Source organism: Meriones unguiculatus, chromosome 2, assembly GCF_030254825.1.
Source record: "Meriones unguiculatus strain TT.TT164.6M chromosome 2, Bangor_MerUng_6.1, whole genome shotgun sequence".
NCBI lineage: Eukaryota > Metazoa > Chordata > Mammalia > Rodentia > Muridae > Meriones > Meriones unguiculatus.
In genome coordinates, this window is record NC_083350.1 from 21,071,342 (window position 1) to 21,522,395 (window position 451,054).

Consider the following 451,054-nt stretch of genomic DNA (forward strand, 5'->3'; position numbering starts at 1 on the left):
ACGTTAGGAGTTTGGCCTTAGACAAGTTGCCTTCACTCCAGGAAAAGCTGAGAATATTTAAGGTGGATGGAGAACTGAGTTAATCCTTCTAAAGTGCAGTGTGCATTTCAAAAGTACACTCACGGCCTTCTGAGCACCTTTCAAGACATGAGAGCTTGGAGAAGCTTTCTCACCTGGGCTCTTCCAGTCTGCCAACTGGTGGGAGGACTGGGTGGAACACAGAACAACAAAATCTGTTCACTGCCACCTACTGGCGTGAAAGAGTTTGACAATTAACCTTTTAACAGTTGAAAGGATGCCTGGAGCCAGAGACCCTGGGACTATGAACTGTGGCCTCTTCTCCTCTGGCCCGGTTATGCTCTTTGCTTCCATTGGCTGCTCTCTACTCAGGATCCAGAACAAGAAAGAAGACTGAGCAAGGCGGCCCAGCAAGACAAGACTCCTCCACCTACTTGGCATCGGCACAGATGCCTATCGTAGGTGTGGCTGCCAGCTTGTAAGTAGAACCAAGGTGACAAGGGAGTCTGTCCCTGGGCGGTCTCCTGCCTTCTCTTTGCTCAAGAGGCATACCCTCCTGAATGCAAGCCACCTCTAAAAACAATACCCCCAAAAAAAATGTCTCATGGAAGGGATGGAGTGTACAAACCCAAGTACCCAGTTGCACCTCTACAGAAATCAGATTGAACTATAGAATGGGTGATCTGCAAGAGTGCAGAGACAGGAGAGACCAAAGAACTAGAACTCAGAGTGAATTTCCGAAGCTCGAAGTTCACGGGGTGCACTGACAAATGAAGAGGCTAGTTCAAGGCAGCCACCCTCCGAGGCGCACAGGCAATTGCTGGTGAGCAATGTTGGAAGACAGGGTGGAGGGCAGAGAACAAGCAACCTGTACACTCCACCAAACAAGACATGGCCATCTCCACTATGCTTCATCAAATACCCATAGTAGTGCAGAATCATGCCCCCGGGTGCCAACAAGAGGGACAGCTAAGCCCCCAAGAGGACGCAGCGAAGGACCCTAGGAATGGCCTCCTGCTGGGCCAGAACTGTAGACTATGCCTGTTCCCAGTATCAGCACCCTTTGAGTAGAGTCTGATTGATGGCTGATGTGCCCACCCACCCACAGTTGCCCAACCTGTCTGTTCCACTCTGGAGTGCCACAAGGAAACTCTCGCAATACTTTGACCAAGCACACCAGCCCTTTGTTTACAAGCATTAATGCAAAATGGAGGCTCACCTACCTTCAGTGGAAGTGAGCCATACAAAAAGAAAGGACCACAGAATCAACTGACTGGAATTCATGGGGGCTCACGGAGACCAGGGAGCCTGTAGGGGTCTGGCCTAGGTCCTCTGCACATATGTTATGGCTGAGTAGCGTGTTGTACTTGTGGGAATCCTAAAAGTGTGAGCAGGGACTGTCCGTGACTCTTTTGCCTACTTGTGGGACCCTTTTCCTCCTACTGGGGTGCCTTGTCCAGCCTTGATGTGATGATAAATGTCTGGTCTTATTGTAGCTTGTTATGCTGTGTTTGGTTGATGTCCCAGGGAGGCCTGCCTTTTACTAAGGGGGGGGGGAAGGGAGGCACGCAGGGCATGAGGAGGCTGGGAGAAGGGGAGGAAGGGGAAATTTTGGTTTAAATGTAATATATGAAAGAAGAATTTTTAAAAAAGGATTTTATTTTACAAATAAAATCACTGCTTTTGAAAAAAGAGTGTTTAGAGTACAAAGCCTGATTTTGTTTCAGCTGGGGGTTAGGGGTTGGACAGGGAATGAATCCATACATCCAAAACTAGCTTGCTATAAAAAAAAGAAAACGACAACTAAAAAGTCATCTAAATGCAACAGATTTCTGAGTTTAAAATTAAATGCAAAAGTGATAGTATATGGCTGTAATCCTACCACTTGAGAGGCTGAAGCTGAAAGATTGTGAGTTTCAGGCTAGCCTGGCTTACATAGTGAGAGCTAGTCTCAATTGAAAAATAAAGTCAATAAAACAGACTGAAGTCAAAGTCAGAAAACAAAACAACAACAAAGAAAAACTACAAGAGAAACAGAAGAACCACAAACAATCATTCCAGGTATGCCAACACAGAAAAAAACAAAAACAAGAACATAAAAGTAATCAGAGAAGACTCCTGGCCTGTTCCCTGTTTTCTCCTACTTCCAATGTGCATCCCATTTGTCTTTCTAAGTGAGGATCCTACCCCGGATCCTCCTTCTGGTTTAGCTTCTTTAGGTGTACAGATTTTAGTATGTTTATCCTATCTCATAGGTCTAGTATTCACATATAAGTGAGTATATACCATGTGTGTCTTTCTGTTTCTGGGATACCTCACTCAGGATGATCTTTTCTAGATCCTACCATTTGCCTGCAAATTTCATGATTTTCTTGTTTTTAATTGCTGAGTAGTATTCCATTGTGTAAATGTACCATAATTTCTGTGTCCATTCCTCCGTTGAGGGACAACTGGGTTGTTTCCAGGTTTTGGCTATTATGAATAAAGCTGGAGCCTACCACAGAGGGCCTCTGAAAGACTCTACCTACTAGTGTATCAAAGCAGATGCTGAGACTCATAACCAAGCCTTGGGCAGAGTGCAGGGAATCATACGAAAGAAGGGGGAGTTAGTAAGATCTGGAAAGGACGGAGTTCCACAAGGACCAAATATATCTGGGCACAGGGGTCTTTTCTGAGACTGATTCTCCAACCAAGGACCATGCATGGATATAACCTAGAACCCCTGCTCAGATGGAGTCCATGGCAGCTCAGTATCCAAGTGAGTTCTCTAGTAAGGGGAACAGGGACTGTCTCTGACATGAACTCAGTGACTGGCTCTTTGACCTCCCCACCTCTGAGGGAGGAGCAGCCTTGCTAGGCCACAGAGGAGGACATTGCAGCTAGTCCTGATGAGACCTGATAAGCTAAGGTCAGATGGAAGGGGAGGAGGACCTCCCCAATCAGTGGACTTAGAGAGGGGCAGGGAGGAGATGAGAGAGGGAGGAAGGATGGGGTTGGGAGGGAATGAGAGAAGGGGCTACAGCCGGGACACAAAGTAAATAAACTGTAATTAATATAAAAATTTTAATAAAAAAGAAGAGAAGATAATTTTCTGAGTTTTTCCATCACAAAATACTTTCAATGAGAAAGCTGGCATTCTTGACCATCCCACCTTCCTTTCTAGCCTGTGATTCCATCCTAGTTCAGAGATTGAGGCATGATTCAGCCTTAAGATGATAAAAACGTGGATAGTTCAAGGCACCCTGCTGAGGTCCACTCCAGCCAGACCTCTTTTCTACAAAAGCAAGGTATACTTTCCTCTCGGATGTAATCCAGGCTGTCGACTTTCTGTGTATGTGATGAACCAAATTCTAACTCAATCCAAAGTGACAGTCTTTAACCACATGTAGCTATGTAAGTGTAAATCTAAAACCCAGGTCCTCAGTCACACTGACCTCATTGTTAATGTCTAATTGCTGTGTGTGGTTGTGGCTCCTCTAACACAGGGAGCTGAGCTGAGCCATTTATGTGTTTTAATCCGACATTGCATTGTAATGCTTATTCTAAGAATCAACTGTCTCAAATTTGTGTAAACATGTTATCACTTGTTCTCTGTATTGCCAATAAAAACAATCAGCCAATGCTGAGCAATGGAGAGAATAGGGTGGAACATCCTGGTCTGGAGGGGAGGAGGAAGAAGGAGTGGGAGGATAGATCTGAGAGGAAAGGCCCGGGAAACATCAGGAGAAATGAATCAGACCTAAGTTATGACTAAAAAGCAAGTAAATGGGGAAATATGAATAGGAGGAAGCTATGCAGGCTTGGAAGTTTGGAATGAAGTAACTATTGCTCTAGGGTAATTAATAATTAAGTAAATCATAGTCTCTGTGTGGTGATTTGGGTATACAGCTGGTTTAGGAATAACTGCTTTTAACTAAAAGATAAATCAATATTAAATATTAATAATCATCAACAGTAAATTAAAATTAAACAGGCAAGTTAGTGGTAAAGAAGAGTATAATAAAATAGGGAATTAGCTTTTAAAAAAAAATCATCAAGTTTGTGTTGCAAGATCCCTAGCTCTACTTCTCAGTGCTCATGTATTTCTAGTCACATGGCGCTAACAGATATCATCAAGGCATGCTCAAGTGTCAAGTTGGGCAGAGGGGTCACTCAGGCTAAGCTGACCTTCCCCTGGCCTCTGTGCACAGAAAGACTTATTGTAAGTTAAGAAAGCAAATAGGAAAACACATCTGGCCATGCCTTTCCTTTACAACCAAGATCGAAAGGCTTAACAAAGTTTATTTGTTCTTCGATGACAGTGATAATGACAAAAAGAGATCGAGAGAGCAGCAGGGAGACAGAGAAAGGAGGAGGAAGGAAGAAAGTGAGGCAGGAAGAAAGGAAGGAAGGGAGGAAGGAAGAAAGGGAGGGAGGAAGAAGGAAGGAAGGAAGGAAGGAAGGAAGGAAGGAAGGAAGGAAGGAAGGAAGGAAGGAAGGACAGGGAGAATGGGAAAAACACACAGCAAGTTCTAATGCGAAAGATACCAAAAAAAGATGACTTTACACTCAGAAAGAAAAATAAACAAGATGTAGGAAGACAGTCATGGGCCTGGACATCCTGGGCTTGAGCTCCTTTTATGAAGTCTGGGTAACCAGAGTATCTTACTAAGAGATCATACCTTTAACAGAACTGACTTCCCATTCTCTACATCCCTGCCACCTGACAGCCCCTGCCTTGGCTCTGACTATCCTTGAGTTTCTCAGCCTTCTCCTGATTCTCTCTGTGCAAATACAAGTTTCCTTCAAGCTAATTTTTAAGTGCTTTTCAGGTCATATCATGGACTTAGAAAGAAAAAAGAAAAGCTTCCAAGTGTCCCCTAGTTTCTGGCCACAGAAGTGTAAAATAGTGTCTTTACTTAGCATTGCTACTGCTGTGACAAAGCACCATGACCAAAGCAACTTGGGAAAGAAAGGACGTATTTTCTTACACTTCTGTAACATTGTTCATCATCAAAGAAAGTGAAGAGAGGAACTCAAACAGGGCATGAGCCTGGAGGCAGGAGCGGGGGGGGGGGGGGGGGGCTAGTGCTGCTTACTGGCTTGCCCCCATGGCTTCCTGACAGCCCAAATCTTTCGCAGGCTTTTTTCTCCACTGGGGTTCCCCCCCTCAGATGATTCTAGCCTGTGTCAGGTTGACATAAAATTAGCCAGCATAATGGCTTGTCAACTTGACCCACAACGCTTTTTAAGACATAACCTTTTCTTTTCCTTTTTCCCTTGGTTCATCCCCAAGACCTGAGATTAATAAATATCACATATATAAAACATACTACAAACTTAAAAGTCCCACATTCCTTACCAATCCAAACACTTAAAAAAATCTGTCTCAGTAAAAATTCCTTTTAAATCTCTTTTAAAAATCAAAGTCTCTTTTGAAATTCAAAGTCTTTCAGCTGTGGGCTCCTATAAAATCAAAAGTAAGCTAAATACTTTCTTACTTCAAGAGGGAAGGACCAAGGCACAGTCACAGTCTGAACAAAGAAAAATCACACTCTAACAGTGTACATGATACAATTTCCAATATCAGGGATTCATTCACTCATGATCTTTTGGACTCTTCCAAAGAGCTTGCTTGGGTCACTTCTCCAGCTCTGTTCTCTGCAGCACACACATCTGCCTTCTAAGCTCAAGTCCGCTCCACTCCACCACTGCTGCTGTTCATCCCAGGGTACTGGCCTGTTGAAAATGCTGTCATCTCCACTGCACCTGGGCTGTATCTTCACCAATGGCCTCTCTTGGCCTCTTACATTGTCAAACCTCAGCTCCTTTTCATGACCCCTTCATGCCTTCAAAGCCACCTGGGACACTCTACCAAATTAGGCTGCCAGTGTGGGGTACACCCTTGGCTGCCTCTGGAACATAGCTAATGTATGCAGTCTCTGAGGAAATACTTCCCAGAAGATTTTCCCTCAATGATGCTGGCCTCCTCTTAATCACTAATAATTCTGCAGTGGTGACTGGCTGACCAGCATCAATTATACCAGTAAAGCAAAAGTTTTACTTTTTGGTTCTGGTCTCTTGTTAGTTACAGCCAACATTCCAGCCCTAGATAACCAGAACCATAGATTATTAACTCGAAATAAGCAACATCCCTGCTAGAGTCTTCAAGTGACTCTCAAACTTCCCTCTGGAGCTTCATAAGCCAGGCCTCCACCATTCACACTTCTCTAAACACTCTTATCTTCCAAGCTCCCATAGAGCAGGTCACCGAACTCTGAGCACTCAATGGCTTTCTGAGCCCAAAGTTCTGAAGTCCTTCCACAATCCTCCCAAAAGCAACATGGTCGAGTCATCACAGAAATACCCCACAATCCTGGTACCAATTTATAGTTAGAGTTACTATTGCTGTGATGAAATGCCATGACCCAAAGCAACTTGGGGAGGAAAGGATTTAACTGGATTACACTTCCATATCACTGTGCATCGGGAAAGGAAAGCAGGACAGGAACTCAATTGGGGCAAGAACCCTGGAGGCAGGAGCTGATGCAGAGGCCATGGAAGGATGCTGCTTACTGGCTTGCTCCCCATGGCTTGCCACAGCCCAATCTTGTGGAGGCATTTTCTCAATTGGTGTTCCCTCTTCTCAGATGACTCTAGCCCATATCAAGTTGTCATAAAACAGATTACTCTCTTTGTTTTTCAAAGACCACAGAACCTGTCTCTGATTTGAGCCACAGTTTAGTAATCTTCCCATCTTGCCTTGATTAGAATCAGATGGCTTTGCTATCCGATGCTCCTCTTTCCTCTCTTTAATCTCAATTCAGTCTTCAAGGATTTACACAGGCTAATGCATTCATCTCTCTTTACTAGGTCTAATATGTCCTCTTTCTTTACACATGAAAATAATTCTTAATGAGAAAGGAGGAAAGAATCAGACATACCTTGATTGCCTAGAAGGTTTTCCGAACTCATCGCCACATCCTGAAACTGTGGTACCTGCTCTCTTCGGTGCAGGAGTGCAACAAACACTTCCTTCTAGATATGTGAGGCCATGCCAGGTGAATTTATTAACTGCACAATGTGTCCTTTTCACACACACAGCCCTGATAATTATGCTGGGCCTAATGCTCCTTGAACATACAATGACAATGCTTGTGGCACACCTGGCATCATGATGAGTGTGCCACAGGCACTGCTCACCAACAGTGAGTGTTTAGGCATAGAGGAATTCCTGGCCCACCTGGAAATTAGAAGTGAAAATGAGTTAAAAAAAAAAAAAAGAAAGAGAAAGAAAGAAAGAAAGAAAGAAAGAAAGAAAGAAAGAAAGAAAGAAAGAAACTTGCATGTATGAGCCAGACATTAGACCTTGAACAATCTGGTCTCTGAAGAGCTTTAAGGGATTCTGCTAATTCGCTTTTAGCATGTAGCAATGATAGGAAAACAAGCAATAAACTGTTGTCATTTGACCTTGTTTTTACCTGAGAACCAGAGTTTCTTAAAGTTTCTTCAAATGCCTTGGACCAATGGCATTTGGAAGCTTGCTGAAAACAAAATCCCAGCTGGGAATGCCAACACACACCTACAAGCTCAGCACTCAGGAGGCTAAGGCTTGATTTGGCCTTGCTCTTGTATGGACTTAGAGACAACCTGGGATATTTCTCAGTTACTCAAAGCTCAACTATTCACCTTCACATCTGCCAAAAAGAGCTGCCAGTAAAGCCTGGAAGTGTCATTTCATAACCCAGGACTGAACAAGTTGCATTTAACTCTATAAAGTCTCCTGAAGTGGGTCCATATATCTTGAAATATTTATGTCTTGGCACAGCTCATGTCATTGACTCGCGGGTGACAGAAGTTCTCTGAGAGCCAGGACTTCCAGCCCCACACTGAGCTCATAATAAGTGATAGCCCCAGAATAATTATATACTAAGACATATTTTCAACAATATCTAGTCAAGTACAAATTTTATTTTATTTGTAGGATTAACATAACTTCAAATATCAGTACAATAGGCAATAAATCCTGTGAAGTGAAATTCCCCAATGTATGTACATTCTCATTTGGTAATACCTACCAGAAACTTTCCAGAAAGATAAAATAAAATAAAACAAACAAACAAACAACAAAAAACCCCTCCAAATCTCACATATCTGAATGACCAATTCAAATGTACAATTTAATCCATCCATTTTATTTTATATATATATATTTAATAGTATGTTTTAATTGAATCATACTTGTACTTCACTAACGATTTCTCTGACACATATTTACAGCAAATATATTTCCCACAGAAACATAAAGTTGACACGCAATGCCACATGTCTGACATGCATGTGTGTTCTTTTCCTGTTAAAGGGACTTCATTTTGAGTGCCAGAGGTTGGCTCATTTGCATATATTTAACAAGTTACCACATACATGTATTTTCCTAAACGTAACCACATTTGAACACGAAGGCTATTTTGTTTACATAGAGATTAAAATGTAGTCTAGTGCGTTCGTAAATACATTAATCTAAAGGTAAGAATTTATAGGAGCCATTTAGCACCCAGAGCAGAGAATTAGCCTAGTGAGAGTTGAGTGTTGAGAGTTGAGCAGTGTAACCGAGATCAACGTCGCCTTCTACCCCTGTGATTGCAACTCTAATCACCGTGCTCGATCCTCAAGGATGATAGTCAGAAGATTCAACACAGGAATTACAACCCCTGCAAGTGCTTGCCTAGGACAGAGGTGAGGAAGCCTGCAGACAACCCATAGCCCTGTGACATCCACGGCAACGCTTGATTCCGCTTCCTGTAAGGGTTACAATGAGAACTTTTACTTCCTGCCTGTGAGTATTCAGCAAATATGAACAGGACACATTTTGAAAGGCTAGAGGCTCTTTTCAAATCAGTTGCCAACAACCTGCTTGTTTGCCATCTTGTAATGATTTGGACATCTCACTACTTTGCTGTTAATCCCAGAACCATTTTTTCCCCCTATACTGAGCTCTTAGAGGAGTGGCTGCTTGTGCCCACAAGCTAATTATGCACTTGTACTCAAAAGTTATTCTGCACCAGGCACAGTGGAGCATGCCTGTAATCCCAGCACTCTGGGAGACTGAGAAGGAGCTCTGTGAGTTCGAGGCCAGCCTGGTCTATAAAGTGAGTCCAGGACAGCCAAGGCTGTACAGAGAAACCCTATCTTGGAAAAACAAAAACAAAGGTTTTCTCTTCTGAAATTCTTCTGTAGAAAAGGCCCCTTTTACACCAGTAGTTCACCATGGGCTGACTTCTATGTTCATTGTTTTATTTACACTTTTTTCTTTCATTTTGAAACAGTCTAGATGACAAGTATCTAACAAAAGGGAAAACACTAATACCAAGATCCTACTGCAAAGTGGAACCTGCGAGCTGTGGGGACTCACCCCCTCATTTCAGATGAGAACGCTGGGACTTGCGAGCCCTTGGCTGTGCTGAGCAAAGCAAGTCTCTTGGCATCCACAGCACTGCTCTGGCCACTAACGCCTGCGTCCTTCCTTCAGGTTTGTTTTCATTATCCCATGTGGATCAGTGCTTTTCAATTTAAAAATCATTCTATATTTTTCAAATTTTACAAGAAGTTCTCCCCCCCCTTTTTTTTTTTTCAGTTTTCAGGTAGTTCTTTCGGCCATCCTGGGAGGTCAGCACAGATGTGGTGAAATTAAGGACATATACATGGCTGGTGATGGCATAGTTAGAGCCTGAGCCTGTATTCCTTTCCTCCATTTCAGACTGGAGAAAATGCTATTTCTTTGCTGCAGACTGGGCCTTTAAAATGGTTGCTAGAGGCAGGTTAAGACACTGGGAAGCATACAGTGACAAAGTTTCAGACACCAGGAGATGCTGAAAGACTATGTGTGAGAAAACCAATCTAGTTTGACTATGGCCATGTGCTAAATGGAGAGAAGGTGGATATGTACCTAGAGCCCCTGACGTGACCCCAAAACATTTCACAGGAATGCTGAATTGAGTCAAAACAGGACACCGAATGTCATAGGGACTTTCACAACACAAAGCAAAGTTTGTAGCATAGACTTTTTATGTCTGAGTAAGTCCAAAACTATGATGGACAGAAGTGCAGGTACAGTAGCACATATACAACATACCATATATATATATATATATGTATATGTATGTATGTATAGTATAGCATATATATAATAGTGTAGTAGTTAAGGCTGATCCTCAGACAATTCTAAAGACAAGCCATAAACCAGAAGTCTAGGTTAGTAGATCTGTAGAAACAATCATAGCAAATAAAACAGAAATTTCAAATGAAAAGGGGCTGGACGTCTTGCCATTCCTGAAAAGAATACAAAAGGTACATTCAACAAAAATGAACCACATCATGAGAAAAACAAAACACACAAACAAACAAACGAAGTCACTCATGGTGACACAGACCTCCTCAGTGTTTCTTTTGATAATTGCTCACCCAGGATGTTGAGGTCACTTACCAGGACAGGTAGAGGATGGTGAAACCTCCTACAAATGGGATGGGGAGTAGAGAAAGAGTAAGATGTAGAGAGACAATTGTCAAAGCCTGTTCTCAGAATGGAGATGATCCACATGTCAGACTTTGGAAACACAATGACCATAAATTTAAAAACAGAAGGGGAAAAAAAAAGGTTCGAGCTGCAAAAGAGATAAAGGAGAATACATTTGGGATTCTTCAAGACCCTGCTCATCCTCTGACTGAACCTAAATGACTGAGAGACGAGAGACCTAGAGAGGGGGAGGTGTTTAATACCTGCCAAGGAGCCTACAAGTTTGTCTGAAGCCATGACAACAAATGATCTCTTTTAAGGTCCTCCGCATCTCTTGGCTGCGGAGGGCATAGATCAGAGGATCAATCACAGAATTGCACATGATGAGTATAAGGTACATGTTGAAGTAAGACATAAAGCAGGAGCAATAGATGTTCTGAGGGCATGAAATCATTAAGATAAGGTGCAGGAAGAAGGGAGACCAGCACACAATGAAAATCCCCAGCAGTATGGTGAGGGTAATGGCACCCTTCATGCTGGTCCTTTGCCTCACAGAACTGTATCTGGGGGAGGCTGCTATCCTCTTGACATGGTTCCGGGCCAGGAGGAACATGTGGATATAGAGAGACACCATGAAGAACAGCATGGTGAAGAACATGGAGATGAGGCAGATGATGACGTACTTGGATTCATAGTAAATGATGAAAACGATGCCACAGCTTATGCAAAAGGTCCATATGCACGCGATCATCACCCAGGAGCGCCGTGCCGTCATGATGTGGTGGTAGCGCAAGGCATAGAAGATGGTGATATACCTGTCCACTGCGATGGCCAACAGACTGCACATGGAGGCCACCACCGAAATGCAGATCATGGAGTCAAACACGTTGTCAATGTGACGCACAAAGGTGTCGGCTATCACCAGATGTTTATTATTTATCAAGTAAATGGTGATGGTCTCCCAGGCGTTAGACATGCTCACCAGCATGTCCGCAACTGCCAGGCTGCCCACAAAGAAGTACATAGGTGAGTGCAGGTTTTTGTTCTTCACTATGGCCCCAATGACCAGGATGTTCTCTAAGAGGCTGATGATACCCAGAGTCAGGAACACCTCCACGGCAATTCCCATGTCTTCACAGGGTGAAGATTTGCTGACATTTGGTCCTGAAGTGTCCTCTGAGGCATTCAGGGTAAGATTCAAGGAAGGCAGGTGAGATGCGGAGTTCATTGCTGGAAGAAAAGGCCTCCGCTTCTTGGCATCAGATTTACTGTAAAACAGGTTTGTTTGCTATTGTTTTATTATGCTCTCAAGAGTGTAAGTGTGCACCACAGCACAGAGCACCATACTGTACCAGAAGCAAGCACACCTAGGAAAATGGGCAGACAGACACGACATGCTGGAAGCGTGAGGTTTGTCCCGTCTGACTAGTGGTCCTAGTGCCTGGAATTCTGTCCCCCTAACATACAAGCTTAATGCGTTCACAGGCCTCTTCTTCCATAGACTCACATTCTGTCACTGTTGGCTTACAGGAATAGCTTCCATTTCTATGCCAAGTACAGCTTCTCTTTCCATGTCTAATTTTTGGCTCCTAAGTCCACCCTCAGAGCATCCCCTGAACCCTATCAAAGCTTCCTAACAGTCCCAAGCAGTCTCCAGATTGTCACATTACTGGGACTACTACATCATATGTTGCTCAAGTGAGCCCAGATTTCTGAAGAACATACAAACATTTCCTTAAGAAAGGCAGATGTATCTGTGTTCTTATCGTTAACCAGGATTCTCCTCAAATCCTCAATGCATACTCCCCAATGGCATAAGAGACTGTAGCGAAACAGTCGCTTGGCTTGAGCTGAAACACAAACTTATTGCCTCCGATATATGAGCTTACTTTGCAGTATGTTGAGTAGAGAAAAACAACAGTACATTCCCCTCAATAAATATTTCCCTTGAATTCTGAATAATATGAATTTCATTGAATCTGACTGCGAATTTTATAAGCTCCACATGAGCACAGTATGAAGAAACAGTTATGAAATGTTAAAACAAAACACACCCCAAGAGCCATTGTATTAGCAGTGAGGTAAAACTATTAGATTGTAATCATTTGCGCTACATTTACACCTCAGAGGTATGGACCGATTCTATGGTTGCATTCAGCACCACATCCAGCTGCCTTAAAAATACCCCTGCTCAAGCTGGCTCACCCATTCTGCTCTCCTCCACGTAGAGGTATCCGGCGTTTTCTGGGGAAGAGTTGTGTCTGGGTACCGGCTCAGGCTCAGGCGCTCTCACTGTACGCTCCACTCTGCCAGGGCACCTGATGTTCACCTGCGTGGACCTCGGCGACAGAGCAGGGCCATCGCCAGGGCTAGGGCGCAGTCTCCTCCCAATCTAGCCCAGCACCTCACCACTCTGCCTTTAAACAGCCTCCTCCCTCCAGCCCAGATCGCCACCTCTCTTGACCTGCTGGGTTGAGGTCTCCTGCAACTTGCTGCCGGGCATGAAGTCTAAGAGTCGTGTTTGCACTGCCACCTAGTGGTCTGCCTCTAGGTTGTTGCAAAACACAACCTCTGAGGCGCATCCAAGACAAAATGTTTCTAGCCTTCTAGGTGCGCACGGATGGATTTTCCAGCTAATGATTCTCTGCCGAAATAATTCTTTTCCCCTTCGCTTCCTCAAACCGATTAAAATTCTGCCTAGTTCAGTGACCCGTTCTTTGTCTTTCCGCTACAGTGGCTTACCGGTGTGTCTTAATACTTGTACTTTGGAAAGGCCAGAGCCTGGAAACTCTGGTGGACACACAGACACACACACACACAAACGCACACGAGAGGGGTTGGGGAGGGAGACAAGGCGGGGAAGACCGAGACAGAGATGGAGACAGAGGGGCCAGGGATAAACACGAAAACGCAGGTTTGTGGGGGGTGGGGTTGTGTCATGGGGAGAGGCACAATCCCTACTCTGTGAAGGTTACCTAACTGGAGACCAGACCCCTGTACATGCAATAGACTGGCTGGCAGAAAACCCCATACAGGCAAGTATTAGCCACCGAGTCTCCATCTTTAAGGTCAGAGAGAGATCTGCAAAAGATGCTGGCTTCACAATAAAGTGCTGCAAATGGAGTCTTCACGAAAGCCAGCAAGGCGTTGGTATTGTTCTGGGAGAGCAATATGTAGATGCCCGGTGACGTCACACGGAACTGTTTTGCTTAATCTTTTTTTCAAAAACAATACGGCAAGTGACTGCCTTTTATCACTCCCATCTAACAAAAGAAAAGAGAGAGCGAGCTTCGGTAAGGGGCATTTCCTGGCCACTAGGCATAGTTCCTCAAGCCACTGCTGGGGCTACGTTTATTATCATTTAAAACCAGCCATGGTGATAACCCCAGAATTCTTTTTCCCTCAAAATAGCTTTGGCTATCCAGGATCTATGCACTTCCGTGTGATTTAAAAAAAAAAAAACAAAAAAAACATTGTGAAGAGCATTGTTGAAAAGTTGTTGGAAATTGCAATGAACGTATAGATTGATTTTGGCATTATAGCCATCTTCACGATATGCTGATCCATGAGTAAGGTCTTTCTGCCTTCTAGTGTCTTCAACTTTTTTCTACCCTGTTTTAAACGTTTCATTGCATAAGCCTTTTTACTTCCTTGCTTATGTATAGTTCGGGATATGTTTTTTTTTAGTCTGTTACAAATGAGATTATTTACCAAGTTTCTGTATGGTATTTTTGTTACTGGTATACATTAAGGCAGGAAGGTTTTGACAGGTTAGTTTTGTATCCTGCAACTTTGCTGTGTTTTTTCTTTAGGATATCTTATCTACAGAAGTGCATCATTTGAAAACATGATAATTTTTCCATTTTGTTTTAATCTGTGCCCCTTTTATGTCATCTTACAGTTCTGAGACTGCAAGGTATTGCATGAAATAACTGTTGAAAAGAACAGTTACTCTTGATCTTGATTTTAGTGGAAATTCTGAGGTTTTCCCCCATTGAATATAATGCTGACTATAAGTTTGACATATATAGCTTTGATTGTGCTAGGTTACCTTGTATTCCCAGTATCTTCAGAGATTTTGCTACAAAGATGTTCTGCTAAAGTCCTATGGCAAATCAATCTGGGCTTAAACTTGTTTGCTTGGTTTTGTTTTGGATGGGAGGTTTTAAAATGTCATTTCTTTTGATGTATCTAATTTTTAAAAATATCTTAACTTTGGTAGACCATATGCATTAAGAAATTCATCCAAGCTGGGCATGGTGGTGCATGCCTTTAATCCCAGCACTCAGGGAGGCAGATGCAGGCAAATATCTGTAAGTTCAAGGTCAACCTGGTTTACAAAGTGAGTACAGGACAGCCAAGGCTACAGAGAAACCCTGTGTCAAAAACCAGAAAAAAAGGAAAAAAAGAAATCCATCCATTTCTTTTAGCCTTTCCAATTAAGTGGAACATGGATTTTGATGTGTGTTCTTACAACACTCTGGATTTCACCGATGACTCTTGTAATAACTCTATTAATTTGGTTCTTTTCCTTAATGACACACCTCCTTCAAGGCCACATCTCTAATCCTTCCCAAACAGTTCCACTAACTAGGGACTGAGTATTCAAACATACACGGGCGCTTCCATCCTCATTCAAACTACAGCTGGTCTATCAAGAATGTAGGCTAACTGAACTCTGGAAAGCTGGGTAGCTCTCAATAAATATCAATTAGTGCACGTACTATCACCACGCAATCTTATTCCTAATAGAAAATATGGCTACATGCACAAAAACTCATTTAGTAGGTAACTGTGGTAATACAGTTTCCAAGCTAGAAATGAACCAAACCACCACTGGATAATGTTGTTTATTCACACAATGGAATACTGTACAATCATGAGAATGAACAAATGTACTACTATTGAGTTTGAACACTGCCAAGTGAAAGCCAAAGAATGTACTTTTAATTTCATTCACATAATATTCCAAGCCAGATGAAACAGTTTTTGCTTGGAACTAGGTGATGGTTACAGATCACAGTCGTCAAAGAGAACTTCCAGCTTCTGGCTTATGAATTCATGTATGTTTTGTCTGTGAGGAATCTCTGATTGCCTATAGAGATACAATACTTTAACAGGTTAAACAAGCAAATCCACATTCGGCCTGCTGGCTTAATTCACACTAAAGCAGTATTTCTATATCTTAAAGAGACTCTCTTGTGCCAATTCATCCACACAGTAAGGTTGGAGGACTAGGTCTCCACACCATGAAGAACAGTCTATCTCTGTCTCTGCCAGGGCACCTTAATTACTAGAGCACTTTACCCAGGAATTACTACACCCAAGTTAAGGTGCCTCCATCACTATCACCCCAAGCTGCAGGACCACCTGTTACACCCATGGAAAGTAGGCGACTCTAGGAGTGAAAGCCTACCGCAAAGTGGGTCTGTTAATGTGGCTTTGGTCTTCGAAAAAGTCTGTGTCCTCTCTGCCATTCAGTCATCACACAGGTCCATTAATCATTAAAGAACTCTAGTCAGTCACAGCCTTCTCTTACTGACAAGTCTCTAAACTGGTCAGGGGCACTGAAGTGGTGTGTGAGCCAGCTTGAGGCTCTCTGTGCAGGTTAGGCCACCAGAAGGATGGGGATGGGCTGACAACTCCTTAGCTTCTCCCCACCAGCACTGCATACACTGGAACGTTCCCTGAGTAAATTCTAGGCCCAAGCAATTCCATGTCAGCATTCTAGGTCATAATACAGTGAAGCTTTGCCCCCAAGCCAACTATCTCTAGTTCGAGTCATGTCATTTTCACAAATGGCCTACGTGATCTTCATTGCAAAGATTTATTTTCATTTATGTGTGGGTGTCTGAATGTACATGCTGGGAACCAAACTCCAGTCCTCAGAAGAGCTGCGAGTACTCTTAACCCCTGGGCCATGTCTCCAGCCCCTGCTCTTCATTTTGAAAGTCAGCCTTTGAGGGTACAGTGTGTGCAGGCCTGGCAGCATCGGGACAGCTCGTCTGACCCATTTTCCTCACCAAGCCCAAGATAAGGGGCTCTTGGATCCTACAGTGAAAAGCCATACCTCTCTCATCAGGTGCTACAGGCCCTGACAAAATTAAACATTTATGTTCCAAGAATGCTGGAAAAGTCTCATCTGTTGAAAGAAACAACGAAAAAGGCCACCTTCCCATTCTTGTCCTCAAGACTACAAGCTGAGTCATTTAACTTCAGCAAGAAGCAGTGGAGGAGTAGAGGCTCAACAGATAAGGACACCACAAAAGGAAAAAGGCAGCTGCTTGAACTGTTTCCTGTACTGTGGCATCATGGGAACTCTCCTATTTCTTTGACAGTAGGTGTAATGACTAGAGCCCATCTCAGACCCAGTCCAGTTCTCTCTGATTCCTCAGGAAAGGGCCTGGGAACTCCACATTTCTCTTCTTGTTGTTTGGGATAGCCATCAATTACTCCACCCTTTGAGTAATTCCTTTGAGGAATTCTTCTCTCCTAAAAATGACCCATGGAATGGAATGGGCAGAAAAAGACTAAAAATTGATGTATCACCTATTAACTAAGATCATGAATTGTGACAAAGCTTTCTCTACCTGCCAAACCATCAAAATACTTAATGGTACCTTCCTCAGGAATAAAATGATTTTAAATTTCTAAGAGCAAGAACTTTTCTCCCCCAACCCCAACCCATGCACCAGGATCTGACTTACCCTCTCATACTAAGAACAGTGATTATACATAATTTTTTTAAACAATTATTTTTATTTTACATGTGTGAGTGTTCTGCCTGCACTATGTGCATGCCTGGTGTCCAGGGAGGCTAAAAGATGATGCAGAGCCCCTGGAACTAGAGTTACAGATGACTGTAAGCTGCCATGTAGGTGATAGCAACTGAACCTAGGTCTTCTGCAAGAGCAGCCAAGGCTATTAACTGCTGAGCCATCTCTCTGGCCCTAAGCCTACTTTTAGAGAAAGTACTACAGATTTTTATAGAAAGTAGCATCTTTGTAAACTGTCCTTTAAGTAAATGAATTTTAAACAAATATATAATCATATTTGCTCATGTTTCCTGATACATCTAAAGGCTAGCAAGTTGCTTAAATGTAAGAAAGCAGTTTACACGGGCATCAGTTCTAGAAGTCAATTCTATAATTGACAATGACAATTATGATGGTTGTGAGACGGCACATAAACACTTGGAAGGCAGCCATGCTGACCACTATACCATCAGTGCCACAACAAGTGAATGTTTCAAGAGACAATTAGACAGTGGGCCCTGCTGTGTGAAGTACCAATGTTTTAAGAGTATGTGTTGCTTGTTTGAGACCAGGAAGGACACAGCATTAGTAACTGAGTTCTCTTGTTAGTGAAGAGGCATCAGAAGTCTATCTTACATGCTACTCCCGTTGCACTTGCATATAGACATTTGAAGACATTATGTGACAGAATGACATGGCAAATCTTAAGAATATCTAACCACTGAATCACCGTCCAATGAAGAAAGTTAAACATACCCTAACTACAACCGCAATAGTTGGAGTATAAATTGTTATGGTAAGAAATTCTTAAGAGAATATCAACCATTCCACAATAACTATGCTGCCACCTACAATTTTCTATAGAGTCACATAATTGCAGGGTATTAGCAAATAGTTATTTTATTGAAACACTGTCAAAATCTAGCTAGGTAGCTCTTATGACAATCTAAAATCAAATTTTAATCTTATAACTTTAGCAATATGTAATGAACACTTACATTCAAATGCATAGAACAGAAACCATTTAATCTTGAAAAACACTGTAACACAACTTGAAATGAGTGCATGGTGGCAAACCAGCGTTCTTTGCCAATTCTAGAGTTGTAAATTCAGCTCTGTAAACACACTCAGCAAATCACAGCACTGTGGAAAGGTCAGTGCTCTGACACGCCTTGTTATAATCTTTGACAATAGAGAGAAACAATTCTTAAAATATTACTTAAAAATAGATCTTAAAGATGAAGCATTCTTATATACACACACAATGCTAACCTGTCACAGACAGTAAATATCAATTTTATACAATGGACTTTTTGGCAGCATCCTACACACTTAGAACTTACTATTAAAATAAACAAACAGTTCTCAAACGTATCTGAGATGGTTTGTTCCTGTGGAAGGATGGAGTGCTGCTCTGAGGCAACTTGCTCAATGCTGTTTCTCAAAGGCAAAAACCAAGTAGATACCTAAAGAAGAGGTAAAGGAAAGCCAGAGTTCAGTTACTCTTATCATCAGGGAAATATTCTCAAGCAGCATTGAGAAAGAAAACGTCAACAATTTTCTATTATTTGAGTTTGGGGGTAGATACAGGATCATTTATGTTATTTCAAAACAAAATTCTAGTTCGCCATTTAACACCACTAATAACACAAAAATCTGATTTCATAATTTGAAATCACACAGTTTGAGAGTCCAGATACTAAGCTTTCAATAACAATGAATATTACCTACTTCTCAGGGTTTGCCAGTTTGAAGATTTACCTTTAAGCTCTCCACCTACCTTTCCCCTCGTCAGTGTTTAAATTGGTAATATTTATCTGTTTGTTTCTTCCACTAAACTCTAGAAGGCATACTTGTTTGCTTTTTAATTCCCTGAAGTCCTTCCATATAATTTTTGCAAATCAATGTTCAATATTAAATAGTATGTCTCTGACTACTACTTTTGCATTCAGTATAATCTACATACATTTAAATTATATAGAGACAATAAAAACTGTGTTCAGGTTCTCAAGACACCCATGTAAAGGATTAGAACTCCTTTATCTTAATTTTGAGGATCTGAAAGCGGAAGTCCTCTACATCACTCTGCTACAGAAGCCCAGGACTTCATATACCTGCCAGGACTGTGAAGATACCAGTCCAACGTCAGAATGTGTCTGTAGGACACTTGTTTCCAAACACAAGCTCTATATGAGCCCTGCTTACTCTGCTTTCCTTAGGATTCTATACTCCCCTTCTGCTGTCAACATCTGAATGGCCAAATTAAGTTATATGCACGGAAGGCCAAACAATTCAACAAAATCCTGAGGTGAAGATAAAGGCAGCTGCTTATTAACAAGTATTTGGTGAAAATACTTATGTATCATTGCCTACACATATATTCTCTTGTCACTATGCAAATGTAGAAATGGATATATACATATATGTGGAATAGGTGTTTTGATATATCACCATAAATACAAAATGTATAAGAAAAAAAATTTAAATTTTTCAAGTTTTAATGATTCCTTACAACAGAATCACAGAAATTGTCAGTTAGCTGAATGATATACTCACTTGTAGCTTCCCATTCTGATTTACTTAAGGTTCCCTAAAATTACAGAAAAAAGAAAGTTTCAGATTCAATACAGAAGAAATTTAAGCTTATTTTCTATTAGAGGATAGAGCTGGCAAAATCTTCACTTACTTCACTTTAAAAATACATAAAATTATAAGATACATATCTAAAAATTATCGGTAAGATTAACTTTCTGAAAAAAAATTTAAACATAGTCTCAATGTATATATTCAGTGTCCCTGGTATTAGGGACTAGCAAATGTTTTAGCAAGAAAACACAAATTTCTTTATATTCCTAGTAGTTGCTGGGGAGGAGAGTTAATAACTGAAACAAGTATCTTCCTTGAATCTATAACTTAAAAATGAAAAACTTGACATCGTATTTCACCAAAAAAACCACAAAGTATGCATCGCCAAATAAATTACACTTGCCAAAAATTGCAACATTTCAGTATGAGAAGGTATGTGCAGGTTTGCATAGGCCACTGACTTCATATGATCTAGTGTCAGTTCTAGGACCTCACGAAAGCTTGAAGAAATTATGAGTGAAGAATATTCTTTTTTTTTAACCTTTTTTTTATTTATTATTATTTTTTTTTATCAGTTACATTTTATTAACTCTGTATCCCAGCCGTGTCCCGATCCCTCATTCCCTCCCAGTCCCTCCCTCCCTCCCTCATCTCCACCGTGCCCCTTTCCAAGTCCACTGATAGGGGGGACCTCCTCCCCATTCATCTGATCCTGTTTTATCAGGTATCTTCAGGACTGGCTGCAAAGCCCTCCTCTGTGGCCTAACAGGACTGCTCCTCCCTTCGGGGGTGGGGAGGCCAAAGAGCCAGTCATTGAGTTCCTGTTAGAAATAGTCCTTGTTCCCCTCACTTTGGGAAACCAATTGGTTACTGAGCTATCACAGGCTACGTCTGAGCGGAGGTTCTAGGTTATATCCATACATGATCCTTGGTTGAGTGTCAGTCTCAGAAAAGACCCTGTGCCCAGATATATTTGGTCCTTGTGGAGCTCCTATCCTTTCCCCATCAGACTAACTCCCCTTCTTTCTTATGATTCCCTATACTCTGCCAAAGGTTTGGTCATGAGTCTTTGCTTTGAAAACACTGCTAGTTAGTCTTTCAGATGCGCTCAGTAGACTCCTGTCATACGTTCAATGCACATCCCCTCTGTCTTTCTAAATGAGGATTGATCATCTTACCCCATGTCCGCCCAATTGGTTATCTTTTTTAGGTGTATAGATTTCATTATGTTTATCATATCTTATAGGTCTATATAAGTGAGTATATCCCATGTTTGTCTTTCTCCTTCTGGGATATTTCACTCAGAATGATCTTTTCTAGCTCCCACCATTTGCCTGCAAATTTCATGATTTCCTCCTTTTTGATTGCTGAGTAGTATTCCATTGTATAAAAATACCACAATTTCTGTACCCATTCCTCCGTTGATGGACATCTGGGTTGTTTCCAGGTTCTAGCTATTACAAATAGAGCTGCTATAAACATGGTTGAGCAAGTGTCCCTTTTGTGTACTTGAACAAACTTTGGGTATATACCTAGCAGTGGTATAGCTGGGTCTGGAGGAAGCACTATTCCTATTTGTCTTAGAAAGCGCCAGATAGCTTTCCAGAGTGGTTGTACCAGTTTACATTCCCACCAGCAGTGGAGGAGGGTTCCCCTTTCTCCACAACCTCTCCAGCATGTGTTATCGCTTGAGTTTTTCATCTTGGCCATTCTAGAATATTCTAAGGCATCAAGAGAAACATGCTATGCGAATGTCTGCAGTCTTCACTTATACCATCATAGCTTGTCTTACCATCACAATCTTAACTTTTTAAAACTGAGAGCCTGACTAAAGAAGTCAATACAAAAGAAAATATTCTTCATATCCATTCAAGTTCACAGAGCTCAAAATTCCCTCTCGATACTGAGTTGGCAAGGATCTTGCAAACCAAGCCTGTGATTTTTCCCCACCCTTAGCTGCCTCAAAAGAGCTCTCTCTATGCTATTCACTGAAATAAACATCTTTTACATTCTATAGCATCCAAAGCTTCACAACTCAGGGAAAACAGATTATTACTTGCAAGTCTATAATCCAGTTAGTCTAAATATTGTGAATAAGTGATATAACCCAAGTCTCCATACAATACACGCTCCTTTCCTGACTGTGAAAGCTGGAAACTCACCAGAGGCAGCCTCACTTGACTGTTCTTCATGTACTCTGTTGCATGCGCGTAGTCACCCACCTTCTCAGAGGCAAGTTTACAGTTCTCATTTGCAGGGTATGGCTAAGGAAGCAAATGCAAATTCTAGTTAAGAGCTCTTACTGCAATTGTTAACGGTTTGACACAGTAAACGACTGAAACAGTAAGAATAATCCTTAAGTATTGTTTCATAACTACAAGTGGTTTTTTTTTTGTTGTTTTTTCTTTTTTAAGATGTGTGGGTGTATAGGTACCCACAGAGACCAGAAGGCCCTTGGTGATCCAGAGGCTAGAGTTGCACCAGACAGCTATGAGCCACCTGATACAATGTTGGGAATCAAACTCAAATCCTCTGCAAGAGCAGCAAGAGCTCTGAACTTACTAAACCATCTCTCCAGGCCTTATACACAGTTTTCACATAGAAGAAAAAGGTGGGAGAGGGAACTAGCTTTAAAAGCAGCTATGCTGGCCAACTTCTATTATCTTAGATGACTTACAATTTGGATGAACTATATAATTTAATTCTCAAGAAGGGTCATTCACAGAAACCATCTATCTACATCTTAACTTCTGCTAAAGGGCTTTTCTGTGAAAAGTTAAAAAGTTGTTGGGAAAAAGTAGTGTTCTAGAATACTTCACATGCTATGTTTAATTCATTTTAAGCAATGTATTTTTATACTACAAAGTAGTCTTTAGTATTTGAAGAAACTGAGCTGGATGTAGCCACTTTAAAACCTAGCTTGTCCCAAGAAACTTTCCTGAGAATTACTCACAAATGTCTACTTTACTCTCTTTTCCCCATTTTCTTTAGGGTATGTGTATGTGTGGGCCAGAGGTCAACTTTGTTTGCGATCATTCACCTTATTTTTTGAAATAGGGTCTCTCACAGTTCTGGAGCTCAGTGGTTAGGGCATCTCTGCCTTTACAATTAGACACCAGCAACTGTGCCCAGCTATTTTATAGGTTCGGGGGCTCTCACTCAGGTTTTCCAACTGAGCCATCTCCTCAGCCCCTTTCCCTTTTTCTTTATAAATATCCTACAGCATATCTAGGTATTGGAAATAAAGTATACTGGGTTGCTGTGCCTGGTAGCATATGCCTATATTCCCAGTACTCAGGGTATAGAGACAGGAACAATGCCTGTTCTTAGACAGCCTAGACTACACAACAGGAGCTTTTATGAAAAGTAAAACATAAAATTACGTGGCATTGTGGGATTTGCATATTCTTAGCATTCACAGCTTTATTTTATCCAATCTTAACAAAAGCAATTAAATTTTTGAGTTTCAATCTCTTGATTTTCGTGTCACCATATAACAAAGCTTCAGAACTTTATTTTGAATGGCTCTCATTCATTCTGTTGTAATCCAGTCAAGTTTAGTTACCAATTCCTTTACTGACAGATGACCCAAGTAAATGGTAAGAGCTACAAACCTGCCCTCCCTGTCAATAACAACCACCTTACCAAGTGTCTGAGTATTTGTCCTCAAAGCAGTCACCCTTCCAGAAGTGCTTCGCAACGAAGTTCCAAGTGAGAACAAAAGGTCTGACTGTTGTAGTTCTAGTCCCTGGGCCCTTAGCCTCCCAGTTGGCCTTCCTCCTCTGAGTACTATGGGAAAGTAGCAAAGGTCTAGTGATGAAAGCCTGGCCAGCCAAACGCTGCATGTTTTAGAAGACCTCTTAAAATCTCTGACTTGGACTAAAGACCATTCTTTCCACCCTTGATCTCACTATCCCTCCAAACTGTCCTCCATATCCCACACAAGCAACAATGTTCTTCACAGGCACACAGGAGCTTAGTCAAGAAGTAAACCAGCAAAACACTTTTCCAACCAGCAAGCTATTTCTGTTTATGTTCCTCCATCGCCAGGGTCATAGCCTCAAGGGCAGAATGAAGGAGAAAGCAAACTGAAAAAGCAGTGTGCTTATGACAGGAAGTTATTACTTAACACTTCAAACATCCCATTTTCTAACGCCTCTGTCTACATCCTTGCTGCCTTCCTCCTTTTTAAATACTCACTACCCTTCGAATATTTCTTCTCCTTTGTTACCCACTCTTACACTGTACTGGATTCAATGCCTGTGTTGATCTCACTTAAAACAACAACAACAACAACAAAAAATCCCTAAGATCCTTCTTCTCTTGCAATCTAGTTACCTAAACACATTTTAAAGCAGTAACAGAAATCCACTGTTTATAGACTGAAAGGAATCAATGATCGTGCATGTACTGTCCATCAGAGAAGGGCGATGTGCAAACACATGAGGAATTACAGCTTCCCCTTTTCCTTTTTACCTCAGGACAAACAGAACCAAGCTCCTACCCTAATTCAAAGCCAATAAAAACATCCATAATTCTAAAACATGGGACACATATAAAAACATTCTTAATTCTAAAAGACAGGCTGTATAACTGATGAAGTTAATTAATTCTAGGTTTCAAAAGTCGACTAGAATTTCAAGATCCTCTCATTTGAAAATGCAAGGGAATAACTATGGTTGCAACTTCAAGAGAACGATGGACACCCAAAAGTCTAATTATCTAACAGCTAGGTGACCTTGAACCTTCCTACGCATTAGGCTGCCTGATTTAAAAAAAAAAAAAAATTGATTGCTTTGCTTCTTTCATGGGTTGAATACAAGCAAGACAAGCTAGGCTTCAAGTACTTAAAATGATATTCTAAGTTGCTGGACTTCACACCTGTGGCCCAGCACTCAGAAGCAAGAGGACTGCTGCAAGTTTCAAGACTTGCATCTGCTCTACATAATGAATTCCAGGCCAACTAATACCATAGAATAAGACCTTATTACAAACAACAACAAACAAAGAGAATATTAATATTTAAAAATAAATGACCATCTTAATTTTGCATATGAATTTAACAAATAACAAGCACACTGAATACTTTCTATCTGCTTAATAAAAGGAAATGGGAAAGCAACCAATGCCTGTGCAACTCTCATTGCTACACTAGTAGAAGCACAGAAATTATGTAAGATATATGAACCATGTGACCAGGGGCCTGGAGCAAGTGTGAGATCAAGACACATCCAAACCCCAACAATCTCATCCTGAGACCGGAAGGAGTAAGGATCGCTCCCTCCCTGTTCAATGCCTGCGTGTCCCAGTGCATGCTCTTGCTTTGCCATCTCTACCAGCTATTGAGGTAGCCACAGAGCCTGGTGACCAGGTTTCGGGTTTCCTCGTAAGGACATCTCCAGCTAGCACCTGGAATCCCTCTCCATACAAATAAAGCATTCCCAGCAGCTCAGCCCCAGGCAATGATGTACATTCACTACCCACTTCCCCAAGGTTTCTATAACCCCTATTCTCCCAATAAAGAGAGCTGGATCACTGAAAGAGCTGTATCAAAGAAGGCGTTCTCCTCTCTGGACCTTCACTACCAGACCGAGATGCAGCTCACCGACCCGCCTGCCCAGCTTGGCGTCATTCCTTCGAGTCCAGCATCTGCACACATCCATGCCCAGACATCACAAAGGGAAGAAGCAGGACCTTGGCTCTTGCCTGGCTCTTGGCTCAGTATATGGCAAATTATCAAAGCATCACCAGAGTAATCAGAAGGAAATTATACCTTGGTATGTACTTGCTACCTAGGCCCTGGCCAGGAGGTCCTCAACTTCGGACCTGGTCACAGAGAACTGTTCTAGATAGGACGTCTCAATTTTACCCAAAAACATGCCTGTCGCAGAAAGGACACAGGTGCTACAGGTAAGCACTAATAGGTGGAGGCAGGAGTGCTCTCAGTATAACACCAGAGCACAGACAGGGTTCTTTCCAGTCCACACTGCCAACAGCTATGGGTTAAAGTAGGACTACCTAGGAAACAGAATCTGATTAGAGTGGCACTCATTCATTCACCAAGTGTTTACGAGCATCCATGGAAGAGTCTGCATCAGCCTGTCTCAGAAGGTAGAGCATCTGCACAACTCCAATCTGCACAATCCATCTAACTGTACAATGTCTGAAGAACTTTGAAAAAAGCCCAGAATACCGAACATATTCACCAAGTCCTAGCACCTTCATGCCTTTTCTGTGTACTTACCTCCAGGGCCTGCATTCGTTTTAAGAGCATTTTGTTTTCACCGTTCTTAATTTTTTCTTCATAGAATTCCAGAAATGTTTTTTTATAGATTAGCTTCATATTATACTTCTTTGCCATTCTGTCCAAAAAAGATTAATGGAAAGGCTTTCAGATGTTTGTAATTTCTTTTAAAAAAATCATTTTACTGCATTTACGTTTAAGTGTATTTGAATGAGTGGGTGGGTGGTCAGAGTACAACTCGAGGGCACTGGCTCTCTCCTTCTACCATGTGGGTCCCAGGGTTTGAACTCAGGCCACCATGCTGGGCAGTAAGTGCATCTCCCCCACTGAGCCATCTCTCTAGTCTTTTAACGTCATACTTTTTAAGTGACAGCAGTAACATCTGGGTTTAACTAAAAAGCTATTTACTTATGTTAAGCAGAATAATATCAATGAAGGATGAGTAAAAACTTACATGCCTATGAGGAAACAAGCATTCTAAAGACCCATAAGCTTGAAGACAGGTCTTCATTCAGCGTGACAAATAGTTCATGGAAGAAAGGGTCGTACAGAGCGCTGCTCTATAAAATCTACCTTATTAATACCTCATGGCTGCAAATGAAGCCAACATCTTAAAATATGCATTCTCCAGTAAGACAAACTATTATTTCCTATCAAAACTATATCTGGATGGCTTCTTTGAAGACTGCTTTATAGGTTTCCCTTTAATGCAATTTCTAAATGTTAAGGTTTTATAGTTTGTTCCAGAACCTATTTACTTCTCTATACCAACTACAGGGAATGTTGGAAGCTGTCTGGAAGACAAAGAACCCTATTTGAGCAATATGAATGGGTTTTTTCAGTAAATTAATTACATTATTGTTTCATTTCTTAATTAAATGACAAGAAGCCATCTTCACCTCAACATTTTTACTTAACATTTGCATCACCAAATACTTACACAAATAAATGCATTTTAAAAAATGATACGTTAGGCTGTAGCCAGGGGTTTTCTTGGTGAAACTATTATGTCTCTCATCCACCCACACTGCACTTCCCCTGACTCAGCCCCAGGAAGGAGGAACACAAGCAGGCTATGTCCTCAGCTCCCCACAATGACCTTTGGTTCTTGATCCCACATGACACACTGCTGATAAGGTCCCTTTTATACTCCCCTCAACTCCACAACCCGAGCACTGGCCTACACTTAGTATCTGGATACCTCAGCCACACCTGACCTGTCCAGAGACCTCAGTGAAGCAATCACACACACACTGAATATAAGTAATCTATTGAAAAACTTACATTGGAATCACCAATCAAAAACCAAAATAAGTTTAATTAAGAGAACTGTATATGCCTCCTACCTAAGCTAAAATCAGCCATTAGTTAACAGCAAAAAGAGGAACGGATTCCCACTCAACATAGGTGGACTAAGGAACTCCCATCAAACACATATGCAACAAACTAACTCCAGATGACCAGGCCTCATCACAGAACACAAATAGGAAAAAGCCCTGAGAACATGGGCAACTCTTCCTGCACTTAATAGATTACATCATCATTGTCACCATCATCATCATCACAACAATAGAAAAGGCCGTTAGTTTATGAGGATAATGTGGGAGGAACATAGGAAAAAGTGGATATGGAGAGGGAGGGGTTGGATTTGATCAAAACTGTAACTCCTACATAAAATTCTAAAAAAAAAAATTAATGAGATGAAAATAATTATATGTTAAAGAAAGAAGCTATAACTTTCTAAAATTATTGTGTTCAAGCAATTTAAGTAGAAAACAATGAGTTTGCTCAGCACTGAAAAACAGTATTTGTCACTTTATTTTCTGGGGTCTACTAAAACTACTAATTCTGATAAGCAAAAACATCAAGCTAACATAGAAAACAATTTTTTTAAAAAACTAATTTTTTCTTTTATGAAGTTGAAGGGTTTATTAAGTTTTAAAATAAAAAGCAAATTGTTTTAAAATTTTAAATTTTGTAAGCAGCTTGTATCTGTTACACTGTATATAGTATTTTCATGTCCTGTCATGTCTATTTTACTTGATCTTCTCTTTTCCTCCTTTCCTCAGCTCTCTACTTTCTTTCCTTGTTTTTGAGACAGTCTTACACTAGAGCCGCAAACACACAGTAGTCTTCTTTCAGTCTCTTCAGTGTAGGACTACAAGGATGAGCCATATGCAACAACATTGTACTACATTGTACTAACTCATGAAAACTCTGTACTCTGAAATTTACAAGGTGACTGGGTCTAGATTAAAATAACCACCGGCCAAATCTGGTAAGCAAAAACCTCCTGCTTCTTCGGTTAATATTCAAAATAGAAGATGTTTGTTTTCAAAGAGTATGAAATTTGATCACCTGAATATAGCCTCCATCTTTTATTATATTTTCCTGGCAGGGAAATCCTGCAGATTAAGCCACACAATAAAGTCCAGAACCTTCAATTTCTCTTGTACTTGCAGTTCACCAGAATTCTTGGGAATTAATGTTCATGAGGTGATACACCCATGAATAAGGAAATCAACCTATAAGAAACTGGGCACGATGGTACATGCCTTCAATCTTAACACTAGGGAGTCAGAGGCAAGTAGATCTGTGAGCCCAAGCCCAACTTGGTCTACATAGCAAGTTCGAAGAACAGCCATAAATATGTAGAGACTCTGTCTCAAAAAGATAAAAAGAAAAAAAAGAAAGAAAAACAAACAAACAAAAAAACCAAAGTCACGGGCTATTCCAAAGGCAATTTCAAAGCTATCCTGAAATAAAAACTTTTGATAACCTCTTTCAAAAAAAGGATCTTGGATTTATGAATACTCATTTTTATATTACCAAAGCTGTGTTTGATACCTGTAGGGTTAGTTATCTTCTGCCTTGATTCTATGTAGTCGGCTCCCTTCTCTTAGGAAAGATAGTTATTTAAAGTGGACACCAATTCTGCAGCTAAGGCCTTTTCTTGGGGTTGCATTTAAAATACAATATCAATGTCCCCTTAGAACAAGGAATAAGGGGAAAGAAAAAGCAACAGATCAAGACATTCTTACTCAGTTAGCAATGGAAAATAGACCAAGAATTCAGGAACATCCACAACACCTTCCAAGTTGAAGTCATATTTGCAGCCAAATAAAGGATAATTTCCTTTCTTCTGGAATTTCACAGTGTATATTTCATTTCCAAATGATTCTGTTTCTGAAGCTTCAAGGCGTCTTCTATTAGGTTATTCCACAACCAAAATAAAAGAATTATAATTAACATTTTTGATCCTATCAATCATATTATACATGTGAAAAACTACATTATGCAATTTTAAAAGGCACCTGACTATTTCAACTGGATTCAAGTTACTTACATCAGCTCGAAGCTATTGGGAGTAGTACCAATAAAGTAGCCCCCAGGGCTAAGCCTTCCACAAGCATTTCTAAGCATCATATCAGCTTGCTCCAAGGATTCAAAGGAATAATGACAAGCAAACTGACAGCTGCAGATATCAAAGTACATTTCTGGATCATGGAATTTTTCAACCAAAAGTTCCTGTAACAAATGTAAATGGGTTAGTATTTCAAACTAATTACAAGATAGATTAAAAGTTTTTAGTAAATTACTAGAATTTAGGGGTCTTTAAGTAAATATGCCCTGACGGTAACCAATAGTTTTCACCAATCTTTTATTTATTCTTCTTCTTGTCATGTACATATTACAAGGACCATTTAAAAAAAAAGAAGTATTCTAACCTGACCTAAAAAAATCTGCAGGTATGGGTAGATAGCACAAGTGAAAGTCGGGGGAAAGAAACAGCACCACAGAGCTCACTGGCCAGCCAGCATAGCCTAGCCAAGGGTCCCCAGCGCCCTGGGAGAAACCCTGTCTCAGAAAACACAGAGCAACACTCAAGGTTCCCGTCTGGCAACCACACACAAGTGCACTCGCCCACCTACCCCAACACATACATATAAAATAACCTTGACTCTCATGTTCATGGAGATTAAAAAATGTGGAGATTCTGAAGTGTTAAAAAATGTCAGGCCAGAGAGAAACTCAGCAGTTTGGGTTCCTGGGATACATGTAACTCAGGGCAAAGGTAGGATGTGTCAGGGGCCCCACCATTCTTACGGTGAGATAAGGTGGACACAGGAAAATCCTCTGGAAGCTCATAGGCCTGGGGTCTAAAGAAGAGCAACAAACAAGAAAGGCATGACCTCAAAGAAGGTAGAAGGTGAAGACTGAGCTGGAGTCCCCTGACCTCCTATGGCAGCTATGTCACAAGTAGACACTGCTCCCCCCACAGATAAGAATAATAACAACTCACTTGGTCTTGAAAAAAAAATATAAAAATAAAAATAAACTAACATTCAACAATAATTTGGTTAATCAAAAACAAACAAAAAAAATTTACCCTTTGGCATCTAAAGGAAATAGCACTTAATTTTTCACCTTTTAATCAGCATATTTTTCACCCTCATTTTCCAGAATGCAAACATATGACTAAACATGTGCCATTTAATAATACTTATATTTAAAAACATATCAAGTTCCCAGGTGGACAGCAATTCAATTCAGAATTTTAAGAAATCAACAGAAAGTGAAAAACAAGGATTCTGATATGACAGGAAACCATCCTCATAAACTTACAAGGTGAACAAAACACACTTTTAAGTCCAGGCCTATTGCAAAATAAAGCAGCCCTTCATATTCTTAGTTTCTGCAACAGTGAATTCAACCCATGACAGATTAAAGATGAGAGGTAATTTTTTTAAATTAGGTTATACATTTCTTTTCCTTGATACTTATATCCTAAGCAATATAGTTATACAGCATTTTCAGTGCATGAGGTACAATAGAAAAATCATCTAAACAATCTTTTAAAGTATACATGAGGATGTGTGTAGTTATCCACAAATACTATGCCATTTTTATATAAGTGACTGCACTTCTGTAGACACTGGGGATCCTAGAACCAACTCCCGAGGGATACTAAGGGATGGCTATTAGAAAACAAATTTGCCTAAATAAAAAAGCAACCAAGTGATTTCAAAATATCCAATTATTAAACGTACAACTTTCCTAAAACTATCAAAGGCTTATCATAGATTTCTAGTAGCAACTGAAAATGCATGCCTTAGGATTTTTAATGTTTCTATTCACATTTTACCAAACAAGTTAATTTTAAATACTGTAGACGCAGGGTGCCCAAGGCCCTGAATTTGATTTCAGCATTGTAAAAGGAAAACAAATTTTAAAAGATGAGGTTGGAGAAACGGCTCAGCATTTCAGAGAGCTGGCTGTTCTTTTAAAGGACACAGGTTGGATACCCAGAACCCACATGGCAGCTTGTATCTTTAATTCCAGTTCCAAGGGAGTCAGTGCCCTCTGCTGGCCTCCATAAGTAGCAGACACACATGTGATACAAGCAGCACACATGTAGGCAAACACTTATCACATAAAATAAAAATAAATCTAAAAATTAAAACAAAAAAGTACCTTTGAACAGTCAGCAGTTATAAATTCTGCACTAAAAATATTCTCACTATCACGACGACATTTCATGTCTTCGTAACGCTGTTGACATTGTTTCATAGAAACATCAGCAATATCTGGAAGGGTAGAGGATGTTAATAAATGTCAACACAGAAAAGCAACTCAACTGATAAACCGTGGCATGAAATCCAGGTGTAAGACAAGGACAAGGTTGTAGGGTTCTATCTAGTTCCTTTTAAATGAAGGCTTTGTTTTCTATTCCAGTCCAAATGTCCAATCACATTCCATACGGAATAAGCAGCTTCTGGGTCTGTAGAGCAGCTTTCTTAATAGTCAAGTATGTGTGAAAGTCAAAGGACCGCTTTCAGGAATTGGTTCTCTCCCTCCATCATGGGGTCTGGGGACTTATCAGGCTTAGACATCAAGGACTTTTATGCACTGAGCCATCAGCCCTGGGTTTTAAATATGAGGCAGAAGACTTAGATTCTAACTTGAACTATAAAACCCAATAACCATCTATAAGCTCATTTTGTGAAATACCAAGTTACTGTTTTCATTCTGAAAAAGCTTCTGTTCTTGTTCTTGCTATGAGATTTGCACTCATGACAGGAAAACAATGATGGGTAAAAACAGCCTCCGGTCATACATGCAAAGCAGTGGCACAGGATGGTGCTGTGGAGGAGCCCCGTGTTCTTCATATAAAGCCAGTTTTCATTTACAACTTCTTTCTTACAGGAGGGACTCAGGCCTGGCCTCCAACAAAGAGCGGACTTTTCTTGTTACTAGGAGAACCATCACATCTCCGGAGTTGTAAGCCGACATCATCAAGTGACTAAAACAAGTCATTTTAACTTGAAAGACTTGCCATCAAACTCTATCACATATGTATTTTTAAAGAACAGGGACACTTCAAGGGACACAATGCATAGTACTTATTGTTACAGATAAAATTTGACTCTTCCCCCGCAACTTCCCCCCAAAAAACGTGTATCAACCCCTTTTGTGTCTGGCAATAATATGAAGCAAATGTGATTTCTTGCTGTTAGTCACAAGGTAACTTCAGTTAACACTATTTTCCAGGTATTTTGAAACCTGGAAAATACAAGACAGAATATTTTCAGAATACAAGACAGACCGACGAATCTGAAACTGGGGAATACATAGCATTTGTCAGTAAAGCTTCAGGTCCCACATCATGACTAATCTTACAGAACTGCCACTGCTGACATCTCACCAAAGATGAATAACTGCAACTATCTGAAAAAGGCTAATGCCACCTTTCCTTTACAACTACTTATTCACCAAAATAACAAAATGACTTGCTAAATGTAAAGACATTTGTCAATGTCAACTTGCCAGATTCTCACTAAAATTTGTACAAATTAAAAATCGCAGCCTCTGGGCTGGAGAGATGGCTCAGAGATTAAGAGTACTGCCTGCTCTTCCAGAGGTCCTGAGTTCAATTCCCAGCAACCACATGGTGGCTCACAACCATCTATAATAAGATCCATTGCCTTCTTCTGGCATATATATGCAAGTGTATATGCAGATAGAACATTGTATACATAATAAATAAATAAAAAATATATTAAAAAAAATCGCCTCAATTTCTAACATGGTCAAGCATCAACAGCTATAGCCACACATAAAATTATTAATTCTTCAGTAATTTTTTTAGTATATATGGCTCATCAAATAAAAAAACTGAGAAGACTACTGATCTGGGCAGTACTTTCGGAGACAATGCTGCTGTACTTCCTGTGGTCCCTCAAATAGAAAGAATATGATACCTGGTGGGAGTAAGGTAACATTAGCTGTATTACAAAACCATCAGAAAAAACTTAACTAATTTTTCAAAACACCTATTATATGCATGGGTCCCAAGAGAAAAAAATGCCTCAAGATACCTTAGCATCATGTTGGCAAGGAGACCCTTTTAGTTGACGATTCACCTAATTAACCAAAATAACTGTGACCTTTAAGACATTTAGTTATTATTACTGCCACTATATCTATGCATGTAAGCAAGGGAGAGACCGTGCCTAAGCAAGTGTTTTCCTTTCCTCCTTTATGTGGGTTCCAAGAATCGAACTTGGGAAGTTACACCTGCACGGCAAGAGCTTTTAGCCATTGAGCGATTTCACTGGCCCCCAAAATAACTCTTCACCATGTCAATATCTATCTTACCAGCACATACTAGCCTGCCGATTCTCCCCTTCCTCCACTTGAGCAAATCTCCACCTTTTCCACATCCCAGGTCCAGAACAGTGATGTCGCGACTTTTTCTTTGTCTTACCTTTTCTAAAAATTCCCCTAAAAAGAGAGAAATAAATCATAATGCATTTTCTATATTTTTACTATAGCAACTTCTTTAAAACCTTCTGGCTGACACATCATAGACAATAATACATTAATGTAGTTAATTTGTAATTTGGTATTCCAAAACCTAACAAAGAATAACCAACTCGATCCATTACCATTAAAGAGTACACGTATCATTTTACAAGGTTAAAATGTTTATTTGAAGGATACTTTCAAAATCTGAATCAACATTAAGTAGATAACATTTAAGTTATTAAAAAAAAACACCTGTAACATCTACAATAAGAGAAAAACTAACTTGTATTTCTTACAGCTTTCTCTGTCTCTTCCTATATTTATCTCCTTACATACTTACTATGGAATGATAATAGTAATTTATTCCTATTCTCTATAGTCAGGCTTAAGAACTCTTAAAAAAAAACTGTAATGATCTTTGACCTCAGAAAGAGGTAGAAGTCCAAACATTAGTTTGAAAGGCTTCTCTTATACTTATTTTCCCTATTTTCTTAGTCTGTGTTTTAATATTTTATAATTTGTGTTTGCTATTTGGGTGACCAAAATATCCAGTACAAATATTTCTGCCTTTTCAATGCAGAAATGAAAATTGCTTTCAACAGAAGCATAAGTATCTTATATTTAAGTCTCTGTCATGAATATTATATACTTATTCACCAAAACAACAAAATGACCTGTTAAATGTAGAAACATTTGTCAAAACCAACTTGCCAGAATTCCCATTAAATTTTACTTGTATGAATTAAAATCAGACAAAAAGAAAAAACAAAAAACTTCAACTTAAAATCTACTCTTAAAATTTCTCTAAACTTACATACAAGTCTCATTTAACAAGACAGAGAAAGCAATACTTAGATTCTAAGTCATGTTTTCTCTACTCATTTCCATTTTAATTTTAAAGGTAAGTTTCCATAGACAAGATGTTAGCTCTAAAGGTGTATGTCTTGATCAATCCTCAAAGTAAGCAGTATTTTCCCCAAATAATCACATAAAACAAATAAGCTCCATGATACCTGATCCCAGTTCCCTCGAGGCATACAGGTAGAGGGATAACACTGGCCTTCCCTTGCCACAATAGAAACTCAATGTTCAGTCCAACATGCACTACACTAAAGCTATTAGTAAGAATTATGTAATAGCCTTGGGTAACATTAACTCTCAATATAAAGGGCACTGCCAAATTAAAGTCCATTCACCTTAATTTCAACTAAGCATCATGAATACCCCATACAATTAACCAAAAACAAACTGTAAAATAATTTATCTCAAGAGCCTACTTTTAACTCTCTAGTTTTTTAAAACCAAAGTGTGAGCACGAAGTCAAAAATAAATGACAGCCTTCATAGCTTTATATATGATTTAAAATGTGAGGGGAAAACCCAAAAGCAAAGAAATGGGCTGTGGGTAGAGGTGAGTTGCAGAGCCCTTTCAGCCAATGCACCTTGGGCTCAATGTCCAGCCCTATGCAACGCAATGTAATTCAACAAAATTTTCAATCTTTCATCTAAGGAGCAAAACCCAATCATACCAATAAGAATGCTTTTAATCCAATTATTAAAGTTTCTTAGGTAAAAAATTCGACTTTGACTACGCTTCTCCAAGCCAACTTCCTGAAGCTCATTATAGTGGGCAGCTACGGTAGAGCTGTGTCCTTCCTCCAGCTTCTGCAAACGAAAGGAACAGAATCAAGGATTAGAGCATGACCTGAAAAAGAAAAGCCTCAGAATGCCTGACCTACAGACCAAGCAAACACAGCTGAAGGGAACTTCACAGAGCAATGGCTGGACCCCTCACTATCTCACCTAAGAGGATCTCCCTGATTCTTTACAAAAAGTCTCCCCAGCTTAAGGTCTGTGCTGTGATCCTCACCTATATAATTTAAGGCTAAATGTTTTAAGAAAACTACTATTCTTCCAGAGTTTTGATTTATTCAACTTAAAAAATTATAATCAATGGATAATTTCCTAAAAGGGAACAAAAAAATAAGCTATTATACTTTTTTAGTAGGAAATTATTGTGATGAGTACATAATGCATTCATAGGGGAGTTAGAATTTAGTAGGTTACACTCATTATCAGTGACCTTTATTACACATTAATAATCTAATGCAACAAGTTTCAATCTGCACTTAGTAAACCCTATTCATTCTATAAAAATTCCATACTAGGTAAAGGCCTTCAGCTTCTGCCATCTAACTTTTCAAAGCACCTAATTCTTTTACTTTACATATCAAATTTGAAGGTAAAATTTTACTTAAAAAAAAAATCTGCCAGTGTAAGTTTAACATGTAAGCTTACCTTCTTACAAAGATACCATTGGTGAAAGCCTGGCCTGCTACTTTCTTCTTCAGGCCTGATAGCAAAATGTTACTAATTTGTAAAGTATTCTTTCTCTGCAATCCCAGATTCAGCCTCAGAATTCTTTCCTATATGGTAAATGCTTGTTATCCCTAGCTCCATATCAGCCTTCTGCATCAACTTAAACCAAAATTATACTAAATAACTATGTAAACTGAACTAGAAGCTGGAAACAATTAGTTTACCACATTAATAAAGGAGAAAAAAGCTGAGCACAGTTTTGACATTTATTACTTTAAGTGATCATCTGGCTACTTGTAACAACCCAATAAAAAAAAAAAAGACAAAATAAATCAACTGGGCCATACACACTGCCATCTTTAAAAAAAAAATTAGTAAAAAGCAAAGTATAGGAATTAGCTTTTACAGCTCTGGTCAAACAAGAGTTTCAAAATAATATGAAAATTATCCCAGCACAACTTTCACCTTAACAAAATTTTAATTTTAAGAGTTAAGAGTCTATTGTGCCTTAAGATTATACTTATTTAAAAGCAAAACATTCTTAAACTGTTTAAATACATATGCACAGCTGTTCCATCTTCCTGGTCATCACACTGAATTAAAAGTACAAAATAAAAATCGCAGCATACCCTCCGCTTTTTTCCAACATCCTCGGGTTGGGTGACCCTTCCAGAAGAAGACTCATCTTCACAAACATCACCCCTTTCCAGCTTTCTTTTCTCTGAAACATTTCCATCAGAGCGTTTTTCCTCTAAGATGATTTCAACATCAAGTTTTCTTTTCTTGGATGAAGAGTCTTCCACATGCCTTGAATTTTGCTCTGCAAGAAAATCTTCACACTCTTTGCTAAGTTTTGGTTGATCTACTTGCTGGCATGTAGGAGTCTTTTCGGAAAGCCTCTGCCCAGATGCAGTGATGCTTTCATTAACGCTTGAAAGAGATTCTGTTTCAGAATCTATAGACACTTTTGTCTTTTCAAAAGACATCTTTTCATATTTCTCTGCTTTTGTAGAACTTTCCATTTCTGGTTACTTGAACTGACAGCAAAACTTCATGCAACAACACTGGAATGGTTATAAAAAAAAGATATTATGTATAAACACTAATGCTAAGCCTGTAAGATAATCTCAATCATGCAAGAATGTCTAACCTGTTGCAGGATACTTTATCCCACTGTGAACCCCCAAACTGTCAACTGTAAAACCCTGTGTTTTATTTGGTGTGGTTGAGCCCTACCACAAAACTTTAATCCAAGAACTTTCTGTTTATTGTACAGGTGATTATAGTGTGGTTCACCCAGCCCTAGCACATCTTTAATCCAAGAGTTCTCTTTTTCTATTCACAGGATTTAATAAAGTTAACCCTAGGTCAAGAGGTGGAGAAAGAAACCAGCTGACAGAGATTACAGAATAGGAGGGACTTTGAGTAGAGGGGTATTTAAGACAGCATGGAGAAGTAGAAAAAAAAGCTTTTAGTTTAAGCTCTTGGCTTTAGATTAGGCTTCAGCTCTTCAGTTCCCTGGCTTTTTTGGGCTTTGAGCTCGCAGGACTCTGGCCTTGGGTTTTTTGGCCTTTTCCTCCTGGGCTGTCAGAAGAGCTAATGAACTTTCTGGGTCTTTTCAATCCGGACCTGAGCTGAGTAGGAAAGTCAGCAGGGTGCTTTCTCTGCCTTCTCAGTTAGAAAGTTTTCACACCAGCATCTGGTTCCTGAGTCTTTATTGGTAAAATAGAATGGCTGGGGTTTTCGTTTTTGTTTATAACAACACTAACCTATGTCCCAGTATCATTTACAACCATTCATTATAGCTATGAGTGTGGCCCAACACAAAAATCATAAACTGAACAACGCAATTCTCAAGCACGAAGTTTGTAGATGACACTGTTTCATAATGTCCAAAGGCTGTACACACTGGGACTAAAAAGAAATGCTTATATATGCATAAAGTTATAAATATATAGTGTTAACTAGAATTCCTCCAAACATCTACAATTTTATTTATAAAAATCACTATGTACGTTAAAAAAGACAAATGAAGTTAAGATACACAAACACAGGTTTGGCATCTACATTCTAAAATTCTTGGAGTAGCCATGAGGTATATACTCCATTAACAAGCAGGTTTTGTTTTGGTCAGTTAATAACTAAACAGAAACACCATTCCTCTTACCTTGTGTATATTAATTTTTACACAGACATAAATTTGTTAGTATATACTTGTTAAGTTCTTTAACCTGTTTAATTAACGGAACTGTTAAGACACTGCCTTGGTATATGAGTAAGAAAGTATTCCCCCACAGGCTTTGGTGCTTGGTTCCCTCTAGTGGGGCTATTTTGGGAGATCCTCGAAATGTGAACTTGGGGACTAGTCTGGAGCAGTCACTGGAGAGAAGTTATGCCCACCCTTGACAACTTCCTTTCTGCCTCACTAGGAAATGAAGCTCCTTAGCCCCACACTACTGTTGCCCATGGTATTCTGCCCAAAAGCAAGGAGCCAAACAATCTTAAACTGAAACATCAAAAAAACACAAACTAAAGTAATTCTTCCAAGTTAAACTGCTTTCTCTGGCATCTGGTCACAGCAATACAAAAGTAACTAAGACTAGTACCTGAGAAGACCCATCCCAAAAAGGCAAAAACAATCAAAAAGCATGCAACAGCTTGAATGTTGACATTTCCTCCACTAGATTAATTAGTCTGTTAGTTTTAAACTCAGCCTGTGACAAAGTTTCACGGCAGGGACAAATCTTTATAAATTTTTTTACCAGTGTATAATATGAATGGCCTGTAGTCCAGTTCCTCAGAGCAACCCTGTTCCCACTTCTCAAGCCTGGCCTCACTGTATGTAATCCTGTTCAAGTACCCACCAGAATGACCATGGAATTTTCTTTTACACCTTACAGGATTCTCACAGCACAGGGACTATTTTGAGTGTCAAGACTTCTGAACAGCACTGAACTGCTATCTCTGGGGACTGAAAGTAGGCTACCTGTAATTGCATTATCAAATAGTTATGGAACTTTGGGGCTCAAGCAAAGTGTTAGTCTTTGTGAACTTCCCACACGGGTTTGTGTTGAATGCTTGGTTAGCTTGTAGCTTGTAGCACTATTCTGGGAGGTTCCAGAGACTTGAGGCAGTAAAGGCTGTTTGGAGGAAGAGTGTAAATTATAGCTGGTTACCAGTAATTCCTCCTTGACTACCAATGAGGTGAACTGCCTCCTCCTTTACACACTCTCACTAGCATAATACGTGTGTAAAACAAACTTTTATTTGCCTGTTTCAATTTCAACTGTTGTTTTGGAGGATTACTGCCTGTCTGCTAACCCAGGCCTACCCTTGGAAGCTTCTAACCTCCATACAGGCTAACCAAGGCCTAGAATGTTTTCAGCCTCTGAGACTTACTGCTGAATAAGTTCACCTTTTCTCATTTTCCTGAGCTCTGGGCTGGCTGGTTCAACTCCGCTGTTCTGGCTCAAACTCCTCTCCAAGCTGACTTATTCAGTCTGGCTTCTCCCTTGGCCTCTGAATTGCTCTGCTTGGCCTCTAACTCCAGCAATCTTTTCTAATCTTCTGTCTCTTTCTCATTCTCTGGCTCGTTCTGTCTTCACCTGTGTTCTCTCTCTCTGCAACCTGGCTCTCTTATTACTGTCCTGGTAAAAATTGCCTCCTCCTCTCTCTGCATCATCCCTTTAGTAGCTTCCCTTTCCCTCTCTCTTATTGTGAGAGTTGGCGTATCCTATTCTGTCAAATCTCTGATTCATCATTTTCTCTGCCACTCAATTAGACATCACTTTCAAACACGGGTGCTTCCGTCTACAAACTAACTTTACCTTCATTGTTGGGATTAAAGGCATGTACCACCACACCTGGACCTAAGCTTTTCTTTATGTGAAATTTGCTCTACACCAGGCTGGCCTTGAACTCAATCTGCTTGCCTGTCTCCTGGATTAAAGTTGTTTGTATTTCAGTAGGATCACACAGACTTTGGATGTGATCTCTTGCCAGAGCAGCTATGTTCTGAATTAAAATTCATCTACAGCCCTGCCTTATCAAGGGCCCAGAATGTTATTCAGTCTTACTACAGGGCCCAAGTCACCAAAACCAAGTAGCAATGCCTGAAATCTCCTAAATTTTGAGTTAAAATAAATCCTTCCTTTCTATAAGTTGCTTCCTTAGGTATTCTGACTATGCAAAAAAATAGTATAGGAAAGCAAGACTCTTCAAATCCTTATTACATAATGAACCCTGAATAACACAGAAAAGAGTGGAAAGCTTTAGAACAGCTTAAAGACTCAGCCTTCCGTGTAACAAACAGTAAATCTCTTTCAAATATGTTCTGGGGTATATGTGTAAAACGGGAGGAAGAAGAAAGTAATCCATAAGAAAGAAATTGTTATGGTCTACTTATTAACTCATTCAACTAGTTTGCAGACCTACCACCACAAAGAAGTGCAATGTGAACTATTGCCACTAAATTTACAACTTAAATACTTCTACTAAAATATCAAGCTGTGTTGCTGAAATAAATGGAAAAGGGAAACCAAAAGTCAAATCAGTAAGAGCCTTGAAATTCCAGGTCCTAAAATTAATGAAGACCTGTGGTGGTTTGAATGAGAACGAGCTCCACACACTCATATATTTGAATACGTGATCTCAGTTGGTGGCAGTTTGCCTAGGATTAGAAAGTGTGGCCTTAAAAAAAAAAAAAAAGAAAGTGTGGCCTTGGTGGAGGACACGTGTCACCATGAGTGGGCTTTGTGGTTTCTAAAGGCCAGGCTATTCAAAGACAGCACTTAGCCTTGTGCTTGTGAATCTCGGCTACTGCTCCAGAACCATGCCTGCCTGCTTGCCTCCTTGTCTGCCTGGCTGCAGACATACTCCCTCACAATGATGTTCATGGACTCAAGGTCTCTGAAACTGTAAGCCCCAAATAAATTCTTTTAAAAGTTGCCTTGGTCACAGTGTCTTATCACAGCAATAGAAAAGTAATAAGACAAGAGGTAAATTAATTTTAAAGACCTTTTGCATAGAGAAAAGATGGAATTATTTATCTAAGCAGGTAAAAACAAGTCACTGGAAACTGAGAAAGATCTCAGGGGACATTAGTTTTCACTAACCAATACTCAAAGTAAAAGAATACTGAAATAAAGTCACACAGGAACAACTGAACCAGAGAACAAAACAAAATCAACTAGGAAAATAACTTACAGAGTAAGTACTATAAATGGGTATCAAGAAAAATTGGTCACCAACTTATGAAAACTCTTCTCTGACATCTACTGCCTAGAAAAAAAACTTACTTTTACAATCATAAAAACCACGGGAAATATTATCCTTAGCTATAATTATTGCCTAAAAATAGTACTGCTACTTATTTAAGGGTGAATTTTTTTATAGTCTATACTTGCACAGATTAGCTGTCCTAAAAGCAGATAAGACTGTCTAGAAGTATGTATCGACTCAACGATAGAGCACTTTTTAGCACAGAAGAAAATAGCTCTTACCTCGAAGGGGATAGGTGATAGCTTATTCTGGAGCCAAAGTTGTGTGATAATGGCTAAGGGACACAGATTTAGATTGCTAAAATTCCATGTTTCTAACATGGTAATGGTTTCAGTAAGTTTTATAGTTACAGAAGAAAGAAATCATAAATTCAAACACTTCTCAAATACACTGGTGGGAACATCAGGTAGGTGGGTCACAGAAAAGCAAGGAAATCTCAGCTGTAGGACCCATATGTTCTTTCTTCCAGAATCCTTAGCCTTTTAGCTGGTCAGAACCAGGAGTCTGTTTGAACATTCCAAAGGATTTACCTAATGGTCACAAAAAATATGGGTCACATACAGAGGAGAATAAATGGCAAGTAAGGGGACTAAAGATGGGCCAAAATAATTAGAATCTGAACTTGCAAAATTCCATCTTATCTGAATCATTAAGTTCTAAAGATCACCAAAATTCTAAAAGCCAGTCAACAGCTTTGTAGTCACAGCTTCTTTCCAGGAATTCTTGTTCACAAGAGCATACTCGAGGCTCTGGGTTTGAGCCCTAGCTTTACATCAATAATTTTAATAATAAAACTATCAACAATGATAATGAAAATACTTAAGGAGACGTCCTGATAGAACAATGGAGAAGGAAATTTATGGTAAAAGTTGACTGACTTGGAGATCCGTATTTTGATCTGGCTGCAATCATACTGTAAACTGCCTCACAGAAATCAAGATATTCAAAAGGGATACTTGAGTCGCTTGATCTATCAAATTCCTGAAACAATGAACACCGAGGGAGAGGAGAGAGAGAAAGGTCGAAGGGACAAGGTTAGAGATGGGAGCGAGAGAAGAGGAAGAGTGGAAGAGAAGATGAATATTTCCCCTAGGAATCTTATTTTGAAAAAAGAGAAAGGAGCAAGCCAAAGGGAATAGGATCACCTCAAAGGAAGCGACTGAAGCCCAGGTAAAGTTGAGTAATCACAGGCGGGACCACACTTGGCCAGGCTGCATTTTTTTTTCTTGCCTTCCATTTAAACCTCACCCTCATTTCAGCACTCAAAAAGATGGAAGGGTTATTGGATGGTTATCTCTGTGCCCCTTCCCAACGTGCCACACAGCCTATCTTTTTATGTTTTTCATTATTAATTCGGCTCTTTTAATTGGCTTATTGAGGTGGCAGAACTGTAGTTGTTGGGATGTGCCCAGGCTAAGCTCAGCAAGGACTCAAAAGTAAATTATTTTTCTTGGTCATCTCGGTTTGTGCCTGATAGCTGTTGGTCAAATATGACGTCCACGGACTACCCTGACTGTATGTAGCGGAGTGCAAGACAATGAAACAGAAAGGGGGAAAGCAGCTCTCCAACTAAGTTCGTCTCTTCCTCTGACCGGCCCAGCCTTTTACTCGACCTCTGGCTCAGGTTCCTATGGCACTGCTCCAGACAAGAACAAGCCCTCTTTGGCTCCCAACCAGTCTCCCGATCCATCCCTTATCGTAGCCCTTCGGCCCGAGCAGAAAGAAGCACAGGAAATTGTCCTCCCTGGACTAGTGCGATCTCGAGGAGCAACAGCGCTCACCCTCTCAAGACAAGCAATACCTAAACTGCTTCCGGCTACAGGCACAATAAACCCCATGAGGCAAGGACTGGAGGCAGAGAGCTAACGGGAAGCGAGCCGGCCAGACGTCCGGGCGTTCGGCCTGTCTTTGCTCTTAGCGCGCAAGACTAAAGACAAAGAAGCAAGGGAAGGCCAGAACGCCGAACGCCACACTCACCCACACAGTCATCCACGATTCTGTTTGCGGAAACGCCGGCCGGCGCCACGCGTGCCTTGTTACGTCACTTCCTGGGAGTGCGCCCGGGACTAGTAACTCGAGCGCCAGACTTGGAGCATCGAGAACTACGAGTCCCATGGTTCCTCGCGCGGCGGCGCGCCTCTGGCCCGGCGAGCGGGCACGGAGGGTCGGAGCACGTTGCTAGTGGGCGCGGCTGGCCTGGGTGGTGGCGGCCTAGCGTTTTCCTGACCCGCGGTTCGGCATCCTGCCCCACGCTCGGCCCGGTCGCCCTGCCGAGTCAGCTTCTTCCGGCCCGTGCGGCGGGAATCCGTGGAGAGCCCCCCACATCCTGAGAGGTAGCCTGGGTCCATGTTCAGTGGGGCTTCGGGAGGGGACCAGAGGGCACCTTCACCGCGGGCGTGTGTCTGACGGCAGCGGAGCGCGCCGCTGACAGTGTGTCGCGGCCTCCTGCGGGCGGGAGTCGTCAGCGCTCCGGACCCCACCGCCGCCGGGGGCGGTCGAGAGGGGTCACCCCTGCCCTAGGTCCTTTTGGAGTCTTGGCGAACCTCGATCCGTCTGCTGCCGCTTTACACCCCCTTGCGGCGTGACCCCTAACGCCCTGCTCTTCCGTCCTTGCTAGCTGGAGTGTCCTTTCAAAAATAACCAGCAGCTTCACCTTTGGGACTGGTGGGCCATTCCTGACCGCCCGTTTTCAGTCTCAAGGGCGGCGTCCCCTTACAGGCTTTCACCCCCAGATTAGGGTCAGAACGTAGAACTACCTGTGGATTAAGGTAGTTTACGCATCAACACATTAACACACCTACCACCCCCCACCCCATCAAAGTTGTGCAAAACCCGATCAGATTTGCAGCGTATCCTGAATTACTCTTCAGCATATTTGGTCCGTCCAAGGCCGCTTCGAAAAGGTGTCTTGCTGGTCCACGTATTTATTTGTAGGCAATTTTATTGATATGGTCTTGGGGAAGACAGATTTTGCAGTATATATCTCCCGGTGCGATCGCTTGCAAATTGTGAACGTTAACCCTTCAGAGGTTGTTGACCCCTTTATAAACCTTGAACTAAATGGCTTCCTTTTAACAAGTATGAGCAATCAATTTTAGATAACTGGGATTGTGTAATTTATTATATGCCATTATCCAGTTTGAGAGTTAATTTCCGTTCATGAGCGTTGACAAATGCAAAGGGAGCGGTAGTTGAGCCCCAAAGAGCTGTGTGCATATTGAAGCATTGGGGCTTGTTAGATCCAATGATCGAGGTTTTTGGTTTTTGGTTTCTCTGGTAATTGCTGTTGTCATCTTACAGAAAATAAACCTGATTTTGACTTTAAAAATCTTTAAAGATAGAATTTCATTATGTAGCGAAGGCTGGACTTAAACTCATGACCTTCCTACCTCAGACCCCCCTGATGCAGCGATTACAGGCAGACGCTAACCACACCTGCCTTAAATTTTTCTCTTAAAGGATTTAAAAACCTCAACTACATTGTTTATACAATTTCCACAATGAATAGATGTTATAAATTCAAATTTTACATCTTTGAGTGCTGTTTGGCTTTTGAGAAATTGAGTTGAAACAATAGTATCTAATACTTTGTATTTTCTAGTACAAAGTTAAGTGTTTCACACATTCGTCACTCATTTTCTTGTGTGATCCAGTAGGGTAGTTAGCATTATTTTTGTTTTACAGTTGAGGATTAAGTTTGTTTGCCAAGGTCAGTCTGGTAAGCTGTGGAGCCAAGATTTGGACCCAGGACCTCTATGCTAACAATCAAACAGGATCTCCTAGGTCACACTCAGAACCGAAAGTTGCTCAACACATAGATTTTTAAAAATATTTTCATAATTCTTAATGCTCCAGTTATGTTTAGAAAGAAAATAGCTGGTTAAGGGTGTTACGTTGCTGGAACATGAGCTCTGCCCAGACTGGAACCATCATTTTCCTGATTGATGTAGCACAGGTTTACTATACAGCACCTGCTACATAGTATGCACTTAGTGAGTGACTGAATTCCGGTGTGTGTGGGTGGGGGTGTGTGTGACATTTAATGCTTTTTTTTTTTCCTTCAGCAGAATTTATTTGAAACCATTTATATCTCTGAGAGATCAGAGGTGCACTTTTAAGGTGTGGTTTTAGTTTTTAATTTGAGTGTAATTTTTGAAACAATATTGTTTCTAAGATGTAGATAAGATGCCAGGTCTTCTTAAGAACCGTCTTGTTCTGTGGAAACAAAGTGTAAAGAGTTTTGTTTTGTTTCTCCAGTTGGAAAAGTGACTTTCTGCTTGTGTGTGCCTGTCTGACTGTGCTGAAAGTTTACATCTTTTTTTTAAGTTTACATCTTTTTAAAGCAGATTTAAAAAAAAAATTTAAATGCTTGCTCTAGAGTTGCAAGGAATATTTAATTGAAGAATCTGTGGTGACTACTAAATGTCAGCTCAGGCTGTAGTTAATCAAATGCTAATCTTGGTGTTTGACGTGAAGGTATTTTCAAGATGTAGTCACCAGTTGACGTTCAAGCAATTACTGTCAGGAACAACCTCTGTTTTAACTTATATATACTTATGAATGTTTCAGTCTTTTGTCTAACTTTCCTGTTGGTTTTATATTGCTGGAAAAAAAAAATGACTATACAGATTTTGTTCCAAGTGTTTCCTGACGTGGCTTTGAAAACTTTTTTAATTAAACTTTTATTTTTCTACATTAGTTACATTTTATTCACTTTGTATCCCAGCTGTAACCTAAAAAAAATATTTCTATTGATGTAAAATCATTGTCATTATGATAAATTTTATAAACACTTAAATTTTAAGTACGTTTGACCACATTTACTCTCTTTATATGCTTTACTTTCTTCCCCCCCACTTGTCCCCTTCCTTTTCTAAGATACTCACACCTTTACTTTCATGCCATACATACATAAATAAATGCTTTTATATATAAGATCTAGGATCCACATGTCAGAGAAAACACAGCAATATTGTCTTGTTTAGTCAGGCTTATTTCACGTAACATAGTGATCTCCAGTTGTACCCATTTCCTGGCAAATGACAGTATTTCATACTTTGGGTTTATGTGTATGTGTGGTGTATATGTGAGTGCAGGCAGGAGTATGGAAGTCCAAATACAACCTTGGCTGTCAATCCTTGCCTTCTACCTTGCTTGAGACATGCTCTCTTTGTTGTACAGTGGCCTGAGCTTTTGAAGATTGTCTTGTGTTCTCCCATCTCATTGTAGGGTCACTGGGTTTAAAGATGGGCACCAGTGAAGCCAGCTTTTACATAAGGTCTGGCAAGTGTAGCTCAGGTCCCCAAAAATTCAGGCAAATACCCACTGAGCGAGTTCTGCAGCCCCGTAGTTTCATTCTTTATGACTAAATTATTCCGGGTTATCTGCCACATTTCCTCCATCCATTCATCTGTTAATGTATACTTAGGCTGAGTCCAGAAGTTGGCTGTTGTGAGTAGTTCTGTAGTGAACACGAATGTGCAGATATCCTTGCAGTATCTTAGCTGGTATTTTGTGTGTGGGGAGGGGTGTATTACCAGGAGTGGTATCACTAAATCAATGTAGTAGTTCTGTTTTTAGTTTTTTCTGCATTGGCTGATCTGATTTACATTCTCGTCAGTAGTTTATAAAGATATCTCTGGGGGACTATATATGTTATGTGGTTATCTGTGTTTGTGTATTGAGTAGATTGTAGGCATGTGGACATCATAGGACAATCTTGGGTTTTTTGTTGTTTTTTACTTTTAGTATATTTTTAATTTTCTTAATAAAATATTGAGCATCTACAGATGAAGACAAAAATTGAACTATGATGATTTCATTAACAAAATGTAATGAATAGAATTAAATGCCACAAATAATTCTTATGCTTTTGGTTAGGAAATCTTTTTTTTATATATATATTAATTACAGATTATTCACTTTGCATGCCAGCTGTAGCCCTCTCCCTCATTCCCTCCCAATCCTACCCTCCCTTCCTCATCTCCACCCATGCCCCTCTCCAAGTCCATTGATAGGGACAACCTTGGGTTTTTAATGTTGCCCTATAGATCTCACATGTTCTGCTGTTAGTTATTTTTATATAACTGTTACTCGGTTTCTCTCTTACCCCAGCTATCATCCAAATACTTGAGACTCTGTTATATTAGTTTAACAAGCTTACAGCATAAGAACTGAGTAGTTCTTACTTTATTCTTAACCCTCTGTTGGAGGTTGATCTCATGCATGTTACTAGTCCTCAAGATCTGAGTATACCTATCCACGTTGTGTAAACTACCTGATTGGCTATACAGCCTATACCTGGGCAGGGCAGATGGGGTAGGTGTGACCAAGGTTCCTGGGCTTGGAGAGGACAGAGAGAATTACAGTGGACATACGGAAGGCAAGAGAGGAGAAAGGAGGATGCCATTGTAGGTTAGCGTGGAGAAGAAACCACGTGGGCCAAAAGAAAGGACTCCAGTAATGGCGTGGAAAAAGCCCAGGTGAAGAAAAAAAGCAAGTGCCATGGGATTATGTATAGAAGGTAGATGAGATGAGGAGGATTAAGGCGGATGGCATTTGATGGGGCCTAGGAGATGGATGGTGAGGTTATTGAGACAGCATAATAAAATATCTGCCCTGGCCAAGGTAAATAAGGCAATTATAATATCTAACAGGTATCTGTGCCTTAGATAATACCACCGAGATAATCTTAGAGCTAATAATAAACATAATATAGCCCAACATCCATTTTCTTTTATGTTTACTACAACAACCCTCTAAGCAAATCTGTTTTCCTCTTTGCCAGAGTCCCCAAGATACTTGCACTTTGTGTCTTTACCTGCTCCAGTTCTCTGCTGATGTCTCCTAGACTTCTGCCCATCAAAATCTCCTCCATTTTCTTCCTTTAGCTCCTCCTCCCCTGGCTGGCGGGAACTCCAGCCCTGTTCTTTGCACTGTTTAGCAATTGGCTATAAGCTGCTTTTTTGGAATACCAGGGGAAAATTGGGGAACCATGTTTACACAACATTGAAACAGGAGATTCTCAGAACAAGGATTGCAACCAGATATGGGAGGGGGGAATAACAGAAATCAGCATTTGAATTACACAATAACCTTATTCCTACATTTTGTCTTGCTTATTTTAGTCTGACTGTTCTAATTCATCTACCTTGTTCCCAGGACAGTGTTCTGTCTTCCATTTGATTTGTTTTATTGCTGAGGATTTCCTGTGAGTTTTTTTGGTTGGCATATTTGAGGTTTTCCAAAATTCCCATTTTTATGTCTATTTTTCCCATTTCCATGTTTGTGCGTGTGTCGTACATGCCTGTGTATATGTATATTTCATTGTGTGCAAGTGAGCATGCACGTGTATGATGCAGAATATGATGTAGAGTCCCAAGGTTGGTACTAGGAGTCATCCTCAACCACTCTTCACCATTTTTATTGAGGCAGGGTCTCACTCAAGCCCAGAGCTCACCTGTGTGTTTCTGGCTAGCCAGCTTGCTCTGAGGATCCCCTCCCTCTGCCTTCCTTCCAGGCTAGAATTACAGGTGGCCCACCAGCATTTACATAGGATCTGGGTATCTGAACTCCAGGCCAGATGTAGGTTAAGCCATCTCTCCAGCTCCAGTGTTTCTAGTTTTTTTAAATTGAATTACCTTTTCATATCCCATACTGTCTTCCTTATTTCATTCAGGTGATTACTTATATTTTCTTTGAAATCATTCATTTTACTCATGTCGTCTGATTTTGTTGAACATCCTTACAGTCATTCTTTTGAGTTGAGATTCCGTATACCTCACTCATAGTGGAACTCATTAGAATAATTTTTTGTGAATAAATCATGTTGCTTTAATTTTTCATGTTATCTGCATTGGGAATTTTCTGGGATGGGGTCCATGATTAGGTATTTTATTCACTCACCCCTGTTCTCTCAAATTGAAGTGTTTTTCATATTCAAGTAGAACTGACTTACAGCACAATTGAGGTCTACTCAGGGGTATAGCTCAGTGGTTACACCCTCCACATGTGTGCTCAGGACACTAAGCCCAATTCCCAGCACCACTCTAGCATAGACTATCTGGAAAAGCAAAAGACAAAAAAAAAAAACAAACCTATAACACTAGGAAAATGCAGAATAGGTACTTGGAAACAAAACAGTACTTTTGTAAGCTCAGTGACGTTCAGAGAATAAAGGAAGTGCCCTAGTACAGTGCACAGTAAGGTTTCTTACTGAGGGAAGGGATGGAAGAAACAAGCAGAGTAAGGCTGAGGCTTAATACCAACTAGAGAGAGGAGAGGGGGTGGGGTAATAGGGAGGGCTATGGAGATGAAGAGAGAGGCTAAAGCAGTTCCAAGTACAGGTAGACTGAGAAGAGAAAGGAATATGACTCCAGTCAGACAAGCTAAAACACTCCTGCCTTCAGAAGATTGAGGCTGGGATAGCCCAAACCCAGCCCAGCCCATGCTTTGTGGGAGAGCCAGACTTGAAAAGAAAGTAAAGAAAAGGGGGGAAAGGTCAAGAAGAACAAGAGAAAGAGCTGCATAGCCCCTCCCTTCTACTATTTTCCCCTTTTTTCCTCTCTCTCGCTTGACATTAGTCACCAGCCTTACTCTGCTTGTTTCTTTCCATTGCTTCCCTCCGTAAGGAACACGGTGCTAGGGCAGTGCCTTGAATTCCCTGAGCGTCACTGGAGCTTACAAGAGTGCTGTTTTGTTTAGAAGTACCTATTCTTTATTTTCCTGGTGGAGGACTCCATCAGTTACAGGTTTTTTCTGTAGATAATAATCTGTTAGGTAGAGTTACATACCCAATAAGGGAGCCATGATGGTTAGTGTTGTCAGCTTGACAGGAACCAGAATCACCTGGGAGGGGGGCCTTTTGATATGCAGTAGCTGATTGTCTTAATTATGTTCATTGATTTGGGAAGGCGGGCCCACTATGGACCATTCTCTTGCTGGGATCCTTGACTATGTAAGGGAGAAAGGAAACTAACCAGCAGTGTGCATTCATCCTTCTTTTCCTGCCTTTCTCAGTAGTCAAAGGAGACAGGATCCCAGGAGCTTAGCCTAATCTCCCAGGCTTTTCCTTAGCTTTCTAGCCTTCCTTGGAAAGTTAACTGAAGGTAGGACTCCATGATGGGAAAGACGTCACAATAACAGTGGTCTAGAAGTGACAGAAATGTAGGAGATTGTGGCCATGAAGGAGCTCACGGTGGAGTATAGCTATTGATAATTACCTGTGTAAATGTATGAAGTGTTTATAAAGTAGGGTGGCCAAGGTGTGTCATAGGGTGATACCATTAAAGATAAGAGGTCAAGAAACTGAGGCACTAGAGTATTTGGGGGCAAAAAGAGAATCTTCAACTCCAACTCTTTTTTTTTTCAAATGTTTGTTTGTTGTTTTTTTGTTTTCGAGACAGGGTTTCTCTGTGTGGCCTTGGTTGTCCCGTATTCACTTTGTATACCAGGCTGGCCTCCAATTCACAGCAATCCACCTGCCTCAGCCTGCCTGAGTGCTGGGATTAATGGCATGCGCCACCACACCAGGCTCAAAATAATTTAGCATGAACTTTGGTTGATTCCTAGCTTCTAAAAGTACTATTCTACAATAGGGTAGTGTTGCACGCCTGTAATCCCAGCACGCAGGGAGGCCGAGGCAAGACGATCTCTATAAATTTGAGGCCAGCCCGGCCTACAAAGCAAGTCCAGGATAGCCAAGACTACACAAAGGAAAAAAAAAAGTGCCATTCCTATTTTAGGGACCTCTTTTATTCTCAGTACTACCCACATTTTTTCTTAAATTTACCGAACAGCTTTTGAAATGCGATATTCTAGTGCATTGGCCCTTCTAATTATCATACAGATTGGTTAACCTTTGTATTATCAAAAGACACACTGGTCTATGGGGTGTTTTGCACTTTAGTCTAATTCAAAATGTATCTTTTTCTGACCTCTGTACCCTTTATTTTAAACTAACTTTGGGTAATAGATTTCTAAACATTTTGTGTTTTCCTTTTTCTTCACAGTGTATCTACAACATAGTTGAACTAGCTTTAAAACTAAAATCATTCCATAAGCACTGGTATAATTCAAAATTCAGGCAACAGGTGGCATTAATCGCATTCAAAACTGATCTTTAGTCAACTCATGGGTAAAAGACTCCATACCATAAATGTTGCTTAAAGGCTTCAGTAATGTAAAAAGGAAAAGAAACAGATGGAAATTTCATATATTTTGGAGTACTCAGATGATAGCTTTTCACATATCTGGTTTTACTAGTAAATACTTTCTGCTTCAGGTAGCAGAAATGGCTACATTGGCTCCCAGTAAGGAAAGAGGCATTTACACGGAGTTTAAAGGGCAGGGCAACTCTTCTTGTTCCAGAACTGTAGCTCTGCCTTACCCATGTTAGGTTGGTCCCAAGGCTGGACACTGAAGAGCTGTCTAGCCTTCTGTAGTCTCTGTTTTTTGTGCTTGGGTAGAAAATGAGGCCCCCACAAATTCCTTAAACTGCCCTCTCACAAGTCTACTCTGAACCAGTAACAGTCATCAAAACCCATGAAATTTTACCCCCTCCCATTTTGTGTGTATGTGTACCCTTGTGTGTGTTCATGTGAGCAGGAGGTCAAAAGGTAATTTGCAAGGTTCTCTCCTTGCACTGTGTCAGATCCAGAGGTCAAATTCAGGTCATCAGCCTTTGCTGCAAGAGCCTTTAGGAGTCATCTTGCACATCCCCCAGCCCCGTGTGGAGTTTTAATCAGGTTTCAATATTGAAGCTGGGATAAAGTGAATGAATAAAAAAAAAAAAATGGGCCTTCTAAAAGTAAAAGATAGGTGTTCTGAGTAGGAAGTAATAGTATCCATTACATTGACCAACCCAGTAGTTCAGTTAGCATAGTTAACCATTCAGCTTTTAGTTATTCTCTGAAGTTTTGCTGTTTATAGTAGCTTCAGGAATCTGTGACTGGTGTTCATTTTTCTAAAGTAAAGCTGAAATGTTTGGTACCTTAGTCACACTAGAAAGACTTGAAGTGTTGAGTAGACTGTGGATAGCCCCAGCCTTATTGTGCATTCTGAATGTAGAACATCGCCATTGCAGAAAACTACTACACAGAGCTGCGCTGAGTTGTGTGAAGCTTTTGTCTAAATATTTAGCCACAGAGGGAGACACATACACACACACACACAAAACAACCCTTGTATCAGGTCTTATTAATGATTTTATGACCTGGCCCATTTACAAAATAGAGGTTATTCATGAGATAATACACTGTTTGAGATAATAATTAGCTTTTAAAATATACTGGGCTTTTTAAAGCCCCCATTTCCATTGAAAAGATATAAAATTATTATCCAGTACTTCCAAATAATAACACTTTGGTGTTGGCCCTTATAATTTGAAATAGAAGTATAATAATGTGACTGTGTAGGGGTATAGAGCCATGGTAGTGATCCTCACCCAGCCTTGCTTTGCTTAGAGCACTCCATATGCTTGAAATCATCTTGTGACTGTGCTCTGAAGCTCTGTTCAAGTAGAATTGGAGCATAACTGAGTATAAAGTATCAGAAGATACTCACTAATACAGTGATTCTGCTTATAGATACTTCTTAAAGATTTTTTTTAAGGTGGGCAACATTTTATTAATATAATGCTGTTTATAGTACATTAAAATTGGAAACTTTATAAGAGTAAGTAAATCAGTTCTGGTTTTTCCCAATGAAGAATTATTTCTTATCTAGTTCTTCAGGCCGATAATTTGAGTAATTCTTTGTATATGAACAGACTAATGGTAAATAATGTGCTATATCATGCAATACAACAAACAGTAACCCAGAATTCTAAAGTCAAGTAATTCTGTTTTGTTATAAGCAGATTCCTGTGTACAAGATTCAAAGGGCAAAGAAGACTGAATGGTTAGATAATTGTTAATAACAATTAAAACACAGTTTCAGGAACCACCAAGTCAGAGTTCACTTTCCCCATTCTGCTTTATTTATTTAAATATTTCTTTTAACATAGTATTTATAATTTCAGTTTGTACCTTACAAATTCAAAGTATCTTGTAATTCTTGTACATTACAATTACAAACTGCAATGCTAGCTTTAAATTCTCATCACCCCTTGTTATGGTTGGAGTATGAAATGTCCCCCACAAGCTCAGGTGCTGAGTGCTTGAGGTCCAGCAGGCGGTGCTGTTTTGGGAAAGTAGTGGAACCCTCCTAGTAAAAGTAGGTCATTGTCAGAATGCTTTTGAAGGTTGTATCTGGTCTGCATGGCCCTCTTTCTTTGCTTCCTGTCAGTCATAGGTAAACTCATATGTTCAAATTGGCATGATGGTCTGCCTCTCCATGGTGCCAAAATCAGTGGGCCCAAGAACTGTAGATAAATTTCTGCAGCCATGAGTCAAAAATCACACCTTGAAAACATTAATTCTCTGTACTTTTCCATCTGCCATTTCTGCCTGAACATAGAATAACCATCCTGCTTTCTCTCCATTGAGTCTTAAATTGCCCTTTCAAATGTATCTTGGATTATTATCACCTGATCAATAGAGTTCACAGTGTTTTCTTTTCCTCCTTAATATCCAGTAGGCTTATAATTCATACTGGAGCATTTTTTTATAACTTGGAATATTTACCTTTCATAACTAAATTGTAAACTACTTGAAGGCAGTGACCATATTTATACAAATTTGTTCTTCATGCCAAAGGGTTATATAGCTCTGTGTACTGTGCAATGCTGGTCAGTAAAAACACATTCATTTAGTTTAGTTTCATGACTTTTCCTGGGGAGACATAAGCAAATACCTAAAATCAGAACAAAGAAACAAGTCTACCCAGGTTAATCTTGTGAATCCTGTAACTGCCTGAGTCTTAAGAGCTCACTCTCTCCAGGATGAATATTTTCATTTAGAGTAAACAGCAAGAGGATGCTTTTACTTTGGTGTAAGAGGCACAAGAGAAAACAGTGTGTAGGCTGGTCCATATCTCTTGAAGGGTTATAAGAGTGATGCTCACTGCAGTGATGTTAGGCAATAGGAGATCTTAGTAAATGTTTTATGATGCCTTGCTGCTACTGACCTAAAGCAGTCAAGCTCTTGGCTGTAGGAGACAGAGTTAGGACAGCGGACTTTGGCTCTCAGGACAGGAAAGAAGTAGGGCTGCTGTTTTCGCCCGAGATACTAGGTACTCCTCTGTACCTACTCTCCAGTACCAGCTAGTTTTATGTCAGCTTGACACAAGCTACAGGCATCACAGAGGAGGGAGCCTCAATTAAGAAAATGCCTCCATTATAAGATCTGCTTGTGGACAAGCCTGTGAGGCATTTTGTTAATTAAATGTGGGAAAGCTCAGCTCATGTGAGTGGTGCCATCCCTGGACTGGTGCTTCCGGGTTCTAGAAAGTAAGCTGACAAGCCAGTAAGCAGCACTCCTGCATGGCCTCTGCGCCAGCTCCTGCCTCCAGGTTCTGGCCCTGTTTAAATTCCTGTCCTGACTCCCTTCAGTGGTGAACTACGATGTAGACGTGTGCGCCAAGTAAACCTTTTCCTGCCCAGCTTGCTTTTGGTCATGGGGTTATCACAGCAATAGTAACCCTAACAAGGACATTACCCAAGTGTTTTCAGGAGCCAGCGATATGTTTGCGCTTTCATATTTTCAGATTGGAAACACGGGGTGATGTTGGTATCAATTGTAGTTTAGGAAATGCTGTTAAGCTAAAAGACCTTAAACAGTGGTCAGGAAGAGGCAGACTAAGAAATATAGTATGATAATGTAAATAAAAATGCTATACCAAGTGACAGTCTTAACCTTGGTATGGAAAGTTATTCCTTATTGCCACATAGGTTCTATACATGTGCCATAAAGAACAGCAGAAGTTAACGTTGCACATGATGGTCTTAACATTAAGAGAGTAAAACTTAGAGAGACTTTTACTATAGAATTTAAAGTTGTTCTGTAAGGAAATAGATTCTTAAAACTGCAGTTTAAACTTGCCAGTAGAGGTAAGAATATGGCCAAGTCATTATTCAAGAAAGGTATTTTGGCTATTCACATCTCTAGGCTCTGTACCAATGAACGGCAGAGCTAGAGAAAGCCAACAGCACCAAGGTGACCTGTCCCATAGGTTGATGTACACAGTCCACAAGTACTATCTGCTTTCCAGCAAAACATGCTGCTACCACCCTTTCAATGTTATTATTCATGTTTCAGAGTTATTGGTTTGTTTTCTATGGAGATAATTGGGGGGGGGGGACTGTGTGTTGTCTTTGTGAATTAAAGCTGCTATAATGAAGTACCATTAGCCAGATAGTATATAAAATAATAATGGAAATAGATTCCTCACAGTTTTGGAGGTGGGAGTTCAAGATGAACATGCATACAATTAGGTGTGAGTGGGTCCCACTTGTGGTTCTTAGATAACCATCTTTTCCATTTAAATCTACCAAGGTGAAGGGCTGATAAGCTCTATGAAGTCAACAGGCTTTCTCTGGGTGGCTCTGTATTCTTAGAATTTGCTCTGTAGACCAGGCTAGCCTTGAACTCAAAGACCTACCAGCCAGTGTCTCCCAAGTGCTGGGATTAAAGGTGTGTGCCACCACCACCCAGCCAAACCTAGGGTTTTATGCCTGCTAGTCTAGCACTCTGACAGCTCTGCTACATCTTTAATGCTGTTTGCTTGTTTTTAAAATAGTATCACTTTTTGGAGGGCTCTGTCTAGTTCTGGTTGGTTTTTGTAGAAGACTGTGTTAGATGAGAGCAAGATGCCAAGTTTGTATCATCTCTTCATTGACCCTCCCAGTACCATTAATTGAAAAGGCTGTCTTTTCTCTCCCGTGTTTATTTTTGGTACCTATGTTAAGAATCAGATGACTGTAGATATGAGGGTTTTATTTCTGGGATCTCTGTTTTGTTCCACTCAGCTTTGTATCTTGTTTCTTCTAGGCATTTTTGTTGTTTTAAGTTGTTTGTTTGTTTTATGTGTATGAGTGCTTTGCCTGCATTATATGGACATGAATGTCTAGTTCTCATGGAAGCCAGAGGATGTGAAAATCCCTGGAACTGAAGTTACAGATAGTTGAGTTGCCATGTGAGTTTTGGGAACTGGAAACCTTAAATTCTCTGGAAGACTAAGTCACTGTGCCAGCTTTTCTAGTCCAATATGTATGACTTTTAATGAAAGTATCAAGCTGTTGATTAATGCAGCTCTGTGGGTGCCTCCAACTCAGTTCTTTTTTTCAGTATCACATTTCCTATAATGGATCTTTTGGGTTTGTCTGTGAGTTTTAGGATTGTACTTGATAGTTTTTTTTTTGGGGGGGGGGATACTAGACTTGGGGGGAGGTGGCAGGTAGGGAATAGGGATTGCACCAATCTGAATTGTTTTAAGTTCTGTAGAAATCTTAACAGTAATTCTGCTAGTCCCTGGTAGGAGAGAAGAGTCTTTTCTTTTGGTGTGTGTTTTCAGTTTCATCAAAAGTTTTGTAAGTGTAGAGGGTTTGTTTTTTGTTTGTTTGTTTGTTTGTTTGTTTTTGCTTCCTTCGTTAAATATATTCCCAAGTTGTTTGTGAATGGGATTGTTTAACAAGAGTTTAATTTTTTTCATACAATATATTCTGATCACTTTCCCTTTCTCCAATTCTGCCCACATCCTTTCCACCTTTTCCCCACCCAACTCCTCAGCCTCTCTCTCTCTCTCTCTCTCTCTCTCTCTCTCTCTCCCTCCCCCTTATCCCCTCTCCCTTTCTCTCTGTCTCTTTCTCTCAGAAAGGGGTGGTGGCAGGAGACAGACAAACAAACCATGCTGGGTGGTGATGGTCCTTGCCTTTAATACCAGCACTCAGGAGACAGAGTTAGGTGGATCTCTGAGTTCGAGGCCAGCCTGATCTACAGAGTGAATTCCAGAATAGCCAAGGCTACATACCCCCAGGTACTGACTGACCCCCAGGTACTGCCCTGTTACGTGCAGGTTAGGCTGTAGCAAGGGGGAGGGGGAGTTAACACATTCCTTGGGCTTTCTTAGGGACTATGTGACCCTAGTCACACCCTAAGGTTTGTCTGGGCGAGGGACTGCTGCTGGACCCCTGCTCTGAAAGGACTGTTTTTTTGCCCCAGTCCCAGGGATTGAACCTTTCACTTTTTGGTTAGGGATAGGAGCTCATGTCCATTTCCCTCTAGCTTAAACCTGTGCAGACTGCATGCTGCAACAGTCCCTGTGAGTCACTGTGTGTCGGTCCTCGATTCTGAACTGTTTCCTTAGTATCACCCTCTGTCTGTTACAGTCTTTCAGCCTCTACTCAGAGCTCCCTAAGTCCTGAGAAAGTCTTTTCCTGTGCCAACGAATTTAAGGCTATTCCACCTTTCTCTTCTATCAGATTTGGTGTATTTGGCCTTATGTTGAGGTCTTAATCCATTTGGAGTTGAGTTTGGCTTCTTTAAAAAAAAAAGAAAGAAAGAAAAAGCAAAAAATGGTGTCCATAGGTTTGTGGACTTATGGCTGGGTCTTCAGTTCAATTCTATTGATCATGTTATCTATTATCTATATTGATTATGTTATCTATTAAGCCGATAACATTCTGTTTTTTTAAATCTGGGATGTTAATACTCTAAGCAGTTTTTATTATTTTATTGATTATTTTCATTATCCTGGGTTTTTGGGGTTTCCATATGAGATTGAAAAATGTTCTCTTGGTTTCTTTGAAAAATTGTCTTGGAATTTGAGAGGGATTGTGTCGAATCTATAAATCGATTATTGATAAGATGGCCTCTTTCATTATATTAATCCTACCAATACATGAGCATGGGACATCATTTTGATCTTATAAATGTTTCAATTTCTTTTAAAGTTTTTATTATACAGTCTTTCAGTTGCTTGGTTAGTTATCCCTCGTCGATGTTTTGTTGTTGTTATTGTTGCTTGAGGTTATTGTGAAAGGTATTTGTTTCCCGTTTCTTTCTCAGTCTGCCATTTGTATGTAGGAAGGCTGTTGATTTTTGTTGTTGTTGTTGTTAATTTTTATCCTGCTACTTTGCTGAAAGTGTTTCTTGGCTGTAGAAGTCCCCTGCTAGAGTTTTTAGGGTCGTTTATGTATAAAATCATTTCATCTGCAAATAAAGATACTTTGATTTCTTTCTTTCTTATTGGTTCGCCCTTGATCTCTTTTAGTTTTCTTGATCTCTTTTAGTCTTAACTCTAGCTAAGACTGCAAGTACTATAGTGAATAAATATGGAGAGAGTGGACAGCCTGTCTTGTTCCTGATTTTAGTGGAGCTGCTTTGAGTTTCTGTTTGTCTAGGTTGATGATGGCTGTGGGCTTGCTTGTAGCCTTACTTTTTTCAGGACTTTTATGAAGGAATGTTGGATTGTGTTGGATGCCCTTTCTGCATCTAACAAGATGATTATGTTTAGCTTTCAGTCTATTTATGTGGTATATTAAATTTTTTGATTTAGATGTGTTGAACCATTCCTGCACCGCTGGGCTGAAAACTACTTGATTGTTGTAGATAATCATTTTGATATGTTCTTGGATCCTGTTTGCAAATGTTTTATTAATAATTTTTGCATCTGTTTTCATAAGAGGTATTCTGTAGTTTTCTTTCTTTGTTGGGTCTTTCTGTGGTTTAATTATCAGGGTAATTGTGGCGTCGTAAAAAGAATTAGGCAGTATTTCTTCAGTTTCTCTTTTACAGAATAATTTGAGTAGTATGGGTGTTAATTATTCTTTGAAGGTCTGGTAGAATTTGTGCTGACTCCATCTGGCCCTGGGCTCTCATTAGCTGTGAAACTCTTAATTACAGCTACTTCACTAGAGCACATTGTCTGTTTAACTTGCTTATCTGATCTTAATTTAACTTTGATAGGTCTATGTGTCAAGAAAAGTAAGGGCTCTTGTATGTAAGTTGCAATAAGACAAAGAATAATCTAGAAAGCCAGGGATGAAAGGGCTAGGAAAATCCTGCATTTGTCCCAAGAGCCTTCAGTGGATGGAATTGAGATAGGAGGAGGGGTACCTGCTGGCTGGTTATTAAGAGCTGAGAGTGAAAATGGAGATATTATAATGGAGGACAGGAAGGATGATGTGAATTCCCTACCTGAGTCCCAATTTGGCATGGCTGTTGGTGGTTCCAGGTAGATAGTGTTTTTTGTTATCTGAGGCTCCTGACACAACAGAACAGGAATAAGCTAGGAAGGCGGGGTCCATTGGCAGGAAGAGAGCTGAGTCTATACCAAGGTTAGGTGTAATTCCCAAAAAATGCATGTTTTTAATTGATTAAAAGGATAGACTTTATATTTATATTGGTTTTTGTACTGTGCAGCTTATTAAATTTGCCAATTCTGCAAGTGTTTTGGTAGAATCTAGTTCTTTTTTAATGGATCATATAATTTGCAAACAAAGATAATTTTACCTCTCTTTGTATACACATTCCTTATAACGCTTTTACTTTCATAATTGCTTTTGGCAAAAGTGCTGTATTGAAAAAGTAGATATCCTTGTGTTCTGGTAGTCCTCCTTTTAGTGTGGCGTTGGCTTTAGGCTTGTCACATGTAGAAGTTGTGTTGAGTATTGATTATTTCATAACTGATCTGTTTGGGATTTTTATTGAATACATGCTTTTTCTACATCTAAAAAGATAATCAAAACTTTTTATAAGCTAATATGTTGTTAAGTCTTCTAATTTTTGTATATTTAACCATTATTGCACTACAGTAGTAAATGTCACTTATCATGCTGTATAAATTTTTGACTGTGTAGTCAAAATTGATTTGTCAGTATTTTGTTGGGAACTTTAGTGTTCTTTGTTCACCAATGATACTAGTTGTGTCCTTGTCTGGTTTTAGTGTCAGAGTAATGATAACCTTGTACAATGAAATCTAACTTTAATGGAGTATAGTTTTCAAGTCACCTTGAAATAGAAGATATCCAGTTACTGTCCTCCGAGGAATTGTATGGTGTTCGGTTTTTTAAAAAAGAAGAAAGAGGGGAAAGCACATATTTGGTCACAGAGTGTTCTGTGTTGATTATGAAAGTAAGGAGAAGGAGAAAGGTGTTTTCATAATGTCACCCCCTACCCTTTATACTAGGATTTTGCATGAGTTGATGAAAACAGAATGTGGGCATTGTGTGAGCAAGTCAGTTAGATGAGAAGATGAAGAAGGGCTACAATGTGCAGTAATATACTTTAATCATCATAATAGTTACTGTGACAGCAATATTATTAGTTACATTTAGGGACGAGTATAAAAGCTAACAAAGGCCTAGAGTGTGGTTATTTCTCATAGAACGATCTGGTTGTCATAGAGATGCTACCTGCCACAAGTGTGTTGACTCAAAAAAAATTTATTATCCCAGAAGAGATAAGTATTTATTATGAATCTAAATATGAGTGGTGATGTCATGAGAAAAGAGATTTAGGTTACCTCAGATTATATGTCCCAGTTTAGTAATCGTTTCATAGTAATAGAACACAGGAAATCTTAAGTCGAGACACTTTTCAAATATGTTGATAGAAACATCAAGTAAATGAGTTACAATAAAACGGGAAATTTCTGCTATCAGCCTCAAATACTGAAGACATTCTTAATCTTTTGACTTGTTTCTACCTGATAGTTTTTACCTAATAGGAATAAGTATATTAGGTCAGACACAGGTGGGCAGGGAGTGATTAAGAGAACGAAAATTCAAGATAAGTTGTAATTAAACTCTGGACCTGCAATATTCTGTTACTGGGAAATCAGGGTTCCCTTGTATGTTACTGGAATTTTGGGGAGCTGTTGAGGTTGTTAGTCTTTATAATTAAAAAAATAATAATAATAAATGAAATTTAAGAACAGACTCAGGCTGAGCATGGTGGCACACACCTGTAACCCCAGTACCCAAGGAGGCTGAGGCAGGCAGATCTGTGAGCTCTGGGCCAGCCTGATCTACAAAGTGAGCCCAGGATAGCCAAGGCTTCATAGAGAAACCCTGTCTCATGTTCCCCCTGCCTCCCTCAAAAAAGAGATTCAGAAAAGCTCAAGAACAATTTTTTATCAGTGAAAAGAAAAACACTCCCTGTGGGCCTGGAGAGATTGCTCAGCAGTTAAGAGCACTTACTGCTCATACAAAGGACCCAGGTTCAGACCTCAACACACACACTGCCTGTAAGTTTTATTGCAGGGATTCTGGTGTCCTCTTCTGCCCTCTGCAGGCACCGACCCAGGCAGCCTCAGCCTGCTTGCAAGGAAGTGTGTGTGTGTGTGTGTGTGTACACTCACACGTGTGCACACACAGGAAGGAAGGAAGGAAGGAAGAAAAAGAAAATAAGGATATTTTTAAAAGAAAAGGAAAACCCCAGCCATACACTATCTGTAAATATTGGTAGCTGCCCAGAGATGTAAGCAGCTACATGAAATAGAGGCAGCTTCAAAGAAAGACTGAAAAGGTCCAAAACAGAAAAGGCCAGCATCTGAAAGGAAGAGATAGAAGATAAGAAAAAGGAAAGTTACCCAGACTTAACAGAACTTAATGATGGTTCTGTAGCAAATGTACAGAGAGTCGGGGTTCTAGCAAGGAAACATGTTATCTCATTGAAGGGATAGTTATTCTTCCCATCTTTTTATCATGACTTAAGAAATATCCGCCTTCCTGAAGGGGTGGTTCCTTGACCAGAATATTGGGGGGTGGGAGTGAATTAACGAAGAAAACTAAGACCAGATACCACTTACATGGTCATCAAATGTGAGGCACATGGGAAAAACAAGAACAAACAAAATTAGGGAAATAGGGATGTCTACATATAAAGAGGATGCACAAAAGTTGTTAAGTTCTAATTGGTTACCAGAAGCAACACTTACACTATATAAACACCATCCTAAAATCACAAAGTCACAGAATTTTATTGGGGAGAAGAACAGCAGGCTCGAACATTAAAAGATTATTTTTATACTTTATAAAAGTTAATACACAACACCTAGGGCACAATTAAGGTTGTAAGTCATTATAACACATGGCTATTTTGGATCAAGGAACATAAATACACAGCACAATTTTATTCCAGTAAGATTCTGGTAAACTAAATATCCATCAAATAAATAATAGACTTTTTGAAAAAAAAAGTATTTAGCTAATTTATGAGTCACTGAAGAATGCAGACTGTGCAGACTGTCATACTAGCAAGAGGCCTAATACAACCAGGTCTGTGGCACTACTGTTACTCTACTGGGTAAAGTTGAGTCCAAAAGAATTGTCAGGTATTCAATTGCCCAGAAACTTTAGTGCTTACAAAGCAGGAATGTTGGCCCCTAGTCAGGGCTTCTCACAGAGGGAATACACAAGATGAGTTGGTCTTACCAGAATTAATTCCAAGGACAGAGCATACCATCCCAACATCAGAAATGGAGTCCTGCCTGGTCAGATAATACCCTTACCAGCCATCAGAGCTCCAGGGAAAGAGAGAGAGAGAGAGAGAGAGAGAGAGAGAGAGAGAGAGAGAGAGAGAGAGAGAGAGAGGAAAAAGAAATAGAGAATTATATCCCTCAGACCCTAGAATAGTATGGTCCTGGGACTTTGAACAAGACTTCACTGTCTTACAAGCATGCAGAAAGTGTCCCAGTGGTACTTCCAGCCAGTCAATTCTAGTTAAAAAACAAATCAAAATTTACTTATTCAAAGACTTGTGAGCAACAAGTGGTTTAGTCCTGTGGCTCCACAAATGAACCCAAAATTACTGTGACATAAATGACAAAAGACTTTTGGCCACACTAGTATTGAAATAGATTACAAGGAAACACAAACACACAAATTATCTCAGAAAGATCATCAGAAACAGTTGAGTATAACACCAGATAGAAGCACTTCCAAGAACATAACATAGAAGACAAATATATGAAGTTAATTAGGACACTGTTACTTCAAGCATACATTTCTACCCATAATTTTTACAAAGAACAGGACACACTGGGAATTCCTAAGGGAAGGGATAGAAAATAAGAAGAAGGGACAGAGAGTATGGACAGTAAAGATCCACATGGTAAAATATACCACTTGAGCTTCTATCTATTCAAAAAGACATGCAGGCACCCCTGGAATGTATATGTGGACAATGATCTGAAGAGATGACTCAGTCATTAAAAGCACTTGCCACTCTTCCAGAAGACACAGGTTTCTTAGGGCTCTTATTGAATGACTTAAAACTGCCTGTAATTCCTGCTCCAGGAGAGCTGACATAGTTTTCTGGCTTCCACGGGTATCTGCACATACACATTGAAATACAAATAAGTCTTTAAAAAGTTAAGTGGAAGATAGATAGGAACTAGAAAGTCGCATGGTATGAGATATGAAAGACAGTACAGAGATATGAAGAACATAACACTCCAGTGAAAAAGTTTAAATTCAGACTATTAACAAATGCAGGCCATATACTTTTAACTTCATTGTGTAGACTACAGAACCAGTGCTTGTAGACAATGCTCAAAAAAAAAAAAATGCAGTAACAGTATTGGACAGGCTCAGGCTTAGGTTTTGTAGCAGTCTTGCAATTAAGGCATCAATGCTATGGAACACTGTCTATGGATGTCCTGAGTTAGTAGGAACTGACCAGAGAAGTGACTTAAGTACACAAGCAGTACCCCTTGATGAAGGAAATATACAGTGGCATTTTCACTTACCATATAATACTTGATGTAGGCTTATCTGTGAGAACCTGTTAGAGAGTGATGTTAATTATTAGAGAGGAAATAGGGCTGATCTTATAAGCTGGATAATTCATTAATAAAAGTGTTTTATGATGATAGATTTTGCTCTCTCTGTCAGTTGTCTACTTCAGACAACAAACCTTCAGGTAAAAGTAGGAACTACTGGGTTATTGTTGAAATCTTACTGACTCTTAATAATAATGCAGTTTCACATTTAAGGTCATCTGTTTTCAAAATGTTAGAATAAGTTGCTGAGCTAGAATAGGAACTATATGTTAATAGTTCTTATAATTCTGTCTGCTGCTGAGAAACGTGGATTTAAAAAGGCTAAATAATTTCCTCAAAAATACTATTAAGACCTGGCTTTTTTAAGTCCACAGTCTTTTAAAATTATATCTTGCTTTTCAGTAGAGTGAGGGGAGGTAACTTATCTTTGAATTATTGTATGTGCGTGCCAATCACTTGGAGCAGGAATTACAGAGGGCTGTAGCAGCAGGTGTAGGTGCTTAGGTCCTCTGGCAGAACAACAAATACTCAAAACTGCTGAGCCATTTCTCCAGTCCCTAGAATTCTTTAGAGAGGATCGCCCTTTGTAATCCAGGCTGGCCCCCATCTTGGGATCCTCCTGTCTGCCAAGAACCTTGTCATGCTGAATTCAACACTAATGTCAAGTCAACTCATGAGCTATCTTTTTTTTTTTTTTCTTTCTCTTCTCTTGATATAGGGGGAAAAAGAAGATAAAACACCAGGCTGTTTCTTATCATTGTTAATAATGTATGTAATTTACAACTTTATTAATATTGTTTAAAGGCTGTTACAGAATAGATGGTGCTGATCACAACTATCCAAACCTTAATACTTGTGAAAGTAACTTATTTACAGAGTGGTGTGCTATGAGGAGTAGCATGCAATTCTGTAAGATCACTGTTGAAGTAGTCATCATTTAACTTGTTGACTTGTGCTTGAAGCCTGAGACCAAAGTAAATGGAATTATGTCCCCAAAACATCTGTGTTCCCATTGGTTCTTTGTATAACACAGAGTTTTTACAAACATCCCAGTTGTAGTTATGAAAGCTTGTTAATGTTACCCTCCATGATGTCTGCTAAGCAGACTGCTTGAGTTTAAAAAATGTGTTTTACGAAATGGTAAAATCCCAGTGCCTTAAAACTTGTATCTTGCCATTTTTCCTGCAGATTAGGTACCAGTTTGTCTGTCCTTTTGTTTCTAATAATGAACAGCGGTTACCTTTCAAGTAGTTTGACTTAAAATGGAAATCTGTGTATATATAATACAGTATCTTTTCTAAATCTAGTTTCTGTAGAAGCTGAAACCCATCACCATCCTTCAAAATGCAATGGAATGTACCACGGACTATGTCTCGGCTGGCACTCAGGACATTCTTGGAACCACAGAAAGCTGGGCTCTTTGATCACCATCGGAGCATAAAAGGATCGTTACTTTTGCACAGAGATGACTACAGAATGCTTTGGACACCACACCTTCGAAAGCAGTGGCTACATTTACCTGCTGTTCAGTGCCTTGCAAAGCAAAGTAATCTGTTAGATACTCAGCCACCTCAGCTCAGGGTCCTTCACCAGGAACGATGGGAACACGATTTTTTATCCAAGAGGGTTTTATCTTCCAGTGCCACATCCCACGAAACTCCGCCTGAAAAAAAGGAAGAGCCCGATCCATTACAAGACAAATCTATTAGTCTTTATCAACGATTTAAGAAAACATTTAGACAGTATGGAAAAGTTTTGATTCCTGTGCATCTAATAACTTCTGGTATTTGGTTTGGAGCATTTTACTATGCAAGTATAAAGTAAGTTTTTGCTTAGTTGACTGCCTCTCTCATTTTATCATAATTTAGTCTTCTTCTTTATAAGGCCTTAAATAGTTTTACTCTATTATCTGTACATGTATATGTGTGGGTGAGTGTGGGCAGGTCAGAGGACACCTTGCAGGAGTCTGTTCTCTCCTTCCACCTTGTGTGCCCAGGACTGAGCTCATGTCAAGCTTGCAGGCAAGCACCTTGAGCCACCAAACCATCTCACTGATCCTTAACTATTTTTAAAGATTTATTGTGTTTCTAATATGCATGTGTGTCTATGTTGGGGCTATGTTCATGTGAATGCAGGTACCCACGGAGGCTAGAGGCATCAGATCTCCCCTAGAGCTGGAGTTACAGGTGGTTGTGAGCTATCCTACGGAAGTGCTAGGGACTAACCTCTGGTCCTGTGCAAGAGCAGCTGTAGCTTTTAGTCTTTATTTTTTGTTTTTTCTTTAGTTTGCTACTTGATGAGTTCTTGGTGGGTTCTTCTCCTGTCTCCCAAAAGTATCTTTTCTTTGGCTTGGCTCAGCTCCTCCTGACCCAACTGTCACCCACTGTTGAGGGAGCAGAGGGCTTGGATCTTCTTCACTGTAGTTCTAGAAGGACAGGGTTTGTTTTTTTTTTGTTTTTTTTTTTTTATGTAATTGATGCTGTTCTGTTTCTTTGCATTATAGTCTTTGTTAAAATCATTTTCTATACATGTTTAATTTTTGTAGAAGTCCTCAGAACTGCCCTATTTTTGATAGAAGGTTCCTAAGGCCATTTAGTCCTGCTCTCTTCGTCCTGCTTTAGTCACACTATGTCTCCTTTGCTTGAGCCACGTGTATTCTTGTTGAAGATTATGTCGTCTTCTAGTTTCGGGTCTTGGGGGAAACCTTATGTCTTTAGTTAATTGAATGTGAAGTTCCTGTTTGGCCCATTAAAAAGAACTGCCTTCTTTTACTTCTTGCTTTCTTTGATAAACAAATTATGTTACTGAAAAAGCATCCCCAAAATAATTTGGAGATACTAGTTATATTTCAGATTTCTTTAGTTCACCTAGTGCAGTGGCAGATTCTGTTGTGCCCTGTGAAACATGTCATTCTTCATCTTGTCTTTCCTTTTTTGTTGTTTTTTTTTTTTCCCTGTAAAATCCTATGTCCAAAATATAGAGGTGAGACTGCCTGATTTAAAATCACGCACCTTGGACATTACAGCTTTTCCTGGGGCCATTGTGAGACTCTGCCAGCCAGAACTAGCACCTACTGCCTAACACCACAGCCTGTCCTAACGGGTGCAGATTATACATGATGCAAAAGTTCACCTGCTTAAGTGCAAGACTTAATATTTAGAAAATAGTCTTATCTACAGAAGAAAACAAATTGGTATATGTTCCAGTGAAAATGGTTTACTCTCAGGTTGAGTTGGTTTTATTAAACTCCAATTTTCCATCTAGCTAACAAAAACATTATAATTATTTTCATTTTGTCCTAAGCAGAAAACACTCTTTGCTTGTTGGTTGCCTACTACTATTAAAGGGAGAAAAATACTGTTTCTGGAAGGATGGACATTGGCATCCATCTTTATTACTAACCTGTTCGTCTTAGTTACTCCCATAATCTGAAAGCAGAGTACATTATAGATTGAGCTAAGTGGCAGTATTCTGGAGCTCTGCATGTATTTATTTCAGACAGAGCTAAGTTATGCTAACAGGTATATTTTATACTGAGCTTCCTGACTGCTGCCGCTGCCTGGCAAAGGGTGGCAGAGAGCCTTGTTCTTTGAAAATAAGTGTTCTGTGTTATCAAATATGGCTCAGTAACAATTATATTGTCCCTGCCTTCAGGTGCTTTGTGTCCAGAGACCCTGGGACCCATTCTCATTCATGTGTACTGTACTTCTTCTAGACAGTGAGCATTCTTCAGACTTTGTTGACCCGTCCATAAACTGACAGGTAGTGAGCCTATTCCTGCCAGGCCAGAACGTGGCAAAGAGTAGATCTTCTGGTTTGGTTCAGATTCTTGTTATTAAAATAAATGGCAATGAGTTTATTACTGTCTTTATGATAATTTTTTTTCTTATTCATTACTAACTTTTCATATTTGGTCAATTTTCTCTTATTATTGGTGTTAAATGTATAGTTTTTTATGTGTTGGGTTTACTTGAACCTAGGAAATAATAAAATTTCATAATCATCTTTATGCTAGAAGATTAAACTAGCATGACAGGATATTACTTTAAGGACTAAAGACTGTCCATTAAGAGGCCAAGTTTAATATTGGGTCTTTAATAGGACTTTATTGTTATCTAAAAAGAAAATTGAATATGCAGATAAATGGTATTATATTGGATTCCTGATTGGCTTTTGAAATACACCTTTTTTAATAGTTCTTCCTGCTGCTCTGATGTCCTCATATTTTGATGCTAGCTAGTCTTCCTGGATAATGATTAGCAGTGTCTACTATACTATATGAAGAGTAGCTTGTGTCATAGTAAGATCACCTTTTCCCTCAATTAAACCAATTATTTAATATTAAAAATAAATTAAATTAAAAGCATGCAACTATCTTAATAGCAACTATCTTAATAGCATGTCCCTTTCTTAGTGACAAGTAAAGGGGCAGATATATTTGAGCAACCTGAGGGCCCTGCCTTAGGTAAAAGGCCCACTTTTATGTTCCAGGCTTGGAACAAAGGAGACAGAAAGATGTTATGTATACCTGCTGTCGTGCTAAATCATACATAGCTCAACCTGAAGAAGAATATTTAACATGAATTTCCTCATGAGAAAATCCCAATCCCAAATTGAGTCCTTGCTATCCTGAATATCTAAAAATACACATGCCTTCTTTCCCATCCCAGGTTCTGCAGGTCATCTCTAGAGAGGAAGAGATTAGAAATAGGAAAAGGAAATGTATACTGAGGCAAGTTTTTAAATTACAGGTTATATATTAATAGACTTTTTTGCTATATGTGTATTAAATTTCCTGGATGTGATAATAATTTTGTGTGGATGATTATTGTTTTGATACAGATATATGGGGTATAACAAAATGAGGAAACTAAAGTTACAAAAGTCAGGGCTTAGCAACTTGGGGAATTTCTCTGCTTTTTTTTTTCTGAGAATCTGTTGCAATTTTGTTGTAATTATTCTTTACCTTCCTTTTGATCTTATAATCATAAAAGCATACATTTAGGATATGTCAAACCCACAGAATCATTCGTTTTTTGCATATTATAAGTGATATGAAAGGTAAAAATTTAATATCCTGAAATGTAAATTGGAGTGTTGTAAGGAAGATGTTTGGGGGAGGAAATGAAGATCTAGTAAATAAATATATATATATGATTATATCTGATTATATATATATATATAATACTGCTCTCCTGGTTTACATAAAGACATTATTTTAACTAGAATAAAAGTGCCCATGTTTTAAATAGACTAATTAGGCCATGGTGAGATAAAGGATGACAGTACTACTTGTATACTTCAAGAAAGGTGTGAAAGTGAAGTGAAAACATTTAATAATACAGAAACAACTGATAAACTTTTGTGGGGTGAGGGGAAGGAGTGGTTTGGTTTGGATTTGTTTAGTTTTGTTGCTGCTTTTTGAGGTAGAATCTCACTATGTAGCCCAGGCTGGCCTCCAGTTCTTGAACCCTCAGCCTTAGCCTGAGCAAATAAAATTTTATATTATCCAATTTGTAGTTTGTTTTCAGATAATTTCTGAAAATACTGTCTCTAAAGGTTTGATTATATGTGACTTAATTTATGTTTCTTTTGCAGAGGAGTGAATGTTGTCCCTTTCCTAGAGTTCATTGGATTACCTAACAGTGTAGTAGACATCCTGAAAAACTCCCAAAGTGGAAATGCCCTGACAGCATATGCCATGTTTAAGGTGGGTTCCTTACTTACCTGACAAATTACACATTCATTGTAAAACTCACATCTAGCTATGAGTTATATATGTGTGTGTGTATATGTATATGTATGTACGATTTTTCACCTTTTTTATTTCTAGTGAAGTGCAAGTACAAGAATAGAACTATGGCTTATGCCTTAAAAATAGCCAAGTCATAATGTGCCAGGATCAGGTATCTTTGTGCCCCCAACTTATTCTTGAAATCCAGCATTTATTTTATTGTTTACAATAGGTCATCCTTTCCTAGCAAGTGGGATTGTAAGGCTTACTTTAAACTGTTCTGTGTGACACAATTCAGCTATAGTGTATGGCAGCCTATTTGGAGCTGATGGCCTAATTGGAGTGCGTATTTGCTGTTTCTGAGCAGTGGAATTTGGCCTCCTGGCCCTGGCTCTAATGTAAAGCTCAGTGTCTCAGAGACTGACTCTGGCAGTTCTACAGCAGAGGGCTCTAACCCTGAGAACTAGACAATAAATTCCGTGCAACCTTGGTAACCAGACAGCATGTTCTGTGTAACCTTGAGTGAGCCCTCCTATGTTTTGGCCAAGTAAAGTCACTTCCATGACAGACTGCTTGTATTTTCCTGCTATTTAAGTGTTAACTTGACATTAAGTAGACGACACCTTGATCAGAGCCTAGACTTGGTGTCCTTCTTTGTGTCTCCCTGCTCCTTTTTCCCCAGCCCTCACTCAGGTGGTATTCAGGTGTCACTGCAGGCCAGTGACAGAAGTGTTTAGATTTTTAAATCTCATTTTCTTTTTGAAAATACAAGATTCTATGATATCTATAACCAAATAAAATGAACATTTTGAGAAAGTAGGTATTACTTCATTGTGTTGTATAAAAGTACATAGAATAATGGCTGATAGTATTATTCAAATGTATTTTTTTGTTGTCTTTACTAGAATCATCTGAACTCATGGGCAGTGTTTTCAGTGCTTAATTGCTGCATTTTTATCACATTAAAGTGTACTAAATTTATAGTGTTTTATACTACAGTAGGTTAAGTTGAACAATAATATATTTATGCTGGTGGCTTAAGTCATTTTTCTGATTCTCCTTCTACATGGGCTGTAACTCTTCATATTATCTGTTTTAAATATGTTTTCTCTATGTGCTTAATAACTTTCAGGAATTTAGGGTCCTGTGTTTGTGGTTGTGCTTAGTTTATTTAGAAACTTACAAATTCTATGGATTTCTTTCTCCTCATGTCCCTCTGTGGGGTGAAAAGTGGGGAGTATGATCCTGTGTTTTCTATAACCCATAGGACCTCAAGTAGAAGAGCAGAGGAGCCTTTTGTCCTGAAGGCAAAGCTCCAAGAGTACTGGGCAACTAGCTGGGTACATATCTGCGCTCCCTCAAATGCCCTTTAACATACACCTCTAGTTTACTCAGATTTATCCAGCCCTGACTCTATGTCAAGTGCCATGCCAGGAACTAGGAATTCATTCAATAAAGAAAACACTGTCAGGCCAGGTATGGTGGCACATGTCTTTAGTTCCAATACTTGGGAAAAGGAAACAATTCTCTGAGAATTGTTCAAGACCAGCCTGGTCTACATGGCAAGTTCTGAGACAAAGAACCCCTTTTCTCATAAAAAGAAAATAAATGAAGAAAATAAAAATACAAACACTGCCACGTACCTTCCACATGGAGCATATATTCTAGGGGTTAAGAGTGGAAGGGAATGGGCAGTTGAAGAGACAGAGAAGGAGGGGTTAAAAATATACAAGCATGCACCCACACACACAGTGTGTATGTATGTGTATAAACACATATATATGTTGATTTAAATTATTCTAAATGTTACTGAACTTTAAGAAAGAATATGGTTAAGAATGCTTTAGGCTCTTGGAAGAGGAATAGCAGTTCAATTCCCAACACTTTCGTGTTGGCTCATTTGTAACATCAGCTCCAGAGAGTCCAAAGCCCTCCCCTGACCTCTGTGGACACCAGGCACACATACAGTGCACATACTTATGTGCAGGTAAAACATTCATAGGCATAAAGAAGTATTTTAATATATTTTTACAAAGACTAAGCCAGATAAGGAGGTGTGTTGCTGTGTGTTAGTTTGGGGGCCTTTTGGTTGGTTGGTTTTTAGTTTTGTTTTGTTGTCTACCCCATCCCTTATCTGTCCCCAAGATTGCAAATTTAGATGGGAGGTTTTCTAAGCAGTTAGCAAATTGATCTGGCAGCTCTATGGAGGAAGAGTCCCAGCAGAGAAAGCCTTAAGGGATGCAGGGTGCCAGCTGGGAGCCATTGTAGCTGAAGTGAGCAGGAAGCGTCAGCCTGTGTGGTACAGGGCACAGAAAACTGTTGAGTAACTACAAAGGTGTGACTGTTTCAGCAAAGTCACTGCAGCTGCCGTGCTGATAACATTCCACTAAAACCCCAGGCTTCTGAGATGGGAACAGGGGTGAGGGTGGGGGAGCTATTTGTCACAGCACCCTAGTGCTCTCAGGAGAGGCAGTCAGAAGTAACTGGATAGTGGATATGTTTTATACAAATTAACGGGCTTACATAAATTTATGTTAAAGAAATGTATTAAGAGCTATTCATTTTGGGATGAGCAGCTAGAAAAACAGAGTTATTGTTTCCTGTGGTAAGTAAAATTTTGGAAGAAGCAGGACTGGCTGGGACAGTTGAGGTCAGTAAGTTTGCATGTATTGAGTTTTAAAGTGGAGTCAGACAAGCAGGTACAAATAAATTAGTTAGCCATACAGAATTAGAATTCAGGGAAGGGGTTCAATACTGAGATGTGAATTAAGAATTCTTACTATATAGATTGTTAGGAAATGTGTGCCTGTAGAGGTTACACACGGGTTCACAGATCACACCATGAGATCGTTCCACGTGGGAGGTTTATTAGGGGAAGGGGGGAAGGGGTCGCAGGGAGACAGGCAGAGAAGGGGGGGGGACTCCTGTTCTCTTTATAGGGTGATCCAGAGCATGCGAGGGTGGTTCCAGGTGGTCAGCAGGTGGTCTGGGTGTCTTCCCAAATGCCTGATACCCTGTCTGTCAGGCCCCAGGGGCTGCCCGTAGAAGTGCCTGCTTGCTGATCCCAACATAGATGACACTACAATCATGAACCTGGGCAGACCATCATGGGAGTGAGACACTGGAGAAAAGAGTCTACAGACCTTGTTGAAAAGCTAAAGTGGCCAGTGAGCCTGAGAAAAGCCAGGTGGGGGATGGTCCTGGCACCAAGTATTTGGGATTCAGGCAAAGGGAGCCATCTTAGAGTAGGGCAGGTGGTTCACAGGTTCATGGTGGGTGTGGTTTCACAGAGGCCATTAAAACTGGTAAGAGCAAGTTGGTGGGAATAAGGAGACAATTGTGAGAGAGATTGAGAAAGCATAGTTGGTGCTTTCCAAATACTGCTGTGTAGTCTACCTGCTGGAGTTCCTGGTACCATGTGGCCATTTGTTTTTGTAAAGCTCTTCCACTGCTTCACGTCTCTTGGCTTTTTGTCCTTTTCTGATCAAAACATAGAAGGGCTGTCATTCAGACCCTGTAGTGAGATGGGAGCATACATGCAGAAGATGATTTGATTGAGAGTAGAGCACAAATGAATCCAGCAAAGAACTAGTTGACTTTTTCTCAGCCTCCTCCCACTGTTTGAACTTTGGCTGCATTGCAGCTCCAGATATGTAGTACATGGCAGAGATGTGAGGGCACAAAAACAGGAGCACCTGTATTGCTGTTAGCAGAATTTTGCCCTCTTTCCGCTACGTGGTCTGACCTGGCCCCATGCTCATTAGCATTCAGTAAGGTGGTCAGTCTGTGACAACCCTGAAATTTTAAGTGAAGTAGTCTGAGGACAGATGGCTTACAATAAGTCTGCAGGAAAAGTATCCCTTGTTAGAAAGACAAACAGTATAGGGTATTATACTCACCTTCTCAAACAATAGTTTATGCTGATTATTACCAAAAATGTAATTCCAACATAATTTTGTGTGTAGTCACAATCAGATGTTAATTCACCTGTTTGCTTTTCCTTCCCCTGAAGATTGCAACGCCTGCCCGCTACACTGTGACTTTGGGAGGAACGTCCTTTACTGTGAAGTATTTGCGAAATCATGGCTACATGTCAACCCCACCACCTGTCAAGGAGTATTTGCAGGACAGAATGGAGGAGACTAAGGAGCTCATCACAGAGAAGATGGAGGAGACAAAGGACAGACTCACTGAGAAATTACAGGAAACCAAAGAGAAAGTTTCTTTTAAGAAAAAAGTGGAATAAGACTGCCTTATTATAGAAAACCCTACACTTTAACCCTCTGTAGACTCTGGGCAGAGAACATGTTTCTGATTCCCTCCCCCACCCCCTTTTTTGGTTACTTGCCTAAAAGTATTAGTTCCCTGAGGGTTAAAGAACAAACTTAATTTCTTTTTTTTTAAGTTAAATAACAGTGGGGGAGGTGGAAATCATTGTTTTCCAAAATGAACTTTTAACCCAGCATACAAACTTTATGAGCTGCAGCAGTAAGAGTACTTAATGTCCTCGAAGCAGAGTTGTTTTTCCATATCTTCAGAATGAAATTTGCTTCATGTTCTCTGGCACCTGTGTACTGGGCAGTCCACTTGTAGAGTAAGTCATGAAATTCTGTGGGAAAGAATGTACACCGTTTGAACTGTGGATAAAGAAAGGGACTAGAGAAGTTACCTGCCAGTTAACGTGTAGACCTTATTTCAAGAAGGTTATGAAAAAAAATCAGTCTTACATTTATAAACAAGATATATTGGCTATGTAATGAAATGGAACTTTTAAAATGGTTTTTAACTGCAGCTTGTCAAAATCACATTTTTAAAGCAAATTCTTTTTCAAACTTGACTATGCATGGTGATTAGTCACATGGACTGTCAATTTCTTTTAACTTGTGTCTTCTCCAATTATCTTTGGAGAAAAGTGAAAGTTTTATAAACTTTATTATTGAAATCAGATACAACAGCAAGTCAAGTTTACTGTTCTTACTACATTAAGCTTTGAAAGAGCAGTGATTTTGGCAAGAGCAAAAGTCTGTGTAAGTGAGTATGGACAAGAGTGGAGGCTCATGGGTAGTGCTTGCAGAGGTGGGCAGTATACCATGTGGGTTCATTCATGAGTTTCACAGATCTCTCCTACTACTCTAACCCCTGTAGGATTTTGGTCTTTATATCCCTGGTCAAAACAAGAGAGGCCTGTCTGGCATGCGTATCATTAGTATTATGGCTAATATTTCTTATATTGGAAGGGAAAATTATTTCTTAAATATTCTACTGGACTTTTTAAAGCAAAAAGTGTCACTGCTTGTAATGAATCAGTCAGTGGCTGTCAGACAAGTCCCAAGAGTGTAGAGTGTCTGTTTGTGTGTCTCATTTTGCACTAACAACTTTCCTTCAGGTCTGACCCTTGACTTGACACTGGATTAAGAAATGCCTTTTTAGGGGGCATTGTTTTTAACTTAATGTCAGGAGAATGTCAGAGACCTTGCCATATAGCTATCCCATTCAGTCCCTGTTATATGGCTGGGTTTATGTCCAGTGCTTAATTTGGCCAAATTTAGATAATGGAGAAATGACTTCACATTTGATACACCCAGTCATTATATTAAAACACTTTTTAAGTAGAAATGCTATGGTTGAAGTCTTTCTAGGTTGGAAGAATTACTTAACAGAGGGGAATTTGTCCTGTCTCTCTCTCTTGTTTGTTGGCAGCATGATTAATCTGAGGCAGAGTTCAGTGCACTGCCACACATTGATGGCACACTTTCAGTTATAAACAGAGCAACATTGCAGCATGCTTATTAAATAGTAAGATATTAAATGCTGACATGTTAACATTTTCCTCCCCTTTAAGCCACCAAGAATGCTATGCTGAAATGTGCTGTTATGTAGAATGTTTTTTCTCCTAAACCTTTTACCTGTTATAATGCATAATTTGGGAGCTCTTAAGACATTGCTAATAATCATGAGACTGCAACTTTCTTGTCCTGAGTAGATATCTTCTGCCCAGTCCACTGGAGGCTTATCTCCATCCAGTTTTATGTCTGGGTTATGTCTACCCAGTTACAGCAAATGTGAGTAGATGCTTGTGTGTGTTTTTAAATCCAATGAAAATATCCTTAAAGATTTGAGAAGTTATATTGTTACTATTTGGCATCGGAAATGTCATAAAAATGCTGTTGCCAGCTTATAGGGAACCCTGTAATGTATTCATAGCAGACAACAGTTAACATATCAACTTAAGTTATCAAAATGTATAATATATTCATAGACTTTTGTCTGTGTCGAACTGCATTTTATTTACAGTGAAGCTTGTGTTTCTCTGAGCTGCAAGAAAAACCAAGCAGCTCCATGCTGGTGTGCACATCTGTCCTTTCAAAAGACATAAAGACATTGATGTTGTGAATGGATCTGTGACTGAGATTTTTTTTTTTTTTAATGGACAGAAAGCATTTGTCCAGCAAATTAATAAGGTCAAACGAAGGCTTAGTTTGTTAAGGAATAAGAGTAAAACCAGCCTTTTAAAATATCACGTCGTTATTGAGAGCCTTTTGTGGAAAATGAGGTGGTGTTTGGATTTCACCAAAAGGAAAATTACAATTAGCCTCCTTGCACAGTGAAATAATAAAACAATAAAAAATATAATATTCCCCTGCATTTTCCATTGTAAATGTCCTTCCATATTCTCATTCCAGAGTAAAGAGCTAAGTTCTTTATGCTTAGGGGGAAACTGGAGCTGGTTAGGGTCTTGTTTTGGTGGTCTTAGACCATGGCTCTAGGAATTGTAATCATCTTTATAGTTTGGGCAGAAGAGGTGTTTGAAGAAAAGGAAGCTGTATTTTAGACACACTGAGCTTTATACTGGGTGCAAATCAAGATTTCATAACGGCTTCAGATAGAAACCTATTGTAGATGATAAGAGCAGTGAGATGAGCCAAAAGTGACTTTAGCAAATGAGGTGGGGGGAGGGGATGAGTTCATCTTTTTTTTAATTCTTTTCAAAATAGAGATTTTTACAGCATACACATACATTTTTACTAAAGGGCTCCTAAAAAAAAAAAAAAAAAAAAAAAAGGGTTGTTGTAGAATTAAAGGAATAATTTTCCTGGTAGCTGTACCAGGAAAATTTGTTTTCTGATATATTGTTTCAGATTTTCAAAACTGAGTCTCTGTAAGACCAAAAATATGGAAAATTGAAATGTTGCAAAGTTCTTCCTGACCTATTTAAGTGCCCTTCTTACATGCCATTTACTTGTTGGCATTAAGAACTCACTGTTGAGTTGCCTTAGGCAGGGACACAGTGTCAGAATCATCCAGGCATTGGCCCCATGCCTGATTAGCATCTGAGCATGTGGCGAGGGATATGTGGGTCTCTGAATTGGAAATTTGCAGAACAGGGGAGAAGGGCAGCAAACAGTGAGGAGAGTGTCGCCTTCAAGTAGTAACTGTACTTGGTCTCCATTGGCCTGTGTGCAAGTTATTGCCAATTTTGTATTAATTGGGGTTTCCATGAAAAAGAAGAGGGGGCAGAGAAAAGGAAGGAAAGAAGGAAAAAAAGAAATGAAATGTAGGTAGGTAGATCATATACCTGAAGGACAGCAAAGTCTGGACTTCATCATTTTCCTGATGATTAGAATGGTGTCAGGACCACTCCTTTCCCAGAATTCCTTTCTCCATGAACTTTGGCCTTCTTACACTCTCAGCTTCTCATAGTTAAAGGGTCACTGAAATGATTTTTCCCTCTGAGACTTTTTTTTTCCTTCCCCTTTGTGACTTCTGTGTTCATTCTAACTAGTCAAAACAAGTTTGTGACTTATCCTGTGTCTCCAGGATTGAGCTTCAGAAATTGGGCTGTATTCTTCCCTATACATCACTGATAGGGAAGACACTGTTAGTGACTCAGTGTCCTGTGGAGATTATTTGGTTATTTTGATAAGAATGCATCCTGATTGTAGAACCGTTGAGGGCAGAGGGCACCATGCTTTATCCTGAGGATTTGCATGAATGGCCTTGACAGGAAGTATGTATGGAGCTCAGAGTATGGCTTCTTCTAGAGTATGCTGTGGGGCGTCACACTGTTTTCTTTAGGAAATCAGAACAAACCTTGGATCGTGAGAGTACGACTCTTCGCCACAGCATTGATTCTCTTTCCTCCTTTTGTCCACTTCTCTTTGTCCAGCCTTTTCTGTCTTGATTTTGGCTGATTTCAATGTCAGCAGTCTCTGAAGTGAGAGGGGCATGTGTGCACGGAGTATGCCCGTTTAAGTCCATCCAGCAGGTCTGTGAAGCTCAGCTCTTGGTCAGTGTGAGGAGCAGCACAGAGCCGCCTTCCAGGGACCTGAGGCCTCCAGCTGCAGTTGACTGGAAGCACTGGTTTCTAGAGGAACAACACTGAAACCTAACTTCCTTTTTATTTCAATATGATGAAATTTCCCCTTTTTAATCTGGGCACATAGTAAAAGGCACTTTTTACCATATTTTGACAATTCCAGAAAGGTGCTACACAAAATAGCATCTCTGTGTCATGCCTTTCCAATTAAATGTTAACTCTTAATGCCTGGATTTGATTTGTGAAAGGACAGTGGCATGTTTATATGAACATAGTTTCAGCTGTTGCCTTGTTTGCACCAGTGAGTTCTAGATTGGAAATTCTATGATGTGTGTTTTTCCTCGCTTGAATTCATACTTCCTTAGGATTCTTACTGCGGTGACCAAGTTGTCACAGCTGCTTTATCTCTCTCACATGAAGGGTGTTGGGTGTCCTGACCTGCTTGGCTTGGTGACGCAGTGTACAGACATAGGGCTGTGTTGCCTGGGACCTCTGTCGACATGAACATTCTATGTCCTTGGTGAAGCAAAGGCAGGTTATGGGAGACACACAGCTTGTATTCTGTACTACTTTTGATCGGTAACAGGTCTGCATTGCTCCAAAGTAAAAAATGCTGTCACACAAAACCTGATGCAGTGTTTGTTGAGCAAGCCAGACCCTTCATTAGTTGCACTTTGTGGGGGGAGGGGGAGAGCCAGGCCCATATTTTAGATTGTGGGCTTTTACTTTTGTTTTTACCCCTGATAATAACTCCAACCCCAGGCTAAGAGACCTGTAGAATTTGACACTGTGTGGGTCATGTTAGGATGTTGAAGTCCTGTTTTAATTGAAGAAAAGACAAAAAGACCTGGGTCTGAGGTTCAGCCAGTCATTACTTGTGAGGTCCATTTCCCTTGTGCCAGGTACTTAAGCCAGTGTATGCTCTTGGAGTTAAGGGAAAATGGACGTCAGGCCAGTTCATTACATTGTCAGTAATGCATACCCCGGTGCTTCTGCTGATACCTTTCATCTTTTGGAGTTTACCTTTTAACTTACTTTCAGCTCTACTTGGTTTATCTTATTTTTTTTTTTAATGGCCTGAAAGGGAAACAGTTACACTATTCTGTAACTTTATTTTAGGTTTATTTTCCCTTTAGTTTGGGATGACTAGGGTCAGGGTGGGAGACTAAAGGGTCTAGTCTTACTCTGTTCTCTGGCACCATCTAGTGAAGCTGGCCTTAACAAAGCAGGCTGCAGTTTTCATGCAAACTAAAACCATGCTTGAAACTACTTTCTCTTCCAGTCTTAAAACACTTTTTGCCTTTTCCTAAATCCACACTTGAGAGCAATGAAGGAGAAAACCTCAATCAAGTCTAGATTATATAAGAATGTTAAGTACTTCACATATCCAGGAACACGTGGCCACAAGAAATTCCCAGAAATTGTCTCCTTGATTCAAAATGAGTTTACCTTTTCCTTCTTGCCCATGTATAGTACCAGTGGTCATTGTGTCTGAACCTGTGTCCGTGTCATACCTGAGGCCAGCTGAGACTGATTTTTCCACTTAATTGCTGCCAATTACTAGAGCATCTGAAGCCATCAGAAACTGATTTATGGAAATGTTTTGACTCAGTGAAGTTCAAGATACCTCGGGATATCTTGCTAGGTTTCACAGAGAGCGCTTTTCCCTCACCAAGTCCCATGAAAATGACGTTTTAAAGCAGGTGATGCAGCTGTGTCAAGAGGGCAGCTATCCAAGAAGTATTCTCAGGACCACAAAATGGAAGCAAAACACCTGGCACTGCCACAAAACTGTGTGCAGCACAGCACGTGTGATCTTCACTGCCTTGGCAGATGTATGCCTTGTGTGTAGGGGACAGCAGCCACAGGACCTGCACCTAGAGTTAGCATAAGGACTCATGTGCCCAGACCTTTAGGTTAAACAGCGAGAATGATGGAACCTCACTGGCTAGCAGCTGTCACCTCATGTGGACACAGGGTATGGAGGGCCGCCACCTCTGCCGTAGGTGGTCCCTTGGATAAAACAGTTGCGTGTACTTTATAGGTGGAAGTTTGGAACTAACTCCAGCTAGGGACATTAATTATCTGAGGTCTGCTGGGCCCAGGGTCTGAGCTGCTCTTTGCTGTGCATAGAAGGTTTACAAAACCAAGTCAGCATTGGAACCCCCACTAAAGATGCTATGGTAAGTAGTGTCCCAGCTTACCTCAGGGTAGCAGGAGAGTCTCGGCACGTGGGGACTAGGGCTGGGGTGCCTGGGAGGAGTGAGGAGGCACAGGTGTGTGTGGCCTTCCAACTGTACTTGCTGTTTTTTCATGTGATTGTTCTTATGCTCACAAATGGTTGGAAACCGAAGAAATGCTAAGCGAGGGCACAATCTGACAGGTTAAATTGCATGAGCATAAACCACTGAACATAACTCTGGTGTTTAAGGTCTTCAGTGGAGTGAGTTACTTTAAAGGCCTTGTAGGGCCATGGTTTTAGCATCACTGTCACACCCACATTATTAGAACCAGCTTTGGCTCTTAATTTCTTTTTGGGGGAGTGAGAGTAAAACAGCAAATGAAATGCAATCTTGACGCACAAGTTAAAGTCTTGACAGAAGTACAGCATTTAAAACTAATTTTCAAATGCAGGGGTTTTACTTTGGGGCTGCTGTTTCAAAATGTGTGTTTTAATTAGAGTCTCTGTAGCCAAACAGATCAGGACAGTATAGTGAGGGAAATCTTGTTTTAAGTAATGTGCTTCTTCTAAAGTGTCAATGCAAGATTGCCACAGAGACACAGAATTTGTGTTTTGGCTCAAAGGCCCAGTGTGAGCTGCTGTCTGCATCAGGTCTTACCAGAGGCCTTCAGAACTTGGTGGGTCCTCAGCCAGGAGTCCTGAGCAGAAGGTAGTCTCCACAAGGCAGCCTTCACTGTGGGCTGGAGTCCTCCCCCTCCTGGTCTTCAAGGGCTCTGCTGCCTTGCTGTTGCAAACCTGGTGCTCAGCAGTGCCCCCTGGTGTTTTGTTTCCCTGAAGCAACTCAACCTGGGTTTTGTTTCCTTTGAGAGGAACTCAATTCTGCCAATACTGAGGGCAGAGGGAAGGGAGAGCCTGAACCCTGCCATCTTTTGCTTACACTAGTGGTTGGTTTGAGAGACCTGGAAGTGGTGTCTCTAGCGAGCAGAGCTGAAATTTCTGAGGGCGTAGTGTGGTTTGCTAGTAACTAAGGATGAGAGGGCCTATGTTTGCTTGCTACAATTTGTAAACCCCTCACCAGGATAGCCTCACTCTTGATCTAAAATGATTTGAGGCCCACACAGTTATTCCAGTAAGACCTTAAAATTTTGTTTCCATTTGTTCATTACAAATGTACAGAAATGGAAAAATAAATGATTCTACTATCATGCTAAACTCATTTCTTGTGTGGTAGGTTGTGTGGGGTTTGTGCACAAACGTTTTATCTGGAACACACACTGTTACTCAGAGCACAGATCACATACTCTGTTGGCGTGGGTGGCAGAACCTCTGAAGGCCTCCACTGTCAGGGAATGGTAAGCGTTTGTTGACACTTGGCTTGCTCATGACAGCACTCCGAAGCCCCTGTGGGGTCAGATACCCTCAGGGATGTTCCCAGTTCTGAATGTCCTGTATTAGAACTGAGGATCCCGTGGAATGATCTGTCCAGGTTTATAACACTAGGAAATCCTTTTAAAAAGTCGGCAACGGACTACCGCGATGGGGCCTGCAGGCATCCACTGACAAGCCTGACACTTAAAAATGCATTCTTGGAACTTACGTGGTGAGAACTGACTCTAGTGGGTTGTCAACCACACGAGTTGTGGCACATGCACACGTGTCCCCAGCACACTTGTACAAATGTTTAAGTGGGTAACTAAGGGATGATCACCAGTATCGTTTGGTTGGTGTGTAGCTCAAGGAAGAACCCTTCACTGAGTTCCATCTCCCATACCACAACAAATAAAGTATTTTTCTGAGACTGGTCACACACATGTCAGGTTTCTGTTTGTATGCCGTAGCTGAAAAGTGAACAAACAACCTCAGGGAACAGATATTTATCACTGATGCTTTTTAATGATTTTGTGCTATGATTTGACCATGGCATTAAGAACACGCAGGACACCTGATTTCATAACTAACAAACAGCACTTGTGCAACATCTTTCATCAAAAGTATTGCAATTACAGACCTGAGGTCTAAACCGCATCGCTGCCTGGGCAGAAAGGGCAGGTGCATGACAGTTGTGAATCACTTCCCATATATAACCAGGGATTGTGTTAAAGAGCAAGCATGTGGTTGCTGAAACACAAAAGGGCTCTATGAATTCTGATTATCATAGCTCACAAAGATTGAAGGTTCAAATACAGTTGTACTTCTCAGTAGATTGCTTTATAATAAAAGTTCAATGAGCTGAAATACCGTGGATACCGCTGTATATATTTTTAAACAGCTATAAACTCAGCAAGGATATGAGTTGAAATTGAAAGGCAAGTATATCAGACAAGAACCAGTATCGTTGAGTGGAATGCTCGGCCAGGGCTGGGTCTATAGAAGGGAATCTGGTTGGTTACACATCTTACTACTGAGTCCAGAACATTCTGATGCTAGAGTGCCCATTTTCTGACAGTGATTGTCTGACAGTGCTTCGTGTCTTGGACCCAGGGATCCTGAGGGTGTGCCCTGTAGTAGGCAGAGACACTAACTTGGACTTGGATGGGACTTAGGAGGTACCCACTGTCCTCCTCGCTCAGCTCTTTTAAGAGGAGTTGGAGAACTGAGTCAGCATAAAGAGTTGCACATTAAGCACAATTAGCGAGAGCTTCAAGTGTGTTTTTATGATTGAGCGGCAATTCTGCTTCTGGCTTTCAGAATCAGAGTACCTAACAGAGCAAAGAAAAAGCCTGGAATTACTCAAACAGTCACCTGGTGACACAGCTGGATCATGGGCATCATTCCATGAATTGTCTTTTTGGACGGCACTTAGTATCCATGGTGGTTTAATGGGCACCAAGGCTTCTTTGCTTAAGTGAAAAAAACTTAAAGAAAAATGCCAAAACCGCAAGTGGACACTGAAAACAGCTGGAAGAGAAAAGTGTGAACTGACATGTACCTTAACATGTAGCCTTAGGGGTCAGGGCTACCACAGGACACAATAGGAATGGACTTTAGATTCTGTACTTAGCTGATGGGCAGCTCTAATGGCCACTCAAACCATTTTTCCTACCCTAATCATCCCCAGTGGATCTGTTTTCTCAGGCACACTCTCCCGGCGAATTCCTGACAGTTCATTGGCTTCATAGCTTCCGTTTATAAGACAAGGCACCGAGAAACATGGGCACAAACAGAAGTGCCCCGAGGCTGTACGGCCTCTGCTATAGTCACTCACTTTCCTCACACCATGTGTGTCGGCAAAGGTTTGCACACACCACTGAGGCCTGACATTGATACTGCAGTGAGAGAGAGCCTGCACACAGAGCAAGCTAAAAAGCAACCTTTCTCCCCTGACTAAAACAGAACCAAACTGGTCTAACTATCTCTAAAGGGATTAAAACAACATCTTAGAAATTACGGAAGTGTTTTCAGAGCAAAGGTACGACTCAATTCCTATTTATGTGCTGGTCATAAACGGCTGCTTGCTTGTTCAGACTGCATTCCATGGTGTTAATACGATATTTAATAGGAAAATAAACTACATAGACTTTATCTGTTATGTAATCATTTGCAAGTTTCCTTACAAAAGATGGGAGTACATAGGCATTCACAAGTTCTATGCCATTTCTGTTAAAATTGATATCTATACAATATATTACAGTATTAAGTTCTTGTTCTACCCATTGGGTAGAGCATGTGCAGATGTTCAGTGTATATACAGCACCTTACAAATAAAAGCAAACAGTTGAAGCACCATTTCAAGTGAGGCACGACAAAGGTGAGCATTGCACGCCGGGGCTGGGCCCGACATCTGACATCAGAACACAGGCACCCCAGCTGCTGAGGGGTGGGCTTGCAGAGCCAGGGACCGAGGGGATGGGTGCAACCGCATCATCTGCCTAGTGCTAAACTTCTCATGCTAAACTGTGTCCAGCACACCTAGGGACAAAGATGGGATGTGGAGAGAAGTCCCTTGCTCAACAAGATGTCCCTGTGCTGTGACACCAGCCTTGTGCTACCTCCGGCTTGCAAAGCCAGCTGTTAATTGACATTTTTATTTCTAAAACCAATGGACTGTGGCTTTAGACTGTGGCTGCGGATGCTATTGTGATTTGTCCGTTTCTCCAAGGACTAAACAGCTCCAGGCAGCCACACAATGGGGTCTGTTGGAATGGGTACAGTCTAAGTAAGCCATGAAGCTGCTTGTGATTTTAGGGTGCAAGCAAGTCACAGTGGGTGACTGAACGGGAGAAGAGCAGAGATAACAGAAAGCATCCTTCCCAGTGTGTTCCCCTCGCTCCTGCTGCTCAAGTTTTTAGCACGCATCAGAGTCACCATCTGAAATAGCAAAACACTGGAAGCGCTGCTACAGTGTGTGCATTGTGTCTCTGGACCAAGTCGTGGAGCCCAGGGATGTCCAGCTCCATCGGAGTGCCAGCAGAACTCAATGGGCCCTCTGGGCTGCCTCAATGACACAGTCTGAGGGCATCTTAGTAGGGCTACCCCAGGAGTCTTTCTAAAAAGAACAGCAGGTAAGAGATGTAAAACTGACACCTGAGCGGAAGGCAGGCACATGAATGGATTCTCAGATTAAAGCAGCTTTCTGAAAGTACTTCCTTTTGGTCCCAATAAAACAAAGATAAGGATCAAATAAAACTACTTAGAATTTCACACACATAAAAATACTCTTTTTTAAACCCAGTTCCCATGTTTGTGTGAGAGGCATTCATCTCAGTTTGACTTCTCAGCCTTGGCTCTTGAGTTTGAGCTAAAAGTTACAAAGGAAAAATGTAATTGTCACAGTACATCTGTAAGTGCTAGTCACTCTGCCACCTCTTGATGTCTTGTGAGTTTAGGTATGTGTTGGGTGGAGGAGGCATGGGGCATGATTTAGCAGTGACTGTAACTGGATGTGTAGTTGGCTTCACCATCTCTGTATTAAATAGTCCTTCATTGTTCCTAGAGATCTCCAGTAGATGGATCTGCAGATTGTGTCTCATATGAGGTAACACATAAGTGTTCCTAGCCTGCTATGGCTGCTGCTCCTAATAATGCAAACCTTTACTGCCCTATGGGAATAATCTATCATTAGAACCTGCTGTCAGTTGCCTAGATTCACTGTGTTCTAAACCGAATACTTGGGTTCTAAGCGCTTCACTTCTTGAAAGACAGCAGGCCCCACAATTGCTACTTAAGACCTTAGAGCCAGGACACAGTGTGGCATGGACTGTCAGCTTGAAGGCTGCTACCTAAATCTTCTCCCTGTGCCAAGAGAAATGGACTAAATTCATTTTTATGACCTTTGCTTTGGCTTTTAAGCTAACTCCTAAAAGAAGTCCAGCCTCAAAGTCATTGTGTGTGTAAGAAGAAGGCAACTTCTCTTTTGAAAGGAAATTAAAGTTACTTGAATTAATTGGTTTGTCAATACTATTGGCATCTACAAAATGTCTGTGTGCTTGCCAACTTCCGAAGGAATTTACAGTTCTCTGATCTCGGTTCATCCCCACAGCTGGTGATAAAGTAAGGATAAAAGCAAGGATTGAGAAGCCATGAAGAGCTGAAACTAAAGGGGTAGGATCACCAGCTTCACCAAAACCAGTTAGGATTTGGAATGACAAAACCATAACCTCACCTTCTAATAACCTCACCTTAGCAATCAGTCCTGCCAGTCCCTGCCAGTGAGAACCCAGTGAGGACACAGACCACCTCCTCCTCTCCTCTGCCATTGGATCTCTGCCATTTCAAGCAGTCTGAAAGCACAGGTCACCAGGGGCCAGAACCTTCTCAGGAGGCCTCAGGGAAGTGGGAAAGGTCACCTTTTGGCCCAGTTAGCCCATGGCCTGAGAGGCCACTAAATGTCACCAGACAAGGCAGAAAAGCAGCTCCTGACTCCCAGTCACCCTCCAGGGTACATCCTTCTAAGCAGAGTTTAAGCAAAAACTGCCGACTGCTGCCTATCCTCTCTCCTTTGGGCTGTGAGTATCCCTGTGGATACATCCTATGGAGATCTCAAGTCTCAAAGCAAGCCAGTGGCCTGCCTACTGAGACAAGCAGAAATGAGAAGCCTGGGGTCAGACAGGACTGGGAGCATCGGACAACCTCTAGTTCTCAGCTAAGGGTTGTTACCTCACGTAATCACTGCTGAAAACAGACCACACATGTACGCACACACACACAGAATTGGTGTTAAAGCTGCCACTGAATCTCCATTGCTTTTAGCTCTGTTCCATGCAGAGAGGCCTGGCACCATGGATGGCCTCTTGGTACAGGGTTTACAAAGCCAGCCCTTGCATCTGTAGAAGAACGTTGTTTGGTTTGTTTGGTTTTTGTTTGTTTGTTTGTTTGTTTTCTATTCTACATAAGAACGTTTGGAAATATTAGAAATAGTAAACCGACTTCAAATACTAAGAAGCCATTTTCCAGCTGCAACTCTGCCTGCCTTTCCTTGTCCTGAGTCACAGCCCTGCCCACCATTTCTGTTCTCCAACTGACCACAGTACAAAGACTGGCTAAGGCAGAATAAGCTCGTGCCAGGAGTCTGGGTAGGTCTGGGCCGGATTTCTCTAACATGCAACACTGGTGATGGGTAATAGCTTATGCCAGATGTATTCCTCTCTCAGGCCCGGGGACATATTAACCAAGAGGGACCATTACCAGCATGGCACTTAGGAAGCCAAGAGGAGGCAGCTGCCAGTGCCAGAGGCCGAACAGAGCACCCTTGCAGAACTCAACAGAGCTGCCCAGGGAAGGGGAGGGGCAGTGGGACTAGCTGTGCCACAAAGTTCAGCAGTACACAAAATAACCATCTTGCATTTTAAACAATTTATTGCATAAAATAGGGTATGTATCTGAATATACTTCATGCTACAGTGAAAAAAGTCTAAACACTTGCTGACGGTGCTGGGAATAAGGCTAGCTCTGCAGGACGCTCGACTCGCAGCTCAGGTGTTTTCCCTTCACCGGCCCCTCCGCAGACCTCAGTAGTACGCTTCTGGCTGCAAACTTGCAACATAAGCACTCTTTAAATGTATGCAACTTGGTAAACACCAGAGCACATCCCCAAATGCCTTTCTTGTGTGACCCCGTGGACACTCCGAGGTGTTCCTTGGGCATAATAGCCATCCATAGGCAACAAGACAACATACAGAACCTCACATGACACAGTTCCCTCATCCATATTTTAAACGTCATTGATAGTGCAACTCTTAAAACATACCACAACACAAATTAGTTCCTCTCACTCGTCTGACTTCTCCAACTTTATACCTTGGCACACAAAACAGGAGTTTTGACTCATATTTTTAAAACAAAATAAAAGTGTCACAACCTTTGGAGAAAAAGCAAACTGGCTGATTCTTCCCCATGATAATATATAATACTTCTTCCTTCTGTATTCAGTTAATTATAAAACAGGCCGTTCTGGCCTCGTGTATCTGCAGTCTCCTTTTGGAATTAAATATGTCAAAAATACCTCTGTGGGTCTTACTTTCATGATGTCTTCAAAGCAGCCTTCTCGGTTCTCTCTGCATGCCCTCTGCCAAGCTCATGCCATCTCTAGCCCTGACTCCACCCCTGCCCCAAGATGAACACTGTTTGTGGTCAGACCTGATGGAAGTTTGAATGGTTTCAGTCTTGTTTGCATGCAATTCCCATGAAAGGAATCAGAAACGAAGACCGCGTTTGCACATTTGGTTTTACTCAGCTGGACCACGTAAAGCCGGACAGCCACTGAGGCAGGGCCAGCCTGCAGGCCTCTCTCTCCCTGCCGAGGTTTCTCTCTCCTTGAAAAGTGCACTGTGGAGGCGATCAGACCAGGTCCCCAGGCTTCCTGTCTTTGCCTTTGACGGGTACTACTGTGCCCTCTGAGTTGTTCTGCTGAAAAGGCGGTCTGCTGCCGCCCCTGTGTGTGCTGTGCTGGAAGAAGGAGGTGCCTGGGTAGTGGCCCATCACCTCGCTGTAGGTCGGGGGCGGCCCCTCCATCCTCCCGTTACTGCTACAGGTAGCTGCACTGACGCCAGAGTGGCTGCTGGGTGGGCATGGTCCCCCGTTGTACATAGAAACGTCTATCAAGTCACTGTCAAACACGGTTCGGTTGGGTGGGGCCCTCACGGACTCTCTGTTGAGTTCCATCTGCTGCTCTGGGTCCCGGAGCTGTAGAGTGCAGGGTCCCTGGTAAGGAGGCGGCTCCTCCCCGTCCGACAGGGAGATGGTGGGAGGCAAGTCGATCTCGTGCTGAACGTACGGGTAGGTGGGCTGGAAACGACTGAAGGGATCCCGCTGGATGAAGGCTGGGGTGGTGAACCTCTCCCTGCCCCGAGGGGCACACATGATCTGGAAGGACAAGAGCAGAGGCCTGAGGACATTCTCAGTACAGCCGTGACCAACAACGGGGACGACCCCGGGATGCTCCCGCATACTGTGTTCGCACCAGTTTTCACACCCCCTCTCACACCATTTCTCATGAAAACAGGGAAGAATTTATCCAGAATCGGTTTTTGGTTTCGTTTTGTTTTTTTAAAGAAGGGGGCGGAGTTAGGCCTAACCCGGATTAGTGTATCCAGGAAGGCTAAACTTCCGTGGGGAATGGTAGCTCACTGAAGACTTGGATGTAACGGAGTTATCTGGACAGGTGACAAGGGTCAAAGGGGACGTCGAGGAGTGGCGAGGAACAAGGATGAGGCCAGGAGCATGGTGCGGTCCTCTACGTAAGGTCTCCGGTGAGCCTCATCCACAAGCCTCAGTGACTTAACCCATAAGATGTAAGACAAGGCAAAGCAAGCTGCTTAGCTTCCTCAGTACCTGACAGCTCTAGAATCCATGACTGAGCAAAGGAAGAAGGGGTCTCTGAGGTTAACTACATTTGTAAATAAATAAATAAATAAATCGGAAAAGTGATCTTTCTTCTGGATTTCTAGATTTACACAGTTATTTCGATGTAAGCTTACTGCAGTTATTTTTAGTTATTAATATGAAAAATTTACATTCCAAAGTAAATACGATGGTAGATTTTTTTTTCCCAAAAAAATGAACTCAGAGCATATATGTCTTCAAAACTCATTTCTTGGGAGTCTTTTTTAAGATGGTAGAGTACAGGCTGCCCTCCTGTGAGCTGGTGAAAGAGAAAGCCAGAGCAACAGAAAATAGACATCATTCCAAAGACAGAAAACACTTCAGAAACCCACAAAAAGACATCAAAAGAGGAGGGGGAAGCAGCACAGAAAAGCGAGCCGAACACAGGCTTGGCCACTCGGTTCCCTGATTGGCAGGGGAGAGAAGAGACATTATTTCCAAAAGGTACGCCAGAGGAAAGGCTGGCAGTCCTACCCTCCAGATGAGCCCTCGGCCCTCAAAAGCCTCAGAGCCAGTCACAGGTTTTGACGAGCTAGCTAGTGACTTCTCAAGTGGTCAGATCATCAGCGGAGAAAAATCCCATTCTGTCACACTTTAGGACTCAGAGGGCAGCAGTACTGCCACCACCCTGAGACAGGACCTATTGTTAAAAACAGAGCGACCCCAGGCAAGCAAGACCAGGGAACAGCTACAGGTCAGCCAGCATAGACCCTGGCTGAGGAAAGACAGAAGCAGCTGTGGACGGTAGGATGGACAGACACTGACAGGCCAAAGCGGGGTGGCAACATGAGGTTGGGTTCATGCCAGGATGTATCTAGAAAGAGACCGTCTCACCCTGCACGGCCTGAAACAAGTGTCTTGGGTTGATAACAACATTGGAATTCAGTAGTTCTGAACATGAGGCCAGTAAAGCGAGAAAATGCTGGAGACACCCACCTGCCCTTCACCGCTAGAGAGAAAACTCTAAGTGCCAAGGATGGACTCGACACTAAATGCTGCAGGTCGATGGACAGATCTTGAATGTAAAAAGACAGGGTCTCCACCTGGGCCAACCTCGGTCTGCAGCTTTAGGAAGGCTGAGAGCCACTGCTAAAGGCTTTAACTTTCTGTTGTGTTTTGTTTCGCTTCTCTCCCCTTGCATTTATCTGAATTGGTTTTGAACTTATATATTCCTGAGAAATCTTTATTTTTCTCCTTCTCATCTCTTTCCCTTTATTCCTCCCTTCAACAACATTTTTCTCAACTCTCATAGTTTTGCTCATTTATTTTATCTTTCTTCCCGTTTCTACCTTCTCCCTCTCTCCTTCCTCTGCCTCATTCACTTACTGTTTCTACACTTATACAAATTTTAAACCTATAGTACACTTATACCATAGTTTTGCTAGTTTCAGCTTCATGGTTGTGTGTGTGTGTGTGTGTGTGTGTGTGGTCTTTTTTGAATCAGGGAATATTTTCATCACTCTGGCTGTCCTGAAACTCATTATGTTTACTAGGCTGGCCTGAAACTCACAGAGATCTGCTTGCCTCTGCCTTCCCAAGTGCTAGGATTAAAGGTATGCACCACCAAACCAGCTTATATATAGTCTTCTTGGTGATATATTAGTGAGCTATCATTGATATTAAGCATATTTCCAAATCAAGTATGGCATGTTGTTACTGCTCTCCTATTACAACAGTTTTGTTTGTTTGTTTTTATCTTTTGGGGTTGTTTTCCCAATGGTGCTTGGGACTGAGATCTCAAGAATAGGTTGTTTGATAAAGACAATACTCCCACAGGGGAAATGATATCTAAACTAGCAGATGTGAGCATTGCAACAAAGAAACACAACAAACACGAAACAGCAATGCAGCATAATTCCACAGAAGAATATAACTCATCAACTGCTAAATTCAAGAATATAGTATATGTAAAATGCTGGATGAGGATTTTTAATCATTATTCTGGGAAAAGAGAATGCAAACAAGATGAATTCATTTTAGAACCTGGAAAGCAAATTTAGAAACATATAAGTAAAAGTCAACAAAGTAGGCAAGAAAATCAATCACATAGAAGAAAACTTCAGCAAAGAAGCTGAAATTTGTGGAGAAAAAAAATACCATAAATTATGAAAGTGCAAAATCCAAGGAATTAAATAAAAAACACAGTAGAAACCTTCACCAATAAACTCACACAAGCAAAAGAGAGATATCAGGTTAAGGTTGACAATATACTACATTCAAACACAAATAAAAGAAAAAAATGAACATGAATGACAATGGCTAAAAAATCTATGACAAAAATCAAGAATCTCCCAGATAGGGAAAAAAAAAAAAAAAGAATTGAGATGAACACTAAAGGCATAGAGTATCCAAAGAAACAGAAATTATCTCAGACCTAGAGAAAGAGACAGACACTCAAACATCACAGCCATTGAGAACACAAAACAGACATGACCAGAGAAGAACCCCAGGACATTTTATAGTCAAGACAGCAAAAATGCAAAGCAAAGAAACTATATTAAAAGTTATAATGAAAAACTACAAATTTACCTACAAAGGTAGGTACACTAGATTAACACCAGACCCTATAACAACCCTACAAAGCCAAGAGAGCAGGGAAAGGATTTTTCAAGCCCTGAAAGTAAAGAATTGCTAGTTGATATATCCAGAAGAGCTATGTTTTAAGATTACCAGACAAATAAGTACATTTTGAAACAAGCATAAATTTAAGTAGTTCTGATCTTTTAGCCAAAACTACAAAGGAAACTTAAAGGAATGTAATACACAAAGGAGGAAGAAAACACAGGAAAGAACTTCATGGGAGCCAACAATAACCAGCTAGAATAACAACTAACAACTAGAAATTAGTAGTAATAATCTTAAATGAAAATAGCTTCAACTAATCTAATCAAGAGGCACAGACTGGATGAGTAGATTTAAAAACATAACATACCTGGCTGGTAAAGGCACCTACAGGTTTCAAAGAGCTGAAGTCAATTTGCCATGCAAGTGGAAATCAAAAGCTGGTGTAGCTATTCTGATAGCTGATAAAGCAGACTTCAAACCAAAATTAGAGTGGTTAAAGTCATAATCTTAAAACGGAATAATCAATTAAAAAGATATAACAATTATAAGCATATATGTACCAAGTATGGGAACTCCTATTTCATAAAACAAAGGAGTACTAGGTCATGATACAATGCTGGATGATCTCAACACACCACTTTCATCTCTAGCTGGTGCATCTAAACTGAAAATCAACAAAGAAATCTTAGAACATAACACAAATCAAATGGAGTCAACAGATAATACAGAATAGACCTTGCAACAGATACAGAATACACACCGTTCTCAGGAGTCCATGAAACCCGCTCTCAATAGATTACATTATAGCTTACAAATACTAAGAGATTGAAATAATTTATTTCTTATTAGATCATAATGCAATGAAAATAGAAAGTAATAGCAAAAAACAAATTTAAAAAACCACGCAAATACATGGAAATCTCCCCCTCCCTTTTCTCTTCCTTCTATCCCCCACCCCATTTCTTCCTCCCTCCCTTTTTAGGCTGACGATGAAGCGTCAAGTTCTCCATGCAGCCTTGCAAATCTAACCTTCCTCCCACTCTGCCTCTCAGTGCTACTGCAACATCTGGATTATGCCCTGCTGGGAACCAAACCCAGAGCTTTGTGCAGGCTAGGCAAGCCCTCTACCAACAGGGCCATATACCCAGCCCTAAACAACACTCAAGTAACCAGTGTGACATTTAAAAAAAAAAATCAAGAAGACAATTTAAAAACTCCTAAAATAACTTGAAAATTAAAGCTCGCCTTAACTTTTATATCTGAAATACAACAGAGGCAGCTCTAGGAAGAAATGCCATAGCTATGAGTGTTTTCATTAAAAAGAAAGGAACTAAAATAACCTAGTGATGTACCTCCAAGTCCTTGAAAAATAATTCCTAGGGGACCTAGGAATAAACTCAAATATCTACAGCTACCTAATTTTTGACAAAGACATAAAAAACATTTATTGAAGATTTTAAAAAAAAATTCTGTTTAACAAACTATGCTGGGAAAACTGGATTCCCACATATCATAGCAGGAGACAAGATCCCCACCTCTCACACTATACATCAAGCAACTGAATATGGACCAAAGACATGAAATTTGAAATTGCTAACGTAAAACATAGGTAAAATGCTTGGAAATAGATGGAGGCATAAGCAAAAGCTTTCTAAAAGAATGCCATCAACACAGGGACTAATCCTAAAAATTAATAAGAAAAAAAAAACTTTTCAAGGACTGCATGAAATTAAAACTTCTGCTTAGCAGAGGAAATAGCTTCCAGAATAAAGAGACTACAGAATGGGAAAAAAATGTTTGCCAACTTCCCATCAGATAGGGACTATTTAGACTATATGAAGAATTTAAAAAATTAAACATCAAGAAAGCCATTCCATCAATAAGTGAACTATTGAATGGATGCTTCTCAAAAGAAGAGCTAGAATAAATACTTGAGAAAGTATTCAACCTCCTTAGCCATCATGGAAATACAAATTAAAATAGCATTTTAATGCCCTAGGTAGGGACCGTACTCCCACCACCACATCACCTGAGAATTGATTTACTGAACACCTCAGGTAGAGGAGCCTACCTGAGCCCCGACTCCACCTTTGTTGACTGAGGAGCATGCGTTCTGAGCACATCCCCCTGGGAGGCATCCCCACATCTGATGCAGCTCCACTCCCACTACCTCGAGGACCTCAAGTCTTACATGCCCCATTCTAGAGTAGGACCACCTACTACCACAACTCCAACTCGTACCTTGAACCACCTACAGAACCGAGTGAGCTTTCCACAGATTTCCGGGAACTTGCAGTAAGAACATTTTAACTCTATGGAAGGTTAGCTCTTATCCTCAAAAAGCACAAGGTCTGGGACCCAATTCACACATCAACACCCATTGCCTATAAGACTGCACTCTAAACACCATTCAGCTGATTCATAATCTGACAATTCATAATCTGGAATAATAGAAAACACAGATCCAATTATCTACTCAACAAAGCTAGGTCAGATATCTATACCAGCCAACAAACAGACAACAACAACAAACACAAAAGCCAAACAAACAAAAAACAATGATGTAACTTTAGGTCCACGGGTCCCATTGCAAAATGTTAATACCTGAAATACACAAGAGAGTAGGACTCCTCCAAAAACCAGTATTCCCATAGTTATGTTGCCTCAGAAAAGCAACTTAGTGATTTCAAAATAATAATTACAAACAGTTCAGGACTGTCTCAAAGAGGATATGCATAAATGCCAGAATAAAGACCACAAAACACAGTTGACTAACACAAATAAAAAAATTCAAGATATGAAAATATAATTTAGTAAAAAACATTTCTGAAGGTTCAAATGAAAATGTAAAATAAAAATTCAATAAGCCAAATAAAAAACTCCATGGGAAAGCCTTGACAAAAGAATGATCAAGTTGAAAAGAAAATATTTGTGCTTGAAAATGAGAAAAGCTAAAACAATCCTGAACAACAAAAGAACTGCTGGAGGTATCATATCCCAGATTTCAAGGTATACTAAAAAGCTATAGTAATTAAAACAACATCGTACTGGCATAAAAACAGATACATAGATCAATGAATTAGACTGAAGACCTAAATTAAGCCCACACTCCCACAGCAAGCTAACTTTTGACAAAGAGGCCAACATGTATACATTGTAGAAAAGGCAGTAGCTCCAACAAATGGTGCTGATAAAACTAAACAGCTACCTGTAGAAGGATGAAAGTAAACCCTTGTCATCCATCCTGCACAAGTGTCAATTCCAAATGGACCAAGTATCTCAACAAAGAAGATAATATGTTTCAAATTATAGGTACAGGAAAGAATTTTCTGACAAGACTTCAGTAGTATAGACATTGAAGGCAACAATTGACAAATGAAACTAAAAAAGCTGGACAGTAAAGGATACCATCATTTGAGTAAAGAAGAATCTACAGAATGAGAAGAAAATCTTTATCAGCTATATGTCTGACAGTGTTGGAAAAAAAACAGCCCAATTAAAAGCTAGGATACGGAATTAAATAGTTGGAAAAAACAAACAATAAAAACAAAAACAAAACAAAACAAAAAAACAAAACACCAAGCTGGGCACAGTGGTGAAGGCCTATAGTTCCAGCACTCAGGGAGGCAGAGGCAGGTGGATCTCTGTGAGTCTGAGGCCAGCCTGGTCTACAAAGCAAGTCCAGGACAGCCAAGGCTACACAGAAAAACTGTGTCTCAAAAAACCAGAACCAAAACCAAAACAAAACAAAAACCAGAAAAGCAAAAAACAAATAGCCAAGAAGCATTTTTTAAAAAAATGTTCAACATCCTTAACCATCAGGAAAATGCAAATTGGTTTCTGAGATGCCATCTTACTAACCTGTGAACCCAGAGAGCTACAATAGCAAGTGGTCTGGCAAGATATGCCTAGGGTACAGCAGTGACATGGATGTTACGTGGGTCGCCAACTACTTTACGACTGGATTAAGGCCTTGTTAAAGTGGGTATTGGGAAAAAAGTGAACTATCTGTACCTTGTTTTTGTGTGTTCTTTGTGTGTTCTTCTTTTCCTACCCTTTATCACCCTAGTTTGTAGACCAGGCTGCCCTTTAACTTGTGATCTACCTGCTTCATCAGTCTCTGGAATAGGTGAACCCAGCAACTCAAAGATTTCTGTCTGTTTGGTTTGCTAATGTTACACACCCAGAAGTGTCTGGCACTGAGTACTCAATATTATTTGTCTCTTTACAGTTTCAAAGGACAGGCTGTTTGTGGTAGTGAACGCTAGTAGGATTCACTGAATAAAGTGGAGGCAGGAGGATAATGAGTTCAAGGGAAGCCTGAGCAATAAACTGGGGGAGTAAAGGGTGAGGGAAAGAAGAACCACGAGTAGCAAGGACCAGCTACAGGCAAAGAAGAAACAAGAAAAAAGAAATTAGATTCAAAGATCTCTCTCCCCCCGCTCTTTTTCTTTCTCTCCTATCTAGTGATACGGGGTGAAACCAGAGAGAGATAAAGGGAGGGAAAAAGAAGAACCTATAAAGTAGCAAAAGACAAACTACAAGAGATGCTTCAATGTGGGGCACAAAAGTTAAAGATAAAAATGGGAAATTTTATTTCAAATGTCGTAGAAAAAACATCAAGGAACAAATAAATGAATATTTAATATTTTTCTTTCAAGACATCAGTAAAAAATTATTGTGGCTGCTACTACTGGGATATAACTCACTTTGCTCCCAGAGGGGATTTTCTGTTTTATCTTTTTCTTCTTCATATATTCTGTTTCAAAAAAAGTTGAAAGAATGGCTGAGCAATCAGAAAATTGTGGGTTGGAAATAGAGGAGCCTAAGAAACAAGAGGGACAAAGGGTGGGAAAAAGAAGAACCCACAAAGTAGCAAAGATGAGCTACAACTGTCAAATTTCCCAGCTATACCAGACTTATAAATATGTACCAAGTACTCTAAAAATATACCTGCACATCAATATTTATTATTATCTTACTCACAACAGCCAGGGAATGGAACTAACCTAGATATCCCTCAGCAGAAGAATGGATAAAGAAAATGTTGAACATCGTGGGGTTTTGTGAAACCATAAAGAAAGATGAAATCCTGACATTTGCAGGAAAATGGATGGAACCGAAATCATTGTTAGGTAAAACAAAACAAACTCAGAAATACTATTTTTTCTTATATTCAGAACCTAGTCTAAAATGAGAGAGCGGGAGAGAGAAAGAGAGAGAGTCAGCCTTTCTGTGTATTATGAAGCTAGAACAGGAATATGAAGGGTAAAAAAGTTCTTAACAGAAGTGAAATAGAGGCTGTAGAACACATGTGATAAGAACTGGAAGAGGCTACTGAGGGAAAGAAGGAAACCAGTCAGTGAGGAGAGGAACAGAAGATAGGGGGAAGACACTGGGGAGGAAACCAAATGTCAACAAAGTGTGACATATTTTTATGTAAATGGCATAATTAAGCTAATTACTTCTAAGGCTTATGTAAAAGTTAATTACATAAGTAAATTTCTTCCCTTTATCCCACTTGTCTTCTAGAAAACAAATGTTGCATGCATGTGTGTGTCTGCATATGTAGGCTGGCATGTATATATACGCCAAAGTTGATTTCAAATCCAAGGTTGTGGCCATGACTTTCCCCCCAGCCTCCACCTTACCTCTGAAGGCCCTGGCCGGTGCATGGAGCTGTCAGAAGGCCACAGGGACCCTTCCTGAAGGTGGGGAGGAGAGAAGTGAGGAACAAGAGATAAGAAAATCATTTGTTTTATAGAATAGCATCAGTGTTCCCAAAACTTCAAACCCAAATTTTTGAAATCAGAATCACTTTGCTCTTTGGACAATGGCTGATTGTCTAAGACATGGGACAGGAAAGAGCTGATCCCTTCGCGTGCCTCACACCTAAGTGGCTGGTTGTGAACCAACAGAAACATTTGAAAGCTTAGATCCTGAACATAACGGATTTGAAGTCAAATACTGGTTCATCTATGTAACCAGGTGCTTCGAATGACCATCAAACAATACATAGTTGGTGCCTACACTTGGATAGTCCCAGGGCTAGACAGGCTCTGAGAGGCCTCCCCACAAGACTGCATCATCATGGCCTGTAGAGAGCAAGTGCCACGCCACCCCCATCACCACCCAGCCTGAAAGCTAGGTCTCCCTCAGAGACACTACCAACACGCAGGTCAGCTCTCAACATGAACTGCACTTTCCAAAGCCTGGATAACCTTCCAAGGTCTTCTACTGAGTTTATTCTTCAGACTAATAGTCACAACCAGGAGCTGTCTTTTCAAGGAATGTTAGGGAAGGGCCAGCAAGGTAGCAAAGCATTCAATGCCTAGATTGAGGACCTGAGTCTGATTCCCAGAATCTAAATGGTGGTAGGAGAGATGTGACTCCTCAGACTTATTCCCTGTCCTCCAGACATGCACCACGGCACCCAAACAAACTTGCATACATTAGGCATAGATATAAACATGCAAACATAGATAATTGAAATGTTTAAAAAAAAACTGTTTGGCTAGACTATCAAGATGACAAGCAAATAACTGCATTACTAGGGCAGCTACTTCCTTACACCATGTCTACAGACCACTCCACGGTGGTATGCCTTTTGAGTTCAAATTATTGGCTATTTGCAAGGATCCTCTGGTCCATTAGCATTGTTATGGTCAGAGTAAGATCTGTTGGGGGAGGAGACACCTGTGTTTTTGGACTTCTGAGGAACATGTATATTTGGCCTCTGGAGGTTACTGAGTTTCCCCAAACTGCAGAGTCCTAAGTAAAAATACCCACAGTGAAACATCCGGACCCTCAGATGCAAACCCATACTGTTCTTTCCCGTGGCTGGTGTTCTAACAGAAATACTCACTTCATTGCTAAACATTGTTTTGTTCAATACATACAAGCGGCTCCTAAGATTCTCGCAGGATATCTCAGACTCGGTAGCAAAAATACCAGCAGACCCAGCTGTTCAGAGGAAATGTGGGCATAAGGTTCTGACTATAAAATTATGTAATGAACCATTCCAGCCTGTACCTGTCAACAGGGGAAAGACCAAACTTAAATGGTGTGATCTCCTCCCCAGGACGGCAAAGTGGTGGCATCACCCCTCAAGCTCCTGCTCACTGACCAACTGGCGACTACCACCAGATTCCAGAAAGTGAGTCCATCGGTGTTTCTGAGATTCTCTAGCCATCCTGCCACCGGTCACTGTCATCACTCATCCCTTCCATTGCCCACCAAGAACCCAGGAAATGAGGGTTCACATCGTCTCCGCAGCAATGATTATTGCTACTGGCTACATTTCCTTGAAAATTGACAGGTCTGACAAAAGTGCTTGCAGGAGCTCCCGGCAGTCTCTCATTCATCCCAGCTTATGTGGTCTGCCGTGCCTTTCAGGCGCTCCTTGAAACGCTGCACTGGGATTAGTCACAGAGCTAGCACCCTGTGCACCTCAGTGGGAGCCTCGTAGCATTCTGACAAAAGGCTGAGTCCGCTCGTCTAGACATTTCCTCTCTCTGTTCACCTTACCCTCTTCAACCACGGCCTCTTGTGTCTCAGGAGACAAGGCCTGTCTAACACGGGGAACTCAATGGCTTCTCCTCACTTTAGGCATTCCTACCTACACTCTTCGGAGCCTGATATTAACGCATTAGCCCAGCCTGCTAATTGGCAGCCCGCGAAGGATTCCCATAACCACAAAGCTCAATGTGCAGTCTGCACCATGCAATGCTCCCAATGCCGGGGAGACAGTGGGCAGAGCCGATTCCAAATAGCCTTCCAACTTTTAGCCTGATGGTACGCTTTCTTTTAATCTTGAATTTTTCCTACAATCAAATCATCACTGCGAATAAACATATTGTGTTTTCTTCTCAGATAATATAGTCAGACAGTTCCTTATCTTTGATCATCAGAGTAGAAGGAGAACATTTCTCTTCCAGGTCTGCAAAACCCTGTGTAGGGAGAACCTAGACAGTTATAAACGTGCTAAGTGAGAGGCTTTCCTGTAACAATGCCCCTCAGTCTGTGTCTATAAAAAAAACCAATGACACCCTGTGTGTGAGACAGATTGTACCCTCTGTACAGCTGTGATACGGTCTGAATGAAAAATGTCCCTCATAGACTCATGCATTTGAACACATGGCTGTTTGGGAAGGCTATGGACTCATTAAGAGTCTGCAGCCTTGCTGGAGAAAGTACGTCAGTCACTAAAGGTAGACTTTGAGAGTCTATAGCCTCACTCGACTTCCTGTTCTTTCCTTCTGCTTCCTGTGTGAAGATGAAATGTGAACTATCAGTTTCCTGCTCTTGACACCATGCCATGCCTTCCCCAGCACCGTGGACTCTCCATCTGGAACCATAAACTAAAAATTATCTTCCTTAAGTTACTTTTGGTCGTGGTATTTTATTAAAGCAACAGAAAAATAACTAATACCTGCTCTAAATATATAAATTATATAGTTTATATGCAATAACCTATCATTTACATATAATAAACTATATGTATGTGTGCATCAGTGTATAAGTGTGAGAGCCTGGAGGGGGGCTGAGGTAGTTGCTGCTCTCTCCCCTGTCTGCTCCTGCTGCTTTTTCTGGTTGCTGTTTGCTGATTAGAGATATCCTGATGATGAAGATCAAACTCAACCCTAGGAACTCAATACCCCGAATCAGCAGGTAGTCTAACTATGTCAATGTTGCCTTTCTCCTCTAACCTTTTTCTCTCCTACCTAGTGTTGGGAGGTTGGAAGGTACAGGGGTGGTGCAGGGAGTTAGGAAAAAGAACCCCATAGAGTAGCCAAACACATGTATATGGGTGTTGCCTTCTATGTTAAGCACACTTTGAATTGGTCTAGCATCTTCCTAATGCTAACATACTTTAATATCGTTCCTCATGTTGTGGTGAACCCAACTATGAAATTATTTCATTGCTACTTCATAGCTGTAACATTGCTGCTGTTATGAATCATAATGTAAATATCTGATATGTAAAATGTCTGATATGTGACCCCAAAAGGGGTCACAACCCACAGGTTGAGAACCAGGGGTCTAGCGCTTTAGCTCAGCCCTCATGAATTTGTCCCCATGAGCGGCCTCAGGGAGCACAGAATGAAGACTGGAGCATTAGACCACCCTGGGAGTTTGGATGTTTTATTCACTTGTCCATGGAAAAGGAACACAAGGTAGTTTAAATTTTTGCAGGCTTAAAGACACACATTTACTTTCTTCCTTTATAGTTGAGAAACTGATTTCCTATTTTCTTCCTTCTAACTCATCTCTGAACAGAGAACTGCCTACAAATCCCATCTGTTTGGCACAAAAAAAACATCAGCATCAGAGAAAAAGATTATCTGATCTTCCAAATCTGTGTCTTTATTATAAAAAAATAAAGATATGTAACTTGTGGAACTGGAGCACAAAGACTTTTTTCCCCCATTTGACACATTTTGGGTGGTCTCTGAGAAGGTAAGAAATGTTCCTGGTGTGATGGCAGTTGAAGGGGGCTGGGAAAGTGCAGTCATGAGGATAGTCATTGAGAACACAACCAGTTCTCTAATAAGAAGAGGCCGGAGAGCTACAACCCTCTCCTACCCCATGTAAGATGTACAAGAAGTTACCCACCATCCCAGAAGCAGGTCACACTTGGAACTGGACCCTGGCCTGGTGTTTCATAGTACCACAAACTCCAACTGCCAGTATCCAGGATGGAGATAAATGAGTATCAACTATACAAAACACAATTGATTCATGGTGATGTTTTACAGCAGCCAAACCAAGAATTTTATAGTTTTAGCTCTTGCATTTACATTTTTTGAAGAGCCATTTTAATTTTTAGATGTGCTGTTATTCTAGAGTTTATTATTATTCTTTTGCATGTGGAGATCTAGCCCCCAATATTGTTTCAAAGTCTGTTCTTTTCTAACAGAGAGCTTTTGGTATCCCTGTTGGCAATCTTTTGGCCATCTTTACAGAGTTTTATTTCAGAACTGCCTACTCTATGCAATTGATGCACAGATCACCATCCTAAAGCCAATATCACACTGCTTTAATTACTGTTGGCTTTGTATTGATTTTTGAGATCAAGAACTAGGAGACTACCTACTGAATTTGTTGTTCTCCTTTAAAGTCATTTTGGCTATTCCAGTTGCTGGATGATTTTTTTTCAAAGCATCACTGAACTATAAATAACTGACTACTAAAGACTTTCAAAAATATTAAGATATCAGTATTTTATTAATGTATAGTGTCTTCCCATTCCTTTGTGTCATCTTTAAATTTTCAGCAGCATTTAAAAGCACCATGAATTGACTTGGTTATAGACAATTTTACTAAATAATAAGTCTTTAGTCTGTTAATTTTACTCTGAACTATTTTTAATTCTATTGTAAATGGAAATGCTTCTAACATTCCCTGTAAGATCAGACTATTGTTAGTTTAAAGACATGTCACTGGTTTCCGAGCACTGATTTTGTATACTGCTACTTCTGAATTTCACTAAGTTATAACATGTTTCTCTTTGTTTTGGTAGGCTTCCCAGGGTTTTCTACATAGAAGATCATGTCGTCTGGTTACAGGTAATCTTTCTTCATCCTTTCCCATTAGGAAGTTGTGCTAACTAATATTATGTCAACTTGACGCAAGCTAGAGTCATCTGAGAGAAGGGAACCTCAACTGAAAAATAATGCCTCCAAAAGAGCAAGCTGTAGGCAAGCCTGTAAGGCATTTTATAATTAGTGACTGTTGTGGGAGGGGCCAGCCCGTCGTGGGTGGAGCCATCCCTGGTGCTATGAGATGCTATAACAGGTTCATCAAGCCATGAGAAACAAGCCAGTAAACAGCTTCATCCATAGCCTCTGCATCAGCTCCTTCCTCCAGGTTCCTGCCTTGCTTGAATTCTAGCCTTGACTTTATAAGAGATGAACTATGATATATAGGTGCAAAAATTAAAACAAAATAAAAATCTTTCCTCCCCAAATCATTTTTGGTTATAATGTTTCCATATAGCAATAAAAACCCTAACTAAGACAAATATCTTTTGTTTCTCCTGGTCAACTGTTTTGGCTAGAGCTTCCAACAAATGCTATGTTAATAGATAAGGCAAAAGCAGGCATCTTTATCTTGTTCCTGATCTTGAAAGAAAGTTTTAGTATTTTACTACTGATTTTGATGTTGTCTATCTCATTCTCATAGGTGAATGAAAAGTTAAGGTACTGAAGTTTCCTTTCCCATTCAACTTTGTCAAGTGCCTTTTATGGAATGATGTTGAATCTTATCAAATATTTCCTCTGTATCAATTGAGATGATCAAGTGTATGTTCTTTCTACCTCTTCATTCTGTTAATGGGGTGTATAACACTGACTGATTTTCATATTCTAAGTCAACCTTACATTCCAGAAATAAACCTCATTTGGCCATGGTGTAGAATTCTTTTTGAAATGATGCTGAAATTAAGTTTCTGTTATTTTATTGAAGACTTTTATGCCAATATTCATAAAGGAAACTGGTTTATGGCTTTCTCTTTGCTTGGTGTCTCTTTTGTCCTTCAGTGTTGGGAAGGACAGTCTCTTAGAGTGAGTCAAGAAATGTTCCCCACTTTTTTAGTTCTTTGGAAGGATCTGAGAAGGAGGGGTATCCACTCTTTCATAGCTGGTAGCACTTCCCAGTTCGCCATCTTTACTTCCTTTGTTAGGAAGGTATCTTAGAGTTTCTATTGCTACAAAAAAAAAAAAAAAAAAAAGCAACTTGGGGAGAAAAGGGTTTATTTCAGCTTACAGTTGAGCAGGAACTTAAGGGAGGAGCCCAGAGACAGGAACTGATGCAAAGGACATCCAGAAGTCCTTCTTACTGCTCCTCACGTCTCATTAAGCCTGCTCTCCAGTGCCCAGTACCACCAGCCCAGGAGTGGCACCGCTCATAGTTAGCGGGGCTCTCCCAAATCAATCATCAGTTAAGAAAACACGCCACAGGCTCGCCCATGGGCCGATGTAATGGGCCATTTTCTCAACTGGGGTTTCTTCTTCCCAAATGATTCTACCTTGTGTCAAGAAAACAGCCCAGAGATGTATTAGTTATTTTTCTTGGCTAAAGCAACTTAAGGGAAGAAAGATGTAGTTTGTCTCATGGTGGAAGAGGAAGCATCCACTATAGCAGTGAATCTATAGCACAGGATCAATCCCTGCCTATGGCAGTGAGAGCTGGCTCATACAGGGAAGCTCAGAGAAGGGTCAGAAGCAGGTCTAGTCTATAAAAGTCAAGCATCACCTCTAGTTAGCTACTTCCTTCATCACCTATGGATTTTACAGCCTCACATAAGGCTTCAAATCATTGTGCATCTGTTCTTCCATGTGTCCCATGGGGAGAATTTCAAAGCAGAAGTAGAAGTGATCTTCAGATATTCAGCAGCATCTTTACTTTCTGATAAATCCTCTTTCCTGCCTTTTTTTTTCCATATGCCTTTTTACCATGCAAATTATTACCATACTGTCCTTCCCACTCTAGGTGGCAGTAACAGCTTAGGACTCAATACCTCTACATGGCCACACACACACTCTGGCGGCCACACAGCCTCCCTTATTCCTCCTTGGGAATCTATCATCAAACTTCTTAAGACTCCTAACTCTACTCAATCTGGGGCACATCCCTTAAGAGAACAGACAAAGCTTCCAGGAAGAGCTGCTGGGAAGGAGAGAACGGGGATCCTTTCCATTTGTAGAATGAGGCAGCATATTGAGAAAATATGCCACCAGGTACCTCCCCCAGCCTAGCCGGGCTGGTTGGGGGGGAGTAGTGAGTGCACCACCACACTCCAATAAAAACCAGCCAGAAATAAGAAAGCTTAGGGGACAGGAAGACTCTTTAGCCTTCGTGGGCACCATACTTTTACCAGCAAAGAGTTCCTTCTTTGCACAGAGGGGAATGTTTCACTTGTGGCACCGGGTTGGCAAGCGACTAACTTCTATCCAGAAACTAGACCTGGAGTGGAGGCTCCTCAGAAAAGGTCACCTAAATTTTATAACAGTTAAAAAACCTTTGAAACTTTTCCTACAGCTGTACCAAAAACGGCAAAGGTAATAACCACAGAGGCCTTGTTCCCTTTCCCAAAATCCAGGGGGATAAAAGAAACGACACAAGCAGGCTGAGAGAGGCACCTGCCATGCTCAGCATGTCCTGGAAGATCTTGCTACCAATGACTGCTGAGCCCCGGCGCTTTCAGCTATCTCCCGGCTGCTATCCACCGCCCAGCACTGCTGTGCTCCAACCACCTTCACCCCCAAGGCTGCCAGAGGCTGCTCTGGTGGTGATGCTGAGCTGTAGACAGCTCAGGCGCCCACAGCCAGCTCTTTGTTCTCAGTCACGGGCTTTAGCAACAGAGGGGAAGGCCCTGGCCCAAGGAGATGACTAAATGGCCTGTCAGGACAGTCATGGGACATGCCATACTTGGTTGGCTCAGACACTCACTCTGGAATGAGCAGAAGTGGTTCTTTGCTTTCACAGAGGCATCTGTGCTATGTCATTTGGTTTTGTTTTAGTTTTGTTTCTGGAAACCAGAAGTTCTCTTAATTCATTTTTGTTCTCTTCTGGTGCTTGAGGCCCAAGGGCTAAACAATCTTTTCTTTAAAAAAATAACTCCCATGTTAGGTGTGGTAACTCATGCCTTTGGTCCCAGCACTTGGGAGGTTGAGGCAAGGGGTGTAAGTTCAAATCCAGGGTGGACTACAGAATGAGATCCTGTAAACAAATAAGAGCTGGGGACCAGGAGATTGGGCTCTGTAGTTCAGGCCACTTGATGCTCTTGCAGAGGACAGTTCCCAGCACCTACATGGTGGCTCACAACCATTCATAACTCCAGTTCTAGCACCACCCTCTTCTGACCTCCACCAACACCAGACATATACAGGCATACACACAAGCAAGCAAATGCCCATGCACATATGATAAAGACAGATCTTTTAAAATCATTTTAACACCCCTCCCCCTCTGGCCTCTCTAGCAGGAAAAGCCTAGAACAGTGTTTCCCAACTAGTGGGTTGTAACCCCTTCAGGGGGTCACATGTCGGATATATCTGATATTTACATTACGATTAATAACAGTAACAAAATTACATAGCAACATAATAATTTTATGGTGGGGAAGGTCACCACAACATGAGGAACTGCATTAAGGGGTCGCAGCATCAGGAAGGTTGAGAACCAGTGGCCTAGACCACGTTGGTAAATATCCCTCAGGGTTGGGTCTGGAATGCTTAGGCCTTTTAATTGTTCTCCTATTTGATAATTTTAGATAATGGAAAGAAATCTAAATGGACTTAAAGCTCCAAACCTTACAAATAAGGTGCATATAAACATGCTGAGGGCCTCAAGAAAAACAAGAGAGATTTATGTCACAAATCTACCTCCTGCTGTTGGTCATCATTTGAGCTCTACTTGTCCTTTAGTTTAGGCCTGAGGCAGTCTTTTCTTTTCTTTTCTTTTCTTTTCTTTTCTTTTCTTTTCTTTTCTTTTCTTTTCTTTTCTTTTCTTTTCTTTTCTTTTCTTTTCTTTTCTTTTCTTTTCTTTTCTTTTCTTCAGTGACTTTCACTGGTCAATACTATCTCATTCCCAGGCAGCCCTGGCACACATATTTCAGGGGAGGCTGATTAACCTCAGGTACACGAAGCCCTCCTCATACTTCAAACAAGGTTTGTTGGCAATGAGAGAAAGGGCAGTCATAGAGGTAGGGGCAACATTCTCATCTCTGATTGCAGCTGGACTGCCGGGGTCTTTTCACAGGGCTGTCCCCAGGAACCAAGGCCAGTCACGTTTTTGAGGTCCATTCTATACACTGTCTAGTTTGATTTCTGCTGCTGTTAAAAACAACACACAAGAGGGGCTGGAGAGGTAGCTCAGTGGTTAAGAGCACTGACTGCTCTTCCAGAAGATCCAGGTTCAATTCCCAGAACCCACATGGCAACTCACAACTGTCTGTAACTCCTGTTCCGAGGGATCTGACACCCTCACATAGACATACTAAATAAATTATTTAAAAACCCAAAAACAAAAAGCCCACTCTGACCAAAAGCAACATGGGGAGGAAAGATATATGTGCCTTATACTTCCAGGTCACAGTACGTCACTGAGGGAAGTGTCAGGGCAGAAACACAAGTAGGAGCTTGAAGCCTGGAGAGATGCCATTGCCAGCTCATGCCCTCTCATGCTCAGTTAACTCAGTTCTTATACAACCCAGGATGACCTGCCTAGGAATGGTGCCACCTCCACAGGCCGGGCCCTACTGCATCAGTTTATAATCAAGACAAACCCCACAAACACATCGGATCCACGCAATTCCTCAGTCCTGAGTCTCCTCTCAGATGGCTGACTCTAGGTTGTCAAACTGACAATTAAATCAAATTAGGATGAATAATTTCATTCTGGTATTTCCTTTTGATCTAAGTGCCCACTAGCGAGAAGAAAAGTGGCTCATGCTTTCTCAGTTTAAGATGGACACAGCATCATAATCACACTGGAGATCTCACGTGGACCTGTTATAAGTAGGCAAAAGACCCCAAACACTAAGTATCTCTGCAACGTTCAGGATCAGAACAATGAGATGTTCCCCACTGAAAGGTTGGCAGGAGCCTTCTGTACCTACATGCTGCCAAGTAGCAGAGAGTCTAAGGTATTTGTCCACATTGCTAGGGGAGGTGAGCATATGCCTGAGGCTAAACAAAGGCACTTCAGGGTCTAGGAACAGGGCTTGGATAGCAGATATGAAACCTCAGGATGGAGGCCAGTGGACACACACATTCATCCTCACTTGTTACTCTGCTCCAAGTTACACAAATCAATATCCCATCCCAGGGCAACCAGGATAAGTGAAGTGAACAGGAGCAGAGCACGCTCTCCCCTAGGATGTGACTGCCAAGCTCCTATCAGCTCTTTGCATAGACTATCATCTTGAGAGGTTATCATCAAGGGAGGGAACCTGGAAAAGCAAATAGAAGCTTTCCAGACCGGCCCAACCACCGAAGTAGAGGAGACAATGGGTTCCCCTGTCCACTTCATAGATACAAGGGGCTGGCGAGACTTAAGAATTCCCAGTAGGATCGAAAGGGTAGAGGTGGAGCCTTGACCTCAGCCAAGGATGAGAGTGATGGCTCTTTCCTGGTCGCTTTGCTCTCTTGGCTAGGATGAGGTCCAGTGGAGGGTGGGATGAACAGAGGTAGATGGAAATGGCACAACGTCTATAAAGCAGTCTCAGAACAGCTATGCCTCCTGTGACAGGAGAAGCGTGCCCTTCTCTTTGTGGGCACACCAAAGCAGCCAGGAGAACTATGCTCATAATGATGGTGGCCTTCCTGGTCAACAGCACGCTTGGGCAGGTGGCACTTGAAACTAAGGGCTCAGTTTCTCGGGCGTCTCCTGCTGAGGGGTCCCTGTGTACCATAGGATGATCAGACTATCTCTATAGCTCTACATCTTCGACTGTTAACACCATCTGAGTCTCCACAGAGACCCCTTGCTGAGAGTCAGAAGTATGAAGGAGTGATCTGCTTTTCCCATGAGGGAGCAACAGTCTGCAGAAGGAGTTAGAGAGGAGCAGAAAGGATGGAGACTCAGGTGTGTGCAGGACAGAAGAAAAGGTTTGTCTCCTCTTCATCCACTTTCTCTCCCTTTTAGAAGCATAAGCTATGTGAATAGTCTTACTCAGGAAGCGGAGCCCCAGTCCAAGACTGAAGCAGCCCTGGTCACAGTTGAAACACACCTTGTGTTTTATGAAGCATGGAATACTGCCCATCACTAATCTGGTCAATATCTACAGTTGCAATTAATGGAGGAAAACTACGTAGGCCCAGGGGAAGGGAGGTACTCAGCTCTGGATCCCTCAGAGAAAAAGTGAAAAGCGCTACACAGGAGGAAAAGACCATGCCGCTCTCATGCCTACCTCATAAACAGGTACACAAGGCATGCCTCCACCTCAGCAGCAGAACCCAGATCTCAGCACCCGGCTTATGGCATCTACTCACAGGGCTACCCTCAGTAGAGGAAAGCCGTCAGTTACTGACCGACCTCACTGTTACTCAGGGTACATCTTGGAAGGACCTCTCAAAGTCACCTTCCACAATTTCCAGAAAGGGAAAGCTCCTGCCAATCAGCACGCTAACACTTCCCGGCCCATGCTTCCCAGCCCAGGGTAGACTACCAGAGAAAGGAGAAGCACCTTTCCAAGTAAAGCCACATGAGAACTTTGCTGCTTGCCCCTTTCAAGCTGTCTTTCTGCTATGTATCGTGGTTGGTCAATACATGGTCACAGTACATATGGCCAGGATGCAACACCTAAGGCCAGTGACAGCCAGAGAGCATGGGGCTGGGCAGAACTGTGGAGACACAGATCCACTTGGAAGCTCATGATGCCCCTCAGTCTAGGCAAGTTCAAGAAGAAGATGAAGGGAGGAGCCTAGGCAAGACCTGTTACCCATACAGGAACCCCAGTACTGGGGGACTCCTGGAGCGCAAAGTGCAAGATGGGGAGGTGGGATATTTCAGAACTAGACACTATGGTGGGTCCTACTTAGAAAACAGACTGAAGCAAAGCTGCTAACCCATGCACTACCTGAGCACTACATCCTTTTCTGATGGCAATGTGAGAGCTGCGCCACATCTTCCCAGGGCTGGCTGGCACCCACAGCCCTTCTATTAAGGCAAAGCAAAGACCCCATGTGGCTCTAGGATGGCTTCTGCATCAAGATTTTCCTTGTCCCCTTTCTTTAAGCTTGGACTTTGGAAGAACTTTGTTCTCTTGTTCAAGGTCTGAGCCGTCTTTGTACAATGATCTGTAATGTCAGAGGCAGAAAGTGTGGATGCTGGATGACAAGCCCTGGGAAGCCATTGCAGTATATAAAGAAATCAACCAAGTAGGCCCAGGAAAACTGGGACCAGGAAAGACCAAGGAAGGCAGCAAGAGAAGACGAGGAAGCCAAAAGGAAGAGAGACTGTTAGGCCAAACCGTGTCCACCACCACTGCCCCAGCCTGTACTTCAGGTGCGAGGGGTATAAACACATACCCTTCTAGCTACCTGCTTCTCTTTGCCTACAAGAACCACAGAGCTATTAGTCTCAGTGGGCAACTCTGGTTCCAGTGAAGAAAAATCCTGCCCTGTTAGGAGGGATCCCATGCGTAGCTGCCACTCCACACTATCCATTTCAATGGTTATATGCCCCTCCCACCCCCACGCGCATACACGGCAGCCTTCCTTAGGCAGTGACCAGGCATCCCTGGTCCTAACAAAGGACATTCTATAAAACATGTCTCTCCTGCAACTCAGAAAAGAATGGAAGATGAACATTACTTGATGCATCTTATACACTGACATTAAGAGTTTAAACTCATTTATTTGCACTATTTCCCTGCCTCTTGCTAAAAGTCAGCAGAATTGCAGACAGATTATCAAACAGGTGGAGGACATAAAGTCCCAGCAGCCCCTGACCTCCCAAGTTTGGCTATGGCTCAGCTTAGCCAATGCATCGCATCGTTCTGCTGAGGGAAGAAAGAGGTTAGTAGTCAAGAAATAGAACCTTTTAAAAGACCCAATCTGAGGAGCCGCACTTGAGAGCTTGCAGCACCCTACCCTCTGGTTCACCTCACTCCACTTAGAAAGGCACCCATCGCATGCCACCCCACTGTCGCCCTCAGCTGATTCACCTCCAACAATGGCAGGCACATCTCGTGATGTGTGAAGACGTTACTTATCCCTAGAACAACTCCAGGACTAGATTCAGGCAAAGATCTCTATAGAACCCAGTGCTTCATGAATGAAGCCAGACACAAAAGGGAAGGCACGAGTGTGAAGGCCACAGCCAGCAAAACTGATCTGGGCTAATGGCCAACAAAGTGGCAGCAGAGACTTCCACAGACGGAGAAACTGACTAAGCTACTGGAGGGCTTTCCCCATTCTGACTGAGAATTCACTGAGCTGCATGCAGACAACGTTCGCACACTTCCACGTTAACCATCGGCCCCAAGTCCTGGACACCTCTGTACTGCAGTGAGCTGACAGGTGCCTTCTCCCTCTCGCCATGACCGGTCTGGGTTTGGAACTCCAGAATGGAGCCCCAGGAGCTGTTCAGATGGCCCAGGCTCATACTTACCGGCTGCAGCCCGTCTTCCTGTCTCTGGCTCTGGTTGGGGCGATTGATGAAGGAACGCGTGGAGACTTTGTAGTGGTTCAGTAGGCACACAACGACCACCACCATCACCGTGACCACCACGACAATGATGAGCACCTGTGCGAACTCCAGCTCCGCTGCAGGGAAGAAGAAAAGGAGGACTGTGAGCCACGGCCCCACTGCCGGCATACTTTTCCCGCTTACGCTTCCTGCAGCTGCAGGCATGACCCCTCCCACAGATCCAGTCCCTGTGAGGGAGACAGAGACTATGAGTACACTTTGGAGGAGAAGAAAATGCAGCCATAAAGCTGGCATGGGGCTGGGCCAGCAGTGACACCCGAGCTCTGCCTGAAGACACTGTAGGCCCCTTGCAGGACTTTGGTATGGTAACTTTTCGGACAAAGGGAGATTCCAGGAGTACCGTCCCGCAGACCTCTGTCACTTGACTCACTGAAGTTCTAAGACCTGGTCTTCAAAGAAGATCTTTTCTGTTGGCCCTATCGGGCCTCCAGGGTTTTGGCTACAACTGTCCTCGCTGACACAGTGGAGTTCAAGGTCAGCCCAGTGAGCTCACCACAGGCAGCTGCTAAATTGGCACCTGTTCACATTGGGCCAGCCTCAGGACAGCTCAGACTGTCTCCTCAACTCCCTTCCTGTCCAACAACACCCACCATCTCTCCATTCCAGGAGAGCCGAGAAAGTCTCTCAGAACCAAGGTTATACCCACTGCTTCACCTATATAACCTTGCTAGAAAGGGAACCCATCTCTATAATTGAGCCCAATAATTCACAGGAGCTGTGCATTAAAGAGAAAAATATTAAAAGGCCTCCCTTCAGCCTCCGGTGCTGGGAGGATTTGCCTCTGTAAGTGACTTAGACAGCCTATTGTCCCATCCTGCGGGTTCAGTGTCTGAGTGGTAAGGTTACTGCCAGGCTTCCAACACGAACATCACAAACAATTTCCTCCAGTCATTAATATGCCAGGCATATGCATGTCTGGAGTCCCTCCCTGATTCAGCATTTCTGATGCAATATTGGGCTGAGTGTACAGTCGGTGTTTTCCATGAAACTGTGATCACAAGTCTGTTGTGGCTTACATTGCATTCTCATGGTCCAGCACATGGTGGGGCCTGGCCGGCAGTTAAGTGGCTTCCACAGTCAGAGGAGGATCAAAGAGTGACTCAGGAGCATACACAGGCCCAGAGAGGCTGCTCACACACACAGCTCCAAGCAGGGACTTCCCTGAGGACAGCAATTACTGCCAAGACAGGTCTACACTAGCTGCAGAGGACAATGAGAGCGTCTGCAGAGCCCAGGAAATCTGTGCCACAAATCCAAGGGCAGACACCACTGTGCAGAACACGAGGGAGGCAGGTTAGTTGTGCTCAGGCCAAAGGAAGCGGGCTTAGAAATAAGGCTGCGTCTTAAATTATGCCCTGTTTGACAAACTTTATTTGTAGTTTACAAAGAGAAGACAGAATCCTCACAAACTGCCTTTCAGGGCAAACATGCTCCAGCGTTTACCAGTGTTTCCTTTGGTCAAAAGTTCGTATCGCTTGACAGACATGGAGCAAAAAGAAAGTGGTGGCAACAAGCTAGCCGAACGGGCCTTTGGCTAGCCCTTCACTTGATGGCTCTTTCTAGATTACCTTTCTCCTGAATGTAGAAGGCTGTGGAGATGCACCAAAGGAAATCAAGTTGCGTTCTCGTAATGCAACTGCGTAATTCCATAGGCCTTTCTGTATAAATGAATTTCGTCTGAAAATGATCTTATAGAAAAAATTTAAAACACTGAAAAATTAAACACCATAGAAGGAATCAGTCTAATTCATCTGAAGCCCCGTATCCCCCACCCCAACTGTACCCACTCCATGCCATCCCGGTGGGAAGTTGAGTCTGGTGGGCATGCCTACTAAATAAATACTCCCTCCTCCCCCTTTTAATTATGACCAAATTATTGGGGGGGGGGTTGACAAGGAGAATGAGGGAGACACTAGGGGTCTATGTGGGTGCTGGAACAAATTTGTCAGTAGACTATCAAGAAAGAGTCCTTTAAAGTGAAACGTCATTTCCAAAGGCCAACCATGTTTACCCTGTGCTTTAAGGACCACCTTATGAAAAGATACACTAACTTATCGTGTAGAACAGGGCATGTTACCTATACCCTATATCTCACCAGCACTGGAAACTTGCCCTTTTCTTCTAAAAATATGCTTTGAATTTTATAAAATTGTGTGTGTGTGTGTGTGTGTGTGTGTGTGTGTGTGTGTCTATATGCCTGTGAGTATGGGTGCCGGTGGAGGTCAGAAGAGAGCGTCAGAAACCCGGGAGCTGGAATTACGGGTAGCTGTGTGATGAAGAGCTTGGGTGATGAACTGAACTTCAATCCTCTGACACAGTTTGTGTTCCTAATGGATGAGCCATCTCTCCAGCCCCTTGTCACTTACACCAAATGGATAGGCAAAGCTGTGCATATTGCCAGGCCAGATGACCAAACCATGTGCAAACCTGCTCAGCACTGGTGAGGAAAAGGCAGGAAGACGGGGAGTTAAGACCAGCCTTCACTACAATGGCGGGGCCTTTAAAACAAGTATTAATATATGCACTTTATTATTTACTGTTTACATTTATATTGTAACTCCCCAATTGCTGGCAATCTCTGGTCTTTTCTTGGAGTTATGGTAATTTATGCTTACCTTTCTTATAACTAATTTTCTTTTTAAATATTTATTTATTATGTATACAATGTTCTGTCTGCATGTACACCAGATCTAGATGGTTGTGAGCCACCATGTGGTTGTTGGGAATTGAACTCAGGACCCCTGAGAGAGCAGCCAGTGTGCTTAACCTCTGAGCCAACTCTCCAGCCCATAACTAATTTTCAGTTAGTCTATTTGTGGCTTTTCTCATGAACTTCTTATGCATTTATGAGAAATATTTATATTTTATGGCTATAAGTTTTTGTTTCATGTACTGCAAATATCTTCTCCTTGTCTCTCATTCTGTAAATTCTATAGTTTTTCTGAGTTTTTCTACAGATGATTTTTTTTTTCTAATGGCATCAATGATTCTCTTATTTCTTTCTTTGTGGCTAAGCTGATATCCCCCAAACTTATTTTTCCTCAAAGAACTTTTTCTTTGTTCTTTCGTGTTTAGATCTTTATTTGTGCTGCATTTTATGCTTTGGCTTCAAGACAACACAGAGCAATCCGAACAGAAAGATCTAATGTATTACTTAAAAACCCAAGCAAAGGTGAGCAAGCTCTCCATTGCATAAACAATGCGTCGCATCACTCCCTTTAAGAGAAAGATTTCCACCTTCTTCCTTTTTATGAAGGCTGGGTTTCTTAGACACCATCCCAAGCTTTCCTGTAAAGCTACAACATGTACTCACTGGAGCTGCCCTACCCTAGCTGAGCTGTCTGCAGCTGTACAACTTGCCCTGAGGTTTCAAGCATGAGCTCAAAGCTCTGGCAGGGACATCTCAGGCACCAAGGCTTCCCAGCAATTTTAGGGGTTCATGGCTACCAGAGTATCAGGAAACTGAGACACGTATGGGAGGGTGAGGTAACAGGTTTACTCAAGGGCTTTGGGGTACCTGGGGGTGGGACACTGGCCAAGGCAATCTCCCTAACAGGAATACCCAGTGGCACCCCAGGGCACTGGTAGACTGAGTTGAGCCACGCAGCCCAGGCATGAGAGATAGCTCTTCCAGCAGACAAGAATGAAATTCAGGGTGCCCAGTCCCTAAGGCCAGAATCTTGACAAGCCATGGCTAGCAGCAAGCGCACGTCAGGATCCCTGTGCTTCTTCTTGAAGCCCCACCCTGCTTACATCAGAACCTCTTAGGTGCAGGACCCATAGCACAGCACCACAGCCTACGGGGCTAGGGTGGGAAAGATGGCTCAACAAAAGCCAGACTATTTAAGTTTGATCCCTGGAGGAAAAAGCTGACTCCCCGAAGCTGTCTTCTGACCTCCATATGTGTGTCGTGGCATGTACATGCTGACACAGACACCTACATTATACATATGCATGCACGTGATAAAATCAAATTAAAATACTTTAAGGTCTAGCTACTCTTTGAACTTGGGGCAAAACAGTCCATGAGAACAGATCATCTTTCTCATCTAAGTTGTAAGAGATAGGAAATTAAAACCCAGGAGGTTATGAAGACTAAAAAACAGCCAGCTCTAGGGGATTATCAAAGTGAAAACCCATTAAACAGAGGGTAGTCCCCAGAGCTGAGCAGATCTCGTGTCCTGCTCTGTAGAAAGCCCCTCTCTGAAACCCTCTTTTCACCTCCCCTGCACCCATGTCCATCATCCCATTCATTCTAAGCAGGAGTCTCTGCCCCAGATCTGCACAGCTTATCTTCTTGTGGTGGGGGATAAAAACAGTGTTATGGTAAAAGGGAGCCCAAGGAACACATGGCCAGAGGATGTTTGGGGGTTTGCTTTTGAGGTGTAGGTTAGGAAAGGAACATTAGAAAGAGAATGAATTTTGAAAGAAATATTGAGCTGGGAATACTTTTTTAAAGCCCACAGGAATAGCAGCATTTTAAAAGGGAGGAGGATGCTCTTGAGGATTCCAAATTTTCACATAACCCACTATGGATTCTGAACACAGACTGCTAGTCAGGTTTCCTTGATTTCAATAGTAACAGATATCCATAGAAGTAAGGCAAAAAACAGCCTTGCAAGTGAGGATTTTGAGGCTAAACCAAATTTGTAAGCTCCTGTTTCTTTTATAGGACTGCGATTCAAGGTGCAAGGGATGAGTCACTGCCATCCAAACACTAGAAATTTTATAATAAAGTGAAAGCTTACAGGAAGGGATTACAGTGCCTTACTTTGTTATTGTAAAAACAGTAACAATGACAACAGTGATGATGGCATCTCTATCTTTATAGAAACATCGCCAAGAAATTCTAAGCTGTATAGTGGGGACTGTGTGCAGTAGGCTGGGCTGGTCCTTGGTCCAGTGAGGCCCTGAACTGAATCATACTGGAGGCGTGAATGTCTGGACTATTTTTAATGAACTCTGGGGAGATGTGTTTGTACCACCCTTGGGTTCCTAAGATAACACTCACATCTATTTGTGGGATGGCTAGCACCATCTTCCATTCAGCCTTTCTTCCATGAATACATCCTCATCTGCAGAAGTCAAGGTTTTTAGACGTTTAACTAGTTTTAAGTGCCAGATGTGTGATGTGTTCCCTTATAGAAACCCTGTAATGGAAGAACATAGTGTGGGCCCCAGGAGCCCTTCCTTTCACCAGCAAAACAAACACTTTGGCAGCATGTGGAAAAGCTGCCATGAAAAACACTTATGTCATGGCCAGGCCCAGCCACTCCTCACAGATCTCTGAGTGATTCACCTCCCACTCTTACCAACAGCACCCCCTCTACGTCACTCCCCTTCATGCTACAATCTGGGGACACAAAGACTGGAAATGCATGATCAGCCTGCCACAGAAAGCCACCCTCTAGAAGTGCCCCTTCCCAGCAAAGCCTTCCAATTCCATACCACTGCTCAAGCACGGCACAGAGGCCAACCTTCTGCCATTGGATTGGTCTTGTTTGGTTTCACAAGTTCATTTGGCACAATGAACTTGTGTCTGCATTTCCTTCCTGTCTTTGTCCTGCTCCAGAAACAGGTGTAGTGATAAGATTATATCCATGGGGGAGGATGACTTTTATTTATGGTTCTGTGACACTTTTAAATTATGTATGTTCCTTTAGTATGGTAAATTCTTTCCCAAATCCTAGAATTAAGCAGCAGTGGCAGCAGGAAGATAGAGGGGGGCAGGAACTGGAATGTACTTAGCCCATAATTGCCTCAAGCTTGTGAACTATTAGTATAAAAATACTCTTGGAGATTTTAATGGTTGAATGAAAATTCACACTCATTAGACACCATAGTTGAGGGGCGATATTCAGCCTCTGTTACAAAAATGACTTGGGTCAGAAGGCAAAACAATAACTACTATAGCTAATGATTATATTAAAATCATTAAATTGTGTTTCTCTTTGTGGTCAGGTACTCCAATTTGTTTGTTAATGAGCAGAAAAACAAAAGGGAAAAGGAAAAACAAATGGAACTACAAAGATAGTTAGGTTTTTGCAAGTTCTGGCTGTATCTTCCCTTATAAATTTTTTTCTGACAAGAGGTTCCTGACCCTTACATTGCTCCCTATGTGTATGGAGCTCATTCCATGCTGACATTCCCTTTTAATGTTTGTCTTCTGACTTTCATAGGCAAAGCCCTGGGGCAGATCTTGTTCTTCCACAGTTTACTGATGTGAAGTTGGTGTGTTATATACAAGGTGATCAGGTCCAAAGGAAGGGACTTCAGTTTCCTAATTTGTTTGTGCACTGTCTAGCATGAAAGCATATTCTGGCACACACTCACAATAATAATAATAATAATAATAATAATAATAATAATAATAATAACTTTAATAATGCTAATGTTTTGCCAGAGGTTTTCGGATTTTGTACTGAGTACCCAGCATTCCTACTGAAAGAAAGCACAGCTCTTCACCAGAAAAGAAGGCTCATCTTTGCTCTAAATTATCTGCTTATGTGTCCCTGTATTTCTCTAAGGCAGTTTGCATAATAATAAGACTGGAAGCGCTATCCTAGGATCCATAGATGGAGGGAAGAATACAAAGGTATATCTCCGTGCCTTCATTCCTAACCAGGCACCTCTCATGACATGGGTGACCTGGTAGCAGAAGGCAAGGATTAGGGTAAAGAATCCCCAGAATACAGACTTTGCAAGTCTATCCAGCCAAGGTAGCATCAAAGTAAGGCCAAAGCACCTGTCCCACATAACCACTTTTCCTACATTCTTCACAATCTAGAGTATCCTAATCTTGAGATAGACAGCCAGACAGCCAGACAGCTAGATAGAGATAGAGAACATGTTCCAATCAAAGATGACTGACAGAATTTTCTTTAAAAAATAAAACAAAAAACAAAAACAAACAAACAAACAAAAAAAACACCAGCAGAGGAGTAAGAGTAATTACAAACCTTTTAAAAAATCCATCCCCTGCCTTGCTATAAATGGGACCTAAACTCATGATCCCCCCTGTAGGAGTCATTTGAAATCCACCCTCCCTCACCTCCACATTATTAACTAAGAAGATGTCAGAGACATACAGCTGCACATTTAACTGTAAATGTGGCTGCTGAGTGCTGCTAGCTGCCAGTTTGTTCACCTCTCACTTTCTCCAGCTCTCCATTACCCTTCAAGCCAATTTCTGTCTCCCATTACCTATTACCTTGATAACCCAAAAAACTAGTCAAGGATCCAATCGTAGTAGAAGAAATACACTTCTCTTTCTTCCAAATGTTGTTTTCAGCAACTCAGGGTAAAAAAAAAAAAAATCAGATAAAGGGGAGGTTTTTAGGCCATATGAAAGAGACTAAAATTAAATATTTACACATTATGTATGTAACATATATAATAATATACATATATAAAAATCTCTGAGCAGAACAAGCTAATCGCAAGCCAAAGGAAACAGAAAAAGCTCCCTTAAGATTTCCACCTGGTAGAGCTGACAAACTTCTCTGAGGCAGAATGAACTTTTTTTCCCTTGACACTGGATCTCCTGTATCCAAGGCTGGCCTCCAACTCACTCAACTCACCACATAACTGAGGAAAACACTGAACTTCTGATCTCCACCTCTAAATTTCATGGGATACACCACCATTGCCAGGTTGGGGGCAAAGCTTCCTGAAAAAGACTTAACTGCTCTGCTCAGCTCAGCTCTGCAAAGCCCAAACCCCAAGAAAAATAAAAAAACCAACCAACCAACCAAACAAACAAACAAACAAACAAACACAACAAGCCCCAAAGACAATGCCTCACCCCACAGTTGCCCTCTGCAAATGTACCTTTTTGAAAGAACAGGTCTTTAAATTGAACCTCCTTCAGTGTGCTGTTGTTCAGCTGGTCGATGGACATAATCAAGTCCTTTCCAAGGGGGAATCCAACCGTGGCACAGCCCACCCAGTTCAAACCATCCTTCAACTTCAGCCAATCTCCTCTCCAGGCAGCTCTAAGCTGTAGTTATAGTCGGCGTGGGAGAGAGAGAGAGAGAGAGAGAGAGAGAGAGAGAGAGAGACAGTGTGTGTGTGGGGGGGGTTCTTATGTCTCTCTCTACTCTATCAGCAGGGGCCCAGCCCAGGTGCTAGACTCAAACGCTGTGGCTCTGACCACAGACTGTGACTACCAATTATCAACTGCCATCAGCAGAAATCCGAAGGTCTGTGGCAGGAAGCTGGCAGTGTCACAGACGGCAAGCCCCAGTCTCCAATCCCAAGAGCCCTCGGTGTTGTTGACGACAACCTGTATCAATGATTAGTCCGCATTTCTCTGGGTTTGGCCTCACACCCAGACAGGTCACATCCAGACATGTCACGCCCCAACATGTCACACACACACAGGCAAGCAGAATGCAGCTAGACAGTTCATCTTTTTCTATTATGTTCAATGAACTTTTTGTAACAGGCAAATAGCAAAACGGACTCAGCAGAAAGTACGGCTCCAAAACAATCCCAACATAGTATTTTTTTTTCCTTTCCTCTCTTCTGGATGCTTTCAGAGTCAGAACGTCTGCTTACTGAGACAACATGGCAAGCAGGAATGCCAGCCCTGTGTATCCAGCTGCCACTACCCACCACATCCCTCCTTCTGGGAGCCAGACTCCAGGCTATCTTTCTTGATTCACCTCCCCACAAAGTCCCCAACGGCTCACACAGGCTCTCCCAGCACTGACAGCTGGCAATGCCTTACCACAGCAGGAAGTGCTCATATTCGTGCTCTCTTATCTCGTTCTCATGGCATAGCAGCACAGACACAGCATAGAGAGAATCCTTTAAAAGCAGAACTCTCAGCCTTACTCTGCAGGTTTAGTTCAGACCGTTCTGAAATTACAGAAAAATAGCCCCAGGTGATACAAAGGAGCCATTCAAACAGGAAAGTAGAGACCTAGCTCAGGAGGACTCTTCCCCCGGGGTTCCTTCTGTACAGGCAGCCCCTTTCTCTTGAGATCTGGACAGTGTTTTTCAAGTGTCCATAAAACCTCTCTTATGCATCCTGATGTCCCGGGGCTGTGTAGAGAAGCTTCATAGAAGGCTTGCATGTCTGATACAGTTTTCAGAAAGAAAGAAAGAAAGAAAGAAAAAAAAAAAATCACCTGGCATCCACTGTGAAAAGGGCAAAGCGCCATGGTCACACTGCAAATAACCCCAGCCACAGGCACTGTGCTCTGCCCAGAATAGCTTTTGTTTTTCCTTATTTAGGGTAAATAGGAATGACATGTGGGCCACGACAACAGTGTTGACTGTAGGACAAGTTGTCAAAGCAAAACTAAACTGTTGGTTACTACCAGAGTTAGAAATAAGGACAGTCAGTCCCCGCTGAGGGCCCAGGAATGTCACCTGGGGCATGACAGCAGGGTCCAGGCACTGAGGACATGATTCCCTCCTGGTCTAACTATTGGAAGCAGGAAAGGAACAAGACAGCCATGGAGAAGATTTTTGGGATGTTTCACATAGCTCAAAGCAGAAGGTTCAGCATGAAAGTTTACATTTGATCCTTTGGTCAAGGCAACATGACTGTTCTTCAGTCATTTCAGTCATTTCTAAATAAAAAACATAGCTCCATCCCTTAGTGATATTTGTTTTGACTTTTCTCAGGGTTATACTGCTGAATGGATATTGTTGGGGTTTGGGAGGTGGTTCAAGTAGATTCAGAGAGTCCCAGCTCATGGGAGGCTCTAAAATTGCCAGCTGCAAGAAGAATTAGAAAGTCCTTCCACTTCAAGTCAGCTTCCCTGGTTTTCAGCTATCTCTATGCTCCTAGAGCTTAGGGATCCTTGCAGACTGGGGACAGCAGTTTCCAGTCAAAGGTGGGATGATGGCTCAGGGCGACACCACTCAACACAGGAGAGAATATGATTGCCTTCTAAGTCGCTTGTAATATTAGAGATTTGGCCAGTTTCATAAGACCCGAAACTCCCTTTTGTTCTTTGCTACTGGACAGATTTGCAATTTTAAGTAGTCATGAATAACTGACTTTGGAGTTTGCATGTTCAGTTATAAACCCTTCACATTTCCAGAAATCTGCTGGGCGCTGGGGTACACGGCAGGCGGGTCTCCGTGAGTCTCAGACCAGCCTGGTCTACATAGCAAGCTGCAGGCCAGCCAGCACTACAGAGTGAGACCCCGTCTCAAACAAAACCAAAACAAACTGAAAAAATAATCAACATAGTTGTCCTTTTAATGGATACATTTGTGGTGTTCAGTTAACTCTTATCACTGGGCACTTTGGTCATGGGAACCAATTTGAATGAAGATAAATATATATATATATACATATATACATATACATATATGTACATATACATATATACATATGCATACATATACATATATACATACATATACATACATATACATATATATACACATATATATATTCTGCTTAAAATAAGGTTAAAAATTTTTGACCATATAGATGAAAGTTTAAGCATGATGCGCACACACAGACACACACACGTTCCCGAACGGCTGCCTTGTATTCCTGTGGGATAGTCGCTGTAGGTTGCCAAGCACAGTATCTACAGAAACAGGCTGTGTCTACACTGTGTATAGCACATGCTTAATGTTGCCCAGGGCCTCGCCCCAACATTCACCGAGGGGCAATCTGTGCTGGTTCCACAGGTAAGTTCCTGGACCATTGTTCTTACTGCCTTAAACACACCTAAGGAAGTCGCTCCTGAAAGAGAGCTCAGAAGGCATATCATGCAAACCACAATGTTTGTCATGAGCTAAACCCCTACGTCTCATTCTGGCTATAATATGGAAATAAATAATGGCCTTTAAAAAATATTTGCTTTTTAATGTTTTTAATTACTTATTTTGTTTTGTTGAGATTATAATAATTACATCATTTCTCCTTTCCCTTCCCTCCTTCTAAAACCTACCATTTACCGCTCCTTGCTTTCTTTCAGATTGATAGCCTCCTTTTTCATTAATTTTTGTTACATACCTATATGTATATATTATGTATTGTTATATACATACATGTGTATATATATTTATAGTTATATACATAGACACAGACATATATGTATACTTACATACCTATATATTCCCAAATCCATAAATACAACTTGCTCAATCCATATGATGTTACTTGTATATATGACTTTAGGCTGACCATTTGGTAGTGGATAACCAACTGGTGTGCCCTTCCTTGGGGAAGACTATTCCTCCTACTCCCAGCATTCCTTGGCTGCCTGAAGCTCTTTGAATAGGGTTGAGGCCTCATGAATTTTCCCCTACCCACTGTAGCATGTCTGTTGGCACTGCCCTTGTTCAGCTCATGCTGAAACAGTCATGTTGGTGAGACTTCATGGGTGCTGTTTTACTGAGAAGTGCCAATGTTTCATACTCCTTAATTCAGAAAATGGCAGCACACAAAGTTGAAAGGCACAGGAAAGACTAGTGTGCTGGACAAAAGGACACAAGTGTGATATTGCAATGAACAATTGGAACCACATGCTCGTCTGCTGTGCTCTGAAATCTTATCTATAAACAAGTGTTCTGGAAGGCCTTACAAACATTAGTTTTCTGATAAACTTGAGATGGGTCTCAAAGATCTTTGAGCTTTCCCTATGTATACAGAGGCCTGGAAGATGATGCCAGATGGGGTTACCTCACATAGACATTTTTCTGAGGGCTTGTGGGAACAACGTAGACATGACAAAGCAGCACTAATGACATTACCAGAGCTTCTTCCAGAGAAGTCTTCAGTGAAGCAATCCATCTGATGAACGTCTGTGAAGTGTTTGCAGTCCTCAGGAGGAAACACTTTAACCCTACAGATGGAAATGCCTTTCTGAGGCACTGAACTTGTCTCGGGTTCCATTGGTAGGTAATTGTGTCTTAAAGAACTGACCTTACACAGAGGACTGGCTGTTGGCCATGATCTGTGTAAAACAAACTAAGGGAGCCTAAAGCCTGGGGGTTCCCTGAGGGCCAGTAGAGGCAGGGAATTCGAAAACTAAATGCTACAACCTAATAGTTCAGAGCTGACTCAGGGGAGGAAAAGTGTATTCTGCTATGCAAGAATATTTGTTTATACAATCACATTTAGCATGTAAACTGGCCCAGCCTCTGATTTTTTTTATCATGGGCTTCTTTGCCATAACTGTTCTCTCCTCTACTCCAAACAGAAATTTTCACAATTAAAGACCATTTGAAGAGGTAAAAATGCCCTTTCAGCATCTATGCAACAGGAAGCCAGCATTTTATAAAAATCTAGAAACTTCCAGGCTTCGCATAGCATATTTTCTTGTTCCCAATTTGTTGATGAGGGATCCAACACACAGAGAATGTGAATATTTAGTCCAAGAATAAATTGATGGTACCGAAAAGTAAGAGGTGGACTATGGATTTGGGACTTCCCATTCATCATTTTGCTTGGTGAGCAGTAAACTAAATACTGTTCATCAAGAAATGTAAAACTTCCTGAAGCTAACCTAAGAATATCTGCAGCTTGATAAGCACTTGCTTTGATTTTTTTTTAATCCTGCTTGCCCATTTTGGACATTAAGGGATATATTAACTCACAAGCCAATTTCCACGAGGGTCTTAGGACCATTTTGTGTTTCAAATGCCTGCAACCCCATTAAAAATCAATGGCTCTTCCATTATACATTCCTATTCTTTGGGGTCTTTGACTCTGCTGTAATGAGTTTTCCACATAAAAGTTATGCCTTGGAATTCGACCTTTACAAACGAAAACAGTATATTTTAAGAGTTGGTATTGCTCAAAGGCCAAGAATGGAGACTTTAAAGGAACATAAATACCATGTCTAAAGGCTCAAAACATAGTAATAGTTTGATATTTGCGGGTAGCAGCCTGTAGCATGGAAAAATTTACTAACGTATCTTTAGTGCTCAAAAAAAAAAAAAGCAACACAGAGAGGTCTTTATATAGAAACCTAGGCTGCATGTGTGTCCAACTAGCTCTATATGGGTATAAATGTTAATGAATGAAAAAGTGTGGGACTCTGAGGCCAGCAGGCCAACAAGATGGTTTTAAAGACTATTAAGTAGTCAAGATTAAATACCTTTAAGATACCCTTACTATGATGTGAACTCCATATATTCCAGATTTTAGACTTTACCTTACATATCATCTATGCAACCATGGCATTATTTTTCTCCTAAGGGAAAAATTGTTCCATATTTATGGTGACCCAGATTTATATAATGCCCAAGCCATTCCCTACAAAGTGAGATAAAGACCTTGAAAAACTGCAATTACTTTTCTAAATAGTAGAAAACGCATAGACAGTAAAAAGTTTAGAGTGGCTAAATTCAGGTGTCACTTCCATGCCAGTGTTTCCAGAGCCACACGACCTCCTTAGCTTGAGCTGGGTCCATTTTCTCCCCTGTAAAATAGGACTGAGAATATTTCCTGCATACAGTGCTCGGGAAATGGAAATGCATTCACTAGTCAGAGCCTGATCCTGTAGCTTTGTAGCGTCCCTTGAAGCTCAGCAGACATCCACAATCTCAGCCTGATTTTGACAAGGTCTTAGGCTGGGGCCAATGAGATGATTCAGGTGCTTACATGCAGGCCTGACAACCCAAGTTCACTCCCTAAATCCAACAAGGTAGCAAGGAAGAACTGACTCCTAAGGAGAGTTGCCCTCTGACCTCCATAGGTCACACTTGGACAGGGACACACACATACTCACTCACACACACAATTTAAACAAATAAATATTTTTTAAAAGCAAATGACTTTAATTGAAGGCTAATATGAAAGCTTAGGTCTATTCCCTGAGGTGGGCAAAAATTTGCATACAGCACAGTGAGGAAATAAGAACAGAATCCCGCTCTCTCGTTTTTTATGAGGACTATTCCACAGTGAATTTAAAGAATGGCAGTCAATGTGCAAATGTTTGTGTGCACACGGGCATACAATAGCAAGGCTGTCTTCCCGGCCTATGGGTAACAGCAGTACCGCAGGGTGGGTGATGCTCATTCTCCCACCAGCTGGTGCTGTTCCTTTCCACTAATGCTTCCAAAGAACCAGCAGGAGTTGATAGTGTTGTAGGAGCGATGAAAACAGCAAACGAAGAGCCTCATGTTGAGGTGGGATTTCTTTATTTTTCCTTTAAAACACAGATTCTTATTGTATGTATGTACATGTGTGCTTGTGCCCATGGGGACCCAAAAGGGTATCAGATCTCACTGGAATGGAATTACAAATGGCTGTGGAGTTTCAAGACCAAGCGTGCTTGAACTGGACTGGAATGAGCTGTGGTCCTCTGGAAGAGTGGCAATTGCTGAGCTATCTCTCCAGACATATGTGTGTGTGTGTGTGTGTGTGTGTGTGTGTGTGTGTGTGTGTGTATACACATATATATCAACTGTATATATTATTTGAAAATTTCACACATTTATACCTTGTATTTTGATAATATCCAGCCGCCATTATCTCCTTCTAACTCCCCCAGTGTGCCATCACACTCATAACTTCATATCTCTTTGTTGCTGCTGTTATTACTAACTCTCTCGAGTCTGATTGGTGCTGCCCATTCATTGGGGCATGGGCTACCTACCAGAGCCACCCCCCCCAAATGAGAGTGACCTAGCCTCCCCTTAGCAACCATCAAGTGCCCATACATCCTCCACCAACAGTGAGGTCTTAAGGGCCCCCTACTTGATTCATGCCAGAATTCTGTCTGACGTGATCTTGTGCAGGTAACCACAGGCACTGAGTCGCTGTATGCAACAGAAACTCCATGTAGAAGCACAAAGAAGGGGCACATAACCAAGATAATTATCCGTTACGGCTAACACCAACACAGTACTCATAAGGGGCCAACTGACATCTCAAAACTAGTGGCTCCTGCAACTAGGCCATTTAATTCTTATAACTACTATCAAGTGAATACTAGATATTATAATCTTAAATGTGAGTCAAGTAAGGCACAGAAAGGTGGAGTAGCTTGACTGAAGTCATATAGCTTGTAAGTGGCAATGATTCTGGCCCTACCATCTGTAAATAACTATTTGATCAGATAATTTTAAATATAGGGTCCTAGTATGACCCCTGAGCCAAACCTTGTTTCTAAAAGGGTTTTGATCTAGAAATATCCTTTTAAAAGATCAAAAAGTGAACTATTTCTCTGGGACAAGGGCTCTTGAGAAGGACAGGGGTCATTAACTCTATCATTTAGAAAATTGGTTATATTAGTTTCTTTTCTGTTGCTGTGAAAGAAGACCCTGACCCTCCCACCCCACCCCACCCAAAAAAAAAAAAAAAGAAAAAGAAAAAAAGAAAAAGAAAAAGAAAAAGGAATTTGGCTCTTGGTTCCTGAAAAGATATAGTCCATCGTGGCAGGGAAGGCATGGCAGGAGCATGAGGCTGGCTTGGCTGTCAGGAAGCAGTATGCTCACATTTCATCCACATACAGGAAACAGAGAGAAAAAAACAGAGAGAGAAAACAGGAAGTGGGGTCAGGCCGCAAAGTCTCAAGGCCTGGCCTCTAGTAAAGTTCTGTCTCCTAGTGGCTCCATAACAAACCCAAGCTACACCACCAGCCAGGAACCAAGCACTCAAACACAGAGCCGAATGGGAACAGTTTGTATTTAAACCACAACAGATGTCTTCACACCTCACGGAAGATGCTCTTGATAGTGTACAAAAAATAAATAAAAATAAATTAAAACATTGATTAAAAGTCAATTTTCTGAAATAAAAGCTTCCCTTTTTATTGGCATTATTTATAACTTATTATATCTGCAACACTTCCTTTCTGACTCTAAGGTAGGGCTCATTAGAACCTATTCCAACACCTAAAATCACAATGTACCCAAGTGACTACCCACCTCCACCTGTTCAGTGAAGTGAGAAGTAATGAAAACCGAAGATAATTTTTAAACCATTATGTCGCCAGGTGTCTTTGTTTTAATCTTTCTCCACGGCTGATAATGGAGCAGCATGTGAAAACAGGAAAAAGCTAGGTAAATGCAGACTCCTTTCATGGCCGCCTGATGACATCCAGCCATAAAAAGGTGAACGCAAGCCAAGCTGGCTAGCAGAACAGGCACCCATGCTCACTGGGGGCCTATGTATGTCCCTTTGTGGCAAAGGGAAACATGGTCTTATGTTAGTTGAAAGTGACCTTAAGGTCACTATTCTCAACCATGCTCACATTAAGAAATAAATGAAGTACAACAAAGCAGAGCAGCAATAATAAAAACGTTCAGAGTTTTCACAAAGGGGTTTCTGCCAGAAATATACCTAACCCTGGTTAACAAATAACACTCCCCCCCAAAAAGAATTTAGAAGAGCAGAGATGAAAATGCTTTTACCATTTTTTTTCTATAATATACTTTACAGAGAAATTTCCAAATTAGTTTCTCCCATGAATATTCTTAGAGACAAAATTCCTGGCCACAGCTGGCTGCAGAGAGGCATTTCATTCACACATACTTTTCTTGATGATTTTTTTTTAATTGAAACAGTTAAAAAAACAAATGGTGAACCTTTCAGATTCCAGATAAATGACTTACAAGTCGCAGCTATGGGTTCTCTCTGCTGCCATTGTGCTGGCCATATTTCAGTTAACCTGCCCCCCCTTCATGCTAATGAGGAAACCAGGTTTTAGAGGCTCTCTAACCCACCCAGTGACACTGAAGCATTAGAACTGCTCAAATGTTCTCTCATTTAACTGCTAGGATAAAGTCAGGATTCTGAACACTTTGGACCCTCAAATCATACCCTCAGGATATTTTCAATGTCTAGATGTCACATGTGGTAATATTGATCCAACACAGAATTCTTTTATGGAAGAATGTAATTCATTTTTAAAACATGTATTCCTTTAACAGACTACTTCTCTGCCTCCTAGAGGGCCAGGCTAGGGCCTCCACAGTCTATCGATTAGGACAAAGAACTGACAGACAGGTGCCTCTTTTGACTCATCCATGAGGAAAAGCAAAGCCAATCCCCTGACCCCACCCAGAATCAAGGGACTTGAACTGTGGTCTCCACCTAGTGCCTGCATCCATAGTCAGACTCTGGGTACATAAGCTAGGTCATGGACATGAAGCTGTTCATTCCCTCCTGAAAACCTCCAAGAGTCAGAACCCCGCTTTGCTGTTTAGATCTGAAGGGAAGGCTCTCTCTTTCTCTCATCCTCCAAAAGTCCATTCTGGCAGTCTACACTAGGACATCTCTTCTGATGTTCTAGAAACCGAGTCTGTCTCTCCCAGTGACATTCATCTTTGGACCTGAAGTCCTGTTCTCCCCTTTCTGAGTTATGTCACCCAACAAAGGTCTTCAGAACACTGTGCTGTGCCCACTCCCTCCTATGAACCTGCAGGGTTTTTGTTTGTTTGTTTGTTTAAGTTACAACACATCTCAGGCTTGATATTCTAAACTTTTTAAGTCATGCCATTTTTCTTAGGTAAGTACATCATTAAAAATTAAATTTCAACACAACCTCTGACATTACTACACATAAATTGGTTTCAATTTTATAAAAAAAATATGATTTGTCCAAATATATTACAGTTTTAAAAACTGAACATAAAAAATGGGCAAATTCACTCATGTAAGAATAGACTGAAGAGCTCTACAGACCTACATCCCAGGGAAACAAACACAATTGTCAACATTTTTTAAGAAAGGAAGCATTTAAAGCCTCTGAAATTTGTCTAAAGCAACTCAGCAGATTAATAAACATTTACCAAATTTGGGCTACTACATTTTCATGAGAATAGCGGGACCCTGCAGCACATGAGCCGTATGCCTTCCCAATGCCAGCAGGACAGACTCACTCCCAATGGCTATGGACTCCTGCACTGCTCTCACACCCCCAGCTCCTGAGGGAGATGATGGCACCCCCACATGACACCAGGGACCATCTGGCCTTTGACACAGGTTAAGTAGCAGGTGGCTATTGTTGCAAGATATCTGATCACACTATGAACCTTAAAACTGTGTTGTTTACTGAAAAAGCCTGTTTCTAGTTGTGGTGTGGCTCAGCCCTAGCACATACCTTTAATCCAAGAACTTTCTGCTTGAGTATTGTAAACAGGATTAAGTAAAGTTAACCCCTAGGCCAAGTGGCAGAGCAAGCAACCATTTGAGAGAAAGTGAACATAGGAAAACAACAACAACAGCAACAAAATGATAGAAAGAGAAAGTCAGGAGGACAGATAGGGAGGCACGCAAGAAGTAGAAGGGAGGAACAGTAAGTTTGAGGGTTTTCTGAACCTGGTGTGGAGAGTGAGAAGTTTTTTGTTTTGTCTTCTTCTTCTTCTTCTTCTTCTTCTTCTTCTTCTTCTTCTTCTTCTTCTTCTTCTAAGATGTTGGCTGAAGATAAAGATCAGCTAGGTGCTTTCTCTGCCTCTCTGAGCTAGCAGGTTTTCACCCCAGCATCTGGCTCCTGGCCTTTATTGGTAAAATAAAACATTACCAATAAACATGAAAACAGCTATGAGATTTTGTTAAAAACAGGCTATTATCAAGAGGCCTTCCTCACTTTCCCCTTCCACTTCTTCTATCCCTACTCTTAGGAAGGACTTCATCAAGCATAGCAGGCTGAGACTATCTGGGACTCAACTGTACCTGCCCCAGTTCACCAATCAGGTGGAGGTTCCACATTAGGAGAGGCAAGAGACACAGAAACTACTGGCTTTCTTCCAGTCTCTACCCTGTGAAGCAGGGTACCAGAGGTGGGGATTTAGTGAGAGCAGTGGCCCAGTGTTCCTGTCTCATATTTGACTCAAAAGATATTGTCCAGAGTAGAATCAGACCACATAAGAAAGGGATACACTGCCTCTGTAAGAAACAATTTATTTAGAAGAGAATAAGGGGATGCATAAGTATGAAAATAATTTAAAAAATAGAAACTTTAGTAGTAAGTGGCTGAGAAGTAGCTGTGGCCTCATAGCTGGCAAATTCTAAATAGAATGAAAACAAAAGTTAAGGAAAGGTCTTCTGAGGTCAGACCACACCCAGAGGAGAGCTTAAAAACGCCTCTGCAAGGGGGCCTGAATTTAATTGAGCAACTTATGCCCTCACACAGTGAAAACAAAACAGTCAACTAATATAATTAGTGGAAATTATCAACTGGGTATATTACCAACTAAGGCAGGCAGTGTAATAGGACTATGAGGGTAAAGAAATATGAGACAGCCTTGCTAAAACAGCTGTGGTCTCTGGTGACTGAAGAACAGCAGGAGAAGTGTCCCACTACAAGACAGAGTTGAGTTAAACAGTTCAGACAGGTCACTAAGTAAATGAGAGAACATCAGATTTGGAATTGACAATTAATATAATGCCAGCAGAAAAGGTCCATGTCCAGTTTTCAGCAAAATATATGAGACAACACTTGGTAATTCCCAGCATTTGGGAGGCAGGGGTAAGAGGCTCATGAGTTTGAAACTAGGTTGAGTTAGATGTCTCAGAAAAATGATGTTTGGGGGGGGGGACAGGGGAAACATGCAAAGAAAGAAACAAGAAAGTGGGGCTCATAAACAAGAAATAAAGCAAACAACAGAAACTAATCGTGTTGTCTAAATGTCAGGTTTTAACAGGGAGGCTTAAAAGCACTTATTATTATGCTCAAAAAGAAACTAAAGGAAATGACAATTACAGCAACAAAGTGTGATAGGAGGGTACTGCCTAGAGCAAATAACATTTGAGATTTTACCTCAAGCAGGAATATTATCTTTCTTTAATATTTGTCTGTCTGTGTGTCTGTCCTCTATCTATCTATCTGTCTGTCTATCATCTATGTATGTATGTATGTATGTATGTATGTATCTATCATCTGTGTATGTATTATCTACCTACCTACCTTCCTACTTATTTATCTTGTATGTACTTGTTTGTTGTGGAAGGGAGTGTGGCGTTCCAAAGACAACTGTTCAGCAGCACATTCTCTCCTTCCACCATGTTGTTCCTGGCGACTGTAGTCAGATCACCAGGCTTGTCAACATCTCTGTCCACCGAGCTCTCTTCACAGGCTATGCCTGTATTTTCAAGGTAGTTCAACAAGGCTTCTCAAAATCTCATTACGAGGAAAAGAATTATTATTCTGAGAATATTTTATTATAACAACAACAACAATAATAATAATTATTATTATTATTCTGAGAATATCATAAATGGATGTTTACAACATGTCCTCTATAATAAGCTCAAGAAATGTTATGATTTTTATAAGAAGGCTTTCTGGATTTTTATATATGAAGCCTTTTTTATATGAAGCATATATTTTTAAATGTTGAGGCTTAAATATTTGAATCATGCCCTAAGTCTAAATAAAGAAATTGCTAGCACCTTAAATAAACAGCCATTGGTTTTATATGAAAGAGACCCAAGATCAGCTATTGTATGAATCTATACTAAGACAAGGTTCTCAAGGTTTAAAGTGACCCACACATACTATTTTACCGCTCCTACAGAGGATTATGAATGCACAAAGGCTCAACACTGGAGAAAAGGGACTAGTCAGTCTTCAGTTTTTTGTTGTTTTGTTTTTGTTGTTCTTATTTTTAGTTTTTTGATTTTTGAGACAGGGTTTCTTTGTATAGCTTTAGCTGCCCTGGACTTGATTGGTAGACCAGGCTGGTCTCAAACTCACAGAGATCTGACTGCTTCTGCCTCCCCAAGTGCTGGGATCAGTCTTCAGTTTAACTCAGCTGGGCATTGCTCCCACCAGGAATTAAAAGATCCAGAGCTCCATCTAAGAGGTTACATGTAAAACCTACCATCAGACAGCTTCTGAAGAGTGGACAGGGGTCTTTAAGAAAAAAAAAAAAAAGGTAACTGGAAATGTTGAAGCCTCTCTCTGCCTGAAGCCATACCACCCTAGGAAACAAAAGCAGGGGATTAGAAGGTCTTTGGCTCACTCACTGAAAATATTTTTGCCTCCTTCTGTAAAGGATGCCACACAGTTGGTGCTCAATAAATGTCAGCATATGCCTTTGGGATAGCAAGTTTCTAACATCTGCTATAAGTTCAATGTCCATTTGCAAGGCAAGAGTGAGACAGACTAACACTCAACATGGAATGAATTCTACAATGTGATGCCATGGGTAGGGGTTCTCAAAGTATGTCTCGTCACCCAGAAAAATCACTTGGAGCCTGCAAGGAATAAAATTTTTCAGGCTACAGATCTCTAGGAATCAGGTCAGAACGCTGAGTCTTTTTAGAGTCCACTGGGACATTCTGATACACATTGGATTTGATGCCACTAGCACAATGCATCAAGAGCCTATGCAACTGGGGACCCTGTATGAGACAGTTCTGACTCAACAACTCAGATGTGCCCACGGATAACAACAGCGGCCTGTTCTGGGGGTAACCAGCTGCTTTCTGATTGCATTGGAGATCCGGTCCACAGGAAGGAACCCACACCTGGTACCATGAAGCTGGCCAAAAGCTGCAAAGTGATGGGTTTATAGGAAGAAACCATTCTGCTGTTGTGCTAACTAGACATGCAGTCTAACTGCCTTTAAATGTCTGTTTATGTCCACAGATGAGTACAGCTCTTGGCCTCCATGAAGAAACTTCTTGTTGCCACAGGAAGCAGTTAATGAAGACACTTATGACTGGTTAAGTGACTGTGGAGTGCTCAATTCTAAAAGAGACATTTATAACACTCCTTACTAGCATTCAGGGTCACTGCAGAAGAGGGGACAGAAGGCTATCAGAGCCAGAAGATGAAGAGTGCTGTGATGCGCTGACTTCTGGACACCGCATGCCCACTGCACGCATGGCCTCACAGTAACCACAGTTACCAGCAAAAGAACAGCACAAGGTTGAACTGGCCTGTTCTAACAAGGATTGGGAAGGGGTGCCTGATGCCCCAACCATGGTTAAGCAGTTCACTGGCTGCTCTGTTTCGTCAGTGGTATAGCAACGGGATTAATTACCCACACGTCGGTAAATAATTTCACAGCCATGCAGTCACGAGGTTGTTTTTAAAAAGCATTTTTGAAGAATTTGGCCACCACTGGCCGAAGGATTGGTGGTGCTTCAAGAACGGAGATATTGCAAAAGGAAATGAATACACACACTTCACCATTTTGTTTTGCCCACTCCCCAAACAATGTGCTTTCTCCAGGTTTTGCACTAATCTAGTGTTGAAACCTTTTTGTACGTTACCCGGAGGCATTCTGTAATGGACAGGTACACTTACAGATCTACCACAATTTTGTTTTGTTCAGACATCCTCTTACTATGTAGCCCTGGCTGATAGAGAGCTCAGTATGTAGACCAGGCTGTCCTCAAACTCAAAGAGGTCTGCGTGGCTCTGCTTCTTGAGTACTAGTACTAACAGTGTGCGCCCTCCCCCCGAGGTCTAGATCTAGCACCATTTTTAAGACATCCAGATCCTTTTGATGTGAACTTGCCCAAAAAAGTTAGATACTTGAATATTCCGTTCTGTATATACAACAGATGTGTGTGCATATGTTTCAAAACTCTGAGGTTTTCCTTAAAAATGGACAATCACTATCCTGCTGTAACTTATTTGATTGGGAGAAGAATGGTAAAATAGTATCTCAGACTCAGGGTCCTTCTTTGCTTCTATTTTTTGCTCAGGGTATTTTCACCTTCTAAGTGGAAGAAATGAGAGCCTCGAAGAGTTTACCACACACAGTTTCGATTCAATCAGTTCACTTGCTGTTTGGCATTAGGTAGTTCATGCATTAAGAAAAATGTCTGATTTTTTTTTTTTCTTTCAGGAAAGAAGCCGGAGAGAGTTACTTGATTAATAGCCAAGTTCACTTAGGAGAAATTTCATAATTAGCAACGTTTCAGTTTTCCTATTTGACTTGTTTCTCCGGCTTGATTGATGAGATTTTTTTTTTCCTAACACAGGCTTGATAGTCTACAATGTGTCTGTGTATAATAGGATTCTCATATAATTCCTCACCAGTCTGTGTTAAGTAACAGATATTTTGCTTGATGGAGCAAGTGTGCTTACATTTGGAGAAAATCTGGGAAAGCAGTTGTTTGCACCAGTAAAAGCCATCACTATAATTAAATGCTTTAATTTTCCTAATGGGCTTCAAGGGTGGGGAGGGGCCAAATGTGTGTTAAAAGATAATCTCCTGAAAGAGGAAGTCTGGATGGAGGCTTAATCAAATCTGGGGCAGAAGTTACATTGCCAAAATCACTAATCATCAAAATAACTTTTTCATTGGTGCATTGGTGAATATGGCCATTCTTCACCTGCATCAGGCTAGTAATCTCCCTGGCTAGGCAAAATCTTCATGTTCCTCGATATTAAAGGCTCTTAGAAGCCCCCTTTTAAGAGAAACAAAGATCATGAAATAAACTGAGAACAACAACAACAAAAACAACAACAAAATTCAGAATGTGCTGTTATCACCAAAAATAGCTTAGGGGCTTTCCAGGATTCACACTGGACTAGAGAGAGCTGGCAACACATTTCTTCCTGATAGGAAATGAACTCCAGCGACAAATTCCTGCTCTCCCTCCAGTAAAGCTGATGTGTTGACCAGACAGGTAGACATTAGGTACTCAGACCGTCTGGGTGCTATGGAAACCACATCAAGTGCATTTAACCATGGGTAACAGGGTCAGACAAGCATGAGGCTCATTCTTAGCCTAGCCAGGGAAGAGGCCTCATCTGCATTTGCTTTTTGCTGCAAGGTTGCCACATTTGTCAGCTCTGATTTAAAACAAGTTCTTTCCCCATTATCTGGTGTTTTGCCAAGCAGTGGAAGCAATGGATAAGGACAGCCTCTTTTTGTCTGCTACATCCGGCACAAAGCCTTAAAGCCTGGACAAAACACAGCTATAACAAAAGTCAATCGCTGCAGCGGGGAGGGATGCTCTGAGGGGGCGAGACAAACACTTAGGATTTATTTTGGGCCTAAAGTGAAGCGTGGAGACAGATACTGAAGCACTCACTACAGGGTTGTTTTCACACAACTTAAACTTTCTTCACCGCGACACAGTCAGACTTCAAATTCACCCTATGTTTAGACACAATTAAAAGGAGTTGTAGGATATAATTATTTGCCCAGCATCAGTGAGGAATGGGTGTGAAGAAGAAAGAACCTCTTTGAAGGCATACCTCCACCTGACCATTACTGACCACACAGAGGGGCTGAGAGGAACAGGACAGTGAGCTCCTGGACCCACTTGGAAGGGAAGAACAGGAGACATGAACTGATATTGACCTACTGATCAGAAACGGCTACAATTCAGATGTTACAGCTGGAGGGAGACCGATCCGAGCTGTGTGTGTGTGGTGTGTACTGGTCCTGACACACGCCAGAGACGTAGAGCTGAGGAGTCCCAAGAGGCTAGAGGCAAAGCCAGACAGCCACGATGCCATGCCTGGGAGGATGTTCACTCGAGAGCTTCTGTGGTCACTGGTGCCCTCACAGCATCTCAAGCAGCACCAGGCAGGTAGGAAGTATGCAGAAATGGCTTGCTAGGCGAAGGCACCAGCAAAACCACGCGGACAGTCAGTGGAACAGCTTCCTACTGTCTTAGTGCAAGGAAAGGCTGTCTAAACAGTGATCTTCTCAGCTGGGTACAGTGGTGCACACCTGTAGTCCCAGTACCCGGGAGGGGGGCCACAAGCTCAAAGGCAGCCTGAGCTGCAGGCCAGCCTGAGCTACAGAGATATAGGATCTGCCTCAAAAACAACAAAACAAAACAAAACAAAACTGAAAAATTAATCAGTTTCTCAGTTGAAAGTGGTGGTAGTACTGTGTTCTCAAAAAAAAAAATGCTGGGGAGCAAATTATTTTCTTTCTCTTTGGAATTCAAATTAAAAAAAAAAACTTTGGGTTTCTAGTTCAATGTTTTCTAGCACTATTTACCAGGTTCTAATGATTTAAAATGCAGTGCAGGTTTGGGGAGATGGCTCAGTGGGTACAAGTGCTTGTTTTGGAAGCCAGAAGACTTCAGTGTGGATCTCCAGAATTGATCTAAATAGCCAAGCATGAGTGTACATGCCTGTAACCTCAGGATCAGGGGACAGGGATAGGAGGACACAGAACATTCACTGGCCAGACAGCTTACCCAAACAATGAACTTTCAGTTCAGTAAAAGATCCAGTCTTAAAGCAATAATAACGTGGAGAGCAATATAGGAAGTACTCAACATCCTGCTCTCGATTCTGCATGAGCAAGAACACACACCTGCACACGCACATGTATAACACACACACACACACACACACACACACACACACACACACTGCATAGGCCTCTCATCCTGCTCAGAGGTCACAGTAACAAAAATCAATTACTGGGGGCTGAAGAGACCCAGCAGTTAAGAGCACTGTCTGCTCTTCCAGAGGTCCTGAGTTCAATTCCCAGCAACCACGTGGTGGCTCACGACCATCTATAACAGCATCCGATGCCATTATATAAGAATTAGCATTATTAATTGTTATCAATAGTAATAAATAATTTAATGATAAAATAATAGCCATGCTGCTTTGAGTGCATCAAATACAAAACTACAAATATGCATCCATCCCTTCTCGTGTTCTCCTAGGAATGCTTGCCTTCCTACTGAGGAAGGCAAAGTTGAAGGGATCTGACCATTGCTGAATACCTCTGGATTAGTTACTTTTCTCCTTCTGGGAGAAAATACCATGACCAAAAGTGACTTATGAAAAAATAAAAGAGTTTATTTTGGCTTTTAGTTCCAGAGGAAGACTCCATTAGGTTGGGGAGGACATGTTGGCAGGAGGCCAGAAGCTGGGAGACAATATCATCAGCCGTAAGCAAGACACAGATTGAGTATGCTGGAAGCAGGGTGAGGCTGTGAACTCTCCAAGCCAGCCTCCAGTGATACGTTCCCTCCAGTAAGGCTCCCCTTTGTAAAGGTTCCACAGGCTCCACAAACAGCGCCCCCAACTGAGGGTCAAGTGTTTCAGCACGTGAGCTTATGAGGGACAGTATTCAACCAAACCACCACAAACCACTGCAAACCACCACAACCCAATGCTGGGCCTTGTGCTGACCCCAGTGAGGTGTCTGCTTTCCCCTTCCCTCGCGGCAGGAAGCACTACAGCTGTTTTTGCAGAAGAGAATACCGAGGCTGGGTGGAGAAGGCCACTTCATCGATGATGCGCCGTGGGTAGGTGACTGCTTGCAGGGCAGTCTAGTACGGACTCAGAGGCTGCGCTCTCCTCCCAGCTCAATGAAAAATAAACTGTGAGATGATACATATTGTCTGAAGCCATAGACCACCAAACACTGCAGAATTCTTCTGTCTATCCCCCACCACATACATAGGCCTGCAAAGTATCCACATATGCCTATATCTGTGCACATGGGCACAGACATACACACATATACAAACAAACATAGCTACCGAGATCTAGCAGTGTGCTAAGTCCTCAGGCCCTGTCTGCACAAATGTCCTCCAACACAGGTTCATAACTGGTATTTTTAGCCACTGGGAAAGATCTCGGAGCCCATAGGAACCACAGAACTGAAATTACTAGGTTCAAGTTGCTGGGCAAGCTTTAGAAAAGGGTGACTAGAAAATGAATGGCAGACAAAACAGAAGCCAATGCTTAGAAACAATTTTATAGTTGGATGATCTCTAGTTTCTTTTTATAACAGCGTAAGTCCCATTTTCACATTCACAAAAAGAATTCTCCAGAGAATCTAGGAGAGCCTCTCCAGAGCAGACAGAATGCAAGTAGCTTGAATGTTTGAAATATGCTAGACCACTTTCCAGACAGCTTAGGAGGGAGATAGAAAACTAGGGACAGGCCCCTATAAAGATTGCATTATAAGGGCTACAGAGATGACTCAGTGGTTAAGGGAACTAGCTGGTCTTCCAGAGGACCCCAGGTTTGATTCCCAGCACACACACAGTGGCTCACAGACATCCATAACTCTATTTGATACTCTCTTCTGGTCTCCATCAGCAGAGACATGGCATGCGGACATGCATACAAGCAAGCGTTCCTACACAGAATTTTTTTTTCAAGAAGTAGAACCTACAATCAAGTGATGCCATTTTCTTTAAAGTCTTGCTTTTTAAAAAACAAAAAGGAGTGGCTATATTTTAAAACATCTTTATAGCTTCTTGAACCAGGTAAAGCCAGAATCCTGAATCTGCAATCTTCCTTGAGTAAAGCAACCAGACAGCCAATCAGGAGAGGAGTGATCATCCAGGAGAGGTCTGTGAGCTGGGCACCAGTGTTAGTTGCCCTTGTTTTTCTGGAAGAGCCCTCCTTACTGTAGGAGGATGGAATCTCATTTCATTCACCAGAGTGGAGGAGGACACCCTAAAACCACCAGCACTCAGAAAGGAACATCTTATCTTCTATGGGAGATGCTTGACAATCAAGCCGCTTAGACAGTTCCCAGACCCCAAGGGCCTCACCTCCTAGCTGAGGAGATGTGCTTCTAAACCTCCAGAGAAGGCACCGGGAAAGTGGCTCAGAGGTGTTAGGGGGCAGAAATGACTACCAAGTTCAAGAGAACAGACAAGCTACATGAGAACCAGCAAGAAGGACGAAAGGCACTGTTCCAAGTGGGGCTCACTTTCTAGGATGGCAAGAAGGTGAGTGCTCTGGGTCTGGGGTACTGGGGTTAGGGGCTGGAGTCCTAGCCTGTCAGCAAGGAAGAGCTGGGATGTGTGTGTGAGGTGCAGAGTAGAAGAGGGAAACACAAACCAGGAGGCTGCCAGACGCCCTAGAAGCTACCCTGAGAGTGGTATCGGCAATGTTAGAGCCAAAGGGACACACTGAGAGCAAGGCGTACTGTTAATGACGCAGACTCACTCACAGGTGACTGTGGTAGACCAACGGGAGAAAGGTAAGAGAGAGGGGTATGGGCTAGAGGAAAACTTCATGAGCCCGTGTAGCACTTGGAGCCCAGAAGCAGCCCTGTCAAGGGACACTGTCCCTGTGAACTCTGAACCTCCATTAAGACACAAACAGAAAGCCCCAAACATTGTACAGAAAGTACCGACTTAGAATGGAGAACAAATCTTTTTATTTAAGAAATATATTCACAAACGGCAGCATGGAAACCAGGCTGCCCCACACCAAAACAAACAAACAAAAAAACAAAACAAAAAAAACAAAACAAAACCTCTTTGATTCATACATAACTGAAAGCAAAAGTGCACGAGTCTATTTACACAGTCTTTTGTGACTGCCTGGGCAGCTAAATCCATATAGTCATGTCTCTACTACTTGAAATCTGAAATTACTAATGACGCAGGACCCTTTGGCTAAACTGGCATTTACTCTTCCTAGCAATCACCAGCTGAGACCATGTCCTTCATCTATCACGTAAAGACAAAAACTTATCTTCCCTTCTAGCTATTCATGAAGGAAGATCCCCCACCCCCAGCCTAGTAAAAGCCAGAGCAGGACCAGGGATTTCCTTCTAACAAGTAATTGCCTCCCTAAATGCTTTTCATGGGCAAGTAGGTGTCTATGCAAAATAACCAAATACTATAATCTGACTTTTATTTGATGACAATACATAAAAATCAAGTGACCATAATTTCATAATTATTTCTTTTGTACATTGTTTCTGGATATCTACCATGTCCATCAAATAGTGTTATCGATATAAACAAACAGCATTGTATTACCAACTCTTAGAAACCTGTGGTCCACCGCCATGACTGGGTCAAAACCAAAAACGGACAAACCTACACCATACTTGGGCATCTTTTGACCCACTCATTGTATTTTCATAGTTTCTATTGATCTATTTTGAGTTCCAGGTTGCTTTTTTTTTTTTTTTTTTTTTTTTTTAACCATCAAAAACTGAAAGTTGGTTCAGGATTAGGTACCTCCATGATAGAATGGTGGCTTAGTCTGTGTGAAGTCCTAGGTTCATCTCCAACACTGAAAAAGCAAAGTTGCTTCCAGGTAAAGATACTCTAATTGGCTGGTAAGTCAGCATGAGTCTGATTAAGCTCTTTCCATGTTTTGCAGTTCCTGCCCACAAACTCTGTGCAGCACTGTCATTCTTCCATGGAGAGAGCTGCCTCTTCTTCTTCTCAAAGTCAACATTATACTTTCTTCTCTTCACACTGACACTGGCTGCACTCTACCCCCCTGTCTCCCCCCCCCCCAGTCAACAAACACTGGTGATGATGGGGGCAGGGAATGCTGTCCAGTGGTTACAGGGCTTCCTGTGCAAGTGTGAGGACTGGAGTCTGACTTCTCAGTAACCACAGAAATGTTGGTCCATCTGAGATCCCAGCGCTCAGAAGGTGGACAGGATCCATGGAGTGAGCTGCCTAACTGGAGTACCCTTACAAGGCAGCACACACCTGAATGTTCACTGGCGTGTAGAATATACAATAACCCCGCGCCAAACGAGACATTAAGAAAACAACCCAATGTAAAAACTGGCTATGGAAACAAGCAGAAATTTCTCAAAATAAGAAATGTGGATATAATTACCTGCATCGGAAGGAACTGCAGATTTAAACTATGTTAAGATTCCATTTCACCCCTGTCAGAATGGCCATCATCGGGAATACAGATGTCAACAAATGCTGATGTGAATGTGAAAGAAAGGGACCACTGTGCACTAAAGTGGGAATGGGTGCAGCTACTCTGGAAATCAGCCTACAAGTTTCCCAAAACACTGGAAATGAGACTGCTGTATGACACTGCTCTATTACCCCTAGACATATATCCTAAGGACTATATATCCTACTTTAGCAACTTAAACGCCCATCAACAAGTGAATGGATATGAAAAGTATGGTATATACACCCCATGGGATATTACTTAGTGTAAGAACAAATGAACTAATGAAATATTTAAGTAGATGAACAGAACTGGGGAAAAAAATTACACTGAATTAGGTAACTCTGTCCCAGAAAAACCAACTTCACATCTTCTCTTTCAAGTGCAGATTGGAACTTCCAATCTTGGGTGTGATTAGCTTAGAGCCAAGAGGAAGCCAGAGAGGAGCCTCTGGGGTAAGAGATGGGCCTCCAGATAGGAACGCCTGCTGGGGATCAGAGGGCACCATTTTCTGGACTGTGTGAGAAGGAAAAACTCATCTGAACACAAGCGTCCATCTCTCTGTATTTTGACCGTGGGTGTCAGATGACCAGATGCTTCCATCTCCTGCTGCTGTGACTCCTCTATCAAGGTGGACTGTAAGCACCAAATGTAAATCAAAATAAATGGCTGCCCTCTTAGCTTCTTCTGTTATGGGTATTTTGCCATAGCAACAAGGAAAGACACTGGTCACTTTTCAGAAAGACAATCCAACTAGCCACTTAGGGAAAACCAAAGCACCTACCAAGTCTGCTTCTTACTGAGATACCATGGATGGGCTTCTGAACTGACGTTAGAAGGCTTATACTTTTCTAAGACAGTCTTCAGCCTGCGTTAGATTCTCAGAGGTTCAGACCCACCGGTAATTAGTGATCAGTTTTCCCCACTTTCCCTCTCAGCCCACCAAAATGCGGGAAGAAAGCATGTATCTCCCTGCCTTTACCTCCATGCCAATCCCAATTTGAGTGTGGGAAATATGCAGCCTCTATTTTAAAAAGCTGGTCATCACAGCTCACTCGTAGAGCTAACGTAGAGAAGCCTGCGCAGGGCTGCAGAGCAAGAGAGGATTCCATGATTAAAAAAAAAGAACTCTGAACTCTGAGTGCCTTTTCAGGTAAACCGACTTTGCTTTCCTAAGGGGCATTCCTCAAATAGGCAAATGATATTAAATTAGCCTACCGCAAATCAATCTGCAGCTGAAAAAGCGGTGAGTAATTTTCCTTATTAGGGCTCCATTTATTCATTAGCGAGGAGTCGCACTGTGCTGAAAGGAGACACATAAAAGCTTCCCATCCCTTCCCTTCTGTTTTTTATTCTCATGATCAGCGAAAGGGAAATCGTGGTTTTGGTTTTCAAGAATAAAAACATGTCCATTTACTTTCCTCGCACCTAGGACTGTTCTCAAAGGCCACTCTGCCCACTTCTCTAACATCAACACATTAAAAAAAAAATATCCATTTCCACAGTGCCTGTTCCTGTCAAAGGGCATCTGAGGTGTTTCTCAGAAGCCCGGGAACTCATTCTGATGCAAGCCCCTCAGTCTCAGCATAGTAATGCACTGTCTACGCTCAGCTACCTCAGGTCTCAACAGACATCAGTGACAATGCATCCCCTTCCTTGCCCGTCATTCAATGACAGAAATACTGTCTTACATCCCAAAACAACCAAAATCACGTGGAGCAGCATGCTCAAGAGTTTGCTTTCCCATCACGACCTGTGTTAACTGTCATACCTGCTTCACACAGCATGATCTGCAGCTTACTAACTTACAAAATTAAGATCACGGAAACATTTTTTATATGTTTTATATAAACCATAAGTCTCAGAAGAGACATTAGACCTTTAATTGGTATTGAGACCATTCCAGACTATAGGGACCTGTAAGTTGGACTAAATATATTTCTGTATTATGTTATGGCTTTGAGCCTATGAAGGCCAGGGGATAGAATGTGGTAGTTTGAATAAAAATGGCTCCTATAGGCCGATAGGGAGTGACATATTAGGAGGGTTGCCCTTGCTGGAGAAAGTATAGCTCTGCTCTTCCTGCTGCCTATGGATCCAGATGTAGAATTCTCAGCTCCTTCTCCAGCACCATGTCTGCCTGTGTGCCACCATGCTTCCTGCCATGACAGTAATGGACTAAAGCTCTGAAACTGTAAGCCAGCCCAAATAAATGTTTTTCTTTATAAAAGTTGCCATGGTCATGGTGTCCCTTCACAGTAAGAGAAACCCTAACTAACACAGTTATTAAATTTGATAAGAGATATGCTTTTGCAGTTCTAGTTATTCTGCAGTTTTCTCTAAGCTCAAAGAAGAAATGTGAGCATTTGTAATGACAGCAAGTTTTGGGACTCTATGAAGACACCAACAAATTCAGCTACTTCTAGGGGTTCTCATCAAGTCCCTAAATACTCCCAAGAAAATATCCTGGGTCACCTATAAGCCCACAAGGGTCACATCATTGGCAGATGCTAGCTTCGCTGGTTGATGTTTGTCCGTGTGATACACATCTCCACATATCTAGGGAGAGTGAATCACACCTGGGAAAATGTGTCCATAGACTGATCTTTAAGCAAGTCTGTGTCTCCATTAATGACACAATGATGTGAAATTAAGCATCACTGTGTGTGGTCCCACCCACCCCTGACCAGGCACTTCTGGGCCGTAGAAGAGAGTATGTTGAGCAAAACACGAATAGCAAGTGAGCCAGTAAACTGCATCCCTCCATAGTTTCTGCGTCCGTTCTGGCCTCCAAGTTCCTGCCCTGATTTTCCTCGTTCATAGGATGTGGCCTGGCGATGGCTCAGTGGTCAAGAGCACCCATTGTATTAGACTTCTAGGAAGGTCCTTTGAAATAGGAAAGGTATACCATTTTGGACTTCTGTTCTTATTCTAGGGTCTAGCTTACAGTGTAAATGATATGGGTTGAATGCCAGCGAGCCATTCTGGACCATGAAGGAAATTTAAGTTTGGATGCCAGGTCCTGGGTAGCTAGAGACAAAGAGAGTGAGCCCCTTTGTCTCTGAGGACTCAGAGTTATTCTGCCAGCCCACACTGCCTTTTCCCAGCCTTTGGTGTGAGAGGATGCTTATGGCTTCAAGGTTCTAGGCTCAGATATTTGTGACCGTTACTAATGTCATACACAACCCAAAAGCAATTTCAGTTTTAGATAACAAGGTATTTCCAAGCTGGAGCATAAAAAGTAGAATTTATCATTGTTTTTTTCTATTTATTTAATGAAAAAAATCACAGTATTTTGGACAAAAAAGTAATTTCCATTTTAAAGGGAGAGCTTTGTTTTTGCATGACAATTATAAGCTGTCTGATAAATAGCTGCTGACAGGACAAGTTCATCTGCAATAAGGAGAAACAGAGAAGTTGCCAAAGCAAAATCTCTGCTTGGTTCTAGCAGTCTTTAACCTTCAGATTTTAGCACTGAGAAAATGATGTTTAAAGCTGTCGATAGCTTGGGGAGTTTTATTTTTATTTCAACAGTTGGGTCTTCAAAAAAAGTCCAAATTCCTCAGAGCTTCTACCACAACGGATGCTGACAGTGTTTCTGTTACTCGTATCATGCTGGCTACTGGCTACTCAAGCCTAGAACCAAGCAAGAAGCTGAGAAATATAAGGTACCAGATCCTACTGATAAGTCCTCACAGAGGCTTCACTACTATTCCTGGTATGTCTGACTGGAGATTGGGGGCATCTAGGTACCTTCAGATTCAAAGCATGCAGGATGCAGCCTCTGCCTTCGCTGTCTTATCAGTGTGCATGATGGCTCTTTGTCCCCCCAACACACTCATGGCACCAAAAAATAGTGATCTGGAAATGATAGAGTGATGACAGACCAAAACAACAGAAGAGGAGGGAAGGTCAGCAAAAATGACTACAAGAGGCATCACCTCCCTGTGGGGTGTGGAACAGAGCCCAGCTCAGCTTCTGACTGGACAGACATTGAGCCCTCTCCTTTTCAAAGGACACTCATGTTAAGAACAGTACCAAGTCATAAAACCGTGGCATTAGTGAGCCTTGTTATGCCAAGGCATGTCTGTAGTCATTTGATATGTGATATACATGTGATAACCTACCCACTCTACTGAGAAAAAAAAAAAAACAAACACCTCAAGCCCATCATTCTGGGAGAAAAGTTAAGAGTTGACTTTTGCTCTATTGTGCAGGAAAGGGAAAGAAGGTTCTGAACCCGGTCCAGTGCTCTCTTTCCACCATCTTTTTTGATTCTGAGTACAGATCTCAGGCTAAAGAGCTCAAATCTTGTCAAAATCTCTAATCAAATGGATGACACCTGTCTCTTCCTATCAGGTACCACACCCCTGGGGGTGGGTGCTACAAAAGAGCATTTCTATATCTCTACCATGAAGTTACGGAGGCTCCAGGAAAAAAAAAAAGCATAGCCCAGATGAGCTAAATGATCCAGCTGATGAACACGTCAGAGGGGAGTGTTGGCGTTTGTCTTTAAGGCTGCAGGGAACATCCCGATGGTACTCACTGCCATGTTCAGCCTACTCTGATAGAATGATTCCCTCTAACGCAAACCTATATCCATCAGCGCTCCATTCCAAATACACAGCTCTGCAAGTCAGGAGAAGTCCTTCTCAAGGGCAACAAAACTCTAAGAGAATAAAAGTTCCTTCCCAATGCAGAAATAACCTGTGGGCACAGAACTTAGCTAGCTACACACAAGCAAGCTGTCTTTCTCTCAGCTCTGAAGGGCTCTGCTCACTACGTGAGCCATGGTATCATCCCTTTTGTTTATCTGTGTGTTCAGAAGCAGGGTTAGAGGATGGGGATAAAGAGTGGCTATCTCAGCACAGCTGGGCTGGCTCCCTTCCATAGGCCCAACCGGGTGCCAGCATAGTCCAGCTGTGTTGGGTCACTCATGCCAATGTCACAATCCTGCCACTAAGAGGTTGTTATTCCCCATCACCCTAGAGAGCGGCAGCCCTTGGCTGAGAATCTGCAGTCCCCTCTCCCTAGCACCCTGGATGTCGGCCCAGGCTGCTCTGAGACCAGTACCACCAGGCTCTGACCCAGCTTTGTATGGGGACGTCTCTGTCTCTTTCTGCTTAGTCCCTCACAGTACAAAGCCCTGACCCAGGAGCTGTCTGGAAGATAACCCCTCCAGCTATGGCTTCAGTCCCAATCTTAGACGCTCCTTACCTACTTCTCTATTCCAGACAACAGGGGAATGCATTGTTATTTTACAAAACCCCTTAAAGACATAACTAACTACCTGGAGACAGTTTGTGTCTTATGGGGAATTCTAACCTATTTCTTTGGTGGTATGGCTTCATTTTACATTGTTGCTCTGAGTACAAATCATAATGAGGTGTAATAGCATTATTCTTCAGGCCGCCACATGCTGGGAAGAATATCCTGTGTCCCCACACCATAACGTAAGTATCATTGATGTGTGTGGGGGCAATTTTCACAAGTTCCTGCCACCTATGCTTCATTTGTGGGGGGTGTTGTAGTGAAATAGGGGGGTTATTGAGGCAGACTCTTTAGCTCTAAGGCAGCCTTGAACTTATGGTGATCCCGAGTGCTAGAATGAAAGCAGAAAGCCCTGACACTTGGCTCAGAGCTTCACTTTTGACAGGTCTACCTCCATTTCTGTTTAGTTTTCTTTGGAGAGTCAATGTATGCGAGAGTCACAGGAAATAAGGGTAAAACTCAAGTTGCACCAAGCCTAGGGAATAGAACACCAAACTTTAATGACCCCTAAAAGCTAGAAGAAAATCGACGAGGATGGTTGGAGGACTGTTATGGTAATAAAGGAAAAAAGCTTCATGCCAAATCCGGAGGAAGGGCTGACGCTGAGGAGCAGGAGCTGGGGAAAAGCTGCCTCCTTTTTCTGCCTTGGCTGACACAAGGCTTTTGTTTTGTTTTGTTGGTTTTTTAACCTTTTTTTCCCCCTCTAAATTTTTATTTATTTTTTTTGAACTGTTCACATATTCTCAAAAAATAAAACAAAACCAAAAACAAACAAACAAACAAACAAACAAAAAAAAGGGCCAGTCAAGAAGAGACTGTCAGAGCACCAAGGCCACAATGCCCACAGGGAGACGGCTGCGGGAATTTGCGTTCTGACAGTAGTTTCTTAATCCAGGACACTGACCCACTTAAGTCAGGGAGAAGGGAAAATACAAGTTCTCTAATTATCACCAAAAGTCATAAAATGGGGGCAAGCAAGGCAGTTTGAAAATGGCCAAACTAGCTATGTCCTAGCCATGGGAATGACTTGCGGGGTCTTTAATGGCCATCTGTTTAACTGTCCCTGAGAACACGGATGGGACAGCTGACTGGTGCGTCCCCTGAGGCCAGGCAACCACCAAGGCCATAAGTATGCACTGATGCACAACTAGGAATCCTTCGTTTATCAGCATCACCAGCAATGTGGGTACCGCCCCCACGCCCCACCCCAGCGATGTAGAATGTCAGGTTGGAGACATTCTGTGATGTAGTTGCGTGCCCTACATCTCTTCTGTGAAATTGAAAGCAACCCAGTGGAAAATACACAGAGAAAAGATTTTTGTTTTATCACTGAGCTACCTAACCCACGGAGTAGCTCCCCTTCCCCACCCTCGCTCACATCGCTGTCTCACCTTTTCGTGTGAACAGACCTGGAGAAGGAATCAGGACCCTCAACTCAACGGCCCTTGCCGGCCTCTGATCTAGACCCCCGCCCTCCTTCTCTGCTACCTGCAGTCACAGCTTGAAAGGGTTTCATCAGGAGTGCCTGGAAGGCGTCTCTAAAACTCACCTGCATCCAGCTACCTGGGGTCTATGGATTTTGCTTTAAAGGTTAATCACGTATTAGGACTACATCCAGTGCCCCAAACACAATGTTATACCCCCCCCACACACACACACAACAAAAACAAAAATAAAAACAAAAATGTGTGCCATTCCTACAGATAAAAAACATGTTTCACTGAAAAAGAGAAAGGGACAAAAAACAGTAACTTTCTGGTACATCCGAGGTCAACCATCAGGTCTGCCCCCAAGCACTCAGAAAAGGGGGGTGGGGAAGAAGAGGGTTAGATTTCTTTCCTCCCCTCACAGCCTGCGTGCAGAGGGCACAGTTGCTTCATTCTCCCTTCCTTTCTCAGTCTGATCTATTTTAAGTCTGCAGCAGAGGCGCTTGGCAGCCGAGTGAGTGTTTCCAAGTTAGCGTGTCACCTCCCTGCTTCAGACTGCGTGTGAGGCAGAGTCTGGGAACACCGGGGATTCCTGGGTGGCAGGAGGGCAGGCACCATTTCCAAACTCCTGTGTCTCAAACATTCACCAACTCCTCGGTAGACACCTTTATGAAGTTTTTTTTTTTTTTTTTAAATAACCTCACTTATTTATGGAACCTCAGGACGTCAAGTGCACAGTCAGAGGGATTAGAATTGGTTGCCAGGGGTGGTACATTGGAGGGAAGTGGCGAGACACTGGTGAAAAGACTCAAACTCTCAGCTGTGTGTCGAACAGCTCCCGAGAATGGATGCATTAACTGGATGTGACAATGGATGCGTTAATTACACAGTATACATGAATTTCGAATCATCTTGCTGTTTACCACAAATATGCACAGTTTTCACTTGAAAACTCAAATTCTCTTAAACGTTTTCAAAAAAACATTCACTGATAACAAATTTGAAAGTAAAAGGCCTTGCCAGGGAGCTAGCAGAATAAAACAGGCCAAGGACCCAGGTCAATGGAGCTGGCTGAGACTAATCTGGGCCCAGAGGTCAAGGACACTGATTTCCATGACAGTCCTTCTATGAAAAAACAAACAAAACAAAACAAAAAAAATCACTGACTCCCAGGACAAACACAATGTATAAAGATAAGACATGGAAGCTTAGAGACATGAATGGATGTCTCAATCTACTTGACCAGAGAGATCTCCTTAACTCCACCATCCCAGATGTAAGGAAGGTCTGCAGTGTTGGTAGCTGTGTAAAATCAGGAAGCTCTACGACCCTTATTGGATATTACAGACTGAATTTTATACCTTTAAAAAAAGACATTAGTTCTCATTCAGCATCTGTTTTAAAAAATGTTTTTCTCTAATGTAAATAAAACAATTGTTATAATTACTGAAGAAGTAAAAAATCACAACAACTTAGGGGTTCAACTCCTTCAAAACTGGATCCAGGTTCACACTGAATGTTCCACACTGCGTGCATCACTGAAGTAAACCTGGAGTTTCATAAAGTTCAGGAGCCATCGGGATAAACCCTGCATCAACTACAAGTTAAGATTCAGCGTAGTTGTCTGTGAATGGGTCTCCTCACATTCACCTTTGTTGGAACGTGTTCACAAGCTACAGTCAAGATACCACTCGAGATGAAGTACACTCCCAGCAAAAGGCTGCTCATCAAGGGTGTCAGCTGCAGCCTTTAATCACGCAGAAGAAGCTATTCATTTTCTCATGCACCTCTCTTTCTAGTACTCTCTTAATTACCTCACTTACTCCCATAGAAAATGGGTGCTAAAATTTCAGTTGAATGGAAGACCTTAAGGCATTTTAAAGTGTGCATCTATGTCTCATTGAGAATGTCCAAATGTTCAAATTTCTATGATGTAAGGGAAAGTGCTATGGTAAAGAACATTAAGATATGTCAAAAGAAACCCATTGTAGGAAGAAAAAAAAAGAGCAAATAAAACTGATTATCTTGCTATTGCTGTCAAAATAATTTCACGTGTTTATTTCAGTTTAAAAATCTTAAAATCTTTCAAACTGAGTCTGAAGAGAAGGCTCAGCACTGTCCTGTTCTTCTAGAGGACACCAGTTTGGTTCCCATTATCTGACGGCTCAATACAGTTGTAGTGGATACAGTACCCTCTTCTGACTTCTGACAGCACCTGCATGCATATGTGCATACACAGAGACAGGCATACACACACACACACACACACACACACACACACACACACACACATCTTTAAAATCTTTTTTAAAAGTCTTTCTAACTTAAAAAAAAAAAAGCCTGAAGAATATCTAAGGCAGAGTGTTTAATATCTACCTAGGATGTTTCCCAGGACAGTAGGAGGAAGAAACTGAAAGAGTCTTCAATCCACAGTTATAGACACAATGACAACAATCATAGACTTTTACATGCGAGGAGCCTAAGAGCCACATGGGTGACTGCTGAGATCACAGAGGTTGGATGCAGAGAACTCAGGACTATGCTCCTTGTTCACATTTCTCTCTCACACGCGTAGAGGTCTTTCCTTTATTGAGGGAGCCATCGATGCAGCACCAACAGCTCATAACTGACTTGCAGACCCTTCTGTTGGAAGCCTTAACCACAGTACTGCACCTCCTTCCTGAACGGTTAGTGGCCATAGTAACAAGAGCTATACCTTCCCAAAGGCCTGACAATGAAATAGAGACTGCAGTGCTTTTCGTTAGTACCTTTAGCGTAAAAGGCTAAGGCTGGAAGCAGTCAGGCTCACATACCCTTTCAACAGAAGGTCAAGGTGAAACCTGATGTCTGGGTCTCTTGGCAAAAGATCATATTCACAAGTTTTAAACTTTTAAAATTCAAAGTTCAGATTTTTTTTTAAAGTCATTAATGAGAGAAATGTTCCATTCTTGTCCCTTCACTGCTGTAAAGCTCCTTAAGTCACTCACTGAGTGACTTAAATGCAAGTCTATGGAGGCTACTGTGAGACATGCCAGTCTCACCTCGTCCCAGCAGCACTGAGGTTCCCATCTTACGATGCGATGAATGGCACCAGGCAATATTTATATCTAACAGGTGAGAAGTTATCATTCGGAAGGTCTGAGGATTTCTGCTCAGCTGTATGTCAAGCCATCAGCCAGCCTGACTTGTAGAGATGTGGGTTGTCATAGATTTCCTTTCAGTAACCTCACTTATAGTATTTGGGAACTAACTGATTCATGAAAATATGCCCCAAAGCAGAGGGACACTTAGTAATCCGTTTACCTACTGAGGGCTTTAGTTCACTGAAACAAAGTCCCTGCCTCCTATATTTCTTTTAAACAACATATATTTTAAAAGAAAAAAACAAAAGTAGAGAAGGAACACAGGAATGCACAGAGTCTCCAAACAGTGACTGTAAAAAGCTTTAAAAAAAAAATTAAAAACCCCAGTGTGAAAACCACAGTAACAAAATGATCAGAACAAAGGACCAGGGCAAGAGAGTCCTTCTTGACATGGCAATAGGCTACCTCACACCCAAGGCTGCACATGCTGGTTAGAAGACAGTTAAGGCACTGCCCAGATAACACAGTCTTGCCAACTTACATGATTTGGGAGGTGGAAGAGGCATCACATATTTTAAGCCAACAGCTGTGATGGAGAAGACAAGGTCAGGACAGGAGCTGACATACTCAAGGTCACTAAAAAGGCCATTTTCCGAGTCCAAACGGTTTGGCTCTGATAAAATAGGAAGCAGTATAGAAGTGTGTGTGTATACATGCAAGTGTGTATATATCTGTGTACATATAGACTATACAGACACGTGAAAATATACTCAGCTATGCAAGTATATGTATATTCATGAAATATCTATATTTCAACTCTAGAAAAATAGACAGATCCTGTTATACTTTTTAAAGATGAGTCATTCTGTGTAATTAGCAAATTATAAAAGTAGCTTGGCTTATGCACCCATTTTTCTGTGAATGTTCCTTATACCATTTTCCAAGCAGCTAGCAACCTTGCAGGGACTCCTGGGATGAAGTGGCCATCTAGCCTTGTTCCAATCACCTAATGAAGCCCCACTTTGCTATCCCTTGTTCAACTATATTTCTTGAGGGAAAACAAAACGAAAGAAAATATTTCCTTTTATCTTAAATTGCCAGTGACTCCATTATAGTCACTGGTGATCAGTGACTACTGAAAATGTTCATATGGTTCATCTTTATAGGTTGCACTGATAGTCAGCTAGTAGACAGTGGGTGCTACTGAACTCTTTAGGGGTAGCAGTCACACACCTAGCGACAGACACATGCCTCAGTTCCTGGACCCAGAAGGAAATGTCTAAGAAAGTATTAACTGGATAGCTGAAATGCTTCACAATCCCGTGAGGCCCTGCTCCACTTGCCCTGGTCTCTTGAGCTGCTGAGGGAGAAATCAAGATTATGCTATAATGTTTATTCTTGATTAAACTTGTTCATATAAGTATAAAAGAAGGCCTCAACAGTATAAGTTCTCGTTTGTGTATCACACTGTTATATGTTTTCTTAGTTATAGTATGCTTAGTGTAAAAATTACTTTGCGTTTTCAAGCAAACAGTGCTGATGTAGAATATTACCCAGAAAGACATGAAGAGCGTATGAGAGCCTTTTAGCTAGCCAAAAAGCATTGTTTATTGAAGTCATTTATGAACCTACCCTACTAGGGAAAGGCATTGGCTGTTCTCATCCAGTGAGTTCCGCCAGCTGGTTAGGTTTTCTCTATATAGATACCACTTTCTCTTCTGTTGCCACCACCATATCTGTATGAGTCGGCTGGGGTGAGTGAGTAGCGTTAGGTCTCATATCAGTCCTCGGAGGTGTCTCCTTCCACGTTACCTTGAGAGCCTGCTCCTGCTTGTCAGAGAAGCCAACTGAGATGGCAGGGGAAGGGGGTGAGGCAGTGGACCTCTCAAAGATGCACCTTCCTTCTGGGCAAAAACAAAACAAAACAAAACAAAAACAGAACAACAACAAAAAAAAAAAACATCTACCGTTTCCTTCTGGCAGAGTGACGCCTGCTGGACAGTATGTGTAACAACAGCCCATTACGGTCCTGTGATCCTGCTACATTCACCGCGGTCCACAAGCCTAGGTCCTTCAACCAGCTTGGATGAACACACAAGTTATGTGACATGAAGATAAACTTGGCACTGGCTGTCTAGGAACTGGCAGCATGATCAACAGACAACCCCCCAGAGGGCCCCACTCTAACACCTTTAGAAGTGTCAACCTAAGTTTGCAAACAATCCCTTTCAATTGTGAAATAGTCCATTATGTCACACATCCCTACGCCTCAAAAAGGATTACATTTATTTCTATTTTATTTTATTTTATTCTAAATCAGACTGAAAACGACAAGACTGGCCATCAAGACTTTGGTGTATTGGTACCTGGATACTCTGCTATCCAAGTCTAAGTGGGGTGATAATAATGGCGATACAGTAGCAAGACAGATACAGCGATTACCACACGGAAGCTGCTAAGTGTCTCACATTTTAAAGCTTACTCCCTAGTAATTCCTGATTTCTACATAGAATGGGCTGTCCTGGAACTCAAATTCATATAGCCTTGGTCTCTCCAGTTCTAGAATTACGGGTGTGTAGGACCGTACCCAGCTAGGAAATTACCCTAGGTGCTGGTTTTTGAGATCAGGCTTGGATTAAGGATGCCTTTCACAGTATAAGCAAAGTCTGGCGCCTTATCATTGTCTTAAGCCTGGTATAAAATTTGGCATTGTCCATGCTTACTTCTCATCATTCATGTACATCAATAGTATAAATTAATAATACTCTAATGGGGTAGGTTTTGCTTGTTTTTGTGCTTGTTTTCATAGAGGGTTGGGCGCAGCAACAAGCCCTACAGCATTGTAAGGCCAGCCACCACAGTAATAAATCACTGAGAGCACGTAGTCTCGATGCAGTATGATACACAAGTGACAGGATGTAATCCACAACATCCAATTCCCCATTGTGGATTATTTTAAAATATTTCATCACTTTCTCCCTTTCCCTCAGATACATCCTCTCCTTCTGAAAACAGTTTTTCTTAAAAGGCCGGCTTAATTCCAAAAATGGTCCAAGAAGTTTCTTTGTTCTCTAAGTAAAAAATCATTTTTTTTTTAATTTCTTCTTCCGACAATGTGGTTATTTGATCGGGGTTTATACACTTCATTTGATTTTTTGATAAAGAGTCTCTGGGCGTATGCAATGCCAAGCACCATGCCTTATTTTCCTAATGCATAGACCTTAGTTCTCACCTATGAATTTCACATTATTAGTGAGATATATGTTGAATCAATCAAATGTCATTCAATTTGTACACTTTAAAGTTTTTTTTTTCACCCATGCCTTTGTCTGACTACAGTGAGTTCATAGGAGACATGTTTGGCCTAATAGGACAGGCTTGACATCCCTGACTTCAGTTTAATTGTGAAGGAAGAGAATCCGATAAATTCCAATGCAAGAGAATTCTACAAAAAAAGCTACCCAGCCGCCAACCTGTACCAGAGGATGACTACCAAGGTAAAGTATCATGTCATCACATCATATCTCCACAACATATGTGCAGCTATTAACATCACTCACTATGTGCTCTTTGATAATATCTGCTTATGACAGAGTTTGTCAGGTTTCACTGCTGTCAATCTTACTACCCCTACTCCCTACCACTTTTCATTCCATACATGTGGAAGAAAGCCACTCTGTACAGTGTCCCGCCTGCGGAACAGTCTATACTTAAAGATGAGTTGTACTCTTTCTCCATACCACCCACTGGAGTATCTACATAAATCATGGATTGTATCAGCATTTGAAACTATACAAGTGTAGAAATTATTCACATTGGTTTGTGCTAAAGAAGTATTACTAAATGAGGCAATAGTCATGGCAGCCCAAGGTTACGTAGATCAATTTAAAAACATTTTTGAACTTTGGGCAAGAACTTAGCATAAACAGATTCACGGGCAGATGGTGTCTACACATTTCTACACATGACCTCTTTAAGATTAGGTCTGACCACTTGAAGAGCTAATAAGCAAAATAGTCCTGCTTAAAGTCACACTTCAAATTTAACGATTAACATAACACTTCTGAAATATACAATTACTTTATTTCAGATTTCTTTACTCCCTTTATTATTTAACAAAAATTGAACCAGTTACATTATCATTTATATATACTACCATAAGCTAATTTTAGACTTTGATCATAATTTCTAACAAAACAATTGACCTTGAACAAATGGGTGAAAATATAAAATTTGAAATGTTCTGTACGACCCACGAATTATTTGTTGGTCGGTTGATACAATAAGCATTTATAGGGTGCCTGTGTGCCAGATATCAGAGAAGTAGAGAAAATAATGTTATTTTATCTGTTTAGGCACAGAGGAAAAGACCACTGAGATAAGATAAAGGCATCATACTCCAGTTGTGTGACTAGAATGTTCATAGGAAATAAAGCACACTGAGAGAGAGAATGGGGCCTTGAATAGTAGGCTTACTATTACTTACTCCACAAATGACAACATCAGTGAAGAAGTATTGACTATCTATCTCTATCTTGTAAAAGGAGAGCTTCAGCTAACTACACTTGCTCTAAGGCAGTGGGTCTCAACTTCCCTAAGGCCGGAAGACCCTTTGCTATAGTTCCTCATGTGATGACCCTACCCATAAAATCACTTTTGTTGCTACAAAAATCACAGTTAGCTGTAATTTTGCCGCTGTTGTAAACCATAATGGAAAGGTCTGTGTTCACCAATGGATTTAAGTGACCCCTATGAAAGGGTCATTTGACTTGCCAGAGGGTGGCAACCCGCAGGTTGAGAACCGCTGTTGTAGGTCACAGAAGACACTTAAAAGACCAACCCTTGTTCCCCCGTGTGTTAACACCACAGTAGAAGACTCGCATTAATCACAAACCACAACATGCTGGTGGTGGGCCAAAGCTTTCATTTTCATGTGAACGGCAGGCAGACACCATTACCAACAGGATCTAGATAATAACGGAATCAAAGTACTGGAGATTAATTAAGTCCCACCGCTATTAATGGGCACCATCCCTGTTCTTGGCACAGCTCAGAGAACATAATGTTTCAACTTCCGATGAGGAAAAGCTGCTGTTCACGTCGTGCAAACAATTATTTTAGGAGAAACATGTTCTTTTAATTCAGAACTCTTCTAGCTTTGTGACTTAATTGAATTTTAAGCAAAGAGTCTGCAGGCATATTTTATGCCATTTTTAAAAGTCTTGTCTCACATCTTCAGACAATTTGTGTCGGTATAAGCAGCGTCTAGACACCCAAAGTAAGTGCTGTAAACCCAGCAACAACCAAAATGGCCCTTCTGTCTGCTTTAGAGGATGTGTGCACAAGGTCACAAACATGCAAGTGTACAAATATTTCCATCATGCACTCAACAGGAGACTGTTATTTGCAGACAAAAATATTGATGTTGCTAAGTGATACTGAACAAATCACAAGCTGTCTTTTTTATTTTTTCCCCCATCTATTTCTCACTCATAAACAATTTTAATACCGTTCCAGGTCTGCCCATATTTTGCCACAACTAGAATATCACATTTACCACACGTATGTAATATCAAAAGACTAATTCGTTATCATTTTTAAATCCTTCCTAAAATCAAAACAGAGGATGAGGGAAGTCTTAAGTAAGCAATATCATAGAGCAAATGGACAAAATGAAATGATTATTAGCTACTTTCAATCGAACCCTATGCCTTTTTTTTTCTTTTCGCATAGTGACTCTGAGTTTGTCTTAGCAAAGAAGAGAAAAAAAAAAAAAGCAAATAAAACCCAAAAGGTCCCAAAGCGAAACTCAGTGGACTACTATATGCAGCCATGTCTCATGAAGAGAGAGGCATGTGAGGCGAAACCAATCAAGTGAAGGTTCTGTCTCCTTCTTTGCCCCTATTAAAAGAACATCATCATCTGATATTGAGGTGCAATGGGCAAAAGGAGGAGAAAATGCAAAGGACTTCCAGGTGCCACTCGGGCAGCTGTCATTCATACAAAGCACCTGGCCTCCAAACACAGAAACCGAAATACAGAGACCTCCAGAGAAGACAGAGGGAAGGGGGGCTGGGCTGTAGAATAAAGACTCCTTTGGGGCTACAGAAATGTTAAGATTTTTCTTTTCAAAGCTGCATAAATCCAGGTTAAAAGATAATGTGCAGGTCTTTCAATCCGTCCAAGAAAGAAAAGCTGAGAAGGGGCAAGATACAGTCAGGCTCACGAAGGGGGAAAGGGACATTTCCTCCAACATCTCTGGGTCTCCATTCTATCAGTAGCCATAGGAAGTCTTACAAAAAATGATGCGGGAGTCACCTCTGCTAGCCAATGGGCACCATGGACCTGTTCATCACCTTAGTAGACTCATTCATTTACCCCTCCAGCTTCACAGGCCCAGGTGCTTCGCCAACACAGGCTTCTTGGTCTGTCTGAGGAAGATCACCATTGAAATGGGTCCTGCCCATTTTGCCATTTTTCTCCCTTGGCAGAGAACTCCCGTCTGTCTCCATGCTTGTCACCCATGTCCCATCATCAGGCATGTGGTGATGCCTCCTGTTTACTCTCCTAACATCATTCATTTCACCAAACTCTACATAGTCTCACCTACTTGCAAAACATCTCTCCTCTCTGTCTCTTGCCCTGTCCACAAGCAAGAGCTCTCAGAACAACTTCTGGCTCCTGCTCTGTCATACACGCTCCATGACAGCTATGGATTGGGCCACCTCCCAGCATTCACCCTTCTTCATCCCTAAATGATTCCTGTCTGGGGGCATATAAAAATGAATGCTGCACAGTGGAAACATAAAGCAGAGCTTTGCAGTAGGAAACAGCCACAGTTACTTAATCGATGCACCTTCAGAAGGCGACCCTGAACCCTCAGGACTGTATGGGACACACTTCCTGTCGTTTTACCCAGCAAGGCCCAGTGTTGCTCACTGCAAGATAATAGAGATCGAGGGTCGCATAGAATGACCCTGTTTTGTCATTAACGAGGGGAAGTGAAATAAAAAATTACTTCCTGCTAAGAGTTATGGGTGTGATCTCAGTGGTAGTACAGCCAGTTAGAGACACGCAGGAAATTTATGGTGACGCACCTGGGAGATAAGACATGCCTAGTGCTTTGCTACCTCCAATCCAAAGACTGATCCTTAGGGCTGGATAGATAAGAACCAGTGGCCACATCGCTGAAGGGTGGCCTGATAGAAGAGCAGTGTGGCCAGGGGCCTTAGCTCAGGGTGACAGCATCTGTTTACATCACAGGAGACTTGAAGGCGGCAACGAAAGGAGCATACCAAAATGGAAACCAAACTAGGCTGGATCTCTGTTATCTGGAACATTTTCTTTTTGCTAACCATAGCACATTTATAATATTCGCGTCTTCCTCCACATTCTCAGGCTTTGATTAATTCCAAGCACTGAGTATCTTCCAGTGTCAAGTGTTTTCACAGATTCACAACAAGCTCAAGAATTTGGGTGTTTTTTTTTTCTCATCCATCACAATTATATAACACCCATCAGTTAAAGATTTTTCTCATTCTAGCTTTCTCTTCATTACAGAAACTAACAGATTCTATGAATGAAACCACTTTCTCATTAAATTTGAAGTGCATTTCTTTAGGAATACATATTTTATAAACTCATTGTGAAACTATTCATTGTTCTCCCTGCTATAACATTTTGTTCCTCACCTCAATACCAATGATGAATATTTTTTTTTCTAACTTAAAATTACACTATCTGAGGCAGAGGCATAACCAGTGTTGGGGCGGGGGGTTCATCTTCATTTTACAGCTTGAACGTGGGCCCGAGAAGTCAAGTCACTGTACAATTCCCTCAGCTTGGACATGGCAGGGCCCAAAGTTTAACCTAGTGGAGTTCAAGGGCAAAACTGTCTTCTTGATCATTCTGTTACTGGTTTCCACAGCAAGAAGAGAAAAAGTCAGAAGCTTATGAAGTCCACAGACTTGACGAAGCCCTTCTAGCCAGCCCAAGCTGCCATTGGCTTGACTAACTTATATGCGGGGATAACTATTAGTTCTTCCTTGATGATCTCACTTTCTTCTCTCTGGACTCTGTCATCTGTCAGCGACCACAGTCCCAGCCTCTTTCGTGTTTTATTGTCACAGCCCAACAGCTCAGATTTAGTTCTCTTTCTTCGGATACTTAAAACACAAATTATTAGAGTTAAATGCTTATTTTAAATGAACTAGTCTTTTTGGTACCTCACAGGTAACTCCTTCCTTAGAAATACTAAGCACTCTGCCTGGATGCCCCTCAGCCCTTCCCAACATTGAGCTCCAGGCTGTGACAAGGACACACTCCTCCACCTTATGCCAATTCGCCTACTGTGTGCATACTTTTGCTGTTCTTGAGAAGAGAGATGTTTTTATTATGGTTTTAGCCTAAACAAAACTCCAACTTCTTATTAGGAATGTTTAACAAAATCAACAGGGTGTTAAAAAACCGTCAGCAGGGAGCATAGTAAATTACATGCTGCCACCGTGCCTCCCTCTGTGTCTCAGAGAAAATACAAATATTTCTCATCTTCATAGCTTTTCTGAAACACCAGACTATCATACCAATCAGCCCCCACCCCATCGCTACAAAAGATGACATCACTGTAAGGGTCACACCAGCCTCAGCTGAGAAAGCGGAGGCCTACTCTGAGAAGCTGGGAATGCAAGCATTTGCTTTAGAACTCATGAGGTGATGAAGAGAGCCCCACCTTAAGATGTCGGTATGGGCTTTTTCTCTTGCACTGTACCAATATTTATTAAGTACTAATAAAGTAGACCCACACTAGTACACACTAGTGGGATTCCCAATAAATGGAAGACATCATTCTCATCAAGCATCTTGTGCAAAAGTGTTAAACAGTTTTAGCTTTCAGAAGAAGGAAAAAAGCTCAGGTGTTCCAATACTAACTTCAAGTTATAACAACAACATCTTGAAGGGATCTTAAAGGGATAAAACCCCACTTTTCTCCCCTTTTACCTCAGAGAATGACTTAACACAAATAAAGCTAGTAACAGAAAATAATTCATCAAAAAAGAAGCACATTTTTTTAAAGCATGAGAACTATAAATCCCAACATCTGCGGGAATCTTATCTAACATCACAAAACTTCAAGATGAAAATAAATAATAAAATAATGAAATGATAAATAACTAAATAGAACCTACATTGGTGCAGGTACCAATGGTGAGGAACCTGTACCTCAACAACCAGCATTTCAAACATTTCTCTGTCAGAGGCCTCCCTCAAGAGGAACCTAGCCAACAATTGAGTCTGAGTCCCTAGTTTAACTGTCTCTGCAGGCAGACATTTCATAGCCCCGCAGTGACAGTAACTTTGTGACATCCTGTAATCCCCTTAGCAAGTCCATCACTGAGTCAGGGGAAAGAACCATCACCCTTTGCTAAGTCAGTTCAGCAACTGTGCATTAAGGAAGCCACAGGCCTCCCCCGCTTCCCCACTGGGCTTAATCTACTCATACTAAGTGTTTGCCTCATTGTTGGTGGGAACTAGTGAGCATGGCCAAAATATCACTTGTGCCAGGATGCCCACCAGAACTGTCCAATTACATCAAACAGCTGTGGGGCTTGTAAAATCACCAAATATAAAACAACAGTACTTGGTCCTTTCATCTCTGCTCTGAGATAACCCTGCTATTAAATAATTCCAGGATGCAATCCTTCCCAGTTGCCACTAGATTCCATCCTAGCTCTGTATGACCCCTTGGCAGTAGGCACAATGCTGGGTTTAGAATAACTCTGCTGCTATGACTTTCCAAGTGAAACCAACTCTCTCTTACTTAGCAGGCTCTCACATGCCTAGTCTCACTTGTGTGGCTTTCCCTACCTGTCAGGAGGAGGTCTTTGAATTCCAAGCACCTCCCCATGTCCCACTGGCACTATGGCCTGAGCACAGCAGGCACTCGCTAGACATGATGTCACACATTTATGATTCTAATCCCTTAACGTCGCCCGTCTCTTTCCTGCTCCATCGTTCATCCCACCCTCCTCTACCCCTACAACTCAGTGATTCACAGAGTGCACTGCTCTAAAGTCATGGAAAAGAGTGACCAATGTTACTTCTGGAAAGAATCACATCACTCAAAAAAAAAAAAAAAAAAGCCATTACATTCTAACAAATTAGAGGACTGTATAGAAGAAGAACTCATTCACCTCTATAGGGTCACTGAATAGTTCCTGATACACAAATTTAGCACTTAATCCTAACTAGGATTCAACTGGAGATTTAATAAACATTTTAGCTTGGCCAAAGTGGCATGTTTATGTAGGAGTTCACACTGAAGAACAAGGGCTCCAGAGAGTCCTTTTTCCTCTTTGTATATGAAGCAAAGTACTTGCTCTTGGGCACATCTAACCTGTTGCATAGAGAGACACTGAGAGCAAACTTAGAAACAAGAAACCTTTCCACATGGGCAACCATCTTCCCTCACACATTTTGCCAGCAGTGGCCAGAATTTATGCATTGAGGCAATCAGTGGGGACCATTAAGAGTCTGACATTAATGTCACTCTCTTCTCCCAGATAAGGAAACTGTTTGATTAAACATGAATTTTCTGGCCATTAAAACCTCGGAGCTAAGAAAGTCTATGTTCTAAGAAATTTGGATTAAAGTTTTACCTAATGATGCCTTCCACTATAAAAAGCAATGGCTGCTCAAACAGGAATTCAGAAAACATGAGACGCACATACAGATACACAGAACAGCCACATTCTGAAGGGCTTCGAGGAGGTTCAGCTGCCCGGGTCTTGGCAGCCTCTGAACACACTGAAGGATCCCTTCCTGAGGAGAATGGCACTGCCATACACGACCACTCTCTGTCCTTAGATGTTTACCAGTCTGGTCCAGACATTAGCTTAAATGTCCGCTTGCCCCTTTAAGCTCTGACCACTCTTCCCTTCCAGTCCACTTAAGAGAAAACAATGTTTTGGTTTTCGTGTTTTTTTTTTTTTCTGCAAGTACTTTGTAACTGCACATGAACTTCCCTGCTGCCAACAACAATCAATTCTTTCCAAGTGCCACTCAAGATAAAAACCAACCTCTGTGTCTACTGCCGGGCTGATTTCACAACCTTCTGTCTCCTGAAAACATGTCTTTGTTTTCCTTTCAGGTCTGTAACTGTATTAAGCTCAAGGCTCGATTCCTGCTTCAAATATCATCCTTGCTTGGGAGGTGGGTGGAACACAGCTTCTGCTATTTATGGTGTCAAAGGAGTTCTGTTTACCCTATTAACAAAATCAACAACTGGGCTCCATGGCACACTAAAAACGTCTCCAGCCCACTGCACCACCCTTGCTGGGAAAGAGAAAACAGGCCAGGAAAACCGGCCCAAGGCGGAATAGCACCTCAGCAATTGCCGTATGTCTCAGAGTTTCTCTTGCTATGATGAAACACCATGACCAAAAACAAATCTAGGAGGAAAGGGTTTATCTGGCTTACACTTCCTCACATAGTACATCACTGAAGAATCAAGACAGGGAAGAAGCTGGAGGCGGGAGCCGATACAGAAGCCATAGAGGGGTGCCACTTATGAGCTTGCTGCGCCTGCCTTCTTACAGAACCCAGGGCCGTCAGCCCAGAGGTAGCCCCTACACACACTGAGCGGAGGCTTCCCCCATCGATCATTAATTAAGAAAATTACAGGCTCACCTATAATGCCTCTGGACCATATGGAGGCATTGTCAATTTACGCTCCGCCACCTCAGACGACTCTAGCTTGTGTCAAGTTGACATAAAACTAGTGAGCTCCCACTAAATGTATAAATATATAACTTTCTATAAGCTGTATGCTCACCTCCCATCGCTGGCATTCACCTAAATCCAAATTTTCTGAATCACAGGAATAATGTAAACCATTTTCAGGCCTTAGGCATGCCACAGGCAGGCATTAAAGGACACAAAAGCTGATTACTTGTTGGTGCACATGTCGCTCACACCTGTTCTAGTGAGCTTTCTTTTCTTGAGTGTTTATCTCTGTAAGCTGGTCTAAACTTCTAGTGGAATGGCATGTACATGATAATATTTCCCCCCAACACTTCCAAAGTGGGGGCATGAACTTAATAATCTGGCAGGGAGGCCTGCTGACGTCTGACTCGTTTCAGAAGTGTGCGATGGATACTTGCATTCTGGAGGGACCATGCCCCCGAGGCATGGAATCTCTGTAAGTCACGGTCAATAGAGCCCACTCACAGCAAAGGGGCCAGCCACGAACCTGCTTAGTCCCCAGGTATGAACGGCCAAGCTTGCCAGCAATCACAAGACACCTGAGAAGAGAGTGCTGTGGGGCCAAGGGTCTTCCTTCTTAACTGTTCTCAGCAGAGCCACTGACTACTGATGCAGACTAATAAGCAGGGCTGACATCCCAGAGATTGCTTTAAATATATAAAGCTACAAATATATGTAACAGTTTCAGAGCACAAACACATCTCCCATTCTCAACCAGGATTTGTGACTTTAGGAATAAATTCTGGAGAGGGGGTTCTCTATGATGCATTTGGAGCGTGTAATTTTTTTCCAGAAAAAAAATGTGCTCTGCTGCCTGTTTCCCTTGTTCCTGTCCTAACACCTGCAGACATCTGCAATACCAGCACCCCACAGATACCAAATCACAAGCTTATTTAATGTCCATTTGACTTCAAACATGAATCTACTTTATCTTGGAAACTAAACAGAAAGTTACAAAGGTCTGAGTTCCTTGGCTCCCATCTCATATTGAGTTTTGAAAACTTGTCGTTTTAACAAAAGACAGACACAGCTAAATCTAAGGGATTTGCTACAAAAACAAACAGAACACAGCATTTTACCCAACCTCTGCCACAGCCCACTGTGTACACTTCAACTACACATGTGCCTTCTTTGTTCTTGAGCCAAAGGGAGCTTTATCATGCCAGTGCTAACGATCACCCAATCTTCCTCAACCCTCAGGAAGCCAGGGCTCCTAGCGCTGTCTAGGAGTGGTAGTGACAGCGAACTTCAAGGTTTAGCTGCCCATGTGAGCCCAGGAAACAGCCACCTGGTCCTATGTCAGGACACTTATTTGTTGTTCTAGTTATGATTATTTTTCATGAACTAGAGATTTCTTATATATATATATAATATATATTATATATAGAGAGAGAGATTTCTTATACATATATATATATGAATTATTATTAAGCAAGGAATTCTTTACCTATTGAATGTGCAAACTCTAGGCTATAATTAGAAAATCATGCAAATGCCAGTATATTAACCCTCAAACTTGTGGTGTAATATTTTTTCCTTCCACCGAAATTCGACTATCACATTGCTTGTTTCGTTTGTAATTCCATTTGGACAAAGAAGAAAATGTAGACATTATATAACAGTAATAAATACTGGAAGACATGGGGTTGAGGAATATTGCAGATTACGTTGAAGATGGTAGGAGAAAATAATTTGTTTATCTACAACACATACCTAGGAGCTTTCTGTAGCGAAGGAAACAGAAACAAGAAGAGCTTACATCTGGCTTTTCTACTAGCAAAATAGAAATATCCACTTCTGCAAGTTCTAGATCCTCTCGCGGGAAGATCAATTTTTGTGCACGTTTTAAAAATGAAATCAAACTTATTTAATGGCAAGAAAATTACCTTAAGTTTTTCTTTGGGGCAGCCAATCTTCAAACTCATGTACAGCAGACCCACAAGGTGGGTCATTGTACTCATTCAGTTAGCTCTTGGACCTCTAGTCTATTTAGAGGCCCCAGAATAAAGCGGTTTGGGGAAGACATTAAATGATTTCCCAACAAGCTGTTAGCACTCCCGCGAGGGCGCATGAGCAATCCGTCTGCTCTGAGGAGTTCTTGGCAGATGCCACCTGTCTTCTTTTCTTTTTCTTTTTCTTTTTTTCTCACCCTTTATAATGGGGACAGAAAATGTCCAGCCAAAATCAAAACTTACACCAAGGGAAACTTAATTTCTCAAGAAGAATTGAAGAAGCACAAAAACATGGGCCCCGAACTCTCTCCTAAGACATCACTACGCAGATAAACCTGAGGCTCAAACTTTCATCAGAACAAACTTCCCCAAGAGAGGCTTTTCATGTGATAACAAAAGAATTTATAGGAATCAAAATGTTCAATGGCACCCCATAAACTCAAGAAAATATGTGACAGAAAATAAAATCCATGGATTTATACTATAATGTTCTAGTCTTTAAAATGATTGCTTAGTGTTGCTTTTTGATACAAATTAATATCCCTGTCTTCTGAGCAAGGAAATCAAGACAAGACTGTGATCAAGATTAAACATACTTCAGGGGCTCGGGACCTGGAAAGATGGCTCAGGGGGTAAGAGTACCATCTGCTCTTCCAGAGGACCTGGGTTCAATTCCAAGCTCCCACATGGCAGGTCACAACCATCTGTAAATACAATTGCAGGGCACGCGACACCCTCACACAGATATGAATGCAGGCAAAACACCCATGCACATAGAATAAAAATAAAATCTTCATTAAACATACTGCAATGGTTTCTACTGACTGTCAACTTGATAGGATGTAGAATTGCCTTGGAGACAAATCCCTGAACAAGCCCTGAGAGTCCTGTGAGAGAGTTTCTGCATTAGGTTAGCTGAGCTGGATCAACATTCTAACCACCAACCATACGAAACAGAAAAACAGGGCGAACTCTAGCACTTGTTGCTCTCTACTTCCTGCTTGTGGATACACCATGACCGGCCACTTTAAGTGTCTGCAGTGGTGACTTCCCCGCCTTCAAACTGAGAGCCAAATAAATTCTTTCTCTTTCAAGCTGCCTTCCTCGGGCATTTTGTCCTAATTACTAGAGAGAATAACCCCGTTCTCAACCTATGGGTCGTGACCCTTTGGTGTCACTTAAAACCATTGAAAAACACAGATTTATGTTACAGTTCTTAACAGTAACAAAATCACAGTTATGAAGCAATAACAAAAATAATTCTGTGGTTGGGGGTGGGAGTCACCACAACATGACCAACTGTGTTAAAGGGTTGCAGCATCAGGAAGGTTGAGAAACACTGGCCTATAGCATGCTGCCAGGAGACCTTTTCCACCTCAGTCTGGCTACTGGTGAACTTTGACCTTGGTGCTGGTCCTTAGTTTCCTCAGGTTCCAGGCAGATCTTTGTCTCTATTTCCAGAAGGTACTTTTTACCCTCTTTAGACTCTGTCCAAGTCTTTTAACAAATCTCAGAAACAGCTTCATCAAAGCAAATCTATTATTGGGTCAGAAATTGAGAGAACATTATGTTTTCTTGCAATGGTTCAAAACAAGTTTTTATCAATCCTTCAGGGAAGGCTGAGAAATCAAAGTTTCAGATCAGTTTGAAAATTATATGGATAGGCAGACATTTTGCAAAAGGAAACTGGGGAGTAAAGAAGAAAGGCAGGGAAGCAGGCTGGCCAAATGTTTATAACAGGCTCAAGTAAGTACACACAGTGTATCGTTGCTTGGCCTTTTGGCTAAAATCCTGTGTGGAAAGAATACAAAATGTAAATAAGAATACGAAGTGTAAATAAGAATACAAAGTGTAAATAAGGTAACAGGAGTAGCCAAAATCAGTATCAAATACAACAGACTTCATGAGGGGAAAGGTATCACTAGGGATAAAAATGGATGACTGACTATAATGAAAGGGTCAATTTCTCAGGAGCAAAGCAATCATAAAGGCACGTGTGTCTGCCAACAGGACAGTAAAATATAAGGGAAAGCTAGATAGACTCAAAGAAAGAAATAACTATCCTAACTATTACAGAAGTATTTTAACTCCTCTCTCAAGAGGAGCTACAACAAGTTGAATGAAGACTTAGAGCTTCTTCTATAAGGGTCCAGTTATTAACACTGTAGCAAAAACAAAAGAAAACAACAACAATCCCAGTCACACATGACCCATTGAAAGGTCAAGAAGCAGCTGTGTTCTAGGAAATTTTTTCCATAAAAACTGGCCGTGGGATAGGTTTTATTTACAAGCTAAATGATAACTGCTAAATTATTAATAGTAATATAATGCTTTTTAACTAGAAAAGATATTTTAAGCACCCCGCCAACCAACCACAATTTGCAAAGGTTCTTTATCCTGTATCATAACAAGAGGATACTTGGCATTCATGTGGAGTTTATGTGAAGAGCTAAGAGTTAACACAAGTTTACAAAGTGTATCGTCTGACCACAACAGAGTTAAATTTTAAAATAACAATATTAAGACAGCTAAGAAACTATCAGATGGGGGGGGAATAAAATGAGCCTTTTCCAAGTAATGCAAGTGTCAAATGAGAAATCATTAGAAAATTATTTAATATTTTGAATTGAGTTAACAGAAGGAAAGCAGTTCAAAATTTGTGGTACAAAAATAGAGCAGTGCTGAGAGGGACTGTCTACTGCTTTCAGCCTTAGGTTAGGAGAAAAGAATCGATGACCCGACTTCTTACCGTAAGAAAGGGGACAACGAAGAGCAAATTAACACTAGAGTAAGTAAATGGAAGGAAATGAGGAAAAAAACAGATCAACAGAAGTAGGGAAACACTAAGAGAAATGTCAACAAAGAAAAAAGTTGGTTATTTCAAATGATCAGTAAAACTAAGAAGGCTAAATAGCTTATAAAGAAGACAGGAGAAACCAGGAACAGCACCGAAGTAGGGATTACAGACGAGGCACTGCTTCAGACCTTGCTACCATTACAGCTGGTGAATCTTGTGGGTACTTCTGTGCACACGGATTTAACAACTTAGAGAAAAATGAACAAATTCATCGAAAGACATAAATCACAATAATAGTGAATACAAGGTGGAAAAATTGAAGGCACCTATATTAATAAATTACACCTACCCCTATTTTATACACATATAACATTCTAGATCCAGAAAAAACAATAAAACTTAACCCAAATTATTCCAGAAAAAAAAGGGGGGAGGAGACCACCATTCAAGGAATCCCCAGAGCCAACATTAATCATTCCAAAGCCAAAGATGATAAACATCTTGCAATAAGAAAGACATCAGATGCAAAACTCCTTGGTAGAACCTTAATAAGCAGAACAAACATATATTATATAAATAAATCATGGTCACTAGGTTGGAACTTTAATGTAATATCTAAAAAGAAATCAATGTAATTCATCCTAAGTATAGAATAAACATATACATGTATAAACATGTGTGGATATGTGACTATATGGAGAAAGAAGCATAAAATTAATGTGACACTTCAGTACATGCATACACTACATAGCCTTCAAACCAAGGAAGACATCTCTGTCTCCTTAGATATTAGTTGGGGCTGAAACAATTAAAATTCTTTCCTTTTCATCTGGGCAACATGCAGAAATCCGCATCATCTACAGGAAGTACACTACACAATAGAATACCAGACTTAATTCTTCTAGCTATCTGTAACCAGTACCCACTGACTAACCTTTCTGTTAACCCCTAAGCTCTAGCATATTTCTTTTAAACCATATGATCACTTCAGTAGAGGTAGAAAAGCGTTCATCAAACTACAATGCTCACTCTTTATTTAAAAAAAGAAAACTTCGTGGGAAAATAGAAATTTTCCTCAACCTGCTTAAACACAACTACAAAAACAAGCAGCTAAAATTAAAAAAAAAAAATTGTCATGAATAGCTCATGCTTTCTACTTAAGACAAGAACCAGACAAGTATGTCCTTTTTTCACTGTTGCCCTCGTTAGCCCAGGCTGGTCTTGAACTTGCCATCTTTCTCCAACTCCCACTGCAGGGATTAGAGGCATGTGCCACCCTGCCTGACCTTGTGAATCTTTTTTTTTTTTTTTTTCTTTAAGGGAGGGAACTACTTTTATTCACACTTGTGATAAAAGTCATTTTAGGACAAATTAGAGAGGTCACAAGATGATCTCCTCCATCTAAGGTGAAGGGGCGCAGGGTTTGGAAGGGAGGTAAGGTGTTTCAGAACCCTAAATAAAGTAGGTTTGGAGAAAAATCTAAGCCTGCACACCACTGTGGCACAATGGACACACAGCCAGCGCTGGGTGCCTAAACAGCTGGAGCACCAAATGAGGGCAGGTAGAAGCAAGTGCTTAGAGGCAGAGGCGGACGACGGGCCCTTTGAGCATGCACTCCCCGTTCACCATTTGTTTCCCGTTTCTAATCGGGGGTTTCCAAGTCACGGATGCTACGCTGATCGCCCATCATTCTAACCACAGCTGGGCCTCATGTTTTCTATCTGACTATAATTCTGAGAGCTGTAGAGGCAGGATGATGGCCAAGAATGTCATCCTCGCTCCTCAAAGTGTGCTCCACACATCAGCAGTGGGAGCGCCAGCTCACAGCCTATTGGGTCGAAGCTTGGGTTTCACCTAGTGTAAAATCAACTTTTACTCTCCTGTTGCAGCTGTTGTCTCAGAGGCTTAGCGCCTCTGTCTGCTAACCTAGGCCTAGTCCTTAGCTTCCAGCCTTCATACAATCTAACCTAGGCCTGGAATGTTTTCAGCCTGAGACTAACTGCTGAATAAGCTCACCCTTTCTCGTTCTTATTGAGCTCTGGGCTGGCTGGTTCAACTCAGCTGTTCTGGCTCAAACTCCTTTCCCAGCTGACTTATTCAATCTGACTCTTCTTTTGGCCTCTGAATTGTTCTGCTTGACCTCATACTAACTCCAGCAAGGTTTTCTAATCTTCTGCCTTCTCATTCTCTAGCTAGTTCTGTCTTCACCTTTATCTAGTTTGTTCTCTCATTCAACCTCTCTCTGTTAACCTCTGCCAGTAAAACTGCCTCTTGTCTCTGTGTTGCTCTTCCCATTCCTCTCTCTCCTCCTTAGAGTTGGGTGTATTCTATTCTGTCAAGTCTTTCTCTGATTTGTCACTGTTTCTGCCACTCAATTAGACAACACTTTCAAACACGGTGCTTCCTTCTACAAACTAACTTTATGTTCATTGTTTGGGATTAAAGGGCTGTACCACCATGCCTGGATCTAAGCTTTTCTTTACCTGAAACTTGCTCTATACCAGGCTGGCCTTGAGCTAAGATCTACTTGCTTCTGTCTCCTGGATTAAAGGTGTGTTTGTACTCCAGTGGGATCACACAGACCTAGAAGGTCTTTGGATGTAATCTCTTGCCAGAACAGCCAGGTTCTGAATTAATATTCCTCTACAACCTAGATCTCAAACTCAGACCCCGAATCTTCACAAAATCTCTTGGAACTTGTGCATATGAAAGATGCAGTTCAGTTACAGGGAGGGACAAGTGGTTCCAAAGGAAACTAGGAGATTTACTGCAGAACTGAACCGAATACCAAACGCTAGTTCTGAACAAAGAATTATTTTCAGTGCAGCCCAAAGTTGCTACTCATGTGTGACCTTTGGAGCAAAGGTCTGTAAGAGTGTGGTGTGAGGCTAACATATGTAAAGGGAGCTCAGCTGAGCACCTGGCACACGCAAAGTACTGTGCACATGTTGGCTATGGAGTTGGTTTTCACTGGTGTGCTTTTAGACAGAGGGAAGGATGGCACCCAGAGTGAAAAAGCCGCTGTTAGAGAAAGCCCAAGAGGCTGTTCAGAGCAACACAATGAGCAATTAAGTAAAACGCCAGGTGTAGAGGGTTTTTTTCTTAGAACAGAAAGGGAAGTAGATAGTCATTAGGAAGCTGAGAGGGAGTATACCAGCCCAGAAAGAGCTGTAGAGGAAGGCTACAGCTAGTCCCAGATAGCAACCAAAAGAAAGCACAAGGCAAGCTACAAGGCAGCTGGTCAAATAAGGAGAAGCTACCTGAAAGGTGGGGATGGTGGCAGCTGAGCCTAGCCTGCTTGTCTGTGTGGAGATCACAGGCACCAGGCACCCTCAGGGCCTCAGGGAGGTACCAAGGGTGCGTGCACCTGCTGGTCCAAAACCTTCAGAATCACTCACAATGTTCTGCCTTTGTCTTGTGATCTGCCTCTCCTTCCCTACTCTCTGGGCTTTCTCTTCTGCTTCTTCCACAATAGCCATGTATGAAGCCAAGTTACCCCCAGTTCCCCAATATGGGGAAGCCTTCTAAAGCAAGCTGAGTAGACAGGCAGACAGACAGACAGACCACTGCAGACTTGAGAACAGTTCATTTATGGGAGACTGGGAACTAGCTCTTGATGTAGAATTGTGGGAAGGTGAAAGGAACGTGGACTCTTTCAAAGAAAATTTACTAGAACAGTTTTTAAAAACATTGACAGAAATTGTATTGCTGTTCCTTTATTTGATCAGAAGCTATACAAAGATTAGATAGATAGATAGATAGATAGATAGATTAGATAGATTAGATAGATAGACAGACAGATAGATAGACAGATAGACAGGAGACAGTGTAGGTTTAGTCATTTGCATGTCCTTAAGGATATTAATGTCAAGGTAGCAAGGCACTGCTGGTAAGAGGCTTTAGAACTTAGGGAACCTAAGGAAACTCAATGTTGAAATATATTGTTGCCTATATCTCAGGAAAAGTTTTGTTGTCCTTGACAAATTATGGAGCATTATTGAGAAGCTCCATAAGCATCAGGCTTCCTCAGCATGTATCCAGTTCTGTGAGCTGCCCCATATCCCAAGGACAAGCTTGGGGAAGGCCAAATGAACTGAGTGAAGCCTTGGCTTAGAAGCACACTTGCATATAAAAGTTCACCTTTCAGGCCACATGCAACCAAGAAACTACCATAGTCTTGCAGACAAAGGGACCCTGAGAGACTCCTATATATAGAAAGCCCTGCAGCTCCAGGGAGTTGGAAAGAAATGAACGTGCAGAGGATGCATCTTACATACTTCCTATGAAAATGTTTGCTTAAACAGCACCTTAAGTCCCACAGGAAACAAGCCCCTCCCGCCTTCAAAATAACATAAAATCCTTCCACTGTGACAGTGCCCAGGCTATTTCCAGCACCTTTTCAGCCTGCAGAAGTGCTCTGGGATGAAGAAGGCTTTTCCTCAGTGGAGCAAAGTGCGCTTTGGACAGTGTCGGGTGTGTTGTTCGTAATACTAGCAAGTGGTTCTGTTACCAATGCAGTCGTGCTCTGAGTGGCCTCGGGGCCGCGGCCTGCCCCCAGTAGGTAACAGCAGTGCGAGACACAGGGGCAGAGAAGGTCCCCAGATGGACTTTGGGTTGGTCAAGGTAGCAAGGCACTGTTGGTGAGAGGCTGTAGACCTTAAGGAACCTGAAGGAAACCCAATACCCGTCATGGCTGTGGGGGTGCAGAAAGAACTTGTTTGTGATGTTGAGAACAGCCCCAGAACGTATGTTCCAACAGTAAGTGACTAATTAACAGAAACTTCTAATTAACAGAAACTTCCAGTCTCTGTCACTTTCTGCTGACACAGTGTCTTCTGCCCCTCTGCATTCAGCTCAAGGACTTCCACTACTTCTAGGTAGCGTTTTGGACCATGTAAGCCTAATGCCAACACCCTAAACATTCCTTAGTGCAGAGAGGGAGACAGAGCAGTGCCTCCCACAGTTGGGAAAGCACATCTTTAGTCTTTAGCCAGCACATCGAGGCATCATCCACCCTGGGGCATGGTACCAGTTAACTGTAGTTCTGGTCTCTACTTTGTGTTTGTTTGTTTCCAGCCAAATTGAGGGAGGGTTTTTTGCACACTATCTGACTAGACATCACAATGCAGACCTGAAATGGCACCCTTGTCAGCTGACACATGCACATTTTCAGTGACTTTTGTATGGCCCATCAAGTGTCCTGGGGTTCCTGTTACCCTGGTACTGTGGGGGCTGCTAAAGTTATGTTTTAAGTTTTAATCACTGTGCTTAAAAGACCTATAAAACAAACAAAAACTTGTAAGGCCCCTTTGCCCAAGGATAGATAGCTTCCTAGAATGCTGCAGACTGTTGCTCATGTAACCTAACAAGCCACGTGTTTCCACATCTGTAAACAAGGTTGGTTGCCCCAGCTGTGCAGGATGTGTGCGATCACACATAGGCAGAAAATACAACAGGATAAAGGCAGGAAGTAGGTAGCTTTGTGGGTTTCCCCTGTAAGCACCTGACTAACATAATTTGTTCCCATTCTCTGGGAGTTCTGGGTATAGGCCCAGCCAGTGTCCATTGTCCTGGCCAGGATTTAATAAAGTTTGCTTCATATTTTGCTCAAAAACTGTGGTAGTGGCCATGCATGGTGGCCCAGGCCTTTAATCCCAGCACCTGGGAGGCAGAGGCAGGCAGATCTCTGTGAATTCCAGGATAGCCAAGGCTACACAGAGAAACCCTGTCTCAAAAACACAAAACAAAACAAAAACAAAAGCAAAAAATTTAACAAAAACAAAAAGACAGACTCACAGGAATCAGGCAGGTTCTCCAAACACTACCTGTATGTCAAGGACATGCTATGTCCTTCATTCTTCCATGAAGTGTTTGATATTCATTTCTCCTTTTTACTGTGAGGACACTAAAGCTCTTTGACATCAAATCACTTGCTGAAGATCAAAACAATAGTAAAAGAGTCAGGACTCAAAATGCAGACCTGCTTAATTTCCAAGCCTTTGTACTCTCTGCCACAGACCTGTTCTCCACGGGAACATGGTTCTGTGAATCTAGAGCAGAGCACACTTGTGTCTGAGTTTGTGTGTGTGTGTGTGTGTGTGTGTGTGTGTGTGTGTGCGTGTGCGCGCGCACGCGCACGCGCACGCGCACGCGCTCACACCCATGCAAACACATGCACTCTCCACCAATCCCAGGGATTGTATATAAGCCCTATAACACTCAGGCACTGTGAGAATAAGCAGCTTTAACTAGGGCATTCTTAATTTAGAACTGGGGCAAAGTAGACATGACACAAGCCAACTTAATTGGCATTTTAATTCTTTTTAACATGAAGTCACATAAAATTGAAGAAGATGAGACTAAAACTGTGGGCCTAGCTCTGATCTGAAGGAGTTGTGGCCCAGCTTTAAGCCACAACTCCTTTGGTGAGGGCTACAGCGTAGGCCACGGGGCCCAACTTCCACTGCTTCCAGTGGCATGAGCAGGTCGGGGAGTGGTGGGGTTAGCGTTTAGTCACTCAGGTTCAGTGGCTATTGCTCCAAGCCACTGAGTTTCACTGAGGTTTGCTACACACTATTACCGATACATTAGCTGAAGACTACAGGCTCATAACAGGACCTGGAAAATTAAGGCCTTCCTCGGACTCCTTTGGCAGCTAACATACTAACTAGTCTGCTTCCATTTTTATTCTTCATTCTTCAAAGCCCCAGACTAAAAGGTCTGACTCTCCTTGTGAGGATCTTTTCTGTTTTAGAACCAGCCAACCTAATACAAACTGTGCAGACTGTACTGGCCTCAGATTGGAGGCAGTCTTCTGGCCCCAGTCTCTCAAGTGCTGGGGCTGCAAGCATATACCTCCACACCTGGCTTAACCACACTTTTTAAAGATGTTAAGAAACAATACTGTTCTTTTTAGTTACGGGGGTGAGGGGGGACACAGAACATAAAATTCTAAGTTTCAAAAAAAAAAATCCAAATTGCAATAAACAGGGTGTATCAAAGCAAAGGTGGATTGCCAAATGTGTGTCTTCAAAGAAAAGCATAAAATAAAGCAAGCAGCAGCTAAGAGTGGTCAGAGACCCTTCAGTTCTCCATACTAAGCACAGTGGCCACAGTAATGCTGTGAAGATTCCCTGGTTCTGAGGCTCACTATTAGTCCTAGAGAAAGACAAGGGAGTCAGGGGCACCCTGCACTGGGACCTGTGAGAGGAAGCCCCCTGCTGTCTACACAGTCAGGCTCCCTTGGGCCCTGCTCCAGGGAAGAGTATAAAGAAGCTGCAGGGGGGCAGCTGGACCGCATGAGATGGGCTAAAGCAGAGGATGAGGGTGACCTGGGAGGACCTGGCTGAGTCTGATGAAATGGAAAAGCAGACACACTGCAGAGAAAAGGGGTCTGTTGGGGAGAGGGTCACTCTAACGACAGGAAAGGGTTCGGTGAAAGAAAAATGTTCCACGTGGACTGAGAAAGTGACCGAAGAACTGGCTTTCTCTTGGCACATCACAATAAATCACCACAAACTCAGCAGCTTAAACACCACCCCTAATTATCTCCAGGTACCTAAGTTAGAAACACATGGTAGTTTGACTTGGTTCAGCGTTCAGAGTCCCATATGGGTGAAACTAAGGTTTTTGTCTGGTATGTTTGAGATTCTCTTCAGTCCCCATCATTCTCTGGCTAAACATGGATGCCTTGCCGTTACAGCTTTCCCGCCACGTGTCCCGCTCTTTTCACCATGTGGCAGCTCGTTTCTTCAAGGCCTGCTGGGCCAGCAATGTCTACAGGCTGTGGCTTGTAGTCTTAAGGATGCATCTGATTACGTGAGCTCTTACCCACACAGTCTCCTGTTAGATTAAGTGATGAGGAGCCTAAGGGACATCCGCAAAAGCCTTCACCTTTGCCACCTGAAGCGAACCATAATGGAACAGGCTTATAGTGTAAGGCTGACCTATCCACAACTGAGCAGAAACAGAACCCAAAAGTGATGTTTGATCTCCACTGGGACAATGGATGCCCACAAATGTGGTGTTGCAGGTTCAGGTTCTGGCCACTAACAGTGTCCCCACCCTTAGCACAGATTGCTACCTGAAGCATCACAATGGCAGGGGTGGTAGAACGTAAATCCCATTCCACCAAGGAACTGATCAACATTACAATTTATATCCATTTAATTTTTTATTTCACTGTCATTTATTTTTATTTTTAAAATCTTCATTCTTGCGTAAGTATCATTAAATGATCACGCTTTTGCTTTCACTTTCCTTGATTAGGTTTCATGGTTGTTTTGCATGTCCCACGTGCACAGGTAGGAACACGGCAGCCTTAAAGAAAACGTAAGTGTCCACAAGATTTTGATTCAGATGTCCAGTAATAACTATTTATCATTTTAGAATTTATTTTTCCCATAGTTCTCAATCTAATGCATTTCTCATATTTAAGGTAATTTTTGGTTTTTCGAGACAGGGTTTCTCTGTGTAGCCTTGGCTGTCCTAAACTCACTTTGTAGACCAGGCTGGCCTAGAACTCACAGAGGTCCGCCTGCCTCTGCCTCCCTGAGTGCTGGGATTAAAGGTGTGCACCACCACACCTGCTAAGGTAGCTTTTGGATGCTAAATCCCAGATCAAGTAAGAAACTTGCTGAGTTAAATCCCTTATCAGTTCACTGAATGTTCACTAGAACAATGACAGCTTTCAAATAAAAAGCAGCAACAATTTCTTAAGCCACAACTATCATAAAACGTGGACTGTTGGGATGGCTGAGCAGGTAATGGTGACTGCTGCCAAGCCTGATGATCTCAGTTCAGTTCCTGGAACACTCAAGACAGAAGGAGAGAACCAGCTCATCAAGGTGACCTATAAATGTGTGTGTGTGTGTGTGTGTGTGTGTGTGTGTGTGTGTGCATGTGCAAAATCAATGTAATTTAAATAAAATAAAATAATGATGAAGAGTAACTGTAAACTTGCGGTTTTCATACCACTTCCACTGACAGTCTGTACAGCACAAGAACTCAGAGACTACTCACAGACAAACTGTCACAATTTGAAAACTCTTCTGTTACATTTTATTGTATCCCATTTGTAATGACAGCAAGTACCCAAAGCTCTTAAGGAATCTAGAAAATCTTCAACAACAGAACCATTTTTACACCTGAATCAAAACAAAGAGTAAAAACTATTTTTTTCAACCAATTTTTATAAACAATATCATAGCTAAAACCAAGAACAATACCATTTAGAATATATCTGTTGGTTAAATAACAATGGAAGTCCTGGAGTCTAAAACACTGAATACCTGAAGGGGCCTGTCTGTATGAGCAGCGCTCAAGGTAGACTAAAGGGGAAAAGAAAAAGACGGCTGGAGGCAGAGCAGAGGATGACACAACAGTTACCTGCTGGTTTAAGTGACAGAACTTGTGAGATGCAGGTTGGGTTGAGTTAATCGCTGCTACTCAACACGATTTTCCCCTCATACTCAGATCCATAGATTCATGTACCAGAAAATATTTTCATCTGAATATCATTATTATTCATAAGGCCCTTTACTAAGAAGATCCTGCAGCTGCACACACAGAGATCGTGTCATTAGACAAAGCCGAGCGGGTATTCTAGCTTCCTATGGCATTAACTGCAGTGCAAGTTTTGGTGTCTTTAAAAACTCAGTTGTGTTATGTAAACATGTTCTTGTTTTAATCCCAGGTATGAGATTCAGATTGTCCACAGCAGCAACTATTTCCCTCATGCGGGCTCAGAGAGGGGCTCTTTGACAGCTACAGGTAGTTTAGTTCCGAGGATTCTGCAGGGGGAATAAATGACAGGGCCCAGAGAGAAAAGGGCACTCCAAGGACAACTGCTGTTGGCCCTCCCCCCTCCCTGCTCCCTCCCCCTGCTCCTGGTTGCTGTTGTTGCAGTTTGACAAGAAGAACAACTTCAAGATATCCTGAAATGAAGAATGGACTTGCCCCAAGGAACGCAAGGACCCTAACCAGCAGGAAGTAGGCAAAGAGAACTATACCCCTTCTCCCCACTAACCTTCTTTCTCTCTTACCTGGGGTTGGAAAAGATGAGGGTAGAGAAGGCAGGTAGAGCCGTAAGAAACATAAGTGAAACAGTTTTCAAAAGTAGCACCTACAATTAACTCAACAAGCTAGTGTGAATAAGAAGCTTTCAAGAAGATGGGCACAAATGGCAGCCCCAGGAAGTATCTGGGAATATGTAGACATTTCCATCAGTGAGACTCCACCAACCTCTTGGACAAAGGCTTTCTTTGGTATCTGAATCTCAAGCAAAGTTAAATGCAGGGGACGTTTTTCAGTCCTTCCTTCGGCCAAAGGAAGAATGGCTGAAGTTAGAACAGAATATTCGTCGACTGACCCCACGCATGCTTTGTGTGGACAGAAAGCAGCCGAAGCTAATGCGCACGTGTCCTCCCACTCCATCTGGGTGTGGGACCTCCTTTGTCTAACAACATCTCTTAACATCTCAGCAGAAAGAGCACTGCAGATGCATGGCCCCCAGTCTTGGACAGAACTCAGACTAGTGCTGTTATGGGTGTGGCTATTCTTTTATGAGCCATGGCTACTCGAGGCCCGTGTCTCTCTTGGTGACAGAAAACCAACTACATCCCTTCCCGATGGGTACTGCAAAACAAGTTTTTAGCATACTTAGCAAGTTGTTCCCTATCAAAGAACTATATAAAGTAGACGGATGCCCTTTTGAGGATTACCAGTAATGTACCTCATCACCCAAGTCTCTACTGGGAAGAGAGCTGGAAAACTCTCAGGCTATGTGTCAGTTGTGAGCTATTTATTCCTTGCAAACACACAGGCATGCACTTCCATCTGGGTTCCCACGTGTATTAATTATTTAGAAGCAACATAGCTAGTGCAGATTTTACCTGGCAAATTCCAATTTTGCTTTAATGGTGAATCTTTCATAGGTGGCAGCACCTAGTTTAAAACATAAGTTCTGAGCTACAAAATATCCCCAGAATAATTTGGAACTAACAAAACTGAAAACCTTGTATGAGCTGCCGAACTGGTAGTTTTGAATGCACTCCAGGATAAGATGAAGTACAGTAGAAGGGTTCCTTTCTGCTAACTTTTAGAAGATATTGTTTTTCTGGGAGACATAAGACCATTTGTGAAAACTAATCAAAACAAGGAAAATCTAATGCAAACAAAGAAAGATTGGCCCTGCCTCCCCCAGGAGCAGCAGGAAGAACAAGTCGTACTAACTTCCCTTGCTTCTGAAAGCAGGAAGAGGAGGTATTCTGTTTCTGACAATACAGTAAAGGACATCCCTGGAGCATCTCTCTCCTGGAAACACCTCAAGTGCTAGGCAAAATAAACAATCTTCAAACTGAGAGAGCAAGAAACACTAAAAGACCAAAAGCTAGAAGAAAATAGAAACTCAGAGAGTTAAGTAGCCACTCAAACTGTCTCCCTTTTGAAGTGTTTGCCGAAGCAAAGAACTTGAATTTCAGTGGTGATAACGTTCTTGTAGTTTCTAACACAAGAGCAAAGCCCAAGGCATTTCTGTTGTGGAAATACAAGGGATACTGCCACAGGATAAAGCTAGAGTCGGAAAAACAAACAAACACAAAAACAAAACAACTACTTTCAGTACAACTAGGAAATAGTAATAAGCATGGCCTAATTTCTACTCTGTGAGTGGCCTGCAGTGAAAACCATTATTCCTGAGACAATGGGAAAACCATCACCACCCTTAGGAATTTGTAACAATAAGCCTGTCCCTAGGTAGATTTTAACCTACAGTCATAATTTCAATGAATGAAATATCCCCAAGCCAGTATAGGCAGGAAAGAAAATGGTCAAAAGCTGGGGGTACTTCAGTTCGTATGATGGATGGATATATGCCTGGGGGAGTTCATCTTCATTGGAGAACCTGAATTCTTACAATGTAGTTCTACGGAAAGTTAGTTCTCATTTAAAAAAAAAAAAATTAACAGCTACCATGAGCAAGATCCAGTGGGCTCCCAGAAAGTTAAATAAGACTTGGGGAGCCTGGTACAGTGGCACATGCCTGTAATCCCAGCACTAAGGGAGGCAAAGGCAGGTAGGTTTCTGTAAATTCAAGGCCAACCTGATCTACAAAGTGAGTCTGGGACAGCCAAGGCTACATAAAGAAACCTTGTCTTGAAAAAAAAAAAAAAAAAGACTTGGGAAAATTTCAGATATTAAAAATATCTGATGTAGATGATAAAAAGTAAATATTATTTACTAAAGTAAAAGAAAGAATTGAAAATTTCATATAGTGAATAACTGACCATATGGCTACAATAAAGGAGGTGCAGCAGAGATAATATATTTAAAGAGGTAATGGTTGAGAATTCTCCAAAACTGGTAAAAATCTAATTTACAGAATAGAAATTTTACAAAATAGTGAATAGAAGTCAAGAGAGAAAGGGAAGAAGAGTAGCAAATCTATGCTGCACATATAGAAAGAACTGAGCAACATAAAGACCTTAAAAACAGCCCAAGAGAAACACAAAACTGCCCAGGGGTCCAACTACCTTCAGAACTACACTCTTAGTGGAATTCAGTTGTTCACTAGAGGCCCCTCCACCAAGCAGGGACTTACACCTAAAGGCCGTTTAGAAGACACCAAAATGTTTGAGGAAATGGCACTCATAGGTTCTGTAACCCTCACGCAACTGGGGAATGCTCCCAAAGTGAAGCTACCTTTGGTTCTTTATAGGACTCCTTGGAGGAAAAACAGGTTCATTGTTTTCACACGCACAACTATGAAGATGTCCTTATATGAGAAATCGCCTGATTAGCAAAGCTAGTTTCTGTACATGCTGCCATGTCTCCAGAAAACACTCAGATCAGTCTCAATTCATGAGCCAAGCTTGGTGCAGGAGTTAGGCTCACCCCAGAATCTTTCCTTGCAGGTACACGTGGAGTGAAAGAACAGCCCACACTTCCAGAAAGCGGCCTGAGGTGATCTGTGAGGGTGGTTCACTACTCTCTTGACCCAGGAAACCCTACAAAATCATGCAAATCAAGAGGTTCAAATAATCATGTTCACTTTAAGAACATCCAGGAAACTGCCCAGCCCACCAAGGGTATGTGTATCTGGAAAGCCACCAAGTGTCCTGAAAGACATCACTTCAAAGAAGCCATGTGTGCCATTCCAGTGGTGTAATGGCAGAGTTGGTAGGTTCACCCAGACCCAACAGTGGGGCTTGACACTGGGTCAGCGGCCAAAAGAGTGCTGATTTTCCTGCTGCACATACTTAAAAATGCAGAGAGCGATGCCATGAACATAAGCGGTTAGATGTAACTCTAGTTGTTGACCAAACCATGAGAACAAAGCATCTAAGATGCACCAGCGAATTTACAGAGCTCATGGTTGGGTTAACCCATATATGACCTCCCTCTGCCACAGTGAGATGATGCTCACTGAAAAGGAGCAAACTGTTACAAAGCCAGAAGAGGAGGTTGCACAGAAGAAAAGACATCCCAGAAGAAACTGAAGAAACAGAACCTTATGGCATGGGAATAAAGTCAGCATAAAGGAAATTCGAGAAAGGAAAGAGGAAAGAAAGAAAGAAAGAAAGAAAGAAAGAAAGAAAGGAAGGAAGGAAGGAAGGAAGGAAGGAAGGAAGGAAGGAAGGAAGGAAGGAAGGAAGGAGACAGAGAGAGAGGGAGGCGTAAGTGAGGAAAGGAGGGAGGGAGGGAGGGAGGAAGGGAGGGAGGAAGGAAGGAAGGAAGGAAGGAAGGAAGGAAGGAAGGAAGGAAGGAAGGACAAAAAGAAAAAAGAAAGATCAGCTTTCAGGATCACTTCACTTCTCCCATTACATGGGTTCCTCCTTCCTCCATGTGAGTACTGAGCACCTTACCCACTGAGCCATTTTGCAGGCCCACTGTCTAAGTTTCTGAGACGTATTTTGATGGCTTCTGGGATCTCTTCAGCTACAGGTTCTGAACACTGAGTCTGGGTGGGAAGTGTGACAGCAGTCAATACTATAGGCTGGTCTTATTCTGTTAGAGTTCTGTCGAGAGCCACACCTTTGGGTTTGTTTTTGTTTTTTTGATTTTTTTTGGGTTTTTTTGTTTTTTAATTAATGTATTGTCTCATATATTACAACCTGACTGCAGTTTCTCCTCTCTCCTCTCCTCCCACCCAAGGCTATGTAAGAATGGAGTTGGTTCCACTCTGTCACAGTCAAGAGAATGGTGAATTCATGGTAAAATTTCCCAGACACTCAGCTGGTGTTTTAACAAAAGACACCTATCATTGGAAGACAATGTTCCATGGGTATCTTATCTTTGCACATCTTTTGTATTTTAGTTTTTAATTGTTTAGGGTGTTTGTGCATGCATGCGTGTAAGCATGTACATGTATGTATGTAGACAGGCACAGGCTCACATGCCACAGCCTACTTCTAGAGGTTAGAGAACAAATTGCAGGAGTTGGTTCTCTCCTTCCACCATCAAGAATTGAACTTGGGTCACCAGGCTTTGGTAGCAAGTGCCTTGATTTGCTGAGCCATCAAGCCAGCCCTTCCACCCATTTTTGTTGTTGTTGTTTTGTTTTGTTTTGTTTTTGTTTTTTTTATTTGTTTGATTTTTTTTTTGAGTGTGTAACTCAGACTGACCTGAAATTCATTACGAAGCCAGCCTAGCCTTGCTCTAATGAAAATCCTTCTAATTTGGTTGCCTGACTGCTTAAATTATAGATATGGGCCTCAACACCTGTCTCTACACTTGTTCATGAAGAAACCCTGCACTTCCTGCCCTTTTGCTCTCCATGATTCCTGTGTCCCTCTGGAGCAAGTGTGTACTTTGTTTACTCCGTCATGATTAAGGCAATATGCGTTCAAGAACAAAGGACAGATATACTCACTAGCTAAGATTTTAGAACCTAGAATCTTGTCTGTTGACCAGGCCATGTAACTTGGATATCTGCTTGAATGTAGTGAAATGGGTTATTCTATTCTGAACTCTATAAAAGGAGTGAAGGAAAAGGAGTTGCTCTTTACTGAGTTGTCTATTATATGGAAGACATTGTGATTTCCTTGCAGTTGATGGATTTTCATAGCAATTTATTGTACATAAAAGTGAGCTTCATAGGAAGGAAACTGCATCTCCTAAGCTCATATACCCACTTTACAGAAAACAGAATTCAACATCCTAATAACTATCCTGGATTCTCTGAAAATGGGTAGGATGTATGTTGTGGAAGAGAATTATGCTTACAAGAACTTAAAACAAGAGTTGACACATGCAGCAAACTGCAAATGGAATAACCATTTCCAATCTTTGCAACTTCCTACTTAGAAAATAAAATCTTGAATAGAAGGTGGGTCAGGGACAGCTCGCTGGGTTTCCTTTTTAGGACCCCAGTTTCCTGCCTCTGTCTGTGATCATGCCCTGTGACCTTACTTTTCTCATCATTTTGACCAAATACTTGATTTCAGCAACTTAAGGGAAGAGAGGGCTTTTTCCTTTTTTCCTTCCTTCCTTCCTTCCTTCCTTCCTTCCTTCCTTCCTTCCTTCCTTCCTTCCTTTTCTTTCTTTCTTTTTCTTTCCTTCCTTTTTTTTTTTTTTTGGCTCATGGCTTCAGGGTGTGCAATCCATCCTGCAGAGAGGGTGTGATGAAAGTGGCTTCTCTGTTTCTAACAGCACAATTGGGTGGCTAGAATTCAACCCACACATCTTGATACATAAGAAAGGAAAGAAAACAGCTGTAAGCAAAGCCAGGCTACTTGCCACAAAGGCCTGCTGCCAGTGACTCAGCCTTACCAGGCTCTACAACCTGCCAAAGCACTAGCTGGGAGCCTAGTGTTCAAAGATTATGAGGAACAGTTCATATTCAGACACAATTTCCTGCAGGTGACTCCGGTGGGTTCATGGCCATCCCATGATGCAAAAGGCATTCACTCTAACTTTAAGAGTCCACGTAATGTTAAGAACATTAATACTGTTTAGAAGTCCAGGGTCTCCACATAGACTTAAGGCAAAATCTAAGTTACTATCCCCTGTAAAATAAAACAAACAAACAAAACAAGCTATATCTTTCCCACATACAATGATACAGAATAAACACTCCCTTGCCAAAAAAGAGGAATGGGAAAACAGCAAGGAAAGACAGGCCAATAAAAGACAAACCCAATATGACAAGCATTAACTAAACCCTTCACCCCATGTCCAACATCTGGGGTTCATATGGTGGCATCATGTGGAATCCAACAGGCTTGTCTAGCTCTGCAGCATGGCCCTGTTACGTGCAACACTCATGAGCTAAATCTTGGGCCTTCTCCAGCTGGAGCCGCAACTTTGCTCAGCAGATGTTGAAGAACAGTCAACTTCTTGGAGTCACCACTGCAGCTTAGGTTCACCTTCAAAGCTCCAAACACACTCAAGAGCTCCAGGAAAGAAATCTAATCTTGCTACACATTCCCTGGCCTCAGCAGCTTTTTTTTTTTTTTTCTGGAATCTTGGCACAAGGCTCTGTGGCGCCAATTACTCTTGCATTCTCTATGTGTACAAAAACAAAACTAACGATAAAAAGGCCACATGAATAAATGTCAGGTTTGGCTGGTAGCCTGAGATATAGCGTGGCCTCCGGGGCTGTGGGGGCTCTGGGATCCTGCAGGGTCAAAGTGAGATAAATTCCTCCCTAGGTGGTCTATATCTGGGATGCCCTGGATGTTCCATCTTCTCAGATTCTCTCTATCTCTGCCTCTGTGTCTGTCTCTGTCTGTCTGTCTGTCTCTCTTCCTTTCCCTATTTTAAAAAATAAGTTTTGCAGTAGTTTTCACTTTTATACCCACAGTAGCCCTCACATAGCCTTGAGTGGGAGAGGAAGGTATCTTTCCTGTAGTCCCAATACAAAGTTCTCCATCTCTCTCTTTCTTTTGGAAGTTCTTTGAGAATTTCATACATGCACACAACATATTGATAATAGTCACTATTACTCCTGGATCTACTGCACCCCTACCCTCCCATACACCCAACTTCATGTCCTCATTTTTTTTTTATTTCGACCCCGACCCCACTGAACCCAACTCTGTGAACCATGCTAACAATCACCGCTGCTTTGTCCACACCTGCCTTTTCCACAGCTTCAGACTCATTCATGCTCTATTCCTCACCAAAGCCCACAGTGTCCACATTTTTTTTCCACTCCGCATTTGGCTTGGAATTCTCATTGTAAACCTAACTCAAGGCAGCCAGCCAACCTGGACGCTGTATGGAATTTTCCCTGCCAAATAGACTGGTCCATTATCCTTTCAATCCTAAGACTTTCAGGAAAAACCCATAACAGCCAGAGTATTTACCACAACTAGCATGAATGGCCTCTCACCCAATCCCTGGCAGTCTTCACTGCCACCTGACGTCTGGAGAAGGCTGGCCTTTACTGTCCACCCATCAGCATCTTCTTGGTCTGCAATCTCAATAGAGTGACTACTCCCCCCCCCCACATACGGTACACCAGGGCTTCTTTGGCCTAAAGTCAGACACTCCTCAACAGTCCAGTTCTGAAAGTTCATCAACCAAATGGCTGGGCTTCTCACACCAACGACCCCACTTCTCAGTACTAATTTTGGGGTCATGTACTTTTTCTGAGCACTGTGAGCTAAAACTAAACACCTGACAGAGGCAACTTAAAGGAGGAAAGGCTTACTTTTGGCTCAGGGGATAAAGTGCATCGTGGTGGGAGGAATGGCAGCCAGGGGTGCTCCCCCGAGCACTGGAGTGTGCAGGACCAGCCCCTCACATTTTGGCAGACCAGGAAGCTGAAGGAACCATACCAGAAGCAGAGAAAATGGAACAAGAAGTAGGACTTGGCATCACTCAGAGGCTAAAAGACAGTGAGAGATGGCAAGGGGTTTTTTTCCAGGGTAGAATATAAAGCAGGCCAAAATTACTTACTAGTGTTTGCGGTGACTTATGCTGCCAAATCTATTTTCAAATAAACATGACACCCCAAAACATTAAAAACAAATGGGGATGCAGCTAGTAACACCCAAGACGATATTTAAACCTAATTATTTCACAACTGCAAAACAGCTGGAAAATCTCAAAGTAAATCAGTGCTGAGTACAGTTCTAGTTAACTAGAAGTAGGAAGAGACAAAATGCTGTGAGAAAAAAAAAAAAACAATCTCCGATTTTCTCAAATGAAATGTACTATTCATTAGTGTTCTAAGGCTGTTCGAGGGAGAATCGATCGCACTGATGTACCACAGGACTATAACACAGATAAAAAAGCATCAATCTAGCATGTGAAAAACAGGCTGCACAAGCTATTAGAAATATAAGACCCATTTACAAAGGACCCAGCACCGTGAGTGCCCAGGCCTTCCCACCCCAGATGCTCACAGCAGACTACCCCATGTAGGGTTTGTACAGTCTGTTGGGGGTAGGCGCTAATAGTCATAAACATAACAAACAAAGCTATGACGGAATAAGTTCCGATTAGTCATGTTCAATGGCATAGCTATAATCACTTTTCCTTGTTAACCTTCTGGGCACAGCTGGAAGCTCCAGTGCAAGATACAACCACCAAGAAAGCTAGGAAAGAAATTTTATTACAAACAAAACTATGGTTTGACTTCTAGTCCATTATTTCTCCAAACCCAGACAAACTACACAACACAAGCGCTCAGTGCTGTAAGCTTAATTTCCATGCACAAACATCTTAAAATACATAAGCTACTGCAGTACGTACAATCTCAGATAGTTTACAAGTTCTCTGTAGTCCATGGAACACTATTTATTTTTCTAGAACCAATGACACTAAAAAGATAGAATTCTTGGGGACATTTCTGGATATGGTGTGCTGTAGGGGAATTAATTTGAGGGCAGAAAGAGGCAACTACACTTTTCTCTTTAAGCCTAAAGATGCTTATTCTTCAGAGGGGTCATTGAGAGAAAAGCCGTTGCCACAGCAGATACACATCATGGGTCAAAGCCTACCATCATCTTCCTTGTCCCTAAATTTCCAAGTCCTTTAGGGAAATACTTCCCTATCAGAAAAAGATCACAGAACTCACCGCACATACACATGTTACTCACAGCTCCCAAAGAACATTCTCCTTTAATAGCAAAATGCTAACCCGTATGATTTCTTGAGCATATTTTGCTGGATTAAAAGGCATGATGGGAAAGAGGCCTCTGAGCTTGTTCTATTTCCTCCTCTGCCTTCTACAGTCTGTGCACGGATCCTGACGGCGAGGACACACACAGACCTGACCATTTCCAGGGAAACTCTAACCCAAGCTCAAAGGCCTTGCTCATTTCCACCTTCCTAACCACGTTGTGTCCATTTTTTTTTTTCTGGAAATCCCAAATTTATTTTATTTTTCTTCAAAGCAAAGGGAAAGTTCAGCTCAGCATCACCTTGACACTATTTCCTATTGTTTGTCCGTGTTTTAAGTATCCTCTCATTCCCCATCCAAGTCATATCAGTTCAGACTCTACTTCCCTTTTGTCCTGGGTTTTGCATCTCAGCACCTGTTCTCTGGCAGGGAGATGGTGCTGGGGTGTAGGAGGCATTGCACATGATTTTGAGGGGGTCAGGCTGCATTAAGAAAGGAGCTCAGGTATCTTAGTCCTTCCTTTTCTCTTCTCTCTCTCTCTCTCTCTCTTTCTCTCTCTCTCTGGTGTCTCCACACATCATACAAATATGGAGAGTGGTCAGAAACCTTAGGGTTATCTGGCCTCTCACAGAAGAGGAACCCAGGCCTGAAGGGGCCGTGTGAGATGTAGAAAGTCTCTCAGCTCATTAGGGTAGAGTTTTAACCAGAAATCCCAGTGCTCATGGGCACATCTGACTCTTTGCACTAAAGTTCTAGCCATGTAGGATTATCCTTGTGTTGGCCAGGTCCAGCCTTACGAAGACATTTCAGCTTCCACCATGTTTTTACTTGTTGTTGTTGTTTTTTTAATATTTTTTGAGATTATAGTATATTTGTGTCACTTTGCTCCCTCCAAATCCTCTAACACACACACCCTCCTGCTCTCATTCAAATTGCTGAAGATGGGACCCAGGCTTTTGTACACACTAAGCAAACATTCTACTATAGCTGAGTTTACAATGATTTAAGTAACAAACACCTCCCCTGAACCACATGGTTCAAATTCCAGTCATCACAGTATATGGACTGTGAGTAACTAAAATGCATGCTTGGCAGTCTGCCCTTCAGCCCAGAAACCTCTCTATAAGTAACAGATGAGCATCAGGTCATTTCTTTCCAAGTCTCTTGACGATTGGACTCTGTATGACTGGAATTCACCTTCAAACAACAAAGCTATATCGTTCCCTGTCTCCCTAACACATCATAAAGATTAGCAATCAAAGGAGGAAACTGGCCAATATAACTGGAAATGTAGCCCAGTGACAAAGAAGTTGTAACACTGGAAACAGTCCGTCAAGTCATTAAATGGAGCTATAGAAACAGTCGCCTTCAGGGCAGCAACCCTGAGCTCTCTACAATGCTCAGGAAGTGTAGCTCCGCCAGTGAGCTGAAGCCAATCATAAAGGAGGATGGTGCTGGTGACAAAAGATGACCCAGAGGAACCGAAACTGCTGTGTGTGTGTGTGTGTGTGTGTGTGTGTGTATGTGTGTGTGTTAAACCTTCAGAGACATTTCACAGTATTGAAAGTCCAAGGCGTAAAATGTTGACAGTTGACCAGGTATGGCAGTAGATGCCTTTAATCCCAGCACTCAGGAGGTAGAGGCAGGAGGATCACCTCTTTTGTCAGGCTGGCTTTGTCTACATAGAGAGCTCCAGGCTTAGCCAAAGCTACATAGTAAGATAATGTCTCAAAAAAAAAAAAAAAAAAAAAAGGTTGGCAGCTCATCAACAAGCTACTACTCAAAGTATTTTGATAGGCTTTGGTTTCTAATGCTTTCAATTACACTAGTTTAAATAAAGATTGGTTTTACCCTATACATTTATAATTCTCAGTAAAGAAGTGTTTAAGAAAATGTGTAGACGAAAAGTGTTTAAAAATCAGGGAAATTATAATTTTCCCACTGACTATTAAAATCACTCCACATGGTTCCATGTGATAGGTATGGTTCATGGCCCCGTATTATCACGAGAAGGGTACACGTTCTTTCACTTTGTTCTGTCTCTATTGGTGATAACGCAAGTAGAATTGATTACAAGTTCAGCTTCAGGTTGTCCCTACTCTCTGGGGGAATTCAGAGACTATCTTCCATTTACATTTACTTATTCAATTTATTCAAAAGAAATTATCTGTGTTCCATAGACTATGCTACAGGGTACATGTCAACCCTGGAGAGACATTAGATGCCTGTTCAAGGCCATGCCCAGAGTTGGGCGTCACAGTCAGCTTTCCCACACCTGAATCAGACTCTCCATCTATGCCACCCAGTGTCCTAGTGAGATGTATGGAGCCTCTGACAAGATCCAGAATTTATCACAAACAGCAACAGCATCTTTGTGAGAATATTGGCATTATGGGGGATGGGCCAGTACTCAGCAGGCTAATATCCACATGTGTAGCTGGGTGTGGTGGCGTGCGCCTTCAATCCCAGCACTTGGGAGACAGAGACAGTGTAACTTTGAGTTTGAGGACAGTGTGATCTGCAGAGCAAGTTCAGGGGTACATCATGAGACCCTGTCTCAAAAACAAGCAAACAAAAATCCACACCAGTGTCTTCTATAAAGCAGAAAAATATGTTCTAGAGATATTAGCTCTCTTTCTTAGTTTCAACTGTTCATTTTAAAGCATTTATCTTTAAAGCTATAGCCTTCCTCTCAGATTTTATACCTACCTGACAGCCTGTGATACTCTCCCGGAGTAAAACAAAGTTCACTTCAGGAAGGTTAGTAAGATGGCTTGGTGTGTAAAAAGCTTGCTATGCAAGCATGAAGATCGAAGTTCATGCACCCAGCACCTATGTAAAAGCTAAAAGCTATGCAGAGGTGATAGCCTGCCTGTGATCCCAGAGCTTGGGAGAAAGTGGCAGGAGATACCTGGGGCAAGCTGACTAGGGCAGTGTAATGAGAGCCTCTGCTTCAGTGAATAAAATGGAGAGTAAGAATGACACTGAGTGGCAACCTCTGATTCTCTCTCTCTCTCTCTCTCTCTCTCTCTCTCTCTCTCTCTCTCTCACACACACACACACACACACACACACACACTTTACTGGTCTGGATCTTGTTGCTGTTGTTGTTTGGGACAGCATCTCTAGCCAAATCTTGTCTCAGATACTCTCTGTAATTAAGGATGGCCTTGAACTTGTGATCCTCATGCTTATACCTCCCGGGTGTCAGGTTTTACACTGCATCATGCTCAGTTTTATTCAGTTCTAGGGACTCAAACCCAGAGCTTCGTGCATGCTAGGTAAGTACTCTGTCAGCTGAGCTACAGCCCATTTCTCTCCAGCATCTGCCTAACATACCCATGCTCACATTTCCCACGCCTGTTCGCCTTCCATTTGATGCTGCTCTTCCTTAAAGCCAACACATGGGTCTCTTTCCCAGCAAAGAATTCCCATTCCGATCCTTTTTTATTACTCCATTTTATATCCTTTCCACCATCCTGATAAGTGAAGTCAAAAAAGTAAGATTTTCTGAAGTCTCACTTCATACTTAGTGTGTTTTCACTTAGAAGAGAACCACACATACATCACCACTTGTTCTGGTACCTTTTGGGGAACATGTTCCTATTGGAAATGGTGGCAGACTGCCAACTATCTGTAGAAAAGGACTTATCAAGGACTACAGAGAACAGAGATAACCACGAAGCACAAAGTACCCCATTTTTCAATGACGCTGTTTATAGCAGCACTTAGGGCCATCTTCCACATAACAAGATACACCTTTGTTTAACAGGTACATTTCTCAACTCCCAGGGCCATATTTATGGTCTCGCAGTACTGTGCAAAAAGAGGCATTAAGTTCCATTTTCAAGGATACATATTTTAAACCTTTGATTTGATAGTGGCCATAAGCAAACTACAGACAGAATGCATGCCATAACCATGACCGGCATCTCAAGCTTATATTAAAAACACTGTATAATCCTGACTTGGGCGACCAAGTTGGCTCTCTGTGGCCCTTTGTTCTCCAGTTATCTCCCCGACCCCCAAATTCTTCATATCAACAGGTAATTATTACATCTACTGACTTGTAACAACATCAGAACATGAGTCCCTGTGGGGGGGAAATATGAATCTGTGGTCAGCTGTCTAGTGAAAGAGATCACAGATTAAAGTTGCCATGGCCAACCACACATGCCATTAGGGCCTCTCCCAGCTGAGATGCTACACAACAGCTAAAGAAACGGGGAGTCTTGACTCCAAAATACTGAATCTTGGGTCCTGTGCCAGGCTCTATGTGGTACCAACAAATAATAATGATAATAATAATAATAATAATAATAATAATAAAAAAATGAACGAGAGCTCTCCTACACACCTATGTGCTCAGCATATACTAGCATTAAAAACTATTAATGACATGGTAGCTCACACGAATTCCATATGCCGAAGTTTGGTATTAATCACGCCAAATAAGGATTCTAATTTGGTTAGTGTCAAGGACTGTTAAAGACTGACATATAAATATGATCTTTCTCTTCAAATGGGGACTCACCATATTGCTCAGGTTGGCTACCACTTCCTGGAGTCAAGACATCTTCCTGCCTGCCTCCCTCTGAAGTACTGGGACTACGGGGGAACACCACCGTGCCTGACTTGAATAAGAACTTTTTTTAAATTATTCTGTAAAAACAGAAATTTTCAAAAAGAATCGTTATGAAATGTATCAGGCTAGACTTAAGATCTGGATAATTAGTCAAGGCCAACACAGAGCCTGTTTATGCTAGGACAAAAAATATTTTTTAATGTGGGACAAAAAAAATTTTAATGTGGTACCAATTGATAACTGCAAGTCACTAAGTAGTAGCAGCATCATAATTTACCTTACCATCCCATCCCATCCCATCCCCTACCCTACCCTGCCCTGCCCTGCCCTGCCCTGCCCTGCCCTGCCCTGCCCTGCCCTGCCCTGCCCTGCCCTGCTATACCATGCCATGCCATACTATACCATCAATAGCTAAAGAAAACAAAAGGTATTCCAGCTGGAACAGTGTTCCTCAACCCATTTGGAAAACTTAGAGCATTAACATTTGGTACTTTAATTCAAGGATGTCTGAATACTGGAAATATTTCCCGATGACTTCACCATCTAACCTAGCTGTGTCAATCATACTAACCCAGAACTTCTACACTGCAGAGCGTGCTAATTTTAAAAAGGTTTGAGGCCAACACATAGAAGAATTTTAAGCATTCTAAGGGTAAATTCAGTGAGAGACCATACTGTTGATAGCACAAGGCTTTGAGCTCAGGTTTTGCCAACTACACTAACAAGTTACATGTTATGTTTTCTCAGGTTAGAAGTGTGGAGAACAGGGGCCTGGAGAGATGGCTCAGAGGTGAAGAGCACTGGTTGCTCTCCCAGAGGTCCTGACTTCAATTCCCAGCAACCACATAGTGGCTTAAGACCATCTATAATGGGATCACGTGCAAGCAGAACACTGTATACATAATAAATAAATCTTGAAAAATAAAAGTGGAGAATATTTGATATGTTAAATGTTATTTCATTTGCTGAAACATAGCTTCCTTAAAAGATAATTCTGTATTCATTAGGAATTCAACAAAACCAAGAAACCCTTTTCATTCCCCTTTTTACAAACAGGTGTGTGTGTGAGTGTCTGTGTGTGATATGCTGTGTGCATGCATACACAGGCACTTTTCTTCCCTCTAATTCTAACATTTCAGGTTTCAGTGTACTAATACCACCCACTTAGCCAGGAGACCTTTTAACAGTGTGCCCTTTAAAGTTTAAAAAAAAAAAAAACAGGGCAAAACAACTTGAAAATGGACAAAAATCATCTCTGGAGGGCTGGAAGAGAAAGGAAGGGGTTGAGGATGAGGTGTAGTCGGCCGTACACAGACAATGCTCAGGAAGTCGCTTCCACCCTGAGTAGGGGCTGCTCAGCTCATCAGGCAGGTATTCAGCGCTCGTCTGCAGACTTGCTTAGCATTGCAATCGGCTGTCTGCCCAGGAGGATGAGGTAATGTCTAGGTTTAATGCCAAAATCTCTCTAACTGGCAGGACACATCGGGTAAATATTTCTACTGTAGGCGATCGCATTCACTTGATGCCACTGCCAGTTTTATTGTTATTTTGCCCATTTACATTCACTCTTAGCCATTGTATCTGCTTAAGACTGAAGATGGAAAGGGCAGGATTTTTGCTGGAATCGTGTTAACGAGGGCAGGGGGAAAAGGCTAAGACTCCTTCCTCTCCAGGCCGACTTTGCCCTAACAATGACGGTTGCAAAACTGGCCTCCTGCAATCCCTACAAATATCCTCAGCTACACAGTCACCTCCCACAACTTACTGTCTGGGTGGCTGTAAATTTGGAGCTTCAGGATGCGTTAAAGGGCAGGTAGCAGGCAGGAGTCTGAAGCCTTTCTTCAAGCTATCTTATTTGTGATAATATCTGGAAGCAGAGAATATACTGGTTTGTTTCTTCTTTCTTCTAAAAAAAAGACAATTCTTCACCCACTATGCCTCTTAATTTGTTTAGATCTTCTGTTTTATGATCTCACAAATTATAGGCACTCTGGTAGTGACACCTACCAGGGCTGACTCCCTTATTGATCTTGCCTCTGAGGTTACTGTCAACAGTCCTGAGTGTTCAAGGCTCTGTTCCTTCCATTCAGATTCCTCCCTTGTTACTACCTTAGAGACCTCTGACATCTACCTCCAGTTTGTTTTAAAAGACAGAACTTCTTTTTTTTTTTTTAATGTTTTTGGAGTCAGAGAGAATAAGAAATTTGCAAGTGTTCACAAAAAAACAAGGGGTAGTCACAAACTGTCAAACAGGGGTTAGGAATAATACTGCCCCTTAGGCATTGCTCCAAGAAGGGGAGCGAAAGGACAATGTCCAAGTAAAATCCTCACCCAAAAAAGGTACTAGAAGAACAGAGTTACCTGTTGGAAATACTGAAGAGCATCTAAGATCCAGCATCTCCCTGCAGTGGAGGCAGGAGGGGGGAATGTGCCTCCCTTCTCATGTCTCAAGGGAACGGAGGCTCTAGAGGATGGAACTAAAAAAAAAAAAAAGTAGGGAGCACACGCCAAATACGGGGAAATCTATAGCTTCTGCTCCTGTGCTACAGTTAGGACCCGGTCAAACCAGGTGTCGGCCAAATGTTCCCTGTAGAACTAGGTATGCAGCCCATTGCCTGCTATACACCATCTCTATCTCCAGTCTAAATCCCCAGGACTAAGGGATTATTTTAAGGTCAAATAACTATTCCAAACAATTAATTTGTTTTACACTTCCAATTTCACATCTTGGTCACCATATCTATGCTGACCCTGTGTTTCTTTTCTTTTTCCTTTAAAAAGAAGTTATTTATCATTTTTTATATATACAGTGTTCTGCCTTCATGTACACCTGAATGCCAGAAGAGGACACCAGATATCATTATAGATGGTTGTGAGCCACCATGTGGTTGCTGGGAAATGAATTCGGGACCTTTGGAAGAGCAGCCAGTGCTCTTAATCTTTGTGCCATCTCTCCAGCTCCCGAAGCTGTGTTTCCAAACAGCCAACAACAAAAACCTTGCAAGTTGGGAAGCCTTAGAAATTGAAAGAAAGAATGAAGTGATGGATTGGTGCCTCCTGATGATCAGAGTGGAAAGACATGGCTGTCTGGCCCAGGAATCAGAAGAGCAGAGTTGAGAGAAAAACAGGAAGAGGAGTTAAGCAAAGGGTATGGAGAGTAGGATTTCTTCAAGGTTATTCTCACCCTGGCTCCCTCTCACTCTGACTGGTCACAAAGCAAGAATTCGAGTCACAGATGAGAAAATTAAGGTTCTTCTAAATGTTCTAATCTGATCACATGACATGAAAGCACTTGTACCATTCTCATAATGGTCCTAATTGGAAGGAATAAAAGTGTTCAGTTGTTCCAGGTATGGTAGTATGTATTCCATAATACACTGGAAGCTGAGACCAGAAGTTCAAGAATTCAAGACCAGCCCAAGGCTATACAACAAAGCACTCAACAAAAAATACAGCAGTTACCCCTTTTAAAATGCTTTATGATTCTTTTTGTGTTAATAAAAAGATAAATAATATTTAAACTAGAGAAGGCCCATTAGGAGTGAGACTACAAAGTGGATAAAAATTACTAATTAATAGAACACTATAGCTTTAAAACAAATTAATTCATCTTGCTAGATTACCTGAATAAGTGCATGCTTTAAATTTCTATTAAACTAACAAATAAAATATCTTTAGATATTATTTGTGGGAAAATTCTAACTCCTATGTTATTTTATTTATTTATTTATTTATTTATTTGTTTGTTTGTTTGTTTTTGCCTACCTTACAGGCAACTCAGGTGCTTTCAGAACGGTTGTAACAAACACATGTGTACATCCTTTTATGCTATAGCACTTGATTTGGTTTACCTTAGTGTTTTGTGCAATGGCCACAAACCATGAAATCACACTCTTTTCCTCCCATCTCCTAATCCCTTCTCTAGCCTCAAGTATAGAGGACTTTAACACAGAGAGTCAAATTTCTCTGGTATGCTTCCCTCTGAAACTACTGTATGATACGGCCCAGTGTGGTGCCAATTCCCAGGTCTCTGGAAGTCCAGACATGCAAAAAGTAACTAACTAGGCATGCTAAAGGTGAATTTTGATTTCCGCTGTTCTTCCTCTCCACAGGAGACATAGTACTTGCTTACAAATATGTCCACCATCGTATTAAACAATGTACTCTAGTTCCCGCTCTCTGTGACTCAACAGAGATCTCCAAAGCTCCATGGTACTTCTCTCTTCTCGACTTCTCATAGGTTCCTACAGAGATCAGCCGGAGCTATCTTCTGCATAATGGCATTCTTCCCCCTCCATACTCAGCTGAATCTCCTCTAGACAAGAGAGGGACCTAAGAGGTCTCAAGAGCCAAGAGAGTGGACATTTCTTACAAAATAAGTTGGGGCTAGAGGCTGTGGGATGAAGTCAATAGGAAAAAAAATTCTACGTCGAATCTGGCAGATGATGGCAAAAGCAAATGGAACTAGAAGGTGACAGTCACTGAAGTCTGTGGCACAACAGAGTGTTTATGATTTTACATCTGATCAAGATGAGGTATACACTCCCTGAGGGAGCCAGCCACCATTTCTGTACACCATTAATAACTGCCTCAAGATAAGAGGGCTTGACTAGGTGACCTCTAAAGTCCTTTCTTGGTCTGGAATGTGATTTTTATAAATTTTATTCCCCACTCATCTTAATTTCTAAAAGACAATGGCGTGATCTAAAGGACAGTGTAAGTATTGTTGATGTCTTTCTTTCTTTTTTGCCAGGCAACATTTCTTAGTAACACCCTCTTTCGAGATCACCGTCTCATAATCCAGAAAATGGAAAACATATGCTCTTAATTTCCTCAAATAGGCAGGCTCGTTCCAAGTGACAGTACCAGTATTTTCTCATAGGCCAACCGGTAGAACACACACTGATTGAAGAATCACAAATAAGTTTATCATTTCACTTGTCAGTAGAACTTCAGCCTCAAGATTTCCCTTTTCAGAAATAAAATAGGGTTCAATTGTTTTTCAATTCATAATACACTCCTCCACATTCACTTCTTTGACATGGAAATTGAAACTATTCCCCAACCTATGAAATGAGGCCACTGGAACAAATGATTGATGATTTCACCTCCATAGTGAAACTATTTTTATGGCTAGTCGGTGGAATTTTAATAGTGTTTCCTCACAACCCCACCATATGAGCCCTTTTGAAGAGTCCCACGAATTTCTATTCAGAGGCAATGCTCTCAGACAATGATTTATTCACTCTGAAAAAAAAATCTTTCCACTTTAATAGTCATTTTAGGACAGTGGGCAGAGTTCCTAGGATCCAGGTGACCTCATGTTTTGCATAAATACATTAGGTTTTCTCCCATGTTTGTAAAATATGAAAAGGTGGCTTTGGAAGATGTGTAGTCCATAATTAAGTCTTGTTTAACAATAGTTTTGCAATTCATTGATAAAGCCTGGACGATAACAGGAACACTCAATCTTCTTACCACTTAGATACTTTCTTCAGGTTCCACAAAATGTCATTTATTCTGTGTATTTTCTATAATGCACATGTCAGCATCATATGTGTATTAGGCAAGAGAAGATGTACCCCATGTGTTTTATGAGCTAGATAAAGATGATGAAATTTCAGTGGGCACACTGCATGTGACTTCATTAGAGAAATGTCCTTGTAAGATTCAGTTCTTAATCTCTCCAACTGAGACCACACTGGAAACAAATGCTATTAAAAAGAAAAAGAAAGAAAGAAGAAAGAAACAAACAAAGAAAGATGGAGGAAGGAAGGAAGGAAGGAAGGAAGGAAGGAAGGAAAGAAGGAAGGAAGGAAGGAAGGAAGGAAGGAAGGAAGGAAGGAAGGAAGGAAGGAAGGAACCAAGGAACCTGAAGCTTCTTCAAGCAGAAGTATGAGATTTTATTTCCTTTTTAGAGAATATACGCTTTAGTGTCAGAGAAACACAGTATCAGTATTTCCTTTTCCCTTTAAAACTACAATGGATTGCCAGTATGATTGCCAACAACCATCCATCTCTCCAACTGACTCCTGCTCTTTTTGTTGCTAGGTAAAGTTTATAGTCAGTTGTCCTCCTAACACAGGAGAGATGGCCAGCTCTCCAGTAGCAGGAGAGACAGCCTTCTGACACCCAATGCACAATAAGCCCTCTGTGCCACAGCGTTGTGTATTCTAGGTCTGGAACCACACCACTCCTCCCTGCAGGCTACCCCAGCACCTTCTCTGGAAGCAAGGACCTCCTAAATGAGCACTCATACAGGAAGGACGCATCCTTCTCCCTAGAGACCATGGAGTCAAATGAAAAGGAGGAAGGCCTGGCAGCTCTCACCCCTTCTCCCTTTGCTTGTTCTATGTACCCTTCTCCCTAAAACACAACAGTGGATGATGCAAAGCTTCTGTGTGTGGACCCCAGACTTAACGATGGGATTTCTGTGTTTAGACATAGAAAGCCTTTCTCTTTCTGTTCTCCTCAGTTCTTGAGGTAGAAAACGGAAAGCCTCATCCCAAAGACAAGACAGATGGCCCTGACACTAAGATATTGGCAGCTCTGCAAACCTCATATCCAGCTGACCAGACAGTGAATCCTCTGGCATTATAGGTCATCAGTGGAAATGAAATTCATTTTTTCATTCACCATTTCTAGGAGAGCTGAAACCAGACGTCATCTTAAGGGAGAACATATGGTTTAAGATTGATCTTTGGGGGCCTGACATCCAGGGACAATGACAAGTCAGAGAACTTATAGCCAGTCTGTCATAGGCCTAGAATGGGAGAGACAGCCATAGAAGGAAGTCATGGAGAGGCAGAGGGTTAGACACGGCCCTAGCAAATAGTTCAGGAAGCAGAACAACCGGCTGCTTAGAAAGGATGTGACGGGCTTATATCCCATCTCGTGAAGTAACTGATTCTTTGGAGGCACAGACCTAGAGTCAGTGGGAAGAGCAGCCACTAGGCCTTCCTATCTGCTGCTGGATTGGCTGCTATTTGGACGAAAAACTCACACGCCCTAGTGGTTGACCTAGACTTCCCAGCCTCATGCCTCCAGCAGGGTGTTTAAAACTGGTGAGTTCAGATGGTATTAAAACTGATTGCCAGTAGAGACCTCAGAGTGCTCTTGGCTTCCTCCATTCCTAATACCCGCTTAGGAGACATCCTGAGACTAGAGCTGGATGTCTCATGGGCACAGAGAAGGTTTGCTCTGTCCACAGACTACAAGGCTAAGTTGCCAGCAGAGACTCCTGAAACACAAAGGAAGGAAGCTACTGAAATTAATCTGAGCCTTGTCCAGTTCAGGCTCTATACCAGTCTAAAGGGTAGGAAAGACAAGAGTTTCCAACTCCAGGGGAACTCCACCACTCCTCTGCCTCCACCTGTATGATTCCATCTCTGCAAGGCCTGAAGAAGATGCTCTAACACTTTTTTTTTAATCCATTGTCCCTCATCTTTTCTTCCTTTGCACTGTACTTTTGATATTTTGACTTTATTATTTTTTAAGTTCTTTGTTTTAATTACTCTTGTATATTTACCTAATTTTGTCTCTGCAGTTTCTCTTTGTTGAGAAGTCATATACATATATATGATCTTGTACTTTTTCTCCTTCTTCCAAATATTCATCTCCTTTTTCTTCTTTTTAATTTCTTTCACTTGCTTCTCCCCACCCCACCCCTTTACTTCCTTTAACTCTTTTATTTCCTATTTTAAATTTGACTTAATAATTTTAATTTGAAAGCACATTTTACATTAATTTTTACATTTTCTATTCTATCATTATTGGTGGTATATAGATGGTTTTGCTTGATTATAATGATATTATTACATCTTGTTTCATTTGAGATTGTTAAAATAACTATTTATTTTTTTGAGTACTATCTAGAGAGATTAAGCCTGGAAGAGTAGGCTTCTCACTAAAAAAGGCTTCCCAGATAAAATCTGAAGACATATCCAAACCAATATATGTACAAATTATAACACAGAAACAAAATAAAAATTCAAGGCAATACAACACCTAAAGAGATGATAACTTCCCAATTATCTAATGCAAAAATGCTGAAATTTCTGAAATGCCAGACAAAGAATTCAAAATTTTACTTCTAAAAGTAACTGATGGCTTCAAATAGGAAATAAAAAACCCCACACAAATAAAAGTAGGACAAAATCAGGACATAGGTAAGCAAAGAACATGGATGAGAAATTTATCAAGGAAACAAAGTCTAGGGACAAAACAACACCATAAATTTTGGAAATTAAAAACTCAATGAATCAAATAAAAACAGTAGAAAATATCACAAACACACTAGATCAAGCAAAAGAATCTAAGGGATGAGAGCCAGAACAACAGTGGTTAAAAAAAAAAAAAAAGTTCAAAACATATAAGAATCCATGAGGTAGAAGGACCTGAGATAAAAAGAAAAGCATTTTTTTTAAAAATCAGTTTAATGTAATTACTGCAGAAAATTTCTCAAACACTTGGGGATAAAAATGGGTATCAAACACAGACAATTTAGAAACCCAAATAAACATGACCCGGGAAGAACCTCACCACAATGCATTATAGTCAGCACACATGATTATTAACAAAGGTTCATGTTTTAAAAAATGCTTAAGTGAAAAATGCTAATTCAGACTCCATCTTAAACCTCCAAACCCACACAGTTTCCTCCCATTCAGATTTCCCACATTATATTTGCTTTTAGTCATATCTTGGGTCTGGTTCATCTCTCCTCAGGCTTCCAAGTCCTCTCCTGTTGATCTCTCCTCCCCTCCGGACCAGGATGTCCCACCCTATTCTCTCTATTGCTCAGCATTGGCTGGTTGTTTTATTGGCAATACAGAGAACAAATGGTGGCATGTTTATACAGACTTGAGACAGGTGATGCTCTTAGAATAAACATCACAATGCAATGTCTGGATTGAAACCAGATAGTGGGGTAGAGAAATAAGCACTTGAATGAAGAAGGGTAAATGGTATACATTCCACAAGAACATTATACCAACATAGGTACAAACAAAAATTACCACATCCAGAAAACTTTATTTTGCAAATCCAACAGAGAGCAACATTTCAAAATTCCATGAGCATCAAGCCAGCACTAGAAGAGATGCATTAAAGATGTAATTCAGGGCAGAGGAAGGAAATGACCAGCACATGAGAGATAATACATTTCATGAAAGGAACGAGTTCATTAAGGAAAGCAAGAAAAGACATGATCATGTCTCTCTCAATAATCTAAATTTCTCTAACGACAATAGGGGTGAAAGGAAAACAAAAATGCAGCAATAAATAACAACAGAAAAAAAAAAACTAGTAAAATAACAGAATCATAGGAATCAGAAAATAACTCTCAGCCACAATCTAAAATGTAATTAGTATTAAGTCACAAAACTAAAAACATAGAGCTGGCTGGATTAAAAACAAGATCTAACTATTTGTTTTCTACAAGAAACATGAATCCCTAACAAACACACACAGAGCCTGACAGTGAAAGAATGAAAAACAATATGTCATGCAAAGAGAAGCCAAAAACTATCAGGCGTAACTACACTTACATCTTATAAAGTAAATTTCAAACCAAATGAGTCACAAGAGACAAGGAAGGTGACTATTAATAAAGGGAACAAAAAGGCAATATAACAACTTTAAACATATATGAACCTAATATTCGTAGACCCAATTTCATTTTTAAAATGCTAATTTATTAAAATACTCAATTTTATTATTAAAATACTCAATTTTATTCAAAAAGTGCTATTTATATGTCCAGACATAAAAACAGTGAGTGGCATCAATAAACCAATTTTACCAAAAAACAAAACAAACAAAAAGACCATCTAGATCCACCCCCCAAAAAACAGAAACATCAGACTTAAATTTCAGTATAGCTCAAGTGGCCCTAAAAGACCTGAATGTCCAATGGCTAATACTACACTTTTTTTTTTCTTGAGTAGTCCATGGAACTTTCTTTACAAGATCAAATTATAGGCACAAAGCCACAGTTAACAAAATAAACAACTGGACTTTTTCTCCTATTCTTTTAGATCATAGTGAACTAAAACTGGAAATGAATAGATAGAAAAGCCATAAAAAGTATAGATATACAGAGACTGCACAATATACTCCTCCTGAACAATCACTAAATTATTTTGAATTTTTAAATTTTTCTAGAATCAAAAGAAAACTAAAAGTTCCATTTACTAAAATCTTTGGAATCCAGGGAAGACAATTCTAAGACAAGAGTTGACAGTTCCTAGTGCTTGCTTTAAAAGTTGGAAGTATTTATCTCAAAGAAATTACTATTAACCAGAAAACAACTCAATATAAAAAAATAATTTTTCTGCTGTAAAATTCTCAATGAAATACTTGCAAACTAAACTCAACAACTGATCAAGAGGGTCATATACCTTAAACAATTAGATTTCACTTGAGAAAAGCAAAAATGGCTCAGTATCCATAAATTAAACAACACACACATAAATGTTGTATAATACAAAAATTACAAAAATCTTTCAGTACACATAGTCTTTGAAAAAATCAACATCCCTTGAAAGCCCTGAAGAAACTAGAAACAGAAAAGGCCCACCTCAACATAATAAAAAACATGCACAAATCTGTAGATATTACACTAAAACGGGAAAAATAAAGCTTTTCTTCTAAAATTGGAAATAGACAAGTGTGTCTACTCTTTCCACTTTTACTTCATGTAGTGCTCAGTCTCGGCTAGAGCAATAAAGCAAGATAACATTTAAAAGAATAAAAATGGAAAAGGGAGAAATAAAATTAACCCTAGTTGGGGATGATATAATCTCATATTTAAAATGCTCTACAGACTCTACTAGAACACTCCAACATCTGATAAACACTTTCATCATGGTTGGAGGGATACAAAACCAACACACACATACACACACACAACAGTAGCTTTCTTAATACCAATAACAAACTTGCTAAGAAAGAATCTTGAAAAAATTTATATTCATTATAATTTAAAACTCAAACTAAAAGCCCTCAAGATAAACACACACACAGAGATGAAGATCACTACAATGAAAACTTTAGAGCAATGAACAAGGAAATTAAAGAAACAGTAAAAGCCAGAAAGACCCACTATGGGTGAGCAAGATTAATATCATGAAATGGCTGTGCTACCATGTGACATCACTCATTCCATGCAATCCCCATCAAAACTCCAGTGACAGTTTCACACACCAACAACAAAAACCAATCCTAGAATTCATGTATACATGGAAGCACAAAATACCCCAAGTTACCAAAGCTATTCTAAGCAGAAAGAAAAGTAATGTGGAAAAAATCATAATGCCCACCAGCCTTAAATTACATATACTACAGAACCATAGCAACAAAAACAACGTGGCACTGAGCGGATGGAGACTGCTGAGCCCTTTCATTGGGTACGGAGCAAATGTACAGCATGCGTTGAAAATCAGCGTGAGTGTTAATGATGAGTTCTCTAAGTTTACACTGTAACACACCCTCTGACACTCATTTCCATATACATTAGCAAAAATATTGGGCATGGAGTAAGTTGACTCCCTAATTAGCGGGTATTGAACTCTCAGTTGCTGCCGGGGCTGCCTGGAGCAAAAGGGCTATCACTGTAACAGTTCTCTGGACTATGATGCCAGCACCAGCCATCTTGAACACCGATGCCTCCAGGCAACTACACAGGGATTGCCGAGGATTCCTGGCTCATCCAAGTGCAGCTTGGCAAGCACTATTTGAAACAGTTTATGTCACACTTTCCACTCTCGCGAGGCTCCATGAACCTTGTCTCCTACTTCAGAGAGGGAACACCTCCTTGGTGGAGGCTCTGACTGGTAACAGGTAAAGTTATGACTGGCCCCAAATGAGCACATGTGATTGCTCCAAACATACCTTGGGGCTCTTACGCAAGCAGCTTAGCATGCTTTCCTGTTTCCAAGAGAGCAGGCTGCCGGGTACCAGGAAACAGGTAGCAGCCAAGACAGAACAGAGCAATGGCAGCAAGGACAGCAGCTCGACAGCTGAGTAAACAGCAGTCTCTCACCCTGGCTTGAGAGCCAGAAAAAAGTAGTGACGAACTTGGGAATGACCTAACAGCTACAGAAGCAATGGTGTGCCCCTGGTCCAGATACTTGGGTTCTGCCTGTGCATCTGAACTCTTCTGGCACTGCCTGGAAACCCACAAAGGATACCCATGCCCGTGTGACCCCTACCATAGGCAAAGACTGTTCCCTGAGCGGCCCCACAAGTCCTGAGCCACCGTGAGTATCATTTCCTACCTTCAGTTCCAAAAGAGACAGTGCTTCGTGTTGTCCTCCAGCCATAGAGCCGTGGAAGACATTGAACAGCAGCTGTCTGATGGCTAAAGAAGCAGCCAAACAGTTCAAGAATGACCAGGGCAAAAGGAAGCAAATAAGGAAGCAAACTGGAAGAGAGAAAGAAAAACTGGGCGGAGGAGAAGTGAGAGCTCGCTAAGGGAATAAAGAGAGGAGAACCTGCAGGCCCCAGTTGCCAAGAGAGTTCAAGTGAGCTGTTACATCTTCAGAGCAGACTGTCCCAGACTTGCATGGGTTGCCGTGAAGAGCTAAGGGTTCCAGCACCCAAGGCCTGCACAGGTACTACTAACTACACAAGAACCTCAACTGCTAGTGCAAAGGGTCCTCGCACTGTCAGATGGGTCCCCCGGCATCATCCCCAGATCGTCTGCTGTGGTAACAAGGAGTGCCTTCTTCCCCCAAGACCCAGCTCAGGCTTCTTTCCATCATTGAACCTGAGTCATATTTAAACACTGAGAGAGGCACAAGGGTTTCCACAAGGGATCCAGCCTGGCCCAGTGTGTGCTGTAAACCCGGTGGAACCAAACTCAGACCACTCACTGTCACCCCACGATCCCCGGTGTCTCAGTCACTCGTGACTCCATCCTCTGAAGAGCTCAGGCCAACTACCTGAGGACAATTCTTGTCCCCTCTTCATCTTTCATGGCATATGTGATCACCAGCAAGCCCTGCTGACTTTATTTTTTTATTTTATTTTATTTTTTTACAATTTATTCATTTTATATCCCGATTGTAGTCCCCTCCCTCATCCCCTCCCAGTCCCACACTCCCTTCTTCTCTCTCCCTATCCCCTTACCCTAGTCCACTGAAAGGGGGAGTTCTCCTCCCCTGCCCTCTGATCCTAGCTTATCGAGTCTCATTAGGACTGCTTGGATCCTCTTCCTCTGTAGCCTGACAAGTTCGCATCGCCAGGCGGAAGTGATCAAAGAGCCCTGTTGACTTCATGTTTAAAGTGCACTATCATGGACCTTCTCCACATTACTGCGGTCCACACCACCACCGCCTCCTGCATCCACTGTTTCATAGCTACATAGTTAGATTTCTCTGCTCCCACTCTTGCCCCAAGACAATCTAAGCCCAACACAGCAGCCAGGCAAATCTTTCAATCAGGTCACATCATTATCTCTGCTCTGAAATTTCTGATGTCTCTTCAGAAAGTAAACTCCATTCAGTGGCCTATGAAGCCTTGTATAATCTAAGCCACATATCTTCCTATAACGCAGCTGCTTCTCTGATGCCTTTCACCGATACTGGGCAGTGCTCTAGTTTCCTTTCCACGGCAGTGACCAAACACCATGTGAAACACAGTGACCCAAAGCAACTTGGGGAAGAAGGGGTTTATTTTAGCTTACAGTTTACAACTGAAGATCAAGGGAACAAAGCCAGTGCAGGGACGGAAGCAGGGACCATGGTTGACTGCTTCCTAGGGACTTGCTTCCCCTGGCCCACTTAAGCTACCTCTTCTGTAGGATCCAGGACCACCTGGCCAAGGATGGCACTGCATACAGTGGGCTGGGTCCTCCCACATCAGTCACTAATCAAGAAAATAATCCAAGTTAAAAAAAAAAAAAAGAAAATAATCCAAAGACACACCCACAAGTCAAGCTAATGGAGGCAATTCCTCAGCTGAGATTTCCTCTTCCCAGAACGTCTATGTTTGTGCCAAGTTGACAAAAAACAATGAAAGGCGGTCTCTACCTTGAAGTCCTCTTCCAGGCCGGATCCTTTCTCTGTATTTCTTGTACATGTTACTTACTCCTCCATTGCTCTGAGTTATGACAAATGCCACACCCTCAATGGAGCCTTCCATGACAATCTAGCTATGATCGAAACACCTAGGATTCCTCATCCCCCTTTCTTTGCTTCTCCTCCAAAGCATTCATTAACTCTGAAACCAGCTCTTCAGTTTTATTGGCCACTTCTCTGCAGCAGAGTATAAAGTTCTGGGGGCAGGTTGTCTATTTTGAGTTTGGCGCTGGCTCATGGTGAGGTGCCTAGCTATGTGTTCCCTGAATGAATGAGTAACATTTTCACCTGAAGACTCCACAGAGGACTCATACCCTCTTGTACTGCCAGCTTCCAGCTATCTCTTGAACACTACCAAAGGCGTACTAACCTACAAGCCAGATTTTTCAACATTATCGAACTAATACATAATTGGTTTTCTTTTCACCGGTCTCCTGAAAGCTCTCTGTAAATGGAAAAACCCACTGTTCTCCCTTCTCTGGTTCTGCCATTCCCCGCCACCTCAGCAAACATGCTTTCCCAGCCAGGGTTTTCATGGGAAATATTGGCTTCTATGATTCCCTGACACAGCTGCCACTGTTTCAGAAAACAAAAAGCTTTGCAAAGGCACTTTGAATTTTTTTGTTTGTTTGTTTCTACCACGTATCTTAAAGGAGATGTGAGTTAAGTCAACAGATGCACGTCCACACATGCACAAGCGCACACATGCAGGCAACTTGTGCACGCATGCACACTTATGCACACTCATGCAACATCTACACCCGCTTGTTGGCAATGATGAATTAATTACTGATTTGTTTGGTCTAAGAAGACACAAATCCTGATCCCTAGGAGACATCTTGAAGACCTTCAAGTCCTTTTGAAAAGTTTACATAAAGTGAAACAAACAGAAAAAAGACTCTGAAAGGAGTATTGACTTGTCTGAAACTGGGAAGAGCAGCACAAATTATTTTGAAGGGCTCTAGATGGTTGTGAGGCAACAACATGGCCTAATACAAATGGACAACTTTCTCCAGTGTTTCTCTAATGCATGTGCCTCTAAAATGAAAAGCGGTTCTTCTCTCAATTTTCCATCATTTTGTTATTGGCCACTAACATGTTTCAATGCCAGGAGCCCTCCCCCGTAGGGCAGACTTTCTAACCCAGGCCCCGGCATTCTATCCCTACTAACTGCCTGCAACTTTTGAAACCCTTGAAAGCTCCAGCCAACAGATGCTTTTCATTTTTTGCTCTAACCTCTTTGGGCCTCCACTCTTCCTTTGTTGCCAAACTGCTACTTCGTCCCATTGACCTACTCATTAGGCTCCTAATAGCCCCTCGGGACTTAGGCCTTGTCCCCCACTGAAACACAGGGTGTTACAGCTCATCTTTCTGCACTTCCTGGGCACAGACAGGCATTTCCCCTGGGAGCCGAGGGTGGGCAACAGCAGCACTAGCCTAGGCTAATTATCACTTGCTTCATGGGAAATGGTAACAAGCATTTTTCTCACCTTGAGCTGCCCAGCAAGCCCAGAAGATGCGACATGGCCACAGTGGTCACCTGCAGGAACTTCCAAGATGTGCAAACTAACTGGCCGCAGGTACTGCAGGACCCCTCTGGCCTGGCACTGCCCCAGTGTCTCTAAGTTCCACTTCATTTAAACACCTTGGCACTGGATTTCTATTTTTGTCTTTAAGAGGCGAGGATAATTAAAATAGTCAAATGTTTGCTAATGTTCCCTACTTAGCTGGTCAATGAATTCTTCTAAACAGAACTTACATTCATTTTGCTAACAAGAATCTGCATAGATGAGTATTAGAAAGGGTGTTTATAAAAGGCGGCAATGTGATGCAGTCACAGAAGGTGCCCTGTTGGTTAGAGGTACCTAGGCTCAGCCACCAAGCCTCATCTGTTATGGGGAAAAAGAAAGGTGGAGAAGGATCATGAGACTAAGGATGGGGGAAACTTTAATGGGCAGCAGGCATCTGTGAGTGGGTTAATTTGGTACTGAGGCACTGGCTCTTTTATACAGACCCAGTACAGGTCTCTTCTGTCTATCCTGAAGTGCCTTCTGGACCCACTCTGTCGGCTTGCACCTAGCCCTCTCCAGCTCCGCCAGAGTCTCTCATTGGCCTTCCTAAGCCTCTTAGGTTCTAACAGCTCCACATCCAATAGTGCCACCAGTATTGCCACAGTGTCTGGTCACATCCCTCCCAACACATAGACTCCGCCCATGGGCCCCTCCTCTCCCTTTTGGCTTCTGAATCCCACCCTCGGCACTAGAATTCTCTATTCTTTATTCCCACCCCAGCTCCAAAGAGGCTTTTCCTGACCCTCAGAGTTGAAGCTCCTGGTTCAGTACCTTCCATCAAATTATCTACCACTCCTAGAACACTGCAAAAGGGAACTCTGCCTCCTTGATACCTGTATCCTTACACTTGGCACATAGTATTACTTAGTCCTAGGTAGAAAAACACTTAATATTTACTAAATGGATAGTGTTTAGGGTTGGAATGTGTTCTGAAAGAGGTGAATAGAAGAAAATGGGGAACAGGAGTTGTGACAATAGTTATAACACTTTTAGAAGTAATTAAAGCCTCAGGACCACTGACATTCTTCCTGGCAAATGGGGTTCTACCCTGCCACGTTGTGTCTATGAACTCATACTGCTGCTGTAGCATAGTTACAATTCAAGCCATCAGGTTACATCCGCAGAAACATTACCTTCTTGTGTTTAGAGTCCAGGCCAGTGCATGTATCCAGAGGACGCAGCCAGCCCACAGAATTAGTATCAAGGTGAAAGTCAGGACACAGAAGAGGGAAGCATTTGCATCAGCACTATCCTCACTCAAGCTTCCCTTCCCAGGCTCCTCCTCACATCTTACCATACTACAAAGAGACAGAAGAAAGATACCTGCCTGGTCCCAGTTGATCACAGCTTCTACGTTGGAAGACCCTGCTGTTTAAGGTCACAGTCCTGCCATGTCCAGATAGCTCTCCCAAGCTCAGTGCAGCAAGGAAGGCTCCCTTTCTCAGCAGGGAGCCTCCTTCTCTCTCCCTGAATTCACCTGAAGAGTATCTCTAAGCATGACGCCCACCTTTTGGAGGAAGTTGCATAGCCCATAGCCAAAATGCAGGTTCAACGTTCTTTCTCCTGCCTGGAATACCTGGTATGCAAATAAAATAGCCCTGGCACACAAGCCCCAGTCAACAGCATACACCTACCCTGGAAACCCTACACCTGCTCTCCAAAATTCTATAGCCTTTTCACCAGTCTCACTGAGGCTGGTCCCAGAACGTTACTTTGTTGTCCAAACACTGCCCCCCCAACCCTGCTCCCCTCACCCTCTTGCACTGGTGGCCTGATCCCCAGGGGAGGGGTGGCCACATTTCCATTGAACTAAAACCACTTTTCAACTCACGCCTGCTTGTCTGCCTGTGGTTCTGCCCATGTCTGTCACTAAAACACATCCACCTATAACATCCATATCATGTTTCCTAGAAAGTGGGTGGGGCTTTGCTAGAATGCTACACTTTTCCTTGATATTATATGCTTTCTTTAGATGCCTACTCACTAATCAAGACTGCTGACATCACTGACAGCCAGAGTATGGCTTTTCACAAAGGGACATGGTGTGGCTGGCTTGTCTTACTAGGTTTTACCCCAAGTTATCTGTTGCTGACTAACTTTCAAAGCATTCATTCACATTGTGAAACTTGATTAATGTTTAAGACCATTTTTTTTTAACAGAAATTTTAAGTCCACAGCAAAATCTGAGAGGGGATTTATAGATTTCAAAAATCCCTGCTTCCAACACAGGCATAGCCTTCTCTTTATCAACACCCCTCATCTTAGTAGAATTACTGCAATCAGTAAAATGACAGGACTTATCACCCAAAGTCTGTAGTTGTGTAACACTGAAAAGGACATCTGAAGCAATCTGTGGGTTGTCCAGGGGAAATCATGACAGGTGTCTAACTATATGTTATTAAATTAAATTAAGTTATATTGTATTGTGTTGTATATTAATACACAATAGTTCTGTCCTCAAAACTCCTCCATGCTCTCCTCAGCACCTCTTCTTCCTCACTAAGCCCTGGCAGTCAACCTGTTTTGCTGTCCGTACAATTTTGCCTTTTCCAGAATGTTGTGTAGCCAAAGTCATATAGCATGCAGCTTTTCAGCTGTCTTCGTTCACTTAATAATAGGTACTTAAGACTGCTCTGTGTCTCCTCATTGTTTGATATCACATTTCTTTTCAGTGATAACTAACATCCCATCATCGGGATGTAACCACAGTTTAATTCATCCCTTTGCCTACAAAGCAGATTTTGGTGACTTCCAAATTCTGGCAGTTATTAGAAAGCTGTTAGGAGCACCTGTGTGAAGCAGGTTTTCTTTTGTTGTTGTTGTTTTACTAGATTTACCTTTTGAGAAAATACAAAAGAATACAATTGGTGAATCACACACTGGTAGGATACCCTTCGGGTGTTTTTCCTTGGTTGGCTTTGTCTTTAAAGAAATTGCCAAACCATCTTCCAAACAGCTGTATTTCCATCAGCAATGGATGTGGGTTTTTCTTGCTCCCCATCCTTCCCAGTATGTGGATTTATCAGTGTTGTCTAGTTTGGCCATTCTAAAAAATCTGAAGTGATTCTTGTTTTAATTTGCATTTGTCTGGAAACATATGATATAGAACGTGTTTTCATACATGTCTTTAGTAATTGTCATGGAGCTTGGTAAATTTTTAGTTTACATCTGTATTTTTCTTTGTTCGGACATTCAGCCATTTTAGGCAGTTTTTGTTCCTATAGTCAAATCTTAAGAATTCTTTGCCCATTTCCAGCAACAGTCCATTAAGTTAATCTTTACAAACATTCTCTCAAAGGCTGTGTGGCTTGTCTTTTCAGTGACTTCACAATGCCATTTCAGAAAAAAAAAAAAATTTAACTATAATGAAGTCTAATTCATCATTTCCCTTTGGTGTTATATTTTTAAAAACCCAGGCCATCTAGATATTTCCCTCTGTTTTTTAAGAATTTTGTATGATTTTATGTTTCATATTTATAATTGTGATAAATTTTGGGTTGATTTTTGGGTAAGATGTAGGTATTTTCCAAATCTTTTGTTTTTGTGTACAGGCATTCACTTTTTCCTGTATCCTTTAATAAAACTACCCTTTCTCCATATGTTGTCTTAGCTTTTTAGAAATCAGCTAACTGTACTTGGGAACATCTGTTTGGGAATGCTCTGTTCTATTCCATTTAGCCGCTTGCCTGTCCTCTTGTAAATACCACACTGCATTGATTACTGGAGTCTCCAGTAAGCCCTGGAGTCAAGCGGTACTAACCCTCTGTCTGGCTCTTGTCCTTCAACACCATATTCTCTCCATAAGCGATCTTTTGGATGACCCTGGAAACTTTAGAACTGGTTTGTCAGTATGTACAAAATAACTTGCTGGATTAGTTTCGGAGCTATACACATCTCGTTAAAAATAAGCAAGCAAACAAACAACAAAAATACTAGAGCAGAGTATTTGCCTAGCATTTCTAATTTTGTTCCTTTGGGTCTGCTCCTTCTTTAGGTTAGATTGGCTAAAGGTTTTTCAATATTGCCTTTTTGAAGAACCAACTTTTTGTTTCATTAATTCTTTGTGTAATATGGGGTTTTGTTTACTTGTTTCTGTTTTATGTTCAGCCCTAGCTACTGATTTTGGGTTTGGGTTGGTCTTTTTTTTCCAAAACCTTAAGGTGCATCATTAAGTTATTAATTTGAGATCTCTCAACTATTTTATGTAGACATTTAGTACATGTATGCTTTTCTCTTAGGACTGCCTTCATTCTGCCCCTAAAATTTTGGCATGTTTTGTTTTCATTCTCATTCCAATCCAGGTTAAAAAACCTCCTTCTTGTATCCTTCAGTGAATCAGTTATCACGTAATAGTGTGTTGTTTAGCCTCTTATATATTTCTATGGTTTCTAGGCTCTTGATAGCTAGATGTATTCCATTATGGCCTGATAGAATGCAAGGAGTCACCTCAATTTTCCTGTATTTGTTGAGAGCTAGCTCCTTTGTGTCTTCTTCTGTGGTCATCTTGACCAAAGTTCCATGACTACGGAGACAAAAGTATCTTCTTCAGTCTTTAGATGTAATGTTCTGTAGCTATATATCTGTTAACTTTATTTGATTATGAGGCCCTTTAACTCCAGTGATTCTCTGGCTTTTATCTTGATGACCTACCTGTTGGTAAGCATGGAATGCCTACATCACACAATGTCATTGTGTTGAGATTAATTTGGTTTTACATATAGTATTAATTCATTTTATAAAATTGGGTAATGTACATATATGTTTAGAACTGCAGTATACTCTCAGAGGACTGCTCCTTTAATGGGTATGAAGTGACCTTCCAAATCTTTTCTGGTAAGATTTGCTTTGAAGCATATTTTGTTAGATATCAGAATAACTATGCATGCTAGTTTCATGGTTCCATCTTCTTGGACTATCTTCTTTCATCTCTTTACTCTAAAGTGGTATTTGGCAATGATGGTGAGGGTTTTTGTTTTTTGTTTTTTGTTTTTCTGCAAACAGCAAAAAGCCAGATCCTGTTATTTAATGTTATTGGGCATCCATTCTTATCATAAAATAGAAAAATATTTAAGTTATCAGCCACTGGGCGAAGTACATTGCACCACTTAAGAAAGAACCACCACTGTTAGCCTGCCATTCCTGGGAGAATGAAGAGCAACCTGACCTAAACAAAAAGGTCTAGTTATGCTTGCTAAGAACAGTGCTGAAGGGGCTGGAGAGATGGCTCAGAGCTTAAGAGCACTGCTTGCTCTTTCAGAGGTCCTGAGTGCAATTCCCAGCAACCACATGGTGGCTCACAACCATCTATAATGAGATCTAGTGCCCTCTTCTGGCATTCAAGTGTACACGCAGGCAGAACATTGTATATATAATAAAATAAATAAATCTCAAAAAAAAAGGAAAAAAAAACAGTGCTGAAAACACTGTGTCTTGTTCAAGTTTGTCAACCTCCCTATTTCCTTTCAAGACTCCACTAGTCTAAAGCTTACCTAAGAAAGAGACTTCCTAAGAACTGGGGGGGGAGGGGGGAGCCACATTAGACTTTGGGCAAGTCATCTCAGGCTCTAAAATACAGTTTTTGAAGAACATGGTTTGCCTACAAATCATCTTGCACCCAGACCCAAATAGGACATTACCCTTGCCAGATACCATGTAATCCTCAGCCAACCACTCTGCCTGGAGTCATAGGCTGTTTTCCAAGATCATCTTCAGTCCTCTATAACTACCAATAGGAAAAGATGATCTAGATATATCCAACCTCGCTGCAGGAATCCTACACCCAGTAGGGCTTTCAATCTGTCTGGCTGTGATGTGTTCATTCACAAACGCCTAAACCATTAAGAGAAATTCCCAAATGGCTGGAGAATCTGGCATGAGAAACCCTCACAATCTATTATTCTTCCTTCCCTCCGAAGATTGCTGTCTTATACTAAAAACATGCATGAAGACATGTTTTTAATTCTTACTCTAAAGTGAAGAAAGTGTACCTGGTATTTAGTCTTTAAGCTACAATTAGGTTTGCTTTCTCTTGCTTCAAGTATTTAAACCCATCTGATGCCTGACAGGGCCAGAGAATTCACTTTATTCACTCAAAAGTATTTTCTTTCCAGTTAAGAAGCTTAATTAATGTTGATTTCCACAAACAATGCTTTTCAAGGGATAATGACATACAAAGATTATGAGTAAAGTATCTTTGAAAGTTTGTAAAAAAAATAACAGGCAGACACATACACGCCTACAGTGTTCTCTCCCTATGTTAATAATGAGGTAATTTGGCTTATATATTCCCACTGTCAATTATGAAACTTGTCCATTTTCCTATAATGAAAGAAAGATATAGTACGTTTGTAGGGCAAGATCATTCATGAGATAATGTAAAACTCTGCAGTGCCAGAGACTTACGTGGGCCATATTATTTTTGAATGGCCTTATTGACCATTTGATTACACTTGACCTTAAATTGTTTCCCGGTAACCTTTCTGCCAACTGTTAAGGCCAGAAAACTGCAAAATAAGGTAAGAATGTGGAGAGGACAAGGGCAGGATAATGAAGGGATGGAGGAGCCTGTCAGGTGGATTTTTCATTAGCTCAGAGGATGCCCAAATCCTCAGACTTGGCTCCTTGCCTGGGTAGGGTCGGGATCCTGCAGACTCCACAGTGTTGCTCCTTTGTTCTTATTCTAATGTGTTTTGCAGCCCAGAACAGAAGCCACACTGTTATGCTGAACATTTCATGAACCTCAGGTCTTTTATCTGAAACTGAAGCCTAAATGACTTCCTTTATCTGCCTGGCTCACTAGCCATCCCCTTCAAGTACCTGAATGAAAATGAGGAAGGCCTGTGCTGTGACTCTTGCAGGCTTCAATGAACTACACACTACTAGGATCTCAAAGGGCAAGGGGCTGGTTTTCATAGCCGGCCCTAAGCCTTCAGAAGGTAGCTCACTCTGCAGAAGACTGGGTGCAGAGCGGCCTCAGCCAGGCACTGACTAGAGTCACAATCAGCTGCAGTCTTTTTTCACCCTCTGGCCTAGGGGACAGCTGGAAGGTGGGCAGCTTCAGTTTTAGTGGCTAAGCTAAACTCAACCAAACTGAGACTTCCACAACACCAAGACCCCAAACAAAAGGTTTGTTTCAAACAAAAAGGTCAAAAGCAGTATTTTTAGGAGCTGAGCTTCCTTCTACTCATGAATCTCCCTTATAAGATGAATGTCTTCTTTTGAAATAATAAGACATTATTCAGTGAAGTTTTGTGTTTTGTTTTGTTGTTTTTGTTTTTAGTGCCAAAGACAAACAAACAAACAAACAAACAGTACTGCCCAAGAAAAATGTGGCATCTTTAGTGAGTGATTTATACAGAACAGAGAGAATTCCTGTCTACCTGAGTCCACAGAGGATGAGCCCAGTCCAACTTGGAGGTATGCACTCTGTCTAGAACATTCTCTTCAAACTTGCCCTTCCTTTGCTGTCCTCATGGCCTACCCAATGCATGGTGTCCTCTGGCTCACAGCTTCTATCAACCCTACCGGGTGAGATTAAGACCACTACCCTAAGGTTGAGCCAAATTGAAGCTAGTTTTAATTAAAAACTGGCCAGGATGATGGTCTCTGGCCAATTCCATCCTGGGAGTCCCTAAAAATGGCCATAAGCTACATAGGCCAGGTGCTTATAAAAGCAAATCCACGAGGCTACATACTTCCTGCCTTCATCCAGTCAGGTACAAGCATATGTCCTGACGTATTTCCTGCCTACATGCCTCCCGGCTACACGTAATCAAGCACACCTGTTACAGTTAGGTCAACCAAACTTGTTTAGGGACGTGAAAACATGTGGCTCAATATCTTATATGAACAGCAGCCTCCAGCACGTCAGGAAGTGTCTGTCCTTGGGTAACAGGGCTCACAGATTACAGGCAATTTTGCTTTATGGATCTCTTAGGCACAGGAATCAAAACTTTAAAAAAAAAAAGACATAACTCATAACTTTGGCCCTCACACTTCCTGGCGCTTCACGCCGGTGTTTTCAAAGTCCAGCCTCTAAAGCACCAACACCAGCATCACCCCTGCCAAGGTCTAAGACACGCAAATCCAGCGGACACATGCACTCCCACTTTCTGAATCTCAAGGCGAAAATGCTTTAACGTACCAAACATTGGAAAGCCTTCATCTGAGCCTTTGTTTCCCTCCTTTCAGCCTGAACAGAATGCTGCATTGGTTTCTAATGGTGCTTCCAATGAAATACCATATTAAGTGTCCCATGTCCACTCCTTTGGAGTGTATGAGGGTGCTCTGCACAAGAGTACAGGCTTCATAATATGAATGACTGCTGTTCACATGAGTCTGATCCTTGATGACACCCACTGGCCATCCTGAGGCTACAAATGCCTTGTCTTCATTCTAAAGCAACTAGGGAGCAGGCTGGAGAGATGTCTCCATGGTCAAGAGCGCGTAATTCTCTTACAGAGGACAGAAGGGCCATTTCAGCACCCACCCAGGTGGCTCACAGCCTCCCATAATTTCAGCTCTAAGAGCCACTTACTCCAAGGGTACCTCCCAATCACATGTTCGTGTACTCACAGGCACACACACACACACATATATAATTACAAATGAAAAAAAAACCTCAAAAGACAACGATCAGGTAGGCTTGTTGTCCAATCAGAACAAGCCAGTCAGAGACCAGTGAGTATTAGTCACTGGGATGTAATGAAGGTACTGCATACTAATTATGACATCACTGACAGGATCTCCAAGGCTTTCCAAAGAAAAAACTCTCCAAGTTTGCTACTAACTTACTCATAAAAAATAACATACAAGCTTCTTTTAGCCATGTCAGTCCCAACATAGAAAATAGTTTGAATAGTTAACAGTGTCTGGCAAAGGGAGATGGCATTAAATGGCCTTGCCACATTATCATTAGAGTAGTCTTAAAGGGATTCCAGTTCCCCAAGACAGAAGTGTCTTCCCAATGGGGCAGGGAGAGCACTGAAGAGTGAGGAAGACAAAGGATGCTTTCTCACGTGTGCACCTGGCACACTGGATGAGAGAACCTATAGAAAGAAAGAGGAAATGTCATGACTGGGTGTCACCCGCTTCACTCCCAGTATGCATTCCCCTCACTCCTCTATTTTCTAAGCACTTGCTTTAGAAAAACAAAAAACAAAAAAAAAACAAAACAACTCAACTCCATGGAGAACTATGAATAAACTCTAGTTTCAACCGAGAAGACCAACTCACCAACTCAGGCACCCATCAAACGTCAGATAGGTACAAGGAGATGTCACATAGCTCATGGCATCATGTCCTGAGCTGTGCAGGACGATATGAATCACACACTGTGAGAACTGGACACACACTGAGCAGGTGAGGCTGGAGGAACACATTGTTCAGTGCAACCTGGCAGGTTTTTCTTTTTTCATACAATATATTCTGATCATGGTTTATCCTTCCTCATCTCCTCCCAGTTCCTTCTCACCCATTCCAACTCCATGCCTTCTTTTTCCATCTCTTAAAGAAAAAAAAAAAAAAAAAACACCAGAATTAAAGAGAGAGAGGGAGAAAGAGAAAGAAAAACCATGAGCACAAGACACAAGACACACATACACATGTAGAGACACCTAAGATGGTACAAACACATTCATACTCTGAGACAAAACCCATAAAAATACAAAATCAGAAAATCAGAAACCATAATATAGAAGCAAAAGTTCGGTGAGGTAAAATGTGAGACAGGATCAAAAAAAGTCTCCAAAAATACCACCGTGTTCATTTTGAGTTGGCTGCTGACCTTGAGGCCTGCCCTTAAGTATGGTATGTCTACCCAGTGAGGCTTGGTTCCTCTAACTCTCCTTATATATAATTGTAAAGTGCAGTAAAGCCATTTTTCATGAAACATGACTACAGGAAGAGATAAAAATGGACACTGAGGCAATACATGCAGAATGTTTCTTTTCTGGAGAAAGAGAAACAACTCAGTAACTTAAATTCCTCCCCAAATAGTTCTACTAATTAAAAAAAATGATGGTGAAATACAATGAGTTTTGTCATTCCAACCATTTAAAGTGTAAAACTCAATAGCATTAGTCACATTTACACTACTGTATAACCACCACCACTACATTTCTATCTCTTTTGTCACTCAAAATAAAAAACTCAAGGAATAAGTCCCTGCAGGCCACCCCAGCTCTTAGTAGCCTGGATCAATTTTTGTCTCTATACTTGTCAATTTGAGGTATGTCATACAAGCTGTCACTGGCTCCCTTCATGGAGCCCGTTTCCCAAAATCTACGCATGCTGTAGCACAGATTAGAAAAACATTCCTTGCTAGGGTTGAACACTGCTTTGCTGTATGGACGTGCTGCTTATCCAGTTGTCTATTGGGTATTTAGGTTATGGCCAACCTTTTCAAATGTTTCTTCTCACGTCTGTTTCAAGTTTTTGGAGCAGATTCTAAAGGCCATGACAATTCTGTGCTTATTGCTTTGAGGGAACATTACACACCATGGTACCATACCTGTTCCTATTCCTACCGGTAACGGACATATGCTCCAATTTCTCTATATTCTTGCTCAAGCTCATTTTCAGACTTTTAGAAAACACTTTTAATGACTAACTTTGTTGTTTAACAGTTTTGTGGTTATATTTAATGTATTCTAATTATTCCTCTCTCTCTTATCTTCCTTCGATCTGTGTTGACTACACACACACACACACACACACACCCCTTTCCCACACTCCCATGCCACCTTCACCAAGCCAAGCCCTATCAGTCCCCTTCTGGGACTTATGACTCTTGGTTTTGTTTTGTGACCCATTTAATTTAACCAGGGGCATCTACTGGAGCCGGAACAGATCACCAGTGGCTTCATAACTGAAAGCAATGCTTCTCCCTGCTTTTAGTAGCAAACACCCCGGCAGCAAGGGGAAAGAGTCCTCTGAATCCCTCCTCCACCCATGCCTGACTTGAAGCGACATCCTATTCTTGTGCAGATCCAGTGCAGGCATCACAGCTGCTATGAATCTGTGATTAGAACAGCTGGGTCTTGCCCAGAAGAGACTATTTCACAGCTCTTGTCTTTATTTCACAATATTACATTCTTTCTGGCCCCTCTTCTGCTTAGAGTGGATGGTATAAGTGACTTGTATCAGGCTGAGCACTCATCTGTCATTTATCTTCAGTACCTGGTGCAGCCATGAACCCTTGCTTTACCACCATGCTCTGGAAAGAGCAGCTTCTGGCTTCTTTCAGATTTTATTATAGTTCCTCTAGGCACCACACTGCTTCTAGGAGTGAGGGGATAACCATTATGCCTCTGATTCGCCTTTCCCAACTAACTAAAGATGCTAAGGATCTTTTCCTATGTTTGTCACCCACTTGCATGTTTGCTTTGGAGAAATGACTGCTCAATTCCATTGTCCATTTTCAAACTGGGTTTTCCTTTTGCTATTGAACTTTAGTAGTTTATCTTTTTCAATTTTTTTATTTAGACTTGATTTTCATACAGTATATTTTGGTCAAATTTACCCCTCCTTCAGCTTCTCCCAGGTCTTCACTACCTCCCTACCCACCCAGCTTCAAGTTCTCTCTCTCATCTCTCATCCTTTTCACACACTCTTATCAACATATAATTTGTAACATCTTTCCTCACTCTATGGGGCATCTTTTCATTTCCTTAAGAACACCTTTGCATGCACAAAAATTTTTGACTTTGACCACATTCAGTTATTTTTATTTCAGCATCATGTTAAGAAGCGACTGCCATATAGAAAGTCATAAAAAGTTACCCTATGAATAACTCTGATATTTGTCATTGCTCTATTTTGAGTTAAATTCCGTATGCAGTATGAAACCAAGGTTCAATTTCATTCTTTTGATGTGGAAATCCTTTTATGATGCCATTAATTTGTTGAAAAGACTACTTACTTCCCATTTGAGTGGACTTGGCATCCTCCTCAAAAGGCAACTGACCACAGATATGTGGCTATTCATTACAGAACTCACAGCACAATTCCATCTGTCTATGTCTCTAACCTTATGCTCAGACCACAGTGTAGACTTTGAAATTGAGATGTATACCTCCTTCATCATGATTCTTTTTCAAAACCTTTTTGAATATTGGGGCCTTTTGTTTTTATTCCATATAGAACTGAAATATTCCTCCCCCACTATGGGACCCTGCTATTAAGGTCTAAGTCTGGCATTTCTGGATAGACCTGAGCTCGATATAATATGATGGACTCTCTTTCTCAGCCGGGTTCCTTTTCCAACTGATTCTAAGAGGGTCACATAGCCCTCAGGCTGAATCCTTTTTTGAGAGAAAGAAAGAAAGAAAGAAAGAAAGAAAGAAAGAAAGAAAGAAAGAAAGAAAGAAAGGAAGGAAGGAAGGAAGGAAGGAAGGAAGGAAGGAAGGAAGGAGAAAGAAAGAAGAAAGAAAAGAAAGAAAGACAGACATAAAGAAAGAGAGAAAGAAAGGAAGGAGGGAGGAAGGCAGGGAAGGAGGGAGGGAGGGGAGGAAGGGAGGGAGGGAAGGAAGGAAGGAAGAAAGGAGAAGAAAGAGAAAAGAAAAAAGAAAATAAAGCCTGTTCAGCAAGCACCGGGGGATTCCTGGAAACACCCACCGTATGCTTATGAAATGTCTTGGTATCTTGGCTTTCAACCAATGACCTTTAACCGTACCTAAGGTTCTTCCCCCACTCATAGGATAATTAAGTACTGTATTCCCTTTCTTACAACCGCACTGTACCACTAATGTAAATAACGTATCACTCTGCCCCTAGCCCCAGCGAATCAAACACAATAACCCTCAAAACCCCACACACTGCCCAAAGATTGTAAGTCCCTGTTTCACTTGAAATAAGGGGAGCTAGCATCATCTTTTTACCACGACAGTCTGAGACTTATATCATTAACTCTGGGGAAGGAAGGGATCCCCTCCTCCCTGAGGAATTCATCTCTGGAACACCCAAGCTTGGCTGCTGGTCAGTCATCCGTATGCTGCTTGCTTCAGCAAGCTACCATCATTCAGCTTTATGTCAGCTCGGATCCATGCTGCCATCATTCTAGCACCGCTCCACCCACCCCAATGCCCATCTTCTGGAGCAAATGGCCGGATGTTCTCAAAGCAGCCATTTTTGTTCACCCAGACAAAACTGGGCTCATGCCTCCCTCGGTTGCCGAGCTCAGAGCAAGCCTCCATTACCAGCAGCTCACGAAGCAGGCAGCAACCTGCCCAAGTCTGGCTGGGCCCTTGTAGCAGCCTGGCTCAGACCCCTGAGATCCTTTGATCCCATGGTGACACCCTTTTCCGGCTGGAGCTGGCACTTCTGGTTTCCTGCTAGACAGAGCCCGAGCTTCCCCAAAGAGTACTCAAGGAAGCCCAGGCTCCTGCCTGACACTGAAGGACACCCCACTGTTTACCACTCGAGAGGCAGTGGAACCTGGGAGAATGGAGCCTAAAAACGAAGTGGACTAAAGTCCCATGCCATAGCCAACTTTATTCAGAGCATCAGACAATTTATACTCTGCAGGTTAAGAGGAGTCATGTAAGTAAAGTGTGCAACCACAAGGGCAATCCACACGTGGCAGGCAAGCTGCATATGGCAAGAGCTTATTTTTTCATAGAGGCATATAGAGAAATAACAATGGCCAGATGTAATGAATAATCTGAAGTAAGCTAACTCCTCAAAGGAGCACAAAAGCATAACCCAAGAACAATATTGAGATATTGAAGAAAAAAGGTCAGACTCTTGTCTCAGTTTCTTGGAGTTTTAAATCTCACACAACTCCATCCTTGAACCATGTTCTGACGACCAATCCCAAAGTAATCCTCTTAGAAGTTTGATGAGGTCTGAATTCAATCTATTGATTACCGGAGGTAACATTACCTTCTTAGCAATACTAAGACATGCAAGTGTTTCAGTTTAATTCTTTTTTTAGCGTATCTATAATTATTAATGTATAAACTTTCCCTCCTGGTTAAATTTAATCAGGTATTTTATTCTTTCAAATGCTTTTAAAAAATTTTTTATGTATATGGGTATTTTGCTTACATATATGTCTGTGTACCAGTTGTGTGCCTGTGTCTGTGGAGATGGCATTATATTCCTTAGAACATGAGTTACAGATGTTTGTGAGCTGTTACATGGGTTCTGGGACTTGAACCTGGGTCCTCTGGAAGAGCAGCTTAACTACTGTGCCACCCCTCCAGCCCTGCAGATGCTATTTCAAATAGAAACACTTTCCTTATTTCTGTTTCAGATTGTTCGTTGCACATGCATTGACACATGCTTGATTTTCACACTTTGAACTTGTTCCAAGAAACTTTACTGAATTTACTTATTAGCTCTAGCAGCTATTTTATGGATTCTTTGATATTTTTATGCATAAGGTCATTTTATTTGTACATTGGAGTATCTTGTTCTCTTTGCAAGGGTCCTTTTTTTCTTTTTCTTTTCTGCTTACCCCAGCTACAACATCCAGGACAACACAAAATATCAAGAAGTGTGCACCCTTGTGCTTCTTTCACTATTAGATATGATATTATGTGTAGTTTTCATAAATGTTCTGTTATGTGTTGAATGTTTGGCTTTCCCCCAAATTCATACGTTGAAAATAAATCTTTCAGGCAAGTTAACTAGGAGATAAGGCCTTTGAGTGAAGATTAGGTCATTGCAGCAGAGAACTCACAAATGGGATCAGTGTTCTTTTTTTTTTTATGCACATTGGTGTTTTGCCTGCATGTATGTCTGTGTGAGGGTGTCAGAAGCTCTAGAACTAGTTACATATAGGTATGATTTGCCATGTGGATGCTGGGAATTGAACATGGATCCTCTGGAGGAGCAGCTAGTGCTCGTATCTGCTGAGCCACTCTACAGCCTCCAGTGTTCTTATTTTTAAAAGTGAGGCTTCATAGAGCTATTTCTACCATGTAAGAATACATAGCATTTCTACCACATAAGGATACAAGAAGCCACTGTCTATGACTCAAAAATGAGTCCTCATGGACAGGGAATCTAACTGAAACATGATTAATGATTTCCCAGCTTTCAGAGCTACGAGAAATAAATTACTATTGTTTATAAAGCATCCAAAACAGTGCTTTGTTATAGCAGCCTGAATGGACCAAGATAATTCCCTTTATCATACTGAGGAAGTTCATTCCTCCTTTTTTTTTGTTTTGTTTTGTTTTGGATGCTTTTACCATGAAAGGATGCTGGGTTTCAACAAAATTGTTTTGTATATATATTAAGATGACTAGGGTGGGGAATGTCCATGCATTCTATTACTGTCACATATTATCTTGTTTGACTTTATATTCAGTCACAATCCTTCAAAAGGTGTCTTTAAAAAAGATAATTGCAAAACATATTATCATTCAAAAGTATTCTCCCGGTACCATTTGAAAGATTAGTTGATTATTGCATTCAGCAGGTATTTATTTTGCTCATAGGTACTAATCAGAAAATTTAAAGCACATTAGTAAACCAGATAATGAGTAATCTCTACCTTTCTGGAACAACATTCAGCGTGGAGAGAAAACAAGCAAGACAGTGGAATAGATAATAGGTTAATGGCTGGTGAGAATTATGGAGAAAGAAAGACTAAGCAGAGGGCATGCAGAAGTCCTTCCAGAAGAGAGGAACTTCTCACTGGCACTATGACTTACACATCAGTCATTATTCATACAGAACATGTTGCATTGCCTCAGAGGTCAGAAAAGCTTTTAGGAAAGAGTAAGCAATTGCCACATCAGCTTTAGTGTCTTTGCTACAACAATTCTCTGCCATGGCCTAAACAAGATATTCCATTTCCTTTTGGCTCTCTGTCTTCCACCAATAAAGATGCTCCTGATGTCAAATACAGTGTGGATTTGGTGCTGGGAACCAACGAAGGCATACAGTGGAGAAAATATGGCCTCTTGGAGCAGAGCAAATTTGTCCACTTCATCAAGCAATCGATATGCAAGTAGTATTTCAAGATCAACTATTTCAATACCAATGAATGCTGCCAAAAGCACCTCAGTTCAAGATCCTTCTGTGTTATAAATTTCAGCAATTTTACTGCACCACAGTTTTATGCTCTTATAGAAGCATAATGATTTGGTTAGAGAAATCAAAGCCTTTTAATGTTTTCTTACTGTCACTCCTCAGCATGTTTCAAGCAAGCAATGTCATTGGACTGTACTGTGTTAGGATGTTTGATCTTTTAAAATTGCTGTTTGAGTTACTGACTGGAGTTTCTTAAAAAAAAAAAAAAGTTGTTAAATGAGTCTTGGCTTCAGATTAGAGAAGAATTTCCAACAATTTCTCAAATCGGCCTAAAAATAATTCTGCTGTTTTTACTATGTATTTATGCAAAGCTGATGGCATTGATGGTAAAAATCAAAATATCCATCACCTTGAAAAACACGGATGCTCTGCTTCCCATGGCATCAGCTACTCAGACAAGATGTCATCGTCTCTGTGAAAACCAGCATGTCCAGCTCATCAGGATGCAAACTTGTTTTCATCTCTAATAAATGTAGAGAATTATGTGTGCCAGAGAGGAGAAATTTCTTTATGATATACTGTCAATAAACATTTGATTTGTATACCTATTTCATATGCCTGCATGCTTAGGGTTATGTAAAAATTTCTTGGTGAGAAGAGGTCACAAGAGCAAAAAGTTTAAGAAACACTGCTGCAGAGTACTATCACATAACTTCAAGACATTATAAGAGCAGAGGTGGCTCAGGTGTTAGGGACCAAGGTTTGATCCTCATGTAAAAATCAAAATGCTAGACATATTATAATTCAACCCTGGAGAGACAAAGGAGCCAAATCAGTGAGCTTCAGGTTCAGCAAGAGACTCTGTCTCATCGCTAAGATGCAAAGTGACTGAGGAAGACACCTGATTTAACCACTGGCTTCCTGTATGCAAACTAACATGCACACAGACACAAGTTATGCATTTAATCACTTTACAGCCTGCTCCCAGGCCCTCCCTCCTCTACTCCCAGTCCCACCCTCATGCCTGCCTCACCTCCATTTCCCCTGTCTCCTTCTCAGAGAAGAGGAGGTTCCTAAGGGGCAGCAACCCACCCTGGCATCTCAAGTAACAGCAGGGCTAAGCACACCTTCCCCCACTGAGGCCAGAGGAGGCAGCCCAGCTAAGAGAAAGGGATCCAAAGGCAGATAGATGCTACTCCTATTGTTAGGGGATCCACATGATGACCTACATATATGTAGGAAGGTCTAGGTCCAACCCATGTATGCTCTTTGGTTGGTGGTTCATTCTATGTTAGCCCCCATGGGCCCAGGTTAGTTTACTCTGTAGGTCTTCTTGTGCTGTCCTTGACCTCTCTGCCTCCCTCAGTCCTTCCCCTCCTCAACAAAACTAGCAATTCCCATTAAAATGCCAACACAATCTGTTACAGACCTTGAAAGAGCAATTCTCAACTTCATATGGAAAAATAAAAACCCAAGATAGTAAAAACAATCCTGTACAATAAAAGAACTTCTGGAGGTATCACCATCCCTGATTTCAAGCTATACTACAGAACAATAATAAAAACCGCACGGTGTTGGCATAAAAACAAGCAGGTTGATCAGCGGAATTGAACTGAAGACCTAGAAATAAACCCACACACCTACAGACACCTGATTTTTTATGAAGAAGCCAAAACCACACAATGGGGGAAAAAAAGAAAAAGAAAAAGAAAAAAAGAAAGCATCTTCAACAAATGGTGCTGTTCTAACTGGATTCCTGCATGCAGAAAAATATAAATAGATCCTGCACAAAACTCAAGTCCAAGTGCATCAAAGACCTCAACATAAAACCAGGTACGCTAAATGTATTAGAAGAAAAAGTGGGGAAGAGCCTTGAACTCATTGGCACAGTAGACAACTTCCTGAATAGAATACCAACAGCTCAGACACTAACATCAACAGTTAATTAATGGGACCTCATGAAACTGAAAAGCTTCTGTAAAGCAAAGGACACTGTTAACAGAACAAAGTGGCAGCCTACTGAATGGGAAAAGATCTTCACCAACCCTACATCTGACAGAGGACTAATATCCAAAATACATAATGGTTGCTCATTTTTGCTCTAATAGACTATTAGAATTTGGACGCATCTACCTGATCAACTGGATGAGTAAAAAGTGTGACAAAGAATGGAAAGAGGGTACACTATTTGATAACCGGGCCTCAAAATGTAAGCAACCACTGAACTGACTGTAGTTCGTCCAAGTAACATGAATCAAAAGATAATATATGCGAGTTTTTAAAATATTCAGATATTCCATACATTTTTTAAAAGACCAATTTAAAATTTTGAAGTAGCGATAACAGAGAGCTTTCTAGAACACATAGTTTGACTTGGCATCTAAGAGGCTGCCATCTTGGGCTTGAGCAGGATTTCTTTTAGCTCCATTCATTTCATTTGCCTTTCTCCCGCCCCAGGAGACAGGAAGCACTGTGTGAGCAACAGGAAACCTGAACTTCCTCCTCTTGTGTCCCAGCCAACCAATTAGCATGCTACCATGACGGGCAGATGTACATGAATATGAAACATGGACCCTCATTTTTCTGTTCAGTCTGTCAAGCTATGGATCCTCTAATCCTGTTTTATCTGAAACCTTACGAATTTAAGTGGGGGTTGAAGGGAGAGAAGATTTCAAAAGCTCCATCTATATGGCTGTGAAATTCAAAACATTTAGGCCCTGTCAGCTTGCAGAGGACATTCCTGAAAGCAATGACATTCTACAGCCAGATATACTTCCTGGTAGAAGATGCTAGATTCAGTAACCACTCAATGCACTTCTTGTTGCAGACAATGCTGAAGTTATGTCACTTGTTTAAATTAAAATAGATTTGACATAAACCTAAAAGACAACAGATATAACCAAGTATTTAAGAAGAAAAACTACTGAAATGAAATTACTGTTTTACATGAGCTCAGATAAATGAAGGGGAATGAAAATTATGAAATCTCTAATTTTATTTATCATACTAGAACAATTCCTATAGAAAATTGTTGTTCTCTGTTCATCGACATAGTTTAAGAAAATGCAAACACATCTCTAATGCCAGTGTTCCCAAATAATTCTCCTGAGTTATTAGCCATGCTTTTCTTTTACAAAAACCATCATAGAAAATGTGGCCAAACAAAGAGATGGAGAGCTCCCAGCAATATGGAGAAACAGTTGTATTTTGTGGAGATCAGTCTTTCAAACTGAAAGATCTCCAAAGCTTGTCTTTTTTGCTAACCAGTAAATAGCTCATTCATATTCTACAAAGAAAGCCTCTAAATTGGGAGAAATAGTCACTTAACAGTAGGTAGGGAAAATGAGGCTGAAAGCAAGAAAGCAAATCTATTTTCCCCAGTTTCTTCAGCTATATCAAAGCTTCCTTTGATTTAAAGGTGGAGGTGGGGTATCCGTTTTTCCACATGTAAGAATCAGAGCTCTCAGGGAAGGCTGATGACAAGCCCTACCCATACATGCAGAAATTATGCCAGAGAACAAGAAACGCATTTTAAGACAGAAACGTGGGTCTTTTTTTTTTCTCTCTTTCTCTCACTCTGCAGTACAGATTTCTTAGCTGAACTACTTCCCACAAAGATGGAGGGTGGCTGTCAGCATAATCCAAAATGCACTCCATGTTCGTGCCAGAATTATCACTCCTGAACACAAAAATGCCCAGCAGAGTATTTTGCAATGACTAAAACATGACTGCTGCTTAATTACGAGAATTATAAGAACCAAACATGTGTGAGCAGGGCAGACACAGTATGGAATGATTAAACCCACCGAAAGACATGATGTGTTCTTTGCTTTCTCCAAAACCAGAAAAAGTGAGGAATTAAGAAATGTATGTATGTAACTAATAATAAAAATAAAGAAATGTGTGTATGTCTGTATATACATATATATGTGTGTATGTATATTTAATTGGGAGCCATAAAATTACCTCATGTGTCTGTTTCACTTAGTTGATGCAAAATTCTTTTCTGTTTCCACAGAGCTTCCCAAGGTGGGAGTGTGTCAGTATAGCAGATGGTCCCAGCATCTGGGCAAGGCTTAGCAATGATGCCTGTGAGGGATGGAGCAGGGCAGGTAAGTGCAAAGATCCCAAGCACATCTCCATTGTCATCGAAGAACCAGAAGTCTTTGACCAGTTGATAGAGAGCAGCTTGCTGCCTAGATGTAACGGGTGTAATAGTGTTCTGTAAGTAGAGTTTTTGTCACACTTTGGGGAGCACCGTGTGGAAGTGTTCCCTGGGTTCTTAAGGGATAAGCACCTGTAACAGCAACTATGGGTGACCTTAAAGGGAGTTGGGGGTTTGTTTGTCGTTTGTTTGTCGCTACACTAGAAATTTGTGACCAAGAGTCTCCATGAAACAATTGTTGATTCCCCACAGGCAGGATCTCCAGACTGAGGCATGACAGTAAGTTACTTCCTCAGGGTTTTGTTTATGTCACCTGTGGACTTCTTCGGTTGACCTTCCTGATCCCTCCTTGCTTTCTTCCACTTTTTTCAAAGAATATACATACGCATGTATATATATTCTTATATATTCTTATTATATATATATATAATTGAAATCAGTTCCAAGATCTAATAGTTTACTGTACACTAAACATCTCAGAGTCCTTTCTAAAATTCACCTTATTTAAATCACATTTGTCATCCAATAACAAAATTAATCCCCTCCAGGATTACCTGCTTTGGAGAGCCACAGCACTATTTACCAGGTTTGACGGCCAAATCCTGGGACTTCAAAGTCCATTAATAACCTGTCCCTGAACATTCTAGAAGCTCCGATTTGGAAAACTTGCTGCCACTGTGCTACTGAGACTTACCTCACTCCTAACTCAACAATGGTATCTTCCACATCCAAAGCGACCAGAGTTGAGAAGACTGCCTATTTTCCCTGGGAACGGAGAAGTGCTCCACTGGCTTTGGCTAGTGCTGCAATGTTTTGTAGATACTGAGGTATGAGACATCAGAAAGTACTCCCAACTTCTTGCCAGTTTCTACACAATGAAGCTCAAACTGCTTCTCCAAAATCACATTTCCTTTTTCACAAGAGTAAACCCTCCCCTTCACATTATTGTCAATGTCCTTCAATCCTTCCTTGCTTTGCTTTATGTTTGTTCATTCTGATCTCTCCCACAGTTCTACAACTCTTTTTTAATTAAGTTTTTATTTTTTATATTAATCACAGTTTATTCACTTTGTATCCCAGCTGTGTTCCCCTCCCTCCTCCCCTCCCAATCCCACCCTCCTTCCCTTATCTCCTTTTATACTCCTCTCCAAGTCCATGGATAGGGGAGGTCCTCCTCTCTTTCCATCTGACCCTAGCTTATCTGGTCTCATCAGAACTGGCTTAAAAGTCTATCTGTTTCTCAGGGCTTCGTGGCTGTACTCTACCAACACCTGGCCAAAGGAAACATGGCTGCTTCTGGCTTTTCCATCTTCTAGAAACTATCTGTATTCCCTAGGTACTGGCCCTTCCTCCATCTTCTAAATCAACAATATTGGGTCAAGTCATTTTCATAATACATCTCCATGACCCCCTTTCTATTGTCACATAACCCCTCTAGTCACACACAGCAAAGGTTCTTCACTTTGGAGAATTTATATGTTTAGGCCCATCTTAGTAGACCAGGGTAACTTTGTCAAGGTCTTTAACCTTAGTTGTATCTGTAGATACCCTTTTGCTAAGTAAGGTTACATTTGTATAAGTTTTGAGGATTAAGAGGCAGACATCTTTGAGCTATAGAAGGCAGCTTAAGCAACTGAACACAACCACCAAAACAATGGAGTGACTGTTTTAGAATACGTGCAGGGTGGTTCTCATGGATGTGTGTGTCTACTCCTCACCTGAATTCATGCTCTAACCTGCCCCAGTCACATGGATGGTCAAGTGGGGATGCTCAAGTTATTTCTATAAATAATATGTGAATATAGAACACTCATTTTCAAGCTAGAGGTCTATCAAGGAGATGCCCGATACTGACTTTTGACCTTCACCTGCATATGCTGCCCTCCCCCCTCTCTAGGTAAGTAAGCCCCACAAACAGCGCTGGTAAAGTAATGTGTAGCTTTCCTTCCTACCAGCCAGATTCTTTTCACAAGAGATGCATTTTGAAGACCTCATTGCATAAAGTCAGCACAACTGTGTAGTTTTGTCCCACTGATTCTTTCCCAGACCACCTCCTTACACTTTGTAAGTCAGCTCTGCCCTTTGTGTTCTATGTGCTGTCACCTCAGTTCAGTTGGGACACTGCCATGACTACACTTTTCAAAATAATAAAATAATAGATCAAAAGCTGTCATCTTTTAGGAAAGGCAAGCTAATCATTTACCAAGACAAACAAACACTCCAGGACTGCAATGCACTGATGTGTTCACTCTAACAGACATGTAAGCATTAGTCACAGGCATGACACAGTGAAGGCACTCCAGGGTTTAGGATGCTACCTCCAGTGGCCTTGCAAACATGGAGGGAAGGGGGAATAAGGAGTGAAGTAAGTAAATGTCAAAGCAAAAGTGGAGCCTCCAAGGTGAGTAGAAAAGGTAAGCAGAAGCAGCCATTTCCTCGCTCGACCCCTTGTTATCTAAATATAATTGGATCAAGCTATAGCCCACCCTGCTCCCCCTCACTTTGGGGTTTCATCCTTTAAAAATGCTGTACCACTTCTCTTTGTGGTTGCAGTTCAGCTCCCAAGTGTGTTCTGCAGCTCTGATCAAGCAGTAGCGGCCTGAATACAAGATTTTTTTTCACCCGCTTCAATACTTCCTAAGATGAACATTCAAAGACACAGTCAGCCCCTGAGTCTGTGCTGTTGAGTCTGACTGGTCAGTTTTCTGCTACCTAACTCAAATAGAGATCTTGCCTTGCTGGACACTTGGGATTGCTTGGGTTTATTTTGGTTTTTCAGACCCCAACTCTGACAGATGAGGTCCAGCCTGGGTCAGACTGTCATGCGGCCACCCTCTCTAAAGAAACGGTCCTCTTTCAATGTGGATAAGTAGTACCAGCCCTGTATGGGCAGGTAGCTCCCGGCTGACCACTCTCTGAGTGTGTGCTTCATGCTCCTGATTTCTACAAAGGGAGAGAATGGGGGATCTGGTGCCTCAACACTGAAGAGCATACTCAGAGAAAGATGGCCTGTGTCAGAATGTCCAGGAAGTGTGGGCACAAGAAAACTTCCAGCTGAGAAATCCAAAGTTCCACTTATTTGTCATTTCATATTAGTAAAACCACCCTTTTAGATTTGATATATTGGATTTTCTTTTATATATTTAGTATATTTAGTGTTTCTAGCAGCAACTCCACCTAGAATGATAAATATGAGCTACTTCTAATATATTATAATGCCTTCTAGCATCCCTACTACCCATCTCTCCCCAGGTTCACTGTGTTCTTTTGCACACTCTTGCTGTCAGATTTTAAAGAGTTCTTTTATCACCCCCCACCCCCCAAGGTGCCACACTTCAGAAAGCAGGTAGTGTCCTCCTTGGAAGAACCTTGCAATGAAACAAAGCCAGCATAAGACTCTGGGACAACGGCAGCATCTTGCTCTCTGTCACTCCACTCCTTGCCAGCACCAGAATGAACATCTGCAGGGTAGCTGCAGCGCCCATTAGTCCCTGCTGCCTGTTAGCATATTTTAATGCTGTGATCACAGTTTTCTATTTCTATCGAGGTGCTACAAGGTGCCAGACTCCGGATTCACACATTGCGTCACTGCCGTCCCCAGTGAGCAGACAATGCAGCGATGCTGGAGACAGGGTTGAAAGGTAATGAGAAGGTTAACAGGGAAAGACAAACGGAGCACCTGGTATGCTATGAAGAATAAATACACCATCACAAAGGTGGGGGCGGCTCTGGTTTTAGCAGGCACTGGTAGACAGCGTGTGCCTTGACGATGAAGATTTCTCTTGAAAACTTAAAATAGCCACAGTGTTTACAAAAAGCATCCCTCATGGCTAAATGTTCCAAACAATATTTATCTTATTAAGCTTAACAGAAGCAAAGCTCCTGTCTCAAAATACTCTTTGGCATCACAGGGGAACGAATCTAGGATCCAATGTGCTTTCCTTGCCAACAAGCCTCAATCCAAGGTGTTAATGAACCAAGGTCACAGCAGAGAGGAGAATGGCTGGCTATTAATTTTAACTCATTCTTGTGATACAAAAAGGGGGGGAGGAGCATAAATCCAGTGTGATCTTCCAAGGAAAACATCATCAAGCATTCCTCCTTTGAACTTTACACTCCAAGCTTAAATGTAACACAAAGACAATCCAAGTCTCTTGGGGTTTTCATAATGCAAATAAATATGCACCCACCCATAAACAGAAGCTGAGCAAACAAGTCCGCCATCATGACTTTTCAAAGGGTCAACCCTGGAGCCCACATCTAATGACTCATTCTTTCTACTTGTGATAAATATTTCCATGTCCACTCAAAAGCCCAAGCTCCTCAGCACTCCCAGCTGGCCAGAGCATGGGCATCTGCAAACAAGCCCACACTGCCCCTTTCATGCCCACTGGCCAGTAACATTTGGGAACAGGCACTTCACAGGCTTGTCCCACGTACAGTCTCCCACCAGTCCCTGGGACTCCTTTGTGTCTGCTCTCTCTGGAGGCTCTCAGTCCCCTAGACATGACCACAGGACCAGAACAAACCCACGGCTGATGGTTAACCGTGTGGAAGGGATGTTACAGATACACACGGCAGCTGCTTGGTTGGAGGATAAAAATAAAATGAATCAAAGACTTAGCACTTAGTACGCACCCAGTCTTTGCAATTGTTGAGGGAAATGCTCGTGTGGGGAAGGTTCTTTGGAAAGCTGTATAGGATAACCAAGGTGTTGACTGTTACGCCTGGCTCTGTCCTATATTGTTTCTGTCGGAGACTACCAGCTCATGGCAGTTCTCATCTACTACTCGCTGTGCAGATCTGCCCCACAGGGTACGGATGTCTCCTCTGCACCAGCATGCTTCTGTCTGTGTGTCCAAGAAGTGGGTCCACTTTTCCATGCTAAATCCTATTCGCTCAGAGGCTAACTCAGGGTATCTGCCTCCTAAAGTGTCAGCCACCACCCAAGACAGCCTTCTGCTCTCAAATGGCAGGCTTAATGCCTTATTATTCATTTTTTTCATTCACTTATTCACATACCAAGAGTGTCCAACTTGGTGCCACGCACCACACCACTCTGGGCCCTGGAAGCACATCAGGGACAGGTATTGTGGGAGGTCACAATGAACCCCAAAGCAGGGACCTTTGCACGCTGACCTATTCCCTATTCATCTTCCAATGTGGCTTTCACCCTGATTCTTCCAAACTCTGTTTTTATATAATCTTGACAATAGGACAATCTTCAAACCCTATTGCAAAGCTCACACTTTCGGTAAGTGTGCTGGGGTCTTCCCTCTCTGATAACCTTCCTCACTGTATCTTTAGAGCTAATACCTAGAGACTCTTAACCTGCAGGAGAGGGTTTTGCCAGGGTCTTTCCTCCTTCTCCTTTAGCTCATCTATCCAAGCAAGTCAGTGTGACGACTTCTATAGCAGGAAAGAACTAGCTTAAGACATGGGAAACACACATGCACCCAAAACATACACCAACTTCTATGTTGAAATCCAAACTCTCAAGGTACAAGGAGTATAACCCAGTGCTCTGAGCCCACTGCTTATGATTAACCACGTGGAAGGTATAGGTTCAGAGCAGTGGTATTAAGAGTATGGACATCTGACAGGTGATAAAGGCACAAAAGACTCATTATGAATATGAGTAAGATTTCTTGCTAAAGAGGTTGCAGAGTCAGAGATCTGGTTAACTCCATGGATAAATATGCTGCTGAGGAAGAGAAAACCAACTTCCTTAAAGTTATCCTCTGACTTTCACATGTGTACCATGAGCATACAATGTACATTAAATGAATAAGGGTAATAAAATAAAATAGAACTACAGCTGGATACCCTTGTGTGCTTGTAATCCCATCATATACATGGAGACAAGAGGAACAGCTTGGGAACAAAGCAAACCCCTCTTTTAGAATTAATAAAATAAAAAGTAAGTAAAAAGGCTGAGGATATAGTTCAGTGGTACAGTTTTTGCCCAACTTGTGTAAAACCCTGAGTTCAATTCTCAGGACTATAAAAACAATGAAAAAAAGATGAGTGGGAAGGAAGGGAAAAGGAGTGGGGGATGAGAGGAGGAAATGTGAGAGGATAGACAAGAGGAGAGAGATCTTTCTACCATGTAAGGACACAACAAGAAGGTGAGGCTAGAAATGTGCTGTCCTCAGGTACTAAATCTGACAACACTTTGATTTTGGACTTCTAGATTCCAGAACTGTGAGAGGCACATTTCTGTTGTTTAAAGCCTCACAGTCAGAGATGGGGCAATAGCTCAGTCAGAAAAGTGCTTGCCTTGTAAGCATGAGGACCCGAGTTCAAGCCCAGAACCTAGAGTCTTCAAAAGCAGATAATCCTGGTGCTGAGGAGGCAGAGCCAGATGGGTCTTTAGGACTCACTGACAAAGCAGCCTGGCCTATTAGGAGAGATCCAGGCTAGCGAGAGACTGTGCCTCAAAGCATAAGGTAGAGACTAAAGTGATGTCTCCATAGTTCAGAGCACTTTCTGCTCTCGCAGAAGAACTGAGTTCAGTTCCCAGCAACCACATCAGGTAGTTCATAACCACCTGTAACTCCAGTTCCTGAAGATCAGACACCCTCATCTGCCTTCTGCAGACACATGGAACACATTTAACATAATTTTTTAATCTTAAAAAAAAAAAAAAGAACCTAAGGAATAACATCTGAAGTTGTCCTCTGGCTTCACAAACACATACCTGTATATATATGTACACACATACATACACACACACGCCCGTGTTCACATAGATGGAGAGAAAGACAGTGAGAATAACAGTTAAAACAGTTTGTTAACACTGGTCCAGACTACAAAACATACATATCAGGGTTAGGATACTGAAATATTTCAGCTCTCTGGGTTTCTGCATTTTTTTTTGTCTAGAGTGCTGGGACTGGTAATCTCCTCAGATCCTTAAGCACAGAGCTGGCTTATCTATTTCTCTCTTTATTGCTCAAAAACTTCTCATGACTTCTTCAAAGTCAGAGAATAGAAACCATCTGACCTGGCTTTCCAAAATATGGTGCTACCCACCTTTCCAGTGATGCCCCAAAGCCAGTCCTCATCCCCAAATAAGTTGGCTCATCATGACAATTCCTGTGCCACACATCTGCTTGTCCATCTCTCTGTCTGGCCCCCCTGCCAGGATGCCCATGCGAGAAGGATCCTCCAGACACCCTCTCCCTGTTCTTGAAGGTGTCTCACACGTGCAGAGGTGTTTCTGCTCTGTCTCATACACTGGGACTGCAGACACTGCTCCACATCTGAACAGATCTTCTCAGGTGACCTATTTTCGCTCCACATAGAAGAAAGCTGGAATGTGGAGGAAGGTCCTGAGCGCGCCACGCTTTCCACAAAGGCTGACCTGCTACCTACCTCATCTGTTCACTACTCACGAACATGTCCTCCGTGAAATATACTTTAAGAAGAGAAAATTTTCTGGTTTTGCAGGAACTACCTCAATCATGTTTTTTTCTAGAATAGTGCCAGCACCTATCCCGATACTAACTTTTAACGCTTGTTTATATTTTAGAAACTTTTCAAAGTAAACCAGTTTAGTTTTATTGCTGTTTCCTATTAATACCCTAACGCTTGAGTAAGACAAGAAATCACAGAGCATGAAGGCACAGTGGCTACTGGATCCTAATGACCTTGAAAAAAGGTCAGGAAAATGTGCTCAGTAGACCTGAAACAGTGGAAACCCTGGGTCTTTTGGAACCATAGTGGCACTTTCAAGGATGGGGTCATGTGACTCTTGTGTAACCAACACTCAGTCTTTCAACCTCCTAAGCAAGCAAGCCAGGAGAACCTCTCTGCATTCTCTTTGGTTGACTCTCTGTGGAAACTTGGGTCAAGTGACAGATGGGCACCTGTTAACAGCAGGTAAATAATTTTCCAATGGGCACAGCCTCTGTCCCTCAACAAAGACACAGCTGGGCTGAACCTGCCACGGCAAGGCAAACACAACCTGGCCAGATCGGATGGCAGCACAGATCCCCATTGCTCTATTACCCCTCATCAGAAACCATCCAGGCCCCAGGACCAAAGGAAACCAAGGTTTAACACAGCCTTTTTTTCCCCTCCCAACTTTTAGAATGATGCAACAGACACCAACCACCCATACTAAAGACATAGAGGTATATTCACAGCAGATCCATCTGTAGCATACAAATCACATCAGATGCCCCCTTTTAGAGCAGACATGTATGTAAGAGTATAGCCTTTCAGTGAGTTGGGGTTGGGGTATCACTATATCCTTATGGTTAAGGTACATATCTAAACCCAGGGGCAGATGTACAGTACAGAAACAAGAGGCAGTGAAAGCTGCAGAGGGTGGCTCCCTGTGTAGGGACCAATGCAGCCGGTGGAAGCATGGCATCACACCTACACAACCGACCTTCTGGACAGTTCCAGAATCATTCTTGACAGGAGCCATCTGGGGACTGGGGCAGGCTAGCTCACTTCTGAGACCTGCAAGCTCTTGAAACTTATGATTTCTTTCTGTCCTCTCCAGTGTCTGTCTACACGAAGACTATTTTTCAGCTGTCAGGTTTCTTTTGCTTTCTGTGAAGGAGAAGGCGAAGAACATAATAATCTCCCTTTGCTATTAGCTCTTGGCAAGTAACTGGAATGCACAGAGAGAAATGGTCACTGCTAAATTTAGCCTGTTGTCTTTTCCCTTATTAAAGGCCTTACACCATTTCTCCATGAGACAGGCCTAAAATCTATGAGCTCGGATGCCTAACTTGAAGGTTCTGCTTCTAAGGGTAGGTTCTACCTCTGCCATAATGTCAGCAATCACATAATAGCTCTGATCGTCAGCTTCCACAAAGACGGTCCCCTTGAAAACTTTATACCATCAAGCAGAATTTTTCAAGCGAAATTATGAGCAATCGCCACCAAATCAAACAGTGCGATGCCCCTGAGCAAGCTGAGTCGCAGCCCCATTCACCACTTTTACATCAACAGACTCCGGGATGGACATACATCACCCACATCATGTAAATGTCCTTCCTGAAATAATGAGTAAAACAGCCACTGCAACAATTCTTGTACAAGCACAACCAAGCACGGGACTTAGGAGGGTTTTACTGAATTTCCTATTGCATAGTAGGAAAGCTGCATCTTAAGGGACCCTGTTCTGGAAGGGTCTCAGACATTCACAAAGCTAGACAGGTGAGTCTCTAAACCCTTCCAAATTAAGAGTCTAAATTCTAGAAAATGCACAGTCAGTCGGGAGCAACAGTTTCCACCAGAGTGTACCAGGCTCTTCACTATACATAATAGCACAGATCAGCCAATGGCCCACATTCTCTTATTATCATGGTTCTCTGCCCGTTGGGGCCTGGGTCTGAACTCTTATCATTCTTGCATTCTGTGACAGAGCACATTTTAAATTGATATTGTTACCACACCACAGCTGCCCTTTCACAATGTCCCTACTGCTTAATAACTGTCAAGCTTGCACTAAAATTGATCAGAAACAGGGGGCCTCTCCTCTTAACATCCCCTCCCTGTATAACCTCTCACCGACTCCTGGGCCTCCTTGAGGAAGCAGGATCTGCATTGATTTCTATCTGATTGCAGGAGAGCTTGCCCTGCCTTTCCCCAGTTACTTAAGCCGGCAGGCGTCTCACTGCGTCCTTAGAGAGCAAGGCTTTGCTCCGGCAGAGAATGTCTAGACAGTATTCATGACCCATCTGTCTGGCAAGGCCCAGCGGATGGCAAACTCTATTAGAACTGAGACCATTTTTCCTCCTCCTCTTCCTCCTCCTCCTCCTCCTCCTCCTCCTCCTCCTCCTCCTCCTCCTCCTCCCATGCCTTGCTCCCTTTGCAAAGCAAGAATCTGACACTGAAAATTACTATCATTGTTGCAATTCTCAAAATAGCACCACCAGACTTTCATTAACATCTACACTAGACTACTAAATATTTAAAGAAGTGGATAAATTTCATCTGAAGTAGGACAGCCCTGTACACATGAAAGCAGCAACAGAATCAAAATGTAAATCTAAGAGGTTGTTTTTATCTGAGCAAATTTAGCATCACAGCAGGAGGAACCGAAACCCATCCACATTAAACTTGACCTCCCATTCGCCCTCTACCTTGGTCTATTTGAAAAGGCAGAATCACTTATTCAAGACTCTGTAAGTTTTTAATTGACCTGAAAACTGTCTTGGAGAAACAAAGGCTGCTAACAAAAGGGGGCGGGGAGGGAGCCTCAGAGGCCAGTGTCTCCACCCCTCAAGGCCCACCCCCCACAGCGAGCAGCCAGGTGGAAGTTTGTTGCCCACTGCAACCTGCTGTAACTGGATTCAGCAGGGTTCTTCAGTCAGCCCCGAGACCCACACACCCTAGCCCAACCCCTTGCTTAAAATGCATTCTTGGGTCACAGTTGTACACATCTGTAATTTTTTTCCCCATAGATTCATTTTTCTTAATTTGAAAGAGAGGACGGTGATCCTGTTAACGAATACCCACTGCTCTCACAGAACACCCTGACTTACAGAACAGCCTCTGCTAGTGGCATTGACCAAAGTAGTCCACAGTTAAGCAGGAAGCATGCAGGAACTTCACAGCCCCCTTGGTAACCATACTTAGATACAACAGAACAAACCAGAAGCCCCTGACCTGTGTGTTCCACAGCTGGGCTCCATTCCCCCACTGAAAAATGAAAAGAGACATAATAATCAGGTGAGTTCCAGACAGAGATTAGGGTCCAAGACTGAAAGCACCTGCTTGGTGAGGTAGGCTTTATGTGATAGCAATGGTTGAACTAGAGTTGGCCTAACAGGCTGTCTCATCTTTATAGCTTGGCTTCTAATAAGGGTCACATAGCAATACATGGATAGCCAGAATCCAGGACAGGTCAGTATACCAATGGTTCCTGACATGCTGGGGTAACTTTTCATATTTTTATTTGGAAGTCCAGTGTGAAGCCAAGATAATAAAAATCTACGTATTAATTAAACTTTATTATATAAATAGTTGTTCTTGGAGCCCTCATTTCTGCAGCCCTTCAGGATAGTAGACTATTTAATCTCTGCCCTGTAAATCCTACAGATCTTTAAGAACTGATTAGTAAATCCCTATCTTAGTTTGTTTTTTTTAATACCACCAAGAGGGAAAAAAAATGCAGGCAAAAAATAAAAACACAGCTGAATTCAATCTCCCAGCTGAAGCAGTGGGTCCTAGTTATAGGACCAAAGCCAATTATCTAATCTCTCCAAGCATGGCATCCCTATGAATGCCTTCTAGGATTGCTTTGAGAGATACAAATGAGATGATGTGTGCAAACATCTGGCCCTCAGCAAATGGAAGCTTCCTTGCCACTTCACTCCACTCCCAGGAAGCTGCAGACCTTCAGAGAGCGGGGATTTGTTGAGAATTTGCCATGTGCTAGGTTCTACTCTGATTGTTCTGCACTATTTCATTAGCTCATCAAAACTTCCTTCTGGGTGAGATACCAATATTATAATCCTCATGTCATAGAGGGTAGAGTCAAGGTCCAAGAAACTCGTCAGCTATTTTAAAGCCATGGTCAATTATAACTCTACAGTTGGAACTCAAGAGCCTAATGTTCTATGTTAAAGTACATCCTGGGCCTTAAGCCATTGTTTAAAATGACTAGTATACCGTGCCTATAGGAACAGGTTTTCTTTAAGTAGTACCAAGAAACCTGTGGTGCAAGAAACACTGGCAGAAGAGATCTGCTTGGTAGGACCATCATGAAACTGACACTACACACTCACACACATATATGCACATTTACACAGACACTATTGCTCATCCACCCACTCATGCACACACACACAGACTCCCACATTCACAAAGTTCATGCACCACATACATATACCTACTACAGAGACTTGCATAGACAGATAATACATACCATGGACACACACACGGTTCTTTATGACCCAGTGAGAAACAGTTCACTTTTTTTTCTGGGCATAAAATAGCCCTGTGTATATAACCATTTACATATTAAAATAACAAAGATTTGTCCCTTAAGGGCTGCCTGATTGAAGAGTATTCTCCCATTATAAAACACAAATTCTACCATATTGTGAATCCTAAAGAAAAAAAAAAACTTTCACCAGAGCAGGCTTACACTTTGGTAAGTTTGGTATCCATGGTACCCAAATACACATTTAAGGATAGATAACTTGGCAAGGCTAAAGCTTATATCATCTTTGCTTTGTCTTATTATGTAATTTTCCAAGATAGTATGGATATCTTCGATCCCCAGTCCACTAGCTGTAACCTGTGAACAAGAGCATTTTCCTCCTCTGATTAGACTTAAATTTTCTAAAATGACGCATATGCTGACCCAGCAAATCTTGACAGGTCTGTGCCCTTTACACCATACGTGCCATGGATCGTGCTAGCTGAAACTAGGGCTCTGGCAGAAACCGTGTGGGCTTGGCACCCTGAAGGCATATACTAGCATATTGTAGTAGCATCGAAAAGGTATTTTCTAAGCATCTAATATGTACAGTTAATGCTCTGGGAGAAGCATCAAACATACAAAGTGGCAAGCATAGCTCCTGCCTTGTGAGAATGTAATATCCTTCAAGAATTAAACCTGTGCCTGTATTCACAGGTGCTACCTTAAGAGGGCACACGATACCATAGGCCTCCAAGTAGGGTGATGTGGTTCTGGTTTCGGGGTAGGGTCAGAAAAAGAGTGGCCCAAACATACTAAGTCAGACAAGAGAAACACAAGGGCTGGTCTAGGAGTGAGGAAGAAATGAGCACTGGGTGCCAGATGCACAGAGCTGTGGATCTTGTAAAGAGGCCTTACAAGCACTTGTAACCCTCAGTCTTTGCTGTAGAAAAGGACAAGGGAGTGGCCATAACCCCATGTCATGGTCTAGAGAAGCCTAGGCCATGTGTGAGATAGTCAAGATTGACAACTGGAAAACAGAGCCTGTGATCCCAAGAACAGAGAGCCTTAAAGAGGGCCTGGGTACCTATCAACTGTGGAGAGAAGATGGTCCAAAAAAGAAAAAAATAGAAAAAACTGTCTACCAGATTTGGCAATGAGCAGGTGGTTCCAGCAGAAGCAACTGTGAAAGAGCAGTGGTCACAGGGCCCGCAATCCAGGAAGTGAGTAGCAGCTGGGAGACTAGAGCTGAGTAATGAAAATGGAAAACGGGTCTGACTTGGAAACTGGAAAGACACACAGAGATGCTGGAAGCCCATGAAGGGCAGAGGCAGGGCTGAGCTCACCCACAATGAGGTGCCATGGGCCTCTGGGGAGGATCTGGACAGTTGATTCAGTACAGGGTCTGCAGGGTAGGCTCAGTGAAGGAAGGCAGTGAGCTCAAATGAGCAGTCCATATTAAAATACAAATTATGGAAATGTGAATTTGCATGGAAGGAGGGTGGAGCATTGCAAGGAGATCTGGGGGCGGGCTCCTGAAATGGAGCAGAAAGGGCTGCTACAAAAGCTGAATTTGTGCGTCCAACTGTTTCAACTCTTCCATCTGTAACAACAAAAACACCATTGGCTATAACTGAAGAACACCAGAGAAATGGCTCATGTTTAAATCAATTCATCCTGGGGGGGCACATACCTCAGGGCAATTGATTATATTGTTGATAGGCACTTCTCTTTATAGATAATTCACAGGGGAAAGAACAGGACTAGTTTATGGCTGTTCTGCATCCAGTGACAGCGCACAAAGACAACCAGACACAACGAGCCTGCTGATGGAAGACTACTGACCCCTACAAAGTACTTTTACACTCGCACACAACACTCACAACTGACTCTCTCCAGATAGTGCCGTCGACCTACCAGAAAAACAGGAATGGCAAGGAATGGATGAGCATGGTCACCAATACCGTGGAGGAACAGAAAATTCTGTGAAGCAAACAATGCAGAACTGGGTGCCCAGTCTATTAGGACAATTAATGATATGGAAAACTATTTTTTAATGCTTACTGCAATAATTATAGAAAAAAACATAGGTCTAGCATCTGTAAGCCCAAGTCATGGGTAGGTTTTCTCTAGGGTCCAAAGTTCTCCTCAACAAAGACACCTGAATGGATGATCGGTTCTGCTTGCTGCCTGAAGACAGCAGGGTACTTTGGGAGAACACTGAGGGAGGTGAGAGAGCTGGTTCGGGAAGGAGCGCAGTTGGCTCAGACTACATCTTACTTCATCATTACTCCAACCGGCCTGGGAGTTGAGAGGGTTCTTTCACGAAAAAGTTTTTGAAATTAAAACTCTGGCTTAATTGAGAACTTCTGTTTGGCTTTGGTCCATTTGATTGTGAGTGTCAGTTTTATGAGGCCACCTATAGGGAAAGCAGCAGCTTCCGCCTCTGATGAGGACAGAGAGCTGCTGTGTTCCCTGCTTTTCTCCGAATCAGATCCTTCCGGTTAATTGGAAATTCCACTGGAGCTGAAAGTGAGAAGTCCTTCCTGTTGGTGGCTGGCACATTTCACCTCTGGGCTTCCTCGGGAAGTCGGGGAGTGGCACGGGTCCCTCAGTAGTGATTGCTTAAGCCTGAGTATGGGTGGCCGTTTCAAGCTGTATAGACTATAGTGTCTAGGGGGCCACAAGAGCTCAATTCTCCCTCACTGGGCTGCCATGACAGTACAGTGCAACAGGAAACCTAGCTGGGCAGGAACCCTGAGGCAGCACGTGGCTGGTTTGCTGGGGAGGGCAACACAAGCTCACTCCGGGCTCAGGGGCAGAGCAGACCCGATGCGGAAGACGTGGCGCCACTTACTGGCTCCTCTCTGTCCCCAGCCCGTTTCCAACTCTGTCTCCCACAACCTTGCTGGGTCAGGCTGCCTTGTTCCTGTCCAGGATGGCACCACCCTCACTGCTGCTCCATGTCCCTGCTGGTTGAAGCGCCAAGCGTCTCCTTCCCTAATCATTCAGGATGCCTCCTTCCCGAAGCCATGATTACTAGTGAGAGACCAAAAGATACCCAGGCAAGATCCTTAAGTCTATGTAGAGTAGGCGCGGTATAGCAGTAAGTTCCCTGAGGGGAGAGCTACCTCGCTGCGTTCTTTCCCCACCCACTAGAGATACAGTTGCTAGGAAACTGGACCCTCCCCCTAGGGAGGGACACCTGGTCATTAATAGTCTGGGAACCTTCCTATAGACAATCGATTCAAAATGTAGCACCTTGACCAATAGATGCTTGCCAGGCAGGAATTGCCCCTGCCTTGGGCATGCTGGGATGGACCAGAATCTATAAATTCTGCCCCACTAACCTGGGCACGGGGCACTCAGCTCCCACCGCTTCAGCGGTGGGGCTGTGTAGGCCCGAGCTGCAGCTTGTAATTAACAATAAAAAGACCCTCATGTGTTTTGCAACAGAGTCGATTCCTGGAGATCTTTTGGGGACTCGAGAACTGGGTATAACATTAGTACAAGCAAAATGATTCTGTCCTCACTTGTAAAGCACACACTGCTGGAAGCAATCACCTGTTGCTTCCGACATTCATTTGTAGTTCTCTGAGTTTTCCCTGTCACTCTCAGCACTGCAACAGCAGCATCTGTTTCCTTCATTCTGCCATGATGATTAGTACAATGGCCAGAGAAGGCACTGAATAACCTCATCTGTATACTCACTGCTCAGGAGTACAACAACATTTTGATAAAAGAGTGAAGGAAAGACATGAGAAAACCATGAGTTCAGTCTGTCAGCATATTCTCTCTTCCACCGAAAGATACATCTATAAAAACTCTCCCTTGAGATAATCGATGCCAGTATAGCCTTCTGTGTCTATACGCTATAGTTTCACAGCAAAATAAACCAGCCTCAGTCAATGAGTATCTGGCCACAGTTATCTAAGTAGAGAAAGGAGCAGGTGAAACCATACGCCCCTAAACCAAAACATTTTCTCAAGGAAAAAGCTACTTAGAGGTGGTGTAAAAGCTGCTGTTCAAATGGCTGACTATGGGCAACAGTGGGGTTTTCTTTCTAACCTTACTTCATGCTAAACATTTTCAAATGAGAAACAGATAGATATCTGAGACATTCGAACAGTGGTGCATACCTGAAGCCAAGAGCAAAGGCAAACATAACAACAACAACAAAAAAATCATTGATTTGGTTCATCCACATATCAAGAAGGTCCCACTTTGCTTCACTCTAAGCCTCAAATATCATAACATTCAGTATTTTCTTTAAGAGACCAAAGTAGGTCAAATAAGCAAACTGTTTCTAAATAGGATCAAGAATAAGTGCTACAAGGTTTGTTGTAACATGCACACGCACGAGTGCACGCGAGCACGCGCGCGCACACACACACACACACACACACAGAAGACAAGAATTCCCATAATACTTGAGTTTCTTCAAGATTGGTAGGGAGGTGAAATTTATTTATGGTATCAGAACTCTTCAGAAGGCACACTGTCCATCTTCTGTGGAAATGCACCTAGAAAACCCAAGGAAAGGTTTGCGCCACCCACTGAAACTCACCAACAGAGAGTCTCTAGGACACCATGCACATCTGTACGTAGGAGTCAACTCTTGTTTGCTTCACGTTCTCTTTGGGAGAGATGGGGCAGGGGTGCACATATTCTTTCTATATTAGATTGGCCTCTCAGGTTGACTGGAAAAATAAGCACAGAAGCAGCTACAGCTGCTCCAGAAACCCCTAATCACAAAGAATAGACCAGCAACAAGGTCGTGGGGAACATTCATTACAGGACAAATGCCAGCCCCCCCCCCTGGTGCCTCAGGGAGGCAGCATACAGGAAGTCCCCAGGCAGGACACAGGCACCTTCAGCTGGCACAGTCCCTAGGGAATCTTTCCAAGGAGACAGTGAGTTCTGGAGATGCACTCATTCTTGGACACCTAGACATGTATTACGGATGATGTGTGATGACAATCAAGACAAATTGTATAAATCTGTGGAGACTCAGCTTCCCAAGGGATGCCCAGGCAGTATGTGAGGAAGAAGAGGAGGAACAGGGAGAGGAGGAGGAGAGAAGGAGGGGAAAGGAGTGTGGAGATGACCATGCAATTATGTAGCTCACACTGTCCGTATCTTCCATTAAACTCATGTGTAATCTTATATGGCAGAAATTGTGCCCATTTCATAGATACCAAAATCCAAGTCATATAGGAATTCAGTCACTCCATCATGCAAAAGCAACCTGCCTAAGTGCTAAGAAAGTCCTAGGACCAGGATCCTAATCCATCAGACTAGCTCGGAACAAGTTCATATTCACCAAACACTTATGCCTTGGAGGGTTCAAAATGACTTTCTTGGATTATCTGTTTCCCCATAGTGTACACAATAGCCATTCTTGTACCCTGATTACACAGATGCTCTGGAGCACTGATAAAAACATCCTAATGACTGCTAAGAAAGCTGTCATGAAATGGGACCCCATTCCAGCAGTCTAGTTTGAAACAAGTAAATATTCAAAGCATATTTAACCAGGCCTGGTGATACAGGCCTGAAAACCCAGCTACTTTGGGAGGCTGGGGCTGAAAGATTCAAGATTGCAAGTTTAACACCTACCTGAACTACAGAGTTAAAGGCCTGCATAGGAAGTTTAGTAGCAAGACTGTGCCTCAAAACAAAAGAGAACTGGTATGTAGCTCAGTGGTGTAGTATTTGCCTGGAATGTGTAAGATCATAGGTTCAGTTTCCAGTACAGAAGAGAAGGAAAGAAAAACCCACATTTTATTGTTTAGAGAATACTGAACAATAATACTTCTCTGTGTTCATGGAAACGGCAGAGAAGAGGGGTCCTTGCTCTTGGTCTTCTGGCATGCTGCCTGCTTGTCTTCAGGAAGAATTCCCCAATCCAAGTCCCAACCCCTCTTTCCTTCTACCACCCTCCTCCATGTGTCCTCTTCCCTCTGCCAGACCACAAATGTATCAGAATATCCATAAGCAGAAAGGGAGAGACCACAGACTGAACAACTCCAGCCAGCCAGCCAGCCAGCCAGCCAGCCAGCCAGCCAGCCAGCCGCATTATACAAACACTACCACACAAACATAATCTAAGGAAGGCAGGAAATCTGTGCTAAGGAAGCGCAGAGCCAGTCCTAACCTTTGAGAAGTGTCTTCTCAGCATATAAAGACAGAACTTGAAAAATAGTCAGGATATTGAAATTTAGGGGCTGGAGAGGTGGCTCAGCGGTCAAGATCATGAACAAGCATGCAGCCCTGATTTTGTATTCCCACATAAAAGCCAGACATGACTGTTTACATCTGTAACCCCAGCGCTGTGGTCAGAGGTGGAGATAAGTAGAGCTCGGGGGCTCACTCACCGGCCAATACAGCCAACATGACAAGCTCAAGGTTCAGACACTGTGTTAAAAAAAAACAAAGAGTTGGAGAAGCTATTGAAGAAAGCATTTAATATCAGCCTCTGGCCTTCCACGTGTGCCCGTATGGAAAAGTGTACCCACTCACACATGGGCAAGCACACGAACAAATAACCAATATGTTTTAAAATTAAAATAAAGTTCAAAATGATAGAACAACCAAAAAAATCTTAGAAAACATACATTGAGGCTCCTGAATTTGGCAAGCACAAATAGCAGGCTTTAAAACTCTCCAAGCATCGTTCTTTTTATATTAGGCCTATACACAGTTTTTTCCCTAAAGTAGCATAATAGTAGGGATAGAGACAAATGTATACACAGTTTTTGTTTTCTTAAACCATCTCCAAATTTACAGTAATCACATTTTTGCAGTCTTATTTCCACATACAATTTTAATTTAAAAAAGACTTGTTTTATGTGCATGACTGTTTTGTCTGTATGTATGTAGACTATGTACATGCCTGGTGTTCGTGGAAGTCAGAAGAGGACATCAGAATCCCTGAAACTGCAGTTAAAGATGAGTGTGAGCTGCCATGGGTGCTGAGAATTGAACCAGGGTCCTCTGCAAGGGCAGAAAATGCTCTAAACCTCTGTGCCATCTCCCCAGCTTCCCAGAGTTAATTTTTGCTAACCATAATGGCCTCAATATTCTATCAGCACTGGTATGAAGAGGGTAGAAATGGATCCTGAAACGATCGGAGGAGCTTCATGAAGAGGCTTGTATATCTCAGCTTCATGGCACCATCATAAATACTTTAGTACAACCCAACCTAAAAGAAGGAAAGGTTTATTTCAGCTCAGTTTTCAGAGGTTTAAATCCAGGGGCAACTGGCTCCATTTCCTTAGGGGCTGTACCAAGGCAGACATCATATTGGAAAGCAAACTGTGGAACCAAAGTGCTCACATCATGGCTGCAAGAAACCCTGAGGAGTGGTCATGCGAGCTCACATCTATAATATAGACACTTAGGATCCTGCGGCAGAAGGACTTTTGTGAGTTTGAGGCCAGCCTGGGCTACATAGCAGAAATTTGTCTCAAAACAATTACAATAAAAGAAGCCAAGAAAAGAGATGAGGGACTAGGGTCCCAACATCTCCTTAAGAAAGGCAGAATACCCCTAATAAGGCTCCAAGTCAGCAAGGCTTACCACCTCACAGAGTACTGTGGCCTGGAGACCAAGCCTCTAATGTCAAACCTGGGCCTGGGGGAGTGCTAATTGAACACAGCAAGAACAGCACGGCAACCTTTCTCTCTAGGTAGGCAGACAGGAAAAGATTCTTACCCTCAACCCACTTCACTTGGTTCATGGAAAAACAGAAAATAAGCCACTTCTAGCAGAATTCACATACTTTATTTCCATTTGGTATTTAATAGCAAAACATACAACCAGAATCTGTAGAAATCTCATCTAGTTATCTCCATTTTTGTGGATAATTATGGATCTGTCTTCATTTAAAATTATTTCTGAACTCATACATTCAAAAAGGTCTCTAGAGCTGTGCCAAGAGCACAAATGTATGGTTTCTTGGAATCAACTGGGGCTTCTCAGATCAACAACAAAGACCCACTACAAGCCACCATGCCAGCAGCCAGCACAAGAACAGACAGAGTTCTCCGTCTTATACACGCCATCTTCCATCCTAGAAGAAAACCTTGGTGAAAATGCACAGCTCTGTCCTTAACCAGAATACATGACGTCTCCACCTCCCATCTGCTTCAAAACACTATCAGACAGAATGCCACAAGGATGAGCCAGAGGGACTTACAGTTGAAGATGCCTGGAGGCGGATGCTCAGTCACCAGGGGACAGTTTTCTTCGTCACTGTTGTCCCCACAGTCATTCTGTTGGTTACAGACCAGTGAACCAAGATACAAGCATTTACCGCTGGTGCAGGTGAATTTGCACTCTGAAAAAGCACAATATAAGCAGTCAGTGCTTGCTCCGCGTTTGTCCGTTGTCACCCCCCCCCCCCCCCGTGTGCGTGCCATGCGGATTTGAGGACCGAGGGCCCCAGGAAACTGGACTCAGAAGGGCCATCTCGGGGAGGCTGGTCCTGCTACGCAAATGCACCACACTACCTTCGAATGAGTACCACAGTTGCCCTCTCCCTTCCATCCCTGGCCCTACAAGGGTTTCCATGCTTCAGAGCAGCCTTGACAGTTTCCCATGCCCCACATTCCAACAACAGAGGCTCGTCCAACTCGACTCAAGGTGGATCAAAAATTTCGCTTCCAACTCAAAATGTTTCGTGGCAAAGCGTTCAAACCATTCGAGCATGTATTCCTCTCATGCCTACGAAAAAGTTTTAATAGCAGCATATATACTGTAAAATGTATATTTTATAAGACAGGAGAAAACACGGTGCTCTGCTACCTAAGAGGCATGGGTGTGAAGCACAAGAACAAAGCCTTATGAAATAGTATGGTGCTCACACCTAAATTCTGACTGGTTATACTGAACACAAAAATCCCTCACTGTACAAATCCATATTTGAAAATGGAATTCACTGAAATGGGTCCTTAATATAAAATTTCTAACTTAAACAATTTTAAGAAATTAAGGGTGAGAGATTTTTACAACAAAATATAATCAGTTGTATAAACACCCATGTATATCATCTCGGACTCTTAAATACCCACAGAAATTAAGAGGAGTCACACAGGGCAGACATCTAATAGAAGGAGCTCCAGAAAGAATCACAGGTTCCCAGTGATGGCAGCTGCCACAGCTACCTGAGCTGCCAAGGCCTTGTCCCTGTCGCCTATCAGAGCAGTAGACCTGGATCAAGTGTCGAGTCATTTCAACTCCAAGTTTCCATTAAAATAAAATCCCAGATATAAGACTGTGCAGAGTCCAGCAATGTCTTCCCGGCTCTGCTAACCATGAGTAGGATTGCACTAGTTAAGACTATCTGAGAAGATAGCTGCCATCTGAGAGAAACTATTACCTGTCACGAAGAATAGCAGTTAAGTCAAAGAATGCTAGTGAGCCTCTACGAGAGGGGCATTGGAATTCTTCCATTTGTTCACAATCTGAGAGGATATAAGGAAAAGCACTCAGGCCCCAACTGTGTGTAAAATAACAGGAGAACGGGGTCCAAGTGCATTCCACAAGCTCTGAGCTGGGCCCACCACCTAAGTTAGAAACTGTGCTGAATGGGATCAGGTTGCACAGTACAGATGTGGCTAGAGCTGAACTCTATCATCCCATACGGTGGAAAGATTAAAATCCAGATGTTTGAAATCTCATTTATGAAGTGACAGTTTTTAACTTGATGGGGAGAAAAAAAAAAGGAATGTCAAGGAAAGAATTTATCTTCCTTTCCAAAAGAAATATTGGACTTCAGACGAATGCCAAGCATGAAGAGAACATTAGCCAAAAACAAGAGCTCTCAGAGTTACTGAAATGGTTAGACACTAACTGAAGAGTCTACCACTGCTACAGTTTAAGAGGATTTAAAGCTAGACAACCATCTTCAAGTTCATGTGGAACCTTAAAGAAGCAATAGAATATAACTACGTGAGGTTGATTCGTTCCTTCCTATAACCAGTAACTCAATGTTTTGTGCCCATTTTGTAGACAGAGACATGGTGACAAGAAGCCAACAATCTAGACAGGGCCAGGCATGGTAGTACACCTATACTCTAAGCCCTAGGGAGACTGGGGCACAGGGTTTTGAATCTGAGGCTAGTCTTGGCTACATAATTGGATTCTGTCTCAAAAAAAGTAAATAAAAAGAAAAGAGGAAGGGAAAAACTAATTTCCATTAAAAAAAAATTACAGCATGGATCCTCCAGAAATGTAAAGAGTGGGGGCTGGAGAGATAGCTCACTGAGTAAGATGACTGCTGTGCTTGCTGCAAAGTATGACGACCTGAGTTTGGATCCCAGCATCCATGCAAAAAACTAGGCATGGAAACATGTAGCTGAAATACCAGCAAGGGGAAGGCAGAGAGTGGAGCATCCCAAACAGCCTAGCCAGTCAGCAAGCTTCAGGTTGAGTGAGTGTCTATCCCAAAATAATTAATAATGATGATGACAATAATGTGGAAGGCTCAGGGAAGACACCCAATGCAGACCTCTGGCCTCCACACACCCAAGCACATGTACATGCACACCGGCACACATGAGAGGGAATGCTCATGACTGCACGTGCAAAAACCCCCAAATAGACCAAATAAAAATGGGAACTGATTCTTCTTCTAACTCCAAGGGTGCACATTTTCTTCTTCGCATCCTTTGCTGGCCTAGTCAGTCTGTAACAGGCACTCAGCGAATAACAGATTTGTTCAATAACTGACTGATCTGACCTGAGCCGCATGAGAAAACCTCATGCGGGACATCCTGTTTGTTTGGCTGCTGGCAGAGCCGCCTCAGAGAGCATGCCAGGCCTCCCACCAACACTATCCCAGCCTCCAAAGCTCCACAGCCATTCCCTTCGGCCTCTCCACCAAGCTTTCTCCGCCTCAAGATCTGCTTTCTCAAAGTTTGGGACTCGCCTATGATAAGCACATCCATCCGTACAAACTGTCGAGACAGCTTGTGTCCTTAAGCAGGCCTTAGCAGTGCCGTGGGAGGGCCGGTGCTACGATTTGCCTAGCAAGCTCTTCCTCATTAGATAACGATATCAACCCAGTAAGTTTCAAATTCATATAATCCCCAACTTCTCAGCAGCAAGTCTTTAGTCAAACATCAAACTAAGGGTCCATCACACGACCACTCAAAGCTGGGCGTGGTGCTACACACCTGTAACACTCAGGGAGGCAGAGGCAGGCAGATCTTGATGAGTTCGAGGACAGCCTAGTCTACAAAGCGAGTCCAGGACAGCCAAGGCTACACAGAGAAAGCCTGTCACAAAAATAATAAAGCAAAAACAAAAACAAAAAAACCACAGTCACTTCAATCAAAACGAACTGAATAAACTTAGATAATAAATTCATTAAATAGAATAGATGCATTTATTAGTTCTTCATGTGGTGGAGGAAAATACTTTAGAAATATACTATAAAGCAGTTGAGCATTAAACTTCAGTGGAAATGCTGGGGTGAAATTTCAGAGCAGAGAAAAGCCTCTGTTGAGGCTGGCAAGCCTGTTGTTGATAGAGGCCGGCACCCAACATGATTCAAAGGTCTCCTATGGAGGCCGTCCCCAATATACTTTCCTACCCCAAACCTCACATAGTCTGATCCTCTAACATGTAGGGTACCGTGATACATTAAAATGCATTAAAAACCCTAACAGAAGACTCTCATCTCAACTGCACACTGGAATGACCTAAGCATCTTTCAAAACTAATGATACCTGGGTACCAGCCCAGGCCACGGCTCTTACTGGCTTAAAGTGTAGCCTAAACAGCAGGTGTTTCTAGAGTTTCTTTAAGCAGTTCTGATGGAGAGCTAAGACTACCCCAAGAAGGAGACAACTCATTTACATGGCACCCTCTCTTTGGCTAAGATATCTTACTAAGATATTTAGTGGTTTTGCTAATTTATTAAACAATTTTTAAATTTAAGTATACAAGTACTTAGGTCATTCTTGGATACACTGTATCCAAGCTTTTCTGTCAGTGGGGTATTTCAGGAATTTAGTAACCATAGCACTGTGGGATCCATACTGCTGAAGTACAGGAAACAATGCATTTTGATTCCCAGACTACACTCTCACACACCAGAAGTAGGAATTACTTTCAAAGGAGTAAAATTCAAACCACAGAAAGACGATACACAAAATATTTTCATTTCTCATTTTGCCTATTCTTTCTGGGCCTTGTTGAGTATTCCTACCAATTTAGACTTTAGAGGAACAAATGATTATTAAATTAGAAACATTTGGATAACAAAGTCACAGCAATTTCATATGTAGCATGCAAATGAAGAACTCAGCAACCAGTGTTAAAATCATTTACGACATTTAAATAACACCTCTATTTTAAAAGAAAAAGAACTTTTCAAGTGAAGAAAACAGCATTTCTTTATGCCATAATTCTCTTTGATTTCTTTTTTAAAAAAATTGCTATGATGGGAGCTTGCAAGATGGCTCAGTGGATAAAGGAACCTGAGGCCAAGCTGATGACCTAAGTTCAATTCCTAGAACCCACATGGTAGAGAGAGAGAGAGAGAGAGAGAGAGAGAGAGAGAGAAAAGGCCAACTCCTACAGTTGTTCTGACTTTCGCACCCTGCCATTGCATTCATGCACACAGACTAACAACAACATAAAACAATAATAATAATAATAATTTAAATGACTATAATTGATGCAGTAATAGAATTCTTTCCAAATTTGGGTTCCTTTCTACATCTCTATAAAAAAAAAACTTTGATGAATTCTTTTCAGAGTCTTAGAATCTCTTAGAAATTCATAGTTTAACACTGACAGGAACTTGGAGACACACTGGGCTATCCAAAGTTGAAGAACAAATTTCAATTAAATTGAGAAAATAATAGCTTTTTTGTTGTTTTCCTGAATGTCATCTTATTTTTTTAAATTCTTTATTGATTACACTTTATTCACTTTGTAGTGAATGTCATTTTAATTATACATAAACTAGTATTAACCATTCAGGACGTACCATGTAGGAGAAGAGAAAAGAAAAGAGCAATTAAGAAAAGTTTTTCTAATATTTTATCAACTTTGAGAAAACAAGGAGTTTAGATCCCGACATTAGAACAGAAACAGAGTATCTTAGTGTTTATGTGAACTCCAAAATACTGCAAAAATAGCTATATTTTAACAATAGGACCCTAGGCCCCAGGAATCTATGAATCTGAGCATTCTAAACCCAAATGCAGACTGGTGGAACAAAACTGCTTTGCGAGACTAAATTTAATCCATTTGGTAGAGTCAACATTCTAGTAGTTAAAAGGCAACAAAAAGTTGTTCTTGCTTTTTCTTCCACTCTTTTAAACTCTAGTTTTCACAGATGGATTCTCAATCACAAAATAAGGACCTATATACGGCATTAGCTCTCAGCTGTAAAATCAGCCCTTTGCGTGAGTTGGCAGAGCAATCTATGCAAGCTATTTCTGCTAAAATTCCTGCAGCAACACTGACTCATTTAGTTCACACATTTGCCATTCACAAACTTGCAGGCAGTGATTCTGGCTCCGCCATTCTGACATCAAGGCCTGTAACTTGTAAGTAACAGGGACCTCCTCAGTGCACTCACACTGGGAGGGACAAAGAGACCAAACACCCGCGAGTAGAGTGCAAAAATGAAATAGGTTCCTTGGCTGGCAAGACAGTTCAATGGGTTGAGGCACTTGCTTGCCACACCTGATGCCTTTAATTTAAGAGCCAGTACCTAGGCAGAAGGAAAAAAAAAAAACTATTTCAGAAAGTTGTGTTCTACCCCCAACACACAAGCCCAAATTTTAATAATTTAAATTTTTTAATATTTAAAAATTTAAAATAACTAATAAGTTGCTAAAATTCAAAATGAATGATTTATCATAATAACCAATGCACACTTACAGTTCTTCCTACAGAAATCCAAATACCTTATGGACTTTTATATAACTCTATATATTCTATAACTCTATATATTCTATAACTCCGCCTATTCTCCTGTAAGGTCAACATTTTCCCATAATAAAAATAAAGTCCAACAGATACAGCAAGTGTGAATACAAGACAAACAAGCCAAGAAATGCAGGGCACAGGAAGATAATGGCCTTTAAATCACCAGGCACCCCAGAACATGGCCATGAGCCCTTGCCCACCCCTAGCAATAAGCATTCCAATTAGTCAGAAGCAGGCAACTTTTCTACTTCGACTGCTTCAGCGGATCTGCCCCTCTCCTTATTAAGAGAGGTGTTGTACAAGAACACTGAGATGATCTTAAACACTAATTTAATCAGAGAAGGCTTCCTATGTCAGCCCTCAGTGAGGACGGAGTGTTGGAGTCATTGCTACGAAGGAGGCCAAAACAGCAGTGTCCCCTATCCCTATCCCTGCCCCACCCCCGCTGCCCCAGTGATGACTTAGCTGAATTTGAAGATAAAGCTAGAAGAATCTTGAGCATGACAAAGTTATCCATCCCTAGGACGTTTTAACTGCCAGCTCCCTGTAACATGTAAAGAGCAAAGATGATCAAGCACACACACACAAAACCCCCACATGGCACTCTTGCTGAGAAACACAGGTGACTCCAAATATGCAGTGTTCAATCAACACTCACCTCTCTAGAAACATGAAAAAAAAAAAATAACCTGGTCCCTCACACCTCTGCAACCCTGCTTGGCGCTCACACTCTCTGCCAGCATGCCACACCCAGGCACAGGCACCCCCAGTGACCCTGTCCCCACACAAAGACAAAATTCGAAGGGGAGAGTCTAATTCCCCTCGTGCTTGTGTAAAAGTTTAAGCTGCCCTGCAAACATTTAAGAAAGTTCTATCTTAGGTAGCACTGCTGAACCCACGGTGGCCCTCAGAAAGATGACTAGAATACTCTGAGAGAATGTTTGCCCGTGAGGTCAGACTAGCAACAAAGCCTCACAGAAGAGAAAAACCATTCTAAAAGAAAAAAAAAAAATCTCAAACTATTTTACAATACGGACAATCACTCCCATTGTAATATTGAAAAGATTATCTTAAGGTGTCTGAAAATACAAAAAGGTAAGTGAAAAACTCACAATGTGCTATCCCTAAAAGGCCAAAAGTCTCAGGGTTTAGATGCAACTCCCCTTCAGCAGGGGGGGAAAAACAAACAAACCCATACACACCCCCAGCTTTCCTCCAAACACCACCAGTCTTTATGTCTCAAAAGTTCATTTGACCTCAACACAACACAGGAAACTTCCCACATTTCAAACTAGCGAATGAATAAAATTGTTTCTGAGGTTCTGTGCTCAGGCAAAGTGAGGGGTTCTTACTGAGTTCTCAGGCACAGGAGTATACACTTTCGAAAGCAGGTGGGTAATTAGGAGCTGGCTGCGCTGCGCTCTCAGTAATGAAAAGGTTCACCAGGATGTGCAGCACACACAAGAAAATGACCTAAGAGCCTGCGGCCTGCGTGAGAGCCTGAGTCAGAGCTGGCTTTGCAGGTTCTTGTGATTCCTATGCTCTTATAATTAGGAAAAACAAAATACCATTTTGGGGTGGGAGAATCATTGAGATTTTTTTTTTTTTTTTTAATTTTTAAATCCGTCAGGATAGTAATTTGGGGCTTGGCTCAGTGGGCAAATGTTCCTGCAGTCAAGCCTAACGGCCTGAGCTTGAGCCCCTGGATCCACAAGGTGGAAGAACCAACTCTAATGATTTGTCCTGATCTTCACATGAATACCGCAGCATGAAAATACCCACACACAAATAAACAGCACAATTTATATACTTTTTCCAAAGGTAATGACTTTAAAAGCAATAAAGAAGAATGTTATTTCTTAGAGTTTCTTAGTAGAAACTCTAGTCTATCTCACCCCACCTTTACAGGAGAAATGCCACTTAAGTTATACTTCCGTCAATAAAATAGATAAGGGCTGTCCCCATGGATGGAATAGGAGGACATGGGTCCTACTGGGCAGGGGCACTGGTTGAGTAGAGCCAAGAAGGAGCAGAGAGGTATGGAGCCTTTCAGATTCCCCTCTTGCTTTTACTCCGTCCAAGACAAGAGGCATTAGAAATGTTGAGTTCAAAGATGGCTACAATTTGACACTTATTTTTGTGGTAGTGTGTAGCACAGCGTACCTGTACCTGTATACCATGATATTTGCACACACAAGTGTGCAAATTACAGTAAGTTCAGATCTACAGATTTGTGCAAAGAAAAGCAATTAAGTAGCCAGCATTATCCTCAACACACACACGCACAAATCACAGTGTGGGGATCCTAGATTCCCCTTAATTGCATGCTTTCAAGATTTATTTGCCATGTGGGAAACAGAGCTCCTCAGGGAGGGACAGGCAACCACTACATGAGGAATTGTGAGTGTCATTAAGAGCCTTCAATCCATAGGTAAGCGGATGTGCTCGAGTGTAAGAACTAGGAACATTTAGCACCCATTCACGGAGATGAACCTTTTGAAACCCTCCCCTGTGGTTGTCTGCAAAGAAAAGAGTGTACACCATGAAGTAAAGTGAGAGCTCGGAGTTGCGCCGTGACAGGTGCCTTCTTATTTTCATTTTTTTAATGCATTTGAGGTATACGAGTCATGAGGAGGACCATAGTATCACTATACCCAAGTGATAGGATCGCTATACAAATGCATAGGTATTTACAGGAAAAAAAAAATCTGGGTTCCTAAGTGAGGCCCATACATTTCTCTCTGGCCAGCAACTATGATTCTCATGTACGCATGCTCTGCCCATCCAGTGCTGACGGCTCCGGGCAAGGAGCACATTCCAGGCACTAAAGGAAAGGCAGACGGAATGGTATCCCGAGACCCAGGAACCTGGCTTTTCTCCGGCTCTCACACGAAGTATTCAGTTTGCCCTCCAGTAAGACTCTCAACTTCCACATTTCTATTGGGAAAATGGGGCTCTAGGATCCAATCAGAAGTCTGGTGTTTGAATGAGAAATGCTCCCCAAAGACTCGTGATGGCACTGTTGGGGGAGGTCGCAGAACTTTTAGGACAGAGCCTTGCTGAGGGAAGTATGTCACTGGGGTGGGCTTTCAGAGTTCACGGCCTCACTCTACTCACAGTGCACCCACTCTGCTTCCTAGAAACAAGGGAGCCGTGAGCTCTCAGCCTCCTCTCCTGACACCTGCTGCAGTTTGGTATCCTCCAGGCCATTATGAAACCTCCCTCTGGAACTGTAAGATAAATTCTTCCTTCTGTAAGTTGCTTTTTGGTCACGGTATGTCGTGACAGTGACAGGAAAGTAACTGATACAAGTAGCCTTTAACGTTACCCCTGAATGTCCTAGGTACTGTACTTGGAGGTAATCAGGATGCTCAACAGAGGTGGAATATGGGCAGAAAAGAATGAGTTAGAGTTTACTGTGAAGTTTAACCTGAAATTGTCACCTTCCACTAAAAGTCTGAAAGCCATTTACTGAACGGTTGACTGGGTGATGATTGATTGATTGATTGATTGATTGATTGATTGATTGAAATCGGGTCTTGCTGACCTCAAACTAGTGACCTTCTTGCCTCCATCATTAGAATTCTGGGATTATAAATAAGGACTACCTTTCCTGGTTCGTTTGCACTCCAAGTCTTTTCAGACATTTCTTTTATTTTTGTGGCATGTGGGCTGACCTAGGAGTTCACATATGATAAGCATGCATTAGACAGTTAAGTTCTTAACAATCCATCATTTTATAAAATGTTAAGAAAAAAGCTTCAAAGAATTAAAACCAAACTTTATGCTTCTTTTAACTGCACTTAGTTCTGGACATTTTGACATACTATCTTTTCTTTATGTTTCTAATTTCTTATTCTCCCATAAACAAATTCCGCTTAGGCATCTGGCTCCCATCACTACTTCTTAATCAGCTTGCTAAGGTCACCAGCGCCCTTCATTTTAACCCAACTGTCCTCCAAAGTCTCACCTAGCAGATCACAGCTGGCCTAGACAACCCTCCCACTGCAGTGATGATGAGCTTCCTCCCACACTTGCCTCTGAACTGTGGAGGTCAGGGGTCATGACTTTCCTAGGCACTGCTACCCCTCAGTTTCTAGCAGTTTACATATATAGGACCTCTACACTGCCCTGAGAATCCAGATCTTCCAATTGGCCTGTTTAGCATCTTCATGAAGAAAATATACCCAGTTCGCTATGTTCAAAACCAAATAACTCATTCTCTCACCAAAATTTGCTCCGTTATGAACCTTCTTTACCACAGAAACTCCAACCCATATAATGATGTCATTGATGTGATGTTTAATTTGATTCTATCTTCCAAATACATCTGGAAACTGGGCTTGTTCCAGCCACCCTTGTCTAAACTGCTTCTCACTTTGACTCACTGTCCCTCTCCTCTACAGAGCTGATTTCAATGGTCTCTGTACCAGGACTTCCTCCAGTATCCTCCCAGTCTAGGTACAAAAAGGGAGCTAAAACGATGGGACCAAAATGGAAGCCAAGTCAGTTCTCTCCAACTTTCCAACAGTTTTCACATTCTTCGGAGGGGAAGTTCAAATGCTCACATTTCCTCCAACTTGACCTCTTCAGCAGCTCTCCGGCTCTCCTTTCTTCCCTCTTCCTCTCTTCGTGTGAGAGTACCAACATGCACACTCTTGTCCTAGGACATAGGCTTGCCTGCACTTGCTTTTCCTCTGCCTGGGGCACACCTTTCCAGTACACTGCTTTCTCATTTCCTCACTCCCCTCAGGCCTCACACAAATGTCCACAGTGAACACAACCCAGGCTTTTGCTCCTGTTGCCCTCGTTCCATGTTGTCTTTCTCCATTGCTCGCTCTTCTGTCTAACTTCACAGTTAAACCTATGCAAAATGTTCTGCCTGTCCATCTATTCTGTCTTGACAGTAGAACAGAAACAATATTAGGGCAGGGATTTTTGTTTGCCCAGTTTTACTGATAAATTTCCAGAAACTAGAACACGGTTTGTTATACGCAATAAACATCCAGTCAACCATTGCTAAATCGGTGTTGAAGTAAAAGCTGTAAAAAGGTCTTCATATTAACTACTAATGTGCCTTTGGGTGAAGAAATTTTTCTTTAACTGAGCAAATGTCTTCACTAAGAAAATATATATCTATTATAAATGAAAGAGGAAAAGGGGGAGACAGACAAAAGGAGGAAATAAAACAAACAAAAATATTAGCAAATCACAGAAGAATGTTAAGGTAAATAGCCAAATAGTTTTTTTTAACTGTATTCTTTATTTACAGAATCATTTCCTCCCTAGCCCACAATGTCATAAATATTTAGTCTTTTTCCCATCTGTCCCTTCCCAGTTAACCTGGCTTACTTCCTAAATCACAATGTTCCCTCTCACTGCAGCACTCGGGTGTCACCCAGAAAAAGCCCATTGTCTGGCTAGCATGCTGGACTGTTTACTCAGGAAACAGCCTGCAACTCCTTTCCTGGCAGCTTCTAGCACCCCAAGAACTGGGTGTTGATATTGAAAGTCTCCACCTGTCTCGCTTCCTATTTCAAGAGAAACAATCCGGCTGATCTCCTGGAACTAGACAGACTCAGAGCCAGGAAGTAAGATGGCTCTCCATCAATCTGTGGTGTTCGAGTATCTGAAATTCGGCTGGTTATTTTTATCTTTGAGGATTAAAAAATATATATATACCATTTTTTTTAACTTTAAGCCTCCCATAATGTCTGCTTAGTGTCCTTCATCTGTCACCCACCCTTTAGAAAATGTCCTCTCTTGAAAATGCCTACCTTCTGAGACATAATAGAAGCTGAATGGCCTCAACATGCCAACGTACCAGCTGTTAAATGCCAGAACTTCCTGACCAACCACACTGGGATTTTGAGATGGTATCTTATACTTTTCAAATGAATATACTTCAATATCCTCCTGAGAGAAGAGTGCTACTTGTCTCAAAACAAGGAAAGTTTATTGAAATGAACTGTTTCTTCATCTCTCAATTAAGGTTCCTGAGATTATAAAAGAATGGTCTCTTCTGGTGTCTGTAGCTAAGAAGAGGAACCCAATAAGAGGGTTCCGGTGAGTGGAAAGCTATAACCAGACGCTCTGTGGTGTGTCATACTTTAGGAGGCAAGAAAAGGAAGGCAGGAAACTCTACCCTTCTTAGTGTTAGCAGAAGATAGAATTTTTCGAAGATTCAAACCAACCCTGATTGTGGGTAGGGACTATGTGTCTTAGGGTTCCTATTGCTGTAATGAAACACCATAACTGAAAGCAACTTGGGGAAGAAAGAGTTTCTTTGGCTTGCATATACTGGATCACAATTTCCTGAGGGAAGCCAAGACAGAAACTCAAACTAGGAATGAACCTGGAGGCAGAATCTGTTGCAGAGGTCATGGAGGGGTGCTGCTTACTTGCTTGCTCTCCATGGCTAGCTCATCCTGCTTTCCTATAGAACCCAGGACAAGACCAGGGTGACACCACCCACAATGGGCTGGGTCCTCGCCCATCAATCACTAATTAAGAAAATTCTTACATGAGTGAGTTGCAGCTCAATCTTATGAAGCAATTTATGAATTGAGATCCTCTCTTCTCAAGCTATGACTATAGCTTGTGTCAAGTTGACATACAACTAGCCAGCACAGTACAGGACTCTCTTGTCTTATAGTTGAGTTCTATCCATAGACACCACTTTATTGAGATAAATTGTTTACTGCTGACAACATATTGTAGGCTAGAATCTCAAGCTTCACAAAAACAAAGTATATTTTGTCCTTAACATGTCCAATTAAGTATTTCCTAAGTCACAGTATCTACTTCCCCAATTATCAATGTTTCTGATAGACTTAAGAGATTCCAAGACATCTTAATTATTAATCAGAACGCTGACAAAATTACTTTCTAAAATAAACAAGCAAATTTTTTTGCTCAATTCTTACCCAGGGAAAATCCACCAGGAGCCTATTGATCTGTGTAGTGTGAACCCACAGCCCCCAGAGCCTCTGAATCCTGTTGCTCTGGGTCACTTCTCCCTATGTAGTTTTTTGTTTTTTTTTTTTTTTGTTTTTTTTTTTTTCCCCTGCTGAATCCCTGAACTCTTTAGTCTGGCCTTCATGGAATCTTGGTCTTCCCATCACAAGCCACATCAACATAAACCTTCACCTGCCCTGCCCTTCTGATCTCCAGGCCCAACTCTGACAAATATACCTCAAATATGAATTACCACAATGTCTCACACCAAAGACTGGTTCTGGTGTGACAGCTTGATTGAAGGCCAAGAGCATCAGTGACTGGATGTTGGAGAAACCCATGAAAAACTCATTTGTCCTCTCTCCATCCTGAATGTTCAAGAATGTTCAACTCCTTCTGTCTTATTTTGTCCTCAATGAAGACAGAAGTGACTGGCCATATCTATGCCCCTCCATGTTTTAGTTAGGGTCTTGTGTGTCTCAGGCTGGCTTTGAATGCTCTTTGATGCTGAAGATCTGATTCTCCTGCCTCTCCCTCCCAACATGCTGGGATTACAGCATACATATGTCACCATTCCCCGCTAATTCCCTTAAGCTGCCATTCACAATAATATGTTTCTGTTGCTCTGCTTTCGTTTTTCTCATCTTAGACCGCATGGAAGAAAATGCACAAATCAACAGAGTCTTACAGATACTTACAGACAGTGTATCTAGGAGGTTTTCTCAACATTATTCTTGTTAATAAGTTTATAAAATGTCAGTATATGTGATATGAGACAAATGTGTCATGGAGTCAGAGTTCTAAAACGCATTCTTTAGCCTTTCTTTATATTCAAGCATAATAAACTTTCTCTTTTTAAAATTCATTTAATTAGTTCTAAGTGTGTACGTATGAGTGTGTCTGTGAGGGAGAGAAGAAGAGAGCAAGAGAAAGAGGAGGAAGGAAGGAAGGAAAGAGGGAGAGAGGGAGAGTGGGAGAGAAAGAGGAGTGCAGAGGCACCGAGTGCCCTGGAACTGTATTCACAGGTGGTTCTAATCCGCCTGGTATATACACAGGTGCTGGCAACCCAGCTTAGGTCTTATGTAAGATCAGTACATATTCTTGTCTGCTGAGCCCTCCCTCTAGGGCCAAAACTCTCTTTTTTGAGACAGGATCACTCTCTGCAGCCCAAATAAGCCCGGGACTCACCACATAGCCCACACTGCTTTTAATTTGCAGCAATTTTCCTGACTCCGGATCCCAAGCACTGAGATTACAAGAGTGATCCTCAGTCAATGCTTTCAACTTTAAAATGAAGCCCTGTTCCCATGCCCACACCCCAGACCGTGTTTTCTGGTTTCATTTTTCCTATAACACTTACCCCTTTCACTCAGTAATACATTAGCTTTCTGTTTTGTGTATAGCCTCTACCCACTAGCATGTAAGTTCTGCATGCTTTCCCCAACATGTCCATCACCCAGGATGAACTATTATTGCCTATGTTCCCATGAAAACCCAGAATCCCCCCACGCCGAATAACATCACCCCACTTCTATTGTGTGTCTGTCTGCGTAGCCCACTGGCAGAGTCACTTGAGCCCAAAACACTAATCATAACTTTTGCATCACATGCCTAGCCAAGGCTGTTGATAGTAATTGGTTCAATTTAACAAAAGCCAAAAAGCGCTAGAGAAGGCAGCAATATGTGGATGTTGGGGTGAGCTTTGAGCGCTTAGCCTGTGCTTATTATCTATGCTTCCACCGTGGGCGTCCGTACAGATACGGGGACTAAAAGAAGGGATGTGCCGTGTGGGAAAAGGTGCAACTGAGATAACCAGCGCTGGCCAAATCACGCAGCTCTGCAAGGAAACACCTGGTCCGTGACCGAAAACCAAGGCGAGAACTACAGCTACAGAAGGACGAGAGAGGACCGCCATGAAAACACAAAGCCCAGAAACGCTAGACGTTAGATCTACAACACAGCTTACTGAAGAGTGTTGACTGAGGGCAGGGTGGCGGGAAATTGTTCCTCCACCTTGCCCCACACAGGGCTGTGCACAAGACAAGAAGTTCTCCAGAAGCAAAGGATACAAAAACAAAACTTGAGCATTGAGGCTTTGAAGTAGACACTCGGGGTGTGTCTGCTGCACCTCCCTATCTCCCAGGCTGGGAGGGAAGAGTCTGCCGTCATTGAGAGATGTCCTGTTGCCAAACCTGGCCTGCCCTCTTTTTACTTTTTAATTATTATTACCCTTAGCTTTATAAGGCTTTAAACTACACTTATTACAACAGTTCTCTGCCTCCTCTCTTCCCAAGCCTTTGTAGGGACGTGACTGAGATAAGCAAGTGTTCTTTAACCTCGTTTTAATCCAGACTTGTCTTGATTCTGCTGCTTCTGCCTGCTTACCTCCGCAAGCAGTAGTAGGGACCAAGAGCCCAAGCAAGGATTAAATGTACCAAGGCGCTCAACAGCAAAGCTACAAAAGCAAGGATACCCTGCCCCCTTACTCCAGCACACACGGAAGACCCAATCATGGAGCCAGCGCATGGGAGAAGGCTCTGGAATGGGAGGGTGTGACTCCTGTAGAGCTGATATTCCTGCAGGAAGTCAGGCCAGCAAGGGAGATATCAATTTTGGAATCACATAGACACCAGCAGCTCTCTTTTTGCCTGCAGGGTCAGCTACAAAAGACAGCCTAGTGGCTCATGGGAAATACACTCATCCCAGTGAAGAAGAAATGGTGAATGGTACTCTCTTCACCTACTTACTTCACATTTTTATTTTTCCCTCTTAGATTTTCATTCTTTTGTTTTAGCATTTAACCTGTTTGAATAGATATTTAGGGCTGTTCCTTTCGCTTCAGCACCTGTTCTGATGCTTTTTGTATCTGTTCTCATCCCTTCAGCTCATACTCTCCTTGTTTCTCCTTTACTCCCTCTTTCTCCTTCCTGCTTCTTACTACCTTTAGCTTAAAAGCTTTGAACTACCCTTACCACAACAGTACCCTGCCTGTCTATTTCCAGACCTTTCTGCAGGGATGTGGCTCAGGTAAACCTGTATGTTTCACTTCACTTTACCACAGACTTTCAGTCATCAATCCCTTATTTCTGCTGCTTACCTCCTCAAACAGTCCTGGCGAACATAAGCCTGAGTGTAGATTGTGGGGGGAAAATATGATAGAAAATAAAACAAACATGCACAGAAGAAGACAGAGGAAATAATGGAAGGTCCTTCCATCTGAACACAAGAATAAAGCACCCGAGTATCACCTCCAGCTTTCATTACCAGTGAAATTATTATTATCACCAACACTGAGCTTCAAGAAGCTACAGCCCAGTCACGCAACAAATTAGACATTGGGACCTGTTCCATGTGTCTAGGCAGTTGTTCTAAACTAAACTAGAGCTAAAGTGTTCTTCCCATTAAAAGCTGGTACATACTTACTGAGAGAAAATATCTATGTACCCAGATGAACCAGAAAGCATGGCCATGCAAGCTTCGTGGCCATACTTTAGGAAACACACATCTACAACAGTGTCAATATGCAAACAGCAACCGGGAAAACTCTATCCAGCCAAAAAGGGAGGATGTTTCTGTCTCTTGGGAGTCAAAGTTCATGGTCTCAGTTGTCTCCCTAATGATGTCAGGTTTCCCCCTGAGCTTCAGCACTGGGCAGCGGAAACCCCACATGACTGGTATACTGAGCTTCACAGGAACACATTGCTTCTGAAAATCAAAATATTGTTTACTTTAACTAAAGTATTTTGTGTTACAAATAAGCCACATTTTCTTATCAAAAATAGCATGTTTGATTACTAAAGAGATAGTAAGATAACAAGATATTATAGGGTGGAGAGAGGCTCTGTGGTTAAGAGCACTGGCTGTTCTTCCAGAGGACCCAGGTTCAATTCCCAGCACTCACAGGGTGTTTTCACAACCATTTGTGACTCTAGTTCCAGGGAATTCAAAGCCTTTTTTTTTGGCTTCCATGAGCCCTGAACACACACGGCACACAGACATATATGTAGGCAAACCCCCACATACATAAAATAAAAATAAAGGTTCAAAACTTTAAAGACATTATATACATATATGTATTTACCATTAATCTGGTAAAATCTAAGAGGTGTAAAGGAAATTTCTTAATCAGAGCAAATTTTAACAATGATTGAGAAAGTTCCTCTACCATCTGGGGAATTATGCATTTGGTCTACAATGGCTACCAAAGCATGTGTCAGCCATTCTGCTGGAATAAACTGGTTGCCTTATTGCCTAAGGCTCCATATCTAAAAATATTTCAAGATGTTCACATGTCATAACACCAGTACGAGTGTAGATGTGCCTCCCTCATGCCAAGGCAGGGCACGTCTGTCTCCGGTGCCCGTGTACGGACAGGTCTGTCTTTCTGTCTGCTGCAAAAGCTTTTCCTCTGTAAGCAGGGCCATGTGACTATCCACATCTCTGATTTCCCTGCGGCAGGAAAGGTGCTTTCAATTCTGCAAATAGCAATTAAGGAAACAAAGAGGTGAGGCAGACTCTCAGAAGAACACTTACAAGAAATCAAGGAAGGCTGAGGCAAAAATGGTTGCCAATGGCACCTTCTAAATGAAAGCCAAAGTTCCATACTCAGAAACTGTGAGCTAGACAGAGAAAGATGCACAGAAAAACTTCAGGATTCTGACAGGTCGGACTGAGACTAGAGATGGGTAGAGTAGACATTTGGCTTTTCTTGTGTGGTGTCTTAATTAGGGTTTCTATGGCTGTGATTAAAAACACTATAACCAGAAGCAACTTGGGGAGGAAAGGGTTTATTTCAGCTTAGAGTTGTGGTCTAGCGGGGTAAGAATTCAAGGCAAGAACCTGGAGGCAGGAATGGAGGTAGAGGCCACAGAGGAATGCTGCTTAGTGGCTTGCTCCCCATAGCTCTGTTTTCTTACACCATCTAGGCCCACCTGCCTAGGGGTGGTAACACCTAGAGTAAGCTGGGGCCTCTCTCATCAATCAGAAATCGAGAAAATTTCCTATAAACTTGCCTATATGCCAGTCCTATGAAGGCATTTTCTCAACTAAGAGTCTTTCTTCCCAGATGGACCCATCTTCTGTCTTTAATCTAAGAAGTAGGCAGCACATATGAGTAATTCTCACTTCTGGGCACGACTGTCTAGACTGGTTTACCCACAGCTGTGGGTATGTTAGAGCTTCCCTGCCCTTCAGACCAATTAAAACCCAGAGCAGTTGACTGGGTTCTACACGCCCAGCTTCAGATCACCTCTCACTTTCCCTTCTGTTATCCCTGCTACTACTTATCCAATTATTTATTACTCGGTCAACAAATATTATTTGTCAGATCCTGTTAGGGGTTCTCTATGGAGGAGGGCAGGTGGGAACACAAGGTTAAAGAAGCAAGCATGTCACCTGAGGGAGAGCTGGGAAATCACTGCTCATGTCATCATCTCCCAGGCCTATGCCTTGACCCCAACAGCTGTGGTGCACTGGCAGGAGAAGGACAGAGAGAGTGTTCCCACCATGATGGAACTGCAGCATCTGCAAAAGAGAAGGGTCAAGGCCCAGCCTGGCTTCCTAGGTTCCCCATGGGCCCTGCCTGCCCTGGCTCTTACACATTCCGGGACACCAACAATGTAGAAATAAGAGCCAAGAGACATAAAAATAATCACATTATACTCAGAAACACACAGACAGGGTTGAGGGTGTTTAAATGAGCAATTTACACATTCCATCCTGTAGGGTTACCCCCTCACCTCCACACAGACTTAAGACTCATGTCTGTGGTACTAAGTGCAGAAAGATAGATCTGATCCTGTTAATAAGCAGTGCTTGTTCCACTCAATAACCCCTGCATGCTTTTCTCTGTATAGCATTAAAACAGATCCTTAACTAAACTCCACTCGCTCCCTACAGTAGAGTGGCCTCTTGGATGAAGGCATCTTACTGACACACATTCCCATTAGGCTGCCCCGAAACCCCAAATACACCTGGGACTTCAGATGCTATGGCACCAACAGAAGAAACTAATGTCTTCTATGAGGTCCCGATCATCCTGAAGGCATTCTTCCATAGCCATCCATCTGTAAGGATGAGAGGCTTGTGAGCCAGGGATGACTAAGGACTACTTCGAGCAGTAACTGTGCAAGGAAGCCCCATGTTTGGGCTCTAAAACCTGAGCAGCATTTTATCTTTGGTATTTCTAGCCAGGTAAGCATTGGGGCTCAGTGTTGGAGTTCTACAGCTTAGACTATGATTCCCCTGCAGAATAAACTTATATATATTCTGGCCATCCACAGGGATGGTCATCCACACAGATAGCAGACCTGCCTGGACAGGCTTGGTGCTCCAGAGCAGGAAGCACGAAGAAACCAGCCCAGGAGGCCTCAGCCTGAGCAAAGTCTGAGCACCCTCCAGAACATTTGGGGAGGCCAATCTGCCAAAACAGGCCACACTTTAAGAGGTTGGCCACAAAACTGTGAAGATAGTCTCTTCCCCAGGGGATGTGTGTTGACTAGTGACACAGAGCCATAGCCCAGGGCTGATCTGGACTTGGCATAGTATAAGATGTCCAGCAAAGAGGGTAGATAAAAGGCCAGACCAGGCCCAATTACCTGCAGTAAACTAAAGAGGGAAAAGGAATACGGCCATCTCTAAACCTCAGTCACAGGAGCATGATTATAAAGTTCAAAATAAATCAAACCATCAAATCGCTGCTATTTGCCCATCACACCAAAGCAGAACACAGGTCTTCTCTGAATCTCTGCACAAACTTTGTGAATTATGGTCAGTAAGTTTGAGAGACAATGTATGCAGACATCTTTCTCATGGTACTTTAAAAAAGAAAAACTTTCAGATCTTGGCCTCATCAACCTTCACTACAGGGAGATGTGAACTATGGACCTCAGGCTATAAGCCATTCTCCCTTCATAATTATCTCCCTCATTTTTCTAATGTAACTGTTTATTTCAAGAGAGTTGTACACGATGGTTAAGAGCGGACATTGCTGCAGGGCGGCTAGAATTTGTAGAGCACGGCCATACTAGTCGCTAGCTATGCAGCTTTCAGGCAGGTCAACCTCTCTGAACTGCCCTTCCCTTGGATATAAAAAGGAGGGCAGAAACAGTACCTAACTTACAAGGCTCTGATGAGGTTTAGTTAAACTGTAATGTAAACAGCCATCACTCAGAATAGGGTGACACAGAGAGCACCACGTGGTTGGGTGTTGTGGTTATTAATGACGGTCTCTGTTGTGCGTTTGGTTTCTGCCTTAGTAAGAGTATTGAGAGATTCACTGGTGGTGCACACGCCTTTAATCCCAGCACTTGGGAGGCAGAGGCAGGTGGATCTCTGTGAGTTCGAAGCCAGCCTGGTCTAAAGAGCAAGTTCCAGGACAGCTACCCAGAGAAACCCATCTCAAAAAGGGGCGGGGCAGAGATTAACCTCATAGTGCTCGCATCCCCCACAATACTCTACACCTCTTTATTTTTCCTTTTGGCCATAGTAAAGAATATTCTCATGAAGAACAGATAAAATGCCATGGGCTGTGTAAGAAGTGAAAACCGCACTGCTAGACACTGAACACAGTAACTTGGAAATTTCAGTAGGCACAATCTGGACTCCAGTTCCAATCCATGCCTATTGAAGTATCACAAAAGGGAAGTAAAAAAAAAAAAAGGCAAGGCTCGGGGGTGGGGCTGGGGGTGCTGGGACACTGCTCAGCATGCGGAGGAGGCTCCAGAGCCAACCCCCCAGCTCCATGCCAAAACAAAGACAGAAATGTTTGATTTCGCCTGGAAAACAACTGCTGCGCCACACAGGAAGACTTTCCCGACACGTCCTTGACACAATTAACAAGTGGCTTGTCAGTTTTAAAGGTTTTATCACATGCAACCTAAAAATATGTAATGTGTTTCCTATATACCTGCCAAAATGCTTAGGTTCTGGTTTCAGCCTCCTAAATCTGCTATTCCCCTATAGAAGGAGTTTTCTTCTGCATTAATGAAGAGCAGCCGTGTTAGTTCAGGTCACCATTGCTGTGATGAAACACCATGACCAAAAAGCAACGTGGGGAGGAAAATGGTTTATTTCACTCAGAGTTCCACATGACAGTTCATGATCAAAAGCAGTGAGAGCAGGAACACACAGAGAGTAGTGGAGGCGGGAACTGACGTAAAGGCCTTGGAGGGTGCTGCTTACTGGCTTGCTCAGCCTGCTTTCATATAGAACCCAGGACCACCAGGCCTGGGACGGCACCACCTAAAATGGGCTGGGCCCTCCCCCATCAATCACTAATTTTAAAAATGCCCTACAGGCTTGCCCGAAGCCCTATTCTATGGAGGCATTTCCTTAATTGAGGTTCCCTCCTCTCAAATGACTTTAGCGTGTGTCAAGCTGCCATGAAACCAGTAGCCAAATGCATCTAGATTGTAGCTTCAAGAACAAAACTGATATATTAAAAAAAAAAAAAATTCTCCCCAGTAGCCAAACACAATCAGATTTACACAGTACCAGTCTTGGGAGCTGGCTATGGAAATGTGAGAGTTAACCTGACAGTATTGTGCTAAGGATCTTTCTCTGTTGACCCAGGTACTTTCTTTAAAAATCATTTTGCCTCTAGTCAAAACCAGACTGGGTTGGGGAGGAAGCTGGCATAGAGCCAGGCACAGTAGCATGCACCTGAGGGCACAGCCACAAAGGGGCTGGGGTAGGAGGACTTAGACTGGGAGCATCTTGGGCAGTGGTTCTCACCTTGTGAACTATGACCCCATTGGGGGGGTGAAAGACCTTCTCACAGGGGTCACAGATCTCAGATATCCTGCATATCAGATATTTACATTATGATTCATAACAGTAGCAAAATTACAGTTATGAATGAGCAACAAAAATAATTTTATGGTTCAGGGTCACCACAATATGAGAAACTATTTTTTTTATTCACTTTATATCCTCATTGTAGCCCCATCCCTCCTCCCCTCCCAGGCCCACTCTCCACCTTCCCCTTTTTCTCAGAAGAGTTCCCTTTCCCATCCAGTCCAGCTCATCAAGTTGCATCAGGATTGAGTGTATCCTCTTGCCTGTGGTCTGGCAAGGCAGTCCTATCAGGGGAAAACGATCAAAAACCTAGCAAGTTAGTTCCTGTCCGATGCAGCCCCCACTTCCCTTACTAGAGGACCTGCATGAGGCCTAAGCTGCCCATCTGCTACATCTTTATAGGGGGCCTAGCTCCAGTTCATGCCTGGTCCTTGGTTGATGCTTAGCCCTATAGTATAGGATAAACATCCTACGAGGCACAGACCCAAAGAAGATAAGTACAAGGTACAAACTCACACCCCCACCCCACCCCCAAAAAAGATAAGTAACATAGAGGATTCAAGGGAGAATCTCCCTTGTAAGGGGAGTCAGAATAAACAGAGGTGAGGCTGAAAAGAGGGAACAAGGTAGGAGAGGGTGTGCGAAGAGTTAAGAGGGTGGAGATCAGACCTGGGGAGAGCAAGGGCGAGAGGACAGGATTGTAGAGAAAAGAGAAGCTAAGGACAGGCGTATCTCTGTGACAAGCTGGAGACCTATATCAGGGTAGGCTCCTGGGAGGATAGAAGGAGTACTCAAGCAGAGACTCCTAGTATCAGAGGCCATAGAGACTGATGAGGACACCCACTAACTAGACTAGTCTCCTAGCAGAGGGAGGGGAACATCAACCCACCCACAAAAACTTTGCAGATCTGTATACAAGAGTTCCAGCATTAGGGATATTGAGAACCACTGATCTTGGGCATCATAGCATGCTCAAGGCAGCTGGGCTACATAGTGAGAATTTGTTTCCAAACAACGATGCAGTAGCAGACATTACACATATTAAGCAAAAACTGGAAAGGTTCCAGAACTAACGATGAAATTCTAGTTGCCCACAGACTCTTAAACATGTTTAAGGTTCCACATAAGACATAATGGGTTAATAGTTTGCTCTAGCAGTAGCTTCCCATGTGTATTAATAAACAGGAGGCAGTTATTTAATAATCTATAGGCATGATAACCACAAGTGATATGATAAATAATCATCTATATTCAAGGACCGATCCCTAGAGGGCAATCAAGAATTTACGCACATTCCCTACAGTGACCTCACATGACTTCCCATCCTCTGAGGAGAGGCCTAAATAGCTACCAACACAACCACCAAGACCTATATACTACACAGATAACTCAGTTACCTCCTGAGTGAGAGAAACGGTGTGATTGTTTCATGTCAGAAAGACAAAGCAGATCAGGTATGGTAGCACAGGAGTGTCCCCAGCACTCAGCAGGCTGAGAAGGAGGGCTCAAGAATTCTAAATAAATCTACACAAAGATGTTATGAAGAAAGCGACTACACAGAGAAGAGGTAGAATCCGGCCCATCAGAGGCAACTTACAGGGTAGAATTTCACTATCTGAACTCAGATTTCTCTGTGTATGCTATTACAGGTAGTGATAATGGTCCAATATAATCATCAGGTGGTTGGGTCGGTAGCCCAGTGGTAGAGCACAGAGCACTTGCCTGGCATACACAAGTCCTTGAATTTGATCCCAGCAAAGAAAAGTAAACAATAGTAATTTTAGTAATGTGTTACTAACCTAACTTTCCATGCTTAAAGGCATTAATCCACACTCAGCACAGAATTACAGAACCAAGACAAGCATTCTAAAGACCAAAGGGAGGGGGAGGGGAGAAAGAAAAGAAAGGGAACAGAAGAAAGAGGGAGAGTCAAAAGGAGAAATAACAGGTGTTTTTACTCCTGAGCCAGAAGGGAAACGCAGCTCCTAAGCCTCACATTCACCATCCTTTGAGCAACCGGAAATCACGGGTCAGTTCTGCAGATGTGGAAACCAAAGGATGAATGTCTCAAGCTAACTAGCTACGGTTTCCTTAGCTTCCACCTTAGTAAAAAGGCTTGCCCAACTTTTAGCCAGGAGGAGTTCCAGGAAGACCTGAACTACTGAGAACAGAACGAGTCACCACCCTCCACCTGACCCATCGCAGCACCACAAAAAGATGCTTTCTGATCATTCTCAATGGCTAGCAACACACACAGCTCACTTACACGTGTGTAGGCGTGTGCATGTATGTGTATTCTGGCACTGGGGGTCAAACCTAAGGCCTTGAAAATACTAGAAAAATATTCTACTAGAATCATATCCCTTGACCCTGTTCTCATATTTTTATATTCACTACCAAATTACCCCTTAAAAGTTTACTTGCTCAACTACTTATTTATTGTGCCCTGCCTTCTAGGAAGTGTTGGGGTCCCTGCCCACGACTATGTGATCAGAAGTTACAAGAGCTATAGAAGATGCACATACAGGTAGGTGAACAACCGAGGCAAGTCTGCTACTCTCTCAACACACATGCTATTCGCATGGGAGGCCGACCGGGTGTGTCCTGCCATTTGGATAGGCAGCTGTCCACTTTTACTCGATTGATTGATGGGGGTGTTTAATTTCTCGTTTAGATTTTTGAGTTCTTTGTATATTCTAGATATTAATTCTTCATCAGCTGTACAGCCAGCAGAGATTTTCCTCCATTCTGTGTGCCATCTCTTTCATTCAATAAACTATTTCTTTTGCTGTGCAGAAACCTTTTTTAATTTCATGAGGACCCATCTGTTCACAGTTGGCATTGTTTCCCGAGCCACAGGAGTCCCATTCAGAAAGGGCTTGCCTGAGCATATGCCATCAACTGCTCTCCCAGCGTCTTCCTCTAACGGCTTCAGAGTTCCAGTTCTCACATGAAGGTCTTTGCACCGCTGTATTGATTTGGTACAGTTAGAGAAGGGTATCTTAACTCCCTTCCATGTGTGACTATCCAGTTTCTTAGTGCCATTAATGAGGCTGTCTTTTCTCCAGTGTGTATTTTGGCATCGTTGTCAACAGTGACATGGCTGCAGCCATGTTTATATCTATGACATCTACTCTCCTCCATTGACCTGCAGGTCTGCTTTTGTGCTAGTACTGAGTTTGTTTGTGTTGTGTACGGATGTATGCACACACAGAGGCCAGAACTGTTTTTCTTCAATTATTCCCCACCTTGGTTTTTGAGGTCAAATTCATCCCAGATAACCACACACTCCTCCCGTGGTGGAGGGGGGTTATATTTTCCTGTGAGACACTGTGTTAGTGTAACTCTTACAAGAACAGAAATCAGAGATTCTCTGGGCTTTTGTTCAGATCATCATTTCTGTATCAAGCACCTGAGGTAAGCAGGATACACGGAGGGGAAATAAAGCCTATGTCCTCCTTCACACTAATTCCTGGGTTTCCTAAAATACTGTGCAAAGAAAAATCAAATAAAATCTTAGAACCAACAGTGCTATGTTGCCATGTTCTTCATATCTTATATTAAAGCACAGCGTGTCAGACCGTCATGTTAAATTTATAGTGATCTTCAAAGAGCCAAGGCCTACAGTCCTGGCCTTAGACTGCTGCTGTAAACAGCTGTTTTATTTTATTACTGGGTCACTGTCTGGTGTTCAGAGGTCAAGGACTCAGATCTACTTTCACTTGCCACATGCCCAACCTTAGCACCCTAGCAAGTGTGTTTCCCCTCATAAGCCATTGTGTAGAGGGCACACATCTTATCCCGTAAGTGTGTAGAAGACGCTCCTGGGCAATCTCTTTCAAGTCTTCTCACCCAATGCCCAATGGAACCCGTGTGCTGAAATCCCACAACAGTGGGAATGAGACGCTTCTGGGTGTGAGTCAGTCCCCAGCTGGATCATGAGAAACTACCTTGCGTGACTAGGTCCGCCTCCCACTCTGTCAAGATTCCAGAGCCCTGCCCCACCCCCGTGCCTGTCTCTGCTTTCAGAGGCAGACAGAATGAATAAGCATGTCTGGGAATTCTAGAGTAGGCAGCTTTAGCGTAAAGGTGAAATTGCCTTCCCCGGTGAGCTGCTGAACCCTGTGCTACCGAAACCAGGGGGCAAAGGGGATACTTATCTTCCTCCGGTGGGTCTGCGTGAGGCCAGCACTCCACAAAGGAATGCCCAGGAGCACCGCTCATGTTGTTTCCCTCTATTTAGGGACTCTTGGCTTCTCATTCACAGGTCACTGTCACAAAAAAGCAGCAGCAGCAACAAACCCCACCATTCCTGGTACCTCAGCACTGAGCAGATCCTGGGGTTGTAGACAGGTCTTATTCACACATGCTGGGCAGTCTCTATCACAGAGCTTCTTTCCAACCCCTGAAGTTTATGCAAATTTACAGGTAAATTTTTATCAGACATAAAGATATATATATATATAATTGGCACTTAAAAACTCACATAGAAAGAACCATAAGGAATTCATTACTCAGTCTAAAGAAAGGAAATGAAGAAGACATCATCTCTGACAACAAAGAAAACTGCTCTTTTTGGAGAGCAGAGGGCAAGAGGCTGACGGGAGAGCGTCCAGGAGTTCTTCAGGACTTGCTCAAACAGTGTCACCCACACACTTTCCATATCAGCCCATGGCAGCACAAACGCCTGTGTGTGCTAAAACTTATCAGCAAGGAAGATGCCCGAAGTGGTCAAAATACTTGTGTCTACACACAGTAACACCTCTCATTCAAACCACCTTCCATGCCCAAAACACAAACATAATGGGGGGGAAAAAGCTGCTTTGTGGCTAAGCTGGAATTGTTGCGATAATATCCTGTTTAAGGAGCTAGCCTCGGACTTGTTACCTTTTATCTTCCCTTCCTTGCCTGCTAGTTTAAGATCCCATATTCTTTCTGTTTAGGTCATGATTTGGGGTTTAACTTGGATACATATCCCAACTCTGACATCAAGTTGCACTGTTTCTTGGAGTCTTTGTTTTTCATGTCTAAAGTGAGTTAAACACCCACGTCTCTAAAGTGTTTTTTGTGTCCAGTAGATACTTTATGTAAAGTGCCTGGTGCAGTGTCTGACCCAGGCTATGTAAGAAAATGGTAGCCAATAAAATGGCCTGTCACTATTATCACACATTGCAGGACATTTCCCAGGGGGCTGCAGGGGGTCGTGAACAGGGAGTAACATGCCTCTGAAAGAAAGGATACTCAGGTTCAAATCAGCCACACCTACTTTTATATCAAAGCAACTCATTATGTGTCTAACACACTGCACTTTCATTATGCTCAATTTCAGTTCCTTGCATGTGTTCCTGAGTTATCAAAGACAACCAAGTGGATGTGAAAATGGGCCCTGAATACTTATAGTTATTTAAAGAATCTTAACATAAATTTAAAATAACAATAAAACATACTTACCTCAGTGGCAAGGAAACCTTACTTAAGAGGTCGCAAAGAAGCATAAGGAGAGTAGGGGTTTTGTTGTCTTTTTTGTTGTTGTTTTTTTTTTTTTTTTTTTGTGGGTTTTGTTTTGTTTTTTGACAGAACTCACTAGGTAAGCGGCCTGGAACTCGCACTCCGTAGACCAGGCCTTGAGTTCATAGAGGCCTGCCAAGCTCTGCCTTTGTGTTTCCCTCCTGAGTACCTTTTGTTTATTCTAGGTGTATAAACTGAATGTAGACCCATGCTCCATGTAAGTCAACCATGTCTGTCTGGTTCATCATATGCTAAGCATAATTCCTGGCACTCAGGAACTTAGCTGTGCCAATGTGGGAAGATGGTCAAGAAGATTCCTGGGCTCTCAGGCTATTCTACACAAACATAAGCCCACGCTATGGTCATAGGAGCATTACGCTTTTAGCCTGCACACATATCTGGATATCCATTTTAGGGGCTAAAATAAAGCAAGCAAATGCAGAAAAACCTGACACCAAAACCTCTGGAGGACAGTGTGGCCTGTGTTTCAGTCCATCTACCACCAGCCAGAGGGGTTTTCAGGTTCAGGATTTAAAACTACACATCCAAGAAGTTCTGTAGAGATTTCCAAGCTCCTGTTATCCGTCAGACCTTATAGGACATTAGCTTAGAAGTCACAGTATTGGAATTGTTGATCTCTCACTAACCTGTACTCATAAAGAAGAGGAAAGGTCATTGCCTGGGACACACTGCCCCGGGGAGGCTGGACTAAGCAGAGTTCTCCCATCTAACTTCCACCTGTGTGGTGGCAGCTCACTTGCCTCACACACCACCTCCAGTTACTGAGTCCGCATGCTTCCCCAAAACAGCAAACACCTGGATATTCCCACTTTTTCATCCAAGCATCCTCCTCCAGCCTCCAATTCTACTTTAGAGAGGAAAAATTGAGAAGATACCAATGAGGAAACACAAGGGAGTAAAATTTCCTCCTTCTATTGTTCCTTGACACATCTGAAGCCTTCATTCTAAGCATTAAAAAAAAATCCCTCTTTAGCTGTTTTATGGCAAACTTTTCAAATGCTCATTCATGTATTTATATACTGATCAATTCTTCAGACAAATTCTGACTACGCAAACAAGGCCAGTCTAACTCAAGATCCTCCTGCCTCAGACTCCCAAGTAACAGAGATCACAAGTGTGCATGCCCTAAAACTGGGCCAGCTTTTCAGATTTTTAAGAGTTTTTCAAGGGCAAGACAACTGCTCCCAAATGTCGTTCACCAACAGCTGCATAGCATTTGGGCATAAAGGTGTGCTGTTGTCATCAGCCATGTGCTACCTGAGGACAGCCCGGTCACCTTTTAATACCGCTATCTTTCTAAGTTTTGATGGTATCAGCCAGTGTGGAAGCAATCCCTTCTAACGTGTCACCTCTAAGTGCGATAGCCTGCTTTCCTCATCCTTTCCCAAATGTTTGACAAGAGCCTTTTGATAAACCATTTCTTTCTTGCTTGGCATTCATTCATTCGTCAACATTGTGAGTTTGCAAAGTCGGAATTCGAATGAAGGGAAAGTCCTCAAATCATTCTAGGTAGCTGGTTGTTTCACTCTTTCGATACATGTTTACTAACTGCTATCTATAAAATTGTCTGGCCAACAAGAGACCGCTCAGTGAATAAAAGCATTTGCCTTGCTAGCCTGACCTAAGTTCAAACCTCAGAATCTACCATAGGCCACAACTGACCTTCAAATACTCTGTACAGCATACATGCCGGCAATCTCTCTCTTTCTCCCTCCCTCTCCCTCTCACAAGCGCGCGAGCACACACACACACACACTATGTACACTAAGAATCCAAAAGAACTATCTGCAGGCTGAAGAGATGGCTCAGAAGTCACGAGCACTGGCTACTCTTCCAGAGGACTCTAGTTCAATTCACAGCATCCACATGGCAGCTCACAATTGTCTGTAACGCCCATTTCAGGGGATACAGTCCCCTCATGTGGATCCACAGGCAAGCAAAACAGCAATGCACATAAAACACGAAAATGAAGGAATCAAAATAAAATTTTAAAAAACTCTGCAAGGTCTTACAAATTACTTAAGTGGGAACTGCTGACTTTATTCACAAAAATATTATATGCAGACTTAAAAAAAAAACAAATCCCTAAAATTGCAAACTCTAAAAAATTTAAATTTTTTAGTTTAAAAAAAAAATCCCCACAGTGCCCAAAATACATTTTAGTAATATATCTAGAGTGTAAACCTTTTCCATGTTCCAAGAAACAAACAAACGTTCCTGTAATATACAAGTTTTAGCTCTTGGGCAACATTAACACTACACCCGGAAGTCTCTGGAAACAGGTAAGGAAAGCGCAAGTCTGGGTCGGAGCAGCAGGGTCCTTTGGCCTTTAAAACAATGAGCAGGAGAGGGTACCTCACTTCACCACAGAAATCAAGAAAATCACAAGGGACAAGCAAAGGGGCTCCAATGGCCAAGAACCTTTAGAGAAAATGGAAAACAGGAAATAAAATAAAATAAAATAAAATAAATAAAAAAAGAAAAAGAAAAGCAGCACATTTTTCTATTCCTATCTTTTTGAAAAGCAGTATTTCATGCTGAAAATATGATTTTATGTATGTTTTAAATATGTGTCATATATTTTAAATATGTATTAGATGTTCTCATTCTAAGTGAGAAGTGACAAAGTGTGTCAAGATCGAGGACTGCCTTGGCGAAGAGCCACTGCTGTATCACTGAGCTGCTCTCCCCAGAAGAGGACATATTTTCCTTGGAAACTGTTGGTCAAGGCAAGTGTGAGCATAAATTCTGATGCGGGCTGGTAGTGGTGTTACCTGCTGGAGAAGAGGGGAATCTTAAGAGGGCTATGTATTGAGAGACAACCTGGCCTGGGGGAGGTTGGTCCAGGTTGGGAGAAGAAAACCAGGGCTGAAAGCGGGTGCCATTCTACACGGGGATGACCCCAAATCACAGCCTGCAAAGAGCAAAGGAGGTAGCTGCTGTTTCTTTCCTGTCCTGTCAACTCTGCTGCAAAGATGCCCTGGTTCTGCCAGCCCCACGGAGCGGCTCCGCTGGACCGGCTCACGGTTCTCAATGATTAACGATGACAATGTGCTGAGCCACGCTCTGCTGTCTCTCCTACAACTTCTACCAGCATGTCTGAGCAATGTGCTTTCACGGTGCCAGGAAATACAGGCACTGAAGTGACTTAATATTTAAGGTATTTTCGTGGAATCAGTGTCTGGGAAGTAAACAATGTTTTTACAAAGCAGTGATTTAAGAAAAAGATATAATGTGATGTGTGTGTGTGTGTGTGTGTGTGTGTGTGTATGTATGTATGTATGTATGTATATCACTAGTTAATATTTATAGATTCTCCCTCTGGGAGAAAAAAAAAGCCAAGCTACTATGCAAGTGTCCAGCCTGCCTCTGAGCATGTGGCCATCTGGATGACTGTCATGTGGTTTCTGAAACCCCATCTCTGTCCTTATTGCAAGCCCAGGTTTCACATTCTCCTTCACACTGGACCTTCAAGAGGCCCTGCCACATAGTCTTGTTAGTAACGGGCTTTGCAGCAATACTGATGATGCCACTGCACCCTCGTCTTCGTTCTCAGCTCAGTTCCTGTAAGATGTAGCTGCTTTTGAAAATTACGTGAGCTTTGGGTCAAGGTCTCCGTTATCTGTCTCTACAGATGCAGTGGCAAGTCCATGAATGTGAGTGAGACCTGGCTCTCTCTTATTCATCCTGTACCATAATACTGACCACAGTGCCTCGGAGACAGCAAGTGCTCAGTACGTATGTGTCAAATCAGTCAAGGAGTGGACTTATGGACAACTACATAAAACCCATCCATTCATCCTTACAGTAGAAAACAAGGCTCCACCCAAGCCAAGTGTTTACACAGAATGTATAAGAAAGATCAGGGAGGGAACCACAGGGGGGATACAAAGTGAATGAAGTATAATTAATAAAGAATTTAAAAAAAAAAGCCAAGCAAAGAAAAGAAAGATCACACACACCCATGTTCCTGATCCTGATAAACTCACAAGTATGTATAACCCAGGTCCAAATTCCTGCTAAAAACAGAAATTCTTTCTGTTTCTGTGATCTTACAGGACATCAAGAAGTGCACTGAATGCTTCCATAGCATTTTTATTTGCAAGACGAATACCTCTTGCACACACACAATATGGAGATGACAATGATAAGACCCCAAAGAAGCTTGTCATCAAAATAAACTGTATCTTACTAAATGACTTTTTTTTTCTTGTTTTGAAAGTCATTTCCAACACCTCCCTGAGTACCTAAGAATTATTAAGTAGTCTAAAAGAATTCTTCATTCAAATGGTTGGACACTCTTACTTTAGTTAAAAAGACAATGAATATCAACAAGAGGACCGAGGTCAATGGTCTCCGGGCTCAAGAACGTTTCTGATAACCACATAAGACAACAGGGAGGAGGCAGCAGAAAAGACAAAGGCAGCGCCTCAACTGTTTATGGACATGTAATGGGAATTATTTCTCTTCTTTGCTACAATTAGCAAAACAAACTATATCCAAACGATATCTATGTAATAAAGAACTGTGGAATGAAATCAGTGAACCACTCCATTCTGAACATTGCATAGAGACGTTAGCTCAATTTAGAAGAAGTATACAAGAACCCGAAGCTTATTTTGTTAGGGTGGTTCAACAAATTTTTAAGCAGAAAGTGTATGCTCACATGAGCGTGCATCCTGACTTCCAGTGCTACCAGTGCGAAAAGCCTCTTTGTTAAGAGGCAGCTCTCTGAGAAATGACCCAGGTCTCACCAGCAAATACGCTACCATGTGCAGAACTAAACTGTTAGCAGACTAAACTTTTCAGAGGCAGCCAACTTGCAGCTGTCAATGAGTCTATAGCCAACAGCCTCTTGAAACCCTAAAGCCAAGCTTTCGGTAGCAGCGCTGTCACTCATGTTGCCGGCTTGCCATGTCTCTACATAGTTCTAACTGCTTTATCCCTCTAAATTCATGGAGTGTTCCCCCTCAACAGCCTTTTAAATGATATTATCATTTTTCCCTTAGCGAGGAAAGTGAGGCACAGAAAACTGTTGCTTCTCACCCACTATGACACAGACAGATGTAGAAGAGCCATCATTTGAACCCAGGTAATCTGACTCTGAGCTACTTCTATGTAAACACAGAGCTATCCTTTCTCCCTCTGGCTAAAAGCACAGAACACTTAGGACAAGTTCATATCCTAGAACATTGCTCATTTAAATATCTTTTGGAAGGCTCTTGCAAAAAGTTCTTGAAAGGTTTATGTGTCACAGAGGAGGGGGCAGGAGAAAAGACCTTGTTCCTTGAAGAAAGGCAAACTCAGAATGAGATCCCTTAGAAGGAATCAAGAATCCCGTTGCCATCTCATTGGCAGACACAATTCTATAATGATAACCACTGCTGGTTTTATATCATTGTCTTGGCTAAATGAACAGAACCAGTCTTACAGGTACATCTAAAACACACACACACACACACACACACACAAGCCATTCCTGGTACCCAACTGTCTGACTTTTTGCACTTCTTGTTGATCATGCTGCCGAAAATCCTCATTTCTCTTAAAGGGCAACCCCTCCTACGTGGTCTTTTCAACTTCAAGGTTTGTCAATGACGGTGACAGTGATTCAGCACTACTGGCCTATCCTTCCCTCTATGCCTGTCTCTATCAGGATTTGGCCACAGCTCTGAAGGTAGGCTGATCTACCATGCCCAGAAAACATGGCCTCAACCAAAACACTGAGCCTCCTGTGTGCTTCAAACCAGGAGCGGAGGCCCCATAGATTAAGGCAGGAAGGTCAGACCTTTTGTTACAAAAATTCTGTAATCCTCAAAGGGTCAGGGCAATGGTTGATGAAAATGACCCAGAAACAAAGGGGTACACATAATTAAATCTGAAATAAAAGCAGTTCTGATGAACCAAACACAGTTTGGGCTGGCATAACACGGAAGCATATACAGAGAAGCTAGCAATGAATGACCCAATGCTAGAATTCTTGGCTTAAATTCAGTTTCACTGTCTCTAACACCACTCTTATTTGTTACCCAAGAAGAAACAGATTCTGGGGCTGGCATGTACGTTGCCAATCTACACCCATCCGGGATCCCCAAACACTTTACTGAAAACAATACCTATGTCTCTCGTTGAACACAGAGAAGTGGAGCTGATGCATAACTAGAGCTTTCACTCTTACTGACTACTGTTCATGATCTAGAAGGTACTCTGCATGCTAACAAAGGAAAGAGGCAAACACCAGCCTGGCAATGAACCCTTCCATCTACAGCGGTAACCTCTCTGCGTGAGACAGTAGGGCAATAGTGGCACAACAGTCATAGGTATAGCCAACTGCTGCTTGATTGGATTAAAGCCAACTTCCATAAGGTTGAACCCATGTCTAATTCTGCTCAGGTGTCCAACAACCAGGGACTAGATAGGCCATGCACCTAGGGGAAAAATCAAATACTACTGTTCTTCTAACTGAACAGAGCAATAGAATGACATCTAGCAACATTTCCACTCTACTCATGGGTCAGTGACTTCCTTAGTCGTTAGAAAAGCTTCCCCCTGAAGCAGATGGGTACAAATACAGAGAACCATAACCAGACAAGGTGCAGAGAGTAGGAGACGTTAGAAAACACTCAGTCCTAAATGGGATGTCTTCATCAAGCCCCCTCCCCTTGGGGCTCAGTCAAGTATGGCAAAGAGGGGGCAGGAAGATTGTAAAAGCCAGTGGAGATGGAAGATACCAGGGGAAAAATGCCTTTCAGACACAACAGGAGTGAAACTGTTCAGCATACACAGGGCCTACACAAGTCTGCACTCAAGGGAGTCTTGTAGTGCTGAGAGGGGAATTGGACACAAGCCCTTATCCCTAACCCAGAAGTTATCTCCAGTTAATAACCAGTTACAAAGGAAAATATCAGGTTTCTATAATAGAGTCTCAGCTGTTACACAAACTATAGTTTGTTTGTTTTTTTTATTTTATTATTATTTTTTTATCAGTTACATTTTATTAACTCTGTATCCCAGCCGTGTCCCGATCCCTCATTCCCTCCCAGTCCCTCCCTCCCTCCCTCATCTCCACCGTGCCCCTTTCCAAGTCCACTGATAGGGGGGACCTCCTCCCCATTCATCTGATCCTGTTTTATCAGGTATCTTCAGGACTGGCTGCAAAGCCCTCCTCTGTGGCCTAACAGGACTGCTCCTCCCTTCGGGGGTGGGGAGACCAAAGAGCCAGTCATTGAGTTCCTGTTAGAAATAGTCCCTGTTCCCCTCACTTTGGGAAACCAATTGGTTACTGAGCTACCACAGGCTACATCTGAGCGGAGGTTCTAGGTTATATCCATACATGGTCCTTGGTTGAATGTCAGTCTCAGAAAAGACCCTGTGCCCAGATATATTTGGTCCTTGTGGAGCTCCTATCCTTTCCCCATCAGACTAACTCCCCTTCTTTCTTATGATTCCCTGTACTCTGCCAAACTATAGTTAAAGGCAGTCCTTACAGGCCTATCAGTAGATGGCCAACACACTCACGCATACAAAATTCAATGGTATTTTGGAGATGTTTTTGTCTCATAATGCTTTGTTTGGCCATTTTTTTACCTTACAGCTCTTTTGCTTACATATTATAGTTCCTAATTTTGTAATTTTTTTTACCAGTTTTGTGTTTGCGTGTATTTGTATACACAGCATGTGTGTGTATGCCTATGTGGGTGTGTGCCTACATGTGTGTTTCTCATGCTTTTCTTTGTTGTTTTCTTCTGTTTATTTGTTTGCTTTGTTTTACTCTGGTTTGATTTTTTTTTATTTGCCTATTTGTTTTCTAAAGAGAGAAAAAAGGCACAAACACAGACAGGTGGGAAGGTGGGGAGGACCCTGAAGGAGATGAGGGAGAGGAAGCTGATCGGAATATATTGCATGAAAAAATATTTTCAATTAAAAATCTAACCATCCTATCCCCCCCCAAAAAAAATAAATATCCTGATGCAAAGAAAGCTGTCACTGTGTAAGTGGTCTTGAGGCTGAAAGGAGCATGACCAGCACTTTACAGAGAAGCCAGCCTCATGCAGTAGCAAGTGGATTGGCCACCCAAGGGCCTGCTCCTCATGGCTCACTCAGCTTGCTTTCTTAAACAACTCAGGACCACCTGCCTGAGAGGGCTTATCCTTCCCACATCCATCATTCATCAAGAAAATGCCCCACAGATATTTGCCTGCCAGCCAATCTGATGGAAACATTTTCTCAATCCCAGTTCCTTCTTCCCAGATGACTGTAGCTTATGCCAAGTTTATAAAAAAGAAAAACAGAGAGAGAGAGACAGAGAAGCAGCATAATGTATCACCTTCCAGGGCCACCTCAAAGATTTTAGGAGACTGCGTATGCGAAAGGCCCCTGGTACAAAGCCTCTTATATCAGCTCTGTGGAAAAATACATGTCAAGCTCAATGCTAGATGAATTCAAGAAGGACACATTCAATTTTTTGAAATTTCAACACAAAGTAAGCTTAGATGATAAAGCCTGCACATTTCCCCATTCTGTCTCTCATAAAAGGGACACTAGGCCATTGTAAGACCATGTATCACCCCGTATCAAGCCCACTACACCCAGCACTACAGCTTGCTTTCTGGTAAGTCCCCTGCGTGTGGCCCTGCTCCTCAGGACCCCACAGATTAGGTAATGGGAAGCAAACGGCAGGAGTCTAAGTACAAGTCTTGCCAAAAGTTTCAGGTAACTCAGACAGAACAGAAGAGGAGACTGCTCTGTCCCTTAGGGCTGGCAGACACTGAGAAGCCTGGGAACTCCCATGGGAAATGTGACAATGGCCCCTTCCCCTTAGGGCAGTAAGAACACATGTCATCTACTTAGCAACTAGGGCATGGTCCAAAGATCTTTTTCCAAGATTTTGTTCATGAAACTTCCCTCACTCCTTCTTTTGAGAAATGGTTTGCAGGATCTTTTAAAAGAAACGCTCCAGGCAACTTTGAAAAGTGTGGGCTGATGTCATCTATGGCTTATCCCAAAGGCAGGGGCTTAAAGACTACAGCAAAGAACTGGAAGCTGAAGTTCTGGGGTGGGCAAAAGGAACTGTCCAGAGCCTTCAGAACAGTGTCATTCCTGTGTGTGCGTGGAACGCTAGCCACACCTCCAGGAAGACCAAATCCACCTACTTGGAGTCAATAGGGGAGAGGAGGCATCCCAACCCTTCAGTTTAAGAGTTCTTCCCTTCTGCTCAGTAGTAGCTAAAGCTGCATGGCCACCAGCACCAGGAAAGAGCTTCCTTTCAGATATCTGAAGACAATGAAATTGACTCTGATCCTCCTTATGGGTAAAATAAACACAAGAAAGACTTGCTATAAATACTACAGAAATCTGGTCCTCTTGCACAGCTTTCTGTGGTTAAATGAGTTTTCTCCTATCACTGAAATGGTCCCTTTAAGTCTATAAAAACTGTGCAAAATCTTTAAGGAGTCTAAGTGTGGTATCAGAGACAGAGAAGACACAGATTCTCGACCTCGGCAGGATGTTTACCAAGTAGTAACTCCAAAATATAGTAAGCTTCAGGCCATCTCCAACAGTCTCAGGAAGTCTAAGATGGAGGCTGACACCACCTAAAATTCTTATTTTTCTCTGCCCAGAGGCACCAGGTCTTTGTTTTTAACACAATGTCTTGTCTTCCAGGAGTCTATTTATCGACATTACATGATTGCCTCAACAAACTACAGCTGGGAATAAAGACTACCCGGAAGAATAAAATCAGTATTATTAAGACCACCCAAGTTTCTAACTAGCCCACAGCACTAACTATGGAGGTGCTCAGGCTAACATGCAGTGGTGGGCCTGCTCAGAGAATAGCTTGTTCCACAGTTTCTTGAATGTATGTGGGAGGCAGGCAGGCCTCTCTCCACCTCAGCTGAATGCTGGAGATCAGACCACTAATTTTAATCACCCTGGCTGTAAACTAGCAACTGGCAAGTGAAAGAAACTGATGTTAACACCGCCTCAAAGGTAAGGATTAACCAAAGCTCTTTGGAAATGGAATCATAAGCGTTAATGAATTTTACTATGTTAGACCCTTAATTCTGTTCTGGGGGCTACAGAAGGGCCTTTTCGTATGAAAGTATCCATTAAGGTAAAAGGTGTGTATTCAACAATGGGAACATGATTTTAAAAGTCAAGTGTATAAAAGGATATTATGCAGTAATTTAAAATCATATTTATAAAGAAAATGTTCATAATATAATACTAAAAGTGAATGATCCACTTATAAAATTGAACATGCATTAACGCAGCTCTGTAGGAAGAAAAAGGGGAAAAGACGGAAATTAAGTTAGAATATTAACACAGAGAAACATCTGTACGAGCACACATCTGTAACTCATTTTCTTCTCTTGGCTTGTCTGTGCTTTCCAAATATTCTTACAAAGAGCAGATGTTGCTTACAAAGGGAGGGTTTTGTTTTTTGCTACAAAGTTCCATCTAAGCAGCTAAGATAATTAATCAATATGCTCTGAGAACATTAGAAACAGTGTATCAATTCCTATCCACAAAATTAGCCCAAGAAAAACACCAGTGAGAAGATGGTCTGAATCTGTGGACAGAGCTACAGTCGCTCAGAACAAAAGATGGGAGTTGACTTCTAACTGCGAGGCGGGGAAGGTGAAAGGGTTCCTAAGTTTTCACCACCTTCAGTTTCACACATTTCAAGCAAGCAGTGGCCTTCCCCAGGCAGACACAGCTTCAGAGCCACCCACTCTTCCCACAGGCAGTCTGCAGTCTCCTGAGCGTCAGCCTCCCAACAATTGCTTTGTAAGTGATAATGTGACAAGTTCTGTTGAGGTATGATTAGTGGCATCTTGATTTTTCCTTGCCCCAAAACAAAATTTAATGCTAAGGACACCAATTAGAGCACATAAAGCAACATTCTTTCCTATTAACCCAGACATTTAGCAAAGTCACTGCTGTCTTCAACTCCAAAAGCATTTGAAATGGTTTGTGGGATAAAACTAAAGAACAAAACCCGACTAAGAAGGTTGGCAGTAGCTTTCTTTCACCTTCAAGTGTTGCTCATGCAACTTGAATGAAAAGCTTAATCCCTTCCATCCTATGTCATAGAAACTGTTGCAGCGACGCCATAAAAGAAGAGACGAGACAGGAAATTAAGAAAATGAGCCAAAGCTATAGTAGGCCCCTCCAGGATACCCAGTTTCTTAATTACTTTTCCTAGTACTTGATAGAACATCCTGACAAAAGCAACGTAAGGGAGAAAGGTTCATTTTGGCTCACGGTGCAAGGATGCTGTCCATCACAACAAGGAAGTCAGAGCGGCAGGAGCTTGAGGCAGCTGGCTACGTGCCACCCACAGTCAAGAAGAGAGACATGTTGTACCCAGTTCTTGGTGTCCCTTCTGTATAGTACTTGATCCTAGCTCAGAGTATGATGTCTCCCACAGTAGGTGGGTCTATCTGCCTCATTCAACCTAGTCAAGATAATCCCAGTGGACTGTAGATCTCAAGTGACTACCGAAATTAACCATCCTAATTCTACCGAGGGTCAGCTTGAAAACCAACACATCACTTTGTAGCATAACCTTCGCACCCTAGTCTTCAAAGTGTCATGTTTGCTTTAGACTGCATTTAGGCTACCTTCCTTCAAATGAATTTTGGTAGGTGCTGTTTTGCCCTTGAGACTCCATTCTTACTGTCCTAGTGCAATGCAGGCTTCTTTTCAACAGTGTTGACCCTCTGTAACAATCACAGCTGCTTTCTCAGCACCGGCCTGAATGTTGTCCTGTCTTCAGATGTCTTCTGCCACATAAGTTAGTCCAATACTTTAAAACCCAACTTGATTTGAGCTCTCAGGACACCAAATGGAACCAGATGTTTTGCAAAAAAAAAAAAAAAAAAAAAAAAAACAACAACAACAAAACAACAACACATGAGTAGGCTGGTGAGATGGCACAGGGGTAAAGGTACTTGCCATCGAGACTTAGTCTGATCCCCAGGACCTAAGTGGTGGAAGGAGAAAACTGACTCTACTAATCTGTCCTCTGACTTCCACACACATCCACGGCACACGTGTGACCATGCATAAACAGATAGATAAACATAACTTATAAAATCACAAGAAAGGCCCCTATCTCAGTTCTTGATAGCCTTTGTTCATCACTAAATCCTTAGGAGGTTAGCCTCTACAGTTCACAATCTTGTCTTCCAAAATACCCCTGAGAACCACTCATAAGCTCCGCTTTACAGTGTACAATATCCCAAATCCTTTCACGTTCCTCCCCGAGAATCACGAAGTTTATTACAGCAAAGGCCCCATTTCTCACTATCAATTTTCTGTCTTAGTTACCTTCTCTGTTGTTACAGCTAAAACTTCCTAACAAGAGCACCTGAAGGGAGAATGGTCTTATTTTGGCTCACAGACCAGTGTTACAATCCACTATGACAGAGGAGTCAGAACAGCAGAATCTTGAGGCAGCCAGTCACATGACATCCAGAAGCAGAGAGTGATGAATGCCCCTTTACATACAGTACTGCATCCTGTCCTAGGGAATGGCGCCACCCACATCTTCTCACCTCTGTAAAAGTAACCTTTTTTTTTTTTTTTCTTTTGAGACAGGATTTCTCTGTGTAGCCTTGGCTGTCCTGGACTCGCTTTGTAGATCTGGCTGGCCTCAAACTTACAGAGATCCACCTGCCTCTGCTTCCCTGAGTGCTGAGATTAAAGGCATTTGCCATCACATCCAGTTTGTAAAAGTAACTTTCATTCACCTGAGACTTATTGTCTCTGTCTGGTAACCTATGTGGAGTCTTCAGGCCTCCATACAATCAAGGCCCAGACTGTTTTCAGCCTCTGAGATTTATTGTTGAATAATCTCATCCTTTCTACTTCTTTCTGAGCTCTGTTCTGGCTCAAACTCTTCTCCCAGCTGACTTATTCAATCTGGCTTTTCTCTTGGCCTCTGGATTGCTCTGATTGTCCTGAAACTAACTCCAACAATCTGTTCCAATCTTGTGGCTCCTTCTCATTCTCTTGCTCATTCTGTCTTTACCTGTGTCTAGCCTGTTCTCTCTCTGTAACCTCTCTGTAAAACTGCCTCCTCCCTCCTCTCATGAGAGTTGAGCATATCTTATTCTGTCAAATCTTTCTGATTCGTCACTTTGGCTGCCACTCAAATGGACATCACTTTCAAAATGAGTGCTTCTTTCTAACAAACTAACTTTACCTTTATTGTTTGGGATTAAAGGTGTGTACCACCAAGCCTAGATCTAAGCTTTTCTTTACCTGAAACCTGCTCTATACCAGGCTGGCCTTGAACTCAGATATCTGCTTGCCTCTGTCTCCTGGGATTAAAGGTGTATGCCACCACCATTCAGTATGTCAGCAAATCACAGAGACCTAGAAGGTCTTTGGATGTGATCTCTTGCCAGAGTAGCCATGTTCTGAATTTAAAATTCCTCTATACACCTCAGTCAACATAATCCCTCACAGCTATCCCCAGAGGCCCATCTCTCGAACGACTCTAGATGTCATCAGTTAATAATTGAGATTAACCACCAGAGCCAAGTATTTGTATGTCCTTTATTTTTATCACTAGTTACTTTCCAGAGATGTGGGAAAGCTAAAAAAGTCGTCATCCTGAATGCACACATGTACTATCACAAATGGTATTAGGCACCTAATAGCATCTTATAATAAGATTAATTAACAAAGGCACTAACAAATGCACACCTTTGTTTGAAACTAACTCTCCCAGCCCATCCTTAGTCTTACTTGAAACACTGCTGTCTGTATGACCCTGCCTGGCTTTTTGTGCTTCCAGGCTTTAATATACACAAAACTCAGAGGTCTTGTTATGATAAAGGTCCCAACTTGGCAGATTTCAGTGATGCTGAGACTAACTAAAGAAAAAAATAAAGAGAAGGCCACTGGCACTTCCAGCCCTGGGCTGTGCCAATCATGCTCTGTGGCCCAGCAACACCAGAAACACAATACTGGCCTCGAAGGTGTTGTAAAGATTAACAGAGAAAAAAGAACCAGGCAAACTGCACAGTGCCCAGCACTCCCGGCTCCCAGACACATTAGTCATAGTTATCCTTTTACTGCTAATTCTGCTATTGCTCCTGCGATTGTTATTGAAGCAGGCCGACACAACTAGGAAGAGATAAAGGGATAAAGAAATAGAGTTCTGGAGAGAAGTATGTGATAAGATAAGAAAATGTGAGCTAGGGAGGAGGTACCCAAGAGTGGCCTGAGCAAGCTCACGGTGGGTGTGGGGCGCCGCGGGGAGCAGACACCACTGGAAATTACTGTAACCGCTATCGTTTGCTTGGGCTTTAATGTCTGAAAAGCCCTATGCTGCCTACCAGGGATTCTCCAGGCAGAATGTGGGGTTCTGTTTGCTGTTTCACACAGAAGCACAGGTTGGCCTGTCTGCCTCTCCCCTTGAGGTAAAGGAGTGGTTGAGGGCAGGATGCGGCTAGTGGAAACCACAATGAACCAGTACTGGCTTGGGTTGGCAAGACAAGCATGGAAGCAGCCTCGGTTGTTAGGAAGGAAATGGAAGCTGCAGGAACTGGTCACATCCTTAAGAGCAGAAGCAGCCTCTGTGACTGCCCTGGGACTAGGCTGGGGTCGTGACCCTGGTGCTCCCCCTCCTCAGATGTGTCTCGTCCCACTTCCTCTCCCTTTCCTATCCTTGTCGCCTCTTCTCAGAGCTGCTTTTAAGAGTCTCTTCACAGGCATCTCTCCACACCTCTCCTTAGTTGCCTTCTGGGTAGTGAGGAGGCTAAGTGATACCTGAGCGGTTCACAGAGGGGCTTCAAGTCACCCCCTCCAAACAGAAGGGAAGGACATCCACGAAGAAGCAGGTTTTGAAACCAAAACAACCAAAGGTATGTGGACTGAGCAGTGATTAGGAGGCAAGGACTCCAGGCTAAGAAGTCTGAAGATGATTCTAAAGCCCTCAACTTGGATCCATGTCTTCTGAGTGTTGATCATTTCAGTCACGATCCTGGATAACCCCTCCCCCCCAGCTCCGGGCAGAAGTGCTCCAGTTCAGGCCCCCAGGGCACAGCCAGAGATGCTGAGAGCATTAGAGTTAGCCCATGTTTCCCACAGTGAGGATGAGGAGCAGACAGGTGGGCCGGGCCACCTAACTCCACAACAGAACTCTGTGGGAGCTCAACTCACTCCACTGTTTTTAGCCTTCCTCAGAGCAGGGCAGCAGAGGCCTGGAACACCTTCATTCACAGAGACGGAAAGGAACTGGAGGTCCTGTCCAGCTCCTGTGGCTCTCAGTTCCAAGCCTTGACCCCTTTTCTCCAGGCACCCCAACAACCTGAACCACTCTCACTACAAAATTTGAAAAGCGACAGTTCAATGTCCATAGAGTGAACAACAAAGTCACTTTCTGACTAGTTCTCTCATCTTTCCTCTGAAGTAAAACACATAAAGGAAAAAAATGGCTCTTTTTACATTAAAAAAAAATATTTTCCTATGTTCAAGAAGGTTTTTTTTTTTCTTACATTAAAAAAACCATTTTCCTTTGATTCTATATTGTTCCCAATAAGCAAGGAGCCATCCGCCTAGAAGATGAAGTAGTTTCCCGGGCTTTTAAGTGAATCAGAGGAAACCCAGAGTCACTGCATCTCAGCCCCAAGGTTCTAGCACTGGCTAGACTCAGAGGCTGCTTGTAAAACATGCTAACTGGCGGCCAGTAGGGGACATTAGAACGTCCTTTGTGACCTTAAAGAGTCACAGGACATCCTGATGGCCTGCCTCTCTATAGGCTCATTTACAAAGGAGTGGTCCTAACCACCAAGTTAGCTGGGCCACAGTGGTCCCACCACCACTTTTAGCACAGAGAAAAAAACTATAAAAACTAAGGCTGGAAAGGGAGAGGTTACTGGTCAGCGATACATTTCTCCTTGCAGAGTTTTCCTAGCAAAAAAACAAACAAACAACAACAACAACAAAACACCTCACTAATGCATCATTCTGCAAATGACATAGCCCTATTTAGAGCAGGGTGGGGGTGGGGAGAGTAGTGGACAGTTTGGTAGCCTGAACCCTTGACTCGGCCTAGCATTCAGTTTATATACCCCTCCACGTTACATACAGTGGTTTGGAATCTTGTTACCCACCACCTCACAGTGAAATCAAAGCCCCCTCTCCTCCATGAAGCGGAGAGTGTCCTCACCTGTGAACGCGTTTGTGGCCTGAAAACCAGCTTCCTGCATACTGCTCCCCAAACAAGCCTGTGTTTCAATTCTTAAGCTGTCCTGTGATGAAGAAACTGCCTGGGCGAGGCCTCAGGTCACTTCCATCTTAGCCTGTCCAAGTCCATCACTCTTTTGGTCCAGCTTTTGGGAGCATCTGATGCCCTCTGGCTGTGCTCCCACACCCCAAGAGCAGGCACTACCAGGACGCCACACAATCCAAGAGCGTGTAGGACGCCGTCTCATCAGCCGTCCAGCCAGAGAGGTGAGGCCATGGTGAGGTCGGGGACGGAGAAGCTGTCCTGCTGAAATCCGCTCTCCCGCCTCAAAGTGAAGGGCTCCTGGGCCTCGCGGTCACCAACATCTTCCACACAGTGAGCAGGCTCAGCCTCATCAATGGTTCACAGGCTGCTCTGATCTGCTGCTCTCTCTGCTTTGCTTCTGTTCTTGCTGAAATTAAAAAGAAAGAAGTCACTTTCTCAAGGGCCTCAGGAACCATTAAGACCAACAGACCTACTGGGCATGGTGGTGCATACTTATCACCCTGATACCTGGGAGGCTGAGGCAGAAAAGAGTACAGAAGCCAGGCTCAGCAGCATAGCGAGGTCTTGCCTCACAAAAACAGAACAGCAGCAGACTAACAGGCCTACAGAAACTAAGAAATAAAAAGGAACTCAACCTTTGTGACCATGACCCTTCTGTGAACACTGGGGTAAGGGGTGAGGGAGACCCCCATTTAAAACCCTCATACACCACATACTCCATTTTCTAAGCCTCTTTAATAACAGATATAAGATCACAATCTCCAAATGTCTTTCCTTGGGCTGCTTAGAACTCACACGCACTCTTCAGAAATTAAGTTCCCAAAGTCTTAGAAGGGGTTTTAGCTCATGTCAACTGCCATCAGCAGGACAAGAAGGGAAAATTAAGATCCAGAAGAAGGAAGTTTTAGAAGTGACTCTTATACTATGATCAAGTGGAGCTTAACAAATAAAAGATGAGTCATCAGACATCAAAACTCATGACACATCCCACCAAAAGAAGACAAATCCAAACAAGTTCCTAAACAGAATCAGAAAAAGCATTTGATAAACTTCAACATCAACATCCCCTCATGAGCATTAGGTATAGAAAGAACACACCTCAGCACAAAGAGGCAATAGGGCTGATACACACACACACACACACACACACAGAGCCAATGCCATAGCAATGGGAAAGACTAAAAAAGTTTTCATCTAAGACTAGGAACAAGACCAGTACATCGACCTATACCACTCTCACTCAACACAACTGCAGAAGAAAGGCAAAAGGAAAAAAATAGAAAGTGGCCAATTTGGAAATGAAGTGGAAAAAAATAGAAAGTGGCCAATTTGGAAATGGCCAAATTGTCCTTGCTTGTGGATACCTGGATTTTAATAAGCAGGAAAAAAAACTCTACTAAAAATTGCTAGCACTCATAAATTTAATAAAGTTGAAAACTAAAATATCAGCACTTTAGAAAAATGAGAGCAATTTTTATACATAAATGAAAAGTCACTAAGGAAGATATAAAATATTCCAACTCACAATGACTGTAAGAAAGGGGAGGATGAGGGGAGGATGAGGAAGAATGGGAGGAAGGAATGAAGAAAAAGAAAAAGGATGGAAAAAGAAAACCTAGTGTTGGGAAGAGAAGGCATCAAGAGCCCAGTTTATGTTTAAACAAAGATGGAGGTGATGTGGCCATCAGGTGAGCTGTGGGTCAGCACAAAATGACTGCCACACCACAAGTAAATATGATACTCTGCTGTATAAATGTTCCTCACAGAATGCCATTGTGTGTGTGTGTGTGAATTCTGTATAAATATGGCCATGAGGTCAGAGACCTAAGCTTTTCACCTCCATTTTGCCAGTGTACCTGTGTGTTTGTCTATACATGTTTGTCTACTTGCATGTGGCCTCTGTACCAATCTGCTTGTGTCTTTATGCCTGCCTCATGTGTGACACCATGTGCCTGGGTGCCAGCCAGTGGCCCCTGGGCTGGCGAATCAAGTGTGCCTTATATGCCTGAAGCTCTTCACATCTCTTCAAATTCCCAGCCTTCAAGACCCTCCTCTGTTCCTGGCATCAGAAAATGTACCTCATCTGAAGCAATGTATTTAACACACACACAGACACACACACACACCTGAAAAGATAGCTTATGCTCATGGATTAGAAGAATTACTATTGTTGAAATAATCATACTGTGTCACATGATTTACAGATTAAATATAATTTTCATGGAAATACTGATGTCATTACTCCCAGAGATAGAAAAACTATTTTAAATACACACACACACACACACACACACACACACACACACACACAAATTCTAAACCCCAGGGCTGGAGAAATAATTCAGCAATTGAGAGTACCTGCTGCTCTTTCAAGAGACCCAAGTTCAGCTCCCAGCAACCACATGGCAGCTCACACCTGCCTGTAACCTCAGCACCAAGGTAACCAATTCTCTCTTCTGACGTCTTTGCCTACATACAAACCCCATGACACACCAACACTCATATACATACTCACACAAAAATAGAATTTTTTTTAAAAAAATCCTAAATTCAATTGCAAAGCAACCATGAGCAAAGAACTGTGAGACATCAAGATGCCTAAATTCCAAAGGTACTCCAAAGCAGCATCACAGCAGCATGAAATAGGATGATGACCCATGCAGCAGAAGGGAGAACCCAGGAGGAAGGGCATGGATTTGTCGCCAACTGGTCTTTAACAAAGGGACCAAACACATACATTAAGGAAAACAAACAAACAAACAAACAAACAAACAAAAAAACTAGTAAATGGCTCTGAAAAACCCAGAGATCCATATTCAGACAAACAAAACGAGATCCCTATCTTTCACCACATGCAAAAATCAATCCCAAATGCAAAGATAGAACTATGACACTCTTAGTACTTGTTAATATTGCCTTTTGTTTTGTTCTGTTCTGTTTTGCTTCATAGGCCCTAGAAGCAGAGAAAACAAAAGGCAAAATCAGTAAATGGACTTAAATCAAACTAAGACCATCTAGCATACTACTGAGATAGTCAACAGAGCAAAAGGACAATCTATACAATTAGAGAAAATAGTTACATGCTCTTCAGACCAAGGAGAAATATCCAGAATATGTATCAGGAGAAACAAAACATATCAGATACATGGCTAAAGCCATGAATACAAAGTTTCACAAACAGAAAATTTACAAACAGCCAATATATGAGGAAAACGCCTATGAGGGGATCAAAGGCTGTCTATGCAGCCTGCAGCCCTTCATCTGGCTTCCCAGTGCTCCACAGAGTCTGTTCCATAGTGCTGTCCCGATCACAGAACCCTCATTTATCTCACTGCACTCTAAGTTTCATGAGGACAAGGGCAGAGACTACTTGATTCACCCAATCCCCTCAGCACACACAGAGCTGCCTTTACCTGGTAGGTGCCCAGGGAAGAGACACTGATTGAATTAATGTTCCAGTGAACAAAAGTAATTAACACAATGCTTCCTAAGAAGTGTTCCTTGCACAGGGCAAATGGGTGCAGGGAGAGGAGAGCAGCAAGTATCTGTTATATAAACCCACCCCCAAGCCTTGAACTTACAAGTGCGATGGGGAAGCAGGTGAGAAGCTGTCTTTAGTTCTGCTCCGCTCCGTCCTCTTGAGTAGGGAAGGGGGAATATTTCGCCCCAAGTGAAGGTGAAACAGTAAGTAGGAACACTGGGGCTACCGTGGTCATACTTCACAAATTGTCCTACCCAGAAAAGACCTTTACAGGCTGCTGACTTGAAGTCCTTTCAATACAACGTCCAACCCCACTTACCAAGACTGTAGAGAAAGAACAACATGTTCAGCAGTAGTTAACTAGCCCAAATGCCTAATGTGTAGAAGAACCAGGACTTCAACATGTCTCTTCTCCTCTTGTTCTCCCCAGCTTCTAGACCTGGGATAGTTCTTTGATAGTTCTTTAAATCTAAATGCTTTTAGCTTAATGATACTAATAATCAAGGTAGGAGGAGACTTACCCAGCACAAAAGGTCACAGGCTCTGCCTGACCCACACATTCAAGATCACACCCTCTACAGAAAGCCCACTGCCATCACACACACACACACACAGAAAGAGAGAGAGAGAGAGAGAGAGAGAGTCCTCCTCAGATGTTCTGTTTATCCTAGAAAGATGGAAAGGACTAACCAGGAAATAAATTAATACTGCACTTGAAAACCGTCTTGAAGCACCTCCATAACAGAGCAACAGTAACTAAGGAAATAGAGCATACTCAATGGAAAAACACCCCCACAGGAAGGGACATTTTTAAAAACATAAACACTCCCGAAACTGAACCAAATACGTTGTAGAATAAGTCTGCCATTGCCAGCTATTCATAAAAGATTATGTCAAATACAGTTCTCCCGGGATTCATTCAAGAAGGAAAACTTTACTTCATTTTACTTCATTTTCTTTTAGCTTTCACCAAAAAAATACGTGATATAAACAGATATGCAATCCAGGAAGTAGGAAGGTCACACAGTGGGCACAGAAGCCGAAACCCAGCAGAGAAGTGGCAGATCCTTTCTTTCGAAATCAACTTAACAGTCAAAAAAAAAAAATTATAGCATACAAAGAACCAACGCTGGGGTTGTGTTTTTATTTCCTTTCACTGTGGACAGACTGTTTCACTGGCAGAGTGTCTGTTGCCTAGGTGACGGCCAGACTAAGCAACAGAAAACTCCAGCGCCTCGGCGTCCAGGACCTGGCTTGTGACAGATGACCTCTTACTCTTTGCCCACCAGGAGAGTTCCGGGAAGAAAAATAACACCCAAAAAATGAAGAAATGGTGCTCAGCTTTAGCAAACTGAGGCACTGTTGCTAAACTGAAAATAGGGTACACTTTAGAGTTCTGCCGGGACATTACCAGAACTTCTCAAATGCTGTTTCCTTTAAACGGAGACCTAACGTGGCAGATGATGTTTATTGAGGCAGGTGTGAGGGGCAAAAAGCTGAGGGTTCCACATCCAACTTGGGCAAAAAATCACTCAGTTTCTCTACCTAAAGTGCAGATGATTGAAACCTGAGTGAGGACCAATCCAACTAAAGATTAGAGGGGAGAGGGAAGGGGGGGAAGAGGGTAGAGGGAGGAGGAGAAGGAAGAGGAGGAAGAAGGAGGGAAAGGGAGAAGTGGGACTTGATTAAGAGAAACACAGGGAGCGCCCAGGGGACGGCCCTGCTCCCGAGTTCCAGCCCCATTTATCAGACTTGGTCGGGGCGCTCGGCCTGTCTAGGCTCTCACTTCCTCACTTTGTAAACTGAGGAGGTGAAATTCTTTCCAATCTGAATAGTCCCGGGTGGCTATGAGCCTGGCTGAAGGAGACGAGACAAACATGCCTGATGGGTATGTGCTGCAAAATCACAGAGAATCCGCATGGGTGTCAGGTCTCTGAGCTAGTCAAAGAAGCATGTGCCAGCCACTAGGGGAGGCTGAGTCGGAGTGCTAGGAATTGTTCATGGTACTTTCGTTTCTGTGACTTGCGGGTATAACACAGCACGTAGCTTTTGAATTAGAATCTCAAAGCTATCCTGGCTTGGGGTGGCTCAACAGTGCTGATTTTATCTTCAGGATAAAGTACTGCCTTCTTTAGGCAGACAATCCAAGAAGCAAGTGATACATAGAGCTTCTGACTCAAGCACACAGATAAGCTGCAAGCAAAGAAACCAATTACCATGCCATTCCTTGAAATGCTGCTTTGGCAAACATAAGGCTGGATTTAAAAAAAAAAAAAAAACATAAATAATCAAGTCTGAGGCTCGATTCCAACTTGCAAATAAGTGGAGGGGAGGAACTGTCAAAAAATAAATAAATAAAATGAAACTATCCTCTACGAATAGGCTAAGTCTAATTATTGCCTTATATGACCCAGCAGCAGAGAAAGCCCACGGAGCCATCTATCGGATCCCTTCATGTCACGGATGATAACACTCCAGAGGATCATAGAAGGTAGGAAGCAAATCAAAAGTCAGAATGTTGTTGTCCACAAAGCCTGGACCATAGCCAGAGATTTGCATCTAGGTCCAAACTACAATGTGCTCTACACAGGCACAGACCCAAGGGAAGCTGGCCAGTGAGGGAGGTGCCTGGGGGGCTAGAGGTAAGGGTTACACCGCAGCACAAAGCTGTTCGCCAGCAGCTGGGGAACAGGGATGCGAGGTCTGCTTCCTAAGAGCAGAATTGTCTGTGTGGGCATCCTGCAAATGCTCACACCCGCAAGGGAAAAGGGTCTGGGCTGGCCAAAGGGTCAGAAAACCTTCAGGTAAAGGTCACGTGAAATATTACCAGCCTGTCCCAAACACCTGGACTGCGTGTGCTAAGCTAAGTGAGACTCTGTCATGCCCACTTCCAGCCTAGACGACAGTTCTTATCCACTACAAATAAATAAAAATCTTAAGGTAAAACTGGCTAAAATGGGCATGGCAGATGAACACTCTAGCTGCCCACTTACAACAGGCCTGGACAGCTGGATACAATATATCCTGCTCTCCCACCTATTGGATGCCACAAACGCTACACGTACACAGCATTTCATCAGCAATTCATGGGGCCATTACTTTGGCCAAAAATCAGGTGCTGGAAAGGTAGGAGTGAGCAAACAACATTTCTACACACAAGGCGCCTGTGTTCTTCTGTCTCACCCACCTTCTGTCCATGAAGGTGCTTCTGAAGGTACTGTAACTATCTCTGGCACTGACCGTGGAGGCCAGAATGCATCAGGTGTCCAATAAATCTGAGCTGGACTGCACTGAAACCTGTCTTTAAGACCTGGGTGATCCCAGCTGTATTCCCGCTCCCTCATTCCCTCCCATTCCCGCCCTCCCTTCCTCATCTCCTCCCTGCCCCTTTCCAAGCCCACTGATTGGAAAGGACCTCCTCCAAAGTAAATAAACTGTAATTAATATAAAAAAAGAAAAGAAAAAATTAAAAAAGAAAGACAATAGAAGCGGTGGAAGAGAGGAACCAGGATGAGAAAAAATCTACTCTAGAGGGTCCTCTGAAAGGATCCACCCAACAGGGAATCAAAGCAGATGCTGAGACTTAGAGTCAAACTTCGGGCAGAGGGCAGGGAGTCTTACAGAGGAAGAGAGGAGCAGGAACAGAGTGACATGGAGGAGACAGGAACCCCACAAGGAGACCAACAAAACTAAAAGATCAAAGACTGATGCACCAACAGAGGACCATGCATGGAGAGGACCTAGACACCCTGCTCAGATGTGGCCAATTGGCAGCTTAGTTTCCATGTGGATCTCTAAGTGAGGGGAGCAGGGGCTGCCTCTATCATGAACTCTGTTGACTGCTCTCTGATCACTCCCCCAATGATGCAGCCTTGCCAGGCCATGAAGGAAGAGGATTCAAGCAGTTCTGATGAGACTTAACAAGCTATGGGCACATGATGGCAATAGTGGAGAACTCCCCCTATCAGTGGACTAAGGGGATGAGGGGAAGAGGGAGGGAGGGTGGAACTGGAGAAGTTGAGGGAAGGGGCTTCAACTGGGATATAGATGAATAAATTGTGAAAAAAAATAAAAATAAAAGACCTGTGTGATCTTTTCAATGTACTGCCTTGGCCCTGCTTTCATTTTAGAAGCACCAAGGGCACCGTAGGTAAGGAGGCTGATGGTCCTGAGAATTCAAACTCTGGAGCAATCCTGAGTGGGCACCATTGAAGGCACAAAAGCTTCACACACAATGGGCCAGGGAGTAGAATTACAGGTTCTGAGTCCACCACCACCTTGGGTTTGTCTCCTTCTGAGTGTGAGTGTGACTTTGCACTGAATTAATGCCCACCCCAACTTGTAGCCTCAGTGACCTCAGCTATCAAACACAAATAGGGATGACATCTTCCCCACGTATTGTTACACATCTGAACAGAAAAATGAGGTAGAACACTAACATCCAGTAAGCACCAAGGAATTACGGCCCCACAGTCCCCATGAACCACCTCCACCAATGGCTTTCACATCTGGATGTGGAGAAGGGTGACTGGATACGGCCACCTCCAGCCCATGGGTAACCCAACTGGGTGCAAAATGATTTTCATTTCACGGTTTTTCAGTTGATTCCTCTTGTTGTTTTCTTTTCTTTCTTTCTTTTTCTTTTCTTTTCTTTTTTTTTTTTTTTTAAGTTCTCAATAGACAGAAACCAAAGCTGTGTCAGCTAAAATTAACAACGGGCAAAAAGCAGAGGAGAGGGTACAAGATTAGAGCTGTGTGGGTAACAGATTAGGGGTGTGGTGAGGCAGAGGAGGAGAAGGAATTCTGCCTTTAAAAGGAAAAGGCTTCTTGATATCCAACTTCTTCATGTTTTCATACCAAAATATTGAGATGTGAAAGCACCACTGGACGGAGAATTTAACTGAAGTTTTACAGCTCCCTGCCAGAAATGCTGCTGCGCGCCAGAGTGCCTTCCCTCTCTCCTTCCCCTTCCCTGTCTGATGCACTGTCTGTGTGAAATGCTGGCTGTTTCAAGGCCTCGTACGTATTTCTCCAGCTTTCCCATGTACCCGAGAATAGAACTCTACAGTGAAGACCAGCCTCCCCTGGCAAACTGGGAAGCAGAGTCCCAGAGCCCGAACCTCCAGGTTTCCCCTAACCTCACAGTGCCCTCACACAGGCTATGCCGAACAGACGTGAGGAGAACAGGAACAACCAATTCTCACACCACCATAGCTCCTCTGGCATCCCACCATACACCCATGATATCCAGGATAGATGACTTCTGACCATTTATAGGGCCCAGCCTTGGCCCATGGTAAATGCAGTGTTTCTCTGCCCACCAGGGGGATGTTAGAGCAGAGAAACCCAACAGGGAGTGCTAATAAAAGAAAAAGAAAAAGAAAAAGAAAAAGAAAAAGAAAAAGAAAAAGAAAAAAGTTTGATTAACAGGTGTGTGTGTATGTGTGTGTGTGTGTGTGTGTGTGTGTGTGTGTGTGTATAATCTCTCTCCCCTTCTCTTTCTCTCCTTCTCTCTCTTTCACACCCCCCCACAGCCCTCAGGGTTATTCAACATCCTGTCTTCTGACAGACTCATTAGAACCCAAATGCCATTAAGAAAAATCCAAGCAAAGTCCTGGTAAGCACAGAAGAGAAAAAAAAGTTGCTATGCCTGCAGAGTGGACACAGATACAACCTGTTTCCTCTTAGAACTTGCCCTCCCTTTCCATCACTCTGCTGTTTTCTTATCATTTACAAGGAACCAGAAAAAAATGAGATTACTAATACACCACTCTTCATCCATCCAAGTGTGGATACTCATACAAAACTAAAATCTTTTTTACAGTCTTCTAAGAGAATAACTTGAAATTCAATGGGCAGAGCTGGGCATGGTAGCACATGCCTGTAATGCCAGCACTTGGGGAGGCAGAGGCAGGTGGATTTCTGTGAGTTCAAGGCCAGCCTGGTCTACAAAGCAAGTCCAGGATAGCCTGGGCTGTACAAAGAAACCCTGCCCCGTCTTCAAAAACCAAAACTCAAAAACAAACAAAAAGTCAATGGGCAAGGCACATACCAAGTTCTAAAATCAAGTCAGCCTCCATTATTGGAACAATTTAGTCAGATCACAGAAATCCAAAGAGATGAGTGGTTAAGCAGATGTTTAAATGCTACAACACAAAATGGTACTGTCTGAGGTTGGCTCCAGAGCAGACACAAGCAGCAACTGGGCCCAAGAGTTTAGCAAATGAGCAATCACCAGCACTACTTACAATAATGAAAACTACATCTGTGAGAAGCCTTGAGGAGTGCACCCTGACGCCACACATTTTAGGGGAAATAACTATATGGTTTCGTATTTTCCTGGAGGGTTGAGTGGAGCGGAGCTGTGAATGTGGGTCTGTCTTGAGGAGCAGCTGTGTTTCCACACAGAACCTGGGAGGTTCAGTGAAGTCTCTCAGGCACTCAGGTCATGCGCCTGCCACCTCTCCAAGCTACAGAAGCACTGTTGAGCGGCTACAGCGGGCCATTGCATATACTCAGTACCCAACGCTTAGCCATGTCTGTCTCAACCCATCTAACCAGACCTAACGGAATTCTCAGATACCAGCAAGAGCTCCAGAAGTCAAGAGACAACTACTACCAAGTCTGAAGCCTGATTACACGTTGACCTTGCTAGCCTAACAGCCAATTTCCTCTATGTTTAAAACTGTCATCTTGAGGCTGGAGAGATGGCTCAGGAATTGAGCATTTGCTGCTCTTCCGGAGAACATGCGTCTTCTGTGGGCACCTGTGTACAAGACGCACACATACACTTTTAAAAACTTCAAACCTTCGCCTTCCTGTTCTCCCTTTTTAACCTACCAAGATCTAGCCCTTATTTATTCTCCTCTCCCCAGAAGTCAGCGCGTCAGGAAAGTGACATGGTGAACTTAAGTGAACTGTTTCTCACTGGGTCATAAAGAACCGTGTGTGTGTCCATGGTATGTATTATCTGTCTATGCAAGTCTCTGTAGTAGGTATATGTATGTGGTGCATGAACTTTGTGAATGTGGGAGTCTGTGTGTGTGTGCATGAGTGGGTGGATGAGCAATAGTGTCTGTGTAAATGTGCATATATGTGTGTGAGTGTGTAGTGTCAGTTTCATGATGGTCCTACCAAGCAGATCTTCTCTTCTGCCAGTGTTTCTTGCACCACAGGTTTCTTGGTACTACTTAAAGAAAACCTGTTCCTATAGGCACGGTATACTAGTCATTTTAAACAATGGCTTAAGGCCCAGGATGTACTTTAACATAGAACATTAGGCTCTGAGTTCCAACTGTAGTTATAATTGACCATGGCTTTAAAATAGCTGACGAGTTTCTTGGACCTTGACTCTATCCTCTATGACATGAGGATTATAATATTGGTATCTCACCCAGAAGGAAGTTTTGATGAGCTAATGAAATAGTGCAGAACAATCAGAGTAGAACCTAGCACATGGCAAATTCTCAACAAATCCCCGCTCTCCGAAGGTCTGTAGCTTCCTGGGAGTGGAGTGAAGTGGCAAGGAAGCTTCCATTTGCTGAGGGCCAGATGTTTGCACACATCATCTCACTTTCCTGAGAGTGAGATGATGAGTAGAAAGAGGCTTTATTACTTTATACAGCCACCTCTTCCCATTTCCCTTCTTCCTGCTGTTTTGAAAAGTAAACACAACCTCTCGAATCACACCAGTCAAGAGCAGCTCTCATACCTCACGGAAAGCTGACTGTCTCAGCTTCTCACGAAAGTCCTCCCCTGTGGCCCAGTGTTTCCCAAACATCCCAAATGACTCATACAATCACCAAAACTCTATTATGTTTACATCAAATTGTTTGTTTTTTGAGACAGAGTTTCTTTGTGGAGCCCTGGCTGTCCTGGACTCACTTTGTAGACCAGGCTGGCCTCATCCTCATAGATGAGGCCCGCCTCTGCCTCCCAGAGCACTGGGATCACAGGCGTGTGCCACCATGACCCACATTTATGGTGATTTTAGAACAAAATAAATATTGATAAATACAAGTGAAATAAGAAAATTAAAAATAGGTAGATGCTGAAGACCCATGTCGAAGTGTAAGGGGTTGGCTGGAGGAAATGAGAAGAACAGGATGAAGGTGCTAACAGGGGCTCTGAGATGGCACTTGCTCTGCAGTTCCCTTGGCAGCAGCACACTGGTTCCCCCATGAGGCTGTTGGGAACACAGGGACAGGCACAGCTCTGGAGCCATACTCCAGAGTCAGAGTTCAGCTGAGCAGTTCACCAAGCCTCCTCAGGCACACTGCATAAGCTGTCAGGGCCTTGGTCTTTTAGTCCCTAAGTTGAGGGAAGTAACCTTTCTCTGCGGACACAGTAAGCCAATTCAAGCCAAAATGAGAGTAGAAAGGCAGGTTTGTTGACAGGCAGCTCTCGGGTGGGCTCGCCAACCCAGACTAAAGTAAGGGGGTCTTACGGAGCTTAAGTGAGGAGTGATGACACATTAGCTAGGAGCTGGGATTGTGCCCATCTATGGTTAAAAACTGAGCCCCTGGGTGGGCACTCTTGGGTGGGTTGCTGAAGACAAGGGGTGATGACATACCAGCCCAGCATTTTCTCTACGCAGGTGGGGTTGAGGGAAGGAGAGAGGACGGGGTTTCCTGGGGTGTGCAGGGGTGTGCAGGGATTCCAGCCAAACAGGAAGTAGTACCAATTAAATACAGAAAATACAAAAAAACAACAACAAAAAAAAAGTATATGTGCATTGTGCGAGGATGTCTAATGACTTCTTCAGAGACAGCAGCAACAGAGGGTGTGGGGTAATATTGCTTGATGTTATTAGAATCGTTGAGAAGATGCAGCTCCACCGTTCAGATGGTAAGGAGTTGATAAGGAAGAAAGTAAGCTGCTTATTTAAAGGGAGAGGAAAAGAAAGCTGAATCAGGAAGGTCCTAATGGATTCCAATCCACAGCTGAACACTCGGTGATGTTAAACCCACGGCCTGTTTTTATTCGAGTTTAATACTGTTATCTTAAAATAATTACGTTTGTCAGTATTGGTGGTTTAGTTTTTTTCTTACTGCTACCAAAGCATCTCCATGGAAGTCTTGTCTCTGTTCTTGGTAACCCGGCCCCTGTGTGTTCCTTGAGGCCACGGCCTTCCTTCCCATTCCAACCAAGGGAGTCAGTCATCAGTTAATGCAAAATGACTAACAAACTACAAGGGGTTCCTTACATCACAGAAATCACTCGCGACTTGAAATGACTGTCTCCACGCTTCCTTTGATAATAAACATGTTATTATGCTCAATAAAACCACAAGAAAATAATAGCTAAAGATAGCTTTTAAATAACTTATACCAACACCTAAAAATGGTTTCCTGGAGGAAAAAGAAAATATTGGCGAGGATATTTTAAGAGCTTCCTCCTACTCCCCCCTCCCTCTCCTACAGATAAATGTGGCCACATTTAGAGAAATAAGAACTCTCCTGGCATAGCTGTAAACTTGGGCAAAGTGGGTTTTACAGTGAAGACAGAGGCTGCCATTGAAATTTAAAAGCAGTCTAGCTACTCCACTACCATCCCTTTCCCTTCTAGTTCCCATGGAAACAGACCTTCCATCACCAAAAAACCGGGGTAAAGATAGCACCATGCCCAGTCTCCACGCCCTCCCCCACCGTTTCCATGGGAACTGTAAGAAAAAAGAATGGAGGTTGGGTATCTAGACTGCCTACAAATATCCAGCCATGCCTGAAGCTGTGCCCACAGGCCTCCATAGACCCCGCAGAAATGAAACAGAACCTCAGAGAAAGTAGGGCTGGCTGGACTAAGTGAGTAAAGCCAGCTATGACTTCCCAACACTACTGAGAAAGTGACTTACCCTCCTCAAACATCCCTTCTGTCAACAGAGAGGACTCCCACCACACCTAACTGGACAGCAGAATCACTCCTGGCCTCGTGAACTGATAGCCCTGGGAGCTTGGACCACAACTCTGTACCATTTTCTAGCTCCAAAGGTGATTCCAGTGTTGACCATTCTGGAAAACTGATGTCCTAAGCTAGAGCGTCCCAAAACTTAAGATGCTTGTATAGTCTGTGAGAACCTTGATAAACCAGAGTCTAAGTCCAGCAGGTCTGAGACAGGGCCTGAAATGATATAGGACCAAGCAACTCCCAGGGGATGCTGAATGCTACTCAGTCTCCAGCTACATCTGAGCAGTGAGATTCTAGAATCCAGTGGATTTGGCCCTAATGCCTTCCCTACATACCAAAGGTGGAGACTGTAGTCAGTTCTGCCGTTGCGCCCCATTCCCACCTTCCGCCAGGCCTACCCATCTCAGCCTCTGAAGCAGAATGTGCCAGTGCTGAAAGCTGCTGAGGAACTCGACTTCTGCCTCCTATCATCCCCCCTTTCATGTTTCTGTCCACCCCCTAGAGATAACCATATAAACCAGAAGGTAAGAGAACACCTAAAAGTTATGTAACAATGTGAATTAGAATAGCTGCTACGGAAATCAGTACAAAAGCGTCTCCAAACACTAAAAATGCAATTACTGCCTGTTCTGACTATCTATACCACTCTTGAGAATTTACCTCAAAGAGCCAACACACTACAGAAATACCTACACAGCCATTTATTGCGGCAATATTTACAATAGTCAAGATAGGAAATCACTTTTCCTGTCAATAGATGAGTAAATAAAACTTGATATATACCCATAGTATGTTATTATTCAGCCTCATAAAGGAAATCATGCCATTCTGAAGAAAACTGATAAGAAGTATAGATCATCATGTTCAGCTGAGTCACAAGCAGAAACCATATTTTCTCCCAAATACGGAACTTATATATTATATGCATGAATGTTACGAAGGAGAAGGAACCAACGGAAGGAGCCAGGGATGGTAAGAGTACAGGGGTGGAAATGAGCAAGCCATGTTGTAATACATTATAAAACGCCAAAATGAAACCCGCATAAAGACATGGTGATAAAAGAGAAACTGCCAGGTACAGGAGTGCACACCTTTAATTCCTGTGAAGCAGGCGGGTTTGCATGAGTTCGAGGACAGCCTGATCTATTCAGTAAGCTCCAGGACAGCTGAGGCTATCTCAAGGAAAAAAAAGGCAGGGGAGTGGGATTTACTTTTGGGTATAGTCACCAAATTAAACATGATTATCTCCTTCAAATTTGATTTCCCAAACTTCTCAAATGTCTCAAAACATAAGAGCAAATTCTACATGTTTGAGGGTCAAACTAGTAGTAGAAGATGTCTGAAATGGAAAACATGTTTATGAATATTAATACCCACCAAGAGTGGGCTTTTCATGAATCTCTTATAAAGAATTGGGGACACTGAGACTTATTACTAAAAAATACTCAAGGCTGGAGAGCGAGCTCAGAGGTCCACCGTGTGTACCCACAGAGAACCCACTTTTGGTTTCCAATACGCACACGGAGTAAACTTCATGGTTTCCAGTACCTGCACTGGGCAGATTACAATGGCCTGTAACTCCAGCTTTGGGATTCAATTCTCTCTTCTGACTTCCACATATACCCACATACACGTGGCATGCATTCACACAGATACAAACATGCATACATAAAAATAAATGTTAACTAGTTTAAAAATAAATAATTCAGACATCCTTAAAATCTCTATTATACAGAAAAATGCACATGGAAGTGTCTCTGCCTCAGCTAACAGTATCAGATTAATAAAAAAAAAAAAGCAGTGATTATTTCCACCTGAGACACCAAATAGTTTAAAATTATGCAATATGCCAGTGTATTATTCAAAACCAAGTTGCTGTTTCGTTAAATGCACTTTGTGCTCTCTTCAAAAGGTGTAGCCTAGTCATCGTTGCATTAAAACATAAGAAAAGTTTTGGAGTATAGATAATTGAATGATGTTATAATCTTACTTTAAAACATAATATTCTGATTATAAATAAGAAAGGGGAAATTGTTTAATTAGTCTACACACAATCAAAAACAGCCAAGCATTTTTGCACAGCCCTATAACCACAGGCATAGTCTGTGGTATGCATTTTCATTCCAATGATGCAAAAATATGGCTATGGATATTTCTGTGTGTATACAGAGTATCATACATAAACTTCTCTTTAAAGACATGAATGAATATTGAGATCCAGTTGAGCCTTTAGGCTCTCAGAAAGCAGACTGCGGCAACTGTTGCGACAAGAAAGTAAATCAAAGCAAAGGATTTGTCCATTTACTCAACACACATGCTCCACAGTTATGGTGGAATATGCTGAAGGAATATGAGCTGGCTGTTAAGTGTGCCATTAAAAGGTAAAAACGATTAGGGATAAATGCAGAGACACGCTTATACCCAGAACCATTAGAATCTGTTAGTCTGTGAGACCCAAGCCAGAAAGTCAGTTGTCAGTATTTACTGCCTGGATGTGTTTACTTTCTGTTTACATGAAAAGGCAATTGGAGCAGTCAGCAAACTGTCTGCAGAGGGCCAGATGGTAAATAGCTCTGTACATGGCCACGTAGTCTCTGCTCTTATTCCACAACCCTGTCGTGACAGTATCAGAGAAGCCACACAAGCAAGACGTAAGCAAACTAGTGCAAGCAGTGTTGCAATAAGACTTCACCAATACAAATAAGCACTGGCCATCATGTGGACCACGAGCCATCATTTGTCAACAATAAAACACACACTATTTTCAAGGAAATGTGTTATTCAACTTGGATTCCACAGCTTTGGGGAAAAGACAAACAAAGCCTTGCCAAGTCTGACCCCATTCCTGTTTTTCAGTCAGCCCTGAACCCACAACACCCGAAGATATTATAACATTTCACAGCACTTACATGCCAGCTCTGCACAGCTGTGACTAATTAACATACAATCATTATTTCTCATGTTTGTATTCTTCATATTTTTCTTGCACATACTGTTCCCTTCGTTTCATTCTAACAGTTTCAAGGGCAAGAGCTTATTTGCATTTTACCCACAAGGTTTAGCTTAGGTTTCAGCACTAAGATAAATACAGTGAAAATACTTGCCTTAAGTTTCTGCTGCTATAAAGACACCGTCACCAAAAGCAACGAGGAGGGCAAGGATTTATTTCACCTTATCCCTCCAGGTAACATTCATCCCTTCAAGAAGTCAGAGCAGAACTCAAGCAGGGCAGGCGCCTGAAAGCACACACAGAGGCAGAGGCTGTGGAGGGGCGCTGCTCACTGGTTTGCTGCTGTGGCTTGCTCAGCCTGCTTTCTTACCTAACTCAGGACCACCTGCTCAGGAGTAGCACCACCACAGTAGGCTGGACCCTCCCACAGCAATCGCTAATATGGAGAAATCGGTTTGATACTAAAATGTATTTTCTGTAAAACCCCATTAGACTGATTCCATTTCATCCAGTGGGGTGACTATCACAGGATATTTCTAATCACAATGTGTACACACACATAGTTTCTGTCTTTGAAGAGCATTATTTTAAAACACAACAATGACCACTGTGAAAAAAGCATGAAAATATTAGTCAACTAATACTTGTAACTCCCACTGCCAAAATCAAGCAACACCTCAACATGTAGCCTTTGGATCAGATGTTATATACCTATTTTACCAAAATTAATCCCCCATCACAGACACACATAACGTTTTCATTTGATAAAAACATTAAAGCTCATTTTCTGTTAGTTATATTTATTCTTTGGAATAGAACACTTATGTGATTATTGGACACTTAGGCCGGAGACCAGTCTTCTGAAGTTCAGAGTGAGATCTATGTTCACTCACTTAAAGCCTTTTGACAATAAGGTCAGATGTAGAAGAGATGCAAGCAAAGATCACTGATGGTACCTGGAGTTATTTTAGAGACCTCTAATCTTGGTGGGCAAAAAGTCAAGTGTCAAGTTGCATTGCAGTTCCACTTGAATGAGAGTTCCACTGCCGTTAACTTGTCAATTAGAATGTTTCACATTGTTAAATGAGAGTGAATATCATTATAAAGACTTAAGGTCCCCATGAGAGCACAAGCAAAATTTACTTGATGACAGTCCTTCTCCTGACACTACATAATTTCTCAGGGATGTGAGAACTAGCATTGCTATTGTCAGCTGTCCAAACAGTCCCTGAAAGACAAGGACATAAACCAAAAGTAATCCAAAGACAAACCATATCTTCAAAAGGTGAAGCTGTCCTCCGAGCCGACTCTGACATGCCACATAACAGCTTTTGCTTTAGAAACACGCCCCTTTGGGTGTGCAGAAGTAACTGAAGCACACACACGTGCACTTGAAAAATCTGCATTTTAATTTCTGCCCTTGTTTTCCTCTGGTAGAGTCCTGAAGATGCTCATTCTAAAAAGTAGCTTGCAGCTTGCCCACCCACCTATGGTCTCCAATCTTATGGTTAGCCTCCACTGCCAGCTGGCACATCACGATGAACTACAGTGTATGTTTAGAAATATGATGAATCAGGCTCTCCTATCAAAGAAATAAGCGGTAGTTGTTCCAATTAAGCTCTGCTCTGAAGTCATGCAGGAATCCAACAAGCTCCTTTGCAGTTCTCCCCTCCTTTTCACCCAGTTTCATAGACCCTCCTGCCTCTGATTCAAAATCTTATTCAAGTACAGTTTACGATGCCTCGTCATCTTTGTGCTCCTTTTGTTAATGTTGTTAAATTTGCTTCCATGCCATCAAACCTGTCACCCAGTCTCTCTACTTTTCTCCTGTGGTTTTCCTACATGTCTTGTTGAATTTGTCTTTCAAATGAGTTAATACTTCTATTAACTTCCGGCTTGGAGTCCCTGGATATATACATAAACAAGGAGACAGGCCGAGCTGCACCCCACAGCACAGGGGCTTCAAGCCAAACAGCAGCAGCTGTTAGTCGGCCCTGTGAGTCCTCACATCACGCCTGGACCATGATGTGAGGTCTCTCTCGCTGCAACGAATCCTGAAGCTCCACATAGAGCGAATGTGTCTGTTTGGAGTGCAGAAGAGCTTGGATAACAAGGTCACCGACACACTGAGCCGGCACAGTTTCATAGAAATGCAGTCCAGAGCCCCATACTGAAGACGGCATTGTAGGGCCATGCCAAAGAAACATGCACGGTGGGAGATTATCAGACTAGAACAGTTATCAAACACTCTTAGAGGACATTACACAGCACTTGGTCACCTTTAACTGAAAGTCTGGTGTGAAGGCACAGAAAGCTCAAAAGATATATTCTCGTTCTCTCTCTCTGTCTCTCTCTCTCTTTCTCTCTCTGGTACAGGGTCTCACTATGAAGCCTTGCTGGTCTGAAACTCACTATGCAGACCAGGCTGGCCTTGACTCACGGGAATGCCCCTGCCTCTGCTTCCTGAGTACTAGGGTTAAAGAAGTACACCACTGCACCCCACCCCATCTAGCTGTGTCTGTCTCTTCTTTACTAACACCTAGTCATCCATCATTCTTCCTCCCCCCACCTCACATTCTGTTCCAAGGATGAGTCTTTGCCACACAGAATGCAATGGACACAAATGCAAATTTAGGCTCCCGTTAAATTGCCATAGTCAAGACTTACCACCTATAGCAACCCTGCTCCTGAAAGAAATCACAGCAGACAGTGCCTCCACCTATTGCAAATCTGCTAGATTGGCTAGGGACAGACCCTGCCAACGGAGCCACGCTGCAGTTATTATACCAAGCGAGGGCCCTTACTTAGAAACACACACCTCATTCTTTCTCACAGAACACTCTCTTCTCAGCTTACAGCAAGAACCTCCCAAAAGATGGCATCACCATACCTGATGAAAGAACTCACGGCAGTGGCCCCAAAGGCTGATGTCCTAATCTTTTAGCAAATGGAACAAGACAATCTGATTCTGCACCAAGATGAAACTGGCTGTTCCACTGAGCGTGCTGCACTTAAAGTCAAGGAACCAACAGCCAAAGTAACATGCAACAAGAATCAGGTGTGGGTTTGGATACACACACACAGACATGCACTCACGCACGCACACGAGCACACAGACATGCATGCGCTCATGCACACGTGAGCACATACACACACTTTTCCTTAATCCCAACATTTTTTGTCATATTACAGCTTGCATCAGAAATAGGTTGGCATACTATGGCTAGTAAAATGACTTTTAATATATACATTATACACTTGTGTTCAGAAGCATGCCTGGAGTGAATACCACAGAAAAGCCTCCCAGGCACATCAACACTCTTCCTGGAGAGCAAGGAGTTCTTTCGGCAGGTTCCGTCTGGGTCCTCGGAACATTCTAACATGCTAACAAATCAAGTCACCGAGCGCAACTGATGAGAAAGAAATTCTTGATTAAAAGATAGGTGGGATTTTTTTTTTTTAATTTTTACTAATAGGAGTCTTTTGCTGCATGTATGTCTATGCACCATGTGTGTGGCCCTGTCCATGGAAGTCAGAAGAGGGTGTCAGATCCCTCCAGAACTGGAGTTATGGGCAAATGTAAGCTACCACTGGGTGCTTGAAATCACACCCAGGTCCTCTGGAACAGCAGCCAGTACCCATAAACGCTGAGCCATCTCTGCTGGGATTTTTATTCTCAGTTCCTACACACCTCCTTCCTTCTCTGAGGGAAAGAGGATATTTTGCAGATATCAACGGAGCTTAAGGCCAGAAAGGTGGGGCAGAGAATTACCAGAGTGTCTCCCTTGCACCAGGAACAGGCACCTGCACAGCACCTCCTCCTGGCGTGGTGAAGGAGGGCACCCCAGTCCTTCATTACCCAGTTTGCACTTGGCCCAAGGTATGTGGGGGATGTACATTTTCCCTGTACTACACTATCTCTTGTCTATCTTTTTTTAAAATGATAATGAATACTTTAAGTCAAATGATCTCAGCAAATGATTTAGTTGGCTAATACATTTAAAGTCAGAAAGTGAAAAATCTACATTTCTACTTAAATTCCCATCTAGCATTATTTGTGGTTATTATGATCTGGAAATATGACCTAATATGAATGCAAGGACCTTTTGTCATACTGACTTTTTTTTAAGTACTGATACCTATAATGAACGTTTGCACATGGATTAATACAACAGGACAAATAACATCGAGAACAAAACCTAATCACAATCACTGATAAATATTGCCAACTTTCCTCACTTGGTAGAGTCATGTGTGTAGCTCTTGTATTCACCTCGCTGAATCCACAATTAGACTCCAAGCCCTCTGAAGGAAGACAGAATGTTTTTCTAAGAGAGATCCTACCGAGCATTCTTATTCACAGTCTGACTCTGAAATACACCTGTTTCCAAAATGGCTCAGAAATATGGTAACAAGAGCAGCAGCTAAGGGGGAAGCTGAGACTCTATCCTGGATAAAGGGAGTCTGGCTGAGATCTTAGGGACCCACGCCTGCCTCAGTCAAACAGAACTGTCCTTTGAGACTCACCATACTTTGAAGTTTTACATCTTTTCATCCTGCTACTCACTTACAGCTCATGCCCTCTGTGCTCCATAAGAGGCTGAAAATATCTTATAGTTGTGTGACTTCAAAAGCCAAAGACTGAAATAAATCTAATCAATTCTCAGTTATACCTTGGCCAGGTGCCTCTTGGCTAGAAGAAATCTCTGAAACATACAAGCCAAGACCAGCACCATCTAAGACAAAGCCAGCTTGGAGAACTGGTATCCTGTGAAAATTAGTTAGGGACATTCTTTCTGATCAAGCACCAGCATTTAAATCTTATCCATCTTACTATATTCCTCAAAATATGTTCACAATTATGTTTACCTGTCATAAAAATGTAAACCCTTTCTTTTGCTATTACAAATAAAATGGGGCAGCAGAAATTTAGAGTTAGCACTTAAGCCTAAGGCCTTGCTTTCATGCTGGCTTAAACAACTGTAGAAAAGGGAAAGCCATTACCTGACAAGCAGCCTTCCTCTTTCTTGAACAATCCCATCTCTGTCTTATAATTACAGAGTTCTCTTTATCCTTGAGCTACTTATTACCAGTTAAGTATGACATTTACCCGCCCCCAAAGGCTCACGAACCTAAAATTTTACCCCATAGCTTGTGGCATTGTGTCAGGAGGGTTGTGGACCACTGGGGAGGTAAAGTCCAGCTAGAGGCAACGGATCACTGAGAAGGGGCTGTCGGTAATATCCTCATCCAGGTTTTGGTTTTACCTCTGTTTCCTAACCCATTGAAATGACCATCCTCCCACCCCCAAACTTCAGGGTACCATAAACTCCACCATGCCTCCCTTACCATGACAGACGGTACCCTCTCAAACCATGAGCAGAAATAAATACTGCATGCTGCTGGCTACTTTTCAGGTAGTTTATCCTGGTGACCAAAATAACACTGGAAATTGGTACCAAGAAATGACTGCTGTGGCAAACATGACCATATGGTTCACAGGGCACTGAAACCGATTGGTGGAAGAATTTGAAAGAGTACAGAGCACAGAGAAGTTCAAGAATGCTGTGAGGAGAGTTTAATGAGGAGTTCTGATGGAAATGAAGAAGACTAATTTCAAGAAGAGAATGTGGACAATGAAGGCCTATCTCACAGAGTTTTGGGGGAAACAGGACTCAACTGGGAGATATACACACTGATTACCACCAAAAAAAAAAAAAAAATTAGCAGAGACTATGCTGTCCTGACACTGTATGAAGCTGAAACAGAATATTTGCCCATTGTATTAGTTACTATTCTATTGCTGTGACGAAATACCATGACCAAAGCCACTTGTAGATGGGAGTGTTTATATGGCCTATGGTTTCAGTCAAAGAACCCATCACTGTCACAGCAGAGAAGTGTGGCAGCCTGACAGCGAGCAGAGAATTCACATCTTACATCAGAGGCAGGAGGCAGAGTGCGCCGAAGGGGACTAGCGTTCAAAGTCTAGCCCCCCACTGATGTACTTCCTTCAGCAAGGCCACCCAAGTAGTCAAATGCCTTAGACTTGGGGAGAATCTCACTCAAACAACCGTACCAAGAATGTGGGAGGCTCTGGGGCCCAACTCTATTAATAGACAAAAAACGAAAAGACCATTTCCGGGAAGTAAATGGTTTTCTTGTTGTTTTTAAACTGCTCGTTGTCTAATTTCAAAAAGTTGTTCTTAACCTTTTATTACCATTACAATAAAGAAGAAAATACCTTTTTGATTTGTTACTAAAAAAACAAAACAACACTTCTCACCAGTGGATTGGGTACTGTACCTAATCTGGATTTATGTTATGGTGGTAATACCTTTACATATGAGAAGAACATAAAACGTAACCCATATACAAAAGAGAAAAAGATTTAAGATAATTGCTTATCGTAGAACACATTAATTTTTGAAAGCTATTATTTTAATGAGTGAATACACCCTCAAATAAAGGGAAGCAATCCCGAAAGTGTGGTGAGTAAAACTACCAAATGCCTTTCTTCCTTACCATGGTAGACTGCCACTTACCTCTAATCCCACATTCGAGTCTCAAAGCATAAACAAAATGCAAATCATTTTAAGAATTTTCGAAGAATGCTTCTCCCTCCTCTACCCCCAACACAGAAGCAGCAAAACCCTCATCTGGTCTCACCTTTGTCTTCAGTGAGAGCCAGGTCAATGCAAAGCACAACACCAAAGCCCTTTCACCTTCCACCCTCCTTCTGCATCTCTCCCAAATCTCAGGTGAAAACCAACCACGCAAGCAGACTTCATGCCTAGTCCCCTCACATCCCCCCCAAAAAAAAACATTAAACTTTAGCAATTAAGCCAATGTTTGACACAGAGAGGAACAGCCACAACTAAATCTTAGAAACTAATGTGTTCTTCATAAAAATCCAAAGGAGGACAGCCTGGTACAGTTCAACTCTCTTTTTACCCTAGCCTTACCTTTGCCAGAGTGTATGTCTGTGTGATAGTAACCTTTACCCTGTCAGCTGCACTTGCAAACAAATCCGCCTACACTGTATTCAATAAGGGCACAGCAGTGTTCACGGCTGAGAAGCCTGTCAGTCAAGAGCAGCAGCTACTGCTTTTAGATCCGTTTCAGGAAGTTCAACAACTATAAACATGTGAACTAGACAGAAGAGAAAAAAATTCTTCCTCTTTGACTGTATAACTAGAAGACTCCTTAAACAAAGCCAGGAAAGAACATACATTAGTAGGTGCCGTTCTAAAATGGGAAGAAAAAAAAGAGAAAGAGTAACGAAGAAAAACATGATCTGAAACCACCTGCCTTCAGAGAAGTTACAAAAAAGGCAACAGATTAGAGAACCTGTAGTCAGCAATGTTCTATGTCACAGAGGTAAAGAGAGAAAGGACAGAAGATGAGGAAGAATTGGACAGAAGGTGGGAGAAGCAAGGAGGTAAGGCAAATGGAAGGGAGAAGAAAACAAGGCTTCCAAAATGCATTTATCTATTATTTGAGAATATCTTAAGTGTATACAATTGTATTAAGTTATTACTGCTTACCAAATGATGGTTCAAAGCTTTTGAAATTCTACCTTGCCAATGAGATTCATCAATAGCAGTGACAAGTAGTGTCAACATTAAAGCTGCTTTGACCAAATAAATAATCTTTATTGTGCCCAGTACTAGAGAAACATCATGGTGTAGAGAAAAGCACAGCTCTTACGCTGCTCAGTCCTGCTCTGTACTTTTGCTAGACGGCCTAATCATCACGAAACCGCTTTCTGTAAAATGGACACACACAGAGAACTTCTTTCTTCCCTGCATATTAAAGCAAAAGCCAGATTACAATGAAAAGGTTCTGTGGAATTTTCAAACTCCATTTTTCACCCAACTGCAAATCATACATAACTGATAGGATTCAAAATATCTGGAAGGACTGTGGAGTTGGAGGGTTGAGACTTGAAAGAAACTGCATAGGGAAAAAAACTGAGAGACAAAAACGTGGAGACTCCCCATGCCACCAGCAGAACACATACTCATGGAACACATCCTGAGGGTACAGCCAAGAACTGGGATGAGCAAGAGCCGGTGGCAATGACCCTCTAAGACCTACACAGTTGCAAGGAACACAACGAAAAATCTGTTCAAAAGTCTCAGATGAACCAAGCTTGCAGGAAACATCCCTCTTCCTAAGGCAACAGGGACAGACAGGCCTAGGCTGTAAAGACTGGAAAGTAACTCTGAATTCTCTCATACCACGACCTCTTGACAAAAAACAGTAGAAGCTAGGCAGAGTGGTTCACCCCTGTAATCCCAGCACTCAAGGAGGCAGAGGCAGGCGGATCTCTGTGAGTTGGAGGCCAACCTGGTCTACAAAGAGTCCAAGACAGTCAAGGCTACACAGAGGAAGAAAAAAAGAAAAAAGAAAAAATATAGTAGACAGTGACTGAGGGAAACAATTAACATCAACCTGTAGCTTCCATATATATGTGCACATGCCTCTGCACATATACATATAAACACACACACATATAAATGAAAAAAAAATTTTTACAGACATATCTTAGCTGGATGTGGCAGTATAAGCCTTTAATCCCAACACTCAACGAGGAAGAAGCAGGTGGATCTCTGAGTTTAAGGCCAGCCTAGTATACAAAAGTGAGTCCAGGACAGCCAAGGCTACACAGAGAAACTGTCTCAAAACACCCAAAGGAAAAAAAAAAAAAGCACCTTATTCAATGAGGAGGTGGAGAGATGGGTGAGCAGTTAACAGTGCATGCTGATCTTGCAAAGGACCTGGGATCAGATCCCAGCACCCACATCAAGGAACTGACAACTCCTATCCCTGTAACTCCTATTTCCCAGGGATCCAATACCATCTTCTGACCTCTGAACGTACCAGGCATGCATGTAGTACACAAACGTGTAGAGGAATATTCATTCAGAACATGGCAAGAGATCACATCCAAAGACCATCTAGGTCTTTGTGATCCAACTGGAATACAAACACACCTTTAATCCAGGAGACAGAGGCAAGCAGATCTGAGCTCAAGGCCAGCCTGGTATTGAGCAAGTTTCATGTAAAGAAAAGCTCACAACTTTAATTCCAAACTATGAAGGTAAAATTCGTTTCTAGAAGGAAGCAACCATATTAGGTGCCTAATTGAGTGGCAGAAAAGGTGACTTTTTTTTTTTTTTTTTTTTGAGAAAGACTTGACAGAATAGGATATGCCCGACTCTCACCAGAAGAGAGAGGAAAAGGAAGCTACTTCAGGGGCAATGAGGGGGAGGGGTAGTTTTTCTGGGACAGTAATAAAGAGACAAATTGCAGAGAGAGAACTCAGGTGAAGACCATATGAGCCAGAGAATGAAAAGGAGCCAGAAGATTAGGAAAAAAATCATTTGAGTTAGTTTAAGACCAAGCAGAGCAATTCAGAGGCCAAGAAAGAAGCCAGATTGAGTAAATCAGCTGGGAGAGGAGCATGAGCCAGAATAGCTGAGTTGAAGCAGCCAACTCAGAGCTCAGAAAGAAGTAGAGAGGGTGAGCTTATTTAGCAGTAAGTCCTAGGGGCTGAAAACATTCTAGGCCTAGATTAGAGTGAATGGAGGCTAGAAGCTTCCAGGACTACTTAGCAGACAGAGGCAATAAGCCACCAAGAAAACAACTGTAACAAGAGAATAAAAGTTCCTTTTACACAAACTCATGAAGGCATGTGTGTGCACACACACACATACACACACACACACAAAAAAAAAAAAGAAAGAAAGAAATCTGAAAGAAAATATTCTACAAAAATAAATGTGGGGGAAAAAAAAGCTGGCCAACAGACAGAACACACTCCCTATCACATTGCCTTGAGATCAAAGTCATGAATAAATGATATGGAATAAATTTTAGAAACTTCAAAGGGAACCACCATCTAAGGAGAAAGTCAAGAAAAAGAAAGAGATGGGGAGAAAATGGGAGAAAGGAAAGGGAACCAGATGGAAGACAGAAAGACTAAAAAGACCAAGCATAAATTTAAAACTCCAGGGGAAACTGATAAGAAAGGGGAGAAAACATGAACTAGAAGATGACAAAAACTTTTAGGAATGTGAATGTCAGAATAGATGTATTCTAAATTGACAATCATTACAATAGATAAATAGGAGAAAAGGAAGGGGTAGAAAATGTAGGAATAAAGAAATGAAACTGAACTAAGCTAGAAAGAATGAGAGATTATATCTTTACCAGAGTCTCACACATTCTAGAAAAGCACTCTACCGCTGAGGTATACCCCTAACCACTACTCCCAAGTTATACATTTTGAAGAATGGTAAGTATGATTCAACGTCTGTATAACTGTGATTCCCTACAAGGTAACAAACAGTGAAAATAAAAACATTGAAGTCAATATTCAAGAAACACTTCCTTTATTGTTTATTTTTTATTTTTTAAACTTTTTTATTTTTATCATTTATTACAATTTATTCAATTTGTATCCTGGCTGTGGGCCCCTCCCTCAGCTCCTCCCAATCCCACCTTCCCTCCCTCTTCTTCCTCCCTCCCCTAGTCCACTGATTGGGGAGGTCCTCCTCCCCTTATATTTGACCTTAGCCTTTCAGGTCTCATCAGGACTAGTTGCATTGTCTTCCTCTGTGGCCTGGCAAGGCTGCACTCTCCCCCACCCCCAGAGGGAGGTTATCAGAAAGCCTATCACTTAGTTCATGCCAGAGACAGCCCCTGATCCCATTGCTATGGAACCCACTTAGACACTGAGTCTGTGGGCTACATCTGAGCCAGGGTTTTAGGTCCTCTCCATGCATTGTCCTTGGTTGGGATATCATTCTCTGCAGGGCTCCCAGGACTCATTTTTTTTCTCTGTTAGTCTTTTGGAGCTTCTGTCCCCTCCGGGTATTTCTATCTCCCCCACCTCTTTCATAAAATTCCATGTTCTCTGCCCAAACTTTGGCTCTAAGTCTCAGCCTCTGCTTTGATACCTTGATAAGTAGAGTCTTGCAGAGGCCCTCTGTGGTAGGCTTCTGTTACCTGTCTTCTCCTGCTTCCAATGTCTATCACGTTTGTCCTTCTGAATGAGGATGGAGCATCTTCCCTAGGGTTTTCCTTGCTGTTTAGCTTCTTTAGGAGTATAGATTTTTGTATGTTTATCCTATATTATGTGGCTAATATCCACTTATGAGTGAGCATATAGCATGTGTGTCTTTCTCCTTCTGGGTTACCTCACTCAAGATGGTATTTTCTGGTTCTCACCATTTGCCTGCAAATGTCATGATTTCCTTGTTTTTAATAGCTGGGTAGTATTCCATTATGTAAATGTATCACAATTTCTGTATCTATTCCTCTGTTGAGGGACATCTGGGTTGTTTCCAGATTCTGGCTATTACAAATAAAGCTGCTACAAACATGATTGAGCAAATATCCTTGTTGTATAGTTGAGCATATTTTGGATATATGCCTAGGAGTGGTATAGCTAGATCTTGAGGTAGTATTATTCCTAATTTTCTAAGATAGCACCAGATTGATTTCCAAAGTGGTTATACCAGTTTACATTTCCACAAGCAATGGAGGAGAGTTCCTCTTTCTCTACATCCTCTCCAGCATGTGCTGTCACTTGAGTTTTTGACCTTAGCCATTCTGATGGGTGTAAGGTGAAATCTCAGGGTCGTTTTGATTTATATCTCCCCGATGGCTGAGGACATTGAAGATTTATATAAGTGCAAATACACTTTTTGAACAATGAGACCTAACTCTACAAATTAAAATGGCACTGGAACCCTACATGTAGCTCAACTAAAGCAACCAAGCATGTCCTTGTAACATTCAGCTTGGGGAATTTGCCATTCCTTCCCTTTGTATCTGAGATCAAACCCAAGGTTTCACACATACTAGGTGTGTGCTCTACCACTGAACTGCAGCTCCAAGTCCTCTTTGTAGAAGCTTCTGATTCTGAGATAGCATCTCACTGATTGCCCAGGCTAGCCTTGAACTCACTCTATAGCCCAGGCATGCCCCTAATATGATACCTTTCTGCCTTGGCCTCTAGAACAGATGAGATTATAGGTCAACATTACCACTAAAAATGACTTAAAGTGTGAAGAACAACTTCTGAGGCATCTAGGCAAGAAAGAGAAGGAGGAGAAGAAAAAGAAAGAAAGAAAGAAAGAAAGAAAGAAAGAAAGAAAGAAAGGAAGGAAGGAAGGAAGGAAGGAAGGAAGGAAGGAAGGAAGGAAGGAAGGAAGGAAAGAAAGAAAGAAAGAAAGAAAGAAAGAAAGAAAGAAAGAAAGAAAGAAAGAAAGGAGAGGAAGAAGGAAGAGAGGAAGAAGAGAGGAAGGAAAAAATTAAGTGACCTGTAAGAGGGGAATATGTTAATCATACTTTCTAGTGATATTCTATACCATAATTCACTAAAATATTTCCTCACAATACTTAAAATACTTGAGCAAACTGTGAGCCAATGATTTCATATACATCTAAAAATTCCTTCAAGTACAGAGACAACAGACAATGCTCAGGACTATCAGCTCAATGACTTCAATGAGCAGAGGGGCTGTAGACACAATGCAATTAGTCAAAGTACTTGAGTTCTAATCTTTGGTGAAAGCTCTCTTGGCTAAATTTAACTCTTTCCTAGATTGGGACCAGGCCTTAACAGGAATCCTAGGGTGTTTGCTGGGCATTGCGCTCCAATTTTGTATCCCAAATCCTTGACACTCCCAACTTAGCTTCTTGGCTTTTAAGAATAACATTCTGTATTTTATTATTTTTTTTGTTTTCAATATTTTTTATTTTTATTAATTACACTTTACTCACTTTGCATCTCCCCATAAGCCCCTCCCTCCTCCCCTCCCTATTCCACCCTCCCACCCCCTTCTTCACGAATGCCCCTCCCCAAGTCCACTAAGAGGGGAGGTCCTCCTCTCCTTCCTTCTGATCTTAGTCTATCAGATCTCATCAGGAGTGGCTGCATTGTCATCTTCTGTGGCCTGGTAAGGCTGCTCCCCCCTCAGGGGGAGGTGATCAAAGAGCAGGCCAATCAGATTATGTCGATATTCTCTATTTTAAAACTGAGCTCTTCTCAGTGCGTTCATGATTAAAACTAAGTTTTGTCTCTCAACGTGACTTTCTACCAAAAGCTCTATTTGTGGTCCCAGGTTTTTAGAAACTACTTTCTATCTGGTTTCTTTGTTTATTTTCCTTCTATGTCCCTTAAGAGCCAGCAAGAACCTAATGAGTAAAATATCATAGACAATTAAGTTCCAGCAGTATGCTTCCCTTCTCCACCAAGATCCTGGTCCCTCAAGTACTAGACACCATTTGTTTTTTCTTAACTTTATCTGCCTTTGCCAATTTTCTTTGTGGAAATATTAGTATATAAACTACTCTAGTTAAAAGCAGAAATACTTTTATGGTGAACTGAATTATAGCTTTCATCTCTGAAGACTCTCAGAACGCATATAACCTCTTTTTTTTTTTTTTTTTTTTCTTAGAAGCTACTCTAAAAGCCCTTAAAGGCACTTAGTTAAATAGCAGCTGATATAACAGTCCAGATAAGCAACATTCCATTATCCCAAATATCCACCAGATTCTCCCACATGCTCCATCCACATCCATGTCCTTGTGATTTCCTGGACTTTGATCCACTTATATTTGGCAACTCCCACTTCTGAATTCCTCAGTGCATGGCTTCCTTTCTCTTACAGGAAAGCTTTCCTCCTGAGCCTACCTGTTTCACATTCCCAGTCACGTAGGACAACTTTATGTCACTCACCTGGCAAATCTGTCTATACCATCAGACCTAGAGGTCAATGTGTGGGGCCCAGGTTTTCAGAGCTCCCCACCCCATCCCCACACCCCTTTCCCCACTTTCCTAACTCTCACCTTTAAATTCTGGCCATAAGCAGAACCTCACTTCCAGAGGAGAAAAAAAAAAAGTATTCAAGCATACTCCTAAAGTAAGCTAAGCTTCCCTCATTGGCTAACTAACTAACCCTTCTATAATATTTGGAAAAATATACCATTGCTGTTTACAGATTTCCCACACTGATATATCCATCTTCAAATGGTTCCTCTGTGTCCTCTTCCAGATCTGGGGTTACCTTGCTTCCTCAGTCATAAAGAAGAAAAACAAACACTCCTCAACTGTCTTGTTAGGGTTACTACTACTGTGGTGAAACACGATGATCAAATGCAAGTTGGGGAGGAAAGGGTTTGTGTGCGTTACACTTCCACACCACAGTTCATCATTAAAGGAAGTCAGGACAGGATCTCAAACAGGGCAGGAGCCTGGAGGCAGGAGCTGATGCAGAGGCCATGGTGGGGTGCTACTTACTGGTTTGTTCCTCATGGCTAGCTCAGCCTGCTTTCTTATACAACCCAGAACAGCCAGCCCAGGCGTGGCACCACCCGCAATGGGCTGAGACCTCCCTTAGCAATCACTGAATAAGAAAACACCCTACATGTCTGCCGATAGCCTGATCTTAGGGAGCCATTTTCTCAGCTGACAGCCTCCCTCCTCTCTGATGACTTAGCTTGTGTCAAACTGATGTAAAACTAGCCAGCACATCAACTAGGATGTGAAAGAAACACCATGTGGTTTTACTGTTAACTGTGAACAACTGGAAAGACGTTTAGTCTCTCCCTCAGAACATGGAACTGTGAGCCATGCAGGCTAGGAAGATGCTGGCAACACCCCACCATGGTCTGCCAGAGTCTCTAGAAATTAAAATTTGAAAAATATCTGCAGGAAGAGGTAAGTGATACCCAAGTAACTCTAGCTCCTGCAGCAAAATAAAACAGGGAACCTTATAAAGCAGGAGAGAGAAAGTCCAGCGTTCATCCCAGAGTGACTGGCTTCGTTTGGAAAGTTCCCTATTCCCAGCAAGAGGGATGCCTCCAACAGAGTGCTGTGGGAGCCACAGGGAAAATCTGTACTGCACATTCATCTAGGAACAATGCAACAGTGCTAACAGAAGGAGGTACCCGGAAAATCCTCTCTTCCCAGTGCTAGGTCCCAAGAGGCCATTTCCAAAAGACCGCTGATGAGGATGGGACCATATATAGCTCAATGGTAGACTGCTTGCCTACCATGCATGAGAGCCTAGGTTCAATCCCTGGTACTGGGAGGGGGAAAAAGATACCCTGCAGTGTCAATGGCTAAGAATCCCAAGACCTTCTTTGAGGAGTACTGTTGGGATACTTAGAGCCAAGTGTCAAAGGATCATATCCTGATGAAAAAGTAACTTTGAATCAGGGCAGCACAAGGTAAGCATAAAACCTTGTAGGAGCCAGACTCTGCATGCAAACTTTCACGTGGTCTTGCAGCCTGGGTGATGGGAAGTATCACACAGCAGGGAGGGCAGCATTCAAAACTCATCTCCTCACTGGGCGAGGTAGTGCATGCCTGTAATCCCAGCACTTAAGGAGGCAGAGGCAGACAGATCTCTGTGAGTTCGAGGCCAGCCCACTCTACAAGTGAGCCCAGGACAACAAAACAAAAACAAAAAACAAAAAACAAACAAAAACAAACAAACAAACAAAAAAACCTTCATCTCCTGAAGAAAGGCCCAAAGACTCCAGGAATGCATCCAAGACTACTCCAGCTGTGAAGAAATGCCCACTGGTCAGACCACATCTGTTTCAATCTCCCAAAGAAAAATCCAGAGGTCAGAACAGAACTGCCCACCACAAAAGGACTTCTAGGGTCGAGACAGGTGTCTTAGTTGCTTTCCTACTGCTGTGATAAAACAGCATGACCAGGACAACTTACAAAGAAAAGAATTTAATTGGACTTACAGTCCCAAAGGGTTAGAGTTTATGATGGTGAAGCGAGGGCATGGGGTAGGTGGCTAGAGAAGCAGCTGAGAGGCACATCCTGGTCCACAAACAAGAGAGAGAGGGAGGCACACTAGGAATGGCATGAGCCTTTTTGAACCCTCAAAGCCCACCCCCAGCGACACCCTCCTCTAGCTAAGCCACACCTCCTAATCCTTCCCAAACAGTTTCACAAAGTAGGGACCAAGTATCCAACTTTATGAATCAAAGAGCGCCATTCTCATTTAAACCACCTCAGCAACCTGAAGGCAAAGGAAGGAATACCCATACTTAAACCCAAACCCGGTTCTCAGCCAGTCCAGCTTTATCGTCCCTTCATATCTATTATTCCTTCAACTTAGCAGGCTACTTTGGTCCTGTTCTATTCCTTCCTTTCTTTCTCCCACCTTCCCTTCTCCTCCTCTCCATCATTCCCTTCTTCCCTCCCCTTCCTCTTCATCCTTTCCTTCTTCCCTCCCCTCCTCTCCACCCTTTCTTTCTTCCCTCCCCTTATCTCTATCCTTCCCTCCCCCTCCTTTTCATCATTCCCTCCTTCTCTCTCCCTCCTCTCCATCTTTTCTTCTCCCTCTTCTCCATCCTTCCTTCCCCCTGCTCTCCACTCTTCCCTCCTTCTGCCCTCATATTATTTTGTTTTCCTCCCCAGAAGAGCATAGGCTGGCCCAGTCGTTGGGTCTCTGCATCCCTGCCTTCTGCTATCTGAGACAGTGCTCTGTGTAATCTGACCACATGTCTTATCCCTCTCTGTGCAGTCTACTTGCAGTCCAAAATGCCCATCCTCATTTTAGTCCCTACTATTCCCCTTGTATTTATGTCCCTCCTCTCTTTATCAGCTTACTACTAATCACTATAAATTTTTTGTTCTTTTTTATTCATACTCATAGTTACACATATACTAGTGAGCATAGTACTATCAAAAATTAGTAGTACTTTCTAAAAATTAGTACTTTCTAAAATTAGTAGCCTTTAAACAGTGCTTGTTTTCTATTTAACTCTTACTGTATTTTCACAGTGGCTCTATGTTGTCTGGGTGACGTACTTCATACAGTATTCTGCTCTTCGAGGAGTATTGGAAAGCGAGCTTGGTCTAACCCTTAGCACAAGTCTAACTGAGAAAAATGACATCTCTACCCCACTACAACCGAGTCCCTCTTGAACATTGCCAACATTTTCATTGAGTAAAGGTGACATAAACAAAACACGTCACTCGACAACATAGGTCCAGATGTTTAAGTCTCAACACAGAGAAAACTCAAGAACCAAAGCAATGCGTCTTCTCCAGAGATACCAATCCCGTAGTAACGTCCCCCAATGACAATGAATTGGGAGAAATTCCAGATGAAGAATTCAAAACACTGATTATAAATATGATCAGAGAAATCAAAGATGATTAAACTCTTGAATTAATTCTAAGAGAATACAAACAGCTACAAGGAATAAAAAAAATCAATATAAGACAATAAGGAGAAATATCAAAGAAAAACAAACTATATTGGAAGTAAAAATTTCAATAACTCAAATTTTAAAAATTCAGTGGAAAGCATCATCTACAAAATGGATCATGAGGAGAGAATAGCAAGACAGAAGAATTAGAAGAATTAAATCAATGAATTATAGAGACAATTTAATAAAAATGGATGAGCAGAACACTAAACTCCCAACACAAGGCTTACATAGTAAGTACCTTTACCTGCTGAGCTACCTCACCAGCATGGCCCTATTTTTCGTTTTAAAAATCGGGTTCTCACTACACAGCAGACCACACTAACCTCACACTCATAATCAGCCTCTGTCTCCCTGTGCTGGGATCACAGGGTAAACCACCCTACCTGCTGTCTTCTGACTTGACCTATTCAGATGTCTTCCTAGTCAACAAGGGTAAGCTTAGCAGCTTGTCATCATTCCTGTTACTTTAAACAAGTTCAGTTTCCTCACCTCTGAAATAATAGTTTTGATAATATTATTGCTAAGGCCTTGATAACGTTAACAATGGCTAAACTAGTAGACACAATGGCTACCCCTGGCACCTTTGATCCACTAGTATACATTTATGAACCTTCACCTAACAGGGTGTGTGTGTGCTAGAGGACTTTAAAGAACAACAGAAGTGATCAAGCAGGTCAAGACATGGAAAGAGATCTGCAAAACACTAATCAAGTTGCCACAGGCTGAGGTGGCCATCATTAAACCATCTGATAACTTATCAGGGCCCCTTAATAGCCAACATCACTGAATTAAACAGTCCTCCATCAATCCCACTGACAAGGCAAGGGAGGTCTTCAAAGTAGAGAGACCACTCTCGAGGGAGGGCCAACACAACACTAATCTTGGAGTTCTTAAAGCAGTGAAGGAGATGGGAACCTTGAAGATGACTATGGGGGGGGGGGTGTAAGATGACAGAACTTTAAATGCATTTCCTGGTCCACAGTTTATTCATGCTTAGTTTACAACCAAGGAAAGGATAAAAGCTGAGTGAAAAGCAAAACCTCTTCTGCCCAATTAAGAAAGTATCTCAGCTGGGCCCTGAAGGGTTAAGGACCTCTCTGATGGCCTCCTTCTAGACCAGTTGCTCTCAGCCTTTCTAATGCTGTGAACCTTTAATACAGTTCCTCATGTTGTGCAACCATAAAATTATTTTTGTTGCTACTGCATAACTATAATTTTGCTACTGTTATGAAGCGGAATGTAATGATCTTTCCAATGGTCTCAGGTGAGCCCTGTGAAAAGCTCATTCAACCCTCAAAGGGGTCAGGACCCACAGGTTGAGAATCACTCCTCTAAGGAGATGGTCCTCCCATCAGTGTACCCGGAGACTACATCTGCTGTTCTAGTGTAAGGAAAGTCAGTTGTTCAATCTATCTAGCAAGGACTGTCTGACGAGACACAGAAGCCAAACCTACTGAGAAGGGAGTGAACAGGTGGCTTCATGCTCCATCTTCTAAAACAGAGAAAGTCACTTGCTACTCTGAGATAGCAATCTAACAGTTACAAAATGCCCCCGATTCAATGAGGATTGTTGGCTGACTCTAGCTGATGACACTTTTCAAGTGTGTTAGTGTCAGTCCTTATACCTAAGTCATTTTACACACATACATATTACTGAGAACAACAGCCACATTACAAAATGTTGTAAAATCACAACATTAAAGCACTGGTAAAGGGGACAATAAGGTGGTTCAGCACACTTGCTGCCAAGCCTGAGTTCAGTTCCTGGAACCCACACGGAAGGGGGGGGACTCTCAAAAGTTGTACTGTTACCTCCACACACATACTGTGTCATGTGTATGTGTGTGTATACACTTACACACACACAAACATACTTTTTTAAAAACATTAATTTTTTTTCCAGAAAAAACCTCAGATTCTTACTACCTTTAATTCATAAATATTTCACTGCAACAAAACAAACTGTCCCTTTGAAAATCTACTTGTTTAGTTCTGTGTGTTAGACCCAAGGCCTTGTGCATGTCGAGCACTGAACCACACCTTCAGTCCCAATCTCCTCTCTGATCTGTCACATAGCCACTAAGAAACCCTCTCCCATTAAGAAATATGCCAAAACCACTCTACACTACATGGAGATATTTCCTTCAAGCCTTCTGAACTCCCAAATTCATCTCGAGAATGATTGTGTTGTTTCTTGATACCAACAACTTAAAAGCAATTTAAGCACTGACTTTGGTGTGGTGCTGTATCAGCCACTAAGGCAAATGCAGGGGTTGATGGAAGCATATTTTTGTAGCATCTAATTTACAGTCGTCCCCGTTTGCTTTCTATTGCTGCGATAAACACTTTGACCAAAAGCAGCTTGGGGATGAAAGGGTTCATTTATCTCGGGCATCCCAGGGCACAGTCCATCGCTGAGAGGAGTCAGAGCAGCAACTGAAGCAGAGCCCACGCAACGACCCTGCTGGCTGGCTCGCTCTTGACGGCTGGCTCTCTCTTGACGGCTTGCTCAGCCTCTTTTTTTTTTTTTTACACAACCCATGGACTGCCTCTTCTGGGGCAGCATGGTTCAAGGTGGGCAGGGCCCTCCCACATCAATCATTAATCAAGAAAATGTCCCCACAGACTTGCGTACAAGCAGATCTGGTGGAGGCGAGGTTTCTCCTTCCCAGATGGCTCTAGTTTGTGTCAAGGTGACAAAAGACTGGTGAGCAAAATAATAAAATAATACTTCCTCAACTCCCTTCTTTTCTGGCTTCAAAAAGCATAAAGAAAACTCTTCTCCTCAATCAAGAAAGAAAGAAAGAGAGAGAAAGAGAGAAAGAAAGAAAGAAAGAAAGAAAGAAAGAAAGAAAGAAAGAAAGAAAGAGAAAAAGAAAGACAAAAAGAAAAGAAAGAAAAAGAAAAAGGAAGAGAGAACGAAAGAGAGAAAGAGAGAGAAAGAGAGAAAGAGAGAAAGAGAGAAAGAGAGAGAAAGAAAGAAAGAAAGAAAGAAAGAAAGAAAGAAAGAAAGAAAGAAAGAAAGAAAGAAAGAAAGAAAAAGAAGGGGCAATATCAGTCAGAAAAAAGAGACAGCCACGCACTGTGCACACTCCCTTGGTAATGCTCACTGTGCTGAATTTGCATGAGGAACTGCTTAGTGTTTGTGGTGTGAAGTGTGGAAAAGCAGAAAAGTGGCAAATCATTTTCCTCAGAGTCCTTCAAACTCAGGAGGGAAAAGGAAAGAGCCGAGACAATTAAGAAGCACATCAGCGGGCACTAATCTTGCCGTTGAAATGCAATGTACAGGTACATGAGAGAACAGAGAAGAGTAACATTCCCTGCCAGAGCTTCCGCCTTGGGGGGGGGGGGGTTCTAAAGCTCTTTTCTCATGCATTCAGAAGTGGGGAGTGACTGACTTTACCTTCTGCCATGTGCCTCAACTAGGCAAATGTCCTGAGCCAAGCAGATCTTCCCACTACCACCTTTATAAAGGCTAAGTAGCTCAGGAAACCTCAGATCTATAATGGAACTGAGGTTGTTCTGGTGATTTCATAATTGTGTAATTCTGATTATCTCATTCGTGTCATTGTAATATAATTTTGTATTTAATTTTATAATTTTAATATCATGAGTATTTATGTTACACTTTAACTCCTTTCTATGTTCTTTAGGTATTTTCTTGGGTTTGCTTGGGATTGTTTATGAGAAGGGTTAAGAGGAGCTGAAAAATAGACAGCTAGATTCAGGCAGGGGTCCCCATTAGTACAGCCCCTCTGGAACTCACTGACTCAAATGATGCTGCTGCCTCAGTCTCCCCAGTCACTGAGACCATGGACACACACCACATAGCCTAAGCTTTTTTTTTTTTTTTTTTTTTAAGGATTCTCTTATGGTTCTTTTGAGTATACAAATACCCCTATGTATTTTCCCATCATTCTACAGATTAGCCAAGTGAGCAGCTGAATGAACCCAGGGAATCCCACAAAGCAACCTGAAAATGTAGACGTCTTCCAGGCCTGAAATCTACAGCCATTTTCTCCTCCACATCCTGGCTAACTCACCACGTTCTCTAAAAAGAACAGCAAAGCTCCAAGCATCATCAGTGGATACGGTACTCAAGACATTGATGCCTCCCTGTGAAATCTCCCCGTAATAACCAACTAGATGGAAACATCCCTCTGTCTGAGGATAACACTGGATTAAACATTATCTTTGCTAGTTAGGGCAAGCAATGGCACCACTGCAGAATGACCCAACAGTCCCTCAGAGTCTAGTGAAAGCCGAAAGTGGAGGGATGTCAGAGCTATTGGTCACAGACCCACACTCCGGGGCTTGCAGAAAACAAGGGACTCTCTCATGTGAAGGATGGATCTATGGACCCCAACATGGGGGGGCCTTGTGTGTGTGTCATGTAGCTACGTTGCTCTAGACTATCCAAGACTCAAGTCTGTCCCTTTGTGAGTCTATGAGGGTAAGATGGAATTGTATTTGTACATATGCCCCATCCATATATGTCCTAGCGTGCAAGAATGATCCATTAAACTGTTGATTTTTCAGTTCAGTGGAAGGATGGATGAACTAATTTGAAATAGAAAATCAGAAAGCCCTATCAATCCTGTCTTCCCCCGTAAAAGTCACAGCTTTTAATTTCTAATCCTTATAGCAAAGCAACTCTTTGAAGAAAAAGAATGCCATTCTCCCAATCACTCAGAGGAAGGAAGTGAATTTTAAAACTTGACTATGACCACAAAATGCTAAGGGGCAGAACTCTATTTCCAGAACCTATATATACCTTTCCAGCATAAGAAATCATTTCTTCAAATGGAAGCCTAACTCTGGAAAAAAAAGCTTCTAAATAAAACTGTAAAATAAGAAATGAAAATTTCTTAAAATCTGGGTTACATTTTTTTTGACTATGCACTGCAGATGATATAAACCAAAACATGCCAAAACCAAGCTGAACTGAAGAGCAAACCCATCTGGAACCTGTTATCCCAGAAGGAAAGAGCAAATGAAGCTCAGAAACCTCAGACTGGGAACAGAGGCATGAAGGTCAAGGAGGAAGGAAGAACAGTTCTGTGGAAGTGAAAGGAACCACCCAGCTGAGATCAGCCCACCACCTTACCTCCTTTGTAGAGAGCCTACAAGCCTGCTACTCTGGAGTTTCCACACATCCTACGGGAGTACAGCTGCCTTCCTGGACCAGATTATACTGGAGAGTCCAGAGGGCACAGGCTGCATGGCTGTGCTTTTGTGTATCACCATATTGAATCCAGTCCTACCTGTTTATTTTATCTGAATGCACACTAAAGTAGTACTACTGATCGCTCTCCTTTTGGTTCGCATCCTAGGTTGCTTTCTGTCGCTGCAATAAAATACCATAACCAAAGTAACTTGGGGAGAAAGAGGTTCATTGGTTTCTACTTTCATGTAACAGTCCATCATTGGGGAAGTCAGGGCAGGAACCTGGAGGCAAGAACTGAGACAGAGGCCATGGGGGAATGCTGCTTATTGGCTTGCTGTCCATTGCTTGGTCAGTTTGCTTTCTTATATAAACCAGCCTTTCAGTGAAACCACCAATAGTGGGCTGGGCCCTTTTACATCAATCATCAACCAAGAAAATGGCCCCACAGATTTGTCCATAGACCAGTCTGACAGAGGCACTGTCTCAATTGAGGTCCCCTCTTCCCAGAGGACACTCCAGCCTTTGTCAAGTCGACACAATCTACGCAGCATAGTTCTGATCCTAAAGAAGAGAATGGTAGTCTTCAGATCCTAACTTCTACTTTCTCACTACTCACTCAGCTCTGTGAGTTATTCTGGTGCCTGGTTGGAGGGCTGCATTATTCTCTCAACTGTTTCAAGCTCCGTGACATAACCAGCCGAAGAAGGTAGATGCTACGGAATGAAGGCTGCCTGGCTTCAGTCACAAGGGGACACTATCCACTCCGTGCACCATCACTCCACCTCACCCCCACCAAGCTCATTCTTAAATAGGCTGGTAACTCTCAAGTAGAAAATTTCATGTTTGACAGTGAGTTGGGGGGTGGGGGAGGTACGTGGGCACTGTATATAATGAAAGAGCAGAGGATTATGAAGAAAGGGAGAAGGAAGAACCAGAAAATGATGGACCATCAGTTTAGTCTCCACACCTATGTAGCTGTCAAGCAAGAAAAATGTACATGTACACAGGACCCAATTGTGTGCAGCATTTCTCTTTGAAAGGAATTCAAGGTTTCCTCTTGAGTTCCTGTAGTTACATGGTCATTGTATTTGTTTAAAAGACTTACAGCTAAAATAGCCACCGTGTACAGACAAGTGCATCAAGATACCATCACCACAGCTGACAAGAACAATAAGCAGGGCAGATAGACAAGAGAACAGTCTTCAACACATCCCTGCTCAGAAAGGCAGGCACGTGACCACCAAGAGCCTTGCAGTGCTTTGCAGTAAGAAATACCCATCCCGATCATCCAGCTTGTGTCTCAAGCCACGGTCAAAGCCTAGCTTCTAAGCCATGGAAGATGCTTACTGAGACGGCTATCACACCTGCTGTCTTATTCAGCAACCAACACCGGCGTCAACAGTTTTCAGGCGGAACCTAATTTCCTAAAAATCTCTGAGGAAGAATATTTTTTATTTCAAAAGAGAGGTTATTATTCCCTAAGTTCTTCAACATCTTTAACAAGACATACTTATGAATACAGAATTATCCAGAGTGCTGTAATTGGCCGGGCGTGGTAGCACACACCCACACTCCCAGCACTCAGGAGGCAGAGGCAAATGGGTCTCTGAGTTTGAGGCCAGTCTGATCTACAGACCTCTAGGCTAGTAATGGATGCATCATGAGACTCTGTGCCCTAGAGAATGTTGGGAAAACCCCCAGGAGGTCAGCTTCACAATATCAGCCAAACTACATGAGCATACACTCTGAACTTGACAATTCCAATTCTGGAAGTTTATACTAAAGCTCTACTTTCATGCTTATGATTTGAAATTAACTAAAATGAAATGTGCAATTAGTTTTATTTTAAAATTAATTTTCCAGTAAACCGAATTTTCATCTGTAGAGGACTATCTTATTCAGGGATGTGCATAAATTAAATGGGAGAAGGGAAATGAGAAGGCAGGCAGATACATTGGTTACTTTTCTGTTGCTGTAATGAAACACTGTGACCAAGGCATCCTATGAAAGAAAAATTGTGTTTGCCTCATGGCTCCAGATATTAAGAGTCCATCATGGCATGGCGGCACATCAGCAAGCAGCAGGCATGGCAGTGCGAACAGGAAGCTGAGAGCTTACATGCAAGCAAGCAACTTAGGAAACAAACCACAAGGAGGCTAAGGCTACACGTGATCTCCAAGCCTGCCCCAAGTGACATGCTTCCCACAGAAAGACTTCACCACCTAAACCTCCCCAAACAGTGACGCCAACTAGAAACCAAGTGTTCCAAGAGCCAAGTTGTTGAGGACATTGCTTACTCCAACCACCACAGGAAGTGGGGGTCTTTTGATGAGTTAACACTCAACAGTCTCCAAGACATATTAAATATTGAAAGCATGGTACAGGAAAATGATTATGATATTTTTTTATTAAATGTGGAATAGTTAAAGTTAACAATATAGGTTTTGGTTTTTTTATAGCATAAACTGCGTAAAGAAACTCTAAAAAGATACGCTGAAAAAAGTAATAGCACAGTTAAAAGGAAGAAAAGAACAGCCATGTTCTTCCAAATGAGTGCTTCTTAGTAAGTGGGTTTATTTTGAGCTATATGAGAGGTAATACTAAATAAAAATAATAGTAATAAAATAACAGGGTATCTATTCTTTTTCCAGTCTCTCCATCTATATGCATGGGCAGAAGGTCAAAGAGCCCTCTCCCTTAGAGGATTCCTTTGTCTCCTGTATCACTTACTCTTTCTCAAACCTTAAAGGGTAATTAATATCATCTCACAGTACAGATGTTGGTAGTTCTACCTCCTCAGGTCTGCTTTCAGGCCAGTGGTTTCAGGAAATGGAAAAGCACAGAAACTGAAACAATAGTTCACTAAAGTAAGCCCGGCTGGGGTGGTAAGCAGATGTCACAGACTCAAGCCACTGGGTTAATAAGACAAAAGTGATTGTTGAGTCCGTTACTCAAGGACCACCATGTTTTCTAGCCTCTGCAGCAGCTTTTTCCTGGTAGTCTGACATGTGGCCTGTACTGTACAAACAGAGGACCCCACTGTCCGCCTGGGTAAGCCTATGCCTTTAAAACCACCTGAGACACAAGGCTTTAATGGCCAAGCCAGGACAAGGGTGAAGACATAGACCTGACACAAGCCTCAAGGGATTCATCATCCTGTAAGCCTCAGAACATGGATACCCTACTGGTTCAGATCAACTGCCTCATCTTCTTTAAAAGCCAAATTCCTTATCTTCCTCTTGCTCACCTTGCCCATCCAATCATTTCAGGAGGAGGTGACAAGGAGATGAATTCCAGCATATCTAAAATCCAATTCCTTCACCACAGTGAGGAAGACTGGGCCAGAGTGGGAAAGTCTTGAAGCCACCAGAGGCCTGAGTCCATACTGGGCCCATGAAAAAGACAAGATGACTCGCTTCCCTAGAACATTAGATCTTAAGAATCCTGCATCAACCCTTACATAACACAGTACAAGACTGTGTCCAAATCCTTCCACTGCAGTTTACTTTGCCTAAAAATATTCCAGTGACAAACTACATGATCCAACAACATATAAAGTCACAGTTTAGGCAGTCATTCTAATTCCTTCTTAATACTGTGTCCTTTGTGAGGGGTCAATAAGAGATAGTTTATTCTAGAACTAAATATGAGAGTCCATGACCAGGAACATAGATTCAGGTCACCCTCAAATACCACACTCCAATGTGGTAATGGTTTTATGACTTATTTGTATTTTTAAATTTCATATAATATATTTCAATGATAGTCTTTCCCCCTCCCCCCTAACCCCCTCCCCAGACACTCCCTTCTTAGTAATAGAGGAAAGGGGACTCATAAATCAAGGTACTTTTTAAAATATATTGGCAGACACATCAGGTAGACAGGGGGCAGCAAAGTGGGGAGGTCTCTGCTGAAAGTCTCATGACAACTGACAACATCCTTAGACTATTTGTTACCAGAAATTTTGGGCTGTCTCTTCATAGCCACCAGATGCTACCAGGAGAACTGGGATCCTCTCTTGGGATTCTAACTCTTATTAATAAAATTTAGAATGGCCACAAATGAAAAAAAAATGAAAAAAAAAAGGCCACAAATGGAAGTTGGAAGAAAACTTTATTAGGGTTATAAAAAGAAAAAAGAAAAAACCATGGCAGGCAAACAGTAAATCTCAGCAACTGCCCCAAGGAGCCAAAAAGAAAGAAAAAGGAAAAGAAGCCACACTTTTTTTTTTAATTAAGCTAGCATGATGGTCAGAGGCATGGTGGACAAGCTAAAAGCAAGCACAATTAGAAAGTGTGTGGCTATAGCCTTATAAGCTACCACAGTAGGGGGCAGGGATTCTGGGAAGAAAAAGTATCCTATCACATTAGAGGGATAATTGTACCTCTTATCTCTTCAGCATGGCTTAAAGGTATGCCTACCTTCCTGGGGGTAATGCCTTCTTCCTGAGGGGTAGTACCTTGGACAAGTGATTGACCCACCCAACTCAACTGAAGCCTCTGCCCATGCTAGAGACTGTATTCCCCTTAAGGGACCAGTTTCCCCTTAATGGTCCCTTTATTTCTACCCTAATACTCCTGCCTCTGAAGAGTTACCTGAGTCCCCTGGGAGGGACTGGAGAGTTGACTCAGTGGTTACTCAGTGGTTTGTAAGAGCACACGTTACTCTTACAAAAGACCCTGGTTGCGTTCCCAAAACCCACATAGTGGCTCACAACTGTCTGTAACTCCAGAGTCAGAGGATCTGAAGCCCTCTTCTGACCTTCACAGACACCAGGCCCAAACATGGCACACATACAAACATGCAGAAAAAAACACTCAAAAGCATAAGTTGTTAATAACAACAACAATAAACTTTTAGGAACCAAATAAAAGATCAAGCCTCCAAACACTCCCTGCATCTCTGATCTCTGACAAGGGCAAAGTCACAAGGGGTCCAAGGAAGAAATCACTTTTCTTTGAGGACTTTTTTGAGGGTTTTGTGTTTTGGGGTTTTATTGGTTTGGTTTTGTTGGGTTTGGTTGGGTTTGGTTTGGTTGGTTTGGTTTGGGGAGGTTGTATTGTTTTGTTTGCTTTCTTGTTTGTTTTGTTTGTTCAACACATGTGACGTTCATTTGGGCATGATCACTTTAAACACATTCACTAGTAATAAGAAATTGGTAACTTCAATTTCCAATCAAATAGGATAGCTCTATCAGAGCAAGAGAATGGTGCAAATACACAACTATCCAGTGGAAAATTTTTTTCCTGTGTAATTAAGCATTTTGTAGAGTGTTATACACACTGAGTACCTATAAGAGACACTGAAAATAGAAATTAAATGTCTATTCAATTATTATATTTTAAAATCTCTTTTATTAATGAATGAAATGTGGACAATTATCAAATGTGCTCATTAGGATTATTGTGATCACAATTCAATGGTGTTTGAAAAAAATAACAAATTGCTTTTGTGGGCATTCTACCATCTTAATAATTACTACATAACACTAGTGTAACTGGAACTAATATTTATGTAGAAAGTTTCCGTGCTATACAATTTCATTAAATTATAATTTACGTAAGATATAAAATAAGAGATTTCAGCAATCTAAAAATTAAAATAATTCACAAATGAATTCAACTGTTATACATGTGAGCATAAAAAAAACTAACTCTAACAACAGTGTGTGCGTGGCCAGTCAAACACGTCCTCAGCTTAGGTCGTATCCTACCCTTCTTGAGCTTTCAACATGGCCAACCCTGGGATCGACTGGTTGCTGGAAAAATCCAGAGGATTAGTTACTTCCCTAAGGCCTGACGACCCCAATCCATCCTTCTAAAAATAAAAAACCAAATGCTTTCCTTTTGGACCATGGCCAGTTTCTCATTTTATGACCCCCAGCTCCAACCGGAAAGATTGTCTGCATGTTTTCTCTTATTCCTCTGCATATGGAAAGCATGTCACGAGGCCCCAAGAATTCAGCAGCTGCAGGTCTCCTTGCACTCCTTTCTGTAGAGGCAACATCGATTTCAAAAAAGACACACATGTGCTTTTTGCCTCCATAGATCAGTAAGTGGTTGCATGTCAGTAACATATCCCCTAATAATAAAAATGGGGTAAACTGCCTCAAATGAGCAACACCAAAACTAGAGAAATGCTGTAAGGATTAACCTACCCCAAATCATCCTGCTGTTCCTTAGTCTCTTCGTCCTCAGGTACCAGCAATTTTACTTGCAGCAGTTGCTTGTAACAGTTTTCTCTGAAACTAAATATCATCCTAGCAAGCTGTTACTCCCCACCATAGAGCTGCTGAAAACTAATAATTGAGCTTCAAGCACCAGGCTTGGCAAACTCTGGCTACAGAAAACCATTAATCTCATGATGACATTTTAGAGGTCTCCACAAAAATCACATTTCCAAGTGAAATAAATCCAGTCCCCTAAATTAGGCTGCATTGGAACAAGGAAATAAGCAGCCAGAGCCAGCAATGAATTACACATGGCATGCTAATTACTAGTCTTATCCAGAAATAGCTGAAGACTGCAGGATTTTTGTTGTTGTTGTTAAAATAACTACAGTCTTTATTCAAGGACTGAGCAAATGCATCTGATTTACTCCCATGCTTCAGCTTCTAAACATAATCACATCTATATGTACTTGCTTAGAGAGAGAAGTGGGGGTAGGGGGACCGAGAGGGCTAGGGCACAGGTAGCCGGGGGTAACAGTGGGTAGTCATGAGAAAAGAGACCAGTGGGTGACTGCATACACCCACCAGTAGCCTCAGACATGCCGTAAGTGTGGCAGGACTTCACTGCCTGTTCTCTCCATTGCATCCCACTCAGACCCCACTGGGAAATGGAACAGAGGAAAATGAGTGTTCCTGAACATTATCTTTAGCAGCAGCATCCTTTTCATAGGTGAAAGACTGAAACAGTGTTGGAGAAACACTACCGCCACAAGAAAGACTCTTACCTTAGACGCACGCAGAATGCAGGGCTGAGAGGATGGTTTTCAGTGAAGTACCTGCCAGGCAAGCATTAGGACCGGAGTGCAGGTCCCTAGTACACACGTAAAAGCTAGAGCTAGTGGCACACACCTGTAACCCCAGCCTTGGGGAGGCAGAGGTTGAGGGATCCATGAGGCTTGCTGGCCAGCCAGTCTAGCTGAACTGAAGACCTCCAGCTGCAGAGGGTCCCATGTCAAAAAGAAGGTGGAGAGCGACTGAGTCCTCCGTGTATGAGCGCACACGTGTGCATGCACACACATACATCACAAAAGAAAGGAAGGGAGGGAGGGGGAGAAAAACAGGGAGCGAGGGAGAAAAATCAACTAACTTAGCATGTGAGGGTTTAAATGAGAGCACGCATGAATAAAACAAAAACATGGGTATATTTTACCACTGTCCCGGTTCCCTAACAAGATAAACATCTTTCCATATGTGCGAGTTCAGCCAAAAAGATGAGTATCTCCGCCCTCACCCAAGGCCTCTGTCTGTATCAGGGCTACAATGTGGACTACAAGGTTTAATTTAGAGTCTTGGCCCTGTTTAGAAATAACCCATGTCTGATTTCATCCTCAATCCCTCTAAATATGACCCAATGTACTCCCCGTCACCTCGTGCCCACATCTCACGTTCTATATTATTACACATTCTATATTATTCTGCCTCGTGGTCATCTTCTGTGTCACAAGCTCTTCTGGGATTAATGATACTATAGGAGAAGACTGTTCTTGATCAAGTAAGTTTAGAAAATTTTGGGCTAAATAACATTAAGGGTTTTTCAATTACAGAATTGTTTCTAATATGCTAGGAGCACATTAAGAATCTTCAAGAGACATTCAACCAAGGACCATGTATGGATATAACCTAGAACCTCCACTCAGATGTAGCCTGTGGTAGCTCAGTAACCAATTGGTTTCCCAAAGTGAGGGGAACAAGGACTATTTCTAACAGGAACTCAATGACTGGCTCTTTGGTCTCCCCACCCCCGAAGGGAGGAGCAGTCCTGTTAGGCCACAGAGGAGGGCTTTGCAGCCAGTCCTGAAGATACCTGATAAAACAGGATCAGATGAATGGGGAGGAGGTCCCCCCTATCAGTGGACTTGGAAAGGGGCACGGTGGAGATGAGGGAGGGAGGGAGGGACTGGGAGGGAATGAGGGATCGGGACACGGCTGGGATACAGAGTTAATAAAATGTAACTGATAAAAAAAATAATAAAAGAAAATAAAAATAAAAAAAAGAATCTTCAAGAGAAAAACTACAGGCACCATTCATAAGCCTAGGTGACTGAAAAATCTTTTTTCTAAAAAGGAGAATTTTCTCTGAGCACATTGGTTCTGGGCCCACCTTTCTCTTCAGCTGATCTAGAGGAAAAAGTGCTGGCAGCACCCACTCTGCCCACCACATGGCAAGTACTGAAGACACACACACACACACACACACACACACACACACAAAAGGAAATGATATAAATATCCCTGAGGCTACAGTACAAAGGATTCAGAGATCCTGAAAGGCAAGCCGCTGGTGATGCTAGTTACCAGGGTGTTATAGAGCATGAGCTAGCTGCTAGCTGCCAGTCCACCTCACCATCTCTGATCCTCATAGGTGCCTGTTCAGACTTAGAAATATAAACTCGGAGTTAGCCTCTAGAAAGACATTACCACCATCCTGGGCTTTGCCCCATGAAAATACACTATGCCGGCAGTTCTCAACCTGTGGGTCAAACGACCTCTCTCACGGGGGTCACCTAAGACCATCGGAAAACTCCACTATTTATGTTACATTCATAACAGGAGCAAAATTACAGTTGTGAAGCAGCAACAAAAATAATTTTATGGTTGGGGGTCACCACAACACCAGTAACTGTATTAAAGGGTCACAGCATTAGGAAGGTTGAGAACCGCTGCCCTGTATCCACTTTAATGATTCTGTTCATAGTTAATAAAACCAAGGAAACCCTGGAGAGTGGTGGCTAATAAACATGGTATAAAGATCTCAGATCCTCTCATCCTGCTGCCACTGAAGCCCTCAACTCACAGCTAATGCTCACACACACCCATCTCTGCCTCCGGAGGAGGGACGTTGACAGTAGGAAGCATCAGTGCCACACAGGGCTCCCTTCACACCAGAGGCCATAGCCAACACCATACATTCCACGTGCCTGAGACAAGACCAACACAGCACAAGCTGTCCCTCACTCCAGGCCCTGCAAAGGGCTTGGGGCATTTTGATACCATGTGCTGTGCCTCCGGAGGAGCTTGGCCTCCTGGCTTGGAGTAAAACTACAGATGGGAAGGGGCCAGTGGAATTATGGGAAGAGACTGCCTCTCTCTGCACTGCTCACTCTCCTATGGCTCCCTACACAGGTTCCATCTGTGCAAAGTACTGTTGACCCTCCAATCAGGGCTCTCCACAGACAAGCAAGGACCTGAAGGTAAGGGGATAGAATTCCCCAGGAGCAAAGACTTTCAGCAACAGCCAGGGCCACATGTTATATGTGACCAGCTCTTGTTGGTCCAAGTACAATTTTAAGCTCAGGAAGGCCAGCAACAGAGCCAGGAGGCTGAGTTATATAGAAGCCCCTTGAGGGCTAGAGATTCTTGGTTTCAACACCCACCCTCCATGAATATTCACCCATGGAAGCAATTGGAGACTCAGGACTCCTCAGGGAAGATAGTAATTCTTCTTACGCCCTAAAGCAAAGCTACAGGTAAGAATATAAACCAACAAATGATGGGAAGAACACAGAGGACCAGACGTGTTTATGATTTCTCTCAGCCTTAGAAGGAGCTGTTCTCTCTCAGAAGGGCAGACAAGAAGAGACTCTTCCAAAGCCAGGAATGAGTAAATGGCAGGACCAAAAAGCAAGCCTCAGTCTTCTGCCTCCAACACGCATGCATTTTCCCAAAGCCATATGATTATAACCTTGCCAAAAAAAAAAAAAGTACATATGTTTTAATGGAATAGACTGAAAACAAATGCACAGAGGAAAATAATGGAGTCCTGGGTGACTTTTGCCCTTTTGTTACCTATTTTTTTATTTTACGGTTAATAACCGAACAATAAATACTGTGTGTCAGTAAAAGCATACTTTATTACGTTCACTATAATTTCTTAGGAGAACAAAATGGGAAAGCAGCACTGGGGAGGCTGAGGTAGGTGGATTATTAGGTTCAAGCACAGCCTGTAAGGGGTATGCAGCAAATTCCACCTCGAAAAGTAAGAGAAGGGAGAGGAAAAGAGAGAAAAAGAAAGAAAAGGATAGAGGAAATCTAATCAGTGCCAGACACTGCCAGGCAGAAGGAGGCTGGAGCTTCCAGAGGCCACATGATCAGGCAGGAAGATGTGGTTAACCCTTTAGTGTCGGGCCAGAACCTTGAATTATTGACTTGCCAGAGTTCCCCCTCCCCGACTCTTCAAAACCCTGGAGCTGTTTGGGGAGATGGAGCTTCTATTAGCTTCGTTCCCAGAGTAACAGGATGGGTAACATGTTGGCGTTACTTCTTAAACTATTTATGCTTCTTAATATCTCTTTCTGCCTTCTCCACCTGAATCCTTTCCAACACCCCAACACAGGATAGCAGAGAAAAAAGGTTAGTGGGGAGAAGGAGCATCGTTTTTCTTAGCTACTTCCTGCTGGTTAGGGTCGTCGGGTTCCTTGGGGCAAGTTCAGTCCTTGTTCCAGGATATCTCCAACTTCTTGTCACACTGCATCAACAGCAAGCAGGGGTGGGGGGGGGGGGCACCTGCAGCATTCCTCTTCCTTGGAGCTTCCTTTGTCTCTCTGGGCTCTGGCTTTATTCCTCTCAGAGTCCTCAGATTTAAACTATCTGCAGCTGGCAAAGAGCCCCTCTCAGAGCTCACACGAGACAAATAGTTTGCTGCTATGGACAATCTAAATCAGTCCCAAATCCCACACATAGGATTAAAACAAAAACATGTTTACATATCATAAACCAAAACATCCAAAACAGAAAAGGGATGGTTGAATACCTATTCTAACCTGTGATGGGTAACATGACTAAGAAATAAGGCCTTACTCCTGTGAGCCTGTTAATGTTAGGTTGTTTTTCTTTTTATATCTTTAGATTTATTTTTGTTTTGTTGATTATTAATATTTATTATTGACTTATCTTTCAGTAAAACAGTGGTTATTCCTAAACCAGCTGTATACCCAAATCACCAGAGATTAGGATTTACTTAATTAACCTAGAGCACAATGCTGGACAACAGTTACTCCATCCTAAACCTCCAAGCCTAGTTTCCTCCCTTTCAGATTTTCCACACATTATACTTGCATTTAGTCATATCTTAGGTCTGATTCATCTCTCCTCCTGGTTCCAAGTTCTCTCCTCCTGATTGCTCCCTCTCTGACTCCTCCTACTCACTTTCTTCTTCTCCCCTCCAGACCAGGATATCCCACTCTATTCTCTCCATTGCACAGCATTGGCTGATTGTTTTATTGACAATACAGAGAACAAATGGTGGCATGTTTACACAAACTTGAGACAGGTGACACTTAGAATAAACACTGCACAATCACAATGCAATGACCAGATAGTGTGGGAGAGAAATCAGCATTTGGATGAACAGGGTAAATTGAAAACATTCCACAAGAACATTATACCAACATTGCTTTATGTGTATGAGTGTTTTGCCTGCATGTACATATTACACTATGTGCATGCAGTGACTGTGGAGGCTGGGAGAGGGTACTGGATCCCCTGTACCTGTAATAACAGACAACTGTGAGCAGCCATATGGGATCTGGGAACCAAACCTAGGTCCTCTGGAAGAGCAGCAAGTGCTCTTAGCCACAGAGCCATCTCTTCAGCTCCTCCTTTTTTTTTTTATTAAACATTTATATATGTATTTGTGTAGGGGAAGGGGCGCGTGTGCCACACCACACAGGGAAAAGTAAGAAAATGACTTTGAGTCAATTCTCTTTTACCCTGTGGGTTCCAGGAGTCGAACTCAGGTCAGAAGTTTTGGCAGCAAGAACCTTTACCTGCTAATCCATCTCCTCAGCCCAAACCATTTCTTAGTTCCAGGCTACTGTGCACGACTCTTTTAATAAAAGAGAATAAAGAGATGAGTCTATAATGAGGTAAAAAATTCAACAAAAACTCATCCTGGCTTCTCATAGCTGTACTAAAGTGGTACATAACCATGCATGAAGTATCACTGCCCTCTGTACCTCACCTCCTTCCGGCATACCACTCAGCTGCCAGTGCTCTCAATCAATAACTGACTAAGTTAATAAGTGAGTGCATGGGTTAGTATATAAAAACTAACGATTGGTCTGGTCTTCAGGTGGCCATCTCGGTAGCCAGGGGGTTGCTGGTTTCATCATGGGGTTTTATGGAACACCACAGATTGAGCCTCCGCTGGAAATGTGTGAAGATGTCTGCAGACACAGACTGGCGGGAGCAGAGTGAGCAATGGAATTGTACACAACTGTGCGGACATTCTCTCGAGGGGCTACTCTGCTGTGACTTGGAGGCTCAAACTCCTGCTGCTCCTGAGAGTTTGCTTTAGTTTCCGTTAGCTTTTTATGGCCTGTAAACAGAAAATTCCTCACATTTAGCCAGCCTTGGGAAATTCAATTCCTTATGTGCCAAGACCGAACAGCTCGATGGAGCCCTTACGTGAGACTTCCTCGGGCACCCAAGACACAGAACAAGGTCTCCAGATCTGCTCATGAGGGCTGGTAAAGATGGGCTTTCTAAAGACTGTGTCCTATGCATCTTCTTAGTCCTACACTCATTGGAACAAAGATCTGATAGTAAATAAACAGCAGTTAATGAATAAAAGGCCTTTTTACTTTTGACGTACTCTTAATTTCTAAAACTGTGCCCACTATTTGATTTTTTATTATGGCTCACTAAACGCATTATTGCCACCAAAAAAAAATAGAGGTAACTCATCTGATAGTGGACAATAAAATTCCCAAGACAACTTGAATTTATATCTTTAGGAAAACAAGAATGTACACACTCTAGTATGAGAATAAAGTACCCCAGAATGATCAACTGATGAAAAAAACTACCAATTCTTCTCAATCAGAAATTCTAAAGATTTCAGGGTGGTTTTCCCAGAAAAAAAAAAATTGCATCAAAATACTTGGAAGAATTCTCACTATCCTATACAAAGGCTGGTTAGAGAAGGTTGCTTCAACCTTTTTAACTGTAAGCTAACCTTTCTTGGTACACAAAGAAAGTGTTAATACTTTTCTATGGGAGACAGACTGGAATGACCAGGTTCCTTCTCTCTTTAAGGATCAGAGACATGAGGTCACAGGTCACTGGGAATAAGGAACCCAAGTAATCTACTCTGATGACAATGAGTAGAAAGACAGAGCTACCTCCCAGGTCCACACAGATAGGCAGGCTACAGGTCTTTGCCCAGGGGTGCAGCCCCACCCATGTCTGTCCACACAATGGACCATAAGGGGCTTTGGCAGAAGGAATAAATGCTGTGGAACAGCTACCATAGAATGTCTAGGAATTTGGGGCTTTTAAAAACCAGAACTTGGGCTCTTCTTGATTTTTTTACAATTCAAAAGGCTCCACTGAATGGAAGGCTCATACCCAATGTGAAATGAGAGTGAACGAATTTCATGGACTACTTTCTTTTGGGGGGGACAGTTACATGCCCTAAACTGAACTCCAAAATGGCCAGCAGACACTGAACCGCTCCATGATGCTCTAACATTTGTATTAAAGTCATGGATACAGAGATCCTCCTTCACATAGGACAAAAATGAGCTATTCCAGTTCAGCAAGAAAGCATCTAATGAGCTATAATCTAGCCCCTTCAATATTCTCTCTCTCCATAGCAGTGTCAATGGCTCAGCACAACTATATTTGCAGCTGGGCAGAAATCCCCAACATGGGGACAGATGGCCTCTAAATGGTTTTAACCAATGACTCATATCTGTTTTAGTTACTTGTACATTGCCGTGATTACAGTCTCTGATAGAAATAAGTGAAGAAAGGTTTGGTTTGATTCATGGTTTCATAGGGTCTTGGTCCATTACGGTAGAGAAGATGAGTTGGGCCATCAGGAGCATGTTACAGAGGCTGTTCGCACCCTGGTGGACCAGGAGCCAGGGGATCAACAGGAACAAGGGGCAGAGCTACAACCCTCATAGACACCCCATGGTAACCTACTCCGAGCTAGGCTCCATCTCCTAAATGTTCAGCAGCCTCCAAACATAGCGCCAGCTGGGAAGCACGTGCTCCAAGCGCGAGCAAGTGGGAAGCATTTCAGATTCGAATAACAATCTCTTTCACTTTGTAAAATATTTCAGCCAACTGGCAATTCTTTTCTATTCACCTGTCTACATGGTATGCCTATGTGTGGGTATTCATGTTCACATGTGTGTGAATGCATGTGTGTGTAGGTGGGTGGGTACCTGTATATACACGTGACTGTGAGGCCCAATGTTCTCATCAGGAATTTTCCTTGATTGGTCTTTCACCTTATTTACTGAGACAAGGTCTCTCAGTCAAGCCCAAGTTCATCATTATGGCTGATCTAACTAGGCAGTTGCTCTAGGGATCTCTTACTTCTGTCTTCTAAGCCAGGGGTTACAGGTAAGCCACCATGCACATCTGGCATTTACATGGAATCCAAACTCCACCCTCCTGCTTGCCCTTTCTCTGCTGAGCCATCTCCCATGATCCCAAACTGGCAGTTTTGAGGGGGTTTGTTTTAGTTTTTGGTTTTTCGAGACAAGGTTTCTCTGTGTATGCCTTGTTGTCCTGGACTCACTTTATTGACCAGGCTGGCCTTTAACTTACAGCAATCTGCCTGGCTCTTGCCTCCTTGAGTGCTGGGATTACAGGCATGTGCCACCACACCCGGCTGGCAATTTTTAATATTGATTTTATTTAGGCTCTCTCTACCAATCTCCAAAAAAATGGGAGTCAGAATTTTTCTTTCAACTGTGAGTCAAAGATAGAAGACACTACTGGAAATGTTTAAAGTGATTAAAAATTAACTATAATGTACTAAATTCTACTAATATTTATTCATTTCCAAATCCTTAAACAGATTAATGTCCTGTTATCTTTAACACTATAATCCCTCCTAACACTAAGCCATTGCAAATGAGTCTTAGGGTTTCTATTGCTGTGATAAAACACCATGACCAAAACCAACTTGGAGAGGGAAGGGGTTATATCATCTTATAACTCTCAGATCACATATCACCTCTTAAGAAGTCCAGGCCAGGACTCAAACCTGGAACCCACAGGCAGAAACTAAGCAAAAGCCACAGAGGAACACTGCTTACTGTCTTAGCTCCCTTGGCTTGCTCAGTTTCCTTTTTTATACAACCCAAGACCACCTACCTGGGGTTGCTCCCGTGGTTTGAACCCCACACACCAATTACTAACCAAGAAAATGCTCCACAGACTCACCTCGGATGGAGAGACTTTCTCAGCTGAGGTGACTTTTCTCTTCCCAGCCAGTCCTAGCTCACGTCAAGTTGGTAACAACAAACAAGCACAAACTACTACACTAAATCTCACATGTTCTCACATTTGCCTCGTTTGTAAAGATAGAAATAAATGAAAAGTAAATCCTAAGATTTGGTACCTGAGATGTAAATCACGTTGTGCTCCAGAACGGAGCTGGAGCTCTCTTGAGATCTCAGACACTGATTTAACAGGCTCAGAGCACACCTGAAACGAGCACTGGACGAGATGAGGCCTGGGCCCCTTACAGAGATGTGGAAAATGACAGTCGGTGGCACCTTCAGAACCAGTTCAGAGGAAGGCAGGGCTGCAGCTCCTTGCAAGACCCAACTTGGTTATCTAAAAGCCCCAAACGTCAAAATAGCTACAAGCTCAGAAGAGGCTCTATTGCCACACCGTTTTAGTTCTTCTGCCAAAGCTGCATATATCTTTGCTTTTTTAGGTGTGTTTTTAATGCTTCTAAATAAAACATTTACATCAGTAAGTCCTAATGTTTGTTTGTGTCCCAGAGTATACAAGGTATGGCCTATTGCCAATGTTTATAGGAATGCCATTTTGACCCTTAACTCACTCAAAAACAGTGGTTTTTAAAGACAGGTTCCTAGCCAGGTGGTGGTGGTGTACACTGTTAATCCCAGCACTCAGGAGGCCGAGGCAGATGAATCTCTGAAGAGTTTGAGGCCAGCCTGCTCTACAGAGCAAGTTCCAGCCAGAGCTTCACAGCGAAACCCTGTCTCAAAAACAGGATAAACCAAGCCAGGGTCATTTGTGGTTACAGTGCTATTCTAATTCCTTTATGGATTTTTTATTTCTTTGTTGTTCAGATTACTAATATGAGAGCCAAAGTCAGATGTTTAGTCCCATCACCAACTAAAACACCTATTGCTATAAATCTGAGATAGTGTAAACAGCTCCCAGTAGAGGCCTGTCCATTGAAGAGAAGTGGGATAACCCTTTATTTTGGGCTCAGCTGATGAAAGTTATCTAAGGAGACGACTTTGTTAGCTGAAACCAAGATGGGAACGTTGATTTGCTCATTTTCTCTGGGTTACATTTCACCTAAATATAATTGGAGGGTTATCAGCTTGCTGTAAGCTCCATTGTCTTAAACCACAAATCACAATTACAACTGCTACAAATTCTTCAGTTCAAAATGTGAAACAAATATATTTCCTATCCTACAATCTTCGTGGAGCAAGTCTCTCCGGGGATGGTGACAGCAATGACTGTTCATTTGCCAAATGGATTCTAGGTCTACATGAGATGTTATTTAAAAAAAAAAAAAAAAAAAAAAACTCAAATTAATAAAGTTAACAGGTATTTTGGGTTTATTCTCCTTGCTTCTTTTTGATACATTTTAAACATGTTTTTCAGTATTTCATCCATGTTATAAGCAATTCTTTATAGTTATTTCCAGTTGCAGGAAGTTCCTATTAATTAGTAGCTTTTTTCCTAACATAAACATCCCATTAACAAGTTTGCCCTTGAGTTCTACCACTTACAGGCATGTTTCTCTCCACTCATAATTGGCCCTGTGTAAAATCTGAAAAATATAGCTATTACTTATTAAAACTTAAGCATCCCTCCATAAACTAAAGGCAGAGGGTGGCAAAGCTAGGAGCCAAGTCAGCATCAAGGCATAACAGTGATTGAGTGAGCGGAGAATTCAACAGGTATGTACAGCCAAGAGACGTCTTATGTATCCAAAGAATGCCTTACCTGCTTCATCCATGTTCCCAAGTGAAGCATAAAATGTTTCTCGTAAATGTCTGAACCCACCGGGTGCAGCAGCACATGCCTATAATCCCAGCACTCAGGGAGGCAGAGGCAGGCGGATCTCTGTGAGTTCAAGGCTGCCTGGTCTACAAAGAGAGTCCAGGACAGCCAGAGCTACACAGAGAAATCTTGTCTCAAGAAAAAAAATGTCTGTACCAAATCCCCTTGTGAGATATAGGATGGAAACCCATTTGGAGGAGATGGCTCAAGAGTTAGGAGACCTTGGTGCTTGTGTGACGGACCACCATTCTGTCCCTAGCATCCACATTGGGTGGCTTACAATGGCCTGGAACTCCATCTCCAGAGGGATTCTATGCCCTCTTCTGGCCTCCACAGGCATCTGCACATACATGCACATACACACACTCAAACACATACATAAACACACACACACATTCTAAAATGAAGAAAACTTATTTATCCTCATACATGTCAAACACACTCATAGTCAGTAGAACCTATTTGTGACTATCACACAATGTTATTGATCTAAAAGCATCAACAGTAAAATCCTTCCAATTCCATGAGAGACGCAGGAGAAATGCTTAAAAACACAAGCAGCTCCAGGAAGAAGGCAAGTTATCACGCTGGGAGGCTTAGAAGGCAGGGGTTAATGAGCCAAATTCAACCACACTGAGCGTTAACTGAAATATATACTACTTTAGGTCACTCTGTGTTGAGATCATACATGCAAGAATACATGCAGGCTGAAACAGCCCCATGTCACCTGGGTGGAGGTAGGAAATGAGCACCCCAAGCGTAAAGCTGGGAGACTGTACTAATGAGTTATAAGGATTCACAGCCACTCTTTGAGTGTGACAAAGACTTGACAACAGATCTTTAAGTCTAAAATAAGATCATGGCATGCAGACAAAGATTTTATTCAGCAAGACAGAGCATGAAACATGCAGGCTTTTTCAGATGGCTGCTCTCTTCCTTGTTCTACTTCCTTCAGGCGGCCGACATATGCTGATGACCCCCAAGTCTTATCTGCAGTTGTGACCTCGCTCAGCCTCAGACTGCTGTCTAACTTCTGGTCATTTCCTCACACACATCCTTAAGATGCATCAAACAAAGAAATCACAGCTTCCTGCCTGAAGGAGCTCCTTCTCCTGAGATCCTTGCCTCTGCTCAAACCATCATCTCAATTTGAAATTGAGCCTCTGCCCACCTGTCATCACAGCTCACCACATCTGGTCCATCAACCTGCCCCAGGGCTTCTCTGTGACCAGCCCTCTTTTCCTTATTGGCACCTCATCTCTAGGCACTGTTATTCATCCTAACTGATTCTATCTTCTGTCTCTCCCTAGCTGCTTATTCATTTTGGCCACCAGATTCAACTTCCTAGATATATACCTAAAGACATCACCTTCACTGAAAAGCCTTCAATGGTTCCCCACACCCTGTAAGAGATGCGGAGCCCTCAAACACTTTATAGTTTAGTACTTTCCTTCCCATACAATCTCCCTTTCTTCCCAAGCACCTGACATGCCAGGTCCATCTGCTCTCTCTCCAGTAACAGCCTTTACACAACACTCTAGGAAACCAGCAGCAGGACAACCATGGCTTCCTTGACCACCTTTGCAGATGCCACAGAAAAGCACTGTTCTTAAGTGGGTCACATGCGCCACGTGTTCTGACACATTTGGCACTGTCATGACTGTATTTGCAAATTATCTGCACAGTTACTCAGGAATATTGCCTCCAAAACAAAACTCAATCAGACGGAAGATAGCAAGCAACCCAGGCCCCACTCACAAGAAAACCTGCTAAGAAAACGGATGCGATGAAGGATGGGGGGAGTCCACTGTTCTCTGGCTTCTTTACCACAGCACCCAAGTTCCAAGAAAGAGATGCAGGTAAAATATAGAAAATGGTGGCACATTCAGGCCCCAAGAGAAGGAAGAAAAAACTGTTGCTTACACATCTGTTTGAGCCTAGATAAGCCCCAGACAGCTAGTGTCAAGTAGGAACCTTTCCCAAGCAGTGTTCATCTGAGCATCAGCAAACAGCCTTGGGCACAAAAACAAACACGTCACTCAACCAGAAAGCCTACACAGAAAAGACTAGTTGATACTTCTTTCTTGGATTGAATTTATTTTATTTCTTTCATGTATACCATATTTACATCATTTACATCATTTCTCCCTCCCTCTAAACCCCTTTAATGCCTCCAACTCCCTCTCAAATCCATAACCTTTCCTTTTTATTGTTACACGTGTATAAATGGGTATATAGACATAAGCTGCTGAGTTCATTCTGTGTTGCTCATATATATCTGTTTTAACAGGTGAGACATCTAATCATCTCATTCGCCTCAACCAAATCCCTTCCATCTCCCTGTCTATCCTCTTCAATCTTGCCTACATCATCTTTTGTTCATGCTCAAGACATCTCACATCTGCCCATCATTAAAATGATTTCTCTGATGACCTTCACACCTCATGCTTCAGAACGCTCCTACCTCTGGGAGACAAGAACCTTCTCAACACTCCCTTCAAAGCCCTAACATTTTTTTCAAGACTGAATATGACACCAAGGAATTCAAGGATGCCTCTAGGTTCCCTAAGAGTCAAAAACATCTTTGGGCTAAGGAGATGGCTTACTAGGTAAAGCACTTATCACCCAAACGCAAGTATTTCTAAAACTCATGAAAATCCGGGCATAGTAGCACATGCCTGTGATCCCAGTGCTCACACAGAGGGGCGAGCCACGAAGACAGGAGAATTCCAGTAGCTCCATCAGGCTTGGTATAGGAGACCCTGTACCGTAGTGGAAGACTGAACGATAGCGGAAGCTGCTGTATGACTCACACACACACCATGGCACCGGTATCCCCACACTTCCATCAACACGCAGCACACAGATAAAAAAAAAAAAAAAAAAAAAAAAAAAAAAAGCTGTTTTCAGGTAGATTCATCTTCTTGCCCTTTCCGCATACAATCTAAATGGAACTCGGCAAATTACTTCAGTTCGGGAGATTTTAGGAAAGTCACACGGCTCCACAGTGACGCTTTCTGAACGGATCGTGTACCCCACCAACATCAAGCCTTCAGGAGGCCGTCTCTCCTTGAAGGGCATGCCCTCCCAGCAAATGCCTCCACAGATGCACCGAGCGTGGCTTTTCCGGGACTGCTGAGGCGCAGTCTGTCACGGCTGGCATCAGTTGCCACAAGCGGGCTCTAAGAGCCTGACCCTGGCAAAGCACATTTTACACTCCAGTGCTGCTCATCCGGGTGATACCAAGGAGGGGAGGCGGAGGGGGGAGGAGGGCAGGAAGGCTGAGAAGAAAGTGCGGGAGGGTGGTGCCACGTGCTGCCCCCCGAAGACACCCTGCTGCCGAAGCTGCTTCACCCACGAAGCCAAGTTTTCAAACTGCTCCCGAGCATCCCATAAAAAGCAGTTCTATTTCTAACCTCCCGCACCGTGGAAAAATACAAACGGCATCAAGCAACCTAGAATCTCTCAAAGTCTTATTTTTATACTCTTTCCCCACACCCACACCCTAGCCTCCCCCACAGAAATTTTAGGTGGAAAACTTGCTGGCTTTTTTAGAAGTTTGACAATGCTGTGATCAACTGATGAAGCTGCTAGTGCACTTTGAATTTTTTAAAAAAAAATTTTGTTGAAGGCATTTTTTCTGTTACGTGTGTGTGTGTGTGTGTTTGTGTGCACTTGATGAGGAAAAATGTCATCTGGGAATAGAAGGGCAGAGGGCTGAAGACACAAGTTCAGTTAGTAATCACTTGCCTTAATTCAACCCCTGGAACCATGTAAAAATTCTAAATTAAATTTTTTTAAAGGAGTACATGGTGGCAAGTACTCATAACCCCAGCACTGAAGAGAAGGAATAGGCCGATCCCTGGGACTTGTGGACCAGCTCGCCTCTTCTACATGTCAAGTTCCAAACCAGCAAGAGACCATGTCTCAGAAGAAAAGGTAAACGATGGCTGAAGAGTGACCCTCAGCGATGCCCTCTAACCCCCACAAACACACACACACGCAAAATAAAACATTGACGAGCAAAATGAAACAAGCAGAAAGCCCAAGGTCTCGGGCCACAGGCAGAAGCTGGTGATACGGTTCTGAAGGCATTTTTCTCCAGCCTTCCTCTTTGCATTGCTTGGTGCTTCAAGTCTGAAACTACAAATACAAGCACCCACTGTTCCCGACACCTGTGCCAAAGTCTTACCCAAAGTCGGAGAGTGGGGGACCAGGTAAGAGGATGCTACAGCCTTCCAATTCCAGTTCTCGGTCACACAGAGATGGACAGGCAAGAGGGTGGGATTTTCAGCCAAAGGCCAACCCTGAACGAAGCCCTGAAAGGATTCAGGAGCCTTCCGAGAACTTGGGAGGACAGTGAGGAGATCTCCCCAGGGCCTCCTACTTAGAGGATAACCCATCACAGCCCAGCTTCCGGCGTAGACAGGCTTCTCACTGCAGCCTCCATCTAAGTTGAAGGCCGAGCTTATTCCTTCAAGCGAAGGCACCTCAGGCTCACATTTACATCACAGCTCTAATTGCTCCCATTTTGATCACATTTTTACAATTTAATCAATGTCCTTGTACGCCAGAGGATCATTTTGTACATACATATCACTTTATTTAGCAGCATAAATGATGCAACATAAACACTTCTCCCGGTACTGCTGGCCTTTGATCTCTTGATTTCTTTTTTCTTGTAACATAATCGTAGGAAGTTCAGGTCAGAGACACACAGTGTTGAATAGGGCTGTCGGTTAACTGCTGAGCGTTCCTCAAAGCAGCTTCTTGTCATTGACATTAAGCAAGGAGCCTTAATTAGTGATGTAATGATTTCTTCACCTGCATCTCAGCAGCCTTGTGCCTTCACGTATCTCCTAACACCTGGCTCTAGCAAGATGCCTCACCTGTGTTTGAAGAAACCTGCCCCGTGCTGCAGGAACACAACAGCACCTCTCTGTTTTCTGCCAGTTGCCGTGTGTGTGTGTGTGTGTGTGTATGTGTGTGCGCGCGCGCTCCATGGCTGACAGCTGGCTAGCATCAGAAGAGAAAATAACTGGCATTTTACTGAACATTCGGTGTGCATCAGTGCTGAATTAGGCATTTCAAACATGATTCCACAAGATAAATCTCCCATTAAGAGGTAAGAAAAGTTGAGACCTAGAGTGACAACTTTCCCGGGGGCAATAAAATGAATAGACATGGCAGGGCTAGAACTCAGCCAAAGTCAGTATCTAGCATTATGACCAAGGCGTATGTGCCTCCGCCTACCGGGTCTTTTAAGAGGACCAAACTTTTAAGATACTTTGTAACAACCTAAACATGGAGGCTCAACCCCACCTTCAAAACCAAGGCCAAATAAATCCACTGCACCCAAAGACAGACAGGAACAGTTAGGGCAAAACTGTAATCCTCGTAGCGCCTCCAGAGAGGCAGAGCAGGGAGAGCAAACGCCACCTGTCCAGCGTGCTCAGCTCTTAGGAATGTCTCCCGGTAGTCCAGCTGTGAGCGTTATAAGTAACAGGGCAAGCAGAAATTCCAGGACACCCAGCTGTAAGAACCTATTTTAAAGGTGTGAAAGTCCTGACAGCACCTCAGAATCAGAAGTCTGAGCTTGCGGACGCCTGGAAATGCCGAAGCCTTGTGCACTTGCGCAGTGAGCGTGCGTGAGCAGTTCCTCAAGCGCTCCCGCTTGCGGGGAGGAAAGCAGTTTTGTATTTAACCTAAACGCCACATGCGGTACTGCTGCAGTCAAAGAGAAAGTTTTCCACCAGCAATTTTAAAGTTGCTTAAAATAGTTGACAGAATGAGGTAATCCCATATAAGGAGAGAAATCAGATACTTATGTAATTTTCAGGAATTATCGCTCCTTTTACCAAATTTTTGTAAATCAGATTTCACAGCCCTTTGGGGCAGAATGCAGTGGTATGCCCGCTTACTTAGAAAAAGACTTGAGGACAGTTTTAGGCTGGGGTGGGTCAACTTAGGGAAAACTCAAGTGAAATAAGGAAGACAAGTAAACTGCATTCACACTTGCCCAGGCCTTGGTAGCGGACTTCCTGCTACTTTAAGCTGATACTCAGTATGCCAAATTATGGTAGGAGAGTCACCGACATCCATCTCATCAGCAGAAACAAGTGATCCTCCAGCTGTTGTTCCATCCAGTCAACAGAGATCACGAAGCACCAAGCACTCCTGTGAACGCTTGTCACCTGCCCTGAGAGCCAACTCACTCAGGAAAGAACTATGCATAAGCTGAACCCAATTGTTCCAAACAGAGAGGAGCTGGACCCACACTGCCAAAGGATGCAGTCTGCTGGACTATGAGCGGCGTTTAGCACTATGCATCAGGAAGGCTCTAAACTGAGAAGAAGGGCCATTTAAATTGAGGGATCTGTGTACATGAGTGAGAGGTACGCAGAACCCTTCCGGACGCTGCAAATCAGAGGCCTCACCGAATTCCAACCATACATTTTTTTTAAAAGCCCTGATAATATGTACTCTGAGACCCTCCAGGGAGATCCCCATCAATTAATGTCATTTGACAAAAGTTGTATTGAGGTGGGCTCACATACCAAATACTATTCTAGACCAGGCAATAGAGAGGGAGGATGGAATAAAAGAGAAAGCTAGTGTGGGATTTGTTATTAGTAATGAGCAATACCTTCTGGCAAATAAGAAAGAAAGGAAAGAAAGGAAGGAAGGAAGGAAGGAAGGAAGGAAGGAAGGAAGGAAATAAGAAAGAAAGGAAAGGAAGGAAGGAAGGAAGGAAGGAAGGAAGGAAGGGAGAAAGGGAAAAAAGGAAAGAGGGGAAAGAAGGGGAAGGGGAAAGAAGGGGAAGGGGAAAGAAGGGGAAGGGGAAAGAAGGGAAAGGGGGGAGGGAAAGGGGGGAGGGAAAGGGGGAAGGAAAGGGGGAAGGAAAGGGGGAAGGAAAGGGGGGGAGGGAAAGGGGGGGAGGGAAAGGGGGGGAGGGAAAGGGGGGGAGGGAAAGGGGGGGAGGGAAAGGGGGGGAGGGAAAGGGGGGAGGGAAAGGGGGGAAAGGGAAAGGGGGGAAGGGGGGAAGGGAAAGGGGGGAAGGGGGGAAGGGAAAGGGGGGAAGGGAAAGGGGGGAAGGGAAAGGGGGGAAGGGAAAGGGGGGAAAGGGAAAGGGGGGAAAGGGAAAGGGGGGAAAGGGAAAGGGGGGAAAGGGAAAAGGGGGAAAGGGAAAGGGCAAGAAGGGGAAGGGCAAGAAGGGGAAGGGCAAGAAGGGGAAGGGCAAGAAGGGGAAGGGCAAGAAGGGGAAGGGCAAGAAGGGGAAGGGCAAGAAGGGGAAGGGCAAGAAGGGGAAGGGGGAGAAGGGGAAGGGAAAAGGAAAGGAAAGGCAGAAAAAGAAAGAAAAGATAGATTTGATGTCAGAAAGCATTAAATGAAGCCAGTCAACTAGGCAGGACCAGCATCAATAAAGTCACTTATAGTCAGCATAACAGAGGTGACTAGCAAACAGCAAACAAACTGCAACCTGGGGGCAGAGCCATGTGGCCCATAGCACAGTCTCTAATTCACTGACTTGCCCAGGGCTAGCCGTGAATCTAGCTTTAGACTAAAAGATGTCCGCATTACCAAAACATGTAGCTACCATCTAAATCTTACCTCCATGCACCCCAAGTTTCAGTCAGTTACACACCACTCTCCGAAATGAGCACATAGGCACACAAATGGAAAGCAAAGACAACTTAAGGGTGAACAACCACCACAGTCTGGCCATTTCCATCAAACTCTGCTTCACAAACATCAAAAAGAATCTCACACAGCTCACCTCTGAATGACTCGGAGCCTGAGATCCACTCCTACGAACAGTACAACAGGAGAAGGCAATCTGATGCTGCAGATGGAGGGCCTGGAATGCTAGAAGAAATATAAAGAGTTTCAATGAGTTGATTCCTGGTTTCGCTCCGTTCAACTTACCCCAACCCAAGTTCCAAAAGACATTTGAGAGCTGTCACAATAAAAGGCACAGATATCAAAATAAATAAAATGAAAACGCAAACATAAGCATTAATTAAGTATTACAGGGTAGAAAAAAAGTGGGAATCATATCCAAAAATCTGGAGTGAAAGATATGACTAAATTGGCATATTTTCTAGGAGCCATTGAGGGCAGTAAGTTCTCATCATTACCTCAAAGGAAATACTTGTTCCTCCCAAGACAAGACCCTTTTCTTCAATGAGAAGTCACAAGTAATGAACAGTACCTCGCTGGGCCATTTTCTTTTTAAATTCAGACAGGGAAGTTGTCTTTAACAATGCTTTTTATTTTATTGTTGTTGTGTACTTGTGTCCATGAGTGCAGGCGCAAGGACGCCAAGGCATGGTGTAGAAGCTGCTGACAACTTCCTGGAGTCTCGTTCTGCTCTGGGACATAAGGGCCAAACTCCAGCTCTCAGACTAACCAAGCACCAAGCCAGCTCATAGTGGGGGTCACTCTCTATCTCTAACACTTTGAAATAGGGTCTCCTTTTATAACCTTGGGTGGCCTCTGACAATCCTACTCTTTGAGCCTTCTGTGGAGCCTGATGGAAAGACCATGTTCCTGCTTAATGGTCCAAACGACCTCGAGATAGCTCAGTAGGCCTAGTCTTCAACAGTAAAAGGAGGCAAGCCCAGGCACACCTCACCCCTTCTTGGAAATATGCATCTAATTCTGTAAAGCAGGGAAAGCCGAAGTAGGAACACAGTGTCTGCGATTGTGTGCACAAGGCTGCCTGTCCTCCTGTGTCCTCTGTCCTCGTGGTAACGCATCTTTAGCGTTCCAGGGATTGTCTGGTTCCCATCATCTACCATCAACACCGTTATCCCAACTTAGTGAGCACGCTCTTGCTGTGTGTCGCCCCATTCTAGGAGGGTCACTGCGCCCGTTCAGCCACTTCCTGTTTTGTAAACCCATTTCAGGAAAAGCCCTGCCTCTGATGAAATGGGTATTTCTTAGCACGTAGTCTGCCAGTACATAGGACACATTCTGTCCAAGGTAGAATAAGTAACCACCTGTGTCATTTGTGTGCCACAGTGCTCATAAGAGACTTGTCCCTCAAATCATGTTCAAGCTATATGTCACTCCCAATGTTCAACCAGTGCAAAGGTATCCAGATAAAGTGACTGATAAAGAACACTGACGTTCCTGTGGAGGTCTACCCCCAAATACACGAGCCAACCCTCTCCCTGTGTTTTTGTCAATATTAGAAACCTACAGAATCTAGAGCAGGATACTAACCCCTTAATCTTAGCTCCTTGTATGATATTCCTAAATTGTAACTGAAGAGTGAGGCTGCTTGCTAACTTAGAAGGAATGGGCAGCCAAGAGGGAACCAGCACCACATGACAAGACTTGCAGGGACCTCTAAGAGCTGAGAGTGGTCCTAGCTGACATCCAGCAAAGGAACACAGCACCAGTCCTACACTTATAAGAAACTTAACTCTGTCAACCACATGAACAAGTTTCAAAGTAGATTCTCTTGTATGCAAAGCACAGCCTACCTAACACCTTCACTTCAGCCCTAGCAGAGCTGAAGAGAGAACCAGGCAGCTCAACCATGGAAACCGTGAGGTAATAAGTGAGTATAATGGCTTAAAGCACCAAGTTTAATACATAAAAAAAAGACTGTTATTCAGAAACATAAAATGAATACATTTAATAACATATACATAAAATATGTATTTATATATTACACACATGTGAAACTGCCTTATCAACCATGAAGTATTTCTGAATTGTGGCCAACCTACAGGAAAGAACTATGTTGCCAGCATCCTGAACTCAGAGGAGGTCATTAACTTAGTTTTTGCATGTGTGGCTGTGTTTAAGTGTGTTTGTGGAGTATACGGTGGACAGGTATTTGCCTATTGCAGCCAGAGGACAACCTTGGATGTCATACTCAGAAAGTCATCTGCCTCCTTTGACACAGGTACTCTCATTGGACTGAAAATCACCAATCAGGCTAGCCTGGTGAGCCAGAGGGTCTTAATGATCCTCTGGTCTCTGCCTCCACGGCATGGGAATTATAAGCAGCCAACACCATGCTTGGCGTCTTTATGTGGATTCTGGGGGATCAAACTTAAGTTTCCACACTTATGAGGCAAATACTTTACAAACCTGGCCATCCCCTTGGGGGCTAGTTTCTAATGTCAACAATTATGATTATTCAGCTTCTAGATAACACAATGAGGTGATAGCAACTGAAGCGCTCAGTCCTTCAAAGCAGAGTTCAAAGATTCAAATTTAATTTCAAAAGAGATTGAGAGACATTTAGCCTCACGGTTTTACCTGTGAACCTGAGTCAGTCTTTAGAATTGTCTGGCAGAAAGTGGGAAGATTAACGTGTAGAGAAAGTCAGGAGACGTGCAGAGAAGGAGCAACTTGATCCAGGGTCGGGAACATGCATGCAAACAGAGGGACAGAAGCAGTGATGAGGCCTGTTCTGACCCAGGGTAAGGTACCCAAGGGAACAGGGAGCAAGGCAGAGATGAACTAGAATAGGATACCTCGGTACATAGGAATCCGTAACACAAAGCAGAGGCAAGAAGTGAACCAGACGTGGCCCTGGGGTAGCTTGCCCAGAGTGGAGGCCTGCAGCACACATCAGAGGCTGTGAGAATAGGCAGCTAGCTGGACCTGACCCAGGGCAGCACCCAGTGATTTAGTCCTCTCTGAGCACTGCAACTGCTTCTATGCAAAGGTTAACTTGGGAAGGAAAAGGAAAAAAGAAAGGAAGGAAGTGAAGTAGAAAGGAGAAAGGAAAGAAAAACTCAACAAACCTCAGATGCAAAAGTCTCAGTGCAGAAACATAAAGAAAACAAAGAGAGAAAGACAACATGTCTCCTCCAAAAATCACCAACTTCATAGCAATGTTCTCCAATGAGAGTGACCTAGAAGAACTTCCAGACAAAGAATAGGAATGATTACAAATAGGTTCAAACAACTTGAAGAAGGCATGAGTGTATTCCAGGAGAACAAAAAACAAACAGCTGAATGAAATAAAGAAGTCAATTCCAAATATGAAAGAGAGAGAATTGCTAAAGCAAAGCCAAAATGAAATTATGGTAGAAACAGAAGCCTCCATCAGCCAAATACAGAGCTCAGTGAATAGCCTTGCCAACAGGATGAGTTGATCATGTGGAGAATAAAACATCAGGACATGGAGGCAAGGTCAAAGAATTAGATCATTAGCTCAAGGTCAATGGGAAATTTTTAAATGTATCCATGAACAGAATATGGGAGGGCTTTGGGACACCATAAAAACACCAGTCTATGAATTTTGAGATTTTAAGGAAGAGATTTCCATTCCAAAAGCAAAGAAAGAACTTTCAATCAAACCATAAAAGCAAACTTCCCAAATCTAGAGAAAGAGATGTCTGTCTGGATACAAGAAACAAACAGAATATAAAATTTTGAGAAAGACCAGAAAAGAAACTCCCCTACCATATTATAGTTAAGCCACTAAATCCTAGAATAAAGGTTCCGGAAAGCTGTCAGAGAGGGGAGCTAAGTCATATAAAGGCAGACCAATGAAACCAACAGCTGCTTGCTCACTTTTAAAGCCAGAAGAACAACTCCCAGTCCAAACTATTCTATTTAGCAAAACTACCATAATTGAAGAAGACATAAAAACTTCCCATGACAAAAATAAAGGAATTGATGACACTAATCCAGCTCCATATGGATTGAGCTGGAGAGGACAACAAACATACCCAAAAGGCCACAAAGATAAAAGACCAGGACAGTTGGTCAAAGGGAGTTTAAGAAAACACAACAAAAGCAACAAAATGACAAGAAATAAACCACGCTTTCAATAATAACTCTTAGTGGCCTCAATTCCTCCAATAAAAAGACCTAAACTAACATAATGAAATAAAATAGGATTTTTTTTTGGTTGCCTCCAAGAAAGACTGCTTACCATCAAAGGCAGACACAACCTAAGAGTAAAAAAATTAAGATCCAAGAAAATGAAACTAGGAAATGAGTGTGTGTAGCTATTATTCAGCTAGCTGACAAAATGGGCTTCAAGTCAAAATTAGTCAGAACAGATAAAGAAGGTCACTTCGTGTTCACCAGGTGAATACTCTATCAAGAGGATATTAAAACTCTAAACACATATATCCCAAAAGACAGGTGCACTTAACTCCATCAAGTGAATGCTATAGATGTAAAGAAACAGATTAACCCCAACACAGTAACAGTGGGTGACTTCAACATAACCCTCTCACCAACAGACAGGAAAGTTAAACCAAGAGAGAGAAAGAAACATGAGATAGCATAAATCAAATACACTTAATACATACCTTTAGAACATTTCACTAAAACACTCAAGAATGCACATTTCCTCAGCAGCACACGGGACATTCTCCAGAATAGATCACATACTGGGACACAAAGCAAGGCTCAACGACACAGGAAAACTGAAATTGCATCTTGTATTCTTCCTGACCACAGTGAAGCTGGATATCAACAGCAAAAATAAAGAGATGAAAATTTTTTTAAAAAGCTGCAGAAACTACACAAACTTGAAGAGACAACACACTAGGAAATGACAAAGAAATCAAGAAAGGAATAAAAAAAAATCCTAAAAATGGATTAACAATGAAGGCAATTTTCAAAGAAATGTTTAATAGCACCAAGTGTCTACATCCAAAACTCAAAAAGAACTCAAATAACCAATGTAGCATTCATTTTTAAAGCTCTTCTTTATTTGGGGTGTTTAGGCCTCTATCTCCCTCCCACTAACCTCCCAACCCTTCATGGGAGAAAGGTTAGTGGAGAGAGGTCACAGACCCTTTACATCTCCCGGGTGTTTAGGGTCGAGGGGTTCTTTGAGGGCTATCCCAATCTCCATCAGCAGCATTCAGCCAGCAGTCCTCTCCAAGCTGCTGTGCCCACAGTGTTTCTCTCTGTGTGTCTGCTCCCAACTGCCACACCATTCCTCTCTCTGGTCTCTCCAGACTGCTACACACCACATGCCATCACCCACCACGCCACTCTTTCTGGGCTCTCAAATTTATCTCCTCAGAGCCCTAGACCACGCCCCTCTCCACACAGCACGTGGAAGGCCTTTACCAGCTGGCCATGCCCCACACAAGACAACTAACTGCTGCAGACAAACAATAGCCCAACTAAAAACCCACACTTGGAATTAAAACAAAAACATATTTCCATAACATAATTGAGCTTTCAAAGAAACCAAAACTTCCATTACAAGAACAAACCTAAACCAATCAATTGATGGGGAAACCATTAAGATCATGGAAAAAGTTAACTAGAAATGAAATATACTAAAAATTATATTTTCAATTAAGCAAGAGTTTATTTAAAGACTGGCAAGCCCTTAGCCAAATTCACCAAAAGAAAGAAATGTAGGATCCTAATTAATAAAACTAGGTATGACATATCAAGTATCATGATACCAATGGAATTCATAAAAGTCAAAGATAAACCTTCAATATCTATGTTCTATTAAACAAAAAATCTGAAAGAAATGGGCAACTTTATAGAAGCATATGACACCAAAATTAACCCAAACATGAAACAGAACAGCAAATAAAAAAATATCTCCAAACTAAAAAAATGTATAGGAGCACATGAATTCACTACAGAATTCTCTTCAGACCTTCAAAGAATAAAATTGATACTACTTATATCATTGTATAAAATAGGAAAGAAAGAAGGCCTCAAACTCTTAACAAAGCCAGTATTACACCAAAACTAAATAAATACCACCAAAAAATACAAAATTACAGCTCAACCTCCTGATAAACATAGATTAAAAATTCACAGTAAGACTTTTTAATATTACTCAAGATCACATCAAAAATATCATCATCATGATCAAGCTGGTCTTCATTTCAGAAATGCACTGATGGTTAACATACATAAATCAATAAATGTAATTTGTCACAGAACTGGAATCACATGATTACCCAATCCTTTCATAAAACTCAACATCTTAATGATAAAAGTAATGGAGAGCTAGAGATGGGAGGATCACATTTCCTATGATAAAGGCTATGTAAAGCCAATCATAAAACAATCCTGTGCTAAATGGGGAAAAACTCAAAGCATCCCACTGATACTAGGGTATCCACTCTCCTTACTTCCTGTAATACAGTGCTTGAAGTCTTGGCAAGAATAATAAAACAAAGAAAGGAAATAAATAAAAGGGATGCAGGCAGGAAAAGAACTATCTCCATTTGCAGATGGTAGGATTGGCATGCAGGAAGACTCCATGAGGAAACTCCTGCCACTGATCAACACACTGAGCGAAGTAGAAGGATAAAATATTAACACACAAACATCAGTGACTTTTCTATACACCAAAGAGAAACATACGGAAAAAGAACTGAAGGAAACATCCTTCCACAAAAGCTGCCAAAGGAAGAAAATACCTGGAAACAAACTTAACCAAGGATCCAAAAGACCTCTACAATGAAAACTTTAAGAAACTGAAAAAGACAACGGAAGATGAAAGTTCACCCATGTTCATGGATCAGAAGAATTAATATTGTGAAAATGGTTATCCTACCTAAAGCAATCTTCAGGTTCCATGTATCTCAATCAAAGTTCTGGGGGCCATTCTTCACAGACACAGAAAAAAAAAAATCTCGAAATTCACATAGAGACATAAAAGACTAGAGCTACCCAAAGCCATTCTACTACCTGGGGTATGACCATGCCTGGTTTCAACTTACAATACATAGATGCAGTAATACAGAGCAGGAGTCTGACACAAAAACAGATACGTGGATCAGTGGAATAGATGAAGGGCTCAGAAATGCCAAAATACTCACAGGAGAAAAGATGGCAGCTTCAACAAACGGTGCCAGGATACTGGCTATCAACAGAATGAGGAATGAAACTCGATTCTTACCTCTCACCCTGCACAAAACTCTACTCCCACCAAGTCAAGGACCTCAACATAAGACATTTGAAACTGCTGGAGGGAAAAGTAGGGAGTACGCTTCAATAAACAGGCACAAGTGAGGAGTCTCTGAACAAAATGTCATTGTGAATTCACCGTCTTCAGAGAGGTAGCCCTCGTCAGGTTACTCATGCTCCAGTGAAAAGCTTCATGCCCGTACCCATGCATGTGGCCCTAGCTACACACAGTAGGGTCACAAAGCCAAACAGAATAAAAGACATGAAAGTAGGGTGGAAACTCAGTGGGGGAAGTAGGGTTCAGGGGATGCTGAAGGGGGATAAGAGGGGGTATGTGTTGAACAGGATATTTTACATACACGCGCAAAATTATCAAAGAATAAATTAATCTTAAAAAAAGAAATGTATCCCAGGAGGCCACGTTTTTGTCAAATATCGTCTCTGGCATTTTATTATGTAACAGCACAAGGTTAAAAAACGAAAGTCACTTAAGAAAAGCCCAAAGAAAGACTTCAATGATTCATTTTCAGTTTTTCCATTAGCATCAGTTAAGTCCTTAATTCCCAACCAAAGTGACAAAAACCTGTGAGGGCCAGATGAATCTGGTTATAATTCTAAAACAAGGTTCTGATACCTCTTGAATAGCTATTTTTAAAAAATCTCTTAAGATTTTTTTTTAAATAGACGACTTTTCAATCTTTTAAGATTTTGTTTCAATTCTATTTAAAGTTGTGTTCAGGGTTGGCGAGACAGATCAGTGAATAAGGGCACTCACCACCAAGCTGTGTGACCTACGTTCAGTCCCCAGAACCCAACCAGTGTAAGGAGAGAACCAGCTCCCACCGTTACCTTCTGATTTACACACAAACGCATGCTGTGACCCACACCTACCCACACGCATACACACACCAAATAAAGTTTTGTTTTGTTTTGTTTTGTTTTTAAAAGACAAAAAAGTTAAGTTGAATATAGGGCCAGCAAGATGGTAGGTAAAATGTGCTCTACCACACAACCCTGAGAACCTGAACTGAATATCCAAAACCTACAAAGAAAGAGAACCAACTCCCAAACATAGTGCTGATTGCCATGTACACACCCTGGCATGCAACACACCTGCGCCCACACACAAAAGAAAAATGTGTAAGCTGAACGCGTTAATATTTTCAGTGCCCATTACCCTCAATAAAAGATTATATTTTTACTATAAAGGAAAGATAACCATAACTCTAAGTTCTATCTCTTGTAGATTTTGTAAGGTTGATTTTAATATAGTTAAATTGCTTCCAAGAGTGAAAATACAAACTTCAGTCATTACAGAACCCTATCACAATCTCCAAAGATCTATACCTTGGAACTTATTACATATTCCCAGTCTTTCATAAATCACTCAGTGAACATGAGCATTATCCTCGCAGACAGCAGGATTCTCACACCCAAGCCAAGAAAAACGAAAAACACCAGCTCTGTAACACAAGGCTGAGAATTTCAACAAATGCAACCCATCCTCCCAGCAGAATTTTGACCCCCTTGGGCCCATCCCTAGCTGTGAAAATAGCAATGACCCACAGATTAGGAAACTCTTACGCAGGAGGCAGGTGGTGAGCTGGCATGGGACCAGCACCCCCACTGAGAAAGAAACAGGCTCACACAAAAGACATCCATCCCAGGTCAGAATGCAGACCTAAGACATACCCCGTTTTTATTCCTTCTAGCGAATGCATGCCTTTCTCCTAATCTCACAGGGCACACTCAAAACAAAACTCAGGACTTCCAGGCAAAAAGGCTAAGCATGACTACCAACCACATCCTTACAAAAGGAAATGAGGGTTTCAGAAGAACCATGTACTCAAGAGAAAGAAACACAAGAACAAGCACAGTCGCTCACAGGAAGCGCTGGCTGGGCTCCTCCTGTACTTTCCCTGCTGCTCAAAGTATTTGAGGAATCCACACGTGGCTTTCCAACGTAATAAAATACGGTCCTGTGGGGCTGATAATCTCACTAACCCCAAACCATCTCCTGAAAGACATGTTCCTGACATTGTTTGCAGGCAGGCGCTCCAGTGAGGAATGAGAACGAGGCAGGATGGGTGGCATCCTGCCCCAGGAAGCTTTGCCCCAGGAAGGAGCCAGCCTGAAAATTAACAGGTAGCAAAGACTTTTCTTAGGAAGAATGCAAAAGCAAGAAAGAGAAGCCAGCCTGTCACCTTTGTTTCTTAGCAGTACTGGAGGTAGAACACAGGGCCTCACTCATGCTAGGTGAATGTTTTACTTCTGAAGTGTACCACAACTCTGAGTTTTGGTTTGGCATGGTGCCTTTTCTGTTTTGTTTTTGTTTTGGCTTTTTTTTGTGGTGGTTGTTTTGTTCTGTTTGGGTTTTGGGACAGGGTCTTTCAGGATAGCCTTGGCTGGCCTGGAACTTGTTCTAAAGACCAGACTAGTCTTAAACTCACAGTGATCCTCCTGTCTCTGCCTCCTGAGCAGAGATTACGGGTGTACTCGGCAGATGTCGGAGGGCAAGGAGCCTGCCACAGCTTATGTGACAGTTGGAGAGTGACTTGTGGGGGTTGGGACTCTCCTTCCATGAGGTGCGTTTCAAGGATGGAATTCCACTTCTGAGGCTTGGTAGCAAGAACACTTACCCACCAAGCCATCCTGAAATTTAGTCTTTATTTTCTCAACACTCTCACTCCGTTGTTAAGGAAGAAGAAGAAAAAAAACTTGTTTTAGAGAAGGATTGAGAAAGGAATACAGCAGGAGGCTTCCTTCCTTTGCTCTGAAATGAGATTGGCTGTAGGTGACATGAGGTAGAGCCTTTTTGATACAATGAAGGCTTCAAACAGAAGAGCTATTTCTTGAAAATTATTACTTGGGGTGGAGGAAAAAGCAATTTCCAGAACCGCTAGTTTCATAAGATTAAGGAAAAAGAAAAGAGGTGTCCTTTGCCAAACCATTTCTATTTTATGACCTTCTTTCCAGAAATATCAAAGTTAGATTCTACAGCCCCCCCATCCCATCACCAGCAACACACCTGCATTTTTGTGTAAGACACAAACGCATTTATACACTGACTTGATCTGCTGAACCCACACGTTCTACATCCTTTTGACTGAAGCATCTTTTTGACCTGGTCCAGACAGCTACTCATCGCCTCTCTCTCACAGGGTTGCATCATTTTAGAGTGAATGAATGGTGAGAAATGTTAATTACAGGTCCAGCTTTCCTAGGTCCCAAATGTTGTGCAGTGCTCTCAAAAGAAGCTTTGCCCCAGGAAGGAGCCAGCAGCCAAAGAGGTCCAAGTTGCAGACCGGTAGGAAACAGTGCAGCTGACTCCCTGCTGGGGGCAGGGGCAGCCAGTACACCAAAGTTATGCCAGTAAAGTGGGGGTGGAGCCAGCACATAAGCTCTATCCCCCGCTGACCATCCTCGCTGTGGCTATACGCTTGAACACCTGTTCTTAAGGAAAACGAAGGCAACCACTTCACGATGCTCTGGTATTTATTTCCTTACTATATACATTATATATAGTACACATTCATAAACAACGTGGTCAACTAATAGACACTAACTTGATGAGGAAGAACAAGAGCGAGTCAAAGGCCAGGTACATCACTACTCTGTCCTAGACTGAGTATTTTACGCCCAAATAGAAATGAAGGGCCTCTTCAAAGCAGGTATGTAAAACGGTGAAATGTCCCGTTTTGTCACCAGGGAGACAGAAGGCTTGACTAACAGCTACTCTCACAGGCTGTCTCCCCTGGGGCTCAGAGCGCAGGACTCAGGGTTTCTCGTGGTATCCACAAGTGCCCGCTGTCTTCAAAACCCTGACAACCATCTGGAACACTTAGAGCCGGGCCTATGGCAGCTGCAGTCACCGCATGCGCCCTTGACCTCAAAGGACCTCAATGCCCTCCAAAGCGTGTGACGAGCACACAAGTGGGACCGAGGTCTCACGCTGGAAGCCTCTGGTGCTTCTCCCCTCTCCACTGAACCACTGTTTTTCATCCGGGAAAAGGCAGGCTATCAACCCTGCGCAAAGGATAGCATGATTCCCTGTCCTCCCGGCGCTTGTGTGACTTCGGTGCTTTATCCAGCAGAGTCCAGAAGCCCAAGCTCTAAAGCCGCTTAAAGGAAAACAGAACAAGGCCACCCTCGGGTGATGCCACAGTGCCGGGAAGAATTTCAGCCACTGTGGCACTCCTTCCCCCAGAGCATGGACCCACACACCTGCAGGCAGGCAGAGGCACAGAGATACTGCTGAGGCATGTGTTTCGGAACTCTAAACAGAACAAAACACACGGGGGGAAATGAAGGTTTGCTTTTTAACGAATCTAGAAAAAAAAATAGCCTTAAAATAATAACCGAAGAGGGATGGCATCATTTAAGTGACCTTCAAGTACAATCAGGAATGCTTTCAAGCAGATCACAATCTCTCTAAGACTCGAGAGCTGACGAATGAAGGTAGCCTATCTGCCTTGCAGGTTCCCACAAGGAGTAGAATGAAACCAGGGTGCCTTTGTCCTGCCTTGAGCAGTCATGTACTGAAGCGTTGTATAGGGCAGCACACGTATGCCTCAGAGCGGATGATACCTATGATTCATTCTGGAGCCTGTCCTGATGAGTCTTCTCTCGGGTCCTGCTCGCGTCTTCGGTCTGCGCATGCGCATCCTCACCCCACTCTGCCTTCTGCCTCAGGCTCACTTGGTACTCTCCCACTTGATCGGATTCCACTCCCCTCTCTGAGCTCCGGCCCAGCAGAACCCTTATCACCATAGCTGGGATTCATAGGAAGAGAAACCTTAGGAGAAGCTTCAGGTGCCCAGCTTCCAACACTTAAGAAACCCAAAATCTTGACCTCTTAGATAGCAGATCTGGTCCTTAAACTATCAAACCTCACTAGAATGAACCCATTGATCCACTAGTGACTCCTACAAAAGACATATGCCCACTTTCATATAGTGTTATTATATTAAATATATACACAAACACACAGCTTTTTTTTATATATCTGGGAAAGCATATTTAACCTTAGAGCCTAAAAGATATTTTATCTTTGCTTGAAGATCCCTATTTCAGTTCCACTTGTAATCTATTGAAACAATTTCCTAGTCAATGAGTCTTGACCTTCCCAGAAGAATAAGCTAGCTTGACTTATGTCCAGCCTCATCCTGTAAGACTCATGAACTACCCAGAAAACAGAGTCAAACAGAACTCACTCACCTGTACTATCTGCATGTGAACTTTTCAAATAAATCTTGGAATCCAATATTCTGAAATCACTTAACAAAACACATTTTACTGCTACGGCATCGTTACCTTGGCTTTCACAGCTTTTGTGGCTTGTAAATGGTCACCCCAGTAGGCTTATCCTAAGCTCAGCTTTGCACAGCAGCGAAAACCAGTTGGGCTCTGTAAGTCTGCAATGATTTCCAAGGCTCTGTGATTCTAACCAGGTCCCAGGAAACGTGAGGTACAGATGAGTCCCCTAACAAAGCACCGTAGAGCACAGATCGGACTGTAGGTCCAGGCAGCCAGACACGAACGAGTTCCCTAGAAATGTGCACTCAAACTCAGAGCATCAAGAGACATCTGTGACAGACACGTAGAGGTACCAGCCATCAGCCTTCGGAGGCCCTTCGATAGGAAGGGTCCTATGGGAAGAGTGGGGTGCAGAGCACACGGTGGAGGGGGGAGCTCAGAAGGGGCAAAGGAAGACTGCAGTGAGGACACCAGCCCTGGAAGTGACCAGGCATAAAAACCCTAAACATTCAGAGGACGTGAAAGGAGCACATTTGTAGAAGGAATTCTCATCATCCAGTTCCATTAGACTAAAGGTGCAGGCACGTCCTTTCCAATGGCCTTGCTGGTGCTTCCAGCTAGAAATGTACTGATGTCAGCTGCACTCATCATTCAAGGAAGCTCTACCACGTGAGTGGGGAGAGGATAATTGTCTACCCTATTTTATTCAAAATTCTGGAATTAGTCTCCAAATATTCCCCTATCAACTAATAGTTTTATTCAAAACTAGACACAAGCACCTACTGCCTCGTTACGAGCTCCAGAACACAGCAGCTAGCCATCAAGACTAGCAAGCTGTTTTGTAGGCCAGTGGCTGGTTTCTGTTGGGTCATGGGTTTTTTTTTTTTTCTTTCTTTCTTATTTTTAGCTACCGAGTTTCTCTTGTTTGTACAATCGTCTTAGAAACATTTCCCAGCATTTTCTACATGGAACTGTGGAAAAGAAAAATCAGAGAGTTGAAGTTGTGCCCATCTCAGAGGCCACTGTCAGTCAACTTGAGCCTAGACATGCTGTTCCACGTGCTATAGAATCAATAAGTGTAAAAATAAACTTCCAGAAAAGGAATGCCTACCGGGCAACTTCTTATTTCGACCTGCGAAGCCTTTCCTCATTCTTGTGGGTTTCATTAAGCTAAGAAGCACAGAGCACTATAAACCGGTTTGCTAGTTTCCATACATGCTGCCAATTTTCCACTTCTGCAAAACCAATTTCAATTAAAAAAAAAAAAGTACAGTAAAACTCACACAGTTTGAATTATTTGGGAAGTGGGATAAAATGGTGGGATACAAAAAAAAATAATTGTTGGCAAATAATGTCAATGTTCATTTATTGTTTTTACTTTTAAAATCATAACTCAGTCTCAGAATCATTTCCTCTTCCAGGGTCTGGAAAGTTTTTAAAAGGTGGACACTGCCAAGCAATTGTCCTGAGTTTGGTTATTTTAAGGCATTTGTTTTACTACCTTGTAGTTGAAGTAGTTCTCATGGAAATCCATCCAAACTGTGTTAAGGATTTATAGAGATTTATGATAGAACAGTGCATGGCTTCTAAGCATTTTAAGGCTCTGCTCTGTGTGCTGTGCTAGCTTTAAATACATATAAAGTCTGAAGCCAAAGACAAAGGAGAGAGGAAAACTGGGAGAAGTTAATGGGGAAAACTCACAGTGACCGAGGGCAGCAATGCCACACTCCAGGGAAAACAACTCAAGAGCAGAATGTGATGTTTCAGCTGCCCCTCAACAGATCTGAGTAACAGCACATTTTACATCCGCTGGACTTATTAAAATACCTCCCTTCCTTGGTGTCCCCAGTATTAAACTCAGACATGCAGCTCAACACCAAGATGTGTCGAAGCTTTAAGTCCCCCCCACGAAATCCGCCCTCACTTAGCCAAAATCGGACAGTGGTACTAGTCAAGTACCACGAGTTTCTATGAGAAGACAGACAGGTGCAGCCACAAGACTGAAGCACACAATGTCATTAGCTAGCTTCCCAGTGACAATGGATGCCAGGACCAAGAAGAAAGAAACATCAAGCAAGGAGCGAAGCAAGAGGAACGGAAGAAAAGGGAAAGACCCGAGAGAAAGAGAGAAGACAGACAGACAATCCAGAGGTCCAGAACTGACTGGGAGGAAGGCAGAATCCACAGTCTCCAACTCATCACCAGTAGACAAAGTATGTTACCATATGTCTCTGGGATGAAGCACTACATACAGTCTTGGACTTGGGGAAAGTTAGCTCTCCATGCCTTTTTAAATGCTAGAATTAAGAAAATTGACAAAGGAATGCACTGATGTGACCACATTACCTTGAGTCAAAGCTTTAAAGGGCAGCTAGTGACTCTTAGTGTTTACCAATTCACATTACATCCAGCTGCTATCACTAGACCCCCAAACAGTGCTGAACGATGGTAAGATGGCTTGCTGTCGCCCAGGGAGAACGAGGCACCTCCACCTCTGGCTAAAACCTTTTGGAAAAGCAAAAGATGAGAATGAACCAAGGGAGCAGGTGAGCTCCGTGCAGCTCCAGAAATGAGCCTTGCTCAACGCAAAGTTACATGGCAGGGGGAGCTGGGTCTGAGTGAAAACAGACAGCTGGTCTCCGGGATGAGAACACTGCACAAGTTGTTTTTAGAAAGTAAATTAACATACACAAGCTCTGCCCCTGGAAAACTTCACAATCCTGATAAAACTGTCCTCATTCTTCTCAAATTCCACCATAAAAATGTGACAGGTGGGGCTGGTGCCGTTAGTTTTAAAATAAATCGATCAGACCACTCTTGTGATAACTGCTAATGCTGTGAGCCTGGACTCACATGTGTGCTCACCAACATGTGTGTGCAGGCAGCTCCAATTGTCATAACTAGAGTCTTCAAACATTTCTCTGAGGATTTAAAAGTATAGGGCAAAAGAATGTAAGAGCGTGGCTCTACTTAACTTAGCCGTATGCTGTATTTCTGATGAATTTAGCCCTTGCAAGCAAAAGCACATGTTGAAAATACAGGTACAGTCTGAGAATATTTGTCAACATCTCCATCATATTTTTCCTGTTAACTTTGATGAAAATATAAACGTAAAATGCAGAAAATTATGTCATGGCATGGTGAAGAGATTGCATGTAAATGTACAAAAAAAGATTGGTCCAGACAACATAAGAGATTATCTGTCTCGTTGAAACATTTAAAAATGCAGCATTTAATATTACTCCTACTCAGAGTTCTGTGTATTTCCACCTACCTGGAGTCTGTGACATGCCACCCTTTGAGGCTGAAATGACACCCTGAGGATAACAACTCCAAAGACAGGAAAGGGACAGGGTCCAGGCACAGGTCAGGGATCTGACCATGACTGCAGGGCTCAGTAAGCCCGGGGCTGGGCTCACTCATGAAAGCTATCACCAGCCAACTTCTAAACAGAAAAGTTCCTTCAGCAGCTTTCTTTTGACTTGAAATGAAAAATCACATTTTCAGCCATGCCCACTTCAAACTCTAAACTGCCAAAGGCAGCCACTGGACTGTCAGAATCCTCCCACCTCTAGGAATAGGATCATCTTGCCAGAAAGAAAGGAGTTAAAAATATCTCCCTGAATTTGGCATCTTCCTCAGATTGCTATACATACTTGTCTCCAAGGTTGTCCTACTGACTTGAGGGTAGGGCTCTCTGCAGGGTATGGGAAGGGCAGGCCATGCCCTCCAGGGTAAGGCCATCAAAGAGATGAGGGGCACAGTGAATTAAGACGATTAGCAAAACGGCTTCTGTGTTTCTGGGTCCAGAAAAAGAAGGTGAGAGCCCTAAAAATAAATCTTCAGAGAAGATGGTGGGAGATAACTCAAAAAAAAAAAAAAAAGAACAAAAGAAAGAAAGAAAAGAAACCAAAGAACTAAATAGAGAATCCTCGAAGAAGAAATACAGATAGCTAACAAACATTTTAAAAAGTGTTAATACCCTTAGTCCTCAGGCAAGCGCAAATTAAAACTATTGAAAATCCATCCCATTCCCATCAGATTGACAGTCACCAAAAAAACAAAAACAAAAAACAAAAACACATGAGAAGAAATGCTGGCAAGAATGTGGGGAAAGAGGAACTTTCACTGCAGGAACTCTTACTGCAGGAGTGTCAATCAGGGTAGCCCTTATGAAAATCAGTGTAGGAAGTTTTCAAAAAACTGCCATATGACCCAGCTATGCCACGGCTGACTCCATATGTGAGACACCTACTCAGCTGTGTTCATTTCCGCTCTATTCACAGCAGCTAGGAAATGGAATCAGCCTAGATGTCCCTCTACTAATGAATGGATATGAAAATGTGGCACACATACACAGTGGAATTTAATTCAGCTATGAGAAAATGAAGCTTTCAGGAGAAAGAATGGAGCCAAAACAATCTAAGTGACATAGCCCAGAATCAGAAAGACAAATGACACATAGTATTTCTAGGATATGATGCACACCCTCGCTTAGAATCTTTAGGTTTGCGTGTTTAGCTTGGAGCCCTTAACAAGAAGGTAGAAAGGGGTACCTTGGAGTAAAAGTGGGGTAAGAAGCCTTCAGGGAAGATGAATAGTGTAACGCATCGAAATACAGAAGCTGGGGGTGGGGATATTGGAAATGGAGAGGTTTAAGGGATATGGAAACACGTAGATAGTCGGAAATGACGAGGTAAGGGGAGTTAACCCAAACTGAGGGTGCATGAAAAGCAACATACAAGCCTACTATTTAAACAAGAACAATTACTTTAAAAAACCAACTAAAAAATATAAGGTAAAAATTGAACCTGAGGGAAGGCTTGCTGCCTGGGTGGACAGTGCTACTCCAGAAGCCGGTAGTGATCAACCAAAAATCCCAGAGCCAGATGTGGGATGACACGCAGGAAGTTGCTGTTCAGGAAGGCTCCCAAACCGATACAGCTGCTGCTGTTGCTCTTGGTCGTCCTCCAGAACTAGGTAAGAAGACTATTGCTGAAGATGCCATGCGCACACATCACCCCACACCCACATGTACACCACACACACACACACACACACACACACACACACACACACACACACGGTATGAAAATAGGGAGACAGCCTGTTAGAAGGAGAAAGGAGCTTGGAGGGAGAGGGGATGAAAGGAACCGTAGAGGGGGAATGTGGTCACAATATTTTGCCTAAATATGAACCTATGAAAGAATAAATGCAACTTTTTAAAAATCCCTCCCCGCAAAAGCCTTTGTTTTCAAAGTCTAGACAGGTGCTCTCCAAGATCCAAGCTCAGTGCTAATTACATCCAAAGGGCCCAGTACCCTCATCACAGGGACATCATACCTAACGCACCTTGCCTCCTTCTGAGGCAGAATGCCTCGGGATGGCGTAGTGAGAAATGTCCCCCATCATCTCAGGCATTTGAACACTTGATCCTGGATGGGGGTCCTAGTTGGCATCGGTGCAGCCTTGCTGGAGGAAATGCCTTACTGGGTCAGGCTTTGAGGTTAAAGGCCTGGCACCACTTCCAGTTTGCTCTGAGTCATGCTTACGTTTGAAAGCATGAGTCTCCTGCTTCCTGCTCTGGCCACTGTACCTGCTTCTTGCTGCCATGTCGTCTCCATTATGGATGCTAAGCCTTTGGAACCCTAAGCCAAAATTAAACCCTTCCTTCTCTAAGTTCCCTTTGCTCTCGGTGGGTTTTTTTTCCTTATTTATTTTTAATTATTTTATGTGCATGGGTGTTTTGCTCGTATTTGTCTTTCCACCACCTGTGGACTTGGTACCCAAGGAGGCTAGAAGATGATGTCAGATCTCCTGGAACTTGATGGTTTTGAGACTCCATGTGGGTCCTGGGTCGTCTGGAAGAACATCCAATGTTCTTCACCACAGAACCATCTCTCCAGGCCCCATGACCATAAGTGTTTACCACAGGAACCGAAAAGTAATGCAGATGGCATCTAGGAATCTGCACTCTTAACAGGTTCCAAGAATAATTCTTAAAAGACACCAACATCTGAAAATTACAGGCCTGAACTCCTATCAGACAGATGGGAGAGACAGAGAAGACAGGGTTCAAAGGTGGAGAAGAAAGCTGCAAGGAAGGAAGGGAGGGGTCCTCCAGAGAGAGAAGGTTGCTGGCAGAGGGCTTCACTCAAGGCCCGAGCTCTGAGCAGCTGGGCAAGGGTTCTCCAGGACTAAATGGAGTAGGGCTGCCCCTAGGGGAGATGATTTCAGCAAAGTCTAACCAGCTGCCAAAGAAGCGGGACCTGCTGCCAACAGGGAGGGGAAGAGAATGAGTGACAAGTCCTTGAGTAGCCTCCCATGGGGGAGGGGCATCCCTCAAATGACTGCCAGGAGCTCATTTTGCCCTTCTAACTGAATCACAGCTCAGATGAGATTTGCTCCCTTGCTCCAGGAAAATAAAGAGATGTTTCTGGATACCATGGGACGGCTCATTTCTGCTACAAATGTCAGCAAGTGACAAGGAGCGCGGAACAGCACTCACCTCAGCCAGGTGATATTTGGGCCACATGGCAGCGGCATAAAAAGGAAGGCAGGAAGGGCAACATCAAGAAAGCCAGACCCTCCGTGTTACAAGCCACCCCTGCATGGAATGGCAATTTGACTAATCAGAAATGCTGTGTTAGACAGCCCTGTGCGGGAGGGGGGGGGGGCATTCTTCTGATCAGACTACAGTTGGAGAGCTCTGTTCTATAAAATAAAATAAAATATAAAATAAAATAAACCTGGAGGGATAGCCATACCTCAAGGAAGGATACAAAAGCACAGGACAGAGGAGGCAAAACAACCCATTTGGAGACTGTTGAAAGATCCAGACAAGAAGTGTGGAGAACTGAAGGCAGAGAAAGGGAATGGAGCTGTGGAAAAAAATAAAAATAAAAAATAAAAATGCAGCAGTTAAAACGCAAGACTCAGTAACACAGAGAACAGACTGTGGAAGATTGGAGGAGGGGACAGAAGAGCTCCAGCCTCGTGGTGTAGGCAACTGAGCTTTGCATCAGGTAAAAGAAATGCCAGCTCTTATATAAGTTACAGATCAATTTGCCATCTGCCTCAAACTTCAAGCACTCAAATCTGTTGGTGAGCCAACTCGGAATCTTCCAGATTCAGGAAGACAGTATTTTAAACACTTTTATGAAACAGCACAATTATGAAACACGCCCATGTGCGGTCTTCAGATACATCCTTCAACCACTCTTTTCAGTAATGCATCTCAGAAATAGAAATTAGCCCAGATTTGAAAATCTGCGAAGAAGAGAAAAGCTATAGAGAAATTACGGCAAAAACCCAGAGCACAGCCATTTGCAGAGAAAGGACTAACCAATGCTTTAGCACCAGAATGACTTGAGTGAAAAGGACACACTATAGAGTGTCTGTTGTGATGTATATGTTAAAGAATTCTGTCCAAGAGTATTATTTACCTAAGTTAGAGCACTCAGAATATTTGTTAGGAAAAGTCCATCTTAGTTATAGCAAATGCTTCCAAAACTCTGTGTGTGTGTGTGTGTGTGTGTGTGTGTGTGTGTGTGTGTGTGTGTGTACTTCCTACAGGATGGTTTTATACTTACTAAACATGGGTGTGCCTGGTATTTTGGACATTCCCTTTGAGAAAAGCAGAAAACTTTGCTCTGAGGATATGACTCAAAAGAGCTGGGAAGGTGCCCAGCATCTGGCCCCATGCTTCGGTGGCTGGAAAGGCAGAGCACGGTCTATCAGGCCTGTGCCGGGTATATCCTCTGCTCTGCAGGGCTGTGAACAGGCTCCTTCATCCCTTTACCAGTCCACACACACACACACACACACACACACACACACACACCACACACAAAAAAAAAAAAAAACAGCATGCAACCAATCAGCTAACAGAAATCCGGGGCTGGGAGGGGTTGGGTGGGGCCTGCTCTTTCCCAGGGCCAGAAACAATTTCACATCCTTCCCGCAATCCCACCCTCCTCACACACGCCGTCTTGTACCCGACTCCTTTGCAGACATTGCAGAGTTCCATTACAGTTCCCCAAAATTTAATGGTTAATAGTGGGTGTGCTTTAGAAGAAACAATAATGTGAAAGAAGTTGAACCCTGGGTATGACCCAATAGAGAGCTCTTCATAGATAATATGGTCCCTCGCTTAAAACAAGTATGCCGGTTGGGCACTGAATAGTACTGGTTCTTTTGAGCTTCATGAGAACTCTGTAAGGAACGCTGGGAGAGACAGCTCAGCAATTAATAGTACTGGCTGTTCTTCCTGAGGGCCCTTTCTATCCCCAGAACCCCCGTGGCAGCTCACAAACATCTATAACTCCAGTTCTAAGGGATACGATAGCCCCTGCAGGCATCAGGCACAAGTGGTGCACAGAAATACATAGCAGGCAAAACACTGGTAAAATCTTTTTTTTTAAGAATGTCACAAAGTAGGAGAATACCATGACCAGCACTTTCCTTTTACAATACGGGCCATGAGGCACAGGATGGTTGAGTAAAGCATCTGAAAGTCACGCACGTAGTCCTTAAGCAGCTGGGGCTTGAACCTGGGCAGGCCGGCCAGAAAAAGACTTCCTCGCCTCTAACTACAGCAAGCAACTGTTAGCAGACCCGAGGTGGGGGTCTTGGTTTCCCTAGCCACTGCCCTCCCTTGGCGTTCCTCACACAGCTATTGCAAATGCGTCTGGAATGGCACGTGGGACTACATGCCAACCTCCTGGGTCCTCAGGGGCCTTGTCAGTCCACGGTCCTCACCTACTTCATCTCTGTTCTCTAGTCCCAGTGATACCTGCAGTCAGAGTCCCAGAGTTCTCTCCTTCCTAGGCACGTTTCAGGGCCTGCATCTATGGCTGCAATGACACTCAGGTTGTAACAACTGGGAAGCCTTCCATACATGTGACGACTCTAGAAATCCTGCAGCTTCTGAGCTGGACAGTGGATAGAAATACTACAGATTCTAACAAGAGCCGCAAGCCCAGCCCCAAGATTCACCGGGCAAGGTTCTCCCTAGCCCCGTGAGCCTCGTCAGTACCTCATTATAAATAAAGATCTACTTGGAGACTACCTGGTATTTTTTTTTCAACTTAGCAACATTACAAAAGCCACTGCATGGAATTTTGACTTTCTTTTTCTATTTTCTCAGAATAGAGATGCACACTGTAGGTCCCTCAATGCTGGGCACTGGCAGCAACCACGACCCTTGGTCTACTCCAGGATCGGGATGGAAAACAGCTGACACCCTGCTGGACCGCTAAGCTGATTGATGCTCAGCTGGCCAGAAGCACTGGATGCATTCTCAACCTCCAAGGATTTACAGGTAGGGCTTTGTAAAAAGCATCCCACAAATACAGCTGAAGTTGGGACCACAACCCAGATTAAAGAGTCTGGGGCTGAACACTAAAGACCAAGCAGCAGGGTTTCTTAGCTCACAAGTTAAACTGAAATAAGGTTTTTACAAACATCTGCTAGTGTCGCCTCTGTCCCCAGAGAGACACCCGACCGAGCGTTTTCTCAAGATGAAGAATCTCAGAATACTCCGAAACTGTTCACCAGGAACCAGGAATCCAAGGCCTTGGCTCAGAAACCACATTCTTTCCTAACAAACAAGGCAAAAGAAAGTTCATCATCCAGTAAGTACAACAGCAAGAAGCCAACCTTTTTTTTTTCTCTCTCTTTCTTTCTTTTTTTAACCATTAAACAGACTGTCGGGCAGGGAATTCCGCTATTCGTTGGAGTGGATCTGACATGCTGCCGCCGCCGCTCACACTTGCCAACACGCTCATCACTTCTTAATGCCTGGTGTGCTCCGCTTCAGCCCATCAGCCCCGAGCTCCACAAAGCTCTGCTACCAGTGTGTGGTGAGCACAGAATAAAGGAAGCTGCTGTGTGCCTGAGGAGGAATGGAGAAAGCAAGCCGGGCCTCTAACCTCTGGAAAAGAGGTTCAGCTGTGGGTAACTGGATGGTGACCACAGGCGACAAGTCTGCAATCTCAGCCGTCAAGAGACTGAAAGGCAGGAAGACTGTATAGTCAAGGCCACCGGGGGCTGCATGTGCATGCGAAAGCCGTGCCTTTAAATTTTAAAATTATAATTTATGAAGGGTATTGAAGGCAGCTCAGCCAAGGGCATCCATTTCCACAGTCTCAGGAAAGATTCCCAGCAGTCACAAGGTCCTCAACACCATCCTCAGTACCATGAGCCCGTCAGGGCTGTCCCCATGACAGTCAAGATAGACAAAGATGAAATGATAGTGTGTATGACACAGAAGTGGGGGAGGGAGGGCCCAGGAAAGGCATCTGCAGGAAGGGAAGGAAACGGTAAGAGAAAGATCCGCGTGAAGTAACAAACCACAAAGAAGACAGGAGAAAGTGGCTAACCAGAGAGGTATTCTACTGTAGAATCCTGACACTCCCTACAACCGTCACATGTCCCCAGCTGCCCCAAACATAGGCAACTTCGGCCAAGTTCAGGTCAAATCAATGCATTCAGCTATCTGAACAGAGAACAAACAGAGAGGATGGGGGGGCTCTTCCAACGCCGCCATCTTTCCCGCCACGTCTGGCCACTGCATCGTTTCTAACCTTTACCTCCTGCCATTATCCATCTACTACAACAGGCAACTTTGTTCACGCAGGGTTCACCCTACAAAGGCACTACTGCCATTTGGGGCTGGGCAAGTAGCGGGGCACTGCGCTGTCACTATAGGACCTCAACAGTGTTCCTGCTCTTCATCGTCAAGATTACGACAACCCCAACTGTCCATGCACCTTGTCAAATGTTCCCCGGGGGGACAAGCCCTCCCTAGTTGAGAGCCACTACAAGAACACATCAATATTCATGAGAAATACACGCTGCGTGATGACCCAGTCCCACGGACGATTCAAGTCGGCGAACCCACACTGTGTCCAGGCTGCACGCTGGACCCCGATGGCCATCTTGCACAGGTCTCCACAGAAAAATAACCACGGTATCCGCTAACAGCGCCACCCAGAGTGACACAGGTCACAAACACACAAAGGCTGCAACACCGAGTTTCTATCTGCACCATCAAAAGAATGGCGACATCTCAGATTTATGCCTTTTCAGATTGGGGTGTGCGAAGATCCTTAACAGGGACACGATTTTTCAAAACAGGGTCTCCGCCCAAGAACCGGACCATTTTCAGGGTAGATCATGTCACTAATTTTAAAAAACAGACCCACGGCGTACAGGCCTGAGACGTCAGAGCGGCGGCCTGGAGGCTGTGCGCATGCGCGCTCGCAGACTTCGCCGCTGCTTGCTCTAACAGCCACATGTTTTAGCTGGAAATGATCTGTGACAGCTCATAAACAGCTCTGAATACAAACCATTCTCAGAGGAGGCATTAACAAATTTTTACTTCTCGAGTTCCCACACGAGCAATTTTCTCATCACCCTGACAAGAGAAATGTTTAAAGAAAAGCAACAAACAGTTCTGAGATCTTCGGGCGATATTTCACAAACGAGCGCGCCACCATCTATCAGACAGCACTCCTATCAGACAACCTCAGCCCATGGCTGCACCTGCTCCACGGCGCGGAGGCACCCTAGTCTGTTTTTATAGTTTGTTTGTTTGTATCTTTGCAGTAGTGAGGATAAGGCTCTTCCTCGGCTCACACGACTCCCTCTACCTGACCTTTTCTTATAAATGGGGTGGGGAGGGCCTTCTGCTCCATGACAGCATACATGCCAGGTCACGAGGTGGGGAGGAGGGGTCACAGCACTGCAGGGAGTGCCTCTGGGGTGCTGAATCGCTACAGATAGTGTTAAGGTTGGTTTGTAACTCGACCCCAGTACCCAACACACCTGCTAGCACTCGTTGGCTTTAAACCCAGCTGCCCCAATAAAACACTGATACCAAAGCAAGTCCACTTCTGAAACCTTCCAACTATTTTAACCCAGTCCTTCTCGAACTTTAAATTCTACGGGAATCCTCGGGGGACGGAAAGTTTCGGTGTAGGGTCAGGACGGGGGGCGCACATTCAGTTTCCAGGAACTATGTGTGATCCCAAGAGGGAAAAGCTCAGAGAGCAGGGCCAGACCGCCCAGTCTGCCCTAAGATTCCTGGGCTCAGGCGATTCTCCTGCCTCCAGAGGATGAAACTAGGAGAATAGGAAAGCATCACTGCGGCTGGGCTGGGAGCCCTAGCTTAGGAGAACAGCAGTCTCTGCCTCCAAACGGCATGCCTCAAGTATCAAGAGGGGGAACTCCAAGATGGCAAGCAGTCTGCATCTGCCCAAAAGTCCTGCTGCACTCAGAGCAGCTGGCGGCCCTGAGTTTATCAACATATTGAACCACAGCTCTAATTTTCAAGAAAATAATTCAGTTAAAAAATGTGTATGTACACAGAACTCCTCCTCTCAGGGAGAGAGGAAAAAAAAAGTCAAACCTCTTTAAATCGAACCTTTCTTACCAAGAAATTCAGTTTGGTTTCTGGGCAACCATGAATACAGCCAATGTCCTAAATAAATGGCAAGTCATTTCCTACAGGGATACTAAGTGCAAAGGCGGCAAGCTAAAAATCAGGCCGAAATCTAGGCTATACAATGAACACCAATACTGTCGTCTTTTTACAATAGAACAGTAATGAAACCTGCTCCTCCCCCAAGCTTCCCCTTTACAATCATCGACAAGTACTCCAGATGCCGAGGCAGATCTACCGTCCTCTTCCACTCCTACCTCTGCCTAGCTCGTCCCTAGCTCTTCCTTCCACTCCCTGAACCTAATCAACCTAGCCTGGGGGACCTGCTACAGCAACAGCTCCCACAGTGCCCCTCATGTCCCCGTCCCTCACTGGAGTATTCCCCAGAGGAACTTCCCATACTGCTCTTCTCCTATCCTAGAATGTCATCCCAAGTCCTGCATGACCTGCAGAACTTGAACACAAACTCACACACATATGCACAGCTGGTCTGCACTTACCTTCTCCTCTCTAGCCATTATACGCATGAACATTTTAGGCAAGCTCTTGTCTTGGCCTCTACAGAGTTCTCTTAGCCTAGAAATCCCCTCAATCTACCCATGGGTCATCCCCTGCTCAAACACCACCTCATTAATGAAGGTTTCCCTGACTCCTACATAACAGACCCCATTTTTATCAAGAGTGGAACTTTCTTCTGACGTGTTCTTGTTAACTCTCTTCTCCTCTCCTTCCCATCCCTACACAAACCTTAGCACCAGGGAGGAACTCAGGAGCACCCGTCCCTCAGCACTTCCCAGGCGTGAGCATAGGGAGGCAATTCCAGGGCTGGCACCTTACACAGGTGTGTGTCTGCCTCTCCCTCGGCTGCTCATAGGTTCAGCTACTGATCACAGACTGGCCCAGCCAACACTCCCATGCCAAGTGTGACAGCGGGCCCTTCTTCTGAGAGACAGGAATGAAGGCATCCGGCCCTTGCATCATAAATTTAACATTGCATCTTGACAAAGTTCTGCTACTTTCTGCTATTGATATTTTATATAGGATTAAATCTCTAATGTTTACTTTCTTACTTTGAATATTGATCTTGTGGTGCTGGATAAACGCTAGGTAAGCATTCTGCCATGTAGCTACATCCTGGTCCCCAATATTTTTTTTTCCTAATGATTATTACATATGAGCATTTTGGTTCCTGTGGTCACCTTTGCTCAGAAAAGAAACGTGCTTAATTCTGGAATAGCTGTGAATGGCATACAATACTGAATTTATCTGTAGGAGTAAAGAGTGTTCTCCAAGATGTATAGTCTAGGAGAGATATACTGAAATAAATCAACTTATAAGGGGGAAAAAAAAAGCCTGTTTGGTTCCTATTCCCAGAGGCCTCAGACCATTATCTCTGGCCCTGTTACAGCACAGTCTTCGCTGCAGAAGCAGATGATGGAGGCCTATTCATGTGGCCAAGAAGCAAAGGTGTGGAGTAGGGAGAAGTCAGAGATGGCTCAGTGAGGACATTATCTTGTTGAGTGGCCCTAACCACCTGAGTTCAATCTACAGAACCCATGGAAAAAGCTAGATGTGATAGCACACAACTGCAATCCTAGCAACCCTGTGGTGAAATGGGAAAATTGGCCAGAAGCTCACAGACCAATTAGCCAATTAATTAACAGAAACAAGAGAGATCCTGCCTAGAACCAAGATTTAATACTGCTGTTCTGGATAGCTTTATGTCAACTTGGCACATGCTGAAGTCATCTGAGAGGAGGGAGCCTTAATCAAGAAAAAGGCTCCATAAGGTAAGACTATGGCAGGCCTGTAGGGCATTTTCTTATTAACTGATGTCGGAGGACCCAGCTCATTGCAGGTGGGGCCACAAGGGCTGGCGGTCCTGGGCTCAATAAGAAAAGCAGTCTGAGCAAACCACTGGGGAGCAAGACAGTAAGCAGCACCCCTCCATGGCCTCTGCCTCAGCTCCTGCCTCCAGGATCCATCCCTGCTTGAGTTCCTATCCCAACCTTCTTTGATGATGAATGGTAACGTGGGGGAGGAGTAAGCCAAGTAAAGCTTTTTCTGCCCAAGCTTCTTTGGTCATGGTGTCTTGTCAGAGCAATACCAACCCCTAGTTAAGACAACGGAGCTGGGGAGATGACTAGGTGGGTTAAGTGCTCGCTGCACAAGCAGGAAGACCTGAGTGTGAACCCCCCAGAACCAACCACATAAAGCCAGATGTGGTAGTATACATCTGTAATCCCAGTGTGCCTATGGCAAGACTGGAGGGGCAGACAGAAGAACCCTGCAAACCTGGGTGCCAGCTAACCTGTCAGTAGACCAAATAAACCCTGTCTCAAACAGTGAGGAAGCCGAGGAGCAACACCTGAAGGTGCCGTCTGACCTTCACATGTGCACCAGGACACCCACACTCACACACACACACACACACACACACACACACACTCACTCACAATTTGGTTTTAAGTGGAAGAAGAGAACCAACTCCCAAAAGTTGTCCCCTAACCTCCACAGGTGCACCACGTCACACATATGCCTGCTCTCATACACACATGCATGCACACATGTACACACACACACACAGAGAGAGAGAGAGAGAGAGAGAGAGAGAGAGAGAGAGAAATGAAGAGAAGGGAAGAAAGGGGGAAAGGAAAAGGGAAGGGATAGATGGAGATAGGTCCCATATGCCTTTAAAGGCCATGTCCCCAATGACTAATCCCACTACTGAATGTGACAAATCCTCTAATCACATGTGCCTTTGGGGACACAATGAGCAGGGTCTCAGAAAGCCCTTCCCCTGCCTTCTGGGCCCCCACTCCCTCCTACTCACCAGCCCTGGCTCACTACGTCCCCTGCTGTCTTAGTTGCTCTGCCCAGGAAGCCTTTTCACCTTCACCATGAAAACCTGTTCCGTTCAGCTCACAGTTCCAGCACGTACATTCAGAAATCTCTCGACTTCATCGCAGCATGACTGGTGTTCATGGTCCGCAAGCCCACGAGTTTGATTTCCAAAGCTTCCTCCCAGCAGCAATTCAACATGTAAACCTCTGAGCCCTCAGTCCTCAGAACCTACTACACTTCATAGCAAGGAACCAAGCAAATGGACTTCCAGGCGTATCCCCAGGGCCACCAGCAATTAGGCAGGTAGAAAAGCCAACCCCATCCTTCCTAGGAGAAATTTGCTGTCAAAAATCTTACCCACAGCTTGACACCCAGTGACTCCCTAAGTATAAAGAGCCAAGGGAAGCCTTGTGACCAGAGATATTCCAATCCAGAAAGCTTGTATTCAACTCTTTAAGAAAGAAAATGCATGTTGCCTCGTGACCGCTGTGCCTTTAAAAGAGAACACGGCAAAGATTTCTCTGCATGCTCAGCTTCCGTTTTGTCTCAGCACATTCCTATTTCTGCTCTAACTTTCCATTTTTCTGAAAGTTCCTCTCATGACAAATTGAGTCCCATTAGTGTCATGCATGGTAACAGATCCAAAAATGAGCACCTTGCCTGAGGGTACCAAACAAGCCATAAGACAGCATTACCAGCCATCAGGATCTTAGTAACCCTCAGGCTTAGAAAGCTCCTCAAATTAGTGGGATGGAAGAAAGGGTTTAAGTATCTTTCTTCCCATTTCTAAATTTCTAAAAGGAAATTGAGTACATGAGTAGCCTAAGCATGTGTGTGCTCAGAATGGCAGTATCTGTGCTCCCCCCCCCCAGCACAAGAACCGCCAAGCATACGAAAACTCCTGCAAGGGCCCCAACCAGGCCCCACTTCCTCGGACTCATAATTCCTGGCAGCACGTGGGCAAGCGTGATGCCTGACACTCAGCCCCACCCCTTCCATCAACTCCAGGGTTCAAACAGCTCAGCAGCACAGAGTTCCTCAGAGAGCAGGCACAGACCCCTGCCTACTGCAGAAAATCCTTCAAATTGGGAACAGGAGATGAGTGCCAAGTGTGAGGCAGGCCTGTACCTTGATCCCTGGGGCCCCAGTTTTCCAAGATCATGCGTCTGTCTCATGCCATCTGTTCAATGAAGCCTTGTGGTATGGCCAGTGGTTTGGAAAACTAGCAAAGTACAAGATGCAAAATAAACAGAAGGACAGAAAAGCACAACTATATGGATATTGTCCTAGAACAGGGCATGTACTCTGCAGGGAGCTCACAGCCAGCTAGCCCTACCCAGGAATAACTCTGGGCATCAAGGGACAATGACAAATGCGCCTGTTTCTAACCAGGAGGTCGTGACTCTAGTAAAAGCTAGTGTCATTTTAATCTCTCACCCTGGCTTCTGACCTTAAGGGCCTATCTCCTTGTCATTCCATGGACAACCATCCTATCAAGCCAGACATCTCACTCGGGAGCCACCGAAGATGGGTCAGTCCTGCCATGGCTAATGATACTTCCCATTGTTACTCTCGTTGTTTCTACTTGTAATTATCCTAATAATGACGACTAGAGATATCAAAGGCTACCTGAGGCCAGTCACCAGCCCACACAACAGGCCTGAGGCCCTTCCCTAAAGCCTCCTACACCTATCTGCACACCCGAGGAGTGTGCATAGTACATCATTGAAGGAGTGAACTGTATATGTTTGTGCTTTCTCAGTAATGCCACGTTAAAAATTTATGGCAAGAAAACATTCTAATGCTGGCTGGAGAAACTAAATCCCCTTCAAACAAATACACAAACAACACTGTGTGTGTGTGTGTGTGTGTGTGTTCACCAACACTGAGCTATCATATAAGCTACTAACATGTATTGAAGTTCAGAGAGAAGGACCTCTGCATTTGAATTCTATTCAAGGAACCAGATCCCTAAATGACAGTAACCCCAAAGGGTTAGCAGGTGAAGCCGCTGATGGTATGGTGTGAAAAGCTTAAACAACTAAAGTCTGAAGCCTACTAGTAGGCTTCACTCATTCATTAATTCAGTAATCATTTCATAATACCAACAATGGGATATCATTCTTCCAGCAGCAGCCAATAACCAGCAAGACACAAAAGTGGGAAATTTTCTGAGTTAGGTAGAATGTGGGGTGCAAGGGCAAATCCTGAAAATTTTAGCATTCCAGAGGTAGTACAGGACCCTGACATCCAATGAAAGCGGAATGTAGACTAAGATAGTCTTTACCATCTTGACAGTTGACTTTAGAATGGCTCTTAAGATACGTATCGTAAGGTCTGGGGGCTATGTGGACCTGGAGAGGTGTTCCCAACTTCCAAGGAGAACTGAATACGACTCATCAACTCATAGGGATGGATAAAGGCTCAGTGTGGGTTTTCCAAAGAACCTGATGAAGCATCCCTTACAGCTGAAGCATTTTTCCTGGCAACTGCAACAGAACGCAGTAGGAAGAGCAAACGCAATTCTTTCTCATCATCAGGTGTTCACAGTAGCTACTCAAGCAGATCATCAGGATAATAATTAGCCAGACAATGACACGGCTTACAAGCAGGCACGGCCTTGAAAGCCTTGCCACTCACTCATTCTACTTACTGCTGAGACTACATAAACCCAATAAAACCACTTTGGTTCACTAAGAATCGTGAATTACTCAGGACAGAGAAGTGAGATTAGCCATACTTCAAGATGAGTCCATCAACTGGGACTCTTTCTAGTGTTCTCTCCTGAAAACTTGTTGTTTTGTTGTTGTTGTTGTTGTTTTTACAACAGAGAAAAGTAAAAAATAAAGTTGTATAAAGAGTAAAAAGCATGGTTACTGTCCCACTTATGGTTTCTACTGCTGTAATAAAACACAATGACCAAAAGCAACTTAGAGAGGAATAAGGTTATTTCAACTTACATGTCTTGGTCACAGTCTATCACGAAAGGAAGTCAAGGCAGGAATGCTAGACAGAAACCTGGTGCAGGAACTGAAGCACAAGCCACAGAGGAATGCTGCTTACTGGCTTACTCCTCATTGCTTGTGCAACCTGCTTTCTTATAAGCACCCAAAACCACCAACCTAGGATTGGCACCACCCACAGTGAGCTGGACCTTCCCACATCAATCACTAATCAAGAAAATGCCCAACAGCTCTGCGTATGGGCCAGTCTTATGAAGGCATGTTGTCAATCGACAACCCTCTTCACAAATGACCAGCCTGTGTCAAGGTGACATAAAACTAACCAACACAATTACTAAATACAATTTGGCATATTAGACTTCTCCAGGAACAGAAAAGGGATGTTCATAGAAAAACTAAAGAGATCTGAATCATGTCTGTGTTCTTCGACAGCAGTTGTATATGAGTGGGCATTTCTTTACTGTAATAAATACACCTGGTTTAAGTAAGACATTTGCATCAGAAAAAGCAGGGGTGTTCAGGGTACAAGAATTGTCTGCATCATCTTTGCAAGTCTGCTATAAATCTCACACCATCTAAAGGGAGGGTTTTTTTTTTTCTTTTTTACGAGGCTTATTAGCAATGAAGGGGAGAGGGGCGTGTGTTTCAAAAACAAAAAGACATAAATATGTGGGAAAGATTTGTAGGGAGAACAGGAAGTTGACAGGAGTGAGAGGGGAGAATAATTAGAATACATTTTGTACAGTATGAAAAATGTCAAAGAACAATTTTATTTTTTTTTTAATTTTTCTAAAGGAATTACTTTTCAATTTTACAGCCATCCTGAAAGCATAACCCCAAATATCTACTGTGTTCAAGCACCTGAAACGCTGGCTGGGCCATTTAAGCTATTAAATCCTTTCCTTGTTCCAGCCTGCTTCCTCCTTTGAAAGAATACACATATAAGTTCTCTCACTTTGCTTGCTACTAGTCACATGTCTATCCAATTCCTTTTTTCAGAACACAAGGGAACCTCCCAAGAGGTCCTCACCAAACCATGATACCCACTGGCACCAGTTGGTGAATGAGACACTTGAGGACCCAGAGGAAAATTTGTGAACCTGTGAAAGATCTCAGACCTCTCTTCAAAGGGCAAAGCTATGCGGTGTTTTACATCATAATGATGAGAACAGGACCTAGAACCTGGTCAGGGGGTTTTAAGTAAGCAGATACCTTGAAACTGAGCAGTTTTTTTTTTTTTTTTTTTTTTTGGCAAGAAGCTGAAAATAGGCAGAATGACCCAAGGCCAGCAACTACATGACTTTAGGGTCTCAGCTTCAGAGGATGTGTGCTGGCTGGTCTCATGTCAACTTGACACAGGCTAGAGCCATCACAGAGGAGGGAGCCTCAGTTGGGGAGACGCCTCCCTAAGATGGGGCGGTGGGCAAGCCTACAAGCAGGGCATATTTTAAATTGGTGACTGATGTGGAAGGCCCCAGCCTGTTGTGAGTTTTACCACCCCTGAACCGGTGGTCCTGGTACTATAGAAAGCAGGCTGAGCAAGCCTTGAGGAGCAAGCCAGTAAGCAGCACCCCTCCATGGCCTCTGCAGCGGCTCCTGCCTCCAGGTTCCTGCCCTCTTTGAGTTCCTGTCCCGACTCCCTTCAGTTCCGGATTATGGATGTAGAAATGTAAAAAGGCCTTTCATCTCTAAATTGCCTTGGACACAATGCTTCATCACAGCATTAGAAACCTAACTAAGAAGGGGAAATATTAATTAGCTAGATAGGGATAAATTAGCCAATGGATCCCTCTCTCATGGTCAGTTTGGGATACTGCTTCCCATTTCCCTTGTAACACCAAAAGGAAAATGTCATTACTACCCCTCAAGATTTAAATACAATGTGAAAACTGTGAGGGCTTTGTTGAGGCCCATTAAAGGGAAGCTACTTTCTCCTGGTCAAAACAACCGGATCTGAGTTCCACCGGCTGGCCCTGTAAGGACCTGACACTCTGATCTGCTGGAAAGATTAGAACATTGCACACTATGATCCTCTCCCTAAAGAGTTAATCCAGCTGGGCCTGCCAATCACCCGGTTAGTAGTCTCACAAAGCTGATTCACCTGAAGACATAATAAAAAGATTGGGGGTAAGGGAATAATTATCCCCTTAATGAGAAACTGTAAGATCCAGAAGTCCCTCCCCCAACGCAGCTGCTTACATGTTTTAAGCCTGGCTGGTTTTCTGAGTTCTAACTCAGAAAACATAATCCCCCCCCTTTCCTCCTATCCTTTTCAGTCCTAGTTCACTTCTCTGTTGCTGTGATAGACGCCGACCAAAACCAGTTTGCAGGAGGCAAGGCTTTATTTAATTTGGCTTAGGAGTTACAGGCCATCCCTGAGGGGACCTGGAGGCAGCAACGGAAGCAGACCATGAGGAATGCTGCTTCCCTGGCCTTGTTTCCAGGCTCACTGCCAACTTTCTCATACAGCTTAGGCCCACCTGCTTAGGAATGGTACAGCCCTTAGTGGTCTGGGCCTTCCTACATAATTAGAAATCAAGAAAATGCCCCCACAGACATGCTCACAGGCCAATCTGATGACGGCAGTTCCTCCTTCCCAGGTGTGTCAAGTTGACAACCAAGTTTAGCCTTCACACCTGCCAAAGGCTTAAGTGTGCTTTCCCTGGTCGTCTAGGCTTTCCCATTCTCTGATGTCCCCTAACCCCTGCCCCTAACCATGCAGCTGCTTACAGACCTCCCTTGCTGAACATGCCTGCTTCCTCAGTCCCTAACTCAAAAGGCAGGGCTTTCTCTCTTCGTCTTCCCCAGACTAACAGCTCAATTGTACCCCATTTCCTGGGACCCACTCTCTCTATTCAGAAGCTTACTCTTTCCTTCTCTCAAGCCTCAATGTATAATCCTATAATAAAACTCCCTCCTTAACTCACCTTCCTGGTCTCCGTAAATTCCCTTCTTTGAGTTCATGGGACAAAAGACCTGGAGGCCACCTGCCCTGCTGTTGTTTTCCTGGCTGCTGATTTATCCGGGACTCTAGCACCCTGGCTCATACAGAGAAAGCCTCCATCTCTTCTGTGGAGGTTTGAATAAGGTCCCCTTCCATAGGCTCACATTAAGAACATAGGTGAAAACATTTTGAGTATACTGGAATAATGTAATGCTTTTAACATGTGTTAAGAAGCCAGCCACAGGGCAGCTTCAAGATAAGCCAAGCCCAAGGTAGACTCCAATATGCTAAGGCACCAACCTCAAAGCACCTCTGATTATTAATGAACCGACCCTAAACTTTGAACCCTAAAAGTTTAAAACTGATTCCCACTAGAGAATTTAAATAAAAAAAAAAAAAAAAAAAACAAAACAAATAGAGCTTTGAGGTAGCCTAGGATGGTACTGCCATGGAGACATGGCCTCTCAAACCTTTGAGCTGAGCCTCATCAGAAAGGGTGCTCTGAGGCTGGCCACTATGTGACTCTGGCTTTGGCAACTATTAAGTTGCCAGCACCGTTGCTGAGTTCATAAGCACCCACCAGGCTGACTTTTCAAGGACCCTTAGGAACTTCCAGTGATGCCGTCCTCCCAGCATGCCACAGCTGAGGCCCTCAAGGGAGATGTGGGTGGAGCCTTCTCGCAAAGCATCCTCGATGAGGAGGGCTCCCCACTGGAAGCCTGCGCCATTTTCTGCCCAGCTGACCTTTCCTTCCCCGCTTGGTGAGATGTCTGTTTACATGAAGTTACCATACCCTTTATGGTAGTGTGGCATTTGTTTGTGTGCATACACCGAGCAGATTCAAAGGCAAATCTCCTACGGACATTCCTAACTGGTACACTTCATAACCCACCAGCCATGCGCTCTTGTGTTTGAACATTTGGTCCCCAGACGGTGGGACTATTTGGAAGAGGTTTTGAAAGTTCTTGGAGGTGGAGCCCTGCTGGAGGAAGTACTGGAGAGCAAGCTGTGAATGTTTACAACCTCAGCCCACCTCAGATCCGATCCCGCCACCATTACAGACGCTCCCTGACTTCCTGCAATCGGAGGTGTGCGCTCTCAGCTCCATGCTCCACCACCCGCGCCGTGCCCCCCACCATGATGAACTCTTCTCTCTCCGAAACTGTAAGCCAAAAGAAATGTTTTCAGATGTAAGTTTTGCTTTTGATCTTGATATTTTATCCAACAATAGAAAAGCAACTAATACATCCCCTTGACCCCATTTTTTCCAAACTCAGCCATCTCTAAAATGTTCCAAGAGCCTCCGCTCTGCACTTTTCCTCCTTGGTGTTGGTTTGCTGTCTTGGACCGATGTGCGATGGTTTGTGTGCTCCCTTCAGTGTGGACGCATTTTACCAACTGCTGCGGTTTAGATGACTCCTGTATTGGGTCTCTGGTTGGTAGTACTCTTCAGGAAGGCTGTGAACCTTGAGGGCTTTGCCAGAGGAGGTGCATCCCTGAGGGCAGGCTTTTTGAAGTTTTATAGCCTGCCTTACTTCCTATTTTCTCTCTTCTTCCTGTGTGTGGATACATGTGACTATCCTGCTTCCCAGCTGCCAAGCCAGCCTCGTGCTCTTGCTGCTGTGCCTTCCCTGCCATGACAGACTGTAACCTCTCAACAACTATAAGCTGAAATGAACCCTTTCTTCCCTACCTTAATTTTTGTCAGGGTCTTCAACCACAGCAACAGAAAAGTAACTAACACATGCTCATACTGATCTAAATGAAATGCCACATTTTCAATAGAGAGCCACCACTATGGTATTTTTTATTTTCCTGCTGCCCAAACAATCTTACTCCTAAAACTCAAAACCTAAAGTGATTGGCCAGAGTTGGTGGCACACACTTTTATCCACAGAAGCACTCAGGAGGCAGAGGAAGATTGACTCTGAGTTCCAGGCCAGCCTGGTCTACACAGCAAGTTCTAAGGCAGCCAGAGTTACATGGTGAGACCCTATCTAACCAAGACCTGATAGTCCTAGTCATACTATCAGGAGCCCAAGAGGGACCTGTCTAATGCTCAAAGAGAAGAGCTGTTGTGTCTTCTGGGGTTCCACAGCCCTGGCCAACCCTCCGATGAAAGGATTCAACCACTTCCAACTCCAAGGCATCCAAAGCCCCTCTCCCTAACCAACAGGTAGAAATGGGGAGCGTTTCACAGACTCTCCTAGACCCTGTCTCCATCACATGGGGGCAGGTACAGAAGGTGGGTTGTTACACTTCAGCTCCCCAAAAACATATCTGCAACCACAGCTCTCAGCGGTGCCCGAGGGTAGGAACTAGGACAGAGAGTAAGGTCCAAAGAGCTTTACACAAAGGTAGTAAAGTTAGCATATTAAAAAAACAGTTAGCAAAAAGAAAACCTGGCTGCTCCTTTCTCAGCTCCTTCAATCCCCCATCAGGCCAGTCACCATACCTGCACAAAGGCGTTCCAGCGTGCCTGGAGGTAACCTCTATATGACTTGTTGCCATTCTGTGTGGAGATTTAAGGTGCTGACAGACCTACAAGGCATAAAGCTGTATATAGAACCACGTGAAACTGAGAATGCCCAAGAACGTTCGTTCCCACTCTGCACATGAGCCAAATGTCCTCCCTCGCTGCCATAAAAGCCCCTATCCTTTCTACAGCATGGCCATTCATGCTCCTAACTCTTTGCTCCAGCCAGCTTCCTCCCTCAGAGGTGTAACCTTTCTTAACGAATGCTCTCAATTTGCTATCTACGAAACAAATAAGCCAAAAAAAAAAAAAAAATGGAATGTAAAAGATTGTTCGAAATGGAGGCCTTAATCTTATTCAAAATCATTCTTGTTCTTAGTCACTATATCCATGTACAATGAATATTCACTTTATTTTAGAGGTTTTCAAAAAAGAAAAGTATATTTATATATAAAGTTCCAGGCTACCAACAACAAAACCTAGCCATATTTAAAGAAAAAAAATTGTTTCTTAGCTTGGAGAGTTCCTAAGAAGACACATAAGCCCTAAGGATGGTTCAACTTATAATCTTTCAACTTCACAGTGATGCTAAAGATAAACTGCACCTTTTTTTTTTTAACTTTTTTCTTTTCCCAGGCTAGCCACACATAGCACAAGTCTTCCACGATTATGGTGGCCATGTGCTATGATGCTAAACAGTAATACGCCATCACAATAAAAGAAGCACCTGTGTTTATTTAACTGTGAAGCTAGGTACAAGTCCTCCGAGGTCTAGGTGTGTTCACTAGCAAAGGTGGCCTGACCTCTACCCACCTCAGTGTCACAGAGAGCTAAGGGACTGGGGCAGGGCCTGCTCTACAAGCACCCCCTGGAGGCCAGTTTCCTACTCATGACAAATCACGGAGTTCTCTGACCCAGATCACATTTCCTTCACTCTACTGCCTGCTGTAACCCATACACAGCCAACCAGGCACCCAGTGGGGCCATGGAGTCTGCCCTTCGTGTATAGAGTTCGCCCTTCATGTATGAAGTCTCGGCCCTTTATGTGGCAGTTCATTGCCTGAAGGAAACACACACAACCCCTCACCCTCGTAAGGGTTAGCACAAGCTACAGTCTTTGGCCTCAGCTCCAATCCTTACAAACACCTGACCACAGCCTCCAGAGCTGGCACCTGGTACCATAGTGAGTCCCAAAATCAAGAATGCCAAAAGTCATTGGTATGTGTATCCCTAGATGCCAGGGACCTCAGAGCAGAGTGGTCTCAGCATGGTCAAGCTGATGGAGTACGGAGGCAGAAATGGCTGCAGACTGACTAGTCATGCCTCTGCAGGCTGCCATTAGTGCTGCAGTAAATGGTTAGCCATGGTTTCTGACGATATGGGCTATCTGAATTTATCATTCATTGTTCATGCACTTTAATTAGCCTCTAGAAACTCAAGGACCCAACCTTCATGCCAATCTTTGTTCACACATTGAATCCATTTTTAACAATGCATGTTTAATTTGCTCGTAAGCATCCACTCTTACATCTGTCAGTGCCTGCCTTGTAATTCTGGGGGGAGAGACGAACTCCACAGAAAAGAGGAGTAAGAGCTGCTGTGAGGCCTGATCCCCATTTCATGAGACACGGGCTGAGCATTTTACACATTGGTTTCCCATAATTCTATGCACAGCAACCTTAAAATCTTTCACTTCTCTTAAGTCCCTTTGAAATAGAACTGACCTATGCTATCTCTGCCTCCATTGAAAATTGCTGTCCAGATTCCTTAGAGACCTCTCTGCCATAGCAACACAGACAGAGAGCTAGGGTCCAAGACATGGGCTGGGAGTGGAGAGGAGTCGGGGGCGGGGGGATGGCTCAGTGGCTAATGCGCTTGCTGTGCGCGTAGAAGGATCCGAGTTCAGATCCTGAACACTATCATTCATTCAAACCCAGATGTGGTAGCACAAATCTGCAATCTCAGCATTGGGGGGCAACCCCAGGCCTATCCATTCACTCACACAGCATGAGCACACATTCGTGTGCACACACGCACACACACACATGTGCTGGAAAGAAGTCCCATTGCACCGCAGCTGGGTTAACCTAAGCCCTCGTCTTAATCTCGCTGAGTCCCATTTGAAAAGTGAGAGTGGTAATAACACACATTACAGAAAACATCTGGCAAAAACCTCTGTGAATATGAATTCTTTCTCTGCTGCGATAAACTCAGCAAAGCTTGCCGGCAGCCCCCGAAGTTGGCACAGCTTACACCCAATGTATGAAGGAAGTCTCCCCTCCCTGCCTCATTTCAAATCACCCCCATTATTTCTCGATGAAGACGGTCTCAAGAATGGTAGGACTTGGAGGAAGTCCTGTCGACGCCCTCAGGAGCTGGCAGGCCCTATCTGAGCTCCATCTAGACTCAGAACACCCCTCCAACTCACTCCACATTGCACCCTAGTCACCCCAACATCGCTTCTCTGTTTGCACTGACTCACAGCTCCCTCTTAGGTGAACCTGACACTTCTCCAAGGGAGAGTCAGGGTAATAAATGAGTTCTCTGCCTTCTAAAAGCCTCACCCCCAACCAGGTTACAGAGGCCACAGAAACTGTAATTCATATGTTCATGTGTATTTCACATGTTCCAAGTTGCTGAGGAGGTTATGATGTGTGTTTTCACAATATTTATTAAGTTGCACTTTCAAATGAACAATTCTGTCTGTCCTTGAAGACAGAACTTCCCAACTGTGTGGTCAGTCATGTGATCAGTCCAGAACCACTGCCAAAAGCTCAAACTCCACACAGAAACATTCAGAAGGCCTGCTAGAGTTAGAGGGGTGTGTGTGTGTGTGTGTGTGTGTGTGAGTCCCCGTCCATCTGTGAGTGATAGGGAAGGAAGGAATCACCTAAGCTTCTGGTGGACCACACTTGCAAATGTAAATGTAGATGAGTGTAATATTTAACCACCACAAGAACCCATGTGGATCAATAAATATGCTCAAAGATTTCAAAGGTCAATTAGCAATCACAAAACCCAGAGAAAGGCATAGGCAGATAAGAGGAAAACAAACTGAGGGCCTTTATCTTAACAATAACTTAAGTTTAGAAATTAAGTGATGGGTTGAAGGATAAATGACTGCATAGACAGACAGGTGGGAAGAGCAGCGGGGACAGATAGATGTTGGTGTAAATCTTTAAGTACTGTCCCCATATCTTGTCTCATTAATCCTTGCCAGCTCACAGAAGTTATTTATGTGCCCAAGAAGTGGGAGAGACAGCTTAATCGCTCACCTATTGTTTCTTGGGACCCTACCCTCACACCCCAATAACTAACAAGTACTCTCTATGCATACATGATCTGGTTGGGAGGAGCCGTGGGGGAGAGGGGGCTGACACAAACTTTTTCAGTGCTTTTGATATGAAAGGCAGCCCAAACAGGGATGCAGAAACTGGGGAAAGCAACAAAGGTACAAGATCCTAGATGTACCAAAAACACTGGCAAAAGAGAGACAGAGAGACCATGTAAAAAGCTCCCAACCAGCAAGACAGGGGGATTATTCAGATCGACCTTGGTGCTAATTGCTTAACACCTAAAAGAAACTAGTTTGGAGCAATAGGGGTCAGAGCTGTGTGGGAGGCCCAAGCTGCTGGATACGATTTTAATAACTACTTGGAAATGACTTTAGTTAGAAGACAAGTAAAGAAACGCAACTCTTCCAGTGTTTCTTCCTTTTCTATATACTAGGCAGACTCCACACCATGTCAAAGAATAAAACTTTATCAATCTCCACAGTACCCTAAAACGTTCTGTAATGAAAACCATTAGTAAGTATTTAGAGGTAGTTTCCCTCTACAGGATAAAGACTATAATGCTCTATTGGCCCTACCTTAATTAGCCATCGCCAATCACCTGAACACAGTTCCCGGCCTAAATTCAAAACACCCCTAAGGAATTAAAAGCCTGTTTGCAAGTTTCCAAAAGCACGTTCCCCCTTACCTATACGAGGAGGAGAGCCAGCAGAGCAAGCAGTCGGAGGGGCAGAGTCTCCATTGCCAGGGAAAACCTGAAATGCTGGATGTCTAAACAAAAATGTTTCAGTGGGGATTGGAGAGATGGTTCAGTGGCTAAGAGCACTGTCTGCTCTTCCAAATGGATCCAGGTTCAGTTCCCAGCACCCACAGGGCAGCTGTCTGTAACCCCAATTCCAAGGGATCTGACAAGGAATTTTAATTTTTTTTTAAATAAAATTAAATTTAAAAAAGATGTTTCAGTGGATTTCCCTGGGCACATGAAAATAAATGCCTCTAGGAAGTCAGTGCATCCAAAGAACTTCCTCCATTTAGCCCAGCCCTGATGTAACAGAAACTGCTGCTGTGGCAGAAAACCTACACAAAAGCAACTTACAGGAGGAAAAAAAAAAAGGATTCTAGCCCATCATGTAGGGGGAAGGAACGGAAGCACTGTGAGACACACACATATGCACACGCACACATCGACACAATTCCTCAAGACCCTGCCTCCTAGGTTCTGTAATCTTCAGCAACAGCACCACCAACTAAGAGCCAAGCGTTCAAATGCATGAGCCTCTAAGGGACATTTCTTATTCAAACCAAAACACCTGTGAAGCTCACATTTTCCATTTGTCCTGAATGTTTTGTTACTACCCTGACATAGGTACTTCAGTAGTTTTCAACCATCACTTCTGAAAGGAAGTCAACATGCATAAGAAAACATACAACTGAGGAAGACATCTGAGATGGCTCACAGGATCTGTTCTGTGCTTTAATACTTATCTGAGCTATTCTTACACACAAACACACAAACTTGGGCCTGAGCCTATTCCTTTAGAAAAAAAAAAAAAAAATGACCAACCCAGATGACAGAAGTCATTTCAACAAAGTACCCTGCCTCCTGCAGATGGCAGAGGGCAGAAACATAATAGCCTCCACTTTCCCAGAAGCCCACCCTGTCATGACCCATGAAGTCAGTGTTTATGAGTCAGCATTTATTTGCAATATAAATGTGTTTATGTTGAATAAAGATGTTGAAACACACCTGACAATACGGCAGCCATCTAACTCGGACTTGAGGATACAGAATGTTCTTCCCAAGTGTCCTTGTGGACGTACCATCCGGAATGTTCAGCCATGGAGGGTGAAGGGAGCAGGTACCAAGGAGGCAGGGCTTCGCTACTGAAAGGACACCCGGAAGTGCTGAAGTAAGGTCAGTCACCTGCACCAGCAGCACTCTGCCAGGAGGAAGCTGAAAAGCTGCTCGTCATGGCTCCACGGTAGCTCTCAGCATGAAGGCCTTTTCGGACTGCTCCCTGTTCCTGTCCATCCCAAGGATATACCCTGGGTCCCAGTACACTCCCATCGGTGTAGCCCAGGTTTCCCTCGATACCTCCAGACAGGATCTCTACCCCATCTCAAGTCTCCAAGTAGCAAGCAGGACTTTGTTCAAAGTGACGATGAATTTCAGAATTGCTAAGGCCAGCAGGAGGTCACCCGTGGGAGAACCCTGGATTTTTGAGTAGATACAAATGATGGCAGGCAAGCATATATCAAGCTTGGTGCATCTTTGGGTCTTCATACACTAGCATCCTTTGAGGTACCATATGGACTGCCCAACAGACACAAACAGCATGAAATACAGTCAACTTTTTCCTAGGTGGACATACATACATACATACACACACGCACAGGCACACACGCATCTGTGCACATATTGAACACACATGCGTATATGAATGCATGTTCATCTACATATGCACACACTGTGAGCAAATGCAAATAAAGCCCGTAGGCAACAGGAGCCAATGCTCTCTTGGAACACCTAGTGGTAGAAACAGAACTTCCCAGTTGAAAGAAGCCAGAGGAAGGCCAAGGGGGGTCCCAGGAAAGGCCTGGGACAGTGGTGGGCTCACAAGAGGGCAAAGATGGTATAAAGGCACCTCTACTTCCCTGCCTGTAGGCAGGGACACAGGACACTGCACCTACAGGCTGGCAACCGCTGTGTCAACCAGTGATCTGAACAAAGTGGGACAGAGAGGACATCCTAGCTGTCCCACTTGGAAGTGAACCTATGACCCTTTGCGAAACATGCCTGCTGTGTATGTCTATAGATGAAAAGAGTTAAGAAGTTGGCTTTTCCAAAACGCTAGTCATGAAGCAATGAATATGTCTATAGTCCGTTCTAAAATGGTCAAAATCAAAGAAGTATTTATATACTTGTGAATTCCCTTCATGGGCCAAATGAGAGTGAGATCCCCAATGGCTGGTATAGGATGGATTGCACGGATCAGCACATTGCCAGGAGGTCCCCCAAAAGCTGCAAATGCATGCGTGCACCCCCAGGAGCCTGATCAGGCTGGCCCTGGTGAGATGGCTACACTCGCTTTCTCTGGCTCAATGGTGTGATGTCACAGATACAGCCCGCATGCTGGAGGCATACATAGCACAGGGCACCCACCACGGTGTGTAAGGATAAAGCCCTGGCAGCACCCAGCTCTGAACTCTGTTCCTCCTAAGACCACCCAGGTCAGGCAGGGCATCTTCATTCTGATTCAGTCCACACAGTGCCCAGTGAGGGCTTCAAAAGGTAGAAAACGGAGCATAAAAGACAGTAGAGCAGAGCAGGGCAAGGTGGCACACGCCTTTAATCTCAGAGTTCTGGAGGCAAAGGCAGGCAGCTCTCTGTAAGGAGTTCTAGGCCAGCCTGGTCTACAGATCGAGTTCTAGGACAGCCAAAGACTACACAGAGAAACCCTGTCTCGAAAAAAAACCAAAACAAAACAAAAAGACAGCAGAGCCTTTCTTAGACAACTGGAAAGTCTTTTCAGAGAAGCAGGGTTTTCATTTGCTAGAAGACAATAATCGTTAATACCTGTAACTCATTCTGGTTAATCAGAATTCACACTAGTTAATTTGCTAGCTAATTAGAATTTAACAGGCACTATCGCCATTCAGGCAAACTCATTTAACATTTAACGATAACGGAATCCCTATGCAAGGCTTGGGTGAAAAAATGGAGAGTTGAGTCTGTTTAAACTCCAGTGTGGCCCCTTCGGTGCTCTTCTTTCAAATCCCTGTGTCCAGGAGGCTTAAACTCACTGGGTTAGCATGTCCAGCTCTGACCCATCACCAACAGCAGAGCCTGCCCACGTCTGGAACACAAACGTGCCATCACAGTGGCAAGCAGCCCTCTTCATGCCAGCACCCTGAAAAGACGCTCTGTACTCCTCACAGCCAAAGCAGAGGCTAGGGCCTGTGGGTGTCTCATAACATCCGCCCAGGGGAAGCTAGAACGGCAGTGCAGCCATCCTTCACGGAGCAGCTGCTGTGCGGAGGTCATCATTGTGTGGGATCTCTCCTCATGAGGAATATGTCTCGATTGCTCACATTGCTCATGGAAGTGCAAGGCCAGCAGGTGGGGTAGGGTCTAAGTTCCTTCATCTCGGATGCTGTCTCTCGGAGCTGAGATATATCTGGTTCCACACCTCCAAATCTCATCCGCTCACCCTTTTACAGATCAGTGCTCGGGACCCAGCTATTAGAGTAGGTAGTTGGCATGCAAAGGAAAAGACAAGATTTTCCTTTAAGATTGCTTTTGTTCCATCCGAGGGCAGTTCTGGTTGAGCTACTATGGAAACACCAACTAGAGGTAACATATAAAGGGCATAAATTCAACAATGATATATTCTCGAGAATTTCTTCTGCCTCCTTTCATGATAGATCATTTCTATCCAGTCAGAGAACTCCGTCTCCAGTTCCTATCCCAGAAAACAAAACAAAACGAAAAAAGAATCCCAAGCACTTCAGGTGTGGCCCAACATTTCCTCATCTGGAAAAAGGCAGATCTTGGGGGCCATGCCCTTAGAATCTGCAGCTCCCAGCAGTTCCCGGAGTGTCGGGCAACCCCTCAGAGCAAGTACGTGGCAAGCAGGGATGGTGGTATGAGGACAGTCCTTATTGCACAGTTTTCTTCACAATTAGCCTCACACCTCACAGAAATGACCCTTGATGACACAGTCACTTAACTCAAGGAGGAGCCCAGGGGAGCCACCAGGCTCTCCCCAGCCTCCTATTGTACAGACAAGATCTTAACAGCAGATGACCTCAGACCAATTGAGGGCCTTATTTCTCCACATGAAAGATAAGAGTGATCATAATACTTCTAAGGAATTAATCAAATAAATCAAATTAAATAACAAGTGGAAAGAGATAAATAGCAATGGAAATGTGAAAGGGCTTCTCAATGGGGAAACTGAGGTCAGGGGGCTTGTGTGACCATGGTGTCTGTCATTATTACACATTATATAATAGTGTCCACTGACAGAATGGACCTTGAGTTGTTCATGCTACATGGAGATAAACAAAAAAACAAGATTCCATGTTCCATGCATGTCTAATTGCTTTTCCTGTTAAACAGGATCACCTCTGTTCCATCTGGCCTTAGAGATGGACGAAAACGCATCACCTCTGTCACCAAGTCAATAAGAAACTGGCATGCTGGCATCACTGTCCACAGGCCCAATGTCTGTGGCAACCCTCCTTTGTACCAAGCTGTGGTACATGCTAGCAGCCTCATGTGCAAACAGCCCACTCATGAGCGCTTCATGGAGCCTCCTCCTACCTGCTCACAAGAGGGAGAAGGCAGAGTACAACTGGAAGAAGGAGAATGCTTAGTCGTCCTCGTTTCAAAGAAAACACTTGACCTTCCACCTCGAGGTCACAGTTATGCTCTGAGCCAGGCAAAAGTTATCCCCCGCCCCATCTTCCAGACACAGTGGTCCAAGACCAAAGACCAAAGACTATCTATACAAGAATCCCTCACATGTCCAACGCCTTCACTTCTGAGAAGACCTGCCCATTTGGGGCCTCCTTTATCACATACCTGCCATATTAGTACCACAAGAGTTAATCCTCGGGAACACCCTAAGATCCACAGACCAAGCTCCCACTGCTTATTAAATACCTGAACGCTGGCAGTCCCAGTTTGCACCCTCACCCCAGTCCTCTAACTCTGCCCCTCATGCCACTCACCCTGATTTCTGCAACTCAGCCCTCCATGACCCGGGTCCTATATGTCAGCCTCTAGCTTTGAACCCCTTTTAATGTTCCACAGGCTTCCCAGGTCATCTCTCTGTACCCATCTCTATTAAATATAAGGCCTAACTCCCCACACATGTAAGATGGCCCCTGGCCAGACTTCCAGGACAGAATGTTGCAACCTTGTCTCTAAGTTGACTGTGTTGGTTCTAAACAAGTGTAAGAAGGAAGGGCAGTGACATCATGATTTTAAGGAGCAAAGAGGCATAAAAACGTCACCTCCAAGAAAGAGATATCAGCACTTCTGCAAATGAATTCGGCAAATCAGCTCCAGCTCTGACACTAGAGTATGGTTCCATGTCGGACAAGGAACGCTTCCAACAGCAGAGGCACAGCCCTCCAGACTGCAGACTGGCCTTCCAAATCACACAGGTGACTAGAAGAGTCAGCCTGGAAAGAAGACTTGGAACCTTGCCCTGCTACTAGATCAAAGCTAGATAGTAATCTCAGGGGAAGGATGGAATAATAATTCGTCGTGTAACTGTTTCCCCATCTAATAAGAAATTCTGTCCCACGTACGGCCGCCCAGCGTGGCTCCAGGAGTAAGACAGGGCCAGATGGAACCACTCTGTGGAAAGTAAACCTTTCTACCCCCGTAGCAACTTCATCCCTGCCTCCAAAACACTTCACAAGATACACACCTAATTTTTGTTTTCCACAATTTTTCAGAAACTGACTTTCTGTTCCACACCCTTTACTGGGAATGTTCTCATTATAAAAACAGAAACACAAGATCATTTTTTTAAAAAGAATTTCTTTTTTAGCTCATCCTTAGCACCACACTTCAAGGCATCTATTTTTAATGTTTATGTATATTTCCTCTCAGTCTGTCTTTTGGGTGTGTGGATTGGGGGTGAGGGGTATGATTCAAACCAGACTCTCAGCAAAAGTAGCCTTTGCTCACACCTTCCCTGTTACAGGCAAGACTGCCCATGTGTCCTGAGTGGACAGAGAAAGAAATCACTGTGTCTGCGGTCACTTTTCTTAATAGGTGAGCATGGCTAGTGCTATGGTCTATTACACATGGGCTGAAAAATCATCCACGGAGAGAAACTGCCGCTCTTTCCAGCTCATCTTTCTCAGGTCCTCTGCCCCTTGTTCCACCAGGCACTTGATCTTCACTATCTCTGTGTTGATTTTAAGCCCAAGACAACAAAATAAATAAGCAAACCCAGGAAATCACCTGTAGTACCAGAACAAAATCACAGCTGGAGTGGAGAAAGTGAGTCAGGGTTCCAGGAAATAATCAAATGCTTAGCCTACTTTGAAAAGATACAAAAACAAAGATTCATCCTCCTTAATCACCTCCACTTTAAACTTTTTCTGTGATCAGAGGTTTTCTATAGAAAAAAGTCTCTTTATAACATAATTTCTAGAACATTCTTAAATCTAATAATATTTCACAGCTTGATGGATTTGCTCTAAACATATGAACAATATTTAATTCACCCATAATGCACGTAGCTAGAGATTTGGGTCTGAGAGAGTAAAAAAGGAGGGCAAAGAGTTGGTCTAGAAAACAGTTGCTTCTTCTGATTTCTAGAACGCAGTTTACTTTGTGGGGGAAAGTAAAAAGTAAGCCTTTAATGTGGGGATTAGGAGTGGAACTCTGCGGAAGAGGGCTTGCTTGCTTAGCACAGATGAAGTCCTCAGTTCATTCCAATCCTGGGGGAAGATAATGGAAGCAGAGACCTAGCCCAGGACAGTGGATGAGAGCATTATAAGTGACTTATCCCCAGGCCTGTCCCTGCCACCTCTGCAGCTGTACTTTACCCCTTCCATCCGAACCAACTGTTTGCATTGAGGCCTGACCTAATCCGCAATAACAGAGGTGAGGTGGCCTTGTACCCACCCCGGCAGCCACCTAGACAGCAACAGACGGACAGAAGCCCAGGAACTGCTCTGCTTCAGCATCAAAGCTTCACCAAGCCCTGGGAGTCTTGAGGTCTGCATCTGTGCCCCTGCCAAAGAAGGCATCCCTTGCTCCCATGCCCACTTATCCATGTAACTAGCAATACTGAATTGCTGCTGGACAGTGGACAGGGCAGTGATCTGTCTGCTCTCAGTGTTTTCTAGGAAGAGGTATGGTATAGTATGCCATAGACAGGAAAAAGCACGGTTGGGAGGACCCCTGACCAAAGGCCTTGCTGGGACCTTCTGGTCCCAGTAAGCATCAAAGTGAAGTAAAAAACATAACCACTCCCAACAACAACAAAAGGATTCTGCCTCCATCTAGAACTACCCCCACACCCAAGTATGGTGGAGCCCCTGCTTCCTCCTGGCTCTGACACCAACTGTGCCTCAATGGCAGGGTTCACTCGGCCCGTAACGCTGCCCATGTAGGAGACCCAACACCAGATGATGACTTTGCCTAGACAATGTTATTCTAAATGACACGGAACATGACAGCCAGGTCCTAGAAGAAATATGCCTCAAGAAAAATGGTGCTAAATTCTCCAGCCTGCTTTCCAGGGTAGTTCTTAAATCCTTTCCTGACCTTGTTGAAACATCCCCACCTCCAGGAGCAAGATGAAATGCCCCTTGATGTACTATTATATCTTAGCAATGGTAAAGAAGAAAGTAAGCTTCATGGATCACAGTCGCTGCCATGTCACCCGAAGGCAGGCAGTGTATTTGAGTGGCAGGCAAAAATAACAAGTCATCTATTGAGGCAACCCAGTTTTTAAGCAAATGCAGAGATTGTGTTTCATCTGCATGGCAGACCCCTGCAGGAGGGACCTTGCCATTTTATTACAAGCCCAATGTCAACTCCCTATACATAACTACGAGAAGAGGCCTCTACAGAAGTTATTCAGTATGTATTGATCACACAAACTAATTACCGGAGACCAGAAAGCACTTCATTTGCCACCTAAACTACTGACCAGTGACCTCGAGCACTCTTAGTAGAAGCACCTGTCACTGCTGCTCTCCTAGGAGACAAGAGGGTCTGCCCCACGGAAACCCAGCAGACCGGCCAGCCTTTGGTCTTTATCACCAGCATCAGACACAGGATGGAGTCTGCTGAAAGCCTCAACAGCACTCGTCCTCCACAGCAGCTTCGTGCAGTTTCAGGAGCACGGTCACAGTCACCAGAGGCAGCATTTCAGGGAGGAGGGCAGAAAACCCTGGCCGCAGGTGTGAATGGCTTACACTGGGGACTCAAGAAGAGCATCAGAAGAGCATTGGGAGGCTTGGCAACGGGGGAAGACTGAGTCACACAGAGCAGTGAAGAGATGAGCAGGGAGGGAGAAGGGCACAGCAGTTAGCAGTGCGTCCTCTTCCAGGACCGGATCGGGGCCAGGACCACACAACAAGCAGCAGGGACAAGACACAGAGGAAGTTTTTGCCAGACGGGAAGAAACTGAGCTGAAGTCAACGTGGGTCCATGGCTGAACACCCTGTACCAAGCCAGGGTGTTGGTGGGACCCTGATCCAAGAAGAAGCTGTGCCGCCTAGCTTCCAGCCAGCGGGAAGGCTGGTCTTCCTGTTTGTCAGAACCCGCAGTGCTCTTCTGAGGCCCTTGAAGAGCCTCCAAAAGAGTCCTCCTTGAAGAGTTGCCGGAAAACACTCAAACAATATAGAAAGGAAATGAAAGCTCACGGAGTGGCCTGGGCTCTCACACTCACTGCTGGGAGTCTCTGTCCACCACAGTCCCTGGAGAGGCTTCATAGTTTGACCTCCTTACTCTCATTGGTTTAATTATGCATATCTTCAAATTTGATGTCTAAGGTTTTGCCCTATCCTCAGAATTGCATAGTCTATGTGTCCACCCTGCCAACTGCCATCCCTCAGGTTCAACAGCCCTCAGGAAACAGCCTGCTGTGTGGCTTGGGCGGTAACAAGAGCTTGCCTTCCAATTTGGTTTTAAAACTAAAGGAAGGAAGAAAAAAAAAGATGAATTCCACTCTGAGCTGAAGAGCACATTGTAGAAGGACCAAATCTATTAATTACACTTCTGTGTACATTTCATTAATTATTTGCTCCATAAAGCCAAGGAACATGAAATTCGATGTCTGTAAAAGCTGTAAAATGTTACAAGTGTTTTGCAAACAGAAAGCATTATTATTCCCACGTGAAAGTGATCAATCTGGCTTTCTTGCGTGAACTGTATGGAGCACAGAATTTAATCATTTTTCAAAACATGAAGAAATAGAATGTATTAAACCACGATGGTCAGGTCTCAGCCCAAGTGTGAATAACTAGATATGACACAGACCAGAGGTGCTGTAACTTCTATGGTGACAGCTCCCTTCCGGAGGCTTGGTCTTCAGGGTGGCAGTACTGGAAAGCAGGACTTTTTGCACGTGTCTGTTGCACGTGGGATGTCTTCAGGCCATTGAGGGTTTTCCCTCAAAGGCGATAAAAGGATCACGTTTTCTTCTTTGCCTTCACTTTCTGTTAGTGATCTGAGCTGTTTTGTTCTACCACGTGATCCTTCGCCAGGATGCAATGCCTCTCCACAGGCCCCAGAGCAGTGAGACTAGAGTGTCTAAAGCCATGAGCCAAAATGACTCTTTTCTCTTTACAGGCTGATTATCACAGATGTTCATCACAGTACGGAAAGCTGACCAACCCAGTAGATACAACAGACTTGTTTGTTTGTTTGTTTGTTTGTCCATCTTGACCATGTTTTTTAGGAAAAGGAAAACAGGAAGAGCCCCATCAGAGCTAGTCCCATACCGTGACACAACACCAATGACCATGGTGAGTGCTGGCCCCGGCTGATGTTAAAAAAATGCATGCCTCTTACCCTTGTTTACAGTCTTCCAACAAAATTCCTCACCCTGTCTTTGCTTTTGAAAACTGGCCCGTCCTCCACCTGAAAACCTGCATGGACCCTTTATGTCTGGTCTATCCCAGGAACACTTTGCTCCTTCAACACCCCCAAGGTTACGCTGCCTCCCACCACACTTGCATTCTGTCTTGAGCATGAACACCTACAAGTGTATCAAATTTAATTTTCTTGCATCTTTCCCATGACACACATTCCATGAAGCCAGTTAAAGAAACTTTATCTCTCTATGCTCTGTGCACATCGAACACATGGAATTAACTCACTAAACTAAAGTGCCCACCCTTACAAAGTAAAACGGTACCAGCGCTCCAAACAGGAATAAATAACGTGGTGGTTTGAATGGGTTTGACCCCCATAGACTCAAGCATTTGAACGCTTGGCCCATAGGAAGGTGTGGCCTTGTTGGAGTAGGTGTGCCCTTGTTGGAGAAAGTGTGTCACTGTAGGGGCAGGCTTTGTGGTCTCCTATGCTCAAGCTCCTCCCAGTGTGGAAACCCAGTCTCCTCCTAGCTGCCTTCAGATCAAGATGTAGAACTTTCAGCTCTGTCTCCAACACCATGTCAGCCTGTCTGCTGCACGCTTCCTGCCATGATGATAATGGACTGAACCTCTGAAACTTTAAGCCAGCCCTAGTTAAACGTTTTTCCTTTATAAGAGTTACCTTGCTTGGGGTGTCTCTTCACAGCCATGGAAACCTTAACTAAGACAAATAATTCCAATATTTTGGGGACTAGTCTTTCATGTTACCTAAGCTGCTGGCTCCTTGTGTCCCTCTGAACAAAACTTAGGAAAGCGGCCTTAAAGTGTCCATGTGGTAAAACAATTAAACATGGACTGTTGGCACCTAAGTGCCACAGACTTGGGAGCTGTGTGGTATGGCCTAGTGCTTACCTAGCTTACGAGAGACCATGAATTTGAACCTCAAATGAAAAAAAAAAAATCACAGCCAACCAAACAAACCTAATGGAAATAATTTAAACTTAAACTTTTAAATTGCAGAAGCTATAAGCACTCACATATATCTGTGCTTCAATCAGACAGCCACATCACCCTTCCCCTGCATCAAACCGCAGACTCCAGGCCTCTGAACTTACTTCTGTCTCACTGCATTTCCACCCTGCTGGCCTGACGACCTCCTAAAGCAGTTGTTCTCAACTTGTGGGTCAAGACCCCTTGGGGTTGTGTGCCCTTTTCCCAGGGGTCACATAGCAGATATTCTGCATAGCAGATATTTACATTACAATTCATAACCACAGCAAAGTTGCAGTTATGAGGCAGCAACAAAAATAATGGCTGGGGGTCACCCCGACATGAGGAACTGTATTCAAAGGTTGCAGCATTGGAAGATGAAGAGCCACCGCCCTAAAGGCTCTGACTTTCGATACTCTCACCCTGCAGACTGTATTTCAACATGTGAACAGAGTGATGGGAGGTGGAGGGCGCAGTCAGGGCACAGTCTTTAGTCTCTCTTAAAACCTCCCTGCACTATCTGAAGTCCGAAGAAAGCCTCCCCCTTTCTCCTCTAGTGGGGCTGTTCCCACAGTGCGCACATCTGTCTTCTGTCACTTGGGGACAGACCTACGTCTTTGGATATTTGCATTCTTGGTACCTAGTGTTTGGGCAGCATGTGAGTTCCAGAAGAAAAGAGGAGAAGAGAGAGTGAAAGAAAAATGGACTGGGGAAGACCCCCACTCTCCATCCTGTGGGTCAAGCAACCTCTCTTTCCTGTAGGTATGATGCTTTTTAAAACTGGATTCTAAGCCTGCTCACGGAACGGTCCTTATTTGCCAGTTGCTGCTCATACCATATTCCATTTCCTTCTTAGTCTCTAAGTCCCCAAAGCGGAGGAACTGGGCCTCTGACCACATTCCAGTTCTGGGCAGGCACTTCACAAACACTTCATATTTGGCTTAATAGCTTCCATTTAGGAAGAAATGTGTATGGCAATGAGCCCCTCCCAACTGGTTGAGCACACCCTGTCTTATTTTTGTCCTTTCAAAATGTAAGAAATGGTCAAATTGTTATGCTGGAAAACAGCAAAGTGAGGTCTGGTGCCTAGAAACTCGCTGGGTCACCTCCAAGCAGTCCAGCAGGACAAGAGCTCTAGAGGGATGGATGGAGGAGCAGCAGGTGAAAGCCAGACCCGGAGGTGACACCTAGGGGGGTTTCGGGGCCACAGGTCTGCTCAATCCTCCCACGTGGCTGTGGGCCATCACCCCAACACCCCAACACCCCAGGGAATATGTTCAAGTCCCTGCGACAGCTCAGCTTCCTCAATGGATCAGGCAGGGACAGCCTCGACCATCAGGACAGGGACCTTCCTCAACGATCTAAGTATACCCAGAGCTTAAATACATGCCCTTTATTGTAGCAACTAAACCAAGGATTTGCATGGCAGACCCAGGCACTGAGGGCTCCATGAAGTAACTCCACCTTGGCTTATTGTTCACCCTTTTCCTGAATTAAATGTACTATGGGAGGCTAATAATAACTGTATAGTTATGATTACGATTAGGGTTAGGGTTACTATCGCTATGAAGAAACACCATGACCAAAAGCAACTTGGGGAGGAAAGGGTTTATTGGATTTATACTTCTACACTGATAGTCCATCACTGAAAGAAGTCAGGACAAAAACTCCAACAGGGTAGGGACCTAGAGGCAAGAGCTGATGCAGAGACCACAGAGGGGTGCTGCTCACTGGCTTTCTCCTCATGGCTTGCTCAGCCTATTTTCTTATAGAACCCAGGGAAGACACCACGCACAATGGGCTGGGCCCTTCCCCATCAATCATCAATTAAGAAAATGTCCTAGAGCTAGGTCTTAAGGCCATTTTTTTTTCAGTTGAGGTTCCCTCCTTTCAAATGACCCGACCCTGTGTCAAGTTGACATAAAACTAGCCAGCACACTGTATAGGCACAATACGATCCACACTGCCCAGTATCTGTGAGAGCGGGTCCCTGCCTAGGTAAGGATATGGCACTCAGTGGGCCTCCAGCACACAGAAGAACCCTCCCTGGGGTCCAAAGCTCAGGTAGATGGATCACAGTGCCTCCAGGAGCAGACAGTCACTATCCTGCATTGCAGTCTGTCTTCCCATGTAAGAACATCCTTGAGCACTTCTACGAAGGCTTCACACGAAACAGACCTGCTTGCACAGTCCCTTGGACCCTGACCACTGTCTACCAGGCAGGAGGGCATGCTGACTCAGGCCCCCAACACACACCCACAGGACAGATGAATGCCATGCAGTGTGCACCAGTTCCCCCAGCTCAGGGACGTGGGTGCCTGTGAGGGTAGCTGTACTACACTAATTACAACCGGCCGTGGGACAGCGATGTCTTCCTCTACCCTTCGGGGACCACAAACAGCTGTTTCTAAGCGTTCCATGAAAGAGTGACTTCAAGGAAGCAGACCCCACTAAAATGATTTTCATCTCCCTCAACATGTAGGGACAAGCAGTTTGGGAGACAAGGCACTGTTGAGTCGCCTACTGGTCTGGACGGGCTGAGACCTTTGTTGGACACGAGCACAGGTGCAGAGAACATGAGGTGCTCCCGCTGAGGGCACAAACATGTAGCACAGAGAAGTGGCCATTGATTGATACACACAAAGGCATGGTAAGTCTGTGCCCTTGGTGGAGGACACAAATAAACTAGACCTATTGCTCTCCAACAGTGGTCAAAGAGAACTGACTGGACAAGGTACCACCTGGCTGAACCAGCACTCAGATGCTGAACCCATGTCCTCTCCAGGCCCTCATTTCTCTACTGTGACTCCAAGTGCACGCTCATAAAGGGAGAGTACAATAATAAGGAAAGACCGAGAGCAGTCTTCTGGGGGCTGCTCTTCCAGAGGACCTGGGTTCGATTCCCAGCACCCGAATGGCAGCTCACAACAGTCCATAACTCCAGTTCCAGGGGACCTGACACCCTCACACAGACATGTACTTGGGCAAAATAGCAATGCTCATAAAATAAGAATAAATAATTTTTTTAAAAAAGGGCAGTGTTGGAGGTTGGCCTGATGCATGTTACTGACCCTCAAGACTTGGTTACTCCTATCTTTGTTTTGTAAACCTGCCTAAGACATATCTGATTGGTTGATTAAACAGCCTATACCTGGGCAGGGCAGAATGAAGTAGGCGTGGCTACGGTGCCTGGGCTTTGGAGGACAGGGAATCATTGGAAACAAAGGAACAAAAGGAGAGAAGGAAGGAAGAGGCAAAGGTGGGTTAGCAAGGAGAAAAAATCCACATGAGCTGCGAGGAAGGACTCCAATAACAGCGTGAAAAGGCCCAGATGAAGAACACAAGCAAGTACCATGGGATTATGAATGGAAGATAGACCACATGGGAAGGATTAAGGCAGACGGCTTTGGATAGGGGCTGGGAGATGGATGGTGAGGGTATCAAGACAGTGTAAGTGGAATATCTGCCCAGCCCAAGGTAAATAAGGCGAGTATAAATCTAACAGGTGTCTGTGTCTTGTTATTTGTGACAGTGGTTTAAATAATTCCGCTGTGATAATCTTAGTGCTAATAATAGACCCTAAATAGCCCAACAGCCCTTATTTAATTTACTACAACACTACTGCCATAAAATCCTGTCATTGTTCATATATGTACATGATAGAAGGTAGACAGGTAGATAGACAGGTAGATTGATAGGGAGAAACACAGAAATTATGATTAGGCTGTTAATGCACCCCTAATCTATCTGAATAAAATATACTTTAAATTTAAAACATCCTTACATTTGCCCTTAACAAGCAGCAAATTTTAAACCTATAACCCAAATGATACCAGCCAAGATTTTTAACAATAAGAACAAGAAATAAAAGTATTAAAATCATATCGTTTTGCTGACAAGCATGCAAAGGTGCTGACACTGGTTGCTGTCCACATGGCATAGTCGCTGGGCAGCCCTTCTATCTGTGGGTGCAAGCTGCCCCACCCATTCTGAGAACTTTTGAAAGACCCTCAGAAGTCCTCATATCCACTGACTCTCCTCTTAGGAAACTACTCAACCTCTATATGTAATACAGAAATGTTCAAAGCAGACATAGTAGCTCACACCTGTAATCTCAGCATTCAGGAGGCTGAGGCAGAAGGACCTCCACAAATCTGAGCCCAACCTGGGATACAATAGTAAGTTTAAGGCCAGCCTGGGCTACAGAATGAGATCCTAATAATTTTTTAATAATTTTTTTTCAGTTAAAGTATTATTTGTAATAGAGAAGACTAGTATCAGTCTACGTGCCCTGAAACTGTTCTTTAAAAATAACAAGAAAACCAGAGAGGAGGGACTAGAGAGACAGCTCGGCAGTCAAGAACAAGTACTGCTCTGCAAAGGACCTGAGTTCAGATTTCAGCGCCCAAGTAGGTTGGCCCACAACCAGTAGCTCCAACTCCAAGGAATCACCCAAACACAGCAAGGGCTGTTCAGTCAGGGCCAAATTTATATGCCCATATCTTGGAAGCTTAGCTCTTCCTATAATCTCAAACCTATACAGACTCTGTGTTGGTCCAAGATACACAAGTATTTACAGGGCATAAATGTATAACTCTCTGCATGGCTAACTAATGGATGCCCTGGGGTGCTAAGTACAGAATCTTCATTTCAAGTTTCTTCAAATGTGAGCCAAGGGGGGGGGGGAGAGAATGGTACTCCATGATCCTTCTACATAAACGGACACTTTGAAGATTTCCGGCCTCCCCCTCAGCCCTGCATGCTCTTCTGTGGGCCTGTTTTCTCTCTAGGAAGTGGGCAGTCACACTCAGTGGAAAGAGGAACAGATGTAGTTTTGAAGGGCACAGAAAAGCACTCTGCTGGCGTGTGCCTTGCCTTTCTTTCAAGGAACTGAAGGCACAAGGCAACAGACACAAAGCTGCTGACTTTCCAGTTCTCAGAACCCAGGCTCTCACCGCAGACCAGACAGCAGAGAGCAGGATCAGAGCAAGGAGTGTGGTGAGGAAACATCAAATGGGGAGGCACGCAGGAGGACCCTGAGCATGCTGGCTAGCTAGAATCCCACTGGGGCCTGCGGAGAGATAAGTAGCGAAATGGCAGGACATTCCTCCTTAAACTCATATGGCCTCTGATGAAGAACTGTGGCCTGCCTGTGCAGCCCTTTTCTAAAATGTCAACGCCGCAGATCACTTAGCCAGATGGCCCAAGCTGTTCGGGGCTATGTTTTTTATTTACAGTTTTATATGACTTTGGATAACTTCTCGACCTGTGTCGGTAAAATGCAGATGTCAGCTGTGTCTGTCATGGGGCTGCTGTGAAGATTCTATTGGCTGATAGATGTACACTAAGAAGGGAACCCAGCAGAAAAACGCATGCCCGTAAGAGGAAATCCTGCCAAGGTGATCTGACCAAGTGCCAGGGTCCATGCAGGTCTGACCAGGTTCACGGAGCCCTTCAGAAAGCAGCGCTCTGGCTTTGGCCCTGGACAGAACAGTGCCACCCCGACTCTGTGCACAGGTTACAAGTCCCTGGGGCCACAGGCAACAGAAACAATGCCAAGTTGTGCCTCCCCCAGCAACTGCCTATTTCTGGAGAGAGTGGCCGGCAAGCAACTAGGATCGAGCAATTTGGCAGGAAGCCTGCATTCTGTAAACCCCAAGGGCAGGAAGTCCACACACACCAAAGGGTCCCCCACCACACCCTAGGAGAAGGAAGGGCCAGCCAGAGGGGATGGAATAGGTTATTTCCTTCTCTAAGGCTTTGAATAGTCACTCCAACGCAGTTAGACAAGGGTGGCTAAGGGCACACACACATTTCTCACACCCACCCAATTCCTGACCTTAATGTCACTTAATAAGCCAAGCCTAGAGTCCTATCTGCAAGGAGAATTGCAAATCACTTGGCTGGGGCTCCGCATATGAGGTGGCTTTGTAATATGAGCAGTGCGTCCACTAACAACTAGAGCAAGACCATTAACTTCATTACACCTGTCACTCTGCCAGCTGAGTCGCCAAACTGCCATGATAAAAGTACATTATGCCCAAGGAGTGCCACCCGGCCCCCCTTCCGGGAAGCACACACACACTCATCCGCTGCAGACAGTTTGTGTCTGTACCTGTATCAAGAACACGACTGTAAACAGCTTGGAACTTGGCTGCAGAATACCTCAGACTCTGTGCAGCTACGAACCTTTCCCTTTCCTGGGAAGAAGAATGTGGGTATAGACCAGAAGACCAAGATGGAGTCAGGAGTGGACAAGGATGGGCAGCCTAGTAAAAAACAAGGGGAGGGAAGGGAGGTTAGGGAGCACGGATATCCGGTAAGTGGATTCTACCATTAAGCCCAAAGTAAAAATGAGAGACACACCCTTTTCACCTCTAAACCAGGTCTCAGCACTCCAGGCAGGGGCCTCCTGAGCAGCTGCACTTCCACCAGGCCCCAGGAGCGGCACACGGCCAGCTGGGCTGCACAGTGGGTTTGCAGTGCAAGCGTGTTGCAGACAGCAGTAATTTATTTATCCCTGTCATGTAACATTAACAATCTGTCTGAAGCTTGGCGAGCACCAACTTGCACTGTCATATAAACTGTCTGACAATCCTAAAGGTTTCATAAATGCTTCTCTTTTCCTAACTGACAACAAAACATCATTTCTTGTTTTTTTTTTTAAAGTTGTCGTCTTTTCCTTCCCTTTTCTCTCTTCCTTTTCAAAAAAAAAAAAAAAAAAAAAAAAAAAAAAAAAACTAAGGAAGAAGAAAAAAAAGAAAGAAAACCAGCAAGGAAAGAAGCCAGGTAGTCAGAAGTGATCTGTTAGCACTCTCAAACGCTTTACCATTTTCCTATGCTATATAAATAAATGAATGGGGTTGGGGCCAGTTTGGGGTCAGCTATGAGGGTTCTGGGGTACTTAAGTAAAATCTGCAAAACAAAATACAGTCATTAAAAATTAATAAAGGGTGTGGAGATCCAACCCCCACCTCATTCTACTCATGGGAATTTGAGCCAGACATTCTGCGTCCTCATTAAGTGAATGCTGGCAGGCTGTCAGGGGTTTAGTGGGTTCTGGGAATACCAATATATTAACCAGAAGACTTTTGCATACCCTTTACAGTTTTTATTCTAGAAAAGTCAACCATTTGGCACAGTAGAGCCTTATTTTTGTCCAGGAAAGCTCTCAACTGCCAATCAAGGGAGAAATTACAGCTACATTCTTCATAATTTCCAAGACCTAGCTGGAAAACAAGCTTGGTGGAGAGAAAAGTCCTCATGAAAACAACAACAGCAAAAAAAAAAAAAAAAGAAAGAAAGAAAGAAAGAAAAAACAGCTTAAAAAGGTCAAAGTATCATTTCAAAGAAAAGCAATCTATCTTTAGATCAAATGGATGTGCAACAACACAGACATTATTCCCGAGTCTTCCTGTAACAGAGGAAAACCAATATTAATTGGGAATCTGACCCCAATACATGTATAGCCGTGAACAGTACAGGCACTCACTTCTGTCACCCGACATGAGCACAGGCAACGGCATACATGTACACAGGAGCACGTGCCACACAATCTCCCCCAAAAGTGGCAGGTGCTGGGGAATATGAAATTCAAATACTGGGCAGAATTGGGGGAGGGGCGTGTGTGTGCAGAATTCCCATTCCTGTGTGGGGGAGGGGCGTGTGTGCAGAATTCCCATTCCTATGTGTGTGGGGGAGGGGCGTGTGTGTGCAGAATTCCCATTCCTGTGTGTGGGGGAGGGGCGTGTGTGTGCAGAATTCCCATTCCTATGTGTGTGGGGGAGGGGCGTGTGTGTGCAGAATTCCCATTCCTGTGTGGGGGAGGGGCGTGTGTGCAGAATTCCCATTCCTATGTGTGTGGGGGAGGGGCGTGTGTGTGCAGAATTCCCATTCCTATCTGTGTGGGGGAGGGGCGTGTGTGTGCAGAATTCCCATTCCTATGTGTGTGGGGGAGGGGCGTGTGTGTGCAGAATTCCCATTCCTATGTGTGTGGGGGAGGGGCGTGTGTGTGCAGAATTCCCATTCCTATGTGTGTGGGGGAGGGGCGTGTGTGTGCAGAATTCCCATTCCTGTGTGGGGGAGGGGCGTGTGTGTGCAGAATTCCCATTCCTATGTGTGTGGGGGAGGGGCGTGTGTGTGCAGAATTCCCATTCCTATGTGTGTGGGGGAGGGGCGTGTGTGTGCAGAATTCCCATTCCTATTTGTGTGTGGGGGAGGGGCGTGTGTGTGCAGAATTCCCATTCCTATGTGTGTGGGGGAGGGGCGTGTGTGTGCAGAATTCCCATTCCTATGTGTGTGGGGGAGGGGCGTGTGTGTGCAGAATTCCCATTCCTATCTGTGTGGGGGAGGGGCGTGTGTGTGCAGAATTCCCATTCCTATGTGTGTGGGGGAGGGGCGTGTGTGTGCAGAATTCCCATTCCTATTTGTGTGGGGGAGGGGCGTGTGTGTGCAGAATTCCCATTCCTATGTGTGTGGGGGAGGGGCGTGTGTGTGCAGAATTCCCATTCCTATTTGTGTGGGGGGAGGGGCGTGTGTGTGCATGTCAACGCAAAAGAGGTCAACATAAGATCTTTTCTTCAATCTCTCCTCACCGTATTTTTTGAGTCAGGGTCTCTCACTGAATCTAGAGCTCACGAATTCATCTGGACTGGCTGGCTGGCAAGTTCCAGGTATCTGTCCATCTCTGCACCTTCGTCACTGGTGGCTACATGGGCACTAGGGATCTTAACCCAGGTACTTGTGCTTGCACTCCAAGCATCTTACTGACTGAGCCATCTCCCCAGGCCCCTATTTTCTTATTTTAAAACTCACAGTTCACTTCTCGTGTACACTCATAATATAGGTCAAGATGTAATTTCCCATCTAACACAGCCCATATTGGCAGAAAGTAACATCAGAGAATAATGGCTTCTGGAAGATTTTTCTACAAAAGGGAAAGATTGAAGAAGCAGGGAGCAGGTGAGCCAAGGAGAGATGAAAGGAGGAAGAAAGGAAAGGGAAACATAGGAACACCGCAATTGGCCACCATTAACATTAATACGTGTGTCCAAGGGAATCTGCAGTGTGTTGGATAACTCTCACATTTTCCAGGTTAAAATGCCGCACTCCTTTCCGAGCTGTTACTTCCTGAGTTTTCTCTGTCAGTTCTGACCCCAAACGAGACATATCCTAGCGACTCCGTAAGCCCAGACTCAGAAGAAAGAAAAGAGGAAACATGACCAGGATTTCTATGAGGATCTAACCGGTCTGTACACGTGCAGGTATCTCTACCTAGAATCCTATGGGCTTTAGCTTCGTATGATGACAGGACAACCCTGCATACCACTATAAAGTGACTGACTTAATGTGGGGCATATGCACAGGGATACAGAGTTTGGGGGTCTTTACTTGCCAGCCAGCCAGAAACTACGGACAGGGCGCAGAAGTCATCCTTCCCTCTCTTTGCTTCCCTGCCAGGCTAGGAATCCAGTCCTCCAGCAACCCAGATAAAAAACAAGAAAATGACCCACGAGCTATAGGGCCTCTCTGCCAGGCTGCTAAGTCAAGCACAGTCCGAAACTGTAAACACCTCTGAAGAAGGCCCTGGCTCTCAACATGCCTGGCAAGAGAACTATTCTCGGGACAGTCCCAAGTTGAGGGGAAATAACTATTTGCCTATGGATGTATATATTCTAACAGAGACGGGTGGAGAAAAGACTGTTGAACGACAAATGATGTGCCAACAGATTGCCACGAAATCCCTTAAGAAGCAGCTGGCGCTGGCTGGGCTCCACCACAGGGCCGTGGTCATGAAAACCAAGCACCCAAAAGGTGGAGTCAAGAGATAGCCCTAAAGACCCGCTGGCACAAGTCTTTCCAACGTAAACACAAACCTACAGGACCTAGAATCATAGACAAGGGTGGTGAGCTCTTACAAGGGTAGGGGCAGAACACCGAGAAGCTAGAGGGTTTGTTGGCTTTGTTGTTGTTGTTGTTTAACAAGGGGAAGGTATTTACAATTCTGTTACAGTAAATCCCTGACATTTACAGTCCCGGCTCTAATTCTTAGCTGTGTTCTACATTGGTAGCAAAGTTAATTTCTTAAAGAGTTAAGCCTTCTCTGGAATGACAGAAAACAAATACTAAAATCCAATAAATACTGGTAATACTTAGACCCCTTCATTGTCTGTGTAATGATTCAGATTTGACAGTGTTTCTTTACAGAACATTTATTCTACATTTCAAAAGGAATGAGCAAAGGCAGATTTACGATGCCAGTAAGCTGAGTTTAAACCACAGGGGAACACTGTAACTTCTTCCATATAAAATGAGGCCCTGGCTTGGGGAGTCTTCATAGAACCATCCATGAAAATCCAATACACAGTCCCAAAAGCCCAGGACAGATACAGACGAGCGGATAACGCTTGGGGACACCCAAACCAATGGAAAGCCATTGGAAGATGAGCCTGGCAGTGTTTGCGCAGCACGGCCCCCTACTTTTTTTTTTTTACCTGGTGCTAGGACTGAACCCCAGAGGCTAGGAAAGCCTGGCGCCCCTGAAAGCTACCTCTGCACTCCAACACTCTGCTTTGAAGATCCAGCAGGGCTCACCCTCTTTACCACCTCAAGTGTGGCCCTTGAGAACAACCTCTCACTTCACAGCCCACAATGCCTAACACACAGAAGGTCACCAATAAATATCACTGTCATAATTAACTCTAACTTTTAGCAAGGAGTTCAGGGATGGCAAGGTGGCAAAACACTTAGAAAAGAAGGGGCGAGGGGGAGACAGACTCGGGGCGGGGGAAGAAAAGCCAATCAAAATAATCCGTTCTAGTTCATTAAGAGTCTTTGTGGAAAAACAAAACGTTCCGTTGACTGAAGTACTGACACTCAGCAGTCATCCTGTGCCTGGGCAGAAACTAGGAAGCCCCACTTGTTTTAACGAGTTTCTCACTGTCCCGACTGGCCAAGGCAGTGCCTCTCCAGGTAACCCGGAACGGACGCCCCTAGCGTGGGCTCTTGGAATGATGCCCACCCACCATGCGTCCCCGTGGTCCTGAAACCTCCGCTCACTGAGAACCCTTGCAATGAAAAAGAAGAAAGACAAGACAGGACAAAAAGAAAAAGTTTAAAAATGAGCAAGCAAATGCTCCCTGTGGCACCACAGCGAGTTAACGCACAGAGAGCCCACTGTCTCCCAGCGGCGTACTCACAGGGCGCGCCCCCCAGCCGTGCCCAGACGGCACGCCGGGCAGGGGTCCGGGGAAGCCTCCTTCAGCCCGTAGAGCGCAGAGCCACAACCAAACGCAGAGGCCGGCTGGGTGCTCTCCGCTTCCTGTTTATTCCACCGTGAGGGTCAAAGAGAAATTCAACACACGCCTGCTTCCTCCCGGCCCGGAGACCCAGCCTAAGAGTAACAGCAGCCGCCCCAGACAATCGACTTTGCCAGCCAATGCCAGGAGCCCCGGGCAGCCCGCGGCCGACGTCAAAGCGCGCGGGGGGAGAGGAGACGGTCTGCGGGCTGGGAAGCCTGGAGCCCGGGCGCCCGGGCGCAAGGTGCAGGGGGAGGCTGCGGTGCCAGCTCGGGCCGCCCCCGGGCCGCCCGGTCGCCGCTGACTTCCAGCCCCCAACGGCCGCGGCAGCTCACCCACGGGCCTAGGAGCGTCGCCGCTTGGGACGGACAACCCCCCCCCGCGCGCCCACCCGGACCGCTGGGTGCTGCAGGATGAAGCGGCTAGAGCGGGACCCTGCAGAACACCGGGTCCCCGGGTGGCCAAGACTACGCCGAGCCGAGCCCTCCCGGGGACGGGCAGGCGCCCCGGCCGCCCCCCACGATCACCCGAGACACAGCGTCACAGACCCGGTGTGCCGGTCCCGGGGACGCGGGGACTAGGAGAGCAGCAGTCCGGCTCAGGCTGCCTGGCATCCCGACCCGGGTGCCCCGACCCCCCTTTCCTCCCGCCCCGGCGCAGAGGTGAACTCTGGCCAGGCGCGGAGACCGCGGCGGGCGGGCGACACTCACCTGCCGCAGCCCCCTGGATGGGTGAGCGGGACCGCCCACCGCGCGGTCGGGCCACCGGCCCCACGGGCTGCGGGGGAGGGGCAGCGCTCCGGGCGGCGCGGCGCGGCGTGGCTCTTTAAGAGGGACCTGCCACCGGGCTCCCGGAGCTCCCCGCCCCCCCCCCCCCCTCGCCTTCTCAGGACTTGCAGCCTGTCTGGCGGCCGCCGCCGCGACTCCTCCCCGGCTCGCTGGGGATCCCCGCCGGCTGACCGGAGGGAGGGAGGGAGGGAGGGAGGGGGGAGGGAGAGCGCCGGTGCTGTCGGGCGGGCTGGGGGGGGGGGGGGGGCGCCTCCCGCCACCGCGCCCGCCGAGGCTGAGTCTGTCTCCAGTCAGCCTCGGCCGCTCCTCCCCCGGCTCTGCGGCGGGGACCCGGCGTGCGGCCAGACGGCGGGGGCGGGGGGCGCCGCCGGGGGACGCGGCCCCGCCCAGGTGCACACCCGGTGCCCCCCAAGGCTGCAGGACCCGGGCTGGGAGGGATGGAGAGGGGGCGGATCGGAACCCCACCCGAGCCCCTGAGCCCTGTACTGAGCCTGGAGCTGGGGTGCGAGATGTACGCTCGCTGCGGGTAGGCCACTGGCGGTTTGAGGAGGGGCACCCACGGCCTCGGGGGGGCGGCGCTGTGGGTGCCCACCCGCAGCAGAACTTGACCCTCTGCTCCGGACCCCAGGACAGTTAGGAGGAAGGGTTGAACGTCTGAGGAGCCTCCTCATCCAGGCTGGACGCCCCTGGTGTCATGCCCTCGTCTAGGGATATGGGTCTGGACTGGGCAGTGGCGTGGATCCTTTCTCTAGGAGCTATGACCCTTTGCCCTTGAAGAAAGACCTCCAAGTCCTCCGCAGGCCGGGACAGGACCTCCACTGAGTGCAAACAATAGGTCCTCGGTCCTCCGGAAGGACCAGCACAGACACTGGTCTACCCGGCCATGTTTGATGGAGATTGATTGCTGCCACCGCCAATTTTATTGCAGTCAACACAATTAGAGAGTTGAGTTCCTCGCTGGCAAATTTATCCTCCCTGAAGCCCGTCAAAATACTTGAACCCAGGTTTCGGGTTTGGTTTAACAGGAATGGAAATAATTAAAGGGGTAACAGTTTTCAAACCCTTCCCCCCCACACACACACACACTTCTACGATATTTGAAATCTGCAGTTAATTTGTCAGCAACTTTTCCGCTAGGGGAATATTATCTCCATTCAGTTTTTCTTCAGTTCTACTCAGCCATCATAACAATCCGTGTTTGCTTGTGACCTAACAGTGACTACAACTATGGAGAGGCGTGTGTTGGGCGTTTCTCACAGATTGCCTTTACATAATCCCCACGATAACGGTGAGCCGTTCTCCGCTTTACCGATGATGAAGTCGAGACTGTGGAACATTGGGTGACGTGCCCCCCATCCGCAGAGATAAAGGCTTAGCGTTGCTAAAGGGCCCCATCTAACATTAATCGGGGAATGCACGTACCATACCGCCACCTACCTTCAGCAGCTTTAACACCAAGTTCTGCTCAGCTCAGCCCACAACTGAGACAGCTTGCTCTGCTAGGCGCTGTGCTGGCTCCCGGAAGGGGGTGGGGGTGCACGGGTCCCAAATAATAGAGGAGCAGTGTACAGGGGGACGGGGCGGGGCTTAGACCCCAGCAGTTGAGGTAAACTTTTTTTCCTCCAATTCAGCAGCCGCACAGCACTTTACCGGAACGGAAAAGCTGGAGGTGTTGAGATGGGCTTGGTAAAATTCATCGCAGTTGTGTTAGTTTCAGTTAGCCTCATTCCAGCTGTGCGCCCTCCACGCCCCTGAGCCCCAGAGCTCAGGCGGGAGCTTAGCGGGGACCTTGTTTTGCTCGGTCTGAAGGAGTATGTGTCTCTAGTCAAAGAGCAGGACGCGATCCTTAGGACTGAAGAGATTTGGGGGAATGAATGGAGCCTGGCAATGGGACAGACAAGTAAACAGTATTGGAGAATATCATTTAATTGGATAGAAATAAGATGAAATTTGTCTCTAAGTAAAAGGAAGTGAGAGGGAAAAAAGCCTCTTTTTCGTTGTCGATCCATTGCAGTTAACCCCTTGAGTCAATTAGCTCTGCCCGTATTTAATCCATACAAGGTTACTAGCCTGTCATCCTAAGAGATAAAAATAGAAAAGATGAAGCTGAGCAATTGATTAAAAAAAAAAAATCTAAGGGCCCCATATGACCACAAGAAAAAGTGAGTCAGAGAATATGATTCTATTATTTAGATCTCAGGCATAACATTTAGATGAAACTTAAGCTTTGTGCCTTTTAAACTGGAGAAAAGATGGACAGACTTGCATTGTGGGTAACTCTGGTTCTGGAGAAGTGAACACTCCAGTCTAGATGCTCAGAACCAGAATCTAGAGATTACAAGGTCTAGGAGAGCAGGGCCCGTTCCTTGTGCCTAAATATCAGGGTTTCATCTTGTTACCCAGGATGATAAGGCCTAAGAGAGCAATCTATAAACTAGGGATGGTCCCTCAAGGATTGTTTGTGTTGCTGGTCATCTGCACACACATACCATTCTGGCATGTGTCTGCCTCCATGCTTTGGGGTACACACACCTACAAGATCCTCTTTCTTTGGAAGTAAGTTTAAAGTCACAAGAGATGGCACAGTGCCCTGTGCAATGAATGCCCCCCCCCAACTTAGTGGGCATAAAACCTTGAGGGTTTTTCCTTCAGGACACAGAGGAGGAGGGAGATGGGTTAAATGAATAAACAAATAAATGGTTGCCTCAAAGATGATCCGTCTAAACCCACTTGTATACGGCATCTAGGCAACATTAGCAAAAGAAAAAAAAAGTGTTCCTAAGTGATTTGCCACTTACAAACAAACATTCTAGTCCTAAAAACTCATAGGTCATCCTCAGAGCTCCAGATCTCAGTCTGTCAGGATCACATCTGTGGGCTTAGATTTTTCACAAAACCTACTTTATTTGGGGTTCTTGAACACCTTTACCTCCCTTCTAACCCCTGACCTTAGGTAGGAGATTATTAGGGAAAAGGGCTGTAGACCTCTTTTATCTACTTCCTGCTGATTAGGGTTGATGGGTCTTTAGCGGATTACCAAACTCAATCGTCAAGATACCAGTCCAGTCCAAAGGCCAACACCAAGCAGCAATAGGATTCGGAAGATTGGGACAAGTTGGTGAAAGCCACAAGACTCAGTTGGATTGCCCCAGAAGTTCTCTGGAATGTCTCATTCTGCAAAGTCAAGTGTCAGACCACGAAGATCAGCGCAGCAATGTTGATCCAAAAAGCAATGTCTCTCTGTGCGTAGGTCTCAATCTCCTCTCCTCAGAGTCTACCCACGAATGTTCTCGGCTGGCCCCTCACACATGAGAACTCACAGCAAAACATCACGTGCCCTCTCACAAGCCAACCTTCAGCAAAACATCACAAGACAAAGCGGAGTCTTCAAAGAAACCAGAAATTTCCACTTCACACATCTGCTTACTCTGGTACCAGCCATGTAGTAACTGTGTTTTTTGATGCCTTTCTGGTGAGCTAGGGTCAGGGAGACTAGGAGAGAAAGTTGTGTGATTTTTGGAAGGAAAAGGTACAAGGCGGTTGTTTGTGATTCCCCTCTCCCCGCCTTGGCTTGAGATCCCCTTGTCTCCACTAGATATTCCTCCTCAGTGTCACCAAAGTCCCAATCAGTGGTGCAGGGAGTGCTATTGTAAAGGTCCTTAGCCTGGCATTTGGGTCCTCTGCACCACTGAAGTTGAACAGATAAAAGATAGCCCAGGTTTGTCTGCTCTTGTAGCTCCACATTGCACCACCACCCCCAAAACAACATCAAAGTTTCTCAGCCCTCTCGCCAGCTTCCATGTCCCTCAGCAAATCCAGTCTACTTCTTTTACAAAGGTTTGTTGGGTTTGGTCTGGTGCTACTGTGCATTCAAATGCTAAATGCTGGCCCCCAAGATCTGATTGCAGTCCAGATGAGTACATTCTCATGGACACCAAGTGATGTGTAAACTGTGCTCCCCAATTGTCTCTGATTGGTTAATAAACTTGCTGACAGCCAAATACTGGGCAGAATAAAGGTAGGTGGAGCTTTGGTTCTCAGGCTTGGGTTCTCAGGAAGTGATCATGAGGCCAAGGCCAGGAGATGAGAGAGAGAGAGACAAGAAGAAGATAGAAGAGAATACAGCCTGATGAAGCAGATCCAGGCCAAACAGGACAACATATTGGCAAGCAACTTGGGGAGTGCAGCTGGAAGGTAGCCAGACTAGCTTAGAAAATTAGTTTAAATCATACCTGTTTAAGGATTGTTTACATAAATCAATAGGTCTCTGTCTCAATTATTGGGGAACTAACCAGGTCATAGAGTTTAATAAATACTCAACTATGAAGGTTCTGCTTTTCTGATCAGTCCATGACAGGATAATGCTGCTGTGTGCCTATCTCCTGTCTTAGCTGAAGAATGGATAGAACCTACCTCTGTCAGTATAATTCTCCTTAAGGGAGAACCTTTCATTAAAAAATGGTGAGTTACTTGAACAGATGCCTAACAGTGAAGAATTTTAAATGGGCAATATTCATGAGAAAACATGCTCAACTTTCATGGAACTCATAAAAAAATTACTCACTAAAATAATTAAATTTTCAAAAACTGACCTTTCTAAATGCTAAACAGAATGCAGACCATCATAATTTGCATACCTGGCAGTTCCTCTTCCAGAGTGGTTCAGGAGAAGTGAACTCAGAGGACCAAGAAAAGACAACAGCAAGTAACTTTCTACCAATTGGTTCATTAAAATGCAACAGGAAAACTGAAGACAACACTGCTGTCCTAGGTGCATTCGCAGAATCAAAGACTAAGTGCAGCTTAATTCACAGCCACTGACAGACACCCTACGGATGAATGTCACAAACGTTCATTCACAAACATTCACAAACACAAAAGACAAGCCAGAAACATAATACTTGTCATTTAATTTTATTTATATGATGTTCCAAAGTGTAAGAGGCTAAACGTTGGTGATAGGAGCTAGAATGTTGGGGGCTATAGAGATGGCTCAGTGGTTAAGAGCACTTGCTGCCCTTGCAGAGGATCCAGGCTCAGTTCCGAGCATCCTCATGGTGGCTCACCACAGCCTGCAAATCCACTCCCAGGGAGGATCCAGTGCCTTCTTCTGGCCTCCTCAGGCACTGCATGACATGATGCACATACATACAAATAGGCACATACACATAAAAATTGAGTTTTTCAAAAAAGTTACAGAGTTGCATGGTAAGTGATAAATGATAAAAGGGAGTGATCTATGTTTTGTTCTCAGTGTGGTCATAAGTGGATATGCATATATAAAACTACAATAATTATATACTTAAAATCAGTGTGGGGATATACAAATGTGTATGATGCAATAAAACTTTAATTGTGAGAAGGAGGATTATCTAAATGGCTGTAGGAAGACTTGATAAGATGAGGTCACCTTGCAGTGGGTCCAACTCTCTCAAATGAAAGAATAGCAGAGAGAACCATGCACACAGTTATGGTTTGGACATGAAGTATCCCCAAAGGTTCATTTGTTAGAACCTTGGTCCTTAGCCCAGCACACTAATGGGAAATGGTAAAATTTTTAAGAAGTGGGGCCGAAGGAAAGAAGTTAGAGCTTTGGAGGCATGCCCTTGAAGGGATGTTGAGCCCCTGGCCTCTTCCTAGCTCTTTGCCAGTGGTTCTCAACCTATAGGTCATGACCCCTTTGGAGGCTGCATATCACCTATCCTGAATATCAGATATTTATATTACAATTCATAAAAGTAGCAAAAATAGAGTTATGAAGTAACCATGAAATGATTTTATGGTCAGGGGTCATCACACCATGAGGAACTGTACTGAAGGGTCCAGCATTAGGAAGGATGAGCAATGCTCTTTGCTTCCTGACCATCTCTACCACATGCCACCAGTATGGCATGCTGTGCCGGCATAGCACAAAACAACAAGGGAAGACAACCATGGACCTGACGTCTGAAACCTGGAAGTAGAAATAAGAACTCCTTTTCAACTGATTTTCTCAACTTCGTTGTCAAAGAAGTGGAAAGCTGACACAAGCACCCAATTGTACCCCCAAATATCAGGCACTAATTCCCTCGTGCCACAGAGAAGATATTGACTCATATGTATGGCATGAATGAACACAGGCATTGCCAATAGGTGAAGCTCATGTGTCCATAAGACACAACCTTCCTGGCATTAAAGTCATCTTCCCTGTGTCTATGCCAAAACTATGTTCCTGTACCTGTGCCTTGAGGTTTCCTGGAAGCTTCCCTGGGTTTTCCTTCTACCTTGTAACCACATTACTGCACATGACTTTAAGACACCTGAAGTACTCTCTGAGCCTTTAAAAATCTGGCTGGTAGCAAACAGAGGCCAGAGAGCCACAGTGCAACCATGACTGAAAGCAAAGGAACTTAAAGGGCAGCCTTTAAGGATGGAGAGCAACCTTTGACCAGGACTGAGGGCAGCCTGTGGGATCTAGGAGAAAACCCAGGTATGAACCTCATACTTATGGCTCAAAGGAACCTCGGCCACATGAGCCTTGAGATCTGGGCCTCCAAGAAGACCCTGGCCCCAGCAGGCCAGTGAAAATTGCAGCCTACAGTGAAAATCTGAGCAGATAATCTAACCAGGCCAGACCCAGACTTCTTCAGGGCCATGGCTCATCCATGGGTAACATTCTCTTAAGTCACTGAGTGGCTGTCAATTTGTTACTCAGCAATAAAAGCCAATATATAATAAGTTATCATATAAAAATATTGTCCAGACAAATGTTTTTGTTCTCCCTGCCTGATATACAATGCTCCCCTCCATCCCTCCTCCCAGTGAAAAGAACGATGAGGTGAAGACCTAAGTATGTAGCCTGCAAGATGTCAGCTATAAAGACATTCAACCAGCTCCTAAATCAATTGCTATTAATTCCCAGAGCCCTAGCACTCTTCTGCTGGTGAGAGGAGATTGATTCATTTGTAGGGTGAAGCAGACCATAGATCCAGAAAACAACACCTTAAAAAGCTCACCATTCTATTTAAGACCTGATGTTATTAAGCTTTCTGTTACCATAACAAAACGCCTGAGATAATCAAGTTAACAAGAGGGAAGGTTTATCTTGACTCACCATTTTATAGAAAAGCCTATAATCATTTGACCCTGGTGTTTCCAGACCTGTTCCAAGGCATTGTGACAGGAATGCGTGGCAGAACATTTTGTTCAAGTCATGACAGCCAGGAAGCAAAGAGTGGGGAAAAGACATTGGCATTTCACAATTCCCCTGGCAGGCAAACACACACACACACACACACACACATACACTTTCTTTCTTATTTTTTACAGGTTCCATCACCTTCCAATGGTAGCAGCCTAACACAGAAGCCTCCAAGAAAAATTCCACATCCAAATTATAAGAGGACTTAAAAAAAAAAAAAAAGAAGAAGAAGAAAACTGGGTATCAGAATTCTCAACTCCATCATTAGCTAAATATGTAGATATCGGCACATTACCTCTGCATGAGGCTTGTAGCAGCTAGAGTTTGAGAAAAACCCTTCACTTCACTTGGCCACTGAAGGAGAAATAAAACGTTTAGAAGCAAAGCCAGTTTGTTTGTTTGTTTGTTTCTCCGAGTAACATCCCTCACTGTCCTGGAACTCTCTTTGTAGAGCAGGCTGGCCTTGAACTCACAGAGATCTGCCTGCCTCTGCCTCCTGCATGCTGGGACTAAAGGTGTGTGCCACTGCCCATCTCTGCAAAGCCAATCCCCGATCAGACCAAAATTGTTAAGTGGGCAACTTGTTCTCAGCCAACGGTGCACCTTGATTAAAGCGTAGGATAATAGCTCTGAATAGTCACAAATTTTGGAATTTCCAGGGAATTGTCTCAGAAACGTCTGTAACTAGGTTCTTACCAGTGGGTTTTCAGCTTCCTCAAACACCATCCCAAGAGCAGCCCTGGCCACCAGGAAGCCTTACTGAGTTTGGGACGTTTGGGCAGACATTGAGCCAAGGCCTGGGTTTTGGTGGGGTTCCTGGGGCCCTGGCTTGTTGTCTTGTGCGTGCAGAGAAGCCACAATCCTCTCCCACATGGGTCCTCACTTGAGGGCAGCTCCCGAGCTTGCTAGCCATGGCTTTGTCTTTGACCTCCCATCTCTGGTCATTCTTGCCCTTCTCCTCTAAACAATTCCAGTCGGCCAGCCTCCTCCTTACACCGTGGCCACTCAAAGCCAACACAATGTCACGTCACTAGTTTTATGAACACTAGGCACCTCACCTTCGTGGACACGGCAGCTTTGTTTACACACATGTCACCTTGGTTCATCTCAGCAGTCACCTCAGCCTCCAACCACTGAAAGCCCAAAGTCCATCTTTAGTATTCTTTCCTTTACAAAAAAAAAAAAAAAAAAAAGGCACAGGGCCGGCAAGATGGCTCAGCCGGCAACTGCCACACAGGATCAGTGATCTAAGTTACGTCCCAGAACCCATGTAAAGGTAGGAGGAGAGAACTGCCTCCACAAAGTTGTCCTCTGACCCACATGCCTGTCTTAGCACTTGTCCCCTCCCACAATAATAATTGATTAGTTTTTTTTAGAATGGCAAGGCACCCACCTCAGTTTAAACTAAGGCTGGAAGAGAATTTCTTGACTCTCTGTGAATTTCAAGGTGTTCACTGAGTCTTCAAATAGGTCTGAGGTTTTCTTGTGATTAGTGTATGTGTGCTCATGCATGCTTGTGTGTGTGTGTGTGTGTGTGTGTGTGTGTGTGTGTGTGCAAGAGGTCAATCTCAAGTGTTTCTTAGATGCCACTTATTTTTTGTTATTCTTGTTTTGTTTTTGTTTTTGTTTTTGTTTTGTTTTGTTTTTTGAGACAGTGTCACTGGCCTGGAGTTCTCCAAGTGGGTTAGGGTTGACCAGCCAGTAACCACCAAGGCCCCTTCTGTCTCCACATCCCCAGTGCTGGCATTATAAGTACACGCCACAGGGCCTGGCCTTTTTACATAGGTTCAGGCGATCAACCCCAGGCCCTCATGTTTGCGTTGCAAGCACTTTACCCATTGAGCCAGACTTCCAGCTCCTACAGCCAGCTGTCAAATGAAGGTTCCACCTCTCCACCTCCATTCCTGCTTGTTCATCCCCACTGGGTTGGACTCTCAGCTCCTCATGGGTGCCTCCCTGCAGACAGGTTAGCACAGCCAATGAATAACTACTTTTTCTCTTAAGAAGCCTGGCAAGAAGGTTGTGGGAGAATTCTAATCCCACATTTACCTATGATCTAACCACCAAAGCAGGAAGTAAGGAGCTATAACACAGCGGGGCCAAGTCCCTTCCTGACATTTTCCTGGAAGAAACATACACACACACACACACACACACACACACACACAAAGGGAGATGGATGGAATGCCGGTTAGAAAGGGCAAAGCTATTCCTGGCACACCTGCCCTGGCCTCCCAGGTCCCCAACACAGGCATAGAATCAGCACTACCCAGAGCCTGCCCCAGAGGAAAAGCAGCTTCCCCACAGAGAGCTGTCACTTAGCATTATAGAGGACACATTTTCTCAGAGCATCTTGATTTCTAAAACCCAGTAGCTTGTTCTGCTGACAGAGCAATCCATGCTTAACTGTTTCTTCTCAGTAGTTAGGCACGCACAAATATTTGTATAAAACACCTTACATTGGGTAACTCACAAACCTGGAAATTTATTGGCCACAGTTGTAGAGTCTGAGACATCTAACGCCAAGTTGCCAGGAAGTCCAGTGGCTGGTCAATCCCTCCCTACTTCAAAGCTCATGCCTTCTTGCTGCATCCTCACGCTCCTGGAGAGCCACGGCGCTTCTTCTGCCTCCTTTATAGGAGTCTATCAGGGCACCAGAAGCCTCAGGACTTAATCGGTTCCCAGGCGGCCTGCCTAGAGATGCCGTAGCAGGACTATCGGGCACCAGCATGCAGCTTGGAGGAGCATTGGCTTTCAGTCTCCTTCCCTCCACCTTTAGAAAGAGTGAGAATAAGACCGTTCAGACTCAGGAACTGTAAAGCTTAATCCAAAGAGATTAAATAACAAGAAATAGTGTTAGGGGCTGGAGAGATGGAAGAGCACCGTCTGCTCTTCCAGAGGTCCAGGGTTCAATTCCCAGCACCCACATGGTGGCTCCCAACCACAATGAAATCTATGTCCTCTTCTGGCATGCAGGAGCACATGCAGATAGAACACTCATATACAGAAAATAAATAAATAAATCTTTAAAAAAAAAGAAGAAGAAGAAGAAGAAGAAATAAATAGTATTAGAAACAATTAATCCCTGCCTCTGGCCTTTTGGGTTTCACTACCCAGGAAGGTGCCTGGGACCTTCACATTCCAGGCAATGCACCAGGGAAGCAGGTTCCAGTCCAACCCAGTCCTGACACTGTCTCAGCCCTGTCAACAAGGGAGGACAGGTGGAGACAAAGCCAGGCAGCTGGCGTTTCCATTGTCGACGGCGTGTGTCACACAGTGGGAGTCACCGAAGTCAGGAACTGTGAGGTAGCCTCTACAGTACTGAGAGGGAAAAATGGGCCAGTTACATCCAACAAGTCCAGGCGGTCACCGCTTCTTGAGTAATATGAGCATAAAGGCCCTGCGCTGACAGACTAGATATTTATTTCCGAGCCCTGGGAATGGCTAGTAGCTTGCAAGGGGAAAGAACCTGCTTAGGAGATCAAAGATATTCAACTCACATGAAGCGTCTCTACATTTGTTTTGGAAGGATGATTCCTTTTTGGGGAAAAAAAAAATTCAATTAAAATTTAATTTAAAAGAAATGTTAGTATCAGACTAACTACAAACTGGCTTAGTAAATTTATAGTTGGATAAAAGCATCAGTTTGGACTCCCACTTCATGGGGGTTTTAAGGCTGTTTTTGTGGAAGCTCTGGAGCCCCTGTCTTCCATAAAGCTCGTTCCTGTACTCCCAGAGACCTCGCAGGACACCCACAGCACCATCCGGGACACCCCAGTCTCACTGTCTCACAAGTAGGGTGGGACCAATTGGGAGCAGGATAGGGGGGTGGATCTGGAGCACTGCATTTCTGCTCTCAATATGTCTCTCCGAAAAGAGCAGTCAGGAATTCTCGGAAAGCCACTGACTGAGGGCAGCGACAATCAAGATAAGCCTAGCATATCCATTATTTGGTAGAGAATGTTCTATTGCTAAATAAAACAAGGAACTCATTCTAACCAAACTATGTCTCAGAAATGAGTATTTCTGTTTTCATCCACTGGCATTCACTGTTAAGAACTTAGGGACCCATAATTAATAAATTCCAAATGAAAGTTCACAATTTTAACTAAACCAGTATCGGCAATCTCTGAGTTATATAATCAATGTAAAGATAACTAGGATAATCTTGAAATATAGTCAGTATTTATGTCCTTTTAATTTTTCAGGGGGAAATGTCAACAACCTAAGGATGAAGTGAGCCCAGGACTAAGGGAAAGTATACAAAATGGTAACTAGATGAAACTTTTATAAACAACTTTTTTTCCTTTTTAAATTTATTTATTATAATTTATTCATTTTGTATCCCAACTGTAGCCCCTCCCTCAAATCTTCCCAATCCTACCCTCTCTCCCTGTTCTCCCCCTATGCCCCTCTCCAAGTCCACTGATAGGGGAGGTCCTCCTCCCTTTCTATCTGATCCTAGTCTATCAGGTCTCATCAGGACTGGCTGCATTGTCTTCCTCTGTGGCCTAGTAAGGCTGCTCCCCCCTCAGGGAGAGGTGATCAAAGGGCAAGCCAATCAGTTCATGTCAGAGACAGTCCCTATTCCCCTTACTAGGGTACCCACTTGGACCCTGAGCTGCCTTGGGCTATATCTGTGCAGGAGTTCTAGGTTATCACCATGAATGGTCCTTGGTTGGAGTATCAGTCTCAGAAAAGACCCCTAGGCCCAGATTTTTTGGTTCTGTTGCTCTCCTTGTGGTGCTCCAATCCCCTTCAGGTCTTTCTATCTCCCACTTTTTCATCTGATTCCCTGCACTCTGCCCAAAGTTTGGCTATGAGTCTTAGCATCTGTTTTGATACCCTGCAGGGTAGATTCTTTCAGAGTCCCTCTGTGGTAGGCTACTGTCCTGTTCCCTGTTTTCTCCCTCTTCTGATGTCCATCCCATTTGCCTTTCTGAATGAGGATTGAGCATCTTACCCAGGGTCCTCCTTCTTGCTTAGCTTCTTTAGGTGTACAGATTTTAGTATGATTATCCTATATTATATGTCTAATATCCACTTATAAGTGAGTATATACCATGCGTATCTTTCTGCTTCTGGGATACCTCACTCAGGATGATCTTTTCTAGTTCCCACCATTTGCCTGCAAATTTCATGATTTCCTTGTGTTTAATTGTTGTGTAATATTCCACATTGTGTAAATGTACCACAATTTCTGTCTCTATTCTTCAGATGAGGGACATCTGTGTTGTTTCCAGCTTCTGGCTGTTGCAAACAAAGCTGCTATAAACATGGTTGAGCAAATGTCCTTATTGTATACTTGAGCATATTTTGGATATATGCCTAGGAGTGGTATAGCTGGATCTTGAGGTAGCACTATTCCTAATTGTCTGAGAAAGCACCAGATTGATTTCCAAAGTGGTTGTACAAGTTTACATTCCCACCAGCAATGGAGGAGGGTTCCCCTTTCTCCACATCCTCTCCAGCATGTGTTCACTTTACACCCATCAGAATGACTAAGATCTAGTCATTCTGATGGGTGTAAAGTGAAATCTCAGGGTCATTTTGATTTGCATTTCCCTGGTAACGATGGATGTTGCGCATTTCTTTAAGTGTTTCTCTGCCATTTGATATTCCTCTATTGAGAATTCTCTGTTTAGCTCTGTTCCCCATTTTTAAATTTTATTACTTGATTTTTTTTGCTTTTTAACTTCTTAAGCTCTTTATATATACTGGATATTAGCCTTCTGTCAGATATAGAGTTAGTGAAGATTCTTTCCCAATCTGTAGGCAGTCATTTTGTTTTGATGACAGTGTCCTTTGCTTTACAGAACCTTTTCAGTTTCTTGAGGTCCCATTTATTGATTGTTGCTCTTAGAGCCTGTGCTGTTGGTGTTCTGTTCAAGAAGTTGTCTCCTGTGCCAATGAGTTCTAGCCTCTTCTCCACTTTTTTCTCTAACAGATTTAGTGTGTCTAGTTTTACATTGAGGTCTTTGATCCACTTGGACTTTATGCAGAGTGATAAGTATGGGTCTATTTTCATTTTTCTACATCTAGACATCCAGTTGGACCAGCACCATTTGTTGAAGATGCTATCTTTTTTCCATTATATGGTTTTGGTATCTTTGTAAAAAAAAATCAGGTGTCCATAAGTGTGTGGGTTTATTCCTGAGTCTTCTATCCGATTCCATTGATCAACCAGCTGGTTTCTATGCCAGTACCATGCAGTTTTTATTACTGTTGCTATATAGTACAGCTTGAAATCAGGGATGGAGATACCTCCAGAAGATCTTTTCCTTTTAATTATTGAAGAGAGCTGCAGCCTCATTTTTAGTTAGCCCTTGTTAGAACAGCAATAAACATTCAAATAGCACTTGGTATGTGCCACTCTCATGTAGCCCAGAACATCCTCCTCTGGTCCTCCTGCCTCCATACCTGGAATGGTGGGATCAGAGGCGTGCATCTCAGAAAACATAGACAAATACATTCTGGTCTTTCCACAACTTAGGAATGTATTGAATAATAATAAACTCACAAGTATAGCATGTTTAAATTTTTTAACATTTCATGTGTCATGGGTGTTTTACCTGCATACATTTCTATGTACCCTGTGTGTGCCTGGTGCCTGCAGAGACCAGCAAAGGGTATCAGATCCTGTAGGACTGGAGTTACAGATGGTTGTGAGCTGCCATGTGGTGCTGGCAATCAAGCCAGAGTCCTCTAGGAGAGCAGCCAGCGCTCTTAACCACTGAGCCATGTCTCCAGCCCCGTGATAAGATTTTAGTATGTCCATGTGCCCCTGCGGTCTCAGTTCATCCCGATGAATCTAGATGGCAAACACTTTCTCCTCTCAAGAACAAGCCACTTGTCAGTCAGGGCTGCATGATTGTGGCTAGACAGATAGTATCCTTAACTTATCCACCCAGGCTCAGTCATCCTCCAGCCTCAAAAGAGAAAAAGCTTCTGCTAAAATGAAAACAGAAAGACCAGAGTAACTCAGGAAAAACACAGCTTCATCTCAATAGTGGGCCACATCTGGGTCATGCAGTGCTAGGAAGCCAGCCAGGGCTTTGTGCATGCTGGGTAGGCACTCCACCAACGGAGCCTGCATCCCCTGCCCTATGACATATGATATATGTCCCTATGGTATATGCCTCTACAATATATGACCTGCTATGGTACCCATGAGAAAACCTGTCACAGACAATTAAGGAAACTTCTCAGGGACACACAGCCAATATTTGAATCAACGTTCTCTTTTAAACAATTATGCTATGCTAAAGAAGTTCTTTCCGATTTTTTCATTATTATGCACAGTGCCACACCAACATCCTAGAATACGCCTCTGTGTGTAAATATGAATCAGACATACCACAAACTGAACTTCTGGGCTGCAGAGTAAGTTCCAGTTGGTATGGCAAGCTGACCAATGGCCCCCAGAGGTAGCCATGTCCTATTCTGCACAACTTGTGGATGTTATTTTTACTTACTTGTAGAAAGGAATTCCGCAGTCATTAAATCAGGGCCATTGACATGAAGTTAGGCTAGATTATCTGGGTGGACACAAAGTAACTATGAGATTAATAACAGAAAAGAAACAGGAGAATCAAGCGTTAAACATAGAGACATAACAATGGAAAGACAGTGATCTGGGGAGACAGAGATGGAGGATGCTAGGAGCCAGCTTTGAATATAGAAGAGGAGTCTATGAGCTAAGGAATGCAGACCGGTTCCAGAAGAATCAAAACTGGTAGAAAGAAAAGCATATAAGAGAAAATTCTAAATGTGAAGGTAATTAATTGTCAAGAGCTCTGAAGGCTGTGACATTTCACATTGTTTGTAAACTAATACATTGGCCTGCTACTGTTTTTAAGATGTTGGCAAGGTCAGAGACAAAGGATATTGTGCTCGACAGCAATAGCAGCATCAGCATTATTGCAGCCATAGTCTGTGCTCCAGCTTCTGTGGAGCAATGGGAAGAGGGCCAGCTGTCACCTGCACACACAGGGGCGGCATTACAGGAAGAGAGTCCTGGACTCAAGGGTTTTATTCTGGTTAGCAAGCATGCCGGGGCTTTGCCTCAGCAGAAGACACCTTTAAATGTTCTAAGTCTGTTGAGTACACAAATATTCCTTAAAAGGTATCACTAACTGACTTGCAAAACATTCTGACATGCAAAGACCAAGAGAGACTCCTCTCCAAACATCATCAGCATATTCTTTTCTCCCCCTGCCTTTTTATTTACGCTGCATATAAATTTCTGAAATCATATGGTATTGCTTTGTGTGTTTTTAAGCCCTGTAAAACTTCTAGTCTAGTTAATATTAATTTCATCTTTTTCCCTTTTTATTACACTGTCAAAGCTTTGGTCCACCAAATTTAACTGACAGTAGCATCTCGCTGAGTGAATCACAGTGCCTTCCCTCGTTCTTCCATGGCTAACATGAAACAGAAACAAAAGCAAAATACAGAGATTGTTCAGTGGTTAAGAGAACCTAGAGCCAATTCCTAGGACCATGTGGAGACTCACAACTAGTTGTAACCTCAGTCCCAGGGGATCTCACGCCCTTCTCTGGCCTCTACTGACACTGCACACATACGGTACACAGGTATGTATACAGACACATAAATGTACCCATACACACAAAATATGTATACCCAGACACATATGTACTCATAAACACAAAATAAAAATGATGAAGGAGGGTAAAAACCCACAACACAACAGGAATGCAGTGAGGATCCTCTTTGCACCGAGGTGTGACAGTTTTTTACTAGTATCTTATTTAGAATATTTCTGTGCTTTAAGATTTGTTCATCTTCAGTATTAAAAAAATTATTGACAGTTATTACAGTGTTTATGTATGTGCATGCATGCTCACACCACGGTGCATATGTGAAGATCACAAAACAGCTTTAGGGGGTCAGTGCTCTTCTTCTGTCATGGCTCCTAGGGATTGAATTCCGGTTGTCAGGTTTTTGCATATCAAGTGCTTTTAACCAACGAGCATTTCACCAGACCTTATTCTCAGGATTTAACTGTTTGTTGTTTTTTTTCTTCTAAGTATAATCTTAAATAAAAATTAAATTTTTAGCAGCCACTTATGTACAGCAACTTTCTTCTGTTTGTGTAACTTTCTCTTCCTGCCTATTCAACAAGAGAAAACGCGTAAGCAAAGTGTTTCATTGAGTGGTTCAAGGTTAGAGGAAGGTCCAGGAGGTAAGTTTGTTGAGAGAGATGCCCCAAATGATTAGTAATCTGAATGCCTCCCTCCAGAGTGTGCTTGCCCAGTGCCTGTTTCTTATTCTGCCACTGAGACGGTGCCAAAGATGCCCTTTTTCTGTCAAATTTGTCTGCCCACACTTAAGAACTCTGGGTGATATAGCATGAGAAATAGAGGACAGGGCAAGTGGACAGGGAGGTGGGTGAGGACAAGGAAAAAGGAGGAAACCTAATGGTGGTGGCACAAGCGTTTAATCCCAGCACTCGGGAGGCAGAGGCAGGCATATCTCTGTGAGTTTAAGGTCAGCCTGGTCTACAGAGAGAGTTCCAGGACAGTCAGAGCTGCACAGAGAAACCGTGTCTCAAGAAAACAAAACAAAAGAGGGATGAGGGGGAGAAAAGAAGGAATGAACCAGCCTTCACCTTTCCCCCTTAAATTCTGAAAACAAACTTGGTCAAGTAAGCAAGAAAAGTGTCCCTTCGCCAGTGTTAGGAAGGCTTGGCTTGCCAAAAGTTTCAAAGGATGTAAAACCAGAACAATTCTGAGGCGGCCTACAAAAATAAGAAACCATGTAGTTTATTTTGCAAAAAGATCATTACCTCCAGCTATGGCTTTTATTCCAAAGCATCAGTATCATATAATTTAACCCCACCTTCATCTCCTGTTTTAAACTGTTTGAAAAGCCGGAGCTTTGCCTCACAGAAGACACCTTTCAAATGTTCTAAGTATGTTGAATATAGACTTTGGATATGTCGTGTTTTCCTTTTAATTTGATTCTAGATTCTTCTCTTTCTTCCTTTCTTTCTTCCTTCCTTTCTTTCTTTCCTTCTTTCTTTCTTTCTTTCTTTCTTCCTTTCTTTCTTTCCTTCTTTCTTTCTTTCTTTCTTTCTTTCTCTTTTGATTTTTCAAGACAGGGTTTGTCTGTGTAACAGAGCCCTGGCTATTCTGGAACTCACTGTAGACCAGGCTAGCTTTAAACTCACAGAGATCTGCCTGCTTTCACCTCCCATGTGCTGGGATTAAAAGTGTGCACCACCATGCCCAGCTTAATTTCTTTCTTAATTTCTGTCCTACCCCATTTTTCATTCAGTGGTGAGTTCCATTTCCATGAGTTAAGGTTTCTGTTGTTGTTTATATTTAGCTTTAATCCATGGCGGTCTGATAGGATGAAGTGAGTTATCTCGATTTTCTTGTGTCTGTTAAGAGTTGCTTTATGTCTGAGTAGATGGTCAATTTCGGAGAAAGTTCCACGAGTTACTAAGGAAGAAGGTATATTCTTTTGTGTTTAAGTGAAATGTTTTGCAAATATCTGTAGGTCCCTTTGGTTTATGACATCAATTAGCTTCAGCATTTTTCTGTTTAGTTTTTGTCTGAATGACCTATTGGTGAGAATGGGGTATTGAAGCCTCCCACTATCAGTGTGTGAGAGCCAATATGCGACTTGAGCTATAACAGTATTTCTTTTATGGATTGGTGCCCTTTTGTTTGGTGCATAGACGTTAAGAATTGCAATATCCACTTGGTGGATTTGTCCCTTGATGAGTTATGTAGTACCCTTCCCTGTCTCTTCTGATTAGTTTTGGGTTGAAGTCTGTGGCTACACTGGCTTGTTTCTTAGATCCAATTTCCTTGGAATATCTTTTTCCACCCCATAACCCTGAGGTGCTAACTATCCTTGATGTTAAGGTGTGTTTCTTAGATGCAGCAGAAGTAGAGATCTTGGGGACACAGTGAACAAGCAGATGAACTGTAGCGCCACAGACAGACACCAGAGGGAGGAAGAGATCACAAGCTCCTAAAAGAAAAGAATGAATCCGGTTGAAAAAACTATACCATAAGCCCAGGGATAACACAACCCCTCACCCCCCCGCAAAAAAAAAAAAAAAAAAAAAAAAAAAGGAAGAACCACCAAGCATTTCCAGCTAAGCTGAGCAGTAAAGACCTTTTTCTTATAGGCTGCTCTTCAAGACTGTGGAAGATGCTGGTTTCTTGAAAAGTAAAGCAAAGGAAAAAAAAAAAAAAGGCACATGAAGTAGCAGGAAGACATAGCTGGACCAAAGGAACAAATTAGCTCCTAGCTTCTAGAAACAGACCCCAAGCACACAGGCCTAGGAAGTATTTGACACTTCAAATGCTTACTTTAAAGAAACATAGTGTTCAAGATAAAACAGATGAGTAACTAAATAAAATGACAAAAAAAAATGAGATTATTAGCCCAAAAGAAGAAGAAGAAGAAGAAGAAGAAGAAGAAGAAGAAGAAGAAGAAGAAGAAGAGGAAGAAGAAGAGGAAGAAATTAGGAATTCTTAAGCTACTAAATACAATAACTAAAGTGAGGTTTTCCCAGCACAGGAATTTCAAAAAGCACATATGATCAAAAGAAGAAAAAAAATCAGGAAAGTGGCTGATAAGCCATTTATGTTTATTTAGTAACAACAACAACTAAAGAATAAAGGAATAAAACAAAGAAAACCGAAGGGAACTTGAGAATAACACCCAAGAGCCCACTATGTGCCTCATGGAAGACTCATACAGAAAGTGGGAGAAGGGACAGAGTTTCTTTAAAGAGATGCTGGCTGGAAACTTCTCAAATCTGAGAGAGGAAATGATGGCCAAACCTGAGAACTTTGAAGGAGTCTGACAGGACTAAACTGGAAGGCCCATGCCAAGACACATTGTCATGAAGTACAGTCAGTTAGAAAGAGACTGTCAGAAGCCCCGAGGGAAAGTGACCGGTGCACACAAGAGCACTTCCAGGACACTGTCCCCCAGCCTCTCAACAGAAATACTTTATAAAGAGAGTCTGGAAAGGAGCCTCAGCAGGTAAGAGCTCAGGCTGCTGCTGCGGAGGACTGAAGTTCGGTTCCCAGCACTCACACCAGGCACTTACATCCACCCAACTCCAGTTCCTGGGGATCCAATGCCCTCCGTGAGCCTCCTTAGGCCTGGCACACACATGGCACACAGACATATGCGCACAAACAAGAAAAATAAACATAAAAAGGAAGGCAAATAAAGATTTTAGAAGAAAAATGGGGGGAGGGCATTCATTACCATTTGTCCTTCTATCCAAGCATCGCCAAAGTGCATTTAAGTTAAAATGATAGCAGCTCAAAAATATAAAGGTATCTGCTGAGCATGCATTTATGAACAAGTACAGGCCACTGTGGTTCTATAGTGACTTGGGATGAAACATTTCATTCTAACTGGAAGATAAAAACACACAGTAACTATACTATTAAGTTATGAGGTACATATGGTAAGATAGTATTTGCAGGATATTTTTTTTTTTGAGACGAAGTCTCATGTAGCTCAGGTTGATCAAACTACCTGTGTAGCTAAGGATGACCTTGATCTCCTGACCTGCCTGCTTCCGATTCCAAGTCCTCGGACTACCAAGCAGGTAACACCAAGCCTGGCTAAATTGTGATATTGGTATCATGAAGAAGGAAGGAGAACAGTATAGTTTTGTACATGACTACGATTAAATGGTTTTCTTTCACAGACAGATAATTGTAACTGTAAAATGTTGCAATAAATCTGGGTGTGATTTTGCAAGCCTGTAACCCGAGTTCTTAGAAGGCTGGGAGGATCATAAATTCAAGGCTAGCCTGGGCTACAAGGTGAGATCTTGTCTGAAAGATACAATGTTAATCAAATGTCTAATACTGTAACAAATATCTGTTATAACAAACAAGCTCAAGGAGAGGAAAGGTTTGTATTGGCTCCTACTTTTAGAGGTTTCACACCATGGTCAGTTGACCTCTATGGACATTACAGTGGAAGCATGTACTGAAAGAAGCCAATGGAGTGTAAGGGTGAGTGATGACCACAATATCCCTTTCAAGAGCATACCCTATTTGACTCAGGAGCGTCCAACAGGCCTTACAGCTTAAACATCCCACTGTCCTAACAGCTTTATGGGCTAAGAACAAAGCCTTTCTTTTATACATGGGCCTTTAAAGAACATAATCAACTCACAACAGAAACTTAATGTAATTCCCCTGATATATACAATAAAAATATTTATTATGAACAAAGTAAAAAATGTACTAATATGTAAGAATCAATAAAACATAAGGCACTAAGAGAAGGAAAGGGAAACATAACTATAGAAAAAACAAGCGTACAGGAAGCATCAATAGGGTCTATATTATTAGAAATTGAAGTGAATAATATCTTCAGTCAAAAGATAGAGTGGTGGGATGGATTTAAAAAAAAAACAAACATGATCCCGTGATATATTGTTACAAAAGACTAGCTTCAGAGAGATAAATAAATAGTATGAAAAGGATGGGAAAAGATAATACTGTGACTAGTAGCAAAAGAAGATATCAGGCAAAAGGGATGTGTTTTTACAGTTTCCATATACAAAATACACTGTGATCATATTTGTCCCACTACCCTCTGGTGTCCCCTCCTTCCTTTCCCTCTAACTTACTCCTTTCCAGTTGACCCCCCAGTGTCTACACCATTGAAGAAAATGGCACCCATTCCCATAGCAAACACTCACATCAACAGACCCTTGTAGGCACCTCCTCTATCCATGATGGAATTTTGAAGGGCACAACCCTGCTCAGATATCCATAGCTTCTGTGTGCTTGTGATTACAACAGTCTTAGCATATCTGGATTTGATATGTCATGATATCCCATACCATTCTTTCCCTCCCTCCAGCTCTGAAGTAGTTTTGCCCCCTCTTCTGAACGTTCCCTTAGCCCTGGGAAGAGGGCTGTGACATAGATGCTCCATTTGGAGCTGAGCACCTGGCAGTCACTCAGCACTTTCAGCAGACAAGAGTCATGGCATTGATCCTCTCCCTTTGCAAAAGGGAGCTTCTTTGTCCCACTCTGAGAACAGCATTAGTCCATGAGTATAAACATAAACATGTAGAGGGAAGCTGGACAGCACATTCATCTAGGGAAACAATAGCAGTATAATCTCTGCTTGGGTCCAGGATCGTCTCAGTCATGGGCTTTTGACCAGGCTTATGGTACCAGATACATAATCCCTCTTATGCTCCAGACCTCCAATGCAATCACAAACCGGTTGGTTACGCCTGATATAGTCAGGTCACTCACTATATTGCACCTGGCTCATATCCTGCCTACGGAGTCAGTATTGCAGCCAGCAAGGCCTATAGCTGGATGACACCATTGAGGTTTTTTGCCCCCAGCAGACTGAGTAGCACCTTCAGGCACTATGAAAGCCAACAAACAGAAAAGGCATTTCCAGCTCAGTTCCAACTTGATGTATCTGTGTCCTGCAACCAAAGCTGTATGGTGTCGTTAGTATCAGGGTCTTGCCAGCTAGTTTTGATAGCCAGCTAAGAGGGATGCCAATACCCTGTATTCTTTTGGAGGCCACTGGGATCTCACTGGCTAACAACTCATAGGGAGGTATCCTGCACCCAACAGTGGCATTTTTATTTAAAAGTCAATTAGAAACAAATAAAACAATTCAAAGAATCAATGAAACCAAGAGCTGGTTCTTTGAGAAAATCAACAAGATAGACAAACCCTTAGCCAAGCTAACTAAAAGGCAGAGAGACACCATCCAAATCAACAAAATCAGAAATGAAAAGGGGGACATAACTATAGACACTGAGGAAATCCAAACAATCATTAGGACTTACTTCAAAAGTCTATATGCCACAAAATTTGAAAATCTAAATGAAATGGACAATTTTCTTGATAGATTCGACTTACCAAAGCTGAATCAGGAATCAGGACCAGGTAAATCAATTAAATAGTCCTATATCCCCCAAGGAAATAGAAGCAGTCATCAAAAGTCTCCCATCCAAACAAAGCCCAGGACCAGATGGTTTCAGTGCAGAATTCTACCAGACCTTCAAAGAAGAGCTAACACCAATTCTCTTCAAACTATTCCACAAAATAGAAACAGAAGGAACATTACCAAACTCATTCTATGAAGCCACAGTCACCTTGGTACCTAAACCTCACAAAGACCCAACAAAGAAAAAGAATTTCAGGCCAATCTCCCTTATGAACATTGACGCAAAAATACTCAACAAAATACTTGCAAACCAAATACAAGAGCACATCAAAGATATCATCCACTACAACCAAGTAGGCTTCATCCCAGGCATGCAGGGGTGGTTCAATATACGGAAATCCATCAATGTGATCCACCATATTAACAAACTGAAAGAAAAAAACCACATGATAATCTCCCTAGATGCTGAAAAAGCCTTTGACAAAATCCAACATCCATTCATGTTCAAAGTATTGGAGAGATCAGGGATACAAGGCACATATCTAAACATAGTAAAGGCGATATACAGCAAGCCTATAGCCAACATCAAACTGAACGGAGAGAAACTTAAAGCAATCCCACTGAAATCAGGGACAAGACAAGGCTGCCCACTCTCTCCATATCTCTTCAACATAGTTCTGGAAGTCCTTGCTAGAGCAATAAGATAGTTGAAGGTGATCAAGGGGATACAAATTGGAAAGGAAGAAGTCAAATTATCACTATTTGCAGATGATATGATAGTATACGTGAGTGACCCCAAAAACTCTACCAGGGAACTCCTACAGCTGATAAACACCTTCAGCAAATTGGCTGGATACAAAATTAACTCAAAAAAATCAGTAGCCCTCCTATATACAAAAGACAAAAGGGCTGAGAAAGAAATTAGGGAAACAACACCCTTCACAATAGCCATAAATGACATAAAGTACCTTGGTGTAACCGTAACCAAGCAAGTCAAAGACTTGTATGAAAAAAATTTTAAGTCTCTGAAGAAGGAACTAGAAGAAGATATGAGAAGATAGAAAGATCTCCCATGCTCATGGCTTGGCAGGATTAACATAGTAAAAATGGCCATCTTACCAAAAACAATCTACAGATTCAATGCAATTCCCATCAAATTACCAACACAATCCTTTACAGATCTGGAAAGAAAAATTCTCAACTTCATATGGAATAACAAGAAACCCAGAATTGCTAAAACAATCCTCTACAATAAAAGATCTTCTGGAGGTATCTCTATCCCTGGTCTTAAGCTGTACTATAGAGCAACAGTTATAAAAACTGCATGGTACTGGCATAGAAACAGAATGGTGGATCAATGGAACCGAACAGAAGACCCAGAAATAAACCCACACACTTATGGATACCTGATCTTTGACAAAGATGCCAAAACCATACAATGGAAAAAAAGATAGCATCTTCAACAAATAATGCTGGTCTAACTATATGTCTACAAGTAGAAAAATGCAAATAGATCCATACTTATCACCCTGTACAAAACTAAAGTCCAAGTGGATCAAAGACCTCAACATAAAACCAGACACATTAAATTGGTTAGAAGAAAAAGTGGGGAAAACCCTAGAACTCATTGGTACAGGAGACAACTTCCTGAACAGAACACCAACAGCACAGGCTCTAAGAGCAACAATCAATAAATGGGACCTCATGAAACTGAAAAGCTTCTGTAAAGCAAAGGACACCGTCATCAAAACAAAACGACTGCCTACAGATTGGGAAAGAATCTTCACCAACCCTTTATCTGACAGAGGGCTAATATCCAGTATATGTAAAGAACTAAAGAGGCTGAAAAGCAGCAAACCAAGTAATTCAATTAAAAAATGGGGAACAGAGCTAAACAGAGAATTGTCTGTAGAGGAATATTGAATGGCAGAGAAACACTTAAAGAAATGCTCAACATCATTAGCCATCAGGGAAATGCAAATCAAAACAACCCTGAGATTTCACCTTACACCCATCAGAATGGCCAAGATCAAAAACTCAAGTCACAACACATGCTGGAGAGGATGTGGAGAAAGGGGAACCCTCCTCCACTGCTGGTGGGAATGTAAACTTGTACAACCACTCTGGAAATCAATCTGGTGCTTTCTCAGACAACTAGGAACAGCACTTCCTCAAGATCCAGCCATACCACTCCTAGGCATATATCCAAAAGAGGCTCAAGTACACAATAAGGACATTTGCTCAACCATGTTTGTAGCAGCTTTATTTGTAATAGCCAGAAGCTGGAAACAGCCCAGATGCCCCTCAACTGAAGAATGGATACAGAAATTGTGGTACATCTACACAATATGAAATGAAAAATAAGGAAATCATGAAATTTGCAGGTAAATGGTGGGACCTGGAAAGGATCATCCTGAGTGAGCTGTCCCAGAAGCAGAAAGACACACAGTATATACTCACTCATATAGACATATAACATAGGATAAACCTACTAAAATCTGTACATCTAAAGACACTAATCAAGAGAGAGGACCCTGACTAAAACGCTCAATCCCCATCCCAAAAGGCAAAGAGGATGGACATCAGGAGAAGAAGAAAACAGGAAACAATCTAGGAACCTGCCACAGAGGGCCTCTGAAAGGCTCTGCCCTGCAGACTATCAAAGCAGATGCCGAGACTTATGGCCAACTGTTGGGTAGAGTGCATGTAATCTTATGTAAGAAGTGGGAAATAGTAAGATCTGGAGAGGACAGGAACCCCACAAGGAGAGCAAGGCAAGGAGATAACCTAGACTCCCTGCACAGATGTAGCCCATGGCAATTTAGTGTCTAAGTGGGTTACATAGTAATGGGAAGAGGGACTGCCTCTGACATAATCTGATTGGCCTGCTCTTTGATCACCTCCCCCTGAGGGGGGAGCAGCCTTACCAGGCCACAGAAGATGACAATGCAGCCACTCCTGATGAGATCTGATAGACTAAGATCAGAAGGAAGGAGAGGAGGACCCCCCTATCAGTGGACTTGGGGAGGGGCATGCGTGAAAAAGGGGAAGGGAGGGTGGGACCTGGAGGGAAGGAGGGAGGGGCTTATGGGGGGATACAAAGTGAATAAAGTGTAATTAATAAAATAAAATAAAATTTAAAAAAATAAAATAAAAGTCTCTGAGTTCTGAGTGTTGCATTATCCATCACTGAAGGATGTTGTCACTTCTTACTGCTCTTTCTAATTATGTTTTTAGTCCATAAAACAGTAAGTTTCTCTTTATGGCTTTCTCAGGCACCTTTAGTTTTTGTTAATCCTCCTCTGTGCCTCTACATCGCCCCCACCCTCACTCCAAACCCTCTTAAACTTCCCATGCCTTGTATTTCCTTCTGTCCTAGTTTCATTTCCCTTGTGTTTTACTGCGTCTTCTCCCCTACGGCCTCCCCTTTCCTCCATGATTCCTCTCTTATTTCCTGGCTTCTCCATTCACTCCAATTTAAATACAAAAAAAGATCTATAAATTTAAAACTAGGATCCACATGTAAGAGAAACACATATTGTTTGTCTTTCTAGGCCTAAGTTCCTCACTTTATATAATTTTTTGGTTCCATCAATTTTCCTGAAAATTTCTTTTTGCTTTATAGCTTAATAAAATTCTGTGGGATGTTTTTATTATTGATTCATCAGTGGATGAGCATCTAGGCTGATTCCATTTTCTATCTATTGTAAATAAAGCCACAAGGAACATGGATGAACAAATACCTCCATAGTAAGGTATAAAATCCTTTGAGCCTATGTCCAGGAGTGACAAAAGTGGGTCATATGGTAGTACTATTGTTAGTTTTCTGAGGAACCTCCATATCAACTCACATAGGAATCATGCCAATCTGCATTCAGACAAACAGTGAATAAGAGTTTCTTTCCCCCACATCCTTGCCAACATCTGTCATTATTAAATAATCTCATGAACCTTTTAAAGTATGTGCGTGTGTGTGTGTGTGTGTGTGTGTGAGACATATGTATGTGCTGAGAAGGCCAGAATATGGTATCAGATTCTCCTGGATCTGGAGTTACAGGTGGTTATGAGCTGCCTGACATGGGGCTGTGTGTGCTAGGAGCTGAAGTCAGGTCCTCTGCAAGAACAGCAAGCAATATTAACCACTGAGCCATTTCACTAGCCAGAACTTCATGAACTTTGGAGACGAACTCAGAGCTATGTTCAAATTCAAGCAATAATATTTAACCCAGAAGTTATAATTCAGTCTTAAGTAAATGAAAGTCAGAAGGCTTAGCTTAAGAAGGGGGGGTGGGGAACATTGGGAATGTTACTGTTTTAGACTAGGCCTTCACATATGAGGCATGATTTTCAGCTGTGACAAATAATGAAATCAACGTGAGGAAATTGTTTAGTATCTGGTGCGCAGATGGCCCTGAAGACACACAATAAATACAATAAGCCACTGACCCCCTCCAGATTCTATTCAATTTCAAGTCTTGGTAATTATTTTAATCTCGCTGCCTTTAAAAGTTATTCCTAAATACGATGTGCTAAGAATAGCTACTTTTAAATGTTAAAGCAGAGCGAGAACTGAAAAAAATTGTCATCTCTCTCTATGTGTACACATTGTGCGTATGTGCCTCTGTTGTTTGAGCAACGTAAACAATGTGTGAGTTTGTTTTACAGCTTAGGCTGAGAAACCGTGATCTTGTTTTCCATACCACTGAGACTCGGAAATCCATGGGCAGGCTTCATGGCAACCTCTTCAATGATTGATGGCATAAGGGTTACTCTGCCCTCTGAGGTTTATAGAGCCTGGAACCTCCCGGGAGGTCCAAGTTGGCCACCAGCATCTGGAACTGTACCTTCAGGGGGCTGGAGTCCATGTGCATGGTTCATCCTTCTCCCCTTTCCATCCTCACAGAGCCCCTGCCTCAGATCAGATTGCAAACCAGCGTGGTGGCACAGTTCCAAACGCAAAGTGCCCCCGGGCCAGCACGGCCTCTGCAGCATCCAAGCTTGGGGCCTTAGGTTTTCTAGTGCTGTGAAGAGACACCATGACCACAGCAGCTGTTATAAAGGAAAACATTTAACTGGGCCTGGTTTACAGGTCAGAGGTTTAGTCCACTGTTAACATGGGGGAGATCTTGGCAGCATCCTGGCAGACATGATGTTAGACAAGGAGCTGAGAGTTCTACATCTGGATTGGCAGGCAGCAGTAAGAGAGAGTGAGCCTCTAGGTCTGGCTTGAGCTTCTGAAACCCATGCCCACCCCCAGTGCCATATTTCCTCCAATACGGCCACACCTCCAATAATGTTACTCCAAACACATGAGTCTATGGGGGCCATTTTTATTCGGTCTGCCACACTTGGCAAAACATTTTTTAATGTTTTAAGACAAGGCCATGCCTTGTCTTACCTGCACAGCATTTGCAGAAAGGTCAAAATGATGTTATTCTTGCTGAAATGCCACCAATAAACGGGGGAAATCTTCTTATCCCTTTTCAAAGTTCAAGGATTGAATGAGGGTGGAGTGAGGAAGAAGTGTGAATTAGATTTCCAGTTCTGGGAAAGTGTGAACAGGTGGTCACTCATAAAACCATACAGGGCCACAAAGGGGCACCCTCTCTGCCTTCTACCCTGCACTGATTGTTTTTGTCAACTTGACACAAACTGGAGTCACCCAGGAGGAGAGAATCTCAATTGAGGCATTGCCTCTATCAGACTGGCAGGTGGCCACATCTGTGGGACGTTTTCATGATTCTTGTTGATAGTGAAGGGCTCAGTCCACGGTGGGCCATGTCATCCCTAGACAGGGATAAGATTAGACACGCCAGACCTAGGCTGTATAAGAAAGGTACATGAGCGAGCTTGGAGGAACAAGCCCGTAAGCAGTGTCCTCAGTGGTGTCTTCTTTCAAAGATCTTTGAAATAAATAAATAAACAAACCCTTTCCTCTCTCCCCAAGTTGTTTTTGGGTCAAAGTGTTTTATCCCAGCAACAGAAAGCAAATTAGAACACACCTGTCACCCCCTCTCTCCTTAGAAACTGTTTCTCACCTTAGAAACTCTCCCTGACCACACTAATAGTCCTGTTTAGCATGATCCTCAGCTCTGGTTTGTTTTTCCTTCTTGCCCCCATGGCCCCATGCCTGGCTTCTTCCCATGGGACCTCACAGTGTGGCCCCAAGCTAAGTTTGCTTCTGACCTTCAGAGTAAGACAGTCTCTTTAATTATGGGTTGGGAATTGGGGCGTACTGTAGTGGCAGAGCCATGCTGAGGGCTGGAGGACTAGTCTAGAGTGTCTTTTCTATGGCTCATCTACAGTGTTTCACTGAGGCTGGACACAGAGGCGTGTTTTATGGTGTTTTTTAAGACCCAATACGCTCCACATTAGAAAGTCAGGGCCACTTCAGCTGGGCTGGTAGACCCAGGGAGACTGGACAGGCACCCAGCGCATGGCCGTTTTCTCAGGCTCTTCTTCTACCCCAAGAGCAGACAGCAGGCAGGGTCCCCTCAGTGCTCAGAGGAGGGCCCTTCAGTAGGGAAAGCTCCTGTCTGAGCACTGCCACAAAGCCCTAAATGGGACCCCTGTGGGGTTTTGTCTGTAAAACCTACAGAGAATAAAAGCCTCTAAAACTCCCAGGGGGTTGTCCAGCAGGGCTCCCCCGGCTCATTGAGTCTGTGTGTGGTTTTGATGCTTACACGAGTTCAGCGACCAGACACTTTCAGTTTCCAGCTCCAAAGTAAGAAAGGGAAAGAAAGGGCCTCCAGGGATGGGGGACCGTGAAGGAAGTGTGAGAACCTGAGACTGTATCAGCTGTCAGTCTGCGCAAAAGCTCCGATTAGGACATTCAGGGAGAGCCACAAAATCAAGCAAGCTGCCTAAGGGTGGCCCCTGGAGCTTCGTGGGTCCCGTTTCTCCTCTAGCACCCGTGGTGGCAGGAGTGGCCCGTGGCACAGCCAGAACCCATCTGGATAGGCATGTGTCACTGGCAGCTGGGGTAGCAACCATGATTGGCTCTTTTCTCAGTGACACAGGGGCAGGAAGATAACTTATTTCTGAAAGACTTGACCTCTTTCTGTGACTGATTTTCACCTAATGCTAAAAAACGGGTTTAATGGGCTTCCTGGAGGTAGCTGGCTGGAGGGTGTGTGTGTGTGTGTGTGTGTATGTGTTGGTTCATTCCTTCACTTACCCCTTCTTTAAGACACCCCCCCCCCAAGAAGCATGTTCCTTTTATGGGGTGAAGTATGGAGGCAGGGAGTACTTACCTGAGGCTTTGGCTGGTCTGCTGCTCCTGTGAAAGCTGGGGTGTCCTGCAGGAACCTGGAGCAGCCTGCCCATGTGTTGCAGAGTGGCTCAGGTTGGCACACTGGCTTCAGCCCTCCATGGATTGCTGGGTTGTACAGTTGGGCTCATTCTGCCAGCCACAGGCTGGGGCTAGAATGTCTCAAAGAAAAGGCCAATGCAAATGGTCTCACTAGAAATTGTTATCTGGTATTCATGATATAAAATGAGCCTTTGAATATTTATTATGAGCACATAGCATTCTCCCCCCACCCCGAGAACATACAAAGATCTCCTACCACAATTATCTTGTTCCAGCCTTAAAATATTAGCTGTCACCTCTTTCACAGCCGTGGTGAAAAAGGATAGTTCTTTCTTTAGCTCTCTTTTCCCGTTAACACAATTACCACCCATTCACGGATCTCTCTGTGGCCACCTAATCTTGCTGATTATGCTGGTGACACAGTCACAAAGCGGCATGACTGACAGCTCTTGCTGGTGACAGGGTGGCCGCAATGTGGGACAGCTTTGGCGGGATGAGTCCCACCTCCTGTGGTCTCCCTGGGAAGGGGCAGGAAGGTGAAAACAGGAAAATGTGACGCAGGTACTCTCCTTTGGGGGATCTTGCTTTTAACTTGAGGGCCTATAACAGCAAGGAATAAAAACACCTGGCACACCTCCTGATGCCTCCACTGTTGCCCAGACAGCAACCCTAGGGCTGCCAGTCAGGCTTCTTGGACGACGTACTTGTCGGCCTTCTTGAGGCTTGTCATACGACCTGTATTTGTCAAACTGGGTGGGCAGCTTCATATTCCCTAGCACAGTGCCAGGACATCATGTGTACAGGGGCACTGGGTGGCAGACGGACTCTATGCAGGAAGTCCTGTGCATACCAACCATATGCAGGCATGCTATGTGTAGGCATGATATGGACAGACATGGGCCTGTGGAAATACACAATGTGCCAGCATAGCCTGGACAGGTAAGCTACATACAGGCCTTATTAGCAGTAGATTTTGTATTGGACTGAGCCCCTTGGAGAAGTCACAATACTAGAGTCTGATTTGGACTCTAGGTCCCGATGCCTCTCCTTAGAACAACCTTGGAATCAGACTTTAGAGGGCCTCACTAACCTCTGGTTTGGTCATACTGATTTCCTCCATGCTTTTCAGGCCACATATATTCATTATCACAGAGACAAGTGTGACAGTATTGAGTGTGTAAACAGCAGACATTCCCCAAATCTACCTTCCCACGGGCAACCTTGTGTCACGATAGTGACTGGGCCCTGAAAGGAGGCTCCACCAATTTCACTGAGATCCAGCATTAGCAATGCTCCTGGCAGGAAAGGATCACACAGTATACCATTCTTTCATTTCTATTTGGCTTCAGAAGGCTTTATCAGAGTCTGCTTTCCCTCTAGAAGGGACCTGGCCACTGCCATCCCACTCAATACTCAGGAGAACAATGGCTTTAATTGTGGTTTGAAGTTTTAAATGACCAGAAATGTTTGACACCTCTTCTGTTGCTTTAAGGCTAATACTAGACAGCAGAAATGAAACTAGCCTTACTATGCAACAGCTGGCAACAAAGCCATTAAAGCATGTTGGAAATTTACTTTTTCAACAAGGCAGGTACCTGGTCTCTCTTCCTGGGGCATCCTGGGTGGCTGGCCTCGACAGTAACCACCTCCAAGTGCACTCGGCCATTTCCATCTCCTGAACTACACATTAGGAGGTGACTCTAAGAAACACATGAGAATGTTCCAGACTCAGGAAAACTGCCCCAGAGCTTTATCAGCAAGTGTCATTTCAAAAGCCATTCAAAGAACATCACCACCACCTGGCAGCATTTGAACAAACCTAGACAAACCGTGTTAGCTCGCTGAACACTGGCATGTTTAGGACTCTCTCAGACCCTCCTGACTAACAGCTCAAAGGGCAGCTACTATCTTTTGCCTGGCACTGGGGTTTTTTGATAGATAGTCTACGGCTCCAGTTCAATGGAATGTTGGTTGTGTCTCTGGGCAGAGTGCGCCCTCATCTAAAACCAAAACTTCTAGGTGAGCAAAGCTTACGTTCGCTTGAAAAGGAAGCAAAAGCTTTCCTAGTGGGTAACTAGGAGTGACAGTGAGCGCAACCATTCCCTTTTCCACTCCTTGATTCTTGGATTCACGAGTCCAAGCTAAGGGAGAAACCCATATGTTGGGTGCTGGTTAAAAGTATAGACAGCCTTCTGAAGAACACTGCCCCAGCCCTTCCAAAGGCCATTCCTCTGTTCTTTCAAGCCGGCTGTTTCAAGGTGATAGGAAACATGGTAGGACCAGTAGATTCCACGGTCATGGGCCCACTGCTACAATTCTCTGACTGTGAAGTCAGTTCCTTGGTCAGAAGTGATAATGTGTGGAATACCATGACAGTAAATAAAATCTTCTATAAAACTATGGATGACAGTTTGGGCAAAAGCAATGCATGCAGGAAAGGCAAATCCATAACCAGAAAAAAAGTATCTACTTCAGTAAGCACAAAATGTTGTCTTTTTCACAAAGGAAGTAGTCACATGTGGCAATCTGGGTCACCAGGTCACTGGCTGGTCACCCTGGACAATGGTGTCATATCAGGGGCTCAGTGTTGGTTTCTGCTGCTGGCAAATCTGGAACTCAGCAGCAGCTATAGCCAGGTCAGCTTTGGTAAGTGGTGGTCCATGCCATATATAGCCTTCATCTCTGCCACCATGCTCTTTTTGTTATGAGCCCACTGAGCAATGACACACATGGCTGGAAAAAAGGCTGACTGTCTACAGAATGGGTTATCATATCTACTTGATTAATGAACTCCTTCTCAGCTGAAGTCACCTTTTGATGAGCATTTATTTACATGAGACACAAGTACCTTCACATCTTTCACTCATATGGGGAGATCTATGCACAGCCTTCTTCCTCAGATGTCTTTTTTGCCAAATTGCCAATCACATTTTTTCCAAGTCCCTGACCATCCAGTCAAACTGTTGGCTACCGCCCACAAATCAATAAACAATCACACATCTGACTATTTTTTTTCCAAGAAAAATATACAAGCACACATACTACTTGAAGTTCCACCCACTGTAGAGGAATTTTAATCCAGCAACATGGATGCTCTGTCTGGAATGCAGACATGCCCTAAGCACACACCTTCAATCCCAAATAGTGAAGAAGTTAGTTTGTAAAAGGATGCACCCATGTTTGAAAGTGATGTCTAATTGAGGGGCAGAAAAAGTGATGAATCAGAGAAAGATTTGACGGAATAGAAGATGCTCAACTCTCACGAGAACAGAAAGGAAAGGGAGGCAACTTAAGAGGGCAGCACAGAGGGAGGGGGAGAGGTGGCAGCTTTCCTGGGATGGTTGTAGAGAGAACAAGCTAGACATTGGTGAAGACAGAACAAACCAGAGAATGAGAAGTAGCCAGAAGATTAGAAGAGACTGCTAGAGTTAGCTTGAGGTCAAGCAGAGCTATTCAGTCAGAGCTGAGAGAAGCCAGATTGAATCAGTCAGCTTGGAGAGGAATTTGAGCCAGAACAGCTGAGTTGAACCAGCTAGCCAGAGTTCGGAAAGAGTGAGCTTCTTCAGCAGTAAGTCTCTGAGGCTGAAAACGTTCTAGGCCTAGATATATATATATATATATATGGAGGCTAGAAGCTTCCAGGCCTAGTTTAGCAGACAGAGGCAGTAAGCCTCTGAAATGACAATTGTATCAGGAAAATAAAGCTACTCTTTTTAACTTTTAATTTTATTTATTTGTTCACTTTACATCTCAGTCATATTCCCCATCCTCCTTTCCTCCCATTCTCACAGCTGGATAAGACTACTGATGCCTTTATTTTCCAACAGTGGTCTGCAGAACACCCTTTCAGTCAGCTTTTAAAGAAGTAACCACATGGGAGAAAGACTTCAGATCAGTTCTAGTATGATCAAGGTCTGTGGTATCTTCAGCAATAAGATTTTATCTAGTTCTGATGGGCATGCAAGAGGAACACCAAGAGACTGTATTTTTTGTGGTGCTTCTGTAGCCTTCCTGGCCAACTATAAAGAGGTCTGTCTATATGTGGCACTGGGATTTTCATTTAATAACCTATGGCTTCTGAGAATAACATTATCCAGTCATGCCAATATCTCCTTTATAACAGATTTTTTTCAGTTTTTTCAATTTTTTTTCTAATTGGCCTACAAAATAGTAGGTTTCTTTTTTGTTTTGTTTAGAAACAGGGCTTCTCTGTGTAGCCTTGGCTGTCCTGGCCTCGCTTTATAGAATTAATAAAATTCTCAGAGATCTGCCTGCCTCTGCCTCCCAGCATGCTGGGATTACAGGCATGTGCCACCACACCTAGCTAATAGTAGGCTTCTATATGATTTTTTTAACCCTTTATTTTGGTTCCCCTCCCCCTTCCTGCTTACCTTCCCAACTCCTCATCCTTATCCCTAAACATTCTCACCCCCAATACTCAACCCCTCTACTTTCCAATCACCTGTGCTGTGTATCCCTTCTCTCTTAAGGCATCCTCTCACACAAGGCCCCTTTCTGGTTTCCTGCCTTCTACAGGCACTCCAAATTAAACACAAATCTAGAGATTCCAAGCTAAGATCTACATAGGAGAGAAAGCATGTGGCATGTCTTTCTGAGCCTGGGTAACCTCACTCAGAATCATTTCCAGTCCCATCCGTTTTCCTGCAAATGTCATAATTTCATTTTTCTGTAGGTATTAATAAAATTCCATCGTGTGTATGTACCACATTTTCATATCCATTCATCAGTTGATGCACATCTAGGCTGACTTCATTTTTTTTTAGCTCTTGTGAATAAAGCAACAATGAATATGCATGAGCATCTATCTCTGTGACTGGATATAGAGTCTTTTGGGTACCCAAAGTTTGGTTTGGTTGTCATAGTTTGGTTTCTGTTGCTGTGATAATACACTGACCAACTTGGCGAAGAAAGGGTTTACTTCAGTTTATGAGCGATAGTCCATCATAGAGGAAAACCAAGGCAGGAACACAAAGCAAGAACTTGGAGGCAGGAACTAAAGAAGAGACCATGGAGAAGCACTGCTTCCCGGCTTGTTTCCCCCTGGTTGTACAGCTAGCTACCTTTTGTATATAGCCCAGGCCCACCTACTTAAAGGTGGCACCACCCACAGTGCACTGGGCTCTCCTTTATCAATTAACAATCAAGAAAATATCCTCACATGTAACCACAGGCCAAGTAGACAGAGGTAATTCCTCAACTGAAGTGTTCTT

General features: G+C 42.9%; 4 protein-coding genes across 15 annotated transcripts; 1 reads left to right on the forward strand and 3 right to left on the reverse strand.

The window, feature by feature from the left end:
• Nucleotides 1–7,987: 7,987 nt before the first annotated feature.
• On the reverse strand, nucleotides 7,988–15,330 carry Mc5r (melanocortin 5 receptor). The gene is made up of 2 exons (XM_021658851.2): nucleotides 12,716–15,330; nucleotides 7,988–11,778 (listed from the first exon to the last, which is right to left on the reverse strand). The coding sequence occupies exon 2, from the start codon at nucleotides 11,736–11,738 to the stop codon at nucleotides 10,767–10,769; it is 972 nt and encodes a 323-aa protein (XP_021514526.1). The 5' UTR covers nucleotides 11,739–11,778; nucleotides 12,716–15,330; the 3' UTR covers nucleotides 7,988–10,766.
• A 15-nt stretch (nucleotides 15,331–15,345) lies between these two features.
• Rnmt (RNA guanine-7 methyltransferase) lies at nucleotides 15,346–43,553 on the reverse strand. 2 transcript variants are annotated; one of them, XM_021658847.2, is made up of 11 exons: nucleotides 43,480–43,553; nucleotides 36,852–37,286; nucleotides 35,433–35,568; nucleotides 33,755–33,880; nucleotides 31,571–31,683; nucleotides 29,442–29,623; nucleotides 29,137–29,301; nucleotides 26,096–26,213; nucleotides 22,014–22,115; nucleotides 19,822–19,855; nucleotides 15,346–18,731 (listed from the first exon to the last, which is right to left on the reverse strand). In XM_021658847.2, the coding sequence occupies exons 2-11, from the start codon at nucleotides 37,242–37,244 to the stop codon at nucleotides 18,694–18,696; spliced, it is 1,407 nt and encodes a 468-aa protein (XP_021514522.1). In that variant the 5' UTR covers nucleotides 37,245–37,286; nucleotides 43,480–43,553; the 3' UTR covers nucleotides 15,346–18,693. The 2 variants fall into 2 exon arrangements, with proteins under 2 accessions (XP_021514522.1, XP_021514523.1); XM_021658848.2 differs by lacking the exon at nucleotides 43,480–43,553 and adding an exon at nucleotides 41,724–42,032.
• A 94-nt stretch (nucleotides 43,554–43,647) lies between these two features.
• On the forward strand, nucleotides 43,648–81,613 carry Fam210a (family with sequence similarity 210 member A). 2 transcript variants are annotated; one of them, XM_060377119.1, is made up of 5 exons: nucleotides 43,648–43,835; nucleotides 64,883–64,932; nucleotides 65,472–65,984; nucleotides 69,763–69,874; nucleotides 73,911–81,613. In XM_060377119.1, exons 3-5 carry the CDS (start codon nucleotides 65,509–65,511, stop codon nucleotides 74,142–74,144), a joined length of 822 nt encoding a protein of 273 aa, XP_060233102.1. In that variant the 5' UTR covers nucleotides 43,648–43,835; nucleotides 64,883–64,932; nucleotides 65,472–65,508; the 3' UTR covers nucleotides 74,145–81,613. The 2 variants fall into 2 exon arrangements, with proteins under 2 accessions (XP_060233102.1, XP_021514524.2); XM_021658849.2 differs by lacking the exon at nucleotides 64,883–64,932.
• Nucleotides 81,614–82,270: 657 nt separating this feature from the next.
• Nucleotides 82,271–416,534, reverse strand: Ldlrad4 (low density lipoprotein receptor class A domain containing 4). Of its 10 annotated transcripts, none has more exons than XM_060377114.1 (8): nucleotides 416,311–416,534; nucleotides 410,419–410,572; nucleotides 353,412–353,500; nucleotides 289,564–290,032; nucleotides 246,340–246,480; nucleotides 110,902–111,056; nucleotides 97,434–97,487; nucleotides 82,271–88,698 (listed from the first exon to the last, which is right to left on the reverse strand). In XM_060377114.1, exons 4-8 carry the CDS (start codon nucleotides 289,601–289,603, stop codon nucleotides 88,174–88,176), a joined length of 915 nt encoding a protein of 304 aa, XP_060233097.1. In that variant the 5' UTR covers nucleotides 289,604–290,032; nucleotides 353,412–353,500; nucleotides 410,419–410,572; nucleotides 416,311–416,534; the 3' UTR covers nucleotides 82,271–88,173. The 10 variants fall into 10 exon arrangements, with proteins under 10 accessions (XP_060233097.1, XP_060233098.1, XP_060233096.1 ...); XM_060377115.1 differs by lacking the exons at nucleotides 410,419–410,572; nucleotides 416,311–416,534 and adding exons at nucleotides 357,928–358,083; nucleotides 415,502–415,680; XM_060377113.1 differs by lacking the exon at nucleotides 416,311–416,534 and adding an exon at nucleotides 415,502–415,680.
• Between the last annotated feature and the right edge of the window lie 34,520 nt (nucleotides 416,535–451,054).

Excerpts from the sequence above, each read along its gene's own strand:
- Mc5r (XM_021658851.2), bottom strand. The coding sequence starts at position 11,738 with ATGAACTCCGCATCTCACCTGCCTTCCTTGAATCTTACCCTGAATGCC.
- Rnmt (XM_021658847.2), bottom strand. The coding sequence starts at position 37,244 with ATGGAAAGTTCTACAAAAGCAGAGAAATATGAAAAGATGTCTTTTGAA. Across the intron at positions 33,881-35,432 it reads GATTAAAAGCATTCTTATTG|GGGAATTTTTAGAAAAGGTA; the intron begins GTATGATTGGGT and ends CTCTCTTTTTAG. Across the intron at positions 19,856-22,013 it reads GTCAAGTGAGGCTGCCTCTG|GGAACCTTAAGTAAATCAGA; the intron begins GTGAGTTTCCAG and ends CTGTAATTTTAG.
- Fam210a (XM_060377119.1), top strand. The coding sequence starts at position 65,509 with ATGCAATGGAATGTACCACGGACTATGTCTCGGCTGGCACTCAGGACA. Across the intron at positions 65,985-69,762 it reads TTTTACTATGCAAGTATAAA|AGGAGTGAATGTTGTCCCTT; the intron begins GTAAGTTTTTGC and ends TTTCTTTTGCAG. Across the intron at positions 69,875-73,910 it reads CAGCATATGCCATGTTTAAG|ATTGCAACGCCTGCCCGCTA; the intron begins GTGGGTTCCTTA and ends CTTCCCCTGAAG.
- Ldlrad4 (XM_060377110.1), bottom strand. The coding sequence starts at position 289,603 with ATGCAGGAAGCTGGTTTTCAGGCCACAAACGCGTTCACAG. Across the intron at positions 111,057-246,339 it reads GCCTCCAGGCATCTTCAACT|CGGAGCTGGAGTTCGCACAG; the intron begins GTAAGTCCCTCT and ends TCTTCCCTGCAG. Across the intron at positions 97,488-110,901 it reads AGGAAGACGGGCTGCAGCCG|GAAGGGTCCCTGTGGCCTTC; the intron begins GTAAGTATGAGC and ends CCCCACCTTCAG.